Here is a 576,716-nt window from a genome sequence, read left to right as displayed (position 1 = left end):
GGTGCATCAGGTACTTGAAAAACTATGGGTGCTCCGGAGAGGGAACAAAATGTCAAAAAAGAAAAGTGGATCCTATTGCAAAACCCAAAAAAACCCAAAACAAAACATAGGCACTCGCATAGTTAGCAAAGTAAAAATCCTTTATTCTAAGACAGGGCTACATATTAAAAAGACACCAACACGTATCAGCCCAAGCAGGCCTTCGTCAGGGTGCTAAATATGTGAGTGCCTAGATGTGGATTTTGCAATCGGATCCACTTCTCTTTTTTGACAGTATATAATATATTGCATTATAAAGTAACAACAACAATAATTTTATTTTTAATTATTTTTTCACAGTTGAGCTGTTACATGCAAAACTATTTTTAATATTATGTAGGTGTAATAATAAGAAGAACAATATTAATAAATAATATAATAATTTTATAAAAATAAATAAAAAATAATTATAATACAAATTTTACATACTTTTACATAAAATTTATAATATTTTAATATTTGATTTTATATTTTTACTTTTTATGTTCAAAGTTCATATTATAGTTTATATTATTTATTACCAGTTCAGTCAGGCCCACATTCTAAACAGTTTTTAACAATATATAGTTATATTAATTAAGCAACACATATTAATAAAAATAATAATATGAATAGATACATATTAATTTAATTGAAGTTTAAATAAAATAAATTAATATTAATAAACAAATATAATAATTCTAATATATAGTTTATAATCTTATATTTTGTGTATATATATATATATATATATATATATATCAGATGTACATGTACATATATTAATAACATGGGACTGACTGAAAAGTTTGTCAGTTGCTTTAAACTTAATCTGTACATTATCTGACAATTAACAATAACACTTCTGTATCTGTAATATTTATTTTAAATATGGCAGGGCTGCCGTTTCTTTTCGATTTTGGGATCTATGAGATTGTTTGAGTTTTCAGCAGGCATCTCTGGCACTTCTACAGCAATCACATGAAAAAAATAAATTAAAAAAAAATTCTGTGTGGCAATGCCAAATAGTCAGACATCCCTGGTTGAAGTCCAAACAGACCAGTGTGGGTCTAACAGGCAACAATGCCGTGCCGTCATGGACCAATGCATCACTGCACACATCCAAACACACAGAGGTCAATTTCAAAGCCTCAGCGATTATAAACAAATCTAACCTCTGCACCTCTGGAGCCTTCAGCTCAAAATATACAAGGGAATAGAGGCCAAATTCAATCAAAGAGCTATGTAATCATCATACAGACATACGAGCAATCATAGACCCCAGTGAAAACTGCCAGAAAAATAAACAAACGATTTTTAGGGTTTGCAAAACAAGGTTACACTTGTTTTTTAGACTGGTCAAACTTTATAACAAAACGACAATTCTGAGTTGACTTCTAATTTGATCACCGACCATGTGGTTAAACAGGACGGCTTGAGACTAAAGTGGTGTATGGCACATGAAAAGCATGTGGGGAGTCTTTGAGGAATATGGCTGCTCCAGATGCCATGTTAAATGCACCCACAGACTTCCTGTCATGATCGGTGAACTTTTCTTGTCCCTTTCTTGTACAGTTTATGCAGTAACATGAGTTCCTATGTGTGGCTTCAAAAAAGATGTTTAACATCAGTATGACAGGCAATGCTCTACAGTCATCCCAACAAAATCTGCTAATTTCAGATAAAATGATTTTTCACAAATGGACAAATTAACATTTGGTTTACTCATTTAAATTTGTGCTGAACTTAAAATGATAATTTTGTTCAAAATAAATATTAATTAATAAATAGAAAAACCTTGCACAACCAAAAGTCGTGCAAGATAATTAACATAAGGATTTGGTAATGTATGGGGTTTTATCTATTTTCGTCAGTTTAGGCCAAAATAAATATCCTTCTAAATATCCTGTGTCTGGTAAATCAGGAAAGGAGATTTGCCAAATGATATGAAAGAACGATCAAGTGCACAAATCGAAGACATTTTACTGATTTGTCCCAGTAAAATCCAGATTTCCTATCCTTCTTGTGTAACACATTACGACTCATGCTGTGACCAGAAACATTTCAGCATTTCTTCATCAGTTCAACCAAATCCCCAACTGCTTCTTTTAGTACCTGATGTAATCGTTCTTGCAGAGGATCATTCCTCCTTTGCTGAAGCAGGTGCTGCCGATCTCTCCCAGCTGAGCCTGGCAGCAGGAGCACTTGAGGCAGCGCGTGTGCCAGTACCGATCCATGGAGAAGAGCAGGAAGCGATCCGAGATCCGACCTCCGCAGCCTGCACAGGAGCGCACTGCCCCGCTGCCTCCTGTTACTGCAACTGCGGCGGTTTCTACGCGGCTGTTCACCATCGCCTGCCTGTGGGATGGAGCGGAGAAGATCGTAAATCAGCAGATGTGGCCTGTGTTATCCAGAGGCATCGCTCTACCACTATCAGAAGATCAGCCATTAGAGATGTTCCTCCAAACCTCTTCAAACACATCATCATAACACATTCTTATCATCCTGAGGAAATGTCATAGCAGAATGATGGGATAGATATATTTCTCGCCCTGTTGTTGATTGTGTTTTCAATGTCCTCACCCAGACAAGAGAAAAAAGGATAAAACTGACTGACCAAATGGGATTATAAGACTAGGAAAATTACTGTGGTACATAAATAATTGTAATAGGGATATGTTTACAGTGCTACGCTAGTGCTTGGGTTCCCAGAATTCACAGCAACTTGAACACATAATGTGGTTGCATAATGCTGTTGTTGTTTTTTTACTATTTGCCATTTTATTTATTTCTATTCTGGCTGTGGTCACCTTTAGGTTCTTGTTTTGTAATGTTCAAGGTTTTATTACATCTAAAATTATGTCTGTTTTTTACCAACATTTCTTTTTTGAATGTGGAATATTCATGCTTATAATTTATGTTTACACATAAGAGTCAGATATAACATTTAACATATTTTCTCTATGTAACATGGTGCAACCAATTGTTTTCTGTAACATTTTTATACTGGCTAGGAGAAAAAAAGGTTCCCACTCAAAGGCAACAATAATCAGCATAACAAAATATATTTATCCCACAATGCAGTGCAGCAAGAAAATAAAAAGTTTGTGGTTTAAATCATAAAGAGTTAATGAAGCTGAGAGCAAACTTCCCTGTATGTCATTGTCATCACCAGTGCAGAGGTACACAAGACCTGTCCAGAAAACAACCCTCTCTTAGCACGAGAACCTGTGGTGCAACTGAAATGAATGAATAACAGATTAAGTCATTTCGGTTGCACTTTATTTTACAGCTCGTACACTTACAAATACGTACAGTGTACTTATAGTGTACATAACTAAGAAAGTACTGGTAATATAAGGTAACTACATGGGGTTGGCTAAGACTTAGGGGTAGGTTTAGGGTTAGTACCTAGTTATTGTAATTACTATAATAAGTACATAGTATAGTAACAGGAATGTAAAATAAAGTGCTACTGTCATTTCTTTAGGGTATCGCTAAACAACCTATGACCACCATAACAGTGTTATTAATGTGATATTTTATTAACAATAGTTTATAACATTAAATCTGTATTAATAACAAATGCATTCAAAATATGTTTGTACAAACATAATGGTGTTTAAGTACCTCAAGAAAAGTCACAGTTAAAAGTTGAAAAAAAAAAAAAAACTTAAAGTGCAATGTTATTGCCACGGAACTACAATAAAACTCATGCTGCAGGCAATTCTATGGAAATGATGTAGTCCACAGATTTTTATATCTGCCTTATCATTATCAGTTTATATCTACAGCTCATTTCCAGAACGTTCATTGCAAATATAAGTGGAGATCAAGCCCAGCTGGAGGCAGTGCAGCTCTCAAATGGCAGTAACTGGAACCATAAGGACAAACTAAAGTCTGTTCCCTTTCAGAGTACGCATTCTCAAAGTGTGGATGCTGATCTGAAAACAGGGGTCATATCTACACTGCCCTCCAAAAGTTTGGAAACGCCCTAGAAAGTGGGGTTTTGGACAATATTGGCATGAATCCTTTTTAATTTGTGATAATTTTGCACTGATAAGGGACAACACAAACTAGGAAAACATATTTTATTACATAAACAGTTTAATACATAGAAAATAATAAAATTTTCGATTCATCAAAATATCCAATATTAGCAGCTCTTACAGCTCTGCATAATCTGGGCATCCGAGCTGTCAGTTTATTCAAACATTGACTTGATACAGTATATTACTCCAAGCCTCCTGAAGGATTGCCCAAAGATGATTCACACTGGTTGGACACTTTTTACAGACATCACGGTCCAGTTCCTCCCATAGTAGCTCAATCGGGTTGAGGTCGGGTGATTGGGGAGGCCATTCCATGACAGACATGATGCCAGCTGACTGTTTCCTCTCCAAATAGGATTTGGATAGCTTGGAAGTGTGCTTGGGGTCATTGTCTTGTTGGAAGGTTTAGGAAGGTTGGGGTGTTTTCAAACTTTTGGAGGGCAGTGTATATGGTTTTTCTAAAGAATGCTAATCTAAATCATGATTTTCACTTTTTCTTTTTTTAATATGTTCAAATTTGTAGTCAGTATGCCTTGTGGTAAACAGCCTTCAACCAACCACTGTTAATGATGTTTTGTAAATGAAAGTGCAGCTGATTTGTCATTCCCTGTCTGAAGATTTTAGTTCGAGTATGTTTTCACTTATGTCGAGTGTATTCCCTTGATGAGTTCACCAGCCGTTTCCCTGCGAGCAAGCAAACTATACCCGCTCTCAATAAACAGCCTTATGCAGTTCCAGAAGGATGAATTCAGACTAACCACCAACCATCTTCACCACACACACACACATACTAGTACAATGTTAGTACATTTAGCTTCAGACCAACATTATTATCTTTTCTAACTTTATCTAAAATAAGCACGAAGACTGTGGTTTGAAAAGATTAGACCGTCTAACTAAGCAAAATACATTCAGACTCGAGGCACAATGCATTTGCTCGAACACATTTGGAAATGCTTGCACATTTTATTTCTAAAAATAACTTTGTATCTCTGCATTGTTTTCTGAAGAGACACAAAGCGAGCTTCTGTGCTGCATTTGGAGAACCTCAGCAAAATCCAGTGAGGACCAGACGGTGCAGTTTGCTCTTTTTGGAAGGCAGCAGCAATGTGAGGAAGAGGTTTTGGACATCTGGCAGAGGCTATATCACTTGCTATTTCCTCCCTCTGTTGTTCTGAAAGAGAGGTCAGTCGGCAGCAGACTGGAGATGGAGGCCAGGTTAGAGGTCACAACTGAGCCCTGTTGATTGGTAGGGTCGACCAGGGGTCAAAAGAGGAGAGGAAAGCAACAGGAAAGCTCTTTGTGCTTCGCTCTAAAGGACTGGGAATGCTTTCCTCCGGTCCTATCTGTCTTCTTAGTCTTGTGCCGGACATAAGATATTGGCCGCCACGTGTTTTCCCACAAACAGAAGCATGAACATCAGGTACGGTAGGGTCACCCCAAAAATGAAAATTCTGTCATTGTTTACTCACCCTCATGTTGTCTATGAGACACAAAAATGATATTATGAATAGATCTCTTTTGCTTATGCTTTTCAAATATATTCTTTTGTGTTACACTGAAGACAGTAAAGGCTAGATTACACTATACAACTTTTGCCCAGATTTTTGCCCTAATTTATAGTCTGGACGAGCTGACGCTGGTTACAGAAAGTCAATGAGTTGACAGATTTCACAGAAAATCACAGTGCATGATGGCCACCGAATCTTTTAGCTTCCGACTATGATTCTATCCATTCTGAGGATTTCAAAGTTGTTTGAAATTTTGAGCCGATTTTTGTTTTCATTTGTCATGCGTCTCTTAGCAATGAGCTGAGTGTTCTGTAGTTAGTTTTGTTCGGAAAAACTAACTACAGAAAAAAAAAAGTCTGGTAGTATTTTAGTCATTTAGTTTATTATCCTTAGTTTTTCTCCAGTAACCATTTACACAAGTTTATGATGCCTAGTGTTTTAAAATCATTTCAGATTTTAAAAGTCATGTAGTGTATTCCAGGTGGATGCTGCACACTGGTGGTGGTTGAGGAGAGACCCCCACATGATTGTAAAGTGCTTTGGGTGTACAGCAATACACAATAAATGCGCTATATAAATGTATCATTCATTCATGTATTCCATCCTGAAGTCATAGATTTTTGGAACAACATGACAATTGAGTAAATGACAGAATATTCATTTTTGGGGGAACTATCCCTTTGAATTTTGAATGATATATGGGATGAAACATGATTTGGGTGAAAAACCTTACACGCAGTTTATGCAGTAAAAAGAAAAAGGTAGAAATCATAAAGCCAAGCATTAGCAATCTTCATAAAAATAACCAGGAAAGAGATATCATGTGTGCATACGTGGTTTACATTCCTTCACCTTACCTGATAAAACTGACCAAGCAGGTTTAATACAATGTTCAGAGAGCTGTGTAAGCATTTCCTCCACAAACACAAGTATCCTGAAACTGACATGAACCTACATGCCTGAATTCTTATTGGAGAATTTGCCAGGCAATGGTTTAAACCGATTTCTGACACCCTCGGCTCTAATCTTTTCATTGTCATGTCAGAGTTGGGCATATTTGTAAGTCGTATACAAACTATGAGCCTGATATCTTATTAAATGCATTGGACCAGCTGTACAAGATTATAAACCTGAACCAAAAGTAAATTTATTCAGCGCTCCTACACAAACAGATTTTGCCTCAGGACCTTTTCTCCATAACTGACACTGGTAACAAGCACCATACATCGTCATTCCCACACACCTGCAGAAGTGCCATTCCAAAGCAGGTTGCCAAATAACTTTGCAACAGCTAGTTTCATGAAAATGCAAATCCCCCATTTTTTAATCATCCCTTTCCTGCAGACCTGAGAGCGAGAGAGACAATGCTGCCGAATGGGACCCTGGGGGAATATCACACGCTTTGAGGCTTGGCTGTTTCAATACAGAACAATTACATTATCCCTCTAATAACTTAGGTAAGTTAATCCTTCACTGGAAACACTTGGCGACAACCTTTTTTAAGCTATGAGGCTTAATGTAGTGTGTTATCACAGAGTAGCAGGAGCTTGTGACGCTATAGGCCTACATCTTTGGCAGTCTGCATTGTGTTATGACCAATTCCTGACTTATAAGGCAAGCCAAAATATGGCATACAGTACATACTGCTTAAGCGGAGTGCAAAGTTTGTTTAAAGGTCACTGCTAACTTAAAACAGGCAAATCTAGGCAAATGGGTAATATATGAGAACAGCTGTACAACAATGGGCAGATTTATCAAAGAACTTGATATATGGCTAGTGGAGAATGCCATAAAAGCTCTACAGACTCACTTTTTTAGTTTTTAGTAATTTATATCCTATGTGAGTTTAATATAAAAACTATCTAAAAACATAAATAAGCGTTTAAGAAAATATAAGCATCTAAAAAGCTCGTGTTTAAATCGAGTATTCATCCTGTTTTCACAAAGTAATAAACTGAACTGGTCAACCAAGTAATATAGTTTCGAAGTGAGGAGCTACTCTGGAAATAGACCAAACTCTTTCATTCTCTCGTTATTTAAACGCTGTCATCAGAAAGGTCAGAGAGGGGGAGGCTCGTTCAGTTCCACTTGACTAACGAGCTGATTGATGAAATAAGAGGCAAAAACAGAAGCTAATGAAGAGAAACACAATACCGTCGCTGTCCGAGCGCAGACTGATGGATTGGTGTCGGCTTGACGGAGCAAATGATGGGTCTCCGCCACGAGACAAATCACATATCATCAATTACTACCCTAATGTAGTAGGAGACTTAACTACACACTATTATGTTTTATGGTTGCGCTTCAACTTTTCCTTTTGTTGGGTGGGACGTCTGTTGAGAACTAACCGCACGAACCGTCACCATAGAAACTCGGCAACGCGAGAGAACGACCGTATAATTTCGCTATTTCAATATTAATTGATTTATGCTGTAACTGATTTTTAGCGTCATAACACGTCGCTTAATACAACATATAACTGCGGGAAAACCCAGTGTGGGTCGCTGATAATTAAAATAAATGAGCATAACACCACGGTTCGCAGCCTCTAAAAATAGTAGTGAGTCCAGTGAGCAAATGACCAAACCCTGGTTGGCACCACCGCAGATTAGCAGTATATCCTTCTCTTTTAATAATGCGCTCTGGGGCCATATAACTACACGCTTCGCCGTTTCATTAAAACGGGTCTCTTTTTAATTAACACTCCGCGCACAACTCCCCATTGTGCACAATTCAGTGACAGCATACATCAAGGCAGTGTCTCAAAAAATGAGTGTGCTGCCTACCTAGACCCCAAAGACGTCTAGGTTAGCAGCTCACTATGATTTGAGATACAGCCTACGAGTTACTGTACAGGGAAGTTGCAGTCAAGATGTAGCAATGAAAATTTTGGTGAAACAAGGTAGGAAAATAACAGAAATGATACTCTAAATAAAACTTAAATTTTTGGTCCACAGTTCAAGTGTGGCACTTACAACCCCAATAATTGTCACCAATGGTCTCTATGACTATTACGCTTGTGATGTTTTTGAGTAACGCAGCTCTCGGAGTAAACTGCCTTAGATAAAAGCTGCTAAATGACAAATAACTACAAATGTGCGACAAAATACAACAAAATGTCATCTTATAGGAGTAGCCGTTATGAGCTGCGTGTTTGAACAGGCACAGACTTAAGTGGAAACTGTTCAAACAGAAAGCCATCTCCAACCATATTGAAACTTATCTTTACCAGTTCACAATCTTTGCTAATGTAATCTTTACTAGATGTTTTCACTCACCGTTATTTGTACGGAGTCTGGAGTCAAAAGGTGGTGGGATCACTCTCAAATTTATTGCGCGGTGATAAACAGTGAGAGCCTGGATGTTTGTGTATATATGTATTTTGTTTTCGTCCACCAAAAAAAAGCGTTGAAGAAAAACGCTTTTGATAATCCGAGTTTCGCGTGCTCCACAAACTTAAAAACCGTCCCTCTCTTTAGAAGCGCTCCGCTGCGACCGTCAGTTTCATGTTAGTGTTGAGCTTTGCGCATGATCGCTTTCTTACAACTAGAATTTATAACTCGCTTCCTTATGAGTTAGTGTCTGAAACCTCCTAATAGCTGGGAAATCTTGTTTCTGGCATCGGTTTACGCTGAAATTACACAAGAACGAACAAGGAGAACATTTTAAAGTCACTCCTCTGATGACGTGCCATAGGTGCAACCCCAACAGCCAATGAGCAGCGAGGGGGCGTGGCATTTGACAGGATGATGGATGGCTGTTTGGGCAACTTTAAACTATTTGAAACTAATTTAAATTGCCCATAATCACCACGGCTGATTTATGCTGAAAGGATTTAAAAGTCGTCTTTATCCACAGCATTTAAGCCTGTTGAGGACTGGCGTGGCCATGCTCAGGTGTGTATTAATTATTCACCTACGCGCTTACACAAACGGACAGCTTTCTATAGCATCAATCTATAAATAAACCGACAATAGATGCAAAAACAGTCTAAATAACAGATGTGCTCACGCGAGAGGAAAACAGGCAGCTGTTAAATTGAACACTACCACGTGTCTCACCTTATATTTGCTGCGTCTCTCGGCACGATCGAAGCTGCGAACATCTGGCCAAGATGGAAAGCCAATTACCTCTGGCGCCGTAAATCTTTATTTAACCAATGCAATACTGTCCAATTTGCCCTGATTTACCATTACAGGCTTAAATGAACTAGCCTTGGCCTCTCACTTACAGGCAGTGCTACCACAAAGAAATTTATGATGTCAACTAAACACACCTGCGAGGGCAAATCAGTGCTTAACTGTCAGACAACTGTAACACAGTCTTAAAAGTGTCTTTGATATCTTTGTTCTAACTTAGTACTATGTTCATAGTTTAAGTTGCATGAAGTGTTTCTTTTTGAACCTGGCCTATATTATGCAAAGGCATTGCATAATACTTGGTGCACTACATTTTAATTTCATCTAGGAAGGACATTATAATATTTAGCAGATTTTTACAAATAAATGCATAAAATTCTAATAGTATAAAACAATACTTATAAGACTCAAATTTCAGCAAGCTATAAAACTATTACTCAGACAAGAAAGTTTAAATGTATGTAGGTCCTAGTGTAAGGTTCACAAACATTCATTTTTATCATAAATGGGGCAGAGCCGACAGAACATTTTCAGGATGTTCACACAGGAGATGTGCATGTGCTAGGTCCCGGTATATACAGACACTGGGGCCTATAGCTTTTAAAAGTGTTGGTGATGGTGTTATTATTCCTGCTCAGGAATTAAGGGACTAGCGACATCTAGTGGAGGACTCTATGATCTATTTTGTTTGTTCTTGAGGCTAGGACTAGAGGCATAAATAAATAAATACATAAAATTTCTAAGTTTGGACATTTTTTTGATCTCTACTTTAGAATGAGAATATACTATGGAACTGATCTGTCTACTTTGGAATTTGCTCATTGTGCATTTTGCTACATATTTCCCAACATAATTCGCAAAACTAGTATCATGTTAGTATTATGAGAACACAATTAAGTGAATGTTTAAGGGGTCAAAGGTGGGTCATAGAAGGATCTACCAGTTCTATTCTGATGTAAGGCAATGTCATTTGTTTAAAAAAAAAAGGAGGAGTAGTGTGATTCTATTCAAATCCAGACTCTACATACAAAGACTTCAAAGCAAGCAGCTCTTAGACACATACACTCTGCCTTGGGGATCACCTGAGCAGACTGGTCTTTGATGAGACACTGTGGAGTCCTCTGCCACTCTTACAAAGGTAAATGTATCCGCCCCTCCTTTCCCCCAACCCCCTGGTACCAATCTCCCTGGTGGCCCCATTGTTTCATAGAAACTCTACCCTTTGCATGAGATAGAGAAAGGAAGTAGATGGAGAGAAGACCATGAGAGATGAACAGGGCACATCAGTATGGGTGAGAAAAATCTAAGCCAGGGAGGGAAAGAGATAAAGAGCCTGACAGAAGGAAAGGGGGTAAAACTGTGAATACTTGAAAATCAGAGGACTCTGGGGTATTAGATCAGTTTTCATTGTGGAAATTGCTTTGATGCTTCTTGCTAAGAATCTCTTTGTATTATTAATGGATAACCCCTATCTCTCGCTCATGAATGCTATACAAACAAAAATTAGGTGTTTTCAACACCTCAGAAGGGATTTTATGTTTTAATGTCGAAATTACACAAGAAGGGTAAATTGTTATGTAGTGGTCAGTAGCTAGAAATAATCTACATCTGTCTTTGGTATTGTTAGTTTTTAGTCAGTCCACCACATTGTTTTCCTTTATGGTAGTCTTGCTCAGTTATATGCCCATCCATAAGTGCCATCCATAATTATTCCTAAATTCCATTGGAATGGTAAAGAATAATGTTATAATATCATAATATTGCACTCAGATTGAATTTTTATCGTTTATAACAAATGTATACAATAAAATAGAGCTAAATGGAGATTAACTCATCCCGGTTTTATATAGTCTAATGCAGTGACAGAATTTGATAATAAATAACAGTTTCCACTCTAAAGTCCTTTTTCGTCATTTTAGTCAATAGAGGACGCTAATATTCACATTTAAACTAAAGCTATTCAATAGATGAACAAGAACATGAATTCATATCTTCTCTATTTTAATTAACGTTTTTATGCATATTCAAATAAAGAAGTAACGTACAGAACCTTAAATACAGAAACATTTTAAAAGAAGCACTTAAGACCGGATAAAACTACACAGAACATACCAATGGAAGACTATGACTGTGTCACAGTGACTGTATTTAATGATATTCTGCCATAAGCGGTGGTTGTTACCCGACAAACACACGAAACATGTGCTGACTAATCAAAGAGTGACAAATATTCACAGTGTGTGTGGCTCAAATGTTCTGTGAGTGTGTCTGTGGGATTGTACAGCCATCATCACATATTTACACACGCCATTCTGCACATTCTCAACACATTTAGACATTTCCTGTTCTCCTGTCATGTCAGTGCTGAAAGTCTCAGATGTCCGTGAGAAAGTGAGAGACAGAGATAAAGCCATTTAGAAAAAATTGACCTGGCCATGCTGTGTGTTCTAATGGAGGTATCAGTGAATGTTTTGTAACTCAGAAGACATCTTTTTTTGAGATTAATGACATTATTCTATTCTATTCTAGTCAATATCGTACACGAAGAACACAAAGCCAAAACATAAATTGTAATACATTTTATTTACAAAATGAAACTATTGCAAGTATGCATATGAATGTATTTGCTCCATATTTGTTATTTGCCATTCACCTCAAAAAAATGAGGTTTGAATATGACACTTCACAAGAATCTGTTAAATATTATAAAATTGAAATAAAGAAACATCATATATGTACAGTGGGATTAAGACATATTTACACTATATACAGTAAATCTTTTTTATGAATACAACAAAAAGGGCATGAATATTGAATTATTAGTATCTGTGTGTATGTGTGTGTGCTATATTATGGTATGGATTATACTATGGTATGTTTTACCTCAAACAACTGCTTTACAGTCCTAATTTATGCCCTGTGTCGCTACAGCATACCTGATAAAACAGCAATGACAAACCTGTTTCTAAGCTTTATACATATTATTGCGAGGCTATATAGAGACTGCTGTTGTATTAATGAATGCTGGGCTAAAACATTTCCACAGAAAATCTGGTAAAGTAGGTAGAAAAGTGAGAAAATGCTTTTGAATGTGCTCTTGAGCTAACGTCAGTGTGTGTGTATATCATTTGGCAGATTGAAGAACTCTGCTTGTGATGACAGGCCCTGTCTGCTGTTTCTTTGACTGCAGCTGCAGCGCTGTATCCACATGACGTTGCGGGTAAAGTCGTCTCGCTCTGGCTCGGGACAGTGAAAGTGCAGAGGGATTGTACGTGTCACAGAGGGAACACAGAAGCGACCGTCTGAGCAGGATCCACATAAACGAGGCCGGTAGCGGCGAGCAGTGAAGCATCCTGCAAATACCATCTGCACAGGTTTCGGTGATCGTGTGGTTCTCTGACACTTCTTTCCTTTCTGAGTGAAGGAATGGAGTGGAGGGGAAAGAGAGAGGGAAATCTACTTCAATAACAGAACAGAAGCCGTTGATCAAACATCAAAATATCAAAATTGTTAATATTATTAAAATTATACAAATCTAAGCAGATGATACGCATGCATTTATTTGTTTTCATCATTTTATATTGTTTAAAGATTATACTGTTTAAATTTTATATTTATATTCTTTATGATATTCACAGATAAAGTTTAGATTTTACAAATATACACGCATTTTTACAAAGACAAATATTACGTCTGTGTTATTTTAGTGTATTTATGTTATTATAGTATTTATTTTACAGTTTTTTAGTTTGTTTTAATGAATGTGTTACATGTAGTTGTCATTTTATTTCAGTTTGTCATTTTAGTACTTCAGCTTAAACATTTAATTCAGTTTTTCATCTAATATATAGTTTTTCAGATTTAGTCATATTTAGTTATAATAATAAATGAAATTATATATATAAATTTTGCAATTTTATATTGTTTAAATATTTATTTAAATATTATATTTTATAATGCTTAACTATTATAGCCTATTACAAAGCTGAAAATATTTAGAAAATTACTACTACTAAATATTTTGTATTATTTTATAATGTTACATTAAAAAAAAAAAACATTATATCTGACTACAGACACCGCTTACCTTCAGTGATGGTGCAGAGTTGATGCCACACTCTCGTATCTGACAGAGCCTAGTTTCACTGAGGAGCCGACACTCAGGATTACTATTGGTTACACGGCTGGACACGCCCATTCCACAGGTGGCTGAGCACGGGGACCAATCAGTGACCTGCAGTAAGCAGGTGGGTAGAAGGATGGGGTGGGACATAGAGGATGAAATCCACTCTAAGAAAAAAAAAGAATATGGTGAATAAGCTTCTTATTCCTAAACTATGAGGAACATAACAAATCCATATAAAAATAGCCAGTGTTTATAACCACGATTCATTTTTTTCTGTGCGCAAAAGTTGGAAAACACTGCTGTACATCATACTTTTTTAATAGAAATGTATTATGTAATTTGTTTCTTTCAGTTTTTTTCTGTAGGCTACATTACATTTTAATGCCAGTGTTATTCATCTACCTTGATAAGGGGCTGTTGCACTGCTGTCCCAAGAAGTAGATGGAGCTACAAGTAACTCGTTGCCTGTTAGGTCTGTGTGCTTTTGTGGATGTGCGTCAGGCAACGGCTCCACTTCAGCAATGCGGTTGTCATCATCGCACACCCACTCCTGGCAGCAGCGGCCGGGCAGTTTGGTGAGGCGGCGGCGGGAACAGCGCCAGTCGGGTAGAGAGATGTGGTGTGGGCACAGTGGGACGCAGCCGACTACTCCATCAACACACGTGCACTGATGCTCACAAGTTGGCTGAAAGTCCTCGCCGTGCTGATAGACCCGTCCATCCAGCTCACATGGGCGACCCTGAGCCTCAGCTAGACAGAATTAACAGTAATGTTGCTTGATTAGCATGAGTGCCATGCATAATAAATATTAGACCAGCTTAAACAGGCTAAGTCCAGTAAATCACTTTAGACCTTTTAAAAATTTATTTATCTAGTATTTATATCTTATTTCAGTGAGCTAAAATGATTTTTAATAGTATAGTTTTAACAATAGCAACACTGTCTAAATATGTGACCCTGGACCTCAAAACCAGTCATAAGGGTCAATTGTTTGAAATTGAGATCATCTGAATAAATAAGCTTTCCACTGATGTATGGTTTGTTAGGACAGTGCAATATTTGGCCGAGATACAATTATTTGAAAATCTGGAATCTGAGGGTGCAAAAAACAAAATATTGAGAAAATCGCATTTAAAGTTGTCCAAATTAAGTTCTTAGCCATGCATATTACAATGCAAGTGTTGTTATAGGCATATTTACAAAATATCTTCATGGAACATGATATTTACTTAATTTCCTAATGATTTATGGTATAAAAGAAAAATCGACCATTTTGACCCATACAATGTATTTTTGGCAAATATACCCGTGCTGCTAATGCCTGGTTTTGTGGTCCAGTGTCACAATGTCTTTATTCCTCTTACCTCTACACACGCCTCTGTTAGGGTCTCCATCGGCCTTTAGGTGGCAGCGCAGTCCCTTGATGTGGTCGCAGGGCTCGGTATGGCTGCAGTCTTGGTTAAACTGCCTGGCACAGACCCGACAGCACCCACATGCGTCCAGAACCGAACTGATACCAGGAGGACACGAGGGGGGCGAAGAAGGACAAGAGCATTTCAGTGGACAGGCTCTCTGCGCCTGAGAAAGCACAGAAGGAAACAAGTAAGGACTGATGTTGAAATACACTAGCCTGTGATACATTTTTCTTTCTTCCATCCCATAAATCAAGAGATAATAAGTTGCTTTCACTTAAAAATGTAAAAAAATGAGTTTAAAATGCCATCGTTTTGCAATAAAGCAGATGATTTATTGCAGTAACCTCCTTAGCCACTATAAATTCATTCTGCCTCTATATTAGACCACATACAAGAATAGTAGCCTACTGTCTCTGTAAGCCAAAACCTGACAAATAAGGCGGAAAAGTGGATTTAATGCCCCATCACTCCCTGTACTAAAATGCTGTAATAGATGCTTAATATAAAGGTTTTATCTGCAACTGAAAACTGACATTGTGATTAGGAAATTTTTATGTAGAAAAAATATAACTGCACACTACCTTGAACACAGTTTGTTTATTAGGGTAATAAAAAACAGTGCTCAAGGGAGTGTGCAGATATATTTTTTATTGTATTTAGTCTGCTCCTTTAACTTGAACCTCAAAAGGTGTGCGTATGTTTGACTACTTTATTATACCTGTGAATATTATAACACAATGACCTTATTCAAATTATTGATCAATAAAAGTCTCAAATCATAGTTTACAGAATAGCAGTAACACTTTTTAATGTCCCCTAAATGGTTATGGTAGCTTGCTACATTTATTTTCAATTATATTAAAGTCTACCTGAATGCACATTCAACTTCAAACCATCAAACAGAGCACAAAAACTCACCTCCACAGTGGCCCATGACAGCAGCACCAGGGTGATGAAATGCCCTTGCCTTAGCATGCTCCTCAGCGGGGACATAGTTAGTTTCATCCAAAATGTTTCAGTTGGTGTTCTGTTTGGATGAGTTACAAAGTAGTGTTTCAGATGTTCAAAAAGTGCCTTCTGATTTACAGCCCTTCTGCGTCTGTCAGTTCAAAAAGAATTTGACTGCTTGGCAATCCACACTTGCCCCTTTTTCTGGAAGCCTGTTTGGGAATTGGTAAATGCATAAAACTGTAAAGCTCTGCTCTCACTAGATTCCCCTAGAAACTGCCACTTTTATAGACAGCTGTGCACAGCCCCCTCTGACATCACACACACACACACACACACACACACACATACACATACACACATGTTGGGTTTCCATGTTTTATGGGGACATCCCATAGGCGTAATGGTTTTTATACTGTACAATCTGTATGTGCTATTGCCCTACACCAACCCTACACCTAAACTTAGCCCTCACAGGAAACATGCTGCATTTTTAGATTTTCAAAAAACTTTATGCTGTATGATTTATAAGCTTGTTTCCTCATGGGGACCAAAAAATGTCCCCACAAGATTAAGATTTACTGGTATTACTATCCTTGTGGGGACATTTGGTCCCCAGGACGTGATGAATACCAGGTGCACACACACACACACACACACATACAGATTTGACAGGTCCATTTAGACATATGAAGAAAAATATATTTAGTTTATTTTATCCTTTCTCCTTTTTCCTTGTCTCATTATTATGAATTAATGGCATAGAGCAAACATCTTTAGATATATTACCTTCTGAAACTATCACATTAGATAGAGAGCAAATGAAAACTAGAGATGGAGAAACTGCTAGAAATATTGAAAGGTGTTTGTGTCTGTTTCAGGAATTAGTATGGGTTGTTGTGAAATACAGGAAAGGTTGTCTAGCACATTTTGGTCAGAGGAGAGTCCTCGCTCTCACCGCAGCGGTGAGACATCACACACACATGGCACATAGCTGCCAGTCCGTTCAGTGACGTACTGCATCCACTCACAAAATCTGAATGAGAGAGAAGGAAAGAAAGATAGGAAAATCATATGTATGAAAGAGTAGGTGGTGTGAAAATGTCACTGTGTGGAGCTTTTCATCCATTCCTTTGACAAACGTGCCAGAAGAGCAGCTGGAATGACATTCCCCTGATGAAGCACTGATGTGACATCTACAGGGTTAGGACTGAAGTCTGATATAGATGAGTCACAGCATATGCAGCAAATGACTGTAATGACTGATAATAGAGTCATATGGCAGGAATTTGAACAAGTTCAAGGAGACACCAAACAGGTGAATCTTAGTTAGGACACAGACTTTAAGGATGTATTTGTGGCACCATGATGCAAATGCTTGACCTTCATGCACAACTTATGAAATCATCAATGATTAGAAACTGTTTAAGGAAGTTAGTGATTTCTATGAGGGTTTTGAAATTTCCTATAATAACATAATAGTTCTGTGTGCATTAAAATACAGGTCACCGGTTCTTCTCTTAAGGAGATCATACAAAAACAAATTCTTGGCATCATTTACACACTTTGTGATACACAAAAGATATTCTCAAACAGTGTTTTGTTTTTGTCCATACAATTAAAGTCAGTTTTGGATCTCATTGGCTTTTATGGACATGAACAGATTAAAGTTTCTTCAGAATAACTTCTTTTGCGCTCAAAAAAGTCAGACAAGTTTGGAATAACATGAGGGTGAGTCACACTTTTGCACTGTGATTAGTTTATTTAATTAGTCTTCTAATCTGTGCATACTTGCATCACAAAAGTATTTCTGAACATCGTGAATATTTCCACCACAGTGTCATCTGTTTTGTGGTTAATCATTTTTCTCTGTGCCTTATTTTTGGGTCCAACACAAGCCATAATAAAGCGCTGGTCACACTTTATTTTAAGGTCCAATTCTTGCATCAACAAACCATTATACAACTTTTGCATTAATATGGTAGTTGTTATAAGTTTATTGGGTAGGATTAGGGATGTAGAATATGGTCATGCACATTATGTGCTGTATAAGTACTAATAAACAGCCAATAGGTTAATAATAGGAATGCTAAGCAACTTAATAGTGAGAAATGGTCCCTATACTAGAGTGTTACCAAAGCGCTTTTTCCAAGAGAATAAGTAATACTCACATACTACCATAAAATGATCATTTTATAGAGTGAAAATAATAGTAAATTATGCAATTTACTGTTTTTAAATTGTCAGCACAATACTTCAGACCAACAAATGAGACCACAATGACATGACAAAACAATTGAACACATTACAAATCTTGGGTGTCCCATATTACTCAATATCTTAGGTTACCTTAATTGACCCTTGTTCCTACATACTTCTAATTTTAAGTATGAGTATTTGTCAGACAAAACAGATGGCCATCCTGAATGCTAAAATAAAGATAAAAACATACATTTGTTTGTTGATGTCTGGAACATCTACAGTGCATTGCTATGAAAACAGTCAAGTGAGGGATCAGCAGCTCTGCACATTAGCAAGAGAAGCATGTCAAAACTGCACAGTGGGAAATCAGTGGGTATATATTCGTCTGTCTGCCTGGGGACAGAATAATAAAAGTCTTGCCTAAAAATAGAAGTAAAAAAGCAATAGAGATTGAACCAACTAATAAACTAATACCATGGCAACACTTAGACTTGCCACACAGAGTCTGCAAAGCAATGGAAACTACGTCTGCTGAAACTAAAACAGTCTCAAAACAGTATGAATCAAAATCACTGAAAAGAAAAAAATCTATCTAAAGGCAAGCATTTATACTCGTGGAATACTGACCTGATTCCTTGAATTAAAACCTTGAATTATAAAGTCATACAAATGACTGTAAATAATTGTTTTGCAATTGTTATTAATACAAATCAATTAATTCTTAAACAAAGACAGTACATCAAATGTTACCATGATATATAAATACAATAAAATGTACATATTATTCAATAATCAAGAGAATTTGTGGAGGGAGGTGAATGAGTTCATCAAATTCAAATCCAAATCAAAGTGTTCCAATAGTAGACTTTTTCTTTTAAATAAACATAAAATGTGACCTTAAGACCCTTTCGTGAGATTGTTGTTGCACATCCTGATGCTTAGATCAAACATGAAATTTCCACTCAGTAAATGACTAAGAGTTGCAGCTGGTAAGTGTGTGAGAGGGAAACTGCTGGGAACCGATTTGTACCCCTGGAGCTGTTTAGCTTTGCTGTTTAATGCAACAACATCTTTAAATGTTCCTGGAAATAATCCCCTAAACACACCAGAGATGGAAAAAATTAAGCCACATGTGCCAATATTAACTCCCCAAATATGTATCTTTCTCTATACATCCGTTTTTCAACACAAACTCACCGTGTATCAACAACACCTCTTTTATGATATTGTTCAGAGGGCAGCTGAAATATGCCACTTTCAGGCCAACATAATCAAACAGACGGTTCACCCGTTGATGAGTCAAAAAAACTGAAAGGGTTCAAAATACTGGCATGAAATACCAGGCATGGTGTGAAACACTTCTAGCAGATACCAAGGATACCTTAGGGTTATTTATGGAACTGCTTGCAGGATTTGACGGTTCGTTAGCTTAAGAATGCTCAACGTTCGTAAATCACACAGGGGAGAAAAACAACCTTAGAGATATGAATTATTTTTGCAGTTTAGAATTTTGCAAAGGTTACAGTAGCTATGTTAGGTCTAGAAGGAGTAGACTCAACAAGAATTCGAACAACCCTTTGTGTTTGCGTACGTGAATGTTTTTTTGTGTAACATTCTTGTCTGGATATTTAGAGATTCCTTCCATTTCCAGAGAGTGAAGGTCAGTTTATCGAGTGTTTGCATGTCTGAGTGAATGCACATACATGAGATTGACTGTGTATGTGCGGTAACCAGCTTGTGATGGATAGAGTTCAGGTTCCATCTGACCCTACACTGTTGGTCTGTATTCCGGGCCGGGCGCTCTCTGACAGGCTCATGCATCATCACAGAGCCGCCTCTGTTTGTTTGCTTCTGATGAGTCCTGTGCCCAGTGTGTACAGAACATCCCAACTTTTTCCACTGCCAGTGCTGTGCAAAAAGACATTCCTCAAATGACGTCTGTTCTGAATGCTTCAATTCATTTCAAAACTGCCGCATTGATCGGAATCATTTTTGAGCCAAGGTACACTTCGGGGGTCAAGCTGCCATGAGTAGTCTAAATAAGTTGGCATATAGTGATATATAAAACTGAAGATAGGCCTATCTGAAGTAATTGTCGCTGCGTTTGAAGTCACACTGTCTAGTCATTTGGTTTGAAACTTACTTCACAACCATAAAAAGGGAGGTTTTTGTAGTATGAATATAAGATGTATGAAATTCATGTTGCATTTGTGCAATGTTGTAACTGTCACAGTTGTCTCTTCAACTGCTATTCACAGCTCCTCTCCTGGTAGTGTCCATTGAATTCTCCAGAATCTTGGCGGAAGTACTACTTTTTTTGCCTGCTGTTTTCAGACATACTACTCTTTTGGCGTACTCTTTTTGCAGACTATATAGTGTGGAAGTAGGCATATTCAGGCGCAGCATGTGACAAAAGATGGCTCCAGTTGTATTTGTATAAAATGTGAGAAAGCGAGTCTGTGATGTGACACGAGAGACGTGAAAGCAGCACCGCTTTCATTTACCTGGATGAGTGGTATGATTGGGCTTTCAATGTCCCCTTGAGTCGGAAATTTTGAAACACATGAATGACCAAGCAAAGTCATATATACAAGTTGGAATTTGAATTTTAGATACATACGAGTTGCCAAGCTGTGCCGTTGGATGGGGTGTGTCAATTTGAAACATTTCAGAAACACTGATCTATAAACAATACAACATATCAATATTTATATCCATCTTATTTTGCAACATGGAAGTAAGCTGAATCACAAAGTGCAGTAAATGGTAAAATTGTTTGTGCTAGAAACCAGTGTTTTATAAAATAAAACCAGTTTGCAACATCAAGCAGCAGAACAAGCTATTTTGTAGAGCTAGAAGTGAATAACACCAGCCAGACACATTAAATAAAAAAATTAAAAAAATAGGCAGATGGAGAGATAAGTGATTTTGATTTTGATACCATAGGCTCAATAAGTGAAAGAAATTAATCATTTTCATAATTTTAAATTCAGTTGTTTGGATTTATTGTTCACAATATAATTGATTTGTCTTGCTTTCTGAATGTATTCGTGATAACGAATGCCCAACTCGGGGTGCAGGCTTTCCACATGCACTTGAAGACAGAAAGATTGTATTTACAATTTTATTGCATGCACACAAAGAACACCCCAAAGTCATAATTATGAGTGGGAAATGAGTTATTTTGCAAACTGGGGGCATAACAGTAAGAAAAAATGTTGGAAGAAGTGAATGCAGCATCTGTGGTTGAGGTGATTTGAATGTTGGAAGTGTGTGTGTGTGTGTGTGTGTGTGTGTGTGTGTGTGTGTGTGTGTGTGTGTTTAATTTACAATAACACTAGGCTAAGATATAAAATAGGAAGTCTGTACAAATGATGCCAAGGAAAATACTAAAACTCTACGCTAATTTAGATCTACTGTAAAGTATATTTTTTATCTGAACCTGCACTCCCCACATTTCTCTCAGACCATGTGAAAGTGATCTTTGCAGACAGAGACAGAACACTTAATTATGGGCAGAGTTTGTACCTCTTCCTTCCTTCAGACCTTTAGCTCTCCTTTCCTGTGGCCTTTCTTTACTTATCTACTGCGTGTTACATTGCATACTGTCTGTGTAGGCTCTACATTTACAAACTTCATGAATGTTATAAAAAATGTCTGTGTATGAATAAAGTATTATAAAGCATGCATGTGTATTGTACTACATCTGTGCTACATCTGCTGCCGTATTGGCATTGTCATGTGAGCTATTGAGTGAGTTGCGTTGTTTCCTTGCCAAACATGACTCCTTACCCATGGCCTGTGTATAGTAAATGCCCAATAGACATGGCCATCAAAATCTTCTTTGTTTGTTCAAGATATTTCCTGCATATTCATAAGCGCATAATGTGTATCAGCTGTCTTCGCTGGCTGGAGCATGGAGTTTTCTGGCCCTTGCATTGCAGCTTGTGGCCCCTTAACCTCATAAATAGGTCAGAAGTTCAAACAGGTGAAGGTGGTGTTCTCCACAGGTGTGTTTCAATGAGGTTCATTCAGACATTCGCTTCTCATCACTCACGTGAGCCTGTTATTCATTCAGTTTGAGTTCCTTCACTCTTTCAAAATGGAGGTGTTGACAGCCATAGGGAGAGCAGAACCACCCTCCTCCACTCCTCACTGCCCAAACCTTCAACAACACAACTGTCCTCTGTGAAAGACAAGATCTCCAGGTGTGCAGTAGATATGCGGTGTAATAGAGGTGAGGATGAGGTAACTGTTGATGGCAACTTGCAGCCAATGTTTTGGTTCTGCTCTTGGAAGCTAAAATATGTTGTTATGACAGCGAGAAACTCAGACTGCATAACACTTTTTATCTTGCAAAAACCTGGGTCAAGCAATATAAATAATAATAGAAAAACGTAAACAGTCTTTAATAGAACACTCAGTAATTTTTTGTTAATGTTTTGCCGGCCAGTATGGTAATCATTTTGGATTGACACATGCAAAGACAATAGATCTAGTTTGCGTGTGCCAATCATATACTTGTGATTTTAGCAGTCCCTCATAAGTCTTTTATTCATTTTATTAGGCCATGATAAGTGCCATTTCTTACTTGTCTACAGGCTGCTTCAAGCAAGCAGTTGTCTCTTTTATGCTATTTACAATTTGTATAAAAGTATACAAAAGGTCAAATTAGATTCACAAAAAGACTGTTTCCACTCATGAAAACGCTTTTTCCCACATGGAAACGGTGACTCAGGATGCATGAAAGAAAGCAGATTTTCATAATATAATATAATAAAGAAAACACAAATGATATGTTTATGATATTTTAAAAATGCTCCATGGATAGAGTTTTTGATTGATTACAGACTCAACGAAAGCAATTGTGGTGATCAAGTGAAATGTTTTATGCCGTGTTCTTTGTCAACTAAAGAACTGAGAAAATAAAACGGAAACAGCTGGCAGAGAAAAAGCACAATAAAATGCAGTGTCCAAACAAACGGCAAGTCAAGCATTTTAGTTATGCAATACATTACAAATGCAAATATATAATACAAATAATTTTTGACAAGTTCCCATGTCCATTCCTGAAAGTATTAGAGGTAAACAGATTTATGAGATGTTTGAACACTAAAAAAAAAAAAAAAATCCAACTTAAAATTTTAAGGCAACCAGCTTCAGCAGATTTTCGAGTTCTCTCAACTTATTTTTGTAGGAGATTCTCAACTTTTTGTTGTATGAACTTAAAACAACAAGAAAGCTCAAAAAATCTGCTGAAGCTGGTTACCTTAAAATTTTAAGTTAGCTCAACTTTTTTTTTTTTTTTTACAGTGAATGCATTGTTAATATGATTTTACCTGTATGAAGATGCAAAGTACAGAGCACTGATATATGAAAGTAAAATGTTCAGTGTTGAAACTGAGGAAAATCTGTATTATCTGCAGCCAATGGATGTAAAATTAGACCACTGCAATCTCTTCACCTAGATAATTATTGTAAATCTAAGATATATTCCAATGCAAAGTTCCATCAACATAAGCCTCTGGGAGACCTCCTGAGAGAGAGGCCTGTCTATGTCCAGACAATGACGGCAGTATTTATGTGTTCTTTTGATTGTGGCCTTTCCTGAGAACATCTATTGGAGTGGGCTGGTCGATGGACTTTCCTGTTTCTGTTAAAAAATTCTTGGTTGAACCTTGAAAGGAAATGAATGAGACTGGGGAACTCAGACTTCCTATCCTTCCTTAGGAACTGTGACCTGTGGAAGCACGTGACTTGGAGTTATAGTCATAATAAGTGATGGCCTTTATGGTGGAAGGTGAAAATTCTTACAAATATTGGTTGTAACACACAAGTCGGACAAACACATTCTCTGAACTCATGGAAACACACTTTTCAAGAAAATGTTTGAAGAGTTTGGTACATGATTGGCCAAGTTTAGCTCAACTAAACTTTTGTTGTCATCAACATTTGTTGGAAATTTCCATTTAATTAAAACAACAGTTTTGCGGTCTACAATCCTGACCAAGCCTATGCACTTCCCTATTTTTGTCACTGTATTAGTCATCTGAATTTGTGGGACAATGGATTTTTATTGTGGAATCCAGACACTAAAATGGATTCAATTTAGTCATTTATTCAGGAAACTCCTAAAGACTCTTAAATGAAGTCATGATCAACTGGTTAAAAGCAACGGCAACAATTACACATCACCCTTTATAAAAACAATGCTTTAGACACACACACACAAAAACACTACATTTAAGTTATAAATTATTGCTGAATAGCTAAGAAACATATTTTACTTTTGAATTCTTCTTGAAGTGCATTATTCTGCTGTCTTAATAAAACAATGATAATAGTAAATGCTCTAGTCATGAAAATAACTGGAAAAAAATAAACCATGTCTGCATCAGTATCTGAAGGTTCAGAAACCGCTACACATATTTAATAGAAATAATATTGAAATCTATATAGTTTACATGTCACATAATACAGTTCAGTTGATTACAATGCATTTAAAAAAAATACATTTTTGCTGCTGTTTTGTTTAGAAACTCAAAATGAAGGAGACTTTGGAGGTGAGATGGTGATTGCTTTAATTATTGTGTTTTTAACCAGCATTTTCCTGTTGAATTTCATGGGAATCCCACACTGAAGGCCTATAAGCAGAAAATAATAATAATAATAATAATGCTACTAATTAAAAATTATTAGGGAATTATTAGTAGTATTATTAGTGACACCTGGTGTTGCTGGCATACACTACCGCCATGATACCAATATCACTTCCAGATTTTTCCACATTTATCAGTAAATGTTATTCAGGTGTACAGATGAATGTTAGTGTTTATCTAATGATTTCCATTGATAAAGAGAGCTATCATACTCTCTTTCCATAACGTGGAAAATTCCAAATATATGGTTTGTGGTATTAAGAAGACTAAACTTTGACCTCAGAATAGCATTGTTAAATGTGATGCCCTTTGTTAGATTGGATTAGATCCCTGTTTTTAAGTCTGGTTTATCCTAATTAATCAAAACTCCAAACCTACTCTTAGTTCTGCAGCCATGTTAAGTCATTTTCAGAGCTAAAGATGTCATTTAAAACGTGAGCATTTGAATGACATCATTGCCAGAGGGCGACGAAAAAGAATGAAACTTTACCAATCTCTATAAAAAGACAGCATGGTGTTAGATGTTAATTGCTTTATGCGCTAATATGTGAAGCTAACCTCAACACATTTGATGAGCATCAAAGAAAGTGGGGGAAAAATCTCATGGAAAGTCTTTGCCATTTACCACAATTGAGGTTGACACAATTGTATGGCAAACATTAAAGTGTGATAAAGATGTAAAAAAAAAGCAGTTGACTTTTATGGGTCTGTTCATTATGGAAAAATCTACATGCAATTCTTTATAAATCCTTAACTACTGTTTCAGTGGGACCACACGTGGAGACGAGAAAAGTATGCTTTTACACTAATTTATTTATTTATAAATCCATTTTATTTCATAAAGCCTAACCATTAATCATATGTAGCCAAACAGTTTTCTAAACAGTTATTCATTATTCATGTGGACTTGTTTTGCAATCAAATGAGAAAGAGGGGAGAATTGTAAAGAAAAACAAAACGTTCAGTTTGTACAGAGGTCCATTCTGAGTTTATTCTTCACACGATCTGAAATGCAGATAAATAAAATTGCCATCTAAATGCTGCTAAGTGGCCCAAAAACAACAGCCCACAAGCCAACTGAAATCAACCACTGAAACAGCAAAATTGCCCCCCCCCCCTCCCTTTTTTTACTTCAATAAACCATATGCATTTTTTTCATATCGAAAAACCCATGCGCAATTCATAATTTACTAGAAAAAAATTCCCTATGATTTTTAGAAGAGAATTTTTCAATTTATGACTCAAATAAAAGTCTAAACCACTGTGACTTTTTTTCTGAAGGCATGCTAAAGGACTACACACTGACAGGACTACAACTGCTACCAGGATGTGAACTGTAGTAGTAATTTACTGATAGCCTCTGAAAAAAAAACCCACCACATTTAAGGTATTCACTGTAATTTATATTACAAGTAAAACGTAAAAGTGTCTCTTAATATGAAACCAGGCACACAAATCTAGCATAAGTTTCAGGTTTGCCTACAAATTGATGTCACTATGATGTCACTTTGTAGGCGAAAACCCGGAAGCGAGTTAGTATTTTAGCACTTCCGGTTCCATCATCCCAGAGTCAATGGGTTTTTTGAATGGGATTTTGGTTAAATCCCTTAAATAAGGTCCGTGGTTTACACAGGCTCAAGATACTTTCACGTTTTATTCTACGACATAAAACACACCAGTTACACCCCACTCGTGATTTTTTAAAGCTGTTACGTTTCTTTAAAAAGACGGTTGCTAACAAGTTGCTAAATGGGACTACAGGCGCTGTCGGAGACATTCAACGTCATCACGCCGAACAGGAACTCATTCTAACCCGCTTTTACAGTCTCGTGCTCTTTTGGATTAAAATTCATCCAGAGTAAATAATTATCATGGAAAATGTTTCTAAAAATAAGTTTAAAAGTGGTCGGAAACATGGTGGCGGTGACGTTGAAGGAGAGCGACCGTGGTGCTGTAGTTCGTTTATAGCCTAATGTTAGCTTTTTAGTTCTGACGCTTGTATTTAGGCTTCAAAATTCATAAAATTTGTATTACTTTGTAAAGATTATCTCGATGGTCAAAACGTGTAAGTTTTATGAACTATGATTGAACACAGAGCTTATTTTTTGCGATTATCCAAAAGCCTATGGGAAAATCCTATTGGGTTTTTGTCGAGGGAACCAGTTTCATGCTAACAGCCGATCCGCCTACAGAGTGACGTCATAGCCCCCCCCACTCTATTGGTTGGCGGGGCAGAGCAGTGAGAGGTGAAAGGTTAACGCAGGGGTTTGGATGATCAAGCGGGCTGCAGAACACTGAAGCACACTAGCTTTTGCCAGTTTTCGCTTATTTTGTAGGGAATTGGTTTGCGGATATTTCATCTAACGCATATTTAAGGTAACGAAATTCGTTATTTAACGCACTTAAATCGTTTTAGATTGTAGTTGGTGTCGGTTCACCCTCAGATAAGTTAGACGGCTAAGCTAACAAAAAGTTTTCGCGGTTGTTCAGTTTGAAATCTGATCACACTTGTCAATCAACATAATTCGGTTAATATAAAACAAAATATACTACACCGTCGTGTTTCATCTCTTTTAAGCGTGTATTCAGTGGAATGGCCGAGAGACCAGAGGACCTCAATCTTCCCAATGCTGTCATCACGCGGATTATAAAGGAAGCAGTAAGTGTCATCACACAGCTAGTTAAGATATAGCACGCTTTAAATAGCCGAAAAGCATCTTAAGAGAAAACCATAGAAATTAAAGTGTCAAGTAAATAGTCTTTTTCAGTCACTGCAGTCAGTTCTATTGTGTTGATTAGTATACAGTCATCCTGTCTTCTTCGTGCTTAGTTGCCAGACGGAGTTAACGTCTCCAAGGAGGCAAGAAGAGCGATATCTCAAGCAGCCAGTGTTTTCGTTCTCTATGCAACATCTTGGTAAGTCAGACGTTTTTTTTCTTTATGAGAAGCTGTACTCTGGCAACCCATCCTAGTGTAACCTCCACTGTTTTGTTGACACCAGTGCAAACAATTTTGCTATGAAAGCAAAAAGGAAGACACTCAACGCTGGAGATGTGATGTCTGCTATGGAGGAGATGGAGTTTGAGCGTTTCTTGCAACCTTTGCGGGAAGCACTTGAAGGTAAACCGGCTATATGAAACCAAAGACTTCAAGCCCAGAGATGTATGAACTTTTAAAAGCATCTGACATATGTAATGTGTGTAACTGGTTTATGTGCGCATGTTGCAGCTTACAAGAAAGGTCAGAAAGGCAAGAAGGAGGCATCTGAGCAAAAACGTAAGGACAAGGAGAAGAAGAACAGCACAGATGAGAATGACAAGAGTAGAGATGAAGAGGAAGAAGAGCACATGGATGATGAGCAGGAGGGAGAGAATGAAGGAGAGGAAGAGGATGTGGAGAACTGAGAGCAAGCAGGATTTTTATATTCGTTCAATTTGTCCTGGTTTCCATTAACCATGGCAAATAATAGTTTCCACGTTAATGGCGAGACAACGACAAGCCTATGGTACTGAATACAAAGGTTTCACTTTATGAAATTGAGCAACTGTACAAAAACAATTGACAACTTTCCTGCAGAGAGCTCCTTTGAATACAGTGAGATATTTCAAGAGAAAATGCACATTGTCTCCTCAAATTCACTTTAATCAGTTATACATAACACAGTGATACCCACAGTTTTAAACAAATAAATATACTCTTACTGGAGTCAAGAAATGGGAAAAATATGCTTGTTAATGATTTAGGAGGAATAAAAGGTGAACAGCTTGAACTACTCATGTTTTGTAAACAGTTTCTGCTGTTGTGAAACATACCATGCCAGTTTATTTCCCCGTTTTAAAAGTCAGACTTTTGTTCGAGAGCAGCAACACATACCTAAACTTTTGTATGGAGTCTTTATATAACTTGGGAATATTGGAGTATGTTAGCTATTTTTTTCAAATAAATGTAACTTTAAAAGGTTCTCTTTTTTTTTGGTCATTAATTTATATGCTTAATGTGTTTTACTGCAAGAAAAGACATGTTCAGTTGAATGCCCTTTAAGGTTGTAGCTCCAAAATCTGGTACTCCCTAAATACAGTAATATTCCACTCATGTAACCAAAGTACTTTTTGACTCGAAGGTCCCTCATATCATTTTGGATGTGTCTTCTGGTATCTTTGCTATCATTAAGACAATGCTGCTTGTTCATAAACTTGCATAAATTGGGAGTGTTTAAAACATAAAATGGATTCTTTTTAAAAGAGTTAATGCTGCGTCCCGATTTGCCTACTTGCACTATGCCCTAAAAGTATGTACTCTTTATGAAGAAAAAGTACATACTTGAGTATGTAGCTGAATAGTAAGCAAGCTTTAGAACATACGATCTTCATCATGGCTGCTTCTTCAATGGACACTGTTTCTTAGTTATGTGACTCCTGTAAATGTTTAAACTGCCCTGTCAATCTTGTTAACCAGTTAACAACCACATTTAAGTTTAATTTGATTTCCTACCATATTGGAGAGAAATTAAGAGGTACATCACGGGTCTTTCATGCCGAGAACTCTGCTCATGTGTTTGCATGATGCATTTAAAAGTTAATGGCCAAATGTATCATTATAAAAGTTCAGTGTTGCTGCAGATTAAAAATAAAGTGGATAACATTAAATTAGTATCTTTAATCAGGTTAGACATTATCACTCAAATCACTTTCTCTACCTGTCCGTTGATCGTGCATATCCGCTATGATTGTAGTTTAACACTATGCGCATTTGTAGTTCTAATCGAACCCTCATCCACAGCACAATGCGTTGTGGGGAATGTTAGCCATTAACTTCAAATTCTAACCGGAAGTAGTAGACCATCTGGGAATCTTTGGCATACTTTAAACATACTATGATTTGGGACATACTAATTCTATTTTCGAACACCATTTAGGACAGATGATATGCAAATTGGGACACAGCATGTTTACATTTTCGTTTGTGTTTTCTAGCATCTTAATTGAGCCCTGTTTGACAACCACTGAAAGAAATCAAAACACTATGACTTGTCATTTTAATGGTTTTATTTCATCTTCAATCCTCTTTACTCCTGCAAGAAAGAAAGTGTACAGTTAAAACCAGCAAGTAAAAGGCAAAAAATAAAAATCCAAAAGCATAATGGCATTTAATACTTACAGCTGGGCATTCAATTTTGCCACTGTTGATGTCATCGATGACATCATGGGGAGGGCGACCATCAATGGTGCAGCCCACAGACTGAGCTGTGCCAAGAATCTCTTTAATGGTACCTGAGAAACAGAGCAAGATCAATTTGTTCGGTCATCTAAAAAAAAAAAAAAACAACATTCATACATGGTTATAATGCATGTTCCAGTCTTTTTGGCACAGGGTTAACCACTGAGTTGATTAGTCCTGCTTCCTAGAGCTGGGTTATTATTAGCCTCCTCTGGACAGTACACAGTCCCTTTTACAGACTAGCACAGTGGCAGGAGACTGATCGATAAATATTGCTCCCAGATACATACATTCATAAAATACATACCACTAAGTTCCCTGGCAATAGATCTTGGCCTCATGACACGGGCAACGCTGACGATCTCATCGAAAGAAACACTTCCAGAGTGCTTAACTACAAAGGAAAACAAACATCAGGACATATAGAATATGCTAATAAACTAAAGACCATGTACATTACCTTTCAGAAGTTTGGGGTCGATGAGACTTGTAAGCATTTTAAGCACAAGTCTCTCACGCTAAAAACTTGAATGCATCCTGGCTGAATTCAATTGTACTGAATCATCAAGGAGCTTCTATTTACGCAAGGCACTTTTGTTAATTGTGCGCTATTTGGCTTCAAAACTACTGTAAAATAAGTGGTTTTAATGGTCACTCCTTATAAATTTAGTGCATCCAGGCTGAATTAAAAGTTCATTCTTATTGACCACAAACTACTGAAAGGCAGTGTGCATCATACATTCTGGCCAACAAGAAATGCAACAGAACTTGTTCCAGACCTTTCGGCACAGAGTCACCCATTAAGTTGGGCAGCCCTGTTTCCTAGAGCTGGGTCAGTATTAGCCTTCCTTTGGCAGTACAGAGTCACTTTTACGGACAAGCACAGTGGCAGGAGGCTTACAGTCAATAACTACAAAAGGCCAGAACCCCCAGAGACATGATTCCTCTAACAGTATTGAGGTGGGGTAAAAAGTTACTTACTGTTCTTGACCTTCTTCCTGTCACGGGGAGGTTCCTTCAGCGCCTTGATGATGAGGGCCGAGGCTGATGGCACCACCTCAATCTGAAGCAACAACAAAACCCGCAAGCGTCTACCGACTAGATGTCCACAAGAGCCAATATAGAGGCTGAAACACTGCAAGGGCTTACCGCTGCTTGCCTGTTCTGAATAGTCAGCTTAACAGTGATTCGCAGACCCTTCCAGTCACCGGTGGCCTTTGCGATGTCATCACCCACCTTTTTAGGGGACTGAGAAAAAGAATAGAGAATGAAAAGTGAGCATACAGCATGAATGAGTATCAATGTGCCCAGAGTTGCCATTAGGTTGGTTGGGGGTTTGGGGGATGCCCTGCTTCCATTGGCTAGTTCACTATAAGACTTCACTGGATTGTTCAAAGTCACTTTTAGAGTTAGGACAGTGGCAGGGGGCATATTTATAACAGAATAGGATCAAACAATACAGACTGAACCATGATAGCTATACTTACAAGACCCAAAGGTCCGATTTTGGGGGCCAGCGAGGAAGTGGCACCAACCTCTCCACCTGTGCATCTCATGTACACTAGAAGAAAAAAAGTGAATGTTAGTGTGAATTACTACACTTTCTTTAAAGAACTTCTAGATTTTGTAAGACATTACAGAGTGATCTTATTTCTAAACGCTGCAGGGGGAAAAACCCTAAATGAACAAACTTTTTCCCAGCACGGAGCATCAATCATTTAAGCGCAGCAAAAATCAACTACGCAAATAACTCCGTAATACCTGGCTGATGTGAAAGACAGGCCTGTGCAGGACTACTTCAAAACTATTCTTTATAGCATGTTCTAGTTGGTCAACACTAAAACCCTATAACATGCTGTTGTGGTTTGAGAAGAGCATGCTCGGCTCCCAGCCAAACCCTAAAGTATGCACTGTTACTCATTACAATTTTTTTTTTTTTTTTTTTGGTAGTGGTAAGCTTTCAAAAGGTTTAACTGGTCCTCTAAGAGTTTAATTGGTTCATGCATCTACAGTCTGGATAGGTAAAAACAAGTTGCATTGCAAATGCTACACTCTGACCTCACCTGCTGGTCACTTTTTGTGCTAAAACGTTATACACAAAGCATACTTGTAGCTTTACAAAATAGTCACATTGACTATTTTAATGATCTGCTTTCTGGGCCATCAACGTGCAAACGTTAATTGCATTGCTTTCTATCGAGGGTCTCAGAGCTCTTATTTCATAAAAAAAAAATTTGCGTTCCGAAGATGAACGAATGTCTTACGGGTTTGGAACTACAATGACAAATTTCGTTTTTGGGTGAATTAACCCTTTAAACCCTAACCATTACAGCTTCAGCTCAGTTTTGTCCACGTGCGAGACGCCCCTGCAGCAGCGCGTGAAAACGCGCCATCCTTCTATCCTGAGCGCTGTTGTGAAACTACAGCAAGAAACTGGCATTTTATCAAAGACCACAGAGTAAACGGTCTGTGTTTTATATATTCACAGAGTCACATCGAATCGTTCATAACGCCACATGCACGGATAAACTACAGATAGCAAGCATGCTATAGATTGCATTCAAAATACTCGCCTCTAGGATAAACGACACACATCTTATATGTACATATTCAGCGAAACTTTACCGTTAGGTACATTTTTGTAGTTTTACCTTTCTACTCATTTATTAGTCCCAGCACGCAAGAGGCCAAGGCGCAGACATGGCCGCTCACACCTAATCAGAAACGGTTACCGTTTTCCAAACATACCAATTTTAATCTCGTTGGGGTCGAATTTAGGAGGCATGGTGTATCAGATGAAGTTGATCTCAACTCGATTTAAATTGGTGAGGGTGTCGGATGAACCCGGATTCGGGACGACCGAAAAGTGTTGCACCTTCACCACAGAATCGAAATCGGAAAAGACCGATGAAGAGTGGCACCACCAATATAAAGGCCACGAAGTATCGCGAGAACTGAACAACCTTTCACACTGCGGAGAAGCATTACGTCATTCACAACATCCGAGAAGTTGTTCCTGGTGTGTGTGTACTGCCAGAGAGGGAGTATACTAGGTAACTCGGACAAGAAATTAATACTAAAACATCTGAAGAAGCCAATGTTTTGATGGAATGATTTAGTTAATTTAGCGGTTAATCGCGTATATTCGTCTTTTCGCGTACGGTATGTACATTTATTTATATATCGCGCGCTATTTGGCTTCAAGACCAGGTTTCTAGTCAAAAAGTGGCATTTGAATAATCCTACAATTATCGAGGCATTATAATTTGTAATATAATACGTTTTTATTTGTGTGTTTCTTGTCGTACTTTGTCTTTGTTCACACTGTTCTACTATGTGTCTGTTTCTTTGGAAATGTCAACACCATAGTCAGTCGAGTGTCACACTAACAGTGGCTTTTGTGGATGTTGTGGGGGTTTGACTAGGCAAACAAAATCTCACTTGCCTCAGGATGTTTCTGTTCTCCAAAAAGAAGAAACCCAGTGAGGATTCCATAAAACGCCTGGAATACCAGCTATGCTTGGTGAGTAGTTGTTTGTTTGTTTTCACTGTGACAACATCCTACTGTCACAGTGCACTGCTTCAAATCTTAACACGCATGCCTGTTTTGTGCAGGCCAAAGAAGCAGGTGCTGATGATATTCTGGACTTTTCTGCCTGTGAGCTTGCAGAGGTGAATTACATAAAACCTTAATATCATTATTTACATATTAGTGAAATGTTCATCTAAGACAGAAGATGAATCATTGCTAGATATCTGAGCTTCCATCCATATCACAGCAGTTCTTACACAATGCTTGTCTGCAGGTTCCCTCCAGTGTCTTCTCCATATGTAAAGTCCTCCAGAAGAAAGTGAGTATATTTACTGCAGTGTTTTTCTCTGAACCATTGGTGGGAATCAGATCTTTCACAGCAGTTTCCACTTTAATTGCAGGTGTTAATTCTTCATGGAAATGACCTGAGGTCACTTGTTCCTAAAGGTTGCTGCATTGGTGCCTTAGCAACTTTAAAGGTGAGGGAAATTGAGTGATTGACAAGAGTGCCAAGCAAATAACCATCTTACCTTCTGCCCACTGACAACATCTCTGTGTGTCAACTCTTAAGGTGTTGGACCTGCATGAAAATAAGCTCACATCACTTCCTGATAACATTGGGCAGCTTTTGTCCTTGCAGGTATTTTTATTGTATATGAACAAAGCTGATGTGAATTGTTATTTCTTTTTAATGCTAATTTGTAAAAGACCCATTGGCATAATAACTGTATATATCACTGTGTAGCACTAGGTAGGTTTGTGTGTCAAAAGTTTGGGATCACTAAGATTTTTTTTTTTTAAATTAGTATTTTTATTCAGCAGGAATGTATTACATTTGAACAAATGTGAGTGACCTGTAGTAAAAAAAACAGTAAAAATAAAAAAAAATACTTTTATCATAGAATTATGATTTGTTTTACAGGAATGTTAAACAGCAGTTTTGAACGTTGATAATAATAAGAATTGCACCTTGAGCACCAAATCAGCATAATGATTTTTGAAGGCATTGAAAACAAAAAAAAAAGTAATTGAAAGAATGAATTGATAAAAAAATAATAATAATAATAAAAAAAATCAGCTTTGCCAACATGGGAATACTTCAATTAGTTCTTTAAAAACTGTTTTCTATTTTAAATTATTTTTAGTATTTCACAATATTGCTGTTTTACTGTATTATTAAATTAGACTGCATTGTTGTTAAATACAGCCTTAGTGAGTATAAGAGACTTCTATTAAAAACAATAAAAAATCTTGTCAGTACCAAAGTCGAGTGTGAATCTTCTAGAGCAAGGATCAGTTTTCTTTATGTATATTTTAAATTGATCATTAGTATCCTTTATATTTATTGCTTACATACAACCTTGATTTCTTCTCTAAGGTGCTGAATGTGGAGAAGAACCACATTAAACAGCTGCCGGACTCTATAGGGGATCTACGGCATCTACAGACACTTAATGTAAAAGGTGTGTTTTGTAAAAGTGATTCAAATTTTCTTTTATTTTAGGCCGTTTAGGGCCTCTTTAACATCAAATGAAAGCCTAAAGCATTTAAATTAACAAATTGCTTTGATGGATACAGGGAACAACCTTACTGTCATTCCTGTGTCTGTGGGGCGCATGAGTAGCCTGCGTACACTAGACATATGTGAGAACAGCATTAGAGAATTACCTAAAGAACTGGCCAATGTTCGCACTTTGGAAGTGAGTATTTTAAATCAAAAGTCTATTTTTAAGATGTTGGAGTATATTCGTATAAGCTCAAATCGCAATGTGACCACTGCAAAGACATCGTCGTGTCTTTATGTGTATATGTGGTGTGGCAGAGCCTGATCCTGGATGCACAGGTTATGAGGTATCCACCTGCGTCAGTGTGCACGGCCGGCACAGAGGAAGTGCAGCGCTACCTTTGTTCAGGTATGGATCTGTTTTAAAGCAACACTTTACACAATATGCTTTTATTACTGTCTGGTTAGACACAAACTGATATATATACAGGTTGTGCACAATACAGATTATGCACGAGATTTGGTTAAATATACAAGGCCATTCTGTGCAGCTGGTTTGTTTAATTGGATTTAGAGATGGGTCTGGAGTATTGCCCTCCATCCCAGTATCTGCTGCCTGTGCTGGAGCATGATGAAGGGAAGCAGGAGGTGGATTGTGTTGATGGTGAAGAGATGGCCTGGCAGGTCAGTCATCACTATTTATCAGCCATTTCAAACAGAGCCTAAAAATAAATTGTGCCATTTGATCTGTTAATGTAACATATTCTATCCGACACCGCAGAGCAAATTCATGGACTATGAGAAAAGAAAGGTATGTTTGATTTGGTTTCTTTTTGTTAATGTTGGTTCGTCCAGTGAAGTAGTATTTACATCTCATTCTCTCTGTTTCGCCACCAGGAGCAGAAACAGCTGGAAAAGTTGATCTTTGAGAAAGATCTTGAAGAGAAACAGAGAGAGCACACTCAGCTCTTCCTCCTCAACAACTCCCGCAAAGAGGATGTCTTACTGTCTGTCAAATTGGTAACAATTTTTATTGTGGAGTTGAATGGGGTTTACAAACATATGATACATTTAAGTGAAATACCATTCAAATTTTTTGTGGCGGTAAGTTTTTTTTAAAATGTATTTTATTTTATTTTTCCTGGTCTCTATGGTCACCAAGGCTGCATTTATTTGATTTTGAATTGATATTGTAAAATATTATTTAAATTTAAAGAACTAATTTCTATTTTAATAGAATGTCTTCAGAAATGATTCTAAAATGCTGATTTGTTGCTCAAGAAACATTTGTCATTATTCGGACTGTTGAAAACAGTTGTGCTGTTTAATATTTTTGTGGAAAATGTGAGACTTTTTTTCAGGAATCTTTGATGAAAAGAAAAAAAACCAGCGTTTATTTGAAGTAGAAATCTTTTGTTTTGTTACATTTATAAATGTCTTTACTGCCACGTCTGATCAATTGAATGTATTCTTTCTGAAAAAAAGTAGTAAATGTAACAGGTTGTACTGTCACTACACTTATCTAGCTAATAAAAACACATCTTCATTTACCATGTCCTTTTTAGAAAGACATGTCTCTGTGCTTTTCTGCCTCTCAGGAGCAGCAACGGTTGGAGTTAGGTGTGTCTAAGCAGCAGAAGGCCCAGGATACAGAGAGGCAGAAAATGCTGGATAAAGTGCGTCTGGCAGAGAGCAATATCATGAGTCGCATCTCTGACCTCCTACTTGATAACAAACGGTGAGGGTACAGTGTGAACCATTTTTGAAATATCTCACTTTTTGTGTAGCTATCATTATCACTTTAATCATTCTAAGTCCCTTAGTATTCTGTAGTTGAAGGGTGGTTATTTATTGTGCATTTGTGCTTATTTGATTATAGCCAGGCAAAGAGCGCCGAGTTTCTGCAAGCTCTGGAGGAAGACCGGTGAGTGGAAATTACTTGTGGGGTCGAACTCTCTAATGGAGTATGGCCTCTTGCCATCAGTGCAGCTCTTGCTAAGTGAATTTCTTTCTTTCTAATGGAGCCACTTAAGAAAATCTCAATCCAGATTTAGTGCAAGCACTGGGCTGTTTGGACAGTGCCGCTGTTGTGGTGCTTCTACAGCACACAGATTGAAATTCAACATTTACTGTTACATTCAGGTATTTTTGGAGAAAAGATCTGGAGTGCTACTTCAAGTTGTGGTTTCACAAACACTGCAGTGGGGTGTTAGTTGTGTATCAGAATGTATTGTTTGTAATATATACACTATCGTTCAAATGTTTGGGGTTGATAAGGTTTTTAAATATTTTTGAAAGAATTATCTTATGCTCACCAGAGCCATTTTATTTAATCAGAAATACAGTAATATTGTGAAATAATTTTAAATAGATTTTTCTGAAACATAATAAATGTCTTTACTTTTAATCTATATAATGCATCCTAACTTAATAATAATAGTGGTAATAATAATAAAATAAAACAATTATAAAAATTAATAGTAATAATTTCCTTAAAAATGATTACTGACCCCAAACCTTTGAACTGTAGTTTATATAGACGTTAATCACACACATGGTGAAATGGTGAAATCTGCACTTACCTTGATGTTTTTTTTTTTTAAATATTTGTTGTATTAGTTTTTTTGTTGTTGTTGTATTTGTTATTTTTTAGTATACGAATGGAACACCTTACTGCCATCACACAGGATGAAGCCAACTCTCTTAGAAAGAAGGAAGTGGCAAGTGAGTTTTAGAAATTACAATTATCATTAAAACTACCTTATTGTTTTACAGTTATTTGGTTTTAGATTTATTATGAAAGTCATTAGAAGCTCTGACAAAACAAGCTGCTCCAGACAAGTTGGTGCTTTGGTACTCATAGTTTGAATTAGACCTGCATCATGTCCCGATCTCACTTCCCCTCTCTTTCTCCCCTATTTTCTGCCATATCTACTGCCTCCATCAATAAAAAAGTCTCATAAAAAGTGAATAACATTTAAAGGGAACTTAGCTATTTGCAGTGGTTCTGAAAAGGCTACATGTTTGCAGGTGCCATGCAGAGGATGCTGTCAGAGAGCTACTCTTTAAGGTTACTTCAGGAGGCCAGGGAAGCCAAGACACAGATTCTAGTGTCTGAGACCTGCAGGAGGTGCTTCATTCCCACCAATACATATGGTTTTGAACTCTGTCCAGCAATTTTTCACGCTGTTTACACCTGATATTAACATCCGTCTCTGTGATATGATCACAAGTGGTCAGGCGAGACTGTTTTCGCTTGGTAACACTCAAATTTCAAATTCATTATTCTGTGACCACTTGTTTGGATTTCAAAGGGACATTCTCTGATTTTAAAATCACTTACTCTGTTATTGTGCTGCTTGTTAATAATAATAAAAAAAAATAGCAATGGGTAAACTGTCCTATTTTTTTTCCCTTGTGTCTTAATTTTTTCTTTTTTCCCCCTTTATTTAGTTTGGACTGTATGGATAGGAAGTTTGACCATGTGTTGTCCCTGCAGCAGCTAGACAAAAGCAAAGCCATTAGTCAGATCCTTCAAGAGGTAACCATTTAAATCATTAACCTACAATGTACATGAATTGAAAACTGTTATTAAAAACTAGTTTGCTCTCCATCCATCCATTCACTCCACAGGCAAAAATACATTAATGAACTATTGTGGATATTACAGGTGGTACATTGTTGGTCTAGTAGGTCTAGAATGATTAACCCTAATTGTCTGCAGGAGGAAATGCAGAAGGCCGCCTTTGAAGCCCTCCAACTCCAGAAGGACAGTGTGCATGCTTATATCCGTAATCAGGTATGCTGATTAAAGTTTCCTTTAGGATAGAAGAGCCAGTAAGACCCCACAGATACAGTGATTTATATCATACTACTGGTTGATAACTTAATCAGCACTGTCATGTATTAACATATTATACACCATCATTCAGAAGTCTGGGGTTGATGTTTTTTAAAAGAAGTCTCTTATGCTTACCAAGGTTACATTTATTTGATTAAAAATACTGTAAAACAGTAATACAGTTTAAAATCACATTTTTTTCTATTTTTATGTATTTAAAAATGTCATTTATTTCTGTTCATATATTTCATTCTAATTCAGTATGTTGATTTGGTGTTTGATTTATTTTAAAGAGAAATATTTGTAATATTCGAAATGTATTTACTGTGGATTTTGATACATTTAATGTGTCCTTGCTGATTAAATTGATTAATATCTTAGAAAAAATTACTGACCCCATACTTTTGAATGGTAGTATAATAATTAACAAAGCCATTTGGTGGGCATTTCGTGGTCAGCTTATATAATGTTAAAGTAAGTAATGTTTCAGATGGTCTTGTGTAGTCATTCTTGTCATTAAAAGATTTTTTTGGTTTCAGTCAGCCCATGCTTCTCACATCCCACCTCTCATTGGATGCAGAACTCAAAAGCTGGCTGTTTTATCATGTCTCCATGGGGCCATTCACACCCCCCCGTATGCTTGTATCCATAGATTAAACTCATAGAGGCAGAGTTAATGCAGTTGACAAAGCTGGAGGTTAAGAGGAGGAATTTGGACACTGAGAACCTGCAGGTAAGTAGCAGCAGTAGGCGATGTGGTGGTTTCCTGTCAGTGCTTCATCATGCTGTGGAGTGTAGAGAGGAGTAATGATAACTATCACCACACATCTTTTCTCTTCCTTGTTTTTACATTTCTCTTTCACTCAGATTTCTTGGCCATTTCATCCCATTCCTGTTTAAATATCATGCTCACACCACCTCTATGAGTTATCACAGCATTCTGGGAGTATAAATCCTTTGTGTGTGTTTTTTGTGTGTGTGTGTGTGTGTGGTAGGAGGTGCTAGCTGACCAGAGGACTGCTCTGACTGACCTATTGCAGCAGTTACTCAAACAGAAGGACCAAAGGGAGGAGGAGCTCCGGATAGTTTTGGTAAGTGATTATGGACCAGCTTTCTTGATTTCTGAAAAGGATCAGTTAACTGAAACATTTCACATGTTTTAGTCACTGTTGCAGAAATCACATTTAGGTCATACCAATATAGTCATAAAACAGCATTTTAAATTTGGTATAAATGTATGTGGAGAAAAAATCTTTGTAATTAGGGCTGCCACTAACGACTATTTTTATTTCGATTAATCTAACGACTAATTTTTCGATTAATCTAAACGATTAATTTCCCGCAAAAAAAACAATTTTACTTAAAAATATTTTATTAAACCAAATGAAATCTAAATTTCTATTAAATCCTTTTTTAAAGCAAAAGTGAAGTGCAACATGGAGTGCAAGAAGCAAGTGTCCATCTCAGTCCAAATCACTGAAATCACAGTTCAGTATTATAGTGTGAGAATGACAACCTATGCAGGTGTTCTAGTCTACTAATAATACAATTACATTTACATTTTACATTTATTCATTTAGCTGACGCTTTTATCCAAAGCGACTTACAATTGCTATGTATATCAGAGGTCGCACGCCTCTGGAGCAACTAGGGGTTAAGTGTCTTGCTCAGGGACACATTGGTGTCTCACAGTGGATTCAAACCCGGGTCTCTCACACCAAAGGCATGTGTCTTATCCACTGCGCCATCACCACCCTCATAAAAGATGTATTTACCAGAAATATTATTTACCAGAATTTATTTAGGTGAAAAATGTAAATGTGCAGTATTTCTGAAAAAATACTTTTTTATATATATAAAATAAATTAATTGGAGATGCTTTTTATTATTAAAATTTAATGGAACAATTAAAATGGAATCCAGAAAATAATGGAAAACAGAATTTGGTACAGATAAAACTGTAAAACTCAATTAATTAGACAGGCTTTTTGATTAATAAAATTGAACAAAACTGAATTTGGAAATAAAACTGATTTCATAGGGCCCTATAATTATAAAAAAAAAAAATTGTGGTAATAAAAATGGATTTAAGTGAACAATAGCTTTTAAAATGACTTAAAGTACATATATAATAGCAATGATGCAATAATAATTAGTTCAAATAAAGTATCAAGTATAAAGCAAGAAATCATATGTTTTATTGAACAAAACTGTTAAAGTACATAATGTATTCTAAACAATAGAGCTAATGTACATTATTCATTACAACAAAGGCCTGCAGGGAGCGTCAGTGGCCTGATGATTATTTCAAATTCAAATCAAATTCAAATTTTATTTGTCACATACACAGTCATACACAGTACGATATGCAGTGAAATGCTTGTACGGCAGCCAGTGACCTTAAAAAAAATATTAATAAGAAGAAATACAAAAGAAAATAAATTTAACTAGTAAATAAACTGTACAAATAAGGGCATATATATATGTATATATATAAAATTTTTAAAGTGGCAATGCAAAAGTGACTTATGAAACGTTAAAGTGACTTATGAAGTGACATGTGCAATGGTTCAGATATATAAATATGTATTGCATGAATGTGTCCATGATTGTCCAGTCAATGTCAATGTTTCAAAGATATTACTCCTGTGTGATGGTGTGATTGAGAGACCTTATCGCCTGCGGGAAGAAGCTCCTCCTCAGTCTCTCTGTGTTGGTCTTCAGGGAGCGGAATCGCTTCCCAGACCGTAACAGAGAGAACAGTCCATTGTTGGGATGGCTGAGGTCCTTTACGATCTTCCTGGCCTTGGTCCAGCACCGCTTGCTGTAGATTGAGTGCAGGTCAGGGAGTTCGGTGCGGATGATGCGCTCAGCTGATCGCACCACCCTCTGTAGAGCTCGTCTGTCCTGCATGGTGCTGTTTCCAAACCAGGTTGTGATGTTTCCCGTCAGGATGCTCTCTATGGTACAGGAGTAGAAATTCCTGAGCACTTTAGAGGGCAGTCTGAAGTCTCTCAAGCGTCTGAGGTGGTAGAGACGTTGCCGGGTCTTTTTCACCACGGTGTTGATGTGACAGGACCATGACAGGTCCTGCGTGATGTGAACACCGAGGTATCGGAAGCTGACCACTCTCTCCACTGGGCTCCTGTTGATGATGGGGGTCTGGTAGTTCCTCTCCTGCTTTGTACTAAAGTCCACTATCAGCTCCTTTGTCTTGCTGACGTTCAGGAGGAGATTGTTCCTCTGGCACCAGTTCTCCAGGTTTACAATCTCCTCTAGGTAGGCCGACTCATCATTGTTGGTGATCAGGCCCATCACGACAGTGTCGTCAGCAAACTTGATGATGACGGTGGAGTTGGTAGTGGCCACGCAGTCGTGGGTGTACAAAGAGTACAGCAGGGGGCTCAGAACACAACCCTGGGGGGCTCCAGTGCTGAGAGTGAGTGAGGCTGAGACATGTCCGCCCATCCTTACTGCCTGTGGTCTGCCAGTCAGAAAATTGGAGATCCACTGACACATTGATGAGCTGAGTCCCAGGTGCTCCAGCTTGGTGGTGAGTGTGGAGGGAATTATGGTATTAAATGCAGAGCTGATTAAATGTGTATTTTTACACATTACTGTTTAATATTGACCAAGCACCATTTAATTCAAATGTCCACTTAATCTTTAATATTTGTCCATTTCTTTAGGACAGAAATGCTATAGCCACTGTAATTAAATGAATATGTAGACATCAAACCGTGTAAACTCAGAGTGAGGGTTTGAGCTTTTATTTTGAAATCGCGATGTATTCTCCCGTTTGTGTAGATTTATAAATGATTTACCTCACAAATCTGATTAAATGGCGCACGTTGCGTTCCCAGATGAACATTATAATAAACACAAACTCACAACAGCATGCAGAGATGAATATGAGACGCTCAACATGTAAATGATAACAGCTGCTGTGAATGGAGCCGCACGTGCTTAACTACACGCATGGAAATAATTAAAGAGCATACCATGTGAACTGCATCGCATATAATTATTTAATTAAATCATAGCGTTTGTGAATTCACAATTATGCTTAATTATGATTTTTAAATGGGTTTAATATATCATGCAGCCTTGGAAAATAGTCCAAAGCTGAAAATAGAAAAATGTGTTTTATGGATTCTCGTCAGTGAAATACGCCACTTCCGGTATTTTGCCAGTTAGTCGACGCGAGCAAAATGAAGTCGACGATTTTTAATAATCGACTAGTCTCGACGAATCGCGACAGCCCTAGTTGTAATACACATTATTATCTGAAGAATACGTTGTCTTTGACAAGCATTTATTTTTTTCTTATATAATATTAAAACTGTTTATTTATTAATTGTTCTATTCTAATTTTATTTTATTGCAGTGTAATATAATTTATCAGATAAATACACCTTAACTTTGACAGCCTTTAAAACAACATTAAAATTATTTTAATTTCGATCAGATTTTTACATCTTTATTATTATTATATTATATTAATTATTATTTACTTTAGATATTATTCTGTTCTAATTTTGTTTCATTTCCATGGATTATATTTTACTGTTTAATATATGTCATTTGTTGAGGCTTTGATATTTAGGGACATGTGTGACCCTGGACAACAAATTTAAGTCGCTGGGGTATATTTGTAGCAATTGCTAAAAAAATACATTGTATGGGTCAAATTGATAGATTTTTCTTTTATGCCAAAAATCATTAGGATATTAAGTAAAGATCGTGTTCCATGAAGATATTTTGTAAATTTCCAACAGTAAAAATATTAAAACTTCATTTCTGATTAGTAATATGCATTTTAAAGGCGATTTTCTCAGTATTTTGATTTTTTGCACCCTCAGATTCCAGATTTTCAAATAGTTGTATCTCAGACAAATATTTTCCTATCCTAACAAACCATACATCAATGGAAAGCTTATTTATTCAGCTTTCAGATGATGAATAAATCTCAGTTTCGAAAAATTGACCCTTATGACTGTTTTTGTGGTCCAGGGTCACATTTGTTATTCAGTGTAGAAAAATCAAAGAAATTAAGGCAGGTCAATTTGAAAACCCCTGCAATGTCCCCGACGGATGTGGAAAAAATTATTTCAAATATTGCCATGTTAGTCACCACTGGGTTAAAAAAAAAAAAAAAATAATAATATATATATATATATATATATATATATATACAACCTGATACATAATGTTGAATTTGTGAAAGACTTTGATAAAAGCTACATATGCTTATGCATGTGGCTTGTAATTTGTAAGCTATGGCGCTGAGTTTTATTTATTTTCTTCAGGTGGAGATGGAGCAGAAAAGTGAATCCAATCATCAGAACTACTGGATGATCCAGTATCAAAGGCTCCTGGATGCCAAACCTCTGTCTCTTCGGATGCAGGTCAGAGCAGCTCTCCTATAGGTTCAAAGATCCTGTGTTGAAATCACAAAATCATGCTGTCCTCTCCTTTCTCCTCAGGAGGCAGCTGTAGATGCGGATCTGGGGAATCTGCTATGTAAACTTTCTGCTGAACACTACCTGCCAATCATAGCTCACCACAGAATCACTGCTGAGGCCTTGCGACACATGACCACTAAAGACCTTAGAAAGGTCCACCACATTTCCTTCTGTTTTAGCACATAGAAGTTTTAAGTAGCGTGTGTCTCTAGGAATTTTTAATTAGACGTCTGCATTAAAATCTTTTCTGTTTTAGTACAGTTGGGGATCAATGAAGTTGGCGTGCAGAAAGCTCTTATCCACTGGGCCAGAGAACGCACTTTGTCTGATCGTAAGAACATACATATTCTCTTGAGGACATTTGTGGATTCTTTTCAGTGATGTTTTGTTTTTAAGTTGTGACTGAGTGTATCATAATACGTTTGCCCTTCCAGCATTGCCTAAAACGGCAAAAGAGATGCAGGAAGCTGGTCCATCCATTCCAAGTGCCCCACTTCAACAGCAGCTCACTCCTCCACTGACCCCCAGCACCCCCCTCACCCCCACTGCCCCAAGTCCTGATAGATGGAGCAGTTCCGAGTGTGTGGTGTGCATGGAACATGAGGTAAGGCTAAAAATTCAATTCTATTTCAATATAAAATTAAATAGAAATTCTTTGTAACCGTGCAAAAGTTTTGCTTTTCAGCAGCTTTGAAAGAAACCGTAATTTGCTCTCCTGTTCTGCTTTGTGTCACAGTCACAGGTGATCTTTCTGCCGTGTGGGCATGTTTGCTGTTGCCAGACCTGCAGTGATGCCCTGCAGTTCTGCCCTCTGTGCCGTGGCTCTATATCTCAGCGGGTCCGTCTTTACCACGGCTGAAGCCGGCGAGCGTCCTTCCATGGTCAGGATCATACCTCATATGTCGTTGTTGTTCCTTCCTCCCATTTGCTGCATGAAATCGTAGTCTGTGAACCTTCAAGCACTTTAGAAGTTACTGGATTTTTTTTTCCACTCCTCCTACAACTAGCCAGTCAAAGAGGAACTTATACAGCAAGACATTTGTCTAATAGGATAAAGTTTTATTGTTCATCATAACCTAGTAACATTCCAATAAATTAACAGCAAGAAAGATAATGGTTTATTTAACTCAAACCGAATAGGAATTGTTGAGCTTTAGTATTGCCCTTGATGTACTCGCTCTAAGCACTTGTGCCTCTTCTGTATTTGATTTCAACTCACCCCCCAACAAAATTTTAAATATCTGCATGTTCTCTACAGTAAAGCTAAATCTTCTTGCCCTGCCCTTCATGTTATTCTATCAACATTGTAGTACAGTAAGACCAAATCTATCACCATTCAGGGATTTTCACACCAAGGGCAATAACTGTAATGTTAAAGTTTTAATCATTCTAATTTTATCAGAATTGGGGCATCACACCACAGCTATAATGTCAACAACACAGAAGAACGAGATCATTGGAAACACTATCACAACAATTTTTTCCAACTGATGAACCATAAAAAAAACATTTACAGGCCAATCAGAATTTGCCTGACTTTAAAGAGCTTGAGCATTTAAAGTGGCAGCTGACATAACTACTATACAGAAAGTGTTTATAATAAAAAGATTGTCTGTTGGTGTGGATGCTAATACATTTATAGTTAAAGTTGCCCTTATACTTACTGTTCTTGGTGTGAAAGGACCTATACCCTGCAGAGTACCAGAGTATTTTAATACTTCAACCAATTAAGTTAGTCATTTTTACTTTTCATTTTTAATGTAAGATTTTAATTTTCAGTTTGAATGTGTCTTCAAAATGACTGAATGTGTCTTTGAATGACTCTTTACATTTGAATTTCAACATTTAAATGTTTTAAACTGACTTAGCAACACAGCAGAATTGTAAATTATAGGTTGAAGGTGAAATCTTTCTGAAGGCTCTGTACTTGTCATATAACACTGCATACATTCATTCTAACAAATGCACTGTTAGTCCTTTTTACATTGTCAACTATCCAGTTTCAGCAACTTTAAAGTATTGCACACACAATAGCGTTTCCTAAATCGGTGTACTTCTGTGAACCTCTCTTCATCCAAGTGCTCTTATATGCAAGTCTGCTTCTCACTGAACATGTACAGAATGAAAAAAAGAAGAACGTAATCTGTCTGTTAATAAAACAATATTCATTAATTTCTTATTTCAAGAAATAAGCTTTAAGTGTTTATCAGCATTATACAAACTTTTAATCTGTGCGTTTCAGTTATATGCTGTATGGATCAGACTGGACAAATATGTCTTTTATTTGCTGTGCATTTGCCATTTAAGAATGAATGTTTAGTAGAAGTTACTGTAGTACAAACAACCGTCTGGTGGCAGGTTATTATTAACTTACGTCCTCCTGCTGTTATTTTATAAGAACCGGTAGTTTGTGGTCATTATATACAACACAAATGGCACCTTATCTGTGATGACAGTGAGATTGAATCTCTGTTACATTCATTTACAATATATGTGCTGCCATTATGCATTTTCCGTTGTTGTCTACTTGTATTTTATTTTTTATTTAGGTTTTATAATTGTACCCAACCAACCACATCCATTGAAATGCTTCCTATTCATTTTGAAGTGTTATCACACCTGTCAGACCTCTGCAAAATAAGCCTGCTACACAATATGTTCTAGTGTCCTTTTACAATTAAGAGGTTTATTTTTGCAACAGCTTATTGCTGTTTATATACATTTGTTTATACAAAAAGCATAAGTGTTAGTTAGCAATTATGTTAGATTTTCCATTTACTTACATTTTACCATTTTTATGTTCAATAAATCAATATTAGTCCACAATTCCTGAAATGTCAAGTTGATTAGATTAGTCTTGATTTTGCAATCTTATATAATTATAAATAAAATCTAAATACTATATTAATGTTTTCAAAGAAAAATGATGAAACAAACTCAAGTAAAGATTGCATCATTGTGTATCTAGTTAACTTGACTTACAACCTTGTTAGTTATATCCAGTTGTGTCATAGCCAGGAGACTTGTTATGGATCAGGGTTCTTCCCTGAAAAACTGCCTCACTTGAAACACTGGGACAGGATCAGCTGTCCTCTGATTGGACATTAATTAGCCTTCTTAACTGATTGGATAGTACCAATTCCCCTTTCAGGATCTCAGTATGTGAACCAATGCTTATGGTAGAACAGACTGCAATATGCAGGTGTTCTGATCGACAGATGTTCTGTTAGCATAAATGCTTCCTCTTTAATGTTGGCCTTTTCCCGCTATTTCATTGTTTTCCTTCTCCATGTTTTTGATTTGCAAACACTCTTTAGTTAACAAGTACTCTTCCTCTACTTTATCTTCATCTATGCCTGATTCAAGCTCCCAAGGTTCTGAGAGAAATTTCACGGTGATACTCTGCAATGGAAAAGCAGGCGTCAGCAAAACCTGAAATCATTTTATAACTGAACCTAATTGGTTGAAAAGTACCTTGATGGTGTCTTGGAGAATCTGAAGCACTGTGTGTCCACTGTAAGATTCCTGAGAATCAAACTCTGTCCTGAGAGACTGAAACACTCCATTCATCAATCGCTTCACCTGCAGCAGATATACCAGCTCAGTTACACTTTACTACAGCAAAATAAGAGCTTTTAACCCTGAACAGCTAACTCTCTTAGGCCGTGTTCACACTTGGCGTCTTTTTCGAAGCTGCCGGCGTCTGTTTTACATTATAATCCTATGGAGTAAACCGTGTTTTCAAAAAAGTCCTGAGCGCTTTTTAAAACGCCACCGCCGGCGTCTTTTTCTGCAGCTCACAGCGTTTTTTCGAGTTGAAAAAATTTCAACTTTTCTGAAAAAAACGCCCTACGTCAAGCGCCTTTTTGACAGCTGACCAATGACAAGCGAGTAGCGAGATCTGTCGTTTCCATAACAACAAGAAGAAAAACGGAGAAGGTGCCGGTAGATACACTGCTCGTACTAGTTTCGGAGCACAAGGAGCTGTATGATATGAGCACAAAACTCTATCATAATATTGGTTCCTTCCCCGTATAATGTCGTGCACCCACACACGTCGTTGTGAATCGACATTTTCTTTCCCGTTAACTTCAAAACCCAACACGAGCCAACTTTTTACTCTTTCTTGACATTTCTGCAGTACACAGCGCTAGGCTACTGTTACAGCTGTTGCTATGACAACAAAAGACGCTCTCAGCTGCTATTTGTAACAGACGCTGCCAGCTTTGTTTTTCATTAAAAAAACGCTCTTGTCAACTTTTTCTAGTCAAAAAAGACGCCAAGTGTGAACACGGCCTTAAGCTGCTTTTTATTATTTTGTGATGTCTTATTTAGATTCTCATACTAAAATATATAAAATGAAGGTAAATACAAGATTAAAGGGATTCTCCACCCCCCTCCCGCTCTACCTGCCACTTGCTCTTCCTGTCTAACAGGATCTACCAGAGAAAACTGGATGATGCTTGAATACTCTTATTAATAAAGTATTAAATTATAAAGGTTAAAACCTTTGTACACACTCATATCATACACACCTGAACCAGATTCTCCTTTTCAGCCCTCAGATCTTGCATCTCCTCATCCACGTTTTGTATGATTTCCTCCATCTGTTTGCACTTCTGCTTCTCTGCCCTCTGCTGGAGATTGAGCACCTCCTGCTGCAGCTGATGTGCTTGTGTGGTAGAGGAACCCAATTCTCCAGATAAATCAACCTGAAAGAGAAATGATTTATGGCATTTTCCTGATCACACCATTCATTAGCACACACCTACAATCAGATCAAAATAGAAACATAGCAAGTTTAACATACATAAAATGATAATGTACTGAGCCAATAAACCAACATAGCATAATTTAACAAGTCAACATGTCTGTTGTACCTTTTCCTGCTCAGCATGAAGGCGGCAAGTCTGGCTGTGTTGCTGCTCCATATACCTGCACTCACAGAGTAAACCAGGAAGGCTTAGAAGATTTAGAAGGGTGGGTTTTTTTGGCCTTTAATCTGACCGGAAAGCAGGAAACTGGAGTGTGAAGAAAGAGGTGGGACACACCTCTTATTCTTTTCTATTTTGTGGTCCTGTTCATCCACCGGAGAACTCTTCTCCAGAACCTCCTTTTTCAGACACATGCTCTCCTAAAACACAGATGGCATTTAAAAGGCTATTTATTTGCATCTAAACATTACAAAATGATCCTTATAATAAATCCTCGTATTCAAACCTGAATAATACTCTGAATGTTGTGTAGGATCATGTTTGTCTCTAAGGACACAGAGGAGAGTCTGAAAGAGAAGCGATCCTCTTTTTGCAACTCATCCACCTGAGAACAATGAATCAAATCTTTATTTTGTATTTTTTTACCTAAATAACTAATTAAAAAATAATACTAATCCATATTGCAGCAATATACCTGGCAGGTCAGCTGGTCCACCCTGCGTGCCAGCTTTTCAATAGCCAGCAGAATTTCTGTGTTGTGTTGGCGAGCATCAGACATCAAGAAAGATGTAATATCGGGTGCTATTTAATACATAATATTTGCATTTAGTGAAAAAAAATGGCAGATGAGTAAAATAAAGTGACACATTTCAGCAAGTATTGCATGTACAGAAGTAATAGGCTCGGATCTTACTTTGGTATGGATTGTGCTGGGATGGGTAGACTGAGGCAAATGAATCTAGCTGTGTTGGAATATAAGGATTTTGTCTGAAGGAATATTGCTGTTGATCCAAAAAAAAAAAAAAAAAAAAATTTTTTTTTTTTTTTTTTACAAACACACACTACTGTTCAAATGTTTAGGTCGGTAGATTTTTTTTTGATGTAGAAAAAACTCCTATGCTCACTAAAGCTGCATTTATTTGATCAGAAATACAGTAAAAACAGTAGAACATCATTTATTTGAAACTGATTTTTTTTTTGTTACAATGTAACAGTCTTTACTGTCACTTTTGATCAATTTCATGCATCATCTAACAGTATAAAATTATTTAAAAATTAGACTAAATAAAATGAAATCATACTTATAAAATACAACGTTGGATCTCACCTGAAAGCCTTGAGTAGTGTTTAAGTCTGCTTCTGGTGGCACTGCTTCCTGTTTCTGAGCGTCATCAGGCTGATACGACACTAAAACAAAAACCAGTACATGAAAGCAAAGATCCGGTCAGCTCTAGTATTATAGGAATAATTAACTAATATTGAGTAGGTGCTTATTTGTGATTGTTTTTACACATACAAGAACTGCAGGGCATTGGTGCAGGTTTTGGGGAGTGGGAATGTGAAGGAGAGGGATCACAAATCAATCCACTGGTATCCTGCACATAATAGGGTTTATGTTGCACCTTTACTTCACAGGCCATTGAGGAAACAAATCTGAGATTTAAACAGCATTACATTCATGAAGTATGTGAAAGGTAAACAACCTCTCCAATCCTCTTGACCTCAGTTTCTGAGTCGCTGGGGTCAGGCTGAGCTGGAATGGCCCCAGTGAGAAAGGGAAGCATGGGTTGACCCATCTTTGCTATACGTGAGATTAGCTTGGATTTGGAAACACCTGAACTCTACAAGAAAGGAATATATTTGGAGCTTCAGCATATTAGCCACTTCCGGCACATGGCATCTGTCTAAATGTTAAGGTAAATGTCACTCACTGTCAGGGATACAGATTTAACCTTCCCCTTAGGTGCTTGGACTCTGAATACAAATGATCAATAACTTGCATAAATTGCTAAAAAAATTTCAGCTTTAAACAGTTATATTTATGTTATATTTTTCCTTTTTAAGCATAAAACTTGCTAAGTGGTGTTAGATTTATGCCTAAATCTAGAAAAGAAAAATACTGTTTGTCAATTGGACAAGACGAATAAACATCATGTTTTGACGTCGATGGATGAATGATTTTAAAATGAGAAATAAGATTAAAAAAAATACTTAAGATAATTATTTTACATTCTATTTTTTGAAGATGGAATAAACTGTAAAGTTAACAAAAATATCAACAATTGTAAAGGTTATTCTGTCTGTACAAACTTTGATTCATCTGTATCAGTGACCGATTGGCTGGTGTTCTCTTCTGGTGTGCCTGGAGATGTACTGAAGGTGTCAACTGATCCCAGACTATGTCGGTCTTTGGAAAATTTAACCTACATGTAGATAAATATACAAACAAAAAAGGAGTTAGAGAGAGATTAAAGATGCTTGCTGGTAAATGAAATTATATTCACATGGTCGGTGCCTAACTCTATGAATCTCAACATCAAACACCAAAGTGGTGTTTGCTGGCACATGGTTAAGGATGCCCTTTGACCCATGACTGATACTAGGAGGGACGATAAGGAGCCGTCGACCTCCTTTCTGCATGCCAAGCATCCCGTCATCCCATCCCTGTGAGAAAGAGCAAGGTAAGAGCTTGATGGCACAACAGCTGACAGAACCAACATTTTTCTGTTATACATTTCTTTAATTATCATTTTAAAGCATTGTTGTGTTCAAGAGCTGCTCACACTCTGAGCTTTGCCTGCTCCAAGCTTTACTCGCTGCAGCTTTTCTTTGCCCAAATTGGAATCAAATACCTGAAAAAAAACAGACAGAGACTGTGAACTTTCACATTTATAGATCTCCAGTTGCACAGCAAACATGCCAGACAGACTCATTTAAATTGCCAGTGAACTGATTAGTTCAATGAGTGCATGACTTGTATTGAGCCGCGACTAATCAACAAGAATGTGCACAGTGAGCTGCTGTGCGTTACATGTGCTCGACTACTATTTAAGAAGTTTTTAAAAAAAGAACATACTGTGTACATTTAGGAAGAGTAGTGATTCCACTCAGCATCATTTACGAAGAAGATACAGTGTAATTCATCTGTACAAAAATACCATAAAGCAAGTGTTCTTTGATAATTACAAAATTGAGAATAATCACCTGTCCTAGAGAATGGTTCTGTAAAAGCCATCCAGAATAGGCCACCTCCACTGTGTCCCCAACATCAACAGCTTGACCTTCTCCTTGAACCAGGTCCTGAGTGACCAGAGAGTCTGACATAGCCTCACTGTTCCACCGGGCCACGCACACCTGAGAGGAACACGCTCAGAGGTCACTTCACCAAATTTAAAGATGTTTGCATTATAGCAATTTTACAGAACCCCTCAGCTTTAAAGTAAATAAGAGGCACACTTTGAGAAACAGAATCATTTATAAAAAAAAAAAAAAACAGAATGCATCAATCTTTATTAAACAAACAATTCCGTTCAAGTATTACCTCCTTACAGAACTCAGGCCTGGACTTTGTTGAGTCAAACATTAAAGACCAGTTTTGTTGCTGGTCATCATAGAAAGTGACATAGTTACAAGGCTGAACCTGTGGACAGGTATAAAGAGCTGATGAGTGCAGCATCTAACACAAAAAAAACAAGAGAATAGAACAGAACACTCACTGTAAGGACAAATCCACGATGGATTCGAGCCGTACTGATCTGCTTTTGTTTGCTGTCGTACAACAGAATCTTGTACTATAAGTGCAGATAGGAAAAAAGGAGAAAAAAAAATGACCAAAGAAAATAAATATAGTTAAATGTATTTGAAATTCATTCATTTCATACTAAGTATACTTCAAATAGATTTACATATTTATGTACTTAAATTAATTGAAATTGTACTTTTAGTATACTAAACTAGTATACTTAATAAATTGGAACAACTAATTTTGTACTTAATGCACTTCAATTGTGCGAAAATAGCGCTGCAGTCCAACTAAAGATATACTGAAGTATATTTGATCGTGTTAAAGTGGAACTATTGCAAGTATACTTCAGGTACACTGAATATGTCAGTAAATATGTTAATATGTTGAGCTATACAGTCGTGGTCACAATTATTGGCACCCTTGGTAAATATGATCAAAGAAGGCTCTGAAAACAAACCTGCATTATTAGTCCTTTTGATCTTTTATTTGAAAAAAAAAAACAAAAAAACACAAAAATCTAACCTTTCATTGAACTAAAACAATTGAAAATGGGGGAAAATCTCATTATGAAATAAATGTTTTTTCTCAAATACACGTTGGACACAATTATTGGCACCCCTAGAAATTCTTAAGAGTAAAATATCTCTGAAGTATATTCCCATTCATATTCACAATTTTGAGCACTCCAGGGGGATTATGAACATGAAATTATCCAGCCATGGCTTCCTGTTTCACAGAAATATAAATAAGAGGGAAAACGATGTACAAATTCCCTTAATCATCCATCACAATGAGAAAAACCAAAGAATATATTTCTGATGTGCAGCAAAAGATAATTGAGCTTCACAAATTAGTGAAGTGGCTTTAAGAAAATTCTCATTTCCACCATCAGGGCAATAATTAAGAATTTCAAATCAACAGAAAATGTTACGAAACTGCCTGGAAGAGGACGTGTGTCTATATCGTCCTAATGCACGGTGAGGAGGAGAGTTTGTGTGGCTAAAGACTCTCCAAGGACCACAGCTGGAGAATTGTAGAGAAAGGAAGGTTGAGTTTCGGGGTCATAAAACCTTTTAAAAAAAAAATTGTCAAACAGCCCCTACCATCATCACATGTTGTTTGGGAGGGTTTCAAGAAAAATTCTCCTCACTCATCCAAAAACAAACTCCAGCATATTCAGTTATCAGACACGACTGGAAATTAAAATGGGACTGGCTTCTATGGTCAGATGAAACTAAAAATGAGCTTTTTAGCAGCAAACACTCAAGATGGGTTTGGTGAACACAGGGATAAAAAGTACCCCATGTGTACAATGAAATATACTGCTGTATTTGTGATGTTGTGGGCCTATATTTCTGCTGGAGGTCCTGGACATCTTGTTCAGACACATGGCATCATGGATTCTATCAAATACCAACAGATAAAAATCCAGTAAGTGACTGACTCTGTTAGAAATCTTATAATGGGCCATGTTTGGATCTTCCAACCGGACAATAATCCAAACACAAACCTCAAAAACAACACAAAATGAGTCACTGAGCACAAAACCAAGCTTCTGCTGGCCATTCCAGTCCTCTGACCTGAACCCTATAAATGAGTGGGTGAACTGAAGAGAAGAAGCATCGTCATGGAGCTGTGAATCTGAAGGGTCTGGAGTGATTCTGGATGAAGGAATGGTCTCTGATCTCTTGTCAGGTGTTCTCTAACCTCATCAGGCATTATAGGAGAACATTTAGAGCTGTTAAACTGATGGAGGTTTCAAAAAGTATTGAATAAAAGGGTGCCGTTAATTGTGGCCAATGTGTATTAGAGAAAAACATTTATTTCATAATGATATTTCCTCCCATTTTAAATTCTTATTATCCAATGAAAGGTTAGATTTTTGTGAATTATTTTAAATAAAAGATCAAAAGGATTAACAAAGCAGATTCATTTTCACAGCCTTCTTTGATCATATTTGCCAAGGGTGCCAATAATTCTGACCACGACTGTATTTATTATGAAATAAATGTTTTTGTTTGTTTGTTTTTTACTAGAGATAAGCTTCTGTTAATTAGCTTCTCTTACCTCTTTGGTGACATGGTTTCCTAAAACAGCAGCTCCTATCTTGCCTTGCTTTACATACTGTCCATTCACACTGGTGGAAAATCAAAGCTCATTTAAAAAATGTGTGAACTAATGCCAACTCAAAGTCTCATAAACATCCTTTAATTGCCAAATTTATACTAACAAGCTGAATGCATGAACAGCTGTAGCAAACAACACAGCTGGAGCACATGGTAGAGAGATGGACTTCTGAGGAGGCGGGCCTTAAGAAAAACACTAATTAAACCATGAGCAATTATGTGCACACATTAAGATTCAAAATGATTAGAACATGAAACTGTGCCAAAAAAAACTATGCGATTATTTGCTGTACCACCTACCTAGTATGGCGCAGGACTTTTTTGGCTGTTTAGGAGCGGTGAATTGGAAGGACTCGTTTCCTTGACTCTGTGCTCGGTCCAGACCAAAGAGAGAGGCCAACTTTGCCCTATAGGAATGCAAACACACACGCGCACGTTACAGCTTTACATCTTTATAGCACTAAATGTAAATCATTTTTAATTTAATGCACACAGATGTCAAAATCTCACAATGTGAATTTGTCACATGCAACTTATTTTAAACTTGATCACAATTACCCATTTAATGTTTTACAGCTTTCAAACAGCCTTCCATATTTATCTAATCTGTTGCAATTTTACATTCTAATGAATGTTTGAAATGTATCAAAACAAGCTAGGAGTTCACTACTCAGTTGAAAACCATCTATGTAGACTTTCAATCAACAAAAACATGTTATGTGGAATTTACACAGCACATGTTTTGACAGAACATTGGACCCATCCACAGATGCCATTGCTAGAATAGCCAGATGCAGCCTGCTGAAAATACACTAAGTTACTACATTGATAGCATGCACACAAGAATCACCGGACCAGCATGGAGCAGAACTACAATTACAGAACAACAAGGTCTTGTCTAGAATCTATGATTAAATCCACATGAAAGAAGACACATTAGACCTGTTTGCACTGACCCTTGGACCTCTCTCCACAGATAGTCAGTGTCCCATACAGCTGACATGGCCGCCAGCTTTCTGTCACTGAGGACCAGGCTAAGAAGCCTCAAAAAAGGTATATATATTTAAAAATCTTCCTCCATTTTTCTTCCTGTCTTGGTACTAAAGTTGGGATCAGCTACAGTGGGTACAGATTTGAAGCAGCCCAAATGAAATGCACTGTAATTACTAACATGTGAATTAAATTATTGAAGGAGGAGCCTCACCTCACCAACGTGGTTTCAACAAGCGGAAAATGAAATGGAAAAAAAAAAAAAAAAAATTCTTTATATGTCTGTTAAATTAAATCAGTACACTTAACATAAATTCCAGTCACCTTAAGAAAAAAATTACACTTTGTCCTTTTAAACTGAGTTTGGAGTTTAAAAGCTTCCTCTTTTCTCAAACCCCCTTTCAGGACGTTGACACAAAAAAGTTGTTAACCCAAAATTTGAGGTAAAGAAAGAATAAAAAGAAAGAAAGAAAAATTGGCATTATGGTTTTGAATTGTACCTAATCTACATTCCTTTCATCAATAACATTTGATAGGATTCAGAATAAATGTGAAATATCCTTATAGTGTTATGAGGAAATAATAATAAAAAACAGTAGAATTTCTGTGCAGGATATGGAGTAATCTAAGAAAATAAAGAAGAAAAATGCTATAATTAAACAATTTAAGCAAATTACACATTAAACTTCTCTCTTAAACTAATGTTATTGTGTTAACTATATTAAAATTTGACAACTAATAAAAAACACTATTTTCACATTCAATAAAGTACAAAATCACAGGTTGAGCTTAATGAGACATAATCAGACTATAATACAATAAACAGACTCACTTCAGGAGAATCGTTTTAAAAAACAATAATTGTATAAAATTATTTATTTAAAATTATTCAAATATGTTGACTTGTTAATTCAAAGATTAAGCTATGAGTGCGACAACAACATGATATATTCTTTCATAACACTTACCCACTTTTAGGACACAGAAATTCTTCATCGTTATAATCAGGAATAATGTCTTTAACTTTTTCCATAGTATAATTTTTTAGCATTGAACAACAGCGCTGACTTCTGTGAGTGGTTTGATGTGTATATTCTGTATTTGTGCTGAGCACACACACACACACACACACACACACACAAATAATCGGGGGGCAGTTGGAGACTCCTAGGGGTCAGTGATTGAACTGCAGCTTTGAAAGATTGTTTCAAAAATGTAATTTATTTATTGAAATATGAATGAAATTAAAACTATTGTTTATCTGATCCGTGATGCATATAGCAATATGCAATGTTGTAAAATTCATGTTTAACGAAAGGTAAACCAGAACATAAATAATAATAGTTACTCATTTCTTGTGTATTACAAGGAAATCCATAGTTGAGTAGGTCTATTTCTTACCAATAAATTTTTATCTTTAGTGTCCATATGTAAAAACCATTGCAGTGATATTTTATATATTTATATATGCAAAATTACATAGACATATAGAAGACATTAATTAAAAAAACAAAAACAAACATTACACACACAAACAAATTTTTACTTTTTTTTATTTTTAATCACCAAATCTAAACAGAATTTAAAATGGTATTATAGACTTGATATTTATTAAAACGTGTTAATGTGCAAATTTACAACATTGTACAAAGAACTAAGAAACCAATGCTTTGCAAATGTCACTATTTACATTATGGCATTAAAAACATTTTTTCTGTATTTAATTATAATTAACATCTAATATACAATAAAGAATCACATGAGCTTTTTTTAACCACAGGTTCACCATAATACACATAATTTTCTCAGGGCAAACAAAAAGAAAAAACAAATCAGCAAAAACTGTTGACAAACCCAATTGATCTGTTTGTTTGAACAAGCAAAAGCCAAAGCACATAAACATACAAGTTAAGGATAATTATTTAGTGTTAAGGCTTGTCAAAGACCGCAGTCCAGTGGAGTCCAGGCAACTCTGGTCTGGACTGGTCAAATTCTAAATAAAAATCTCTTCTTAATCTCTTCTGTCCTTTTGAATGCTGTTGTAAACTCAAATGTCTTGACTGAACTGGTCAAAGATCAAGTCTAATTGACATAATCATCTTTAAAGCTTGGCTTTGGGTGTCTGCTCCAGCAGGGTCTTCATGTCTAACAGCGAGTCCTCTAGTGCTTGGGCCAGACGTGCTGCGTTAGTGTCCTGGCAGCTGTTGAAAGCAGAGACTGCAAAGTTAATGTGGGTATCCATGGGATTGTAGCACACACCATAACCTTCTGGTACCACCGGGCCGAAGCACATCACACAGTCGGTTTTTGCTGGCACCTAGGAGAGCGGAAAAATTAAAAAGTACAATTCAAACTTTTGTAAGATCATGATCGGATGATTTTAGGTTTACAGCAATATGATTTTAGCATATTTGAAGAGTCATTGTTGTCAGTTGATCATCACCAAAACTGCATAGAGTTAATGGCACACTACATGCATTACTCTGCATGTTAAACAGGGTTTGTTCTGCAAATAAGGGTTTATTAACATGCACCTAACCCTGGACCAGAGAGCTTTGTTTGGCAGTACCTGGCTGGTGGAGAGGTTGAAGTGCAGTGCCACAGCATATGAGGTATCCATGAATATCTCCGGCAGGGCGGCCAGGTCCTCAATAGCCTGCAATTTCAGTCCGAGCAAATGTCTGTCGATGGCTTGACCTCGGATAGCCTGCGCATCCACGCACGGGATGGAGAATGAGGGATATATTTAGTGCAGACCAATAATGACTGACACATGTACTTTCTGTTGATCAGCTGAACATCACTAGCATGCATTTACTTACCATGTCTGTATAAGCTCTGTGCGCTTTAATGGCTTTGTCTAGCAGAGCCACTTTCTCTGTGTTCTGGCAATCAAAATGAAATTGTTAGATTTTATTTCTTGCTGGATCAAATGCAATTGGAAAATAATAAGATGATTTTAATATTGATAATCAAAAAGACAAGTTCCACACCAAAATATTTATAAAGTAGCCTATTTACAGTCATGATGTAAACTCTCTTATGCTCACCAAGACGGCATTTATTTAGTAAAAAAGTAAAAAGTACTTTTTTTTAAATGGCCATTTTTGTTCATTTTTTTATTTATTCCTGTAATGACAAACCTGAATAGTCAGCAACCATTACTTTTTTTTTTTTTTCCTCTTTATTGTCACATGATCCTTCAGAAATCATTCTAATACGCTGATTTGGTGCTCAAGATACAATTCTTATTACTATTAATGTTGAAACAGTTTTGCTGCTTAATATTTTTGTGGAAACACTGATATTGTTTCTCTGTATACTTTGATGGATAGAAAGTTCAAAATAAAAGCAATTATTTGATTTTTTTTATTTTTATAAAATTGTATGCAGCTTTACTGTCACTTTTAATCTTTTAATACAAAATATTAATTTCTTTCCAAATTCCAATCAATATCGTACTGACTCTTTGGAACTGCAGCATAATGTGAATGTGGATTCAACCAAAATGTCTACTAGAGGTGACCATACATGTTTGGCTGGGTCATCCATGGCCTTGACGAATTTAGCAGAGTCAATGGACGTTGAGCGTATAGTGTCAGTTCGGCCCAGTCTGAACATGCGGAGGGAGGCACTCTCATATGTAGGACAACAGCTCTTGTAAATCCTGAAACAGTGAGTATGTGAATAACCTGAATAAGCTAAATTAATCATTAACTTCCTAATAATAACAGAAGCATATTACAGTTAAGAAATAAATGCAGCAAACAGCATTAAGAGCAGTGCTGGTGAAGTTTACCTGTAGTACGCCAGCTGGAGAGCAACCTGAATAAAGGCATCAGGGCTCATCTTCTGCGACTTTGGGAAATCTTTGCCAAAATGGGAAAACACATTGACTTTCATGTCCAAGTCATGTACCATTCTGCAGAGAAAGAGAAGAGAAACCTTCAAACTTTCAACATTTAACATACTGCAATGTTGTTTGTCCAATAAAACAATTGATCAAAATGTTGGTAATGCAAAGACTGAGTGGAATATCTTGATTTCTTACATGTTCATGTTTTGTTTGGCCTCCTCGATGTCCTTTTTTATCTCTGAAGTGATGTTGAAATGAAGTTTCTGTGGCATACGCAGCGGGACCATTGGGGTACGGACCATCTCTGATGACTTCCTGTACAAGTATGCAGTAAATCTTATCTGTGTTAGCCATACTTACAATCTAGCCATGGGAAAACAGCTTTTAATCACTGTTAATCTTACATGTATTCCACCACATGGTCGATCAGTGACACGATGGGAGGGCCCTCAGCGGGGGCATGTTCATAGATCAGCCCACACGCCCCGTCCTCTCCAATAATAAACTAGAAACCATATAAATCCTCATGACAGGAATGTATCTTGATACATTTTATGTGTCAACATCAGTGATTTGGGCTTAATTTCACAGTGAGAGCCCACACACATCAACTCATGGGTCTCTAACCTGCAATGTTTTGTCAAACCAGCGATTTCCGCTGTTCCACCTGCTTCCCCCTCCATGCAGCATCTGAACTCCAGCACGGGTGCGGTACATGTCCTCAGACGCACGCGGCATAGGAGCATCCAGACAGACTGTAAAGATACTCCTCTGAATGGCTCTCACAGACTCTTTGTTTGTTTTATCTGAAAGTGACACAAAATAATTTAAGAATCACTTTAAATTTAACCCTAACCCTCCATTTATTTTCTTTTAATGAACTGAAAGCCTGTAGAACAGCATTTATTTAAATTACAAATCTTTAAAGGGTTCATAAACTGCCTTTTTATTATTTTGTACTGTTCTCTGATGTTCTGAGGATTGGCTAATAGTTGTGTATGTTTGACAGCCTACATCCTTCACAGATGGACGCTGCTGTGATTTAGGTTAAAAACACATAAATACTCAAAGTTCATCCACTCTTTCCTAATGCTGGGATCAGAAGAAAGGCAATGCAAATACTGTGTTTTTCCACAACGTGGCACTGCACAGCATCTTGTTGTCTTCAGATCATCTTTATCATATAGACCTGCGTGTTCGACTCTCTCGTAAACACGTGCGTCAGCATGAATCAGTGGGCAGGGCTAAATAGGCAGCGATGTAGAAGCAGGCGTTGATCTTCTTCTGCGGAGATGATGTTTAGCCACACTATTACTTCAAAAGTAGCACATTCCACAAGCTGTCGTTTTGACAGATTGGCTTCAATATAAGCTGTTTTTAGACTAACGAGAAAGTTCTGAAACTTACAGGATGTTTTTATTATACAATGACCTCTTATATGTCAAAGGATCAAGGGAATTTTGATTGCTCAGTTCATGACCCCTTTAATATTATATCTGTAAAATGAGATATGCTGGATCAATTTAATGTGTCCTGGCTGAACATATATCATTTCTTTAACAAAAAAAAAAATTATAGTGATCCCAAACTTTTGAACTGTAGTATACATGATTATATTACATATTATATTATACATTTTCAAAGGTTTAGTTCCTAGAATTGAAAACACTAATATGTCTAGCTAAAAATAAAGTGTTGGCAGTGCCCACCCTTAATAAGGTTGTTGTAAGCCTTGCCCCAGCTGTTGCGGTGGTTGGAGGTGAGGATGCCAATAGGCTCTTTATTGGTTTGTAAAGAGGAGTTCCAGATCTTCTCCAGCTGTATGTAGATCTGGTCTACAGTCAGTGGCGTGCCGTCACTGTTATATACATCCAGCACAAAGAACTACATAATGAGAAAAAACAAACAAAATTAAACCAGTAAGATGTATGGAACTAACATGGCATTAACAGATCACAGTCCTGGATGAAAGAAAATGTATTTAATGCATTCAATGTCTTTTTTAATAAAAGAAATGCAAAACATTTTTTTTTATATATTTCTTAAACTATTTTGTACATTTTTCCCCAATTTACCTACATTGGAAGATACATTTGGAACAGGGACTGTTATATTTTGTAACACAGACTGACCTGAAAGTTATGCACTACAGTGATATGTGTGGGGGGTCTCTTATCCAAGGTGTAGTTGACCACGTTGTCCCTCTTTGTTCCAGGGATCCGGCAAGACGAGAGCACTTGATAGTACTGGTTCATACAGAGTGGCTTTCCACCCAGATACTCCAATGGCAATGTTTCACTAATCAAAAAGGAAAGACATTACATCTGACTGGACCATCTGAACTTTATACACTCATGAATTTAACCAATAGTAATAGTCATGGTTATCTAAACAGAGGACTGAATGATTTCTGACTGCACAGGAAAAGTAAGAAATGTGTCACTCACTTGTCAATCATGCTCTTGAAATCTAAAACTCCAGTGATTAATTTTGCTGCGTATCTGTGAGGAACAAATACTTTTACTTTCTTACAGTCATTTTAAACACGTTTAACATCAATGAAAACTTCTGCTGTAAATACAGGGAGCCTGCTGTGACTTGTATGACTTATGATATTGACAGAACACATCTTACTTCTGATCTGTGACCAGTTTTAGCAGTCATATGTGAACGCTGTCATTACAGTTAATGTGGGGAAACTGGCATTAGGCCAGCACTTTTCTGAGTACTCTCTGACTTGCAAAGCTAAACTTTGCAAGAGAGGGTTAGTCTGTATAAAGGTCAGCATAGTGGTAGCTGAAAACAACTGCCTCACCCTGCAGTAATGCCACTTTGATTTAATTCATGTGAATGACCGTTGAGTAATATTTACAATGTGTTAAAGTTGCTACTGCCAGTTTGTAACTGGCAGTAGCAAACACCAAGGTCATGGTTTTGATTCCCAGGGAGCACAAATACTAAATATAAAATGAACATGCAAAAAATAATCAGTATTTTTAACCCCACTGGTATTTTTTTAACCTTTTTTTAAGCATACATTTAACACATTTTTGTAAGGTTTGTACTTTTAACAATAACAACAAAAAACTATTTGCCCACATATTAAGAAAAATAAACTAAATTCATAATGTATGAAAAATATCTAAAAACTTTCTTTACTATATTTATTATCGCAAGTTTATATTTATTATAAAGTTTGCTTGGCGATTTTTAGATAATATGCATATAAAATATATTTATATGTTGAAATATAAACATTTTATATTTTTAAGTAATATATATTAATAAATGAAATACTAAATACAAAACTAACGAGTATTACTTCAGGGTCATAAATATCTATAAATATATTCATGTTAAAATACAAATACATTTCATATTTTAAAGTAAAATATATCAATAAATACATAAAATACAAAAAAGTGCATGTCTTTAATAAGTTTCATAACTATCTATGCATATACATACATTTATATATTAAAATAGAAATATGTTGGATTTTTAGAAAAATATATTTACACATAAATATATTAATAAAACATTCATTGTATGACTTTAATCGGTTTCTATTAAAAACATTGTAGGCACATAATAACACACTTTTAGTTCTAAAGAACGATTATAGACCAACTAAATGACCCGTGTTAAAATTCATTGACTATTCCTATATGAATCCACACTGGTCTGACCTCATTTGGCCTTGTCGGTCACTGAACTCCATTCGGGGAAGGACGACCCCAGGACTTGAATGGACGACAACAGGCATCCGGTAGTCTAAGTAGGCTGTTTGTAACCACCAGTCAGAGAGCTAGCAGTGGAAATGACAGAGAGACAATGCGACACAAGAAGAAGCCCTTTAAAAGAGACACTAAGCATCACAAGTTTTTACCCAGTTCTCCGTCTTCTTGGCTCGTTGTTCCAGGCCCTTCTGTAGTCTCTCTCCTACACCGCCTGGATTCTGAAACTCCTCCAGCAGCTGCCGGGTGTGATTCAGCTCCTCCGGGTCCATGATGGGCGTCAGGGCAGCCAGATAGCGTTCGCATGTTTGTTTCAGTGGTGGTACTGGAAGCTTAGGCAGACCCTCCTGGTGGACCAAGTAGCGACCAGCAATCCGTGTCACTGACACTGGCTTTACCAGGCCGGAGGATTTCACCATGCCAGCCTTGACCTAAAAATATGACACAAGATATAAAACCAGCTCTATTATATCATAGATCATAAAGACACATAGATAATATAGAACTTTTTAGTTCTCAATGACTGACATGTTAATAGTTGAATCACTTTTTTTCCAGTTTCTCCTTAGCAATAGATAATGTGATACTTTTGGTCTAAGATATTATTATATTACTATCCAGTAGTGCAATTGGTCCTAATAATTTACACAAGTGCACATTAAAAAGCTAATGCAGTCCAACGTTTATAAATAACTGAAATCTGTAGTACTCGCATATAAAACACATGAGTCAGCACATGACTGGCAGTAATGCAACATGTAATAAGATTCTTGCGCTGTCATTAAAAAACTAAAAGCTCTATTTAAGCAACTGTCAGTGAACATTGTTGCTATGATTGCCATGACCTGTATCGGCACTCAGCACTAACGCTAACCAGAAACAACATGAATGTCAGACAGCTACTTGTTTATGTCAAATAAATATTTCACCCAGGTTTTAAAACCCGGCCGTATGTATTGGTTACTCACCATCGTCCTGGCAAGAATGCCTAACATAACTGAAGTTCACTAAAACGCCCCCAAATCGAGGTCTGAGAGGAGGGACAGAAAGGATCAGTGCGGTCAGAGTCCGTTGAGGGAGAGCTACTGCGCGTCACCGCTAGACGGCGCTCGAGCCACAAACACACGCCAAGCCCAGCCCCTTTTGTGACATCATTCTGCTTCTGAATGATCATCTGAAAGACATTTTATTGATGAAAAATAAAGAAGATAAAGCCTTCAATCTATTTATGAACTAAATGATTAACTAAATTCCACATTTATGAACCAAATTGCACTCCAAGTTCCAGAATTTAATATCCCAATGCCTTTTCTCATTGTACTAGGGTTTCCATTAACTCTGCTTTTACTTTTCTGTAAAAGTATGCGAAATTGTACGCATAACGTATGCACTTACTAAATAATAATGCATCGCAAATAACAAACATAATAATTCAACCCTGACATATTACGCATGTTACAAATCATACAATAGATGCAGTACCATTACCACCTCTCCTGCAAAAAAATAAAAAAATAAAAAAAAAGTTTTTTTTTCTTTAGAAACTAAATGAGCATTATATTGATACTATACGATTTTCTATTAAACAAAAACAATTAAAACGGTGAAAGTTTATAAACGCTTTAATATTTTATATACATTTGTATTTGTATACAGCCCCGCTAGTGTATAATTGTTTAGCCTATATCATGTATCATGTTTATTGTTTATATCATAACGTTTGTAAAATACACGTTCTTGTTAATAAAAAAAAAAAAAGTAACATTTTCTCACATGAAGTTACATTCGCTAATCAAGTTTTTTTTTTTAAGCGAAACTGCGGTCGAGAGTTGAAGGGTTGTGTTTTCATGTTCACACAGTAAACATGGCGGAGACTGAGCAGCCGTCAGGTAACTTACATAAATCAAACCTTCATTTATACACGGATAATTCAAAAGCGAAGATACCAGTGATATCTGCAGATTATATATGCTGTTGTTCAAAATCTGAAGGGGTGAAAGTGATGTGCATATGTGCAGGAAAAACGCTTAATTGTGGGCTCACCGCTTCTAATGAATCGATGAGTCTGTCAGCTCTGCGCCGTGGCGCATTTATAGCTTATAACGCCCTTTCTGCGAACAAATGACCCAATATTATTACTTATTTGCAATATTAATATACTTACAATTCTGTTTAAAATATACTTTAGTGAGAGTGATGGACATAGCGGTTGAACACATTTAGTTTTAAACTTAGTTGGGTAAACCTCCTCTTTAGCAGATGACGTTGTCAGTTCTAGTGTAGCGTGTTGATATATTCTAGTGCTGAACGATTAATCGCGTCCAAAACAAACGCTCTTGTTTACATAGTATATGCACGTGTACTGTGTATATTTATGTATATATAAATACACATGCATGCATACATTTAAGAAATTTTTTAAGTTTAAATACATTTTTGTTTACATAGTATAGTATATGCACATGTAATGTGTATATACAAATACATACACATGCATGTATATATTTAAGAAAAATGTTACGTTCATATATTTATATATAATTTAAATTCTATGAATATAAAGATATACATATAAATATTTTCAAAACATTTGCTGTATGTGTGTGTCTTTATACATACATAATAAATATACACAATACACACACATATATTAGGTAAACAAAAACCTTTATTTTGGATGCGATTTTTATTTTGATATATTTACTTTATTTGTACCCCAGCTCTTAATAAACACACACACTGAAGTGTTGTGTTCATTGTCACACAAATTCATGTGCATTTATCAACCCACAAGAAATACAGCCACTGTGTAATTAACATTTAATACGTTAGGGGAGATGTATGAGACTATTTCTTCTTCAATCCTTTCTGTCAGATTACCATATAAATGCTTGGAATTATAACCTTATGTTTTGATGATAATAAGTATTGGTATTTTTGGGGGGCTGGATAAATGATTATTTTTGGACCTGACATGTCCTTTAAAAGTTTTTAAAAATAAATTATAACCAGTTTATTAAGTTACTTGAAATTGCTATCAGTTCTTATGTTTCATTATTAGTATTAATTAAATTTTAATTTGACTCTGAATTTGAACGCATCCATCATATTTTGTGTCTTTTGGATAGGCTCCTCCCACGAGGATGACAAGCCTCCCAATCCTCTCAATTTCAGCTTCATGGTGCCAAAGAAGGAGATCAGCATGGTGCCTGATATGGGCAAATGGAAAAGATCACAGGTATGTTGTACAACCCACTTAAGAGCAGTTCATCTGCTACTTTGAGAGATGAAAAAAAATAGCTCATTATCAGTCTCTTTTCTCAGTATCTCTGGAGTTTAAAGATAATAATAGGAATCTCTATTGTTTGACACACTTTTTGTTGTGTGGCTAGTTGCAGCAGCACCATTACATTTTAAAGAGACAGTCCTAAAAAAAAAAAAAGTCATGAGAACCTCTGCATATATTACTCCTGTTAAAGGTGCACTCAGTGTTGTTCCTCATCAGAAATGTGTTCTGGCCTGTAAAGAGCTGTTTTATTCTAGATTGAGGACTGCCTTGTTGAAATTACACAACCAAATAACTTAAAATTTCAGTCAAACAAATTGCAACTTTTTTTTGCAAAGGCATAATAATAATAATGACAACAATAATAAGAGTAATAATAGTAATTAAATCAATAATAATTTTATTAATAACTATATATTACTTGCTAACATCTCCCTTAAAAGTCATTAAACCGTCTTTTGCTTACATTTGAGCATGTTTCTGTTTTGTGTAAGTAGGCATATGCAGACTACATGGGATTCATTCTGACCCTGAATGAGGGTGTGAAGGGAAAGAAACTTACCTGTGAATACCAGGTGTCTGAGGTGGGTCACTGTCCAGCTTTTCTCTATACTGCTGGTCTGTATGTAACAGATTTGATCACAATAATGCATGTTCATAGAAATGTGCTTGCATGCTTTTCTTTGCTATTAGACAGTGGAGAAGTTGCTAGCTATGTTGGCAACATTAGATCGCTGGATCGATGAGACACCACCAGTCGACCAACCATCTCGCTTCGGCAATAAAGCTTACCGCACATGGTATGCTAAACTAGACCAGGTGAGTGCCCGTATATCTATATGACCATTGTTTACCTTTACACTGTTTTCATTTGTTTTGGTATCAATTCTTGATCAAGCATTGCTAGTACAGTGCCTTCAGACAATATTCACCATCCATTTGATTGTCTTCTGTTGTGTTTCTTCAAATTAAAACTGAGTTTTTTAGTGCAGTTTTTGAATGAGAGAATTGGTTAAGGTGAATATTTTTTTGATGGCAATGTGTCATTTCTGTGCTGCTCGTATTATGTGAAATGATGTAACAGTGTTTTGTGTGTGCAGGAAGCAGAGGCTCTGGTCGCAGCCATTCTGCCATCAGAGCGCCATGATGCTGCTCCAGAGATTGCTGTCTACCTGAAAGAGGCTGTGGGCAACTCCACCAGGATTGACTATGGCACAGGTCTGTGTGGGGAAACACAAATATAAGTTCAATGTATTTCTTTTATGTTTGTGTATGTGTTTTTCCATAGTTTGCTTTGAAGAGAAATGATAACTTTTATCTATCACTCATTAATAAATTCAACTGTCACATCAGAGAGAATAATAAAGACATGAACTAGTCTTTTAGATTTTTACTTTCAAAACATTAGCTATATGGACTCTTTTTTTAAAAGACTGTGATGATGCATTTTCACAGTTAAGTTTTTTGTATTTTCATTTTTTTTTAAATTGTGTATTTATAACTGTACTATTTAACACAGCTGCATGAGTTTTTCTAATACAGCGGCTGAGGGAGTGATGGCAAATTTGACATCTTTCTCTCTTCTGACCAACGTAATTGATCTCTCAGTATTTTTCCCTCTTTTGTAAAGTCACAGAGGCACTGTCATGGATTTTTTTTTCTTTTGCTATTGGAGCAAATGGGGAAAATTATATTAGCTGTAGTTTCTGTTTACCACTGTAGAAGTTTACCAAACTACGGCATTCAGAGAACGCTGGAAATGTAAAAAGGGTCCATTATATACAAATTGAATGTTGTTCTTCTGGATAATCACTAGAGGGCGCTGTTGAAACACAAAACATTTGGATGCTTTTGAGAGTTTAACACGATTCAGATTCAGTACACTCAACGGTTCTTGTTTCATATAAAGTCTGTCATGATTCAAACTGATAACACTGAAAGCGTTCATGAGTCAAAAAAATATATATTTAGCATAAGAAATAACATGTTTCTGTGTGCAGGTCACGAGGCGGCATTTGCTGCGTTCCTCTGCTGTCTTTGTAAGGTGGGAGCTCTGCGCATAGAGGACCAGCTGGCCATCATATTTAATGTTTTTGACAAGTTAGTGCATCTTATTGCTTGACTTCTTATTTTGAATGCTTTAAATTGGTTGTTGACTGTTTTTTTATGGGGTGCAGTCTAACATGTTAATGCTTCGTTTTTAAAAAACTTATTATTTTTCACATAATTTACGCTCTGTCCCTTATCTGATAAACGCACTGATCATTTCCTGCTTTTATGAACTCCCAGCAAGTCTGCACATTACTGCACACTAATGCGTGGCCGTTGATGGTCTAAAACTGTGAAGAACTCATTTGCATTAAGCATTATGATCTTATTGGCATAGGTATCTGCGATTGATGCACAAACTGCAGAAGACATATAGGATGGAGCCAGCAGGGAGTCAGGGTGTGTGGGGTCTTGACGACTTTCAATTCCTTCCCTTCATATGGGGGAGCTCACAGCTTATAGGTAACGACTCCTCCTTTGTTGCCCATTTTATTGATAATGTGTCCTGGCCTGGAGATGCCTCCATTTTTAGTCTTTAAAGGAACTCTCTGCTTTTTTTTTAAAACGGGCTCATTTTCCAACTCCCCAAGAGTTAAACAGTTGAGTTTTACTGTTTTCGAATCCATTCAGCTGATCCATAGCTTAGCATAGATCATTGAATCTGATTAGACCGTTAGCATCTCGCTCAAAAATGATGACCAAAGAGTTTCGATATTTTTCCTATTTAAAACTTGACTCTTCTGTAGTTACAGTGTGTACTAAGACTGATGGAAAATGAAAAGTTGCGATTTTCTAGGCTGATATGTCTAGGAACTATACTCTCATTCTGGCGTAATAAACAAGGAACTTTGCTGCTGTACCATGGGTGCAGCAGGCGCAATGATATTATGCAGCGCCTGAAAGTAGTCCCCAGCTAGGTAACTAGTTATGATATAGCTAGGGACTACTTTCAGGCGCTGTGTAATATCAACTCTTGGGGAGTTGGAAAATTTGCATATTTTCAAAAAAAGTGGAGTGTTCCTTTAACAACAGCAAGTTCTGACTTTTTGGTAGATCTAGACAGACTGTTATAATTATTATAATATTTAGTTTAAGTTTTAGTGATTTATTTGATTTTATAATTTTTATGATTTTATTTGTATTTCTGTTTAGCTTAAATTTTTGTTTCAATTTTAGTCATTTTAATACTTGTACTTCATTTTCTGTAAATTTCAAATTTTCATTTTAAGTTTCTATCTAATATTTACATTTAATTTCAGTTTTATTGCAGTTTTTAATAGTTTTAGTATACATTAAAATGTAAAAACACTGTACCTAGAGCTGGCTGAATTCAGGTTCATTGTTGTTTGCAGTGACTAACATGGATACACCTAGTGGTCACACTGTGTAACTGAAGTGTGTTTGTTCATGTTTTGTGTGTAGACCACCCAACCCTGGAGCCCAGACACTTTGTGGAGGAGAAGGTCGTAAACGAGTACCACCAAGACTACATGTTTCTGGAGTGCATTAAATTCATCAATGAGGTGTGTGTCTTCTGGCGTCTGCTAGTGGAAAGACCATTTTTCCTTTCATTTTCATTTTGTTGGGAGGATGAAATTTAGATCACACACAAACAAACACTCATAAGTTCCATTCATGTAAATACTTACAATATATAGTTTCAAATTCTCTCTCTCTCTCAGGGAGGTTGTGTTTGGACTCCACTCACATGAGTCATTTCCTTCCTTCCCTGCATGTTGTTGTGAATCACTCCTAAGGCCCCTAGGGCTCACCCCCTCCTTTCTCTTTCCTCTGTCTCTCTCGCTCTCTCTCCTCCCTTTCCTTCTCTCCAATCCTCTTTGTGGGGCTAGTAGGTTTCTGGAAAGTCTGGCTTGACGAGAGCTGTGTGTGTGTGGAGTAAAGCCACACAGCACTGCCATTCATAAAGTGCTCTTTCCCAAGGGCAACCTTCAAGCCCCTCTCTCTCATAAACTCTCATGAATAGACTTTATAGTACAGTGAATTGATGATGACTGTCAAATTACCAATACTACAGAGGAGTTAATAATCTTTTTATAATATTCTTATATCTCCACACATATACTACTAATCAAACGTTTGGGGTCAGTAATATTTTTTTTAAAAAGAGTGAATACTTTTATGCAGCAAGGATCCAGTAGATGCAAAACTGTCAGTTAAGGCATTTATAGTGTTACTGTTATTTTAAATATATATTTTTTTCTTTTGAAATTACTATTCATCAAAGAATCCTGAAAAAAACACTTATCACAGTTTCAGCATGGTAAAATTATTATTTCTGAATGGTCATGTGACACTGAAGGACTGGAGTAATGACTACTGAAAATTCAGCTTTGCAATCACAAGGCGAAATTATATTTCAAAATATATTACAATAGAAAACAGCTATTTTAATAATATTTCACAAAAATGACCATTTTACTGTATTTTTCAGTGCAAATAAATGCAGCTTGGGTGAACATAAGAGATTTCTTTCAAAAATATGAAAAACTCTTATCCACCACAAACTTTTGAACAGCAGTTTATTTTGATTTCCTCCACAATCAGAAACATTATTTATTGTATAAACTCTATGAACTCTGATTTTCAGTAACTTTTTCAGTAATTTATGTTTTAGTTTAGTTGTGTTGCCACTATTTTGCTTATAGTAGCGCTAAATTCTGTTCATTTGTTTGTTTATTTGTTTTCTTGTGACCTTTTGTTTCTGCAACTAATTTGAAGAACCGCTTTCATAACGATTGTTATATTGGTATTTGACAGATCTGATCTGTGGTCAGCACAAACATAAGAATTTATTCTTTTCTTCTCCGAATAAAATCAATTTTTATCTTAGCAACTTTCCACCACAGTTAAAATATCTTATTCAAAGTAGAAATGTTAGGTTTCAAATTGCTCCATTAAATCCCGCTTTAATGCGGATTGCACTGTATATCTTAAGTTTACTATCATCTTCTTAATCACTACGTATTTTTCCTCTTTTAGATGAAAACGGGCCCTTTTGCCGAACACTCGAATCAGCTTTGGAACATCAGCGCTGTTCCTTCTTGGTCTAAAGTCAATCAAGGTCTCATACGAATGTATAAAGCGGAAGTAAGTATCATGGTATTGTAAGCACTTTTAAATGTCAGGAGTAAACTTGGTGTGCTAGGGGCTCCTTATATAGAGTGTGTAAATGTTACATTGGTAGTTAGTACACTAAGTCCTGTTTTATCACAACTGAACAGAAATATCCGAATAAACATTCTATTCAGAAAGCAGAATCGCAGGCTACCCACTCACACTGTCTAAATGTGACATTTATATATGCGTCATTGCAAATGGCAAGCTGTGGATTCACAGTTTGTGAAGCTTTAAGACCAGAGCTGAAAGCGTTAATTGAGCAAGCATGTGTGTTCGAGGGGAAGAACCGAGTGCCCCACCCCTCCTCCAAAGCCCACATCCTGTGTTTTTGAGAAGGCTGTGCTCCCTCCCCCTTCTCTCCGCTCTGCGCTGAGGGGCCAGTCTGTCTGCAAATTCCCCTCCTCCTTCCCTCTCTCTCTCTCGCCCCGTCTGTCTTTCCCCACCCCCGTATATATCACACTCTCGTTCTCTCTTTGACTCCATCAGCCAGGAACTCATGACTGTTACTGATGTCTTTCAACTTAAATACAAGTTAAAGAGATGTTTTTTCTGAGTATGAAAGCTATTCATATATATATATATATGAAAGGTTTTAATTCTGTATCTGAGAGACATTTCAGTATGCTTTTGTCTCAATTTTACTTCTTTTCTACTTTGAAATACATATTAAGGGGCCCTTGCTTCACGTCTTCATTGGCCTTATGTGTATTTCAAGGATCCTATGCACTTCAAGAGCTTCCCACAGACTGTTATTCAGCATGGATGCATGAAATTGATCAGAAGCGACTGTCGAGACATTTAAAGCATTACAAAAGATTTCTATGGCAAATAAACGCTGTTCTTTTGAATGTTCCGTTTATCAAAAAATCCTGAAAAAAAGCTTTCCGTGAAAATAGTTTTCATCATTGATAATAATAAGAAATCTTTCTTAAACACCAGATCAGTGTATTACACTGTGTCCTAACTACACGCACCGCTGCGACACACAATAAAAGCTATCTTTTCCAGGTTAATCTGAGTTAATCAGCCCCGATGGCGACACGTGAAATTTCTATTTTAGAAAAGTTTCTATTTCTGCAATGTCAAGGCTGGAGAAACAACACACAAACTATGACACTGATAATCTCAGGTACTCATTATGTGATTTATTCAGTGTTAAAAGTGTCTAATGTGAGTTTGAATATCATTCTGCATGACATTTATAGCCATACTGAAAGCAACAATAGATAGTTTACCTCAGATCTTGAAAATAAATGAAAGCAAAGATGTAGGCTGTTAAACTGTGAACTCAATACGAACTAACAAGCGTATTCCTTAACAAAGATGGCATCAGTCTCTCAGTATGTACTTTTTAAAAAGGTTTAATATTTGAATTGGATTGTAAACTTATCCATTTCGTTGAGTGCAGTGCACTTCCAGAGAAAGCCCGCCCACACACGCTTTTGATTGGCTGTGACAAACACTTAATTTGTTTGTCGCTGGAATCTTGTCACGTCGAGTGCAGTTAGGACACGGTGTTAGAATAATTTCTGAAGGATCATATGACACTGAAGACTGAAGTAACGGCTGCTAAAAAATTCAGCTTTGCCATCACAGGAATAAATTACATTTTATAATAATTTAAAATAAAAAAAGTGTTTAAATAGTGTTTCACAATAATACTGTTTTAGATCAAATAATTGCAGCTTTACTGAGTTTAAGAGACTTCTGACCCCAAACTTCTGAGCAGTAATATATGTGGTTATATTCTCTGTATACAGTCTTATTCTATTTGGAGACGGTAGCATTTGACATTTTCTTGCTGTAAAGTTGACTGATACTAGCAACGTCTTTCTCTGTCATCCTTTCACAGTGTCTAGAAAAATTCCCCGTCATCCAGCATTTCAAGTTTGGCAGCCTGCTCTCCATCCAGCCAGTCAAACCATGAGAGACAAGAACAAGAATGTGCACCTCATCAGAGAGCACAACCAAAAGTTCAACTTCGGATGAAACCGCTTCAGTCCCAGTTAACAAACCTAAACATGCATTCTCATCACCAGAGATACTTGGTCTTACTCCTGAAGATCTACTTTCCTGTAGAGTTCAGTCCCAAACCTGCTCGAATACATTCAACCCTAAAAGATTTCAGTGAGCCTGAAGAACTAGATTATCAGGTTCAGGAGTATTTGAGTAGAGTTGAACTAAACTCAGCAGAACGGTAGATCTAAACAGCCCTGCTCTTCACAATTTAGTTCTGCATATGAAATCCCATCTCTGATAGTCCTCTTTAAGTGACGCAATTTGTCTGTATGGTTTTATTTATCTATTCCCTGCAAGCAGGAAGTTGAACTGCTACTTAGACACCTGCAGTGAGCTCTCTCAGTGCAGTTATGCACATACATTTTCATCTGGATTGGCATTTATATTTATTTATGTGTATATAAAGAAAGCGCTTGTAACGATGCACGGTTGAAGGCTTGGTTTTGGTTTAATGAATTCTATTTCCTGTGTGCAAAGATCTGAAGCCAATGAACAATTGTGTGTGGGTGTTTGTGAGTTCATGGAGCATCGGTGTCTCAAAAGGCACTTGTAGTGAACTTCTTGCTGTTCATTTATCAAAGATTGCTGAGGCATGTGTGCTGTGAATGGTTTTGATGTGTCATTTTTACATATATAAGACATTAATAAGTTGTCAACCACTTTAGTTTTACATTTTTGGCTGTGCTTGTTTCTTTCACACTCACTTAACTGAAAATGAGATGAGTAAAATGCCAAAAATACCCTTTTAGTTTCTAAACGGGCACATGTAGGTAATACAATAATCTTCCGTTTGCTAATTTAAAGCAATGAATTTGGATCCAGCGGTTTAGCATGATGCAACATTAGTAAAATATATACCATTTCTAAACTCCATTCTGTGTAAATAAATGATTTCGGTTTGCTTCAGAGCCAACACAGAGGGCACATCATAAAGAACAGGGTACAGCCTGCATGTTAACATTACTGAAATATTGGTGAAAAGCTTTTGTTATCCTTTTTACCATCTGTACATCTATGAACACTTTTACGTCAGCAGAAATATTTATCCGTCACAGAATAAGTTTTCATAGATCTGCACCGTGTTTTCAAGAATCCAGGCTTTTTGTTTTACATGAGTTAATATGGATCTAACAGACCTGGGCGGCCTTTCCTAAGTGCTTTGTAGGTCTAAGTAGATTGTTGAAACCATTGGCACCAATGATATCTATCGACTTAGGATTACAATGCTTTTGGGAATCACGCCCTGGGTGTTAAATGTAACAAGATCAGTCCTATAGCTGGATGCCAGCTGCAAACAATGCTTTAAATTATGATATACAAGTTAAAATGACCTTATTGATTATTATGACTAAGGATTTGCTTAAACCATTTGTTGCAATAGCTCCATATTTTTATGTAGTCTCAGTTTCAAAAGAATAACCATCATCAAAATCGTTAGTGTCTTACAAATGGCTTTTTGGGTTTCCAGTATTTAATAAAAATTATAATTGTTTGATAATTGACTACTGAGTTAATAATGGGACATAACACACTTACTGTTTATCTGCTTCCCAACCAACACAACTAAGTTTCAAGTTAATTAACACTTAACACCGTGACTCTTCTAATTGTACAGAGGCCTACCAGGGTTAACAATTTGTGCTTTCTTTTCCTCATCACAATATACAGTTCACACAAATTTCAAGTATTTATGCAGTGTGTCTGTTATTTGACATGCTGTAATTAATCTAAAGCTGTATATAATTCAAATGAAAGGTATCATTACCTCATAAAGGAAAAGATACAAAGGCAAATATAACAAATGGCAAATATTTTTATTCTTTAAGTTTATGTTTTCAGGTAAAATTGTCTATATATGTACATTTAAACCTGAAATCATGGTGCTAAAAAAGCTTTCCATAACGTGACTTTAGGTTTTTTATATAAAGAAAAGACATCCCTGAGGAAAGTTTGGTTCTGTATGTTTTGTTTTCTTAACCAAACCTACATGCAGGCCAGGTCAGTTCACATTATGTAGTTTCAGTCCAGTCATTTTCGGTGGTTGCCAAATTCAGCATCTGCCCAGTCACTGTAGTCCAGCCGCCCCACTGTGAAACTCGGCACAGCTTGCTGAGTAATTGACATGAACGCATGTCGAATTTACCCCCAACACCCATCCGCCTCCCCCGTTTTTATTCAGATGCAGGCTCCACTGCTGAGTTCAACAGGCGCAGTTGAGATAAGATTAAAGTCATGCCTTTTGTCTTCATTAACATTTGATGTTACCACTGAGCCCGTTTCACAAGGCTGCTCATTTTGGAAGGTGTAAACAGAAGTGTATTTAGTACATATATCACGTCCACCGACTAATGAAACGCGCTATCTATGTTGAATGTTCTGTGTGCGTGTATAACTGAACGCGCACGGATCCTTCTCCATCATGTAAAATGAGAAAATCTGCATTCAGCGTTTCCTGCGTTGGCCACGCGGAGGAGCTCGCCATACACCACAGACCCGGTTGTGCATAGCCCTGTCAAAAATTAAACGAATATACAAACGGTCTTTTTATAAAATAGATTTGGTGACACTAGCATAGATACCATTCACCCCTATTCGGGAATAAACGCACAAAAAGTCTCAAACATAACGTTTTACGCTCATTATATAGCCGACATTAATTTAACCTGGTTGGACCGTTCAGTACTGTAAACCAAGATCGATGCAACCGTACTACTTATTTGCAGGGTTTTAAACGCCTCGTTATTAATGCACTACACAGCATACCGCGCAACCAAATTACCTGCGTTTTTAGCGAGATTTAAACGCGCGCGAAGCAGCTCGTCGAAAATAGCCATGACAAGGACTTGCTAACAGCCTATGCATGTTGGACGTTGATGTGTCGGGTGTACTGCGGTATCTCAGATTGAGAGGAGTCCAGAGGTTTCGGCTGGAGATGAGAGAGAGAGACCAGAGAGAGGACAGGGAGGGGGAGGGAAGGGGAGGGGAGGGGAGGGAAGGGGAGGGGAGGGGAGGGGAGGGGAGGGGGTTGCAGGGAGCAGCGGATTCGAGGTCAGCCCGAGGTGCCGCTATATAGGCGCTCTAATACCTTCATTCATTGATTTTGAAGAACACCACCATGTGGCATACAGCAGAGATAACACAGTCTGCAAGTTTAGTGAGTTTCTGGCTAAAAACAAAGTGAACACAGTGCCCGCCACTAGGACAAAAGTTTGCTTTTAGGGGTAGTTTTGAATGTAGGCTTCACTGAATGATATGCTTTGTTTTATTCTCTTATGGTGTGTATAGGTATACTTTCCTTTTCAGTAGATGTTCTATTCTTGGCCTGCGGGTGACAGTTTAATATCTCGCAGGTAATGGCATGTATCTAAAATTAAGTTTCAGGTGATCCAAAACAATACTGAGAATATTCATTTAGGATCTTAATTTCACAGGATAGGGGCATTTCGGAACCACTGAGTTCTAGAAACGTTTGCCCTTTAGTTCTGTAGACTAATACTTGATTAGAAATCTAACATTCTCTGTTACAGTGAAGTATGGAATCTATGGCACATATACGATGACCTCAATTGTTGTAGATATGGCAGATGAGACATGCTAAGGATTTTTGCATGTAACCTTTCTGTTGTGTTGCTTAACTGAGTCAAGCTCAGTATCATGAGGCCTACATTTTAAGGCAGCTATAATGAACACTTGGTTTATCAAAAAAGAGGCAATGCAAAGTAAGTTTAATTTTTTATTAAGGTTATAAATTTTAAACAAATACTTTCTAAAACAGTTTTACCCGGTGATATACAATTTAATATGCACAAAAATACAAGAATACCAACAAAATATGGAGAGTACGTCTGAAAACGTCTTTAATTCAGTACACATAGTGCTTATATAATGTGAGGATGTATGGCTAATTTATGAGATTGCCTTTTTAGAACAAAAGGTCTAAGTTTGTAGAAAATAAAATCAAACCCACAAAACCAAGCAAATGCTGGCATCATGAATTACTGTGAAGGCTTAAACTTTTTCTGAGTAAAGGGGCGGGAAATGGTTAACAACTGGATAGTCAACAAAAATACCTGGCAGATTAAATCACGGCGTGCATTATGGGAGTTGTAGTGTTAATTAATGGCCCCAACGTTCAGTGTTGATGAAGTGACTGGCATAGGCGAACTACAAACACACTCAGAGGAACTGGAGCTGTAGGTCAGTGCAGTCAACAAAACGCTCCAGTCCTCGCCACGTTCAACAGCACATTTCAGAATACAGAAAACAACAAACTGCGACAGGGAGGGGGTTCAAATATTGCACCTTCATTAGCCTACTTGATTGCCTTGTGTGATATTACAGAATGTAATCTGTGTAAAACAGTCCTCTTCCTGTAGCACGAGCTCAGATAGTCTTCTTGCTGTAGCCTGTTCTACTGGCAAACTGGTAGTCGTTAAAATGTTAGAAACGGCTGATTAAAGTGTTATGTACTGTGTGAGAAATAAGCGTGCAGTGGGTATAGGCTTCTCCGTTTGCAGCCTGTTATTCCCAACATTACTTGGGCTGTAATGTTATTTTACAATACATCTTTGTGAAAGTTCCTGGGAAGGGAGAGAAAAAGAAACAATCCGCGAGCGAAACATTCAGAGACTTTCCATGTTTGTGGCCGTAGCTAGCAGTCTGCGTTGGGTTTAAGGCAACGAAATTCAACTTGGTTTTAAAACGCTTGTTGTACTATCGACATTTGTTTTAAAGGATACATCATCACAAGTGGTAGGCTACAACCACTGTCCGCCTCCCCCACTGAAACGAAACTAAAAACAAACCCAAATAAAAAGGCTTAAATAACTTTGCTGCAAAAATAAAAGTCAATTTGTCTTAGACTTTGTACATTTTTTTTCATAAAGTATCTGTATTCGCATTAACCACAGAGTCAAAAGGCTACAATAGCTCTCGTCCAAGCCCCTAAACTCGCCAGGGCTTGTTTGCTACAGAACTGTCCGTTTAAGGCTTGCTCCAAGTCCGCCTGTCTGCTCACCAGTCCCGTAAACCCCGAGCCGAAGATCGAGATGAGGTTGGAAATGTTCGATGTGTCCAAGGGCTCCGTGCTCGCGTATGGAGAGTCCTCAAATTTTGCTCTTTTGCACGGCGTAAAATCCGGTACCTCCTCGATCTCGGACACGTAGTACCCAAAGTCAAGCTTGCGTTTCTTGGCCGGGCTCTGCGCGCCCTGGCAGCACTGTTGGAGCGAAGCGCAGCAGTCCTGATGCAAATACCCGTTCTCTACTGTGGTAACGACATGCGTGTCCAAATCGAGCACTGTAGTTTTGTTGCAGTGCATGCTGTTTACCGGCGAAAAGTCACAGTTGGACACGGGGTAGGCTTCCGCGCAGCAGCTGCGGTAGAACGAGGGGTCCGGCGCTTTGCAGACCTCCTCGCTTTGGAGAGCTAGGGGCACCGAGCAGGCGCTGCTGGGCTGGATGTGCTGCGCCGAAGGAGCCTGGTGACTGACGGGCAGGAGCGCACCGCAGAGGCTCGCCGACTCGGTCGCGCTGCCGCAGCAGTCCCCCGTCTGCTCCTCGCAGTCCTCCACCAGATCGAGAGGGTTCAGCTCCTGGATCTCGTTGCAGACGGTCATCACCTCCTCGTACTGCTGCATTCTGTAGATTTCGGCGTACTTCTCGTTCATGTAGACTTGCCTGGCGTTCCTCAGTACATAGGAGACCAGCAGGTTTTTGTGCAGCTTTATTCCTCCTCTCTGCGTACGGGAGTTGTGGATTTTCCGTAAAGATATCGAAATGAGACTTTGTGCATCCACTGCACACTCCATGGTGTTGATCATGGTTGGGGGTCGTGATGTTCTCCAACCCCTCCGACGAAGAAAACAAACTTTCTTTTAGTCAGAATCACGATATTTTGTGCGGGGACGAAGGCTTAAGTCAGCTCTGTGGAGAAACATTGAACGTGGTCGTTTCTGCCTCAGCGTGTGAGCGTAGGCAATCATTAGCCTGCGCTTGCTGCCATGGTATATATATGGAGAAGAACTTTCCGCCCACTTCGCCTCCGGCCAATCAGAAGCCGAGAATACCGTTGAGTGACAAGCAAATTCCACCCAGAGGTTTTGATCTCGTCCAATCACAAAGAGGCGGTTCTTCTGTGCTATTCAAATTCCAACCTGACTTTACCAAACTGGAATGTTCTCATGAGGCGCATTGTACATCGGAGTGCATGCTCTCTTGTCATGTGTGCTGGAGAGACAGCTTGAAGGATCTGACACAGATTCACTAAAAGCTTTGCTTTCATAAGTTTAACACAACTGAAAAACACTCTGTATGAGTTACTACAACCTGGCCGTTTAAAAGGTCATTAAAACTAAATGCTCTCTGTTTTGGGTAATCGATATTTTAAGCACAGTAAACTCATTTGCAACTTACATACAAACCGTACCAGCATATGAAACGCTACACTATTGATCATAAATATGTAAATACATCTATATAGCTATTTATAGTTTTATTTTAAATATGAGATTATATGAGAAAGACATTAATGTAATGGATGATTCAGACTGAAAGACAGCAAATGCAACTGACATACTAATACGTAATGTAAACTTTATTATATATATACATTACATATTAATTAGTCTTAAAATTATTGTATTATGTTTCTCTAAAATAGTTTCTTTATAGTTTAGCGAGGTATATGCAGACAGTTCTATCTCCATGTGCAAGAACATTTTAGTTCTGTTTAAAAACATTGTGGACAACACTGATTTAACTTGGATGTCTGAGATGGAGTCAAAGAAGGAAAAGATGATAAATAAAGTTAGCGAGTATTTATTTCAGAACAGATGTTTACACTGATATTTACCCTTTGGACTGTAAGACAGATATTCATATCATCTGAGCTCAGTTTGACATCTATTGTTAAACTACTGGGTTTCTGGACAAAAACTATTCTGTAAACCTCCACAAAGGACTGTGTCATATAACTTAATCATATTTCTAGACGGTTTCAAATCAAACTGTTTACCTTTGACTCAATAATATTACAGACGAATACATCTGAATTACCCTGCTCTACAGCACTTCAGTCTGCATCTGCACAATGTGAAAAAAAAACGGTTGATTTGAATTTTCTAAATATCAAACATTTGTTGCATTCTCTAATTGCAGTTAATTCTTGCCACTGGTATGACAGACCACAGCAGTGTTTAAGAGAATCATTTCAATATTCCTGATCAACTCTCTCTCTCTCTCACACACACACACACACACACACACACACACAACCTCAGATCTCCGGTGAGTGCTAAAGCTTACATTTGAACAATGCCCAGAATCAGGAACACCCAAAATGTATTGAACGTAGAAATAATAAATAAACAAGTAATCCACACACACTACCAAACATAAATAGCTAGATTACAATCATGCGTTAAAAAAGAATGGAATGTGAGAAATTTGTAAAAACGCAAACAATAAAGCTGGTTTTATATTTGAAAGTGAAGCTTATGCCTCATTACCTCATAAGAAATGTAAAATAGTTTGCAATGGTATAAGAAGTGATATTGATACACGTTTAGCTGAGTTTGGCAGTGAGTTCTGTCATGCAGCATTGCAACAATAGTTTCAGAAAAACGATCCATGAGGTACAGTAACAGTATGTAGTAGTCTTCTGAACATGAGCTCTAATTTAATAATGAACTGCTGTAATTCAGCACTAATTGGTAAGATATAACTAAGATATATGTAAAAGATATAACTATAGAAATACATGCATATAATTGCCTCGGACCGCGATGCAGAGATTCAGATTTTGAGTAGCGAAAACTTTATACTGACTAGCTAATAAATCTGCCAGTGTTGCATCAATTTTGTCCTTTCATGCAACACGTTTTTTTTTTTTGCAGCAGTGCATTCATCCACTCTATATTAATATTTGGACACTTAAGACACATTTAAAATGTGTGAATGTCATTGCATTAGAAAACAAAATAAGTGGCATCATAAACCACCTGGCATCAAATGATGCTAGACTGCTTCTCCAATCTAACTTTTATTTTTTGTAAGTACCTTTTATCATCTAATCTCAGGGTGATTTTTGGTGGATATATGAAAGTCAGTTCTCCTCAGTTTCACAGGTGTTCAAGCAGAGTAACCACGGATGTAGTTCATCACATTAACCATATGTGATTTAAAATATTTTCAAATAAGCGGGTTCTACATTTGAAAGAACAGCTGCATTATAGCCTGTCACTTTCCAGCTATGCCAAAAGAAGTTTGAGACACATCAGAATTCTACACAGATATTTAGTGACTGCAGACTATTAGTCCTAATGCAGGCTAATTTTGTCTAATGGGCCTCTAAACATAGAGCTGAATTAAGATGCTTCACCTCTCATTTAGTGTCATACCATTCTATTATATATTCCCTATTACCATAACAGTATCCTCAGAATCGATCTATCTATCTATCTATCTATCTATCTATCTATCTGTCTGTCTGTCTGTCTGTCTGTCTGTCTGTCTGTCTGTCTGTCTGTCTGTCTGTCTATCTATCTATCTATCTATCTATCTATCTATCTATCTATCTGTCTGTCTGTCTGTCTGTCTGTCTATCTGTCTGTCTGTCTGTCTGTCTGTCTGTCTGTCTGTCTGTCTGTCTATCTGTCTGTCTATCTGTCTGTCTATCGATATATCTATCTACCGAGAATGATATGCTGACATTACTCACATGTTGGGGACGGTCTCAGTATCTGCAAACCCCAAGTGCTTCATCATGAGGAATTAGCAGCAATTTAAACAGTCTCTTATGGTACTAAAGTCTTGATTTTAACTTTCACAGATTTTCAACTACAAGTTCCTAGGAATTCTCACATTTTTTGGTCACACTTTATATTAGGTGGCCTTAACTACTATGTACTTACATCAAAAAATAAGTACAATGTACTTATTGTGGTCATATTGTATTGCAAAACACTTTTGCTGCTATTGAGGTGGGATACGGGTAAGGTTAGGGACAGGTTTGGTAGTATGGGTAGGTTTAAGGGTGGGTTAAGGTGTAAGGGATGGGTCAACAGTGTAATTATAAATTTAACTACAGAAACTAATTACATATGTAATTACATATAGGTATTTTTAAAATATAAGTACAATGTAAAAACATGTATGTACACAATAAGTGCATTGTATCAAATGATTAATTTAAATGTAAGTACATAGTAGTTAAGGCCACCTAATATAAAGTGGGACCCATTTTTTCAAAGCACATTTAGTTTCAAGAGGGTGTGGTAAGACTCTCACATTCAGTGATTGTAGGTGGTGTAAATAGCCCTATAAAACACTTGTTGAATAATGAATGGATATTTCAAGATCAATCAGTTTAAGTTTCATTACAATTTACCTTTTTTTAAAAAAAAAAAGTGATATAGACTACATATAAAAGAAACGTAGAAACAGATAATGTTGAATGAGAGATAAGAAATGCTGTACATGTAGTATTTCTTTTTTATTACAATTATTAAACTCAAAGTTTTGCTCCATTCCTCCAATTCTTATATTCCATATAACCATCAACAGCAGTAAATTTTAAGTGAGCTAAAAATAATATTATTAATAATTTAACAGTAAGTAAAATCTTGCTATGGCTACTGGCCAAATTCTCCAAGACAGTTTAGTTAAGTTAATTTAAAAATAAATTAATAATATAAAATGAAGAAACTATCTACTGTACAAAAATAACATGTATAAAGGCTGTGAGAACAATCCTTAAATTTGTATTACGGCTTAAAAAATACATTTGGAAACACTTTCTAATTTCACACCTGATTCTGACTTAACATTTTTTATTTTGGTCGCACAGGAACATTTGCTTGAAAGACTTCAAATAAAGATTTGCTTGCATCTTCCTCTAGAACACCAGAATGTAATATAGGGTATTTGAACTTATTATTTTTTTTACAGTCACATAAAAACATTTATTTACAACATGTTCTGTTATGTCCTATAGTCTCATATATATCGGTAAATACTACTCCAGCTACAGTGAATCATCAGTCAATGGTATCTCTCCAGTTGTGATAGAGGTCAGTGGCTATAAACTTCCATCATCAGAAAGAAAATTAATTCTCTTCTAAACACTTCAGAGAGAATATAGGATTTACTGTTTTCTTGTTAGTTGAGGTGATCACCTCTTTCTTATTGTCTACCATGAGAGATATGAATGCTCCATACCTCAATGACATCCTTCAGTGGGGTCACAACAAAGATTACAAAAACATGCAACAACAATGCAAGTATCAAAAAGTAGTATTTACTGATTTAGAATAACTAAGGCTACTATGAATGTCATGGATGGGTAATAGTTTTAGTTTGAATAAAATCACTAATCATTATTTTATTTATTTATTGGTCCTTTACCATGAAGGTTTGCGTTTGTATAATTTATGTAGTGGTTGAAAGAACATTTAAAATACATATTGCTGACTTTAAAAAACGATGTATTGCAGAAATACACTTTAATGTTGACATAACACACTCACTATTCAGTACCTTAATAATCATTGTACAGGCTCACTTAAGGCAGTTTTCTGTTCCTTGCTGCGTCGTCAAATAAGAAAAACTCAGGTATAATCAGAATTCAAAAATATCCTTTTTATCTTTAATGAGCGTAATTCTAAATTAACGTGAGAAAAACTACATTCCCCGGTCTTGAGGCGTCACTGAAGCACTTTTATCAAAGGAGGAGCATTGTGGGATTTGAAGTGTGATTTGCGTTGTTCAGGACACTCGCGGGCATTCCGGTGGCAGGAGGACCAGTGGGTGAAATATCAGGGCGGAGCTTTCCCCGCTTGGCAGATGGATGCCTTGTGAACTTAAAGGCAAAGTAATCAACTTAACATAAATCGCAAGATGCAATTTCACAGGGTCGGACGCCACCATACGTTCTAGCCTGTAGTAGACATTTGTTAACGATAGTAGTCTGACTGACAATGTTGCTGAGGTAAAAATATAACCTGACACAAAGCGTCAATGAATAACCCACGAGGCAAGTGCATTGATCTGTAACATATTTCTCTTAATGGAAGTAGATAAAACTTACCGGTATGACGCGATGTTGCTTTGCACGGTAAGATGTTTCTGTCTGTGCATATTTTTTGAATATTCAGTTTTGATATACGAGAGTGATTAAAGTGTATTGGTGCTTTGTTACATTTGGTCACGTTTCGAGTGCGCTTTTAAAACAATAATGACGTTCTTGACAAATAGCCTTAAAAGAACGTAGGCTAATATCTCGTGTTGCAAGTTAGATTATTAGCCTACAGATCTTTTTTAATAATAATAAAGTAATATATACATTCTTATGGGAGAAACTTTTCAAGTCAAACATTGAGTTTTGCGCTAGCTGCAGAACTGTATCACCCATAAACACAACTGCTCTCGTGTCCATTCTGCGTTTGTCTGTTGCGCAATTCACTTTCCGTTTTTTTGTATAGTCTAGAGCTGGAGCACCAGTCAGCGACATTTTACCAAGTAAGACTGCATAGCCTATATTCGTGTACCATTTTGACTTATCCTTTGCTGACGTATTTTTAGCCCCAGTTCACAAATTGTGTTTTATTTCCCCTTTAAGAGCACGAACTGTGTTGGGAGGGAGGTGTCAAGCCCAGAGGCTGAATTTCGGCCAATTAAAGTCGTCGACCCCCTTTGCAATACGTCAGCCTGCTAAGGGAGGGCTCTGAGCGTGAGCGATGTGTGCGGTTTCCAAGGCAACCACTTGTCCTGACCTCCCCATCCTCCTCAGGCAAGATTGGTTTCCATGGTAATGATTGTATCTCCCCGCATGTTTCTATTCCCGTAAAGCAAGCTGAGCGAACGGTCGGAAAGTCGCCTGCTTTCCTCCAAAGTCTGTCGGACAATTTCTCTCTGCATTAGTTCTGCAAGAAAATGCGATGATATGAGAATATGCTGTAGCCTATATTGGCCAGGGTAAAACTGCATGTGATTATTTTCACTAACACAGATAAAGTAGCCTATTTTTAATTTATATATATAAATAAATACAGAGCTGCAACCATTAAATAACTGTTAAATGCACGGTTTGAAGGTGTCCTCTGTTTGGGCTGGCTACTCCTGTTCTCATATGGCAACAAACAGCCTAAGCAGAACACCTTTAATGATCTAATTAATTAAAAAAAGAAGAGCCCTGCTTAAGATGCAGCCTGGTTTTTTTGAAGAATCAACGACTTTGAGAAATGTTTGAGAGTTGATGTCATATGTGACAAATGAGCCTCTCCTGTCTGAGCCTTTCTAGCTTTTCTGGAATTTCAGCTTCCTGTAACCTGTTGAGACTCATCTGCATGCCACGGACTGAGGGTGTGTTCACCAAAGGGATGGGGGTGGGTGGGGAGGGGAACTGGAGAGAGATACAGAGAATGAAAGAAAGAGGGAGCTGTATCTCTCCCTCACACAGGTACACACACACACACACAAACTCTTTTTATAGCTCTTTTTATCTCCAACACAAGCACAAACACACGCATACACAGTGTCTAGGTATTTGCTTACATTTTTGATAAAGAACACTGGCTGTCTTTAAGAAAATATTAATTTAATTTGATTTAGTTTTTACTCAAACTAAACTCAAAGTTAAGTAGTATTTTACCCAGCTATGAAGTGTGCTGTAGTGGTTTCTTTTAACATAAGGTGTTTACATTTTCATCTTCAGTTCCATCTATAAAGTTACTCTTGATATTTTGTTGCTATGCAATTATGATTGTGTATCAGATTACATGCATCAAACATCTGTCAAACACATACCAAAATATTCAGAATTTAAGATTTTTATTGTTTTTTTTTCAGAGTTGTTAATGCATTCCATGGAGTAAGAATATCTACAAAATGATGTACATTTTCTTTATAATGTATATTTACAAATGTTTGTGTGTGTGTACATACCATAAAATCTGTAGCTATCCTTTATTTCAGAGTTTAGAAACAACCTTTCTGTTTTTAACAGCTAGAAAAGGGTTTTTCTTTGGCTCTGTCCTTGATCTGGTAATCAATTTCATTGATTTCAACATGAATGGCAGCCTTAGTTCAGACCAAAGTATAAATAAAGACCCCAAGGATTTAAAAAATGCACCAAGACTTTGCATTAGTCTAGGTAAAACATCATCTGGTTAAAATTTAAATGAGATTGTCTTATACACGGCTGTAGTTCACAGTGCCAGTCCTCACTACCCTCTTCAGTCGAAGGGGGGTGCATTTTTTATGGCTTCTAGGTGGATATGGACATTGAGGTGCGCGCGCACAGACGCATGCACGCTCGCCGCCGTAGGTAAACCTTTCCACGCGTGGAAAACAACCTAAAGAATCGTATGAAGTAAGCAAGCAAGCAAAGAAAACAAAAATGTACTCTATATATTTAACATTTTCATATTAACGTCAAATGTTTAAGAACATTACAGTTTCCTATGCTATTTTAGGTGAAGAATGTCAATGATTCTTTGAAAGCAACCAACGAACAAACAGCGTGAAAATGGCTCTTGAAATAAAGATCGTCCTTAATGAAATGCGTTCTATAATGCGGTAGCGACACACAAATGAAATGTTCCTCATGTCAGGATGCATGTTTTACTTGCGTGCCTACTCCTCCCTCCAAGCAGAGCGTGCGCGGGCTCGCCCACGTGCGCGCGCTGCAGGCTGACAGCGGAAGACAGAGGTTGCGCGTACAGAGCACATTACTTCAGAAGCGTAGGAATGAGCGAATTAGCAGGAAATGTTTTTTTTCCTCCATATTGTAATTCATAATATACATTTTGCACCGAAATTTGAGCGCCCGTGGAAGTGTCAGCAATATGGCCATTCTCAAGAGTGTAGCCTGTGCCCTATTTTTATCCTTCAGCTTGTGTGCGTCACGAATCCTATGGCTGTGGTGACACTTTGCGTTGATTTCAAGGTTCGCCTACTAATGCTCTCCTGCAGAGGGCCCATTTCTCCTTGAAGTGCTTAGACTGCTGTGTGTATGTGTGAGTGAAATATTAGAAGTAACAATTTCCTCTGAAAATCAAATCAGCTTGTAATGACAAACTCACGCAGGAAAAAAAGGATATATAAAATATACTAAATGCATTTCCCAATTTTTGGGGTTCTCATAGGGTTGTTTTCTAGCAGTATATTGATCCACATGTTTCGGCAAATTATTTACGAAACACAAAATGTAGTTTAATCTTGATTACATATGTGACCCTGGACTACAAAACCAGTCATATAAGGGTCAATTTTTAAAAAAAAAATTGAGATTTATACATTAACTGAAAGCTGAATAAATAAGCTGTTATTAAAATAGGAAAATATTTGGCCCAGATACAACTATTTGGAATCTGAGGGTGCAAAAAATTAAAATATCGTCACCTTTAAAGCTGACCAAATTAAGTCAATGCATGTTAATAATCAAAAATTAAGTTTTCATGTATTTACATTAGGAAATTTTCTAAATATCTTAATGGAACATGATCTTTACTTAATATCCTTAATGATTTTTGGCATTAAAAAAATCTATAATTTTGACCTATACAATGTATTGTTGGCAATAGCTACAAATATAGCTGTGCTACTTATGACTCCAGGGTCACATATGAACAAATGGTTATTTAATTAAAGACTAAATGGTTATGTTAGAGCTTTCATTTCAGGTTAATGTTTTAGAAATATTTGCATTTGTATCATACATGTTTATGAGGATAAATGCTGTTATGAACAATATTCATCTCACACAGGAATTTAGATGTTTAGTTTGTACAGGCTGTGCATGCCTTTAATATATTATTAAACGTGCAGTATTCTTCTTTGTTTCTCATATGCTCTTGTTTCTTCTCGTACATATAGGCTGTGCACACAAGCTCAGACGTACAGGACTATGGGACGCTAAACAAACACGGCCTTCTCTCCTTCAAAAGCATTCAGTGTTAGTTGCTGCTGGATGCGTTGTGTGCTGCTGTAGGGAGTGTCTCTGTGCTGAGGAAATTCTTCTCAGGAAGTGGCGTATAGGTTGGTAACATGTCCAGTCCACTCTTCATACGCTCCCTCTACTGGTGTCCACTCTGTCACTCTCCAAGTGAGAATTAAATGGTTTTTACCCTACAGAACACGAGGGAGGGGGATTGAGAGAGTGTTTGTATAGCCAACAATTGGTTGGATGTGAAATTCAAATTAATTTTAGACACCTTGACCTGTTTATTTGACCTTCCTTGCATTGAAATGTATTTATTTTCATTTTAAACTTTGACAGCTTTTTTTAAATAATATTTTTAATGTAATGCATTAAAAAAAAATCTTTGACACTGTTCCTAACCAGTATTTTAGACAAAGCTGAAATGTTAAATTTGTCCAATGCAAAAGAAGCATTTCCTGTTCATAGTTTTGCAAGCCAAAAGGATTAACAAGACATGTTTGTCTGCTGAGAGAAGCAGAGAGAGGAAGACGGAAAGAATGAGAGGGGAGTGGGGTCAAAAGCAGACACATAGTTGTGTTTCAGACATATTATTTTCCTACAAAAAGTTTTTCAAATTTGTGTTTTTCCTTTGCTGGCAGAAATAAATGCTGAATGTCATATATTTAGCGTTGAAATGATAAAGCTACGCATGTGTTTTAAAACACTGCAGTTTTGGATAAAAAAGTGAGACGTGGTCTTAGAGTTAGTGGAATCAGGTCAAAGAATTCCTGAACCGTGTTCGGGAAATAAGGAACACCCGGAATTCCAGGGGTGGGGCCATAGCGAGAGAGAGAGCACTCCATAAACAAATACTCCGGCAAATGTTAATCGAACACACATGCTCTCTCTCACGAAGAAGAGGGGGAGAAAAGGGAGGGAGCGGGTACTTTCCAAGTCTCCTAGAGAAAATCTCCCTGAGTTTGCAAAGTTCTTGTTAATAATGTGCGCCTCGTTCTGTTCTGCGAAGAGTGCAAAACTCTGCGATACTTGAAACGCATTTCATTTAGGCTTTATCCTTTTAATCAACCACCCCTTTAGGCCTTCTGACTGATCCGCATCTAAATAAAGCTTCATTTGAGAGAGAAAAATTGCTGTTGTAAACATATTTGACGAACTGCGAACTGCCCAGACCTCATCGGAAATAGACAGAGTTGCGTGCACATTGTTGCCTCGGTATAAAGTCACTAATGCTCATTCAGGTGAAGCACTGTTTTTATCCTAAATGACTGCTGAAATTAAATGTCATTCACCTTTTTCTTCAGTGTCAGTATCCGAAGCAATTTGCTCAGAGCTTGTGACTGTATATAGAGCTCTAGTGTGGGTTGCCTGAATCTAGGGCAGAGAGTAAGTACTCCACTGAAGTCAGCACTTAATGTAGCACTAGTAAGCGCTCTTATTCTCATATGAGGGCCGACAATCAAAATTGTGCTATATTAGAGCTGCTGTCTATCTCTTTTTTGAATAAATGCCTGTAAAGCCTGTTTGAATATTTGAAGCATGAAATGTTTCACCACAAATAATAAAGTCAGTATGTTATTTGTATAAAATATATGCCACAAAGCATAGTTGACATATTTTAGAAGTATTTATATTAAAAATCTTAAGGACACCGATTGTTTTAATTGTATTTGTTAATATTTAAAGGGATAATGAACACAAATTAAAAATCTATCATCATTTACACATCCCTTACATCATCACTTACTTCTTTGGAACACAAAAGAAGATATTTAGATTTATAAAAAAAAGTCAGTGGAGTCTTTTTGACCACTTTACTTTCTTTGTACAAAACAGTTAAAACAATGTTAAAAACATCCTCTGCAAAAGATAGTCATGAGTGTGAGTAAAGGGTGACAATTTAATTTTTTGGATGAAATGTCCCCATCATCCTTTCACTGAAAGATATAGTTCTTGGCATAATGTTGCTATGCAACAAATACAATGAGTCCTGCACAATGATATGGCAAACCATTTTTTAATGCAGTATATTATGGATTTTAACATAATAGCTGATGAAAAATGTTCTTGATCAATCAGAAGCAATAACCTTGACTACTTGTTTTATATAATTGTTCTGTATACATTCCACTTTTTCCAATAGTATGATACCAATAGCGGAAAATTAGGTCAGCAGAGTCCGTCCGTCTTGGATATGGTGAAAAATGAAAATTACTACCATGAATTGTTCCAGAGCCATTTCAGGAGAAAGTTCTGAAAGGCTGCATTCAGAAATGTCCCAGAACATTAGGATGAAGCTCTGTGCAAGTGTGTACATGTAAATTTGTGTGTTTGCGCCTTTTGTGTACATGCATGTGCTTGTGTTTGCGCTAGTGTCTGTCTCTGTGCTGTGTGCAGCTCCTCCAGTCCTCAGCTCACAGGGTGTGGGTGAGCTGTTTGAACTCGGTGGTTAAGCTGGTAGACTGAGATGAATGCAAGAGGAGCTCAGTCTCCTCTTTGAAGTTTGACACGGGGGGTTACCCCTCCCACCAGGAGGGGCTTCAGTGCAGAATGAGAGAGGGGGAGAGAGAAAGAGAGAAAAACTTTACTCTTGTTTTTTGTGAGAAACACTAGAGGTCCAGCTTGACTCTCAAATTGTCAGTAGGCTTCTTCTTGTTTTAATTACTTTCTCATAGAATAACTACGCAACTATGCTATGCTTTCTCCTAGTATCTTAGTATTGGAAAAATTTTCAAAGACAGATGTTGAAAAGCTCAGTTTTTTAAATATTGTATTACAAACATTTTTAAGTGTTCAAAGTCATGTCAAATAAGACACTGGAGCAATGCCGCGGGAAAGTCCCTTTTAAAGAAATTAGTACATTAGTTGAAGACCTCCCACTCTCGCTGTCTCTCTCACACACAAACACACACACATAAGCATGCTGTGTCGTGTCTGGGAGACACCTAAAAGGGAGGCCTGGCCAGGTGTGCAGCAGAGACTGAGGATGATACAGGTATGAGCAAGCCCTTGACGGATCCAGCAACAGACTCAAGGACTCTGCTCTGGCTTGTTATCCCTCATCTGTTTCTCCTTCTCTACTGTGTTTTTATGCTGCTATATCGTTTAAATTTTTCCATTTCTGAAAAATATTTAAAATAACAATATGCAATTTACTTCCATTCCACGCAAGTAAAATAATTTGACAAAATTATTAAAGGGGTGGTTTACTGCCTTTTTTCTTTGCTTGATTGTGTTTATGGGGTGCAATATAACATGTCTTCATGTTTCGTTTGTTAAAAAACGTCTTATTTTTCATAAATTTCACCTTTATTGTAAGCCGCTTTCTCCTCTGTCATTTGACTTCCTGATTCTATGAAACCACTCCCTTGGAAACAGGCAATGGGCTCTGATTGGTTAGTTGGGCTGGTGTGTTGTGATTGGCTAAACTGTGTACTGCACATTGTCCGGAAACACCCATTACCTTTACGGGCGACAGTTGCATGTGCGCCGGTCAAATGTAAATAATGGTGTCAATATTGCCGTATCAGTTTGAGCCAGAATCAGACCCAGAAAGCAGTAATGAAGAGAGTCAAGCAGAACCTCCCCAAACATGGCTCTTACTAAACGTTTCTGAATGGTAATTTTTTTATTTTTATTATTATTCTCTCAAAGAATTTCGATACGCTGTTACTTGAAAATGTTACTGCTGTTTGTTAGCTTTTGAGATACGGTTTTCTCCTGATTAAACATTTAATATAACTGAATACATGACTGAGTAATTACATGAAAAATTACGTCATAAAGTACACATGGAAAATACATTTACAAAATTAGTACATAATTACAAATTCGGGTCCAAAATGTTTGTACGCGTTTGTCATAGACACACGAAATAGATAAAACTAAAACATTACATCTGAAATTATACATGCAAATACATTTAAAATGATTAAATCTTACTTACAGGTTGTGGCCCAACAACTGCTGCCTCTGGTTTTAAAGTTGGAACTGCTCCATGTTTTAGTAATAGTTTCTGGTTGAATCCGGCATTGAACTCGTGTAGATTCTGGAAGCTGTCTTCCGTAAAATGCGCAGCACAGAGAGCTAAGTTACGATTGTAATTGTCAGGAACATAATCAAACATAAATTTTAACCATTGTTGACGAACTACAGCGTCCGTAGGAAGCCCGAACATGGCTACAGCTCTCCACTATAACTCTTCCTCTTCGACAAAGCCGCAGAACATGGCCTTGCCCCCTTTTTTGCATGTTCCGGAGGGAGGGTTGATGTAAATTTATGGGTTTGTTACGTATGAAACCCGGGAAGTATCTCGTTGTAGTCCCATTTGAGTCATTTTTGTTGGCATTAAACTTCCTGATTTTTAAAAGATATCTCCGCTTACGTTGAACTTTCAGCGCAGCAACTTTGCAGATACTGTTCATGCACCAACAGCAACATTACACACTATTTAAAATGAAAAAAGTGAAATCGCAATCAACCACCCCTTTAACAAAATTCGTAATTATTAGCATTTTTTCCCAACCATATAATTTATATAGGTATTTTTGTTTTAGGCCCTATTGCAGTTTTTTTTTTTTTTTTTTTTTTTTAATTAATTAGACAGTGGGGGAAGGACCGGAAATGTTTCAAGCCAGATTCAAACTTGTGTTGTCCATATGATCACCACAGGTCAATGTGTGAAAACATGGACCACTAAGCCACAGCTCTAGATATAATCATAGATGCAAACTCCTCACCAAATATTATATATACTTCACAAATATTCAGTTATGAAAAGGTAGACTGGTTTTATTTGTATTGGAAAAGTAAGACTGATAACCACTTGGCAAGTTTTGTATAGTATTTTTTTTACTCTTTATTAAACTGTCTAAAAAGGGTAATATTTTATGTATTTGAGGTCTGAGATTTGGGAACAGTGAAGAGAGAGAGAGGGCAAACACTTTGCATTTTAGGTCAGCGTTGGCGTTTAATCAGCCAATATTGTCTTAAATACCCTGAATAGAACTTCATCTTTTATAACATGGGATTTTGACCAAATATATTCAATCTTGATTTTTGTAAAATGTTGCAACAAGATGTTTTTGTGTGTGTGTGTGAAAAATTACAGTTTTGGACATATAAGTTAATAAAACTATTTTTAAAAATACCTTAAATTAACTACAAATGAGCATGTAAAACAAATATATATATAAAAAAAATCCATGTGGAGCATGTCCCTGGTTCTCACCTTTTCTTCCCCCTTACCTGTTTGCATCTCTGTATAATGGAAGTTTTTGATCATAAATGATTTATATTTACACTGCCATTCAAAAATGTGGGATTAGTATTTCAGTTTTTACTAAGTCTTCTTCACCAAAAACTGTAATATTGTGAAATAGTATAACAATTTAAAAATTTCTCATCAAAATTTCTTTTAGTATATTCTACAATGGTGGCAAAGCTGAATTGTCAGCATCCGTTACTTCAGTCTTCAGTGTCACATGATCCTTCAGAAATCATTCTAATATGCTAATTTAGAGCTAAACAAAAATCTTCCTATTATCAGTGCTGAAGACAGTTTCAGTATTCTTTAAAGAGTGGAATGTTCAAAAGAACAATAATCTTTTGTAACAAATGTTTTTACTGTCACTTTTGATCAACGCAATACATCATAACTGAATAAACAAATATGAATACAACTAAAACTAAACTTTTTATTTATAAAATAAGCCATCATATCTAGTAGCTGGTAGACCTTATTCCCACCGCTTGAACTGATAAAATGTATGCCTCGAACACAGTGTCAGTTGCTTTGGATAAAAGCATTTACATTAGCACATCGGACCTTTACTCAGAAAGATCCAAGGCTTTGTTTTGGGTTGCAGTACCTGACCAACAACTACCAGCATTGTTTCTGAAGCTCTGCCACACCCTCACGTAGCCCAGGGCTCTGTGGGTCACCCTATCCCACTGTCCTCATCGAAGACAGACTTCCTCAGAATCCCTCATTGTATGACACATGGTATAGGTCTCAGTTTTCTTGTTAGATTCAGGAGGTGTGGCCTTGGAGGATTTTTTTTTTTGCCGAAAGGCAGCATCAGCACATCTAAAAACAATAGCTAACAGCCATTGTCATATGTGTGCGCTCAAATGTCTGAGTTTGTCTATTCAAAGATGCCTTTAAATAGCCACTCACTGAGCATTTGCCTTCTGAAATTCATGACTGTCTGAAGTAAAACAAATCATTTGCAACCATATCTCTTTGTGTGCTATAAGGGTCTTAGTAAATGAAGTAAATCAATCGTTTAAGCAGCTGACATCTCTACTACTTTTTTGTTTTTCTGAGTAAATTTGTCTGTGTTGATGTGCAAATAAGCTTGCTGTGTTTTCCCATGACAGTCGTCTGTACATGTTTCTCTGTGTGTGTGTGTTTAGGGATGTGACAGGTGTTTACACACACTGTAGATGCAGTGACTTTGGTGCCTCCAGTGGCAGATTTATGACGGTGTCTTTTAAACAGTGATTGCAGACACATATGCACACTGACATACTGCTTTGTAGGAGGTTAGATTAGTTTTGCCTCCCGCTGTAAAAATGACATTCAAACAATCTTGAAATTGTCTTTTATAGTGAGCAAATAGCAAACAAACATAATCTCTTTATCACTTATCTATATGTTAGAAAGTGTAGCCTATGTTGCAGCTGTAGTGTTAATAGTTTGCATATTTGTAGCCTAGGGTCGTTGTGTTTCAAACAGTCCAGCAGTCAAAGTCTCATTGAATGCAGTGCAGGCTGAATATGTAGAATGACTGGGCTTCTGGTAAGTTTATGATTTGACTGATATTCAAACTGTATAAGCACAGAAGAGTGACACACACAAGTGTTGTTTTCTGAGAATTCAATCAGAAAGGGACAAATGAACACTCATAATTATACAATTGTGCAAATGTACTCTATGCAATAATTATAAATATAAACAGTTTAGATTTTGGATTTATATTTCATAACTACATATACAAACGTACAATATGTGTTTATGGGTAGTATAAGAGATGAGTATAAGAAATATTTTTTATTTTATTTTTTCCTTAATATTTTTCATTTTATTTTCACTTTTAAACACTTTGAAATACAGCCTTTCACAAAGACATTCTTCCAAATTCCATACAACCATAAGATTGCAGAATTTACTCTAGAAAGATAAAACAAGTTTTGTCCACCACTGTACTGAGGAATAATGGCTCTCAGTGAATTTGCTGAATAAAATAATGTTTTAATAAAAATATATTCTCAATATTTTTATGTATTAAAAAAATGTCTGTCTGTCTGTCTGTCCATCTATCTATCCATGTATTTTCATTATTTTAGCAGGTTAAGCAACCATGGGCAAAATATTGTCCTCATTTGAATTTTAGTTTATGTTTTTATTTGTATTGCAGAGCTGTCTGTTGTGGTTACTTGGATGGATGGAGAAATGTTATTTTAACATTTGGTACCTTTAGCAATGGTTTACAAAGCATAATTACACACATTTGCATCTTAACGTTTACCTGCTAACAACAATTGACAAAAGCCAGAAGCAATTATAAAATTATGCTTTACTGAGAGGAACAATTTACAGAGGAAATGGCTTGTCTGTTTCACATAAGGTACATACGTATGTGTGTGTGTGTGTGTGTGTGTGTGTGTGTGAGTGTGTGGCTCTCATAAGAAGGGGCAGGTCTCATTAATCCATTTTACAAGCCAGAGATGAGGAGCGATACGGCACAGATCCTGATTTACAGCCTGTGAGCTTCAGTGAGTGATAAAATATGTTTACTATCCTCCTATATGTAAACCTCAGCACCCCACCACTCCAACTGTGCCCAGACAAAACACCAGTTACACTGACAAATGCTGGCATATACGGAAAGACTCGTCACCAAATAGTTATACAGTGGTGTGAAAAAGTGTTGGCTGATTTTTTATTTTATTGCATGTTTGTCACACTTTAATGTTTCAGATCATCAAACAAATTTAAATATTAATCAAAGATAGCACAAGTAAACACAACATGCAGGTTTTAAATGAATTTTTTTTTTAAAGCCCACATGACCATGTGTGAAAAAGTGTACACATGGTCATGTGGGCTTTAAAAAAAAAAGTTAAAACATAACTGTGGTTGATCACACCTGAGTTCAGTTTCTCTAGCCACAGCCAGGCCTGATTACTGCCACACCTGTTCGCAATCAAGAAATCACTTAAATAGGACCTGCCTGACAAAGTGAAGTAGACCAAAAGATCATCAAAAGCGACACATCATGTTGAGATCCAAAGAAATTCAAGAACAAATGAGAAATAAAGTAATTGAGATCTCTCAGTCTGGAAAAGGTTATAAAGCCATTTCTAAAGTTTTGGGACTCCAGCGAACCACAGTGAGAGCCATTATCCACAAATGGCGAAAACATGGAACAGTGGTGAACCTTCCCAGGAGTGGCCAGCCGACCAAAATTACCCTAAGAGCATAAGAGCACAGCAACGACTCATCCAAGAGGTCACAAAAGACCCCACAACAACATCTAAAGAACTGCAGGCCTCAGTTAAGGTCAATGTTCATGACTCCACCATAAGAAAGAGACTGGCCTGCATGGCATGAGTTCCAAGACGAAAACCACTGCTGAGCAAAAAGAACAAAGGCTCGTCTCAGTTTTGCCAGAAAACATCTTGATGATCCCCAAGACTTTTGAGAAAATACTCTGTGGACTGACGAGACAAAAGTTGAACTTTTTGGAAGGTGTGTGTCCGATTACATCTGGCGTAAAAGTAACACAGCATTTCAGAAAAAGAACATCATACCAGCAGTAAAATATGGTGGTGGTAGTGTGATGGTCTGGGGCTGTTTTGCTGCTTCAGGACCTGGAAGACTTGCTGTGATAAATGGAACCATGAATTCAGCCGTCTACCATAAAAACCTGAAGGACGATGTCCGGCCATCTGTTCGTGACCTCAAGCTGAAGCGAACGTGGGTTCTGCAGCAGGACAATGATCCAAAACACACCAGCAAATCCACCTCTGAATGGCTGAAGAAAAACAAAATGAAGACTTTGGAGTGGCCTAGTCAAAGTCCTGAACTGAATCCTATTGAGATGCTGTGGCATGACCTTAAAAAGGCGGTTCATGCTCAAAAACCCCAAAAATGCTCAAAAAAATATACTTTGCATTTAGTCACTATTTTGTCAATAAGAAGTTTGGGGTCAGTAATTTTTTAAAATCGGTAAGTTTCTTATGCTCACAAGGCTGCATTTATTTGATCAGAAGTAAATGCAGCCTCTTTTTACAGTAAAAACAGCAATATTGTGAAATATTCTTACAGTTTAATTCTAAAATGCTGATTTGCTGCTCAAGAGACATTTGCTATTATTTAACAATGTCTAAAAAAATTTGTGCTGCTTAATATTTTTGTGGAAACCATGATACTTTTTTAATGATTTTTTGATGAATACAAAGTTCAAAAGAACAGCATTTAAAAAAAAATGGAAATCTTTTGTAATAAACATCTTCAGTGTCACTTTTGATCAATTTAATGCATCCTTGTTGAATAAAATTACTTGCTCAAAACTTTTACGTTAAGTTCATGTATGAACTTGTAAAAACTGTCCTTTGAAAACCTGAAATAACATTGAGTACACCATGTTTCTTAATGCTTTATTTTTTCGTCATCCAGCAATCATACTTTTCTCGTTTTTCTCCTTCAGAAACATTGCATTATTAATATCTTACGGTGCAATGTTTTCTCGTCCTTATCATCATGACACAAATTTAGCATATTGTCATTAAAATTTTTTTACATTAAATAACGCTTTGATAGTGTCGTCAGTAATTTTGTTGACAAACTTAACACTGTTTTGACTAAAGCTATACGTATCCTGTTTACCGGTTCTGCCATAATGATTTCTTTTTTTTTATTTGCTCTTTTCCTCTGTCTTTGGCTGAAGGGACAGCTCGTCCAGCTGGGCACGAATCACCCATGAATCTCCAGTGGTATAGAGGCATTAACCCGATAAGAGTGCTGTTGCAGAGCGGGGACACTCTGTGTCTCTCTCTCTTCCTCCCTCCCTCATTCTCTCTCTGTAACCCTCTAGCTCTCAATTCTTCTCCCTCCTTACGGTTGCTACAGGCTCTTACATAAGCCAGTTGGATATTTTCAGCCTCTCAGCACAGATGCAGTCAAGTTGAAGAGAACACACTAAATATTTCATTTTGCCTCCTCCCAGACCTGTCTAGTTGGGGTGAATCAACTTTATAATACTATGCTGTTATTATCTGCGTCTCCGTGCCTTGTTTCAGAATGCCAATCAATCTGATGCCTTTTCTATTATGTGGGTTAGTCTATGCAGAGAAGGAAAAAAAAGAACAGCGAATGGGCAGAAGGTGGCAAACACCCTTAGAGATTTCCTCTATACCATCTATTTAGCAAACTGACCTACATTTGAATAATAAAAAAACGAATTAAATGTGTTAAAAGCTTTACCTCTCAAGAATCTCAAAGAGACTCACTATTAGCAAGGTGATCTCTGTATCTCTGAAGATTGGTTAGGTCAAGAGGAACATATATACATATTATTGTAGCCACACTAAATGGCTTCAATAAAACAGAATTCAATAGGGGTGAGTTGAATATAACTCGCTGTGTGTATAGTGCTGAAAGTCACAGATGGCACATAGAGTTACGCAACACAAGAAGAGGCCATTTTTCACAGAAAGGGAGAGGTCCAGAATTGAGGGTGGTGACAATATGTGTGTGTCTAGGATTTTCTGGTATTTTGTGGATGTTTTCTAAACTCCCTCATTCTCACCTCTGAACCTGATTTATGTAAACCACATTGCTGGACTCAGTTTTCCAGCATGTACCGTAACATGACTACCAATCACTACACCATTTTTACTGTTTCCTGCATTTGCAGTGACGTTGTCACGTTCGTTGTTCCATTTCCATGTGTTTTCTCTAAAGAACATGATTTTGAGTGTCACCATCATTGTGTTTTATGTGTTGAATGCTAAGAAAAATGTGTGGCAGGTTGAAGTTATTATTGTTTTGAGTCATATTTTAAATATTTTAAAATACATGGTCATGGTGATATCAGTTTTATACAACAATGTTTCTTTTTCTTTTTTTTTAATTATATCTTGGAACAAAAAGCATCAAAATGCATTGTTTAATAATAGATAGATAGATAGCACTGTCCAGTGAGGCATACAAATAATTTGTCCACGCTGTGCCGTTCAGTTGAGAATCACAACTGCTTCCAAATACTGCTCATAACTAATTAAAACAAGGTTATGACTGTGAAGGACTGAAATGGGTCATTTGACATGTATATGTGAATCTAAAAATAATTGACTAATAAAGTAAATACGTTTAAATTAATATGAACCTCTTTTGCTCTTATTGTTAATATGTGCTTATGAGGTTGTGGACCCCTTAAATCTACTTCATGTATGCATGCACTTTTCCCTTTCTGTGCAAGCTTTGTTAATGTCGCATTCAGGTTGAATCCTGATTCACCAACAATAGCAAAAGACAAAACAGTGTTTCAATTGACTCATTATTATTCTGAGAGGATGTGATGACTTGGACTGAATTCACATCCCTTACTCAAAGGTGTAGCTAATTAGTTTTATGAATCATCGAAAAGTGATAATTAACGTTAACGTGTTGTAGGGAATTTGCTGCTAATTAGGTCAAAGATGTAGAAAAACAGATACAAGTTAGTATATTCTCTCACTTCAAATTCTTCATTCTCGGCTGCTTTAAAAATCGGCCTAAATAATATATCAAAGCATGCATGTACTTTATGGGCTTGTATCTTAAAAAGCATTTCTGTAGAGATCCTGTTTTTGAGATACTGTCTACTTATTTGGTCTGGTGGAGGCAATATCATAGGATTTGATCATACACAGTCATTATGGAGACCCGCATCAGGGCACCGAGGATGATTTGTTTGAGAACTGTTGAACGTGTATGTGATTTTTGTAATCTGTATTATCTGTAATCAGAACTCTCAGATTCAATCTGAAACTATTTCAGTAACAATACTATAATATAAAATGTAATGCACTTGATTTTAAACCTATTGTAGTTGAGCAGGTTTATTGCGAGTTGTGTAACTGTGTTAAATCTTGAAATCTGAAATTGTTACAAAGAGGGAACAGCTTACAAATCATGCATTTTATAAATATAAACTGTACCGATTATACAATTGCGATTCTCAGTTCTCTAAATAACAACAACAACTGCTTGGTGACCTGAGTGGAGCTGTGTAGTATGACAATCACATGAATCACTGTTCATTTTCAAACCTCTTATCCAAACAAAACATTAATTTTGACAAGGGTACATTTGATATGTCTATGCAACAAGGTAGCAGTTTCTTCAAAAGAAGAACATTAAACAATATAGAACATTTACATCAGAGTTTTCAAGCTTTTAGGAGACACCTAGACCCTTTGAATGAAACGTCGTCGGAACAGCAAACAATCTTTTTTCCTCTGGTGCACTTGATTGAAACGTAGATATGAATGTGTGATAAGGATTTCAAAAACAAGGCACGCTCAATCTGCTCTCCTCTTCTGCTGTGTGTTTCGCACATCATGGCTGGTCTGGTTTTCCTTGTCTCTTTGCAATTTTCATATTCTTCAAAGAGAGATGGTTCACACTGTGGGCAATTGTAATTAGGTCATCTTCTCCTCTCCCCCATTCTTTTTCGGCCTCACTCTCTATCTTTTCACTCTCTTTTTTTACACCATCTATCACTATTATTTCTCTCATCCTTGCACCTTCCACCCGCTCCCTTCATATTTTCTTGGATCGGTTTACAATGCAAGCGAGTTGTGAAGAAGAAAGCAGATTAGATGCCCCCTTTGCAAGACAGCTGAGGGGGAGGATACGCGTTAGAGCTGGGGAGCTGGAAATAGGCGGCTATATTTGGTGTTGCAGAGTGTGTTAGGCAGGAGATGGAAAGAAATTGCAATTCTGTTTACAAGGCATGGAGGCTGGGTACCAATGTGGGGTATAAGAAGCTTTGGGTCTGGAGGCCTCTCTGGCAGTCTCTCTTTCTGGCTGCTGTAGGCCTATGGCTGCTTGCAACACTGCCTTCCACAGTGGAAACAGAAACAGAGAGTGCTGGGCAACCTGCAAGAAGTGTGTGGAACTGACAAGTATCATACTTTAGCTTTAGATAATGTTTATCCAAAAGAAATATAGTGTAGTCGCTTACTTGAGGGTCAATGGTAATTATGGCCGCAGTAATGTGACCATTCAGAGTGAACGCACAGCCTTTGTGACAGTAACTCAGATTCTTATCCTGCCACTATAACCTGAAAAATAATGAGAATCTTGAGAATCCTAATTAGCATTTTAATGTCGATCTGTGATGAAGATGGTGCTTTTGAGATTAGAGAATCATATTGCTGATTGCTTACACAATCTACTATTTTCACTGAGAAGATAATTCCCCACATACTTCATAAGGCAAGTGTTGTGTCACATTAATAATGTGATGTAGCCAATGTGGACACCTGCACTGTGTCCAGAATAATACTATTATTTCAAACTGAATGGACAAGACTGTTTATGGAGACTAACATATCTTTGTGCCTCTTTAAGCAGCTTTAAATGTTTCTGCTATAACTTTATATTTAGGCAGCGGCTATTTGCACTAAGTGAATACAAATAAAGGATAATATATTCTAGGGCTGGGTATTGTGACCAATCCTGCGATTCGATTCGATTCTTATTTTTATGGTTTCGATTCGATTCGATTTCGATTCGATTCGATATCGATTAGCTATCAATATTTCATTTAAAATGTTAGTTTTGCAGACATGGGATCCATATTTTGATATAAATGCTGGTAACTGAAACTCTCCTACTTTAATAAGATTTTGAAAACCCTCGTTCTCAACGATATTGTAGGGGCGTAAATCCTTGCAAATCAGCATGGCAATGGCCTCTGTTATTTTTTTAGCGCGAGGTGAATCTGACTGTAGTTTGCAAGCAAACGCAACATCTAGCCGTTGCTGCCCAGAATCAGAAAAACCAAACAGCTTGTCAGCGTGTCGTCTGGACAGGTGGTTTCGTAGGTTTGTTGTGTTGTTGCAGAATCTTAGCTCTTGCGGGCACAACTTGCAAACGACGGTAGTTTTGTCGTGCTCATCTTTACCGTCACTGCCTTTGAACATGAAATACTTCCATACCTCAGACTTTAATTTCGCCGGGGCTGGCTTCAATTGGCTGCCGTGACCTTCCGCCATGATGATCCTCTGTTTTTTTTTTGTTTTTTTTAGTGGAGCAATTCGAAAGATGGTGACACCTTCAGGACGCGAGGTGAATATTCATATCCTCTTACGTGAAGCACGTGCATTAAGAATCGATTCGGGGATTTCCCGAATCGATATCGTTGCGTTAAACTAAAGATCGATTAAAATCGGAGAATAAATATTTTTTACCCAGCCCTAATATATTCTTTCTGTGTGTTCAGTTTCATATCTTTTAATGCAAATATTTTTTATTTGTCAAGGATGTCTTAAATTGATCAAAAATTCTACTATATTGACAACAAAAAGCTTTGAATCCTGAAAAAAGTATCATGTTGTCCACAAAAACTGTTTATAACATTGATAATATTAAGAAATGTTTCATGTGTGCCAAATCAGTATATTAGAATAATTTCTAAAGGATGTAATACCATGCACTTTTTGGATTTTTGTCACTTTAAGTGTTACCAGGTATTGCTACGTTAACAAACAAAAGGAAAAAAATAGAATAAACTGAAATAAGATCAAATCTTTTGTTTTGGAAGTAAAACAAAGATATTATTAACCCTAAACCACAACTTGCCACTTTATTAACTTACTATAGTGTCACATTACATAGAAAAAACAAGTCCAAAAATGTTTATAATATCTGGATTTGGCAATATGCCAAACACTCACAACACACTCTCTCTTAGGCCTTGTTTATAATCGGTATCCATCACTTTCACAACACAGACACAGAACAAACTAGGCAAACCATCTAAACTGAATTTTTCATGCAAACACTCATTGGGAGTCAAAGTTACCTAAAAACGAAGAAGACCCCCCCCCCTTAAAACTTTAAACTTATTTTATTTCAGCTAGTATCCAAGGGATGCTTTTTTTTTTTTGACAGAGTTTAACTTACCTTACTAAAATGGAAGTAAATTTAAACTATATAGACATATAGAAAATCCAAAAGAATAAAAATAACCAACACATAAAAAAGACTAAAACTATAACTAAAATGACAATAGAATGTATTAAAATAAAAGCTAATTCAAAATATTAACAAAAACTATAATAGTATCTCAAGTTGTCCTAAAAAACACTGCTTTGCCGTTTACACTTTTCAGAGGAATCAGCCAACAAAAGGCTAACTTATAGTCGTCTATGCATATTAAGTTGGCATTTATTTCAACACTAAAAATATTACATATTTCACCCATGGCCATCTGTTCATATCGTAACCTTGACAGTTGGTAAAGCTATGGTTACTGCAGAGTGTAGTCTGGTGAAAAAGGAAATATAGTACTATATGTTACCCTAGATCCTAGATGGATATGATCCAAGATTAATAGTCTTTCAAATATATGCCATAAAGTGTACCAATAAAGATGTACCACATGTGCATCAGAGTGCATCTGCCAATAACCGAAATTCACTGCCATTCTTGTCACTTGAAAAAGTTTTTCCATTGTTTGAAAATACTTGAATATTTCAAGAGGAGTTTTTAATGTTCATTTAATGACAGTCAAAATCTTAATGAGTCTTTCTGAAATGTTTCGGAGCCATGTATTTAAATGAGAGAAGTGTGACAAGCATGTTAGCATCACAGTGTTTTTGTGAATGTGTCAGTGATTGAGACGGAACGAGGGAGAGCAGTGACAATGTGGATATGTATGCTTGTAAATATCCACCTCACTCATTTGAATCATGCTGTGTGTATTTGTGCCTGGTTGTGCATTTGAGAGAAAGTTGGAAGGAGGGCTCCGAGCCATTCCCACCCTCCCTGCATTTCCTAGGCTCTGGATTGGGTGGCATTTCCATGGCTACGGCGGGTGGAGGTGGGGGTAGCGCTGTGCCTTTTGTGAAGAAGCAGCGTGACTGTTCTGCTTGTCTCATGTTCCAGTCTACACTCTTATAAGTAATATTTAACATAATGTTAAAAAAAATAGATGAAAAAATGTGAGGTTTTAAATATGCACTTGTAAAATCAAATCAATTTGTAATAATGTCACTTTATTTTTAAACTCCTCAGCCAAATGCCTTTGCTAAAAGTCAATTCCAGTTTTCTTTATTTTAATGAATATAAAAGAATGTCTGTGTAATCCAAAAGTATATTTAAATATTTAGTATGAATCACTTGCTTATATTTTGCCTATTTTATATAGTACTTTGTATGCTACTCAATATAACACTTGCAAACTTCTTGTTGTATCAGCACCATAGCTTGAGGCAATATGACCATGGCTGAAACATAGCTGTGCTGATAAGAGATTCATACTAATATTCAGTAAAACAACACTCTTGCTTGTGTGTTATTGGTTAACACGAACTAATCTATATTAAATTATTTAGCTACATAAAGACATGTTCCACAATAGTGCAATTAATGTCAGCCCCTTTTATATTCTCAAAATAGCCGTGAAAGACACCGGTAACCATAGTGACAGTGACTGAAGTTTATATATCAAAGATGGCGGCCTCAATAAAATCTTGATTAACGTAAAGCAGGAGTTTGGGGTGCAGCAGCTGGACCACGAAACGGACGGGAACGACACCAGCGGAAGATTGGATCTGAAACCTTCAGATGACACACTGTTTATAATGTATATACATGTGTCTCTGTAAGTTTCCCAAACTAAAACTTGCATCCTACACGAGACGTGCGCACAGTATGATTTGACAGACAACAATCTGTGCGATATTATAAAAATACGCTTGAATGAAAATACGGTTGTGATTCCTGAAATATGTAGAGGTGTCACACTTGTTTATTATACAACTGTGTGTGACCGTAACTGTGTTTAGCACTTACGGGCTGGTTCATATAGAAACTGTAGCAAACGCTTCCTGCCGCGGCTAGTTGTTCTTCTGCATCTCGTGCATCAAGATGCCATGAAGTTATGCTAAATACGAGTAAATACGAGTTTCCTAGTCGGAAATTGGTCATATAAGGCCGTTCATATCCAATTTCGACAAGGAAGCTCGTATTTAAGATAATTCCGATAGCACGTGAATGCAGCAATAGTTGTTATCAAATCTTTTCCATCCCGTTTTTAAATACGCAAGTACACGTTTTGTGTGAACGGTCTCTAAAACAGTACTGGCCGTATTCTGCTGCTCTGTACACCATGACCTCGTGATGACAGCATTTTTAAGGACTTATTCATATTTTGTTACTCTCGAAAGCTTGTCAGTTTGAAGTTGTGATTAACAGTTATGATTATGTGGTCTTTCAGAAGTGTGGTGTTGCTCTCACATGTGTCTTCAGATGTGAAAGAGAAAGACGACAGGTCTCCACAGGTGAGTACTGTTACTACCAAACACACACACCCTTTTCCAGATCTAGTTTCAGCATGTCATTGCAGTCAGTTTATTTCACTCTAGCTTCCTCAGACATATTAACCCTTGTGTATTGGATTTATAATGTGAAAACAAAAAAAGGACACTATAAAATATAACTCTGAATAAAATATGCAATTGAGTACACTTCAAACTCCCAGCTAATTACATTGAATGTATTGACTTGCAGTATTCAATTAATGATTTACTGTTACACATCTTTTTAAGTCTCTTCAGTCGCTGGGGTATATTTGTAGCAATAGCCAACATTACATTGTATGGGTCAAAATTATAGCTTTTTCTTTTATGCCAAAAATCTTTAGGATATTAAGTAAACATCTTGTTCCATGAAGATATTTTATAAATTTCCTACCATAAATATATCAAAACTTCATTTTTGATTAGTAATATGCATTGCTAACAACTTCATTTGGACAACTTTAAAGGTGATTTTATCAGTATTTAGATTTTTTGGCACCCTCAGATTCCAGATTTTCAAATAGTTGCATCTCGGCCAAATATTGTCCTATCATAACAAACCATACATCAACGGAGAGCTTATTTATTCAGCTTTCAGATTATGTATAAATCTAAAATTAGAAAATTTACCCTTATGACTGGCTTTGTGGTCCAGGGTCACATATAGTAAAATATGTCATCTGGATCCTATCAGTGAAAGACTTCCAGCAGGTTAAATAAAGATCCCTTTGTCTTCTTTGTTTTAAAATTCAGTTTATTTTTGTGCTGTACTTCACTTTGGCAACATCCAATAATCCAGTCATCGTTTGACAGACAATGTTGTTTTATTACTACTTTTGAAGTTGCCGATTTGCATGAGACAAGCAGATGATTTGCCAGAACTATTTGAATGTTTATTTAGTTTAAAACTTACCTGCTGTTTTTATTTGTACAGATGAAGATGCTGCTTTTTTGGTGATGGGTGATGTTTGGTCACCAGTTTTTAAAGATCATTGCAGCTCTTGTCACACTTGTCTGTCTTAGTTTGATATCGCGAGAATTTCACGACAGGGGGTATTCCAAAGGGATGCACCGAGACATCTTGTTTTTTCTCAAACCTGATGCTTTTCTGTGAATTTTAAAAGTGCGGATTTTTTTGGTGGAAGGGGATGAGGAATTGTGGTGATTCTCCTTGAGGAATTTTTAAATAGTCCATCTGCTTTTTCAAAGAACTCCAAAACTAGGTGCATTAACAATTGTAAAATTGACCTATATAAGAGCGTGTTTGATAAAAGATATTTTATTTATGTTCCAGTTTTGGAAAATTTATTTCAACCGCTTTAATTGAAGTATGTAATACTATCTCATAAAATCAAGTTCAGTGTGCACCTTTTTTGAAAACAAGATCTGTGTTACAATCTTTATACATGTGCGCGCACACACACACACACACACACACGTCTAGCCTCCCTTTTTATGCGACCCAGTTTCTAGAGCCCAGTAGCATTGCATGCTTCACCTCACTGGTTCCCAGTTTCACAGTTATGTCACAATTTCTCATCTCAAGTCTATAGAAGTGGACAGGTTATGGGGCCCGAAAGAGAAAAAGGACGAATAAAAGTGTCAAGACATACCATGAGGGAAGGTGAAGAGAGAGACTGAATATAGTGGAGTCTTTGCTTGTGTGTGTGTATGTGAGAGAGAGAGAAGATGAAGTGGAAGAATTGAAGGGGAGGGCATAACGGATAACAAACAAATCTAGACATGTTTCCCCCTCCCCTCCCAGTCCACCACAGACAGACTGATTTGCATAAAGGGCCGCAGGGCTTTTGACTGACAGGGCTCCAGACGGCACTGTGCTTCTGCTTCCACTTTAAGTGGGCTGGTGTGGGGCACTGGGGGAGGAGTCAGCCTGGACACAAGCCCTCCCCCTCGCCAACTCCAACCCCTGCTCTCTAATTGAGATATATACTAACTCCGTCCTATATGGCGCGCTGGAGAGAGGAAAAAGAAAGAGAGAGGAAGAGAAAGACAGTTTGGGGGGAGGAAGAGACACTCACAAGGAAGTGATTTGTGGTCGTGATGACACCTTGTGTGTCGCTGGTGCCTGTACATTGCTGTGGCACTAAAAATGCTCCACAGCAGTGCTGCGTGGTTGTTGAGATAAGGAGAAAGAGGAATATTTGCTTTATTTAAACATGTTGTGGCTGTGTGGGTTTGTGTGTACACTGGAAATGAACTCTTTCTGAATATACATTTGTCTGTAGATTTGGAAGCATGCAGATTTAAGTTAATTTTCCCACTACAATAAAGAGGCTGATATCATGTTAAAGTGAGCATGGTGTCACAATGCTGCAAAATTTCCTTACAATTGCCTATAATGTTTGAAAGATTTTAAAGATCTAGAAAAATGTTTAGGTAGAGACATGCCAAAAATATGCACATTAAGCATTAAAAAATATTAAAGATGTGAACTTGTTTGAAAATTAAAAATTGGTTTAGAAGTAAAATGCACTGTAAGAAAAAGGAAATAAAGAACCAGATACCACAGATGAAGATGTAATGAGATAAAATGATACAAAATCTAGGCCCGGTTTCATAGACAGGGTTTAGCCTAAGCCAGGATTAGGCCATAGTTCAATTAAGACATTTGGGTAATTTTTATAAATGTGCCTTAGATAAAAACATTACTGGTGTGCATCTTGAGACAAAACAAAGGCACTGATATATTTTAAGATCAGTCAGTGCAAGTTTCTTTCTGTTGAAACAGCTCAGAATTTCATTTTAGTCTAGGACTAGGTTTAAGCCTTGTCTGTGAAACCGGGGGCTAGAGTTTCATGAAAGCTGTATCTAGGATGTCTAGAAATTGATGCAGTCCTACTTATATCCTTTGAGGGTTGGCAGACACGTTCAAGCCAGTTGATTTTCAGTATTTACATTTGGTTTGTGTTGCATGCTGAGGTTGTGGACATATTAGAGTCATACATGTTTTCAAGGCCCACAAGACCCTGGTGATATTTGAACTTTATTTTGGTAATCGCTGTGATATAAATGTCTCTGGAATGAGTAACCAGCTTGTCAATCAAGCTATTAGAAGTCTAGGGTTGTGGGCCATTCCAAGATGAATTAAGAATGCTTTTTAAATTCCGGCAGTTTGTAAATTTGAATTAAATTAGATTTTTTTGTAGCAACCTGAATGCAGCGTTGCATTTAAGAAAGTAGAATTAAAATGAGGAATTCATAACTGCAATGACTGTAATTTTTAAAGTGTGGTATTTATAAGCCTCACTGAGAGATAGATTGGTTTAAAAAGTCATTAAGAAATTTGTACTTGATTTATATTTCATACATGTATTTTCATTTTATGAACCAATGTGGAAGAACACTTAATTTACAAGAATACCATTAGAATGAGCAAATTCCACTTTCTGTCATTTCAATTTAAATTTCAGTTCCATCTCAAACAGGGAGCCAATTCTTTTAACGTTTTTCTTTTTTTAATAACAGGAGTCTTGCATTATTGCATTTACATGTAATATGGATTGAGATTATGATTTTACACCCAAAGCTTTAGGCACATCTGGAACAGCTGTTTAAGGCATTAAGGAGTAGTTTAGCAGTCATATATCAAGTACTAAGCAGTATTTCGTTAAGAATGCCTGATACCCTGATAACCCTACTAGCTAGTTAAGGCGATGAACTTCAGTCACTGAGCACCACAGTTGCCCGCACAACATGTGTAACTTGTCCAAATCATTTTCTGCAAATTAGACTTACAATGTGCACTTCCTCTGGGATGTCTACAGATTATATTATAATCACATTTGGACTACAGCCAACACCATATTCAATTTTATTCCTAAATATTTCTATCAGTCTCTGTGAACCAATGTGAAACAGATACGCTGTGTATGAATAATTTTGTGCAAGTTAGAATAGTGAGGTATTCTCTGCAAAATATTCCTCGATAAATATTCTAGAGTTGCTGCAACTAGCAAGCCGTTAGTTGAAGTGCAACAACAAATTGTTCTAATAATATTTCATGTGAAGTCCTCTCCTTTTTATCACCACAAAGCTTTGTTTTTAGCCTCAATGCTAATTTCTGTGGGGAAATGTTTTGCTATTTTTTATTAGCTCTATGAAACATGACTGTTTCAGAGACGCACACTAACTCTTTAAGTCTTGCAGAAAATAATAAATAGAGCCAGTATCACTATGTGATATTCTGCTGATAACTTTGTTCAAGTTTGTTTATGTTCACAAGATACAGAATGAGTTATAAAGTGAAAGAAGGGTGGAACAGGAGAGATTATCAATAAATGTCCTAAAGCATCTTCAGCCATGACAATGCATTGGGACATGAAGTGATTCTGATAGTAGTAGTCATCTTTGACTTTTCCTGCATATCCTCCCAAACAGAAAGTGGTCCTGTCACTTTTTCCCAGAGAAGATCATAGAAAAGGAACAGAAAAGTTTCATTATGAGTGCTCTCAACTGATATATTTCTTTGTCACAGTCAAGCTTGAAATGTTCAAGGTAGCATGTTAACTCTTATATAAAAATGCATGTTAATATGTTATCTTATTCAGTAACATATTTGATACCTTTTAGTTAAGTGAGATTCAGAAAGTTTGCTTTAGTAAGTTACCAAAATATTCTAATGTGTCTTTCATATCATATCCATCCATATAATCAGAAGAATTATTCTGAATGCAGTCATATTCCACAATAGGCTGTTCATCTGACAAAGAAATTGGAAAACAATAATTACATAAAGGAACATTACAGCATGTCTTCTGTTGTCATGGAAGTTGATATTGTTTGTGCCACAGCTAAAACTGTCGCAAACAGCATTGAAGGAACAGAAAATTGCAGCATTGTTGATCTGTTACAGTCATTATCCACTGAATCAAATTCAGCAAATTCGTTCATGTACTGACAGTTAAAGACTGAATCTATGGCATTAAAGAAATAAATGGCTTACAATTTCGAGAAAGCTTGTGAGTAGCACCAAGGATTTGCATCCTGATTTGGAGTGCCATAAGCAAAGTTAGCTCATTGTTATGCTATTAATTTCCATCAAGGGACCATATTACTCTCAAAAATAATTCTAATATTCTAAAAGACGACTGCAAGCAGGTTGATCTACTTAATAACCCCATAAAAGCCATATGTGAATGCATACATATTGTATTAACATGCATAGTACTTTATAATTGTAGGCTAACCTCTTAACCTCCGCAAAGCTGCACACTAATGTAGAATCATAATGGTGCAAGTTTTATCAATTCATAAATTAAAGAAAATTACGTTCCAGAGGCTCTACCCCTTTATTGACTTAACATTTAAAACTATTCAATTTTTTATTATTAAATACATTTGTGTGTCATAAATCAAGAAAAATAAATTCCTTACCAGTATACCGAAACCAAGTGTTTATTCACTGATTGACTGGGCAATTGCGGACACAGCATTATGGCTGTTGCAGAGATTATTTTTGTAGTTTTAAAGCAATAGTTCATCCAATACTCTCATGCTGTTCCACACTTTTATTATTATTATTATTATTATTTTATCTTGTGAGGTTTTTAATTATTTGTTGATCTGGGTCAGAAATCTAGACTGAATGATTTGTTCACTAATTGGGTGAATATTTTTAGTTAATAACAATGCAAAATTTGGTCTATTTCTCTTACAAAGCTATGTGGCTTATATAAATGTAAAGTGCCTTTATGAGACTTTTTGGTGTTTTATCCCACTCTTCATTCATTATAATTATGAGGAAAAGAGCGACCCGCACAGTCTTCAGAATTTCTCCCTTTGTGTTCTGCAGAAAAAAGAAAGTCGTACAGGTTTGGAACGAAATGATGAAAGTTTTGATACTCAAGTGAACTAGTCCTTAAAAATCTTACATTTTTGAGAACTTTATGATGTCCTTAAAAAAAAAAAAGAAAAAAAAAAAGGTGTTCATCAAAACAAACTTGTGGAAAAACACAAAAAGATACATTAAGAATATCACACTGTGGAGAAAGAGAGCAAGAGATTTCTAGTTTCTAATCGCCCTATAGCAGACCACCACCACATGATGGTGTGCATCTGGAGGGGGAGGCACTGAGCTAAAAATAAAAAAAAATCACTGAGCGTGTGTGTGTGTGTGTGTGTGTGTGTGTGTGTGTGAGGGAGAATGAGATAGAAAGAGAGAGAGAGTGGAAGAGAGGCAGACGAGACAATCTGTGCCTATCTGTCAGTCGATTGGCCAGTTAAAAATGCATACAATTACTTCCAGCGGCTCAGAGGCAGAGCCATTTACATATGCATACGTGAGGGTACTGCCGGGGTGTTGAAACGAAGAAAGAATGCGAGGACGGAGAGAGAGAGGGCGGGAGGGAGAGGGAGAGATGCAGAGAGAGAGAGAAACATTAATCTTTAAACACTCAACATGCAGATTTATTGCCGACAGCAGGAGGACAGAATAAAAAAAAAATCACTCAAAATGAAGGGATAAAAACTGTGAATTGTTAAGGCAATGTTTGATTAAAAGTTCATAGGTGTTAATGGAATAGTTTACTCAATAAATAAATAAATATATATATATATATATATATATATATATATATATATATATATGATAAAATATCATCCTCATGTCAAACCTGTGACAATCTTGAGTCATCTAGAAGAATGTCCAAGCCGCTCTTTTCCATGAATGTGAAATTAAATTAAATGACATTGAAAGCTGTCCCTGCCATTTTTTTATATATGGGGAAAAAGAAACTTGCATGTGAAAAATAACAGAATTTAAATTTTTTAGTGAACTGTTTATACATTTAACTTGTTAAATGCTCATGTTTTTTGTTAAACAGACTATAATAGAGGCTCGCTCAAATATTTTCACTATACCAGTGTGATATTTATAATAATTGTATAGTTTTTATCACTAGTATAGGATCTAGTATAGATATATTTCCAGTCATTTTTTATGTGGACATTTTTGTGTGAAGCAGCTTATGAAAGCATGCTAGATCATTGGATTGCAATTCAAACCCTCACAATATGCTAATAGGTCCATTAAGATGTATTGTATCTTGATTTATGATTAACAGATTCAAAAAATAAACAAAATGGGCAGTTGCTTTAAAAAAAAAAAAATTGTGATCTTTTCTTTCCTAATGCATATCTAACAAAAATAATTTTCATAATACTTTTGCAAAACTAGACCTTAGACTATAAAGTGTGGTCCTCGTTGCAGCTTATTCAGGTCAAGGACCGCCCACTGAAACAGGAAGAGACCGTCTGACCAACATGTAAATCAACCAGCCACAGTAGTACTAATTATTCCACAGACAAGTATTAGCATATATGTCATTGCAGTGTTCTGATTAGTAGTTTTTTTTATTGTTATTTTATTAGTTACATTGAGATATTGGGAAGGGCACACTTGTTCTTGATCTGAATTGAAGATTGACTGTATGGCAAAGAGCCATGGTTGTTGTGGTCCTGGACATGTTCATATGCTCAGCAGATGTATGTAACAAGGAACACACTAAGTGCATATGTTGAACTTGACACATATGGAGAAAGAAAGCAGAACATGGATAGCTCAAGTCGATGAAGAATGTTTAACAGAAATTGTTTTTTGGAAAGGCTTTTTTTTTAATCCTTTGCTATAGAAAATCTTAAAGGTGGGTATGTGTTTTTTCAAAAGTCAGGCCCAGTAGCAAAACAAACTTGTAGCCAATCAGCAGTAAGGGGCGTGTCTACTCATGATGCGAGCAGAGAGCGCTCAGTGCACATGATGGACATTAGCCGAGCCGAGTGATGACAGAAAGAGAGATGGCGGATAAAAAACAAAAGAGGAAACTGTCTGTGAAACAAAAGTAGGCTTACAAAGTGTGAAATTTGTGTCAATACGTAATAAATAGAACGCAGCAGCAGTTTACTGTTGGGGATTTGTCGTGTCCCATCCAGTGTAGACAGCATCACTGATTATAATGAGTTCTATAGTATTTTGTCGAGCCGCTCGTATCCGGTGTAGACACGGTGTTACGATAAGGCAAAAGTAGGATCCATGTAAATATCGGAACAGCTTTCCAGCGCTGGAGAGAACTCAAGGAGCGGGAAGGCCTGCGATCGGATGCCGAGGTTGCTTTGTTTCTTCTCAATAGGTGAGTAACCTTGGTTTTGCTTTGTTTCACAGAACTAATTGTTGCCAGGGATGTGTATGTATGTGTGGGGCGACGCTATCAAATAGGGGCGAGACCCTTTTGGGGTAGGGGTATGTTTGTTTTGGTGATTTCAAATATCAACATTGGCTACCAGAAATCACTTACCCCACCTTTAAATTTGTCCTCTTTCTTAACCATCATCCTACAAACATATTAATTAATTTAGTTTTTAAATGACAGATCTAAAAATTAAGTTTAAGCATTGTTATTGTTGCGTTAGTTGTGTGCGAGTAAGAATTGTTGTTGTAATGCTGTAATTTATCTTCCATGAAGAAGCATGGAGAAGCTTTAAAGAAGTCTCAATGCCACTTTGTAAACCTCTACACAGGCTCTTGACTCTGTTTAATTTCTACATTATCCTTCCTTCATTTTAAACCTGTGTACCTCTTTGTAGTCATCAAAATTTGTTTGCTTTTTTCCACATGCTGCTTCCATTTCCATAATTCCATTTTTCCATTTCCTTCTGTTTTTTTTCACCCTGATGGAAAGAAAGAAGGATGTTGAGGGCCCCTTGGTTCTTCAGCTCCAGCTCCAGTTAAAGTGGGGGGAAAGAAGAGACCTCCTGCTTTCTCTGACATTGGCTGTAGAACCTATTATGGGATGAAGCAGGACAGACAAACAGTTAATTCTGAAGTACATAGATCCATGAAGATGAACATGATATCCATGATCAGCCATTTAAACATGTCCACTCTAGTATAAAATGAATTCAGACAAAGATTGTAGGAATAACCCACATATGATAAGCTTCAGCTCCGGCATTAGTGGAACTGATTTGTTTTAGAAAAGAGACTGGTCTATGCCTCTACAAATTGGTAGCATATTTAGCACAGTAGAGAAATACTCATTAGTCACTTGATTGCACTATTACAGGGCACATAATATTTGTACTATTTTTTTTAAAGTTTTTTTCAGCAGAAGATTTAATAAAGAATTTATAAAAACAACCAGAATTCTGAAAAAATACTACTTTTTTTCTCATTAGGGCTCCTTGTCCTTTTGGCCTATGGTGACCCTTGACCTTTCACATAAGACACAAACAAGGTTCCCTTCTGTCTGCTTCCTTGAGTGACGCAGGTCTCACAAAGCTCCTCTGTATCTGACTAGAATGAAATGGAGTGACTGAATGCAGCTGAGGTCTGATTCTCTCTCTCTTACATCTTGCATTAAAAATGTATCACATATGTATTTCTTTTATTGTTCCCACAAATCTTAGAAATATTTGGTTGGGAAGATGACATGTTTAAAGGGATAGTTCACCCAAAAATGCAAATTTTGTCATCATTTACTCACCCTCATGTCATTCTAAACCTACACGACTTTCTTTCATCTCTGGAACACAAACCAGTCCAAACAGTGGACGTCCAAAATGGTTTGGTAGTCAACGTTCTTCAAAATATCATCTTTTATGTTTCACACAAGAAAGATAGTCATACAGATTTGGAACAACATGAGGGTTAGTAAATTGACACAATCATTCCTGAGCTATCCCTTTAAGTTGAGTTTTGATTGATGAAAATGTTTCCTCAAGGTTAGCATAACAGTTTAAAAGACCAAACCACTCAAGACTATCTGAAAACATTCTACCCATCATTATCCTGTATGCTTTATCTGCTTTTCCTTTTGCATCAGCTTAGCTGTTATACATTTTGCTATTGATCTGTTAGTTGCACAGAAATGTAAATATAATGTATATCATTTAAAGTGAAAAAGTGAAAGTGACATACAGCCAGGTATGGTGACCCATAATCAGAATTTGTGCTCTGCATTTAACCCATCCAAAGTGCACACACACACACACACAGCGAACACACACCCGGAGCAGTGGGCAGCCATTTATGCTGCGGCACCCAGGGAGCAGTTTTGGGGTTCGGTGCCTTGCTCAAGGGCACCTCAGTCGTGGAATTAAGGGTGGAGAGAGCACTCCCCCCACCTACAATCCCTGCCGGCCCGAGACTCGAACCCGCAACCTTTTCTCTAACCATTAGGCCACGACTTCCCTAATTTATAGACTAGTGGCATCAAATGCAATAGCTTGTTTTCAAACAGGTTTGAAACAAAGTCGAGCCATTTGCTGAGCCAATTGTTACTCTGTCAGGCTACCGAAATGAATAGATATTGTGTTGAAATGGATTGAGTTGAGTAGTTCAGTTGTTTTATGTGAAGATGTCCTGTAACTGTTTTTTTCTCTTCATGGGATGATACAGTGGGAATAATACTGTTGCTTCAAACCATCATTTTATTCTTGAGAAGGTTTCAAATGTTCAAGCACTGGATGGTTTGGTGAAACCCGTGGAGAGAAATGAGGTGTTAGAATCCATTCAATGCTGCGATCATATGCCATGACACTAATATGCAAGCTGGAGGCAACAGGCTCGTTCCAAGGATTTCAAGGCATACAGAAATGTTAAAGTTTAGTGAATAGCACCAGCAGTGTTCAGAGTCTAGTGAAATTTTAGCCCCCCTAATTCTCATGTAGCCTACAGCTAAGTGGAATCTGCTGTAAAGCACTTGAAATTTTGAGTTCTAATATGATAAATTACAATTGTTACAATTGGAGGTAAGTTATGGATTAATAAAATATTAGATAGTTATAGGTTTATATTAATAACATGTTATGGATTGAAGTGTTGCGAGCCCATCCATTGTAAAACTTGTGGAAAAAATGTCTACAGTGTTTTTTTTTTTTTTTATCATTTTTCTCTTGGGTATAGGGAAATTCACATGGTCTAGTCCTCATTCAGTAGTGCCTGTTGAAGAAGCTAGTGAAACATTGGCCAAGTACAGCATCTCAGAGCTTTATATGTACAGTACACCTGAAGAAACCTTCTTGAAGGTTTAAAGATGTCTTTTTTTTTTTATATACCATGTTGGTTTGGACTGGATTGTGATTCCATTGTATTTTTTGAAGCATCTTGGATTTGTGTGCCATTTTTCACCATGACCTACAATACCATTCAAAAGGCTGCCTATATTTGATAAAAAAAAATGGAAAATAATAAATTTAGTGAAATATTATTAGCTACTGCTTTCTATTGTGATATATTTTGAAATATAATTTATTCCTGTGATCAAAGCTTTTCAGCAGCCATTACTCTAGTCTTAAATGTCACATGATCCTTCAGAAATCACTCTAATATGCTGATTTGGTGCTCGAGAAACATTTCTTAATATCAATGTTAAAAAAGCTGCTTGGTATTAAAAAAAAAATATTTTTTTTTGTAGCAATAATAAGTATCACATTTGTTCAATAGAATGCATCTGTGTTGAATATAAAAATCAGTTTTATATAAAAGTCTTTCTTACTCCAAACATTTGAACAGTAATGTGTTAATACGGTAATAATACAATACCATGGTGTTAATGATACTATCATTGTGCCATGGAAAAGCACTTTTAATAATGTTATAAATGGAGGAACTCCTGTTCAGATTCTCGGTAGTGTACTTCGTTTGACCTCTGCTGCAGTGCTCTTGGGCTAAGCACAACCCCATCTGCCTGATGCTTATGTTTGTCCTTGTGCTCTGGACCCGGCCACTGTCTGGGTCAGATTAGCGTGAGTATAGGCCAAGTAAAGAAACCTCATGCTAATTTGGAATGATTGAGAATCCATTACAAAATACAGTACTGTTTTTTTTTTGTTTTTTTTTGTTTTTTTTACCATTTTTTGCTGTTCCAAAATTCTAGTAAGCATGTGAAAGTTCATATTTAATAAGCATGGATCCTAATGGATACAGCTACGGAACTACATCCCAACGTATGAATGTGTTTGGAAATGGGGAGAGGAAACGGGAGACCACAGCTGAAGGAGCTCTAGTTTCAAATCCTGTGGCAGGAAACTCTGCCGGAGACTCACCCTTCCCTCTCACCCTGTGCGTGTGTGTGTATTTTTGAGTATTTAAAAGTATAAAGCATCCTGTTTCACCTGTCTATTGCCAGTTTAATGTTTTCGTTTCACATTATGTTTACAAGTCTCATTATGTTACTCTTTTGAGTCCGTGTGTGTTGTCGGGTATATGGTCACGTCTGTATATTTTCTGTTTAGAAGCGTCCTCTTTCTTGTGTCCCTGACTATTGCTGCGACTCTATTTTTACAGTGTTTACATAGTTAGTCACTGCTCGTTTGCGTCAGTCTTCCTCAATGCCCGGCTCCGTTTAGTGCTGGAAATACACGCACTTTAACAGATGCATGACACACGCAGACTCTGAAATCTGAGGTTGAACAGTTAAAACCGAGCTTCATCCTCATCCTGTTTTGTCTACAGTTGCTCTTGTTCCGTATCCCTCTGTGATAGAACGGGAGACACCCTGATGTTGCTCTGGATTTCTCTGGAGCACACGTTTTCACACAAAAAGTGTATACAACCATGCACAGCTACACAGGCACACACGCTCACGGCCTCTGAGGTTAGGCTGGAATGTGTGTGATGTGTGATTGTGGAGGTTGGAGGTGGTGGAGCAAGTTCAGCTTGACAGAGCGGAGCAGGGCCTCTCTTATTACAATCTAAACCAGCTCCCACTGCATATTTCTGTCGCTCTCTCTCCCTTGCGTTCCCTCTCTGCTCACTCTGCCTGCAGTTCTCTTTTGCTTGCTATTTCTAACCCTATTTTTTCAGACTTCTTTTTGCTTTCTCTCTCCTCCCTCCCTTGGTATATCTCTCGCAGCTCTCTTTAAACATGGCTAGTTCTCCCTCTCTCTCTCTCTCGCTCTCTCTCACCAGCTCTCCCCTTCTGCCACTTTTCTCACTCTATCTCTGTCGCTCCCACATTCTGTCTCGCTCTCTCTCTCTCGCTCCTCATGGGCTGCAGAGTGCATTGCAGCGACAGCTGCTGTTATAACCATCAACTGCAGCCTCCACAGCAACTGTGGAGGAGAGAACACGGCAACAGCGCTTCATACCACAGACCCCACCTTTGTTACATGGTTCAAGACAATTACAAAGTAATTATGCCTTCTCTCTTGCTTTGCAGATATTGTGCCAAAAGTTTCACAGAACTGTACTGTCAGATAAACAGTGCAAAAATTGCACCTTTTGGGGTACAAAATCTTTTTGCTTTATCTAACCCTGCTGCTCAGTTTTAGTACCCAAAAGTCATCATGAAACAAAGAGTTCACCATATCTATTTTCTAAATGCATGTTATAGATCTTATTGTAAATGACTCATTCAAGTATACACTTAATTATAAAAATGGCAATGTTTAATAAAAATGTCATGACTTGAAATTCTGGTGAAAGTGACAGACTTCTCTGGTGACATTTGCTGGACTTCTCTAATTTAGCACATTTAAACCCCGCCCTGCAAGCTCATGGTCATATGCCTCCATTTTTGATGTCCAATCAACCAATCCAATCAACACCCAATGCAAAGAACAAAGTCACCACCCATTTTTTTTCTTTTTTGATGTCTGTCATTATATAGCAGAAAAGATTTGCTGCTACATCCAGTTCTTCGGGGATAGTTCACCCAAAAATATAAATTCTGTCATCATTTAGTCATCCTCATGCAGACTTTTGTTCATCTTTGAAATTCAAATTAAGATATTTTTATGAAACCCACACAACCAAAATTTTGAAGATCCAAAAAAGGTCATACAGGCATCCTAAAACGAACCCAAATGAATCGAGCAGTTTAATCAAAGTATTGTGAAGAGATACGATTGCTTTATATGATGAACAGATTTAATGTAGGTTTTTATTCACATATATTATTTTTATGACACCTTTATGACCTATTAAGGTCTATTTAGATTAGAGCAGGGCTTAGAGACTGTTTTCTTAAACCCGTGGAATTTCTGACCAGGACCGCCCAATCCCACAATGTATGTGTCCACTCTCGCAGACTTTCTCTCAGAGCTTGTAAAAAATGTCGGCTACACCAATTCTCAAATATTCGTTCAACTTAACATCCAGAATAGCAGGCTTTAAACATGATTGTGTTTAAATAAGATGACGTAATGCTAAACCAAAGCACCACACCGGACAAAAACATTGGGTAGTTTTTATTAGCGTTATAAAACATTAACCGTTAAAACAAAATAGCAGCACCTCAGTTTTTAAAAGTAGCCTACTGCTTGATACACAAGCACCACACGATTTACTAAACAAACAGTTTTAAGGTCATTGCACACCCAGTCCGAAATTTTTGCACGTTAAAAAATAAATACGACCTCATATTATGTCAATCACGTTTACACACTGCCTCCGAAACTTCCGTCCGGTGGGAGTCCAAACCCAATGCAGCCCTCTAATTTAGATCAACAGTTTTGTTGCATGTACTTTTATTGGATGGACAGAAAACATTCGGGTTTCATTACATCCTTAGTTACGAAGATGAATGAAAATCTTATGGGTTTGGAATGAAATGAACGTGAGTAAATAATGAAAGAACTTTTAATTTTGGGGTAAATATCCCTTTAAGGTGTCGATATTAGGTCTTTAAACTAATAATATGCGTCATTTAGGGGTAGATAAGGCACAGAGGTTTTCTTTTTGCGGGTTCTACCATATTGACAAGCTATTTTTTTTCTGATAGCATGAAATGAAAATAGTTTTGTAATAAACATACTGGGAACCATCTTCATTTCTAATGAAAACAATCTTTAGTGGCATATCTAAGAAAGCTTTATGCTGAAACATACTTTAAAAATACTGTATTTCAAATGGATGTATCTAGACTTATATACAATACATATCTGGACATGCAGTTGACAGCCAGAGTGGACAGCTATATTTGACCTTTACCAGGGAAAAGACTGGTTCATTTTAGAGCTGTCAGTCTTCTGCTCATAATTTGTTCCTGAGTGCTTCATCTGTGATTTCATTTTTACTAGATAACAATTCTTGCAATTCTTCTAAATCTTCCATAATGCAGTAAAACTTAATAACACACGTTCACCCACTGAAAACCATTATTATAAGAGAAAATGATGAAATTAAAAGTAACTTATTGTTTCATTTGCTCCCAGTGGATTTTTTGGGTAGCTTTTTTTTTTCTGAATTCAACATCATGGTCACACTTCTGTGCTCTCCTATCCCAATGCACTAGTCTAGATTTAAACTCAAATGATCTAATTTCACCAGTGAAACACTTTAACCATTAAAGCTGAGGGCACACTACACGACTAACTCAAATATTCCAAGACTGAACCTGACACACTTAAAGACTTTTTTTATTGACTGGAGCAGATTCTAGTCTTTGACAGTCAGAGAGGAAGACAAACCTAGTGTCTGAGTCAGTCCAATACACAACACACTTAATCACTGACAAGTCCAGACCGGACAAATTCTGACAAAACCAAAAAAAATTAAAATATCGCAACTGTCAGCCGTTGTACTGTGCTCATAGCACATGCTCTTCAGGTGCATGCACAAAAGCAGCAGTGCATGCTGTATATAATTTCATATTAAAGTGCAAAGAAACTGAGCAAATGTCATAGTTATGTCGCTAGTTAAGTCATGTATTACCAAAAGTCGATCAAAGTTGCCTTTAAAACTGTGCATGCATGTAAACATTTGTCATATATAAGTCACATTTAAGAACATGTTCCAAACAAAATGGCGCCGCTGATGGCAGCTATTGTGCGTTGCTCCTCGGTGTTTGTATTGTTTTTGTTTGTTTTTCCTGTTTTTTGTTTTTCAAATAAGATCAGCTTTACCAGGGATGATCTACTGAACATTCGGCAGAACACACCACAAAATCTTCTACCGGTTTTTGATTTTTCGGACGTTTTGCTGGACATTGTAGTTGGCGGAGCTGTAGCTCTGGTCAAACGCTTCAGGAGGCGCAGACGGGGAAAGAGAGCCGGCGCGCTCGTGAAACTTCGTCAGCGCGGATTTAGAACGGCGTTGCCTAGCATCCATCTGGCGAATCTCCGCTCTCTACCCAACAAAACGGACGAACTGCTTCTGCTCTCCCGGACAAACAAGGACTTTTCTAACTCTGCTGCTCTATGTTTCACGGAAACCTGGTTGAATGGCGACATACCGGACAGCGCGATCCATCTGCCTAATTACCAGCTGATAAGAGCAGATCGGGACACAGAATCAACGGGGAAATCGCGCGGCGGCGGGACATGCTTTTACATCAATGAGAGGTGGTGTACAGATGTAACTGTTTTAAAGAAGATGTGCTGCTCAGATCTAGAAACGCTCTTCATTAACTGCAAGCCGTTCTATTCGCCGCGGGAGTTCTGCTCGTTCATTCTCGTGAGTGTTTACATTCCACCGCAAGCGCACGTGAGCACAGCTCTACAGAAACTCGCTGATCTGATCACAGAGAGTGAACAACAACACCCGGACTCTGTTTTAATCATTCTCGGGGACTTTAATAAAGCAAATCTCTCCCGTGAACTGCCAAAATACAGACAGCATGTTACATGTCCCACCAGAGACAGTAATATATTGGATCACTGTTACACAACAATAAAGGACGCATATCACTCGGTTCCACGAGCAGCTTTAGGACTCTCTGATCACTGTTTGGTTCATCTTATTCCATCCTACAGGCAGAAACTTAAGTCTGCGAAGCCTGTATTAAGATCTGTTAAAAGATGGACTAACGAAACAGAGCGGGATTTACAAGCCTGTTTCGACCTGACTGATTGGTCTGTTTTTGAAGCTGCAGCAAATGACCTGGACGAGCTCACAGATACCGTAACATCATATATCAGTTTCTGTGAGGACATGTGCATTCCTACCAGGACTCATCTATTCTACAACAATGACAAACCATGGTTCACTGCCAAACTCAGACAGCTCCGTCAGGCCAAAGAAGATGCTCACAGAAAGGGGGATAAAGTCTTGTACAAACAGGCCAAATACACACTGGAAAAGGAGATCAGAGTGGCAAAGAGGAATTATTCTGACAAGCTCAGGAACAAATTCTCTTCCAGCGATCCGGCTTCAGTGTGGCTTGGATTAAAGGACATCACCAGCTACAAAACACCACCCCCCAGCACTCTGGAGAATCAACACCTGGCAGACGACTTAAACGAGTTCTTTTGTCGTTTTGAACGATCACCCCACACCCGCCCAGAACACCCCTCCACACAACCATTCACACCTCCAGCAACCCCTCTCTCCCCCACACCTACAATTCAAATCAGCGAAGACGATGTGTGCCAGGTCTTCAGGAAAAACAAAAGAAGGAAAGCACCTGGTCCAGATGGTGTGTCACCAGCCTGCCTAAAAATCTGTGCTGAGCAGCTGGCCCCCATCTTCACACAGATCTTCAATAGATCACTGGAGCTGTGTGAAGTCCCCTCATGCTTCAAACGCTCCACCATCATCCCCGTCCCAAAGAAACACAAAATTACTGGACTAAATGACTACAGACCTGTGGCACTAACGTCTGTAGCCATGAAATCATTCGAAAGACTGGTTCTGGCTCATCTGAAGGACATCACTGGACCCTTACTGGACCCCCTGCAGTTTGCCTACAGAGCAAACAGGTCTGTGGATGATGCAGTCAACATGGGACTGCACTTCATCCTGCAGCATCTGGACAGACCAGGGACTTATGTGAGGATCCTGTTTGTGGACTTCAGCTCTGCTTTTAACACCATTATCCCGGAAACCCTTCAAAATAAACTAACTCAGCTCTCCGTCCCCACCTCCGTCTGCCAGTGGATCAACAGCTTCCTGACAGACAGACAGCAGTTAGTAAAGCTTGGCAAATTCTCATCCAGCACTCGAACCATCAGCACTGGAGCTCCTCAGGGCTGCGTACTCTCCCCACTGCTCTTCTCCCTCTACACCAACGACTGCACATCTAAAGACCCCTCTGTCAAGCTCCTGAAGTTTGCAGACGACACCACACTGATCGGCCTCATCCAGGACGGTGACGAGTCTGCTTACAGACAGGAGGTTAAGGAGCTGGCTGTCTGGTGCAGTCTCAACAACCTGGAGCTTAACACGCTCAAAACTGTGGAGATGATCGTGGACTTCAGGAGAAACCCCCCTGCTCTCCCCCCACTTACCATCATGAACAGCACCGTGACTGCAGTGGAGTCATTCAGATTCTTGGGCACCACCATCTCTCAGGACCTAAAGTGGGATATTCACATTGACTCCATTGTCAGGAAGGCCCAGCAGAGGCTGTACTTTCTTCGCCAGCTGAGGAAGTTCAACCTGCCACAGGACTTACTGAAACAGTTCTACTCTGCCATCATTGAATCCATCCTCTGCACTTCAATAACTGTCTGGTTCAGCTCAGCTACCAAATCTGACCTCAGAAGACTACGGAGGGTAGTCCGGACTGCTGAGCGAATCATTGGTACAACCCTCCCCACTCTCCAAGAACTGTACTTATCCAGAGTGAGCAAAAGGGCTGGTAAAATCACTCTGGACCCCTCACATCCAGCACACAACCTCTTTGAACTGTTACCATCTGGTCGACGCTACAGAGCTCTGAGCACCAGAACGACCAGACACAGAAACAGTTTCTTCCCTCAGTCAATACATCTCATGAACACTCAATAAATAAACGTAGAACACACAACTAATACATTATCCATTCACCACACTCACTTATTTTATTTTCTCATTTCTAATTTGCACATACTTCACCTGTACATACATAGTCGCCTATATTATATATTATATATTGTGTATTTTTTATTTTTTTTGCTGCTTTGTACATTGGTTATTGGCTATTTCCTGTTATTTTGTTTCATTACCTGTGTCCTGTCCTGTTACTGTCTTTCTGTTGCACTGTGGAGCTTCTGTCACTACAACAAATTCCTTGTATGTGTAAACATACTTGGCCAATAAAGCTCATTCTAAATGTTCTAAATGTTAAATGTCTGAGAAACAGTGGCTTTCAAAATTATCCTGCCGCAGCCCATCACTGTCTCCCTCATCTAACACACCCGATCCAACTCATCATTAGTAGAGACTTTGAGACCTGAAGTGGGCCAGAAAAGGTAAAGAGTTGAGGAAATACAATGTGTGTCAGATCCGCCTCATGTTTAGCAGTGACAGCTCTTAAAACAGCCAAAATAACGTAATAATCCAGCTGCCGTGATGTCTGTTAATCAAAGAACATGAGAAAAAAAAAGGAAATCAATAACTTGTAGCTTTAAGGATTCATCTATATTTAATTTAGAATGCAATGTTTCATAACTTTATTCAATTTCTGTATATTTCCTACTTGTTGAAGGGCACAGTAAATATGACATTTATTATAATGGGTCTAGATTATATGTCAAGATTGTTTCAAGTTCACTTAAATTAGACTAAAAATAACAAGTCTAATAAATTTAAAAATTGATAGCTCACAGTTATACTGTAATAATGAATGGCTATGGTCAATGCATAAATATTGAGGGGAATAAAACGATTTCCTAGAGGCGTTAGTAGTATTGGTATCAGTGATACATATCTTCAGTCGATGCCATTAAACAAATATTACAAATATGCCTTTATGTTGTTTCTACATTAATTTGATGATTGAATGTGAAATTATTGCAATATAAAAGTATATTTAAAAACTTTTTTTTTGTCAGAAAAATGTGTGATTTAATTAGTTTTTTAATCGATTGACAGCACTAATATATAATTAAACGGTATATTTAAAATGATTTTTATTTACAGGTGTCATTTGTGATTTTTTTTTAAATAAAGTTTTTATTAAATTTGTTTTGAAGAATAGCTATTTATGTTTGTATATTTGTCATGAAGAAAATTCATTGTGAAGAATAAGCTATTCGTTATGAAGATGATTTATATACAGTGGTGTGAAAAAGTGTTGGTCCCCTTCTTGATTTTTTATTTTATTGCATGTTTGTCACACTTTAATGTTTCAGATCATCAAACAAATTTAAATATTAATCAAAGATAGCACAAGTAAACACAACATGCAGTTTTCAAATTAAGGGTTTTTTTTATGAAGGGAAAACAAAATCCAAATCCACATGTCCCTGTGTGAAAAAGTGCTCTTTAACCATTTATGTTTTAAGTGGTTAAACCATAACTGTGGTTGATCACACCTGAGTTCAGTTTCTCTAGCCACAGCCAGGCCTGATTACTGCCACACCTGTTCGCAATCAAGAAATCACTTAAATAGGACCTGCCTGACAAAGTGAAGCAGACCAAAAGATCCTCAAAAGCGACACATCATGTTGAGATCCAAAGAAATTCAGGAACAACTGAGAAAGAAAATAATTGAGATCTCTCAGTCTGGAAAAGGTTATAAAGCCATTTCTAAAGCTTTGGGACTCCAGCGAACCACAGTGAGAGCCATTTTTACAACTTGATTTTTTTAATGGAATCTACCTGAAAAAATCATGTAAAAGCTCCTAAATTAATCTATGACACAATGAATTTAATATAATTAGTGAAATGTGCTCATTTATTTTAAGTTGATTCTCAAAATTCTGTGATTTTGAGTGAGGCCTGTTTGTAGTTGACTGAGGTATTTTGTACATTTAAAAGACTGTGTACAGCCAAACAGCTCAAGTAGGAAAATACTTGAGAAATATTGGAAATTACTGCACTAGCAAAGCTACTGCTCACTGAACAAGGCTTACAGCTGTAGAGGAGTAGTATCCATAACATAAGCTCTACTCTTCTGCACAATGGAAACTTCAATGTAACAAACTCTTTCAAATGTCAAACATAACTGAGCATTAAACATTAATAGATGTTTCCCTTCACTCAAAAACACATAAAATAATTTCAGCATTAATTAAAGCATTTAATTTCTAAATTTACTCTTCATCCAGCTATATGCAAAGCATGCTGGGAACTAACAATCACCTCTAAAATAAAACTGCAAAATTGTGCTAATTCTCTTAAAATAAAGAGGGAGCGTTCTTTCCTTTTTTTTTTTTTTTTTTTTTAAGTTTAATCAGTTCCTCAATTCAAGCCTCAACTGCTGAAGTTTCCTTTAAAAAAAGAGGAAAACACATCTCTTGGCATTATTAGTAAAGTTAAGTATTTTTAGTATTTTTAAAACCCATGATTCATTTTTTACAGTGCACGCACTACACAACTTTTTTTTCCATTCCGTTCATAATTGGCCTGACAGTCGTGTAGTGTGTGTAAGCTCAGTGGGCACTTTTTGCATTACATCACTGGTGTCAGAATTGGGCTAATGCAGAATTAATACTGAAATGCTGCAGCAATTTGAATTCTGTCCAGAAAGGCTATACCATGTTTTTTTAGAGTATTCTGTGATCATCAGGTGTGATTTTTCTTTTTTTAGCATGTTTTTGTTGATCTATAATGTAGCTCCGCAGTGCCATCTCTACTCTTACTATTATTGTGCCAGACCTTCCTTCCCTCCTCTGCTGCCCAGACCGAGAGGACCAGAAAGCCTCCTGTTAAAGAGATGCAGATTTATGCGCAAGCAAAGGCGGGGCCCTGTGTGTTTTGATGAAAGAGATCTATGAGAAAGGCTCGCTCATATGCTTCTAGTCACTCCTTCTCTCTCTTTCTCTCTTTCCTTCTCCCTATCGCTACATACCCCCCCCCCCCCCCCCATCACCACCACCCCGCCTCAATCTTTCGCCTGCTCCCTCTTTTCTCTTCTATAACGGTCTCACTTTAATATGTATGCAAATGTGCCCGTCCTCCATCCCCTTAATTGTCTGGCTTCCAGCAGTTAGTGTGTGTGTGTGTGTGTGTGTGTGTGTGTGTGTTTTACAGTGCCTCAGCTCTCCTCACTAGCCTCTGCTGGCAGAATCAGCAAACCTGCACCTGAGCTCAGGAAGCGATGGTGGGGTTATGCCATTCTGTCACTTTGATAAGTGTACACAGTAAAAGCCAAAAATGGCACTGAAAGTGCGTTTACCCTTTAGATAACATATATAACTGCCCATATCAAAGCCCTGTTTTGAATAAATTCAGAAATGAAAGATTTGTGATCAAATCATGTTTAAGTACTAGAACGGTTGGGGTTCAATTAGGTAACTGTGATAGGATATGATAGAAAATGAGACATGAAGTGAAAGTACTATTAAACAATACAATCGCCCTTTCGTTTCTTCTCTCCTAATATGCAGCTGCAAATTCCATACTAAATTGGCACAATCTTGGCACTAATCTGCCGTAGCCTATAGCTATTTTCAACTCCTTACAGACACGCCTGGCAACTTTTCTTGTGGTGGTGATGCTATTTCTATAATATCCACCTGAAAACTGCAGGTGTATAAACACCATATGCACTGCTGCTCTCACATGATCTGATGCTGCAACATGCAAGCACTTCAAAGCCATAACCTTGAGAGGATATTAAAGGCGATTTTTCTACAATATTAGGTACTTGCCACCTGCTTGATAATGATAATGATTTCAACAGCAAGATTTACAATAAATCTATCTGTCAGCAAGCATTTTTCCTAGAGAAGGAGGATGTGGTGGGATGAAACTGTAACTGTTTTCTTTTCATAATGATTGAGGAAAATAAAAGTAATGTTGAGTTTTGACATTTGTATATATTTATGTAGGTTGCTGGTTTGATAATCACTAAAATTAACAACTAAATGAAATCCGTCTGCAGAAGCAGGGTTAGTTCTTGTTTAGACTATAATAAGTACATGATGCTTAAATAATAGTGCACTGTGTGGCAGATATGTATTTATCATTAAATATGTTTGTGGTATTGAACACTCCTTCATAAGTTGTTTCTGGAAGTGATGGTGTTTTGGCATATTCTTTATTAAATTAGTTTTTTCTTTGAATATTTGGATATAAATTGTCCTTTTGTGCTGATGCAGCACAGATTCCCTTTGTTAAAGTATTGCATGCTTTTTTCACTGGGCCCCAAAGGTTCATTCAAAACATCTGTGCACTTTGTTTTTTTTTTTTTTTTTTTTTTTTTTTTACAGAAATGAATATTTGCCTATTTTTATTTTTTTAAATGCATGGTTGCCATTTGACTGAGTCTATTTGTTCTAGCCAATTCGATATTCAGTATCTCACGTTCGATAACTGCCAGAAGGTAGAGATGCTGTTGAATAATATGGTGTCATGGTATGTTGAAACAGGAAGAGAATGGAGCTCCAGTCAATTAATGTGCTGGAGTGTTGTGTAATGTAACTTCAAAAACCTATAGTAAACCCACCGAATCTTATTAAAATGATGGGAGACAGATAACAAAGGAGATTGTTTGACAGGCGGGGTAAGTGAGGATGGTTTTGTGTCAATCAGGCACATGTAAATTAACATATCTGTGCTAGTCTTCATATCTGTTTTCATGTTTTCGGATAGTGGTTTGTGTGGGTATGTTTTACAGTTATTACAGCAGAGCTCTGTATTGAAAACCCTTTCTTTTTATTTATTTTTTAATCTCTCTACAGATTGCTGCAATTCAGCAAAAGCGGCTTATTGTATATATTTTCAGTAGGTGCCTTTTGGTTAAAAATGGTAGTGAATAATATCGATTACGGTTATCATATTAACCATAATTCACTGCCTATATTAATATTTGCTGTCAAATGAAAACAAGTCAAAGACTTTACAAGGTTGTGGTAGATGAGTAAAGTATTGAATACACATCCCAAAAGTTTGTTTGTATGGTTCTGTACATAAGCAAAACTTTTTAAGGTGTTGTATTGAGTTAGAGTATCTTGTGTTGCCTGCTCTTTTTGTTTAGTGAGGCAACTAAAGTTATTAGTTATGCCATTCATTCTTATTTTTAAGTATTAAAATGACAGCAGTCAATTGTAATATCTGCATACTGAATTGTGATCTTTGCTTTCTTGTGTCTATGTAAGCATTTACGTACAAACAACAAGCTTATACTTTGCCATAGTCACTGATTCATGACAATCAATAAACATCCAATAGATTATAGGGGTAACACTTTATCTGAACGACCTCACTAACTAGTTCTCACTATTAACTAGTTGCTTATTAGCATGCCTGTTACTATATTAGCTCTTTATTAGTACTTGTAAAGCGTACATTAATGCCTTATTCTGCATTGCCATATTTTAGATCCCTTAATTCAACACCATACCTAAACTTAACAACTAATTTACTAACTATTAATAAGCAGCAAATAAGGAGTTTGTTCAGGGAACACTCTTAGTTAATAGTGAATATCTGTTCCCTTTTCTAAAGTGTTACCGTTATAGGGTGGCCTTTTTATTCTAGTAGTAGACTGATTTTAGTTTTTTCTTAAATAAATGGTGAAATCTATTGTATATTTCTCTTTATTTTAAATGCCAGTAAATGGTCTTAACGTTTTAGGTGAAATTGTGTTATTTTCTGTTAGCTGTGCACAAGAACCACACACATCAAATGTAAATGTATCTATTGTATTGCATTTCACCGTATGACAAGGCAGCGATGTTTGAGGATGTGTCCTGTTCAGACAAACATGTGTGGAGTAACAGCATCGAACATCCACAAAAACAGACTAGCATAACGTCGGACAAGACCCATTCCTTCACTCTGTCATATCAGTCAATCATTTTAAATGATCTGCACACCATTTGGTTGTTTAGTTCAGAGGAAAAGATCATTTGGAGCTTTCTCTCTTATGAAAATACCCTAAATAGTCTTTTTCCACCAGTTCCTAAAAACAAAGCTCTAAATTAGTTTTTTTGGCCAAAATATCTTACTAACTTCTGTTTGTATATAAAAATGAATATCAAACTTAAAGTGATGAGACCCCCGTTTTCAGGGTGAGTTCGTCCTCACCATAATTTAGAAAAATACTACAGAAGTAGGTGTGAAAAGCAGTAAAGGGGATGAGGGCAGAGCACAACAATCTGCAGTCCAGTCAGTTTTATTTCATGTTTATTGGTTTAATGGTACCAAGACCTTTCGCAAATGTGCAGTTGCACTTAACAAAATGCGCAAATACATTATACACGGTTTTGAAAGCTCATAAAGCAATCCACAAACATACACTGGACATTTTTAATGCATGTAATTTAATGCACAGTAGGCATACATCGATGCATGCTATTATTGCCTTTCATCATGTTCAGTAAGTACCAAACACATATTTTAGTGTTTCATGACCCTTTAAACTACATGTGCTTTCTATTGATAATTGTTTAATTTCAGAGGACATTTGAATGCTTTCAGTCAGGTCAGTGACTATATGATCATGGTAGAATGGTTTTGCTTTAAAGAACTGGATTATTCTATCACTATTCGATAAGGAGCTGGACACAGTGTTTCATTTACTTTGCTTCTGGGTCACCTTAATATGATTCCTACTGGCAAATGCAACCGGCAGCGAGTGTTGCAACACCATGGGACACAAGGACTTTACATTCATTTCACATGTTTTTCCATTTTAAGTGGCACCTAGAACATGTAGTCCGCTCACTACGCTCATTTAAGAACATTTGGCTTCAAATGTTAAAAACCAGCGTTCAGTTCTGCCTTCGCTCTACCCAACTGCTGTATTCCGGGAGTGAGAGGGAACATCAAGAAAGAGAGAAATCTATGAAAAGCCTCCCAAGGGTAGAGGTTGTTTCCTAGGCAACGTTTCATTGATTGGTTGCGCTGGAAAAGAGGCTCTAGGTTCTATGTGTGTGCGTGGTTATGAACAACATTGATGTGCTCTAAGAAATATGTTGTTGAGTGCCGTCGCACAATCTTCGTTACCATTTCTCACTCCATTAAGTGCTAGTGCACAGTGTCTCAGTTTAGAACTTGAGTGCAGAATCCTTTTGAATCTTATGCTAACGGTGCATTTGAACATTTTTAGGACTTTCAGTCAAGTAGCCTTCTATGATAAGCCAGTGCTAGTCATCAGTCTTTTTTTCTGTGGTCATTAAACTGCTAGCTGACATATGGTCGCAGCAGCTTGAACATGAAATATAATCGTTCCTTGTGATCTTTTAAAGACTTTAGAGTTAATGTAAAATCCACATTTAACAGCCAGCTTCAGTACACTTATTACACAAGCTATTAGTTGCTTGCTCAAGGGCACTATGGCCGTAGTTTACCGACAAGATAGGCAATATCGCATTCATAATCGCAGGCGAATCGCAATTGCCTAGCTTGTCAGTGAATTACGGTTCTGTGAGTAATTCCCGCTCCATTTGAAAGCAGGTGATGGCGATTAACTACTAATCAAGAAACCGTTTTTACTGACTAGATGCGCATGATAACCGAATTTGATTAATTGCACAGCCCTAGACGAAATAATAACCCTTTAAATTTGTGCTTTACTTTAATTTAGGTTCGATTTAGTATTCTACCTCATTGTTAGGTTTAAACTAGTTCATTATTTTAGTGAATGTTTTTTTTAATAGAAGGTTAATTTAATCCTTTAATTTCTCTGAGCATCAGTGAAATAGAAAAACGCCATATAGAATGTGCTACATATTGTGTTTTTAATATTTATAAGCTTTGTTTACAAGTTTTTGGACTTTTGCCATGTTGGCATGTCTGTACCAACTAAACGAGTTTCTAAATAACAAAAGGCTTTGTTTCAGGAGTTTGTTGTCATTTTGTACTGTTTCTCTGAACTTATTTAATGTGATAAGAGTAGATGTTTCCCTGAAGGTGGGAGGAGTGATGGGACCATAATGTAATAGAAATATCATATATATGTCAAGTGTATTTCAGTGGGCTTTGTAATGATCTTTTATCAAAATGTAATTAGTTGTAGTAGTCTCTAAAATAATTTTCCTTTTTTGACTGACTCTTTGGATCCCTCTTTCTTTTCCACTCCTCTCCTTCTTGCTACTTTCTGGTGTGCAACCCCCTACTAATCGCAATTAATCAAGATGATTTCAAGTAATTTTTTTTGTGGAAAGTGTTCAAACTAAGTGGCATTTATTTTAAAAACGGCACAACTACACTTCTTAAGCAAAGCATTCATAATTTCATAAGTTGAGGTATATGTTTGAACTTTGAAGCAAATTGTATTTGTTTTCCATATTTCATTCAAGTAGTAGGCATGCTTTAAGTTATGCAAGTGAAAAAAGTTTTGGTTTTACAAATTTAAATCTGGCCATAGACTGAAAGTCATTATAAATCATTCTGGAATTCATAGATTTGGGGTCATTAATTTTTAAAGCTCATTAATACCTTTATTTTAAGTGAAATATAAAAAACAAATGTCTTTCAATCAATTTGCTTGATTATAAAGTTAAGTAAATATATATTCAGAGCTACATTTAAATATGTAACTACTTACATATTCAGGAGTTACATATTCAGATGTATAATTGTCCAATCAATTTTGATATCTAAAATTCAGATCTTATATAATTATTGTCCTATGTGTATGTTGCTCTGTGTATATAAACCATTGCATTACAAACGTATCAGTCGAACACAGTCTATACATTGCCAACACAAGTCATCTCCCTGATTAACTTTACCGCCAACCCGTGACTACTTTCATTGCATTCAAATGAATTTCTCCACACATTTAAAGCGCAAGCCTCCCCACAAGCTTCACAGATCTCTGCTCATCTGTCCTCCTGAAGCTAAAGCTACTGTCTCCACCAAGTACCTTGTGAAGATTTCACTGTCTCTCTAGAATCACTAATTGGAAAATGCTGCATGTCAAGACGGTTTGACTGACAAACAAAAAGAAAAAACAGCCAATCAAACAGCAGCATACTTTGTTACATTTACAACTGCCTCTGTGTGTTTGTTGATTAGCAGGGATGGAAAAAATGCAAAATTTATCAACCTGCTTACTTGGTTGTCTCAGGAGACAAAAGGATCTGGTGCTGCCATAAAAAAAGGGACAGATATGGCATCAAGTCAGGAATCTGTTGTGTAGCGGTTTGGTAATGTCTGCTGATCGTTTATAAGGCACCTCAGTTTCTGTTTGTGTGTCTGTGCGTGTGTGTGTACATAACAGAGTGTGAAAGGAGAAAAGGCAGACATCGATTTGTGTCCACTTGACTGCAGATCCCTGCCATCATAAAAAACGGTTGTGGAGCACCACCTGCACACATTAAAGCAGAAAAACCAATAGCGACGCTGTGCAGTTTAGTGGAATGGAACATTGTAATAACAGAGCCATTTTGGGGATCATCACTGGTGGTCTAGGAACCTTAAAACCCTAATAGTTTGGTCTGTATCTAAGAGCAAAGCTGAGATGAAATTGTTCCTATTTTTTATGGACATACTCATCCTCATGTCAAACCTGTATCACTTTCTGTCTTTTGTGAAACATACTGTAGCAGATATTTGGAGAAGTTTTTTTTTTGTTCATTCAGTGGTAGTCAGTGGTTGTTTGCTTACTCTTCAAAAAAATATTTTATGTTCCACAGAAGACAATAAGTCATATAGGCTTTGAAAGACATGAGGGTTAATGTATGACAGTTAAAAAAAAAAAAAAAAAAGATAATTTTCATTGTGGGTGAATTACTCCTTGATAAACACAGTTTGATCTTTGTATTGTCTGTGCTGTTTTTCTACAGAAGTTATGACCGGGGGCTCATGTATAAACATTTGCACATTTCTATGCCCATTTTGTGCGTACGCTGTTTTCCATGCACGTATCTGGATTTATAAAAAATAAATTTGGTGTAAATATGTGCGCTCCGTGCGGATGCTCTTGACTGTGCGTACGCACTCTTTTTCCTGGAGTGAGAAAAGTAATGAAGTAACTCTGTTTTCATTTCGATATACACATTTACATGAAATATTCCACTCTCATTAATGGAGATAAGCACTGAAATTACATAGTCATTACGCAGAAGTTAAACCAAAATTATATGAATTTAGACATTTGTAGTTGATGTGCTTAATCACTTTTCTTGTAGCATGCAATGTTTTAATGACAGCGAGGAGTGCTATAATAATTCATAGGCTATTTAAACTAAATCACAGATCTCTTGTTATGAGATTTTTTTTTTTTTTTAGCGAGAACAATGATCAATAATGCACACTTCGATTATTATGGCGGACACTGCTAGATTCGGTGGTCGAACGGTCCATTGTGCGGTTTGAATAATAGCTACTGTACAACCGCAGCTGCACAGAGGTGTTGATGTCATGTGAAGGCATCTCCACAGCATTATGAAAAATACCACTGTATTTGAAGGATACAAAAAAAGGTAAGATTTGCATGTTTCCTTTTTAAAATACTTTCAGTGACGTGCCGAGTAAATATAATAATAAATATAGGCTTATCTGTTTCCACTTAAAATGTGTTCACCTTTTCAGCAAAACTGTAATTGAATTGTTTAAAGGGGTCATTGGATGCAAAATTCACTTTTCAAGTTGTTTGAACATAAATGTATGTTGGAAGTGTGGGTACACATCTATCCTATAATGATAAAAATCCACCTAGTGTTTTTTTTTTTTTTTAATCCCTATTTTAAAATCCCCTTTCTCAAATCAGGCTGTTCTGAGATTCCTGTGAGAATGACGTAGTTCTGCACGGACCGCTCCCTCGATGGTTGATTGACAAGGCTACCTTACCTTAGACCTGCCCTGAGTGAGCTGAGAGCTGTCTGCCATTGTGTCGACTCCGGTGCAGGGGAAGACAAGATATCTTGGATTAAGCGATTGAGGTGTTTTGTTGTTGGATGTAATGATGAACATAGCAGTCGTCATTTACTCCCGACATCTGAGCCGCTGAAGACGCAGAGGATTAATGTTACTTTTGTTTTAAAGGGAATGCGCTGATCCCCGATCTTCCAAAATGCGTCTGTTCGTGCGAATCATTCGTGATCCAGCTTCATCTACAGAAGAAATGAGTATAAAGGTTTTTTATGAATCTTTGCAAATTGCCTTACCTAATAATGTGCTAGTTAGCCAGTTTCGTGGCTAAAGTATAAACAGTACTGCTTGTCACCCCACGGAAGAGAGGGGCGGGGTCAGCAGCGCTCATTAACATTTAAAGCAACATGGACTAAAATGGCATTTTAGCAAATCAAACTGATTTTGATTTGGTAAAAAATGTTTTGGTCCCACTTTATATTAGGTGGCCTTAACTACTATGTACTTACATTTAAATTAATCATTTGATACAATGCACTTATTGTGTACATACATGTTTTTACATTGTAAAAATACCTATATGAAATTACATCTGTAATTAATTTCTGTAATTAAATTTATAGTTACACTGTTGACCCACCCCTTTCACCTTAACCCACCCTTAAACCTACCCATACCACCAAACCTGTCACTAACCTTACCCGTATCCCACCTTTATAGCAGCAAAAGTGCTTTATAACAAACATGACCACAATAAGTACATTGTACTTATTTTTTTATGTAAGTACATAGTAGTTAAGGCCACCTAATATAAAGTGTGACCAATGTTTTTTACACTACCATTGAGAAAATAACCAAAGTCTGTTATAGACTTTTCATTAAGACCCTAAAGAATCATATCAACTTGTGGAAAATGGGCATCTGATGTCCCCTTTAAAACAATTGAAATACTATTTGGCCAGCGGAAAAGAATGAGGTCAAGTAGCTATATTCTATAAAAGGCTATTTCTGAGAACTAAACAGTTTTGTTTTATGGATATTTTGATATTCTAAAACATTCTGGATGATTTTGGCAATAAAAATGAATGTGGCACAAAAGGCATTTAGTCAGTATCTCATACTTCCTTAACGTCTTGCACCTTTGACTGTGTTAAACATGGTGTCACATGGATGGGAATATGCATATTGCGAGCTGAATGTAAAAAGTATGCGGCATTATAAAAACCAGCCTGCGTGAGAACATGCGTACTATCACATGCACTCTACAAATACCCTGCCTAGTGTATTCATGAAAACCAATGTACTCTTTAGGCTTCTAATGACAACTCAGACATTTTCTAAAACCATTCTTGGAGTGGGGTTAATTAAACCACTATTATAAGTAAAAGAAAACCAAACACTTACAAATTAGTGATGGCCACTTATTAGATAGAATTGAAAGTAGCTACTTGAAATGGGCTGATGGTGAAGACATAATTTATGACAGAATTCAGCATTACTTAAAGGGATATAGTAGTTCAATCAAAAATGACAATTCTGTCATCTTTTACTCCCTCATATCACACCAAACCAGTGCTTTTTTTCTTTATTGCATTGTTGTAAAAACTCTACTGACTTTCATTGCACAGACATACACTTCTCTATATTCTTTTGTAAACAATGACAATATTTTGAACTATGAACTATGCCTTTAACATGTTAAACACTCATGTTCCTGGTCATTCATGGAAGGTTGGCCGTACATATCATTACAGCTTTCTTAGGCCACACCTCACTGGCTGTCTCAGTAACTCTAAGAATACGCAGGTTTCGATGAACCCATTCACCCCCACAGAATGAGAACTCTCTCGTTCTGACAATAGACCCTTTTCACATGATGTCACGCAGCTTCCGTTTTGAGTCGAAGCAGGGTATTCTTACTTCCGCCCGCATAGTAAAGCGCTATCGCTACCAGTATGGAGTTCAACCAGACACTTATACTGTACATCTGCCACAAATACGATTAAAGGATGACTGCAGCTTTCTACTCTCGTCCTCATTCAAGGCGAGGCGTCTGGCATCTCAAATGAACTTACCGAATACCTATCAGCTAGATTTGCCGCTTGAAGTCGAGGGAGGAGTTGTGAACGGAGAAGTTGTACTTTCTGATTTTCGCGACTCTGCGCATTGTTTGCTGTCTTTATTGCTGTTAGATATATTTGTTACCACATGCAAGACTATACATTCAATAATTTATGTACTGCTTAATATAGCGTCTATATCAATAAAATGGGGTCTATTTTGATAAACATGACACAATTTAATTCATAAATAAATGGGTCATTCTATGGAAATGTCAATTTTTCTGTCCCTAGCCTTTACAGAAATATTACACTTGAATATATTAAAATTATTTTATATTTTAAAATGAAACGATGTTATTTGAACAATTACACCTTATTGAGCCATCAATGTGGCAATATGTGTTTTTTAATTAATTATAAAGAATTCCAAGCACCACAAAACTGCTTGTGCCCACAGCAATGATGTGCAGCAAGTGCTTTATTTTGAGGTCAAAAATATATATAAATGGCATAATGAAGCAAAATGCTGAATAAATAGGATAAAATATATAATGAAAACGGTGGTCCCATGGAGTTGTCACTATTGTTATACCCTTCAACAAAAATCTTTTGAAATAAAAATCACACTGATGACATCACTTGACTTCCTCCTTCCTATTTTCTAAAATCTATGAAAAAAGGCCCATGTTATGTCCACTGTTTCTTATTCTTGAACTGGATAATACTGGGTTTCTTTTCAGACCACTTGCATTTATGGATGTGAAACTTGTAATATGAGAATATTTATTATAAAAAATATGACTTGTGTCCATGCAATTTTTCCCACAGTAAAAAAAAAAAAAAAATTACGACATTTGTCTTTTTTTATTGCAGAATAACAACACTTGCATGAACGTTTACAGTGTACTCACTATTACAATATTAACAGCAACTGAAATAAATTATCCAGGGAATAAACCGAAATAAGTGAAAAGATTTTAAGTAGGCTATATTTTGTGGAGACGTAAACGTTATCATACAAATCTGAACGCAAATCTATAACATTGCTGCAGGTTAGCCTCCAACCATCTAAAGCAAAGATGTAGAATAACGTGCGCAAAAAAACCCGACTGTAAGTACATTAACATTATTAGTCTTAGCGTACGTCTTTAGATTTCAAGTTGTTCCCGCATTTTCCCAAGAAGTCTCCGGTGTAAAGGTATAACGGAAGTACGGATCCACTGCTTCGTGGAAAAGCGGAAGTTAGCTGACGTCATTGTGAAAAGGGCCTATTCTTCTTCCCAGTGACATCATTGCTCTCAGTCTAGCCTCGGATCAGCAGTTAGCAGGCAGCCCTTTAAAACCAGTAAGAATTACTGTAAACTGCTGTGCTGAGATCAGTTTCTTTAATATATGGTATTGATATGTGTATCAGGGTATCAGTCGGAGGCAAATATTGTTTTAGGCGGTGTGTTACTTAAAAAGGTTCCAGTCACAATATCAAAACCTTGAGGCAGCCATTCAAATCCATTAGAGAAAATATCTGTCCAGTGTGACAATTATAAGTAGGGCTGCACGATTAATCGCATGCTATTGCCATTGCGTTCATAATCGAATGCAATTTATCAGCGATTATGAACGCGATTTTGCGTGGCTTGTCAGGGAACTACGGCTCCGTGTATTAAATGCTGCTCTATCTGAAAGCAGGTGATGGAGATTTACTGCTAATCAAAGAACCGGCTTTACTGAAGAGATTAATCACGCAGCCCTAATTATAAGGCCCTAAGAACAGCATAGGTAAACGCATATGGATAGGCTGAGTGGAATTATTTGAGATTTATATGCTCATCAACAAAGGTAAATGACAACATTTGCTAATTAGAAGGTAATTCAGTCATGCAAACTTGCCCAGAAAATGATCCAACTATGACTTAAGGTAATTCCTTTTCTACTAGTGATAAATGTCGTTTTGTGAAGGATAATTGAGTCCTTTTTTTTGTTGCATGTTGATATTTGGAAGTTCATATCTGCTGTTTCTGCTGATGAAGGATAAAAACATTTTTTCATAGCTTCATTTGAGACTTAATCAATTTGTATATGATTTAAGTATTTTAAATTGTAATTCAAGTAACGTCGCATTCATCCAGATAACTTCTAAGATCTTTGCGGATAAGATCTGATTGTTTGAAGTTTTTTCTTAAAATTAACAGTATCTATAGCAGGAATTATTGAGGCCTCATTAAGGCAAAAGATTAAAATGTTTATTGGCAAATTTTCACATGTAAAAAATATACATATTTATATTGATACAATACTTTTAAATATTTATATGTGTATATATGTGTGTGTGTGTGTGTTCAACACACGGCAGCTTCCATTTGCATGTCAGTGCCATCAAGAAACTTGTTTTTGAATATAAACACCTATATAAACACATTTTCATCAGAAAGTAGATCAGGACTGATATTACACCATTTTGTTAAATTAATTAGAATTACTGTGCCACATCGCAGTGTTTCAAATATGTAAATCTACCCTAGTATGCTGGGATTTTGATAAAGCCTCCATATAGTTCAGTAGAAGATTGGTTCTTACTAAACAGTTTATGCTTGGTTTCCTGTTCTGAAGAGGAAAAAAAGAAAGAAGGCAAAGATGGAAAAGTTTTCACTCTCCTCTGTAGCTCCGCACATTAGACAATGAAAAACACAAGTGAAGAAACGAGGGAGAGAGAGCGAGCAGAAGGAAGTGGAGCGAGTGTGTGTATGTGTGTGTGTGCACCTGATGAGAGGCATTTTGTGGCATCTGCTTTTGTCCGGTTCTCTCACTAGATGCTGCTAGCTTGCCCCTTTTGCTCTGCTTGCTGAGCTGAATTCTTTTGAAACCGTAGCTGTATGGTGGACAGCCAGACACACTGTTCCGGTATAGAAACGGCTGCATTTTAACTCATTTCACCCAAAGTTCTCACCTCTAGAATATTTAGCATTTTTCTCTTCTGCATCACATTGTGAATGAGTTGGGGAAAAACAGAAGTTGAACCTTTGTAAGCCTCAATCCATCCTAGTCATTTTAGATCTATTTTAGTCTGTATGTTTTGGCAACCAATCTTTGCATCAGAGAAGAAGAGAAGCTCAATAGTAAATGTATTTTTAACAGATAGACAATGAAGTGTCTGTATAGCACTCCCCTAATGGTCTCGAAGAGCATTACCTGGTGCTGTGAAATATTGGCAGAAGAGAGATGGAGGGAGAGATTGTGTAGGGCAATATCTGTCAGTAGTCTTTCTCTCCACCTTTTGGTGTAAAGGGGGAACGGTGCTGAGAATGAGTGACTAGAAGAATGAGCTTTGTACCCACCCACACACACTTCTCTCTCCCTCTCACTCGGTGGCATATAAAGAAAAATGCATATGTATGTTAATTTTAGGTTGTTTAGCTAAACATAGTTATTGACACACATTGATCTAAACAAGAATTTTCATTTGGGGGTGAATTATCTCTTTAAGAATTTATTTTTTAACAATGTTTCTTAAAGATTGCCCCCCCCACCTCCATTTTTACATTCTTTTTTTCTTGTTTTAAGAAATAAAGGCATCTCAAGTAAATATTTCTTACAATCTTCAATATTTCTTTGATATCTTTACTAGAAAATAAGATGATAATACTAATTAGGTGTATTTGTTTCTTCCTCATTCCTCTCAAATATTCTTCTGTACTTTCCACTTTTTATTCTGAGAATTTCTCTTTCAGTGTGAACCTGTTCAGAGTTTCTGCCACTCAGCTCTGCGAGGGAAGCACATGATCACTGTGGGACAGTGCTAAAGAACGTGTGATAGAGGGTACATATGGTAAATTCTTCTGGTAAATTCTTACACCAACAAATGACATGGCAGTTGAATTGTTTCACATAAACTGTAGAAGTTAACTTTTAATCATAAAGCACTTCTGGTATCAGTAGAAAAACTTTAAGTTGGATCTTTTAATCTAGTTGTTAAATTATAATATTATAATGTGAAAGAGAATTTGGGATCGCATGCTCTCTGAGAGAGATGGCTATCTGTGCAAGCACCTCGGCTTGGTGTCAGTCAGCACAGCACCACACTTCTTTTAAACAATATTGCAAAATCTCTATTGATAGACACTTTATACCGGGGTGCCCAAGTGCCTTAGTATTAAAGCAGGTTTTATCCACAAGTTTCCTATGCCCCAAGAGGCCTTGAGTCAAAAGTGGGAGTGTCTTCCAGTTCGAAGTAAACAAGCGGGACGTTTCTACTGTCGGAGTTCCTCCGCAGTTGGAAAGCATCAGAGCCACGGATCATTTCATATAGTCACCAGCTAACAAACATTAAAGATTTGTAAAAGTCTTAGTCTTTCAGACAGCAGCGATTGTTTGAAATAACTTGTTTGAGATCAGAAGTAGGTTATGATCACCATACAAGGCAGAAAATGGTAAATATGACTGCCTGAAAAAATCTGATTAATTATTTACATATTTTATCTGCCAATAAGTCTCCTCTTTTTATACCTGATGTTCATATTTAGCTCCGCATATGTCATAAATCATAATCGTAGTTGGTGTTTTGTTTGTCTAGTTTTTTGTTTGGGACTGGAGAGAATGCTAAAGCTACTCATGGTCATATTTTTGATGGAAAAATGAAAAGAAATGATCATTCTTTCTAAATGTGATGTAGACCTAAACTGTCTGTGACTACAAATAAACAGAAACAGTCGCAACTGAATAAGTAGGCTATGCGTGTCTCTTTCTTTTTTGAAATAACGGTAAATACTACTTTATTTCTGTTTGATGAATTATCAATCCTGAAACCAACTAATTCATCAATGTAGCACTTATTATTGTAAAACTGGTAAAACATCGATGATTTGGTTGTAAATCTTTAAGTAAAGAAAACATGCAAACAAACGGCTGCTTTTATCATGTTCGTTTTGTGATCTTGCTAGTTCCAGTGATTTATTTCTGATTAGTTTTCTGATAACTTCTCTTTGTTGGTGAAATGAGGGGTTTGCATGACGTTGTTCCAGAGGGGCAAGTAAAGGGCGGGTTTTAGTGAAGCGTAATGGAGCTTCTGGTCCGACTGTGGAAACGCAGCATGATTTTGGGCATGGTGCTACAGGTATGGCTATTAATTCTGCCCGGCCCGTCATAAGCACTGGCTCGCATTTGCCCGATATTGAAAAAGATCAGAAAAACATTGAGCCTTTTTCGCTAATTGGCATACAAAGTACCATTGGTATCCTACTTCCTCCTCCACCTTATCCGGAAGTTGTACCCACATTATTTTTTTACTGTAGCGCCCCCCAAAAACAGGTGGATACTTGGAGTTTAATCTAACCCAGTACAAATTTTAGAGATCTCCCTTATCCAACTCACCCGTCTCTACTAATGAGCTGATGAGTTGAAGCAGGTGTATTTGACTAGGGAGACATAATGTGCAGCAGGCCCGGCACCAGAGGGACATCCCTGTGCCCCCTCTCCGGACCGAGGGGGACGGTCTGACTTTAGTTTAGCATGCATAATAGTCTAACTCACACAACTGCCTGCTGTTGCTTTTGATTGCTTTTAGATGGAAAAGCTGCCCATAACTCCTGGTCTAGGATCTGTTTTCTTCGTAATAATAGCATAACGAAATAGATTTGGCAAACAATTCAGTGTATCTGCTCATTCTGTCAAATGATTTTACAATGCATTTTCGCAGAGGAGAGCAATGCGTTCTACAACGCAATGGCCAATCAGAGGTGTTTAGGATGGAATCCACGCACTCACCACTTTTTGTCCAGCGCTGAGTTCTATCATGCTCGTAACTTCTTTCTAACAAACACATAAAAAAAAGTTTCATTGTGTGGTCACATTCATTGGATAAAATGGAACTTTGTGAGATCATGATGAATGAGTGAGAGTTTTTAATAAATTTAAAGGGAACGCACTTTGCATGCTGTATACAATAATATATTCAGAATGTAAATAAAACTTGTGTTTTTCATGCTTTACAAGTGGCCACGTGAGGACACAGAGATAGCTAACTACTACACTATAGCTAAAGATGATCATTTCAGAAGCACAGCAACCGAGCCTGGTCCACATGCAGGATTTAGCTTTACAATAAGGTTCCATTCGTTTATGTTAGTTAATGTAGCCTATTAAAATCTTACCCTAATAATGTATTTCGAGCGTTCACTTGAAACTATCCCTCCCCCTGATTCAGCCCCCCCAAGAAATATAAAAGCCCCCCAAGTCGTGTGTCCTGGTGCCGGGCCTGTGCAGTGTTGGGGAACCTCTGGTCTGTTTGGCCTGTCTTTTATTACTATTCGATTTAATAAAATTGTATTGCTGTTTTTAACCAGGACAAAATAACTTGCATAGAACATTTTTGCTAAAATTGTTTCACAGAGAAACAGAAGTAGTCAGGCAAATCCATGGGTGAAGGAAGACAGGGGAGTTATTCCATCCCATGTTAATCTGGTAGATTGAGTAAATCTCACAGCCATCTGGACCTCTGACTGCAGTCACGATAGTCTCTCTCTCACACTCTGTTTCTTTGTCCCTATGATGTAATACTTTCAGATAAGCTGAACGCACATCACTTCCTCTTTTGCAGCTGTTCTCATAACCGTAATTCTCTAACACTAATGAAGAGATTATGATGTTCGCTGCTTCTGATCTTCCAATCGAGGACCCATGGCTTGACATTGTTATGCGATGATCATGCTGTATGCAATATGACCAATTCAGTTCAAATGCACTAAATAGCAACTGGTTGCACTAAATAAACTTAAAAATAAGGGGCAATTCAAATCTAACTCCTAAGTCCATCTCTCTAACTGTCTTATTATTATGATGATGATGATGCTAGGAATAAATCACAGTCAGATTTAAGTATGAAAAGACAAAGTGAGACATCAGGCTCGCACAATGCCAAATGTATGCCTGCCTACAGAGCCCAATTGAGTAAAATATCAGCAAATGCAACATTATCTTTTGTCCTTCGGCAAGACTATTTGAAATAGTGAGGAATGGGGATATTGGGGAAATTGAATGAGGATATTGGCTGATTCTCCAATTAAAAATCATAATTTGAATATTGTTACTTAGTTCTGTATCTGCGACTTTGTTCGTGTAAATTATATCAATTGTAAGTGATGAGAGAAGTGGCAATTTCTTGAAAATGTGTGTTTTTATATTCGACAATGTGTTCCTAAGAGTCTTGATTATTTTATACATAGGATGTAATTCAACTCATGCCACAGTATTTCTGTTTGTATAAATATTCAATTATAAACTTAATTCAGTTTATTAAATGTACAATTTATAATTCATGTAATTAACAGCTCTGACAATATAATTAGTTACTGTAAAGAAAGCTGACTCCTTCAAAACGACAATAAAAATAGAATTTTCAGATTAATTGACCTACTTAAGTAAGAGCCCATCAAACAGTGAAGGTTATGTCTGTCAGGATCACAGTGAGAAGTGGAGACTTAATAATTTATGATTTGGGATGTGCCTTTTCTCTTCTCTGTTTGGGGGGTCCGAGTAAATATCTGAGTTATCAATGTTTCATGAGCTCTCTATTGCTCCACTTCAGCTTCTATGAAGAGAAGACTTACTACAAGCTCCATCTACTACGACGCCTAAAAAAACAACTGAAACTTGACGCACTTCTTTTTTTCCTGCTGTTTTTCTGTTCGTCTTCCATTTTATGCTACTTCTTCATTTGGGTTTCTTTTTAAAGTTTTGCTTCCTTTTTTGCCTTCCTTTGTGGTATTTCCTCTCTTGAACCTTACTCTCGTTCATGACACCCCCCTTGCAGAAGTAACGGTAAAGTACAAAATAGTTTCGGTCCTTATCAGAAGAGACGCTGCCGCATATGAACAGCTCGATTCCACTGCTTAACAGAATGATGACACACTGGTTGATGGGAATAAGGCTGTGCAGTAGTGATGAGGTCATTCTCACATGCTTTCTCAGTGATGATGAGCAAACGTGATCATCACACTGCTAGTTGAGCTCATACAGCAGGTTCTTTTGCCAGAGTTAGGAACCGTGTCAGATATTTTCCTTTTGGCATTCCCTATATACATCAGACAAGTAGAAGTTGTCCCCCCCCCCAAAAAAATATTATTTACTCACCCTCCCATCATTCCAAACCTGTATGAATTTCTTTCTTCTGTAGAATATAAAAAATGAATATGTGACCCTGGACCACAAAACCAGTCTTAAGTCACTGGGGTCTATTTGTAGCAATAGCCATTGTACAAATACACTGTATGGGTCAAAATTATTGATTTTTCTTTTATGCCAAAAATCATTAGGACATTTAAAAGATATAAAGATTATGTTCCATGAAGATATTTCCTACTGTAAATATATCAACTCAATTTTTGATTAGTAATATGCATTGCTAAGAACTTAATTTGGCCAACTTTAAAGGTGATTTTCTCAGTATTTTGATTTTTTTTTTGCACCCTCAGATTCTAGATTTTCAAATAGTTGTATCTCGGCCAAATATTGTCCTATACTAACAAACCATACATCAATGGAAAGCTTATTTATTCAGCTTTCAGATGTTGTATAAATCTTAATTTCGAAAAATTGACCCTTATGACTGGTTTTGTGGTCCAGGGTCACATATTTTTCAGTCAGAGTTTTTCATTATACTAAATGACAACTCCCTTTTTTTTAAATTAACCACTTCTGTGCAGTAGCCTATACTATGAAAAATAATTTTTCGAATTTGTAATTAAAACAAAGTTGTAAATGTAAAAATGTGTCCTACTGGTGATTTAATGTAAAATAAAACACTAAAAGACTTTTCTATTGTGAATCATCATGGTTTCGTATATTAAGTAATCTAATAGATTGTTGCACCAAAATAAAATATAAAGTGACAAAAGTGCAAATGCATTCTAAAAAATGCTGGGTTAAATACAACCCAGTGATTGGGTTGTTTAGACCCAGCGGTTGGGTTAAACGTTTAACCCAACTGTTAGTTGAAAACAACCCAGCATGTGTTCTGTCCAGTATTTACCCAGCACTGGGTTGTATTTAACCCAGCATTTTGTTTGTGTAAATAAATACCACAACAGTGCTTTTTTTTCCATTGTATCTTGTGACAGAAACACAAGATTATGCTATGAAAAATTAATTAATAAGGTTTCTTAGACTATTTAAGTAATGCACCTCTTAGTTTCATGTGTGCCATTTTCTGAAGTGAATTTGGCTAAATTTTAAGCTTAAATTACCTACATTTTAATCATTAAATTGACTTGAAAGAGACTTATACTTATACATATATAAGTATAATATATGCAGGAAAGCCACATGTCGTCGTTGCACAGTGTTATACTCTTTGATATTCAGATGGATGGTAAACTTATGGACCACCAAAATCTGTTTACTGACCATCTGATGCATGTTGCAAACAGAAATGGTAAGAGCTGGCTCAAATCGACTGTTCCCATGTGATTGGCTGGCGTTACATGTCACTCATGTCACAAGATGGTCTTCTCCTGTCTAAGTGAGTGGTTTTTGGGAGAGGACAGGCTGCAGTGAGGACCAGAATTACATTTACATTTATTTATAATAAGGTCAGTCTAGATATAAGCAGGTGAACAGTTAGACAAAGTATAGCTCAGTTTTATTAAAAGAACTACTTATTCTGAAAATAAAATCAGCAATTTGATCACTGACATCTCGCTCTGATCCTGCAATTACTAGTACTGCTCCCCACTCACCGTCCTCTTCCACGCTGGAGGAACAAACAAGGGTTTAATCATAGAGGGACCAACACAGAAGCCAAATAAAAAAGAAAATGCTATCATTTCACGCAAAGTGGAGCTGTGTGGGAGCACAGCTAAACAGTTCATTCTTGGATGAGAAACTCAGTTGTCGCCAAGCACAGAAATGCGTAAAAGTAGTGGGAGTGGAGTTCAGTGCATTGAGCAATGAATGCAAGATTTTGCTAAATTACTACACTGCACAGATTCAATTAGTCCGAGACCACATGCACACTGAAGCTAAATGCGGTTAGTGCTTGATCTCGTTCTGTACACAAAGAGTTTGGTTTCAATGAGTGACAACTGCATTCTACAGCCATATTCACTGATGAATAATGGTGTGAAGTGCACAATGTCAGTTAGTCAGCACAAAGCTGAAATTAGACACAACACTTCTGGAATGTGTAGTTTATCATGTTATGACTTCAAAACAATATTAATATGCTGGGAGATTTGATAACTGATGCTTTTGAACATCATATCCAACTTCATATCTATGGGTTTTCATAGACGGTAGGTTTGTTCGGTAGCTCACAGAGTACGGAGATGTACTTGAGCGAGGAGGTGAGGAGCTCCGGTTCGAATCCTGCGTGACTACGGTTCGACAAAACCGTTCAAATCGGCATATGAGGAAGTTCAAATAGCATGGTTGCATCAACAAATGCGTTTTTACATCAGTTTTACATTTGTCAACACTAACGGGTAGGTTTAGGGTTGGGTTTGGTGTAAGGCATATTTCCAACACGATAGAGCATTAATTAATGGTGTCGGTCCCCGGATATTTGAATTCTGAACTGCTGCAATACGTACCTGAAGCATCGTAAAAAAACACAGCAATACGTACCTATATAAACGGTAAAAAACGTGCCAGGGTTTACGTATTGAACTCGTGTTTTAGCGCCACTCAAAGGACATTTCTCTTTGAAACTGTGGTGAAACGTGCAGTAAGGTACGTAAAAACAGGCTCGCTAAAAAGTGCCCCCAGGTAGGTTTCTACCATGAGACCAGGTTGGGTATGTGACTTGACTTGTACACAAATTTCAGAAGTTTGTAATCAAAAGAATAGATGTTTTGCTGATTGCTTAATCAGCTAACTATTGACCATTTTGTGGAAACTTAATTTCATTACATTCAGTTCACTTATATTTATACAATGGAAGTTTCTTTAATGCTTTTGTGTTTGGACTGCATGAACCTTTTTTTTTTTTTTTTGTAATTGAAACTGGAGAGTGGATTTCTAGTTCACACTTTGCATGAGAGTGGATTGGAGGAGTTTTTGAGTAAAGAGAAATACTTGTTATTAGTGTTTAATATTCAATTATGTTGAAAATGTCCGTTTTAGTTCAGAAAATGTCGTTTATTTTTAGTTTTTTTCTTTTTTAAATGTTAGTTTCCCCATAAAAAGAAATGATCACAAAACTATGCCAATCGTTAGTGTTATATTTGTGTCGCAAAAACTAATGTTTGTGTTGGTTTGGTGTTTGAGATATGAAACGGATATTAAGATATTGCTTTTAACGGCACAAACCAAGCACAAATGAACAGCACCGGTTTAGAGAGATTTGGACGCATGGGGTGAAAGTGATGTCACTGCCCCGAATTACGTTTTAATTAAGAGGAAATTGGTTGAATGTTCATCAGCACAAATGAATGGCACCAGTTTTGTGCAATTTAAACGAACTGGGGTGGAGAGTGACATTACACACAGTGTTTGTTTAACAGCATAAACTGAGCACAAAACTGACCACAAATTAACTTTAGTGTGTGATCCTCAGTCATTTAGTGTATGATGCTCAAGTTTTTCACTGCAACCATTTACAAAGTGGGCAAGTGTATGATGCCTAATGTTTTAAAATGTGTTTAGATTTTAAAGGTTGTGTGGGATGTTTAATGTAAAAAGTATTTTTTCTTCAATTTAAGTAAGTACTTGGAACAATTTTTTTTAGTGCGTTGTGACAAGATGTCTTCAATATTGTTTTTAACTACACTGTAAAAAAAAAAAGTTGGGCAAACTTAAGTTTAAGGCAACCAGCTTCAGCAGATTTTTTGGAAATTTCTCAACTTTTTGTTGTATAAACTTTTCAAACAAGAAGTTGAGAAATTCCCTAAAATCTGCTGACGGTGGTTGCCTTAAACTTTGATAATAATAACTAAAAAATGTTAGTAAACTAAACTAAAACTGTGGGTTATTATATTAATACAAATATTCATACTGAATTGCAATTATTATTATTTTTTTTAATGTTTAATAAAGCTGTCCCAGTATAGGCTGAACCACAGAAGTCAACCCTATTTTACCATCCTTACTCCATCCAAAACACCTGTTTATAGTATATAATACAGCCTCACATATTTTTGCAAAGAAAACATAGGTGTACAATCACAAGTGGCAACATTTCACATCCACAAGCTATACATCATCCTGGGCACATGCAGTTATTTCCCTTATGGTTGACTTATGTGAAAGAAAGAAATATGGAAAAACATGTAGATTTTCTTGATATTGCTCTCATTTGGGTTAGAATACAATCCAGATCTGCATGTAAGCATAATAATAGCGGATAATGCTGGGGGGGGTGGAGTGAACTGGAGGGGGAGGGGGGGGGGAGAGAGCGACGAGTTGGGGAGGATGTAGAGAAAGAGAGAGAGAGAGGGAGGGAGGGAAGAAAGCAATGAGAGGATCTTGAAATTGTGCGCTAATAAAATTCGAGGTCATTTACATCTGAGATGGGATTGAGTGGCAGGCGTTACCATGGCAACATTCCCACGGGTCTTCAAGTGCTCTGCGCTCCCTGACAGCAGTGGAGAGAAAGAGAAGGAAGGGAAAGAGGGTGAGCGTCATATGGGGAAACAGTGAAAGCAGAGGGATCGTGCGAAGCGGGACTGTGGGGTTCAGTTGAAGGAGAGACAGGAAGAAATAGGCAGCAGAGGACGCGACAGAGGAAAAGTGTGTGTGAAAGAGAGAGTCAGTGTCTTAGAGTGAGACTGGCTGCATGGCAAAGCCTTAAATTTTTAATCAGCATGCACCAGGAGGCAGACACCCCGAATGAGTGACTTAATAATGCACCATTAAATTAGAACCTCTGCTCAGAATACACTCAGGTCCTTTCAACCTGTCTGTCTCAGTCATTTGTACTCAAATACCTGCTCATTCTCGCCCTTAATCACTTCTTCCTCGTGGTATTCACTCATTGCTCAGCCACTCCTTCATTCCAGCCGTTTTTGAGCCATTCATCGTTTCTCCTGCTCACTTCCGTATTCTTTTCACTCATCACAGGGCCTCATCTGTTCTTCTGAAATGAGGTCAGAAACGTACTTGACACAAGTACGCAGATGGCTGATGTGGTCCAGTTAAACATACTTGACATGCACTGTTTTGGTCTGGCGGTAACAATCCTTAGTACTCAAGGGGGCGATAGAGTTCCCTTCAAATGTTTTTTTTTATTATTATTATTTAACCAGATGTGTTATTCAGGTACGTTGCTGTAAACATGCTGCCATTTCTGACTTTGACTTTTAAACTGCTGCTAAGCCTTGATTGTAGAAAAATGGACTGTGAAACCAGAGAGTTTTATGCTAATTCCCACTGTAGCACCCCTAATGGCAGTGCTGTAAATCGCAGTTAGAAACATTTCACAACAGAATTGATCTCGCTTATCTGGAAGCAGGGCTCTAGACTCATTCTTCCCATTGGTTGCTCTTTTGTGACTAACTTCCTCAGTTGGTCGCACGTATGATTTGGTAGCACTTTTATATAATTTTTTTTAAATCTATACATACACCTTTCAAACTAGACAAACTAGCTTATATAATGTTTATTAACCAACATGAATAAGACTAGGCATGGCATACACCACATGCTGTATTATAAATCGACTAATAAGTTACAGAACTTTTAGCAAACGGAGGCTTTCTTTTAATTAAAAAAATTAAAAGAGAGCCTTCGTAGTGAAACGTAAGGTAATTAGTCAATTGCTAATACTATTTAGTAGTTGTAAGTAAATAATAGATTAAAATAACATCTGCATGCTGCCTTACTTAATTTAACAACATATCAAAAAACACATTGTAAATAGAAACCTTTGATGCATTTGAAAGCAGACACCTATCAGCAGGTATCGGGTTGACCTTGTACCAGTACTGTATAAAAGGCTGGTATCCTTATGGTTTTCTTCCTTTTTAAAAAAAAAAAAAATGTATATATTTAAATATCGACTTGGTTCCAAAGTGCTGGCCATTTTGACAACACTAGTTTCAGTCCTGGGTCACGAGTAAAATTGAAAAACAATATTTTTCTGTTTGGTTGTAATGTACACTAGCATTCAAATGTTTGGGTTAAATTGGAGTTAAGATTATTATAATTGTTATTTTTTAAGAAACTAATATTTTTATTTAGCAAAGATGCATGAAATTAATCAAAGGTGACAGTAAAATTTACAAAAAATTCTGAAATCTTGAGAAAACAAAATCCCACAAATATTAAGCAGTACAACTGATTTAAACATCGACAATAATATGAAATCCTTTCTGAGAACTAAATCAGTATATTAGAATGATTTCTGAAGCATCATGTGACACCAAAGAATGGAGTAATGACTCATTTGGGAGTAATTGCCATCACAGGACTAAATTACATGTATTACTGTTCTTACTATATTTAAAGAAATGCAGTCATTTCCTCCATATTTTGAGTGTTGCCCAGTTAAATGTATATTTTTTATTTATTTATTTATTGATTCATATTTGAAATATATGTATTCTATCAGTTAGCTCCAATGTTATGCATATGGCCTGGATATAAAGTAAACACTATAGAAGCAATAGTAATAATTATGGTGTTTTTTTAGTTAATTATTTTTACTTTTTGTGATCTATTTCTTTTTCTTAATGTTGTAATTCCATGCTTTAAACACAACAGAAATATTAGGAACAAAATTAGGTCTTTTTGAGAATCACTATTATATGACACAATGATGTGTGCTTGCTAGGAAATCCATTCCCGTCACTAAAATACTGATGAGATGTGAATGGCTGGCCATTTTCCTAGCATACTGGTTAATTAAAGTAGAGGGGGTTGGTCGATGAGCAGCGCTGCTCTCAGGTATTTCAGCGACTATAGCAGCAGCCCTGATTCCTCCACTGTCTAGGGGGCCTCAGTGGTGTGCGGAGCCACTTTAGTTTCTCCCTTCAGTAACGGCTGTCCTCCATGCACACAAATACCCATCAGAGGACAATGAGAGCCATGATCGATCCTTTGACGCCATCTGTCACTGGAGGGTGTGCATGCACAGGCTACCAAAACCAGACAAAACACACACACACACACACACACACACAGGCAAGAGGGAAGGCAGTTACAGTGGGAATGAACAAGGGTGGAGGACCCATATCATTTCCTTTCTTTTCAATGTAACTGCATTTCCAGGACTGATCATCCTAATGATGGTTACTTTTAACAATGAGTAGCTAAATACAAGCTATTTATTTGTATAAAATATGGTCTACAAGTATGACTGATTATCTGTCTTTCAGTCTTTTTTTTAAATTTTGTATCAAAACACAAATCTGATGTAGTGAAGTTATTCTGAATAGGATGTTATTATGATGTCACATGCTATAATTTAAATATATATATATATACATACACACACTTTTTCCAGTGTAACATTGGTAACTGCAGCACATGACAATTTCACTCTTTTTATTTGAATTAATCTTGAATGATCAAGTTATTCTGCATTGTCTATTTCAGTAACGCTTCACAGTAAGTTTCAGTTTGTTAACATGAGGAAATGCATAACTGAACAGTGTTATGACCAACAATATTTTTGTAACATTTCTACAACATTTTCTAATCTAGGTTAATTTATGAATGTGCTGTTAATTCATGTGTATTCATAATACATTCATTTATTAGTATATGTTGAAACTTACATCAACCAAAATTAATAAAAGGCTGCAAAATATTTTTTTTTTTTATCATAATACCTTGTGTATTATATACATAATTGCTAATGCATTGCCTAATGTTAACAATTTTTAAAGTGCAGATTTTTAACAGTTAACTGACTGTAGATGTAATTATCAGGGATAAAACAAAAAAGAAAAATTTGGACAGGCACAAAGTATTGCTTAACAAGAGGCACAATTTTGAATAGTGAAGAAATTTGCCTGAACAATTGCAAAACCAACTCATTTTGAATGAACAAGAAATCCAGAGTTCGGTTCAGAAAAGTAAGAGTTAAGTTCATTGAGATGACAATATCCAGTCTCCCCATTGTCTGGTGAAACTGGACAGTGTGTGTGTGTGTGTGTGTGTGTGTGTATGCGTGCCCTTCAGTGTTCAGGGGACTTCCCCTCTCACTCCTTTCCGTCTCCCTGTGCAGGGAGGAGATGTTAATGGCTCTCTGGATGTGTTAATTAGCTAGAACAGTGGTTAATGAGGAAGGGTGAAATAGAGAAGGAAAGAGATAATGTGTGTGTCTTTAGGTGCTTCTGTGTGAGTGTGTGTATGAGCGGAAGGGCGTGTGCATTCAGGTGGCACATTGGAGCGGTGGGAGAATTATACAGTGGGTCGTCTCACTCTGAAGGCAATGGAGGTCAGATGAGGGCAAGAATCTTAACACGGTCATTATAACCATGGCCACAGAGTTAGGAGGAGATGGGGAAAAACAAATTACAGCACCATCTACAGGCCTGGAGGTGTCTTTGTTTAAAGCTTTAAAAAAGGAGAAAGTCAAAGGAGAAAATGAATGCATTTAACGCGTGGTTCAATTAAATGTATTTATTTTTTGTTTCATTTAAACCATTTTTATGTAGCTTGACGTCAGATGCTTACATTGCACCCAAACTTTACACTGTATTGTACAAACAAGACATTGACTATAGAAAGAGACAATGAACCAATAATTGTTTTTTTTTTTATAGTAAGGTTCTTAATGTTAGTTAACACAAATTCAGAGGTTTACAGCATTTACAAACTTAGCATTTACATAGCACATAACATTTATTAATTTTGTTTAATTTATAAACATCCCATTGTTCGTTGTTCATAATGAACTGAAGTGATAGCTTCAACTGTTTTTGTCAATACAGTGAAAGTTAATGGGGACCAAAAAAAAAGCAACTTTTTTTTTTTTTTTTTTTTTTTTAAATAACTTTTGTTCCACGGAAGAAAGAAATTCATACAGGTCTGAATTTATGAGGTTTATGGCAGAATTTACATTTTGGGCTGAACTGTTCCTTTAACTAATTTTAACCTACCTATAAAACTTAAGTGTAATGTGACACTAAATAGTTACATTTTTCCAATGCTGACCCTAAACTTAGACAAACACCAGTTAGAGAGAGAAATAGTAAAATACAGAAGAGAGAAAAGTGAGTGACAAAAAAAAGTGTGTGCGAGAGAGAGTATAAGAGAGAGTTGTGGGTGCAAGCGAGCGAGCGCATTAGGAAGAGAGAGAGTGAGTGAGCCTTTATTCTGAGTGGAATAGCTAATGAGGGCCCTGCGGAGCCTAGCTTTGCTGTGCGCGGTCGTAATGAACAGTGGCAGCCTGGCACGCCGCGCCCATGAGCTTTATTATTCACACGCATACATCAGAATACGGCAGAGAAATTATGCAAATACTGTGGAGAGAACGCTAGAGAGAGAGATGATGGAGAGAGGAAGAGAGGCTGAAGGGTGGGGGGATTATTGGGGGAGAGAGAAGGAGGGAGTCTTTACAGCAGGTTGGAATTTTTTTTTAATACTGAAATAAAAAGCGGCTCTGCTTCAGAGAGGAAATGAGCTATTTTCTGAGAAGGCTGATTTAAAATGTATAGCTGCCACGTGTATGTCTGGATGTGAGTATTTGCGCATCTCCTTTATAGGAACATGTGAGGCTATTGCACTGTATTGTAAATCCATCAAATATGTTTGAGTTGCAGATCTCTTCTGTGCGTCATGGTGAGCGTATGTGCATGTATTTGCATAGCCGTGCAGGGGACGCAGAACTGGAGGGAAATTATTCTCATTTTTAACAAGACTGGCTAGTCTTTCATGTTCTTCTTTCAGGTCCCATCACTAGCACTCTCACTAAAGACTTGTGTGAGCTTACTTTGAGGTAGGCTTAACACGAGTGGCCACTGCATAACTCGTCTTATGCTGTTGTTGCTACGCAAATGATGCCTCAAGTCATATGGTTCATTGTTGATGTGCTATTACTTTTCTGAGCGATCAAACTAGACCGAAATTCCACGTTCCAAATTCGTATTTTTAAGGAGTTAACTGAGCCATATGAAGGACCAGAAATTGTACTGACTTTAGCTTGAGCTAGTAAGTAAACACCCAGAACCATTGGCAGCCATGAACATCCCAGCACTCTGAACAACCTAAAAACCACACAGCAATGCGTTAAAGACGTAACAAATGTACTAAAAACTCTCAGAACCCAATAAATTCTAAATCATAAATTAATTGTACATTAAGAAATTACCCTTCAAAACATAATTTAACGTAATTCAGTTAGATGAAAAAAGCATTGAATAAACATCGCTTTAGAAAGAAACGTTTTTATTTGAACTTGCATAAATTGAGCAAAACCAAGCAAAGTTGGCAATATTGTGTCTAAAAATGAACACAATGTTAACTTCTTGCTTATTAAACTATTGTATAAAATCAGTATCTCATTTGTAATTCTTCAGACATTCGGGAAAAACAGTACTCTTGCTTGTGTGATATTGCTAAACTAGGCTATAACATATGATATAAATGTAAAACACAAACAAGTACAGGCGAATTTTTAGCCCTTTTATCTTGAATATTATGGGCATAAAACTGCATCCCAGAAGTATAAACACTTAGCGCTCCTTAGCAACCCCAGAAAATGTGATTTAAAAACACTCAGCAACTCTTTAGCGACTGCATGGTGACACACTGGAAACCACCTTAGCATGATAGCAGTAGCTTTTGCACAGGCAAGCATCAGTTAAATTTTCTTCAGATGTAAACGTAGCCTTTTGTTTCCGACACTTGTGACCATTAAATATTATTGCAAAATGTTGGCGGTGGTAATTTTGGGTCGTAAATGCATTATGTTTTGCACCGTATTATCAATAAGCTGTTGGGAACAGTGGAAAATGTTCTTCCAATGGTTTTACGGTGTAGAGGTCATAAACTCTTGCTTACGTTCCTGAGGCTGCTCTCCCCCTTCAGACTGGCCTTATATGGACTGACTGGGTCTGCTTCAGCTTCTCCTCTCCTGTACACCCTTTCTCTTTCTTTCTCCTTCTGTTGCTCTGTATTTCCATCTCATGTTCTGACTCTCAAATTCATGCTTCTCCAAGCAGTAGTCTCTCTGTAGTGCTGAATGAGGTTATGTTCTACAGTTCTTAAAGCACTTTCAAACGTTGTACCTTTTTAAAATTAGTGTATTTACTGACTTTCAAGTGTTGTTCTGACTGACTGATTAACATCAGAGCAAACTATAGTTAGCTAGTGTTAGAATTGTAATAGCCTCCTAGCATGTAAGCTTTGTGTGGGAAAGCCCTTTATGACAATGGTCAGACTGGGAAAGCCCCAGTTGCTCAAGGGAAAAAAATGTCTGGGAACTTAGTAATCTTTAAATAGTTTAGGGCCTACCCAGGAAATTTTAGGTGAATTTTTTTTTTTTTATTGAAGTTTGATTATTTTCTACGTTTGGATTAATATTTACACAAAATCCTTATTTTTATGTCTAAAAATGACTGTGCACTCTAATACAGTTTAAAAGTTTTAAAATATTTGCTCAGAGCTTGTTTGCCTGAGTGGTTCCATTTACTTTGCCATTAGAGCTCTACCTGCAATATTTAGATGAATCTCTAAATGATACTGGTAAAAAATTTAGTTGGTTTATTTTGCAATATTTCTGTTTTTACTGTTATTAGAGCTCTACCTCCAGTAATTAGATGAATCTCTAAATGGCACTGGTAAAAAAAAAAAAAAAATAGTTGGTGTATTTTGCAATTGTTTTACTGTATTTTTGATCAAATAAATCCAGCTTTGGTGAACATAAGAGACTGTGAAAAAGATATTAGACTTGCCGATCCCAAACTTTTGAACTTTTAGTGTATTTTTTAACTTCTAAAACATTTATGTATTATTCAGTCCCTTAGCTTGGTGAATCATCTATACTCAATTGACCCTGCACAAAGACTAGTTAGTTTCTGATGCTACATTCGACAAGCCATGGCAATCTCATGCCACACATCATGTTCTCACACAGTGAAAATTACATCGCGGAGCAAAGAGGAAACTGATAACACTCTGACAGAAAAGACAGTGCAGGTTACTTTTGTTATGAAACTAAAATCTCAGCTTTCAAATGTGATCATTATTTAAAGGAACTTCAAGCACAATAAATACCTTTGTGTGGCTCTTTAATGTGTCGTTACAGATCGCTGTAGCGCGTCAGTTCAAGCAGCAAGTGAACTGATCGTCTTTTCCTCTTCACTTAGTTATAACATGAAATAAACATGAATAAACTTCAGAAGGTATCTTGTTTCAACTGTGGAACATGTCAATACCCACCCTTTTTCAGCATTATGATTGGTCAGATCACTTGTCAATCAAACTACCAGTGAATGGTGAATTCACCCAAAAATTCTGTCATTAATTACTCACTGTAAGATCTTTGTTTATCTTTGTAACACAAATTAAGATGTTTTTGATGAATTCTGAGAGCTCTCTGACCCTCCCAGACAGCAAGGATCCTAACACGATCAAGGTCCGGAAACGTAAGGACATCGTATGAACTGTATACGGATGCATTGTTTACGTTCAGATCAAAGCATAAACAATGTATCTGCATACATATGTTGCATACATTGTTTACGTATGTGATACTCTCCAAAATGGCGCCAGGGTGACGCGGAGGAGATTAATTATTGAAAGTTTTTTTTTTTTTTTTTTTTTTTCTTTGCACACAAGTATTCTCGTAGCTTCGTAAAATTACGGTTGAACCATTGATGTCACATGGAGTATTTTAAGAATGTCCTCACTACGTTTCTGGACCTTGATTGTATTAGGATCCTTGCTGACTATGGGAGGGTCAGAGAGCTCTCAGAATTCATCAAAAACATCTTAATTTGTGTTCCGAAGAAGGACGGTCTTACAGGTTTGGAACAACATGAGGACATTTAGTATTTAAGTATTTAATGACAGAATTTTCACTTTTAAGTGAACTATCCTTTTAACTTAAACTCTAGGTCCCCCACAAACACAGAGATAGTCAGGATGGAGGAGTTATAGGAAAATCGCCAAAAGGTTTGGGGTACCTTGTTACACACATGGTTGTGATTGACGGTTATAAACAGACTCCTTGCTCCTTTGTTAGACATATCATTTGAGTGAGATTCCTTTATCCTTCATTCGCATCTAATGTGATACCCGTTAACAAAATACTTATTTCTGATGAGGCCCTTCATCAGTTCGATGAAAAAAAAAAATATACATATTTACTCATTATTTTATTTGTTTGTTAAACATGTTGTTTTGTCTAAAATCATGATTCTCCTTGTGTGCAAAAATATCATATTTTTCAAAACTATCTGCAAAAATGAAATCAGGTACTGCAGACTATTTTAAAAAATGTGACTTGAAATAGTAACGGTGAGGTCCTTTGTGTAAATATATGGTCCTTTGTTTTCATGGCTTATTTAAATAGCTTTTCTGTTCTTGTGTTTTTGTATTTTAAATTGCATGTCTTTGTTGGGACTGAACTCATTTTGAACTGATGCAGGCCACGGACTGTCCAGAAGCAAACACCGTATTCTCGTTCTGTCAGGGTGAAGGACAGCAAACTGCTCGGTCCGTTTGAAATCTGCATGTAGCGATAGCTCATGAATAAATAATCCCCATACGGCATCTCATGCAAATCCATGCAAATGAGGGCTCGGGGCCATACAATCTCTGTGTGTTTGTGTGCAGGGTGCACATGTGTTCATATGTGGAGACTAGAGGGAAGAATTGGGTGCGTTTGTGAATGTGTGCGCAGGAGGGCTGCTCAAATATAAGCTTTACCATGTGTATCCACACTGAATTGATGACTTTGCAGTTAAGACTATTGACACAATTTTCCATTTATCAAGAGTAGCACCGATGTATCACAGTTCTAGTGCAGGAGAATGTGCGTCTGAGATGTAAAGGACAAGGTCAGCAAGGAGTTTACAATATTTACAAAAGGAGAAACCGAAATAATGATATACGAGATAAACGTAGATATACGAAATGTAAACAAAGCAGCGCTTTCTTACCATTTTGAATATAAGTTGTTGACAGTTTTCTTCCTTTTTAAGCGGCTCATGTTATGAAAATATTTGAATATTGGAATGCTTGGGTAACATCTTGTAACATTAGAAGCCTTCTGTCTGTGATGCCTTCATTTACTTACTCGTTTTCATCACTTACTCGTTTGCTAAACTGAAAATCTTCTCACCCTCGATGCCGATTCAACATGTTGAATTGGGCAAACTGCCGCTGACGTGTGGAACGCACCAAACAAACTAGCCCAACAGACGCTCGACAACCGAAAGCACGCCTGCATAAAGAAACAGCTCTGAAACAGCGTGCTACTACAGAATTGAGTTATGTTTTGCGCTTTAGTGTGAGCAAACAGTATTCACGTAAACATTTGTTTTTAAACAAAGTCGGTATATAGGCTGTTATGTGAATGTGAACTGTTGAGAAGCAAAATGCACATGTGACAGTATATTAGATTTGTGCATGAGGTCTTAAAGAGACAGCAGCCTAAATAAACCTGCTGCTGGCTGACATTACTGTTTATTTATACAGTGATGACTATCCAGTGTTATTTTACAGTTGAATAGATCAGTGTTTCAAACGGTGGATTTTGGGTTGCAAGACCTTTCTGAGTGGGTCACGGAGTGTACGGCCAAAGAAATGACATCAACAACAAAAAAAGGTAATGTTTTTCTGATGCGAGACTTATTTTAAAAGACATGCATGAAAGCTGCTGACACTTCTGTCAGATGCAGTTTAAGTAAAGACTGTCTGAGAAAAACGCACTGTCCCGATTCAGTATCTGCAGTCAGATGAGATGTTGACGGGTTTAATGTCAGTGTCATTATTCTGTCATTATTTTCATAACTTATGAAATAAAAAGTGTCTCACCTCAGAAAAGTGAGCTATCCTGTCCTGCCAGATGTTATACCGTGTTCGTAGTCTTCTATAGCACGTAAATCACTTCACTAAAGCGTAGAAACTACGAGCATACAAAGCGTGAAATAAAAATACAGTACCGATACATCACATAACTGGTACTGTGTGTGTTAGCTGGGAAGGATTTGCATGAAGGTATGATATTCATTCTATTCAGGAGCAGTTTCCACTAGAGATGTGCATCTCATGACTCGCCGATACGCATCTCTATGCATAGCCAACGATACGATACGATACATTAAAGATACATATGAAGCAGCTACCAATGCAATGTGATATGATTCACCCCTTTTTACGATGCAGTGCGATTTGATTTGATTCAACACAATGCAATGCAGAAAATATGATCACTTTTAATGCCTCGAGGCCTGTTTGATAAAACAAGTTAACCAAATAAACCAGGCTTATGTCAGTTAGTCTGACTCATTGTCAAATGATTTGGTTCCGTAGTCATTGTGGCAACTTATGCTGGGAAACTAACCTGGTCTTGCGCTCTCGCTTAAGCCTCGCCCACTCCTGACTGCAAAATAGATATGTTTGCATAACTTTCTAGCATTTACAGATGAAAAATATACCTGTGACATGTCTGTTATGCACTGAGGAAAACACATCTCAAATGCATTTAACAGCAGAGATATATTCGCTGTTTGCCATGGTGGATCGATTTGATCCATGATCGACATTAAGGTCTAATAAGCGTGCACTACTTAGTGAGATTTTGTGAACTTAATTTGTTGTTTATGCAACTGCTTTAGCCCCGATTGATTTGTTAGGTTATTTCAGTATAATCTATTTATTATTTTCTTATCAGTTGATGAATTCTTTAGTTAAACTATCAATAAATAATAACAGTAAATTCTGCTACACTGTAAAAAATGAATCATGGGTCTTGTAATTTTCATAAAAAAAGGTGATCATTAAAAATAGTAGGTATTTCATTTAAATAAATTGTGATTCAGTATTGTATAGAAAATATTGAAGACTTTTTACTAATAAAAGAGATGTTTTCCTCATTTTTTAAAAGGAAACTAAAAGTTTTGAGGCTTGAATTGAGGAACTGATTAAACTAAAAAAAAAAAAATTAAGGAAAGAACGCTCCCTCTTTATTTTAAGAGAATTAGCCCAATTTTGCAGTTTTATTTTAGAGGTGATTGTTAGTTCCCAGCATGCTTTGCATATAGCTGGATGGAGAGTAAATTAGGAAATTAAATGCTATTTTATGTGTTTTTGAGTGAAGGGAAACATCTATTAATGTTTAATGCTCAGTTATGTTTGACATTTGAAAGAGTTTGTTACATTGAAGTTTCCATTGTGCAGAAGAGTATAGCTTATGTTCTGGATACTACTCCTCTACAGCTGTAAGCCTTGTTCAGTGAGCAGTAGCTTTGCTAGTGCAGTAATTTCCAATATTTCTCAAGTATTTTCCTACTTGAGCTGTTTGGCTGTACACAGTCTTTTAAATGTACAAAATACCTCAGTCAAATACAAACAGGCCTCACTCAAATCACAGAATTTTGAGAATCAACTTAAAATAAATGAGCACATTTCACTAATTATATTAAATTCGTTGTGTCGTAGATTAATTAATTTAGGAGATTTTACATGATTTATTCAGGTAGATGCCATTTAAAAAACCAAGCCTTAAAAACTGCTCAAAAATATTGTGTAATTTTGTTACCATGTTTTGAGTAAATAGCCCGTTACATTTTTTTACAGTGTATTAATCTTTTATTTTATTCAAACGTTTTTCTCATAATTAATACTTTACAGAAAATAAATAATAATAACAAGAAAGAAAGAAAGAAAATAATAACAATAAATAATTAATAAAAAAGGAAAGAGAGAATTAATTACAGGGCAGTGATGCAATCAATAGAAATGCACATTATGGCTGCATTCACAGCTACTGTTTGGTAACTGTTGCTTACAGGTGAGAGACTTGAAATGTTTTATTTATTCAGCAGATTAAAACATCTGTTTGAATACATATCTGAATGAACAGCTGAAGTCACAACCACATGAATGACCGCGGTCAAGCCAGCCGCAGTTCAGAAAAACACAGTCAAGCCAGCCGCGACTGAAATTATGATGTGCGCGCATTACTATGCTTACGGAAATTGCAGAATTGAGATGACATTTTTCGTTATTTTTTCTGTTTGTTTTATGTACATCTGCTTAATATTCGTGTTATTTATTGCTGTCTTTGTATCTGTATTAGGCCTGCTATATTCTTCTACCCGCATTTCATTGCAAGATTCGTAGAAAAGGAGATATGGGACATTAATTGATTTAGAAGGGTATTACGACCCCGTTTCTAATAAGTAGATGAAATGAATGGTCAGTTCTCATATGGGACATCCCATACTATATGCACACATCATATGAAACAATTTTACTGCAGCATTTTTGAGATATGGGACATTATTCGATTTAGATGGGTACAAAGACCCCATTTCTAATAAGTACAAGAAATAATTTGTCAGTTCTTATATGGGACGTCCCATACTATATGCACACCTCATATGAAACCATTTTACTGCAGCATTTTTGAGAAATGGGACATTATTGCATTTTGAGGACTATAAAGACACCATTTCTATAGTAAGTACAAGAAATGAATGGTAAGTTCTTATAGAGGACGTCCCATACTATATGCACACCTCATTTGAAACCATTTTACTGCAGCATTTTTGAGATATGGGACATTATTCGATTTAGAGGGCATCTAATAAGTTGAAGAAAAAAATGATCAGTTCATATACAAGACGTCTCATGCTATCTACATACCTCATATGAAACCTTTTTACTGCAGCGTTTTACTGCAGAGTAATGTGCTATTGTCTAATTTCAGTGTCCCGAAAACACCACATTTCTAATAAGAAGAAATGGACAGTTCTTATATGGGACATCCCATATTTTATGCACACCTCATATGAAAACAGCTTGCTGCAGAATTTTAGAGATATGTAATATTACAACACTTTAGAGGGCTATAAAGATCTGATTTTTGGCTAAGTAGAAGTCATGAGTGGTCAGTTCTTATATGAAGCTATTTTGCTGAGACACTTTAGAGAAAGGTTACACTTTAGAATAGGGAACACTTGTTCACTATTAACTATGACTTTTCCCTCAAATTCCTAATTTGCCGCTAATTAATAGTTAGTAAGGTAGTTGTTAAATTTAGGTATTGGGTAGGATTAGGAATGTAGAATAAGGCATTAATATGTGCTTAATTACTACTAATAAATGGCTAATATTCTAGTAATATGCATGCTAATAAGCAGCAACTTAAGAGACCCTAAAATAAAGTGTTACCTAGAGAAATGTGCCATTATATTTTACTTCAAAGATTACACGTAGATTAGACCTCTCTATAAGACTAAGTACAAAAACAGTTGATTCTTATAAGTCATTTCCCATCTTCTATACATACATCTGAGGACAAAATTTTACTGTATCATTTTTAAAGTGCATGGTATTATTTAAATTATAGGATTATACAACTGTACATTTATGCTTTCTAATAAGTACAAAAAAATCAACAACCAAATCTTATAATGGACCTCCCATACTATCTGCACCCTTTAAAAACATTTTACTGTAGTAATTTGGAGTTCAAAGTCAAGAAAATTCTCAGACATTGCACAATTTTTCCAGTATTGAAAACTAGAAATATTATTTCAAATAAGTAAAAAAAAAGGCTATTTCTTCAAAAGTACCTCCTACTTTTTCAGCACACCAAATGAGAAGTCTGTGTACTGTGGCAGTTTGAAGTTGTATACATCCAAATTCAACAAAGTTCTTAAAGACAGTACATTATTTCTCCAATTTTGAGGCTTATAGAAACATCAATATAAATATGCAGATAAAAATAATGGCCTTTGCATGCAAGGTACATCCTACTCTATCAGCACAGCTAAAATGAAGTCACACACTATACCTCACACTATACCTCACACAAAAATGTCACACTATACCTCACACAGTTTCAGATCAGTTAATACAGAGTCTTTGCTCTGTAGCAGTTTGGAGCATGGATGGGTCATAGCGTACACCCAGTCTTGCTTCTGGAGATCTCACTAAAGGTTCAGCTCCAAATCTAATTAAGAGTCAGGAACAATAGATAGTTACAGGCAGGCTTGTTGGAGCAGGACTGACACTGAACTCTGTAGGAAGGTAGATCTCCTGAAAAAGGATTGGGTACCCCTCATGTACTATGTGCCTTTTAAAAAATAGACAGTGGTTCTACTTCTTTGGTTAAATAGCATTTTGTTGTATTCAGATGCATGCTTTGTCCAGTACACATAGCCCTCTAAATCGAATGATGTGCCATACCTCGAAAATGCTGCAGTAAAATGGTTTCATATGAGGTGTACATATAGAATGGGACGTCCCATATAAGAACTGACCATTCATTTCTTGTACTTATTAGAAATTAGGTCTTTATAGCTCTCTAAAGTGCATTAATGTCCCATATCTAAAAAATGCTGCAGTAAAATGGTTTCATATGAGGTGTGCATATAGTATGGGACTATATTCTACTTATTAGAAACTGGGTCGTAATAAACCCCTATAAATCGATTAATGTCCCATATCTCCTTTTCTACGAATCTTGCAATGAAATGTAGGTAGAAGAATATAGTAGCCCTAAGACAGATACAAAGACAGCAATAAATAACATGAATATTAAGAAGATGTACATAAAACAAACAGAAAAAATAACGAAAAATGTCATATCTCAATTCTGGGCGTCTAGAATGAAAAGCGCTTTGAATGCGCATTCCCTCTGTGTTGGTCCTGCAATTACCGTAAGCATAGTAATGCGCGCACATCATAATTTCAGTCGCGGCTGGCTTGACCGTGTTTTTCTGAACTGCGGCTGGCTTGACTGCGGTCATTCAGGACACTAGAGCAACAGAATAAAAAATGGCGTCATAACACTGGGAAGTTTTATCACAGTTGACAGCCTGTTTTTAAATAAATGAGCCCAGTCGAGGCTTGTCCTATCCAATACACAGTTAAACAATTAACAACGATTTTAAATGCTTTTAAATGCCGACAGCAGCTCCAGTGGATCTTTAGATGAACGTGAATCATTTCTCCTTCTCCGTCTCTGTGGGTGAATTAAACCCATCATGATTATATTGGCAACTCGATGTCCCGTGCTGTTCCGTTAATTCAGTGCAGCTTTGAATGCGGTTGGGAAGCCTGACAATGTAAAGGTGTCAGATCGGCTATATATATGCGGTTCTGATGGTCGTATAATAATAAGGGAAAGGGAAGTGGTGTGTGGCCAAGTATGGTGACCCATACTCGGAATTTGTGTTCTGCATTTAACCCATCCAAGTGTACACACAGTAGTGAACATACACCTGGAGCCAGAACGCCAGAATGCTGCGGCACCCGGGGAGCAGTTGGTGGTTCGGTGCCTTGCTCAAGGGTCTTGTTTGTGTTAAACATGGCAGAAAAACAGTCTTAAGCAGGGATAACTGCAGGCTCGCGCAATGGGCGTGGCTAAAGGTGCGACGAGACGACGCACTCCATGCTAATCGACGTATTTTTATAATGACATAATCGATGACGTCGACGAATCGCTGCAGCCCTACTGTGGAGGCTCATACCAACTTAATTAACAAAAACTGGTTTGGGACTGCTATTTAAGAGCCTTACCTTATAGGCTGTTTATTCAGTTTTAGTCATATTCTTAACAGTCTTAACGAAGACGAGCAAAGCTTTTTCGGGTTTGGGACGACATGGGGGTAAGTGATTTAATGACAATTTTCATTTTGGGGCGGAGTAACCCTTTTACACACACACACACACACACACACACACACACACACACATACATATATAGCCAACTTACCTCTGTTTCACGACAGTTTTCCAGCATCCCTCCGCCACCCCAACTCCTCACACTTAATCTATTTTCATCCCATACTTGGGATGGGAGGGGGTTCTCTGGGCTCAGGCTTTATCCCGAGCTTGGAGCCCTCCCTCTGGACAGAACGCCAAATATGCTTACTAACTGCTCAATCAAATTACATGTTAGTGCGAACTCCTGAAGTATATATGCGTGCAGGGCCATCCTTAGCTGATGTGGGGCCCGGTGCGAGGTAGGGAGCGGGGCCCCCTCCATCCGTTCGCCGTGGGGCACTGGGCAACCGCACCAGTTGCACTGCCCAAATGACGGCCCTGTGTGTATGTGTAATGATGCACCCTGATCTGGTTGAAAATCAATAAAAATATGTGAGGATGCAAGTCAGTTGAGATGTTAAATGAATCACGATACAATTGGGAGTGAGGGTTTATATGAATGTATCTCTGAAGGGAACTGACTGTCTTCATAATGTTGAAGGGGTATTTTCATCTTGCCTCTGTATAATGCATATTAAAGTAGTGCTTATAAGCACAACTGCTTTGTTTACAGTGGTAACCAAGGAAACGCTATAGTATATACTGCTGTTCCAATAGCGTCATCTAGTGGCAGAGAGAGAATTTTCAGTTCTCATTCAGCCCGTTTGCTGTTTTTGTTTCCTTCAGATGTTTTATGTAGTAGTTTCACAAAGCTAAAGTTAGACCATTCTGTTTTTGCTTCATATTTCAAAATAATAGTCTAATTTCAATTATACCATGGTCTGTCTGAATACTCGATTATGATTGGCCGGCAGGTATGCAATAAAACCATTTAATGCACAGATATTTCCAAGTCAGTTTAATCACCATTCTATAATGCGCTGCTTTAATTGATGCACACAAACCCACACTTACCATTCGCGCACACACACCCACAGAGAGAGGGCAGGAGAGAGAGAGAGAGAGTCGGAGACCGCAGATTGCGCTGTGCGCGCACACACACACACACAGACTTGTCAACGCTGCTCTTTAACTTTTATTAATAAAATAGACTAGATACTAGATCGCTACATTATATTCCTACAACGAGCTGTAAAATCACAATTTTTGAAGTAACACAGCTTGTTTATGGAGAGACGCACAGACGCAGGTAACGCTGTCATCTCTCTCTCGCGCTCTCTCTCTATATATATATATATATATATATATATATACATATACATATACATACACATATCAGGAGTACTTGGCATGTTAATTTTGTCAATTGTAAGTGCTTGTCTAATAGATGTGAAATCAGGACTCTTAGCATTAGCTCTGTTTCTCCCCTGCCTGTCTTATTTTCTGCAGTGGTTCAGAGTAGATCTCAGTGGATGATGAGCCTGTGTGTGTGTGTGTGTGTGATGTGCGTGTGGCCTTTGGCTGGATCAGGCCTGTGTCTGATGCAGTCTTGCTGTTGAACATAGACAGTAGGCAGAGTAATTAGCCTTCTGGCCAATGTGTGTGTAAGGGAGAAAGACAGATATTGTGCCGAGAGAAGTAGTAAAGTGTCTTCAGTTCTCTCTCTCTGCCTCGTTCTTTCCTCGCTTTCCCTGAAGCTGCATGTTTTACATGGACTGAAGCCCATTTTACATGGTGTCTGCCTCTCCTACAGACATGCGAGGGATTCCACACATAAGTCAGTCATGCGTGCGTGCCTGCATGTGTGTGTGTAAGGAAGAAATAGTGGGAGTGTTTGTGGCACCAGCAGCCTTATTATCCCTCTGTCCCCCATCCTTTCATCCACTACTTGTTCAATTGACTCTCTCTTTCTGTCCCTCTTCTCATGGGATATTTTGTGATTTAGATAAAGGTGTTCTAGCATCAGTATTGTAATACTAGAAATAACGAGGCAAACAGGTAATATGTACAAAAAGTTCATACCACATTGCAAAGCCATGTAACATATATTTCTTTGAATGCTTTGTTGAATATATGACACTAACACTGTGGGGTCTATAAGTCTGCACTATTTTAGGTCAAATTAAATAAAATTATTTAAATTTATTTTAACTTTTTTATCAAAAATGTTTTTTGTATTTTAGTTATGTTTATTATTATGTTTTACATTTAGTCATTTAGCAGACAGTTTTATCCAAATAAGGACAATGAAAGCAATCAAAAGAGCACCCAAGTGCTATAACAAGTCTCAGTTAGCTTAACGTAGTGCACGTAGCAAGGGTTTTTAATTATATAATGAATAAAAAGAAAACGGATAGAATAGAAAAACCATCAAGTAAGCTGGTGCTAGAGGCCTTTTTTGTTTTTGTTAATTGTGTATAATAAATAAAAAGAAAAGAAATAGATGGAATACAAAAAGAATAGAGAGGCTAGTGTTATTTGCTGCTGACAAGATGGCGCCGCTGATGGCAGCTGTTGTGCGTTGCTCTCCAGTGTTAGTATTGTTTTTGTTTGTTTTTCCTGTTTTTTGTTTTTCAAATACGATCAGTTTTACGAGGGATGACTTGCTGAACATTCGGCAGAACACACCACAAAATCTTATACCGGATTTTGATTTTTCGGATGTTTTGCTGGACATTGTAGTTGGCGTAGCCGTAGCTCTGGTCAAACGCTACAGGAGGCGCAGGTGGGGGAAGCGAGCTGGAGCACTCGTGAAGCTTCGTCAGCACGGATTTCGAACGGCGTTGCCTAGCATCCATCTGGCAAATCTCCGCTCTCTACCCAACAAAACAGACAAACTCCTTCTGCTCTCCAGGACAAATAAGGATTTTTCTAACTCAGCTGCTCTGTGTTTCACGGAAACCTGGCTAAATGGTGACATACCGGACAGCGTACTACATCTGCCTAATTACCAGCTGAGCAGATCGCGACGCAGAATCAATGGGGAAATCGCGCGGCGGCGGGACGTGCTTTTACATCAATGAGAGGTGGTGTACAGATGTAACTGTGTTAAAGAAGATGTGCTGTTCAGATCTAGAAACGCTCTTCATTAACTGCAAGCCGTTCTACTCGCTGCGGGAGTTCTTCTCGTTCATTCTCGTGACTGTCTACATTCCACCGCAAGCGCACATAAGCACAGATTTACAGAAACTCGTGATATGATCACAGAGAGTGAGCAACAACACCCGGACTCTGTTTTAATCATTCGCGGGGACTTTAATAAAGCAAATCTCTCCCGCGAACTGCCAAAATACAGACAGCACATCACATGTCCCACCAGAGACAGTAATACTGTATATTGGATCACTGTTACACAACAATAAAGGATGCATATCACTCGGTTCCACGAGCAGCTTTAGGACTCTCTGATCACTGTTTGGTTCATCTTATTCTGTCCTACCGGCAGAAACTTAAATCTGCAAAGCCTGTATTAAGAACTGTTAAAAGATGGACTAATGAAACAGAGCGGGACTTACAAGCCTGTTTCTCTCTCACTGATTGGACTGTTTTTGAACCCGCTGCCATCGATCTGGACGAGCTCACAGAGACTGTAACATCTTATATCAGTTTCTGTGAGGATATGTGCATTCCTAACAGGACTCATCTAATCTGCAACAATGACAAACCATGGTTCACTGCAAAACTCAGACCGTTCCGTCAGGCCAAAGAAGATGCTTACAGAAAGGGGGATAAAGTCTTGTATAAACAGGCCAAATACACACTGGAAAAGGAGATCAGAGTGGCAAAGAGGAATTATTCTGACAAGCTAAGGAAAACGTGATCTTCCAGTGATCCTGCTTCAGTGTGGAAAGGAATGAAGGATATCAACAGTTACAAGACACCATCCCCCAGCACTCTGGAGAATCAACACCTGGCAGACGACTTGAATGAGTTTTATTGTCGTTTTGAAAAATCACCCCACACCCACCCTAAACACCTCTCCACACAACCATTAACACCTCCAGAAACCCTCCTCTCCCCCACACCTACAATTCAAATCAGCGAAGATGCGTGCCAGGTCTTCAGGAAGAACAAAAGAAGGAAAGCACCAGGCCCAGACGGTGTGTTACCGGCCTGCCTAAAAATCTGTGCTGTCCAGCTGGCCCCCATCTTCACACAGATCTTCAACAGATCACTGGAGCTGTGCGAAGTCCCCTCATGCTTCAAACGCTCCACCATCATCCCTGTCCCAAAGAAACCCAAAATTACTGGACTTAATGACTACAGACCTGTGGCCCTAACATCTGTAGCCATGAAATCATTTGAAAGACTGGTTTTGGCTTATCTGAAGGACATCACCGGACCCTTACTGGACCCCCTGCAGTTTGCCTACAAAGCAAACAGGTCTGTGAATGATGCAGTAAACATGGGACTGCACTTCACCCTGCAGCATCTGGACAGACCAGGGACTTGTGTGAGGATCCTGTTTGTGGACTTCAGCTCCGCTTTTAACACCATCATTACAGAAACCCTTCAGAATAAACTAACCCAGCTCTCCGTCTGTCAGTGGATCACCAGCTTCCTGACAGACAGACAGCAGTTAGTAAACCTTGGTAAATTCACATCCAGCACTCGTACCATCAGCACTGGAGCTCCTCAGGGCTGCGTACTCTCCCCACTGCTCTTCTCCCTCTACACCAATGACTGCACCTCTAAAGACCCCTCTGTCAAGCTCCTGAAGTTTGCAGACGACACCACACTGATCGGCCTCATCCAGGACAGTGACGAGTCTGCTTACAGACAGGAGGTTAAGGAGCTGGCTGTCTGGTGCAGTCTTAACAACCTGGAGCTTAATATGCTCAAAACTGTGGAGATGATCATGGACTTCAGGAGAACCCCCCCCCCCCCCCCCCCCCGCTCTCCCCCCACTCACCATCATGAACAGCACTGTGACTGCAGTGGAGTCATTCAGATTCCTGGGCACCACCATCTACCAGGACCTGAAGTGGGATATTCAAATAGACTCCATTGTCAGAAAGGCCCAGCAGAGGTTGTAATTTCTTCGCCAGCTGAGGAAGTTCAACCTGCCACAGGAGCTGCTGAAACAATTCTACTCCGCCATCATTGAATCCATCCTCTGCACTTCAATAACTGTCTGGTTCAGCTCAGCTACCAAATCTGACCTCAGAAGACTACGGAGAGTAGTCCGGACTGCTGAGTGAATCAAATACAACCCTCCCCACTCTCCAAGAGCTGAACTTATCCAGAGTGAGCAAAAGGGCTGGTAAAATCACTCTGGACCCCTCACATCCAACACACTCCCTCTTTGAACTGCTGCCGTCTGGTCGACGCTACAGAGCACTCAGAACCAGAACGACCAGACACAGGAACAGTTTCTTCCCTCAGGCAATCCATCTCATGAACACTCAACAATAAATGTGGAACACACAACTATAATACATTATCCATTCACCACACTCACTTATTTTATTTTTATTTCTCATTTCTAATTTGCACATACTTGACCTGTACATACATAGTTGTCTATATTATATATTGTGTTTTGCTGCTTTGTAGCAAATATCAAAATGGCCTATTTTTAAATTTGGATATTATTCTTTTATTATCTGTGTCCTGTCCTGTTGCTGTCTTTCTGTTGCACTGTGGAGCTTCTGTCACTACAACAAATTCCTTGTATGTGTAAACATACCTGGCCAATAAAGCTCATTCTGATTCTGATTCAGTCTGATTTTATTTTTTTTAAATGCAAGTGCAAGTCTAAAAGGGGAAGGTGTTTTTTTTGAAAGAATAGAATTAGAATAGAGAGTGCTAGAGTTAGAGGGTCAAATAAAGATGGAAGAGATGTGTTTTTAGCTGATTCTTGAAGATGGCTGGACTCAGCGCTTGGATTGATTTGGGAAGGTCATTCCACCAAGAGGGAACATTTAATGTAAAAGTCTGTGAAAGTGATTTTGTGCCTCTTTGGGATGGCACAATAAAGTGCCAAATAATATACATACATATTTGTATATTATTCTTTTATTATCTGTGTCCTGTCCTGTTGCTGTCTTTCTGTTGCACTGTGGAGCTTCTGTCATTAAAACAAATTCCTCGTATGTGTAAACATACTTGGCCAATAAAGCTCATTCTGATTCTGATAAAGCGATGTTTTGCTACCCTTTAATCTATGCCATTTCAAGTGCCACTATTAAAAAAAATTAAAACTTTTAAATGTTTAATTTACATTTAATTTAATTATTTTAAAACTCAGATTTTTGGACCCCACTGTGTCTGTATAAATTGTGTGTAATATGTCAGATTCCGTACTCAAAAGATTTAGTAGTTTGAAAATCTCATGCAGGTCCAAATGAAGAAGGCTGAGTTGCTTTTCTAAGAGCTTTACGGTTCCTAACGTTCGAGTCTTTGGTTGGAGGTGTACCTGTGAGGATCCTTGTCACACACCCGCATCTTTCATAGACCATCCACGAATCAATGATTATATGTCTGCAGAATCGATCCAGAAATCCTGGATGGAGAAACTACTGTCAGACCTTCCTATGTCAGGCTCTATCTCTTTCTCTCCCTCTCTCTCCTAACACTCCTCACCTCATAAATTAGATAGAAAGCATTGGTTTTGAACCCCCCACACACACAACACTCACGTACAGCATACACACTCACACATCTACTTCCATCATTACCGGTTTGACTCACTGTAGCGTGTGGCCTCGGTTGGCGACAGTGGCTACAAGTGCCAGACAGCCTCTCTGAATTTGTGTGTGCTCACGTTGCATATGTGTATGTGCTCTCGTGCCCCCACCTGCTGCCAATTCACTCAGCCAAAGAGTACGAGAGGGAGACGGAGACAGAGAAAAAGATGGTCTGTTCCCCTGACTGGGTCATGAGGGTCCTGTGGAAGGACAGCCGTCCTCTCATTCATATTCATTCATTCTCCCTCTCCCTCGTCCCCTTCAGCTGCCACCAATCCGGCAAACAACACCCCCAACAACAAACGTCCACCCACCCCCACCCAGAGCGTCTCTTTGTGCCCAGCGAGAGACTCTCCAGCCACGCTTGCCTTTTGTTCCCTCCCGGTCCTCCCCTCCCATGGTTCTCCTCAGCGAGCAGCAGGCGGCTGGTTGTGTTTGGGGCCCAGCTGAACAAACACACACCAGGTCTGAGCAGGATGAGCGGGGGAGGAGGACACACCTGACACCTTTGTGGTGTTCTCTCTTGGAGGAGTGGTTTCTTGTTTCAGGTGCTTGTTTGTGGAGGACAAGTCTACCTTGTGCTTTGGTGGAAATGTCTGTTTGTTTTGTATGTTATCTCTTGGATGGTCTCTATATGCCACTTACACCAGTGTAACATTATCATGTCACAAAAGCAAATTTTAGTTTTATCTAGTGCTGTGAAAAATCCTCTAGACTTGGGCAGTGGGTTCCTCTGTGGTAACTATTGTAGCTCCACTCAGATTGTATTTTTCTTATGATAGATTCAACAGTGCAGATGTTGTAAAGTACATGAGCTGCCTGCAGATCTTTAGCTGTTACCCATGGATTCTTGATCACTCACGTACAAATTCTACACATGCACTGCCCGTGATCTTCATAAGAAAACAAAGTAGCAACAGCACTGACTTTTTACAACTTGATGATGGGTAGATGGAAAATCAAGGCCTTTGAAAGAGAAAGAATATGTATTTAATATTTAAATTACATTATGACAAGGTCTGTGTTGGGTGGCATGAAAATCTTCATAGCACACGTTATGATTAATCCATTATCAATCATATTTGTTTGCTTGGGATTGATAGCAGTCGTGATTAAAGATAGTTGTGTGTGAGTAGTTTATTTGCTGTGTTATATACCCTGGCGTTCAAGTGTTTTTTGTTTGTTTGTTTGTTTGTTTCTTATGCTCATCAAGGCTGTATCTATTTGATCAAAAATACAGAATTTTGTGAAATATTATTCAAATTGAAAATAACAGTTTTCTGTTTTAATATACTTTAAAATATAATGTATTCCTGTGAAGCAAAGCTGAATTTTCACCATCATTACTCCAGTCCTTCAGTGTCACATGATCCTTCAGAAATCATTCTAATATTCTGGTTTATTATCAATGTTGGAAACAGTTGTGCTGCTTAATATTATTTGGGACCCATGATACTTTTTCTGGATTCTTTGATAAATAAAAAGTTCATTCAAAATAGAAATTTTGTGTTGTTTTGAAAAGTTTTTTTTTTATTTTTTTTTTAAGAAATTAATACTTTTATTCAGCAAGGATGTGTTAAATGGATAACAAGTGATAGTAAAGACTTATGTTGTTTTTATTTTGAATAAATGCTGTTCTTTTTTACTTTTTATTCATCAAAGAATAAAAGGAAAAAAGTATCACATGTTCCAAAAAATATTAAGCAGCACAACAGTTGATAATAAATCAGCATATTAGAGTGAATTCTGAAGAATCACGTGACACTGGAGACTGGAGTAATGGCTGATGAAAATTTAGAGCTGTGTCACAGAAATAAACAATATTTAAGTATATTAAAATAATAAACCAATATTAGAAATTGCAATAATATTTCACAATATTAATGTTTTTTTCTGTATGTTTAAATAAATACAGCCTTGATGAGCATAAGAGACTCCATTTAAAAATCTTACTGATCCCAAACTTTTGAACGGCAGTGTAAATATATGAAATATTTGAAAGAATCCTGCAAAAAATGTATCATGGATTCCACAAATATATTTAGCAGTACAACTGTTTTTACCATTGATTTAGAAGACTGGAGTAATGGCTGCTGAAAATTCAGCTTTGCCATCACAGGAATAAATTACATTTTAAAATGACATTATTCAAATAGAAATCAGTTATTTTAAGTTGTTTCAATATTTCACAATGTTACACTTTTTACTGTATTTTTGATAAAATAAACGCAGTATGTGAGCATAAGATACTTCTTTCAAAACATTAGATTTATTAGATAGGCTATACAGTCATGGCCAAAAATATCAGCACCCTTGGTAAATATGATCAAAGAAGGTTGTGAAAATTAATCTGCATTTTTAATCCTTTTTATCTTTTATTGAAAATAATTCACAAAAATCTAACCTTTCATTGGATAATAAGAATTTAAAATGGGAGGAAATATCATTATGAAATGAATGTTTTTCTCTAATACACACTGGCCACAATTAACGGCACCCTTTTATTCAATACTTTTTGAAACCTCCATCAGTTTAACAGCTCTAAATGTTCTCCTATAATGCCTGATGAGGTTAGAGAACACCTGACAAGAGATCAGAGACCATTCCTTCATCCAGAATCACTCCAGACCCTTCAGATTCACAGCTCCATGACGATGCTTCTTCTCTTCGGTTCACCCACTCATTTATAGGGTTCAGGTCAGAGGACTGGAATGGCCAGCAGAAGCTTGGTTTTGTGCTCAGTGACTCATTTTGTGTTGTTTTTGAGGTTTGTGTTTGGATTATTGTCCGGTTGGAAGATCCAAACATGGCCCATTATAAGATTTCTAATAGAATCAGTCACTTATTGATTTTTTTATCTGTTGGTATTTGATAGAATCCATGATGCCATGTGTCTAAACAAGATGTCCAGGACCTCCAGCAGAAATATAGGCCCACAACATCAAAAATACAGCAGTATATTTCATTGTAGACATGGGGTACTTTTTATTCCTGTGTTCACCAAACCCATCTTGAGTGTTTGCTGCTAAAAAGCTCATTTTTTAGTTTCATCTGACCATAGAAGCTAGTCCCATTTGAAGTTCCAGTCGTGTCTGATAACTGAATACGCTGGAGTTTGTTTTTGGATGAGTGAGGAGAATTTTTCTTGAAATCCTCCCAAACAACATGTGATGATGGTAGGGGCTGTTTGACAATTTTTAAAGGTTTTCTGACCCCGAGACTCCACTATTTTCTGCAATTCTCCAGCTGTGGTCCTTGGAGAGTCTTTAGCCACACAAACTCTCCTCCTCACCGTGCATTAGGACGATATAGACACACGTCCTCTTCCAGGCAGTTTCGTAACATTTTATGTTGATTGGAAATGATTAATTATTGCTCTGATGGTGGAAATGAGAATTTTCACTGCTCTAGCTCTTTTCTTAAAGCCACTTCACTAATTTGTGAAGCTCAATTATCTTTTGGTGCACATCAAAAATACATTCTTTGGTTTTTCTCATTGTGATGGATGATTAAGGGAATTTGGGCTTTGTTTTCCCTCTTATTTATATTTCTGTGAAACAGGAAGCCATGGCTGGATAATTTCATGTTCATAATCCCCCTGGAGTGGAATATGAATGGGAATATACATCAGAGATATTTTACTCATAAGAATTTCTAGGGGTGCCAATATTTGTGTCCAACGTGTATTTGAGAAAAACATTTATTTCATAATGATACGCCCCCCCCCACACCCTTTAAATTCTTATTATCCAATGAAAGGTTAGATTTTTGTCAATTTTTTTTAAATAAAAGATCAAAAGGATTAACAATGCAGATTAATTTTCACAGCCGCCTTTGTTCCTATTTACCAAGGGTGCCGATATTTTTGGCCATGACTGTATGTCATATTTAGCTATTAAAAAAAAAAAAAAAAAAAAAAAGCATAGCCTTAGAAACACTCACTGGATTAATAAGTGTGATCACTCCTGTATACTCTGCACATCATGCAGCTCCCAGACCATGATTCTGTATTTATATCTGACAATGTTTATTAGGAGCAGTAATGGTAGAGCAGAAGGCCGTTTGGTGTAATTTTTCCGACTGGCAAAACCAGTAAGCACACTGATTTAGGAGTCCATACCTCTTCCCCATAAACACCAGACCTGCAGAGGTTTGAGACAAAAGAGCTCACACCACAACATGAAATACAACCTTGAGCTGAGTGTCCTCAAAGCAGCACAGACAAGGGAGATACAAAGAAGAGATTGAAACTCTTGGTGGAGGCGATACAAAAGAATAAAACCGACACCTGTAATTAAACTAATGCTGGATATACAACTAGAAATATGGGTCAGATATGGCCCTTACAGCTGACCTAGTACAGTATCTATTTATTACTTTATTTGTAATTAGTAACATACATTACAATGTCATTTAGGAAAAGATAATAAAATGTAATGAAGACATGCATATTTACCAATAAGTTAACAAGAGAAAAACTAACACAGACTCACCTTTGTGGGGTTGTTAAATATTACGTTATAGCAAGAGAGAGAAAGAGTTTGAAAGACGTGTCCACCTTAGACAAACATAAATACACAGTCACTGGTTTGGCACTTTGAGCGAACATAACCAAAACAGGTCTTGACTGCTCTGAGTGAAACTAAGTTGCAAACTTTTCTTCATCTGTACAGACAAATACAGACACACTGAATAGTTATGCATCTTTCAGGCTCTTTTTAAAAGGGATTAATAGGGATTAACAGTTTGCGCAAAATAAAAATGTCATCGTTTACTCACCCCCATGTCATTCGTCAAATCCACAGAAAGTTACTGCTACTAAATAGGGCTGGGAGATAAATCGATAATGATAACGATATAATTTTCCTTGATAAAACAATATGAAGAGTTTGATAAATGTTCGATATAATGTTTATGCGTCAAAAGTTGAACGAAACATTACTCATTTGAAGCTCGGTTCAGAGTTCAAAACAGCCATTCAGTGCGAGGTCACAGGAGCAGACGCGTTTACTCGCTGAAGAATCTTAGTCAGATCCAGTGTGATGCGCTTGCATTCAGTGAACAACACAAATGACTCGTGATTTCAAGTTTAAAGCTGGATGAAATAGCGCTGACAAAGAAGGCTTTCAATCTACAAATCGCCATTATTTACCATGGATTTACTGTAGTAACACTAACTGCGCCATGGTATTTTGTCAGAAATGTGGGCATATCGAATTTAATTATATTATTAAAGTAATGGAATATAATTACAGTATTTTTTGTGATTTAAGCTATAGCATGTGTGCATTTATACTAAATGTTTTTAGAATACTGTTTTTCATAAAATACCTTTTAGACTATATAGATTTATTTTTTACCATGGTACTGAGGTGCTATATGTGTGGTTTTAACTGTATTTATCACGATTTAAATGTATGCTACTACGGGAGACCAATGGTTAAAAAAAAACTGTCAGAGGAATTAAATTTCACCATATAAAAATGAGGTTTCTACAATTTTTACAGATGTTATGGATTTTGAAAATGAACAATTTTATCTTCATCCTAACTCAAGCTACTATCAAATGTGCATTTCTAAGAGACAAAAAAGTATATTATTATTAATATTATCAGGCAACACAAACCTGTTTCTTGATTTGAAACAATATCACTCATTAGAACATGCAGAAATAAGAAATGAATTTTTCTATTAAGATATTTATTTTAAGGAAAATTTAAGTTTTTCACTTTGGTGCAAAAATCTGGTTTTACACTTGAGAGAAATAAAGGTTTGACATTTATCGTGATAATTATCGATATCGACTGATATGAAAAACATTATCGTGATAATTTTTTTTTTTGGGGGGGTGTACATATTGCCCAGCCGTATTACTAAAGTTACTAAAACATTAACGGGTTAGTTCACCCACAAATTAAAATTCTGTCATTAATTACACATCCTCATGTCGTTCCAAACCTTTTTTCAACTTTGGAACACAAATTAAAATATTTTTGATGAAATCCGAGAGAAACATAGTAAGTACATCATTAAAATGGTTCCTGTGACATCAGTGGTTCAATCATAATTTTATTAAGCTATAAGGATACTTTTTGTGCGCTAAGACAACAAAAATAACGACTTTATCAATGATAAATTCATCGATAAATGATTTCTTCAATGATTTCTTCTCTTTTGTGTCACTATTTAAACGTGTGGCTATTTTAACGATATCCTTATGTTTCTGTGCTTGACCGTGGTAGTTCCCTTGCTGTCTGTGGAGGGTCAGAAAGCTCTCAGATTTCATCAAAATATCTTGATTTATGTTCCGAAGATAAACAAAGGTCTTACGGGTTTGGAATGACTCGAGGGGTGAGTAATTAATGTCAGAATTTTCATTTTTTGGGTAAACTATCCCTATAACTCAAAGTAATGAGCTCAAGAAAAACCATCAACAAATCACCACCTGATGTGGGGTGTTTCGAAACATCATTAAGACTCCAAGTGAATGGGCAGCCAGTGGCTTGACCCCACCTCCATGTGAGCTTTGTCGTTTGGCCTTTAATTTACAGTGTCATGCTCAATATCCAAATGAGCAGCTGCAGTCCCAATAGGTTTGTTCAAGTTGACTGATGGACCTTTGATTGAGATGAAGTTACCCTTCTGTAAGGATCATTTCCTGCTATTTCGTGAGAGGAATTTACAAATATACACTCTGGTAAAACGACACAAACAGCTGGTATATTTGTTTTGAACTATATAACCCACTGAACTGATTGAACTTTGAAGTAAATGCTCTTTAATGAAGTCGAAATATCCTTGAAAAATACTCAGCGTTTTAATGCAAGGCAGTATCAGAAATATCCATTAAACCTAGGTATTAAATCAGTCTGCTTTAACTCTAAGATCAATGCAAGATACAGCGTGCTTGAGTGCAGTATTGTTTGGGGACCTTGTCTGTTAGAGAAGAGCTCTACCTTGAGTACTTACCACCACCCCAACACAGAATAAAGCGCAGAATAATGAAGTATAACAATGCAGTGTAAAGAAAGAAATGACAACAACATTTTACAATCTGGCTCACAGAACTACTTCAGGGAACTGGCGCTATTGAGCAAGAGACCCTGAAGAGTAGTCATGAAGCAATGTTTATGCACGCTAATGGCCGCTTGTGTGAGCAAAGATAGAGAAGAATTTGCTGCCTTCTCATTGTCATTGACCTTTGCCCGGTGACTCACGCGGCGTGTTGCACAGGCCCCGTTTTAGAATGAACGTCATGCCTGTTGAAATCCATTGCAAGCGGTGTTGGTTGCCTCTCCCTGTCATCGCCAAGAAATGTCACCACGCTCTATGTTTGTGAGTGTATCTCAGCAGGTGGTTGGTTTGGTGTGTCTCAGTAACAGAAAAGAGGTCACGTTTTTCTTCTCGCCCTTGAAGAAGCATCTATGTTGGCCCCAAACAGCTGACAGAAACAAAAAACCTAAGGTGAAAGGACAGTTGCTGTGTCTTCTGTCACTGTTTTTTGTATATTTGATGTCTTGATAATATTGCATGTATAAAACACTTTGAACTTTTACTTTGAAATTGGAAATTGAGTGAAAGAGAAGGCCAGATGAAATGTCAAATCAATTAAACGAATGGGAGAAAGTATAAAGGATAGAGGACGTACGAGAGAGAAAAGAGAGTGAGGAAGAGGAATCACAAAGGACACAGAGAGTGAGCAAGTGCAATGTAACGAGAGAAGACACCCAGAAATGGATGGATGGAGTGATATAAATATAGAGAGAGTGATATAGATAAGAGTGAAAAAGATATAGAATTCTAGAGAAAGGAGAGTGATAACTCTGGCTCCTCTTCCATGACTGCGGAGGGAGCGGCCTCTGTGGGCTCCTGCTGTAACCATAGAAACGGTTGGAAGAGGAAGAGGAAGTGGCAGAAAATAGAATGTGGCTTTGCTGAGCCCTGCAGTCCTGCAGCAGTGCTTTCCTCCCCATACCAGAGAGAGAGAACACATGAAACGAGGGACAGGATACAGGGTAAATAAAAAAAGTGAAAGTGAGGATAAGAAGCCCAAAGAAGAGACAAAAACAAAGACACTAGACTAGAAGTTATGAGAAAAGAGGAGAGTAAATGAGACAAGGTGAGTAGAAATGAGAACAAAAAGATCTAGAGTAGGGGAGGTGAAAGATGTGGAGACTTCTGAAGCGAGATGCGTTTAGTATATCTCACATGTATACGATGAGAGAATAAAAAAGGGAGAGTGAAACAGAGAGTGAAGGAGAGAGGAGTAATTGCAATGACCCTGGAGAAAACAGAGGAGAGGAAGAGGAGTGAATGTAGAGGAGACTGGGAGAGAGAGAGAGGAAGGGAGGGTGGAACGTTCCAGAGAAAGAAGGAGAAGAGCGAGTACACAGTGCAACCAAGAGGGAAGAGAGGGAAGGGGATAGTGAAAGATTGAGAAAAATAGATTTTCAGTTTTTTGCTTTCTGAAACATGGTGTGGCTCATAGGTTTACCTTTGACCTGTGTGCTAGTGACATTATTTGGCCATAAGTACTATATTAAAATAATGATGAAAATACCCTAATGAAACTGCACAAAATTCGGACCTTCCTAGGTGAACTGCTGTTCTCGGTAAACTTTAATTGGCATTGAAATATTATTACTGTTTAAAATATTTTAAAGTGTAATTTATTCCTGAAATAGCAAAGCTGAGTTTTCAGCAGCTGTTACTCCAGTCTTCAGTGTCCCATGATTCTTTAGCATTCTAATAAGCTTATCTGGTGCTCAAGAAACATTTATTAATTTTAGAAATGTTGAAAACAGTTATGCTACTTAATATTTTAGTGTATGTGGAATTCTTTGATGAATATAAACAGTGTTCATTTGAAATATAAATATTTTGTAACATTAATAATATCTTTACTGTGGCTTTTGATCAATTTAATGCATCCTTACTGAATAAAAGTGTTTCTCACTGACCACAAACTTTTGAATGGTAGTGTATGATAAAGCCAGCTTCCCATATGTAATGTACCTAACAAAACTACAGTTAATAGTGGGGCAGCTATTAAAAGAAGTGAACTGTATGTTAGCAGGAGCGTCAAACCCCACACCTGCACACCGCTCTCAGTACATTCACTCTACTGTCAAATGAATATTGCACACTAAAATGTCAAATACTGGCTAAAATTGTACTGGTTGGCTTTGCATAGCTTGTCTATACACTATAATATCCACTATTTTTGTGTCTTGAATGCTCATGGTAGAAAATGCTGTGGCAATAATTAGGCCTACATTTGTGTTTTCCGCTTTGGCTTTGTTTTTTTTGTAATTTTTGTGGGTTTGTTTTTTTGTAAACCCACTTGGTTGCTATATGTGTATGTCAGACAGTTGTTTCTTGTCAAGGTTTCTTATCAGAAGTTCATTTATGTGAGATGTGAACTTTATTCTTACCCCCGTTTTCCACCAAAATGCTGGTGCTGTTGCCCAGCCTGGGAATCTGTTCAATATTATCAGAGCCCAGCCCATGTTTCCTGTGACTTGAGACATGAACGGTGACCTGACTAACCTGGCCACAAACAGGCAGCCCTTCAGCCCTTCATTACCAATGGTTTTGAGAAAATATTTTAACATACAAAATTCAGCATATTTTCTATCATGGCTAAGGTTTAGTTCACCCAAAAATGAAAATTCTGTCATTAATTACTCACATCATGTCGTTCCAAACGAGTGAGAACTTAGTTCATCTTGTGAACACAAATTAAGATGTTTTTGATTAAATCCAAGAACAAAAATATCAAATTAAGTCATTATTTTTGTTTTCTTTACTCACGAAAAGTATTCACGTAGTATTCTTGTTGTTTTCCAAAGATAAAGTTCTTACGGGTTTGCAATGACATGAGGGTGAATAATTAATGACAGAATTTTCATTTTTTGGGTGTACTAGCCTTTTAATTAAAATGCTACACAAAAATAATATGAATCTGTTTATTCGTAAGATATTCATAATTAAAAATATTTCCTTTTAGATGGATTGAGAAAATAAAGTGGCTGAAGTAGCTGTCCCACATGACAAAAATAGATCAGCCTATCAACTAGCCCAGAACAGGCCTTTTCTTTGGTGGAAATGCACAGAACAGATCTGGATTAGACACTAGCATCGGCACTGTATATCAGCGTGTGCGTGAAATCCAATGCTAATCCTGGTTCATCATGCCCCATTGAGCTGCTTGTATGTGTGTCTGCTGGCTGGTTTGGCAGACTGATGTCTGGTCAGCTGTCTGGACACTTGGCATGCACACAGACGTCAACACTGAGACACGTGGCTGTCAATGACTGCTTTATCTCACTGAGACAGTGTTGGGTGGTGACTACATGGGGTCTTATTGTGTACGTGTGCGTGTGCAAACCATTGGAAAGGGGGGATTAAACAGTTGTGGTCAAAGATGGATAGAGGGAGGTACCAGATTTAGTTTGGCAGATGGATGGACTGACCTTTCTTTCTTTAAACCCCCTTCTTTCAATTTCCCTTTTCTTTCTGATCTCTGTCTATTTTGTAGAATAGAAATCTTTTCAGTTTCACTTTTTAAGCAGGTAACACATGAGTTTGATCACGTAGACATTATCAAGTTATCTGAGACCACATTGAAAGAATCTAAATTAAACATAATTGGAAATAATGCTGGGTTCGAAAATTTAAAAAAAATTTTAGACAAAAGATTTTAGATTCTAGTTATTGAATTAACAAATTTACTTGTATCTTGCGAGTCTGTACAGATGTTCTTGCTTTCATGGAAGCACACAATGCTCTTTGGATAATCTCAAATCATTCTGGAGAACATGATCAACAGGTTTGACACTTGGACTTGGAGTTCAAGTGCTGCCATCATTCAACAAAGGAGGGACAGAAATTCTGTAGTTCATTTCTCATTTAGGCTTTTCACTGAAATGCTTATGGGTCATATATAATATTAAAAATCTATTAAATTAGAAAAATATAAAAGACCACCCTTCAACGGTTTCAATTCTTTAATCCTCCAGCTACCACCTAGACCACTTGTTACACAAAATTTTGATACTCTATGTTGGCTAAAATTTAGTAAACACAAACTGCTTGCTTGCATCACTGTGGTCAAACATTGAAGTTTGCAGTGATATCCAACAATACCACAAGCAAGGAAGGAACAGGCTGTCCAGTGGAAATGCCAGCAAGGCTGGTAAGCAGCATTTGTTGCCAGTGATGTCAGTGATATTTCATTAGTTTTGTTTGGTTTTGTTTGGCTTTACCTCAAAGGTAATGTATATAAGGAAACTGGCTTGATATCATCAGATATCCTCAACCTCAATTGAGTTTAGTTAATAACAAGTGTTTCTTTCTATCACAGAACCAGTTCCACTCTGTGACCTTCCTGGAGTAAAACCAAAAGCCTATTTCATCTCCTCCTCGAGTTGTGGCTTCTTGAACTGGGCCACAGGAGCGAGTTGCTGGGAAACCAGGCATACACAGCCAAATTGCTCAGTTTTGCCAGATGTCTTGTGGAGTGAATCATGTAGCACTGGTGTCTGAACCAGCCCCACCGCCTCCCCCAGCATACGCGGAGGCACGAACACATACACAGAGCTGCAGCTTGAACTTCATACGGTTCTAAGGCCCTTTCATTGTCAGTCATAGACTCGAGCTCCAACTCTTGCCAGAGGCTGTAGCGACACAATGGAGGCTCTGTTTTTAAACCGAAAGCATGGGGCACAGAATAAGTTCTTTCTCTCTCTTAACATACCTATTGCTTTCTTTTTTTCTCATGAACACGCACCCACATAATCAATTAATCTTCCACAGCTCCCCATAGGCCTTTAAAGTGGATCCCCTTAGTCGGGGAGGTTCTGTTTTTTTATGCACATGACCTTGTGTCTGGTGTCAAAGAGCAACTGGTCAGACAGACAGACAGCCATTTGAATGACATACAGTGAGTTATATTCGGGTGCGTCTAAAAAAAAAAAAATTAGAATGTCGTGAGAAACTTTCATATATTCTAGCAGGGCTCCAAACTGCGACTAAAATGGTTGCATTTGCGACCAAAAATATTAATTTGCGAGTGAAGTTTTTGCTGAGGTCGCCACTGGCGACTATATATAATTTGCATGAAAGGACTTTTTCCCGATTGTTTTGCGCTCACATCTTTTGTTATGTTCACGTATTAAACTTACATAAGACGATACGCATCAAAGTTTTACTGAAAAGAGTTTCAAACAGTCCTCGTCTCTGCCGCACACAGTCTGCTGAACGCAGTGAGAGAGACCTGAAAGGGCCTGTTTACACCTGGTCACTTCATGCATTTTCTCTGATCGGATATCTATATGATTTGTTAAAACGTTTCCCCATTTACACTTGGCCACATAAATGTGTCTTCGCAAAACGGATATAAATCCGTTCTTCAATTCCCGCTTCATATGCAAATATAACAGAGTTCACGTCAATGAAAGCAATGGATAATTTTATTAATTATCAGCTAATTTCAATATCAAGAGAGCGCGCGGCATCAGCACTGGAAAGATAGGCTAGTCTCGCTACTTTTAATGAAGAAGATTGTGTGTTGAGCGTCTGCGACTGACTTTCAGGTTCATTCAGTTTGCGCGTCGCTTGCTGAAGAAATACTCCGCTACTCATCCGCGGTGATGCTTGTTGCATTGCGCTGTCATATCTGACTATAACATGCCATATAGCCTATAAAACGCTCTCACACGTCTATTATTTTAATATTATGGGAGGAGTAAAATTACCATATGTGGTTTCAACAACCAGATGCATTTACACTTGTCCGGTCGATCTTCTTATCGAGATCTTAGTCTATATGCTGTGTTCTGTTAATGCATGGACTTCCTGTTATTTGAAGCGCACTTGCCATCCAGTAATCGCAAAAAGCTTTGTGCTGTCTTACTTTTTAATAAACAAAGTATCAGCTTTAAAATGCTACGAAATTCAAATTATGCGGTTTGGGTGCTCTTTAATGCGGACCACAAGCGCACACTTTCGGTAATATAAACACCAGTACCCCGCGTCCACACGGTCCGTGTATGCGTCCGGATCGCGCGAGCGGAGAGTAGCGCACTTAATGCTCAGGCGCGATCTCTTTAGCACCTCAGTTAAAGCAGCAAGTGAACCCATTATATATTTCGATTTACTACTATAGTATGAAATGAACATGATCAAAAGGTAGGCAATAAGAAAGCCTATAGTACAACTTACTGAAATGTTTTATGTAAAAGCTCATTGTTTCAAACTGAGGAAATGTATAAAGCTTGTAAACATTGCATTGTAATACATTTACCTCAGAATAACCACTCAGTGTCCATAAACTCATCAGTCAGCTAGAAAAATAACTATAAAGAGGAGCGTTTTGCTATATTCATGCGCTGTTGCATATTAATATTTTTACTTATTCTGTTGTACATGATTCAACTCCTCCTATAAAATTGTATTTTACTAATGAAGAAAAACAGACTGAATGTGTGAAAGACGTGACAACATTTATAGGATGCACTGCACTCAGTTGCCAAGTGATGCTTATGGTCCATGATATTGGTACAGATTCTGTGTAACGAACAATTCTTTGTGACTGTACATTTCAAGTTGTAAAAGACATTTAATTCACACTTTAAGTGAACCTTAGTCCCCCGGTCGACCTGATCATCTACAAGATGGATTAAAATGCTGATAAAGCCTAGAAAAGATAAGACATAAACACATGACAAAATGATTGAAATGTTAAAATAGGGGGGAAAAATAAAATGATAATAATAAAATAAACCACTTTTATTCTGTGGCACCTAAAAAAATAATTTGGCGCCTAAGTTTTTCTTTTATAGGAGCCAATGGCTCCTTACTCGATTTTTTTTGTCTGGAGCCCTGTCTAGATTAATTACATGCAAAATAAAACATTTTAAACGTTTTTGTTTTAATTTTGATGATTAGAGCTTACAGCTCATGAAAGTAAAAAAATCCAGTATATCAAAATAGAATATTTCCTAAGATCAATAAAAAAATGACTTTTCAGCAAAACAGAAAAGTTCAAGTTATTTAAAGTGTGTTAATTTATGCACTCAGTACTTGGTCGGGGCTCCTTTAACACAAATGACAGTATCAGTGAGGAGTGGCATGGAAGCGTCTGTATTGTTGGATCAAATGGTTCTCATCTTTTCTCTTGAAAATATCCCGTAGATTCCATATCGGGTTCAGGTCAGGCATGTTGGCTTTCCAATCAAGCACAGTAATATCATGGTCAGCAAACCACTTGGAAGTGGCTTTGGCACTGTGGGAAAGTGCTAAAGTCCTGCTGGAAAATGAAATCAGCATCTCCATAAAGCTTGTCAGCAGAAGGAAGCATAAAGTGCTCCAAAATGCTCCTGGTAGACGGCTGCATTGACTTTGGAATTGATAAAACACAATGGACGTCACGGCACCCCAAATCATCACTGACTTCGGAAACTTCACACTGGACTTCAAGCAGCTTGGATTCTGTGCCTCTCTAGTCTTCCTCCAGACTCCAGACCTTGATTTCCAACTGAAATACAAAATGTACTTTCATCTGAAAAGAGGACTTTGGACCACTGAGCAATAGTCCAGTTCTTTTTCTCCTTAGCCCAGGTAAGATGCTTCTGACATGGTTTCTGTTTCAGAAGTGGCTTAGTAGCCCTTTTCCTGAAGACATCTGAGCGTGGTGACTCTTGATGCACTGACTCCAGCTTCAGTCCACTCCTTGTGAAGCTCTCCCAAATGTTTGCATTGGCTTTGCTTGACAGTATTCTCTAGCTTACGGTCATCACTGTTGCTTGTGCACCTTTTCCTTTGCATTTAATATGCTTCGATACAGCACTCTGTGAACAGCCACCCCTTTTAGTAATAACCTTCTGTGACTTACCCTCTTTGTGGAAGTTGTCCGTGATTTTCTTCTGTACCATTGCCAAGTTCAAGTTCAGGTTTATTTGTATAGTGCTTTTTACGATACAAATCGTTGCAAAGCACCTCTACAGGAAATTAAGTTTCCACAATATATTTATATATTGCAGAACCTTATTATATTTAACTTATGGCAAAATTTGGTAATTCTGTATGTTGTCTGAGCATTGGCATCCTCTGAGGTCCTCTGAGGGGTTGGCATCATCTTTCTCAGGTGTTCGGTCATCTCAGATCATTTAAGGGTTGGATCCAGACTGAAGCTTCTGTAATTCCTAGTTACCATGGGATGTTAATCCCGTGGAAGAAACAGAGAAACAAATAGAGACATAATTAGCGTAGCTGCTGTTCCATCTAAGCAAGAAAAAAATTATTTGCTCAACCCAAGCTAAAGAATAATAATAATGTACATTTTATCAGATATAACTGCAGTACAAGATTATAAAATGCATTATTTGAATGCTTGGTTTAAGAGATGTGTCTTTAATCTAGATTGTGTCTGAACCCCGAACGTTATCAGGAAGGCTATTCCAGAGTTTGGGAGCCAAATGTGAAAAAGCTCTACCTCCTTTAGTGGACTTTGCTATCCTAGGTACTACCAAAAGTCCAGAGTTTTGCGACCTTAGAGAGCGGGTTGGATTGTAGCGTTGTAGAAGACAAGTTAGGTACACAGGAGCTAAACCATTTAGGGCCTTATAGGCAAGTAATAATATTTTGTAAATGACACAGAACTTAATAGGTAGCCAGTGCAGAGACTGTAAAATTGGGGTAATATGATCATATTTTCTTGACCTGGTAAGAACTCTAGCCGCTGCATTTTGGACTATCTGTAGCTTGTTTATTGAAGATGCAGGAGAACCAGCTAGCAGTGCATTACAATAGTCCGGTCTAGAGGTCATGAATGCATGAACTAGCTTTTCTGCATCAGAAACAGGTAGCATGCTTCGAAGCTTAGCAATGTTCCTGAGATGGAAGAATGCTGTTTTTGTAACATGGGAAATATTTTCAAAGGACAAGTTGCTGTCTAATATAACACCCAGATTTTTTACTTTAGAGGACGTAACAGTACATCACTACAAGAAACAGTTCAGCAAAGTATATATTAGTGTAAACTAGCCCATTACTGTGTAGCACTCCGAGCCATGTGAGTGCTGGGTTGCCCAGGCTATGTGGTGAAACAGTGGAGGGATGTCGTCTCAACCTTCAGCCTGCCTTTCTCTCCTATTATTGGAATATTAATCCCAGGGATCTGGAAGGAAGGATGACGTCATGTGTATGCCAGTGTCGGCCTGTGTGCTTTGCCGTGGATTCAGCTGTCATGGCTAACAGAACCATTTCTGTGATTAACGGTCTTGTCGACCCCATCAAACACCCAACCGCGATACTTCCTGCCCAATATTCTCCCCTCCTTCTTTCTCTCTCTCTCCTTTACTGAGTGTCCCAGCTGGCTGGTGTGTCTTTTTAGATAGCCAGAGTCTGTGTGTGGAGGTGCGTGTGTGTGTGTCTGTCTGTCTGTGTGATTTGTATGGAAGAGAGTGGATGGTTGTGTGTGTGTGTGTGTGCGTGCAGAAAATGAGCATGTGTTTGTCAAGGAGCATGATAGAGAGTGAGAAAGAGTGTGTATGCGTGTTTTGGTGTGAGTATAGTGTGTCTGATTAGTGTTCAAGGAAGGAGCTATTCATTCTCTTGAGGTCTGCATGGTGAATCCTTATGTTTCTATGGTCTTAGAGAGGTATCCTTGCCGAAGGCTGAGCGGCACAATAGCCTGCTTACTATCAGCTGTAAAACTCTACAGGAGACAACAAAGTGCTTTCATTATGTCCTTCTTTTACAAATACAACCACAAGAACTATTTTCATAACGTCTTGAAAAAATAAACTGAGTATGCCTGACTGCTTTAAAGGAGTAGTTTACTCAAATATGAAAACTATAATTTACTCACTCTTGTGTTATTCCAAACCTGTATGACTTGCTTCTTTGGCAAAACACAAAAGATAAATGTTTCAACTATGTTTGTCTATACAATGAGTAAATGATGAATTTCATTTTTGGGTGAACTCTATTTAAACTAGTGTCTAGTTTTATTCTACACATAGCTTCCAAAATTCTGCTTTACAGTTTTAGTTGATAATTGTCATTTGATAATCTCACTATTTATTTATTTGGTTCTTTTTGAAGATATATTTAAAAAATCTTTTAAAGAAAGTTAATACACATTGATAGTAAAACTTTTTTTTCCCATCAGAGTGAAACTACAGCCTTTAGGACAGCATTTTCACCAAATAAATAAAATATTGCGACATGCTTGTATCTCTTCTCCACTGGCCCGAAAAGCCATTAAGAGAGCTGTCAGAAAAGCGGACTACTGCCCCCTTAAGGAAGGAGTGTGAATTGTAGCAGCATTCAGGTTGCTGAAACTTTAATTATAAGAAGTGATCACTCAAAGCAAAATTGGGGTCTCTTAGGAATAAACACATCTGTCCTTGAAACAAAAAGCTGTGTTTTGTGTTTATAAACCCTCCATACAGTATACATATAAAAACTACTTTGAGAGAGACAATAGAAGGTCCTCTTGAATCTGCGAGTGTGTGCGAAGAGACCACCTAACTGAATTTTCTCACAAAAGCATTAGCATAATACTCATCAGAAAAGGGCAAAGCAGAAACAACTAAGCGAAAAAGAGAACGAATGAGAAACTCAGTGACCCAAGCATGACTGAGCTTAGACTGTCAGCATGTGTCATCCGTGCCAGGCTCATTCTGTGTGACGGCTACAGCATAACTGGGGAGTAGATGTAAACAAAGGTGCTCATCAGCAATAACCATTTAGCATGTATTCCACCATTATCATTATTCATCTCTCAGGCATAACATTCATGTGTGGGAGATTTCAGAAATGATTATCGTGACAGAGATTGTGCAGTCATTGGTGGACTATTAGTCTTGCGCTCGAACCGTGTCTTGCGCAGGTTTGGCATGGCGTTAGCAGCTAGCTTGTTTTTCTCCAACGTGGGAACCGTCGGACCATAGAGAGGCTGCCGTTGGGTTTATAAGGTTCTTTCATTCAAGTGGCTTGAGCGCAAAGCTCATTCCTCTTTTCACACAGTTGGCCCCTCTCTATCTCTAGCTATCTCTTCCAGCGGTGCTGCATCCCTCGTTCCCTCCTCTCCCTCTCAGCCTGTCTTTGCGCGCTCTGTTCGTTATCTAACCAAACCCAACGGATTCTTCTCAGTACTGCTAAGAGAAAATCAGTTTGCTTTTTTCCTTCTCTTTTTCTTGTCTAGGTCCCCACTGCCTCGCTCCGCTGCTCACCAGTTCTCCCCCCTCCCTGCCTCCCTCCCTCCCTCCTTGCTTTTGCTGGCTCTGCTTTCATTCTAACCTCCCCCTCCTCTTCCCTCAAGGGAATAAAGGTCATTGCGCAAATGATTACTCAGACCTCGGTAGCCATGGAAACGCGGTCATGTGACAGGGACAGGCATGCATCGAGCACAACAAAGGAGCCGATTAGTAAGCCAGCGATGGAAAGCTAGTGCCTGCCTTTGTGTGCCTGCGTTCTCAGTATTTCACTCTATCTCTCCCTTTCTCTCCCTATGTGTTGGACTTGCTGGGGGAGGGAGGGAAGGAGAGTGCAAAAGAAAGCCTAGCATGCTGCTTCTACCAGTGTTTCGCTTTATGTTCTAGCAGTTTGTCTTTGGGTTGTTCATTAGGGATTAACGTTTGCGCATGTTAACGTATCGGTTAGACAAAAGAAGCTTGTTCTAAATTTTAGCACTGAATTGAAAAGCCTGCTTCATTGTGAATTAATTGTAGAAGGTGACATCAGGGATACTCAAATAATTATAAAACTAGTTTTAAACAAAGTCCCTTTTGAGAAAAGTTGGTTCGGTGGCCATGTTTGAAACACCTCCAGGTAGCTATCTTGAGCGACTACTTGAATGAGGAGATAACTACTGGCCAAACTCGCATTTAAATAATATATTTATGGTATAGTTAATGTCAAATTTTATTTTATTTACACTCAAGTAGATTCAGATTGTTCCCCCAAATGCATGTGCAGTCCAAACTCCCATTTACTTTAAAGTCCGCCATATTTGCAATGGCTCCGGGCAGCTCAAACAAGACCAAGGGCCCTATTTTAACGATCTAAGCGCATTGTCTAAAGCACACGGCGCAGGTGCACTTAGCGTGTTTCCGAATCCACTTTTGCTAGTATAACGATGGGGAAAAAAGTTTGGCGCTCCCAGCGCCTGGCCTAAACGGGTTGTCCTTATTCTCTTAATGAGTAATGGGTGTGTTTTTGGCCATAACATGCAATCAGGTACAATATTTGGTTTTTAATTTGCTACAATAAAAACCAATCAGAGTCTCATCTCCCATTCCCTTTAAGAGCCAGTTGCGGTTGCGCCATGGCGGATTCGCTATTTGAACGGCAGAGTTTTAAGGCACACAAACTGAATGTGTCTCCAGAGAGCAAACTGATCTGCTCATGCGCGATCAAATAGGTAGGCTAATTCTGATACACGCAATGATTATCCATTATGAGACGTATGCCATTTTTTATATTTATGTAGCCTACACAATAATATTCTTTTACACTGTAATCCTTTAATTTTTAATATTTGGCATGTTTGTGTGCTGCTGCTGTGTGTAATAAGCAAAGTCAACGCACATTGTGGACTCGCATTCTCTACTAACATGCTCTTTAAATAACAAAAAAATAAATATTGCGCCATTGACTTTAGACTTTAGACCAGGTTTGAGTTGGTCTATGGTGCAGTCTATTTTCAGTTTCTCAAAATAGTAACGCGCCAACAATGCGCCTGAACACACCTCTTTTTTAGACCAGCATGCCCATGGGCGCAAATGTATTTGCTATTTAAACAACGCAGCGCAGGACGGGAAAATGAGAACTGCATCGGGCTGAAACTAGCAAAAACACTTGCGCTGAGCATTGTGCCGGGTGTATGATAAGGCCCTAAGTCTATCTTAATGAATGGGGGAATCCTGAAATCTCAAAAACGGCTCGCTGGACACATGATTAAATTACATATTTTAAATCAGCAACAAATTGGCCAGATTGTCTTTCATTTAGAAGGCGGTACTATCCCGCCATATTGCGCGTTGCACTTTCTCCCATTCATAAGTATAGGAGTAAACCGTCTTTGTATTTCTATAGTCTTTGGCGAGTCTCAGGTTTCTGTTTTTTGATGCTTTCAATGGCAGCTACAGTGATGCAATGACTATACTAACTGGTGGTTGGTTATTTTATTTAGAAGACGTACTTGCATCACCTTGGAGCCACCATCTTGTGCAATGCAGTTTTTCCTGTTCTTAGCAAGTTGATATAGACTCACTTTTTCACATAAACTGTAAAGTTTACATGATGTAAAATGGTGTCAAATTAATCCATACTTGTACTTTGTGTTTTGTCAAAAGTCAACAAAATGTTATTTATTCCCCATAAGGTAGCAGGTGAAAATATTGTCCCTTGGGTGCAGTTTTTTCCAGATATAAGGGGATTTAAAGTAAATTCCACTATTGCTCGTCATAGTTACTCATAATGTAGAATGCATACGAAGTTAATGCACTTGTTCTCTCTGCAGACAGCAGGGTGCCTTTCCTCAGAGAGGAGCGCCGCATTTTTGGTATCTTTTCTCATTGTCAGCGGCAGCTTTGTTTAAATGAAACTGTCAAGGCTTTGAAACTCACACCAGCTTATCTAATATGAGCTACCTGCATTTAACGAACTCGAACCACCGGAAACCAATTAAACATTTGAAAATTATTAGGAGCCCACGGAATTCCTGTAAGCCTGTAAAAGGCATGAATCTGGCTTTAAAAGTGCACTTACAATTCACTCTACAAAGTAATCTCATCAATTTCATGCCATTTTCCTCTAATTTAAAAAAGTCATAGACACACAACCTTGCCCCAAATTGACATTTTAAATTTTTTTGTGTTAATGTGTCTAAATTTTAAGGTTTGCAGAGTTGGATTTTTGAGATCCTAGATCTTCATGTATCCTCTTGCAGTTTCAAACCAGGCTCATTGAAAAAAGCGCACCTGTTGTGACATTTCTTCAAGATGACATTTCGTTGCTTGGTGCAGGTTTCGCGACACTTTCAAAGTGAATTGTCCAGTGAGTTGCGCTAAAAGCATGCTCAGTTTTAATCCATAACAGATTAATGAGAAACATGCAACTTGATTGCAATTTTAATATGTTCTATGTTGTATGTATTGCAACAGATGAAATGAAATGTCTGGTGAGCGGTGCTAAAAGGTTAATGCTCTTTGAAACTAAACACTATAAGCACTAAATCTAACAGATAGTGTTAACAAACGCAAATGTGAGATAAAAACAGTTGCATGCAATCATGCTATGATAGCTAGCTTCTACTACAGCTTGTTTTTTTTTTTTGACAAATGTGAAAATGTAATGGTTTACAAACCATGCATTATGGTAAAAGCCTTTTTGATACTGTGCAAGGAACCTTGCAAAGAAAAGGTCTTTATTAATTGATAATCTGTCCCTGTAATTAAAATTTGTGTGAAAAGGATTAAAAGTTGTTGGTGTTTTACAGCCACTAGTGTTCATTTCAGTCAGAAACTGTAGTGAATTCTCTGTATAGGTATGTTTTTTGTAGTTAGAAATGTAGGTAAAAGGAAAATTTTCAAATGAACCCATGTTGTCACCTTATACACCTTAAACTTGTAAATTATCCTAGGATAAAGATAATTTCTCTTAATTGTGTGGTTTTAGATTTTGGCAAGACAGAAGAATTGTATCCTGAACATTTCATCTTAGCACTGTTTGTACATGCTGTGAATATACATGTGGGCAAGCATGTGCGTGTGATTGTGTCTGCGTGTTTCAGGGGATGGTGTATCAGATTGCCTTTGAAGCAACAAAAAACATGAGTTGAGTCTGGGCACACACTCTGTTATGACTGCACAGCTGTTTCCAAAGCTCAGCAGCAGACAGAGAGGCCTGTGGGGTAGTCCAGGGGCCTCTGGGTGGGGGCCTCTGGGTACGGCTGCAGCCAACGGGCCCTCATGTTTGTCCTTCTCGGTTATTAAGAGCTTCGGTGGAGCTGGAACCAGACTGTCCGAGGCCGAAAGGGCTAGATGGACAATAAATGTGGAGTGTTTGAATTTGTCCATAAGAAAGTATAATGGATGTGCGGCTGCAGGTGAACTGTTTAATAGGGAAAGTTTGATGTTTATAAAGCTGTTTATAAAGACCTTTATAAAAGCCATGATGATAGCTTAAGTGCACCATTAATTCACCATTAAAACAGTTGTTAAAATTTGATTGGATGAGCCACTTCTGCGACGAATGTGAATGTATTTTCATGTCAGTGCTCTTCAAATGCTTGGGGTCAGTAATATTTTTAAAGAAGTTTCTTATGCTCACTAAGACTGCATTTGTATGATCAAAAATACAGCCATATTGTGAAATATTATTACAATTTAAAAGAACTATTCTCTATTTTAATGTTTTAAAGTTTCATTTATTCCTTTGATGGTAAAGCTGAATTTTCTGCAGCAGTTTCTCCAGTCTTCAGTGTCACATGATCCTTCAGAAAGCATTCTAATATGCTGATTTGCTACCCAATAAACATTTCTTGCTATTGTCAATCTTAAAAATCATTGTGCCACTTAATATGAGCAGTCTCAGTGAAGTTAAACAGATTATGCTAGTCTGCTTCATCATCTGCAACCAAGAACTTTAAAACTGATTTAAAACTGGAAGATTTATACACTGTGAGTTGCATTCACCACTACTTTTTTAATTTGTGCTGTTGCCTTATTTGCATAATTTCCTGCTAAAACAACTCTCAACATTGCATGCAAATAAATGACACATTTCTAAGTAAACTCCCCTTATGGTGCTTCCAAAATGCCTAACTGATTTGGCAAAATACAGAACACTGTAGTGGCCTCTCTGAATCAAAACAGAGTGAAACGCTCAAGCCTTTCTGTGTGTCTGTTTGTGCCATGAGGGAGAGAGAACAAGCAAAACACAGACAGACAGACAGAAAGAGGCGATTTGGTGTCCCTGGTGGATTCCCTGATTGACTGAGTGCTGTAGTGGCCAGTCTGAGACTGGTGTCCTTTAGGGAGACTGGCTGGGGGAGGCTCAGCTGGGATACGCTCCATGTAAAAGCCAATTTGCAAATGAAGTGACTGTAATGGGGGGGGCATTGCGGGCCGATTGAATTTTGGCTGCACTGTTTGGACCCCTGATTTTGGTTTGTGACGGGAGCGAGAGGATATCAGAACAAGCCAGCAGTGAAAGAGTAATCTTAGTTTGATGGGATGATGGGTAATTGACATTGAGGGCAGGGGTGGAGCCAGATGAGGCTTGGTGTCCTGTAACCTCTGGCTCAGCTGCTGGTTGGTGGGATGCTTGGAGAGGTCATGATGCACTCAGTTCCAAACTAATACTGCATATAGACTACAACCATAACTCCTTTGTGGCAAATTCAATAATAACATTTTAAAAACAGCAATAGCTGTTTGTTGCTATAATTGTTGCTTATAGGAATAGTTTATCCAAAAATGAAATGTCATAAATGGTTCACCCTCATGTCGTTCCAAACCTGTGCAACTTTCGTTGAGCTGTATGAAAGATCTTTTGAGAAATGTCTCGGTGTTTTTAGTCACCAAAATGGTTTTGTTACCAACATTCTTTTCACCAACATTCAGAAGAAAGAAATTATTCATTTTTGAAAATAATAATAGTAATAGTGCTTTGAGTTGTTCTATTAATGTTTCTTTTGATTTGAATTCAGTCATCAGGTCAGATTAAGTGATTCAAAAATGTGATTTTAATTCATTTAAAAGAACCAGTATATAAGAGTCATTAGCTTAAGACTTTTTGATTCAGTAAAAAGAACGTAAAAGGTTTCAATCTGGAATCAGACTTCACTGTATGTTTTGTGCTGAATATTAATGTGGGGAACAGAGTGTTACAGTACATTCTTCTGTCCGCATCAGCAGTAGAATTAATTGGATTTTATTTATATATAATTAAAAATGAGCATAAATTTTGAATATCACTCAGTCCCACCAGTGAATATCATCTCCTTTTGTGGCATCTTTCTTAGAGCTCTTGCAAGAGAGTTAAGATACAAACTCTGAAAACCATATATGTGTGTCTCAGTTTGTGGTGTGTGTATGAGGGTACAGTGCGTGTGATGTGCTTTGTTTGATGCCTGCCAAAGTGGTCAATCAGCACTCAGAGGTGTGTGTGCGTGTCCGTGCGTGTGTGTGCGTGCAGTAGGCCGTAGACTGTGGGCCTATTTTGCAAGCGGTTCAGAAGGTGATAGGGGCAAAGGGTTCAGTTCAGTCGGCAAAAATGTTCCATTATGTTCCAATTACCGTTGCAGCTAGTGCGTGTGGCAGCCTTAGACTCGGTCCAGGCGATGGAGAGAAAATCGGGGTGGGCTGGGGGAGACGGTGTGGGGCAAGGAGAGCCTATTCATCCTCTCATGTCTCATGGGAGCTCTGTCTCTGAGCAGGACACATAGGGGTCGTCCTGCCCCGCAGAAGCGGCTGCAGCGCTCAGCAGTGGCAGTCAAAGTCACTTATTGTTCCAAACAACACACATTTCCAGCCGTAAGTTTGCGTTTTGTGTGCAATGGATGTTACGAAGGACTGTTTAAGTGTTTGGGATACTCGTCTTTTAAAGTAAACAAGGGTGTGTTTGTGTCGCACACACCCCCTGGAGGACAAAAGTGAGAGTTCATGCAAGTGCAAGCGAGTGAGGGATTGTGGGAGAGTCTGATAAGGAGATGCAGACGATGGCTGTCATTTCTGCCTGTTTGCGTCACATGACTAGACTGCTCATTAAGAACTGAAATAGATTGATTTGGTCTCATGGGCTATATTTAGCCCAGTTTAAATGCTGACAAGCAGTGGCAGGGTGTGCATTTGACTTTGGACCTTTTTCTCTCTCTCTCTCCATGCAATTTGCCAAAACTTAATTAGACAATATAAAATGTAGATGGAAAAATGGAAGTTTAGTCCAGGTTTAAAACATTTGCACAAGTTGTCCATATTGTAACTCATTTTAAAAGGTCAATAAAACTAGCTAAGAAAATAATCACAGAGTGGGATTTTATAGCATTGACCAGTTAAGGCAGTGGAAAGATCAAAGAGTGTGAGCAACGGAGGGGAATAGAGTGAGAGAGAAAGATTAAAACAAAAGAGGAAAAGAAGGGAGTGAAAAAGAGGAAAAATATTGGGTCCTGAAAAATCCACCCACAGCTGCCTCTTTTTTTCTTTTTCTTTTTTAAACCAAAAGAAAAAAAAAACTTCATTCTGCTTTTCGGCCTGTGTGTGTGTGTGTGTGCGTGTGTGTGGCTCTGTCGGCTTTGTCCCTCAAAGAGCTTTTTTTCTTCCTTAGCTTTTTTCCCCTCTCTCTTTTTTTTTTTCTGGAGAGAGAGGCTGGCGCCAGCAGTCTGGAACAGGGCTGACAGGATTTGAATTATAGAAGCTGAACGGGAGGGGGGTGGATGGAAGAGAGAGAACGAGCAAGCAAGAAATGGGGCGAGAGGGAGAGCAGGCAAGCGGGGGGAAAGAGAGAGATTCGGTTCGTGTGTGTGTGTGTGTATGTGTGTGGGTGATTGAGTGTAGCAGAAAAAGGGTTGTTATTTCAAAATCGACAGCCACACAGGCGAAGCGGGCGGAGGTGTCGGGTGTATGCTAAGCTAGCTATCTCGCTTTGTGGGCAGCATCAGAAATTAATAAGTAAACGAAGCAGACGATTGTAGTTTTAATCGTTGATGATGCTGACACATTAAGTATTATGCTTAATGTGTTCGAGATTTTGGCTAAGCCGGTTTAATTTCAGTTTTATTTTAGGCAGAGATTCATTTTTTTTTTTCTTTATGCAGCTTTATGCTGACAACACTGCACACAGCTTTCATCTAGTTGCTTTTAAAGGGACAGATCACCTAAAAATTAAAGTGGTCATTTCTTTTTAATGCAGTCACATTTAATGGGGACGTGAATCATTCAAATCGATTTTGAATGAATCATTCAATGTAAAAATAAATAATTGAATCATTTAAAAGTTTAAACTGAATCAAATGCTTCATTTTAAAGATTAAACCCAGGATTATTTGTTCACAAATCAGCATTGGCACTTCTCTCACGAATGCATCAAGCAGAACTAGAGCAAGATTTTCACTGAATAATGACTTGTATTTCTCTGTCTGTTACTCACACAAAGCTACTGAATGGTTTCAAAGACATGAAATATAGGGCACCGACTCATATGAACAACTTTCAAGGTGCTTTTGCATCTTTTCTGAAGCTTGAAAGATTCAGTCCCCAATTGTCATAACTGCACTTTATGAGGGTATGTAAATGATGACAGGATATTCTCATTTTTGGTGAATTAATCCTTTATTACTACATAAGAAATCGTTTGATTTGAGAAAAACTGTTGTTATTGTTAACTAAACCTACTAAAAAAAAAAATCTGTGATTGAAACACTATTCACTATTAGCACTATTTACGTATGGCCGTTTAATTATAAAGCACATATTAATGCCTTATTCTGCACAACAATATTCTAGCTCACTTCACCCTACCATAACTAACCTGAACATATCAATAAGTAATTGGGAGTAATTGATGGAAAACTCTTAGATAATAATGAATGTGTGATCTCTAATCTGAAGTGCTTCCAAAAAGCTAATTCAAAATATTAATAAATACTATATTACTGCAAAAATAGTACTAAATTAACTCTGGAGCAAAATCTTGCACCACAAGCATATAGGCATTACTACACATTCCTCCTCATTCGCCCCGTCAATACGTCCCTCTCAGACCGTTCGTTCTCTCCACCCTAAAATTGTTTCAGGCTGCAGAAGGCATTCCAGACCCAAGCATCTGCTTTCCCCCCTGTTCATTTCATCACCCACAGTGTGCCGAGGCCTGATGGAGCAAACATGAACACAGTGAACTCTCACTGCATAGCAGAGTCACAGCGCTGTAAACCTCCTGCCTCTCACTTCGCTGTACTCACTGCACTAGAAACAAACATGCAATCTAATTCAGAGAGGATTTTGTGTGGGAAACATAAACAGAATCTGAACAGAGCGCTGTGTGGATGTGAGAGACGGAGTGTTGTGAGGGAGGGAAATGGAGTGAGAGAGAACAGCCTGTTCTGGAGAAGGAAAGGCTGTTTCTCAATGTGAAATGCCCCGGACCAGAAGTGGTTCCAAATGTTGGGCTCAGGCTGAATTCAACCAGATGAAAACAGAAAGATGGCAAGGGGAATAAGAAGGAAAAGACACACACACAGAGCAATGGACATAATAAAAGTAGGCTGATAATACCAAAACACACTCTCTATTTGTTAGTTTGAGTTTTACCTCTTTGCTCTTTCTTGTTTATTCTCTTTTATGTGCAATAAATACATGTAGACCCACATTTAGATAATACCAATACATACATAAATATTTTTCTTGTACATTTTGAGAAGTTTATATATTTTACATTTCATGAGGACAGTTATATTACACAACATTTTATTTACATTGCTAAAACATTAACATAAAATATGAATAATTCTATCTTCATCAATGCAATTTGTTCTTTCCTATCCCATTTCAATTCTAAAAATATAAGGGGGTAAAATACTTTTCTGTGAGGGCAGTAAAAAAATATGAATGTCAAATGCTCATGTAGTGAAAGGTTAGATTAGGCCTAATTTTGATCACTTAAAATCTTAAGAGGTGCTTCAGGTAATTCATTTCTCAACTGACAAAACAGGTTGGGAATCCCTACTCTATACTGTACTGTACTGTACATTATTTATACTTGTAGTTTCTGTTGTTTTGTACTTAGTGTTTGTCTTTTGTTCTATTGCAGAACGTCTGAAGTCTGTGCCACTATAGCTCAAAAATTTTACAGTCATCTCCCTTGTGACATATCACACTGTGCTTCTGTTTGATCTGGTTTTATACTTGACTATAATGAGAGCAGTGATAAATCTGACTCACATGACAGACAATATTCAAATCTATGATTATTCTATTAAAGCTAAACTGCATCCACTCTAGGACAAAATATTATTTTTTACAGATAACATTGAGAAAATGGTGCTCAACTAATAAAAAATAGGATTATTTTAACTACACTGCAGCTTTTACCACACTGAATATATTTGAGAAAATAACTACAAAGAAAGAATTTACATTTCCAATATAGATGTCCTGTTGATATCATTGAGGACACGACTGGTAGGATAAAAGCAGGATTTCCCCTCTTTAGGATCTGCTTTGCTGTCTGCGGGGTTAAAAGTTCCTCATATTGACGGATCTGAATCAAAAGGGCTACCCATAACCCCCTGCTGCCATTAACAATCCCCCACAAGCACACACAGTTGGAGTGTGAGGATAAAAACACAGTCTAACACACATACACATATACTCTCCGGAGATTCAGATACTCTAATTTGCATCTGCAATCCTTTTGTAATGCCTTAATCCAAAAACCTAGGCTGTTTGTTTATTTAGCATGTTAGCATATTTAGCATAACACTTGCATCACATATTTCAAGGGTACACCATACCCAGCCGATACAGGATATTAACCAGCAGCATATTTGAATGATTACTAAACATCATGTTATACTGAATACTGGAGTAATGGATGCTGAAAACTCAGCCTTGCTATCTGAAATAAATGATATTTTCAATTGTAATATTTCAAGATGCAATGCCCATAATTCTCTACCACATCAAAAGATAGACCTCTTCCTTTTTGAACACCTCAGGGTCCATCATCGATCCTCATTAATGACCGACTACGCCGGCCTCCGGGCTCGAGTCTTTAATTGCTGCTGGTGCATCAGAATGGGTTTTGGAGGAGAAAAGGCAGGTCAAACAATGTACCTTGACTGCACCCAGCAAATCGTCTCAGCAAGGGCATAGCCACCATCCCGTAATGATTGTGCTGAATGGGTGAGAGGAGAATGATATGATACTTGGAGGACAGCATGTCGAGTCAGTGACATGACAGACATTGATAGGACAATTAGAAATTATCTAGAAAATTCAAATGAAACTGAGTGCAGAAACTTTTGGGTTTCACCAAAAGTGCACCATAACTATCCATATCCTTTGAATAAATTTATTTATTTTTATATTTTATGTTTACTATATTATTTTTAAAGATTTTTTTAAGTAAATAGCTGCAAAAGCAGGGGTGTAAAAAGTACTGGAAAATCTATCTAAAAACACTTGAGTGAAATTGAAAACATTTCCATATTTAATTTCCTTTTCAAAGCACTGAGAAATATTCTTGCATACCAACAGTTTATAAGACTGCACCAGTCTTACTTAAAAATACTGTTAGTCTTATTAGCCAAAGATTTGATAAACTGATGTGAAGGTGTGTCTGACTGTCACACCAGTCACACTTACTTATGAAATGATTTGTGATGACCAACATGCATCAAAAAAGCCCTATGGTGTTTTATATATATATATATATATATATATATATATATATATATGTATATACACACTGTTCAAATGTTTGTAGTCAGTAAGATTTTAATGTTTTACTCTTATGCTCACCAAACCTGCATTTATTTGATCACAAAGATTGTAAAACAGTAATATTGTGAAATATTATTACAAAATAACTAAAATGTAACTTATTCCTGTGAATTCCCGAGAGTTAATTTGTCTATTTGGTGTGTGTGTGTGTGTCCTTCCCGTCTTCATCTCATAGTGTGTGTGTGTTCTCTGTGCTGTGTGGAGGGCAGAGGCTCTGGGAAAAGGAGGAAGCCATAGAGAGAGCAGAAGGAGAGAGCATTCTTTTCCGCTGAAGTCACCCTGTCTGTGGCGATGGGAGAGCAGTGCTGTCCACACACACACACACACACACACAGCCGTCTCTGTGTGTCAGTGTCGGTACGAGTGGGTGGGAGTACACCACTGCAGGGGTTTTGGGTTGAGATAGAACGAGAGAGAGAGAGAGAGTGGTAAGAGAAGGATGGATAGAGAGAAACTCAAATAGGAGAGAAACGAGAGATAGTGGCAGAGAGATGGAAGGAGCGGGGGGGGGGGGGGGGGGGGTTAAAACAAGTGCAGGTGAGAAGACTGAGTGAGATTTTACTACCAGAAATAAAGTGGGATGAGGCATAAATGAGGTAATAAATGGGAAAAAAGAACAGTGTTATGATAAGGAATAGTTATTCCTCATCCGTAAAATGAAAATTCTGCCATCATTTGCTCGCTCTTACTGTATGTTGTTCCAAACATTTTTCTGTGGAACTCAAAAGAAGATATTTTGAAGAATATTTCTGATCAGTGTTATCATACAATTAAACGTCAGCGGGGTCCACAACAACATTGGATCCCAACTGACATTCATTGTATGAACAAATACCGATCAGAAATATTCTTTAAAATGTTTTCTTTTATATTCCACAGAAAAGAGAAAGTCGTACAGGTTTGGAATGACATGAACATGAGTAAATTATGATTTTTTCATTTTGTGTGAACTACTGCTTTAATGGTTCTGGAATGTACATTATTTCTCAGATGCAGACAGAAAACTAATATACTGTAATAAAATATAATATAAGCATCAAACCCATTGTCATGACTATCAAAACAGACACTAGATACAACAGTTTTTCCCTCAAAGAAATATATACAGTTTAGTTGTGTTTTGGTATTGTTCTAATGTTCTATTTCATCTGAAATTCTCTCATGAGTTGACAACAGGCTTCTGAGTGCAGTGAATGTAGAACAGGTTTCCAAGCATTGTCTATTGGAAAGCTGATAAAAAGATGTAAAAAACTGTAACTTGAATGCAAAATGTAAGTCGCTTTGGATAAAAGCGTCTGCTAAATGCATAAATGTAAATGTATTGTTTCTTCCTCAAAAGTAGTTGTAGAATGGTTTACAGAACCAGTAAGGAACCAAAATAGTTGAGAGCATTTCTATCTCTTGATCTAGGAAGAGAAACACATGAACCTTAATAAATGTGTAAATCCAGTGTACTCCACATTTTCCTTTGTATCTGTAATTAAGAGGTGATCTTTCTGAAGCTCCATAATGCATTAAAATCTTAGATAGCCCATAATGAGTTTCTCAAGATTAAATATTTATGTTACTTTTCACATTCTCATATTTAGATTCAAAAGCCCTCCTCCGTCTCCATACAGCAGGGAATTCTCCAGCACATTAAATTTCTCTTTGCAGCTTCCAGCACAATGCTGAAGATGTAGGCCCAGCCACAGGCAGCCAGTTTAGCGAAGCTTTCATATCTTCCACCTCTTCATCCTCAGTTCTCCTGGACTCCATAAGAGTGTCCTGATCTTCCAAGTAGAAGATTTGGAGGTGAGATTTAGAGGTGAAATGAACAATAAGAGCTGTTCTTCCAACCATATGAGCAAATTAAATGTTTGGGTGATGAGGCCTTCCAGTAAACCTCCTCCCTCCCCTCGTCTTACTGTCCGCTGCCAGGACAGTCCCAGGGCCCTCAAACGTCAGGCCGCGGCAAGGCGCTCAAGCGCTGTCTGTAATTGCTTTGGTCTAGACACTGTCTGGTATGGGAAACAGACACGCATATTGAGCATAAGAAGCGAGCGGGGGATGGAGAGAGAATGCAATGGGATTAAAACGAGTTACAAATCCCTCCAGTGAAATAAAGGATGTCAGAGCCTGATTGCAGTGGGTGGATGATTTACAGTACGAGAGCTGCATTAGATGGAAGTGTTTCATTCAGCTTCAGTCCTCCTGTGGTCTATGGAGGTGATCAAATGAGTTCTCCTGGCTTACTGACCTCAAACCAGCGTTGTTTTCACTGTGATCAAGTTGGTGTCTGAGAGTAATGGTCCTTTATTAGTCTACACAACTACAGGATTATTTTGGTTAGCTCTCGAGTGTCTCTTTGCACTAGTCATAGTAAGCCTCATCAGTCAGCATATTGGACCCCTTTTTTAGTTTCACCTGCTTTATATAAGAACACCTTATCCACCATATTGTGCAACACGGAAATAAGCACAGAAATATTTTCTTTGAATGTATAAGATTTCTGTTTCATTAGTCTCTATAGGTATCCATAGAAAATGCTAACTGCTGCACAAACCAGTGTTTATGATTATAATAAATTAATATAACAAATATTTGCAATATCAAGCAGCGTAACAGACTGTTATTTTACAATAAAATAACTGGAAGCAAGTAACATCAAAAGCTACCTTATATGGCCAATATCAATTTGGGCCAAAATATATATATATATATATATATATATATATATATATATATATATATATATATATATTTTTTTTTTTTTTATATATATATTTTTTTAAAGCTTAATTTTGATGGTGAAAAGGGTATTACTATTATTTCATTTTTTGCTAAAAAGTTATACTCCCAAACATCACTCAGCGTTGTTTTAAAAGTTTTACTTTTTAAAAGCTTATATATATATATATATATATTATATTATATTATATACAGTGCCCTCCATAAGTATTGGAACAGTAAAGTCAAAATTGCTGTGGAGTCAAGACATTTGTAAATATGATTAAAAGATGAATATGAGACAAAACTACAGAATGTCACGTTTTATTATTAGCCGTTTCAACACATATGTTTTACCAAAAAAAAACAGAACTTTTCGAGTTCATCCCACTCATTGATGTGAGCATAAGTATTGGGACAGTTGAATATAAGGCAGATATAAAATATTAAAAGCTATTATTTAGTTGCAGATCCCTTGCGCACAATCACAGCAGTGAGTCTGTGACACATAGACATCACCAGACTCTTGCTCTCATCCTTTGAAATACTTTTCCCAGCCTTTAATGCAGCCAGTTCCAATTGTTGTTTGTTTTGGGGAGTTTCTGCCTTTACTCTCCTCTTCAGCTGATGAAATTCATGTTCAATCGGATTTAAATCTGGAGAATGACTTGGGCAATCTAAGACTTTCCATTTCTTTGCCTTATAAATTCCTTGACTGAACTGGCAGGGTGTCTTGGGTCATTGTCCTGATGCAATATAAAGCACTTCCCAGTGAATCTGGTGGCATTTTCTTGAATATTGGTAGGCAAGACGATTTTGTACCCTTCCAAATTCATTCTGCTACTGTCATCATACATCAAGTCATCAGTAAAGTTGAGAAGGCCTGTTCCAGAGGCAGCCATGCATGCCCATGCCATGACACCACCTCCACCATGCTTTACAGATGAGGCTGTATGCTTGGGATCATTTGCAGTTCCCTTTTTTCTCCACATTTTTGCTTTCCCATCACTTAGATAAAGGTTCATCTTTGTCTCATCGGTCCATAAACACAGTTCCAAAACTCCTCTGGCTTACTTTTGCGCTTTTTTTTGCAAACTCTAATCTTGCCTTTCTATTTTTGGTGCTGGTCAGAGGTTTGCATCTTGCTGTGTAGCATCTGTAATTCTGTGTCAAAGTCTCCTGAGGACAGTAGATTGTCAGAGCATCACCCCAGCTTTCTGGAAGTTGTTGGTGATTTTACAGACATGTCTTTTAGGGTTCATTTTCACAGCTTTTATGATTTGTCTGTCATCAACTACTGTTGTTTTCTCAGCCGATCAGGTAGTTGTTGGTTGCTGGTGTCGATGGTGGTTTCCAAACTCTTGATTTCTCCATGCCCTTTATTTTTGCTATAGCTCTAATTTACTTCCTCTTTTCTTTTAGCCAACTCGTCACCAAACACCAATGACTTGTATAGACACTGTAAGGACAAAAGTGTTGGGACACCCCCTTCTTTAGAACAGAAAAAGGCACTAAGAAAACTGTGGCAACAAAGATGGAAACATAATTCATGTATTTAAAAATTGTATTTCCATCTCTGTTGCAACAGTTTTGGACGTATGGACAGTACCCATATGTACAAGTCATTGGTGTTTGGTGATGAGTTTTTGGCTCAAGGTCTGCATATAAAGTCACACCAGAGGTGTTCAGCTGGAATCAGGACTTGGCTTTCTGCAGACCAGTCAAGTTCTTCCACACTGACTGAATCAATCATGTCTTTTTGAACCGTGCCTTATACACAGAGGCACTGTCATGTTAGAATAGAAAAGGGTTCTGTCCAAACTGTTGCTATAAAATTAGCAGCACACAATTCCCTAGAATATCATTATATGCTTAAACATTAAGATTTGTACTCGTAGAAATTACTAAAGTAGTCAAACATGTTCATTAGAAGGGGGTGACCCAATACTTTTGGCAATATAGTGTATATATAAATATTACGCACCACATCTGTTTTCAACATTGATAATAAATTTCATTTTAAAATGCAGTCAAATAGAAAATGGTCCTTTTAAATTGAAATAATTGTAAATTTCACAGTATTGCTGTTTTGGCCATATTTTTACATATTCTGTGTACTTTTTTGAGACTATTAGTCAGACAGTACACAAACAGAGTGATGCCAAAGCTATATAACATCTAATTCTAATAATAAAAAAGACATCACTAGTTTGAATTCATTTTCAATAAATACTAATAATAAATAAATTCTTTCAAAGGTAGTAAACATCAAGGAACATACCAGTGTGTTTGTGTGTGAGTAACAGAGAGAAAATTAAGTATACAGTGAAAAAAAGATAGTTTGAGAGTGTGCAGGAGTCTTGTGGACGATGCATGCCGTGCTGTGCTAAACTGTACTAACCTCTCAGTGGGTGGCTGCAGTGCTAGAGCTCAAAAAGACTTGAAAAGCTTTTCCTCCACTTCTTGTTCTAACTCTTTCCTCCTCTCTCTTCATAGGCATTTCAAAGCCTGGGCAAAAAGGCGGAATTAAGTATTGTTCAAGAAAACTATCCATTCAATATCAAGTTCAAAATGTTCACACTGACACTTCGGGCCGCTATGAATACATACAGTTTATTTTTGGTTGTGCAAGTCCTTTGAAGGTTTGCTAGTCCTGCCAAAATTTAGCAGTGTTCTTGTGCTTGAAGCACTGAGAGAGTAGGAGTGGGAAGGGTGTGGTGCAGTCCATTCTTAGCAGTGTGCAGTATGCCTGGCTTTATGAATGTCATCACTACTATCATTAGTGCTAACATATTTTGTCACAGATCCTGATTACGCAAAAGAAGGACATAAGAATATCAGAGAATATCCACAAGTAAGACTTATTCTGGCCAAGAAAGACATATTCATAAGCTTCGAATGAGTCCAAGTGTTAAATCCTTTGGACATATTTCTTGTAAAGTGTATTTGGAAGTATTTTCCATTTTCTCTACAGTAATTGATGGGGATAATTATGATAACTGGGATTTGTTTTCCTTTGCTCTGTGTTGTAGTCTCAGATTCAGGTTTCTATCTGTGGGCTGAGGGCCACCTACTTGGACAGAATGAAGCAGTCTGACGAACATGCAAAGTGACCAATCACAGTTCCTTTTGTATTTATGTGCCTTATAGCATCACATCATATTCATTATAAAACAGTTATTCCTAAATTATAGACTTGCACAGAAAAATCAAAATATGGTGTGGCAAACTCTGCAAATGATCAAACAAAATAATAAAAAAATGAACAGAAATATGTGCAGACATTGTAATTACAAATTCTGTCCATCCAAAAGTTTTTATTGAAAAACACACACACACACACACACACACACACACACACACACACACATACACATACACATACACATACACATACACACACACACATATATATTAAAAGTAATACAGGTTTGGAACATCATGAGTGTGAATAAATTATGACAGAATTTTCATTTTGGGGGTATCCCTTCATGGTCTGTTCACACCAACATGAATTTTCGCCACACAATTTGTCTCTTCAGACCAAAATAAATTAGATGGACTGAAAATGCAAATTCTCTCTCTGACAGTAGGTGGCGTTTATTGTCACAGAGAAGAGAGTCAAACTGTATTAAAATGTTCTCAAACAGATACAAGAAAGCTTTTTCCAGACTCTTCCTCTGCTTTTCACTGTTGCTTATTAAAATACCCCATTCGTAAGCACCACCATGTTGTAGCTTAATGTAGCACAGCAGCTATAGTAATGTGACCAAAGCACAAACCTTATTGGTAGGTGAGTTTTTTAAAAGTGTGTTCAAAATTAGAACAAAAAAACAAAAAAAAAAACAAATCCATCGCATTGACGGCAAACACATTTGTGTCGGTCTAAACAGATGCATTAACAGCTGTTTATTCAAATTAAAATGTTTATCACACCATTGGTATTGGTGTGAACAGGCATTTACTCTGCCGTTCTAAACCCAACTGAGGCTTTTTACCAACCAAATGGGTTTACAGCAGTCACTTTCTTATTCCTATCTCCATCAGTCTCGCTCTGTTTTTCTTCCCACTCTATAAATAGACAATGACAAGGATGCTTGTTTCCATCGCATATCTACTACACATGTGAACCAATACAACCCCATTCCCAAAACTAACCAACCAACTCCTGGCACTCGCACAAACTCATAGATGCACATGAACACCTATACACTGGCTTCAAATAGGCCATGCTCAAACAACCTCCCGTGGCCCTCAGCTAGCCTCCCAGTAAGCCTTTTCATTTCACAGACGCATGGACGGAAGAAAAAGGAGGGAAAAATGAAGCTTGGGAGGAGTAGGGGGCCATTGCGGGGGAGGGACCGAAAGGGGAATGTTGGGGGGGGTGTTAGGCAGCATTGTAATGATGGAGAGCAACTCGATACTCTTGCATGCTGAATATTCCCCTGGAGGGCTTTTTCCATTACTCGAGCACAGCAGAATGGTGGAGTCGTTTAGTTTAGCCCAAGCTGCCTAACGCTCTCTCAAGCTCCCCCTCCCTTTCTCTCACCCTATCTGTTCCCCTGCCGCCCCTCCCCTCTCTCGTGTTCTCTCCCCGCTCTGTGTTTTTCCATAGGCACATTGTGCAAATGTAACCTTTCAGTAAGCCCCTCCCCTCCAGGAAGTTGGCTGGCCCCTTTGCTGCCAGGAAATATGAAAATCTGGCAGGATGCCCAATTAATCTCCAAACAGAGAGAGAGAAACGGCAAAGCAGTTGAGATGGAAAAGGAAATGTTACAGCTTGACTCACCAGAAGGGAGGAGGAGAGAGGACAGTTTTACTTTAGAGAGTCACATTAACTATAGCGCTCTGAAAAGTGTCTAGTTTTCTGTATTTTTACTTTATTTTAGTTTTACACTAAATGTCATCAGATCTCCAAACCCAAGAATGCATGAAGGTGAGACTGAGACTGGAGAGTGGAGATGGTTGTAACAGAGGGGTTTTTGTTAGTTTAACTACTTGGAAATTAGGTACACTGATAATACCACAATCATACATGAACACCAGCTTCCAGTAGTGACATTAAACAGAAAGTCTTTGTGTATAAATAATAGGGACGTACAAACATAAAGTTTAATGTAGAGAACATTTTACTTCTGTGTAACAATTTAAATGAGAGCGCAGATATCATCTGAATCAGTAGTTTCTCTTGTTTAATTTGATAGCATTTACTCTTGCACCCAAGTGTGAGAAATAGAAATGACATGGAGGGACAAGGAGTAGACAAAGAGGGTTGCATCATTACTTTCAACTTACATTTACATTATTATGACATTTTTGAGCTAAACAGCTCAAAATTAAATGGGATGGAGTTGGAGATTGGTGTAAAAATAATTGTTAAAAAGTTAAGTAATATGTAGCAGATAAATGTTGAAAAATTATATTGATATTTAAGATGGCACAAAGAAAAATATTGACTTGCAGACCCAATCACCCTAACTTTCTTTAATAAACATATAAAAGCTTTTTAATGCCAGGTGCAAACTTCGCAGTCCTTTACAATTGTTGCTTGTCAGACTGTATGATATGATCCCAGTCAGATCTTGGGTAAAATCCATGGCACACTGTAAAGCATCAACAATATCACACAGCAAAACTGCAACAACAAATTTCTGACACAATTTTGGTAATTTGTCAAAGATTGATACTTCTCATAAGATTCACATCTATTCTAAACATTTTCCATTTGGATATTATGGCTCTGATAATGGACCTTCTGAGCCCTAGAGACATAGAAATGGCATTGTAACCTTTTCCAGGCTGACAAACTACTTTCTTTTGCAGTCTGCAGAAATTTCCTTCCTTTGTGGTAAGATGCACCTGACTTTACAAACATGGAGCTGTCAAATTTATATTGAGTTCCAGGCTAAATAAAGGCTTGTAAAACAACATTCCTTTATCACCGTGATATGTTTTATTTATTTTTTTATTTTAATTTAAAAAAATTTTTACAGTGGTGTGTAAAAGTTTTTTTTTTATTTTTTGCATATTTGTGTCACACTTGAATGATTCAGATCATCAAACAAATTTTAATATTACACAAAGATAACCTGAGTAAATACAAAATGCAGTTTTGAAATAATGATTTCATTTATTAAGGGAAAAAAGCTGTCCAAACCTGCCTTGCCCTACGTGAAAAAGTAATTGCCCCCTAACTCTAATAACTGGTTGTGCCTCCCTTTGCAGCAACAACTGCAATCAAGCATTTGCGATAACTGGCAATGAGTCTTTCACATTGCTGTGGAGGAATTTTGGCCCACTCTTCTTTGCAGAATTGTTTTAATTCAGCCACATTGAAGGATTTTCAAGCTTGAAATGACTGTTTAAGGTCATGTCACAACATCTCAATCGGATTTAAGTACGGACTTTGACTTGGCCACTCCAAAACCTTAATTTTGTTTTTCTTGAGTCATTCAGAGGTGGACTTGCTGGTGTGTTTGAGATCATTGTCCTACTGCATAACCCAAGTGTGCTCGAGGTCACAAACTGATGGCCGGACATTCTCCTTCAGTATTTTCTCATAGAGTGCAGAATTCATGGTTCCATCAATTATGGCAAGTCGTCCAGGTCCTGAAGCTGCAAAGCAGCCCCAGACCATTACACTACCACCACGTTTGACTGTTGGCATGATGTTCTTTTTATGAAATGCTGTGTTGGTTTTACACCAAATGTAATGGGACACACACCTTCCAAAAAGTTAAACTTTTGTCTCATCAGTCCACATTCAGAATATTTGCCCAAAAGTCTTGGGGATAATCAAGATTTTTTTTGGCAAATGTGAGATGAGCCTTTGTGTTCTTTTTTGGTCAGTAGTGGCTTTTGCCTTGGAACTCTCCCATGGATGCCGTTTTTGCCTAGTCTCTTTCTTATTGTCGAATCATGAACACTGACCTTAATTGAGGCAAGTGAGGCCTGCCATTCTTTAGATGTTGTTCTGGGTTCTTTTATGACCTCCTGGATGAGTCGTCATTGTGCTCTTGGAGTAATTTTGTTAGGCCAGCCGCTCCTGGGAAAGTTCACCACTGTTCCAAGTTTTCTCCATTTGTGGATAAACGTGGTTCGCTGGAGTACCAAAGCCTTAGTAATGTCTTTATAACCCTTTCCAGACTGATACATGTCAACTATTTTATTTCTCATCTGTTCTTGAATTTCTTTAGATCGCTGCATGATGTGTTGCTCTTTGAGCATGCTTCACTTTGTCAGACAGGTTCTATTTAAGTGATTTCTTGATTCAAAAGGTCTGGCAGTAATCAGGCTTGAGTTTGTCTAGTGAAATTTAGCTTTCTAAAATAATGTGGTTAATCCCAGTTCTTTCATGATTTAACAGGAGGGGGCAATTAATTTTTCACGTAGGGCCAGGTAGGTTTGGACAGCTTTTTTCCCTTAATAAATGAAATCATCATTTAAATATTACTGCATTTTGTATTTAATTGCATTATCTTTGTGTAATATTAAAATTAGTTTGAGGATCTGAATCTTTTAAGTGTGACAAATATGCAACAAAAAAAACAAAACAACAACAATCAAATGATAACCTTCATTTGCAGTCAATTAAAGACATTTACATTTACATTTATTCATTTAGCTGACGCTTTTATCCAAAGCGACTTACAATTGCTATATATGTCAGAGGTCGCACGCCTCTGGAACAACTAGGGGTTAAGTGTCTTGCTCAGGGACACATTGGTGTCTCACAGTGGATTCAAACCCGGGTCTCTCACACCAAAGGCATGTGTCTTATCCACTGCGCCATCACCACCCCAAAAGACAATTACAGTCATTTGGCCATCATATTCTGGGAGAAAATACTTTTTCCACACCCAAAGGTTGCATATTGGAAACTTCAAACAGCAAAGACATGAAAGACAAACCAAACATTTGTGACTCTATCTGGGTACTGCATCAGTCTACAACACCCAGCATTGTACACTCTTAAAAATAGTTTCTTTATAGGCATTGATGGCTCCATGAAGAACCTTTAATATCCATGGAACCATTTCACTGTGTAAAAAGTTCTAGATAAAGATTACTAAAATGTTTCCTCAGATTATTAAAATGGCTATTAAAAACCAAAAACCTTTAACCCTCTGATATTGTTCACTTGGGAGTCACACATGTTCATGATCAAAAGTGACCAGACACCTGAAATGTTGCCTTTTTTATTTTCAGTAAAATTAATGTAATATAGTAATGTTCAATAATATGTTTTCTTTTTTCTTTTGTATTTTGAGAGAATTTCATTGCGCTAATTAACATTTATGCAATAATTATTATTATTTAAAAACTTTTTTAAAACTGAAAATAATACAAAAAAAGTTTTCTAATATTTTATATTTTTAATTATAGCAGTATTTCATGTTAAAATAGAGACAATGCCTTTAAAATCCAATTTTTGAAGTCAGATTAGTGCCATCTGGTCGAAGTAAAAAAAGAAAAACTTCTGCAGTTCCATGTTTTAGCCACTAAATTCCTAAATAGGCTTAGAAATTCTCTAGTTGTTTTTAGACAAATTTGTATTCTTTTAAGTCAACTTTTTTATTCTTTCAAGTCAACTCAAAGACAACTTTTTGTAAAAATTTTTTTTTTTTTTTTTTTTGAAATGTTGATTTGAATTGTCATTTTTTGCATTAAAGGTGCCATAGAATGCATTGATACAGTATTTTAAATTGTTCTCTGATATCTACACAGAAGGTATGTGGCTTAGGTAAGGGCAAAACATCTCCAGAAACGATTTTACATGTCCATTTACAACCCTAGGATTTCTCCCTAGAATGAAACGGTCTGTTATTGGCTTATTTGGCAGGGTCATGAATAATAATGAGCTCTGCTCTGATTGGCTGTTTCACAGTACGGCTCATCAGCAAGAAGGAAGCACAGGGAGGAAAATATATATTTAAATACTTTCTCTCGCAGTTATATCGTCGGGTAATTATACTGTATATAAAACGCGGGCATCAGGGAGCCGTTATTAATATGCGAGGCATTGAAACTGCTTTTGAACGATCCATCGATCGCGTTATAGTTTCACTTTCAAGAGACGCGATCACACAAACTATGTTTACATTATGGAGCAACAGTACTTACCACACATTTCACAAGATCAGATGCTTGTCAGTGGTGCTCAGGATCTGTAAGTCATTCGCCATCATCCTCATCTCTCCTTACTGAGAGTGAAATCTTATGTACTGTAACAGGCTACCGCTAGCAAGGAGCTAACCATGTCCCTTTAGTGGCTCGCGTTATTTGCTTTCTGTGCCTTTCTGAATACAGACACCAACCCATCCCTGCACTTCACACCCCCTGCACGGCCTGGAACATAACATTTATTTTGTTATTTTCGCTGTTGTCCGCGCTTGTTTATTTACAATACCTGCAGAGCTTCTGATGGTTCGGCCGGCTTAGAACAAGGGCGGGTTTATGCAAATGTTGGGGGCGTAGTGATCCCGACTGTTGCGTCACAGTCGGTGTTATGTTCTGATTCGCCTGTTTTTCAGTGGTCTTTTTTAATCACGAGATTTACATATGAAGGAGGAAACTATGGCGTTTGAGGCTCACTGTATGTCATTTCCATGTACAGAACTGTTATTATTTAAATATGCCAGGGTAAAGACAGTTTTTCATTCTATGGCACCTTTAATATTACTACAGTCAAACCTGAACACAAAGACATTTTATTACACAACACATGGAGTGTGTCTATTTTGCACTCTTGATATTTTAGAATTGTCACCCCCTTCATTGCTGTGCATTTTTTTCGGAATCATGAATGATTTGTATATTGTACACACAAAAAATTATTTGTATTTTTGTATTTTTACGTATTTTCAATGGCGGTCATTTTTGACCACAAACAACAGAAGTGTGACTATTTTTTATGACCGTTTATCTTTTTCGATTCCTTATATATTATTATTATTATTATTATTTTTTTTTTTTTATGGTCACATTGTGACTGCCATAAAAGTCATCGAGTTTCATACCGTTCCAATGAAGTAGCGATTTTTTAAATGTCAAAATATTTTTTTTTCCCATCTAAAATGACCGAAAAACACCAGAGGCTTAAGTACTTTTAAGTTGTTTTAATAACTGTTTGCTGAAGGGTTCTTCGGGGAACCCAAAAATGGTTCTTCAATGGCATTGCTGCAAAGATCCAATTTCGAAACCATTATTTTTAAGAGTGTAGATAATTAAAATGAGAACGCTAAATCAGAAGTAACAGATTTCAGAAGAAATTGCCCGCAGTCAATAATACACAACACACGTGAACGCACACAAACCTGCCTTGCCACACCCTGAAGAGTCATTCAGCCTATTTAGCACACCACACACCCAATACAGAAGGTGATATTGTTACTTGGTGTGGTGTAGCCTAGTTAACATACAACAAACAGGTTATAAAGATTGCTTCATACCGCTTTTTGTGAAAGGCAGACTCAATCTTATGTAACGTCCCACGTCATTCTCTTCCTGGTAAACAAGAGCTGTGCTGCTCCGGAGCTGAAGAGGTTTTAGAGCGCATATTAAAGCTAACTCTGACAGAGGCATTTTTGCCTACAGTACACAACCATCCAGCTCTTCTTTGTGCCTCCATGTTTTGCAAAAGCACCTTGGGTCTCTTAAAAGTGTCAAGTGTGGTAGAAGAACATTGTGATGGGTTGAGCTGGCAAAACTTGTGTTTGTGAGATTTGCCTGTGTAATGGGGAGGCAAAAAAAACATACACGATGCCTGTTGAGGTTTAGTAGTTGACTAGCTTCAAACTTTGACTTCTAAGCTTTTTGAAAAGCATCAAAAGGCCCTTTACTTTATTAAATGTTCATTTAAAGCAAATTAATTGAGGTTGAATGGAACCACTTGTCCTTGTTCCCAAAACTGTGGAATCTGATGGAACGTTTTTACTTGGTAAATGGGAGCAACTCTTGATTTTTCATCAACAAAGTGAGGCAGTGAATGCGTTACTGATCTACTTAGTGATAAAAGCATGAGTAGGCTCCAGAGTCCTGCTGAGGCAGATGAGGTTGACTCACCTCCGCTCCCTGCCCTATCTCCTCTGTGATTTCCAGTCACTGAACTCAGCCCCATGTACTTTTTATGGGCCAAATAGTCCACTTCATCTCTTCCTGCGCTAGCAGCACTGAGTAGCTTGCAAGGGCTGGGTCAGGAATACTGGGAAGTGCCCGAACTAACAGTGCCACCTGATGGCTAAAGGCTGCTACTACATAAATCACATGACTGTTGTTAGGAACTAGAGCACCACCACAGGCTAATTGCTATAACTGCACATCTGAGATTTAGCCTTAACCTTTTTTCTTCACTTAACTACTTTGCTTTTTAGATCTTAGTCTACCTCAAGAGTCTACCTCAATATTTCTATTCTAGTTCTGTTCTATCTTTATGCACATTTTGATAAAACAAAGAAGATTTTTTTTTCACCATATTCATATCCTCCCTCCTTATTTTGTGCATTTGCTCCATTTCCTGGAAGTGCTTCCTTACTTATGACGCACTTCCTGATGGTTTCTGTGCAATAGGGGGAAACGGTGGGTGGAGGAGAGAAACCATGGAAGGAGATGACTGTTTTCCTGACTCACATTTTCAGATTCCAGCACTATTATGTGGAAGGAGAAAGAGGTTAATCTCAGAACAATAGGTGACATGAAGAAGAGATGCTGAACCTCATGAGGACTCCAGCTCATATATAATACACTGTGTGCTGTTTTTAGTCTATATTTGTTGATTCTGACCTTCCTTTTTATTATGGAACTAAAAATCTTGAGAACATAGTTCATCTTGATTAGAGGGATAGTCCACCCAAAAAATGAAAATTCTGTCCGTCATTTACTCGCCCTCGTGTTGTTCCAAACCTGTATGACTAACATGAAAGAAGATACTTTGAAGAATGCTAGTAAGCAAAAAGTTTTGGTTTCCATTGACTTCCATTTTATGGTCAAAAAATACAATGGGAGTCAATGGGGACTGAGGCTGTTTGGTTACAAATGTTCTTAAAAAATATTTTATTTTGTGTTGCATAGAAGACAGAAAGTCATACCGGTTTGGAATGACACAAGGGTGAATAAATGATGACAGAATTTTTAGGTTTGGGTGAACTATCCCGCAGCACAGAACAAAATCCCACATCAAGCCCAGCAAATTGATTTTGCCATTGATATATTTGCACTATGAATGACTGCGTTTTTTTTTTTTTTTTTGTATTGTAGAAAACCCTCTCTTTCATTGAATGCTGGAGGTAATTTCTCTCTTGGAACAGAGTGAAGAGCTCCCGTTTCCTGTAGATCACCAGTCATGTCATCTGTTGAGAAGGACGAATACCATTTCTCTCATAAAACAGAGAGGTAATTTCTCCAGTAGGTGCTCGTAAGCCATTTGTTTTATAGTGCTGCATGTATTATGGTTAATCTTTACTCTTGGTTAGCCATGAGACCAGCTCCGCTCTCTGGAACGTGGGTTATTGGACTACCATACTGGAATTTAGGGGTCTAATGGACTTTACACCGAACACACGCACACAAAGAGGCTAAACCAGAGCCAGGTGACATGCAGGTTCCAGGAAGGACTCTTTTTTTTCCCATTTGGGAGAGCAAGTGGGGGATCCCAATAATGTAAACATTCCTTTCACCTCACCATCTCGCTCTCGCCATGACCCTAAAACACCCTCTCTGCCACATCCACGCACGTCGTGAAGACCCTTATCGCTCCACACTCCCCCTGAAACCGGGCTGTGCCGCTACCCCCGTGCTGCAAAGCCCTGACAGGCACATGAAAAGGCGGGGGCCGGGAGGCATTTGGGCTGGGGGTGCGGAGGGGGTTTGAAGGGAGGAGGAGGAGGGGTTCCATTTAAATTCCTGCTTTGTTCCCGTGTTCTCCACCAACCCCCTTTACTATTCCCATTCCTTGGTTTTCTCCTCCTGGAGCTTCGTTTCCCAGCCTAGAGAGATCAGAAGAGAGTAAGAACGTATGGAGCGCTAAGAGCGGGAGGGCTGAGGGTTAATTGAGCTGAGGTTACTACTTCCTGTTTGACTCCAAAATATAACTTCTGGTTCTATGAATGGTGAAGTTGTCAGTGTTTACAAAAACTAAATGAAAACATTTTTCGGAATTTAATAAAAATAATAACATAAATTTATAACTATAATTTTTTTATTGTTTCCCTTATGTTCACCAAGGCTGCATTTATTCCACCAAAAATCTGTATTAATATAAATAGTACAATTATAAATAACTGTTTTCAATTTCAGTATATTTTAAAATGTAATTTATTCCCGTAATGCTTCAGTCTTCAGTGTCACATGATCCTTCACAAATTATTATAATATGCAGATTTCCTCATTTCTTCGAGGCAAGAAGAAAAGTAAACTATTCTTAGACTTTTATTTGTGCAACCTCAATCTGAACCCTGACAAACATGAACAGACAACTGTTTTCCCACAGAATTGTGGGTTTGGTGGCCAAATGGCAGAAGCAGAATAAATGAGCCAACAACGTTGTTGCCAAGCACAGAATCTCCCCCGTTCCCTGACTGAATCACCTCAGTGTGCATGTTAGATCATTTTTGCTGTAAAGTTGTAATTTGAGCTTGAGTCATTGACACTTCAATTAATGAACCAATCTGAGGTCAAGTCCTTTTCAAGATGCTTTACTAGTGGTGTTGATATGAGAAAGCAATGCAGTCTGGGAACTTGAGTCAGAAACTCTACCCTGACCTGTTTGTCAAGCTACCTTAATAGTGATAGTTCAATGTTCTCTCCACATGTTGAGGCTCATGTGACTGAAGGAATGAAATTGAGTCATGTGGGGGCCTCTGTTTGTCCTGAAGGTAATAAAGCTCCAAAGCAACAGCACAGTGATACAAAATCACAAATTTTTATGTGATTTAAGTTCTTTAAAGGAATGGTTAGAGTGAGTAAATGATGGTACAGTTTTCATTATTGGACAAACTGTCCCTTTAAACTTGTATTCACTTGGCATGAATCTGTTGTATATATATATTCAACACATAATGACTACATTTCAAAGATGAGTGAACTATACTGTTTAACATGTTTTATTTTTAATACTTATCCATGTACAATAATACACAGATAATATCATTTTGTAACTATTACATTGAATGTAGCAGATGAAACTAGGCAAACTCATCTGGAGGAAGGTCAAGAGCTTGAAAAGCTCCTGTACAGACTTGTATTTAAAACTTGTTTTATAGATCATTTCAGTCTTAGATGTGCTATCCAATTTTTATTTATTTAGATATGTTATACTTTTAGGAAATTTAAAATTCAGGCTGATGTCATTGTAATATTTGCATACTGTATTTATCTACAGAAATATTAAGTAGCACAAACGTTTTCAAATAAGAAATAATAACAACAAATGTCATAATGAGTGCCAATTCAGCATACTAGAATGATTTGGAAAAAATATATATATATATAACAATTTTGGAGGAAAAAAATCACACCAATACCACACTTTTAAACAAAAATATATTGCATACAGAATTGTAATTGGTCTTCCTTTCTTGCATCTGTTAAATCATTTATAGCCACGGTAACACCATAAAGATGGTATTTCTGTGCATTTTAATACACATATACAGCCGACAGAACACAAGACACAAGCTAAGTGTCATGACAACGGCATCTTATTTACATAGAACCAAAGCCTTAAACCCATACTCACCTTAAAGTTTAATTTAAAGCTATTTTTGCTGCATTGTAAATTCTGTAATTTCCTTCAGGAACTGCAATTAAATAATTCTATTTCTTATTTTCTTGATTATTTATATATTTATTTGTATCTCACAATGGCATCATGCATGGCTGCAAATACATCGTTGTAGTGTGTGTTAGTATTTGAATGCACATTTTGATTTGTGTGTAATTTTCTGGGATTATGGCGTAACCATTATGACACATTCTTAATTTCTTTTCCCCCTCACTGCACCAATTACATCTGCATTTATCCCTCACCTCTGTCTGTCTCTCTCGCTCTCTCTCGCTCTGCCTTTCCTTTTAAATTATAACTAGTTTGTGCAGCTGACTGCAGAATTGATGCAGCTGAGAGAAAGGAGGCGAAGACGAGAAATAAAAAGAGAGCAATGGAAAAGAAAGAATCACTCGTGGGTGAGAAAAGAACAACAAGGGAGAACGAGAGTGAGAGAGAGTAGAGGGAAGGCAGTGGATGGGAAAGAAAACAGAATTTAAAAGAGTGATAGGTAGGCAAAGGAAGAGAAGAAGTTCAAATATAAGAAGAGAGAGAGAGAAATCAGCAGAAGGTTAACCAATCAGAGAGCCACTGTCAAGAGAGAGAACTGATCAAAACCACGGAAGCCTGGTTCTTGGAAACAAAGGACTGCAAATGTAAAACATGGATGAATGTATGGAACAAAAAGAGGTGTATGGCGAAAGTGAAAGCCGGGGAATGAACGAGGAAGAGGGGAACAAATGAAAAAGAGTAGGAATCAGCAGAAGAGGCTTTTGCGGTCCCAAAGCAGGGGGGAGAAGGAGGGCAAGAGAGAGGCAGGTTGGGGATGGGAAAGCAAGATCAATAACTAATTTCAGTGCCGAGCCTCAGTCAGACTGTTTTCCAATAAGCCCTGGACATAACGAGTTAGCTTGAATAGCTGTGCTGCAGCTATTGCTGCTCTCTCTCTCTCTCTCTCTCTCTCTCTTCATCCATCCCCCCTCGCTCTACCCGCCTCATGTCTCTCAGGGCCCTGGTGCTTGCGATGGCTGGATCGATCCTCTGCACGCTCACAAACACGCACATACTCAGGAATACAGGCCTGAGTTCTGCAACAGGATGCCAAGACATGTCACTGCTACAGCTGCAACCTTGCATGCTGGTTGAGTGTGTGTGTGTGTGTGTGTGTGTGTGTGTGTGTGTGTGTGTGTGTGTGTGTGATTGTGCGTTATAATTATTTCCATCATTATGAATCATCTCATATCAAAGTAGGGTGACCAGATGACCATAATAATAAAAACGTTTCAGATTTCTATCTGAAAAACAAAATGTGCAAGTGTTTTTCATCGCTTGTCAACGATGAAGCAGCTCTTTATTGTGTGCATTTATAACAGTATCAAAAATCAGTTCCTTCAAACTTCTTTCCTCAAATGAATAAAAAAAAAAATGATTGTTTATGTGCATTTTGACATTTACTTGTGAACTTGCAATTAAAGAACTAATTAATTAAATCACTAAAATCTCCATGAGATCACACCAGTTCCTTATGTCACAATCAACACATTACATTTGGTCCCATTGCCATCAGTTTCTTTGGCAATGGAACAAGGAAACTTGAGAAAATTTTCTCCTCAACATTAATATGTACATTTCATTAAATAATTTCTAAAACAAAATATGACAGCATAAACAATAAAATGTAATTCTACATTTAACAGTGTTGGAGGCTCTTGTGATCTGCAATGTTTAATTCACCTTTGCTGGCAACAGAAAATGAACGTTTACAGTGACAGCAAAACACTTCACTTGCATTGTTAAGAGCGCATTTTCATTTGGGCATTTCTCCAGCTTATAGCAAACTAAATTGAGAAGCTGCTTGCGCCGAGAGGACTGCAGCGAACAGCAGCAAGCATGTAAAGTTATTGTTATGGCAGCCAGATACACTGCAAAGTATCAGCAAATCAATTTTCAAACAGCTATTGAGAAAAACAAACTATACCAGAGACTGTAGCTAGAAGGACACTGAAGAGATATCATTTTAAGCGAATGCGTCTAGCAGGTGAAATCAGAACGCATTAACATTTTTAAAGAATTGTGGGGACAAAGTTTTACCCTTGGTGTCTCCAAGCCTACTTGGTTGTACAGAAATCGATTATGATTTTAATAAAGTCATTGAGAGTATCCAGTGATATCATTGTAATGTTAGCATTTGTAGATTGGTCCACATATTCAAGGAAGACCAGTCACAATGCTGTATGCAAATAAATGTAATAAATAATCTACATTTATGTTCAAAATAGTGGAGTAGTAAGATTTTTTTTCTATTCATCCAAGAATCCTGAAACAAAAATGATAAGGGTCTCTACAAAAATACTAAGCAGCACAACCGTTTCAACATTGATAATAAGAAATGTTTCTTGAGCAGCAAATCAGCATATTAGAATGATTTCTGAAGGATCATGTTATACTGAAGACTAACGTAATGGCTGCTGAAAATTCAGCTTTGTCATCACAGGAATAAATTACATTTTATAATGAATTAAAAATAGAAAAATGTATTTTATACACCATTTCACAATATTGCTGTTTTTACTGTTTGTCTGTATTACCACTAGATGGTGCTGCTCTACTGTGTGTTTACAATGGTCATTGAAACTATAATTCAATATAATGCAAAGATTTTAAAAAATGCATGGTTATGAAAAAAAAAACACTGTTCTGCTATTCTGTCTCAAGAGTTTACCTGAGTAATTTATTTGATAAGTACACATATTGTTCCAAGTGAGAAGCACCATTCAGAAACCGTTTAAACATTTGTGACTTAGTCTGTCTTGTTTCATCTGAGAACTGGTTTAATAACAACAGTCTGGTAACAATGGAAAACAGGATTCCACCCTATTTCTTTCTACGTATATAGTTTTTTCTGCTTTCCCCTCTCTTTCTTCTTCTCTCTTTTCATACTCATCTCTCTCCCCGTATCTCTCTCACATTCTCTCTCTCTCTCTCTCTGTACTGCTTGCATGGCTACAGCTGCACTGGTGATAGGGAGCTTGCATATGTGAAATATTAATAAGAAAATGGCTTATGCATTTTTAACTATGTGCCAGCCAGACATAGTCTCAGAGGAGTGTAAATTCTCCTCCAGACCAGGTGTGGAGCTCCTGTGCAACTAACTAGTTTGGTAACTCATAACCTTACCAAAATGCCTTCATCTTTTATAATATGTTTTGTCTTAAATTCAAACCATTATATTAATCCCAAACTCAATCCTTCATGTCTTTCATATGTGCGGTAAATACTAACTCTATAATCATGATTATTAATCTAAAATATCTCCAAAGGAAGTTTATGACAAGATTTAGCTGACTTGTAGGGGTTTTGCCAGAAATCTCAGCTAAGTAAGCCACCAACACAGGACACTTCTATCCTCTCAGTAACCTTTTAGTATTCTCTCTTTCTCTCTCTGTTTCTAGGTCAGGGATTAGGAAGAGAGGCAGTAGTGAGCGTGTGCTCTGCACCGCTGTCCACTTCAATCTACCCAACCAGGGCTGATCTCACAAAATATAGATACAGAGAGAGAGAGAGAGAGAGAGAGAGAGTTGTTGGCGGTGATGGGGGTGTCAGAGGCTCACATGGGGAAAACAGAAAGAGAGGGGAAAAATCAGAGGAGAAAAGGCAGAAAGAGAGGAAAAGGCAGCTAGCATGGTAAGCATAGCGTGTAGCTGGGTTGTGTAAAATTCAATACTGTTTTGTTCCATAAACACACACGCTCACACACAGACTTACACTGTTCTCAAAATGTGAGGCACTGTGAAACCAGAAACCACATCAGACATCAGACCTTCAAAGACAGAACTAATCCTGTTCTCACCCAAACCTGATTGTAATTCAGTCATTAAGCATTCAGCTCGACGCCCTGCTGAGCTCTGGCTTCGATTAAGAGCCTAGTGTTGACTGGTTGAAGTTTGCTGCTGATATATTGCTGTATGTTACTACAGGCCAGGACTATAATGATATATTAATATAAAAAGATGAGATTTTAAAACGGTTCCATATTGCATATTGCATACAGATATATATACTGATTACATTATAAACATACATAATAAATGTTCATATCCATTTATATGTAATTCATAGTATTATACATTTTTTGATTTAGCTTTTATTTTGTATTTTAAGTTTTAGTAGCCTAATTCTGTCATTTTTATTTTTAAAACATCTCTATATAGCTTTATTTTTATTTTAGTTTTAACAATTTTAGTATGTCACCATCAGTTTATTTCAGTTTCAGTCAATTTTCATTTGAAGTTTTCCATCTGATATTTATATTTTTTTTGTTTCAGCTTTTTTTCAATTACCAAAAACAACTTTTTATTTACTATAACAACTGTAAACAAGATTAATACAATATAATATATATTAGTATAATATAATATTAAACATGGACATGGCAATGTAGTCATCCATTTTAAGCAGTCATTATTAAAAATATTCATGGTAAATTCTAATAATTATAATTTGTAATATATTTGCCAAATGCTATGAGTGACCAAGCAGAATCTAGTATTCAAGAGAGCTGTGTAAATAATAGCACTTTATAGCTACCTGATGGCTACTGCTTCTAAAACAAACATAATACTGAAACCGTACAGGGGCATTCAGTACAAAAATATTTAAAGAAACAAACATACATGACTTTACACTCTTTTTTTATTGTTTTCTTCTGCTTCAGGAGAGCCCTCAGTCCAGCCTCTCTTTTCATCTGTGTATTTGACCTTTTTTTCTATCACAATACAGGTGCTCCCATCCAAACTACCATGATGTAATCCAACTGTAATCCCAAACATCAAAGAACCACACAGCTGTCATGTGTCACTAACACACACACACACACTCTCTCTCTTCAAAGACTTTTGCAATGTGTATTTGACTAAAACTTGCTCCGGACTCTTTTTTGAGGAAAAACGCCATTCATTTTTAAAACACTGTTAATGATATTGTAACATTTCTTAGTTAGCTTGGTTGTTTTTGCCTTTTGGCTCTGTGACAGACATTCTGGCTTTATGGTTCAGCTTGAATGAGGCATAAGACCTCCTTGTGACCTTTCAGAGTGTATAAATACCAACATTTGCATACACATATGCACAAACACAATCATATGACTGTGTAACAAATGGCATACAGGAAACACAGCAGTTTATCTCATATTTTATCTGTTATAAAGTACACAAACAGATAAATTCGACAAACAAAGAGGCACATGCACTCATAGCTGCTTGTATCATTATGTTAAAAAGCTTGTGCTATTATATGCATTATTTAAATATATACACATTATATGTATTTTATAACAATAAAATGGCTTTTAACAATACAGCCATGCATTATAAAGTTTATATATTTGCTCTTTTTACTGTCTAACTAGGATTAGCATGAAGAGACCTTGGCGTTATCTAACATTTCAGTCATAATCTTTAACACAGTTCCATGGAAACCTACAGAATATCTACTTTTAATGAAGTGTTAACAATAAAACATGTACTTCAGGGTAGTATTGCAAATAGGACAACTTGTATCCGAAATACCATAGTTAGTCAGGGTCATTCACTGTGTTTTGAGCTCTGACCACTGTGTGCCATTGTGCTTATTGTTAGTATTAGTTTGCTTGGGAGAACTACAGATCCTGTTCTGCCTGTGTTTAAATATAAAAATGAATATATTTATTGATTGAGTGAGTGAGTGGTGAATTAATATGTAATATTAATGAAGTATAAATAACTGACTGTCTGAATGAAGGGAGGAATGATTTTAACCTCAAGCTGTCCTACTTAGCTTGAATATAGTACAACAGTGCCATCACGTGGCTGCTTTAATTAATGCACAAGTGTTTTTTTTTCATACTTTCACAGGGGAATGTTTTATTACAGTTATCATATACACATGAATTCTACATATTCAAAAATGTATTTATTTATTTTGTAATAATAACATAAAATGTTTTTGTTACTTTTGTACAATTCACAATTTGACACCAACAACATGACAAAAATCTAAATTGTCCTACAAATGACCTAAGCACTTTTTTTTTTAGTATATTCTTTGCTTAAGTAGCACAAGATGTATCATGTCAGTAGCAGTCAGTTTAACGGTCACTTTAAATGCAATTAATTCAAAGTGTTTATAGCTGTGCTCATGTTTTTGTAAGTGTCTTTATATTGTTTATTTCTTTTTCAGGGAATCCATATTTCATTTCTTGCATGCCATGAACTGAATGCCTTAATAGATATGTTATTTTCTATGTGTAAGTACAGAACATTTATAGATTGATACATATGTCCTTGAGTCTGAGTCAGGACTGAATGTCTGTGTGTGGAATAAGATGATTCTTCCACCCTATGCACATCTTCACATCTTTCCCTCCAACCAACCTCCTCAGCTAATTTGTACATTATATTAATATACAATTGAATACAGTATATGTTACACTCTCTTCCTTAAAGAAATAGTTCAAATAGTATTCTAATAACATACTAAAACTAGAATATTACATTTATTAGAATAACATACTAGAATAGTATACTAATAGCATACTAAAACTGCAGTTATTTCAATTAAAACTGAAATGAAAATACTTCAAAGAAATACTAAAAATAACTAAATAAAATAAAAAAAATTTAAACTGAAAGCTGAAAAGCTATATATATAAACAGTTGATTATTATTAATATTATATTTATATTACATTATTATTCATATTAGTTTTTAAACTATCTTCAGAATGTGTCCTTTGATGAGAAATTATGAGTCTACTCTGAGTCAAATCTTGGTGAGTGACTATACGGTCAAACATATACAGCAGTGCACATGAGGTTAATCTGAAAGGAGAAACGTGAAGAGTGCACACAGAGAGAGAGAGAGAGAGAGAGGACTACAGGCAGAGACAGGTGAGAAGAGCCGGCCAGCTCTGCTGACTCAGGGCATTTCAAAAGTGTTGATTTCCGCTCCATTTCTCCAGCCTCTTTGTAATTCTAATGAGAGTGTAAAAGGTGTCAGGAGCCAGAGAGGGAGTAGACAGAAGAAGATAGGGTGAAAGAGAGCAGATCAGATTAAATATCGACTGACTTCAGGCTGTCCGATGCAGACAGGCAGTGTACTGAGTCATCATCTGTATACCCTGCCAGCTCGGCCGAGGAGGAGAGACGGAAAGAGGATGAGCAGACAGAGCCGGGAGGGAGAACGAGGAAGAGAGGAGTTACCCAGGGGAGAGAGAGGAGAGCAGTGAAACGTAGGGCTTGTGGGGGAGGAGAGACCAGCATAAGTAGGCGAGACAGAAAGCATGCTGTCAAGTAATGAAGGGAGTGAAAATAAGAGATGGGATGAGAAGAAAGAAAAAGCAACAGTGGCTGGACAAGATGCTGGACGGAATACAAAACAAATACAGGATCGAAACTAGGACCACTCAGATGAACATTTATTAAACAGGCTGGAGATCTCTTGGAAATGAGAGAGAAAAGATGTTTATAAAAGTATACCAGTATAACTATGCCAACACAATATGGTTTTGAAAATAAAAGGGATAATTTTTTTTTTTTTTTTTTTAAAGTAACATACTAACTAGTTTCTCAACATAGTATCAATTCTTCTCTATAAACCATTTCTCTGAAAGGAAAGAAGGGACAACTATTCTGTCTTAAAATATATAAGTAAGCCATGCTTTTAGTGTCTGACAAAAAAGATGCTATAGTGTTTTTACACATTTTTTTCTTAAATTAATAATGCTACTTTGGTTGTATGAGTATTACAATAATTTTATATTCTCGTTAATCCTTTAATTTTTCAAAACTTCTTTTGATTTTTGTTTCAATGTATTTATGCCTCCTCTGGACCCCAGCAAACCTCCAGTGGGGTCACAAGATGACTTAAAATTATTCAAATTAATTTATTATTTTTATTATTATTATTACATTAACACATAATTTTACTATTAATTAAATTAAAATACATGAAAATCAATAAAAAACATATATATATATTTTTTTTTTTTCAGTATTGGTTAAAATACCACGGGGTAAAAATGGCTTTACAATTTCGGACAATTTACGAGCATTTGGAGGAAAAAAACAAAACAAAACAATTACTTGACAGTTTCTTAGCCACGTGCAAGTTTAAGTGCGGCCACAAGATGGAGACAAAAACAAATACCGAAGGGAAACACGGTGGTCAAATAAGGAAATGACGTGAGGCATGCCGAGTGCAGTATTTCTGTTTTGGAAAGCCAGGGGAGCTGTAAAAGGTTTCATGGGGCAGTTCTGCTATAGTTGTTCAGTTGTGACATGACTGATAGGAAGAAACGACAGTCAGCGAGAGCACGAGAGCAAAGGTACGCCAGTCTTCACTGTCTGAATTACTGTTAGGACATAAAGAGGTCAGAGAGAGGCAGTGGAAGCGTGTGATTTCCATCTGCTCGTGTCAACACGTGTAACTTTTTGCCACCACCAAATATAGCCGAGAGACGAGACACCTTTAACGATAGCACGGTAACGTTAGCAGGAACACGTGTGAGAACTTTTCTGATCCAGTAAGTAATGAGAATGAAGGTTGACAGATGCAACTGTACCACATGAACTTTTTTCAATAACTATTTATAACGCTCTAAATAAACCTGTTTTTTTATTTTTTTTATCTATCCTAAAGACTAAAATGTTTAGGGAGTGTGGACATTAATATGCTGTATGTCCTATATGTATTCATGCTTACATTTTGTTAGTAGACTACATGTTGTAATAACTTGGCAGTCATTTGTCTGCCAGTGATGCTTCCTGACAGCTGAGCTCAGACAAGCAGAGCTGCATTTGGATGACTTACGCTTCAGCTCTTTAGGTCTCATTACAGGCTAAATATTTGGCTCTTGAACATTTCATTGAAATTATATTTTCATTATCATTATCCATGTAACTCAAACATTGTCTTACCGACATATTAAATCAGTTTAAATCAGTGAATGCATGATTAGTACTACAAAACTAGTACTAAGAAATTGTGATGTGTGTCCTGCTAGATGAGGATGGTTGTGCCCAAGGTTTTCCCACATACAACATAGAGTTTGTTTTCCCCCCTGGCCACATTCACATATCTCATTGGGGGCATGAATGAATGATTTTATGTAAATATGATCTAAAACAGCCTGTATTGTGAAAAGCAGTGTACAGAAGCTTGACTAATAGCAGTTGATTATAACTTTTTCATAAGAATGCATTTTATAAGACACTAATGCATTTTACACTGCACAGAAGCTTCATCTGAAGCAACATATTTACCACAAAAAGATGCATTTATATAGACTTATAATGCAGCAGGGACGGCATAAATAAATTTTCACAGAAACTACAATTGCAGAAAAAATGTTATGAAATTGTTTTAAATATGAAGCAATGTATATAGAAACATGCAATAGAATTTAAAGTCTACCTGTAATATATAGTCTATTATAAAGGACTTTCTCATTCAGATCTGTGGTAAAACTAACTCATTTTGATTTCTGTGGTCAGGAGTTGCACAAAGATGGAAGACCGTTTGATAGAAGACCAGACAACCTTTTACTCAAAGGCAGAACACTATTGGAAGGAAGTCCCGCCCACTGTGGATGGAATGCTGGGGGGTTATGGCAGCATTTCTAGCATCGACATTAATGGCTCCAAAAAGTTTCTTCAAAAATTCCTTGGGGTGAGTAGTTCTAAATTAATACTTTAATTCAGCAAGCACACATTAAACTGAGCAAAAGTGAAAATAAGGACATTTATAATGTTACAAAAGGTTTGTATTTCAAATAAATTCTGTTCTTTTGAACTGGCTTTTCATCAAAGAATTTTTGGTCACACTTTATATTAGGTGGCCTTAACTACTATGTACTTGCATCAAAAAATAAGTACAATGTACTTATTGTGGTCATATTGTATATTTCAAATCACCTTTGCTGCTATTGAGGTGGCATACGGGTAAGGTTAGGGTCAGGTTTGGTGGTCTGGGTAGGTTTAAGGGTGGGTTAAGGTGTAAGGGATGGGTCAAAAGTGTAATTACAGATGTAATTACATATAGGTATTTTTAAATATATAAGTACAATGTAAAAACATGTATGTACACAATAAGTGCATTGTATCAAATTATTAATTTCAATGTAAATACATAATAGTTAAGGCCACCTAATATAAAGTGGGACCGAATTAAAAAAAAAAAAAAGTATCACTCTTTCCACAAATTTTATACTGCACAGCTGTAATATACATATATTTTTTAATTGTAATAACATTTCACAGTATTATAGTTTTTACTGTATTGTTTATTAAATAAACACAGCCTTGGTGAACATGAGACTTCTTTCAAAGTTCTTTCCCAAATGTTTGAACGTTAGTGTAAATATCTTTTGCAAGTCTAGTATTCTGAATTCTAGTTCACTGTCAAATCTTAAACTGATTATTTGAAAGAAATATTGTGAAACTGACTGTAATCTTTCCCGCAGTTGCTCAACTTTCACCTAACAGCAAATGAAAGTTCATGAGAAACACACAATCACTTGGTCTTCTGTTTTACTTAAGGAAGGCCAGGGTAAGACTGGGACAGGCTGTGCTCTGGACTGTGGCGCAGGAATCGGCCGTATCACCAAGCGCCTGCTCCTGCCCCTCTTCCATACAGTGGACCTAGTGGACGTGACACAGGATTTTCTGGATAAAGCTCGTACCTACCTGGGTGAGGAGGCCAAGCGAGTGGAGAACTACTTCTGCTGTGGCCTACAAGACTTTCAGCCCCAGCCAGAACGCTACGATGTCATATGGATCCAGTGGGTGATTGGTAAAGCATACAATTAACTTCTTTCACTACATTATCTATGAACAGAAAATGGTGAAAATGACCAAATGTATCTTCTATCTGTGTTGCAAACACAAATCATTCCATGTGTCTCTAGGTCACTTGACCGATGACCACCTGGTGGAATTCCTGCGGCGTTGCCGGAGCGGTCTGCGTCCAGATGGCCTGATTGTAGTGAAGGATAATGTTGCGTTTGAAGGTGTAATACCTGATGATGTAGACAGCAGTGTGTGTCGGGACCTGAATGTATTACATCGCCTAGTAGCCCAGGCCGGACTCAACATCATCTGTGAGGAGCAGCAGCAGAACTTCCCTGAGGAAATCTATCAGGTCCACACTCTAGCACTCAGATGAGTACGAGGGGGTTTTTGTTCGGAAGCCAATAATGTGAGAACGTTAAGATCAATGTTAGCTACACAAAAAGCTACGCGTTACTGCCAATGTGATCACCATTTAAAAATAAATAAAAGGCACAAGACTTGAAGGTGACTTAGGGACCTTGGGATTTTAAGCAGGGGAGTTTTACTTGACCTCTAGAGTTTGTAATATAAACAGCTAAGGTTCATCGCTATTATGAATCTGAATGCAAAAGTGGCAAATGGTAGCTTTTCAGATATCCAAACTGTTATACACTCCAGTTGATCCACAGTTTGAAGTGTGGAAGGTAGAAACAATCAAGAAAAAAAATGTAAACCACGCACACTGCTTTGTTTTTAGCAATGGGTGTGCTGAAGACTTGAAGGGACAGTTGACCCAAAAATGGAAAAATGTTTTCACCCTCATGTTGTTCCAAACCGGTATGACTTATTTTCTTCTAGTGGACATAAAAGATGGTATTTTGAGAAATGTCTAAGTCATACAGGTTTGTAATCAAATAATGGTGAGTATTTAATTTTGGGGTGAACTTTCCTATTTAAGGATGTTTAATCAGAGTTCAACATGTGTCTTTGGCACTGAATGGTGTGTGCAAAACATTTTAGTAACTTATATGGCCATTTGAATCTATACTAGTTGATGTTACGTGTGAATTTACAGTTGTTTACAGAAAATTCTTATCTGAACCATATGCTGTATTTTGCCTTGAATAAACTATTTTGGAGCAGTGATTGTATGTCAGTGTTATTGTGTATAACAGTGGTTCTCAACATTTTTGGCTTGAAGGCCCCTCGTTGTCCAACACAATATTCATGTCCCCCGTATATGCTATATTTGTAAGATAATTACGATCTGTCTGCTGTAATTATGGCAAAGCTGCTTGCTTTTAAACTTTTTATTGATATTTAATGACTTCAGAACTGTTTCAGAAAAACAGTAGTTATTGAGGGAAAATAAAATTATGACTTCAGCTTCCATCTTGATATTTCTATTTTGTTATATTTAGATTATTTTAATATTAATAATGTTTTATAAATTTAATTACTTTCAAGTCATCCCATGGCCACCTTGACGGTCTGTGGAGGTCCTCTGATTGAGAACCACTGATGTAGTATATACAAGTGTGAGATGATATGGACATATTTTGGTCAATATTTATTTTATGAAAATTTTTTTTTAAATTATTTCCAACTTTCGTTTCAAAGTCTTTATCACTTTATCCTTCAGTTTTATACAACAAAACAAGACATTATCAAAGGAAGTTGGAAACTGGAGAAGAAAGTGGCCGGACCACAACGCTAAAGGCCCGTTCACACCAAGGATGATAACGGTAAAGATTTAAATCGTTATTAATATTAAAGAATAGCAGAGTTATATTTATAGTTCTCGTTCTTGGTGTGTATAGGCCATTTAATCTCAGTCCAGACTCTCACACATGAGGCGGTTGGTTATTAAGGCTATCTGTTTAATAGAGAGATCAGGACCAGGTTTCACTTTGAAAGCGTTTGGCTTTCTCCATGGCATCCAGCATCTCCTGTGCCTGGTTTTCAGACATGCCACCCTCTTTCTGGAATGCTTCTTTCAGTGCGTCACACACACTTGTGGGCATCTGCTTGGCATTCCTGGGTGAAAAGGGAAAGGGAGCTCATTTCTGTAATGCTCCTAATATATGCAGTATTGTCATATTGCTCTATAACCAACCATACATGTAAGGGTTTGACATTTGCTAACAACTGAAATGTTTTAGTAAAGTGTTGTTGAATGCCTACACTTGATGTTAAAAAAAGACTTACCCTGCTATGTAAAAGAACGCATTCTTCTTTGCTATCAGATCCCATAAAAGTTTGCTTTGTTCCTTCACACGATGCTGAACATAGATTTTTTCCTCCTGTAAATGAATCCTATTAAAATTTGATTGAAAATTTGAAAACATTTCCAGGGAAGTGTTCTTGGGACCTACCCAGCACTGCACATTTTGGATATTTGGCTTCTTGGACAAACCTACGCAGTATTCTTAAAGTTGTCTGACCTGATCTCTGGAGAAGGCTGTGACAAGGATCATCTGGCCTGCCTGGACCTTCTCATCCCATTCTGATCGACAGTAGAAGTCTTTTGATTCAGACCGACAGCCAAAGAATAGCACATTAGCTGAAACAGGAGACAAGACTTCAGTTAGAAGGTATTATCGCTAACTATTCAGTGACTTAGTCACAGCATTATGTGTCATGACACACATTCAGTCACTACTTATCAAATTCTGTATTATCACAGTTTTATAAAGGTATAGTTTAAAAAAATAGGCCCCATGTCCTGATTGTTACCATTCTGCACAAATAAAGCAGAATACATCAGACCTTTATAGGAAAATCTCACCATAAACTTCTTTAGCAAAATACAAGTTTGATCACTTTCAATCTTTTTCATTTCTGAAAAACTGGGAAATCCAAGAAACTCACCCATCTTCCCCTGAGCAGCCCTCTCCTGAATGGCAGATCTGAAGGGAGCCACACCGGTCCCTGGTCCCACCATTATAACAGGGGTGTCTGGGTCCTGAGGGAAACTCAAACTCCCCTTCTTCACCCAAAGCGGTACATAAACATCTCCTAAATAGCATATAGGACACCAATAAAGATTACATTACTGACTGTTTTTTACTTTCTTTCAGTTTGATTAGACCAACCTCTAGAAGGGTCCAGAGATGCAAGCCAGGAAGAGCAGAGGCCTTTGCGTGGCGTAAAAAGCATGCTTTTATATTTCACCACGGCAACCAAAATCTGGATGCGGTTAGGGTGTTGCTGCAGAGGAAAAGGTAAAATTAGAAAGACAAAGAAATATTATGTTTACACCACCGTTCAAACGTTTAGGGTTGATAAAGTTTTTGAAAAATGTCTCTTATATTTTCTGTTTTTATGTATTTTAAAATGTAATATATTCCTGTGAACACAAAGCTGAATTTTCAGCAGCCACTGCAGTCTTCAGTGTCAAATAATCCTTCAGAAATCATTCAAATATGCTAATTTGGTGCTTAATTTTCATTGCACAAATCGCTTCTTAATATTTTTTGTGGAAACAACAATAATTATTTTTTGGAATTCTTGGATTAATTGGAAATTCAAAAGAATTGATCTACATTTTGTAACATTAGAAATGTCTTTACTGTCACTGTTAATCAATTGAATGCATTCTTACTAAATAAAAATACTAATTTCTTTAAAAAAGTCTTATTAACCCCAAACATATGAACAGCAGACTGTATAAATGTTTAACAAATATATACAAACGTAAATATATACGTTAAAAATATTTACCAAGAGTGACGAGGCAATAGAGAAGGAGCGAGGCTGAATTTCTGGAAAAAGATCCATCAAGTAGTCAATGCTCAACTCGGCTGTGGTATGAGGGAAGTCTGCCAGTACCTGAGTTAACATTAGAAAGGGATTACACATATAATAACGTTAAACATTTTGTAGAAACACAGCTGTTTCCTACTCCATTTGACAACAGAAATCAGTGTCTGAAATGAAAAAAAAAAAAGTTGTATTTATTTCCCATCAACAGTCAAGTGATCTCTGACCTCCAGGGCTGTTCGACGGGGTCGGTTGCAGTAGGAGTGAAGAGCGTCCTGACCCTGAGCAGAACTGAACTCCAAAAGTTTATCACGCTCCAGCTCATTAGTGGCAAAAGTGGCCAACACCTCAAAGAAGGAACGGCGTGGAACAGCAAAAATGTCCAGGAACTGTTCCACCAGAAAGCGAACGGAGCAGGGCTGAGGAAGACACGCAGGGACTGCTGCTACAGGAAGGAGAGCAACATAAGAGTTTAAAAGGTAAGACTTTCTTTCTCACATGGAACACAAAAGGAGATGTTCTGAGGAATTTTGATGTGTGGTTTTGGAACAACATGACAGAATGTTCATTTCTTTTTAGGGTGTTAAGTCTCACCTGTGCTGCTGTCAGTGGGAGTTAGTGTGAAGTATCTCTCTGGGTCAGTAAGTTTCAGTAGTTGGCAGAACTGCTCCACATCCTCTGCAGCATTACAGGGTCTCATCATTACAACATCCCCTGCACTGTACCTGTCAGAGATAGACAAAATCTTTTCATATTTTTTGATGACATTTAATCTGTATGATTTGATTAGCTATATTTGATATATGCTCACTGTATGTTGGAGCCGGTGATGTCGAACTCGATATGCCTGACATCCTGAAAGTGTGGAAGATCAGTCACTCTCTGATTGAACACAACTCGAGCTGGAAAAGGCTGCAGTGGGGTGGGAGGGGCCTTATTATCAGGGGTCTGGAGATGCTCAGTCTGCTTGTCTGGGACTTCATCTAGGAAGTGGAAAACGTATCGGACTGGAAGTCTGAAAAAGATAGATTATGCATAAATATATGAATTGTTATCTATTTGAATTCATTAATTTAATAAAACATTATTGTTAGATTAGTTGACAGACTTACTTTTCTTCCTCGCGGAGTGGAGCGAGGCCAGCTGGAGGAGGGTAGAGAGACAGGGTTTTCTGCCAGAACGAAATCAACCAGGGGTCAATCACACCATCTGGCCTGAGGAGTAATAAAAAGATATATAGATATATCAGCTGTACACATAACATTTTATATATATAAATAAAACACACACAGTCCTGAAAGTAGACAAAGAGAAGCAAATCAAACAAGTGAGAGGAAAAATATTTTCTTTGTCATTTATTTATTGAGAAAAATGATCCAGTGTTATATATCTGTGCGTTGCAAAAGTATGTGAATCTTTGCTTTCAGTAACTGGTGTGCCCCCCTTTTGCTGCAGTAACTGAAGGTAAAGTTTCTTGTAAATGCTGATCAGTCCTGCACAATAACATGTAGGAGTTTTAGCCCATTCCTTAGTTCAAAACCACATAAACTCTGTTGGTGGGTTTCCTCCTAAGAACTGCTTGCTGAGGTCCTTCCACAACATTTTAATTGTATTAAGGTCTGGAAATTGACTGGCCATTCCAAAACATTAACTTTGTTCTACTTTAACCATTCTTTGGTAGAATGACTTGTGTGCGTGGGCTTGTTGTCTTGCTGCATGACCCACGTTCTCTTGAGACTCTGTTCTTAAACAGATGTCCTGACATTTTCCTTTAGTATATGAATTCAGAATTCATTGTTCCATCAATGATGGCAGGCTGTCCTGGCCAAGATGCAGCAAAACAGGCCCAAGCCATGATACTACCACCACCATGTTTCACAGGTGGGATAAGATTCTTAAGCTGAAATGCAGTGTGTTCTTTGCTCCAAACATAATAGCTTCTCATTTAAACCAATAAGTTCTATTTTGGTTTCATCCATCCATTAAACCTTTCTCCAATAGCCCTCTGGCTTGTCCACATGATCTTTAGCAAACAATTGTCTTTTTGGAGAACAGTGGCTTTATTCTTGCAAATCTGCCATGCACACCATGGTTGCTCAGTGTTCTCCTGATGGTGGGCTCATGAACATTAACATTAGCCAATGTGAGAAAGGCCTTTAGTTGCTTAGAAGTCACCCTGGGAATTTTTGCAACCTCGCAGACTATTACACGTTCTGCTTTGGAGTGATCTTTGTTGGTTGACCACTTCACGCGAAGGTAACAGTGGTCTTGAATTTCTTCTATTTGTACACAATCTGTCTGACAGTGGATTTGTGGAGTCCAAACTCTTTAGAGATGGTTTTTTTATCCTTTTCTAGCCTGATGAGCAACATCAACTCTTTTTCCGAGGTCCTCAGTGATCTCCTTTGCTCGTGACATGATTCACTTCCACAAACATGATCAGACTTTGATAGATCCCTGTTCTTTGAATAAAACAGGTCATGTACTGACATTTGATAGTCATTGCACTGACTGAAAACACCTCTGCACAGATGGACTCTAATTTCACCTTTAAATTAACTGCTAATCTAAGAGATTCACATACTTTTGCCACTCACAGATATGCAATATTGGAGAATTTTCCTGAATAAATAAATGACAAAGAAAATATTTGTGTCTCATTTGTTTGACTGGGTTCTCTTTGTCTACTTTCAGGACGTATATGAAAATCTGATTATGTTTTGGGTCATATTTATGCAGAAATATAGCAAATTCTAAAGGGTTCACAAACTTTTAAGCAGCACTATAATATATATTATGTATGTATGTATATATACACACACACATACATACATATATGGTTTGGTACTCATGGGGACTCGTATCATGGTGGGGAGGGTCCCCATGGGTACAAAAGCTTATAAATCATACAGAAAGTGTTTTTTTTTTTTTTTTTTGAGAAAGTAAAAATGCACACAATTTCTTGTAAGGGGTAGGTTTAGGTGTAGGCCAATAGAAAATATGGTTTGTACAGCATAATAACCATTACGACTATGGAGAGTCCCTACAAGGACAGCTGACCAGACATATGTGTGTGCGTGTCCGACCTGTGATATGTTTTTCAGGATTCTTTGATAAATAAAAAGTTTTAAAAAAGAACAGTTTATTCAAAATAGAAATTTTGTGTTACAATGTACACTACTATTCCAAATTTTGGGGATAGAAAGGGATAGTAAAGACTTACATTGTTAGAAAAGATTCCTATTTTGAATAAATTTAACTTTAAGAATCAAAGAGAAAGTATCACAGGTTCCAAAATAATAATAATAATTAAGCAGCACAACAGTTCCAACACTGATAATGAATCAACATATTAGAACGATTTCTGAAGAATCATGAGACACTGAAGACAGGCTGATGAAAATTCAGTGCTGCGTCAAAGAAATAAATGATATTTTATTGTGGGTATATTAAAATATGAAACCAATATTAGAAACTGCAATAATATTTCACAATATTACTGATTTTTTATCAAATAAATACAGCCTTGATGAGCATAAGAGACTCTATTAAAAACATTGAAAATGTTGTAAAGGGATTCCAAAAGTTTGAACGGCAGTGTATATATATACAGAGAATAAACATACATTTAGTCTGTATGTAATGGGAATCTCTGCTCACCCCAGATCATGTTGATCATCAGCCAGTCCAACAGGCAGCAGCATATTAGCACCAAGCTGAAGCAAACGCTTATGGAGCTTCTTAGCAACAAAGTTAAACCTGGAAAGAGGCCCAAAACGGTCTCAGCATTGCTTGTCGTGTAACATGAAAACACCAGTGACATCAGTTCTAAAAGATTATTTACCCTTTCAAGTTAACTGAAATGTAAAAAAATATGCAGATTAAAAAACAACAACAATACATCAAAGGAAAAAGAAAGGTTTGGTAAGCAGAACATCTGCTCAGTCATCATACTTTGGATACGAGGAGTCTCCAAGGCCCAGCACAGCACAGTCAAGACGACAAAGAGAATCAGCAGGCAAAGCCTTCCTGAACAGGAATCTCCAGAATTTCTATATGAAGCAAATATAGAACACTTAAATATATGGAATGCGTGAAAGGTTTATGTAATATGAAAGTTTAGTGACTAAATTGTTGTTTATAGTCTGACCTTCATATTGTCTGGAGGATCCCCCTGTCCTGTGGTGGCACAGATGAACACTACCAGAGACTCTGAGATCAGGTTCGCCTAACAAGGACACATAGAGCAAAAGAGCTCATGAGTTATAGCGTTACTGTTAACCAATAAACCCCATACCCCAACTCAGTGCATGTCTGTGTATGACTGCAGACTGTATTAGGCATCGTGCACTGACCACATTGTAACTGTCCAGAGCTTCCACTCGGACTCTCATCCGCCTCCTCTGCGCCTGGCGGCCGATCCGCTCTGCTGTGTCCTGCGCTGTTCCCGTCTGACTCCCGTACAGGACCAGCAGAGCGTGGGTGCTCATGTTGTCACTGGAATCAGACAACTGATCAGAGAAGCAAATAAATGCATTTATTTAATGTGGTTTTTGAGCAATCAACGTCAGATAAAAACAGCACACTATAAAATAATATACTGGAACTTTTTATGAGACTAATTCAATGGTTAGTTGTAGAACCGACGGATGTAAAGATTCGAACTGGAATCATGGCGGACTATCCTGTGATGTCCACTTCGTAGGGCACTTGTGGTCGAGTAGAACAAACGTCGTAGGTGATAAGAGATAAATACGAAATATGCAGGGGGGGCGCAAGGACTGGGATTGGGAAACGCTGGTCTACGTGACGATTCTCATGCAATACCCTGCATCTTATCGTGATCTACGATACAGAAAATATTCCAATTGAGTAAGATTGAGTGGCTTACCTAAAGATATAAGCACTTTAAGTGATACCCTCACTATCGTCAGCACATGGACTGGCACAGCCTGACAGTAAAAAAAAAAAAAAAGAGTGTAGAACGGACTTCACCGGGACATCAGAATGTTGTCATGGAGCGCTTTACGGCAGAGTTAATTTTCCATTCGTGCCAACGTCATTTTACGACAGCTGTGCAATTTATTCACGACACTGTGACCTAAGCTAAAAATTCGGGAAACATGTATAAAATTGGATTTTATATATAATATTCCAATTCAATTCATGCTTTATTTCAGACCCATAGGTCCATATCAAAAAAGTAAAAACAAACAAGCATACATGCTTCTTCCAAAACAATAGAGATACCGTGTGTTACTTAATGTAAGATTATTTAAGACAATTATGACTGTATTTTTTAATAATATAAAAGATATAAGATATAAACTCACAATTCTGACTTTTTTTTCAGAATTGCGAGATGTAAAGTCAGAATTACTATTTATAAAGTCATAAAAACTCGCAATTCTGACTTTTTTCTCGGAATTGTGAGGTATAAAATCGCAATTGCGAGTTAAGTCCAGTTTTTAGAAAAAAAGTCAGAATTGTGAGATAAAAAGTCGCAATTACCTTTTCAGTTTTTTTATTTAGTGGCGGAAACGGACTTCAATACACATACCCACAATCACCACACATATTCACAAAAGGGGATGTTTAAAATAATTGTTATTTGTGGTTAAAACTTACTTAGCAATATTAAGAAAACTGATCCGAGATCATATTCTTGGACTTTGGAATGACATTTTTTGTCTAGAGGGCGTCGTTCATTAAATTTGTGAACCGGAAATAATAGTTCGATTGACCTGTTCTTATTTTTAAAGCTGTTTTAAAAATGGCGGCCGGGAAGAAGTGTATGTTTACAGTTATTAATGCGATTATAACGGCTCTTATCATAGAAAGTCAATGTCGACTCCATCATCTCGTACTTAAGGTATGTGTGTGCTGTGCTAGAAATGTTGCTATAGGATATTCGTATAGTCACTGTATTGTCGTCACTGTTGTTTAATGCAACGGATGCTGTCTTATGATTCATCAGTCATAACCGTTTTGTTGTTATAATGCAAGTGCGATTAAACAGATGATAATTTAAACGCATCTCAGCATCTAAAGACTGTTCTCTCTCAGGATGACATCCGTCAGCGGGTCCATCTGAACACATTCGGCTTTTATAAAGCTGGTTATATGAATATGAGCATGAACAGCCTCAGCTTCAGTAATGGAAAGACGGACAACATTGACAGCTCCACGGTCAGACTCCGTCCTGTCTGTTAAATGAATAATATGATGAAATAAATCAATATGAATATGTCTTGCACGTTATTAATGGATGTTTTTATCTCACCCTTTACACTATTTCTCATTATCATACCTGCAGTATGTTGATCAGTAAAAACTGACTGGGTTTCTTTATGAAACATCATTCTAATGTGTTCTCTCATATTTTAATTCATTCGTTCATTTTTACTTATTTATTACAGATTGGTTTTAGCCTAGATCGTGCAAGCAATAATGGCTTCTCCACATATTTGGTCAGTATCTGCCTTTGAGTGTCCATCTGAATCTAATTCTGTGCTTTTGCTGTACAGTTTTGGTACCAGTGTTTTGTATTAAATGTGTCTGTAGATTGTTATTGTTAGTTTATCTTGTCAGTTAAGGATTTAATAGCAGTACAGTACGATTCATACAATATAAGTTGTGACCCTGGACCACAAAACCAGGAAATGAGGGTGTTTTCAGCGTAATATCCTCTAAATATGTGAGTGTATATGTGACCCTGGTCCACAAAACTAGTCTTAATAGCACAGGTACATTTGTAGCAATAGCCAACAATACATTGTATGGGTCAAAACGATCAATTTATGGAAAAAATTAAGATATTACGTAAAGATCATGTTCCATGAAGATATGTTGTACCGTAAATATATCAAAGCCTAATTTTTCATTAGTAATATGCATTAAGAAGTTAATTTGGACAACTATATATGTGATTTTCACAGTATTTAGATTTTTTTGCACCCTCCGATTCCAGATTTTCAGATAGTTGTGTTTCAGTCAAATAGTGTCATATCCTAACAAACCTTACATCAATGGAAAGCTGGATTTATAAAGCTCCATTTCAAAAAATGACCCTTATGACTGGTTTTGTGGTCATGGGTCACATATTAGATTAAAGCTAACATTAAATTGGCATTAACTTTATGATCTTTCAGTCAAATTGAGTCAGATAACTGATGACCTCTTTTATGAATACGCAGGACGAGGGTCTTGACTATTGTCCTCTAAAAAAGGATCCAAGTAGTAATTTTGCAGGGGTGCTTCTCTTGTTGGACTTCAAAAATAACTTGTGAGTTTTACTATTTAAACCCTCCCCAGTTAATATGAATTTGGTAGTATTATCCAGTTTATGAATGTTCTGTCATGACTTGTGATGTCCTCAGAGTGAGGAAGAAGACTTCAGCAGAGGCTGGTGTGTTTCCCAAAATCGTACCTGTGGTGCCCAAAAACATTGTGGAACAACAAACTGAAAAGGGCCAAGATCTTCAAGACAAGGGGCCGGATGATGGATCTCAGTCTAAAAGTAAGTCTTTCTTATCTTGAACTGGATATTACATCATAGCATACACAACCATACAATTTCAAATGTGAGGTCAATAAGTTTTTTTTTAATATATATGTAAAATGAATACTTGTATTCAGCAAAGATGCATTAAATTGGTCATAAATTACAGCAAAGATATATATAATGTTAAAAAAGATTTCTGTTTCAAAAAAGTGTTCTTTTCAGCTTTCTATTCATCACAGAATCCTGGGGAAAAAAATCACAATTTCCAGAAAAGAATTACGCTGCATAACTTGTTTTCAGCATTGATAAAAATAAAAAATGTTTCTTAAACACCAACTAAGAACTGACACTGAAGACTGGAGTAATGTTTTTTTGGAGGGGGGGGGTACAGTTTTAAAGTATATTCAGCTAGAAAACTTTTTTTTTTGTTGTTTTTTTTTTTTTTCGAATAGGCTAAATGCAGCCTTGGTGACCATAAAAGACTTTTCGAACAATAAAAAATACAATAAAAGAAAATAACTAAAAATATAATAAAATACCTAACTACATAATACTATTGTTGTTAGAAATTGCAATAATGTAAAAATAGCAATATAACTGTCCCCCCGACTGAGCCTGGTTTCTCCCAAGGTTTTTTCTCCTTTCTGTCACAGAGGGAGTTTTGGTTCCTTGCCGATGTTGCCTCTGACTTGCTTAGTTGGGGACACTTAATTTCTAGTGATAATCGTCAATTTGATTTCACAGATACTATTTAAACTAAACTGAGCTAGACAATGACATCACTGAATTCAATAATGAAGTGCCTTTAACTGAAAATTGAGTGTTTAATCTTATTATTATACATTACTGACACTCTATCCTCCTGATACTGTTAAGTGCTTTGACACAATCTTTATTGTTACAAGCGCTATATAAATAAAGGTGACTTGACAATAGTTTGTAAATGTTTTCATCCCATTTGTTGAAAATGAAAGCCTTTTAATTCATGCAGTTGTAATGTTGCCTTTGCATTCCTGTTTTGTATCAGTCTACTTTTTAATTTGATTTTGTGTTTTTCTCCTGTTAATTCGTAGCGGATTCTAAATCCAAGCGAGATGTTGAGGTGAGATCTGTTTTTAATTATGACTGCATTTAGTCTGAAAAGATTCTCTTACCTCCAGTTTCACAGACGAGGCTTAAGGCTTGTCCCAGACTAAAATGCATGGTTGAGTTGTCTCAACTGAAAATATCTTGCTCTGACATATCTAAAAATATGTCCGTGCCATTGTTCTGTCTCAAGATGCACACCTGTAATGTTTTCTTGTAAGGCATTTTTATAAAAGCTGCTTAAATACCTCAATTTAACTAATGCCTAGCCCTGGCTTAAGCTAAGCCCCATCTATGAAACCGGGCCTTAATGTCTCAGTTCTGCATTAACCGACTTTAATGTTATTACCCCCCCCCCCCCCCCCCAGAACAAGACAGAAGATACCTATCCTCTTCAGAACAAAGGCAAAATCTACTCATTTCAGGTGGGACATGAAGTGGTTTTGCCGAGAGCTCATGGGGCTCTGAAGTACATCAAGACAGTTCTGAACTAAACTAATACCTGTCCATTTCGAGGTGTACTTCTTTTGACATCTGCCTAATTGTGCACTCCACTGACTGACCTGTTCTTGTTCTAGTTTTACTTCAATGTCACAACGGATGAGCAGCAAGGCCTTTATAACTTTTATTTCTACAACTGCTACTCTATGCCACTAAACCAGGACAGCTCTTTGTCAGACATGCTGCCTTTCAACATTGATGTGAGTGTTTCTCTGAGTTCTAAAATACAGTGTCCTTAAATGTAATGAAGTTCAAGTCTGTACTCAAGCGGTGAATACGATTTCAGATCAACATCGAGGAAAAGAATCCAGACAGCTTTCTCTCTGCAGGAGAGATTCCTTTACCTAAGCTTTACATCTGCATGTCCATGTTCTTCTTTCTCATCGGCACGCTGTGGGTTCATGTTTTGCGTACACATAGGTAAGTGCCACAATTTCTATTTGAAGGTTTCAAACAGTACATGTTACAAGAAATGACCAGTAGAGAGCAGCAAAGTCTCATATTGTCTCCTGTAAAATTAGTGAAGCAGATTTTGTGATTATGTCCTTCTCATTTTTAGTTCTGATGTTTACAAGATTCATTGGCTGATGGCTGCTCTTCCATTCACAAAGTCCCTTTCCCTTATTTTCCATGCAGTGAGTGTTTACGTCTTTGTTTATATGTGAATGTTAAAGGGAAATGCTTATATTTTACGTAAATGTTTTCAGATTTCAAGTTTTTTTTTGTTGTTGTTTTTTTAAATCATACATCATAAATTAGCAAACCTTGTTAGTTTCATGAAAACTTTCCCTTTTGCTCTATGAACCACACAAAACTGATTTACGTAGATATCCAAGGCAAAAAGCAGCATTGCATCGCCTTTGTTTTAACATCTATATTCCTATTTTACAGATTGACTACTACTACATTTCCAATCAGGGTTTTCCTATTGAAGGCTGGGCTGTGGTCTATTACATTACTCACTTGTAAGTTCACCAACATAAAAAGTGTGTGTGAGAGAGAGAGAAATGTGTATGGAATAGGGTGAAGCACTGTCATTTAAGAAAAAAAAAAGGACTGACGTATATGCAGTTATGTTTTTGCTCATCTCACTGGAATACATAACACAACCATTAAAATCTGAGCAGATTTTTAAACATTAGGCATCATATACTTGCTGACTTTGAAACTTTGGACATTATACAATCGACTAAAGATTGAACACTACTACACTCTTTTCAGCTTGTTTGATATCCTTTGACTGAATTTATTGTCTGAAGGTAAAAAAATTGCATTATAAATTTTTATGTGAAAAATCAGTTTCCCCAAAATCTACACAAAGGCTTTCATTTTCAGCAACTAGTGGTGATTCTTTGAGGCTGCAAAAATCTGGACAAAGGTCATGTAGTGCAGTGATTCTGACCCCCTCACTCTGAATATTTTACATGTCTCTCTTATTTAACACACCTAATTCAGATAACCAGCTTGTTAGAAGAGAGCTCCATGAATGAACTGTGTTCCGTTTGACAGGGTCCCTATACAGTGTTCATTTCTCCCTTCTCCCTGAGCATGGGAAATCTTTTGAAGTTTACTTCACTTCCGAACATTCATTCACGGATTTGCACTATGCCACGGCCTGCAGCGTCTTCTCACACAGACAAAACTTACTAGAGAAGTGTGACATAATTATACCTCTTTAAATAAATAGGATTTAAATTCACGTCTCACACATTTTAAATGACTTTTGAATGGAAAATATACACTTCCTTTGAACTAAATATAGCCTGTGATGTTAACTTCGCAGGGCACTTACGGTCGAATAGAACAAACATCTGAAATAATAAGAGATACATACAAAATGTGCAGAGCGGGGTTGCAAGGACTGGAATTGAGAACCACTGATGTATTCCATACTGTTTTTTTTAAGAAGGGTTGGTTTGGTTGATTAGGTGGATAGTGAACTTATTTTTTGGGTTAAAACCTCTGTACCGTTTTCATGATTTCTGTAACAGTTATTCAGCAATATGAGTGGTTTGTTTGATTTTGCTGAATATTTTTTTTTTTTTCATTTATGCAGACTGAAGGGGGCACTGTTGTTCATCACTATAGCATTAATAGGAACTGGCTGGGCCTTTGTCAAGCATATCCTCTCAGATAAAGACAAAAAGATCTTCATGATCGTTATTCCCCTGCAGGTATTGGTCTTTTTTTTTTTAAAGAGAGTAGGGTTTTTTTATTTTTTTAAGCTAAACTACTGCACTCCTATGATAAATACAGTAATGAATGTTATGTGATCTTGTTGGCCTTCTGATATTAGGTTCTGGCCAATGTGGCATACATCATTATTGAGTCCACAGAGGAGGGCTCCAGTGAGTATGGTCTGTGGATGGAGATCTTGTTTCTGGTAGATCTGCTGTGCTGTGGGGCTATTCTCTTTCCAGTTGTCTGGTGAGTGCTCTGCATCTTTGTCCTTTTAGTTTGGCCCAGATTTAATTTTCTATATCATAAATTATATAATGTCTTGACTAACAAGAGTAAATTGTTGGCTGTTTTGGGGTTTTATCTTTATTCAATTGTTTTTGTTTGATAGGTCCATAAGACATTTACAAGAGGCATCAGCAACAGATGGGAAAGGTATGTAAAACATTATCAGAGCACCGGTCAACAGTTGAGTCTGATATAAAACTTGATCATCACATGTACCATTTTCAATGGCCTTTTTAATAACCAGTTATAAAAGATGTCAATCATGTGTCACAATGTTTAAGCAATTTAAAATGAGATATTATGGAAAGTGTGTATTTTTAATCTTTCCAAATGATTTTCTTGGTCATGTGAGCTGTCCTCCTTTTGGCTGTTCTCTTCATGCTGTTCAAGAGACATGGTATTTATGGCATGAAACTGAATTGTGCTGTCTTCCATGATGCAGCAGTTCTAGATTTGCTGATTTAAACATACATTAACCAAATAGTAAATTCTGCCATGTAAATGCAAAACATTTCTCACTTACAGCTTTAGTCTCTGATATTTTTTTTTAATTGTTGTTTCAAGAAATTAATACATTTAACCAGCAAGGATGCATTAATATAATCATGAGTGACTGTAAAAAAACATTTATAATGTTACAAAAGATTTCCATTTCAAATAAATGCTGTTGTTTTTATTCATCTAAGAATCCTGAAAAAATGTGTTATAGTTTACACCAAAGCATTAAGCAATACAACTGTTTCAACTGTGAAAACGATAAAAGTTTTAATAAGCACCAAATTAGAATATTAGAATGAATTCTGAAGGATCATGTAACACTGAGGACTGAAATGATGGCTGCTGAAAATTCAGGTTTACCATCACAGGAATAAATTTAAATGATGTGTAATTATAACAATTTTTCACATTATTATTGTTTACTGTATTTTTGATCAAATAACTGCAACCTTGGTGAGTGTAAGAGACTACACTTTCAAAAAAAAACAAAAAAAAATTACGATCCCAAAATTTTGATAGGCATTGTATATGGAGAATTCAAGTCAACACATTTCAGTGATTTGCCCATTATGAGCACCAGTTGTCTGCATTGATTTTGTGTTGTTATGATGCCAGAAGTCAGATGAACTGATCCTAAGGTGAAAACAACGATGGACCTAGACGTCATTATAAACACTGGCCATAGTGAATGGTCACGCAGGGGTTTGGTCAGGACACATGCACCTTTGAGCAAACGGTGCATGTGTCACGTGTCAACATTTGTTACTAACATGAAACAACACAGTATTTCTCTATTGTGGTTTGATAGTTTTAGAGTGGAAAAATTGATCCTGCTAGAGATGCTCTCTTTGGCATGTGCTCTGCCACCGTGCACTGTTGCCCATTGTGACAGCAGATGCCAAGCAGCTTGCAAATGTCATAGCTCATAGAAACCAGCCTGGGTTATGACTTTATCCTACCCACAAATCCAGGGAATGAGTAGACAGATTCAACCCTGCAGCAAGGGGTCTTTGCAAATTCCATCATCTGGAAAAAATGCATAAATTCTGTATTGCAAGTCTCATTTTTGTGCAGATTTTTTACTTGAATGTAAATGCCTGCATAACCTCATTCCAATTTATGAGCTGAAATCGTTATTTCAGTGCGCTTTATTGGCATAGTTATTTTCAAATAATGTTACAAAGCATCAGGAAAAGGTGTTGGTAATAGTTATGAATTATTGTTTAGCCATTATTCTATATCATCTTCCTACATTTGTGTTTATACTACCATTCAAAAGTTTGGGGTTAAGTTATTTTAATTGTAATAATTTCATTATATTACTGTTTTTGCTATAATACACTTTTTTCATGAACTCTCCTCGTAAACCTACACTATATACAATATCAATTTAATCTGATATACTTTTAATCTATTTGTATCTATTTTACATAAATGGTACTTAAAAATGCGTGCATTTTACTAGTGAAGCTTTAGAATTATCAGAAGTACTGGTGTGTCTGTTAACTGTATTTTTTGCTTAAATAGCATTTTTTATCCTTCGCGTTGACTTATTCAAATACACAGAAGTGTTCAGATCAATGCTTTAAATCTTACATATAAACCGCTTAACCTCCTGCTGAGAAAAAAAAAAATGTAATGATGAGAGAAGTGCAGGTTTTGATGACAACTTCCTGCTGCGCCTTGTGCTTCTTAAATAGTGATGTTTGCACAATGAGGTTTTTCAGGTTGGTAGCCTGAAATGAATGCGTGCTGTCTTTTGTCATATCTTTGATGTGATCCCTGAGGATGTCTATCAAGCTAACATGCTTATAGTAACTTATATTATATAGTAGCAATATTAGATAGTATGAACAAGAGCAGGTGTGTGTGTGTGTGAGGAAGATCAGCACTCAAAATGAAGCAGGTTATTCCCTTAGCCCCACTGTTTGTGTCCCAATTTTTGCCACTGCAGAAAAAATGAACTCTTATAAGTTACAAAAGTGGAAATATTTAGGCACAGTATATTATACTGCAGCACCACTGTATGTTGCCTTTGTGTATTATGGCTTCATATAATCCTATACTGAAGAGAAAATATTCTCTCCAGGCAATCACCACCCTTTTTCCCCTCTCAAGTAATCATTGTTTCATTGCTGCCTATCACGTTTTTTCCTGCTTTCATCTTCTGCCTGTCCCTTGCAGGGCACAAAGATATACTCTTTGATTGCCTTCTGATTTGAACAATTTTCACAGCAGGAGCGAGAATCATAGTAATTGAAGCATGAAAGGTAAAAGGACAGCTCATCCCCTCTCTCTCGCTCTGTTTTAATCGTAATGTTTGACTTCTCTTTCCCTTTGTAGCTGCCATCAATCTGGCTCAACTGAAACTTTTTAGGCACTACTATGTGATGGTATGTATTCACTTCACTGTCTCGCTGTACTTCCAACTTATATTCAGACACGGTGATTTTAAACAGACACACGCCTGGTGCTCAGTTCTGTGCAGGGCTGACTGCCTGTCATGGCATGAGAATTATTAGACTTATTAGTTTTGCTTGATTTTAAGTCACTGACTGAATAAATGCATTTATTTATGAAGGTTTGTGGATGAATGCATTGAGTTCACTTTTTTAGTGCAATATTGTAGTTTATTTCACAGTGATAACTTAAAATGCTTCATCTGTCACTTCTTGATTTGCCATTAACTGTGTCTCTAGCTTTGTCCAGTGTGCTCCAAAAGTCTAAAACCACTGGCATTTCCCCAATTTAATAGCAATTTTTTAATCATTTAAAGAATAGAAAAGCTATTACGTTGTTATGAAGTATTTTGTTGAACGCTTCAATGAAAGCAAGAACATCTGACCATGATGAGTTCACTTTATCAATGTCACATACATTTCAGACAGATAAATTTCTTCTTTATTTTGTTGCAACTTTGAAACAAAATCAGACTAGAACGCGCTGTTTGTTTGGTCGTTTGTCTTTGTTAAATGTGAACAATCATTTGAGACACTGAAACACAATTATCTAATTCTTTAGATAAATGTATGGCTCCTCTGTCTGTCTCTTTTCTTCTTACCGTCTCTTTCTGTGTCACAGATTGTATGCTATATTTATTTCACCCGCATCATTGCCAGTCTCATCAAGGTCATTGTTCCTTTCCAATGGAAGTGGCTCTACCAGGTGAGTGATGGATACTCAAACTTACAAAACAGATTTAACCGCTGGCAGACATCTGTATACTTAGTAGAAGTATGCCAAAAGTGCAGTTCACATTAAGCATAAACTTGAAAAAAGTTCAAGGCACCATATCTGTAACATTTTTGCAATGGTAAAGGCATAGTTAAACTCAAAAGTGAAAATTTTGTAATCATTTACTCACCTTCATGTCGTTCCAAACCTGTATGTGTTTCTTTCTTATGCTGAACATAAAATAAAATATTTTGAAGAATGCTGGTAATCAAACAGTTGATGGTCCCCATTGACTTCCATAGTATTTCTTTCCCCACTGTGGAAATCAATGGGGACCAACAACTGCTTGGTTCTTCAAACTTTTTTAGAAGATCTTCTTTTGTGTTCAACATAAGAAAGAAACTTGTACAGGTTTGGAACGACATGAGGGTGAGTAAATGATGACAAAATGTTCATATTTGAGGTGATATATTCCTCTAAGTCAGGTTTTCTCAACCCTGGTCCTCGAGGGCCACTGTCCTGTAAATTTTAGCTCCAACCCTAATCAAACACACCTGAACCAGCTAATTAAGCTGTTCAGGATTACTAGGCTGTGTCCAAATTCAGGGTCTGCATCCTTCGGAGTCTCATTTGAAGGATGTTACGTCACAGCGCCGCGACGAAGGCTGTCCAAATTCGTAGGATCCTTCAAATGCGGCCCACAAATACGTCCTCCTTTTCCCCGAATTGGAAGGATGGGTGTGGTGGATCCTTTCCCGTCCTACCTATCCCATAATTCTTTTCGGCAGAGCGTAATGGCGGACGAAGCGAGCGGTAGCGGAGTGGGAGAGGAGTTTCTCTGACAAAACAAGCTAAAGTTTATGCTTCGGCTCAATGAATTTGTAGGAGAAATTAGTAGAATACTTAAAAACAAATAAAAATAGGCTATAATGGCTTACCTGGATGTGACTGTCTTGTAGTCTGATATAAAAAAGTCTCCGACAACGAGCAAAGAAAGTATTTAATTTATTTAATTGCTTTATTTCTTCCAAAAGAATTAAAATGAGGAGAATAACTCTTTGTTTGTCCATTTTCCCGCTTCTTGCTTGGCGCTGTCACGGTTGCTAGGCGACAGGATACGAGCAACGGGTAAGGGAGGGAACTGAAAGAAGGGTAGGCTGTCCAAATTCACAAACACCGACTTCCGGGTTTTGCGGACGTCGGAGGATCCCACCTCCTCCATCCGGGTAGGAAGGATCCTAAGGAGGATGCAGACCCTGAATTTGGACACAGCCCTAGTAAACTACAGGCAGGTGATTTGATCAAGGTTGGAGCAAAACTCTGCTGGACAGTGGCCCTCCAGGACCAGGGTTGAGAACCCCTGCACTAAGTGTTTTACATTAAAGAGGTCATTAACTGCCATTGTTTTTTTATTTTTTATTTTGTACTGTTCTCTGAGGTCTACCTATAACGTTATCAAGATTTTTGCATCAAAAAACTAAATGTAGAAGTAATAGGCTATTTTCTGTCCTGTTTTTGACTCCAAATCCCCTCCATCTGAACACTCCGTTTGAATAGGCCTGGCAGATCGAAGTAAACGCCCACTGCTATGATTGTCTAACACTTGTGTATGTTTAACAGTCTATGTCTTTCAGTGATTTAGGTTTAAAACGCATAAATATCAGATGATCTGTTTGACAGACAATAGGGAAAGGGGGAAAGGGAAGTGGTGTGTGGCCAACTATGGTGACTCATACTCAGAATTTGTGCTCTGCATTTAACCCATCCAAGTGTACACACAGTAGTGAACATACACCGGAGCATTGCTGGGAGCAGTTTGGGGTTCGGTGCTTGCTCAAGGGTCTCACCTCAGTCGTGGTATTGAGGGTGGAGGGAGTGTTGGTTATTCACTCCCCCCACCTACAATTCCTGCCGGACCTGAGACTCGAACCCACAACCTTCGGGTTACAAGTCCAACTCTCTATCCATTAGGCCACGACTGCCCTCGTTCATGCAATAATAACAGTTACACTTACTCACTCAGATCCAATATAGTCTGTGTTTTCCCATAGAATTAGACTACTTTAACACTGTTGCCACAAATTGTTTTTCATGCTCATGGGTTGAAGCGACCCCAAAAATGTAATATTTAGTCCCTGAAATGCACATTTTCCCAGGGGAGCGCCACCAAAAAAATCCATATTTTACCCCCCGGAACATGATTTTTACTGGAGGACCCCCTTGTAACACGATTGGGCTAGTTTTGGGATATTTTTGATTAGCAATTGGGCGGGTTTTGGTGTGAAAACCTGGCAACCCTGAATATAGTCATCCTAGTTTGTAAACAGTCTGGAACTTCATTAAAAATAAAGTTCATCCACTCTTTCCTAATGTTGGGATCAGAAGGAAGGTAATGCAAAGACTGTTCTTCCACAACTTGCACTGCAAAGCTTCTTGTTGTCTTTGGAGCCATCTTTATTGTTTATTTTCTGTGCGTGACGTGGCTAAACAGGCAGCGATGTAGAAGCAGGAGTAGATCTTCTGTGGATGCGGTGGTTTAAATTTCAAAATAAATGAAGTGTGTAAAATGCAAATGCATCCCAGTTTGTGTACTTATGCCCAATTCCATTCCATTCTTCAAATACACCTAATTAACCAACAAAAATATAATGTGGATTGTTGAACACTTAATACATTTAACAGTCACAGCTTTCCTTGTGTAGCAGACTCCATTGTTGGATGACAAAAAAAATCTTATAAAATTCATACTAGATGGTTGAGTACATGGTGCATAGTATAAATGCATAGTGTGTGGAATGTTTAAGATTAATTAAAAAAAAATAAATTAACAAAATGGAAAAAAGTATATTGTTTTTTTTTTTTGTTCTTTATTTGTAGCTGCTGGATGAGCTGGCTACTCTGACCTTCTTCTTCTTAACTGGACACAAGTTCCGTCCGGCTTCCTACAACCCCTACCTACTGCTGTCTGTGGAGGATGAAGACATGGAGATGGACGATGTGTAAGAAATCATACATAAATGCACAGCAACTGGTTCATATCTACCTTATTTTTAATGTTAGAGTCGGCACTGCCGTTTTACTTGAATGTACAAGCTTTTCAGCTGCTTCCACATGTTTTAGCTGTACAAGAACAGTATTTTATGCTGCTTGTTGAAAACTGGTATTTTTTGTTATATTATTATTTTAATAATTCACACTGGTTTAAAGCGTTAAGAGTTTTATGTTTATTATTCTTCTGTTTATTTGAGCCTTCCACATTCAGCTTACTTCCACACTGAAAAATAAGGTGGATATCGCAAAAGACAGGACATTTCAAGAGCATTTCTGCTTTCCAGTGTTCGCACAAGTTGGAATGGAAGTGAATGGACTGTACCTTGACATGTTTTCATAGTGCATCATTCTTTTATCTCAAAAGATCAAGGACAATTTGATTCCTCAAGATAATGTGACTCACTCACATCACAGATGACTATAACAATGCACAAGAGATCATCAGACTGTCTGAACGCTTATTTCTCAAATTTTTTGCATTTTACAATAATAAGGGCATCTTTCCTCTGTGTTTTCGCGCGCAGCTTTTCTACATACCGTGACCCTCTTGTGCTCCGTTACCAGCTGTGACCTGGTGACACAGACAGGCTTACAATGATCCAGCCACCTGTCATGGCTCTAGAAGACGCCCAGAGGGGTTCGTCCTAATTGGAGGACCTAGTAGCCTTCCTCATTACATGCCCTTGCTGAGAGAACCTGTCATGCCCTGTTTATTTACACGCACACACCCAAACATTTGCTGCTTATTTCGAAGCATTTTGAGGGACCTCATCAGGTCAGATGATTCCGTGTGTTTTAATGTCTTCATCTCTTCAGGCTTTGTCATTTTTCCCCATCCTTGTGATTTTGTTTATTTTTTCTTTCTCTAAAGGTCTGTGGATTGCGTTCCTCTCCACTCCCTGATGTCCAAGTCAAATTCTGTTCCTTGACAACCCCCATCCTCCCCTCCTTCCCCCCATTCACCCCACATTCAGCGTTCCCTTAGGCGACATGTGCTCTATCCACCCCCCACCCCTGCACTTCCCAAAATAGCCCTGTGACTCCATATGTCCTTGTTCCTTGCTTGCACTTTCCCCCTTCTCCTCCTCCACCTCCTCTTGCCACAGTATCTCTCTCCTTCCTTACACAGGACATTGTGCTTTACTCTCGCTTGTCTACCTCCCAAGCTGAATGAGCAGAGTGCTTTTTTTGGCCTATTTTCCCAAAAACTTTTTTTTGGGTGACTTGTGGTGCGGCCTGATTCAGCTGTCCTCATTGAGTCTTGCAAAGAACAGAGATAAGATGGATGATGCCAACCACAAAAATGGAGAGCATCGCTCTCATGAGCATTCAAAGTTTGTGCTTTTTTTAAATGTTTTACTATTATTTATTTATTTATTAATTTGATCAATCTCAGGCACCTTTTAATATAGTGCAACATATGGGTTATAACTTCCCATACATGTCCATCTCCATTAGTGGGAAAAATGAATGACCTGGTCTCTTGAGGTTATTAATCAATAGTACAGGTGCATCTCAAAAAATTTGAATATCGTGAAAAACTTTTTTGTTGTTTTTGTTTAACTTATTTTAAAAAGTGAATCTTTCATATATTCTAGATCAGGGGTGCCCAACCCTGTTCCTGGCGATCGACTGTCCTGCAAAGTTTAGCTCCAACTCTAATCAAACACACCTGAAGCAACTAATTAAGGTCTTCAGCATCATGTGAAAATTAAAGGCATGTGTGTTTGACTAGAGTTGGAGCTAAACTTTGCAGGACAGTCAATCACCAGGAACAGGGTTGGGCACCCCTGTTCTAGATTAATTACAAGTAAAGTAAAACATTTCAAAAGGTTTTTTGTTTTAATTTTTATGATTAGAACTTAAAGCTCATGAAAGTCAAAAATCCAGGATCTAAAAAAACTAGAATATTTACATTTGAGTTTCATTAAATGACCATCCCTACAGTATAAATTCCGGGTATCTCTTGTTCTTTGAAACCACAATAATGGGGAAAACTGCTAACTTGGCAATGATCCAGAAGACGATCATTGACACCATCCACAAAGAGGGTAAGTCACAGAAGGTCATTACTGAAAGGGGTGGCTGTTCACAGAGTGCTGTATCAAAGCATATTAAATGCAAAGTTGACTGGAAGGAAGAATTTGGGTAGGAAAAGGTGCACATGCAACAGGGATGACCGCAGGCTTGAAAATACTGTCAAGCAAAGCTGATTCAAACACTTGGGAGAGCTTCACAAGGAGTGGACTGAAGCTGGAGTCAGTGCATCAAGAGTCACCACACTCAGACATCTTCAGGAAAAGGGCTACCAAGCCACTTTTGAACCAGAGACAACGTCAGAAGCATCTTACCTGGGCTGTGGAGAAAAAGAACTGGACTGTTGCTCAGTGGTCCAAAGTCCTCTTTTCAGATGAAAGTACAGTTTGCATTTCATTTAGACATCAAAGTCTGGAGCCTGGAGGAAGACTGGAGAGGTACAGAATCCAAGCTGCTTGAAGTTTGCACCTAATTTTACTCTAGTACACTGTGCATATCCAGTGTTTTTTTCCTCCTCTTTGACATTTGACCTGACTTAAAATTAACCTCAAGTGGGTAAATGTTTCTTCAACAACAGTAGGTCCTCATACTGTAGATGTGTGGTGCATCTGAGCCGTGAACAGTTTGCTGGTACAAGTGTAGCTATATGTAGTCCAATCTGTACTCAAATAATTATTAGGAACAGAAGGGCAGAGTATGAAAGCAAGAGAGTTTATGCGTGCGTGTCGCTTTCACTTGATCTCAGTTTCTGCTCAGAGCATTCTGTCCATGCTCGCCACTAATGCAGAATGCTTAGCCAGTGAACTCGTGGTCAAATTTTTATGGAAATGCTTGTATATAAATAAGGTGCTGTTTGTGTAAAATTAGAAAATAATGAATGCAAATGTAATCTTTAAGTGATTCAAACATTTGTGGCTCAGTGGGAAACGATTCAAAAGTACAATATACACTAGGTCTTTTACTTTATGCCGAAATGTAAACGCTAAGTTTAATGACACGTGTGTTTTGAAAATTGTTGCACAGTGGATCAAATCTTCTTTGAAAACAGAAAGATTAAGAGATGACTGTTTTGTGTTTAAAGAAATGGATTCTGTCTTTCATGAATTAAACATCAGTTGTATGCATTCTAAATCGCTAAAGGGCTTTCATCAGAAAATTGGGACAGTTTGAAATTATTTGAGGACCTGTTTTTAGTTAGCTATTTCAGAACAGCATTACTGACCAAGATTTAACTTCTTTCATGTCCGCCAAAACCAAATCTGTTGTAGAAACTCTTTTAGCTCTTGAATATTTTGTGGTTGAGTATTTAAGTGTGTTTGGCTTCAAATGAAACCTGCAAATGACAAATTATCCCTGTTTTTGCTACATATCGGGAGTTTGTTTTTGTTGTTAATGATACTCTTCTTTTCATTTCAGTGTAACTACCTCAACAGCCATGGGAGAGGGTGTTAAGAAAGTGAAGAAACTGTCAAACGGACCATCAGAGGAGAGGGAGAGCATGGCATAATGGAAGAAACAATTCTGTGTTGGTTCTGTGTGCCTCTGGACTTTGTGGCCAGCTGCTGACATGTGGGATATTCATGTGCAGAATTCCCAGTGGACCTTCTCTCATGATCACATGTGAAGACACCCCGTTCCATATCTACATATGTCTATCTCTGTAAATGTTGCACAGACAGTATGGAGAATTCACATTAAGGCACTCCATGATTCCCTTTGCCACTGTAGTTTTAATTGACATGCTTGGTGCTGTGCTTTATTTTTATTTTACCTTGATGATTGCGTGCGTGTGTGTGTGTGTGTGTGCAAATCTTTTTTTATTTGGTTCTTTTTTTTATTTATTTATGACCTTCCTACACATTGCTTGATCTTGGACACTCTGTGGCACTTTAACAGGTACATTCTAGTCAAGTGAAAGCCTATGTGAGGTCACTGCGATGTGCAGAAAACGGCCGTGCCAGTGACGTCTCTTTCAGCTGTTAAATTAAATTAATTATTTCCTGCTCCGAGTTCTCAAAATGAATCTTTTTTATGTAAATATGCAAGCCCTTAAAACATGCATAACCCAGATTAATGTTGCAAAACATAAGATGTACAGTTTTCAAGCTTAGTCAGATTTGATGACAGCTGCTTTGTATTTTTTCAGTATTTGTGGTTTAATGTGTATGGATGACGATGGATTTTCATGAAATAGATCCAGTGTGTCCAGAAACATGTATTAAACATGGATTAAAATGATTTCAGGGATCTTGTAATTTATGGTTGCTGGTGATGCAATGGATGCTTTTATTTTGATGTTTAATATTTGCTTATTTTCAGTTATCTTTGAGTAAGCTTTATGAAATTGTGTTTCAGTATTAAACTGTGCAATGGTTTCATTTGTATTTGTCTTATATTTTGTTATAAGTGTGTAAATATGTGTATACATCTATTCGTATCAGTGTTTTTATGCATTCTGTATACATGAAGATTTAGTTTTTCAACATAAGGAATACACAGGAGAGGACTGGTAGTACATTAGGACAAATCTTTCCACACCTCTTTATGTTTACAAATCATAACAATCATAACAAACACTAATGTTAAAGCAGTCTTATCATGCTTGGACACAGTAAACATTTGACAGCACTGAAGCAAACGGCTCGCTTATAATTAATTCACAAGTCTGGAGTGATGTGCTCACTTCTGCTCAAGTGCCATTAAGAGCATCTGATGTTGACAAAATGTCAGAGAGGGACTAATGAAGAGCTTTGGCTGCTGAGGATAGGAGAATTGCAAATGCTAATTCTATTAAATAAAGCAAGAGAAAAATCTTTCAATGCAATTTTATTTCCTATCCATTATCCTTTAATAATAATAATGGGGACAGTAATTCTTAAGAGACGTAGTGAAGCACAAGATGTTAATATGCATTAGATGTTCTGTCTTGCAAATTTTATCCCTTGTTTGGAATCTAATAATTCCCAGAAGAACTGTGATTATGTGCTAATTGATAACTTCCTATTCATCAGTTTATTGTATGTCTTACCTTAGGTCACTTGGATTGTCTATTTATAACAAAACAGTGTGGTGATAAATACGTTTTTGGTTATTATTTGCTATAATTATGTTCATTATGTTTAAACTGAAAGATAATGTGATATACACAACATACTATACAGTACTCAGCATTTTAAATGTATTCTTATCTGGCTTGAATAAAGGTTCGTATTATTAAAATCACTTGAACTTATTTAAAGCTAAATTAGCCTACTCAATTTGAAACCGTGGGTATCTCTTAAAAGGCTAACTGTACAGTATTTACGTACCACTAGGAGGTCAGGGGTCAGCCAACTTTATGGTGGTGATAGCAGCACATGGCGTAAAAGAGAGTGACTAAAAGCAGGATTAGATAGCACTTGACCCAGGCTGACTGAAGTCGATGGCCAGGGTGAATGGGGTTAAAGATTAGCTGTCAGACCAAAACTGTGCAATACAGCAAGGCAGAAGAAATGCTTCGAGGGTTGATTAAAATCTAGTGTCTACGAAACTATTAATATATCAACATTTTATTCCATTAGCAAAATGAAAATGAACACCTCAGATTTAGCGTTTAGAGTTTGGTTGAATATATCATATGGTTAAATTGATCACTGGTGTATTCACACACAATGTTAAAGATTATTAATCTTAGTCCCATTCTTAATTAGGTGAAATGTACTTTCTGTTTTGATTGTTACTGATCATTTCCTTGTATCGTGCATGCTGCGTATTACTGATATTAGTTATATGGCTCCGCGTTATCGTCCGGGCAGAACTATTGTTCCAGCCACCAAAGACAGATTCACAAATAACCTGTCTGATTTATCTCAACTGCTCTGTGTACCCATAAATACACATGAACTAGAAGAAATGACTAGCAACATGGGCACTATCTTCTCTAATACATTAGAAGCTGTTGCCCCCCTCAAATTGAAAAAGGTTAGAGAAAAACGTACTGCGCCATGGTACAACAGTTATACCCATTCTCTCAAGAAAGAAACTCGTAATCTTGAGCGCAAATGGAGAAAAACTAACTTGGAAGTTTTTAGAATTGCGTGGAAAAACAGTATGTTCAGCTATAGACAGGCTCTAAAAGCTGCCAGGGCAGAGCATATCCGCAAACTCATAGATAATAACCAAAACAATCCAAGGTTCTTATTTAGCACAGTGGCTAGACTAACAAATAAACAGACACCACCCGATCTAAATATTCCCTCACAGTTTAATAGTAATCACTTTATGAATTTCTTTACTGATAAAATAGATAACATCAGAAATACAATATCAAATGTAGATTCTACTGCGTCTAGTATTTCAGCTTCATTCATCGCACCCAAAGAAAAACTGCAGTGCTTTACAACTATAAGACAGGAAGAGCTAAATAAACTTATCTGTGCATCTAAACCAACAACATGTTTATTAGATCCTGTACTTACTAAACTACTGAAAGAGGTTTTACCTGTAGCAGAAGAACCGCTTCTCAATATTATTAACTCATCGTTATCTTTAGGTCACGTCCCAAAACCATTCAAGCTGGCGGTTATTAAGCCTCTTATTAAGAAACCACAACTAGATTCTAATGAACTGGCAAATTACAGACCCATTTCAAATCTTCCGTTTATGTCTAAAATTTTAGAAAAAGTTGTGTCTGCTCAATTGTGCTCCTTCTTGCAAAAAAATTATCTCTATGAAGAATTTCAGTCAGGTTTCAGGCCTCACCATAGGACAGAAACTGCACTTGTTAAAATTACAAATGACCTGCTTCTTGCTTCAGACCAAGGCTGCCTCTCATTGCTAGTATTACTTGATCTTAGTGCTGCGTTCGACACTATAGACCATGACACACTCATAGATCGATTACAAAACTATACTGGTATTCAAGGGCAGGCGTTAAGATGGTTTAGATCCTACCTGTCCGATCGCTACCACTTTGTTCATTTAAATGGGGAGTCATCTCAATTATCACCAGTAAAGTATGGAGTACCACAAGGATCTGTCCTAGGTCCGCTTCTATTTTCAATATACATGTTGCCTCTTGGTAATATTATTAGAAAATACGGGATTAGTTTTCATTGCTATGCTGATGATACTCAACTATATATCTCAACAAGACCACATGAAACTTCTAAACTAAGCTAATAGATTGTGTAAAAAATGTAAAAGATTGGATGACCAATAATTTCCTCCTATTAAATTCAGATAAGACAGAGATATTACTTATTGGACCAAAAAACAGTACACAGAATCTCTTGGATTACAATTTGCAACTAGACGGATGCACTGTCACGTCCTCTAAAGTAAAAAATCTGGGTGTTATATTAGACAGCAACTTGTCCTTTGAAAATCACATTTCCCATGTTACAAAAACAGCATTCTTCCATCTTAGAAACATTGCCAAGCTTCGAAACATGCTACCTGTTTCTGATGCAGAAAAGCTAGTTCATGCATTCATGACCTCTAGACTGGACTATTGTAATGCACTGCTAGCTGGTTGTCCTGCATCTTCAATAAACAAGCTACAGATAGTCCAAAATGCAGCGGCTAGAGTTCTTACCAGGTCAAGAAAATATGATCATATTACCCCAATTTTACAGTCTCTGCACTGGCTACCTATTCAGTTCCGTATCATTTACACAATATTATTACTTGCCTATAAGGCCCTAAACGGTTTAGCTCCTGCGTACCTAACTTGTCTTCTACCACGCTATAATCCAACCCGCTCCCTAAGGTCGCAAAACTCTGGACTTTTGGTAGTACCTAGTATAGCAAAGTCCACTAAAGGAGGTAGAGCTTTTTCACATTTGGCTCCCAAACTCTGGAATAGCCTTCTTGATAACGTTCGGGGTTCAGACACACTCTCTCTGTTTAAATCTAGATTAAAGACACATCTCTTTAGCCAAGCATTCAAATAATGCATCTTATAATCTTGTACTGCAGTTATATCTGATAAAATGTACATTATTATTATTCTTTAGCTTGGGTTGAACAAATCATTTTTGCTTAGATGGAACAGCAGCCACGCTAATTATGTCTCTGTTTGTTTCTCTGTTTCCGTCACTGGATTAACATCCCGTGGTAACTAGGAATTACAGAAGCTTCAGTCTGGATCCAACCCTTAAATGATCTGAGATGACCGAACACCTGAGAAAAGATGATGCCAACCCCTCAGAGGACCTCAGAGGATGCCAAAGCTCAGACAACATACAGAATTACCAAATTTTGCCATAAATCAAATATATTAAGGTTCTGCAATATATATATAAATATATTGTGGAAACTTAATTTCCTGTAGAGCTGCTTTGCAAGGATTTGTATCGTAAAAAGCGCTATACAAATAAACTTGAATTGAATTGAATTTCTTCATTAATTTCTTGTTTATTGAACTATTAAAAGCATTGTCACAGTCAAGCCTGGAAAGTGGCAAGCTCAATAAACATGAGTTGCCTATTTTTTAAATCTGTACAAGGACAAATGTAAAAAAAAAGAAGTCCAAAATCCAAAATAACTATAATGACCTTAATGTAAAGCATATACTCCCACTGAAATCTTTGGTTTAGCCCAGTGGTATGTTGTATTTGGTCTGTGGTCTCATTTTCTGAGAGAGAAACATTTTCAGAGGTGTGGACACAGATTGAAGACTCCACTAAGCCATTGTATTCTGGGCCAGGGAAACTTGAGAAGAAAAAGGTTCCATAACCTTTAGTTAAAAGGAAAGCATCTAACATAAAAGTCTCTTTTGAGATACTAGATATCTTGTATGAATGTTACCAAATATAGCTTCCATCATTTTAGAAAAGTGGTGCTTGCCAAGCCAAATGCTTGGCACAACATGGCATTTTATGATGAGAGAAATACTTTCTTTTTTTCTGCATGACGTTTACAAAATACTCAGAGTGCCTTTCAACTCCTGGCTACTTTCCAGTTTGTTCTCCTGCAATATCTCATTAGTCAGTCTGAAAATCTATTCATTTTCTCCCTCTTTGCTTGGACGCTGTTTATAGGCCACTTTATAGGCCTCTTCCTCCTTCCAAATGATTTGTGGCTGTATTGTTTGTTTGTTTGCTATTTATTGAACTATATTAAACACAGTATTTCAGAGACCACTGTGAAGCTGTACAATATCAATGTAAATCAAAGTTTGCTCTGACAAATGGTACTGGTATGTACCATCACGTTATCCAATGGTAATACCATGGTTATTTGATGTGTACTGTGGTTCTAAATACCATATTTATATCCCATGTATTTATATGATAATCTCAGGTACTAAGGAGCTACCGTGCTGCATGTCAAAAAAAATTATTACCATGGTACATTTCAGTTTTATTCTAAATTACAAAAGTAACAATAATCAGTCAGCACAGACAACAGGACAACTACAAATGTAACTCACTACAATCTACTTTTATTCTACTAAATGTCTACACTGTAGTTCAGAAAGTGTTCTAGCAAGGTGATGCTGTTGGCAAACGGCTGGGTGTTTATTGAGCTGCGTGAAGCTTACTTAGCGTCCTCTTCTTCTGTTTCTGTCTTCTTCATTTAGAAGCAAAAATCAAATATTTGTCCTTCTCTCTTTCTGACACTTGAACAGCACTGCACAAACTAAACTTCCCCTGAGGAGTTTATTGGCCTGGACTTAAACTGGGCCAGCAATTGCTGGGCCAAAACGGTGCCTTCATTAGAATATTACAGACTATGAGCCTTTCCTCTGTACAGCTGCACTATAATCTCAACTATAATCCTATTTTAGGATTATACATATGAATGTTTATGAATATCAGTTTATATTAAGTCCTTACAGGTTTCAGCCTTTGCCTTATGTGTATGTGTGTGTATATATATATATATATATATATATATATATATATATATATATGAATAACAATTTAATTGGTTTAATTATAAGGAAAGCCATTTATGATTATGTATATTCATGTATGTACAATATTTAGGCCTAATATTTACATATATTTTTACTTTAATATAATATATAAACATTTCCATATATTTGGATTACATAGATTACCAATAAAAAAAATGTAATGTATATTTTCAATATCAGAGTCAACATGAATGTAGAAAGAGATTCATGTAATAGTACTAATAACCCCAAACTTTTTTTAAATACACAGTGACCTGGTTTAAATCATATTAATAAACGTTATTATATTTAAACTGTTCATACTTTTTAAATGATTAAATTGAATTGTTTTCAAAAGTAAAAAAGAAAAAAATTTAAAAAATGGTTGGATTCTTTGGATTTTTAATAAAATAAGATTAAACAAATATGATTATTATTATTATTAAATCTAATAAATAAATATTTATCTAAATATTTAAATATAAATATTTAATAATTTTAAAATTATTTTTGAGCGTATATTTGCTGTTACACACATGCACACACATATGTATGTATGTATGCATTTTATGTCAAATATAATAAAATGGTCAAATTTTAAGTTTTCAATCAGATTAAATTTTAGTAAGCGCCTTCTAATGAAACTAACAATGAAAGGCCAGAAAGTGTTTGGCAGGGACAAAGAAGGATTTTTCAGGCAGTAGGCGAGAGAGCACTGGGGGAGTGGCTTCTGTTGTCAAGGACAACAGCATCAACACAGAGCGTGGTGACAACGCACCCTATTTCTCTCTCACACACACACACACACACACACACACACACAGAGAGCCAACGAATGCGTCTTGCATGTCCGAGTCAGTCAGTGAATCTATTCCTCCTCCAGTGGACCGAGCCAGACAGCAGCGCACCCAATTGAAGAGTGCCTCTCCTGGGCTCGAGCGCTGCTCAGAGCCACTGATTCCACGAGGGAACCGCAGACACTGGCAGGAGGACTGGAGGAGGTGGAGGAAAGGGGAGGAGGGACACCGGTTAACAGATTAAAGCCCTCTCTGTTTCTCTCTCTCTCATTCCCTCTGAGTGAGGAGAGACAGCTCTAGGCACTGCATGCTGTAATCACATTGCTTCTGTGTAATTTGCTCCTCTCACTGCTGTGGTCTGGAGGAAAGGCAGAGCACGATTTAAAAGGACTTGTGGGTCTCTTGTTCTGCCTCCTCTTTTCCCCTCTCTCCTTCTTTCTCTCTTTTTTTTAAATGTAAGTGGAAGGTGGGATTGGGGGCAGTGGGGATAAACCGTTGCGGCCAGCTGGAGAGATGGGCAAGTCCAACAGCAAACTAAAGCCTGAGGTAGTGGAAGAGCTGTGCAGAAAGACCTACTGTGAGTATTGCTATTTAGTCCTTACTTCCATGTCTAGTGCATTTTTGTGCTGGTTAATTGCTTGTTATGTCTAATTCTTCTTCTTATTGTTATTTTCCTTCTCTAAATTGAAATGGAAACAAGCCTGCAATAGCATTTACTTTAAAACCATCTTTCCTAAAACCAGTATTTGTGGATTTCACAAAGTTGCATTTGGCTTAAGTATAAGCTTAATGTAGTAAAGCTATTATTCTGCACTATTGATTCTGTTTTGTGTGTGTGTGTGTGTGCGTGTGTGCGTCTGACCTGCCTGCTTATGAATGATTACGTTCATGGACCTTGAATCGAATGTGATCATCATTTCGTCTCTGGGGTCATTGATTCTTCTCCTTTTCTAATCATATAATCATTAAGCGTGTTTTGATTGGCTTGCATCTCTGTTGTGAGAAGATAAGGTGCCTACATGAACAGCTGGCAGCAACTCTCACGTCGAGTCAATAAGGTGTGGGGTTAACTGCAAATTGTGTTGCAACAATCCTTCCCTGAGGTGGAGAAAGCATATTAGCATTATCATTATCACATCAACTGGCTTTGACTTGATTTTGATTGCTGAAATGAGATGAGGGTTTGAGACCTTGCTAATGCTGCATATTAATCAGTGCGAAATAGGTGAGGCAAATTTTAGTGGAGAAGGTAGAACAGCGATCACAATTATGACATAATTAAGTCTACATGACTAGATGAGCAACAACTGTTTAAGTGACCATTGTTTTGTTTTAGTGTAAGGCCACGGTCCCACTAGACTTTGTGTTTAATTCATTTACATGTATACGTATACAAACACATGGAAATGCAAGCAGATGCAAAGAGGTTTCGTTATTTGTTGCAGTAACACAATTTGTTTCACAATATGCAGTAATTAAGGATAGGATCATTTGCTTCATGGCTTATGTTTCTAATAAGTCACAAATAATACATTTAAAATGTGAAAATATACCATCTTCACATTTAGCCATTCAGCCTGAAACTTGAATGTATATTCAGAAGTTCAAGTTAACCTGTGACTAACGTATCACAAAGACATTTGTGACCCTGGACCACAAAACCAGTCATAAGGGTCAATTTTTCATCTGAAAGCTGAATAAATAAGCTTTCCATTGATGTATGGTTTGTCAAGATACAACTATTTGAAAATCTGGAATCTGAGGGTGCAAAAAGTCAAAATATTGAGAAAATCGCCTTTACAGTTGTCCAAATGAAGTTATTAGCGATGCATATTACTAATCAAAAATTAAGTTTTGATATATTTACAGTAGGAAATTTACAAAACATCTTCATGGAACATGATCTTTACTTAATGTCCTAATGATTTCTGGCATAAAAGAAAAATCTATAATTTTGACCCATACAATGTTTTTTTGGCTATTGCTACAAATATACCCCAGCGAATTGACTGGTTTTGTGGTCCAGGGTCACATTTGACCAATAGTGGATTTAAATGTCACAGATTGACCTCTTGGCTCAATACAAAGAATACAAATTCCATCTGCAGTGTTGCAGCAAAATGCAGTGGATATATTTATAACTTAAGGTATGTTTTATAATTTGTAATTGATCATTTATTACAACCCATTCTCTGGAGAGTGAGCTCATGTTCTGCATATTTTTTCTTATTTTGCTTGGCTTATTTTATTTTTAAATCATCATTTATGCACTTACATGTTGTTCCAAACCTATATGACATTCTTTCTTCAGTTGTTGTTTTTAGTTGTTGTTAGTTTTTCTAATTGGTTACCGATATTTTTATATCTTTTAAGTCTTTTTTTTCAAGAAAGAAAAGCATACATATTTGTAACAGCATGAGAGTGAGTAAATGTTGACAGATCTATCCCTTTATGTTTGTGACAGTTAATAACAAACATGATCCATCAAATTGGATTCTTATTTTTCGTGTTACTATAGTGATAGTTGCTTGTCTTAGCAGTTAGTACTATGGTGCTAAAGAAATGAATGACTTTCTAGGCCTACCGTTTAATGTATCAGTTCGCTGGGACATTATCAAAGATCCACCTGCTACAAGTAGGTAACTTAGTTACTATATTCTCCTTTAAACTTCAGTGGAATTTAAGCACATTCCGAGCGGTAGTGAACCGTTAATGTTTAATGAGCATCTTCAGAGGTTGGGTTTTGTGCACAGTGGGGGGTAAAGCAGGGCTGTCAGGAAATCATTTCCTGCTCCTTCGCTGCAGGGTTAGATCAGAGTGTGAGTAGCGCACAAATCCAACAGGCTTTCAATGAGACGATGTCTGCAATAGAAGCCAAACATCAAAGACTCATGCCAGGCACTATTCAGACAACAAGTGTTTTGATGCTTTGGTCACATAAGTGACCTGAAGATGTTTTATTCGTGTCAGTTTTTAGTTTTTTTTTAAGTTGTTTTTTTTACTAAAAGAAATCGAAAGTGGTCTGAGAACCATTTTAACCCTCTTTTTTCTTTCTACGCTGTGAGCTAGTGTGGTCACACCGATTAGTAAAATCTTGAAAAATCTGCATGAATGTTCTGCACTGAAGAGTTTGATTTTATGGATATCAACCTAATATCACATCATGGAATTCAAAGTGTGCCAAGGAAGAATCGGGTTTGAGTTAGATGTGTGTCTGTGGTCTCTGTGCCTGCTTCTTCTATATTGAGCTGCTGAAAAGAGTGACCTAAGTCAATTCAAATTAATGAATTGATAAATTGATGCCTGCTTCCCATTTTACTTCTGTAATGTGAAATTGTTTTTCTGTGTAAAATAGGGTATTCAATAAGGAAAAATATAGGGTGAGACTTGATTTTAGAATTGATTAGATTGTGAAAAAGGGGGTGTTAAATACGAGAATTAGCCAGACTATTTGCTAGAATGTCATTTGGCTATTGGTTAATATTATCCAATAGCCTGCATGGCCAAAGTGATGTCAGCAGAAAAGGAAAGTTGTATTAAAAAGTTGTATTTTTTTTAAACTACTTTTTAACTATAAAAAGGGGCACAATGATTTGCTTTCATTTAAACAAATGAATGCATTTTCTGTTGTGCATTAAGAAAGTAAATAGGGTCAGTTTTTATTTCATGTTCAAGTTAGCACGTAACGGAATTAAATCTTTTTTGGTTTTTCAAAGTGCTATTATTGGTCTAATTGTGAATAATTCATCCATACATGTTTTTTCTTGCCCCTTTCTTACAATCGAACGCAAGCTCACATTCACAACTTCCTCCATCCAATCAACAACCAAACAATAGAATCAAGTCCCTGTCCTATATTATTTATTTTTGTTACTTCAATTCCATTGTAATTTTAAAGGGATAGTTCACCTAAAAATGAAAATTACCCCACAATTTACTCACCCTTATGTTTATGACGTAATCTGAGTATAACTCCGATTTTATTCGTCTGAAAGTAGAAAGTCATATACATCTAGGATGGCTTGAGGGTTTTCATTTTTGGGTGAACTATCCTTTTAAGGAATTGATAGTGTACACACATCATGCAGCAAACCTTTCTTGCAGAGAGAATCCATTTCACATACACAAATATCAGTTTTTTACATATAGAGAATTACGAGTGCATGAAGCATTGAAATATTTGCATTGTGGGAACAGCTTTATGTACACACACAGAAACAGACAAGCAATCTGTAATTAGCCTTGTATCCTCTCTTCTCTCTCTCTCTCCTTCTGTTCCCACATCCTTCTTCAGTTTTTCTCCTCTCCAGTCCTCTCTCATCTTTCTCTTTCAGCCTGGTTGCAGCTTGTCTCTTCTTGTTCTCTTTGCCTAGTGTCTGCACTGTCTGTTCCACTCACCTCTCAATCGTTGTGTCATTATCGCTAGTTTCACATCAGCTATGTTCATCCTCTCCCCCTTCTCTCATCCAGAAATGTAACCGTTGGACTGTCTAGATTGATTCCCTTGTCTATAATTGCAGACCGGCAGCTGTCTATTTGGCTTAACACATCCACAAGCTGTCTGTAATATCATAATATTTTACTCAGATTGTTTGTTTTTGCCATCATTTCACACCCTCTCTTCAGTTCTAGTTTATGATTTATGGTCACCATGACAATGAGCTATATCAACTGATCCAGTAAAGACTGCTAGTACATCTTTCACTGCTTTCAGTAAGAAGAAATAGGATGAAACATTTTCCCACTTTGCTAGACTGCAGATTTATAAAAAGTATTTACATCTGCTCTGCAAATGATCAACTATTGTGTTTTCATTCGACTACAGTTATTGGCACCTTTATGAACCATTGATTCAGAGTACTTTCCATAGATAGGTTACATGTTGTCCCATGACTTTTTATAGCATTAAGGCCTGTTCTACTACTGACCTGTAGAGTTTAGCACCAACCCTAATTAAACACACCTAAACCAGCTAATCGAAGTCTTCAGAATCACTGGCTGTGTATGAAATTGCTCCCTATACCCTAAAGCCCAAAATATACTTAATTTTCCCTCTAAAAAATGCGTCCTCTAGTGCAGGGGTTTTCAACCTTTTAGGACATGCGCCCCCCCAAGTTTGTCTAATTTCACCCTGGGGGGGCGCGCCCCACAGTTTGAAAACCCCTGCTCTAGTGAATGCGTACAGTTGAACGTGTAGCCTTTCAAAGTATGCTCCATTCCATTTGCGTGAACACCGGCAGTCAACACATGTGCTTTTGAAAGCTTCATCCATGTCTAGTTTCTGCTCTATTTTTCCCCATAATTTATGACCGATAACAGAAGAACTTGTCAATGTGGCCAATGTGTGAAATAACGGCCTGGGACAGTGTTGCCACCTTGTGGAACAACTGATTTCTGCAAAACAAATTCAATGCGCATGTGCGTACTATTCTGATGATGAAATTCGCGTCACACGCACTGTACGCTGTCTCTCACATATGCATAAAAAGGGAAGTATACTTTGGGATTTAAATAGGGCACTATTTGAGGGGTGTGTTTTGTAGTGGTGGACGTTATCAAGTGCACTCATTCTATCCCATAACACACTTCAATAACGTGTGTACAACTGATGTACACTCAATGCCTAGTGAATACCCATAATGCACTGTGAGGGTAATGCTGAATGAATTCACACATCTTGCCAGAAGCTGGCGCCTGTGGCTGAGTTATTCATCCATTTTCCAAACTGCTTGTCCAATGCGGTTACTGCTAAATATCATACAGGTATTAATTTATTTTTATTTGATTATTAAATAGTTTAATTTAGGTTTATGCATGCTAGTTTCCACGAAAGCGCTCAAGATAAATTTCAAATCAAATGATTATTAAACAGCAAGCAGAAATTACGCTGCAGCTCTTCTGGCACTCTCAGATCCAAATTCGCTCACTCCTTTTCATTCACTCCTTCAACTGGACTACATTATTGGGTATAGTGTCAACAGCCAGTAGAAACATCCAGACAAGTGTGTTGTTGGAGCTGTTGAAGCTAAACTCTGCAGGACGTTGTCTCTCCAGGAGTAGGATTGGACACCCCTGGTTTAGACCAACACAAACCTTTGCATGTCAAAAATGTGCCATTTTGTTTTTCACTAAGAGGGTTCTGACTGCTTTTCCATCACACTGCATAGAAAATTGGACACATGCATATAGGTATACATCGAGTTTATGTCCACAAATAGGCTTAATCAAATATCACAGTGGGTGGCCCAGGGTAGAGGCAATACAGCAGGCGTGATGTGGAGGGAGATTTACCTGTGTCTGCTTCACAGAATGTGGCCCACACAGGTAGCCTGGCAGTGGATGTCCTCTGATTCACATAATTTGCAATGCACTGCAGTTAGCTGTAGATTTATGAGGTGTTTCCATTGATAAATCGACTACTTTTCAGTGCATATTGCTCAATTTAGTCACAAACACTGGGACTACATGATGCAAGCCAAATGGCCTGCATCTCTGATGCAACCTCTTATTCCTTGTGTACCCTTTGGTTAGGAGGCTATTTTGTATTTCTTAATGGTGAATTGAGGAGAGCACTGCACCCATTCATTTTATGTTCAATGTGTTTTAAAGGCATTGTGTTTGTAATCCTTTGCAGCATGGGATTTTGTAAGTTGGCCTGTTTTACTACTACCTGCTGCTGTTTGGGTCCCCTTGTGGGCTCGTAGCAGTTTGAAAGCTGTTGCAAAAGTTGTCAGATTTTGTTTGGTTGTTGTTTTTATGGGCGACTGCAGGTAAAACTGTCATCTTCAGAGAACTTCCATTGCACAGGAAAGTGTAAAAATGCCCATGCCCAGAAGCTGTCCGGTTACCGTGTGACTGAATTTTTGTTGTTGTTTTACATTTGTGCATTTTCAGGGGAGTGGGAAAACTTTTATTATCCATTAATTTGCCTAATTTTCACCTCCCGTTTCATCTCCTGGTAGGATCAAACATCCCTTATAAATCTGCTGTGTGTCAGATGTAAGGAAGGAAATTTAAAGTAGAAACTGGTGAAGTTTTCTCAGGACAGACCAGCATTGAGCTTCGATGTTGCAGACTCAGTGAGATTCTAGGTGGTTTCTAGGTATAGTGGCCAATGTGGCTAGATGCAACTGTGTCACTGCAGACTTAATGGGTTGGAGTTCCTGAATCTCTTATCTCTTATTTAATTAATATAAACATATTTTTCTTCTACAACAAAAAACAACATTTACTAAATGGCAAATGGAGCGAGTCAACAAATAAAAACAAGAAACAAACAAAATAAATGCCTGTGAACTGACTGAATCCAGTGGCTGCAGGATTACCTTCAAGGCTCTTACGCTTACCAAGGCTGCATTTATTTAATGAGAAATACAGTAAAAAGTAATATTGTGAAATTGAATTACAAAAAGATGCATGTGTTGCTTTACCATAAGGGTCCAGGTTGTTAGCAGAATGATACAGTTAATGTTCGGAATTAGAATTGACAGTATTTGGCCATGTATATGGACTTGTTTATGGTTCATTTTAAGATGTATGCACAAAAAACACCTTTGTGTCAGCATCTTACATGCTAGTAGTGTGTCTTCCAATCATTTGAGTTATAAATCGGACATAGCCTATAAAAGGCTCTGACAGTGCATTGGCTTCCAAGGCCGTGGATTGTTCATTATTTTTAGCCCGTCTCTGTCTTTTGCTCTTTGCCTTGCACTTTTGCTGGTTTTAATTTGCTGCCACGGCCCACGATAGCTGACAGTGAGGGGGAGTGGTTTTGTAGAATGAGTATAAGTGTCCCGCAGCGTGACAGACAGATTAGATTAGATGTTTAGGGGTTTGTTGTGGGCTGGGTTATTATGGTTTGTGAGGAGAATCTTACCTTGAGTATCTTATTTATCCTGTTTTAAAGGAGATTTCTCTTCTAGTGTTTTTCTCCTCTTTTGTTCTTTGTTGTTGCAGATGTAGAAGGATGTAGTAGCTGGAGTCATGCTGGGTCATATGCGCTGATGAAACACACCTGTGTTACCATGTGCCCTCTGCCCCCTCTTCTCCCTCTCCAGACATCTTTTTGCTATACCACTGGGTTTCTGTTACTCTTTAGTTATGTAAATATTTTAATCCTTTATTATAATATTTGACTTCTTATTCAGCTAGTGCTCTCTCTGCTTGTCAAGGTCTATGTCATATCCCTGTTTCAACAATTCTCTTTCTCCTCATCCATAATTTTTAGTATCTTCAATTTATCTTCTTTCACAATTTATTTTTTCTCCATTCTATCTTTCACTCCACATGGATGCACATCACTGCCCTTGGTAATGACTACGCTCCTACCCCGGACAAAGAGCTTTCTGTGTGTGTGTGTGTGTGTGTGTGTGTGGGCAAACAGTTGCAAACAGTACTCAAGAATATTAAAATGTAAACACTGAACGAACACAAACTGTCAATGGCATATTGAGAATATCAGGTAAAAAAAAAGGCTAAAGTGTTGCATCTGCGCAATTCTTCAATATAGCATCTCACTGGGGCATCTCAAGATGTAAACATAAGAACTCTGCACTTATGATGTAAGTTTCTTTGGATACTGCAAGATCTAATCATAAAAAGCCAAACACATCCGTCTAACACATATATACAAAATAGCCTCTAAATTCACTTGATAAAATTGCTGAATGAATACATATAATGTGTAACTGTATTCTCATTTACAAGTCCTTCCACTGTAGCACTGGATCTAAAAGTGCTTGTCTGCTCATGTGTATGAATCTTTGTGGAAATAGCTCTCTCTACAATGGCTCAGAGGCTGTCAAATGTAGTGACAGTGTAGTGACAGGCCTGATGTTAGCTGTGTTGACATGGCAGTCTGCCTCTAAGCAGTGAGAGACAGCTACAGCAGCTCTCCTGTCAGGTTTCCACGTTTCCCTGTCTCCATTCAGCTTCTCAGCAGTAATATGATGTTGGTTATCTACTGGAATTACAATGCCAATAATTCTCTCACTCCCTGATCTGTCTGTCTGTCTGTCTTTCCATCTTAAAAAATACTTTTATTCAGCAAGGAGGCATCAAATAGAGCACAAGTGAACATAAAGGCTTACATTGTTACAATCTATTTAAAAAATAGCTGATTTCTTTATAAATGAGGTGTTGTTTGTGTGTGTGTCTGTGTATAATCTCAAGATTTTTTTAAACCTTCAAATAACACAATGTTTTACTTTAAAAATTTTCTTTTTTTGTTAAAATTACACTCATTTCACTTTATATTTATATACCATTTTTTACAATATAAAGTACATTTTTTTTCTACTTCCTTAAACTTAAATTCTAATTGTACTTAAGCATTCTGTTCACTACCGCAGGTCAGAAACTGATTTGGAACTTTATTGTCAGTTCAATTCTCACTACAGTGGTCCACCAGCTAGACCAGCACCAAACCTGCATTGCCCAGCACAAATCAGCCTTGCATGTAAAGTTTTCATTAACTGTAGATGGAACAAAATCTAACTGTCTTCTGTACTCTGTCTTGTCTTGTTCTGTCTGCAGTCACAGAAAAGGAAGTTCAGCAGTGGTAAGTGTGCTCTTTATGTCCTCTCTATACCCATCCCTCTCCCTCTCTCTCCTCATCATGACTTTACCTGGCTGAGAGATAAACAGGAAATCAATCAAATCTGTACAATAATGCTGTTACCCAAATGTATAAATGATATAACTTTCCATCCTTCTCCATTCCAACTAATACTAGTGCATAGTATTGTATTCTTGGCCATATACTGAGTATGTGGTTCATGGGCAGGAAATGCTGCAGAAAGCATCTGCTTTAGTATATGAGTATGAATTCAAATGTCTGTTTCATTGTAAATAATTGAATTGTGGTTTCATTTTTGTAGCCATGAAGTAAATAAGAATAAAATATGTATACTTTAAAAACTATTTAAAATATTTGTTTAATGTATGAATTATTAAATAATATATATATTTTTTTATCAGTTAATTCGTGAATCTCATTATGTTTTGGCTTCACACCACATTACATTTTAAAACCTGACGAAGTTTTGCCATTTCATTTAAAGGTCAATATGATATTTTAAAATATGTTTTAATTATATTAATTTTCAGTGCATTTAAAAAAACTATTAATAGATCAAAAGGCACATGTAATTGACCTATGGAAAGCTTTCTGACAGCAAACACCTCTTTTCTTTACTACACTGACTGACTCATCTTGAGAATGTCTGATGTTTTACTAAAGTACCACATCATTGTAGATATTCAGTGCTTCGTGCCTCTCTCTCTCTCATTCTCTCTCTCCCCTCTGTTCTCCATAAATTCTTAACTTCACATGCCAACATCTATACTCCTCCTGGCTGCTCTATGCCTCTCATGGCAGATGGGGAACGGTTGACTCTAGGCAGGGTGCCCAGTAGAGAAAGAGAGAAGGATGAAGAGAGAAAGAGAGTGAAAGAGCAAGAAAAGAAGACAAAAATGATGGAACAAAGAAGAGCGCCTAACAAAAAAGCCAGATAAAAAAAATGGAGGCAGTCAAATACAATACTCAGAGGATAGGAAAGAATGTTTTCTGCTTTTTTAACATTCCCAAAAGGTGGGCACCTGTCTTGGGTGATTGTTCAGAAAACCTTGTATTTTATATGGTTATCTCTTAGAGCAAGGCAATAAACACCCTACCTTTACTCCTTGTCTGATTCTTCTACTCAGAGATGATGTACTGCACTGTACTTTGTAGATATGGCATCTCACTGGAGTAAAGACAGGCACAACTGTCTTGTGTTGAAAGCGGAGGCCCTTGGAGCTCAGTCTAGCGCTGATCAGATCGCTAAGCAGCAAGCATAGACATGCCTGCCAGTCACACACAAACACATGCACACAAGGTGTGCAGCACTTTCTTCTTCTGTTTCTCTGATGATAGAACTACGTTTGTTGATACCAGAAGTAGACTTGCCTTTGAGCCATCTGTATCGAGTCCTCAGAGGATCAGTAGACAGTGCCTTACAAATGCTTTCAAAGTATTCCTGGGGAAGTGCATCAGATACATAGAGGAGGAGTGATTTGTCTGTTCACTTGTTTAGCTATAGATGCATTAAAACTGTGTACAGGAGCTGAAAGTCTTAAATTAGCTGCATTGTTGATTACATCAATGTTGATTGATGTCTTCCCGATTACATTAGAAAAAGATCTTTGAATCTAGGTAGGTTATAATGTACAGTTACGATAATGATTGACTAACTGCACATTATTCTACCACTTATTATGTGGCTAGCAAGTAAATCAGTGTGCATTAAATAGAGATTTAAGTTTAGATTATATGTAGAAAGAAAGAGAGCATTGAGTGATTTAAGAGATGAGTTAAGAGCATTGCGTAAGAGATTGGTTGCTGGGGCAGTCGTCAAGTATAAAGTTTAGAGGTCAGTATATGGAAAAAGAAAAACAAAACTGTTCAATAAACATCATTTAAGCAATTTTGTCTCTTAAACATTTTTGTGAACAATATATGATAGTAGTATATGACGAATGATAGCATACATTTGTTAAAATTTTTGATTATTTAAAGCACTCAGGTTACTTATTAAATTGTGCTGCACATATGGTCATGCCAGTATTCTGTCATCAATCTACTGTAAATTAGCATAATGTGAAAATCTTTCTCTTTGCACAGCAAGTCCGTCTGAGGAAGTAATGAATAATTAGCTAATGAAGTGCTTTTTAACCACAACATATGCTGGAGATTTTAATATTGATTGTGAGGGCCATTTTGTACAATGACTAAATTCTATGTATTTATAGAAATTTGCCTTTTCAGTATGTGTCAGTGTTGAGTCCCCCCCCACCCCTCCCATGCTAGTAGTATTCAATATTTCAGATAGTTCAGTTCTGAAACGCAGAATCTAAACTGACATGCCTGGAAATGAATTTGCAATTGAAGACTGACGTGCCCTGTAATATCCTGGGAAACCATTTCGCCCCTTGCCCCAAATTGCTCGGAAATGATCTGCAATGATAGTCTTCAAGTTTGTCAGGGATCAATTAGCATACAGAAAACAAACAGCGCTGAAGTGTTGTTTCTGAAAATGACTGGATAGAGTGACAGAGGTTTTATTTATCTTGAAATACCCTGACCACATGTTCTGTAACACTGCTAGCAGTGCATTTGGGTGCTAACAGTTGGTACCAGACTCTTTATCTTCACAGGGGGTTATGTACTGGAAGAAAAATGTCTTCTGTTTTGCTATGCATTTGATACCTCTTCAAATGTTTATTTTTTTCCCCACTTTCCTTTCTACTGGCAATTTACACATTTCTATTCCACCAGTGTTCAGAGCTTTGGTGTCATTAAGTATTTTTTTATTAAGATGTTGCACACCACATCTGCATTTATTTGATCAGAAATACAGTAAAAATAATAAACTGTGAAATCTAATTAGAATTAACTATTTTAATTTATATTACATAAACCATTTTAATATGTTGATGTGGTGTTCAAGAAACATTTTGAAATCATTATTACAGTTGAAAATTGTTAAAAATTAAATTTTTTACACAAATGTAATGCATCCTTGTTGAATAAATGTATCAATTTCTTTACTCACCCCAGACTTTTGAATAATAGTGTAAATTTGTTGTATTTGTTTGTATAATCATCTATGTTTAAATCTTATTCTTTTCAGAACTTCAATTCTTTAAATGCAAAATTCTCTCTTTTCTTCAATTCTGCTCCCTCACTCCTATCTTGTTGTATTGTGTCCTGTCTGTGTGGCAGGTATAAGGGTTTTATCAAAGACTGCCCCAGTGGTCAGTTGGACGCAGCTGGCTTTCAGAAGATCTACAAGCAATTCTTCCCCTTCGGTGATCCCACCAAATTTGCCACCTTTGTCTTCAACGTCTTTGACGAAAACAAGGTAACAAGAGGCTGAAAAAAAGGAAAAGTCAATAAAAGGAAAGCACTGTTACATTAACCTACTGGGTCTTTTTAAAGTCGCAGTTTACCAAGAAATTTTTGATTTATCATCTTTACTGAGTTGGAAAATTATCATCACTAGAATCTCTCCCCGAAGAACAGTTTGGCGGAAAAGCACAATACCATGTGTAAACACTCCATTCACTTTCATTTACTCAGCGACAGGGACATTATGGCTTTCCATTTTAGTTTTAGAAATGCAACTTCAACAGAATTTACTTTTCTTTTTTTTTGGTAGAACAATTTTCTGAGCAAAATGATGATGCATTTAGAAGCTTTATATGCTCTAAAAAATGCTGGGTTAAATACAGCCCAGCGCTGGGTAAAATATGGACGAACCCAGTGATTGGGTTGTTTAGACCCAGCGGTTGGGTTACTGCCAGAAGGTTGGGTTAAACGTTTAACCCAACTGTTGGTTGAAAACAACCCAGCATGTGTTCTGTCCAGTATTTACCCAGCACTGGGTTGTATTTAACCCAGCATTTTTTAGAATATGACACACAAGAAACTGTGTGTGTGTGTGTGTGTGTGTGTGAGTCAGACATTGCCGGACTGATGCCCCTGTGGACTATTCTCAGATGTTTCTAGATTCTCAGCGGCACTGTCTGCTATAGTCACATCTTTAGACACACTTCCAAATCACTGTCAAAATGACATTTTCAATATGTAAAACCTTCTGTGAGGTGACATTAAACACAGGTAAGATAACATCTTTCCCTGCTGCTGTCGTATTTAACTGCAGTTTTTTGCTGTGTCACTCTGCAGTTGTCTGCCATCTTTGGTGTCTTTTTCATCTCAGTTTGATGTGAGGCTGTAACAAAGCAGTATGAAATCAACCCTTTTTGTCACTCCTTTAGATTCCTTTTTACACTTTACCCATCAGTTCTCATGCTGTCTTCCTGTTGTGTATCCGCAGGATGGACGCATTGAGTTCTCAGAGTTTATTCAAGCTCTGTCTGTCACATCCAGAGGGACACTGGATGAAAAACTCAGATGTAAGACCAAAATTCCTTTATATATCTCATAATGTTAGCAGTACATCAAAAATGTCTTGTTTGCACAGCAGTGATGTGTTCATTTATCAGGAAGTGACATTTCAGATTCTTATAGTAAAACAGATCTTACCCACACTGAATGTGCTACTAAATGATCTGAACAAGTCTGCCAAGTCTTCATTTTAATTTATCATCCTGACTAATGAAAAGATGAGCATGTCAAAATAAACAGTAGAATAGTCTATATCCTACGCTTATTCTCAGCTCATTTGAAGATACAGAGAGAGACTTTTCTTAATGTGCTTGTTTGTTATTGCTGTCACAGGGGCCTTTAAACTTTACGATCTTGATAATGATGGCTACATAACCCGAGATGAGATGCTGAACATTGTGGACGCCATCTACCAGATGGTGGTGAGTCATTTGCTTCTCACTGAGCCGTAACTTTCTATTACTGAGTTAATGGAAGAGCTAACTCAGTAAACTCAGCCAACATGGTGTTTATTGCAAGCCTAAACTCTAAAAATTTATTATGAAGCTCTGTCAAATTGATAAAGAGACTGCAGTGAATATCTTTACAAATACTGGCTTCCAGGAAGCTTAATAGCATTGGGTGCCTTTTTTATTACACAAGATGTTTTCTCGCTGCTCTGATCATATACAATTGGCAAAGAGGCCCCATTCACCTGTGTGGTAAAAGTTATGAAAGTAACCCGTTAATTCTGTGAGAACAACAATGCGACATTTTCAATAGATTTAGCTTTTGTGAAAGTAAAAACATATTTTTGTGCACCTCCATTTTCTGTAAATGTTTAGCTAGTATATAAAATAAGAAACACATAGGGAATCTTACATACTGAACATTTTACATATTGGGCATGTCTGCAGAAGACTTTACTTTTTTAATTTTTTAAATAAGTTAAGAGTACGGGAAAAGGGCTAAGTTAACAATGAGGATGTTCACTTGAACTACTAATAAATAATACATGTAAAGCATTTATTAATCTTGCAAATTTTTATAGACACTAACATTGTAAAAGTTGTGTTTGTTAATATTACTGTTTAATAGAACTAAGTTGAATTAATGCTAAGCAGTAGTATTTTTATAAATCAACTTTAATAAATAAAAAAATATTGTTCATTGTTATTCATGATACTAAATACATTACACAGTAAAATAACATATAGAAACTGTAAATTTCCATTTGCATACAGCAGAACACTTATTACTATTGTGTTTTGTCCTTGGATGCTATTGAATGAACACAATTCACCATTAATTCATTTTTTTCATTCAGTTCAGCTTGCTGAATTGCTTGTATTCATTGCAGTCTTTTGTTTCTTTCTTTCTTTTTGCTCAGTTGGCTGTTACACAAATGTGTTTGGTTTTATTTGAAGTGAAAAATATAAAAATAACATTTATCTTTATTTTCCACACAGAAATTAATGGGTAAGTCATTTCTGGCATCCAGGATTTGTTTTCCCCCATGACAGGCCACACACACAGATGATTTATTTCTGACTGTGGTTGTTTCTTATCCTGCTATAAAAAGCCAGGAGTATAGGTATGTCCCAATAATTTATGCCTGATTTATATATTTTGCAGGGGAACACAGTGGAGTTACCTGAGGAGGAAAACACACCAGAGAAGCGAGTCGACCGCATCTTTGCTATGATGGATAAGGTGAATTCTGTGTATTTATTTACTGTGTATTTACTGTCTTCTGCTGCCTCGTTGTTCTCATACACGTTGCTTGCAGAAATGGTTGCCTGTATAAAAATAAATATGGAAAATGTACTGCATTTAAAGTGAATTGCAATAACTCTCTGAGAATTTTTAGTCATTTTTCAATTCAATCCCATGACTTCCTACTACTGAATTTTCATAGCTGTAGGTTCAATACCAATGGCTTATTTCTGCTTTGATTGAAACACGGAAAGCATGCCACATGAAAGACACAACATAGAAGCTCTATTACACTACATTTAGAGTACATTGGAAAGCTTTGATAAACGAGCCTTCGAAAGCACTGAGCTCTAAAGAGAAAGAAGAGATTTGAATGCATCATTAAACTACTTGATTCTCTGCATATCTTCCAACACAAACTGTATGCACTTAATACGATTATGTGTGAAAACAGTGACAAGACTTATGACTAACTGTCTTCCTTTTGACAATAGAATGCAGATGGGATGTTGACTCTACAGGAGTTTCAGGAGGGCTCCAAGGCAGACCCCTCTATTGTACAGGCACTCTCCCTTTATGACGGCCTGGTATAGGCCCATCTCAAAGTGGCTTTAAGTGAGTCCCATTTTCCCAAATGCTGATAACAGCAATGTACCAGCCTGCTGACAGTGAATATTCTAAATGCACAGTGTTATTTCAGTATTATTTATACACTGTTGTTTATTATTTTGGGTTAGCTTTTATTTGTATCTTTTCACTTTTAATTTTAGTTTAGGTTTTGTGTTTTGTCATTTTTATTTTTTATATTTCTATGCAGCTTTGATTCATTTTTTGTTTCAGTATTAGTAAATGTAGTACTGCAACTAAATCTTATTTCAGTTAGTTGCTAAGGCAGCATTTTTATTTTTAAGTTTTTTCCAGTTTAAGTTTTTAATCCAATACTAATATTTTATTTTATTTTGGCTTTATTTCAAGCACCTAAAAGAATTGTTAATAGTTTTAGTTTTAGCTAAACAGAACAACAGTCGGACACATCTTTACAATTCTTTACAATACTTTTAAATTTAGGCCTTGACAGCTGATGGTAATTGCCACAATTCATTATTCATTCACCCACTCAGTGTAAATTTAAATATTCTGTTTTTCATTCCTATCTATATACTAGGTAATCAATACAGCCCATTTATGTCATCCTGCTGGCACTGTGAGAGGAAAGCTGACCTGTCACCAATCTCTTGAGCTGGCCAACATGAAAGTTCATTGTGGGTGCTGCTCTCAAGAGGGGATCAGCTGTCAATCACTCATCTCCACTGTCACTGGAAAACCAAAATCCGACAAAAAGACAACGTTAACCCTTGCAGAACTCATTTGGGATGAGCGATGTACAGTAAAGGAACCTTTTTTGTAAAGAAGAAGAGACGCTCATATGGACAGTGACTTTGAGGGCATCCACAACAGTGTTATTAAATGTATAACTCAAATATTCTAAACACCATTGAATGAGTTCCTTATAGCTGTGGACATTGTCATAGGATGGGCCTAGCTGGATTTCGGTCTTTCCTTCATTCATGATGAACGAGGATGCAGTTGCACTGTTACACAGAGCTTCAGCAAGCACTGGCATTGAACAACATGCATCTAGTTGTATTTATTTATATAACCTTTCTATGTAAATTAGCAATATTCAACAATAAACAAAAACTTATAAATCTCCTTATAAATCTCATGCTTATTCTTGAGGCTTAATGTCTGACAGCCATGATGTATTATACCGAGACTGTAACTACTCACATGCCACTGCTTTGCTTGACCCATTGGCAGACTCACAGTACACCTTGTGATGAAGAATGCAAATATTCTACAGTATTGCATTTTACTGTCATGACAATGTAGGTGTATGTGCAGTCAACAGTCTCAGACAGCTGTTGTGTTGCACCTCTGACTTGTTTGAAAGAATGAGATTAAGTTTGTACCAATAGCATATACAGCATTACTCAGCACTCCAGATGCTCACAGTGTTTGAAGTTCTGCACAGTGTTGGTGTATTTAGATTACTGAATGTTAAAATTGCGTTGCTTTGAAATCGACCCTTTTTTAAGCCCAACATACAAGGTGTATCTGCTCTCGACTTGCAAATGCACTGCTGAGTTTGTCTTAATGTCACAGAGAACCTACAGAGATATGGGGTAATGTTAATGGGGTCTCTTTAAATATAATTTTTTTTTTTATGAAAAAATGTCTTGGGGTCTGTTTAGGGTGTGTGAGCCATAGCTCTAAAAGAAGCAGTTTACTCGCATATAATCACCACATTTTGCTCTAAAAGAGCAGATAGTCTCTAATTAGTATGTAGAAACAGAATCAACACTGGTATATGATCAAACCAAAGAAAACACATATTCGGTTTGCAACAACATATTTTAAGATCGGAGTTAATTTTTCCAGTAAGTCAAATTTCTCTATTATTATTCAGTCAGGGCTCATGAATATATAGTGCCTGATGGCTTCAAACATGTATCTCAGTGTGAAAGGATTCCAGGCTAAAAGGACCAAAAATGGAGACAGAAATGTTCAAGCTGGCATACAGAACCTCACTGCTTGCATAACACAATGGAACACTTGGCATTGTTCAATAATCAGTTAAACTGACCAGATTTTACTCATGGAAAATATTAGTCTCATGAATAATAATGGAAGCTGGTACAGACAATGAAAGGCGCCAGAAAAGAGAAAATCAATTATGCCTTTTCACATTTATCTGACTGCTTTCTATACCATATACATATGGCATATGTAGTAAATCTGTAGTGTTACAGATCTATAGTGATCAAGATCTCATACTTAACACGTGATGTTAAATACATCCTGTGGATGTTAAACATCTTTATCATGACTCAGTGCAAACACCACTGTCTGTCAGAGTTCCTCCTACCCATATGAGAACTACGCTGACTGATTATATACCAGATATCTACACTTTCTTACTATCTGGGCTCAGCCACCTCACCTGACAGCCATCAACTTTAATGGGCTGTTTGGGCTCAGATACCCTCAGCCGTTGGAATGTAGGGTCACCTGGCTTCTGTCATGTCATGCCTCAGTGGACATGTTGTTAACAGCAGGTGGTAGGTATCAGTATGGCAGGGTGGGACTGTTTCGTGTTTACATGCAGCAGAGACACTATCTCTGTTCAACAGATGCACAGTCATTCTGAATACTTACACTCCTCCCTGAACCTTGTTTTTCTAAATAATATATGTAAAATCTGCTCTTTATGATCCAAACAAATCTGGCCTCACTGATATTCTTGGGTTAGAAATTTTGATGCTACCATATGTACCATGGGGTTTAATGTCTTAAATTATTTATTTTCATTATTTATGAATACAATCCTGAATTAGATAAAATTATATCACGTTTTCCACACACACACACACACACACACACAAATTAATCTGTACAACTGTCAGCATTGACAATAAGAAATTATTATTTCTGACAGAAAATTCATGATGAAAATTTAGCTTTGCCATCGCAATATTTATTTACATTTTTAATATTAAATTCTTAAAGTTATTTTACAATATTATTGTTTTTACTGTAGTTTAGAGAGAATAACAGACTACGTTTAAAAACGCTAAAAATATCTTCAAAAGCTATAATATTAGTGGTTTATGACTGAACGTCACAGTTTGTTGGCAAAGTGTGCCCCCTGTTGACCATCAAACAACTTGCTCCATATAAACACGTTTGAGTTACTAAACGATCATTCAAATATTTAAGGTACAACATCATATGGGGTTCACGCATAATGACTCACAGCAGCATTTTGAGTACATTTTCAAAGGAATGCATGTTTTGAAAAAGTGACAGGCGGCGGACACTCCCCCTGACTTCCTCCCGCTCGTCGTGTCAAATTGCTCATCCCGCTACTTCCTGTCGCTGTAATTCCTCTTTGCTAACGGAGGCTCTCTATCTTAGCCTAGCAAGCTAACTCCACAAACAGAAAAGAACAACAATATATGTACTTGAAATTAACGTATGATATTACGTTTTGGAATAATACAGCCGTTAAAATGTGAACGAACAGAGAGCTAATGAATTTTCTGAATCAAATCGTTTCCTTTAGATTCAAATATTGTTGTGTGTTGTAATGCTAGCTCGGGACTCTAGACATTTGCCTGACGGCAGCTAGCGGGAAGTTTCACTGTTTTTTGTGTCACTAATATTACATTGTCACCAGACAAGGTCAGATTGTGACTCAACTGCAGAAATTAAAGTTTCTCTTTTGTAGCGCGATATCGATTTGCGTTGACACCTGTTAGCTAGCGCGGCTAGCTAGCGCTCTCCTCACTGATTCTGCTGGAAATGGTGAGTATTTTTTGTCTTCTCTATTGAACGTTACGTTTTACCGTTAAGCTTGAGTTAATAAGATATCATTTTATTGAATAGCTGCTGGCCCTGTTCTTGAGATTGCCAAAAAAGTCAATATTTCAATATTTTTTTAATGAAATCTCTGGCCTTCGAGCTAGCGAATTTGTTTTAGCAAGTGTGTTTGGAAACCAGAGAGCTGCATTCTAGTTACACGACAGCTTGTCAGTTTCTGTGCCGAAAGCTGTGTTAGCATGTCAGCCAAGTAGTCATGGAGATCTTTAAATTTTGTGTGAGAGGCACAATTTTTTCTTTGCCGTCATGTTTTGGTTCTTAAAAAAAAAAAAAAAAAGTATGCAGCTATATAGATTACATTATTAGTCCCCCCCCCCCCCCCCCCCCCCCCCCTTTGTATTGATTTTGATGCAGCTATTGTTGTATTGCTCTTCCTCTGTTATAAAAAGCATTGTTTATTCCACATCATTGTTTTTCAAATGCAGTGAGTGCAGAATATCTGTATGCAGACGATCTGTTCCTTTTGTGTCAACAGGTAGACGCCCTCATGTGCCCATGGAAAAGGCGGCTTTCGAGGGGTGGCTGGAGTCAGTTTCCACCACCTTCCTGGCGCTGAGTGACCAGCAGCGCAACCATTCGCTGGACCACCTCATCTCACTGAGTGGCGCCGCCCAACTTCGACACCTGTCTAATAGACTGGAAGCACTCCTGAAGCGAGATTTCCTGCGCCTGCTGCCGTTAGAGCTGGCCTTCTACCTGCTCCGCTGGCTGGACCCACAAACCCTGCTCACCTGCTGTCTGGTGTGCAAGCAGTGGAATAAAGTCATCAATGCCTGTACAGAAGTGTGGCAGAGCGTGTGTCGAGACCTCGGCTGGCGCATCGATGAGTCCATCCAGGATGCCACACACTGGAAAGGTGTTTATCTAAAGGCCAATTTGCGTATGAAGCAGCTAAGAGAGGAGGATGCTTTTGAGACAAGCTCTCTTATTGGACACAGTGCTCGGGTATATGCTCTCTACTACCGGGATGGGCTGCTCTGCACAGGTGTGTTATACTTTTTTGTCTCCTGCATGAGCACAATTTAAAGTTTTCCATGTGGGGATGTATGAGTTATTGTGCTCTTTATGGATTCATGCATCTCAGGGCCATTAAAAATGGCCCTTGGGGAAAGTCGTGGCCTAATGGTTAGGGAGTCGGACTCGTAATCGAAAGGTTGCGGGTTCGAGTCCCCGGCTGGCAGGGATTGTAGGTGGGGGAGTGAATGTACAGCGCTCTCTCCACCCTCAATACCACGACTGAGGTGCCCTTGAGCAAGGCACCGAACCCCCAACTGCTCCCCGGGCGCTGCAGCATGGCTGCCCACTGCTCCGGGTGTGTGTTCACGGTGTGTGTGTGTGTGTGTGCATTTGTTCACTACTCACTGCTGTGTGTGTGCACTTGGATGGGTTAAACGCAGAGCACCAATTTCGAGTATGGGTCACCATACTTGACAATACGTCACGACTTTACTTTTTACTTTAAAATGATTGGTGCATGTTAATCTGAAATTATCTTAATCGTAAAAGACTTTAGATAGTTTTTAATGAAGATCACGTTTGGTCACGCACTGATCAAGACGTCCTTCCTCTTAGGTTCTGATGACCTGTCAGCTAAACTATGGGATGTCCGCACAGGGCAGTGCGTCTACGGCATCCAGACCCACACTTGTGCCACTGTCAAGTTTGATGAGCAGAAACTGGTGACTGGGTCTTTTGACAACACCATTGCATGCTGGGAATGGAGCACCGGTGCCAAAATCCAGCAATTCCGAGGACATACTGGGGCGGGTTGGTGTCAAATTCTCCAGAAAGATTTTCCAGCTAATGGCACAAAGAGATGAACTTTAGTAGTTGTTTTTGCCTATGATTTCTGCTTTGTCAGTGCAGTCCTTCGTGGTTGTGTCATGACATCAAGACATGGCGTATGGATATATCCTAAAGATTTGCTTTTTTTTTTTTGTATTTTTTTTTTTTTTTTGCAGTATTCAGTATAGACTACAATGATGAGTTGGACACCCTGGTCAGCGGCTCAGCAGACTTCACTGTAAAAGTCTGGTCCCTGTCTTCAGGAACCTGTGCCAACACTCTTACTGGACACACTGAGTGGGTCACCAAGGTAAGACTCTTGACCAGTTTCATTGCGCAATGTTGTAATTAGGGGTGGGCGATATCTTATCACTTTCGATATACTGGTAAAAATTCTCCCCATGAAAAGAATGTGTTCCCGCGATCATAACGATAAAGCCTAGTTGTTGGCTTTGTTGTTTTCTGTGTGCGTCAGTGCAGAGCTACATAGCGGAAGGCAGATTGACCTATTGGTAAGCCCCGCCCCCCTTAGTTAATGTTGCTTCCTCGGACAAACAAACGGAGTTGCTCACTGTCATACAATGAGAGCTACAGTGTGAAAACCTTGTACCACAACGTTTTTGCACAATTTTGGACACAGAAGGCCACCAAATGGAAATTAAATATTCCATGGAGGGATTTATAAAATATTTAAAAATAAATACGGTGAGGTAACTCGAAGCGAGAGTTTACAGATCTCAATGCAAGCGGGAGATGTCTCATATTACGGTCGTTCATCACGATCACTGATGACAACATGCAGGATCAACACATTTAAATTAACGTACATTTAACCAGTTTAATATGGAGAGGCACTGAAATGTAGACCTTCGTTTATGTGTTTTTGACCTACACTGTACAAGACGCGAGAACAGTCTGCTATTTAGGTTTGTACATTAGCATGAACTCACTAACTTTAACGTTAGCTAGTTTTATCCAGAGATACCTTGCTAAAGCACAAGATAACAATAACGTTCTGCTTGAGCAGATGAAAATGGTAACTTAATGAGTGTATGACAACCAGGAAATGAACGTTTTTGTCTTCATTTGTATTGGGGTTAAATACTTAGGGACATTTTGCTCTGTTTTGTTTGGATTCAGGAAATGTAATAAAATAAATTATATTGCCCATCCTCTCAGGATATCTGGAATCAGTGTTACAAGTACCACAGGCACATAATTTTTCCATTTTTGAAGCATAAAAAGTCTTAAATTTACTTGTTTCAATTTTAAGGTCATAAAAAGTCTTAAAATGTACAGTCTTAATGATGATTTCAAGAGGTTTTAAATTTGGGTACAGACCAGAATCGTGATGCAGTTTAATGTGAGATTAAACTTCAAAAGGCTATAAATAAATATAAGCGCTGCATGTTTCAGAGTCCAGTGCTGTGCTGCTTTGTGTTCTGGTACCTCGGAAACAGTTTGAAAGCCTCCAGCTGGCAGAGAATGACTGTGCATGTGTAAGGCTGTTGTTGTGAGTAGGGTATTCATGCAATACTGGAGAGACTACTTTCAGAACCGGATTTCTAGGACCCTATAGTTTTTTTTTTATTATTATTTTATTTATTTTTTGTATGTATATTTTATGTCATGTCTTCCAGGCAGTTCTATCAAACCTTGGCTAAAAACACATCTCTTCCATCTTTATTTGACCCTCTAACTCTAGCACTCTCTATTCTAATTCTATTCTTTAAAAAAAACTTGTCCCTTTTAGACTTCCACTCTATTCTTTTACTGCTTGTTTTCTTTACTGCTTGTAGTCACTTTGGATAAAAGCATCTGCTAAATGACTAAATATTAGCAGCTCATACTATTTTATAGCACTTGCTATTCAATTCTGTATGTTATTATTTTTAAGGAATTATGTAGTTGTTTAATTGTATCCACTTAATTGTTGTCCTAACCCTAAACATACCCATTGGTAACCTTCTTGAAATATTTAACTTAATTTATTTCACTATATTCTATATAGTCTGGTTTTAAATTCAGTTTTCTTGGATGGAGACCCCCTTTAACACTCAAGTTCACACTAGCTCTTACATTAAAAATTAAATGGAAAGATAAAGAAAATGAATAGTTTCCATGGATCTAGTCTTTTCATCTGTTTGTTTGATGTTTGAATCAGATCTCCTCTGTTGGAATAGATGGTGCTGTCCAAAAAAATAGGGTCCTATGCAGTCCTAGAACTGCAGCCTCCGGTATTGCAGGAACATTGGGTTGTTTTTGTTCAGACCAATGTGAAATCGATCCATTTATTTCACCCTGCAAACACGCAGAACTTTAAATGTGAATGGTGGATCAATAAGATAATTCATTATAAAGATCAAAACAGTCAAATTAGTTTGCATGTAATTTAAAGGTGCTGTATGTAGGATTGACAGCCCCTTCTCCTCAGACTTGACACACACGCAGGTTGCCAGATTAACGACACCAACAGAAGCGAGCGCACATGACGATGAATGAAATTAAATATGCTGTTTTTTCCGCCAACTGGCAACCCGGGGTCCCGAAATACAATTGTGGTACTCTGGCAGTGGGTGGGTTTCACAAACCATAACAAACACAGACATTCAGGGCCAGAACGTACATTTTCAAAGGAGAATATCTGACTGTAGCGTTGTTTTTCAGATAAACAAGTATGCTAACTTGGCATGTTGCTTAAATATCTGCAAACACATTATGCTATTTTTATGCTTTAGTAGAGTCAATATCTACATACAGCACCTTTAATGAACATAATTTATTGATAATTGTTTAAATTAATATAATAATACTTTTGACTCATCCTTTTTCTTAAAAAATGGTTTAAACGCTGAAATGAAGTGTCATTTTATAAAACATAGTTTTTTGTGAAATCATGCTTTTTACAGTCATTTTACAGTTTAATAGTTTACCATACACATTTCTGTACCTCGCTCATATGGTATTCGTTTTATTTGTGCAGGTCTTAAATTTGATCTTAAAAATCAAACCCTGTTGCATGTGTATGAGCCTGTTTTCAAACCTGTCGTCCAACAAAGATACCATTTACCAGTCGGCACTAACCGACTGAGGGATAGCTTTTTTCCTCAGGCTATCAGGCTAATGAACAGTCAGAACTAATACACGCTACAACATACTCCCACCTTACGGTATGCCACGCACTGCACTTTAATTCCAATACAGTTCAAACTGAACTACCAGTACACACTGCACTAATACAACAATCTAGCTGCTACCACTGAATACCATCCAATGCACATCCATGACATTTGCGTATCCAGTTTATGTATAATCTGCTGTATATTCGCATATTATTGTGTGTATATGTGTACATAACGTAGAATGTGTACATACTGTGTATAATGTGTATTGATAACTGTAAGTATGTGTATGTGTATGTTACACATTGTCATCTGTATAAGTCTGTAAGTATGTAATGGTAATGTCTATATGTAAATTGTTTCTGCACTGTTTGGAGCACGCTCTCAAGAATTTCACTCACCAAGGCACATGTGCTGTGGTGATGTGACAATAAAAGTGATTTGATTTGATTTATTGACATGCTTTTTCTCCAGATTTACTCAATAACATCAGTCAAGTGTTTGAAAAATAACTTTTTGTGATCAGACTTGGTTTCCTATCACAGAATGAGGTAGAAATCATACTATTTTATAGTATTATATTCAGTGATAAATGCCATGTCGATTAGCATTGCATTATAAATATACTTTATCTTTACAAAAATACCCAAGATTGCTTGAAGAACACAGATAAACCATAAATTGTCAATCATATGTTTATTCTCTTCAAGTTTCCTCAGTTAAAATTTCTCACGCAGCGTTTATTTAGCTACAGCAATAACTGGATACCTTTATCCGTATTAGGGAATTCCTGGAGCATCATCAGTGCTAATACTTCTGCAATGCATATGTTCCTGCACAAGGGCGCCCTCTGACTTCCAGTACTCCAGTAATATTAAGTGTGTACTCGGTAATGCTCACAACACCCTATTTTGGGTAAAAATAGGAAAGACAATACTTTTCTCTAAAGAAACAATTATTATTATTTTTTTTTGGTGGATGCATTAGATTCCCTGTCATTGATATCGTTATGGCAATAAATACCAGAAATTATGGTATATTTTTAGGCCCACATCGCCCATCCCTAATTGTCTAAGTGTATTATTTAGCTGTTTTTATATTTTTGAGTTGAGTTAGTTTAACTAATTCTGCATCTATACGGTTCATCTGTGCTTGTTAAGGTGCACCTTCAAAAAAGCCAAGTGGAGTCCATGATGCACAGTCCTGGTGACTACATACTACTGAGTGTTGATAAGTATGAAATAAAGGTAATCTAAATCACTTGTGCAAATATTTTATATTTAGTTCCATGAATGTTTTTCAAATTGTTGGTCATTGCATTAACATAGTATTAACTTAATATCATTATTTCTTTTTTCTTTTTATCTCAGATCTCACACAGTTCTTGTCAAAAGCAGTATTTTTGCATCACCCCTAGTTGCATTGTTGTAGTTATTTATATTCTGACTTCATATGGATACGATATTTATCTGGTTTTGTTTGTCCATAGGTGTGGCCCATAGGCTGTGAGATCAACTGTAAGTGCTTAAAGACTCTATCCGTGTCAGAAAACCGCAGTGTCTGCTTGCAGCCCCGATTACAGTTTGACGGCCGGTACATTGTCTGTAGTTCAGATCTGGGCATATACCAGTGGGACTTTGCAAGTTTTGATGTCATCAGGTACATTAATTTCTGCCCCTTAATTGTTTAACCAAGCTACTAGTAACACTGTTAAATAAACTATCCTTTGAACGTTTTGACTGTTTTTAACATTAGAGTGCGTACTGTTATTTTTTAATGATAAAATGAAGAAATGTTGTAAAGTATTTGAGATCTTTCTAGACCTCAAATCAGCAAATTTGTGCAGCTATATATTGTTTTATCAAAAGATTAATTTAATTGACTGATTCTCTCATATTCACAGAGTCATCAAACCACAGCAGGACCCCTCCAGTCTCTCTCTGCTTAGTTTTGGCGAGGTGTTCGCTCTGCTCTTTGACAACCACCACCTCTATGTTATGGACTTGAGGACTGAGGTCATCGTGGGCCGCTGGCCACTGCCAGCCTACCGCAAATCCAAACGTGGCTCTAGTTTCTTACCGGGTGTCACCTCATGGCTCAATGGGCTGGACGGCAAGAACGATGCGGGCCTGGTGTTCGCCACTAGCATGCCCGACCATAGCATTCATATGGTTCTTTGGAGAGAGAACGGGTAGAAAGGCAGAGGTGATGAATACTACCCCTGTACTTTGAAAGCAGGCAGGACTTTTACAAACACAAAAAGAAAAAAGGGTGCTCTGGATTTGAAAAATTTTACACCCAACCAAGTTAGATAATGCATGGACCAAAGTGTTTTCCCCTCCTCGCCTTTGTTTCCATTTGCATTAGGGCTTCGCTCTTGCTTCACTCTCTTTCTTAGTCACTTGCAAAACCGCGCATTCAACACATTACGATCTACAGAAAAGAAAAGCACAGAGCATAGTTTCTCTCCGTAATGTGAACAATCCAAGGTTTTTGTTTGTTGAAGATTTAAGGGAGATTTCCCACGGAACCTCAGAGTTTAGCTCCTTTTGATTTCACACTAGTGAGAAGTAGTGAAATGCTACGGCACCACCGGAGCACAGATCGCTTTACAGCAAGCACAGTCGCCAGGAATGACAATGAAGTACTTTTTTTGTTGTTGTTGTTTGTTTCAGTGTTACCTTTTCAACAAATTTGTTTCTTTACACGCCAGGAATTTTTCTTTGGACACAGAATTGTTGCCTTAAATCTATGATTTCCTATTGAAGTAATTGAACTTGCAGACCTCTCCATAGACGCTGGCTCACACCCCAAACATCTGTGTTGGTCATTTTGCTGAGTCTTGAAAAGGCTGATAAAATGCTACCTGAATGAATCAAATGGCTTTTGTATGAAGGTCATTCAGATGTGGCTTCTCGCTGTTACTGACCCTTGGTGTTATTTTCATTCACTTTATTAGTCATGTGCCTTTTGTTTTAACACTTAACCATTAGCATTTACAGTGCGTCACATTTTGAAACCCAATCCTCCCTCAGTGACAGAAGAATCAGTTTTACGCTTTTTTTAAAAACTTAATGTAACCAACACTGTAAGAATTAGTCTTGCTACTATTTAGCCAGAGTAGATCACACAAAAGTGTTTTTTGTGAATCTCATTGAATGTTCATTTTTAATCTTTATTTTTAAAGACTGATCTTATTTTTGCATAATCCAGGCTAACCAGCCTTTGTCACTTTATATAGCTGCGTCTGTAGTTCTGTATATCCCCCTAACATAGATCAATATAACTTTACATTTTTTCCCAAACCATTAAAACAAAGTGTTTCGGGTTGATCGTTTAATGCATTTTTTCACGTTCTTGCTCACACATTTCAGTCGATAGACACCTGGTAAAAATATGATTAAATATCATTGGGGGCTACTTATAATGTCTGAATGCACTGGTCGTGTTTTACTTCACTGAAATGCAAACCTCACAGACAGTAATGCCATCCATCCATCATTAGCGAAATTCAGGTTTGTTGTTTGTATAACAAAATATCATGCTGTCTTACAAATAAATGACAGTAGCTAATGATAGAAGTTGACTTTATGTCTCATGATATTTACGTGTCAACTTAACCTCTATGTAAGTCTTACAACCAGAATAACAGGAATCTTTCTCACGCGAGGAGGAGCATGTGTTATTCAGTTTGCACACTAGAGGGCTAGATGCTGCAATAAATTTATTTGGGTATGAGACTGACGGAAGGATCGTCTAAACGTACAATAAGTGGAAAAAAAACTTCTAGAATGAGGGAGGGTGAATAATGAATTTTCAATTTTGAGTGAACCATTCCTTTAGTGATTGAAGACGTGTGCAACACAATGATTTAAAACTTCAGTGTCATTACCACAGTTTGAAGCTCTCCTTCCAATCAGTCCGATCTTAGTTTTCCCTCTTCTAGCTTGATTGTCTCTCAGCTAATTTATATTCCCCCTCTTCTTTTTCCTTTCTTCGCCCTCTTTTTCTTCCCCCGAGCTCCCCCTCGTGCTCCTCCCCTCAGCCCCACATGGCATGTCATTCTCTTATTCCCTCTGTCTCTTCCTCTCAGTGCCAGTGCAGAATTAATGGGCCATTCGGGCTAAGCATTATGGCGTAATCCCAAAACTTTCATTCACAATTACTCATCCATTTAATAGACATTCTTTTTTTGGTCCACGAACAAACATAGGATAGGAAAATATGCTTTATAAATGGTGAGATTGAATTGAAGTACATTTTATAATCCATTTCAAAAGATCCCTTTGCTTTCTCATAGGCTACTGTTTACTGTTTATTTAGCCAAGGTGGTTATATCCATTGTTAGGAGAGGGATTCAGACTTATACTAGTTAAATCTGCGAGAATTAAAAAATTCTAAATTAATTTACTTAATGAAATTCCATATTTTAGATGTTTTCGTTATCCTAAAGGAAAAGAATTGGTGGGGAATGTTAAAGTTACCCGTGTTGTGCTATTCTGCCAAGTTCTTATTTTCATTCTTTTTTTCAATTTAGAAATGTTTGCTCAATGACATTCCAGAACTGGAAGGATCAGGAAAAGCTGTTACCCACCGCAAAGAGTGAATTATGAAGATATAACGACAGAGATGAAATTGAAAAGCGAAGCATACCCCTCGAGTGAAAGTAAAATGCTTTATTTTGTTGTTTCAGTGCAGAAGGTCTTCCTATTTCCAAGACCACCCACATGAAAAGATTTATATCAGTATGCATAGAAACCACGAGCAATTACAATGCAAAGGACCACTCTGATGAGCTCCATATGCTTAAAATCGCAAATGTCAATGGCAAACACAGCATATTAAGTCTTGATGAGATACATCTCTTCTAATCCTTTTAATAATATGTGCATGTTTAATTATGAGTGCTTTAAACATATTGAAAAGGCATGTCTGCACTGTTTCTATTATGGGATGAGAGAACACACACACACACAAACTGGTGTTTATTTTCACCCTGCCCGCAGACCAAACATGATTACAAGTTGTACAGTCAATATTTAGATGTTGCGGTTAGGCTCTCTATTCTATTCTCCTCCCCTCAATGTGTGCATGTCATCAGACAGGATATTCCCACTTTTACTGAACTGATCTCAGTACTGTGGCAATCACTGTAATCATTACAAGACATTTCTGAGATGTAGCTGTCAGTGCATGTGTTCTGAGACTATTGGCTTCTGTGGTGGCACTTTAACATGCATGGCAACTTTCCATTGCACAAAAGGTTAATTTGAGGTTCCAAACCAAACTGGTTATTCTATGTAGTGCGCATGCAAAATCGAGTTTGCCACATAATTTCCCAATCCCGTTCTCCCCATCATTCCAGTCCTATCTATACAGTGCCTATCAAATTTAAAAGTAAAACATCTTCCCCTGCAATCACATCCTCTTAAATACATTTGTGCAGCTGTAGTTTTTTAATAACACTTTCCTTTTCCTTTTCAATCCTCTCCAACATCAGATGCACATACAGATATTTGCAGAAAGGAGACCGTGTACATAAGATACGGTCTAACCTGACAAAATCATGCACATACTTTACCACTGAATAACACTGTAAGGCAAAAGATTTGCAAAAATCGTTCCCTTTAAGGGTACAAGAGCTTGTCAGTGCACAGGGGAGAACCCATAAAGGGACAATATTGTAGCTTAACTACACCTGATGCATATTAGCACGCTCTAAAAAAATGCTGGGATAATATTGGACAGAACACATGCTGGGTTATTTTCATCTAACAGTTGGGTTAAATGTTTAACCCAACCTTCTGGGCAGTAACCCAACGGCTGGGTCTAAACAACCCAATTACTGGGTTTGTCTATATTTTACCCTGCATTTTTTAGAGTGCAGTAATATATATTTGTTTATAGGACCGCTATGTGCCATTTAGAGGTGGTTAAGGTACAGAGTTTTCCCTTTAAAGGTATGAGTGACAAGGGTTAGTTCACCCAAAAATGAAAATCCTGTCATTAATTACTCGCCCTCTTGTCGTACTGAACCCGTAAGACCTTCGCTCATCTTTGGAACACAAATTAAGGCATTTTTGATGAAATCCAAGAGCTTTCTGACCCTGCATAAACAATAACGAAACTAACACATTCAAGGCCCAGAAAGGTAGTAAGGACATCATTAAAATAGTCCATGTGTCGTGGTACTCTTGTGAATGCACAGCGGAGAATGACACAGAAGAGATGTTGAATAAAGTTATTTTTGTTTTCTTTGCACACAAAGAAAAGTATTCTTGTAGCTTCATAAAATTGTGGTTGAATCACATGAACTACTTTAGAAATGTCCTTACTACCTTTCTGGGCCTTGAACGTGTCAGTTGCGTTGCTGTCTATGCAGGGTCAGAAAACTCTGTGATTTCATCAAAAATATCTTGAATGAACGAAGATGAATGAAGGTCTTATGTTTGGACCAATATGAGTGTTAATGACAGAATGTTCATTTTTGGGTGAACTATCCTTAAAAGGTACAAATTTTGCAAATTTTTCTCAGAGTAAAATTTAAAAACCTAGCACTTTCACCTCAAAATAGCTGAGAGCAGCTAGAGTTTCGCTGTGTGTTTGAAACTCGAATGCAAGCATGGACTAAATTCCAAATGCACAACTCAAGTGGGAATTTAAGGCAATGTGAGGATAGCTCATCTCTTTAGACTTACACATCGATTTATTATTGCTGATGTTGACTTTTAACACCGGAAAGACAAAGACCAAAGAGAATACAGGAGGTGGAACAATTTGGGAAAATAAGTCTGTTACCATGTTCAATCCTAAAAAAACATCTCAACATTATTCAGTTCCTTGATCTTATTGATGAATAATACTGGTAAGAAGCCATTGTCTATATTAACTGCACATTTCTGTTTTTCTTAAACTGAATGACTCATTCCTTAAATAAATAGCATTCTTCCAAACCCATTCCTTTGCAATACTGTATCTATCAGACGGGAAACTAACACAGATGCAGTGAAGATATGTAAACCCCTCTGAGTTTTGCCTATATTCGTTTACCTATTCAGAAACTCACTGTCATCTGTGTTGATGGTGGTGAGCTAAAGGCCCAAACAATTCCGCTCTCATCCCCTCTCTCCAGCCCTCCACGGACAGACAATAGATCATTCACAATGCCCTGCCTTCATGCCACTGATTGGCTTACGGTAAAAAAACGTTCAGGCCTCGTGGGAACTTTCCAACCGAGATGATAATCAGAAGGGGGAGGGAAGGAAGAGGGACCGATACAGGCTACAATAGGCAAGAGAGACCTTATTTACATCTCATGTCCCCTCCCCAAACAAATCAACAACAACATGGGCCTAATGAGAGGGACCGAGCTGGTGCCATTACACACGCTGCTAAGCTGAAGCTAATGGCTTTACTTCAGTGTTTGTGCATATATACACACTTAAACATAAATGCAGTTCATGGTACAAAATATTTAGTTTTTTGTCTGTGTTGTAATGCACTTTTTATTTGATGAGAAAATGAACACCAGAACTTGGTGTTGATTTGTAACTAAGTGACCAACAAAACAGCTGCATGTCAGTTTCCAAAAATATGTTGTAGTATAAGATTATAAATTGTACAAGAATGTAAAACGATCTACACTACAGTGTGAGCATAACAGCGCTGCTCAGGACCACCATGAATTCTCTTTTAATCAGTGAACATATTGAGGCTTAATGGGTCAAACCTTCCTGGGACATGAGAGCTATGATGTCAGTTAGCCCACATGGAACGCATTTCATTTGCTTTGTGATGAAATATCAGTAACACTTTGCAGAAAGGTTCTCTATGTTAACATTACTAAGCAACAGCTGACTGAAATAGCTTTTTTAAAAAAAAATATGACATGCATATTGATACAGCAATACTGCAACTACGCTACTGCAATTAATAAGGCTTTTGATCACATCAAAATGGATAATTCTTATTTTTATGTAAAATGATTTATCAGTGCACAACATTTTTTTTTTAAATATAAGATTAAATCAAAAACATCAGCATGCCAGGCCTCTTAAAACTACAACTCTTCTCTGATGTCGTGTATACACACACAAAGGTGGGCAGTCTTCTGCAACCTATCACTAACAATCATCCATTTAGATAGCAAAATTACTTTCTACAATCTATTTAAGCACTGGTTAAACAAAAATGAAAGGGTTAGTTCACCCCAAAATGAAAATTATGTCATTAATTACTCACCCTCATGTCGACCTTCGTTCATCTTCAGAACACAAATTAAAATGTTTTTTATTAAATCGGAAAGCTCTCAGACCCTCCATAGACAGCAACACAACTGAAATATTCCCAGGTCCAGAAACGTAGTAAGGACATCGGTAAAACAGTCCATGTGACATCAGTGGCTCAACTTCAGTTTTGCGACGCTATGAGAATACTGTTTTTTTGCGCAAAGAAAACAAAATAATTTACTCAACAATTCTTCTCCGACGAATTACGTCTTCCGCCATTTTTAGAGAGAATCACAATGCGTGGCGGGAGACGTAACTCGGGGGAGAAGAATGGTTGAGTAAATTGTTATTTTTGTTTTCTTTGCACAAAAAACAGTATTCTCATAGCGTCACAAAACTGAAGTTGAGCCACTGATGTCCTTTCTACGTTTCTGGACCTAGGAACATTTCAGGGTCTGAGAGCTCTCCGATTTCATCAAAAATATCTTAATTTGTGTTCCGAAGATAAACGAAGGTCTTACGGGTTTGAGGATGAGTAATTAATGACAGAATTTTCATTTTGGTGTGAATTAACCCTTTAAGTCTCGCTCTGCATTCTGTGTCATTCGATAAGCAACTTCTCTCAGATACATAATAGAGAAAAAAGTCACAATTTCCATTTGAACTTCATGTCCAAACTGCTGTGTGCAACGTGAATTTGAAGTACATCTAAGAGCAGTGCTGATGTATATCAGTTTAAAGATACTCATTTTTACAATTTCATCGGTGGGAAAGAAGCGTGTGGCTCATTCTCAAGGCTTTCAAAAGTCAAAGTGCTATACTTAGTTTGATGTAACAAAATGAGAATCTGGGGTCAGTTTTATTCAGTATCATATTTCAATAAAAGATGATCAAGTGAAAAATATTCAGCATGTTTGGGTCCTTCCATTTTGATTTATTAGTATTTATAAACTGGCTAGCACACAACTAAACATTAAACGACGATCGTTTCAAAGACGTGATTAAAAGTTTGGTATTATTTTAATTTCTGTACAAGGAATCATCTTTACCACTGTGACATCAGCCCTCGGTTCTGTTCTACTCATTTTACAGATGCTTTACTGTTTAAATATCACCAGACCATTACTTTAGGGTCAAGTGCACTTTACAGGTTGTCTAAGTGAGGACAGCAAAGGACCAGCAAGCAATCCATTTAAAGCTTTTAGCCGAGATGGTTGACTATACAATATGGCTTTTTACAGACACAGAAAGTTTTATTATGATAGGCAAGATGAATGTGTGACATACTAGACCTTAGCCACACATTACAATCATGGAGTTTCAAAGAGGGAAATTCCATCTAAAGTATTTGCTCAGTTCAACAGATGGTATTTGTATAAAGAGCTTTAGAGAGGGTCTTCCTTATAAAAGACCCGGCAAATGGCTGCAACAGTTAATTCAGAAACATTTGCTTAAGATATGAGAAAAGCAGACGGTTAAGCAAACACAGACCAGTGAAAGTAGCGGAGAGACAGTTAACAGCTGTTTCCATTAAATCAGCTCGGTGGAGCCAGGCTGTTTTGGCAACAAACTAATATCATAGTGTTCAATCGCTGTGCCTTTGAGAGCTTCTTGACTAGGGAGGTCTTGATGAATATGTTTTTGGCAATGAGGCTTCAGTGTGTGTAATCATTTGTGACAGTGGTGGAGACGTGAAGACTGAGACTTCTTCAGCGCTGAGAAAGCCATGTGCTCTCTTTCCAAAAAAAACCTCAGCATTCCTAATCTAGAGATGTTGTGACTTACTATCACTGTGGGCAACATACAAAACGGTTTCGATAGAAAAAGGAAATTCTATGTTATATAAAGTAAATGTCTTCATGTGTTGTGATTTCTTTACTTTGGCACTTTTCAATAGCCCTTTTGACCATAAAGAAAACTGTATAAAGTAATATGATAATCATTAAAGGAATGACACTTTTGTAGTTTATACCTATAATAGTTTTAAGTATGCAACTGGTTAAAGTTATGAAGGACAGCGTTGTCTGTTCATGCCTCAGACTTCATCTGAAGGAGAGAAAATTTGGCCCATTTCATTTCTGGTCTGCGTCCAACATCGACATGATTCAGGATAGATTTCAGCAGCATGAGTGTACGAAAAGAGCTAGAACTTCTCTAGAGCTGAAATTATGCAAATAATTAGACACATCTTAAATCCAGGTCTTTCCACTGAAAGTTCTCTTTTAGTTTTTCCCCTGATCGCAAGGCCTGGGCTACTTTTCAGCAAATAACGATAAACAGGTCTGACAGCTTGGCAAGAGGGGACAACCGACTTCTCAGAGAGATTCTGAATACGTTTCACAGCAGTTCTCTCTATAAGAAAAGGAAATGCCAACATCTTGCAGTAATAGTCTCAGCAGATTGAACAATTTCATCCTTTGTGAGGAGTGAAGCCTTGGGCTCTGGAGTTGCTCGGAGTCCTCTGTGTGTGAACGATTCTGTTTTCTCAGTGTCGGGAAGCCGTTTCATTGCTTGTTGTGGAATAGTTTGCATTTTCAGAAAGTGTGATTGATCTATTATTTTAAACTTTTACGTTCTCCTGAATGAAATGTCACCAGATAGCAAAACTGCAGCACTTTTCTCATTTCCAATCGGTTCAAAGCTTCATTTCTTCACGTCAACAAAAACAGTCTTGTGAGAAAGCTATGTTGGAAATAGATGTGCTGTATTACAGTTCTTCTGTGGAATGTTAGAGTATTTGCATGAGACTGTTCGCCCCTTTCCTCCCAAATGGGCCATCTAATCTCTCTAATTGGAAAAAGGAGAAAATGTTGAAAGATGGGGGTGGGGTAGGGGGCATTTTTGGCCAGCTGCCTGAGCTTTGTGGTTTGAGCACTGCAGTGTGATAGGGTCAATGCAGCATGGATAGCACAGTCCGCTCTGTTCTGCAAAAACTGCCCTTTCTCATTCTGCAGATCTGGGACAGGTGATGATCATAATCAGATACTGAGAAATGGAAAGCACAGGATTATTCCATAAACATGTACGTTAATGTTAAAGATATACATCAAATTTGTAACATCAAATATATCTAATTATAAGTTGATATAATTATATAGTTTATTTGATTAAATCTCTCAAAATGCAGACCTGCTATGTTGAACATGAACGAGAAAGGGCATTTTGTATAATACTGTGGAGTACATAATGAGGGGATGGGAAAGTTTTGGGGTGAGAACAGAAGGAAAAAGAAAAGATGTGTGTTGGAAAGCTGTTATTTTGCTTGATTTAGGCAATCAACCCAACCAGAGAGGATCAAAGGATTATTCATGCAATCATCTGCTGACCAAATGCAATGCCCAATACATGCCATCACAGAAATCACCTAAGTGAACTTCCTACAAGTGTTTCTAATAGAGAAGCATGCGTCCACATGCCTTGACTTTTGGACAAATCTTTTATAACTGTTGTGTAGATTTTGGACTTACTGAATGAGACCCACTGAAAACATATGAATATAGGAATATGCATTAAAATGGAGCAGTGATGATTGCAAAAACATATTTGAAACCCTTGTGTTTAAACAGACAAATCCAGCTCTCCAAATAAAGCCAAATAAAACAACTGTCTGCAAAATGCCTGTTAAATTCATTATGGATTTACAAACTAATGCCAAATGAAGCCTTATTAAAAATAAGAACGCACACACAACTCTCTGTTATTTTATTTAGAAATATTTTATTTGATCTTAAGGGAATTATGTTTTATTTATTTTCTCATGGGTATTTGAAACAAACTTGACCTGATAATTTCACTTAAAAATGTCAATGAAATGTGAATGAAAACTATCGATCAAGTTATTTCGCTGAGATTTCAAAGTATCGATATCATTCCATTTTTAAATCAAACAAAATAAAATTATAAACTGACACTGTCTATTGTAATACCTTGAACTCAAATACTTGTTCCTCCATGATATTTCTTTGGAGTGCAGATACACGAATACCTATTAAAACACTTCTTAAAACAGGCTGAAGGCTAAATAATTATGCATTATTACTTAGAATTGAAAATGGCTAAGCATTGCTCTTAGGGTACTGAGGACTGGGCAGGGACATGCAATACCTCCGTGAAGTTGACACCCCATAAAAATAAATAATCACCAAAACTATGCCATTCGTTTGTGCTGATTTGTGCCGCAAAAACGAGCGTTTGTGCTGGTTCGGTGTTCGAGATATTAAACATTCTTTTTTTGACCGTGTGACGTCACTCTCCACCCCATGCCGTCTAAATCGCTCCAAACCAGTGCAGTTCGTTTGTGCGCGATTTGTGCTGGTTTGTGCCGTTCAAATTTACATTGTATCTATTTCCCGTCCTCAGAAATAACAAATACAAAACGGGCCAGTGACGTCACTCTCCACCCCATGCAGTCCAAATCTCTCCAAAACGGTGCCGTTCGTTTGCTGCTGAAACAAATCTCCGGGCCCTTCTTGTATCTCGAACACCGAACCAGCACAAACGCTCGTTTTTGCGGCACAAATCAGCACAAACGAATGGCATAGTTTTGGTGATTATTTATTTTTATGGGGTGCCAACTTCACGGAGGTACATGCAATGCACTTTGATAGCCAAAATATTATAGCACTGTGTCACCATAGGCGGGGTCTGACGCTTTATCAAGTCAAATTACGGCCCGCACCCTCTCCACATTCTCGACCTTCATCAAGTTCTGACCTCCACCCTCTAAGAGACGTCAGAAATCACAACAACTGATCAGAACAATAGTGTGCTGCACGCATACTTCTGGGGTCCGAGGAACAGAACAGATCCTCCAAGACATCTCACAGAGAGAGGAGGCAGAGTGAGTTGAACTTGTTCCAGCTTTATGCAGTGTGAGGTCGCTTTTGGGATGTTTCGATGTAATTTCTAAACCGTTGATTCCTTGCTGGATTACTGCACAACGAGCAGCGACAATAGCCTAAAGACTCGACGCGCTTCAAGATGTTGCTGCACGTTTTGCTTTCGCGGCAGTGATCAAATGTGATTCGTTTCCAACCATTTGGTGTTTTGTCCATGGAGGAGTTTCGATACACGTTTCTGCGGATATCGAAGGAACAAACATGAGCAAACATAACTATCTGAAGTGGTCAGCAGAAGAACGCGGCTAAATGGAACAAGAGGAGTTGTTTATCTCAGTCTCTGGCGGAGAAACGTTATGGGATATAAATCAACAAATGGAATCCCTTGATCTAATAAGTTAACTTTTAAGCTTCTGCAACATCAAGGAATGGCAAGCTCTAGCAACTCTGCAGTCATTCCACGGCTGCAAATATTGATTTTGTCCATCGGCTGTGCGTTGATATGTTATAGTCGTTTATCCACCGCATCACCGGCACACAACCAGCGCTTGATATGCTGGCAAGCCATCATGAAGTGCCAAGGAGAACCGGAGTGTCACTACGCGTACACTCAGTATCTACACGCGTGCGGTCCGGTGATTAACGGCAACAGGAAGAAATGTCCCAGCCATTGCATTTCTTCCATCATTCAGCTCAATCTGACTGTGAACGGCCCGGCACTGGAGGACTGCGAGTGCGCCTCGGACACTCTATGCAAGATGACCAAGCGAGCCATTGAGCCCTGTATGCCCAGAACGAGCCACATGGGCTGCACCGAAGCGCGTAAGCAGTGCGAGAAGGATCCCGAGTGCAGCACCGCCATGCGGGACTATCTGTATCACTGCAGGAAACTGTTCGGCGGAGACCGCTGCTCTGACGACTGCCGGCGGGTCATCACGAACATGCGCTCCATCCCCAAAGCCCAGCAGCTGGACACTTGCGTGTGCGACGGCACAGAGAGGACCATATGCGAGTATGTCAAAGGCAGCATGAAAAACTTCTGCTTTAACGAACGGTACGGCGGCAGTGGCTTTTCAGATACCGAGGACGACTTGGACGACGACTATGATTATGAGGACGAGGAGAGTGATGCTTGGGATTTAAGAGCACAAAAGAGTTCGATTGTGATGTCCACCATTTTGACACTTTATTCTCTTGTTGTAATAAGATAGGCTAGGACATGTTTTCAGAATTAACTGCATATGTGGCCTGGGTGGAAATAACGGGGGGAATTCGGACTTCCCAAAATTAAGCCCTAACACTCCCCCCTCCCCCATGGAAGTAAAAACAAAAGGTGCGCGCGCGTGTGTGTGGAGGGGGATAAAATAAAGCGGAAAATGGGAGAAGAAGAAATCCAGAATCCCACAGTGAAAGGTTGTTTTTAAAAACCTAGCTGAGCTGCCAAAATCTGCACACCATGAAAAGGAGTAATTTGTCTTTGATGTAAGGAAAATATGTTGGAAATATGTGCTCCGCTATATATTAAGTTATTATGAACTATTCAAAGAGATAAATAAATATTGGAAGTTTATTTTTTTATGAAACATTGGTAAGTGTAAACAAAATGATTATTGTAAATGTGTATAATGTTTCTGTATCATATAATTGTGTGAATAATGTTGATAAACAATACCATGTAATAATGTTCATAAAGATTGGCTTCAAATGATTCCAAAGATCATCTGATTTGTGAGTCTGATTATTTCACTATACAAACTAATACAATAACTTTACATGCAGATCTGATGTCAGGTAAATGAAGGTATGTTTTTACTTTCTATTTTACTCTCGAGAGCAGATTCATGAAATTTTAACGTACCATTTAGAAGATATACTAATATGCTATAAAATGAGCATTAAATATACCAAGTCATTATAAAGCAATTTTGTCAATAATATTTTGTCTGCCATCAAAAAAGCTTTAATTTCCACCTGACATCCCCTGCAGTTTATAAATGTTACTTACTTTTACTTTGCTTTTACTTGTAGTCATTTAGCAGACGCTTTTATCCAAAGCGACTTACAAATAAGAAAAAGTCACTAAAATTAAAAGTTAACACTCTGTAAATACTCTATACACACCCATTTAAGAAAATACAGAAATTAAATAAAATTGACAAATGCATACAACAACATTTCAATAGTAAATAAGTAGTGTTACCAAAGTCATTATCATGAGCATGTGCTAGTCAAACATTTTGGCTCTGTCTGTGCCTGCACTTGACCTTGTAAACATAAATGTTTACAGAAGGAGTTAGTCTAAGTTCCCAGAGACTCTCAACATCTAAGGAAATAAATGAGGTTGTCTTTAAACAGGATCAGAGTTGAGCCTGAGCCAAGAGACTGGCTTATTTGTTCAAAGCCTGAATGTTTATTTAAAGTCTTCACTCAGGCTGACAAGGAAAAAAAGCGCTGTTCATGTGAATGAAGCCTCAAGTAGCCATCACAAACGCACTCAGCCTGCTACTGTGTGTAAGTGGGCTTGTCGCTGCTCAAAAGAGTTTGCTTCTCAGTGTGAGTAGCACTTGGGTAGTACAAATCTCCTCTTAGATTCCATATGCCTCTTTGTTAAGTTTAATATAACAATACCAGCTTGATACTTTTTTAGCATTCCAAATACAAAAGAGCAATTATGCCATAAAATATAGAATTTGCCCTGCTGTTTTTATGCTGTGTTACTAGAGTTCTAGAGATCCAAGATGGCAGCCGTGGTGCTTAGTTCATTTCAAGGCAGACATGGGACAAGGCTTCTCGGTCTTAATGAAAGATGGAGAAGTCGAGTGGCACTTCTGTCATGCTAATACTAAACACACAATAGAGGCAGTACACAATGACCTGGCACTTCATTCTGTCTTCTAGCTGACACCTCTAGAAAGAGTAGAGTGAACGCTCTTGAGAGAGCAGAAGGAGAAGATAGTACAATGTAAATTATGATAATCTGGTCCAAATGGAGGAGGTTACTTTTTCAAAAACTACATTCTTCAAAATTATTATGCCTTATTTGTATTTGCACGTTAGTAATGCATTTGAATAGAAAAAGTACAAATCTAAATACTTTATTTTTTTATGAATGAGCATTATTAGTTTTGTGAGGAAAACCTTGAGGATTTAATTTATTTTTTTGTGATGTAAAACTTTGTCAGAAAAGATGTATGTATTGATAATCTGGAATTTATTTACTTTGTAATGTATAAGCAACAACAATAGCATATATATATTTTAAAATATTTTAGAGAGGGAAAATAACTGAAAGTAAAAAATGCATAACTCGTAACTGAACTTTTCTGCTTGTTGTTTTCTCTCAGTTTGAAGTAACAAGATGAGGAGAGCTGACTATTCATCCTCATCAGGTGAAGGGCCCCACTGGGACTTTGCGACAGGGGACCCATTTCTCAGATCGGGCATGCTGTGTTGAACCTGTCACATCCAGTTTTTGTTGCGAACAGACCCCTTTAAAATTGACAACACTGTTGTTAATCCAGTTATGTCCACAGATTTGAGTGTAAAGGAAGTGAAAAACAGCAGAGTAGAAAATGTTGTGTTTGCTTGTGTAAGAAAACTTGTGCCAGCATGTGTACAGATTGAGTTGGCTAAGATTCAGGATGTGATAAAAAAAAATAAAAATTCAAAATAGTGAACACATCTACACATCTATCATGGTGTAACATGGAGCAGATTCTCTTTGTGGAAACTCTATCCATAGTACATTTAAGCTGTTGACATAATCCAAACATGAAAATATTTTGAGAGGGGAATGCAGGAGAAAGAAGAGGTTTGATTGTCAGGCCAGTGGATGGGAAGAGGGGGTTGGTTTTTAAGGGGTTCTTAAAGCAGGAATTTGGGGGAAGGGCAGGCAGTGAAGGGCCTTTTCTGAATGACCCTACATGGACAAACAGAAGACCCCTCCACACCATCAGCATTCTTTAGTCTGCAATAGTGAGCCGGACTGCATGGGTGCATATGACTTGATTGCTGCTCTATGTCCATTTTTTTTCCATCAAGGGGATGAAGAAAAAGAGGGGAGCAGTGAAAAGAGTGTGAGAGGAGAGACAAAACTGTGCTGACATGCGGCATAACTTAATTTTCACGGTTCTGAGACAGATGGGAAAGGTAATGTGGCGTGACGGCTCTTAGAAACTTCAATGGATGCCATGACCTCAGGGAAGTTAGAATCTGACTGCACCGGGACATTTTCGTTTTTTCCTTGGGGGTTAAGCAGGAGGTGCACCTTTTAGCTCATTGCTTTGAGATATTTTCTCTTTCTCCTTTCATTCTCTTTGAGCAATATTATTACAGCTGAATATGTATATGTATATGTGTGTGTGTGTGTGTATACATATATATATATATATATATATATGACACACACACACACACACACACACACACTTCTACCATATGGACATTACTTTGAGAGTCACCTCTAATAACAAATTACTTGTAATGTAGAAATGTGCATGTTTTGTAAAGCTGCACTATAAAAATAAACATAAATGAAATTGAATATAATGTTTTTTTTCCTTTTGTTTTTTTTTGTTTTTCTTGGTTTGGAGTGATGTTTTTTAAATAGGGTGTCAGCCCAAAGCCATTGCCACCACAAGTTGACTCTTGAAGGGTATTGAAGCTGAAAGGAGCTTCTCATAGGCTCAATAGGGAGCCACGAGTGCTACTCTATTAACCTGACCTCTAGAGACCCAAGAAGAGTGAAAAGTGAGCCATCTACTTCAACATCATATCTATTCCTCACATTCATTTCTTCTTTGTGTGCCCCCAAACACTAGTTCCTGTTAAAAAAGGCTAATCTTTAAAATAAACATTCAAATATGCTATATTATTATAGAAATAATAATATGAGGATGGTAATTCATTAAAAAGTGGATACTAGTCAAATCATTTAACATCTGGTTAAGGTTATTATCAATTCACAGACAAAGTGATCAAAGATGCAAAGGTCTCATTCACAGACATTTACCCTCTAGTAAATTCTTGTTTATGTGAGTAAATCTTGTGGCTTTACTAACAGGCAGGATAATAACCACCAGTCTTTCTTTGATTTTCATATCATTGCTATGAATATGATGCGGGAGAGGAGGAAACACATTCTTTAGTTTAACTAAACTTAAATAGGTAATGTTATTCAGCAAATTAATATCATACCATGGTATATTTTAAAGTGACATGAAATTTATTTGTGAAACCATCACTGTATGGTACTGCCGTGGTAAGCAAAAAGTCAGGTAAAATGAGAAAAGCTTGCCGTTTCTGTAATGCAACTGTTTTCGGTTGCACTATCTATTGACCACAAGATGGCAGTGCTGTCAAACACGTGTTTCTCTAAACCGCTCTTCATGAGAGAAATGTCTGAACGTACAAGCAATTGTAATTTGTACAACACTTTTAATATCACATGACTATTTGTGTATTTGAACCACTATATTAGCAGTAGTCTTCACGAGTCCTGTCTCCTCTGCAGATTCCGCCTGGTACACCGCGAGTATTGCACGTGCGCGTCCGTCTGCGACGCCCGCCGGAGCAGAGCGACCAGGAAGACCAGCAGCCCCAGTTTCCCAATTGTTCAAAAGACTTGGCTAGTAGTGATTGAACAGACAGAGGGTACACTCAACTCAAACCAACACAAATTAATGCTATGGAAATTTTACAGGCCTGTTCACACAGAAACACACCTTTCACCAGTTCCATCTCAATGCTCTGACACGCAACACCTTCAGTCCCTGGTGGGCACATGCATTTACACTCCCCATCTATCTGGATCACAGTGCCACCGTTCTGGCACGGCTGGCACTTACACACGCTGTATTCGGCCACATAGTCATCCAGGGCTCTTCTGAGATTTTCCCGTCTCGGCTGAGCATCAGGAAAGTCCAAAGGGATCGCGTTGTAGATGGGTTCAGGCTGTCAAAACAACAATGAAAACAAATGGCCACACTTTATATTAGTTGGCCTTAACTACTATGTACTTACATCAAAAGTATTGCATTGCAAATCACTTTTGCTGCTATTGAGGTGGCATACGGGTAAGGTTAGGGTCAGGTTTGGTAGTATGGGTAGGTTTAAGGATGGGTTAAGGTGTAAAGGATGGGCCAACAGTTTAATTATAAATGTAATTACATACATAATGGTATTTTTTTAAAATATAAGTACAATGTAAAAACATGTATGTACACAATATGTGCATTGTATCAAATTATTAATTTAAATGTAAATACATAGTAGTTAAGGCCACCAAATATAAAGTGGGACCGAACAAATTGTGTTCCATTACAGCAGTTAGCATGCATGCACTGGCAAGTAAAGTAAAGGCGAGGAGAGTCTCACATCACTGTGAATGAGGGCTGGCAGAGCAGAGACGGTCTTTGCCCATTCCACAAACTGATTATAGTCTAGAATGCCATCTTTAGTGAGCTGAGACTTCATGGCTACTGCTGAGGCCGGACTGCCCCCTTTCACTGCAATCAGCACTTTATCAATAACCCCCTTCGTGTTCCTGTCATCTGGTGAACAAGGTTGTGAACAATTTATCTTTTTATCAGAAGGCATGTGTCTGATTCATTTGAAGGGATAGTTTGACCAAAAATTAAAATTCTATCTTCAATTACTCACCCTCAGGTCCAAACCTTTTTTTTTTAAACACAAATAGTAAAGTTACTGTGAATGAACTGTTTTTAGTCTTACTATGAAAGTCAGTGGGGGCCAAAATAACACTGGACCCCATTATAACTTTGATTTTATTTTTCATTTTTGAGTGAACAATCCTTCCAGCTTACTGTTAAAAAAAATGTATACTCATTCACACCTGTGGGTTTGTCTGTTAGTGCATCACAGTTGTTTTTTGGTTTAACGTGTCCTCCTACTGTTACTGCTTGAGAAAATTGTAAGTTGCCCGTAAATCCAAGCTCGAAACATTCCTTGACTGTGGATTCTGTGACCTCTGCAATCAGATAAAGTTGAACCATCAAATAAAAACAAATATTTTAATCAGACTTTCAGGCTGAAAAAGTGAGCTATGCTTCCCATTAATGCCTTGTCTTTGAATCTTGCAGTAGCCTATATCTTTGTCTCCATATTTTATGATTTTAAACTTACTTTTTAGTTTGAGGACATCCTCATTCATTATATAAACAAGTTCGTATTCTCCACCAGACTTTCCGTTCTTGGTGAAGTGTGTTCCATAGTCCTCTAAGAAAGCAAAATACTGGCCCTTCTCATATGTAAGTGGCAGGGCATCCACATCATCCAGAAACGTTGAGGACACCTCCAGCCCTCGCTGTTTCATCCTATAGGTTGCCAGCTGCACTCTGCCTTTCACTCTCATGAAGGTCTTTTTCTGAAAGAGAACGTGTTTGTAGTAGACCCTACATTAACAAAATACTGCTTTGTATTTGAAATATATATGGATATATACAGTATATATATTATTTTGACAGTTTTGAATTCCAGCCTGTTCTGTGCACATGGTGGCTCATGAGCCTAAAGATGTGAATTATAATGAATAAAGTGCAAATAGCTCTTCAAAAGAGAACAAGCAAAAACTCACCTTGGTCACTGTGATTTCTGACAGCTGTTTGATGATATTTGTTGTTGACTGCTTAGTGTCAAATCCTACTGACCCACTAAAACCTAAGCCAGGACTAGTATTTTGGCCTGCACCAGATACTTCAGCTTCACCGCCCTCACCAGCACCTGGAGCTTCACCGCCCTCACCAGGACCTGGAGCTTCACCGCCCTCACCAGGACCTGGAGCTTCACCGCCCTCATCGGGACCTTCAGCTGCACCGCCCTCAACTTCACCACCTCCACCAGCACTGCCAGCCTCACCTGAACCAGAACTGGAGGGTTCAGTAGGTGTAAACTTGAAGTTTAAGCCTAGTTCAAAAGATGTAGAGGATTCCCTAGATATCTCTTTTATTAAAGAGTGAATGTCCTCATACATCTCCTTAGAGCTGCTCTCTTCCACTTTTGTCTGAAGATAAAGAAACAGGTAAAGACTTTTTCATTTTTTTTAGATGGTTGTCTTTGTTAGAAATTAAATGCATTTAACTATTCACTTATCTGTTTGTCTCACAGTCATTTTTAGGAGATTTACAGTTTGTTTTGCTCACAGCTAAAGGAATAGTGAAGCCAAAAATGAAAATTAGCTGAATATTTACTCACCCTCAGGTCATCCAAGATGTAAATCCAAGAGTTGTCTTTTTTTGATCAAAACAGATTTGGAGAAATTTAGCATTACATCACTTACTCACCAATTGATCCTTTGTTGTGAATTTGTTTCGTCAGACTGGGAGTCCAAACAGCTTTTTGAATTTAAACTTTTGCTTCTGGCCAAAATAAGAGTCCATAATCCATAATAACGCTGTCTTCTGTGAAAAAGTCACTTAGTGCCCTCTCACACCAAAATACTCTTTTGGAATGTTTTCACTTGTAAACAGTGCTTTATATGTGCATATTTCTCTCCTGATTCAGATGAGAGAACCTTTCACATGAGAAAGCAATATTATGGATAGATGATTCCTATTTTAGCTGGAAGCAATGGTTTGAAGTTAAAAAATGTTGTGATGGATTTATGTGGGGCCTAATGGTTAGAGAGTCAGACTCATAATCGAAAGGTTGCGGGTTCGAGTCCCCGGCCGACAGGGATTGTAGGTGGGAGAGTGAATGTACAGCGCTCTCTCCACACTCAATACCACGACTGAGGTGCAAGGCACCGAACCCCCAATTGCTCCCCGGGCGCCGCAGCATGGCTGCCCACTGCTCCGGGTGTGTGTTCACGGTGTGTGTGTGTGTGTGTGTTTGTGTGTGTGTGTGTGTGTGTGTGTGTGCATTTGTTCACTACTCACTGCTGTGTGTGTGCACTTGGATGGGTTAAACGCAGAGCACCAATTTCGAGTATGGGTCACCATACTTGACAATACGTCACGACTTTCACTTTTTCACTTATTACAAACACAAAGCTTTTTGCTTCAGAAGGTTATTGTGTACTTTTATCAGCTGTTTGGACTCTCATTCTGATGGCACCCATTCACAGGGGATTCACTGGTGAGCAAGTGATGTACTGCTAAAATTTTTCCAAATCTGTTCCGATGAAGCAACTTATTCATCTACATCTTTAATGACCTCAGGGTAAGTATTTTCAGCAAATTTGAATTTTTAGGTGAACTATTCCTTTTATATTCAAAAGCTTTGTAAAACAACAGCTGACATCAAGCCTACAGTAAAATGAGAGACCCACCTCATAGTTGAGAACTCCAACATTCCAAGGCAGTCTGTTATATTCCAATGTGGATGGTTCTCTGATCCGATTACATTGACCATTATAGAATCTGTTATTGAAGGGATTCATTCGAGGTCCAGATCCCAGAATATTTATTCTGTTGAGACAGGAATTAAGCATTTTCATGTGCAGAAGTTGTATATCCAGAACTGTAGTGATAATTGCAACATTTCTGTTGTCAGTAATTATTTATATTCTATTTCATAATTACAGTTAAAAAAAAATGTGGTTCCATAATGCCTAAAAAAATTGCAAGAGTTTATGTTACCATTAATTCATGCAAACCCCAATGTGAAATAGCAACAAACAATACTTTTACAGCATTTTTTTTTTCAGAATTCTTTGATGATTTTTGTTTTTTCAAAATATCTCTTGATAAAGTTATTTGCTGATTAAAACCTTATGTTCATTTATACAACATTTGTATATGTTGTATAAATGAACTTTAATTAATATATTATGAGCAAATATTGGGAGATACAAAAGGCTCTGACCCGTATCCAGCTTGGATGGCTATATCAGACTCAAATACAGCTGTCTTGCCGCAAGGTGTCCTGATGATATCACACTCATCTTCATCAGACGTATCAGGCTCTCCACAGTCGTAATCCCCGTTACACCTCAGATTTTTGTTTATACATATTCCTTAGGGCACAGTAATATTCTTAATACTGAATATTGTTTCACCCTACAACTGAATTTCTACTGGCCAGCTTTGCAAAGAGAAAAAATACTAACCTGAAGAGCACCTCAATTGAGAGCTCTTGCAGACAGGTGGAGGGTCCATCTGGCATTTGGTAGAAGGTTTACAGGGTTTCTGCTCTCCAATTGGGTTCATGCACCTAGAGCCTTTAAACTGCCCAAACTCCTCAATACCTCTAGAGCGATGCTGTGTTACACAGACACAGGTGAATGCTTCACATTTCTTCATCTTTAAGTTGTGTGACTTGTTGGATTATTATTAAATCAGAATGATTTCACATGACAATTTGAAAGACGTTATACATTCACAAGTCTGAGAGAGATGACAAGATAGGTGTTTAAAGAGAAACAGAGAGAGAACAGGAATTACAGTACCGTCCTATTAGTGCATGGGTCGCAGGACGTCCACGGGGACCAGGCGCTCATTTTGCAGTCGATTGATCCGGGATCATTAATTTCCCGCACCTCTCGTCTTGTCCCTTGCCTTTGAGAAAGATAAATAATTATCACTTACAATTCCAACTCCATTCTAGTGCATGACTTTGGTCTAAAACAAAAACTAAACATAAAGGTATTATTTCCCGCATTTTCCAAATCTATTAGTGTAGCATGCACTCCAATTTTATTGCATACATACATATGGTCCGTTATGCTCTTTCCATTAACCTGATAAAGAATGCATATTGTTACACATAAAGCAGCTAAAGCCTTCATGGCGAAGCTTTGGATGGTCCTTTGAAAGTGTGTAGGAATTCGCTTGTATTTAAGCATCGATTCAAGGTTAATAATTAACTAAGCTTTTTAGAGTTGACAAGAGGTTTGGAAATGTGTGTGTCTCCAAAGACTTTTACCGTAACTTTCTTGTTTAACTATCTGACTAATGTATTTCAAGCTGTTTTTGCCTGATGTTTTTGTACCTGTCACAGAATGTGTATTTTCTTGTTTTAAATAGTTTTTAGCATTAAGTACAAATCATTCACGTGTCTGCGTTACAAAAAAGTATTTGATACAGTAGTTTTATAAAAATGAGGAACGTGTGCAAATATGTTTCTAAATAAAAACTACCCATAAAATAAAATGTTACCATATCGTGGGATTACATTCTGTTTGTACTATTTGGGTGAAGTACTTAAAAGGTAAATAGGTTTAAATAATACAACAAATTCTTCAAACAAATAAGTAAAATAAATATGTACAAATAAGTATACACAAATACATATGTGATTTCTATGTTTCTTCAATTTAGTTCCACTTCAGTTCAGTTTAGTGTAAAACTATTTTTTTTTTCTGACCATGAGATCAATGATGAAATGTTGAGACATGTTGAAATCTCAAACAAATACTATTGACATATCAGAAGTCCAAAAGTGTTTACTGGTTGCAGGCTTTTGAGAATGTGCCTGTTTGTTTGGTGGATGTTCATAAATGTCAGTCTTAATGCACAATCCCATTTATGGATGTTTACTGTGAGAAGCATTACTGTGTTCTTATCTACTTAAGTATTACTTAATTACTTATAATCAAATGCCTTCAAATAAATTATTTGATGGTGCAAACATGTATTACACATAGAAAAGTATTTCACTATCTTTCAAAGTGAATAACTTATCAGCTGCCTGCACTTCATCTGTGCCAAGTCAGCTGCCTTCTTCACTCATCAAATTCAACCATGTCACAAAACAATACAGCTCTGATGGTGTCTTTGTGTGGGGTCAAAGAGGAATGTTGGCCATGCAAAGTAGAGGTCCATGAACATAGATCTTGTCCTGTAAACTACAGCTATGTGCTGAGAACAGCACTTTTTAATGTTTCAGACACTTCCCCTTCGCTCACTCAGGAAGGTGGAGGGGGCATGAACTGCACTCCTCTCCTCTTTTCCTGTTTTTGGGGGTGCTGTGGGAGACTTGTACTATATGGGCTGTATCTGCAACCTCAAAACCACAGTGAAAATTCTTGGCCAAGAGACAGTAATACTTTGTCAGCTAATCAGGAATTACAATATTTCTATTTTGAAATCCAATTATTATTTAGCCCTGCATTTTAAAAATCTTTAAGGAACCCTGAGAAAGCACTCTATAAATAAAATGTATTATTATTGTTGCTGTTATTTAAAATAATCAAAATGATCATTTTAGAGTAAGACTAAATCATAAACACATGGATTTCACATGCAAATAGCATGTGGCCTGGTATCACGGACAGGGGTGTCACATGTCGGTTTTCCTTTCAGTTCTGTTTTGACCTTATTTGGTAGTTCCTGTTCTGATTTAGTTAATTAGTAATCATCATTTAGTCCTGTCACCTGTGTTTGATTAATTATCTAGTTTGCTCCTTTGTTTCCTGTTTCTTTATAAGCATCCAGTTTTGTCTCCAGCTTTGTCGGATCTTAAGTTTGTAATGTGTGTTGATGCCTAATAAAGTCTCTTTTTGTTATTCTTCATCGTGCGCTCCCGTTTCTACAACCACCAACCGTGACAGAAGATCCGACCGCCAACTGAAGACGAGATCAACGCTCGGAATGCTCGAGCTGGTTCCCGTCGTTTGCGGGGGTTCTCGCCGCCGTTCGCGGCTCGCCCCTGCCCGTTCTGCGTGGGATGTTGGGCTGCCTGTCGCGGCTTACCCAGGCCACCCGTTTTGGGGAGAACGGGTCGCCATTCGCCGCTCACCCAAACCCACCGCCCAAGAGAAATTCGTTCCGCCTGGGACGGCGATGAATGTTCCGCCCGCGGCGAGGAGGATTCCGCCGCAAGGGGCGATGAACGTTGCGCCGTCCGCGACGAAAAGGATTCCGCCGCCAATAACGGTTCACCCCGAACCACCGAGGGAGGAAAAACAGGTGCCAGTGGGGATTTTGATAGAGTTTGAGGGCATGTCAGTCCCTCCAGTGCCTGCTCCTCGCCAGTGCCATCCAGTGCCTGCTCCTCGCCTGTGCCATCCAGTGCCTGCTCCTCGTCTGTGCCCTCCTATCCCTGCACCTCGCAAGAGGGTCCAGCCCACCTGAGTTCCCGCTGGCCCCGTCCAGCCCACCTGAGTTCCCGCTGGCCCCGTCCAGCCCACCTGAGTTCCCGCTGGCCCCGTCCAGCCCACCTGAGTTCCCGCTGGCCCCGTCCAGCCCCACGCCTCCCGTGCACCCTCTAATGTCCGCGCTGCAAGAGCGCCCCTTTGAATCCGTGCTGCAAGTGCGCCCTCAAGTGTCCGTGCTGCAAGTGCGCCCTCAAGTGTCCGTGCTGCAAGTGCGCCCTCAAGAGTCCGCGCTGCAAGAGCGCCCTCCTGCATCTACGCTGGTCCCGTCCAGCTCTCCTTCGTCTCCGCTGGTTCCGTCCAGAGCGCCCCCAAGCGCCCGCTCCTCCAGAGCGCCCCCAAGCGCCCGCTCCTCCAGAGCGCCCCCAAGAACCCTCTCCTCCAATATGGCCGCCAGAGGGGAACTTTCCCAAAGAAATTATGGGGGGGGCATATAGTCTCAGCCTGTGTGGCCAGGCCAAGGGCCAAGGCCACGGAGCTCCCCGATCCGCCATGGCCGCCCAAGGACCCCGATCCGCCATGGCCGCCCAAGGACCCCGATCCGCCATGGCCGCCCAAGGACCCCGATCCGCCATGGCCGCCCAAGGACCCCGATCCGCCATGGCCGCCCAAGGACCCCGATCCGCCATGGCCGCCCAAGGACCCCGATCCGCCATGGCCTCCCGAATCTCCAGTCCTGCCATGGCCTCCCAAGGCTCCGGATCCACCATGGACTCCCGAGTCTCCAGTCCTGCCATGGTCTCCCAAGGCTCCTGATCCGTCCTGGAGGCTTCCCTGTCCTATCCTGGTCCTGCTCCAGCCTCCAGGACGCCCTCCCCGATGTTACGGTGCGGGATGCACCTACCGGGAGGGGGGGGGGGCGATATCTGTCACATGTCGGTTTTCCTTTCAGTTCTGTTTTGACCTTATTTGGTAGTTCCTGTTCTGATTTAGTTAATTAGTAATCATCATTTAGTCCTGTCACCTGTTTGATTAATGATCTAGTTTGCTCCTTTTGTTTCCTGTTTCTTTATAAGCATTCAGTTTTGTCTCCAGCTTTGTCGGATCTTAAGTTTGTAATGGTAGTGTGTGTTGATGCCTAAAGTCTCTTTTTGTTATTCTTCATCGTGCGCTCCCGTTTCTACAACCACCAACCGTGACAAGGGGTTAGATTAAGCCAGGATTAGGCCATAGTTTAGTTAGGACATATAAGTAGCTTTATTTTATAAATTAGAAACAAAAAACATTACTGGTGTGCATCTTAAGACAAATAATGACACTCACTGACATATTTTAAGATATGTATGTTTAGTATCATTTTTTTTTTAATTCGTTTTTTCACTAACTCTTTTAAAAACTTTTTTTTTATTTTTTATTTTAAGGATTTTTCAGAGTACACACAGAACAAACAAACAACATTGTCTCAGACTTCACACGCACTTACAAAAAATAAATAAAGGGGGAAAGAAATGGAAATAAAAACGTAAATTTAAAAAATACGTACAATAATAAATACAGGTTCAGCAACTAAAGGTACCATAGTAGGAGCTGCGAAACAATCAACCATTAGATATGCCCAAAGGTAATATACAACCCAACCTTTATAAGAAACATTAGACATTGGTTTGGCTGCTTATTTGAATAAAAATTAGAGAAATGATCCCCAGACAGCAGAAAATGGCGTTAGACCTCAGAAATCGGAGTCTTTCCATTTGTATGGCAGAGATCATGTCCATAGTCCAAAGTCGAAAAAAGGGAGGTGAAGATGACTTCCAGTTCTTTAATATAAGTCTCTTGGCCACGATCATACCCAGAGTGAGGGCCTGTTGTAAAGGTTTTGGAAGGCTAGAAGTGTGTCGTGAAAAGCCGAAGATTGCAAGTTCCGCGTCCAGCAGAAGAGGCCTGTTATAGGCCTTAGAGTACCAATCAAATATGCTAGTCCAAAATCCCGACAGTGAAGGACAAAACCAAAAAGCATGAGCAGTTGTATCCTCCGTGACCTTGCACTTATCACAGAATGGTGAAACAGAAGAGGTCTTGGTATAATGCAAACGGTGAATGGCCTTGAATTGTATCGACTGATGCCTACTGTTGACTGAACAGGACCGTACTGCATTCAAACACCTATCCCACGTTTCGTCGGAGAGCTCAGCTCCCAGTTCATCCTCCTAGGCCACTTCAAATCTCTCATTAGGGGCTGTGATACAACTTTCAAATAAGCCAACAAATTTAGAGATAAGATACGTAGAGTGAGGTGCCCTGTCTCCATTTGCACCCATAAGGGAACCTCAGGGGACAGGTTACCCAGTGCTCCCTTCTCCCAGTACATTAAAGCCCTAATATTGGCAGCCCAGTAATAGTGTTTAAATACTGGCAGACCCAGACCGCCCACTGACCTGGGCTTTTGTAAATTAATTTTAGATATCCGATGTGTCTTATAGTTCCAAACATAAAACAAAATGATAGAATCCAGTTCCTTAAAAAAGGCAAAAGTAAGAAAAATTTGAAGATTTTGACAAATATATAAGAATCTAGGAAGAGAGACCATTTTTATTGAATTTATGCGTCCAATCATAGATAAAGGTAATATTTTCCAATTCTCTATGAGTTTTGAAAGAAACTCGGCAAAATTCAATTTGTATAATAATTTTGGGTTTTTAGGAATTGTCAGTCCTAGATATACAAAGTGGTCCCTGACTATTTTGAATGGAATATTTTCTAAAAAGCCGGGTCTGTAAGCATCACAGAGTGGTATACAAGATAATCTCCCAAAAGAAGTAATTAACTAAAAGAACAGGAACAGAACTTCCAGAGTTCTTCAAATACAATATTACATCGTCTGCATATAGACTAATAAGTGCTTCACTCCCCCCAACTTCAAGACCCATGATATCGCTATGACGTCTTATACATATGGCAAGGGGCTCTATTGTAATAGCAAAAAGGGCAGGCGAAAGGGGACAGCCCTGTTGTACTGAGCGGTGCAAAGGGAACTTAGACGATCTGTCTGTGTTCGTTAAAATAGAACACACTGGCCTAGCATATATTAATTTAACCCATGATATAAATGTCTCACCAAACCCAAACTTCTGTAACGATCCAAACATGTAAGGCCACTCAACCCAATCAAAAGCCTTCTGTGCATCCAAGGACAGAATCGCCGCCTCGTTAGCTTTCGTGTGATTAGCGTAAATTGTATTGAGTAGTCGACGTACATAATAAAAAAAAGAGAATCTGCCAGGGATGAATCCGGTCTGGTCAAGGTGGATGATGGAGGATAGATGTTTGTTAAGCCAAATAGCCAAAGTTTTAGTGACAACTTTCCTATCAAAATTCTGATATGCAATTGGCTTATAACTAGCCGGGTCAGTTTCTTCTTTATTTTTCTTTAAGATGAGAAATGACTTGATAGCGGAAACTATCTCCTCCAAAGTGAAGTCCGAGTCCAACTCAGCCCTGGCTGCGGCAATAAGTTTGGGTGTTTCAAGAGAGTCAAAAAAAACATTAGATCAGAATGAGTGGCCTCACTGCTGGAAGTGTACAGTTCACTATAAAATTCTTTAAAGCGAGCATTAATATCTTTGGGGTTGGTTAAGACGGTGCCATCCTTGGACTTGATGCTGTAGATTGACCTAGAGGCTTGAGCCCCCTTAAATTGTCGTGCTAGAAGCTTATCTGGCTTATCCCCCATTTCAAAACATCTCTGTCTCATTCTCAGAAATAGATTGTTTATTTGACCACCAAGGATACAGTTATGCTCATATTTTAGTTTCACTATCTTGTTGTAATCTTCAGATGATTTTGTCCTTTCTTCGTCTTTAGTTTTGCAAGCATTTTCTTTACCCATTCCTTCTCTTCTATGTCAGCTGTGTCAGCAGAGGAAGGGTTGTGAGGAAGGAAGGATGAACAGTGAGCTGAATTTCTTTCTGGCATTCAGAATGTTCTAAGGTTTAACGAAAAAGGAAATCTGCACATTGCAAAATTTATGTAGAGGTATGCAAACTCTCATTTTAAAAGATCTTTCAGGAGAAATTACCTATTAATAGGAAAAATACGTGTCCATTATATATTTATGCAATATATATTCAAGTTGAGTTGTTTCCTAAAATAATCTGTGTTCTTAAATTCAAGGTTGATCAATCAGAAGTATTTGCATATTGTAGGTGAGGTTATAAAGGTCGAGTTAAGGTGCGCGGTACCTGTGGGAGGCGCTCGATTCTCCATCAGTTCGGCGCTCGGTAGCGGGAGCAGTTTGGAGTGAGAGTGGTTTAGGTTTCACACTCATTCCAACTGGCCACGACGCTCATCTGTATCATCCTGAGTTCCTTATCAGTGTTTCAGGTGTGGAGTTCAAGAATGCATGCTTGCGGTAAGTTACTAATATTCTGGCGCTGCTTCCTCACGTGTTACCTGTGGCGTTTTGTTATTTCTCTCAGTTCGGCACGCGTTGGTATTTGACTTGATGGCAAGGAAAAGTGATGAATGGTAGCAAAAGTAAAGAAACGCTGAAACGTGAGAAATTTAATTGCATTTTAAAATCAGTATATGAACGCTTTATATTTTCTTGCCTCATTTAGGGATTTTAATCAGTTCACAGGAGTAATAGCCTGCTAGCCTTTAAACAACAAATTAATGGAGACGAAATAAACACACGATTGTGTGCTACATTTTAATAATCTACTATGTAAATATTCAGTTAGGCCTATTTGAAAACAAAAATAGACCACAAAGTTGCATTATCATAGGCATTTCAGCATCAGTGGTAAAAAAATAAATAAATATTAGGCTATGGGCTTCGTATACTGAATGTGAAAACCAGGGGATAATGATAATTGGTTATCTTACCAAGTTCAGAGCATTATGCTAAAGTGTTTTTATGTTTTATCACCATTATTATTATTTAATTCCGTGATAATTAGCTATTAGTTATGTATTGGGCATTTTGTGTATGCTAATGTGTAACTTGCGTGCTTGTATATTGCTGATGCGGAATTGTGCCTCTGTTTATGGACACCCTCAGCTTGTTGCTGAATCCTCTGTTTTAATGAAACTTAACTGTTGTGACTTTTGGGTTCATTTAAGTTACTGAACAGCCAGGACCATGAGACAGGTCCTCATCCGAGTATAAACAAGCCATTAAGTTAGGTGCTCCACTGAGAGGTGTTCCATTTTAAATGGCAGAATATCCCAATCTCAGAAGCGTTTAAAACATTCATTCAAAGGATTCTGTGGCCTTAGTCCTAAATTCTTAAGAGTTAGAATTGCGCAATGCAGATGACCATCAATCTTTTGAGCTCGTGTGCTCCATCTTGTGCCTTACCTGGTTCATCTGGGTTAATGTGTAGATAGTCATAAGATTTCCTGATGTATTCATCTGTGAATTCTCAGTCATTTTGGTTATCACAGAATTGTCGAGCTCATCCTGAAGCATCTGGGAATTCAGATGACCAAATTCTTTGTGCGTTAGAAAGTTGGAGATTAGGCAAAATCTGTGAATTGGCAGACACTAGAAGAAAGTTCTTTTTCATATTCTTTTTAATATGAATTATCCACGATAAGCCTTACTAATAAGTTTCTATCAAGACTCTGTTTTCTTTTCTTATCTGATCATCGCATGACATGTTAGATATCAAACTGTTGCATTGATTGTTGCTTGTGCTGTATGTGCTTTGTGGTTGGTCTGAATGGTATGCACCTCTTAATCAATGTTTAAAAGTAACTTTTATGTCTGCATTTCACAGCAAAAAGATTTTATGATTGTGTGAATTTTTATCACCGTTTTATTGTGTGATTTGTATGAGACAGGATGCAGATTACCTGTTGGGTGCTTGTGAAGCAGAAAACACTCATGATTGTGTGTCGTCTTGCGCAAGAATCTTCGTTTTGCTTATCACTCTTGTTTTATGGTTGCCACATTACAGGCCATTTTGCCCTGTATGACCCTCGACACCGCAGTAGTAAGAATTGCCTTATAGCAATTCTGCCACTGTATTCCGCTCTTGATAATCACAATTCGGCTGATAAACTGTTCATAGCTCTGTCTGTCAGCTGTTGAGTGCCATAAAATGTTACTCTTCTTCCAATTAAGAGTTAGTTGTATTACTTTTTGGAAATTAACTTGATTTGACACTTTTGGATAGTTTTTAGTGTATATATAAATGTGTATTTCCTCCCTAAAGAATTATGCTGTCATAGTTTCTTCTTGTGCAAGATAAAAAATAATGCACTTACTGCTCATGGTCATATGATATGAGTTAATTATAAAACTTTAACACTATCATGATGGCAGTTGTCTTTTATCTCTGTGTGGCCTCTATTGGAATGGACCCTGATTTATTTTCGGACCCATTTTGTCATTTTCTTGTCTCTGCTTTTGACTCCTGCTCCATTACGATTATGTAAACTCATAAGCTTGTGTCTAAGAGATTGGTCACGGCAAATTCATGTCAGATAAGGAATAGATAATCTGAGGTAATCAGATTTTCTTCTCGTATTTGAACCGGGAAAAGTAATTCTGCCCCAAGACGAGCACTGAAAGGAGAACGTTTGGGTAATCTTCAGAATCATGGGATGGAAATGTGATTTTAGGGCTGATGAGCTGCTGGAAAAGGATTAACAGGTTTTAATTGCTCAACCTTTGATCTGCCCACCTTTGCTCTCTTGCTCTCTTTTTCCACTTTCTGCTGAGAAATACACAGCTAAACACTATTGGCTGCTTAAGGTAGGTCTTTCAAAACATTTAAATTATATTTCATCATCTTTCCCAAATTATCTTTGCTTAAGTGAATAAGACACGGTTTCGATTTAACTGATTGAAATCTGTGCAGAAGTTTTATGCATTTGCTGGGCAATCGTATATGAGTGTTGACTGTGAATATTTGTATGAGATAAACAGCCTTGAGATAAATGATACCCGTTGTGTTAAGCTTATACATTACCACTATATGGACAAAAGTATTGACACACCCTTCTAATGAACAGGTTTGACTACTTTAGTGATTTCTATGAGAACAAATCTTAATATTAAAACACAATGATATTCTTGGGAATTGTGTGCTTCGAATTTTATAGGAACAATTTGAACAGGACCCTTTTCTGTTCTAACGTGACAAGTATAAGACACGGTTCAAAAAGACATGATTGATTCAGTCAGTGTGGAAGAACTCGACTGATCTGCAGAAAGCCAAGTCCTGATCCCAGCTGAACACCTCTGGTGTGACTTTATATGCAGACCTTGAGCCAAAAACTCATCACCAAACATCAATGACTTGTACATAAGGGTACTGTCATTTTAGACACTTTCAAAACCATTGCAACTGAGATGGAAATATAATTTTTTAAATGCATGAATTGTTTCCATCTTTGTTACCACAGTTTTGGAAGTACCTTTTTTCTGTTTTAAAGAAGGGAGTGTCCCAATACTTTTGTCCATATACTGTATGTACAAGTCGTTTTTGGCTCAAGGTCTGCATTTAAAGTCACACCAGAGATGTTCAGCTGGGATCAGGACTTGGCTTTCTGCAGACCAGTCAAGTTCTTCCACACTGACTGAATCAATTTTTTCTTTTTGAACCTTGTCTTATACTTGCCTTATATCTGTCATGTTAGAACAGTCCTGTTCAAATTGTTGCTATACAATTACAAGCACACAATTCCCTATAATATAATTATAGGCTTAAACATGAATATTTGTACTCATGTAAATTACTAAAGTAGTCAAACCTGTTTATTAGAATGGGGTGTCCCAAATACTTTTGTCTATATGGTGTACATTTTGATTGATTTTTATTGCTTGAAAGGTGCTTCATTGATCCCATGTTCGAAATTGGGGAGTTTGCAGAGTTAACATGTGGAGATTAGGCATTGAATTCAAGGGAGTGATTTATTTCTTTGCAACTAACTGAAGATTTTTACCTCCATGTCATTTTCCTATAAATCGCTTATTTCAGGAATGGAAAACTTATTTCGGACATTTGTTTGTTTTGCCTACTAAGCAGGAAGTGTTTTTTTTTTTTTTCTGCTGACACTGTTTCCTCTCTTTCCTCTGCCTTTCGTTCACTGACTCTATGGGCCAAGTTAAATTAGTCTCTAGAGTTTTACATTTCTTGACGTGTATGCAAGGGACGATTGATGTGAATTTGAAAGATTGAATTCTTTGTGCGTGTTGATGGATTGGCCTACATGGATTTTGGTGTTAAATCTGATAAACTTGATTAAGTGTCTACGTAAATGCTCGTTTCTGTGATTGCATATCATGAATAAAAGAGATACTAGTCACATTTGGCCCTACTCATCTATCAGCTTCTTTGCCTATTATATTCCTTTCTTCTTCTTTATCCAGGTGCAGTGCTGAGAATGTGTGCTTGCTGAATATCCCACCTGCGTGTCCACTTGTTTTTTTTGCCTCTCGGCTGGGTTTTGTCTCGTCTTTTACTGTCATTCTCCTGTAACAAAGCGCCCATCATGTCACAGCCACCTGAAGCAGAGCCTGTTACTGTAGTACCAGCAGAACCAGCAACAACTACTGAAATAACATCTGCTACAACACCTACCACACCCGTCACCAGAACTTCATTCTGGAGGGAACGGAGAAAAAGTAGAGTCTGGCCTTTCTTTTAATATATTTTAAATAGGGTTGATGTTATCTAATGCAAACATGAAAGTTTTTCTTTTCTTTTCTTTTCTTCTTTTGTTTCAGTCCCAGAGAGGACAGATGAGTTCCTGCTGGCCAGGTTTCAGGGTGATGGAGTGAGATATAAAGCCAAGCTCATTGGTGTGGATGATGTCCCAGAAGCCAGAGGGGATCAAATGTGTCAGGATTCAATGATGAAACTAAAGGTGCAGATCCAAGATGGTTGCCTTCATTTCTATGTTTTGTTTATTTTATTTATATACAGGTGCATCTAAAAAAATTTGAATATTGTGAAAAACTTTAGCTTTTTTAACATTTCAAAAAGTGAAACTTTCATATATTCTAAATTCATTACATGTAAAGAAAAACATTTCAAAAATTTTTCATTTTGATTAGAGTTTACAGCTCATGAGTCAAAAATACAGTATTTCAGAATATTAGAACATTTCCTAAGAGCAATAAAAAAAAAAAAAAAGGATTTGCAAAACAAAAGTTTGTTTTTTAAAGCATGTTCATATATGCACTGAATACTTGGTTGGGGCTCCTTTAGCACAAACTCCAGCATCAGTGAGGAGTGGCATGGAAGCGATCAGCCTGTGGCTCTGCTGAAGCACTATTGAGCCTTCAGCTCGTCTGGATTGTTGGATCGACTGTTTCTCATCTTTCTCTTGAAAATATCCCGTAGGTTCCATATGGGGTTCAGGTCAGGCATGTTGGCTGGCCAATCAAGCACAGTAATATCATGGTCTGGTTAGCTGCTTGAAAGTGGCTTTGGCACTGTGGGCTGGTGCTAAAGTTCTGCTGGAAAAGGAAATCAGCATCTCCATAAAGCTCGTCAAGGTCAAAGTAATTTTTATTTTTATAGCACCTTTAAACAACATTAAATGCTGACCAAGGTGCTTCACAGAAGCAAGTCACAGCTTATGTATTAACATAATATAATGATAAAAAAATACAAGGTATCAAAATTCAATGAACAACATAAAACCAAGTAAAGACAGGAATAAGAAATTTACTCACTAAGACCAACATATCCAACAACTATGAATAGGCCTGAGAAAAGAGAGATGTTTTCAATGATGATTTAAATCCAGATAAGGAAGATGATAACCTAACAGATTGCGGTAACGAATTCCACAGCTTAGGGGCTAAAACAAAAAAGGCTCTATCACCTTTAGATTTCAAGTGAGATAATGGGACAGTTAATAGATGTTCCGAGGAAGATCTAAGAGATCTCCGAGGTGAATATGGACAAATAAGGTCTGAGATGTAAACTGGAGCCAGACCATGCAAGGCTTTAAATACAAAAGTTAAAACCTTACTCTATTCTAAATTGTCAGCAGATGGAAGCATAAAGTGCTACAAAATCTGGTAGGCGGCTGCATTGACTTTGGACTTGATTAAACTCAATGGACCAACATTAGCAGACGTCACGGCACCCCAAATCATCACTGACTTCGGAAACTTCACACTGGACTTCAAGCAGCTTGGATTCTGTGTCTCTCCAGTCTTCCTCCAGGCTCCAGTCCTTGATTTCCAAATGAAATGCAAAATTTACTGAAACTTATCTGAAAAGAGGACTTTGGACCACTGAGCAATAGTCCAGTTCTTTTTCTCCTTAGCCCAGGTAAGATGCTTCTGACGTTGTTTGTTTCAGAAGTGGCTTGGTAGCCCTTTTCCTGAACACATCTGAGCGTGGTGACTCTTGATCTATCGCTCTAACTTCAACTTCAGTCCACTCCTTGTGAAGCTCTCAACTTTGCATTTAATATGCTTTGATACAGCACTCTGTGAACAGCCACCCCTTTCAGTAATGACCTTCTGTGACTTGCCCTCTTTGTAGAGGGTGTCAATGATCTTCTTTTGGACCATTGCAAAGTCAGCAGTTTTCCTCATTGTGGTTTCAGAGAACAAGAGATACCTGGAATTTATAATGTAGAGATGGTCATTTAATGAAATTCGAATGTAAATATTCTAATATTGAGATACTGGATTTTTTACTTTTCGTTGACTTATACAAAAACTTTTGAAATGTTTTACTTTGAATCTAGAATATATGAACGTTTCACTTTTTGAATTGTTACAAAAAAACAAAAACGTTCACGACATTCAATTTTTTTTAAATGTACATTTTATATATGATTTTAAAGTCCTTTGTCTAGATTTCTGTTAAACTGATGAGGGTGCAATGCAGGTTTTGAGTGACTTTAAATTAATGGTACAGTTATTATGTGGCAGCTGCTCAGTTCATGTTTGTATACAGGGCATGGCAATTGCTGCTCGTTCTCAAGGCAAGCACAAACAAAGAATATGGGTGAACATCTCTCTAACAGGAATCAAAATTGTTGATGAGAAAACTGGGGTGAGTAGTTGTGTATACTTCTGTAAGTTGATTTGTGAAACTGAGAACTGGTCACTTCATTTGTTATAAATTTATGTATGGACTTTTATAGTGTGTCATCTGTTTCTCTCTCTATCTCTAAGGTAATTGAGCATGAACATGTTGTGAATACGATCTCATTCATTGCTCGCGATGTCACTGATAACCGGGCTTTTGGATATGTTTGCGGAGCAGAGGGGCAGCACCAGTTTTTTGCTGTTAAGACGTCTCAGCAGGTCAGATTTTGTTCGTCAGATACAAAATTATATGATAGATATCAAATCTGGGCATATATGACGGATGTTCAAGTGCAGTTAAATGCCTATTAACGTATGCTGTGAGACTGACTATTTGACTGAACAAGAGAAGACTGTAAGATTGCCATTATATTTGGTGCCACTTGCAAAAACTGCACAAAATATTATTAGGAATTGGAAATGTGAATGGAGTGTGTAAGAAGGGCATGCGTTTACTCCTCTCTTCTACAGGCTGAGCCTCTGGTTATTGATTTGAAGGATCTGTTTCAGCTGATATTCAATATGAAGAAGAAAGAGCAGGAGGCTGCACAGAAGGTGATGTAAATATATTTTTATTACTTAATAACAAAATAAGTGCTGTTTCGAGAACTTGTTTTGCTTAAGCAGCTCCCATACTTTGAATCCCTCTCAAATCAATTATGCAGGAAATCATGTTTTTTCATAAACCTATTTAACCAAACAGTTTTTCCTGTTATGTTTGAATTTCGTTGACTGAAACCTTTAAAACTTTGCAGGGTGACGGAAATAGCACTGTGATTGAGGTATAAATATTTTGGGCAATATTTAATTCAGTTATTTTGATGTAATCCTTTATTCATTTGTCTTAATGATCTATCGTCAGAATGGTGGTGATGCTTTACTCACTTTGGATGGTAAAGAAAATGCTGTAAAAGTAAGTGCTTGCAACTTCATACAAATTTATATTATTGAACAGGTTAACATTAAGCCTCAGAAAATAACCCAGAGGGTGTTTTGTGTTTTATTCTCAGACTGTAGAGCAGATGAACCTGTTTGGTGATATGTCCACTCCACCTGACATTCACTCTCCGACGGTAATGATCCTACATTATACATTTTTGCAATGGATCTGCTGATTATCTGATGATTTCTTTTAAAAATATCTCTGGAATGAGTTAGAGTTTGCCTTTTATGCTTCTGGTTAGATTTCTTGTTTCTTCCCTAGACATTGCACAGACTTTTTTGAGCTCTTATCATACTAAATGCTTTGCCTGTATCTTCCATTAACACTTACCAACTTACCAAAGACATCCATCAGCACTCATTTCTCTTTTAAGGGTCTCAAGCATTTGGATTGGCTGCTTTTCATGACCAAAGCAAATACTCCATCCCTAAAAATGTTTTTTGGGAAAGTCCCATTGGCCAGTAGATGGCACCCAAACCCAAGAAAAGGGGAAGAGAACTCTTCAATTACATACCATTACTGCTGTTTGAGACCCTTCCTATGGAAATGTTTATTAATGCTGTTCGATTTTAAAATCGCAGAAATCATTTTGTAACTGTCTAACTATTTTCTTTCAGTATTTTTCACAGAATCTACCTCTCATCTTTTCTTTTTTTTCTTCTAAAACCAGCCTGACAGTGTTCTGCTCCTTGACTTTGCTTTTGTGATTGATGGCAATCAAGGAAATCCTTTAATCTCATACCCATCCCCTCTCTCCAATACACCAGATGACAAACCTGTTTCATCCATATCAGATCTTTTCCCAAATTATAGTACCGATCCCTTTAGTGATGATCCCTTTTCTCCCTTGAATGATCAGTCAGATTCCATGTTCTCTTCCAATGAGTCGGATCTTTCTAGTTTCCTTTTGAATGGGCCAGATTTGCAGCAAAGCCTGAGTGAAGATTCCTCTTCAAACAGTCAACAGTTTAATGGACTGTCCAGTGCTCAGTTTTCACATGAAAGCAAAGTAAACCAGCCTCCTTTAAGCGATCTGACTGATGACAGAAATTCCCCCTTTAGCCAGAATCCTTTTCTGAGAGCCTCAAACAATCCACCAATCTTATACAAATCAGGTCCTCCTGTTCTCCAAACTCCTATAAGTAATGGATGGAGTAAATCAGTGGAAGGGTTTCAAACCATCCTGCCCACTTCTGTTCAAAATGGAGGCTGGATGGTTCTTTGCCCCCCACCTCGAAGCTTGAAATCTGGATGCATGAGGAGGAGAGAGAAGGTGAACGCTTGACAGAAGAAACTTCTGAGTTCTCAGTCTGTATTACTGCTCATCCAAATGCTGAGAGAGACTATAAGGACTGTGCTGTTTGGCATTACAGCAGTATTTTTATTTTTAAAATGATTTAAAATACAGAATACTTCTTTCACTTTAATGTACAGATGTCCACACTCCTAAATGCAGTGAGGCTTGAGAAAGCATGTATAGATGATTTACTTGTTATAATTGGAAACAGTCCTTGTAGTTTGTCTTATAGAACACTGATAGTTGGGTTTATGATTTATGGGTGGTGTTTGGGTGTTTAAAGGTATTTTTTGGCACATTGGGAAAAAATGGATGGAAACTGACATATTATCTTGTGTTGTGGGACATGGTATTGTTGACCTTGTACTGGCAGTGTCTTATAAATGGATAATATACTTTTTGCTCTTTAAGGAAGCTACTAAGTGTTATGATAATGGACTGTGGTCCTTATTCACTACTTAACAATAGAAGCTTCATGCATCCATACTAAAAGGTTCCTTTCAAAGTTGTTTTAACATAATTCAATTATGGATGCAAACAACGATGTCATGGCAATCATTGAAAGCAATACTGTGACTTACTGCATGCTTGCTTAACGGCAATTTATGTTTCATGAGCTCTACTCGGAAATCCAGTTAACTGAAAATCATCAGATTGCCAGAATATTTAGTTTTTTTCATTGTGCTCAGTTTAAATGTGCAGGGTAAGTATAAGTTCAACCAACTGTATGTCAAGCTTAACATGTTTTTGTTCTCCCATCGCAAACATTTGGTGATTTAAAAATTGGGCTTTTTCTCAGTGATGGCATTATTACATTTTATACTCTGTATATCTTTCTTCTTGAAGTGTATGCTGGATCTCATTTGGCATTGTAATTCTGCTTGAGAGCAGAGTACTAAAATGATTTTAAACCAAATGTGTTCCCACAGTCACCTGGAAATGACCTGTTTGGAGCTGAACTTTTTGCTCCACCAGCCCAGAACGAGTCTCAGCCCTCAAATCAGACCTCATCCATTCCAGCAGATCTATTCAACGCCACACCTTCCTCTACAGTCAATGCCCTTGGTATAATGCTGTCTGTCTGTCTGTCAGTCTGTCGGTCTATCTATCTAAAACCTATAACTAAATGCATTTTCTTTTCCTGTATAAAGACCCATTTCTACTTTTTGAGAAAACTAGCAAGTTTTCTATTACAAAGACAAGATGTTTTTTAAAACGAAATAATCTGCTTTTATATTGCAAGTAAATTTCATGATTTCTAAAAGCAGAATGAAAACAATGTCAAATTGAGTAAATGTGGGGGAAAAAAAAAAAAAAAAAAAAAAATTAAACCGAGCACATGCAAAATTGTAAAATCACCTTTTTCCCCTTAATTTCCTCTCCTAGCGCCCCTTGGGTTGTTCGACAACCCAATTTTAATGGAACATTTTTGCATGTCGCTTCGAAGATTGTGAATATGCTTTCATTTTTTATGTTGTTTGTAATTAATGTAATTGTGTTCTGTAGGGTTATTGTCTCTGGGCCCTACTACTGTCACTCAAACTCCTGGGACAACTCCATCTCTATGGAGTCCGACTCCCACAATGTTTCCACCTCAGGGTGCTGTTCCTCAACCAAACCCTTTTCCTCAACCATCTGCCTTTGGAGGCCTGCCTGCATCTGTATGGGGGCAACAAGGGGTTACCCCTTTTGTTCCACCAGCTGTCACTCAAGCCTGGGGTCAACCAGGAACTGCTGCACCTGTTGGAGCCTGGCCCACCTCCGGTCCTGTGGCAGGCCCTTTCCAGCCAAACCAATTTGCTCCCATGATGCCTCCTAATGCAATGATGGGTTTTCAGCAGAGTGCAGTGGTTCCTCCTCGACCTCCACCCCGTCCTCCAGTGAAAGAAGATCCCCCAGTGGTCAAAAGTGCCTTTACAGCTTTGGACCCCCTAGGGGAGAAGGAGAAGAAGACCGGAAAAGATATGTTCAAAAATTTCCAGATGGCTAAGCCCCAGAAAGCAGAACAAGACACTGGTCTGAGCACCAATGGCTCATTTGACCAGTACTTTTCCAACAAAGTTGGCTTGGCTCAGGAGGTGGCAGATCATGATGACTTTGACATAAACCAAATCTCAGTTAACTCAAATGGTATTAATTTAATTAACAGCTGTAACTTAAGATTTAAGACAGAGCGCATAGCGATTTTGATAATTACAGTTCCTCATCTTGTCCAGGGACCTCCAAACGTGCTCCTCTGCAGTCCCCTCCTACTGTTGCAGTACCTCAGGGAGCAGGTTTGATCCCGGCCCCGGCCACTGCAACAGGGCTTTTGGATGCTGCCTTCACTCCAGCCCCTGCGCCCTCTAACCCAACTCCCATAGCAGGCTCAAACCTTTTTGATGACACTTTTGGAACGAACCCTTTTGGAGCACCACCCATGAATACAGTATGTACATTTTACATAGTTTTTATGTGTTTTTTGGGATTGCAAGTTTGTTGACTCCTTGAATTTTTCTGTATGAATGGCGTTGCCTGTTTTCTATCACAGAGCACTCCAGCCACTCAGACTGCTGCCCTTGCAGATGCTTTTGGAGACCCGTTTGGGGGAAATCCTTTTGCCTAAGAAACTTTTGCACTGTTGGTGAGAAACTATAAAGACGCTTATTTAAATGTTTCTTTAAATCTTTGGTTTATTTTATACATTGAAGTCTCTAAGAAATGTGATTTGCAGTATGTGTTAAAATAAATACATTGCTTGTTCATATGCTTATTTCAGTTTACTCCCACTGATCCAGTGCTGCTGAGCCAGAGGATCACACAAGTACTATAGAGTTGCGATCAGCGTTCTACTACATGGGAAAGAAATGTGCTCATAAAACCCCTTTTCTTGTATTCTGTGCTTCACTGTTCTCATTCCCGCTATATATCTGCTGTAGCCTCTTTCTGTGCCTTTCTAACTGATCACAGGTCAGCCCTTCTCCAGCCCATTCAAATTAACCCATTTCAATCCCTAGTCACTCATGAAATAAGATGCAGTTGAAATAGGGTTCTTCTACAGAGTCTAATAGAGAGGGAGAGGAAATAAAAGATAATCATGTTTGTGTACATGATTTTTCTGTATGTATCCCAAGCATTTATGATGACGTGAAAATGCTTAATCATAATGATTTGTCATTAAAGAAAGTGAATGAATATCTGACTTTGTGGGGGTTTTTTTGTCACTTTCTCAACTTGACATCAGGTAGTAAAATCAGAGCAATTATTAGTGTTATGCAATGCAACTTGGTATATCTGAATGTTGTTTACAAGACTGAGGAGTTCTCTAGAGCTAAGATAAAGGCTGAAAGTACATTCTGTTGTACAACAAAGTTGGTAACTATGGTGAAAGAAAGGGCACCAAAATGTGACCAGACTACAGAGGCCATTAAAGCAATGACAGTATTGCCAGTGTGGCCATTGTCATGCGCCAAGAATTTGCCATTACTCCTTCGGTTCTATTAATACAAACAGGATGGCATTATTCAGTGTACGTCAGATTGTGACACAGGGTGAAATATTTGCCAAGCCTCTTTTGTTGACATTTGGGACTGGATAACTGGATAATTTGGGATAAAGGTTTAATAGAGAAGAACCGTATAAAAGAGCTGAGTGGCAACTTTCTGTAGCATTTTGCAAGTTGGCAAATCAGATTTAGTGTTACTGCATCACCATCAGGTATTCAAAGCTCTAAAATTAAGTGTTTAGTTTTGAAATTGTTTAAAGATGCCTCGTCCTTTGTTCCACCGAAACGGTTGCTGGGACCCTCTTCAGGAGAAGACCTTGAGTTTCCTTGAACCAGATGAGGTTAGCTGGATAGATTCAGCAAGGAAAAGTTTGGGGACATCGACCTGGCCGGGATCTATACGTTTACCTCTCTTCGGCTCTCTGTGCAAGAAGAATCCACCTAAATCATGTACTGGATTAGAAGGTTGTGTTCCTGAATCTGTGTGTGAACAAATGAAAGGACAACAAAACTGGAATGTCCGTCTAGATGTCAGTCCGTTTTCTCCAGAGGAGATAAGCATCAAAACCAAGGATGGATATTTGGAGATAACTGGTATGATGACCTTTATATGTCTGGCTTTATTCCACCTGAAAAATGAGTAAAGCACCATGTATGCATGTAAAAATAACCAGCCTGTGCAATGACATTACATGATGCCACATTTCCTAAATAATACTTCAGTGCTATGTTCTTCTATGTCGGTTTTGTTTCATAGGTAATAATGAGGAAAGGCAGGAGAATCACAGATGGATCTCAAGAAGCTTCACAAGAAAATACAAGTAAGGGAGCTTTTTTAAGTTCTCATAGTAATTTCTGTTGCATTTAAAAATAATAACAATAACAGTTGTTATTTCTCAAACTGAACCAAACAAAAAAATTATGCAGTTTTTATAGTATTGATTGATTTTTTTTTTTTTTTTTTTTTTTAATTATTACAGCTGTACAAGACTATACATTGTTACTCCATGATTACTCACGGCTGTTTTCATTTTTCTTGTCATTCATTAGGCTTCCGGCTGACATAGACCTAAAACAGATCAGCTCCATGCTGTCTCCAGATGGTATTCTCTCAGTTGAGGCCCCATCACCAGGCTCTAATATCAGTCTTCCCGGAGCGATTGTCATCCCTATTCACATGATGGACAAACAGTTACCTGCAAAATCAGATGAGCAATGCCTAACTAGTAACTTATAGACCTAGTTACTGGTTAAGCAGATCCAATCAGATGAGCAATGCCTAACTAGTAACTTATAGACCTAGTTACTGGTTAAGCAGAGCCTATCTTATTTAATATGTATATGTGAATATATGTGTTAAAGTAATGAATGTGCTTTCCTAACCTTTTATTTTTAATGGCTACCATTAGAAGCATTTGTAAATATTGGCTTTGCAAGGGAATATTTGTCATATTATGCACCATTACCAAAAGACTACAGTGACAGTAATGCGCTTAATAGACCAGTCCTGCTGTTACTTTGGTTTAAAATGATTTATCCTATACATAGTTTGTGCTGTATAAGAATACTTCTAACATGATCATTCCCATGTAACCAGTTAGTACTGTTTAATTTAGGAGAGATTAGATATTCCAGCTCACTCTTTTTCACTTTTTCAGGCTACAATAATAATAATAAAAAAAAGAAACGAAGAAGAGGTGAGGCTTCATACTGGGGCTTGTGTTGTATAATTCCCTTTTGATTTTGAAAGACTATTTTAATAAATCTGTTTTGAGAATAGTGCCTTGCGTTACTGAATATAAACAGACAGAGTAAGATTGTTAACAAGTAAATTACAATATAACAATACAATCATGCAGATACATTTAGAACATACTGAAATTGATATTTAGGTAAGCAAATAGGCCTACCTAAAGCTGATCATGCAGCTGAGTAGAGCTTCAGGTCACATCCTCTAGATGGTGCTGCCTGCTTTTTAAAGCTGTAGAGCTGACACCAGATTCTCTGTGCTTTTAACTTCATACTACCATACAGCTTGCGTTGTCTGTCATGACACAAGTCAGTTATGAAACCCAAAGCCTTCCTTATTTGGTTTCCTTCTTGGTGTGAACGGAAGTATGAAGGCAGGTTTCTCCTTACCGTTGTACCTCGACTATTTTTGTATGTGTTCCACAGCTTTCATCACATTAGTCAGGAGCGGTTTTAAAATGACGTGTCTCTGGCATCCTATACTATGCACTGAAAAAAAGATACATGTTTTGCCAAATGCTTAATATTTCCCCTTATATTACCTTTGTATGATTCCGTTATATCTCTAATATAAGTTGGCCAGAGGATGTATCCTGAAATACCAAAAGAATGCCGTTTTAGCATCCATAACATGAAAAAATGATTCCGTAAATAAGATGTGTGTTGCTGACTGATATTCAAGCCCCCATGCGATAGATCTCCTGAAGAGCTCATTTGGTTATAAGTTTGGTTTTAACTTTAGAATATGTTTTTTTTATATATATATCATTTGAAAGGCATCCAAATTTTTTACTAAATATTGCAGTGTTCGTTAAGTTATATTAGATTCTGACCTGGATATAATGTGCAAGTGTGCAAATAATACACGCGCACACACAAAAGTAAAATAATAATAATTATATATATATATATGTTACAATCAAGTAGTGTAAACAGGTAATACAAACTGACAGTAAGATTTTCTTTACTTTATCAATGAGTCAGTTAAGCCTAATGAATGCATCCTTGGCTTTACTTTACAGAGGCTAAACCTATTAAAATAGTTAGATGACTGGTGTTAGTAAATGCCAGATTAAATTAAGGGCTGGAACCGGGCCTGTAAATATACACCATATAACACAGTGGCATGCAGAACCGCCACTTGAGACATCATTTAACTTACTGAGTGCACACATGGTATACATGCCAAAAATATGGCCCAGGGAGTCTCCAATTACATGACAAGTCTAAAGCTATTCAGGAGGAAGGAGGGTGTAGAAATAGTGAGAATGCCAGGGAGCGCTGCAGTGGCCACTCTCCACCGTCTGTGGTTTGAACAAGTGTATTGAGTGATTGAAGATTTATAGCACAATAAAAGTGTAGTTTGTCAACATGTTTACATTTCAGTGTTACATGCACAGCATAAATGTGTGAACATATCTGTTATTTACATATAGAGATTTCTGGTTGGTGATTTTTTTTTTTCTTTTAGTTATTCAAAACTAAAAAAGGGGGGGGGGGGGGGGGGGTTCACTTAGTTCACATCTTAAGTATGTTAAGAAGTTCAAAAAAATCTGATTTGAAAGTGATCACACTTGTTTTTGCCAAAGATTGTTTTTGCCAGTTTTATTACCATTATATGAAGTAAGACATTAATTGTAATAATTAAATGTTTTTTTTCAGGATTACCTCCATTGCTCGTAAATAATTCAGTTTCCTTTACAGCATGTGCAAAGTAAAGTTTCATTTTGGTTGCCTAACTTAGCTTGTGTCTCTTTTACTCACTTCCGACAGCCCTAACCTACTAAAAGCTATGCATGCTGAGAATGTGCAGGGCTCAGGGCTACACTCATTTGCCCTGCTATAAAAAATCAGGCAAATGTTATGCTAGTGTTGATGTCAGTTTCTGCATGAATGAGGGCATAAAAAAGTGTCACACATACAGTTAGGTCCATATATATTTTGGACACTGACACAATTTTCATAATTTCGGTTCTGTATGCCACCAGAACAGAATTAAAAATAAAACAATCAAGATGAAATTGAAGTGCAGACTTTAAGCTTTAATTCAAATATAACATAAAATGCTTAGGAATTACAACTATTTTTTAACAGTCTCCCCCATTTTCAAGGGCTCAAATGTAATTGGACAAATAAATATAATAATAAATAAAATGTTCATTTTAAATATTTTGTTGAGAATCCTTTGCAGATAATGATTGCCTTAAGTCTGGAACTTATTGACATCACCACAGACTCGGTTTCCTCCTTAGTGATGCTTTGCCAGGCCTTTACTGCAGCTGACTTCAGTTGTTGTTTGCCTTTAGTTCTGTTCAGCGAGTGAAATGCATGCTCAATTGGGCTGAAATTAGGAGATTGGCTTGGGTATTGCAGAATATTCCACTTTTTTACCTTCAAAAACTCCTGGGTTGCTTTTGCTGTATGTTTTAGGTCATCGTCCATTTGTACTATGAAGTGCCGTCCAATCAAATTTGCACCATTTGGCTGAATCTGGACAAGCAATATATCCCTATACACTTCAGAATTCTTCCAGCTGCTTCTGTCCTCTGTCACGGCATCAATAAACGCCAGTAACCCAGTGACACTGGAAGCCATACAAGCTCATTCCATCACACTGCTCCACCATGTTTACAGATGATGTTGTATGCTTTGGATCATAAGCTGTTCCAAGCCTTCTCCATACTTTTTTCTTCCCGTCATTCTGGTACAGGTTGATCTTAATTTCAGCCATACAAAGAATGCTTTTGCAGAAGTGGTCTGGCTTTTTTACGTTTTTTTCTAATCTAATCTTTCTTCTTCTAATCTTTCTAGTCTAATCAGGCCTTGTTTGCACCTTGTGGTGAACCCTCAGTATTTGCTCTTGTGAAGTCCTCTCTTGATTTACACATATTTTAAGCAAAACATTTCACAAACGTTTGTGAAAATGGGTTACATTGAATAGGCATTAGATATGCTGTTAAAAATTGTACATTATGGTTGTCAACTGTTAGTGGAACGTAGTTAATGTGATGATTACAGGTGTGGTTATAACCTTGAAACTGATAGGTTACAAGTCATTGTCAACTACATAACACAGTCAACATCTTCAGGTCTCTTTGTTGTTAAATACAGGTCTGGTTTCACAGACAGGGTTTAGACTAAGCCAGGATTAGGTCATAAATGTCCTTATTGAACTAAGTAATTTATATAAACGTGCCTTACAAAAAACATGTCTGGTGTGCATTCTGAGAAGAAACAAATGCATTGATATATTTTAAAATCAGTCAACGCAAGGTTCTTTCAGTTGAAACAGCTCAGACTTATATTTTAGTCTAGGACTAAGCTTAAGCCTTGTCTGTGAAACCGGGGGAGAGTGTACTTAAAAATATCACAAAGAATTAATATTGAGACTTGTTCTGAACATGAAATTTCTAAACAACACTCAGACTAAATAACATTTACTTTTACTTTGAGGTTTTCTTATTAAAAATACTTATCTTGAAGTCAGAAAAAAATCCATTATCCAGTAGCGATGCTTCTGCATAGTGATGAAAAAGCCAAGCTGTTCTACATATCTCCTTGACATTTACATGAAATAAGAACTAATCCATGTGCGTCCATGTGCGACTAAGCCAGTCTTGGTTCATGCTGACTGGTGTATCATAATACATCTGTTGACATTGCCTGCTGCTTTTGAGGCAGTGTTGAATGTCATCAACATTAATTATTTACATCAATTAAATTGATTTATTAAACAAAAGTATCATATGTATCTAAACTTTACATTCATCTAAACTTCACAAACAAAACAGTGATACAAGTACAAAATTTATGTTATGGAAGAAAAATAACATATGCAGTACAGTAAGTCATTTCCATCTTCAGAATGATTGTCAGTGCCAAGTGTTTCAGCTGATCAATTCCTTGACTCCCATGTGTGCCATATTAGACATTAGTTAGCCATATTTAGTTTCTGCTTGGCAAGCAGAGCAAATCCAATATAAGGCGGTATGGACAAGCCCTGAAGACTGTTCAGGAGTCAACTGTGTTCGTGATTGTGGTGAGAGCATTACTGACAGCTCTACTGTTTGTCATTGGTTGTAACAAATAGCCTACACTTACAATAGATGATGATTAAATAAAAATGGAGAAATGGGTGACTATTAAATATTCTGGATATTTGCATTCACATTTTTTCAGTATTACTAAATGTAGAGATATTAAAAGTGATTTCATATAAATGTATGGTAAAAAATATTTTGCTTATTAAATTAGAAGAAAACAGAAAGTTCAAGTTTATTTGTGTAGCGCTTTTTACGATACAAATTGTTGACAAGCAGCTCTACAGGAAATTAAGTTTCCCCAATATATTTATATATATTGCAGAACCTTAATATATTTGACTTATGGCAAAATTTGGTAATTCTGTATGTTGTCTGAGCGTTGGCATCCTCTGAGGTCCTCTGAGGGGTTGGCATCATCTTTTCTCAGGTGTTCGGTCATCTCAGATCATTTAAGGGTTGGATCCAGACTGAAGCTTCTGTAATTCCTAGTTACCATGGGATGTTAATCCCGTGGCAGAAACAGAGAAACAAATAGAGACATAATTAGCATAGCTGCTGTTCCATCTAAGCAAAAATGATTTGTTCAACCCAAGCTAAAGAATAATAATAATAATGTACATTTGATCAGCTATAACTACAGCACAAGATTATAAGATGCATTATGTGAATGCTTGGCTAAAGAGATGTGTGACGAGTTAGGTACGCAGGAGCTAAACCATTTAGGGCCTTATAGGCAAGTAATAATATTTTGTAAATGACACAGAACTGAATAGGTAGCCAGTGCAGAGACTGTAAAATTGGGGTAATATGATCATATTTTCTTGACCTGGTAAGAACTCTAGCCGCTGCATTTTGGACTATCTGTAGCTTGTTTATTGAAGATGCAGGACAACCAGCTAGCAGTGCATTACAATAGTCCGGTCTAGAGGTCATGAATGCATGAACTAGCTTTTCTGCATCAGAAACAGGTAGCATGTTTCGAAGCTTGGCAATGTTTCTAAGATGGAAGAATGCTGTTTTTGTAACATGGGAAATATTATTTTCAAAGGACAAGTTGCTGTCTAATATAACACCCAGATTTTTTACTTTAGAGGAAGTAACAGTACATCCGTCTAGTTGCAAATTGTAATCCAAGAGATTTTGTGTACTTTTTTTTGGTCCAATAAGTAATATCTCTGTCTGAATTTAATAGGAGGAAATTATTGGTCATCCAATCTTTTACATTTTTTACACAATCTATTAGCTTAGTTTAGAAGTTTCATCTGGTCTTGTTGAGATATACAGTTGAGCATCATCAGCATAAAAATGAAAACGAATCCCTTATTTTCTAATAATATTACCAAGAGGCAACATGTATATTGAAAATAGAAGAGGACCTAGGACAGATCCTTGTGGTACTCCATACTTTACTATTAAATGTATTAAAGGAGTAATGGAATGTAATTAATAAAAAAAATAATTTCACCAAATAAAAAAGGAGGTTGTTGCAATTTTTACAGATGTTACTGATTTTGATAATGAACATAAATTTACATCTGCATCCTAACTCAAACTACTACGGTCAACTCAATGTCAAATGTGCATTTCTAAAAATAACATTATTATTGCAAATATATATATATATATATATATATATATATATATATATATATATATATATATACACTCACCTAAAGGATTATTAGGAACACCATACTAATACTGTGTTTGACCCCCTTTCGCCTTCAGAACTGCCTTAATTCTACGTGGCATTGATTCAACAAGGTGCTGAAAGCATTCTTTAGAAATGTTGGCCCATATTGATAGGATAGCATCTTGCAGTTGATGGAGATTTGTGGGATGCACATCCAGGGCACGAAGCTCCCATTCCACCACATCCCAAAGATGCTCTATTGGGTTGAGATCTGGTGACTGTGGGGGCCATTTTAGTACAGTGAACTCATTGTCATGTTCAAGAAACCAATTTGAAATGATTCGAGCTTTGTGACATGGTGCATTATCCTGCTGGAAGTAGCCATCAGAGGATGGGTACATGGTGGTCATAAAGGGATGGACATGGTCAGAAACAATGCTCAGGTAGGCCATGGCATTTAAACGATGCCCAATTGGCACTAAGGGGCCTAAAGTGTGCCAAGAAAACATCCCCCACACCATTACACCACCACCACTAGCCTGCACAGTGGTAACAAGGCATACGCCAAATTCTGACTCTACCATCTGAATGTCTCAACAGAAATCGAGACTCATCAGACCAGGCAACATTTTTCCAGTCTCCAACCGTCCAATTTTGGTGAGCTCGTGCAAATTGTAGCCTCTTTTTCCTATTTGTAGTGGAGATGAGTGGTACCCGGTGGGGTCTTCTGCTGTTGTAGCCCAAGTTTGTGCGTGTTGTGGCTTCACAAATGCTTTGCTGCATACCTCGGTTGTAACGAGTGGTTATTTCAGTCAAAGTTGCTCTTCTATCAGCTTGAATCAGTCGGCCCATTCTCCTCTGACCTCTAGCATCAACAAGGCATTTTCGCCCACAGGACTGCCGCATACTGGATGTTTTTCCTTTTTCACACTATTCTTTGTAAACCCTAGAAATGGTTGTGCGTGAAAATCCCAGTAACTGAGCAGATTGTGAAATACTCAGACCGGCCCGTCTGGCACCAACAACCATGCCACGCTCAAAATTGCTTAAATCACCTTTCTTTCCCATTCTGACATTCAGTTTGGAGTTTAGGAGATTGTCTTGACCAGGACCACACCCCTAAATGCATTGAAGTAACTGCCGTGTGATTGCTTGATTAGATAATTGCATTAATAAGAAATTGAACAGGTGTTCCTAATAATCCTTTAGGTGAGTGTATATATATATATATATATATATATATATATATATATATATATATATATATATATAAATAAATGTTGGGAACCACTGGTTTATTCAATACAAACAGATGTTTACTATTCTACATCTTAAAATTCCAAGTGTCAGAACGCTAACATTATTAAAACGTTTACCACGTTACGGCAGGCTATTTGGGATAGTGATTGTGCCTTTAATCTTTGAAACAACAGGAAGAAACAAAACAATTTATATTTTAAGTGGTGCTGGTGCACCACTTAAATAGTTATTTAATGCCTAATATTTTAATACTTACAATGAATAGAGACGTGGTCTGCAGCCTGCGAAATCGTGCTTCTCCTGTTTGAGCTGTCAAATTTTCAGCACTTTAATCCAATGGAGTTGCGCAATGTGAAATTTACTCCACTTTAATCCAATGGTGTTGAGCATAGATAAATTGACAGCACTCTAATCTAATGGCGTCGGAAATATTCGCAAAATTATTGCCAGTGAACCAGACAGGTTCAAGACTACTTCAAGCAGTGCAACGCTGCCAATTAGCGTATGACATCAGCATCAGCGCATGCAATTTTAAATGCACTCACACCGCAGATGTTAGATCAGTCTGCACTATTGGGGGGGGGCATATTTTTTGGGGGGGGTGGTGCCATCCCGTGAACCCATAACCCCACCTCCACCCCCCCATAGACACGCCCCTGCTTGTGGTTTTTATTCCTTTTTTTACTTGGATAGTCATGCTTGATATGTCCCTCTTTCCCACACTTGTAACATCTCCACGAGCTGGATCTGTTAGGTCTCACTGCCTTGGAGTTGGACTGCATATCACAGTGAACCTGCGTTGATATCGCTAAAGCACCACCGGACGCAGCACCACTGGACATAGTAGCTGCCATACCATCAGTAGACACTCGCTTTTGTTCTTCATTTATTAATGCTTGCTGAACTTTCTGCTTAGGATTTCTAAGTTGCCTAAAATAACCAGGTGTTGGTTGTTTGCGTTGCACCAATTGATCCGCGCAGCGTAAACAACCAACACCTGGTTATTTTAGGCAAATCCTGTGCAGAACCTGCCTCGGGGAAGTGACACATCTGATAACCTTATTTTAGCGTGTCCCATGCTTCTTCAGGGGTCTTACAGCTTGTTATCAGATACAATTGGGGTGTAGTTACATTCAGCACCAACGCAGAAAAGGCTTTTTTCTTTCCGTTTTTTGAATTTTGCTTTTGCTCCCTCTGGCACATTATCAGTCTTCACCACCTTGCCCCATAGTCCTTTTGCTTTCATCAAATGTTCCATTTGAAATTTCCACATTGCCCAGTTCTCTGGCCCGCTCAGCTTTTCAACAAACAATCTATCCTCCATTGTGAGTTCCACAACACTGTCTATATCACACACAAAATCCTGTGTAAAAAGCATCTGTTTAGTGTAGATCTGGGCCCATAACCTGTTAAATTTTCATGTGTTTTAATTAAACACAACAGAAAGAGAAAGTATGAAGCACTCCAAACTTCCCTAAGCACTTCCCTCAGGGGAATCCATTTCTCCATTTTGAAGTGCCATTTTGCAAGGCTGAACTTATTTTAATTCACTGCTACAAATCATCAGCTCTCATTGAAAATGAACAATGTCAGTTTGCTTGGATACTATTAGAGATGTTGGCTATCATGAAAATTAGCCTATAAACTTAGTGTTTCACAGCTGGAAATGTTAAATCAGCCAGGTTTAAGCACTTGTTTTTATCTTCCTTTACTGCATGCTTCTGACCTCCACTCGATCACAAAATTGGCACACTCACATAATTTAACACAGTAATTTCTGTTTAGTCTATGTTCGCACTGTGGTTGTTTGGAACTAACAACCACATTTACTTAAAAGTGTAAGTAGTGAAATGTCTTGTTCACACAGCAGGTACTGCCGGTATAATTTTGGTGAATGCAGTTTTCACTCCTGTAAATAACCTTTTTAGGAACGAAGGTTATTTAAGGTTATTTAATTAACCGACATATGTTGAAACTACTAATGGGCAGTTTTCCAGCTCAAAGAGTCCACTGTTGTGGCCTCCAAGGTATTTATTAATCCACTCCATTTCGTTTGCTGTCATGGCAAAATTTCCACTCAAACGTGGGAAACCCTGCTGATTTTGTAATTTTGTCCACTTAAAAAAAGAGAAGGGTTTATCATTTTTATGGTAGGTTTATTTTAACTGATGGAGACAGAATATCAAACAAAAAATCGAGAAAAAAGCAGCATACAAATGTTAAAAAAAGATTTACATTTTAGTAAGTCAAATAAGTATTTGATCCCCAAGCAAAACATGACTCAGTACTTGGTTCAGAAACCCTTGTTGGCAAGCACAGAGGTAAGACATTTCTTGTAGTTGGTCACCAGGTTTGCACACATATCAGGAGGGATTTTGATCCACTCCTCTTTACAGATCCTCCCTAAATCATTAAGGTTTCTTGGCTGTCTTTTGGCAGCTCGAAGTTTCAGCACCCTCCACAGATTTTCTGTAGGATTAAGGTCTGGAGACTGGCTAGGCCACTCCATGACCTTAATGTGCTTCTTCTTGAGCCACTCCTTTGTTGCTTGGCCGTGTGTTTTGGGTCACTGTCATGCTGGAATACCCATCCACGACCCATCTTCAGTGTTCTGGCTGTGGGAATATTTGACGATACATGGCCCCGTCCATTGGCCCCTCAATGCGGTGAAGTCATCCTGTTCCCTTAGCAGAGAAACAGCCCCAAAGCATGATGTTTCCACCGTGCTTGACTGTAGGGATGGTGTTCTTGGGGTCATCTTCCTCCAAACACGATGAGTCGAGTTGATGCCAAAGAGCTCAATGGTTTGGTTTTATCTGACCACAGCACATTCTCCCAAACCTTCTCTGAATCATTTAGATGTTCACTGGCAGGGCTGTACATGTGCTTTCTTGAGCAGGGAAACCTTGTGGGCACTGCAGGATTTCAGTCCATTGCGGCGTAGTGTGTTACCAATGGTTTGCTTGGTGACTGTTGTACCAACTGCCTTGAGATCATTAATAAGCTCCTTCCGTGTAGTTCTGGGCTGACCCCTCACCTTTCTCATGATCATCCTTACCCCATGAGGTGAGATCTCGCATGGAGCTCCAAACCGAGGGAGATTGATGGTTGTTTTGTATGTATTCCATTTCCGAATAATCGTACCAACAGTTGTCTCCTTCTCACCAAGCTTCTTACTGATGGTCTTGTAATCCATTCCAGCCTTGTGCATATCTAAAATCTTGTCCCTGATGTCCTTTGACAGCTCTTTTGTCTTGCCCATGGCAGTGGAGAGGTTGGAATGGAAGAAACAGATTCTATGGACAGAGTATCTTCTATAAGTGACAGTACTAATCTGTGTTCCACATGTGCACATAACCAATCTGTGGGAACCAAAATTCCTGCTGGTTGGTAGGGGATCAAATACTTATTTGACTTAATAAAATTTAAATCTTTTTTTAACATTTGTATGCTGCTTTTTCCTAATTTGTTTTGATATTCTGCCTCTATCAGTCAAAATAAACATCATAAAAATTATAAACCCTTCTTTTTTTAAGTGGACAAACTTACAAAATCAGCAGGGGATCAAATAATTATTTTCCCCACTGTACATTTGGAATACGCCTTTATCCAAAGCAACATATTGCATTCAATGTATAGTCGACATGTTCTATCCATTCATGCATTTTTTTTTTATTATTATTTGAGAATTAAACCCATGACCTATATTCAGAGCAAGATTCATTTTAGTAACTCATATTCTTCTTTTAGTAACTCAAATTCATATTCTGGTGGCCCCTTTTCCAGCTAAATTCTATTAAATAACCAACTGGCTGCCTATGACCAACTTGTCCCACATCTTTGGAACGATTCCATAGTAGTGCCAATTGCAAAAAAAAAGAAAAAAAAAAAAAGAAAAGATCCTATGATTTTAAGACATTTGGAAGGTACAAATAATTATGTACGTTTGTTTCATTTATTTTTCCTCTGCTTTTAACTGGGTTCAGCCCAATAATTTGGCAATAAACAAAAATTTGAGGGAAAGCTCTTCAATGTATTTTCTGAGGAAACTTCCAACTTTTCGTGTGGAGGTTTCTATTATGAACATTTTTTACACTTGTTTTATTAAATTTGTCTGACGTTTTTTCAGTATTTGTTGGTATGGTAACCTGAATGTAAACTGGAGTAAGTTGAACAGTATAGTTAAAATGTCCGATTTCGCCCACCCATTGTGTACTGAATTTCAACTACTTCCCTCAGGCCGAAGACTTAAACTCATTGATTTAATTTATGCCTGATGAATATTTTTTTTTAATGACTTCTTATAAATGTGTGTTATTTAGTGTGTGTTGTGTTGCTGTTTATGTATGTGTACTGTTGTGTACATAAAGAATTGCCTTTAAGGAAAATAAAGTTAAGTTTAATTTACTTTTAATAAACATTTTTGTCTTGCATGAGTGGAGGAAACCTTTATGAACAAGCATTTTTACATTATTGGCATCTATTATGTATATTAGAATATTTCAGTATTTAGGTGTCATTTTTTTAAATGAATGCATTAATTTATCTGAGAATAAAATTGCTCTGAAGATCACTCAAAAACAAATGTCTAGTAAGCACAGATTTATTTCAAAAGGATTATTACATGTAAATCTACTGAACAATCATATTATATGACTTCAGTAGAGGCTCCCATCAGGTTTGAGGGTTTCACTCTTCTTTGGCCTGAGACAAAAAAAATGACATACAGAAGTCATGTAAATACATGAAAACATGAAAAACATTTTTAAAGCATAAGCTGAATACTGTATGTTTCTTCTCAGTAAATGCAAGAAAGCATTTACTTTACTGAGTAAAAACTCTGCTATTATTCAACTGACCTTTCCAGCATCACGGCTCTTGGCTCTGAGCTTGTTGACTTGAGACTCAGCAATGTCAGCACGCTCCTCAGCCTCCTCCAGCTCATGCTGCACCTTCCTCAACTTGGACAGATTAGCGTTGCCTTGCTCCTCCTAAAGAGAAACATTTTTATTGCTTGTTAACTAAGCTGTGGAACATGAGTGATACTGTTCCAGTACATACATGACTAATTAATTAATAATCAGTGTATCAAAATGTTCAGATTTATTTAACATACCGCCTCCTCAGCCTGCCTCTTGTAGGCTTTGACCTTCAACTGCAGCTTATCAACCAGATCCTGAAGTCTGTTGATGTTCTTCTTATCCTCCTCAGTCTACAAACAATAAAAAATAATCATAGGTTTGTATGGATAAACCTATGGATATGTTGGGTATGATCATACCTGATAAGACAGCTCTTTCACTCTCCTTTCATATTTGCGGACACCCTTAACAGCATCAACTCCACGTCTCTGTTCTGCTTCAACTTCAGCCTCAAGCTCGCGAACCTTTGATAGCACATAATAAATAAGTGAATTAAGGTTCCAACATAGTGCTTTAATTTTAGGAATATGTGTAAGCAATTTTACCCTAAAATTATATTTCATATGAAAAAAATCCTTACCCTGCTCTCCAACTTCTGGAGTTGTTTCTTTCCTCCCTTCATGGCCAGATTCTCAGCCTCATCCAGACGATGCTGCAGGTCCTTCACTGTGACCTCCAGGTTCTTCTTCATCCTCTCAAGGTGAGCACTGGTGTCCTGCTCCTTCTTGAGTTCTTCTGCCATCATTGCAGCCTTTTGCATTAATATATATATATAGACACATTAGATTGACATTTTTAAGTACACAAATGTTTTGTGAAGCATTTGGCAGCTACGGTTTCTCACATCAGTGATGGCTTTCTTGGCCTTCTCCTCTGCGTTTCTGGCTTCCTGAACAGTGTCGTCAACTTCACTCTGGATCTGAACAAGGTCAGACTCGAGCTTCTTCTTGGTGTTCAGGAGACTTGTGTTCTGCAATATGGAAAGCATCAGTATAAACATTTTAAACAATGCTCTCAATTTCCTTAACTTCACTGTAAAAACAACTTGCCCTAACCTGAGAGTGCAGCAGCCCAACACGCTCACTGGCATCCACCAGCTCTTGTTCAGCCACTTTGCGGCCTCTCTCTGTCTGCTCCAGAGCAGCTCTCAGCTCCTCAATCTCAGCTTGCATCAGAGTGTTTCTGCGCTCCACCATTGCCACCTGCTCCTTCATATCTTCCTGTCCTCTGAGAGCATCATCAAGGTGCAGTTGGGCATCCTGAACATAACAATAGCATTACAGTAAGCTTTTGATGTGCTTTCTGTTGGCCTTTCACTTGACATAGCTTTGATTATACAAACATATTAATGCACCCCACAGCTAAAGAGAAGCCATATACCTTGAGTTGTCCCTGAACATTCCTGAGCTGTTTCTGAGCCTCAGAAGCTTGGCGATTGGCATGGCTCAGCTGAATCTCCATCTCATTAAGGTCTCCCTCCATCTTCTTCTTGATTCTCAGGGCATCATTCCTGCTCCTGACCTCAGAGTCCAGAGTGCTCTGCATGGATTCAATGACTCTCTGGCTGTTCCTCTTGATCTGCTCCATTTCCTCATCCTTCTCTGCAAGCTTCCTGTCAATCTCACCCTTGACCTGGTTTAGCTCAAGCTGGACACGGAGAATCTTGGATTCCTCATGCTCCAGGGTGCCCTAGGAAAAAAAAAAAAAACATTTACATTCCAGATTGAAAATATGCATTAACAACACAATATAATGCTTCTAGCAAGAATTACATCTCAATCTCAGGATACTCACTTCAGCTTCCTCCAGGGCAGTCTGAATCTCAGACTTCTCAGTCTCCACTGTCTTCTTGGCCTTTTCCAGCTCATGGATGCTCTTACCAGTCTCACCCAACTGCTCTGTCAGATCTGAAATCTCCTCTACAAGTTAGAAAGAAAATATTAATCAACAAATATACTGTGAATCATACAGATTTAACACTGTAAAACAGATTTAAATAATCAACTTAGTAATGTCATTCTTACGCTGCAGATTCTTGTTTTCTCTCTTGAGGGTCTCCAGCTGATCCATACTCTCCTCATAAGAGTTCTTCATCTTGAACAGCTCAGTGCTGAGTGAACGAGCCTCTTTCTGGGCACCTTCCAGCTCTGCCTGACCTTCCTCATATTTCTGCTTCCATTCTGCCAGGACCTTTGGTGAAGATATTTCAAGGTCAAGTTTATGTAGAACATCTTCAACAAAGCCCATTTTAGCAATGATTTAGGAAGAGAATATCATATAATGATTAAATTATTTTTTACCTTGTCAAAGTTCCTCTGCTTCTTGTCAAGGTTGGCAGCCAAAGCATTGGCTCTCTCCACATCAATCATGAGGTCCTCCACCTCACCCTGGAGTCTCTGTTTGGTCTTCTCCAGAGATGCACATTTGGAATTTACAGCCTCAATTTGTTCCTCTGCCTCCTGCAGGCGCTGAGCCAGCTTCTTCCTACAATGAATTTGTAAAGTTTTAACACGAAAGCCTTTTTCCATATGAACAAATAGTAATCAGCTTTTGTGATGTTCATACTTGGCCTCTTCAAGCTCCTCTGTGCGCTGGATGGCATCAGTTTCATATTTGGTTCTCCACTGAGCAACTTCACTGTTGGCCTTTGACATTCCCCGCTGCAGCTCAGCCTTTGCCTCCTGCTCTTCCTCAAACTGCTCACGGAGCAGGTCGCAGTCATGACGGGCTGATTGCACAGCATGAGCCAGTGCGTTCTTAGCCTAGGAAACAAAGTCTCATAATATTAGCTTTATTGCTTAGTAGCATAGTAAAATTATGTGTTTGTTTTGACTATGCCATATTACCTTAACCTCCTCTTCAATCTGCCTCTTAAGCTCTTCAGTTTGCTGAGTGAAAGCTTGTTTGCCTCTGGTGAGCTGAGAAACCAAAGCCTCCTTCTCCTCGAGCTGCCGGCCAAACTCACCTGTGTAAATTTAAACTCACTGTGTCAGATTGTGTTAATGTCTCCAACAGTTAATATCAAAACAAACTACATAAAAGAAAAATTAAATGTATGTTTTCTCTAATAAGACGCTGTCAGCTATTCAGTGCTGAATAATGTTACACCATACTCAATTACTATTGAAGTACTATTAATTTCTTCGTGATTGTTTATGGTTACCATTTTCAGTTTGAAGTCTTGCTCTTTGAGCACTAAGGTCATTTATCTGGCGAAGGTTCTCGTCATTCTTAGACTTTATTTCACTAAGTTGGTCCTCAAGTGTGCGGGACATTTTCTCAAGATTGGCCTAAAAATACAAAAATCATTAGATGTTTGAAAATCTTCAAGATATATTCTATGTTCTTTAGGCATAAAATTCCCAACCTTTGCTTTGGCAACAGTCTCCATGTTGCTGGAGAGATCATCAATCTCCATTTTGTATTCACTCTTCTCTTTCTCAAGCTTCTGCTTGACACGCTGGAGGTTGTCGATTTGCTCTCCCAGCTCGGCCACACTGTCTGCCTGCTTCTTACGGAGGGCAGCAGCTGTAGCTTCATGCTGGAGGGTGGACTCTTCAAGATCACGACGCAGCTTCTGGAATTCAGCTTCACGCTTCTTATTCATCTCGATCTGAGCAGCAGTGGCTCCTCCAGCCTCCTCAAGCCTCTCACTGATCTCCTCAAGTTCCCTGGAGAGATCAGCTCTCTGCTTCTCAACCTTGGCGCGAGCAGCACGCTCAGCCTCAATCTCTTCCTCCAGTTCCTCAATGCGAGCCTACAGTAGCAAGTAGTTAATTAGAATTTTTAGTGATCTGGATTTCATCAAAATCTCTCAGTCTCTCAATTTCATACCTGAAGCTCCTTGATCTTCTTCTGGAGTTGAGCACCCAGAGATTGTTCATCTTCAATCTTGCTGAGCAGCTGGCTTGTTTCAAAGTCTTTCCTGTGGGTGTTCAATAATGAGGAGGTTTTTTAAACAATAACACATTAAAAAAGTTTTCATTGAAAGTTTATCTTTTAATTACTTTTTAATTTTCTCCTCAGATTGCTGTTTGTCATTTTCCAGGTCCATGATGGACTCTTGGGCTAATTTCAGGTCTCCTTCAAGCTTTCTCTTGGCTCTCTCCAGGTCCATGCGGAGCTTCTTCTCTTGTTCAAGGGAACCCTCAAGCTATTGGACAGTGATATAGAAAATATTTTCAGGGTAAAAAAGACAGTTAATTTAATTAATTACTGACATGTTTAGTTAGTAACTAACATCATCAACTTGCTGCTCAAGTTTTGTCTTGGATTTGGTCAGGGTGTTGACTTTGTCTTCCTCTGCCTGGAGATCATCCAAGGTCTGCTGATGTGCCTCTTGGAGGGCTTTCTTCTCCTTTGTAAGCTTGGCAATGCTCTCATCCTGAGCTGCCATTTCCTCCGTCAAGTTCTTGACCTGTGTGATTTTTGTTTTGTTTGTTTGGAATTAGCTTTTTTTTTTTTTTTTTTACAATACATATTCTACATCATCATATAAAACAGAGATGAATCTAATCTTAAACCAACATAATCTCCAACCTTATTCTCAGTGGCATGTTTCTCCTTTTCCACTTTAGCCAAGGTGAGCTCCAGGTCATCGATGTCTTTCTTCAGCTCAGAGCACTCATCCTCCAGTTTCCTCTTCTTGGCTGTCAGTTCAGCATTGATCTCTTCCTCATCCTCCAGTCTTTCAGTTGTCTCTTTGAGTTTAGCTTCAAGTTGGATTTTGCTCTTGATCAGACCCTCACACCTCTCCTCAGCATCTGAGAGATTCTCAGCTTCCTGTTTGGAAAATATATGACTATCACTGGAAACCATACTGTTAATTTTAATGGAACCAAAATTCAGTTAATTCAAACTCACAGATGCTACTTGCAGCTGCAGATCATTTTTCTCTTGCAGCAGTGCCACCATCTTCTCTTCAAGCTCCTTCTTTTTGGCTTCAGCCTTGGCAAGATCTTCTTTGCATTTTGTATAATCCTCTTTCATGTTTGCCAACTCCTTCTCAGTCTCAGCACTCTTCAGTAGAGGCTTAATCTTGTAGTAAACCTTCATCCATGGCCAGTGTTTGACATTCATGAATGAGCGAATGTTGTATTGGATGGTATAAATGGACTCCCTAAGAATAATTCATTTTTAAATGCCATAACTATCATTATTTACCATTCACACAGGTATTATTGATATCATCTTTATTCGTGACATTCCTCACCTCCTCTCCATCATCTTCACAAACTCCCTCCTCATCAAGTAACCGCGGCAAAGAGCCTGAGTCATTGTTACCAGAGCAGCCAGTTTCTCATCACGCATCTCCTCAAGAGTACCCAGAAGACCAGCTTTGAAGAACACCTGAATTCACAACAAATCAAAATATATTGATTTAAACAGAATGAGCATAAACAACAGATCCTGATTATTGAATGATTTAAATTATGTAATGCAAAATATGAACCTTTGTGTGTCCAAATCTGTACTGGTCGTGATCAACGTCAATGGATCCCAGGAGTTTCTCAGAAGCCTTCTTGTTGTCAATAAACTGTCCCTCTGGGATTACACTGGCATTCAGCACCTTGTATCTGTTGAAGATCAATCAAAATGCATCATATCCGCTAATTAAAAGCCTCATACAGAAAATTTTGTTTTCATGTGGTCCCATTTACCTCTGCTTGAAGTCACCATAGAGGATTCTGCTGGGGAAGCCCTTTCTGCAGATTCTGATGCCCTCCAGCACACCGTTACACCTCAGCTGGTGGATAACCAGGAAGTTCTCCATGAGACCTATAAAGAACAGTTTAGATTACGAGCTTGGTAAATTGATATTGTTATTATATAATGTATATTACCTTTAAAATATTGTTAATGTCAAAATATCTGTAAGCCCTTTATAACTTTACCTGGAGTCTTGGACTCATTGGGAATCAGGCAACGCACAAAGTGAGGGTGAGTGCTCCTCAAGTTGGTCATGAGCTTGCCCAAGTTCTCCTGTTTAATCATGAATTGTTACAGCTTTCTTAGTCACATTCTATCAGTTGTTTATATATATATATATATATATATATATATATATATATATATATATATATATATATATATATATATATATATATATATTTATTTGCTTTTTTATTTTAATTTTTTCTCTGACTTCGAGTCAAGCAAGCTGAGACACAGTCACACGGTGCAACATTATTCACATTTGGTTTCAAACAAAGACATACTCTAAACTGAGAAGATACAGTCTGCATGGAACCACCCTTCTTCTTGCCTCCCTTCTTGCCACCACCAGTCTCTAAGTAAATGAAAAGACAAAGGAAGACACAATGTAATAACCAGAAGAAAGTGCAACATTAAATCAATGTTTGGTTAATTAAATTAACACAATATAATTAACTCTTCAGTTTTTTCATTACCCTCAACAACAGGTGGGTAGAGAGTAGCTAGCAGTTTGACAGAAGACTTCTGGTAAAGCTGCAGAACAGACTCATTCAGTGGATCCTTGTTCTTGTCCAACCATCCATTAATGTTGTAGTCCACAGTTCCAGCGTAGTGGACCAGAGAGAAGTGGGCCTCAGCCTTACCTTTGGCAGGCTTTGGTTTCTGGAAAGCATTGCACTTGCCAAGATGCTGATCATATAGCTTGTTCTTGAAGGAAGTGTCTGTAGCCTTGGGGAACATGCACTCCTCTTCAAGGATGGAGAAGATACCCATGGGCTGTTTATAAAAGAATGTTGTTTATTACTAAAACTTGATAATTTTGAGAATGAAAAATGGAAATTGATACATTCATGAGTAAAAACCTTCTCAATGAGCTCAATGCAAGCAGCCAAGTCCATGCCGAAGTCAATGAACTCCCAAACAATGCCCTCCTTCTTGTACTCCTCTTGTTCCAGCACAAACATGTGGTGGTTGAAAAACTGTTGCAGTTTCTCATTAGTGAAGTTGATGCACAGCTGCTCCATGCTGTTGAACTGGAGAAAGGAACAGGCCCATTTACTGACTGCTGAATGTAACTCAATTTGCCATAAAGAGAGATAAACATAAAATATTCTTACATCAAAGATCTCAAAGCCAGCAATATCCAGCACACCAATGAAGAAATTTCTTTGTTGTTTTGTGTCCAACATCTGGTTAATACGAATGACCATCCACAAGAACATCCTCTCATAGATAGATTTGGACAAGGCGCTAACAGAGTTGTAAACCTGTAAGTAGAATAAAGGGGATATTTTATTAAAGACTTTTTGATTTTGCAATAATTGGTTAGATTCAATCATGATTTTCAGGCTGAACACAAGGAATTGCTGGAAATATGTTACTACATACCTGTGGCACAGTCTGACCTTTGGTCACAAACTCATTTCCGACCTTGACTCTGGGGTAGCACAAAGCCTTCAGCATATCAGCAGAGTTCAAACCCAGAAGGTAGGCAATTTTGTCAGCATCTGCAATTTGAAAGTGCACAAAACATCCATACATTTCTTGCCTTGAAAACTAACATTTTTTTCCATCATGAAAATAGAAAGAATCTATTCAACTCAACTTTATTTATATAGCACCAATAAAAACAACAATTGTTGACCAAGTGCTGTACAATCAATCAAATTTTAAAAACATTAGCTCTCAGAACAGCATAAATGACACCCCCGAACAGAGCTGACATAGCACAATTAACTACAGTTAAAAGCCAGACAAAAAAGATGAGTTTTAAATTTGGCTGTAAACTCATTCAGTGTAGAGGCAATTCTAATAGAAACTGGTAGACTGTTCCAGAGTTTCGTAGCAGCAACAGCAAAGGCTTGGTCTCCTCTTGATTTCAATTTAGCCCGAGGAACATTTAATAGTATCTGGTTGGAAGACCTAAGAAACCTTCCAGGATTGTGAGCAGATAATCAATCAGACAGATATACAGGACTTAACCCATTCAGAGCTTTAAAAACCAGCAACAGGACTTTAAAATCAATTCTATAACGAATTGGGAGCCAATGCAAAGATATTAATACTGGGGTAATGTGCTCTCATTTATGCACACCATGTAAGGAGCCTAGCAGCAGCATTCTGTACCATTTGAAGTCAATTAAGAGATGCTTGATTAATACTCATATAAAGGGAATTACAGTAATCAAGCCTCGTTGAAATAAAAGCATGAATGACCCTTTCAAAGTCCTTAAAGGGGACCTATTATGCAAAAATCACTTTTATAAGGTGTTTGAACACAGTTGTGGCTGCTGTGTGTGAAAGCAACCAGACTATAATGATAAAAATGCACCAACTCATTTTTTTTATAAAACCAATACATCACAATTCTCTCCAAATGAGCTGCTTCAGATTCTCCCTCTAATCACGTCACTGATGGGAAAAAGTCCCGCTCATTTGTCCCGCCCTATTAGCATACAACACGGCCCTGAGTGAGAAGCTGCAGTCCGCCATTACATTAATATAATGTCAGCGCCAAAGAGGCTTTACAAGTGTTACAAGTCCAAAATGAACATTGAGTCACCATATCTCCCCCCATCTGAGCCGAGGACACTGTGGTTAAATTTCATTTTCGATGGAAATATCCCAGAAAAAAATTGGTAACGTTCCCTAAATGTTTTGGAATCAATACCTATGCTTCGTGCGCGAACGTCAGCTCCGGGTAAAGCAAGTATCACACGTTTGTTTTCCAAATTGCCTTTCTGTAAGAGCTTTGTGGCATAATAGGTCACCTTTAAAAGAAAGAAATGGTTTAATTTGAATTAAGACTAAGTCAAATTTGAGAGCACTTTCGAAATAGACCCCCAAATTCTTCACTGCTGGTTTCACACAGGAAGCCAAATGGCAAAAATTTAAGCTAGGGGAGCTAGCAAATTCTGATTATTCAAAAACTATAATCTCAGTTTTGCCTTCATTAAGGTAAAGAAAATTCAGGGACATCCAGGCCTTAAAGGGATAGTTAACCCAAAAATGAAAATTCATTTACTCACCCTCAAGTAGTTCCAAACCGGTATGTTTTGGGACACCATTGACTTCCATAGTAGGAAAAAAAATACTATGGATGTCAATGGTGCCCCAGAACTGCTCTGTATCCCACATTCTTCAGAATATTTTCCTTTGTGTTCAGCAGAACAAAGACATTCATACAGGTTTGGAACTTCTTGACGGTGAATAAATGATGACAGAATTTTCATTTTTTGGTGAACTATCCCTTTAAGATCAGCCAGCCATGTCAGCAGAGCATCTAAACCCTTATTATTAGATCAGTGCTTTTGATTCTCTCAATCAAAGCACTGCATGTGATCACACATATTAGTACTACTTAGTCTCACCCTCTGTGCCATCAGGCTCAGCCTGCTCCTCACGCTGCTTCTGCTTGAACTTCATGTTTCCATGATGGAGCACAGCTCCAGTGAACTTGTAGATGCCCATCTTCTCCTCAGCAGTGAAGCCCAGAATGTCAATAGCAGTCTGGAAATTACAGAGAAGAATGAACTCTATGATCAACCATATTAATATAGAATACATTAATAAAACAAAAACAGCATTGACTCACATCAGTAGCAACCAGCTCCTCTTTATCATCAATGCTTGCCACTGTGATCTGACCCATACTGCACATGGGGAAGTCATAGGGGTTGGTGGTGATGAGTGTCATTTCTGTAAAATACACAGAGCATTCATGAAAGAGTATTATCTGGTATTGTCTTAGTATTTACAATATTATCTGGCATCAAAACATAGAATGAAATATGTCCATCTACCAATCAGCTCAGGCTTATGGTTGGTCATCATCTGGTAAAAGATGTGGTAGCCTCTCTCATCTGAAAGCTGGAACGTGACTCTAGACTTCTCCAGCAGATCTGTTGAGAGAATATACTTGAGTCACAATCATCTGAAGAGTGACAAAGACAAATGTAGGATGCATAAATTCAATTAAATCATGTTCACCTACATGTCTCAATGTCAGCACTGGCCAGTTTTCCTGTTGTGCCAAAGTGAATTCTGATGAATTTACCCTGTTTTAAACAAAACAAGACAACACATGAATAATAGTAATGATAATAGTTTTATAGTAATATTTGTATGGAAAAACCCAACACAACTAATGAAATGTACTGTAAATAAAAAGTGGTGAACTTACAAAACGAGAGGAGTTGTCATTTCTCACAGTCTTGGCATTGCCATAAGCCTCAAGCAGAGGGTTGGCAGCAATGATCTGATCCTCAAGAGAGCCCTGCATTGGTTGAAGGGTATATTATTATTATTATTACTATTATTATTAAGTATGCATATATTTTTACATAGTCTCATACCTGCATTTTGCCGGCAGTTTGCTCTTTCTTCTTGTCACCCTGAACTGCAACTGTGGCAAAGTACTGGATGACACGTTTAGTGTTCACAGTCTTTCCAGCACCCGATTCTCCACTGGTTTATTAAAGATGAGAAGACAAACACTGATAAAATATATACACTTTTCAGAAGACAGAAGTATACATTATATTTTATGTATATATATATATATATTTGCCATATCTACTTTAAACTTGCATCTGTTGCCATAGTCAATTAATTGAAAATACTTACGTAATCAGGACAGACTGGTTTTCTCTATCTGTTGATTACAATGTGTACAATTTCTGGTAAATCTTTCTTTTATATACAGCAACATTTAATTAAAGCTATAGAACTAACTTCCGTAAGGTCTTACCAGTCAGCATGAACTGATAGGCGTTGTCAGAGACAGAGAAGATGTGGGGTGGGGCCTCCATACGCTTTTTGCCTCTGTAGGCAGCCACCACTTCTGCATCATACACTGGGAGCCACTTGTAGGGGTTCACAGTAGCGCAGAACAGCCCAGAGTAGGTCTGAAATGAGCAGAGAAGTTGTCAGATTGCAACAACACTGACATAATGAACTAAAATGCCGTTTCACTTTGCTTCAGAACTTACGTAGATCATCCAGGCGGCATAACGCTCTTTGAGGTTATACAGCACATTGAGGGTTCATTGAGATGGGTCATCATGGCCATGTCCTCAATCTTGTCAAACTTGGGAGGATTCATTGGGTGGACCTCGTCCTCCTTAGCTACTCTCTCCTATAAATTTGATCCATTAGATATTAGATAGACCAGACATATATGCAAAATTAAATATGTAAAATATTCTCATGGAATGTTAAAATTCACCTCCTTAGTGTCATTCACAATAACAGTGACTTTGCCACCGTCTTTGCTCTTGATTGTTCCCTTGACGTACAACTCTTTAGGATCAACCACATAGCAGGCAGCCTTGGCATCAAATGGTTTGCTCTGAGCCTCGATTCTCTCCTTCTCAGGCTTACGGAGGTAAATGGCAGCCTTGCCATAAATGGCCATCTCTGCGTCCGTACTCATGGTAGCGGCTTACAGGTAATTGAAAAGGGAAATTGCAGTGTTTTTAATTAATAAAATTATATAGCACCAAACATAAGATTCAAAGATATTTTACCATGTGCCTACATTCTGTTTCTCCAAAACTGCATCTTCTCAGGAAATGTCACACGGCCTCAATTTACATGTCTTTTAGCAATGATAGCCTAATTGAAATGCTGGTATGACATAAGTCTAAAACTATTTCATAACCCCATAACTGTATAAATACAGTTTTGATTTTAAATCACATCATACTATAAACCAATATTTAAAAAACAAAGACTCATATTGCATATAATAATGGGCTACACACTGATAAAAACAAACTGATTAATACAAGCAATGTAAAGGAAATCCACATACCTTCCCTTTCCTTGAGACCAGATTAAATTTCTTCAGCCCTGATAGACAGTTTTAACATTAAAACTGCAAGTGATGAATTTTATTAACAGCAGAGAATTTAAATTGATTCTGCTTTATTACAAACTGAAGAGTAACAGATGGTCTGCTTCCTCTTAAGGTTTGAAATTAAATGAATTCCAGTTTCAGTGTGTGCTAACATAAATTGCAAATCAACTTACCACCAAGCCACCGAGCTCCTCTAGTCTCTTATAGGGCTGATCATGCTCTCCCCTACACTTATATTGAGTTAAATTGCACACTAAGCAGACACTAAATATGGACAGGCATTACAGTTTTAATTACTGTATATGGAATCTGTCCATCCACAGTAAGGAAAGCATGTAACAGCCTTATTAGAAATCAGTTCCTAAATTAATAAATAAGCCTAAATGGATGAATATAGTCATTAAACTAATGCTTAAATATGAGAACATTATTATTATTATTATTAGTAGTAGTAGTAGTAGGCTATTGCTGGCATTTATACATAAACTAATATAGGCTATATGCATATATATTTAAATATATTTAAATTTAAATAAGCTACCAGTTGTCATAGTAGAACTGCTATAACAAAGAAACACAAACACAATTCCCCTATATTTATGATCAGTCCATGTCTTGTGGTAAATTTACTCCAAGCTCAACACCATATATTGCATAGCCTATTTAGAGGGGTTAGAACCAAAAATAAGTGACATTTCACCGACTTTACAGGAGAGCCAAAACTAAAATTTTACCATGGTTTGATCTTACTTTGTGTACTGATTTCAATTGTTTATAATAAAAAATTGTACACTCATGGAGGACAGTACTTTTTCCAGTAGAAAGAGCTCATTAAGAGCTTTCATTTGATATATATATCTCCATTTCACCAAAAATGTCACTTACGCCCTTCTGGTTCTCACCCCTCGATTTGCTTTATAGCGTTTCTATTTGTGTAACGAGCAAGCTGATGCTTTACGTGATGTGATAGCCAGACGTACAGGAACTGACTCTCACCCGAACACTTGCTTGTAATCAATCATTTTTACTGTCACTTTCCTCTGTGTGTTTATGGTGAACATAGTAAACTGTGTGGCTTAGTCGTCTGTAAACAGTAATCATATTGGGGCAGTCACTGGGTCATCATACTTGGCCACACGTCATGTCCTTTCCTTTCCTTTCCTTTCCTTTCCTTTCCTTTCCTTTCCTTTCCTTTCCTTTCCTTTCCTATTGTCCTAGTACGGTATGCTTGTCCAGTTGTTAAGATATGCTAATGTTATCATTTATCTTGCATACTTAGTCCCACCTTTCCTCCCTTCAGTGATTACTGTGATACAGATTTTTAAGTAGGCTACACTTGCCTCAACATATCACTTCTCTAACAGATTCAGAATTTTTGATGTCCAGCTAGGCAGCAAGAGTGTACATCTACACTGTAATTGTTGCACAAAATAGGCTACTTTATATTTTTCAACAATCCATCCCTTCTCCTTCTAGTTGATTATTATTTTATTTTAGATTTGTGTGGATGTGTGTGTATGCATAATGTTACTAATGCTGTGGTATTCAGAAAAGGATTTAGACTAATTCAAACAAAGTCTTGCTTATCGATTCAGAACCAGTGGCTCATATCGCGCTGTTGTTTCCGCATGTTTCTGTATGCCTGGAAGGTAAACCAGTTTCATTGCATTTATTTACTGAGGAGGTAGCTCTGCTACACACTAGGTGGCGTCAATAAATATCAGTTAAAATCAGCAGCAGGGGTGTGTGGGCAAATTTCAATCTCATGGCTGCATCCATTTTACATAACTACAGTCTTAGAAGAAAGACTGCTTTATAAACGAGGGTCAGTTTAAAGCTGGCTTTGCCAAGAAGCTGCTCCTGAAAAAAGGATTGGTACAGGATATAGGTATAGGATCTCATTTATGTTTTCCAATATAACAACATAAGTTATGTTATCCGATCACTTATTTGCTTTTGTATAGGCAAGCACATCAGAAGAATTGGACATGGCGACAAAAGATACCCTCAACTGTTGTCAAGGCAACACTCCATGTGTGTTGTGTCACGCCCCACAGAGCAGAGGGGGCGGGGTGAGCAGAGCTCATTAACATTTAAAGGCACATGCACTGAAATGGCATGCTGAACAGAGAGCTGTTTTTGACCAGGTAAAATTAGTGTTTTCTTACAATACTAACGAGAGTTTTTAATTAAAGTATATTACAAACTTTTCATTTAGACCCTAAAGAATCATATTAACTTGTACAAAAATGGCATTATATGACTCCTTTAAAACAAGCACCTGCAATTTTGGCCAAATTAAAGATACGTATGTGAATTTGCATGGCATTATAATGTAATTGTCTGAGTATTTACAATACTATCTGGCATCAAAACATTGAATGAAATATGTTCATCTACCAATCAGCTCAGGCTTATGGTTGGTCATCATCTGGTAAAAGATGTGGTAGCCTCTCTCATCTGAAAGCTGGAATGTGACTCTAGACTTCTCCAGCAGATCTGTTGAGAGAATGTACTTGAGTCACAATCATCTGAAGAGTGACAAGGATGCATAAATTAAATTAAATCATGTTCACCTACATGTCTCAATGTCAGCACTGGCCAGTTTTCCTGTGTTGCCAAAGTGAATTCTGATGAATTTACCCTGTTTTAAACAAAACAAGGTGACACATGAATAATAGTAATGATAATAGTTTTATAGAAATGAAGAAATCTTTGTATAGAAAAATCTAGCACAAGTAACGAACTGTATTGCAAATAAAAAGTGGTGAACTTACAAAACGAGAGGAGTTGTCATTTCTCACAGTCTTGGCATTGCCATAAGCCTCAAGCAGAGGGTTGGCAGCAATGATCTGATCCTCAAGAGAGCCCTGCATTGGTTGAAGGGTATATTATTATTATTATTATTATCCAAGTATACATATATTTTTACATAGTCTCATACCTGCATTTTGCCGGCAGTCTAAATGCTGTTTTACTTTGCTTCAGAACTTACGTAGATCATCCATGCAGCATAACGCTCTTTGAGGTTATACAGCACAGAGGGTTCATTGAGATGGGTCATCATGGCCATGTCCTCAATCTTGTCATACTTGGGAGGATTCATTGGGTGGACCTCGTCCTCCTTAGCTACTCTCTCCTATAAATTTGGTCCATTAAATATAGCAGAAAATAAATTAAATGTAATAAATGTATGTACAGGGAATCTAGCTGAAATGTTGAAAATTCACCTCCTTAGTCAATCACAATAACAGTGACTTTGCCACCGTCTTTGCTCTTGATTGTTCCCTTGACGTACAACTCTTTAGGATCAACCACATAGCAGGCAGCCTTGGCATCAAATGGTTTGCTCTGAGCCTCGATTCTCTCCTTCTCAGGCTTACGGAGGAAAATGGCAGCCTTGCCATAAATGGCCATCTCTGCGTCCGTACTCATGGTGGCGGCTTACTAAAATTTGGAGAAAAAAAAAATGACTGTTGGTGATCAATACACCGTCCACGAAAAAAATTCACAGAGGGTTTTCAGGTCTTCATAGATTTATGGAGTATTAAAAAGTGAAGAAGCCTATTAAAATAAAAAGTGAACACACTAGTCGTTAACTGATGGTGTGCCTGATTAGATCTGCAGCACAAGATGCAATTTGCTGATACACTTTAATGCATAAACTGTATAAACACAAATGAAACAGAACTGTTGGTCTCTCTTTTATTTATGTATGCCTCTGTGTACATACACTGTGTAAAATGTGTCCCTGTTCCCACTTAAAATCTGCCCTTGGACATGTGTGAAACCTTTTAATCTCATTTATCAAAAACAGCAACCCATCTACAATAAGCAGTCTACATGGATTTGACAAAAGACCCGCTTATATTCAACCAAATCTAATGCAGTAACACAATAAATTGCTACCACCTACCTTCCTGCTCCTTGAGACCAGATGAAATTTTCACAGTCCTGCCAGGAAATTCACTTAAACATAAACTATATTTAGTCACAGATGTAAATGTAATATCAATGTTTATTTTACTTGAAAATAATATCTTATCAAAGACTTTATCTTTTGTCATATCAACTGGTTTATGTCACGCACATAAGCAACATCAAATGCAAAGTACTTCAGCTGCTTACCACAACACTGAAAAAAATTATTCATTGAATTTACAAAACTTTTTTAAGGTAAGTGGTTGCAATAAATGTATTTTAGCTACATTTAAATAAACAAATTTAGTTGAATTTAATCAATTTTATTTAGGTACCTTAGTATAAAAAAATTAAGTAATTTCAGCCCTATTTAATTATGTTACTTCATCTTAAATTATTTATTTATTACCGATATAAAATGATTCATTGAATTTACTACATTTGTTTTTAAGGTAAGTGGTTGCAATCAATTTATTTTAGCTACATTTAAATAAACAGTTTGACTAACTTTCATCATTTTTAAATAAATTGTTTGCAACCACTTAACGTAAAAAATATAATTTTATTTTCTGAAGGAGAGCTCCTTAGATGGCTTTGCAAATACACACAGCAGTAAGTTTAATGTTTTAAGCTTATCTTTAATGTCATCAAATGTAATGCATGTTCAGTAAGTTTTTTTGTGGTAAGGCAAGGCAATTACAAGTACAAGTACAAAGTAAAAGTGCTTAAAACAAGTGCTTACGTTACATTGCACATTCACAAAATAAAAAACTAAAAATTCACAAGTGGAAAGAGGCCGCATTGTTTGTGAACCATTAAAACAGTGCTAAAACTGAACAAAGTATGGCACCCCCCGAGGCAGACGTGTTTGCTCACTCCCCACTTGAATCTTTGAATCTTGAATCAAACTTAAAAAAGCAGGAGTGCTGACTTAACATTGCACAATTAATAAAAATATCATGTGGAAACAGGCAACAATACAGTTGTGAATCATAAGAATAGTGAATAAAGCAATAGTGCTAAAACTGCACAACAAAGTGTTCACGTCATGTAACAAATTGCAATTTGTAAGGGAATTTTAAAAAGTTTGAACTATTGATATACAGGCCTTAACCGGAAAATAGTGTAGGCTGACATCTGGACTAACATTTCATGCAGAGCCTGAAACATGCCTACTGCAAAATTACAGCACTAACCCGTTTTTCAGTCCTTGAATTTTGGGTGAGAGTCTTTCAGAATCCATCTGCATAAGGATTTTCTGAACAAATTCATAATGGTATTTTAGTTATTTTGTTTATGCCAGATTAAGCACATAGATTGTACCCAGCATCAATGCACAGGCTTGTGCCACAGATTTGATCTGCTCAAGAATCATTACTCCATCAACAACGATTCCAATGTCGTCGTAGTCTCCAAGAACACCTTCTTCCTTTTTAATGACACATATGCCTATGGTAATGTTTCCCAGGTCTTTCAAGAAGTCACCTCTTTGACTGTCCTATATTTAAATAAAAAGAAACTGTTATTAGACATTGTTTTGATTCATAACTAGTCTTTGACAAGTAAGTGTAGTTAGGATGAAAACTATGGCACCCCCTTCCCCTATATATATATATATATATATATATATATATATATTCCATGGTCTGTCTGAATATTGGATTCTGATTGGCTGGCAGGTATGCAGTAAAATCGTTTAATGCACAGGTAGTTACAAGTCCAACCCTCTACGGACACCTTGGCAACTGAATCGACATTGGGTTGTACATTTTTTAGTTTACTCGCCAGACTGATATAGGCATATATATATATATATATATATATACACTATATTGGCAAAAGTATTGGGTCACAACACAATACACAGTATTATAACACTTTATTATTTTATTTAAAAGGAAAAATCTAACTTAATAAACTAAATGTGTTTTGTATAACTACAATAGATAATTATATTCATAACTCAATTAAAAAAAAAAATAATTGTCTCCGGGCAAGTAACTTTTATACTCGGACAAGTAAATGACAAATTTACTTGTCCGAAGGACAACCACATGAGAATGCTTAGTGTCAAGCCCTGAAATTATAATTTTGCTACAGATTTGCTTGGACATGCTAAACATATCTAATCAATTTGGGTATCAACATTTTGCTTTTAATTTTGCAACTTATAAAGCTTCAAAATATGTTTTTAATGTGCATGTTAAAACTAGTGTAGGAAATGGCAAATGTACATTATATTATTGAATTTTCATTTTGCACTAAACATTGCACATATGTATGGGAAATTTTTTATTTAAATTCAGCAACACATTGCCATTTTGCATGTTACATTTCAAAATGAATTATGCAACCCATATGCTTCCTTATTTTTTTCCCCCCGAAGTCAAAAATTTTATCCCTTAAAACTTATCTTTGATCATCAAAATGACATATGTAAATGTTTTTCTTGTGAAAATTCTCATGCCTTAGAAGAATTGTTCATCAATAAATGAAAATTCTGTCATTAATTACTCACCCTCATGTTGTTCCAAACCCGTAAGCTGACACAGAATAGCATACGCTGCTTGCGTTCAGTGGATATTCTCCAAAATGGAGACGAATTTGAATAAAGTAATTTTTTTCCTTTTGCGCAAAAAACAAAAACAAGTATTCTCGTAGCTTCGTAATATTAGGATTGAATTAACAATGTCACATGGATTATTTTACCGAATCTCCCTGCTGTTTCTGGACCATTATCATGGAAGGACCTTTGCTGTCTATGGGAGGGTCAGAAGGCTGTCAGAATTCATCAAAAATATCTTAATTTGTGTTCCAAAGATGAACAGAGGTCAAAGATGAATGACATGAGGGTGAGTAATTAAAGGGTTACTCCACCCCAAAATGAAAACTTTGTCATTAATCATGACATGTCGTTCCAAACCCATAAAAGATTTTTTCGTCCTTGGAACACAATTTAATATATTTTAGATGAAAACAGGGAGGCTCGTGACTGTCCCATTGACTGCCAAACAATTTTCACTGTCGAGGCCCAGAAAAGTATGAAAGACATCGTCAGAATACTCCATCTGCCATATTAAAATCAAATGAATTAAGTTAATTAAAAATTTAAATTTTAAATGGTTTAAACTAGCTAAATTGAATTATGCTTAATTTAATTGGGGACATAATCATTTTTTTTTCAGTGAAGTTGGAACTCCTCTAGTCTCCTTTTAGACTGGTCGTGCTCTCGTCCACACTTATATTGAGGTCAGTTTGCACACTAAGCAGAAGCTATATCTGGACAAGCTTTGGAGTTTTATTTTATGGTAAGAAGCTACATCTATTCTAGTCATCAACATATATAACAGCCTTGTTATCACATACATTTGACAACACATTACTTCAAAAAGATGTTCACATTTGGATTAAATTGCATGATAGATTTAAATGGCATAGTTATCTTTCACAGTAATTATCATATAATAGTTTTACATTTACATATTTTTATATATCTGTTTACATATTTACATTTAAAGTCTTTCATTTTAAATGGACTTTCAAGAAAAATTATTTCCTTTCTGCATAGGCATAGGACTGTGATTGATTTTAATTTGATCGATTTTGATCTTCACTGGGAAATTAAATTATTTAATTATCTATAGGGAATAATTTTGTTGCAGTTTAAATTGGGCCGCTATACAATGTGGGCCGGCCCTTTGCGCAATATATAAAAAATGGATTTTAGTAAATTTATGTACAGCCTTCTATCTGCCCAGACGAGTGACCCGGGCAGCACAGCCCTCATTCAAAAACTCCAATTAATTTAGCTCTGGCTCAGTGCATCGGCTCAGCGCTCGTCAATGTCAAAATGTTTGAAGTCGACTCCAAAAGAGTCGATTCCTTGACTCTGAATAGCTGTAGAGTCGAAATCGCTGATGTCTTCACTGATTCTCAGATCTCTATAGTGAATGGCAGTGGAGTGCCGTAGCCTATATCAGCAAAGAGGAAGCGAAATTAAGAGAGGATCCGTTTGCAGTACAGTCTGTGTGTGGTTCGTATGGGGTGCAGAAGCTACTGAAGCACGGGCTCATGGGCATCATGATCCGCGGCTATTTTACCACCATTATTTTGATTTCAAATAGGAACGTTACTAATTTTTTTTTTTTTTTTAAAGCAGTGATTATCTTTTTACACAGTATCCTAATACAATCTTTAATAGACATAGGCTACACGTTTAAGCGCAATATATTAAAAACCATAGACTGTAAAAAAATATGGACGTAGTGTCCGTGACGTCACCCGTAGAGTTCTGAAGACTATGGCTGTATCCGAAATCGCCCCCTATACCCTCAAATAGTGCACTATTTGAGGGGACAGCCATTTTAAGTGGTGTTCGAAACCATAGTGGATGTTCTCGAGTGCACTCATTCAATCCCACAATGCACCGCAAAAACGAGTGTACAAGCGATGTACACTCAACGGCTAGAGAATCCCCAGAATGCACTGAGAGAGTCGCGCGCCGAATGAATTCCCGCGTCTCACCAGAAGATGGCGCCCACAGCTGAATCATCCATCCATTCATTTTAGAAGCGCTCATCCACGGCGTAATACAACACAGGTACAAATTAATTGTAAATTGACTATTAGGGTTTATACATAATTTCCGTGACTGAGTTCTAGATAAATCCTTCAATCTTACTATTGGAGCTGCCCGTATCAAATTATTATTTAACAGGAAGCAAACTGTGCAAAAGCGGCAGTCCTTCCGGTGCACTTAGTGTCCGAATTCACTCACTCGTTTTCATTCACTCCTTCAAGTGAACTATATGAGTGGACTAATGTAGGGAATAGTGAATGAGGGTATAGGGGGCGATTCGGATACAGCCCGTTTTTGAAGCCTAAAGTGGGCGTAGCCGACCGTCGCCATCTTGGCAGCGCGTCACTCCCGGATAAACGAAAATGGGCAAAGAAGCGGTACCTGGGTGGAGCTGAGGTGCCTGGTGCTGAAACCACGCCCACCTACCTCGACGCGAATCACGTTGTCTTGGATACTGCGAGATATTGGCGCCGGCGGTTGATTTTGAATTTTGAGCCAAGCAAGCTTACCATCATTGAGGTAAATTAACCTGTACCTACACAACAAAACTTGAAATAAATGTATGTTATTGATATGAAACTACACAAGGTTGAAAACGCTGTAGCACTTTTGATACATGTGGTAACGTTTATTTTCAACACCTGTCACTCAAACGTGGACACACCCTTAATTATGCAGGGATTAATTAAGGATTAATCAACTAAACGGATGAGTTATAAAAAAATTCACCCCCCTCACAGTTGTCATGAAGGGCAAAATTAGCTGTATAGACCAAAACACATTCAGACACCAGGCTGTAAACACGCTGTAAAAGTTGGTATTTTAACATGGAGGAGATACAGATTTGACTCACTTCTGACACCACCCTCAAGCGGCCAGTCAACGAATTGCAGTTTAACTCACTTCCGTGTTGGTTTCAAGAGAGAGAGACGGGGAGGTTGCCGCTTGGGCAAAACATGTAAACACAGCCTGCGGTCTACTGTTCTTACGTTAAAGGTGCCATAGAATGCATTGATACAGTATTTTAAATTGTTCTCTGATATCTACACAGAAGGTATGTGGCTTAGGTAAGGGCAAAAAATCTCCAGAAACGATTTTACATGTGCATTTACAACCCTAGGATTTCTCCCTAGAATGAAACGGTCTGTTATTGGCTTATTTGGCAGGGTCATGAATAATAATGAGCTCTGCTCTGATTGGCTGTTTCACAGTGCTGCTCAATGTTGAGCTCTGCTCTGATTGGCTGTTTCACAGTACGGCTCATCAGCAAGAAGGAAGCACAGGGAGGAAAATATATATTTAAATACTTTCTCTCGCAGTTATATCGTCGGGTAATTATACTGTATATAAAACGCGGGCATCAGGGAGCCGTTATTAATATGCGAGGCATTGAAACTGCCATCGATCGCGTTATAGTTTCACTTTCAAGAGACGCGATCACACAAACTATGTTTACATTATGGAGCAACAGTACTTACCACACATTTCACAAGATCAGATGCTTGTCAGTGGTGCTCAGGATCTGTAAGTCATTCGCCATCATCCTCATCTCTCCTTACTGAGAGTGAAATCTTATGTACTGTAACAGGCTACCGCTAGCAAGGAGCTAACCATGTCCCTTTAGTGGCTCGCGTTATTTGCTTTCTGTGCCTTTCTGAATACAGACACCAACCCATCCCTGCACTTCACACCCCCTGCACGGCCTGGAACATAACATTTATTTAGTTATTTTCGCTGTTGTCCCCGCTTGTTTATTTACAATACCTGCAGAGCTTCTGATGATTCGGCCGGCTTAGAACAAGGGCGGGTTTATGCAAATGTTGGGGCGTAGTGATCCCGACCGTTGCGTCACAGTCGGTGTTATGTTCTGATTCGCCTGTTTTTCAGTGGTCTTTTTTAATCACGAGATTTACATATGAAGGAGGAAACTATGGTGTTTGAGGCTCACTGTATGTCATTTCCATGTACAGAACTGTTATTATTTAAATATGCCAGGGTAAAGACAGTTTTTCATTCTATGGCACCTTTAAGGCTACCACAAACATTTTAAATTAAAGCTTACCATTGACAGAAACAGCCGTCTCGTGCCCTTTCTTTTGCATTCCTTTTACAGTTCTGCTGGTCATAAATAACTTTATTTTTCTAACTCCACGAATGCCATCTATGTCGCCGTATTTATTCAAAAGGGTAGCCAACTTTGTTATTTTTGCTTTACCCCTGTTGTTAAAATGCCGTGTTAACTAAAAAAAGAAACAGACTTTAGGCCTACTTATTTGCATTTATGGTGTAATTAACACATTTCGTATCAATCCATGTTAATTTTTACCGTGAGCATCACTTTAATTCAGTGTGTGCAGCACAGCAAAAATAGACTCAGAAACTCTTGGGAAACGATCACTGTGATGATGAACAAGAATAAACAAGTTACATTTGTATGTATCTTTGTATGTAGCCTATTGTGTTTATTTTAAATACTGTTTAAGACAATATAGCGCCATCCCCTGACCATTATAATGTGACGAATTCATTAAATAATACCTTATTTAAATCTGACATAATAATCCACCACAGCCTTATTTAATGACTTTTCCCTCTGTGAAATTAGGTGTTGGCAATAGCTAACAACGTTGATAGCTCATTTAAAGGTAATGTCACCACCAAATAAATTGGACTAATAAAAAAAGAGTTAAACGATAGACATTAATTTTCAGGAATGCAAACTACTACTGACCTTTTTAATGTTACGTTAGGCTATTCGTCACGATATAGGCTACATAACAGCAGTTTCAGCAGACATAAGAAATGTTTAAAAATCTATAAAAATCATTCTCAATCTTACTCTAGAACATTGTAAATATGGAGACTTTTGTTTTCGAGTGCTGTGCATAGGAAAATGATTTATATTATAGGCCTAATAAAAATATAATTTGCTTATTAATTCACATGTATTATTTTATATACACACTGGTGGTTAAAAGTTTGAAATAATTAAGGCTTTTTATTTATTTATTTGAAAGAAGATTGAATGTATTTGATCAAAAATACAGTAAAACAATAACATTATTAAATATTTACGCTTAAAATAGTTTTCTATTTAGGATGTTTTAAAATGTAATTTATTTCTGAGATCAAAGCTGAATTTTCAGCATAATTACTTCAGTGTCCCTTCAGAAATCATTCTAATGCTGCTTAATTTGCTGCTTAATTATTATAAGTTATTATTTGTGATCAGTTATTAATAATGGGTTTATTATTGGTATAATGGTTTTTAGTTAAAGAACAACATTTATTTAAAATATACTTTGTAATAAGTATTAATATCTTTACTGTCACTTAAATCAGTTTAATAAAAGTCCCTTTTTGTATTCTATAATCTTTGATTTAATGCAACATTGTTGAAGAAAAATATTAATTTATATTTTTTCATCTTACCTAAGACCGAATTCATAATAATCAGAAATGTTTCCTGAGCAGCAAATCAGCATATTAGAATGATTTCTGAAGGATCATGTTTGATTTCACAGATACTATTTAAACTAAATTGAGCTAGACAATGACATCACTGAATTCAATAATCAAATGCCTTTAACTGACAATTGACTGTTTAATCTTATCATTATACATTAATGACACTCTATCCTCCAATTTGATACTGTTAAGTGCTTTGACACAATCTGTATTGTTACAAGCGCTATATAAATAAAGGTGACTTCACTTGAGTTGACATGTGAACTTAGCGGTAGGGTTACTCTCACGGAACACCTCACTTATTCTCAATCACAAAAGTACATTATTTGCATGTGCTTTTAAATGTCTCAGCCTCGGACCTCACGCCCATGGAACGTTGGCTAAACAGCTGATGCATATGGCACACTTATCTGGAAACACTTCAGGAGTTTTGAAGTCGTCGTCGGATTGGTTAGATTATACAGGATTTCCGGGAGACGTGTGTGTCGCGTTCTTTAACGTTCCGCCTGGAAAAAAAAATGCCGTGGTGCCAAACCCCCTCACGAAAGAAGAAGGCAGTCGTGTTTACAACAAATTTTATTTCTCTTAATATTTACTCCCTGTCACGATGTCCCAAACCTGTATTAATTTCTCTCTTGTGCTGAACACAAAAAAATATATTTTGAAGAATGTGGGTAACCAAACAGTTGCTGGTCCACATTGAATTTGATAGTAGGAAAAAAAAAATACTATGGAAGTCACTGTAGACCAGCAACGGTTTTCCATGTTCCTCAAAATAGCATTTATGTTCAGCAGAAGAAAGAAACTGACAGAATATGACAGAATTGACAGAAGGGTGAAGAATTTTTATTTTTCAAACTATTACTTTAACGTTAATAAAACAACAAAACAAAAAGAGAAAAATCACTCACTGCTCGACTGAAGAACCTTAATACAGTTGCTTTAGGAATCAGTCTATATAGCGTTTGGTTTTTATATTTGTTCATTCAATTTCTTGAATGCTCCTGCTAATTGAATTGAAAATCTTTATTGTCCACACATATGGAAATTTACCTTCGGCCCCACACTAACATATACTACAAATACACTTCACAGTCCAATACAGCAAGCATACAATACATACGGGGACTTCATGCCCCATGGGCTACAGACACATAGGACATAATAAATGTATAAATATAGACTAATAACACTAAAACCATAAATAAATAACTAGGTAATATTAATAAATTGATAACATCAATTTGTTGCATAATATACATAGACCAAATTATTGTTCATTTATTTAATAAGATAAATGATGGTAGAAATAAAAATATATATATATATATTTCTTGTTGCTGTGGGTACCCTGTATCGTCTTCCTGAAGGGAGTTTTTCAAATTCATGTTGAAGAGGGTGAGTGGCATCCTGAGCTATTTGTGAGGCTTTCCTCTTGGTCTGATTTGTATATAATTCCAACAGCTGCCTCTGAGGATCCAATATGATCTTACTGGCTATATCTTCAGGATTCCCTTACATTAAAACTATTCAGTTTCCTTAAAAGAAACAATCTTGCCTTCTTAGAAGGGGTTGCCTTCTTACAAATGTAATCTATATGCTCACCAAAATTTAGGATGTTATCTTGGATAATCCCTAGATATTTAAAACTATTTACAATCTCAACATATTGGCCCCCAATTATAACTGGCTGAAATGTACGTTGCACATCCCTAGTGCTGACAAGTTCCTTAGTTTTAAGAGCATTAAATATCTGAGCACTTTCCTCGCACCATACCACCAAACGGTCTATGCTCAAAGTAGGCCCTCTCTAACTCCCCCTTTCCTCTGACCATAAGACCAACCATAGCCATGTCTTCAGCATATTTGAGTAGGGTACAAGTATGTTTCAGTCATATACATTATGCAGGTGATACACACAGCCTTGGGGGACTCCAGTATTCAAAATAACCTTGTCAGACATAGCACCCTGTACAAAAACTCTTTGAGGACGGTCAGTTAAAAAGTCTTTGATCCATAAAACACGATGCTCATTAATATCAAGTTTTAATAATCTGTCTAATAAACTGACATTTTTTACAGTATTGAAGGCCAAGCTAAGATCAACGAATAAAATTCTAGCAAAAGCACCAGGGTGCTGAAGGTGCTTACTGATCACATGAAGCAAAGTTAGAGTAGCACCCTCAATGCCTCTCTGCTTTAAAAGCAAACTGCAATTGGTCTGACAAGTGAGTATTTGGCAGACACCCTAACATAATCCTTTCAATGCATTTACATAGAATGCTGCTGAGGGTGATAGGTCTAAAATCTTTAGGTGATACAGGGTTGCAGTTTTTAAGCACAGGGATGATTATGGTCCTTTTCCAAGAGACTGGGTCAATATGTGTATCAACTTCAAGCAAAATCTGAAATAATCTAGTAAAAACACTTTTAAATTGGTAAATGCACCCTGTTATGGCCCTCCCTGTATGACCATCTGGGCCAGGTGCTTTATGAGGGTTTAGTCTCGCAAGACAGCCAGCTGCTTCTCTGTAAGAGTAATGGTATTCCAAACTTGGCAACAGTCTTAGTCAAGCCTAACTTCATGTATGATTACATGTATGACATGTATGATTTTATCAAACCTACTGTAAAACTGATTTAATTCATTTGCAAATAAACCAGCATTTATAGGTAGGGTCTCTCTAGATCTACCCATCATATTGTTTAGACTGCTCCATGCTTTACGAGCATCCTCAGTGACAAACTGTTTCTCCATTTTATCTCTCTGTTGTCTGGATTTTCTAATAATTACTCTGTTGCTTTAGAGACAAAAGACGAGAACTTACTCCACTTTTTTTTTTAAAAATAGCTCATTTTCCAACTCCCCGAGAGTTAAACAGTTGAGTTTTACCATTTTCAGATCCATTCAGTCAATCTCCGGGTCTGGCGGTAGCACTTTTAGCATCGCTTAGCATAGATCATTGAATCTGATTAGACCGTTAGCATCTCTATTTAAAATTTCACCCTTCTGTAGTTACATCGTGTACTAAGACTGACGGAAAATTAAAATTTGCGATTTTCTAGGCCGATATGTATAGGAACTATACTCTCATTCCGGCAAAATAATCAAGGAACTCTGCTGATAAAATGTAAAAACTGTAACTTGAATGCAATGTAAGTCGCTTTGGATAAAAGCGTCTGCTAAATGCATAAATGTAAAATGTAAAATGCTGCAGTTCCATGGGTGCAGCAGGCGCAATGATATTACGCAACACCTGAAAGTAGTTCCCAGCTATATTATCATTAGTTACCTAGCTGGGGACTGACTACCTTAGGGCCTGTATTTGATGATAAACTAAAATTTGAGGCAAACACTGACGTTATAGAGGGAAAGCTCTTCAATGTATTTTGAGGGAAACTTCCAACTTTTCGTATGGATGTTTCTTTTATTAACATTTTTTACACCTGTTTATTAAATTTCCAATATTTGTTGGTATGGCAATCTGAATGTAAATAAATGGAGTAAGTTGAACAGTATAGTTAAAATGTGCAGCAAGGTACTGGGGACCAAATTTATGAACATATTGACCAGGAAGGGCCATTTAGTCCTTTCCGATGTCACCCACCCATTGTGTACTGAATTTCAACTCCTTCCCTCAGGAGAGATAAACTCCCTTTGTGCAAATCAAATAGATTTAAGAATTATTTTATGCCTGCTGAATAATGTTTTTAAATGACTTCTTATAAATGTGTATTATTTAGTGTGTGTTGTGTTGCTGTTTATATATGTATACTGTTGTGTACATAAAGAATTGCCTTTAAGGATGATAAAGTTAAGAAAGTTTCATTTACTTTTAATAAACTTTTTTTTCTTGCATGAATGGAGAAAACCTTTATGAACAAGCTTTTTTACATTATTGGCATCTAATTATGTGTATTAGGATGTTGGAATATTTCAGTATTTAAGTGTAATTTTTTAAAATTAGTTCATGAATTTATTTGAGAATAAAATTGCTCTGAAGATCACTCCAAAACAAATGTCTAGTTAGCACAGATTTATTTCAACAGGAATATTACATGTAAATCTACTGAACAATCATATTATATGACTTCAGTAGAGGCTCCCATCAGGTTTGAGGGTTTCACTCTTCTTTGGCCTGAGACAAAAAAAAGACATACAGAAGTCATGTAAATACTCAGTACATTTTTCAAGCGTAAGCTGAATACTGTATGTTTCTTCTCAGTAAATGCAAGAAAGCATTTACTTTACTGAGTAAAGACTCTGCTATTATGCAACTGACCTTTCCAGCATCACGGCTCTTGGCTCTGAGCTTGTTGACTTGAGACTCAGCAATGTCAGCACGCTCCTCAGCCTCCTCCAGCTCATGCTGCACCTTCCTCAGCTTGGACAAATGAGTGTTGCCTTGCTCCTCCTAAAGATTAAAATTTTTAGTGTGTTTGTTAACTAAGCTGTGGAACATCAGTTATACTGTTCCACTACATAAATTACTAATGAATTAATAATCAATGTGTCAAAATGTTCAGATTTATTTAACATACCGCCTCCTCAGCCTGCCTCTTGTAGGCTTTGACCTTCAACTGCAGCTTATCAACCAGATCCTGAAGTCTGTTGATGTTCTTCTTATCCTCCTCAGTCTACAAACAATAAAAAAAATAATCATATATTTGTATGGATAAACCTATGGATATGGTAGGGAATGATCATACCTGATAAGACAGCTCTTTCACTCTCCTCTCATATTTGCGGACACCCTTAACAGCATCAACTCCACGTCTCTGTTCTGCTTCAACTTCAGCCTCAAGCTCGCGAACCTTTGATAGCACATAATAAATAAGTGAACTAAGGTTCCAACATGGTGATTTAATTTTAGGAATATGTGTAAGCAATTTTATCCTAAAATTATATTAAAAAATTATATGAAAAAAAACCTTACCCTGCTCTCCAGCTTCTGGAGTTGTTTCTTTCCTCCCTTCATGGCCAGATTCTCAGCCTCATCCAGACGGTGCTGCAGGTCCTTCACTGTGACCTCCAGGTTCTTCTTCATCCTCTCAAGGTGAGCACTGGTGTCCTGCTCCTTCTTGAGCTCTTCTGCCATCATTGCAGCCTTTTGAATTAACATATATATACATTACATTGACATTTTTAAGTACACAAATGTTTTGTGAAGCATTTGGCAGCTACGGTTTCTCACATCAGTGATGGCTTTCTTGGCCTTGTCCTCTGCGTTTCTGGCTTCCTGTACAGTGTCGTCAACTTCACTCTGGATCTGAACAAGGTCAGACTCAAGCTTCTTCTTGGTGTTCAGGAGACTTGTGTTCTGCAATATGGAAAGCAACAGTATACACATTTTAAACAATGCTCTCAATTTCCTTAACTTCACTGTAAAAACAATATGCCCTAACCTGAGAGTGCAGCAGCCCGACACGCTCACTAGCGTCCACCAGCTCTTGTTCAGCCACTTTGCGGCCTCTCTCTGTCTGCTCCAGAGCAGCTCTCAGCTCCTCAATCTCAGCTTGCATCAGAGTGTTTCTGCGCTCCACCATTGCCACCTGCTCCTTCATGTCTTCCTGTCCTCTCAAAGCATCATCAAGGTGCAACTGGGCATCCTGAACATAACAATAGCATTACAGTAAGCTTTTGATGTGCTTTCTGTTTGCCTTTCACTTGACATAGCTTTGATTATACAAACATATTTATGCACCCCAAATCCAAAGAGAAGCCACATACCTTGAGTTGTCCCTGAACGTTCCTGAGCTGTTTCTGGGCCTCAGAAGCTTGGCGATTGGCATGGCTCAGCTGAATCTCCATCTCATTAAGGTCTCCCTCCATCTTCTTCTTGATTCTCAGGGCATCATTCCTGCTCCTGACCTCAGAGTCCAGAGTGCTCTGCATGGATTCAATGATTCTCTGGCTGTTCCTCTTGATCTGCTCCATTTCCTCATCCTTCTCTGCAAGCTTCCTGTCAATCTCACCCTTGACCTGGTTTAGCTCAAGCTGGACACGGAGAATCTTGGACTCCTCATGCTCCAGGGTGCCCTATGAAAAAAAAAAAAACATTTACATTCCAGATTGAAAATATGCATTAACAACACAATATAATGCTTCTAGCAAGAATTACATCTCAATCTCAGGATACTCACTTCAGCTTCCTCCAGGGCAGTCTGAATCTCAGACTTCTCAGTCTCCACTGTCTTCTTGGCCTTTTCCAGCTCATGGATGCTCTTACCAGTCTCACCTAACTGCTCTGTCAGATCTGAAATCTCCTCTACAAGTTAAATATTAAAATATTAATCAACAAATATACTGTGAATCACTACAGATTTAACACTGTAAAACAGATTTAAATAATCAACTTAGTAATGTCATTCTTACGCTGCAGATTCTTGTTTTCTCTCTTGAGGGTCTCCAGCTGATCCATACTCTCCTCATAAGAGTTCTTCATCTTGAACAGCTCAGTGCTGAGTGAACGAGCCTCTTTCTGGGCACCTTCCAGCTCTGCCTGACCTTCCTCATATTTCTGCTTCCATTCTGCCAGGACCTTTGGTGAAGATATTTCAAGGTCAAGTTTATTTAGAACATCTTCAACAAAGCCCATTTCAGCCATAATTTAGGAAGAGAATATCATATAATGATTTTTTTTTTTACCTTGTCAAAGTTCCTCTGCTTCTTGTCAAGGTTGGCAGCCAAAGCATTGGCTCTCTCCACATCAATCATGAGGTCCTCCACCTCACCCTGGAGTCTCTGTTTGGTCTTCTCCAGAGATGCACATTTGGAATTTACAGCCTCAATTTGTTCCTCTGCCTCCTGCAGGCGCTGAGCCAGCTTCTTCCTTCAATGAATTTGTAAAGTTTTAACACGAAAGCCTTTTTCCATATGAACAAATAGTAATCAGCTTTTGTGATGTTCATACTTGGCCTCTTCAAGCTCCTCTGTGCGCTGGATGGCATCAGTTTCATATTTGGTTCTCCACTGAGCAACTTCACTGTTGGCCTTTGACATTCCCCGCTGCAGCTCAGCCTTTGCCTCCTGCTCTTCCTCAAACTGCTCACGGAGCAGGTCGCAGTCATGACGGGCTGATTGCACAGCATGAGCCAGTGCGTTCTTAGCCTAGGAAACAAAGTCTCATAATATTAGCTTTATTGCTTAGTAGCATAGTAAAATTATGTGTTTGTTTTGACTATGCTATATTACCTTAACCTCCTCTTCAATCTGCCTCTTAAGCTCTTCAGTTTGCTGAGTGAAAGCTTGTTTGCCTCTGGTGAGCTGAGAAACCAAAGCCTCCTTCTCCTCTAGCTGACGACCAAACTCACCTGTGTAAATTTAAACTCACTGTGTCAGATTGCATTAATGTCTCCAACAGTTAATATATAAAAAAACATATAAAAAAAATTTAACTGTATGTTTTCTCTAATAAGGCTTTGTCAGACATTCAGCACTGAATAATGTTACACCATACTCAATTACTATTGAAGTACTATTAATTTCTTCGTGATTGTTTTTGGTTACCATTTTCAGTTTGAAGTCTTGCTCTTTGAGCACTAAGGTCATTTATCTGGCGAAGGTTCTCGTCATTCTTAGACTTTATTTCACTAAGTTGGTCCTCGAGTGTGCGGGACATTTTCTCAAGATTGGCCTAAAAATACAAAAATCATTAAAGGTTTTAAATACATCGAGACATGTTCTATATTCTATAGGCATAAAATTCCCAACCTTTGCTTTGGAAACAGTCTCCATGTTGCTGGAGAGATCATCAATCTCCATTTTGTATTCACTCTTCTCTTTCTCAAGCTTCTGCTTGACACGCTGGAGGTTGTCAATTTGCTCTCCCAGCTCGGCCACAGTGTCTGCCTGCTTCTTACGGAGGGCAGCAGCTGTAGCTTCATGCTGGAGGGTGGACTCTTCAAGATCACGACGCAGCTTCTGGAATTCAGCTTCACGCTTTTTATTCATCTCAATCTGAGCAGCAGTGGCTCCTCCAGCCTCCTCAAGCCTCTCACTGATCTCCTCAAGTTCCCTGGAGAGATCAGCTCTCTGCTTCTCAACCTTGGCGCGAGCAGCACGCTCAGCCTCAATCTCTTCCTCCAGTTCCTCAATGCGAGCCTACAGTGGCAAGTATTTAATCAGAATTTTTAGTGATCTGGATTTGATCAAAATCTCTCAATCTCTCAATTTCATACCTGAAGCTCCTTGATCTTCTTCTGGAGTTGAGCACCCAGAGATTGTTCATCTTCAATCTTGCTGAGCAGCTGGCTTGTTTCAAAGTCTTTCCTGTGGGTGTTCAATAATGAGGAGTTTTTTTTAAACAATAACATATTTAAAAAAGTTTTCATTAAAAGATTATGTTTTAATTACTTTTTAATTTTCTCCTCAGATTGCTGTTTGTCATTTTCCAGGTCCATGATGGACTCTTGGGCTAATTTCAGGTCTCCTTCAAGCTTTCTCTTGGCTCTCTCCAGGTCCATGCGGAGCTTCTTCTCTTGTTCAAGGGAACCCTCAAGCTATTGGACAGTGATATAGAAAATATTTTAAGGGTAAAAAAGACAGTTAATTTAATTAATTACTGACATGTTTGGTTAGTAACTCACATCATCAACTTGCTGCTCAAGTTTTGTCTTGGATTTGGTCAGGGTGTTGACTTTGTCTTCCTCTGCCTGGAGATCATCCAGGGTCTGCTGATGTGCCTCTTGGAGGGCTTTCTTCTCCTTTGTAAGCTTGGCAATGCTCTCATCCTGAGCTGCCATTTCCTCCGTCAAGTTCTTGACCTGTGTGATTTTTTTATTTTTTTTTTGTTTGGAATTAGCTTTTTTTTTTTTTTTTTTTACAATACATATTTTACATCATCATATAAAACAGAGATTAATCTAAACTTAAACCAACATAATCCCCAACCTTATTCTCAGTGGCATGTTTCTCCTTTTCCACTTTAGCCAAGGTGAGCTCCAGGTCATCGATGTCTTTCTTCAGCTCAGAGCACTCATCCTCCAGTTTCCTCTTCTTGGCTGTCAGTTCAGCATTGATCTCTTCCTCATCCTCCAGTCTTTCAGTTGTCTCTTTGAGTTTAGCTTCAAGCTGTATTTTGCTCTTGATTAGACCCTCACACCTCTCCTCAGCATCTGAGAGATTCTCAGATTCCTGTTTAGAAAATATATCACTATCACTGGAAACCATACTGTTAATTTTAATGGAGCCAAAATTCAGTTAATTCAAACTCACAGATGCTACTTGCAGCTGCAGATCATTTTTCTCTTGCAGAAGTGCTACCATCTTCTCTTCAAGCTCCTTCTTTTTGGCTTCAGCCTTGGCAAGATCTTCTTTGCATTTTGTATAATCCTCTTTCATGTTTGCCAACTCCTTCTCAGTCTCAGCACTCTTCAGCAGAGGCTTAATCTTGTAGTAAACCTTCATCCATGGCCAGTGTTTGACATTCATGAATGAGCGAATGTTGTATTGGATGGTGTAAATGGACTCCCTAAGAATAATTAATTATTAAATGCCATAATTATCATTATTTATAATTGACACAGGTATTATTGATATTATCTTTATTCATAACATTCCTCACCTCCTCTCCATCATCTTCACAAACTCCCTCCTCATCAAGTAACCGCGGCAAAGAGCCTGAGTCATTGTTACCAGAGCAGCCAGTTTCTCATCACGCATCTCCTCAAGAGTACCCAGAAGACCAGCTTTGAAGAACACCTGAATTCACAACAAATCAAAAGATATTGATTTAAACAGAATGAGCATAAACAATAGATCATGATCACTAAATGTTTTAAATGCTGTAAAGTAGAATATGAACCTTTGTGTGTCCAAATCTGTACTGGTCGTGATCAACGTCAATGGATCCCAGGAGTTTCTCAGAAGCCTTCTTGTTGTCAATGAACTGTCCCTCTGGGATTACACTGGCATTCAGCACCTTGTATCTGTTGAAGATCAATCAAAATGCTTCATATCCTCTAATTAAAAGCCTCATACAGAAAATGGTGATTTCATGTGGTCCCATTTACCTCTGCTTGAAGTCACCATAGAGGATTCTGCTGGGGAAGCCCTTTCTGCAGATTCTGATGCCCTCCAGCACACCGTTACACCTCAGCTGGTGGATAACCAGGTGGTTCTCCATGAGACCTATAAAGAACAGTTTAGATTATGAGCTTGGTAAATTGACATCATCATTATTATATATATTACTTTTGTTAATGTCAAAATATCTGTAAGCCCTTTATAACTTTACCTGGAGTCTTGGACTCATTGGGAATCAGGCAACGCACAAAGTGAGGGTGAGTGCTCCTCAAGTTGGTCATGAGCTTTCCCAAGTTCTCCTGTTTAATCATGAATTGTTACAGCTTTCTTAGTCACATTCTCTCAGTTGTTTATATATATATTTTTCTCTGACTTAGAGTCAAGCAAGCTGAGACACAGTCACACAGTGCAACATTATTCACATTTGGTCTCAAAAACATACTCTAAACTGAGAAGATACAGTCTGCATGGAACCACCCTTCTTCTTGCCTCCCTTCTTGCCACCACCGGTCTCTAAGAAAATGAAAAGACAAAGGTAGACACAATGTAATAACCAGAAGAAAGTGCAACATTAAATCAATGTTTGGTTAATTAAATTAACACAATTAAATTAACACTTCAGGTTTTTTCATTACCCTCAACAACAGGTGGGTAGAGAGTAGCTAGCAGTTTGACAGAAGACTTCTGGTAAAGCTGCAGAACAGACTCATTCAGTGGATCCTTGTTCTTGTCCAACCAGCCAGAAATGTTGTAGTCCACAGTTCCAGCGTAGTGGACCAGAGAGAAGTGGGCCTCAGCTTTGCCTTTGGCAGGCTTTGGTTTCTGGAAAGCATTGCACTTGCCAAGATGCTGATCATACAGCTTGTTCTTGAAGGAAGTGTCTGTAGCCTTGGGGAACATGCACTCCTCTTCAAGGATGGAGAAGATACCCATGGGCTGTTTATAAAAGAATATTTATTATTAAAAATGTATACTTTTCAAAACGGAGAATGGAAATTAAGTTCATAAACCAGTAAAAACCTTCTCAATGAGCTCAATGCAAGCAGCCAAGTCCATGCCGAAGTCAATGAATTCCCAAACAATGCCCTCCTTCTTGTACTCCTCTTGTTCCAGGACAAACATGTGGTGGTTGAAAAACTGTTGCAGTTTCTCGTTAGTGAAGTTGATGCACAGCTGCTCCATGCTATTGAACTTGAGAAAGAAACAGGACCATTTACTGACTGCTGAATGTAACTCAATTTGCCATAAAGAGAGATAAACATAAAAGATTCTTACATCAAAGATCTCAAAGCCAGCAATATCCAGCACACCAATGAAGAAATTTCTTTGTTGTTTTGTGTCCAACATCTGGTTGATACGAACGACCATCCACAAGAACATCCTCTCATAGATAGATTTGGACAAGGCGCTAACAGAGTTGTAAACCTGTAAGTAGAATAAAGGGGATATTTTATTAAAATTTTTTGATTTTGCAATAATTAGTCAGATTCAATCATGATTTTCAAGCTGAACACAAGGAATTGCTGGAAATATGTTACTACATACCTGTGGCACAGTCTGGCCTTTGGTCACAAACTCATTTCCGACCTTGACTCTGGGGTAGCACAAAGCCTTCAGCATATCAGCAGAGTTCAAACCCAGAAGGTAGGCAATTTTGTCAGCATCTGCAATTTGAAAGGGTACAAAATATCAATACATTTCTTGACTGGAATTTTTTTCCCCTTCATGAAAATAGAAAGAATCAGTGCTTTTGATTCTCTCAATCAAAACATTGCATGTGCTCACACATATTAGAACTACTTAGTCTCACCCTCTGTGCCATCAGGCTCAGCCTGCTCCTCACGCTGCTTCTGCTTGAACTTCATGTTTCCATGATGGAGCACAGCTCCAGTGAACTTGTAGATGCCCATCTTCTCCTCAGCAGTGAAGCCCAGAATGTCAATAGCAGTCTGGAAATTACAGAGAAGAATGAACTCTATGATCAGCCATATTTATATAGAATACATTAATAAAACAAAAACAGCATTGACTCACATCAGTAGCAACCAGCTCCTCTTTATCATCAATGCTTGCCACTGTGATCTGACCCATACTGCACATGGGGAAGTCATAGGGGTTGGTGGTGATGAGCGTCATTTCTGTAATATACACAGAGCATTCATGAAAGAGTATTATCTGGTATTGTCTTAGTATTTATTTATATTATCTGGCATCAAAACATAGAATGAAATATGTCCATCTACCAATCAGCTCAGGCTTATGGTTGGTCATCATCTGGTAAAAGATGTGGTAGCCTCTCTCATCTGGAAGCTGGAACGTGACTCTAGACTTCTCCAGCAAATCTGTTGAGAGAATATACTTGAGTCACAATCATCTGAAGAGTGACAGACAAAGACAAATGTAGGATGCATAAATTAAATTAAATCATGTTGACCTACATGTCTCAATGTCAGCACTGGCCAGTTTTCCTGTTGTGCCAAAGTGAATTCTGATGAATTTACCCTGTTTTAAACAAAACGACACATGAATAATAGTAATGATAATAGTTTTATAGTAATATTAGTATGGAAAAATCCAACACAACTAATGAAATGTACTGTAAATAAAAAGTGGTGAACTTACAAAACGAGAGGAGTTGTCATTTCTCACAGTCTTGGCATTTCCATAAGCCTCAAGCAGAGGGTTGGCAGCAATGATCTGATCCTCAAGAGAGCCCTGCATTGGTTGAAGGGTATATTATTATTATTATTATTATTATTATTATTATCCAAGTATACATATATTTTTACATAGTCTCATACCTGCATTTTGCCGGCAGTCTGCTCTTTCTTCTTGTCACCATGAACTGCAACTGTGGCAAAGTACTGGATGACACGTTTAGTGTTCACAGTCTTTCCAGCACCCGATTCTCCACTGGTTTATTAAAGATGAGAAGACAAACACTGATAAAATATATACACTTTTCAGAAGACAGAAGTATACATTATATTTTTATTCTATTTTGTATATATCTCCATATATTTATATTTGCCATATCTACTTTAAACTTGCATCTGTTGCCATAGTCAATTAATTGAAAATACTTACGTAATCAGGACAGACTGGTTTTCTCTATCTGTTGATTACAATGTGTACAATTTCTGGTAAATCTTTCTTTTATATACAGCAACATTTAACTAAATCTATAGAATTAACTTCTGTAAGGTCTTACCAGTCAGCATGAACTGATAGGCGTTGTCAGAGACAGAAAAGATGTGGGGTGGGGCCTCCATACGCTTTTTGCCTCTGTAGGCAGCCACCACTTCTGCATCATACACTGGGAGCCACTTGTAGGGGTTCACAGTAGCGCAGAACAGCCCAGAGTAGGTCTGAAATGAGCAGAGAAGTCAGATTGCAACAACACTGACATAATGAACTAAAATGCTGTTTTACTTTGCTTCAGAACTTACGTAGATCATCCAGGCGGCATAACGCTCTTTGAGGTTATACAGCACAGAGGGTTCATTGAGATGGGTCATCATGGCCATGTCCTCAATCTTGTCAAACTTGGGAGGATTCATTGGATGGACGTCTTCCTCTTTAGCAACTACCTCCTATTAATTTGATCCATTAAATATAGCAGAAAATAAATTAAATATGTGATACATTTTTGTACTGGGTATCTAGTCTAAATGTTGAAAATTCACCTGCTTAGTGTCATTCACAACAACAGTGACTTTTCCACCGTCTTTGCTCTTGATTGTTCCCTTGACGTACAGCTCTTTAGGATCAATCACATAGCAGGCAGCCTTGGCATCAAATGGTTTGCTCTGAGCCTCGATTCTCTCCTTCTCAGGCTTACGGAGGAAAATGGCAGCCTTGCCATAAATGGCCATCTCTGCGTCCGTACTCATGGTGGCGGCTTACTAAAATTTAGAGAAAAAAAATAAACTATTGGTGATGAAGTAAACACGTAAAGAATTCACAGAGGGTCTCATGTTGGTCAGGTCTTTATAGATTTATAGACTATTAAAAAGTGAAGAAGCCTATTAAAATAATAAAAAAGTGAACACATTAGTCCTTAAATTGATGGTGTGCCTGATTAGGTCTGCAGCACAAGATGCAATTTGCTGATAGACTTTAATTCATAAACAAACTGCATAAACACAAATTAAACAGAATTGTTGGTCTCTCTTTTATTTATGTGTACCAATGTGTACATACACTATGTGTAAAATGTGTCCCTAGTCCCACTTAAAATCTGCCCTTGGACATGTGTGAAATCTCATTTATCAAAAATAGCAGCACATCTACAATAAGCAGTCTACATGGATTTGACAAAAGACCCACTTATCAACCAAATTTGTAATGCAGTAACACAATGTATTGCTACCACCTACCTTCCTTCTCCTTGAGACCAGATGAAATTTTCACAGCCCTGCCAAGAAATTCATTTAAACATAAACTATATTTAGTCATAGATGTAAATGTGAATGTAATATCAATGTTTATTTTACTTTAAAATAATATCTTATCAAAGACTTTATCTTCTGTCGTATCAACTGGTTTAGGTCACGCACATAAGCAACATCAAATGCAAAGTACTTCAGCTTCTTACCACAAGTTGGAACTCCTCTAGTCTCCTCTAAGACTGGTCATGCTCTCGTCCACACTTATATTGAGGTCAGTTTGCACACTAAGCAGAAGCTATATATGGATAAGCTTTGGAGAAGCTACATATAGTCTCTGTCATCAACATATATAACAGCCTTTTACACAGTTATAGTTATCACATACATTTGACAACACATTACTTCAAAAAGATGTTCACATTTGGATTAAATTACATGATAGATTTAAATATCATAGTTATCTTTCACAGGAATTATCATATAATAGTTTTACATTTACATAATTTTATATATCTGTTTACATATTTACATTTATACTCTTTCATTTTAATGGACTTTCAAGAAAAAATAATTTCCTTTCTGCATAGGACTGTGATTGATTTTAATTATCTTTATTGGGAAATGAAATTATTTGACATCTCATTCTTTGTAACTCAAGAACACCTAATAACAGATGTACAAGCCTGTATAAGTAATGATTGACCGACGGTTACCCAATCTCTCTCTCAAAAAAAATAAAAAATATGATGAGAGTTCACTGCCAGTACTGATGTGTCTATTAATACCTAATGCAAACTGATCCTTTATATGATTGGGATGGGTAAACTATATTACTTGACTAGTCCAGGGGAAAGATTCAGTGTTTCATTCATTTGTTTGTCATGAACACTGCAGTGTTTATATTTTATTGCTGTTTACTGCAGTGTTTCTAGATTTTAATGTTAAGCATCTTTAAAATTCATTAGTGAAGTGAAGTGAAGTGACATTCAGCCAAGTATGGTGACCCATACTCGGAATTCGTGCTCTGCATTTAACCCATCACGCGTGCACACACACAGCAGTGAACACACACACACCGTGAACACACACCCGGAGCAGTGGGCAGCCATTTTATGCTGCAGCGCCCGGGGAGCAGTTGGGGGTTCGGTGCCTTGCTCAAGGGCACCTCAGTCGTGGTATTGAGGGTGGAGAGAGCGCTGGACATTCACTCCCCCCACCTACAATTCCTGCCGGCCGGAGACTCGAACCCGCAACCTTTGGATCACGAGTCCAACTCTCTAACCATTAGGCCACGACATATGTGATTAGCAGACAGTTGTCATATAATCTACAAAGCAGTCTATTTTTTTTAAATAAATTTTAAGTTAATATGAAAAACTATTATGCAATTAGTCATCCCAAAATTTCTACATGTCTTTCAGTAAAACATTATGTCCTTCCTCAAATTCCAAAAGACAGTGTCATATGGTAATACAAGAAACTAGGAAGGTGGGGTGAAAATTGCTTAAATTGAAAAGATTCACTCTTCTTTGTCTTGGGAAATGAGGAAGAGGCAAAGTAGAGGCAAAGTAGACCCAAAGTGCGAATTTGGTTAAATAATCTGCACTTTTTATAGTAAATATATCACATATACCACTAGTGATATATGTGATATATCCACCACAAGTTGCAATATGTTTTGATCAACAGCTAAAGTAATAAAAAATTGTGCCTGTGTCCAAATATATGTGGTCCTGACTATGTACAAACACACTGCTGGAGTAAAAAAAAATTAATTACATCAAATCTGAACCTTTATCTTTTAAAAATATCTAACAAAATCTTTTTTTAACAAACAAGTGACAGATGCAACAGAAATCCACCTGCCGGTTCCTTCATAAATACAGTGATTATCACTGGCCTGAGAAAGCCTTCACATTGCTGATGATGCACAAATTAATTATGCACTATGGAACTTAAAGGATGTGTTGAAATCAATGTTGTCACACCAGCAATTATTACAGCATGCAACACATTTCATCATCCTCGAATGTACAACAAAGTACAACAATCATTTACTGCTCAATATATGATCACCATAAACCCTAATGCTAAACACAAACATGCTTGTGTTTCTTGAACACTGAGTCCTGGTTTTGGCCAAACCACAAAACTAAATCTAGTGAGAGTAAAATCTGTTGCAGGAGAGCAGAGCAGACTTTCAGAAAATAGTCAGCTGTTGTAAGAAATTCCATTTAGGTTCAGAGAGCAAGTGAAAAAAGCCTTTCTCCTGCCTAATCTAAAAAAACAGGTGCAGTCTCATTGACCTGAAAAAAAAGAAGCTACAAGTCATAAAACATTGCATGAATAAAATAGCGATCCAAAGTCTATAAGTAACAACAATCATTATAGGTTTTTAAGGTGTATGGTCCACACGTTATGCGTTTCACTTCCTTTGGTTATGAAAGTAACACAAAATAATCACCTGATCATAGTGAAAAGCATCAGCACTAATGTGGAATTATTCTGGATTCAAACGATCTTGCGCTAAACTTTTGCAATGCAAGTCAACAACATATGGACCCTCAGTGATTTTGCACTGAACTGCAAGGCTTTAACTCGCAATATAACGGGACAGGCACAAAATATGTATTTGAATATAAATTCTAAATTAATAATCGTAATTACAATATCAAGGGTTTTATATATACAGAACAGTTTTTTTTAATACAGTAGCATCAACAAGCATCAAATGCCTGTCTGGACAGGTATAAATGCAAAAGAAATGTTATCATCACAGTAGGACTATTCAGGGGACACTCGACTTATGTGATGGTAAAGGCTTGCATGATGGTAAAATGGCCTGATGTTGCAAGGGTACCAGTACATTATCTTTTAGAGTTTTAGCCATAAAAGAAGATTTAAAAGATGTATATAGTTCATTCCAATTTAAACTTCAGCTGCTAGAAACTGACACAGACCGTTTTATGATCCATGAGGTAAGTGCTAGACAGGGAGGGTGGGGGGAAAATGCCTTTCACTTCATCTACCACATAGCAAAACCATGCGCTTGGAAAACACATACAGGGATACACTCATGTTTGTGTTCTCTATTCCTGATATTTGAAAGAATGCCTTGGTACTTCTTGTACATTGTTGAAAACTCGTTAGCATATGACCAATCAGAAAGTGATCCTGAGGAAGAAAGTAGCAAAGTTTAGGTATGATTTGCATGGAATAATACAACAATCATGTGTAATCGGTTTAATCATGTCACGAGTCATTGATCAAATAGCTGATGTTTGCATCAATTTCAGTAGTAAGAACACCTGAAATACTAGTCTTGCTATCATAACCTTGTAACAGATTAAAACACACTCTTTCCACAGCCCCTTTCTGATCTGACTGGGTTCTGCCATTGCTAGGAAAGATCATGATTCTTCAGCTGAACTCAGTGAACTTTCTGTCTGTCTGTCTGTCTGGTATATAAATAGAGCTTAAAGATGAAGTGATTCTTTAGGCTCTTAATGACAAGTCTATAACATATTTTGTTTATAATTTCTCAATGGTAGTGTAAAACAACAATTTTTACCTTGTCAAAAACAGCTCTGTACACCGCAACACAAATTAATGTATTTTTGATTAAATCCGAGAGCTTTCTGGCCCTCCATAGACAGCAATGTAACTGAAATGTTCCCAGGCCCAGAAACATAGCAAGAACAGCATTAAAATAGTCCATGTGACATCAGTGGTTCAACTGTAATTTTATGAAGCTACAAGAATCCTTTTTGTGCACAAACAAAGCAAAAATAACGACTTTATCCAACAATTCTTCACTTCTGCGTCACTGTCCTCTGCTATCATTGAGAGTACCACAACAATATTCTTACTGCTATAGAGACTTACATTGCTGTCTATGGAGGGTCAGAAAGCTCTCAGATTTCATCAAAAATATCTTAATTTGTGTTCAGAAGATGAACAAAGGTTTTTCGGTTTGGAATGGCATGAGGGCGAGTAATTAATGACATTTTCATTTCTGGGTGAACTATCACTTTTAACATTTGTAAATTTGTTAATAATGGTGAAGTAAAAAAACTATATTAAAACATGCTTTTTTGGAAGTGGATAGGTTCAGCTGTATGCATATAGGCCATATAGGCTTACAGATGCCGACAGGACACTAATCAGAGAAACATGATGAACCTGTGTGTTGCCATCTGTCGACATGATTTGGTGCGGTGTGAATTGGCCTTAAAAATTGCATTGTTTCAGGAGCAAAATGTTTTGCATGCATGCCTAGAAAATATACATTTTGGCCAGAAATAGGACACACCCTTCTAAATAATGGGTTTGGCTATTTCAGTAATATAAGAAGAAGAATACAAAAACTGCAAAGTCAAAATTGATTTATATAGCACCATTTATGCAGTCATGGTTGACCAATGTGCTTTACAAAGCATCATATAATGATAAATAAACAATAAAAACACAAATAAAACAAAGAGAAAAGGTAGGTTTAAAATAGGAAATATATATTTCCTGAATTAAAAATATGAAGAAAGTATGTTTTCAACAATGACTTGGAAACTGGTAGCGAATGAGTACATCTAATACAAAATGGCAGACTATTCCATAGTTTAGGACCCGCGATAGCAAAGGCACAATGACCTCTTTGTTTTAGTCTGAACTGTGGCATAGGTGAAAGTTCTTGTGTCCCTGATCTAAGATCACTGGAAGGACTGTTTAACACTAATGCATGAATCGCCCATTCAAAGGCTTGGGACAAATGAAAGGCTTAACTTTGGTCAGCAAACAAAAAGGAAAAAACTAAATCTAACAACTGAATTTACTTGCTTGTCAAGATTCAAGTCTATCGCTGTGTCCGAAACCGCTCCCTATCCACTATATCGTGCACTATATCGGGTGTCAGCCATTTTGTAGTGCTGTCCGAATTCTGAGTGAAGGACTTCATTCCCTACATTCGTTTACTACTTTTTACCCACAGTGCATTCTGATTTTGAGTGTACAACCGATGTACTCTCGCTGAAGCACTATTTCCCACAATCCAATGCGGAGAACCGATGAGCTAGAAGAGAGAGCGGGAGCGAGCGAGTTTGAATGAGAGATGCTGTTTAATTTACATAAATGATTATAATTTGGTGTATATTTAAAAATGTTTGTTGGTAGCATATTCATTCTGATGTCAAATTAACGGTCGCCTGAGGGCGCTTTATGACCATTGTCATCTTATATGAGTGCAAAAACGCTGCTCGGGAGAGTTTAAAGATAGGCTTACTACAAAACATGAAATTAAGAACGTGCTTATGTGAGTTTATTTTTGTTGATAGTATTTTAATAGTACTTAATTTCGGACACAGCTTCTGTCTCACAGAAAACTCAAATGCTACAGCAAAATAACATTCTAAAGATATTGAACATTCAACTGTTTGGGTTCATACACGGTAAAAAAATATTAATTAAATGATTAAAAATTAAAAATTAAATACACACACACACACACATGCGTGCATGTGTGTGTGCGTGTATGTGTGTCACTCTCAAAAGTTTCTTGACATCCTTCTTAAAATGACAAATTTTAACTTGGTTCCTACCAATCATACTGTAATTTTTTGCCCATTTTATTTCATTTTTATTACAGAACATTTTATGGTAATCTTTGTTTGACTTCTCTTTTGCACTAAGCAAGTGTCAGAGATACTGAATTTATGATAATTTATTATGGATAAACACACCCAGTCACAGTAAAGCAGTCCGATTACTTTTTTCATTTAACCCTCATTTTGGAGTGTGTGTTGGGGAAAGTTACTTTTAAAAGTAATGCATTATAATATTGTGTTACTCCCTAAAAAAGTGACTAATTACGTTACTTAGTTACTTTTTATGGAAAGTAATGCGTTACGTTACTTTTGCGTTACAGTTTAAATCTGGGCAGGGCTTGCTTGTTTGTTTTTAATATAAAAAAGTTATATTTTTGGCAAATATAAAAGCCTTTTCACATCAAAGTGAAATGAATAAGGTTCAGGCTGAAGGGAAAGTACATTTACATCTGTACAGTAGAATGCAGAAGAAGAAATTTCAACACACTTCAGCAATAAAAAAAGACGCAAAAATGTTTGTCTAGAGTAATTGTTGCTTATTAGTATGGTTGAACTGGATCATCGAAGGTCAGAAGCAAATACATTGGTTAACAGAATGGGATTAAATACATAAAGGATATTTGTGTTGTTTAACATTTAATTATTGCAGACTTGCGTCATAATCTGAGTTGCATTATTTTTATTAATTTTGAGGAATAATTAATCTATTTTTTTGCAAGAGATGAATTAATGCATATTCATATTTATTTTAGAACTACAGTAACATCTTCTGATTTCTCTCAACATGGAGACAGGAGAGCTGTCAATCAATAAATGGGGAAAAAAGTAACTTGTGTTACTTATTTGAAAAAGTAATTCAGATATTCTCTTGTAAATTAAAAAGTAACGCATTACTTTACTAGTTACTTGAAAAAAGTAATCTGATTACGTAACTCGCTTTACTTGTAGTTACCCCCAACATTGCTCTTGTGCTCTTCACGGTCAAAAGTTACCGGACACCTATAACGTAACGTATTTTTCCGTAAAATCATTCCAATTCATTTTTGTTTAATAATATTTTTTTATTTTGCATTTTGAGAGGGTTTTGTGGTAATAATTAATATTTATGCAGTAATTAATATCCATTTTTTGCCACTGGAAATAATAAAAAAAAAATTATACATTTTTTACAATTATTATTAAATTAATTCAGTATTTCAGGTTAAAATAGAGATAAAATATAGCCATTCAAAACCAATAGCATCTGGTTGTAAAAAAAACAAAACAGAATAAACATCTGTAATGGCAGGTGTAACTTGATGCCTGTATAGCTCTCTATAGAGCAGCTTGTGAATTGCCTAGTTGTTTTTAGACAATTGATTCAACATTTTTATTAGGTGAAAGAGTTGAAAATATATTTAAAAAATCTCAAAGACTATTTCTTATCAAGTTTTGGATATTTTTTTGTTATATGATTTGAAGTGTTAGTTTTTGGATTATGATTACAGTCAAACCTAAACATTGTGTTAGAAAGAGAACACAATTAAGTATTTTGTTACCCATTTTTTAATTCAGAATTTGTACAAAAAAAATGCAATTAATGAAATTTTGACAAGCTGACACTCGTCTGAGAGATGTGGGAAAAATGGGTAGAGAGACTGCAATTTATGTTCAGTCCATGGACATGAGAAAAACCTGGAAAAGTAAGTAGTGAAACAAATGACGCATGGCCTTCAGGGACAAATCGCCATGTGACAATTGTTTTTTTACTTCTTATGCTCTTGACACAGAGCTCCTGCAAAAAAAAAAAATATATATATATATATATTTTAAAATTGCTCAGAACGATGTGAAGGACCAAGCCCGAGCTTCCAAATTCACAGTTCATAAGCGTGTGTGTATATAATATGTGTGTGTGTGTTTATGAATGGGTGTATTTTAGAGTGTCAACCCTTCACTGCTGTGAGCTTGTCCTGCATTATGACTGAATTATTGAATGGATTTCACATATTCTCAAAACTTTGCTCTGTTACAGACACAGTGGTTCATAGGTGTGTAAGTGTGTGTGCGTGTGTGTGAGTGAGTGGATGGGTCTATATCACACTTTTAATGTTTTAGAGTGTCATACATTTACTGCTGTGTATTTTTTCAGTTTTGTTGGCCAATACGTACAAACCCGATTCCAAAAAAGTTGGGACACTGTACAAATTGTGAATAAAAACAGAATGCTATGTGGAAGTTTCAAATTTCAATATTTTATTCAGAATACAACATAGATGACATATCAAATGTTTAAACTGAGAAAATGTATCATTTTAAGGGAAAAATAAGTTTATTTTAAATTTCATGGCATCAACACATCTCAAAAAAGTTGGGACAAGGCCATGTTTACCACTGTGTGGCATCCCCTCTTCTTTTTATAACAGTCTGCAAACATCTGGGGACTGAGGAGACAAGTTGCTCAAGTTTAGGAATAGGAATGTTGTCCCATTCTTGTCTAATACAGGCTTCTAGTTGCTCAACTGACTTAGGTCTTCTTTGTCGCATCTTCCTCTTTATGATGCGTCAAATGTTTTCTATGGGTGAAATATCTGGACTGCAGGCTGGCCATTTCAGTACCCGGATCCTCCTTCTACGCAGCCATGATGTTTTAATTGATGCAGTATGTGGTCTGGTATTGTCATGTTGGAAAATGCAAGGTCTTCCCTGAAAGAGACAACGTCTGGATGGGAGCATATGCTGTTCTAGAACTTGGATATACCTTTCAGCATTGATGGTGCCTTTCCAGATGTGTAAGCTGCCCATGCCACACACACTCATGCAACCCCATACCATCAGAGATGCAGGCTTCTGAACTGAGCGCTGATAACGGTTACACTTTATTTCGATAGTCCACTTTAGACATTCTGCTAACTATAAGTAACTACATGTCAACTAATTCTCATTAATTTGCAACTACATGTCCACTAACTCTCAGTAGGGTAGGTATAAGGTTAGTAGAATAAGTTGACATATACTTGCAAAGTTCCTAATACTCAGTATGTTGTATGTTGTGGACCCATCAAACTAAAGTGTGAGCAGATATGAAGCAGACAGTCTACTAATACTCTAATGACTGCTAGTAGACATGTAGTTGCAAAGTTACTTACTATTGGTAGAATGTCTAAAGTGGACTATCGAAATAAAGTGTTACCCTGATAACAACTTTGGTTGTCCTTGTCCTCTTTAGTCTGGATGACATGGCGTCCCAGTTTTCCAAAAAGAACTTCAAATTTTGATTCGTCTGACCACAGAACAGATTTCCATTACAGTAGCATTCCTGTATGTGATGCAGTGCCGTCTAAGGGCCCAAAGATCATGGGCATCCAGTATGGTTTTCCGGCCTTGACCCTTAGGGGAAGTCGTGGCCTAATGGTTAGAGACTTGGCCTTGTAATCCAAAGGTTGCGGGTTCGAGTCTCCGGCCGGCAGGAATTGTAGGTGGGGGGAGTGAATGTCCAGCGCTCTCTCCACCCTCAATACCACGACTGAGGTGCCCTTGAGCAAGGCACCGAACCCCCAACTGCTCCCCGGGCGCTGCAGCATAAAATGGCTGCCCACTGCTCCGGGTGTGTGTTCACGGTGTGTGTGTGTTCACTGCTGTGTGTGTGCACGTTGGATGGGTTAAATGCAGAGCACGAATTCCGAGTATGGGTCACCATACTTGGCTGAATGTCACTTCACTTCACTTCACTTCACTTCACTTACACACAGAGATTGTTCCAGATTCTCTGAAACTTTGGATGATATTATGCACTGTAGATGATGATAACTTCAAACTCTTTGCAATTTTTCTCTGAGAAACTCCTTTCTGATATTGCTCCACTATTTTTCGGCGCAGCATTGGGGGAATTGGTGATGCTCTTGCCATCTTGACTTCTGAGAGACACTGCTACTCTGAGAGGCTCTTTTTATACCCAATCATGTTGCCAATTGACCTAATAAGTTGCAAATTGGTCCTCCAGCTGTTCCTTATATGTACATTTAACTTTTACGGCCTCTTATTGCTACCTGTCCCAACTTTTTTGGAATGTGTGGCTCTCATGAAATCCAAAATGAGCCAATATTTGGCATGACATTTCAAAATGTCTCACTTTCAACATTTTATATGTTATCTATATTCTATTGTGAATAAAATATAAGTTTATGAGATTTGTAAATTATTGCATTCCTTTTTTATTCGTAATTTGTACAGTGTCCCAACTTTTTTGGAATCGGGTTTGTAGATTGTACACACAAAAATTCTCAAAAATGGATTTTTGTGTGAAATTCTCAGAATTTTTGTGTTTTTGTTGATTTTCCATTCATTTCCTATGGTCAGTCATTTTTGACTGAAGACCAAGTGTGACAATTTTTTTACGACCACTTAGCTTCATTCCCTCAATTTTTTTGTGTGTGCTCACATTCCAAATGCCATAAATCACAGCTTCATTTGTACCATTCATTTGTACCAGGGGAAGTTGTGGCCTAATGGTTAGAGAGTCGGACTCGTAATCCAAAGGTTCGAGTCTCGGGCCGGCAGAGATTGTAGGTGGGGGGAGTGAATGTCCAGTGCTCTCTCCACCCTCAATACCACGACTGAGGTGCCCTTGAGCAAGGCACCGAACCCCAACTGCTCCCTGGGCGCTGCAGCATAAAATGGCTGCCCACTGCTCCGGGTGTGTGTTCACAGTGTGTGTGTGTTCACTGCTGTGTGTGTGCACGTTGGATGGGTTAAATGCAGAGCACGAATTCCGAGTATGGGTCACCATACTTGGCAGTATGTCACTTCACTTCACCATTCCGATGAAGCTGTGATTTTTAAAAATTCAAAACAGAAAATTTTTCAATCAAAAGTGACCGAAGAGCACCAGGGTTAATATGGTAACATGAAGAGTTCACATACTGTCCATTCACAATGGCTACTTTTGACCTTCATGACAACAACTACTTTTACTTAAAAGGAAGAGACACAGTGTGCCTCAAAAATTTTTGTATTTTTACCCAAACAGATGCCAATCACACCTAACAATACTGATCATCTGCAGAGAGGAACTGCCACTCATTTACACCAAAATACACACATAAAGACATCATAGAGGACTATGAAGATATTTCACTCAAATTTGGCCTTCATTGCATCTATAATGAGTTTCTAGCTTTATTTCGTCATATATTTATTCATGTTCAATGTCAGTTATCAGTTGTATTCATCTAATAACTGTTCTTAGACCTAATTGACATTACTTTTTTAACATTAAACCCAAAATAAAGGATATGAGGTCTTATAAAACCAGGGAGACAGAGGGGTAAAAAAAACACTCGAAAATCTATTATTAAAAAGGTTCTTAATCAGACCATTAAGGTCAAGCATTTTCAAAGCATTCTTTATGGAAAAGATTTATATTTAGGACTTCAAAGGGTTCTGCTAGTGTAACAAAACCCCTAATCTGGCACTCTTTAGAACTATTTGTCTTAAGAGTGAACATACTTAAGGCCACATCCTAGTAGTGCATGCATGTGTGTGTACACCTATGAGACAAGTCTATACATTTTTGAGCCCAAATCCTGCTGCATAAATGCTTTTTGTCTAGCAATGATGGTCTAACATTGATATCAAACACATTTTTCCACATTTAAGCAAAAAAACAAACTTTGTAACTGTCATTGAATAAACTTAAGGCAAGGCTCAACTATAACTAATTGTAAGATACTGTTTATGTAAAAATTTGGAACAGTGTTCTCACAACTTTTCACATTGATTTTATACTCACACATAAACACAATTTTCTTATTTGATTCTGTTCTTGTTGTTGTTTTTTACAAATCAATAATTACATTTAACTAATCTTCTGTAGCCCAAAGCAATCACACACATTTAAAACTTTTCTAAATATATAAAACAGTGAAATATCACATGGACTTGTTCTGAAGGAGAGACAAAGCCAGATCTAATAAAGGGAAAATCATTAAGACTTTGGGGTGGGCTCCTTTGACTTGAGCCAGCAAACACCCAGAATACTGTAGCAACTGCATTAGAATATGCTAACCACCACTAAAAACACCTTAGCAACTGGACAGTAACACTTCGGCAAGCACCCAGAACAATCTAGAATATTAACAGTGAGATTTGCAAGGCCATGCAATATGTTCTTTCCAAAATTCTAGTTGTATATTACATTTTTTACATTTTGCAACAGATTTATTTACTGTGAAATTAAATAAAACAATTAAATGAAATTGAATATATATAATATTCTTTCTGTCGATCTTTCCTACAGGCTCCACTTAAAGACAACAATAATAAATGGTCACTGTGTATTTAATGAAATCTTTTTTCCTGTGAAATAATAGTTTGAATGTTACTTTACACAAACACTTTCACATACATACTTTTTAAGAAATAATCATTGGTGTAAAAGGTGTGATACACACACACACACACACACACACACACACATTTAGAGAGGGAAGGATATATTTCACACTTTTTACTCTAGTCATTACTTTTATAAAAGTATGTATGTCGTATATATATATATATATATATATATATATATATATATATATATACACATACATACATAGATAGATAGATAGATAGATAGATAGATAGATAGATAGATAGATAGATAGATAGATAGATAGATAGATAGATAGATAGATAGATAGCCAATTAGCGTGCTCAAATAAAAATATTATTGTTTTAATAATATTTTTTCTCATGCATTCAATACTAATTGGCTTTGAGTTGTAAATTGCAATTGTCATTCCATGCAAAACTTGAATGTTATTAAAAAAATTAATGCTGCTATGCTTTAAGCTCTTTACCGCATTAAAAGCTATTTCCTGAATGTTTCAAAACTTGCTTGGCATCGTATTTGCATGTTCCTGCAAATGTTGCCAAATGCCAACCATGATGACCGCCCTGCAGCTCAGTTGTGTCTGAGCCAAAAATTCTACAGAAACGTGAACTATATATATACTTGCTCACATGTCCGTATCTCTTACAGGACACGTTACATATGTTTGTGTGATGCAAGCAACTCAGAGGGTGGGGTCAATCCTTGTTCATTTATGGTGCATAATCCTGCAGAAAAATATAAGCAAACATATGTTTAAGTATCAACCACTATTCTGGGCTGCGTTTCTCAAAAACCATTGGTGAAAGTGGTTCTTTGATCTAGGCTTACAATGCTTGTGGGAATTTTTTTTCTGTTCTTTATTTCAGGCACAGAATGGTTAAATAATTCTGAAAGGCATTTTTAAGGCATGTTAGTGACAATTTTTGTAAGGCGCGTTAATGACCTGTACATAGATTTGTGTCACATAAAATGCATTCAGGAAGTTCAATGCCCTCAGAGTGTGTTCACACAGTCTACTGTAAAGAACTATGAAAGTACTGTCAGTAACGTGGCAAACCTCTTTGAACAAGTATGCAGTCGACCAACCTGGCTTCACAGACTCTTTCAATTTAAAATGCAATCGTATAAAGTTGACAACTTCACACCTGCTGTGTTTTTACTGATTTGGAGTAGCTGCAAATAGTTTGAGATCAGCAGCCCATCAAGGCTTCCCTACAGAAATAATTGATAGCCACAATTCAGCCAATAACTATCAAGCTTCTCATCACTCACAGTCTTAAATACCCTTGGGGGGGATCTAGTGTTTAGCTTAAAGATAAACAGCTAAAGCAAAACATGATTAACAGATAGCATAGTGTTTTGAGTTCTGAAATAAAAGAAAGAAGAGCATTAAATTGTAACGAGTTAAATGTCAAAACACATGGAACAGCAACGATTTGTATTGATCACTTAGAGCTGATAAAAACAAATAATTCTGCTATCATAAATAAACTAAATAATTCAGCTACATAGAGCTGCAATAGATAGAATAATCTATTTAGTCTACGTTTTCTTTAAGCTTTAAATGTTTCATTAGTGTTTATCTTCCTGTGGTGCATGTTTGAAGGAAAAAGGTCTAAATCTTTTTATCACCACAGTCATGCAGGCTTTCCTTTTATTGATCATGATCCATATAAGGTCCTGAATACAGTGCAGGGACCCTAATCAAATGCCTCCTGACATGTGAAAAGCATCTGAACCTGATGATCCTTACCCTATCTTGTTTCCGCTGTCAAAGCTACATTTATTTCCGACCATGCCAACTGTTAACATAGAGTGCGAACAAACAGCTGCAAGCTTAGCTCAGCATCAACTCATTATCTTTAATAGGTCATGGCTTAATTTAGTTTACTGTAGGTCTGAGCTTTGTATATTTGTACACAAAATAATTTATTTAATATAAATTATTAATAGCAGCAGATGTTAACACATAATTAGTTCTGAGGCCTTTTACAAATTCAATGTAATAAGCCTAAAGGCACCGTTGAGTTAATTGTTAATTTATTTGATGCACAATTGCTTTTGATTAAACCTCTAGTAGAAGATTTCCAAGCTTACCTCTGTAATACTTTCTAGGGGTAATAAGTGGACTGCTGCAGTGTAAATGAGATTACCGTATAATGACTCATGGAACATTTTATATTTTTATATAACAAGGGTGTATGAAATCCTAACAAATGTTTATATTCTATAATGGTAATGTGATGCTTTTTATTTCAACACTGTAACATGAAAATTTTAGAGAAAATTAAATGGACACTCCAAAGTTTATTTCCAGATATTAGTTTGATAATTGATGTGTGGCTATAGTCAAAAATGCAGATACACCAGCTCATTTTGCACTATTGACCATATTTTGTAATAGTGAAGACAAAAAGAGTATAAAAAATAAATTTAAATAAAAAAATAAAATAAAATAAATAATTTAATCCATTCTTAAATTTAATCCATTCCTTGTTAAATGTAATCATTAGTTAATTCTTGTCCAGCCATTTTCGTCTTATTATCTATGATTTACCTGTGTATTTATAGTCCTGTCTGTTCAGTTTGATTTGGTCTGGTCTACTTGTTACCCCCAGTGTTTCCTGTCTGTAAGCCTTGCCTTGTCCTGCCATGTCTTTGTCCTGATGTCGTCATTAAAGACTATTATTTGAGTTTTCATCCACGTCTGTGCGTTCCTGTGTCCTCCTCGTGTGTGCACCGTGAAAGAAGGCCAAACCTTCATACAGTAAGCGGCGCCCCTTCACCTCGTTTTGTTTTGTTCGTTTTTTCTATTTTTTATTTTGTTCTTGTTTGTCTGTCCCGCGGCAAGGAAGTCGCCACTCGTGATCCCGCCATAGCCCACTGCAAGTCGGCGTGGGAGTTCGGCGCAAGTGCCGCGAGTCCACTGGCTGCGAGCCCTCCAGCCCACCTATCACGGGAGTTATCCGCCGCCGCCTGTGGCTATCCCAACCCAGCCGCTCACCCCAGCCCGCTGGATCGCCACTGACTCAAGCCCGCCGGATCGCCGCTGTTTCTTTTTTCTGGCCAGGAGTGCCGGTTTTGTTGTGTTGTGCCCTCAGGAACAGTTTTAATCATGTCATGTCGGTCTTGTCCACGGAGACTCATCTGGGGCAGGCGACTCTTCTTGTAGTGGCCGCGGAGGCCATTTCCAGCCGCCTGCCCCCTTGTCGTGGAAGTGGAGGCAGTTGCTGATGGACCCTGTGGGGGCCCCTGACTCCTTGTCATGCCCAGGAGAAGCCTCAGCTTCCGAGCTAGCCGAGGAGGGCTTCCTGTTCCTGTGGGCTGTCCTGTCCAGTCCTGTTCCTGTGTGTTTAGTCCGGTGTGGGCTGTCCTGTTCCTGTCCTGTCATGTACTGTTCTGTGTGTCTAGCCCCGGAGGGCTCCTGATACCCCCTAACTTCCCCAGGGAAATTTTGGGGGTTGGGTAAAAGGGTTCCGGCTGTAGGGGCCGGCCCGAGGGGTCCGAGGCCAAGGCCTGAAGACCATCTGCCATGGCCTCCTGAGCCCCCAGCTCCACCATGGCCTCCGATCTGTCTGTTCCGCTCTGGAGGTCCCCGTGCTGTGTTCCGGTCCGTGTCTGTCCTGAGGGGCCTCCAGAGCGCCCACCCCCCCTCCCTGATGGAACTGTTAAGGCTCGGGACAAGCCTTTCAGGAGGGGGGAGTTATGTCAGTCCTCTGTCGTGTGTGTCATGTGTTCCTGCCTCTCCATATTTGGTTTGTTTCCTGTCCTTGTTAAATGTAATCATTAGTTAATTCTTGTCCAGCCGTGTTCATCTCATTATCTATGATTTACCTGTGTATTTATAGTCCTGTCTGTTCAGTTTGATTTGATCTGGTCTACTCGTTACCCCCGGTGTTTCCTGTCTGTAAGCCTTGCCTTGACCTGCCATGTCTTGTCCTGATATTATTTGCGTTTACGTCCTCGTCTGCGTGTTCCTGTGTCCTCCTCATGTGTGCACCGTGGCAGCAATATTGTGAAATATTATTACAAGTTTTTAAAAAAAGTTTTACATTTTTATATATTATAAAATGTTATTCCTGTGATGCAAAGCAGAATTTTCTTCATCATTACTCCAGCTTTCAGTGACAATTTTGCTGCTTCATATTTTGTGTGTAAATCGTGATACTTTATTTTTCAGGATATTTTGATAAATATAAAGTTTAATTTACAACATTTATTTGCATTTATCAAATATATTAATTAATTTTGTTAATGCATTTATTAAATAGAAATCATTTTAAATGTCTTCACTCACTTTTTATCACTTTCATGCATGATGAATAAAATTAACAAACCAAGCACAGCTAGCACTAACAGTGAATCGGAACTAAAAACAGTACTGTAACTGCAGACATGTAGCACGTCAGACTACAGCCTATTATATAATTACATCACAACCATTGCAAATTTTATGACAGCACTAGTCTCAAATTCTCACCGCCATTCATAAAGTCACCGGGTCAAGTAAGGGCTGATTCAGTCCACAACATCCAGGGGGCGTGGTTGGATCAACATCTAGGGGGTGGAGATTGGGCAGGTGGGAGGGGTTGGATCTGGATCCAACCACGCCCCCTGGATCTTGTAGGCTGCAGCTCGCTGATTCCGCTCTCGTTTGGTATGGCAAGCTTTTTTGACTTTTATTCCTTCTCAGGATATGAATTCTTGATATCAACAATTCAGTTTTTACTAGTTACAATGTAAATTCTTGATATCAGGAATTAGATTTCTACTAGTAACAATGGCTATTTTTGATATCAACAATTTAATTTCCACTAGTTAAAATGCTAATTCTTGATATCAACAATTTAATTGTTGATATCTGTAATTGTATTTTCACTAGTTAAATGTCACCATAGGCTGCCATTCAAAATCAATAGTTGATATCAAGAATTAATTTCTTACTAGTTGAAATTCCAATTTCCCTTATCAGAAATATAATTCTTACTAGTAAAAATGTCTATTCTTGATATCAACAATTAAATTGTCACTAGTGACAATGTTCATTTCTTATATCTGAAAATGTATTTCTGATATCAAGAATTAGCATTTTAACTAGTAAAAACTGAATTGTTGATATCAAGAATTCATATCCTGAGAAGGAATAAAAGTCAAAACGGCTAGCCATAGTTTGGGGCTTTGAATAATTTGAACGCTTTTAACTGTCCTGCAGACGGCGCCGCGAGCTCGTGCAGCACCTTCAGAACCATTCCGTCCACAAAGTTTTAGAAAACAATCTTATCGCAGTTTATTTAGGTAATAGTTTAAGGCCATTTGCGCGATTTCAGTCATCATGCAGTACACGAGAGGTGGCGGTAAACTGGTATCGCAGTATGGATGCTTACAATTATCTCTTGAGCGGAAAAGTTGGGATCATTTGTTTGTACAATGGATGACATCAGTCTTATGTTCGGTTAAACTGAAGCAAGACAAACAGTGTTACTTACGATCTTATCATGGTTTGTGCTAAGATGTCCGGGGAGGTTTTTGGCGGACATTTCACTTGGATTGCTGGGTCAGTATGTATGTCTACGCATTCATTTTTATTTGTACAGCGCTTTTCACAATACATATCATTTCACTGCAGCTTTACAGAACATGCATGTTTATTACAACGCTGAATGAATGCTAGTAAGCTAATCACTCCATGCCGTTATTACTGATTTCATTCGCTAGCTACCGAGTTTTGCATAAACCTTTATTAGTTTGTTTTTTTTAAGGTAAAAGTATAGCGTACATGCAGATTAATAAATGGACACACACACTACATACAGTATATATGTTTTTATGCACATTTACTGTACACACACATACAGGTAAAAAGTGTGGCCACTATTAATGTTTTTGAAATAAGTCTCCAATGCTCATCAAGCCTGCATTTAATTGATCAAAAATATAGACAAAAACAGTAATATTTTGAAATTTTACCATTTAAAATAATGGTTTTCTAGGGGAAGTCATGGCTTAATGGTTAGAGAGTCTGACTCGTAATCCAAAGGTTGCGGGTTCGAGTCTCGGGCCGGCAGAGATTGTAGGTGGGGGGAGTGAATGTCCAGTGCTCTCTCCACCCTCAATACCATGACTGAGGTGCCCTTGAGCAAGGCACCGAACCCCCAACTGCTCCCTGGGTGCCGCAGAATAAATGGCTGCCCACTGCTCCGGGTGTGTATTCACGGTGTGTGTGTGTTCACTGCTGTGTGTGTGCATTCACTGCTGTTTGTGTGCACGTTGGATGGGTTAAATGCAGAGCACGAATTCCGAGTATGGGTCACCATACTTGGCAGTATGTCACTTCACTTTTAAAATATAATTAATTTATTTGATCAAATCTGAATTTTCAACATAATTACTCCAGTCTTCAGTGTCACATGATCCTTCAGAAATCATTCTAATATGCTTATTTATTATCAGTGATGGAAAAAGTCGTGCTGCTTAATATTTCTTTATAAACTGAGATAATTTTAGTATTCTTTAAATAAAAGAACAGCATTTATTTGTAATAGAAATATTTTGTAACAACATGCACTACTGTTCAAAAGTTTGGGGTCAGTATTTAATTATTATTTTTTTAAGAATATGAATACATTTATTCAGCAATTTTTAAAATTGATACTAAAGACATACTGTTAGGAAAGATTTCTATAATTTTGAAAATTCCTGTCAGGATTCAATCAATCAATCCTGTATAAAGTATCACAGGTTCCAGAAATATTAAGCAACACAATTGTTTCCAACACTGACAATAACCAAATACCAAATCAGCACATTATAATGATCTCTGAAGGATCATGTGACACTTAAGACTGGAGTAATGGCTGATCAAAATCCAGCTTTACATCACAGAAATAAATATAAAGAATATTAAAACAAGAAAACATTATTTTAAATTGTAATATTTAACAATATTACTGATTTTGTCTGTATTTTTGATCAAATAAATGGAGGCTTGATGAGCATAAGAGACTTCATTCAAAAACATAAAAAAATAGTAATGCGTCCAAACATTTGACCAGTACTGCATATAAACAAAAGACAGAGACTGTTTCCAGCATATTTATTAACATGTGATCAATATCAAAAGCAGCAGGCTGACCATGAGCAGCTTTGAGTACTACATTGCATTTCATCCTCAAGTTCTCAAACACATCTGGGTGTTCATATGGTCACATGTGGTTTGGCACTGTCCTGTCTCCCTGTAGCACGCACTGTCTTAGGTGTCTTACATTACAGATGATGGCTTTCCTAAAGACAAAAGTAGAAAAACAATTATTTTATTTAATGCACAATATTTACAAATAATAATATTATTGTTTAATACATCAGTACATACTGGAATTAACATTAGACAAGCATAAGGGATGAAAAATGTTTACCGTTAGCTTTTGTAAACTGCAGTTAACTGTTTCACTATTCAACATTCAAGTTTAGAGAATACATTTCTATAATTTGTTGCTCACTGCATTTATCTGCTGACAAGATAGCTAGACAACTAATGAGAACTCATATTTAATTATAGCCCACATAAAGCTTGCAATAAAATCGAAAAAAATGCTTGGCCTTTTTTACTAAAAAATAATCAATATGCTAGGCGCAATGACGCATATGTAAACAATGACGAAAACACAATGCTGCATCATACTTGAAGAGTTAACGTAAATATACACTTTTAGAAGAAAAGGTTCTATATAGAACCTTAAAAGCTTCTATCAGGCGCTACATATTTGGAACCCCTAAAAGGTTCTATATAGAACCCTTTTTAAGGGTTCAATCAAAATAACCCTTTAGGGTTCTTTGTAACCAGGAAAAAGGTTCTATCTTTCGGATGAGACGTTAAACCGAGGTCCTGACTCTCTGTGGTCACTAAAAATCCCATGGCACTTCTCGTAAAGAGTAGGGGTGTAACCCCGGTGTCCTGGCCAAATTCCCTCCACTGGCCCTTATCAATCATGGCCTCCTAGTAATCCCCATCCACTTGATTGGCTCTATCACACTCTCCTCTCCACCTGTAGCTGGTGTGTGGTGAGCGCACTGGCGCCGTTGTCCTGTGGCTGCCGTCGCATCATCCAAGTGGATGCTGCACACTGGTGGTGGTTGAGGAGAGACCCCCTCCACATGATTGTAAAGCGCTTTGGGTGTACGGCAATACACAATAAATGCGCTATATAAATGCATCATTCATTCATTCATTCATATAGAACCCTTTAGGGGTTCCCATCATGGGACTGTTCTTTGGATTTAATTTTTGTTTTGTTTTAATTAAATTTTAAGGCTTAAACAGCTCATATAACTAATTTATCACTAGAAAATCCATGAAATATCCATAAGCATAACACATCAAGGTTTTGTGTGATCATTTAAGACATTTTTATTAGCATTTACTGTGACAAGCAATATATAGCACAGCAATTCATAGTGCAACAGTTACAGAGATTAACATAAATCCACGTTTCTTTATTTATTCATACTTTTTAAAATCATTTTTACCTGTCCAAAATAGCACTCTCTCCGTTTTAGAAATGTTTTTTCAACCCCCTCCACCTTACTCACCCATCCAACATGTCAGTCACAAATATATGTTGATTGCTAAGAAACCACACAAAAAACAACAACAAAAAACAACAACTGAATGGAATGATAACTTGCACAAATAAATAAACTTAAAGTTAACTTGCAAAAAAGTATTATTATTATTTTTAAATACATGAATAAAGTTAGAGTGTGAAAAGTTTGTCATCAAATAGTACCGGTATATTAATGACACTCTTATTTTGCATCTCACCAGGTCATTACTATACTAATAGCCTTATGTGTAAATATACATAAAGCATAGTTTAACGAGCACTGTATATGTTCCCTGTCGATACTACACTCGTACTGCGTCGCTAGACGCTATGGGGAAAAACTCCTTTTTCTCCGAGGACTGAAGACCTTTTCAATCATGCAGTGTGACTGCACGGCCATTGGTTCGTGCAGTAATAAAAAACGAACCAATGGCTCGTCAGTGGTACTGCACGAGCCTATGGCGGCAAAGCCCGCCAGAGCCCGCCAGAAGGGGCGGGGTCATCTGGCTATATAAGCGGGCGCTTCGCCATAGGAAAACAGATCAATTCTCCTTCAGCGACGACCTCTTCGCTGATCCAGGACTCCAGACGCTCGCCGTTGAAACGCATCGCTGCGGATTGGAAGGCTGCCTTTTTTCCCCGCTCCCCGCTGATCCAGCCCGCTTCGCCGAGCCGCTTCAGTGATCAGAGCGGACGTCAGCTCGTCCCCTGCTGTCATCCCGGAGCCTTCAAGAAGAGCAAATTTCTTCTAAAAGAGCAAATTGCGGCGTTGTTGCAAATGCCGCGCCGTCAGTGCGTCTCGTGCAAGCTTTTGCTGCACGATGCCGACGGCCACTCAGAGTGTGTTTCCTGCTTGGGTAAATCCCACGCAGAGGCCGCTCTGAGCGAGATGGAATGTTCATACTGCATGAACATGAGTCTCGTGACTCTGCGCGCTCGGATCACTTTCTTTTCAGAGAGCGACTCCGCCCCTCGCGCTCTCCCGTTTTCTTCCTCCCAGGGACCTGGTGGGAAAAAACGGCGGGGTAAAGGGCTTAAGCGCTCAGCGGCGAGCGAGCTCACGCCGGCTCAGACCCCGCGTGCCTCGCCCCCGCTATGCAGAGTGGATTCTCCCGTCCTCTTTGAGCACGCGGATCAGCGTCCCTCGGTTGGCGCGAGTGACGTGATCTCGTTCGGTGCTTTTGAGGAGGAGCTATTAGATGACAGCATGTCTCTAATAGCGTCAGACGCAGAGGATATCTCGGGCTCTACCATCAACCCCGCCCCCTCCTCGTCTGCCGAGCCCAGCGAAGCAAAGCCAGGGATGGATGCCGAGCTCTTCCGCATCATCGCTAAGGCCATTGATGAGCTGGGTTTGGAGTGGTCTACGCCGGAGGAGCCCACTCGTAGTCGTCTGGACGAATGGTTCCTGCCGGGGCGCCGCACGGCCCCTCGTCAGCGAGCTTCTCCGTTTTTTCCGGAGGTCTATGACGAACTCACGAAGTCGTGGCGTGCTCCGTATTCGGCCCGACTCCGCTCTAACTCTTCTTCTGCTCTCTCCTCAGTGGATGGCGCCGAAGAGAAGGGCTACGAGAGGTTGCCCCCTCTTGACGAAGCTGTGGCTGCGCACCTTTGCCCGCCCTCCGTCATCGGATGGAAAGCAAAGGCTGCTCATCCCTCCAAGCCGTGCAGGACGACTTCCGTCCTCGCTGGACGAGCATACTCCTCCGCTGGGCAGGCCGCCTCAGCGCTTCACTCCATGGCTGTGCTCCACATCTTTCAAGCCAAACTCCTCCGGTCCATGGACGAGTTCGGGCCTGATCCCGCAGTTTTTAAAGAACTGCGCAGCGCCACCGACCTGGCTTTAAGAGCTACAAAGGCTACAGCACAGTCCATTGGGAGGTCAATGGCCAACTTAGTGGTGTTGGAACGCCACTTATGGCTAAACCTCATGGAGATTAAGGAGGCTGACAAGGTCCCCTTCCTCGACACACCGGTCTCCCCTGCTGGGCTCTTTGGACCTGCCGTCGAGGGCTTTGCAGAGCGATTCACCACGGCTCAGAAGTCGTCCCAGGCTATGCGACACTTCCTGCCTAAACGGTCCAGCTCTGCAACGGCCACCAGTCGCCCCAAGCCTGCTCCAGCGCAACAGCCAGCTAAACCTGCGCCGTCGCCCGCTCAGCCTACAAAGAAGCCTGAGCCTCGGCAGCACTCCCGCTCGGCCAAACGCTACCCCTATCCAAAGCGTCAAGGACCCCGGCCCAGGCTGACCCTGGACCCTGCGCCTCCGGCGTCGTCCTGATCCGATAGGAAGAAAGAGGAGGGGTCAAGGTCCCACAGACGCTGGACCAACCCCAAAACGCCCTCTGTTATGCCTTCAAGCACCCCGTTCAGTTCTGGGTGCCAAGGCAAACCGGTTTGTTGCAAAACCTGTTGTGAATCACAGGCCCTTTCCAGAAGTGCCTTCACATACAGCCGCTGTTATAGCGAGAAAAATAAAAAAACAAACATTTTCAAAAAGGGAGCAAATTTCCTCTTCCAAATACCAGGTGCGTCGAGTTCCCGCGAGGCGACTCACCACCCGCGCTAATCCAACCCCTTTCCACACGGGCCAAGGCCTGGCGGGCCATCCCCGGAGTGTCACAGTGGGTTCTGGGGATTATAGAAAGAGGTTATACACTTCAATTCGCTCGGTACAGCGGCAGGGTCCCCACCTTAGTGCGGAGCAGCAACGCACACGTTCTGCGAGCCGAGGTGCAGAAAATGCTGGCAAAACGAGCTATAGAAATAGTTCCCCCAACTCAGAGCGAGTCAGGCTTCTACAGCCGTTATTTCCTCGTCCCCAAGAAGGATGGCGGCCTCCGGCCCATTCTCGATCTCAGACGTCTGAACCGCGCCCTCATGAGACGGCTATTCAGAATGACTACAGTGAAGCAGATCCTCTCGCATATTCACCCAGAGGACTGGTTCTTTTCGCTGGATCTGAAAGACGCTTATTTTCACATCCAGATAGCCCCCCATCACAGACGATTCTTGAGATTCGCCTTCGAGGGTGTGGCTTATCAATACACGGTCCTGGAGTTATCGCAGCTGCTAATAGCAGCTCCGTGGCCTATTCCCCTGAGGCGAGACCTCCTCTCCCAGGCGAACAGAACGATCTGGCACCCCCAGCCCAAGCTGTGGGACCTGCATCTATGGGCACTCGATGGGACTCAGTAGATCTCCCCGAGAATGTCCTGAACACCATTGAACAGGCTAGAGCCCCGTCCACGAGACGCCTCTACGCCTCTAAATGGTCGGTTTTCTCTGCCTGGTGTCAAGCCCGTGGTAAAGACCCGACAACATGAGACATATCAGTGATATTGTCATATCTACAGGAGCTGCTGGATAAGGGCCGCGCCCCTTCCACACTCAAAGTCTACGTGGCAGCTATAGCAGCTTCTCACAATCCTATAGCCGGACAGTCGGTGGGCCGGAACAACCTGGTTGTCCGTTTTCTGAGGGGATCTCGGAGGCTCAATCCGCCCGACCCCTCACAGTCCCTGCATGGGACCTGCCCACGGTCCTGAGAGCCCTTAAGGGCCCTCCTTTTGAGCCACTACAATCTGCAAGCTTAAAAACACTGTCGCTCAAAACCGCTCTGCTACTAGCGCTAGCATTGGTAAAGCGAGTAGGTGACTTGCAGGCTCTCTCTGTAAACCCTGCCTGTCTTGAGTTTGGGCCTAACGACTCTAAGGTCGTCCTAAAACCAAAACACAGCTATGTCCCTAAGGCGCTCTACACTCCGTTTAGAGCCCAGGTTATTACGCTCTCTGCGCTCCCCTCTTCTGAGGAGGACCAAGAGCTCAACCTTCTCTGCCTAGTCAGGGCATTGAGAATGTACATCGAGCGTTCCACGCCATTTAGGCAGACGGAACAACTCTTTGTCTGCTTTGGCGGCCGCACCAAGGGGTCTCCGGTCACAAAGCACAGAATATCTCGATGGTTAGTTGACGCTATCGCACTAGCATACTCCTCCCTGGGCCTCCAGAGCCCCATTGGAGTGAGAGCTCATTCCACGAGAGGCGTGGCCTCTTCTTGGGCGTGGTCTAGTGGTGTGTCTATGGCAGACATTTGTGCGGCGGCCGGCTGGGCCTCGCCGTCCACATTTGCGAGGTTCTATAGCTTGGATGTCCCAGCCTTACAGGCTAGGGTTCTCTCTGCTTAGATGGCACACACCTGTCTTAAAGCGGTCCCCTCAGGCATTGCCTGATTCTCCAAGAACGCTCTTGGCCCCATTCCTGGTGCTGAGGCTGTACTTATGACCGTTGAAACGATTTCTAGGCTGGACTGACCTCTGAAGAATTCGGTCCTCATGCCTCCTGCAGAATGCTTCCTGCTCATAATTGGTCCCTCTGAGCCTTACTGCTCAAGGCCAGTTTTATGGTTGTCGTTTCTCTTCATGGCATGGCGGGATTGTATTTGTTCCCCATAGCGTCTAGCGACGAGCCATAGCAGTACCACTGACGAGCCATTGGTTCGTTTTTTATTACTGCACGAACCAATGGCCGTGCAGTCACACTGCGTGATTGAAAAAGTCTTCAGTCCTCGGAGAAAAAGGAGTTTTTCCCCATAGCGTCTAGCGACGCAGTACTCGTTCCCGTATCTAAGGGAATCGAGGTTACTTTAGTAACCGAGTACGTTTCTTCCCTTCTTCCACAAGGCCCCGTCATCTGCAAACAGTGATCTTCCAATCCCAGGCCCTACATCTGAAAAAACATCATTAATCATGATAATAAAGAGCAGAGGACTAATAACACTACCCTGAGGGGTTCCATTTTCTACCATATAACTACCAGATAATTCTTTGCCAATTCTCACCTGAATAGAGAGTCCATACAGGAAATCCACATATCATACGCTTTCTCAACGTCAAGGAAGACTGCCACCACTGATTTCCTATTAACCTGGGTTAGATTAATTCATTATTAGATTAAATAATTAATTCCGCTGTGTGCAGTGGGAAAAAGAGTTTTTCATTGTCTATATTCTCTTGTTTGTGTATCTGTGTAGTATAAATTGTGTTCAGTAGTGTTTATAAAAGCCAAGTGTGAAATGATTGAGTTATTAACTTCCAAAAAGGACAGTTCATGGAAGTCTGTTTAGCTGGAGTGCCTAAACTCTTGACAGCCTAATTGTTTGTTGTTTAAAGAACAACAATATTTACGATTGTGATTATAATCACAAAGCATGGGAAGACTTCATCAGCAAAGATAAATAATGGGCGAAAACCAGACTGTGTCCAAATAACACAGAAGTACTGAAAAGTGACAGCAACTCAATATTCACATTGAAGACCCCATTTTCACAAAAAACGACCGCAGAGACTTTCACAAAGCCATGCTGCGACTGCTTGAAAACAGACACCAGCACTAAAGTGCAAAAAGGTTCATAAAACCTGCACAGTTGGACCATTAAGATTAAATGTAACATCTGCCTTGGCCAGATACATCACCTGACATGAAAATGATCAAACCACTGTGGGCAGTTTTGGAGAGAAACAGTAATAATCTGATTCTCTCCTTCAGCATCTCTAAAGCAATTAGTAGATTTTCTAATCGACCACATTCTACTGGAGACTATTTAAAAGTTGTGTGAATCTATTCTAAGAACTTTGGAAGTTGTATTAAGGACAAATGGTGGTTAAACACCTTAATAATGAAATATTACCCATAATATTTCCCAGATGTTCACATTAGTTTTTCCAAACCAAGTTGTAAGTGTATATAATCTAAACAATAATTTAAATTTACAAACTAACAAACTTTAACTATACACTAAACATATTACATACAGGGCTGAGATGAGGGAGGAAGAAGTGCTAAAAAGCAAATCAAAGGTGGTTATGTGACCAGGATGTGAAGCCATAAGTCATATCCATATCCTATCCTCTCCATGAACTGACATGGAGAGGACAGGATATCAGATAAATCTTTTATCATATTTACAGTTGCTTGAGGGCAAAATGAACTGAACTACTGGGGTGGTGATTGGGGTGGTGATGGCCCAGTGGATAAGACACATGCCTTTGGTGTGAGAGACCCGAGTTCGAATCCACTGTGAGACACCAATGTGTCCCTGAGCAAGACACTTAACCCCCTAGTTGCTCCAGAGGCGTGCGACCTCTGACATATATAGCAATTGTAAGTCGCTTTGGATAAAAGCGTCAGCTAAATGAATAAATGTAAAATGTACTGAACAGCATACACTAGAACACACACAGAAAGGCAGATCTTTTGTTTCATTAACATCAGAAACTGCAATAAATGAATAAATAAATAGTGTTGACCTCAGTCTATAACTTTTAAGGAACTGCTCAGTAAATCTCAGCATGGCATAAGCCGATCAAAACTTCATTGTGTTTATTTGTTAAAACATCACGGCAGTTGAAACAATGACTTTGTTGGAGAAGAGACCCTAAATGACAGTAACAGGAAACCATCCTGATGATAAAACATTTTGAGACACTCATGAATAATGAGGGTAAAGGTCAAGAGTTTATAAAAGATAGTAGTTGGTCAGGCCCAAAGTATCTTTTATTACACACTACAAATCTGCCTATAAAGTACATGTTGTGAAATAAAAATCGAACTGAACCCCTTCTACTAGTTGCTGGAGTAGTGTCTTTCTTAAATGACAGCAAGCCATGAACTCTGTTACACAGAGATGTTCGCATTATAGCTCCACCAGACATGTAGGCTGTCACGTGATGCACGAGAATATAAGTAACTTTGTTTTATTTACAAAAATAAGTTTGCATTCCTCTGCCTTCTCTGAACAAGACTTCCATAGATCTTTGTTGGCAATGATCAATACATATGTAAACCCTATTTAGGTTATCATTTACAAATATTTATATAAAATTTGTACAACACAAATTGCAACATTTTCCCTGTACAAGAGCAGTGATACATCCACATCGAATGAATCACAATTTAACAAATTGTGCAAAATAAGGAAAACAAAAACATCCATCAACATAACTTAAAGGCATTTGGCGGGTATTTATATCAAAGATAAAGCTTATGTTCAGTATCAATATCCATGAAAACAAAACTGCTATGACCACTTTTATTTGTACACGGCTAAAATCTCTGACAGATTCATGCTCCACTTCACAACCTGAATTTGTCTTTTAAAGTGCATGCAATAATACCAGTAACTCTGACAGAACTGATTCAATGTAATAAATACACTTCCTGATAAAACTAATGCCAATTAATTTAGGATATTGAACAATAAATACAATTTTTGTGTTTTTTCTTTTTTGACCTTTTTCTAAGTAAAAAAGAAATAAAGTGTGGGTTCCACAATATGAACTTAATTAAATGCTCTTTATGTATTCTCCATATTTGAAAATCAGACACTGCTTCAAAATCTGCTTCTGCGTAAAGTTTTCATCAACGGTTGTCACATTCTCTGTGATACATACAAAACAGCTAATAGCCACGGTGAAGACGCAGGACACATTCTACAGTCGCAATGTCCTTTGATGACACCAAAGGCATTTCACACTTCATATCCACCTTACATGATGGGATCGTACTTAACATATCAAAGTGCTTACTTGTAATAAAATATCCTGAATTACTAATTTAATACCAAAAGTGGGACAATGGCATGGAGAAAAGGTCAGTTTGTCTAGATATTTCTTCTTTATGAGCTCAGTGATGCATCACCAAACCACTTTTGTGTCTGTGGCTGTTTAGTTTCTCCTCTCAGAATCTCAGCAAAGTTCTCACAGCCGATATGAGTTATAAGATATTGATCCAGCATTGTCACTGTTTGGGTGATCTTGGTAAATCCAACAATCAGGGACAGTGCAGGCACAATGTGTCCAAGGACATCAGTGTTGAACAGTCCCTTTGACCTCTGTTGGATCATCTGGCCTCATCCTTGGGAAAGTCAAATGAGGCCAATCTTCCGAATCCTAGCCGCGCGCTCTCCATATCAAACATGTCCAGTTCTCGCTCCTGACGCTCAAATAAATGCTTGATTTTTTTCAGTTGGTTCCTTATGAAGTGAGGCCAGCTCTTCTTCAATCTGGGGGCAGAGGTGTTGGCAGACTGTTTACTAGGGATTGCAGGTATGATTTATTTACCTATCCTATGAATTTACTGTAAATAATAAAAAAAACAGCTCACCTTCTGTTCCAAGTGAGCCCGGCGTAAGGACGCCTTCTGTTCCAACTTCTGCACCTCACGCTCATGTTGGGCCTCCATCTGCGCCTTCGTTTTGTTCTGGTAGGCATCGAGGAGCTCCATCTCCTGATGCAGCTGCTGCCTTAAAGCCTGACATTCAGCCTCCTGCTCTTCATCTAAACGTAACTGGGAGAGTTTCATGCTGCAGTTATTATCTGATGGGGTTTATTTTATTGTTTGATAATTAAAAAATCATTTTCATTACTGGAAATAAAATAAACATTAACTGAAATAAAAAATATATTTTATTTCATCTAGGGTACTATAATTACTAAAACTAAATAAATTAAACCTAAAAATGCAACAAAAGGACTAAAACAATTGAAATGAAAACAGAAAATACAGAAATAGTCAAATTTGAAATAATAAAAACTGTAATAGTAGCTATAGATAGAATTGCTTAATGAGTCGTCTTTTATAGTAGTTAACAGTGATTAAAAACAATATTGCTCATATAAACAGCAATATAAGACTTAACAATAAGATCAGTTTTCATTTGGAAAACTGGTTGTGGAAGTAGAATTTTTGGCTTAGTTGTGGAAATTCATTTCCCTCCATAGCCACTAGAGGGAACCTCACAAACGGTCTTGGCCAGTAGCTGCTGCTTGTCACTGGTAAGAGAATTGTGAGAAAAGACCTTCTGACCGAATATGAAAACAATTTCTATTGTATCAGGTTCTCTCCACTTCCAAAGAAGCAATGTGTTTTTTGTATGTGTGTGTAAACCCTAAACTAATTTACTCAGCGAGTACTGTATGTTTCAACACATTCATCAGGTTACAGGATCTAAGATTCGGGTTTATAACCTTTTCATGCACAAAGTGTGTGGTTTCACCGTTAAAAGGATGTTTCCCTCTGGTGACTGTGTACTTTACCGATTGAGAGGCCATCATCTCAGTAATGCTTTGCTCATATTGTTCTGCCAGCTGTGCAAGTTTGAGGGTCAGTTCCTCCTTCAGAGACTTCAGGATGGCTTTGTGGTCACTCTTGGGGGAGACCTCCAGCTGATGGTTCCTCAGAGCTGTGTACTGCTTATTTTGCACCTTACACGTATCTTGGAATTGCTTTTTGATCTGCATTTCCAATGTCTGTAATGAGAGGATTTTAATGCATCATAGAAAAGGCTAAATACAATTGTGCTTTTGGCTTTTCTATTGTCATCTCTTTTTCATGTCCATATTCTTACCTTTATATTTTACATTAGTTCTACCTACCATTACAATTTGTGCAGTTTACCTTAAGGTTCCTGGGCTGCTGTCGGCGTTCCAGTGCATGCTTCCTGTGAAGCTCCCTCTGGCGTCGACTGTTGTACTCCTCCTGGTTCTCCAACTCAGTTTGATGCTGGTGGCTCATCAGCTCAAAGCGTAGCCTTTGTAAGGTTTGTAGTTGCCGTTGTTCCAACTCTTGGGTGTACTCATCCTGCCTGATCATCAATGCATGCTCCATTTCTTTTTGTGTCTTCTTCTTGTTAAGTTCCTTTAACACAAAGAGCAAGTCATTTATGATTAATATTTAAAAAAGGATAAGGTTTTTAAAAAGAGCTTTGTGTTTTTGTTGTTGTTTTTTGTGAACATTTCATACTTGAAATAGCAGAAGATACTGTGATCAACTCCATATATCACTATACTGTATATTATATACACACGCTGCCTTTCAACAGTTTGGGGTCAGTAAGTTTAGTTTTTGAAAGAAATTAATACTTTTGTTCAGCAAGGATGCAATAACTTACTTCAAAGTAATGGTAAAGACTTTAATGTCAATAATACAAATACAAATAACATACACCCAAACGTTTGAACGGAAGTGTATATATATATATATATATATATATATATATATATATATATATATATTTCTTCAAACAATAACCTGGATATCACTCAGAGTTCTAAATAAAACCTCAAAATTCACAAGAACAAAACAATGTGCTTAAGACATTCTTTGTTGTGACTCATATTATTTCTTGCCTCCCGCATTTGCTCTTGTTCAAACTCGTGCTTCTTGATAAGGCTTCTTCTTTTTAGAGCACGGCAACTCCTTTCGTAAACCAGTCTTTGCTGGTTCAACAGCTGGGCCTCCTCCTCAGCCTGGGAGCGCTGCATTGATTCCTTATGCTGTGACAAGCGCTCCTGTTTCTCCTCTTTTGGTGTATCGGCGTCTTCATTCATTTCCTATTGTATGTAGAACAAATTAGATGATTTTTACTTCAATAATAGAATATAGCCATTTATAGGTAATATGAAAAATTTGTCTGATGTTGTTAAGGGCCCTGTGACAAAGAAGGCCCTCTAAAAATTCTCATTGGGCCCTGAACAGTGGGGCGCATACATACAAACGTGTCCTGAGTTTGTACTGTGTTCTGTGAATTTATTGACTGTACTGATCTCACCTCTTTCATTCTTTCTCTGCATAGTCTGTACTGCTTTTTCTGTGTGTCCAAGAAGGTGGTCAGTTCCTTCTTCTGCTGGACCAAGATCTGTTGCTGGATTCTTTTTTCCTCAGCTGCCGAGGCTTTCAACTTTGAGGGACAAAAGAAATAACATCTGGTTTTGCAGCATTAACCACTTACAAATTAATCATCTAGGCCCAAAGGAGGATTAATATCACAAAATTTCACTGTGGTCAGCTATGCATTAGTAAACTCATAATATTTTGTCATTTCAATCAAATCCACTTATCAGTCTAAGACTACTAGTGAAAATCTGTATTTATTTTAGTTATTACAATTTATGAAAATACATTTGAACTGCAGAACGTCTTTCACCTTCTGTTTTAATCACAGCAGTGCTCAAGCTGCATGAACTACACAAGTTTGTGTAAACCTTATGTTCATGTTCTCCAACATGACTTGAGATGGAAGCAAGAACATCTGACTGCCTGTACAAAGGAGTTCATGTGATTGTTTGATAATACTAATTTCTGGAAACAGTTAAATATTTCATAATAACTTTAATTCATAACATTTCATTGTTCTACATCTTTCAAAATGTTAAAACTTTCTGTTTATTTCCAAGTTGAAATTAGATTTTGCATTCCAGGGTTTGAATGCCTCTGGACCCCATGGCTTGTTCACCATATATATCGACTTGCAGACAAAAATGTGACATCCTGTAAACTTTTCATGACCCTGGCCACAAAGTTTAAAGTAGGAGCACACACCTCCTTGTCCAGTTGTGCAGCTTGCTTCTTGGCCAGCCGCTCCAGTTCAATGTAGGTGTTATTGGCCTGGGTCTCCACTTCTTTCTGCAGCCGGAGCTTGTGCTCATCCATCTCGGCCTTTAGCCTGTTCTCCAGGGCAATCAGCTGCTTCTGGTGCTGCCGCCGCATGCGCTTATACCCTGACATCTGCTCGCGCTGCACAACTTCCTGCTCATGCTCCTGGATCTGCTCACTGACCTGCAAACACACAGTGTGTTGGGGGTCAAAGGTCAGGTAGGAAGCAAGAAATTTAGTATTTATGCTCTCTTTTCGACTTTTAAAGCATAAGATGAATTGTAAGATCTTTAGATAACTGCAAGTTAGAAGTTTTCTTTAACCTTATAATGACCAGTTCTGTAAAGTAAGTGACTTTCTTGTCATTTCTTTAATATTACTATTTACTCAGAATTTTTAAAAATATAAAAACATGCAACCATATATCAATTATTATATAACCAATAAAAATTAGTGCAATATGTAGAGCGATTATGTATATAATGATCTGCATTGTTTGATATACTAGGCCTTTACATTTTCTATAAAATATTTTCAGTTTCAATACCCCAGTGAAAAAAGTATACTTTATTGTATTTGTAATATATTCCCTGTTTTAATAGTGCATTGCAAATATACTAAAAAATTTTTTTAAATCTTTTAAAAATATATTAGCATCATGCTTTTGCCTATTTTCACAATACAACTTTTAACACTATAAAAATAAAAAAATATTTGTAATTTTGTATATTTTCCAAAAAATATATATTTTACAAAAATATACTTGAATTGAAAGTATATTTATTTGCACTTTACTTAAATATATTTTATGAATATTTTTAATGGTGCGTTGAAAATGATCATTGTAACGATGCATTGAAAGTATACTTTCAAAGCACATTATTAAATTACCTGAAGTTATAGTATGTTTTAAGTTAATTTTTAAGTTCACTTCTTCATGCTTGGAATTCACTTCATTAATTGGGCATACATTGCTTTCAGAAAGTAATAAAAGCAATAACTAAAGAAAATAAAGCGATTGCATTATAAAGTGTACAGTCAAATATATTGCAAGGCCAAAAACTGAATTTCACTCACTCTGCATTAATATTATATCACTGGATTATTATAACATATCATTATACATTTTATGGAGAAATAAAGCTGAAAAACAACAATTGGCATTGATATCTGTATAAAGCTGCACAAGTAGTTCCCCAGGAATGCATTTTTAGTCTCTTTCAATATTGTTTGGAAGTGGAATGACATACAGTTTGTCCTTAGACCTAATAATTACACGATTACATTTGATTGATTGTGGATGGACAGCAAATACATTATGAGACACTATGTAAATGTTCAGTATTTAGCTGAACATCTCTAAGAAAAAAAATGTATTCCACATTGTACTCAACTGATAGAGAATCACATAAAGACAACTTGCTGTAGTAGGCCTATTTCACATAATAATAAAACAATAATAGGCTACAATATGATTCGTTAACACGTAAGCTACCTATCCGTGGGCACGATTTGTTAAACCGAGGGAACAGTGTCGGCTCCGTAATTAGAGATCTTTAGTCATCCAAATCCCTGACAAAATATTAGCCTATAAACTTACCCAGCAAACACTGGTCTGACGGCAACGTCGTCCCTGGCCAAAAATAGTTGCGGTAGGATGACATAAATATGTAAAAATATGTAACACAGAATATTTCCTAAAAATGCATTCAGATACGTTTGTACATAGTTCTCTGGGGTTGCATGTATAATTGTTACTTTGACTTTTAGCTACGTGTAGTTCAATATATACATATATATACATATATATATATATATATATATATATATATATATATATATATATATATATATATATTTTTTTTTTTTTAATTTTTTTTATTGAATGCTTGAAAACAACAAAAACAATAACAATTGTCATCGTCAAAACAACAATACAACAACCGCTCGGGGATATTCAGTTTTTCAGCCCAAAGGAAGTGCCAAGTCCTTCAAGTCATTGTTCTTATCGCTTTCAAGTTTGTGGAGAACTCAAATAGAATCAAAATAAATGTTCATTTCAATTTTAATCTTAAAAAAAAAAGGTTTGCATTTAGAAAATTTACATTTATGCATATGATATTTAGCTAACAGGAAAATAAGGTTTATAAAATAAGCATCACTTTTTTTTTTCCACATTCATGAAAGACAAAAAATGACATTTCTATAAGTAAACTCAAAATTAGGATTCACATAACACTTGATAAAGTCAAGAATGTCACACCAAAATGATGTTGTGTAAGAGCAATTCCAGAATAAATGTAAAGATGTTTCATTGTTTTCTAAACAGAAAGAACAGTTGGTATTAATATCATTATCCGGGTAAATTCTATGAATCAACTTAAATGCAATTTCTCTCATTTTGTTAGTAATTAAATATTTGTGAGGTAATGATCAAACTTTCTTCCAGGGAATATCACTTACTAAACCATTCCAATAAGAGATTACATAAGGCACAGAAATAGACTCCATCTGAAACAAAACTCTAATTTTCTTATTGTTTTTTGACTTGGATGACGAAAGGCACTGTTTTCTATAAATGTTTTACAAAGATCCACTGAGTGACATGAGATTGGAAAAGAAAGACCTCTAAAAAGCATGAGAAGTCCATGTGGCACAGCATCAGCAACAACTGCAAACTCTTTCGGACTAACAGGAATTCCATGCTTAGCTAAAAACTCAGAGTAATTACAGATTGAACCATTTTGATTGAAAAGTTGAGATACAAAAATAATACCATTTTTAAACCAATTTTCAAAACAAAAGATATTTGTGTTTATACAGTAGATTCTAGTTATTCCAGATTAGATACGAGTGAGGTGTAAAATTGTGTTTAAAAATGAGGGACCAAGCCAACAACATTTGCCTATGAAACAGAGATCATTTGACAGGGATTTTCATGATGTTGTAGTTACAGATTAATACATTTAAACCACCTAGTTTGGAAAAAAACAACATTAGGGATCAGATTCCATATAGATGAGGGCTTATTGATACAGTTTTTTATCCAATTCATTTTAAATGTGTTGTTTAAAGTGGTGAAATCAAGAAAGTTTAAATCCCCTTTCTCATTGGTGTTCATAAATACAGATTTTCTAATAAAATGAGTTTTATTCTTCCAAACAAAGTTGAGAAGCATTGTATCAATTTTTTTTAAGAATGGCAGTGTCAACATTCAAAGAGAGAGCAGCATATGTTAACCTTGACAAACCTTCAGCTTTGGCTAGTAAGATTCTTCCCTTCAGTGAGAGATCACGTTGGAGCCACATATTCAGTTTTTTTTTGAGTACTCTCAATTAACAGATTAAAATTTAAGGAGCATCTTTCTAATTCGTTTTTTGTTACAATAACACCTAAATAAGATACTTGATCTTTGATTTGAATATTACACATTTCTGACAAATTACATTCTTTGATGGACATCAGTTCACACTTTGAGAGGTTCAAGAACAGGCCTGATGCTTTGGAGAATGGCTGGATATACTTTAATGCTAAAGGAACTTGATTAGCATTTTGCAAAAAAAAAAAAAGAGTGGTATCATCAGCCAGTTGACTGATGAGTATCTGTTTGTCAGCAATAGAGATACCATGAAGATCACTATTAGAAATATAAGAAGCGAATATCAGGGAAACTAGTAAAAATAAATAAGGGGATAATGGACACCCTTGCCTAATACCACGTGACAAGTAAAATCTAGGAGAAGTACCATATTTTAATTTAATTGTGCTACTACAGTTGTAATATAGAGTTCTTTCCGCCTTACAAAAATATTCAGCAAAACCAAATTTTTCCACTGATTTAAATATAAATTTATGTTCAACTGAATCAAAAGCTTTATAAAAAATCCAGGAAAAGAATAAAACTATTATGTTCCAGCAAATCACTATAATCCAATAAGTCTAAAACTAATCTAATATTATTCATTATATGTTGGCCCCTCATAAATCCAGACTGAGTCCCATCTATAACAGTATCCAATCAATCTTTAAGTCTTTTAGCAAATATTATGGCGGAAATGTTATAGTCATTGTTAAGGAGTGTGATGGGTCACCAGCTGTCTAAATTGGTAAGATCTTTCTTAGGTTTAGGAATTAAAGTTATGATACCTTGCATCAATGTAGGAGGTAAAGCCTCTTTTTCAATACTTTCTCTAAAATCCTGAGTTAAAAAGGGAGTAAGTTCATCAGCAAATAATTTGCACAGCTCAGCTGTAAATCCATCACACCCTGGGGACTTATTGTTTTTCAAACTCTTAATTGCTCTTTGTACTTCCTCAGGAGTAACAATGCGATCACAGAAAAATCGATCACTTTCAGATATAACCTTATCATAATTAACAGAGTCTAGAAATGAGGACATTGTCTGCTCTGAATACCTTGAAATATAAAGATTCTTATAAAACAATTGTCACTGTAGTTTGCTATTTCCTTTGGATCTTTAACAATTTTGCCATCAACACGAAGTTGTTCAATTGATGAGAGGGTAATATTATGCTTTTCTAGCTTTAAAAAATATGCGGAATTGAGTTCTCCCTCTTCGAGCCATTTTTTCCTGGATCTTATATAAGCACCCCTAGCCTTTGATAAGTACAATTCATCCAATTTCATTTGCAAATCTGCAATTTCAGATGTTTCCTCTAGAGACATGCAATCAAAATAATTTCTGAGATAATTTCATGATTAGTTTGTCTTCAAGAACCCTTCTTTTTTGGCTAAAAGTGTTCCAACTTTTCTTAAATAAACACCTGTCTCAAACTTAAAAAGCTCCCAATTGGTACCGAAAGAATTTTGAATTGTGGCTGCTTTCCAATAGCTAGCACGGAATTATTTCATTTTATACTTTACATCTGGTAATTCTAACATTGAACTGTTAAGTTTCCACAAAGAAGCTCGGCATTCGCCTGTTACATAATCTGCCATTAAAGGGGTATTAATAAAGATAGTTTTGTGGTCGGTCAACGGGGTACATTGAATGCCGACATTCAGATCAAAATTTGACATACATTTTGATATGAGCCAATAATCAATACGAGATTGTCTTGAACCACTTTTATTGGCCCAAGTAAACTCTAAATTGTTAGGGAATCTCTCTCCAAATGTCCGCCAATTCAAACTTGTCTATTAGGTCTAATAGTGCAGGACAAGAACAAGCGGTCCTTTCTGGAGGATATCTGTCCAAAGAATTATTAAATTACACATTAAAGTCTCCTCCTAGAATGAAAAATGCATTAGGAAATTTATTAGACCAATATGTAAGCTTCTCATCTAATTAAAAAAAAAAAATTCATTATCCAAATAATTATTGTACCCATATATATTTTCAAGAATTTAAGGTTAAGTGAAATTACTAATAAATGAAAATGACCTAAGCTATCCGATTCTGACCCTAATATATCCCCACCAAATTTATTTCTCAAAATGCTTACACCAGCTGAGTGTTCGGTGCCATGTGAACTCCAAATATCGCTACCCCACTGAGATTTCCACCATTTGTAATCATCAATAGTCGAATGACATTCCTGAAGAAAACAGAAATCAGATTTGTGTTTTTTAGCAAACAAAAAAATAGCTTTTCGTTTGACTATCCCTGAGGCCCCTGGCATTAAAGGATATTAAAGACAATGACATGAACCACGAACAATATAGAAAAGAAACAAGAAAAGAAAAGAACAAAGTTTGAGTGAATCAAAAGAATACACTCGTTCAATCACTATCCTTCAAAAAGAGCAACAACCACAACAACAGCTCAACCGGGAATAAGGTGTTCAGATTTAAATTCAGAGAATAACAAAGACTACGCTTAAAATTAAGCTTGAGTAAAGATTTAAGAGCCCAAAGTAAAAGTAAATAATTAACAATCAAAAAAATATATATACATTATGTAAAAAAATAAAGAAAAATATATAAATTATAAAATAAATAAATAGATAAAAACAACTAAGTATTAAAAAAAAAACTTACACTTATCAAGCTAATCATTTAGAAGAAACAGTTGCTTGTTGAATAAGCATTGCCAACATGTTAAGTGTTGGCTACATCTTTAGCCTTCTCTACTGTCGGCCACAGGAGAGGTCTTGCATCCTTGTCTTTCTGCGAAAGATCCTCGAAGATCTTGATCTTCTTTTCCCTGAGAAGGATGGATGTTTTGGTATCTCTCCAAACTTTGTCCCGCTGGGACCGCAACGAAAATAAGACAATTATTCAACGAGAGGATCTTTCCGCAGCAGAACGAGGTCCCAGCCTTTGTCAACTCCACAGGGTAGATCTGCAGCAATGCTTGGGTAAACCTGGCTGAAGAGGTCGATAATCATCTGTTTTACGTTCTCTCCTGCTTTCTCCGGAATACCAGCGACGCGAAGATCCCATCTTGTCTTGTACGCATCCAGATCATTTTACTTATCACAAAGTTTGACGTTGTCCTTCTCCAATCTCCAATCCTCCATTCTCTGCATGAATCTCATTAGCATGGCATCACTCACTGAAGGACTGTCGGAACTCGGTTTACTTTTTTTTCGCAAGATTTGGTTCAGGTGTATCGGGTAAAAGCGTGAACTCAGACTGTCCAACAACTGCATCCAATTCAGCGTTTATAGTTCTCCTTGCATAGCTGTGCATAGCAAGGATAGTTAGTTCTGCATGAACTGTTTAAAAAAAACGGGATCTGAGCAAATTGTTTAAGAGCTCCTGCAAACCGTCTCAGGTTACGTATGTAACCATGTTTCCCTGAGAGGGAACGAGACACTGCGTCCTCTAGAGGTCGCTATGGGGAACTCCATCTACGTGACCCGTGTCTGAAGCATATATACAAAAACACCAAATATTGGCCGGCGACAGCCTATGACGTCACTCCCGGTGCGCCAGAGTATAAAAGGGCGCCGGGAGAAAGCATCATCCACTTCTTCGTCTGAAGCTGCACCCGAAGCATGGCCTAAAGTCTAGAGGACGCAGTGTCTCGTTCCCTCTCAGGGAACCATGGTTACATACGTAACCTGAGACGTTCCCTATCAAGGGAACTTCGAACTGCGTCCTCTAGAGGTCGCTATGGGGAACGATATACCCACGCCGCCATGCTGAGGGAAGTGCATGCCATTCCAAAGGCGAGCACTAAGCATCAACTCTTATCAACGATAAAGGAGTTGTCCCTGGGATGAATTGACGGCTGTCAGTGACATTATCCCCTTCGGCCAAAGGCCTGAGTTTCATACCCCGGACTTACCTGATAGAGGCCGGACCTCCTGGACCTAGGGTAAAACTCAAGGCTTGGAATCAGAAAGAAGGATTCCTTTAAGGGGATACGACCAAGCGCTTAGGATAGTAACTAAGCCTGGCCTGTCACCCAGGGGCTACTGCTTGCTCCTTACAAGAGCTCGCTGAAGGAACTGTATCAACAGATCCTTAGTAGTAGCCCCCGTGCAAATGGTATCCCTGGGGATACATAGGTAGAGTGGGGCCCAAGGAAACCGGGGCCTAACCGACTCAAAGAATGGGACGAAGCCTCAGCGCGTAACCCATACCATACAGGATTTTTAGAAAAGACCACAAGACACTCGGTGTGCGATCTTACCACAGCGTGGCTTTCAGAAAGTGCACAAAGACTAGCGTGCGCACTTACCAAATATGGGTACAGCAGCAACCAGGATCAGGTTGTTAAGTAACAAAGCTCTGGGAGCGGAGACTCTACTTACAGCAAAAGGGTTTCAAACACTCAGGAGGGAGCGGCATGCTCATAAATAACCCTCCACATTCTAGGCGAGGGGAGCAAAGCTAGCTCGACCTACAAACAGTTTTAGGGATACCTAACAACCCGAACAGGCTGCTGGAAATAGTATCAGGGTAATAGGTAGCTGAACAGAAGGCAACAAGAGGTCAGGGAAACTGCTACTTAAAACCCTAATAAGGGTGAGCAGTTCTAACCTAACCCTCTATGCACCTATCATGGCCTCGTTTGAAGAACAAAAGGGCCAGACTAGAAAATGCTGCTCCTCAGAACCAAAGCATTGTAATAAAGTTGCTCAGCACTACACCTGATACCAGCCTGTAGTACTGGTTTAATTTAGGTTAGTTCGAATGGTATAAAACACATACCAGCGAATCTGCTAAAAATGGATCGTACTCACCAATCCATGGATCCCGCGCAGAAGAACGGTCCAGTGTGGGGACCAGTGAATAAGAGCGCAGGAGGTGCTCACCTAACCTCGGTCAGGTGGTAGAAAAAGAAAACTGAGGTTGCAGGGGAATTAGAGAGGGGAAGATGAGGGCTTTAGATGTTTTTTTTTTTTTTTTTTTTTTACAGGCCCCCTGAGGGAAGGAGAGATGTTCAACTCTACCCTGGCCTGGGCGAGAGCGTCACAACGCCTCGTCCGGACCACCTCCCTCAGGTCTTGCTACCTCTCTTTGACCCGCGCCACCCTGAAGCCCTACCCGCAGGCGGGGAAGGGCGCGAGTCGCGACACTAGCCTTCTGTGCCCATTTCTGATCCTCAGATCGGGATGGGCCAGGACCCCTGCGCTGTTTGAACTCAGACCTGGACCTTCTCGTTTAAATGAAGGTTTAAAAAGCCGCTGAACGCGCCTTCAACCTTTACCTTTCAACCACCGACTCGACGGAGGTACCAAAAAGTACGGAAGGCGAAACCGGAGCACTGAGAAGAAAGCCCTTTTTTTCTCTCTCTCTTCTCAATATCTGCCAGGTTCACCCACAGATGTCTCTTCGTTACCACCATGGTCGCCATAGAATTAATCTATGCTTAAATGGTTCAAAGAGCTAAATCAGTGGTGCGGCACAGCTCAGCAACCTTGTCAGGTAAAAAAAAAAATTTTTTTTTTAATTTTTTACAAACCCTGACTTTTATCCAGGTCTTTCAACAGATCAGCCTGAAATGCCTGAAACACTGCCATAGTGTGTAATGAGGCGACAGCCTGACCTGCTGCTGCATATGTATCACATTCCAGCGTTTTTCTTTTCCTCAGATGACGTCAGCGAAATCGCGTCATTGTCATCCAACAGCTCGCCCTCGCTCGCGGCAGACGAGCACGAGAAGGAAAATCCCTTCTGTAACTCATTGGCGAGAACCACCTGCAAACCCCATGGGCTCATTTTCCTCCGTGCTTCAGCAGCGGAGGGTCCTGAACCGCGGGAAGCAGACGGCTGCCCCTTTCTCCTCGGAAAGAGAGACAGACGAGAGCGGAGCTTTTAGAAAAATGCTCGCAGTACATGCAGCGCGCAAACCAAAGACGCAAAGATCATGTGAGTCATCAAGCATCCGATAACGTGGACACGGATGCACACATCTCTCAAACGCCTTGCTAGTGCTCGCCATTACAAAAGTAAAGCATACTTACCTCGTAAGATGCACGCTTCAAACAAAACAGTCATTGAAGACGAAGAAGAGGATGATGCTTTCTCCCGGCGCCCTTTTATACTGTGGCGCACCGGGAGTGACGTCATAGGCTGTCGCCGGCCAATATTTGGTGTTTTTGTATATATGCTTCAGACACGGGTCACGTAGATGGAGTTCCCCATAGCGACCTCTAGAGGACGCAGTTCGAAGTTCCCTTGATAGGGAACTGTCTTGCTACGATGCCATCTTGGCCGCCCCCTCGCAAAAAAACGTGTAGTTCAATATATACCCTGTTGCGATTCAGTTGTGAGACGACGTCCAGTAGGTAAGCAAACTTCTTGGTGGGAAATTGATACCAAATCCCCAATCTGTTAATGTTGCTAAATGTCGTGCTACTGCAAGAACACGGTGTAATAGATCCGGGGTTCCCAACCCTGGTCCACAAGGACACCTGTCTTAATTATTTTCAAACTATCCCTGTTCTACCCCGTGCTGGTTACCTGGATCAGGTGTGTTCAGTCAATCAGAAGCTGGAAGATACCATTTGAGATGAGTTTGGTGTGGGGGAGGGCAAAATGAATTCTTATCTTCTAGCTTATAATTCATTTTCTATAATTCAAATTGGAATTTATAAGAGAAGTACGTTTAGTGAAAGAATATGTACCAGGTTACATGAAGCCTTGAGACGAAGAACCATACAACTCCATATTTTCAAATTTTGAGTAATAAGATTTTTTTCATTTGGATTGTGAACATTATATTATATATTTTTATTTTACTTGAAAATAGACAACAAAAGCTTCTCAATTCTAAGGAGATAACATTTTTCAGTGTCAGTATTAAAAATCAAAAGTTATTGTGATTTATATTTCTGAAATGTGGAAGAACGGTATATGTCCAGTTAGTGTGGAATAACAAATTGGCGGTCTCCGCACCAGGAAGTGAAGAGTTTCCACAGGGCATACAGTTTCCTCGTAGAGGGAGCTCTGGATTGGAGGAGGGTCTCAACAACCTCAGTTGACAGACCGGAAGCTACGAGTTGCGCCCCCTCAGAGGCCATACCCACAGCTTCCATAGCTCCGGGCGGGGGTGCACAATGGTGCCCCCTGCCTGTGAGAGGAGATCTCTTCTGACGGGCACCGGCCACGGGGTGCCGTCGAGAAGAGCAATCAGGTCCGAGAACCATACTCGGCCCGGCCAGAACGGTGCTACTAGCAGTAGACTGACCGCGTCCCGGCGCACTCTCTCCAGAGCTCCCGGGAGCAGAGCGATCGGGGGGAAGGCGTACAGACGCAGCCTCGCCACGTCTGCACCATAGTATCCAGACCCAGCGGGGCTGGTGGCGCTACAGAGAACCAGAGGGGACATTGCGCTGACTCTCGAGTGGCGAAGAGGTCCACCTGTGCCTGGCCAAAGACCTTCCAGATCTGCTTCACCCCCTCTGGGTGAAGCGTCCATTCCCCGGGCCTCTGCCCCTGCCTCGACAGAACGTCTGCTCCCACATTGAGATGCCCAGGGATGTGTATAGCTCTCAAGGATAGGAGCTTGCCCTGGGCCCACACCAGGATCTGGTGCGCCAGCTTGTACAAGGGGCGCGACCTCAGACCTCCTTGGTGGTTGATGTAAGAGACCACTGCCGTGCTGTCGGTGCGCACCAGCACGTGGTGATCTCTTAGGTCCGGGAGGAAGTGCTTGAGTGCACAGAACACAGCTAAGATCTCTAGCTGGTTGATATGCCACGATTGGTGGCGTCGACTCCACAGACCACGGGCAGGGTGGCCACTCATGACCGCACCCCAACCGGTGAGGGATGCGTCCGTCGCTAGCGAGACGCGGCGACACGGAGCTCCCAGCACCGGGCCCTGAACCAAGAACTGAGGATCTCTCCACATGTCTAAGGCACGGACACCACGGCGTGACACTTTGACAGCGCGGAGCGAGTCTCCCCTCAAGGAGACCCCCCTGTTCTTGAGCCACCACTGTAGGGGCCTCATGTACAGCAGGCCAGAAGGAATCACGCTGGACGCTGCTGCCATAAGCCCTAGCAGCCTCTGAAACTGCTTGACAGTGAATGGCTGGCCTTGACGCACTCTCTTGACTGCCGTGAGAATCGACTCGATCCGAGCAGGGGTCAAACGCGCCTGCATCGTGGTCGAATCCCACACCACGCCTAGATAAGTGGTTCTCTGAACTGGAGAAAGCACACTTTTCTTGGCGTTGAGTCTCAACCCCAACTCTCTCATGTGGGCGAGAACGACATCTCGATGCCGAACCGCCAACTGCTCTGTCTGAGCGAGAATCAACCAATCGTCGATGTAATTGAGTATGCGGATGCCCTGCAGTCGCAACGGGACCAGTGCCGCATCCACACACTTGGTGAAAGTGCGGGGTGAGAGTGCTAGGCCGAAAGGAAGAACCCGATACTGATATGCTTTGCCCCCGAAAGCGAACCTCAGGAACTTCCTGTGAGAGGGAAGGATGGATATATGGAAATAGGCATCTTTGAGATCTATCGAGACAAACCAGTCCTCGGACCTGATCTGAGATACAATCTGCCTGACTGTAAGCATCTTGAACTTCAGCTTTCTGACTGAGCGGTTCAGAGCTCGCAGATCCAATATGGGCCTCAGCCCCCCATCCTTCTTTGGAACAATGAAGTATCGGCTGTAGAAGCCGGCGCGAGTCTCGTGAGGAGGAACGAACTCGATGGCTTCCTTCCTTACTAAATTCTCGACTTCTTGTTCCAGAACCAGAGCCTGCTCTGGGCGGACTGTAGTCACGCAAACCCCGTTGAACGGCGGAGGTGGCCCATCGAACTGGATGGAATAACCATGCTCTACCGTCCGCAGGACCCAAAGAGACACATCTGGCAGCCGCTGCCAAGCCGCTAGATGATCTACTAAGGGAATCAGTCTCTCTAGACTGACCTCTGGTGTTAGAGATATGGCCAGACCACTGTCTTGCTGCGGCTCTCCGGAGGAAGACGCGGTCTCTGGCACTTGAGGCGAGTTTCTCAGACCCGCAGTCACAACCGGCGGGGGACTCTGAGAACAGCACTCGCTGGGACCTACTGTGCCCTGGAACTGCAGGGTTGACAGACAGATCCCTGGAGGGCACCGAAGGGAGACGGTCACCGGGTACCGCGGTGTAAGCCGCTCCACCCCAGTAGGGGCCGCCCTCCGAAGTCCTGGAGCATGCCCATCAGGACTTGTGTGCCGAGGACTTCCTAGCCGTAAGGGTATCCCGAAGATCAGCCTTCGGCTTAGAGGTACTCTGCGCAGAGCGCCTCCGCACTCGGCTCCGCCGCGGGGGAGCACGAGTGGCCACGCTCTGCTTCTGCGCAGCCCGGTACGAGGAGCTGGTATGCAGAGGGGACTGCTCCCGCCCAGCAGTCCCCCGAGTTAGAGATCGGCGAGGGAGGAACCGCTGAAACGCCTCCGCCTGCTTGCGAGCCTCCTGAAATCTGTTGACGACCAAGCTGACTGCGTCGCCGAACAGACCAGAAGGCTGAAGCGGGGCGTCCATGAGGCAGAACTTGTCTTTCACCTGAATTTCAGACAGGTTCAGCCACAGGTGCCTCTCCGTTGCCACCATAGCTGCCATGGAGCGGCCGATGGCACGGGCCGACTCCTTGGTGGCGCGGAGGGCAAGATCAGCGATTTCTGAGCTGAGGAAGACCGCTGATCTTCCTCAGCTCAGAAATATCTTCTGGCCTAACCTCACCGCCCTCATCTAACTCTCTCAGCAGTTCGGCCTGGTATGCCTGTAGCACCGCCATGGTGTGCAGACACGCACCGGCCTGGCCTGCTGCCGCATACCCCCTGCCCACTAAGGATGAAGTCGTGCGCAGAGGCTTAGTAGGCAGGGTAGGAGCCTTCAAGGACGACGCCGTGAGCGGGGACAGATAGCTCGCAAGTGTCCGTTCAACCCGTGGCATCGTCCTGTACCCGTACGCGTCCAGGTCCCACACATTGCCATAATAGTGTGATGCGGGGACGAACGGGCGGGACGAGAACGATCTCGACCACGATCTCGACACCTCAGCGTGGAGATCGGGGAAAAATGGAAGGCTCCTGCGGCGAGGTGGTTGCCGCGAGTGCAGAAAACGCTCATCTAATAGACTTGACTGCGGCTTTGTTGATTTTCCGGGGGGCCAACTGATGTCAAGCTTGGCCACTGCCCTAGTAACCACCTCTAAAAGCTCCTTGTACTGGGGTGTGGGCGGCGAACCATCGTCGGCGCTCGACGCCTCAGCCTCCTCAGAGGACGAGAGACGGAGCTCCGAGCCCTCGTCTCGAGAGGAAGGAACCGCTCCCTCAAGAGACGGGGCACCAGATCTGGCGGTTACGGGAGGAGATAGGGAAATTCCCGTCTCACTCTCGTCCGCCAAATCAGCCTGTGAGCCCCACGAGTGCAGCCGCCGCCCTGCCTCGGCAAAAGCGGGGCCAGCACCGCGCGGTGAACTCACAAAGGCTCCCTCACGGAAGAGAGCCCTCCAGGTGCGGAGTGTGCGCAGCGAGAGCTGCTCACAGTGCGGGCAAACGGCTCCCTCGAGAGCCGCTGCCGCATGCTCCGCACCCAGGCAGACCACGCACAGATCATGTGTGTCCTCACCCGTAATATAGCGCGGGTAAGGACTAGCACACAACCTATAACGTGATCTGAGATCACCCCCTGTCTTAGTCTTAGCTTTCTTTGACATGTCTACTTTCTTTTCGGACAGACAACAGTAAATAAGACTCACAAGACAGATTGGACTGACACACACACAGAGCGCTTGCTGAAATGACAGAAAGCTGACGCGGGCGCCGCCTCACGTGCTTATATACTTCCTGGTCGTGACGTCACCCCGCCCGTGACGCTTCTCCCTTCTATTTGGACTGATTACATACGATATTCAGAGCGGAATGACGCTGAGAGCGTTCCCATAGTGTCTCCGGACGCAGCTCGACGTTCCTGGAAGGGAATAATATATAAATAAATAAACAAGAGGACAGTTTTCCGTTGTTTATCATGATGGGCATAGTCTCTGAACTTTGATCACTTCTTGTATGTTTAGATAGCTCCAATAGTGCACCTTGTCGTTTATTTAGAAAAGCTGGCGCAGCGCACCTGTGTATACTACAGTTCTCGCGCTCCGCCATCTCACGATATAAATAAATATATAAACAAATAAACTCTGCTTGCTGTACTTTACACAGGACTGGCGGGAAATATGAATGAATACAGCTTTATTATATATGGTATGTGGTTTATTTTAATAGGTTAACTGTTTATGTGGTGTTTAGCGCTCCTCAGCGCGTTCAGAGAGAGAGAGAGAGATCACATCACATATACGGTTCTTCCACTCACCTCTTTCGGTGGATTTTTCCCTGGTTTTTGTTCTCCTCTTCGAGTCAAATATGGTTTTCCAGCATCCCTCAAAGCCTTCCTTACCCTGTCCTTCCATTTGGTCATGTCGGCTCTCTTTTTTTGCCGAGGTTTTGCCTTTTAATGTCCGAAGCGGACATGACAGCAAGCGGCATCTCCATTCTTCTTTGTGGACATAAACGTTTTTTCCGCGTGACGCTATTTTATCGTTTAAAATGCGGACTCTTGGTCGCGTGAAAATATCCCCAAACTGTTTCTGTATACAAAGTTCACACATACAATTAATGTCACATGGTTATCTCATTTTTTGTTTTTTTGGACTTATACGGTTGTTCGTCGCACACACTCACATATGTAACCCAGGTTCCCTGAAGGGAACGAGAGCTGCGTCCGAAAACGCTATGGGGAACGCCATCAGCGTTACCACGCTCTGAATCACCTGTGCAATCAGTCCAATGAAAGGGCGAGGCGTCACGGGCGGGGTGACGTCACGACCAGGAAGTATATAAGCACGTGCGGCGGAGCCCGCGTCAGCTTCAAGTCATGAAGCAAGCGCTGGCAGGGATGCCGGAAGTGTGGCCACGAGACGCAGCTCTCGTTCCCTTCAGGGAACCTGGGTTACATACGTAACCTGGTACGTTCCTTTCCTAGGAACTTCGAGCTGCGTCCGAAAACGCTATGGGGAACGATATACCAACGCAGCCAGACAAGTCCCTGCCTGATGTCAGGACGAAAGGACGGAGGAGCCAGGAGTGGCTCGGACGTCAAGGTTATAGAACCTGGCAAATGTCAGGGGTGTGGACCACCCAGCAGCGTTGCAAATGTCCTGAACCGGGACACCTGCCAAGAAGGCCTTGGAGGCCGCCACACCTCGGGTCGAGTGTGCTCTGATTCCCAACGGCGGGGGAAGCTCAGAGACCTCGCACTGGACACATACAATTGTGCTTCTCCTGGTCAGGCTCCCTGAAGGGAGGAGGACAGAATGCCTGGAGTACGACCGGCTGTGGTACGACCGTCGGAACCTTGGGTACATACCCTACGCGAGGGTAGAGGAATACTTTCTCCATACCGGGCGCAAAGTCAATAGAGGCCGTAGACAGGGCCTGAAGGTCACCCACTCTCCTCAGAGAAGTGATGGCCAACAAGAAGACGGACTTGATGGTGAGGAGTCTGTCAGTTATCTCCTCAATGGGCTCGAAGGGTGCCTTGCACAGAGCCTCCAGGACCACAGCCAGGTCCCACGTAGGGACGCGGGAGCGTACTGGCGGCCTCAGCCTCAGCACACCGCAGAGGAAACGTGTAACTAGGGGGTGTCTACCCACTGACTGGCCATCGATAAGGTCGTGGTATGACAAAATAGCTGCCACGTAGACCTTGATCGTGGAGTGGGTTAACCCTGCGGAGAAGCGGGCCTGCAGGAACTCCAGAACTGCGCGAGTCGGGCAGTTGACTGGGTCGAGCTGGCGGTCCCCGCACCAAGAAGTGACGTGCCTCCACTTCAAGGCGTACAGTTTCCTCGTGGAGGGAGCTCTGGATTGGAGGATGGTCTCGACAACCTCGGTTGACAGACCGGAAGCTATGAGTTGCGCCCCCTCAGAGGTCATACTCACAGCTTCCACAACTCCGGGCGGGGGTGCACAATGGCGCCCCTGGCCTGTGAGAGGAGATCCCTCCTGACGGGCACTTTCCACAAAGTGCCGTCGAGGAGAGAAATCAGGTCCGAGAACCATACTCGGCCCGGCCAGAACGGCACTACTAATAGTAGGCTGACCTCGTCCCGGCGCACTCTCGCCAGAACTCCCGGGAGCAGAGCGATCGGGGGGAAGGCGTACAGACGAAGCCTCGGCCAGGTCTGTACCATAGCATCCAGTCCCAGAGGCGCTGGAGGAGCTAGAGAGAATCAGAGGGGACATCGAGTCGCAAACAGGTCCACCTGTGCCTGGCCAAAAACCTTCCAGATCTGCTTGACCACCTCGGGGTGAAGCATCCATTCCCCGGGCCTCAGCCCCTGTCTCAACAGGACGTCCGCTCCCACATTGAGATACGTGCACAGCTCTCAGTGATAGGAGCTTGCCCTGGGACCACACAAGGGTCTGGTGTGCCAGCTTGTACAAGGGGCGCGACCGCAGACTTCCTTGGTGGTTGATATAAGAGACCACTGCCGTGCTGTCGGTGCGGACCAGCACGTGGTGACCTCTCAGGTCCGGGAGGAAGTGCTTGAGCGCACGGAACACAGCTAGGATCTCTAGCTGGTTGATATGCCACGTCAGGTGGCGACCACTCCACAGACCGCGGGCAGGGTGGCCACTCATGACCGCACCCCAACCGGTGAGGGAGGCGTCCGTCACAAGCGAGACGCGGCGACCAGGAGCGACCAGGAGGCCCTGGGACAAGAACCAAGGATCCCTCCACATGTCTAAGGCACGGACAGAACGGCGTGACACTTTGACAGCGCGGAACGAGTTTCCCCTCAGGGAGACCCCCCTGGTCTTGAGCCACCACTGTAGGGGTCTCATGTACAGCAGGCCGAACGGAATCACGTTGGACGCTGCTGCCATAAGCCCAAGCAGCCTCTGAAACCACTTGACAGTGAATGGCTGGCCCTCTCGCACTCTCTCGACTGCCGTGAGGATCGACTCGATCCGAGGAGGGGATAACCGCGCCTGCATCATGGTCGAATCCCACACCATGCTTAGATAAGTGGTTCTCTGAGCTGGAGAAAGCACACTTTTCCTGGCGTTTAGTCTTAACCCCAAGTCTTTCATGTGGGCGAGAACGACATCTCGATGCCGAACCGCCAACCGCTCTGATTGAGCGAGGATCAACCAATCGTCGATATAATTGAGTATGCGGATGCCCACTAGAGATGAGGTGGTGCGTAGAGGTCTAGTGGGCAGGGTAGGAGCCTTCAGAGACGATGCCGCCGAAGGGGACAGATAGCTCGCAAGCGTCTGTTCGATTCGGGGCATCGCCATGTACCCGCGCACATTCAGTTATACCTGTAGTAATCGGTGTGGGGAAGAATGGGCAGGATGAATATGGTTTAACCCACACTCTCGACACCTCGGTGTGGAGATCGGGGAAAAACGGAAGGCTCCTGCGAAGAGGTGACGGCCGCGAGCGTATAAAGCGCTCGTCGAGAAGATTTCTCGAATGCAGCACAGGTATCTTCTCGGGGGGCCAGCTGATGTCGAGTTTGGCCATAGCCCGAGTAACCACCTCTAAGAGCTCCTTATACTGGGGCGAGAGAGGCGGCGAAACCTCATCAATGCTCGTCACGTCAACCTCCTCGGAGGAAGAGAGACAAAGCACTGAGTCCTCGTCTCGGGAGGAAGGAACCGCTTCCCCGAGAGACGGGACACCAGATCTGGCGGATACGGGAGGAGATAGAGACATGCCCGTCTCACTCTCGCCAGCCAGATCAGCCTGTGAGCCCCACGAGTGCAGCCGCCGCTCTGCCTTGGCAAAAACGGGACCAGCACCGCGTGGGGTACTCACAAAGGCTCCCTCCTCAAAGAGAGCCCTCCGGGTGCGGAGTGTGCGCAGCGAGAGCCGCTCACAATGCGGGCAATCGGCTCCCTCGAGAGCCACTGCCGCATGCTCCGCACCCAGACAGACCACGCACAGATTGTGTGTGTCCCCACTCATAATAAAACGTGGGCAGGGAGTAACAAACGATCTGAAACGCGATCCAAAATCGCCCCCTGTCTTAGTCTTAGCTTTAGGCATGTCGCTATTCTAAGGACAGACAACACTAAATAAGACTCACAAACAGATAGGACTGACAACACACAGAGCGCTTGCTGAATGACAAAAAGCTGACGCAGGCTCCGCCGCACGTGCTTATATACTTCCTGGTCGTGACGCCACCCCGCCCGTGACGCCTCGCCCTTTCATTGGACTGATTGCACAGGTGATTCAGAGCGTGGTAACGCTGATGGTGTTCCCCATAGCGTTTTCGGACGCAGCTCGAAGTTCCTGGAAGGTAACTTTTTTTTTTTTTTATTAAAAAAATAAAACATGAATTCGTTAAAGCCCCAAACAAATGGATATGTAATTATTGTAGTAGCTATGACAGGCAGCAGATAATATCACTCCAGTATGTTTAATGATCCAGTAAAATTATTACTGCCAGATGTAGCCTTTTCAGAGTTTCTTTCAGAAAGTAAATTACCTGAAAGAAACTGAAATGTTAAGTAAATGTAGGAAGAGCTCAATAATAACATGCTGAAGTCTGTAAATGAATTTGAACATCGATGTTTTCAGTAACTGCTTTAAAAAGATTTTGTAATTTTAGATTTGCTAAATATGTCATCATGAGTACCAAAGGAAGTGGAGACGACGATGGGCAAGGGTTGTTGCCTTAGTGGAACGTGATAGCAGCTCTGAATCCGAGTGGAGCCAACCTTGGCAGGGGAGGGCAATCCCCTCACGGAGGGATCAACACATGACGAATTTCATCCCATACTACAACAGTCGAACAGCATCACTTCTTGAATGTTTTAATAAACAGCTGGGATGTCACACTTAAAGGAGGAAAGAACAGGTATGCCACCAAAATGACTGTGAATGTAATACAATTCTCAGTTGATTTTTATATGATCATTAATGGGTTATGGAAGTAGTCACCTTCCATGGAAATTTATGTACTTTAAACACTTCATTCAACAGGCATGCAATTTTTGGATACAAGATGTTGTTTGTTCGCTTTGATTTCAGATAATAGGGTCCTCCCTCCATTATGTAGATGCATAGGACAAATACATGTTATTGTTATAGCATGTAATAGTACAATTGGATCCTAAACTAACACATCCTATGTAATATTTCCAAGAAGGACAATTTACCCAGAGCCTGCTGGATCTCCAAGTAAGACGGAGGCAAAGGCCTACATCTCATGAAACAATGGCGGCTACCTCCAGAAATATGTCCCTGTTTTTTTTAATCTTCACAATGTACTAATGTATAAAATGTAATGGAAGTGGTTACAAAACTCTTTATAAACATTTTAGGGGGGCTCAGCCCCCAGTGATGGTATAATAATAAAAAATAAATATTTACAAAAAAAATGTATTAATAGGGTAGGATGGTATACTAAACTTATTGCAGTATTCCACTGTATTGCATAGCTGGGTATAACATCCGAGTACAAGCCAAATACAGTCTACCTGATCTCTCTCACACACACACACACACACACACACACACACACACACACACCTGTTTACTGTACAAACCAAAAATGTTCCTGTTTGCATTACTAGTACAAATCTTTTTCTATGCTCAAGTACAAACAGAAAATTGTAAACATAAAACATCATATCACTTTAAACTTACACTGACTATCCATATTAGCAATATAAACAACACAGCTATAAGGCTGGACAATGGATTAAACTATGTGGGTGCTGTGATTAACTTTTAAAAGTAAAAAAAAACCTGCAAAACTGAAGCAGTCTGTGAGAAGGACACACAATGTTTCAATCTCTGTCAATCACTCTGATATGCAATTAAAATGAGTGCACTGACTGAGTGCTGTCTGTCACTGTGTTTAATCACTTCTATGCATAACTGTATGGTAGTTAATGCCACATGCACTGTAATATTAAGTTCTATATTGAAAGCTAAATTTTCAAATGAAAATAGCAATAACGTGATCGTTTTATAAAGTATGCGTATAATGTGTTAAGGGCTTTCGCTGAAGGAAACAGCTGTGGTGTGATGAGTGGTGAATGCAGCGAAAACTTTACAGAAGATTGGAAACCGATTGCTCTCCCATGACTTTTTGTAAACTGTATTTAAGACAAAGAACTGCACAGATGTAGATATTATAACAATCTATCGATAAACACACACCTTGTCCTCTCCTCTGTGCCACCGCAGTCTGTGGATTGAAGAACGCGCAGAAAGATGGGGAGGAGCCGAAGTCTGCTGCCGTTTCAAATTTAAAGGGGAAGAATCACAAGATTTTTAGGGGGAAATTTAGGGGTGCTAAAGCCCCCCTAAAAATGGCCTAGCAACGCCCATGACGATGACAAGCCGGAATGAAAACGAGCCGAAATGAAATAGGAGTAAAGAGGCTATTTTTAAAATGTAAGGAGTAGAAAGTACAGATAATTGCGTGAAAATGTAAGGAGTAGAAGTGAAAAGTCGGCTGAAAAATAATTACTCCAGTAAAGTATAGATACCCAAAATTTCTACTTAAGTAAGGTAACATTTGTACTTCGTTACTTGACACCTCTGATATTTAGACAATGTTCGCACTGTGGTTGTTTGACAACCATATTTAAAAGTGGAAGTAGCGAAATATCTTGTTTACACAGCAGATACTGCACATACACCTAAAGTATAGATCATACATAGATTGTATCGTAAATAGAATTTTTCATTAACTGACATATGTTGAAACCATTAATGGGCAGTTTCCAGCTCAAAGAGTCCACTACTGTAGCCTCCAAGGTATTTATTAATCCACTACATTTCTTTTGGAGTTATTGCTGTCATGGCAAAATTTCCACTCAAACATGTACATTTATAAGCTACATTTGGAATAAGCCTTTATCTAAAGCAGCATATTGCTTTCAATGTATGACAAGGCATGTTTTATCCATTCATACATTTTTTATTATTATTTGAACATCAAACCCATGACCTATATTCAGAGAAAGATTTAGTTTAGTAACTCATATTCTTTGAACTGGTGGCCCTTTTACCAGCTAAATTCTATTAAATGACCAACTGGCTGCTTATGACCAACTTGTCCCTTCCCTTGTATTTTGAAAGATTCCATAGTAGTGCCAATTGCTAAAAAAAAAAAAAAAAATCCCATTTCTCTTAATGATTATAGGCCTGTTGCACTCACGTCTTTGGTAATGAAATAATAATTTTTAAAAAAGTTAGGAAGGGGATTTTTGCCTTACAGTCAGCACTTGATCCTGTGTAGTAGATCAGGTAGAGGAGTGGAAGATACCACTTGTACATTACTAAATATGATGTTAACACATTTGGAAGGTACAAATTGTTATGTTCAACAAAAACACATATAAACGGAGCTTCAGGTGAATGCTAGTTTACTCAAGAAACTCCAGTGGCAACATCACGGAATACGGTATAACTGTGAAGTGTGCTCATCAGCATGACTTCACGACAGTATTACTACAACTATAACAATAAAGAACTGGTTAGCAACCACAACACCCCCCCCCCCCCCCCCCCACCAAGCTTAAGTATGAAACGTAGCTTCAAAGTCCTGGAAGTGTGCAGTCATAGGGGCATCTTCAGATTGTGGGCTCTGACAGCATTCGGTTCTCACTTCCTGTCTGGTGGCTACATCAGAATCCAGATTTAGTGGTGGCAGAATGGGGTCCATAGGCTGGTTCCGGTTTTCCTCCATATCAGAGGGGGTGGGCACTCTACGAAGACAACTGGCATGCCAGCGGGATCCATTAGCTAGCTCAAAAGTGACCTGGAGGGACTCAGACAGGAAAGAGCTCAATTTATTGCTGCGATGTGGCCTACGGGCTCTTACCCAATCCTGTACTCTTATTTTTGTGGGCCGAACATAATGCTTGCTTTCATATCTGGCTCTCATGTTGCGCTGATGTTAATGAACCTGTGTCCGAATCAAAGTGTTTATTGGGAGCTGGTGAGGTAGGCGCATCCTGTTCAATGGTAATTCTTGTTCCCTGCCAAGCATAAGACAGGCAGGGGACACCCCAGTGGTGGCATGTTGGGTAGCGCGATAATGCAAGAGGGTCTGGGAGAGAGCAGCCTTAAATGGGAAACCTTGGGCAAGGTGTGCACGGATGCCATTTTTCAGACTTTGATTAAATCTTTCCATGCCGCCATTAGTTTGAGGATGGTAGAAGGCGGTGTGTATATGGCAGCCAGGTACGATGAAAACTCACTGGAAACGAACTGCGGCCCATTGTCAGTGGTAATGGCCCGCGGGATTCCCCATCAGGAAAATGGCTCCCATGGCTCAACAGCTTGCAAAGTTGGCGGTGCTGCAGCACCTGTTTTACCACTAAGGTGCACTGTCACGTAAAAGAGCTTCTAGCTCTCTGTCAATCCCTGGCCTCCAAACCAAATCTCGGTACCTCTGCTTCAGTTTAACATGTGCCATTGACAGCACCTGCCCCCTAAAGGACAGAGGAATGATTGCTCAGTGCCCCCCCACGCAATGCATGACTCACCCCAACATGTCAATTCTGCCCTGACTCGGGAGAAAAGTGTCAGGCCAGCGCTCACCCGAGCAGGCCAGCCATTCTGAATGTACATGCTGAGGGTAACGAAGAGTGGGTCTGCTGCAGACTCTCGCTTGAGTTCTTCAAGAGACACTGCGGCCTGTAAGGGCTCATACACTAACTGCACAAGGTACGTTGGACTGCAATGGTGTGATACCTGAGCTGGACATCCGAAGACCCACAAAGTCTATTGCTGGGACAGCAAACACGCATTTTTCTGTGTTTAATGTCAGATTGTGTCTTGACAGAGCTGTGAACTCCCATCTGAGGCATTCGTCATGAGTTGCCATTCCTTTCCATGTATTAGAAGATCATCTAAGTAAACAGCTGTACCTGGGAGTCCTGCTAGGACAGCAGCCATGATTTTCTGAAAGCAACTAGGTGCTGAACTTAGGCCAAAAGGAATCCTCTTAAAATTAAACAACCCCATGTGAGTCACAAATGAAGTCAGGTTTCTGCTGTCCTCGTGCAGGGGTATCTGCATGTAACCTTGCTTAAGATCCAGCTTTGTGAACACTGAGGAACCATAGAAGAGTGTTGTGAGTTCCTCAATAGTCGGCAATGGGTATTTGTCTGGCACCACAGCCTTGTTAGGCCCCAGAAGGTCAACACAGAGACGTATGCCACCAGACCGTTTTTGCACAATCACAAGGTTTGAGACCCAAGGGGAAGCATCAATGGGCTCAATGAGGTCTGCAGCTAGCATGCCCTGTAGTTCAGTGGTGACCTTGAACGCATGGCGAGAGGCACTCGTTGGATTACAGGAGGTACATCCGGGTTAAGCAGGGGTTTGTGGGAAAAAACAGAGAGGCATCCCAAACCACTGAATAGAGCTGGAAACTGTCTACCACGGAGAGTCCACCTGAAGAATAGTTGCACCACTGTTGTCATGCAGAGAAAAATCAAGGCTAAGGAACAGATCAAGACCCAGGATATTAGCGCCATGCTGAGTTACGTAGAATGGAAACACTGGTAGACATTTTCGCCCATATTGTACTGGCAGTTTAACTACTCCAGTCACTGCAATGCTGACTTAGCCATAACAACAGAGCTTCAGAGGTGATGGTTGTAACTCAACATCAGAGAAAAAATTATTGTAAGTGGCCATATTAAGCAATGACACTTTAGCTCCTGTGTCAAGAAGCAGGAGAATGCAACAGTCTTTCAGCTGCACACCACATGTAGAGAAAGTGACTGAGTGAAGACCAACTGTATGAATTACTGCTGGTGAAGGCGGCAAACTGGACTTTGATCTGCACTAGCTTGCAAAGTGGTTAAGCTTGCCACAATGTCTACACTTTTGGCCGATAGCTGGGCAGTCTGGGGACCTGTTGGCATGACGAATGGAGCCACAGTTGGCACATTTCCATTTGTGTTGACTTGACTGAGGCTGTGTTTGCTGGATGATTGCACCTGCAGGCTGGAACTCATTATCTATGACTGTATTTGCAGATACATCAGTTTTAGAGGTGACATCAGTTTTAGCTGCATTAGTCTCTGCAATTTTAGCTGCGCACTGTGCAGCTTCTTCAATTTCTTCAAGTATTTGCAGCGCATAGCGCAGTGCTTCTCAAAGTCCGGACTCCGGTCCGGATCCGGACCCGAAGGGAATTCAATCCGGACCCGCTTCTATTTCATATTTCAAGAACACTAATTATATTTCCTACTTTGATAAACGCACGTTAAACTTGTAAATCATTTGTTTATTTATTCTTATTTTTTTATGTCTTTTGGAGAAGGTCCGAAATTGCAGGCGAGATATTGAAACTTTTCCTTCATGACATTTGTTGTCATCATGACATCCAGTGAGCGTATGTCGTTTGACGTAATCGGGCGACATTTCACCGCTAATATTTTAATTTTTTTGTTTTGTTTTGCTATCACTTATATTATGGCAATTTGTCTTATAGCAGTGCCCAGTGTATACATTTATTTGTGGCGGTTTGTCACAATATCAAAACTGACCTCTACAAATAGATTTTCCAAAAGGCTTATACAAACACATACAAACGGAGCTTCAGTTGAATGCTAGTTTACTCGAGGAACTCCAGCGGTAACAGCACGGAATACGGTAGAGCCGTGATGCATGTGCATCAGCATGACTTCACGACAGTATTACTACAACAGATAATTACAATTAAGAACTGGTTAGCAACCACAACACAAATAATCATGTACGTTTGTGTTTCATTGATTTTTCCTCTGCTTTTAACTGGGTTCAGCCCAATATTTGGCAAAGGACTCCTACCAACAATATTCACTTAAAATTTACATAGTGTGACTTAAACATTGTGTGTTGGTTAGTGGATTTTTTAACTAACAGATCTCAAAGAATATGTGTTAATGGTGTGTTGTCCAATGCATTGTTGTCTTCTTCTGGTGGAGTATAAATATTTAGGGCCTGTACTGTATTTGATGATAAACTAAAATTTGAGGCAAACACTGATGTTATAGAGGGAAAGCTCTTCAATGTATTTTGAGGAAACTAACAACCTTTCGCATAGATGTTTCTTTTATGAACATTTTTACACCTGTTTTATTAAATATGTCTTAGTTTTTCCAATATTTGTTGGTATGGCAATCTGAATGTAAAGAACTGGAGTAAGTTGAACAGTATAGTTAAAATGTGCAGCAAGGTACTGGGGACCAAATTTATGTACATATTGACCAGGAAGGGCCATTTAGTCCTTTCCGACGTCACCCACCCATTGTGTACTGAATTTCAACTCCTTCCCTCAGGAGAGATAAACTCTCTTTGTGCAAATCAAATAGATTTAAGAATTATTTTATGCCTGTTGAATAATGTTTTTAAATGACTTCTTATAAATGTGTGTTATTTAGTGTGTGTTGTGTTGCCGTTTATATATGTATACATAAAGAATTGCCTTTAAGGATGATAAAGTTAAGTAAGTTTAATTTACTTTTAATAAACGTTTTTTGCTTTTTTTGCTTGTATGAGTGGAGAAAACCTTAATGAACAAACTTTTTTACATTATTGACAGCTATTATGTGTATTATGCTGGAATATTTCAGTATTTAAGTGTCATTTTTTTTTTAATCAATTCATTAATTTATTTGGGAATAAAATTCCTCTGAAGATCACTCCAAAACAAATGTCTAGTTAGCACAGATTTATTTCAGATGTATGTAAATCTACTGAACAATCATATTATATGACTTCAGTAGAGGCTCCCATCAGGTTTGGGGGTTTCACTCTTCTTTGATCTGAGAAAAAAAAATGACATACAGAAGTCATGTAAATACTCAGTACATTTTTCAAGCGTAAACTGAATACTGTATGTTTCTTCTCAGTAAATGCAGGCAAGCATTTACTTTACTGAGTAAAGATTTGCAACTGACCTTTCCAGCATCACGGCTCTTGACTCTGAGCTTGTTGACTTGAGACTCAGCAATGTCAGCACGCTCCTCAGCCTCCTCCAGCTCATGTTGCACCTTCCTCAACTTGGACAAATGAGTGTTGCCTTGCTCCTCCTAAAGAGTAACATTTTTAGTGTGTTTGTTAACTAAGCCGTGGAACATCTATTATACTGTTCCACTACATAAATTACTAGTAAATTAATAATCAATGTGTCAAAATGTTCAGATTTATTTAACATACCGCCTCCTCAGCCTGCCTCTTGTAGGCTTTGACCTTCAACTGCAGCTTATCAACCAGATCCTGAAGTCTGTTGATGTTCTTCTTATCCTCCTCAGTCTACAAACAATAAAAACTTTTCATAGATTTGTATGGATAAACCTATGGATATGGTAGGGAATGATCATACCTGATAAGACAGCTCTTTCACTCTCCTCTCATATTTGCGGACACCCTTAACAGCATCAACTCCACGTCTCTGTTCTGCTTCAACTTCAACCTCAAGCTCACGAACCTTTGATAGCACATAATAAATAAGTGAACTAAGGTTCCAAGATGGTGTTTTAATTTTAGGAATATGTGTAAGCAATATCTTCAAGAGATTTTATCCTAATATTATATTTATATAATATCCTTTATATATTTTATATAATATATATTTTAAAATCCTTTAAAAATATTTACCCTGCTCTCCAACTTCTGGAGTTGTTTCTTTCCTCCCTTCATGGCCAGATTCTCAGCCTCATCCAGACGATGCTGCAGGTCCTTCACTGTGACCTCCAGATTCTTCTTCATCCTCTCAAGGTGAGAACTGGTGTCCTGCTCCTTCTTGAGCTCTTCTGCCATCATTGCAGCCTTTTGCATTAATATAGATATATATTAGATTGACATTTTTAAGTACACAAATGTTTTGTGAAACATTTGGTAGCTACGGTTTCTCACATCAGTGATGGCTTTCTTGGCCTTGTCCTCTGCATTTCTGGCTTCCTGTACAGTGTCGTCAACTTCACTCTGGATTTGAACAAGGTCAGACTCGAGCTTCTTCTTAGTGTTCAGGAGACTTGTGTTCTGCAATATGGAAAGCATCAGTATAAACATTTTAAACAATGCTCTCAATTTCCTTAACTTCACTGTAAAAACAACATGCCCTAACCTGAGAGTGCAGCAGCCCAACACGCTCACTGATGTCCACCAGCTCTTGTTCAGCCACTTTGCGGCCTCTCTCTGTCTGCTCCAGAGCAGCTCTTAGCTCTTCAATCTCAGCTTGCATCAGAGTGTTTCTGCGCTCCACCATTGCCACCTGCTCCTTCATGTCTTCCTGTCCTATCAGAGCATCATCAAGGTGCAGTTGGGCATCCTGGACATAACAATAGCATTACAGTAAGCTTTTGATGTGCTTTCGGTTTGCCTTTACTTAGCATAGGTCAGATTATACAAACATATTTATGCACCCCAAAGACAAAGAGAAGCCACATACCTTGAGTTGTCCCTGAACGTTCCTGAGCTGTTTCTGGGCCTCAGAAGCTTGGCGATTGGCATGGCTCAGCTGAATCTCCATCTCATTAAGGTCTCCCTCCATCTTCTTCTTGATTCTCAGGGCATCATTCCTGCTCCTGACCTCAGAGTCCAGAGTGCTCTGCATGGATTCAATGACTCTCTGGCTGTTCCTCTTGATCTGCTCCATTTCCTCATCCTTCTCTGCAAGCTTCCTGTCAATCTCACCCTTGACCTGGTTTAGCTCAAGCTGGACACGGAGAATCTTGGACTCCTCATGCTCCAGGGTGCCCTTTGAAAAATAAAAAATAAAAAACATTTACATTTCAGATTGAAAATATGCATTAACAACACAATATAATGCTTCTAGCAAGAATTACATCTCAATCTCAGGATACTCACTTCAGCTTCCTCCAGGGCAGTCTGAATCTCAGACTTCTCAGTCTCCACTGTCTTCTTGGCCTTTTCCAGCTCATGGATGCTCTTACCAGTCTCACCCAACTGCTCTGTCAGATCTGAAATCTCCTCTACAAGTTAGAAAGAAAATATTAATCAACAAATATACTGTGAATCACTACAGATTTAACACTGTAAAACAGATTTAAATAATCAACTTAGTAATGTCATTCTTACGCTGCAGATTCTTGTTTTCTCTCTTGAGGGTCTCCAGCTGATCCATACTCTCCTCATAAGAGTTCTTCATCTTGAACAGCTCAGTGCTGAGTGAACGAGCCTCTTTCTGGGCACCTTCCAGCTCTGCCTGACCTTCCTCATATTTCTGCTTCCATTCTGCCAGGACCTTTGGTGAAGATATTTCAAGGTCAAGTTTATTTAGAACATCTTCAACAAAGCCCATTTTAGCAATGATTTAGGAAGAGAATATCATATAATGATTAATTTTTTTACCTTGTCAAAGTTCCTCTGCTTCTTGTCAAGGTTGGCAGCCAAAGAATTGGCTCTCTCCACATCAATCATGAGGTCCTCCACCTCACCCTGGAGTCTCTGTTTGGTTTTCTCCAGAGATGCACATTTGGAATTTACAGCCTCAATTTGTTCCTCTGCCTCCTGCAGGCGCTGAGCCAGCTTCTTCCTACAATGAATTTGTAAAGTTTTAACACAAAAGCCTTTTTCCATATGAACAAATAGTAATCAGCTTTTGTGATGTTCATACTTGGCCTCTTCAAGCTCCTCAGTGCGCTGGACGGCATCAGTTTCATATTTGGCTCTCCACTGAGCAACTTCACTGTTGGCCTTTGACATTCCCCGCTGCAGCTCAGCCTTTGCCTCCTGCTCTTCCTCAAACTGCTCACGGAGCAGGTCGCAATCATGACGGGCTGATTGCACAGCATGAGCCAGTGCGTTCTTAGCCTAGGAGAGAAAGTCACATAATATTAGCTTTATTGCTTAGTAGCATAGTCAAAACTGTGTGTTTGTTTGTTTTGACTATGCTATATTACCTTAACCTCCTCTTCAACATGCCTCTTAAGCTCTTCGGTTTGCTGAGTGAAAGCTTGTTTGCCTCTGGTGAGCTGAGAAACCAAAGCCTCCTTCTCCTCCAGCTGACGACCAAACTCACCTGTGTAAATTTAAACTCACTGTGTCAGATTGTGTTAATGTCTCCAACAGTTAATATCAAAACAAACTATATAAAATAAAATTTAAATGTATGTTTTCTCTAATAAGACTCAATTACTATTGAAGTACTATTAATTTCTTCGTGATTGTTTATGGTTACCATTTTCAGTTTGAAGTCTTGCTCTTTGAGCACTGAGGTCATTTATCTGGCGAAGGTTCTCGTCATTCTTAGACTTTATTTCACTAAGTTGGTCCTCGAGTGTGCGGGACATTTTCTCAAGATTGCCCTACAAATACAAGATCATTAGATGTTTGAAAAACTTCAAGACATGTTCTATATTTTTTAGGCATAAAATTACCAACCTTTGCTTTGGCAACAGTCTCCATGTTGCTGGAGAGATCATCAATCTCCATTTTGTATTCACTCTTCTCTTTCTCAAGCTTCTGCTTGACACGCTGGAGGTTGTCGATTTGCTCTCCCAGCTCGGCCACACTGTCTGCCTGCTTCTTACGGAGGGCAGCAGCTGTAGCTTCATGCTGGAGGGTGGACTCTTCAAGATCACGACGCAGCTTCTGGAATTCAGCTTCACGCTTTTTATTCATCTCAATCTGAGCAGCAGTGGCTCCTCCAGCCTCCTCAAGCCTCTCACTGATCTCCTCAAGTTCCCTGGAGAGATCAGCTCTCTGCTTCTCAACCTTGGCGCGAGCAGCACGCTCAGCCTCAATCTCTTCCTCCAGTTCCTCAATGCGAGCCTACAGTGGCAAGTATTTAATCAGAAATTTTAGGGATCTGTATTTGATCAAAATCTCTCAATCTCTCCATTTCATACCTGAAGCTCCTTGATCTTCTTCTGGAGTTGAGCACCCAGAGTTTGTTCATCTTCAATCTTGCTGAGCAGCTGGCTTGTTTCAAAGTCTTTCCTGTGGGTGTTCAATAATGAGTTTTTTAAACAATAACAAATTTTAAAAAGTTTTCATTAAAAGATTATGTTTTAATTACTTTTTAATTTTCTCCTCGGATTGCTGTTTGTCATTTTCCAGGTCCATGATGGACTCTTGGGCTAATTTCAGGTCTCCTTCAAGCTTTCTCTTGGCTCTCTCCAGGTCCATGCGGAGCTTCTTCTCTTGTTCAAGGGAACCCTCAAGCTATTGGACAGGGATATAGAAAATATTTTCAGGGTAAAAAAGACAGTTCATTTAATTAATTAATGACATGTTTAGTTAGTAACTCACATCATCAACTTGCTGCTCAAGTTTTGTCTTGGATTTGGTCAGGGTGTTGACTTTGTCCTCCTCTGCCTGGAGATCATCCAAGGTCTGCTGATGTGCCTCTTGGAGGGCTTTCTTCTCCTTTGTAAGCTTGGCAACGCTCTCATCCTGAGCTGCCATTTCCTCCGTCAAGTTCTTGACCTGTGTGATTTTTTTTTTCCAAGTGAGTTTTTTTTTAACAATACATATTCTGCATCATCATATAAAACAGAGATGAATCTAATCTTAAACCAACATAATCCCCAACCTTATTCTCAGTGGCATGTTTCTCCTTTTCCACTTTAGCCAAGGTGAGCTCCAGGTCATCGATGTCTTTCTTCAGCTCAGAGCACTCATCCTCCAGTTTCCTCTTCTTGGCTGTCAGTTCAGCATTGATCTCTTCCTCATCCTCCAGTCTTTCAGTTGTCTCTTTGAGTTTAGCTTCAAGCTGGATTTTGCTCTTGATCAGACCCTCACACCTCTCCTCAGCATCTGAGAGATTCTCAGATTCCTGTTTAGAAAATATATCACTATCACTGGAAACCAAACTGTTAATTTTAATGGAGCCAAAATTCAGTTAATTCAATTTGGTAAACTCACAGATGCTGCTTGCAGCTGCAGATCATTTTTCTCTTGCAGCAGTGCCACCATCTTCTCTTCAAGCTCCTTCTTTTTGGCTTCAGCCTTGGCAAGATTTTCTTTGCATTTTGTATAATCCTCTTTCATGTTTGACAACTCCTTCTCAGTCTCAGCACTCTTCAGCAGAGGCTTAATCTTGTAGTAAACCTTCATCCATGGCCAGTGTTTGACATTCATGAATGAGCGAATGTTGTATTGGATGGTGTAAATGGACTCCCTAAGAATAATTCATTATTAAATGCCATAATTATCATTATTTACCATTCACACAGGTATTATTGATAGTATCTTTATTCATGACATTCCTCACCTCCTCTCCGTCATCTTCACAAACTCCCTCCTCATCAAGTAACCGCGGCAAAGAGCCTGAGTCATTGTTACCAGAGCAGCCAGTTTCTCATCACGCATCTCCTCAAGAGTACCCAGAAGACCAGCTTTGAAGAACACCTGAATTCACAACAAATCAAAAGATATTGATTTAAACAGAATGAGCATAAACAATAGATCGTGATTATTGAATGCTTTAATTGCTGTAAAGTAGAATATGAACCTTTGTGTGTCCAAATTTGTACTGCTCGTGATCAACGTCAATGGATCCCAGGAGTTTCTCAGAAGCCTTCTTGTTGTCAATAAACTGTCCCTCTGGGATTACACCGGCATTCAGCACCTTGTATCTGTTGAAGATCAATCAAAATGCTTCATATCCTCTAATTAAAAGCCTCATACAGAAAATGGTGTTTTTCATGTGGTCCCATTTACCTCTGCTTGAAGTCACCATAGAGGATTCTGCTGGGGAAGCCCTTTCTGCAGATTCTGATGCCCTCCAGCACACCGTTACACCTCAGCTGGTGGATAACCAGGAAGTTCTCCATGAGACCTATAAAGAACAGTTTAGATTATCAGCTTGGTAAATTGACATCATCATTATTATATATATTACTTTTGTTAATGCCAACATATCTGTAAGCCCTTTATAACTTTACCTGGAGTCTTGGACTCATTGGGAATCAGGCAACGCACAAAGTGAGGGTGAGTGCTCCTCAAGTTGGTCATGAGCTTGCCCAAGTTCTCCTGTTTAATCATGAATTGTTACAGCTTTCTTAGTCACATTCTCTCAGTTGTTTATATATATATTTTTCTCTGACTTAGAGTCAAGCAAGCTGAGACACAGTCACACGGTGCAACATTATTCACATTTGGTCTCAAACAAAGACATACTCTAAACTGAGAAGATACAGTCTGCATGGAACCACCCTTCTTCTTGCCTGCCTTCTTGCCACCACCAGTCTCTAAGTAAATGAAAAGACAAAGGAAGTAAGAAAGTGCAACATTAAATCAATGTTTGGTTAATTAAATTAACACAATTTAATTAACATTTCAGGTTTTTTTTATTACCCTCAACAACAGCTGGGTAGAGAGTAGCTAGCAATTTGACAGAAGACTTCTGGTAAAGCTGCAGAACAGACTCATTCAGTGGATCCTTGTTCTTGTCCAACCAGCCAGTAATGTTGTAGTCCACAGTTCCAGCGTAGTGGACCAGAGAGAAGTGGGCCTCAGCTTTGCCTTTGGCAGGCTTTGGCTTCTCGAAAGCATTGGACTTGCCAAGATGCTGATCATACAGCTTGTTCTTGAAGGTAGTGTCTGAAGCCTTAGGGAACATGCACTCCTCTTCAAGGATGGAGAAGATACCCATGGGCTGTTTATAAAATAATATTTATTATTAAAAATGTATACTTTTGAAAACGGAAAATGGAAATGAAGTTCATAAACCAATAAAAACCTTCTCAATGAGCTCAATGCAAGCAGCCAAGTCCATGCCGAAGTCAATGAACGCCCAAACAATGCCCTCCTTCTTGTACTCCTCTTGTTCCAGCACAAACATGGTGTGGTTGAAAAACTGTTGCAGTTTCTCGTTAGTGAAGTTGATGCACAGCTGCTCCATGCTGTTGTACTGGAGAAAGGAACAGGACCATTTACTGACTGCTGAATGTAACTCAATTTGCCATAAAGAGAGATAAACATAAAAGATTCTTACATCAAAGATCTCAAAGCCAGCAATATCCAGCACACCGATGTAGAAATTTCTTTGTTGTTTTGTGTCCAACATCTGGTTGATACGAATGACCATCCACAAGAACATCCTCTCATAGATAGATTTGGACAAGGCGCTAACAGAGTTGTAAACCTGTAAGTAGAATAGAGGGGATATTTTATTAAAGACTTTTCGATTTTGCGATTATAAGTCAGATTCAATCACGATTTTCAGGCTGAACACAAGGAATTGCTGGAAATATGTTACTACATACCTGTGGCACAGTCTGACCTTTGGTCACAAACTCATTTCCGACCTTGACTCTGGGGTAGCACAAAGCCTTCAGCATATCAGCAGAGTTCAAACCCAGAAGGTAGGCAATTTTGTCAGCATCTGCAATTTAAAAGGGTACAAAACATCCATACATTTCTTGCCTTGAAAACATTTTGTTTTTCCTTCATGAAAATAGAAAGAATCAGTGCTTTTGATTCTCTCAATCAAAACACTGCATGTGATCACACATATTAGTACTACTTAGTCTCACCCTCTGTGCCATCAGGCTCAGCCTGCTCCTCACGCTGCTTCTGCTTGAACTTCACGTTTCCATGATGGAGCACTGCTCCAGTGAACTTGTAGATGCACATCTTCTCCTCAGCACTGAAGCCCAGAATGTCAATAGCAGTCTGGAAATTACAGAGAAGAATGAACTCTATGGTCAGCCATATTTATATAGAATGCATTAATAAAACAAAAACAGCATTGACTCACATCAGTAGCAACCAGCTCCTCTTTATCATCAATGCTTGCCACTGTGATCTGACCCATACTGCACGTGGGGAAGTCATAGGGGTTGGTGGTGATGAGCGTCATTTCTGTAAAATGCACATAAGAGCATTTATGAAAGAGTATTATCTGGTATTGTCTGAGTATTTACAATATTATCTGGCATCAAAACATAGAATCAAATATGTGCACCTACCAACCAGCTCAGGCTTATGGTTGGTCATCATCTGGTAAAAGATGTGGTAGCCTCTCTCATCTGAAAGCTGGAATGTGACTCTAGACTTCTCCAGCAGATCTGTTGAGAGAATGTACTTGAGTCACAATCATCTGAAGAGTGACAAAGACAAATGTAGGATGCATAAATTAAATTAAATCATGTTCACCTACATGTCTCAATGTCAGCACTGGCCAGTTTTCCTGTGTTGCCAAAGTGAATTCTGATGAATTTACCCTGTTTTAAACAAAACAAGATGACACATGAATAATAGTAATGATAATAGTTTTATAGTAATATTTGAGTGGAAAAATCCAACACAACTAATGAAATGTACTGTAAATAAAAAGTGGTGAACTTACAAAACGAGAGGAGTTGTCATTTCTCACAGTCTTGGCATTGCCATAAGCCTCAAGCAGAGGGTTGGCAGCAATGATCTGATCCTCAAGAGAGCCCTGCATTGGTTGAAGGGTATATTATTGTTATTATTATTATTATTATTACGTAAGTATACATATATTTTTACATAGTCTCATACCTGAATTTTGCTGGCAGTCTGCTCTTTCTTCTTGTCACCATGAACTGCAACTGTGGCAAAGTACTGGATGACACGTTTAGTGTTCACAGTCTTTCCAGCACCGGATTCTCCACTGGTTTATTAAAGATGAGAAGACAAACATTGATAAAATATATACATTTTTCAGAAGACAGAAGTTTACAGAATATTTATATTCTATTTTGTATATACTGTATGTCCATATATTGATATTTGCCATATCTCTACCTTATACTTACATCTGTTGCCATAGTCAATGAATTGAAAATACTTACGTAATCAGGACAGACTGGTTTTCTCTATCTGTTGATTACAATGTGTACAATTTCTGTCAGGACCACTATCGTCAATGATAGACACTTAGCATACAGTTTGGTTTGGCGTTATGGTTCTGTTCTGGGCAAAAACTCCCTGCCCATCCATGCAGCCTGTCATGAATGAGTAGGGAGAGCAGCAATAATAATAACCCCCAAAGGGTTAAAAGAACAGAACCAAGCAGAAATCATTAATGTACTTAATTACATTTAGTGTAACACATAACTCAAGATTAGGGAGTCTGATTCAACAGCAATGTCAGAAGCCAAGTCCTGACCGTGGTGAAAGGATGAGTTGGGGATGGAGGAGGGTAATTTGCTCCTGAGCAAGCAAGCTGCTGAATAATACTGAATAGCGCTTATGTAGAGATACCGTAATAGGTGTCGTATTCCTATAGGTAGATGTGATCAGCTGAGAGTCAGCTGATGCAAGCTTGACTCACGTGACCTGCCAGAACTAACGCTAACGCTTAATTTCTGGTAAATCTTTCTTTTATGTACAGCAACATTTAATTAAATCTATAGAACTAACTTCCGTAAGGTCTTACCAGTCTGCATGAACTGATAGGCGTTGTCAGAGACAGAAAAGATGTGGGGTGGGGCCTCCATACGCTTTTTGCCTCTGTAGGCAGCCACCACTTCTGCATCATACACTGGGAGCCACTTGTAGGGGTTCACAGTAGCGCAGAACAGCCCAGAGTAGGTCTGAAATGAGCAGAGAAGTGGTCAGATTGCAAAAATACAGACACAATTAACTTAAACACTGTTTCACTTTGCTTTAGAACTTACGTAGATCATCCATGCAGCATAACGCTCTTTGAGGTTATACAGCACAGAGGGTTCATTGAGATGGGTCATCATGGCCATGTCCTCAATCTTGTCATACTTGGGAGGATTCATTGGATGGACGTCTTCCTCTTTAGCAACTACCTCCTATTAATTTGATCCATTTAATATAGCAGAAAATAAATTAAATATGTAATACATTTTTGTACTGGGTATCTAGTCTAAATGTTGAAAATTCACCTCTTTAGTGTCAAGCACAATAACAGTGACTTTGCCACCGTCTTTGCTCTTGATTGTTCCCTTGACGTACAGCTCTTTAGGATAGGCCACATAGCAGGCAGCCTTGGCATCAAATGGTTTGCTCTGAGCCTCGATTCTCTCCTTTTCAGGCTTACGGAGGTAAATGGCAGCCTTGCCATAAAGGGCCATCTCCGCGTCCGTACTCATGGTGGCGGCTTACTAAAAGTTGGAGAAAAAAAATGACTTGGTGATCAAGTATACAAGTAAAGAATTCACAGAGGGTCTCGTGTAGGTCAGGTCTTTATAGATTTACAGCATATCAAAAAGTGAAGAAGCCAATTAAAATAATAAAAAAGTGAATACACTAGTCTTTAACTGATGGTGTGCCTGCTGCACGAGATTAGATCTGCCGCACAAGATACAATTTGCTGATACAGTTTAATACGTAAAAAAAAAAATGCATAAACACAAATGAAACATAATTGTTTGTATCTTTTATTTATGTGTACCAATGTGTACATACACTATGTATAAAATGTGTCCCTAGTCCCACTTAAAATCTGCCCTTGGACATGTGTGAAATCTCATTTATCAAAAATAGCAGCACATCTACAATAAGCAGTCTACATGGATTTGACAAAAGACCCGCTTATCAACCAAATTTGTAATGCAGTAACAGAATGTATTGCTACCACCTACCTTCGTGCTCCTTGAGACCAGATGAAATTTTCACAGCCCTGCCAGGAAATTCAGTTAAACAAACTATATTTAGACATGTTTAGATGTAAAAGTCAATGTAATATCAATGTTTATTTTCCTTTAAAATAATATCTTATTAAAGACTTTATCTTCTGTCATATCAACTGGTTTAGCTCACTCAAGTAAGTAACAACATCAAATGCAAAGTACTTCAGCTTCTTACCACAAGTTGAACCTCTTCTAATCTCTGAGACTGGTCATGCTCTCGTCCACACTTATATTGAGGTCAGTTTGCACACTAAGCAGAGGCTATATCTGGACAAGCTTTGGAGTTTTATTTTATGGTAAGAAGCTACATCTATTCTCTGTCATCAATATATATAACAGCCTTTTACACAGTTATAGTTATCACATACATTTGACAACACATTACTTCAAAAAGATGTTCACATTTGGATTAAATTACATGATAGATTTAAATATCATAGTTATCTTTCATAGGAATTATAATATAATAGTTTTACATTTACATATTTTTATATATGTTTACATATTTACATTTATACTCTTTCATTTTAAATGGACTTTCAAGAAAAATAATTTCCTTTCTGCATAGGACTGCGATTGATTTTAATCATCTTCTTTGGGAAATGATTTAATTATCTATTTGGGAATTATTTTGTTGCAGTTTAAATTGGAGTAATATCAAAAATAGAAATGACAACTCATTTTATATAACTCAAGAACAACTAATATAACAGATGTATAAGCCTGTATAAGTAACGATTGACCAATGGTTTCCCAATCTCTCCAATTAAAAAAAAAAAAAAAAACCTTAATAGTTCACTGCCAATGTATTGCAGTGTCTATTAATGTGTCTATTAATACCTAATGCAAACTGATCCTTTATATGATTGGGATGGGTACACTATATTGCTTGACTAGTCCAGGGGAAAGATTCAGTGTTTCATTCATTTGCTTTCTCATGAACACTGCAGTGTTTATATTTTATTGCTGTTTACTGCAGTGTTTCTAGATTTTTATGTAAAGCATAATTAAGCTTCATTAGCAGACATTTTTAAAATAAATTTTAAGTTAATATGAAAATATTATGAGGGGGGCTTACATTGAAAAGATTCACTCTTCTTTGACTTGGGAAATGAGGAAGAGGCAAAGTAGACCCAAAGTGTGAATTTGGTTACATAATCTATGCTTTTTATAGTAAATATATCACATAGTATAAAACAAATCATACACTACCTATATAACAAGCAAAAATTTTTTGGATTGTTTATAGTTCATATTTTGTAGAAATAATGCATTTATAGACTAAATTCATAAATTCAATCTTACAGTTCCTGCATCACAGTCAGAGGTGTCACTAGTGGGGGAAAACTGAGTACAGTGGGCCCAAAGTTATAAAACGACCCCCCCCACCACAGTTTCTACCAACCCCCCAGACTGCACTGACAAGAAGTCTAATGCAATAAACTGTATAAAGAAGACAAGAAGACCTAGCAACTTGCACTGGCCACAGCTCTTGGCTTGTAGTTTGTTGTTCATATTGCTGTAGTCGAGCAACAGTGAATGTTTACATTTATTTAATTAGCAGTCTGGAAATGTTAGCAATTCCGAATACTACATTCAAACCAGATTGGCAAATAAGTTTTGCATAAGTGTAAATGCAGTAGGGAAAAAAGACTTTAGGCAGGAAGTGTCTAGATCTCCCTAACAGATAGCTTTGTCCCGATAATATATTGACCTCTTAGATCTCTGGATCAACTGTAGAGGCTTAATCGTATTAACTGGAAGGCTAGTTAACTGAACACTGCAGTAGTCCAGTTTTAAGCTTTACAGTATACAGACAGGTATGGTCTGATTTCTGTTTTTACTACTGCAATGTCACTTGAATTGATTATTCTATGATATTTCTTCCGGCTTTGCTACTGTTCGGACGCTCTTGCTTATTGCTCTGCGCTTTGCTCCCTATTTTTGCATTTTTCTCATATCTCTCCAAGATTTTAACTTCAGCAGATCAGCACAGTGCAGACAACACATTTTTTTTTGGGGAAAATTAAGACTTTCTCCCAGCAGTTTACATTCCAGAGACGGAAAAACACAGCTGTCTACATTCAAACAGACGAGAGAAAATGCCTCTCGTGGAATCTTCCTGCTGCATGAACTGCCACAAACTTCTACAAAGGATTGCGGTTCTTGAAACAAAGTTACTTGCTGGACTTCCAAAACAGGCGGAACACACAGCAGACGGTCATCACGGACCCCCTCAGCATACAGCTGGTGAGTCCTCTGAATCTCAAAAGTTTATACAAAGTTTAGAGGAAAAAGCCTAAACAGATCGACAGACAAATCGATGGCACAAACAGGGAGCGAGACCTAAAGGCAATCGAGACATCAGATTATCACGAGTATCTCGTATTGCTGCCGTAGCATCCTCTACCCCAGATACGGCTATGACAAGACTTGTAAACACTGGTATCTTACCACCCCCTTTACATCTTGAGAACAGATTTGAAGCATTAATGAATGTGGGAGAGAAATCCGCAAATGTGACTAAACACGGATTGAATCAGCCAGCAGCTAACATCGCTACTAACAGGCGCTCAAGGTCGAGCAGACAGCGGCTTTCAGCTCAGAGCACAGCCGAGCCCAGGACTCTGATAGTGGGTGATGCTATTATCAGAAACATCAGTAGCAGGACTACAACTACATACTGCCTTCCTCAAGCAAATGTCTTTGATGTGAACAAAGAACTTCGGAACATTCTGATGAAGCACAAGAATGCAAATCGAGTCATCATCCATGTGGGGAAGAATGATATTCGGAAGGAGCAGTCAGAACTCCTTAAGAAGGATTTCAGTGAACTCTTTGAAACGCTTCAAAGTCTTGAAGTTCAGTCGTTCATCAGTGGACCACTCCCAGCAAGGGGAACTAACATGTTCTCACGGTTGCTTGGGCTGAATACATGGCTACAAAGGACCTGCAGTATAAAAGGAGTCAACTTCATCGACAACTTCAATCTTTTCTGGGGCCACAGACAACTGTTTAAACCGGATGGCCTCCACCTAAACAGACTCGGTGCAAGAGTGCTTAAGGACAATATCTATTTCTCCCTCTGTCATCCTTCAGCGGTGTGTGCCAATCTACTCGGCCTGAATGGCACACACACACCTGGACAGAATATGAGTGACCACAGGAATTCATGTCAGCTTCTGAGTCAACATGTGGTTGACACATCCCACAAGGATACTGATAACACCACGCAGCCACAACAAGCACTGCTCATGGACATCCCGGCTGAGCCCTGCCCACAGAGCTCATCACATGCAGACTGTGACGTACTACAACAGCTCCAACAGCTCCAAGACTCAGCACCCAAGGACGACTTTCTGGAAAACAGCATCTCACAGCCACCGGAAACACCAGAGCCAGAGCCCTGCTCACCAGACACACTTTCCCTCTCTCCAGAATCTCCACTTCTAAGCTTCTCACAGAAAATGGAGGAACTGGTGTATGCTGGGACCAAACTCTCCCACTCTTTCGCTGCAAGCCCCCAGATATCAACTAAAAAACGGTGGGCCCCACAACCACCAAAGACTGCAGGCCCAGCTCACCCTCCTCCTCCTGCGAGAGCTCTCCGGCCGCTGCCACAACGCCAGGGCCCAAACCCCTCTCCATCTGGTGTAGGTGAACCAAAAACAACTGATAACAGCTCTCAGTGATATGTGTCGGGTCCCCGCTATATTAGCCACAACATTCACAAATGTTTACAGAACAAGCGGGAACCCAGTGTGCCTGTAGCCTCCTCTATTTCTGTTTTATCACGCGATAGAAAGTCTAAGGCCTTCTCAAGCCGTACGGCTGACCCATCTAACCTGCGGCCTATAATGCATCAATCTAAGATTGCTGTAGAGACAAAATGTAAATCCATCAAGTTAGCATTTTTAAACATTCGCTCACTTAAAAATAAATCATTTCTGATCAACGATTTAATAACCACAAACAACCTGGATTTTATGTTTCTAAATGAAACATGGTTAGAAGACAGCTGCAGTTCAACAGTCCTCACTGAAACAGCCCCTCCTAACTTTAATTTTATAAGTGTCTGCAGGACTGTTAGGAGAGGTGGAGGTGTAGCTGCTCTGTTTAAAGATGTTTATCAGTGCAAGCAAATGTCATTTGGTCAGTATTCATCTTTTGAATACCTAGGTATTGTGCTGAAAGGTGCTCCACGCACCCTGTTTATCATTATTTACAGGCCTCCAAAATATTCTCCAGCTTTTGTTGATGATTTCACTGAACTGTTATCAATGATTTCCTCAGAGTTTGACTGTTTTGCTATTGCAGGGGATTTTAATATTCACATAGACAATGCAGAAATCAAAACTACAAAAGAAATTATAACTGTTTTAAACACTTTTGACCTGAGTCAGCATGTGCACGGACCCACACACAATCGTGGACACACCTTAGATTTACTCATCAGTAGAGGTCTAAACATCTCATCCATTGTAATCAAGGATGTAGCACTATCTGATCACTTCTGTATTTTCTTTGATATATTGATCTCAGTCACCACTGAATCTAGATCTGTCTCTATCAGAAAGAGATGCATTGCCGAGAACACTGGTGCGCTATTTATGGAGGCAATATCATTAACACCAAGCATTTCTGCAGACTCTGTTGATCTTCTCCTTGAGTCATTTAACTCAAAAGTTAAGAATGTTATTGATGATATTGCCCCGATAAAGGTCAGCAATAAGACGGGGAAACAGAAATCAATTTGGAGAAAATCAACAGCAGTTCAGAGCATGAAAAGACAATGCAGAAAAGCTGAGCGGATGTGGCGGAAGACGAAACTCGAAATCCACTATAGCATCTATAAAGACAGCCTTCATGCTTTCAATGTGGAACTAGCCACAGCTAGACAGACTTTCTTTTCAAACCTTATAAACAGTAACTTAAACAACACTCGCACTCTTTTTGCGACTGTTGAGAGACTGACAAACCCCCCAAGTCAGATTCCCAGTGAAATGCTCTCCGACAGCAAATGCAATGAGTTTGCTTCCTTCTTTTCTGAGAAGATCAATAATATCAGAAAGGAGATTGGCACATCCTCAAGTTATGCAGAGGTCACACAGATTCGACCGCAATTTATAAAAGAAGTGACTATGTGTGTTTTTAAAGAAATTGACAACAAAATTTTGGAAGAAATAGTACAGCACCTTAAATCTTCAACCTGCTATCTTGACACACTTCCCACATCCTTTTTCAAAAATGTGCTTAACTGTTTAGAAGCTGATCTCTTAGAAGTGGTGAACGCCTCACTTCTTTCTGGGACTTTTCCAAACTCCCTTAAAACTGCAGTTGTTAAGCCCCTTCTGAAAAAGCGCAATCTTGATAACACCATGTTGAGCAACTATAGACCCATATCAAATCTTCCTTTCATAGGTAAGATTATTGAAAAGGTAGTTTTTAATCAGCTGAACAACTACTTAAACTCAAATGGATACCTGGACAATTTTCAATCTGGTTTCCGAGCACATCACGGCACAGAGACAGCACTCATTAAGATAATAAATGATATTCGCGTCAATTCTGATTCTGGCAAAATATCAGTGCTGGTACTACTAGATCTTAGTGCTGCGTTTGACACTGTCGATCATAACATACTTCTAGAGAGACTGGAAAACTGGGTCGGGCTTTCTGGGATGGCACTCAAATGGTTCAGGTCATACTTAGAAGGGAGAGGTTATTATGTGAGTATAGGAGAGCATAAGTCTAAGTGGACGGCCATGACATGTGGAGTCCCACAAGGCTCAATTCTTGCACCGCTCTTGTTTAACCTGTATATGCTCCCACTAAGTCAGATAATGAGGAAGAACCAAATTGCCTATCACAGCTATGCTGATGATACCCAGATTTACCTAGCCTTATCTCCAAATGACTACAGCCCCATTGACTCCCTCTGCCAATGCATTGATGAAATTAACAGTTGGATGTGCCAGAACTTTCTTCAGTTAAACAAGGAGAAAACTGAAATCATTGCATTTGGAAAGAAAGATGAAGTTCTCAAGGTGAATGCATACCTTGACTCTAGGGGTCAAACAACTAAAAATCAAGTCAGAAATCTTGGGGTGATTCTAGAGGCAGACCTTAGTTTCAGTAGTCATGTCAAAGCAGTAACTAAATCAGCATACTATCATCTCAAAAATATTGCAAGAATTAGATGTTTTGTTTCCAATCAAGACTTGGAGAAACTTGTTCATGCCTTTATCACCAGCAGGGTGGATTACTGTAATGGTCTCCTCACCGGCCTTCCAAAGAAGACCATTAGACAACTGCAGCTCATCCAGAACGCTGCTGCCAGGATTCTGACTAGAACCAGAAAATCTGAGCATATCACACCAGTCCTCAGGTCCTTACACTGGCTTCCAGTTACATTTAGGATTGATTTTAAAGTACTTTTACTCGTTTATAAGTCACTCAATGGCCTAGGACCTAAATATATTGCTGATATGCTCACTGAATATAAACCGAACAGACCACTCAGATCATTAGGATCGAGTCAGTTAGAAATACCAAGGGTTCACACAAAACAAGGTGAGTCTGCTTTTAGCTATTATGCCGCCCACAGTTGGAACCAGCTTCCAGAAGAGATCAGATGTGCTAAAACATTAGCCACATTTAAATCAAGACTCAAAACTCATCTGTTTAACTGTGCATTTGTTGAATGAGCACTGTGCTATATGTCCGAACTGACTGCAATAAATTTTAGGTTTAATCATTTTCTTTAAATTAATTTTAAATCATTTTCTTAGATGATTTAAATCATCTTAAATATCCGTGTTTTTATTATTTTTATTTCCATGCTTTTATTGATTTTAATGTCTATTTCACTTTCTTTTATGTAAAAGCACTTTGAATTACCACTGTGTATGAAATGTGCTATATAAATAAACTTGCCTTGCCTTGCCTATGAAATTGCTTGAGGAATTTAGTGTCTCCAATGATGCAAATTTTATAGCAAAAATGTTGGTAATGCTTTAGATTACAACCCGCAAAGAACTATGTACGTATACTGAATTTACAGTGTACGTTTCTGTAATTATAGTGTACCTATATAGAACGTACGTGTAGGTATAATGAACAATGGGTTAAGTTTGGGTAATAAAGGGGTAACAATCAGATATGCAACCTGCAAAGAACTGCGTAATGTCCATCATCCGCTGCGTAGTACCATCTCTAGGCAAAAGAGTACATTCAGTGACAGAATGCTGTCTGTGTCTTGTTCTACAGAGACTGAGAATGTCGTTCCCTCAGGCGATACGGCTGTTTAACTCTTTCCTTTGAGCAGGACTGAAATGGGACTTTTTTTCTTTTTTTGTGGGTGTGGGTGTCTGTTTACTTACTGTTGCTACTGGATTTTCGAATTTCCCACAAATATACACAGCCCCACCCCCCTTTTCAGGGGATCAAATGTAATTGGACAAATAAATATAATCATAAATAAATTGCTAATTTTTAATATTTTATTTAGAATTATTTGCAGGCAATGACTGCCTTAAGCAGAGGTGTGGACTCGAGTCATGTGACTTGGACTCGAGTCAGACTCGAGTCATGAATTTGATGACTTTAGACTCGACTTGACAAAATATAAAAAGACTTGCAACTCGACTTGGACTTTAACATACATAACTCGTGACTTTCACTTCGACTTGCGCCTATTGACTTGTAAAGACTTGCTACTTCCCATAAAAAGCCCAAAGATAAAAAGTATGTTGACACGGACCGCTCTATCTCTGTTTATGTGTCTGTGCGCGTGTGTGTGACAGAGAGCATGCGCGCATTCGGTACGACATCCAATCAAAGTACCGTAGATTCTTTTGATTCGACAGCGTCCAACGTGACAACAACGTGAACGTGGCAGTTTGCGAAATGATACCGAAGGTAGTTTCGTTTGGCTATAAAAATTACGAGGTGGTCAACAAAAACCGAATTGCAGTATGTAAAACATGCGGGTCGAAGATTACAGACGGAGATGCCACAACTTTCAACTTTGTTTGACACTTGAAGTTGCACAAAGAAAGGTAAGTTTTGAATGAATGTCAAGACTACCTTATCAGCTAAGTAATTTACTAGCTGCATGTTTATATCAATGAGACTGTACATTTCATCAACGTCACCGTCATTCGCATCATTCAACTCGTTCTTGTGCAATATGCTGTGGAGACGAGACGCAGCACTGTTCAGCACTTTTTCAGAAAATTACATTTGTATTTTTATGTATCTGAGCAATGTTCTTTCATAAAAAAGGTTTGTTTAATAAATACAGATCTTACAACCATACATAATCTGTATACATTTTATTTTTCTGTTAAAAAGACTCGAAAAGACTCGAAAGTCAAACCGTAGGACTTTGGACTTGACTTGAGACTTGTTGGCCTTTGACTTGGGACTTGACTCGGGACTTGCCTGTCTTGACTCGGGACTTGACTCGGGACTTGAGGGCAATGAATTGAGACTTACTTGTGACTTGCCAAACAATGACTTTGTCCCACCTCTGGCCTTAAGTCATGGTACTCATGGGCATCACCAGAGACTGAGTTTCCTCCTTAGTGAAGCTTTGCCAGGCCTTTGCTCCAGCTGACTTCAGTTGTTCTTTGTTTGTGGGTCTTCAGCAAGTGAAATGCATGCTCAATCAGGTTGAAATCAGGAGATTGGCTTGGGCATTGCAGAATAATCCACTTTTTTACCTTCAAAAACTCCTGGGTTGCTTTTGTTTTGGGTCCTTGTCCACTTGTACTATGAAGCGCCGTCCAATCAACTGCCAATATCTTTAAAAAATATATAACAAAATCTCTTTTTTTAACAAACAAGTGACAGATGCAACAGAAATCCACCTGCCCGTTCCTTCATCAGTACAGTGATTATCACTGGTCTGTGAAAGCAAAAAGCCTTAGAAAGCCTTCTCATTGCTGATGCACAAATTGATTATGTACTTTGGAACTTAAAGGATGTGTTGAAATCAATGTTGTCACACCAGCAATTATTACAGCATGCAACCCATTTCATCATCCTCAAATGTACAACAAAGTACAACAATCATTTACTGCTCAGTATATGATCACCATAAACCCTAATGCTAAACACAAACATGCTTTCTTGAACACTGACGGAGTCCTGGTTTTGGCCAAACCACAAAACTAAATCTAGTGAGAGTAAAATCTGTTGCAGGAGAGCAGAGCAGACTTTCAGAAAATAGTCACCTGTTTTAAAAAATTACATTTAGGTTCAGAGAGCAAGTGAAAAAAAGTCTTTCTCCTGCCTAATCTAAAAAAACAGGTGCAGACTCATTGACCTTAAAAAAAAAAGCTACAAGTGATAAAACATTGCATGAATAAAATAGCGATCCAAGTAACAACAATCATTATAGGTTTTAAAGCAGTCTGGTCCACACATGTTATGCGTTTCGTTTCCTTTGGCTGTGAAAGACACAAAAAATAATCACCTGATCATAATGAAAAGCATCAGCACTAATGTGGAATTATTCTGGATTCAAACGATCTTGCGCTAAACTTTTGCAATGCAAGTCAACAACATATGGACCCTCAGTGATTTTGAACTGCAAGGCTTTAACTCGCAATATAACGGGACAGGGACAAAAAAAATATAATTAATATAATATATTAATAATATAATTTTTTTGTGAACAATTGTTTTTATTGAAATTTTTTTTAATTAAAATAAAAATTCCCCACCCACCCACCAGGCAGACGCCACACACAAATCCAAAACAAACTACACATCAAAAAGAAGAAACAAAAGATTTAACAATATCTCCAAAAACAAAATGCAAACATGCACCGAGTGCCCCCCGCAGACACAATCCGCAACATGGGGAAGGCGACACGCACACAGAAGCGCCCCAAAGGGGACAGACAGAGTCCATGCAGCAGATAGTTGTTGTGGGTTTGTATGATTGTTTGAGGAGAAAAGAGTAAATAACTGAAGAAGAAATAACAGAATTATCAGTGGAGAGAATTACTTTTCACAAGGGATGTACAGGCAATTCTGTCAGCATTATCACCATTTCTGTATAAAATGGAAATATTTACATTTGTTCTAACAGTTATCAAAACACCTTTAGTTTATTGACAGTCGCAGCAAAAGAGACCACCTCATAACATTCACCACTGCATCCATGAACATCATCCTTCCACAATGAGCTTCCCGGATAAAGCAATGTTAACCTTTTTTCGTTGCAACAGTTCCAAAAAAAACCAAAAACAAAACACTTGTACATTTATGGAGGCCATTTAAACCATTGACATTACAACTTTGTATATTAATCTCAGTCATTACTATCAAACAAATAAGTGAACTAAACAAGTGAGAAAAAGCACTTGAAAATACCACCGCAAATTAATTAACTCAAGTCTGCCTTTAAAAACCCATTAAACAAAGAAAACCCACCCCATAAAACTTTTGCAGATGGGTGAAAAAAGCTGCCGCCCTCCCCTGCTCAGTGACAGTAACATGACAGCCAATATAATTCTTCAGAACACCGCCATTAGCCCAACTATAAAAGAACAGAACAACTTCAAACTCACACGAGTAATAAAGTGGGGTAAAAAAAATAAAAAGGATGTTTACTCCCCATAACGAGGAAACAAGCATACTGTAAATAATTGCATCATGTACATTGAAAACTGTACATTAGTGATACCAAGTTTCTTAGCATGAAGGACTGCCAGTAGCCGATCGTCACATGAAGATCCAGATCAGGGATGGGCAACTGGCGTATACGGCCCGCAGTGTCTTTTAGTACGGCCCGCTGGATCATATTAGACTCGTAAGATAAATTTTAAAACATTTGGAATAGTCACGTAAACATTGCTTTCAGTTTATGATGTTAATACTATCTCCAACGGGGAGAGGTCGCTAGTTTCCAGCCGCTCCCCGTATTAATTTCAGCGTAGTAGGGCGTGCACTCTAATTTAAACATTCACTAACATTAGCAAATAATAATTGAAAAACTGACCATGAAAGCAGTATTTTCCAGTCAAGATGGTAAACAGATTCTTTTTCAAGGGTTTTCAAGTTCAAGGGGATACCCATATGTTTGGAAATCTATATATATGTAGCAGTATGAGTTAACTCATAACGAGCTGGCGTTCTTTTGGCCAATCACTGCCACAGGCTCCCCCCATAAATACAGGTAGTAGTCCTTCTGACTTCCCTCTTGCTCGCTGGTGACGGAAGTGTCATACTTCCGGGTCACTCATTCCGTGCGTTGCTCTGCTGTGCTTCAGGTAAAGTAGCGGCTTTGTTGTCTGCCTTTATTTCATTGGTATCAGCTGCCGTTATGTTTACTATGCATTGAACGCTTATAGATCTCCGGTTGGCGGGCCAGTCCTTTACTCCGTCGTTCAACGCACTTAAAAGCGGAGGTTATCGAAAGCTGCCTGTACTGTTTGTACCCTTTGAGCTGCCTCCTCCTGGGTGATACAAAATGCTGCTTGATCGGTACGTAGGATACATGATGTAGGATTTATTTGTTTGCTTTGGGGTTAATTCATTTTCTTATAAATAACAGGAACTGGTTTGGTTCATCTGGAGATTGACGTCAGTTGCACAGCATTTATTCACTAGCTGCTGTTTTGCCTGGATTGCTGTTTGTTTAACGTACATTTTGAATATTGTTCCATCAATCTTAACATTATTTGATTACTGTACGTCCGTCCTGGAGTGTTGCTTGCCTAACGTGTATATTTTGAACATTGTATCAGCACTTTACTCGATCGCGCTGTCTGCTTGTCCGGGACAGCTGTTTCCTCGTGTGTTTTGCACCTACGTACCAGCAACTCAATGTTAATCGATCACTGCACCGCTGTCTCTTTACTGCAGACTTTGAACATTGTATTACCAACTCTACTCGATCGCTGCATGCCCGCTTTGGACAGCTGTTAATGTGTACGTTTTGAACATTTATATCAGCAATTTTACTTGATCATTGCCCGCCCATTCTGCCTTCACGGCCACTGTGCAATTACGGCCATACGGTCGAATGTGTGAGCCTCCAGTTCGACGTGGGCCAGTATTTTAAACGGTTTGAATGCAGCTAAAAAGGGGTTGGCTCGTTATAGTTATAATTTGGGTTAAGTGTTTATATTTTCTTCCTATTTAAAGCCGACTACGCCAAGAATGTGGCGAAGCAGAGAGCCAAACAGTACTGAGGAGGTTATAGGCTAGGTGGAACCTGCCCCAAAAACACCAACTACGCCACCATGGGAATTTCACCCAGAGATGACCTCTGTACATTTGTTTATTGCAAATTTACAGACAATGCAATTTAGATGTTTACATCGGCTTGTTGGGGTAATATTTCTGTCAACTGAGTGTTGTTTTTGGCGGCCTGTTTTAATTTTAGTTTTAGTCTAGTCTTTGTGTGAAGCTGTCATTTTAGTTTTTATTAGTTTTAGTCACGTTCATACTCTTTTTAGTCTAGTCAAGTTTCAGTCAACTAAAAGTCTGAGCATTTTAGTCTTATTTTAGTCAGAATTATCCATGACTATTTTCGTCTAGTTTTAGTCAATGGAAATTGCATTTTAGTCTCTTTTTAGTAATGCAATTCTATTTAACCCAGTCAATATAGTATAAGTACCTAGTAGCAGTGGCATACCAGGGCTCGACAATAAGGACTGCCCGATGGCCTGGGGCCAGTGTGAAAGACGTTCGGGACAGTAGATGGATTTGTCACTTGCCCGATCGGGCCACTGCAGCGTCGTCATGAAATTGTATTGTTTTCATGTGTTAATTAAAGCCTTGTTACTTTTAAAATTCAAGCGATTAAAAAGCATTTTTGCGTGAAAGACAACTCCATTCAGTTGTACTCCCTTGCAGTGTTCTGTTCTGTGTGAACACCGCGCACACAGACACGCGCGAGCTGCCTGAACGGGCAAATACATACTAAAGTATGTCAAAGTACCCATCTTGGTAAGTAACTTTGTAGCTTTAACAATGATTAGTCTAATTCATACACTGGAGTACAGATGCACTGATCGACCGGACACATTTTGTTTTATTTCAGAACATCTCTGTTCCGTGCTTGCACATAGTGTTGCTTTCGTCAACGAAAATTATGACTAAATATCGTCGTCAACGAACCTTTATCACGTGACGAAAACGAGATGAGACAACGTAAATGCTGGTCATGTGACGATGACTATAATTAAATATATAATGCAATATTGTTGACGAGTAAAAACGAGACTAAATGAGATTTACAAAATAAAAACTATGCTAAAATGTAATGTTGTTTCATCTCGTTATTATTATTTTGCAGTATTTCTGTTTCCTGTGTCTCACTTCTGGGGCTGCATCAGGTTGCACGGCGCAGGCGCAGGCAACATCACTTCCCCAAGCCCCACTCGCGGCATTATTTAGAAGACGACAACAAACATGCTAACATGTTTGGTTGGTAAAATAAATGTGGTAAATTCAAATCAGAGCGTCTTCCTTGTCTGGAATGAAGTCTATAAGGTAACAATAATATAATAAGATAACCTTGTTTGAAATGGGTTTGGCTAAAAGAAAATTTTGGTTTCGTCTATACCTACTACTAGCGCAGTGGTGGGCCGTCAGGGGAAGCAGGGCCTTCTCTGCTGGCCCTATAAAAAATAAAATTGTGTGAAAAATGTTTTTATTGATTATTTAGGTATCATTTTCATTTGTGTAATGTCCACTAAATTGCCTATGATTAGTTGAGGTTGAACTGGAATATCCTACATAAAAAAAAGATAGTGCTACCATTTTATTGAAAGACGTCACATCTAATTTGTTACAAACATTAGTGACAGAATCATCAGACAGTCAAATTTTGACTTTGAATGACAGCCTGCCCTCTGGGTCCAGCTACGTGCCCAGTGCTATCCCCCCGTGGGACCCACCGAGCACAAGTTATCTTGTTGGCTGTGTTTACTTTTACATCCGAGTAAAGGGGCATGGAATGACAGACCCATGGACTTTATTTACAAGTGACGGGTGAGTGCTTTATTGTTTGACGAGTATTGTATCATGCACATTGTTATGGAGGTGTACATGATGCGTTGATAATACTTTGGGCGGTGTGTGGATGTCTAGCATTTGTACAGTTTTGCTGCTTTGGGTGCGTTGTCATTTTAGAGTGACATGAATGTGCACAGTGACCTGTGTATTGGCGGATTACTTTTAATGACCATGTAGGGAAATTTACTCTGCATTTAACCCACCCCAATCTAGCCTACTATTAAAATAGTTGATCAGCCGTCATTGTTTGTTGAGAGCCTGTGTGTGGCATAATATGTGCATTATATGCATATAGCTGCGTTAGCTGTAACAGAGATGTGTAAGATGTGTTTACAGCTGCTTACCGAAGGCCCTGACTAAAACCCCAGAAGCAGTCGAAGGCCATTAAGCACAGAAGCAGTCGAAGGCCATTGCCAAAGCTCGCCAGCACGAAACCTCCTGCGCGTTCTCGCTCCTTCTCAGCACAGCGCACGGGAAGACCGCACGCCTCTTCTGCTGCTCTTCGACGCGAATATGAGCCGGCAGTGAGGTCAAGACAACCATGGCCGAAGCGTCATCAGGGCTCGAAGGACCAGAGACCCCGCCCTGACAGAAACGGCAGATCACCGACACCGGAATCAAAGCCGCTTTCCTGATGCGGTCTCTCGGAGGAGGAAAGCTGCACCCAGTGCCGAAGACGAGCCACTGAAGAAGTCCGCTCGCTCCGCTGTGTGTGGCGAGCGCAATTGTCAATTTGTGTTTTGACTGTTCCACTATGCAGTGCAATAAAGTCGAAAAAAAATTTCAAAACTCACCTCAATATCAGGGCAATTTTCCTCCTCTCACTCCTCTGTCCCCCATCACTCACTCTCACACTCGTATGGTATTAAACTCCCCACCCCCAAACGGCGAGTTATCCCTCACGGTGTGCAGTCCTCCTTGCCCGCTGTCACAGTTCACAGAAGCGTGGCAGGCACTGCCAGGGGTATCAGAGTGGGTTATGAAATCAATAAAGAATGGCTACACGCTTCACGCCTCGGGAGCGGCTTCTACAGTCGTTATTTTCTGGTGCCAAAGACAGACGGCGGACTCCGCCCAATCTTGGACCCGAGACCGCTGAATCATGCGTGTAACCCTTGACACCCGAATATCTTGCAAGTGATTTTATCAATGGACCAGTAAGTTCAACAGTCTAGGTTCGTCCGAGGAGAGAGATGGTGCGACAGCAGTGAACAACTCAGATACGGGGTTGAGGTAAGAATAAGAAAAGATTATATTTTAACAATGACCACAGAAATATGATTAAAAAAAAACAATTTGGTATCTCACACTCGGAGTACAATGACCTCAGTTTAGTTTACATTCAATAGTAAGGATTCATCAGAGTAAGTTGATGTTTCCCTTCTGTTTTTTTCTTTGCTGATAGCTATCACCAAGTTAAAATTTAAGGCTGTTTATCATTAAGCATGTAATCAACCTTTTCCCTTCTTTAATCGTTTTGTCTTAAATTTGATCGTAGTTTAGTTATTTAACACTTTGAACATTTACCCAAAAAAATTTCTGAAAGAAACACCCAATAAAACAAAATTGCATTCAGTCTGAACACTTCAAAATTGATCAAGAGTCCAATGCTTGTAATGAACACTCAGAATGATTCTTTGGGAAAAAAAAACATTCAGTTCATATATTTAGTCCAAAAATCCAGGAATTGATTAAATCCGCAGTCTCTAAAGTCTATGCCAAAATAGGAAGAGTGATACGATATTCCACTCCTACCGTTTGAAGTTAAGTTCAATTTCTGTGCTCTTTCAAAAAAGGAATGCTCACAAGTTCCAGTTAATGGGCGGCTCGCCAGTCCAACTCCACCGTTACGCACACAGAAGAGAGTTGAGACAGTTCACAATCCAGGAAAGGTTCACACTTCACTTGATTCGCATCCAGAGCAGACCACATTCAGCAGATGAACATCAACAGAACATCACATGGAACCAAAACAAGGAGAAAAAAAAAACCTGGCCTTGAAAACACAAGGCCAAAAGAACAATTAGCACTTTACAGTGTATATATCAATTCAGTTTAATACAATTTCAAACAAACAACAATATCCATTCATATATCTCGGTGTAGTGAACTTCTTTGTATGATTTTTTTCTTATTTGGCGTTCCCTTTTTAACAAAAAAAGCATTCCACTTAAATTTTATGCAGTCATTTGTATAATCACCTTGTTTGACACACAAAGCATGTTAATTATTTGGTATTTCACAGGAATTACCATTACTTTTGTCTGTTTCACTCTTAAGTCTGTTTTCATCATTTATGCTACACCAAATAAATGGTTAATTCATGAAACACATTTTTAACAAGACTTTGAACCATATTGTAACGAAAATAAAATGAAAACCACATCAACTCACCAAGGAAACTCATTCAAATGTACATATGAAGAAACAAGAAAACTCCTGATGTTACAGGTTTGAAGATATCACTCAGACACACTCTGCTTTTCTCTCAGTCCTTCGTAAGAAATATATATATATATATATATATATATATGAAGTGAAGTGAAGTGAAGTGACATACTGCCAAGTATGGTGACCCATACTCGGAATTCGTGCTCTGCATTTAACCCATCCATCGTGCACACACACAGCAGTGAACACACACACACCGTGAACACACACCCGGAGCAGTGGGAAGCCATTTATGCTGCGGTGCCCGGGGAGCAGTTGGGGGTTCGGTGCCTTGCTCAAGGGCACCTCAGTCGTGGTATTGAGGGTGGAGAGAGCGCTGGACATTCACTCCCTCCACCTACAATCCCTGCCGGCCCGAGACTCGAACCCACAACCTTTGGATTACGAGGCCGACTCTCTAACCATTAGGCCACGACTTCCCTATATATATATATATATATGACACAAATCATATTAGCATTATGCTAACACTAAAATTGCATTATTAACATGCATTTAGAACATTACAGGAGATAAATCAAACTGTTTCTGCTGTTACACAAGTACTAGTGTTATATGATCGATGTATAACGATATAAAGACATAATAAATGGATCTTACGTCGTTTATATTCAATTCTGAAGCACTGAATCAGACAGTGACAGACATCTGCTCTCATCTCAAGTTCATGGAGAAAAGAAAAATCTGGCGCGATAGCGGAAGATGTAATGACGTCATTCAAAACGCGATTTCATTGGATGCGATTATAATCCTCATTATTTTACATTTATAAATATTTATGCTCATAAATATTTTATTAATCACAGGTACATATTTATTCTCGCTGCACCTTTCATCCTTTTGATGTTAATATTTGCTCTATTATTTTATCTCTGCTACTACCCACTAGTAACTTGGGTTACACACGCTTTCAAAGCGCTCGATCAAAATGATTACGCTGAGACAAATGCTCTCACATACCAGGCCGGGAGATTGGTTTATTTCCGTGGATTTAAAGGATGCTTATTTTCACATTCAGGTAGCCCCCCGCCACAGGCGCTTCCTGAGATTTGCATTCGAGGGGATAGCGTACCAATTCACGGTCCTGCCCTTCGGCTTATTCCTGACCCCTCGCACGTTTACGAAATGCGTGGACGCTGCTCTCTCTTCTCTGAAGCGGAGCAGAATGCGCATCCTGAACTATCTCCATAACTGGCTAGTCTTAACCCAATCAGCCAAGTCAAGTCAAGTCACCTTTATTTATATAGCGCTTTTTACAATGCAAATTGTGTCAAAGCACTGCACAATATCAAAAAAGGAAAATAATGTGTCAATAAGTTTAAATAGTGTCTTTGCAATCAGGTCGACGATATCGCTGGAAATGAAGCGTCCCCAACTAAGCAAGCCAGAGGCCACAGCGGCAAGGAACCAAAACTCCATTGGTGACAGAATGAAGAAAAAACCTTGGGAGAAACCAGGCTCAGTTGGGGGGCCAATTCTCCTCTGGCCAAACAAACCAGCAGTTCAGTTCCAAACTGCAGCAAGTCAGATTGAATGGGCTCAGCTGGTTCCAGTGGTCTTTTCCGATGGCTGTCTAAGTGGCGGGGTCCTCAATGGGTATCTGTCTCTGACGTTCATCCAGGTGTCTGGCCTCTGCCTACGATCAGGGACACATACGTCATCTCCCGTCGCTGATCCTCCATCTCAGGTGTTCGGTCATCTCAGATCATGTAATGGTTGGATGCAGACTGAAGTTCTGTAATTCCTAGCTACCACGGGATGTTAATCCCGTGGCAGAAACGGAGAGACAAGCAGAGACATGATTAGCGTAGCTGCTGTTCCATCTAAGCAAAAATAAATGGTTCAACCCAAGCTAAAGAATAATAATAATGTACGTCTGATCAGATATAACTGCAGTACAAGATTATAAGATGCATTATGTGAATGCTTGGCTAAAGAGATGTGTCTTTAATCTAGATTTAAACAGAGAGAGTGTATCTAAACCCCGAATGTTATCAGGAAGGCTATTCCAGAGTTTGGGAGCCAAATCTGAAAAAGCTCTACCTCCTTTAGTGGACTTTGCTATCCTAGGTACTACCAAAAGTCCAGAGTTTTGCGACCTTAGAGAGCGGGTTGGATTATAGCGTGGTAGAAGACAAGTTAGGTACGCAGGTGCTAAACCATTTAGGGCCTTATAGGCAAGTAATAATAATTTGTAAATGATACGGAACTTAATAGGTAGCCAGTGCAGAGACTGTAAAATTGGAGTAATATGATCATATTTTCTTGATCTGGTAAGAACTCTAGCCGCTGCATTTTGGACTATCTGTAGCTTGTTTATTGAAGATGCAGGACAACCACCTAGCAGTGCATTACAATAGTCCAGTCTAGAGGTCATGAATGCATGAACTAGCTTTTCTGCATCAGAAACAGGTAGCATGCTTCGAAGCTTAGCAATGTTCCTGAGATAGAAGAATGCTGTTTTTGTAACATGGGAAATATGATTTTCAAAGGACAAGTTGCTGTCTAAAATAACACCCAGATTTTTTACTTTAGAGGACGTAACAGTGCATCCGTCTAGTTGCAAATTATAATCCACGAGATTCTGTGTACTGTTTTTTGGTCCAATAAGTAATATCTCTGTCTTATCTGAATTTAGTAGGAGGAAATTATTGGTCATCCAATCTTTTACACTTTTTACACAATCTATTAGCTTAGATAGTTGAGAAGTTTCATCTGGTCTTGTTGAGATATATAATTGAGTATCATCAGCATAGCAATGAAAACTCATCCCGTGTTTTCTAATAATATTTCCAAGGGGCAACATGTAAATTGAAAATAGCAGAGGACCTAGGACAGATCCTTGTGGTACTCCATACTTTACTGGTGATAATTGAGATGACTCCCCATTTAAATGAACAAAGTGGTAGCGATCGGACAGGTAGGATCTAAACTATCTTAAAGCCTGTCCTTGAATACCAATATAGTTTTGTAATCGATCTATGAGTATATTATGGTCTATAGTGCCAAACGCAGCACTAAGATCGAGTAATACTAGCAATGAGGTGCAGCCTTGATCTGAAGCAAGTAGTAAGTCATTCGTAATTTTAACAAGTGCAGTTTTTGTACTATGATAGGGCCTGAAACCTGATTGAAATTCTTCATAGAGATAATTTTTTTGCAAAAAGGAGCATAATTGAGTAGACACAACTTTTTCTAAAATTTTTGACATAAACAGAAGATTTGAAATGGGTCTGTAATTTGCCAGTTCATTTGAATCTAGTTGTGGTTTCTTAATAAGAGGCTTAATAACCGCCACCTTGAATGGTTTTGATGATGAGTTAACGATGAGTTAATAATATTGAGAAGCGGTTTTTCTGCTATGGGTAACAACTCTTTCAGTAATTTAGTAAGTACAGGATCTAATAAACACGTTGTTGGTTTAGATGCACTGATAAGTTTATTTAGCTCTTCCTGTCTTATAGTTGTAAAGCACTGCAGTTTTTCTTTGGGTGCGATGAATGAAGCTGAAATACTAGACGCAGTAGAATCTACATTTGATATTGTATTTCTGATGTTATCTATTTTATCAGTAAAGAAATTCATAAAATCTTTACTATTAAACTGTGGGGGAATATTTAGATCGGGTGGTGTCTGTTTATTTGTTAGTCTAGCCACTGTGCTAAATAAGAACCTTGGATTGTTTTGGTTATTATCTATGAGTTTGCGGATATGCTCTACCCTGGCAGCTTTTAGAGCCTGCCTATAGCTGGACATACTGTTTTTCCATGCAATTCTAAAAACGTCTAATTTAGTTTTTCTCCATTTGCGCTCAAGAATACGAGTTTCTTTCTTGAGAGAATGGGTATAACTGTTGTACCATGGCGCAGTACGTTTTTCTCTAACCTTTTTCAATTTGAGGGGGGCAACAGCTTCTAATGTATTAGAGAAGATAGTGCCCATGTTGCTAGTCATTTCGTCTAGTTCATGCGTATTTATGGGTACACAGAGCAGTTGAGATAAATCAGGCAGGTTATTTGTGAATCTGTCTTTGGTGGCTGGAACAATGGTTCTGCCCGGACGATAACGCGGAGCCATATAACTAATATCAGTAATAGGCAGCATGCACGATACAAGGAAATGATCAGTAACATCGTCACTTTGAGGTACGATATCTATATCGGTAAGATCAAGTCCATGCAATATAATTAAATCTAGCGTATGATTAAAACGATGAGTGGGCCCGGTGACGTTTTGCTTGACTCCAAGAGAGTTTATTAGGTCAGTAAACGCAAGTCCTAACGCATCATTTGTATTATCAACGTGAATGTTAAAATCTCCGACAATTAGCAGTTTATCAACATTAACTAGTAGATCTGAGAAATCTGCAAATTCTTTTAGGAAATCTGTATATGACCCTGGCGGTCTATACACAGTAGCCAGAGCAAGAGATAGGAGAGATTTCTTTTGCATATCTAACAGTGTAACATTAAGCAGAAGTAGTTCGAATGAGTTAAACCTCCTGTATCCTGTTTTCTGAGTAACATTGAGAGTATTACTATATATTGTTGCCACACCGCCGCCACGACCAGTCTGACGGGGCTCATGTTAATAACAGTAGCTTGGTGGAGTAGACTCATTTAGACCAAAATATTCATTTGGTTTAAGCCAGGTTTCAGTCAGGCATCAAAATGATTATCTGTGATAATTTCATTTACAATAACTGCTTTGGGTGCGAGTGATCTAATATTTAGGAGCCCAAGTTTTAAAAATTGTTTTTGTTCATTTATTTTGCGTGTTTCTGGTTTAATCACGGTCAGATTTTTTCTAGATCCTGCATTAAATTTATATTTTGACCTCGCTATTCGGGGAACAGACACAGTCTGTATAGATTGTACAACGCAAGTACTTCTATCTTTTAAGTGTGTAGAACAAAAGTCATCATAGCAGTTATTTGAGAATTGGCTTACTAGTCAGATGGAGCGTAGCGTCCTGGAGATGTTGTCCGACAGGAGTTCCGCTCCGACTCTGCTGGGGTGCAGGCCATCAGCACGGAAAAGCCTAGGATGCTCCCAGAAAAGATTCCAATTATTAACAAAGAGCAGTTTCTGTTCTTTACACCATGACGATAACCATTCGTTTAAAGCAAACAGTCTACTGAACCTTTCGTTTCCTTGTCGATACGTGGGAAGCGGTCCTGACACGATGATCTTCGCCGCGGGCGATGTGCTGCGTACCGTCTCGATCAGGTTCCTGTAGTCCCTCTTCAGTGTCACCGTCTGCCGCAGCTTGATGTCGTTGGCCCCCGCGTGCAGCACGACAGCACCGATGTTCTCGGTGCAACACAACAAAGTTGTGTTGATCAAAGTTTGTTCATGAGCGACAAACTCATGAACAAACTGATTCTTTTCAATTAACCAATTTTTCAGTGAAATTAGTTTGCAAATCGCAACAAACGATTCATTCACGTATTGGAATGATACGATTGCAGCTGTTCTCGAGTCGAAAACTCGCTGATTCAAATGATCCGTTTAGAGCGAGTCTCCAGTGAACTGAACTCACAAGTAAAGAACCGGGAGATCTTGAGAGCGTGCACGCAACTGATGCTGTGAAAAGTAAGTTACTGTAATAAACCTCTTATTTTACCTACAGAGGCTTAATCAAATTAATGGAGGACAGAGGTTACATCACAACACCAGGACTTTATAGAAAATTATCACTTTATTAACAATTGTATATAGAACGATATAACCATTATGTAAAGAAACATTTAAATAAGTTAAACAAACATTTACTCTGTACACCCTCACTAGAACAATTGGCGCTACACAAGTGAGACTTCAACACTGCACACTAGTGGATATTCCCAGCCCCCACACGGCACACTAATAATCGTGATCAAATAATCAGTTTAAAAGATGAAAAGATCAGTGCCTCCCAGTTCCGTACACAGAGTAATCATGTTCATATAAACCTTAAAACTCACAACTACATCATACACACATCATTGCATAAACAAGAAGAGAATTTAAAATGTAAAACACTTCCCCGTTTGCAGGAAACAAGATCCCACCCCAGGGTCTAGGGAAATGAATCAGCCGTGCCAGGTAGATATCTTCCACGGAAGCACGTGCTCTTCTTCGTATTATTCCCGCTCCCACAGTTGCGGCAACTGATCACAATTGTGCATTGCACAATTCTCTTGGGAATCACATTATCGATAGTAATCATGAGTCCTCTTTGCACAATACAGTCTCTTTGAAACTGGGACATATAGCCAGAGCTCCTAAACCCTCCCCACCATTATCTAACTACACCAATTCGATCTATCTAGCTATCTTCGTTGCCAGACAAACCCTAATGGTCTCGAGCAACACAAATCGTCCTAATTTTCCCCTGAGCGTGCAAAGCCAGTCACATTCCTCGGCCAAGAGCGTCTCCTCTCACCTGTTCTTTCTTAAATGTCCTCCAGGTGAGTTAAATTATCCATACACTCAGTCAATGGGAAGAGAACGTGCTGCCAAAAAAAGTTCATATATGTGGGGCCAAAGCCACCACAAGAAAAGAAATTCCCAGCATTCATCACACTATCCCCTCCCCTGGTCCAAGCTGGTGGTCTTCGAGAACGAGCTGGCTGCATCCTTTGTGGACATGGCTCTGGAAGGGAGCCTCTAGCTTCCATCTTCTGGTCCCCACTCTCCTGCTGCACCTCACCCGGACCAGTGTCCACAGCAATGGCATGTAAGTTTCCACTGGAAAAACCACCTTCCACAGCAGACTCTGATCTCTGATTTCCTTCAATACCAGATGCAACAGCTCTCTCCCTTATCTGGGCAGCCTCTGGAGCAGCAGGTCGATGATACCCCCATACAAATTTATGTTCCTCCTCTGCACGGATTTGGACCTCAAGATGTCATTTAGCAGTCCAGTCCTCAAGGGTAATTTGGTTATCCTGCCCCATAGACTCTGAAACAGAGCAACCAACATAAGGCTTCATTCGGTTGAAATGCACAACACTCTCAGAACCCCCCTCTGTTAGCTGCACTCTATACAGCACATCAGACACCCTCTCTAAGATTTTAAATGGCCCCTTAAAGCGTCTCTGCAACTTAGGGCACACACCCCATTTACAAGCTTTATTTTGAATCCAAACTAATTCACTAACTACATAGTAGTGGAAATTTGCTCGAAAATCAGTACCTCTTTTGTCGCTGAGAAGCTTGATGCTGATGTCTTTTTTTACTGCTTCTACTACTGTAGATAAACTTTCTGCTATTCCACTCACATATTCATTTACAGACTGAAATTTCTGCATATTATCTACCCGCAACATAATATCCACTGGAAGGACTATTTCCTGCCCGAATAACACCTTATACGGTGTAAATCCAGTGCTTGCCTGCACACTACTACGATAGGCCATCATCACATATGGCAGCAACCTATCCCAGTTCAACTGGTTTTCATCAACAAACAATGAAATCACTGACAATAGAGTACAATTAAACCGTTATATTAGCCCGTCAGACTGAGGGCGATAGGGAAAAGTACAAGACTTATTATTTCGATCCATTTGGAAAAAGAGTCACCAATAACTAAAATATACTTAATATATATAAAACGATCCTTAACCTTAGCTTGTAACTTCTGAATACCTAAATGCCCTCCAGTGGGTGTATTATGCAACATGGACAACACCCCTGGAACCAGACTTCTAGGTAAAACCACCTGTACTACAGAAGCAGCATCAGAATTTGCTGGAGGTATCCTCACCAACCGCTGATTTTGAACCTGCAATTGGTACCATATTGGCAAATACTTAACAAGAGTAGGATTTAGCTCAGCTTCCTTACGGTTATCCCCCGAGCCATTTTTCAACTGAATCAACAGCTGAATATTTGGGTCCTCTCGCTGAGCCTTAACCAAATCATTTTCGCTCTCCTGAATATCTTTTCTAGGACCCCCCATTACTTCAGCCTCACTCACTGCTCTAACTACTGTCACTTGTGCCGTAGACTGAGGGAAATGATTACCTGCCTCCCTAATGCCTCCACCCCCCAGATCCTGGGAGCTTTGAGAGGGCATCAGCATTGGCATGCTGCTTCCCCGGTCTATGAATGATTGTATATTGGAAGTTGGCCAGTTGCTCCACCCAGCGAGCCAACTGCCCCGCCAACCCACTGAAATTATGCAACCAACGCAATGAACTATGATCAGTTCTCAGCAAAAACTCCCTTCTGAGCAAGTAATGTTTAAAATGCTTTGTAAAAGTTACTACACTAAGAAGCTCCATCTTTGTAGTGGCATACTTCCGTTCTTGTTTAGTCAAAGCTCTACTAGCATATGCCACCACCCGCTCCGAACCCCCATCCTCTTGAGACAATACAGCCCCAATTCCTACATCACTGGCATCAGTGTCTAAGATAAATGACTTTTTAGGATCTGGATAGGCCAAAACAGGAGCAACGGTCAGACTTGCTTTTAATTGCTGAAAGGCCTCCTGACACTTTTCCCCCAACAAAATCTTTCTGCCTTTTCCGTGAGCTGATGTAGAGGACGAGCAATCTCAGCAAACCCTTTAATAAATCTCCTATAATAGGAGGCTAAACCTACAAAACTTCTCACCTCAATCTGGGTTTTAGGTGTAGTCCAAGCCCGTACTGCTTCTACCTTAGATGGATCTGCCATCACTCCTTCAGCGGAGATAACATGGCCCAGGTATTGCACTTGGGGCGCAAAAAGGGTACACTTAGACGGTTTAACCTTAAGATTAGCATGACGAAGTTTAAAAGGACCTCATCCAATCTCTGAAGATGCTCTTGAAAGGTTCTCCCAAAAACAATTATATCATCAAGGTACACTAAGCAAGTGGTCCACTGCAGATCAGCCAAAACAACATCCATAAGATGCTGAAAAATTCAAATAAACCCTGGTGAGTAATGAATGCAGTCTTAGGTCTATCCTGTGGGTCAACCTCCACCTGCCAATAGCCAAGAGCATCGTCAATCCTAGGAAGAGGATACGCATCCTTCTTTGTAACGTCATTCAATCTTCGATAATCTACGCAAAAGACTACTATCTTTTTTTCTAACCAGAACTACAGGTGCTGCCCACGGACTACATGATGGACGAATGATACCATTATCTTTCATCTCTTTTATCTTCTCAGCAACCTCCTGTTGGAGGTGCAAAGGGACATGACTAGGGGGCAATCTAACAGGCTGTGCTGAGCCAGTATCTATCTTGTGCAAAGCAAGATGAGTCCTCCCCAGATCAGTATCCCCTTTACTGAATACAGATGCATTACGATGTAATAACTCCTCAATCGCCCGCATCTGTCTCGAATCCAACCCTTGTTCCTTCAACCCAAACTGTGACACTAAATAGTCCACAGTCAAAGGAGAGGAGGAAACTGACTCATTCGCTTTGGTGGTCAACTCACTACCCCCTACCTCCACATCAGGAAAGAAAGTACCAATCTTCATGTTTTGCTTTAAAACACAATTATTTACTGACACATTGATAACTCGCACTGGCACCACCCCTTCCTCAACCTTACAAACCACTTGAGCTACCAAAACGTCACATGTTGGAAGTAATAATAATAATAATTTGTTTTTATTTGTCACATACACAATTATACAGCGTATAACAGCAGTGAAATGTGTGCTCTGCATTTAACCCATCCAAGTGTACACTCAGTAGCGAACATACACCTGGAGCAGTGGGCAGCCAACACTGCGGCGCCCGGGGAGCAGTTGGGGGTTCGGTGCCTTGCTCAAGGGTCTCACCTCAGTCGTGGTATTGAGGGTGGAGAGAGTGTTGGTTATTCACTCCCCCCCACCTACAATCCCTGCCGGACCTGAGACTCGAACTCACAACCTCGGGTTACAAGTCCAACTCTCTATCCATTAGGCCACGACTGCCTCTAAAAGTATGATAGAAAAAGGCTCCAACATGCCCTCATAATGTTGTGGAAGAAGTACTTCAACTTTACCAGGTACAATAGCTTCAGTACGAGGGGGAATCATAATATCTGCCTGCACCCGAACTACCTTAGGTTGTTTACTACCATCTTCACTGAACAGAGGAAGCTTCTTACCCATTAACCGGCAGCATTTTTCACCCAAATCAATAACTGCCCCAAATTTAGAGAGAAAATCTGTACCCAACAGTAATTCTTGGGGGATAACATCAGTCACCAAAAACTATCACCAAAAGCGATCACAGCCAAGGAATCAAACTGGCATAGATGAGTGTACACTTTATAGAAAGTTATCACTTTATTAACAATTGTATATAGAAAGATATAACCATTATGTAAAGAAACATTTAAATAAGTCAGCAGCCATATCACCCTGCAGCCCAAGACTGGTTGCCTACTGAAGCTAAGCAGGGTTGAGCCTGGTCAGTACCTGGATGGGAGACCTCCTGGGAAAACTAGGTTGCTGCTGGAAGAGGTGTTAGTGAGGCCAGCAGGGGGTGCTCACCCTGCGGTCTGGGTGGGTCCTAGCGCCCCAGTATAGTGATGGGGACACTATACTGTAAAAAGCAACGTCCTTCGGATGAGACGTTAAACCGAGGTCCTGACTCTCTGTGGTCATAAAAAATCCCAGGATGTCCTTCGAAAAAGAGTAGGGGTGTAACCCCGGCATCCTGGCCAAATTTGCCCATTGGCCTCTGACCATCATGGCCTCCTAACCATCCCCATATCTACTGATTGGCTTCATCACTGTCTCCTCTTCACCAGTAAGCTGGTGTGTGGTGGGCGTTCTGGCGCAATATGGCTGCCGTCGCATCATCCAGGTGGATGCTGCACACTGGTGGTGGACGAGGAGATACCCCCCTTACTATGTAAAGCGCTTTGAGTGCCTAGAAAAGCGCTATATAAATGTAACAAATTAATTATTATTATTATTAAATAAGTTCAACGAACATTTACTCTGTACACCCTCACTAGAACAATTGGCGCTACACAAGTGAGACTTCAACACTGCACTCTAGTGGATATTCCCAGCCCCCACACGACACACTAATAATCGTGATCAAATAATCAGTTTAAAAGATGAAAAGATCAGAGTACACGCAACACAAGGAGAGAATTTAAAAAGTAATACACTTCCCCGTTTCCAGGAAACAAGATCCCACCCGGGGTCTAGGGAAATGAATCAGCCGTGCCAGGTAGATATCTTCCACAGAAGCACGTGCTCTTCTTCGCATTATTCCCGCTCCCGCAGTTGCGGCAACTGATCACAACGTAACTGGTCATGATTAGCCCTTTGTGCATGCACAATTCTCCTTGGAAATCACAATATTGATAGTAATCATGAGTCCTCTTTGTGCAATACAGTCTCTTTGAAACTGGGACATATGGCCAGCGCTCCTAAAACCTCCCCACCATTATCTAACTACACCAATTCGATCTATCTAGCTATCTTCGTTGCCAGACAAACCCTAATGGTCTCAAGCAACACAAAGCTAGGGATGGCTGACGCGAAACTGACGTTTCAACATGGCGTCGAGATCCCGAAGCGCAGATGTTTCGAAACACTGCTCCAAAGTGCGATTCCAATCACTCAAGTTACGTGACTAAGGCGATTCGAAGCATCGGGCGTGTCACAAGTGTTTCCAGACGTGGCATACCTGCCGATTCTGCTTTTGATTGACAGGGTCGGGAACAAATCGCACAATTGCACATCTGTCTCAACCTAACTCCCACAAAGTATAAAAGTGGAGTTAACGCATCTTCACTTCGTGGGTTTTTGTGAGAGGACTTTTTCAAAAGCTGGAGAAATTCTATGTAAAAAAATAAGTATGCTAAGTCCATCAACAGCAGAACAATTAATATTTTTAAATAAAAATCTTTATATGTAAAATAAAAAAAAAAAAGTCAGACATTGTGGCTTGATGTATTTTTCATTACCAAAGTAACACTTGTTTATATACAAAGAGTTCATTCAGATGTCAGACCGATGTTTCAACACTTTACAAGAACAGAACAATAAAAACACACATTTAATTGTTTATTATAATTTTGTGATGATAATTTCACCCAGGATTTGAACCCAAGGAGACAGCATTCCAGTCGAGCACACTAACCACTCCCCCAAATCACTTGGTGGACCGACTATAATTCGTCAATTCGCTTAACTGTTTCTTTGTCAACGCTGTTTCAGAGCAATACTTGAAAATTACCACTAGGTAGAGACGGGTGTCGAAATGTTTCAAAGCCTCGATGCATTTTGCTTCGACTGCTTCAGTGTTTCACGAAGCCTCGCTCGCTCTGCACACCACTACACAAAGCGTTCTCATTTCCCCCTGAGCGCGCAGAGCCAGTCACGTTCCTCGGCCAAGAGCGTCTCCTCTCACCTGTTCTCTCTTAAATGTTCTCCAGGTGAGTTCAATTATCCATACACTCAGTCAATGGGAAGAGAACGTGCTGCCAAAAAAAGTTCATAGGCGGGGCCAAAGCCAACACAAGAAAAGAAACCCAGCATTCATCACATTACTAATGTCGAATTTTAGGATTCATTTTTGTAACTGAAAATTATATTTAGGTCAAAACTGTTGTTTGTGAACTAAATCTGCAGTAAAGGGTGATCTATTTAAACCCACTCAAATGCTTGAATGCACACAGATCAATGTCAGTGTCTCTATGTTTTAGGTCAAAAAACGAAACATTAAAATAACACAGATTAAATAAAATAACTCATGCACATTTATATTCCCCGCTGCTGTAACGTTAGCAATTCTATTAAAATGCCACGCATTTAGCCCTATGTGACGTCTGTTTTTATATTGTTTATCAACAGTATAAATTTGTATATTGTTTAGATCATCTAGCCGAGTAGACAGATATGAATGTTGCTTGCTGGTGCTAAGTTGAGGAAATTTTTAGATATAAAGTCCAAATATTTTTATTTAGCCACCTAGATAGATTACATCTGAGGGAAAAAGAAAAGATGTGATATTCGGAACATGGTAGATACAGTAATTATCAGAGTGGGAAATGATGCCCTCTCGGGGAATTTGGCCAGGGGTGTTTTTACACCACAGACAAGGTTTGAGAAGAAAAAAATCATTATGAAAATATCATTATATTTTCCTTAAAATGTTCTTCCTAACTTCAGGCCTAATTCTCATGTCATTTATAACTGACGTTATGCAAAACAACAAGTTTTAAAACACTTTTTTTCTTACTGGTGAAAATTAGATGGTCAAATCTGTTTTCTCTCAGGTACATCGCAGTGTAAGCTTCACAGTAAATATTACTACATCACTCTCATCAACGTAGTCCATATCAACAACAAAATATATATCTTGACTCCATATAGTGGTCATTTTGGGCAGTAGGATTATAAAAATATGTGTTAATATAAAATTAAATAAAGTAGTCTATATAAAATCGCTAAATAAATCTACTTATCAGTATTTCTTTTACTTAAGTACATAAAAATCGAGTACTTTTGTACTTTCACTTGAGTAAAATTGAAAAAGCAGTACTTTTACTGGAGTAATATTTTATTATACGTATCTGTACTTTTACTCAAGTACTTGATCTGTATACTTTGTCCACCACTGGTTTTTACGCAGCAAACACATTGAATTATAAATGTGAAAGAAGTTAATATGCCTTCTAAAAATCTAAACAATTTATACAGTACTATTTGTTATAAATTAATATAATAATTCATATGTTTGACTTATCACTTATCCCTTTTCATAAAAATTATGTAAAGGCAGAAATACCATTATACAAGATTTTTGTTTTTGTGAAAACCTGTATCTGAATTGTAAATCATGTCATTTTATGGCTTAATATGTTACCGTAGATATTGTCTAACCCCACGTGTTCATTTTACTTGTGCAGCTCTTAAAAAGTCATAAATTGCCTTAAATTGATTAAAACAATTCTGCAGATACCCTGTAAATAGTAAAATAAAACTCTTTCCTTGATATTCGTTGATATTTGTGTATTGAAAATTTTTTTGATTGACATTTATGGTCTTTTTTTTTATTTGGGCTATATAAATAAATTTTTGGGCTACCAAAATCTGAAGAGTACCTGCCCGAAGGGCTACCAGGGATTTTAAAATTTTGCGAGGCCTGCTCTTTGTTTTAGTCTGAACCGTGGTATAGATAAATGTTTTTGTGTCCCTGATCTAAGATCTCTGGAAGGATTGTGTAACACTAATGTATGAATCACCATTTAACACAAGTGTTTACTGATGATGTAAGTGGAAATTCAAATGCTACCATAAAATAACATTCTAAAGATTATTGAGGTTTCAACTGTTTGGGTTCATACACGGTAAAAATAATTTATTAAGTCTAGAGCAGAAGATCTTAACTGGCCTGCTCAAAGCCATTTGGGGTGACTGGGTTTAATGCTTTTTGCCATGCTTGAAATTAAATCTTTAACAAGAAACAAGAACATAAGTAAGATCAAGCACTATCGTTGGGTGATGGGGTCAGGTGCTCAAGTATTGAGATGTATGCAGACTAGTCTGGTTCCTTAGGCTCCTTACATGTAGCAATAATTTTTATTTAGAACCATATTATCCTGAAGAACCCATTTTTATAAGTCTTTTTTTTTTGTTTAGGTTTTTTGTGTGTGTGTGTGTGTGTGGAGGGGGGGGGTTAACACTCTCAAAAGTTTCTTGATATCCTTCTTAAAATGACAAATTTTAACTTTCAAATTGTAACCATTTTCCTACCAATCATACTGTCCTTTTTCTCCATTTTATTTCATTTTTTATTACAGAACATGTGTGACCATCTTTGTTGAATCTTTTGCACTAAGCAAGTGACAGATACTGAATTTATGATCATTCATTATGCATAGAGTCCCAGTCACAGTATAGCTGTCCAATTACTTTTTTTCTTCTTTTAACATGGTAACATGGAGAGTTCACATACTGTCCATTCACAGTGGCTACTTTTGGCCTTCATAACAACAACTACTTTTACTTAAAAGGAAGAGACACAGTGTGACAATTGTGTATTTCTACCCAGACAGATTCCAGTCACACCTAACAATGCTGATCAACTGCAGAGAGGAACTGCCACTCATTTACAACAAAATACACACATAATGATGGATGTAAAGACATCATAGAGGATTGTGAAGAGATTTCACTCAAACTTGGCCTTCATTGCATCTAGTATGCATTTCATACATCATATATTATATATTTCTTCATACATTTATTCATGTTCAATGTCAATTATCAGTTGTATCCATAACTGTTGTTAGACCTAATTGACATTTATGTTTTAAACATTAACCCCAAAATAAAGAAGCTTTCCAACAGCATTAAAAGACAAACCTTTTAAATTTTATAAAGTATGGGACCCCTTCTTTAGCTATCTTGGGACTAGAGAGAGACATCTACTAACGTTGGGAATACGGAACCTGGCGTGGAAGGACTGAATAACAACCCAACACTGATGTCATTTTTTTTTTTTTTTTTGCACTAAATAAATGTATTTATGTTTTTCTCTCTTTCTTTAATGATGAATTTGGTAATAATGTATGTTAATGTGTTTTTTTGTAGAGAATTCAAACGAATGGCAATTTATATTAGCTCGGATGTCAACTTTGTTCAAACTCTGTAAATGTCAAAAAGCTTCAATAAAAAAAAAAAAAGATAAACCCCAAAATAAAGGCTATAAGGTCTTATAAAACCCAGACAGAGGGGTAAAAAAAATAAAAAATCTATTATTAAAAAGGTTCTTTCACACTATTAAGGTCAAATAGCTTTTCCAAAGCATTCTTTATGGAAAGGAGTACTATTTAGTAATTTAAAGGGTTCTGCTAGTGTAACAAAATCCCTAATCTGGCACTCTTTAGAACCATTTGTCTTAAGAGTGAACATACTTAAGGCCACATCCTAGTAGTGCATGCATGTGTGTGTACACCTATGAGACAAGTCTATACATTTTTGAGCCCAAATCCTGCTGCATAAATGCTTTTTGTCTAGCAATGATGGTCTAACATTGATATCAAACACATTTTCTCCACATTTAAACAAAAAAAAAATTTAACTGTCATTGAATAAACTTAAGGCAAGGCTCAACTATAATATTAACCTTTTATGTAAAAATCTGGAACAGTGTTCTGGTATAAAAAAGTATTTTATACCTATGTCAGATAAAATGTTAAATAATGAATGATTGTTTTTTCAGGGTTAGAATAGGAATTCATGTGTATATTGTGTGTATATTGTTATTTATGGATCCAATGGTCTTGTCAATGTAAACACCTTGAGTCCAACACAAATTTCTCCTTTGGGGACAATAATTCATTTCATTTAAACTTGTCACATTGATTTCTCATACCCACACATAAACACACATTTCTTATTTGTTTCAGTTGTATTTTTATACAAATCAATAATTACTTTTTACTAATCTTCTGTAGTCCAAAGCAATCACACACATTTAAAACTTTTCAAAATAAATAAAACTCCCATGGACTTGCTCTGAAGGAGAGGCCAAAGCCAGATCTAATAAAGGGAGAATCATTAAGACTTTGGGGTGGGCTCCTTTGACTTGAGCCAGCAAACATCCAGAATACTGTAGCAACTGCATTAGAATATGCTAACCACCACTAAAAACACCTTAGCAACTGGACAGTAACACTTCGGCAAGCACCCAGAACAATCTAGAATATTAACAGTGAGATTTGCAAGGCCCAGAACAATCTAGAATATTAACAGTGAGATTTGCAAGGCCCAGAACAATCTAGAATATTAACAGTGAGATTTGCAAGGCCATGCAATATGTTCTTTCCAAAATTCTAGTTGTATATTAATTGTTTTCCATTTCCAAATGTATTTTGCAAAAGATTTACTTACTGAGAAAATGAAATGAAACAATGAAATTATTATTAAAACAATATTTTCTTCCAGTCAATGTTTCCTACAGGCTCCACTTAAAGACAACAATAATAAATGGTTACTGTGTATTTAATGAAATATTTTTTCCTGTGAAATAATAGTTTAAATGTTTCTTTACACAAACACTTTCACATACATATTTTTAAGAAATAATCATTGGTGTAAAAAGTATGATACACACAGACACACACATACATTTACACACATTTAGTGAGGGAAAGATATTTCACACTTTTTACTCTAGTCATTACTTCTATAGATAGATAGATAGATAGATAGATAGATAGATAGATAGATAGATAGATAGATAGGATATTTTTCTCATGCATTCAATACTAATTGGGTTTGAGTTATAAATTGCAATTGTCATTCCATGCAAAATTTGAATGTTATTAAAAATAATAATGCTGATATGCTTTAAGCTCTTTACCGCATTAAAAGCTATTTCCTGAATGTTTCAAAACTTGCTTGGCATCGTATTTGCATGTTCCTGCAAATGTTGCCAAATGCCAACCATGATGACCGCCCTGCAGCTCAGTTGTGTCTGAGCCAAACATTCTACAGAAACGTGAACTATATATATATACTTGCTCACATGTCCGTATCTCTTACAGGACACGTTACATATGTTTGTGTGATGCAAGCAACTCAGAGGGTGGGGTCAATCCTTGTTCATTTATGGTGAATAATCCTGCAGAAAAATATAAGCAAACATATGTTTAAGTATCAACCACTATTCTGGGCTGCGTTTCTCAAAAACCATTGGTGAAAGTGGTTCTTTGATCTAGGCTTACAATGCTTGTGGGAATTTTTTTCCTGTTCTTTATTTCACGCAAAGAATGGTTAAATAATTCTGAAAGACATTTTTAAGGCAAGTTAGTGACGATTTTTGTAAGGCGCGTTAATGACCTGTACATAGATTTGTGTCACATAAAATGCATTCAGGAAGTTCAATGCCCTCAGAGTGTGTTCACACAGTCTACTGTAAAGAACTCTGTATATGAAAGTACTGTCAGTAACGTGGCAAACCTCTTTGAACAAGTATACAGTCGGCCAGCCTGGCTTCACAGACTCTTTAAATTTAAAACACAATCGGATAAAGTTGACAACTTCACACCTGCTGTGTTTTGACTGCTTTGGAATAGCTGTAAATAGTTTGAGATCAGCAGCCCATCAAGGCTTCCCTACAGAAATAATTGATAGCCACAATTCAGCCAACAACTATCAAGCTTCTCATCACTCACAGTCTTAAATACCCTCGGGGGGGATCTAGTGTTTAGCTTAAAGATAAACAGCTAAAGCAAAACATGATTAACAGATAGCATAGTGTTTTGAGTTCTGAAATAAAAGAAAGAAGAACATTAAATATTGTAACGAGTTAAATGTCAAAACACATGGAACAGCAACGATTTGTATTGATCACTTAGAGCTGATAAAAACAAATAATTCTGCTTTGTAACCATTGCTAACTTTTAAATCAAAGTCAACTTTTTAAACGATCATCCATAAACTAAATAATTCAGCTGCATAGATAGAATAATCAATTTAGTCTACTTTTTCTTTAAGCTTTAAATGTTTCATTAGTGTTTATCTTCCTGTGGTGCATGTTTGAAGGAAAAAGGTCTAAATCTTTTTATCACCACAGTCATGCAGGCTTTCCTTTGATTGACCATGATCCATATAAGGTCCTGAATACAGTGCAGGGACCCTAATCAAATGCCTCCTGACACGTGAAAAGCATCTGAACCTGATGTATCTTACCCTATCTTGTTTCCGCTGTCAAAGCTACATTTATTTCCGACCATGCCAACTGTTAACATAGAATGCAAACAAACAGCTGCAAGCTTAGCCCAGCATCAACTCATTATCTTTAATAGGTCATGGCTTAATTTAGTTTACTGTAGGTACACAAAACCATTTATTTAATATAAATTATTAATAGCAGCAGATGTTAAATACATAATTAGTTCTGAGGCCTTTTACAAATTGTATGTAACACGCCTAAAGGCACTGTAGAGTTATTTGTTAATTTATTTGATGCACAATTGCTTTTGATTAAACCTCTAGTACAAGATTTCCAAGCTTACCTCTGTAATACTTTCTAGGGGTAATAAGTGGACTGCTGCAGTGTAAATGAGATTACCTTATAATGACTCATGGATCATTTGATATTTTTGTAGGGTGTATGAAATCCTAACAAATGTTTATATTGTATAATAGTAATGTAATGCTTTTTATTTCAACACTGTAACAGGAAAATTTTACAGAAAATTAAATAGAGACTCCAAAGTTTATTTCCAGATATTGGTTTGATAATTTATATGTGGTTAAGCCTATAGTATACTATTTAGTATACCATATTTAGTCAAGTGTGTATCTCAACTTTTGGCTGGAACTTTATAAATATCAACTTTTTTTTAGAAGCCTTAGCCTGCGCACTCGTGTGGTCAACTAGTGTAACTGTGAGGAAGGATGCATGACAAATTTTACTCGCTTGCAACCATTTCTTATGGAAAGACAGAGTTGCTTCCTCGATCCAAATATCTGAACGTTGTCTGGAAACATCACTACTCCTTAAAGGATAAAACTTTCAAAACATATTTTAATTTCTATTCAATGTATACAACCAGTCAAAGGACTATATGTCGTATTATTGCAAGTCCACCCCAGAAATCTCTGTGATAAATTCATTCTGACCAGCTCTGAGAAAAGTAGGCTACTAGCCACACGCTGTCCGCTTCCAGCAGAACTATAATATTGACCTAAATAACTGCGTTGAAAAACACCCAAGAAGCGAACAGGATAATTATTAACCCATCACATCATACCTGATTCACGTGTGACAACTTCCAGACCGCTAAACTCCTGGACTAAACTTAGCCCTTCCTTGGGATAAACACAGCCATTTGTTATATTGCGCCCCTATATGTTCAATTTAACATTTGGATTTTAAAAAATAGTTTAAAAGCGAATGTACAAGACACCTCTAATTACACTACTCTTCTAATTTTGTATTTATTAATATAAGTTTCACTTGAATCAATCTGAATGTTTTCTTAAAAAGGTTTCTATTTTTGTAATCAGTGAACCAAGTAGGTTGGCGGTGTTTCTGTAACGAATGTCACCATCTTGTGGTCAGTGGAGGAACTGCATATTAGAGTCATTTTTCTTCTTCTTCCTTGATGTTTAACGGTGGTTGGCATCCAACTTCAATGGTGCATTACCGCAACGTACTGTGCTAGACAGAGATAGACTACGATATATGTAGAAGGGAGACTTTCCATCTCTCTTCTCCCCCTCCCCATATAATAATTTCCAAAACTATATTCTGTATCCCGTTTACTATACCAGTGTCCTTCCCATGTGAAAAAGAAGTGCACTTAAGTATACTTTTATAAAGTATAATTATTGTAGAAATAATATACTTTAAAAGAACACACATAAGTGCAAATTAAATGTTATTTTCGACGTTTAAATACATTGTAATTATAATTAACTTCAAATGTATCACATTTTAAAGTGATATTAAATGCAATAAGTTGAACTTTTGAGTGATTTTTTAAACCACTTGAGTGTTACTTTTTAAACCACTTAAGTGTTAACTCTAGTGTCTTTAAAATATGGTTAAAGTGTACTACTAATGTACTAACAAGCAATTAATGTTAACTAAAATACACTTTAATGTCAGTTAAAAATACACTTAAGCATGAATTAAATGTAATTTTTTAGACCAATTAAATGCATGTTATTTGTAATTAATTGCAAATATATTACAGTTTAAAATTACATTAAATGCAATTAGTTGAACTTTTGAGTGATATTTTTGAACCACTTAAGTGGGACTTTAGTATATTTTATATGTACTTTGAAATATGGTAAATATTTACTTCTCAATAAGCAATTAATGTGAACTAAAATATACTTAAATGTCATTTCAGTGTACTTCAATGTTATATATCTCTGGCAATGAAGTTGAAATTTAGTATAGGCTATTAAAAAAAAAAAATCTCTTAATTACCTAGTTACAATCAACACAAACACAAAATGAAAATCCGTTACATTTATTGGTAAAACAATCTCTAAAAACAAAAACCCAACACTATACACAGCTGCAACACTTTAACTCACTTACAGGTGCTGGTCATAAAATTACAATATCATGAAAAAGTTGATTTATTTCAGTAATACCATTCAAAAGGTGAAACTTGTATATTAGATTCATTCATTACACACAGACTAATATATTTCAAATGTTTATTTCCTTTAATTTTGATGATTATAACTGACAACTAATGAAAGTCCCAAATTCAATATCTCAGAAAATTAGAATATTGTGAAAATGTTCAGTGTTGAAGACCCCTGGTGCCACACTCTAATCAGCTAATTAACTCAAAACACCTGCAAAAGCCTTTAAATGGTCTCTCAGTCTAGTTCTGTAGGCTACACAATCATGGGGAAGACTGCTGACTTGACAGTTGTCCAAAAGACGACCATTGACACCTTGCACAAGGAGGGCAAGACACAAAAGGTCATTGCTAAAGAGGCTGGCTGTTCACAGAGCTCTGTGTCCAAGCACATTAATAGAGAGGCGAAGGGAAGGACAAGATGTGGTAGAAAAAAGTGTACAAGCAATAGGGATAACCGCACCCTGGAGAGGATTGTGAAACAAAACCCAATCAAAAATGTGGGGGAGATTCACAAAGAGTGGACTCCAGCTGGACTCAGTGCTTCAAGAACCACCACGCACAGATGTATGCAAGACATGGGTTTCAGCTGTCGCATTCCTTGTGTCAAACCACTCTTGAACAAGAGACAGCGTCAGAAGTGCCTTGCCTGGGCTAAAGACAAAAAGGACTGGACTGCTGCTGAGTGGTCCAAAGTTATGTTCTCTGATGAAAGTAAATTTTGCATTTCCTTTGGAAATCAAGGTCCCAGAGTCTGGAGGAAGAGAGGAGAGGCACACAATCCACGTTGCTTGAGGTCCAGTGTAAACTTTCCACAGTCATTGATGGTTTGGGGTGCCATGACATCTGCTGGTGTTGGTCCATTGTGTTTTCTGAGGTCCAAGGTCAATGTAGCCGTCTACCAGGAAGTTTTAGAGCACTTCCTGCTGCTGACCAACTTTATGGAGATGCAGATTTCATTTTCCAACAGGACTTGGCACCTGTACACACTGCCAAAGCTACCAGTACCTGGTTTAAGGACCATGGTATCCCTGTTCTTGATAGGCCAGCAAACTCGCCTGACCTTAACCCCATAGAAAACTATGGGGTATTGTGAAGAGGAAGATGCAATACGCCAGACCCAACAATTCAGAAGAGCTGAAGGCCACTATCAGAGCAACATGGGCTCTCATAACACCTGAGCAGTGCCACAGACTGATCGACTCCATGCCACGCCGCATTGCTGCAGTAATCCAGGCCAAAGGAGCCCCAACTAAATATTGAGTGCTGTACATATTGATTGCTCATACTTTTCATGTTCATACATTTTCAGTTGGCCAACATTTCTAAAAATATTGCATTGGTCTTAACTGATATTCTAATTTTCTAAGATACTGAATTTGGGACTTTCATTTGTTGTCAGTTATAATCATCAAAATGAAAGGAAATAAACATTTGAAATATATCAGTCTGCGTGTAATGAATGAATCTAATATGCACGTTTCACTTTTTGAATGGTATTACTGAAATAAATCAACTTTTTCATGATATTCTAATTTTATGACCAGCACCTGTATTACAAAGAGTCTGAAGAACAATGCAAAATCACTTACGTACAAAAGTACCTAATATCGCCATCATAGAAAACATCATTCTGTATGTTGTATAAGCCCGTTTCCTCATTGGGGACCTACAAATGTCCACAAGGTCAAAATTTACTGGTATTACTATCCTTGTGGAGTCATTTGGTCTCCATATCGTATAGGATTACTAACACAAAAACACATACTTAATACAAAAAAATTAAAGAAAATTATAATTCGTACAACAAATGAGATCTTATTGTAAAGCATTACCAAACTGTGTTAATAGTACCCTCAGTTTCACAGACAAGGCTTAAGACCAGCCCCAGACTAAAATGTAATTCTGAGCTGTTTCGACTGAAAGAAACTTGCACTGACTGATCTTTAAAAATATCAGTGCCTTTGTTTTGTCTCAAGATGCACACCAGTAATGTTTTTTCTAAGGTATGTTAATGAAAATGACTTAAATCTCCTAATTGAACTATGCCCTAATCTTGGTTTAGTGTAAGCCCTGTCTGTGAAACCAGGACATAAATTCTCAAACCTTTACTAGCACCAACATTAAACCGGACCGAAAGGTTTCTTCTAAAATCTTACTCCAGCATTAGTGAATGCAAGTTTGACTAAATAAATAAAGTTCCCTATCTGTCAGTCACTACGAGTTATGTCGTGACGACATTAAGGGATTTACTTGGAAGCCCCAATCATCTCTGACTTAAGAGAAAACGCCAATGAATATTGGCTAGTGGATTTTGCATACCTGAGCCACTCCCCGTGCATACGGGTATAAAAGGGCGACAGGTGCATCCACTCATCAGATTTTTGCTTCGGAGCCAAGTGGATGAACGTGCTGATCTCCACAAAGCCATTCATCATCTGTCTGGAAGCTGTTCTGGTTGGCGTCACAGTGCGAACAGCGGTGTCCTGTCTGCAGCGATTCCCCTGGGCACTTCAACTAAAAGAGCAGATTTCCTAAAAGAGCAAATCATGGTCGGTTCATGTCTTTTTAAAGACGCTGTTCCGACCGTGTCCTCTTGGTTGCGGTCATTTCCTGTCCTCCGTCAACAGCCACGATCGTTGTCTTCAGTGTCTGGGGCTCCAGCACGCTGAAGCTGCGGTCGTGGATGGTTTACGCGTTCACTGAGCGTGTAACCATAGCAGCGCTGCGATCGCGCCTCTCTCTCCTCACGGGGATGGGAGGGGCTCCCTCTGTCACTACCCGCGCTGGCTTCTCTGCCGAGCAGAGAACCATCGGCTAGTGCTCTGGGCGATCAGAGGATTACAGTGAGAGCCTTCCGCCGGGCCAGTCCCCACGGACCTTTCACTCCTCCTGCAGCAGCTGTACTGTGCGGCTCCCCGATGAATCTGCTGTGCCGTCTTACGGCGTGCCCAGCATTTTCATTCGGCGCGCCGATAGAGGATTAGATGTCAATCGCGGCATCGGGGGATGGGCAATCGTCCTCTGAGGATGAAGGTTCGGCGCAGCTGCTCCCTCGGAGTTCGCGGGCCGCCGCGAGATCGGGCTGGAGGCGTGCACACCTCCCAGTCCCGAGCCCTCGCGGTGAGGTGATTGGCTCCTCGGCATGGGCTGTGGCTCGCGACCACGCCCTGCCTTGGCTCCTTTCTTCCCGGAAGTGCACGAGGAGCTGATGGAGTCGTGGACTTTTTACGGCCAGAAGCGGCGCGTCTGCCTCCTCCGTCCTCGCTACCCTCGATGGCGGGGCGGCTAAGGGTGACGCTGACATTCCCCAGGTGGAGAGAGCGGTCGCAGTGCACTGGTGCCCGCGAAACGCCGCCACTTGGAGGAATCGTCCGTGTCTCCCGGCCAAAGCCTGTAAGTTCACGGCCGTGCTTGCTGCCAAGGCTTACAGTGCTGCGGGCCAGGCAGCCTCTGCCCTGCATGCCACGGCTATCCTGCGAGTACACAAGCCAAGGCATTAAATGCACGAGGGTAGTACCAACCCGAGGTTGACGCAGGAGCTGCGCTCAGCGACTGGCCTTGCCCTGTGGGCAACGGAAGTCACGGCGCAGTCCCTCGGGAAGGCGATGTCCACACTCTTGTGGTCCAAGAGTGCCGCAGGGTTCAGCCTGGTGAGAGGGACGAAATCGACAAAGTGCACTTTCTCGATGCTCTCGTCTCCCAGGCCGGACTGTTCGGCGACACTGTTGGGAGCTTTCAGCCCCTGGTCGGACCTTGCGTTCTACGGGCTGGGGTGCCCTTAGGACAAGTGTCCCGGCACGTTGTTGTCACAATCAGATGCCTCCAGCACGGGCTGGGGCGCTACATGCAATGGGCAGGCAGCTTCGGGGTTCTGGACAGGGCCTCGACTGCTTTGGCACATCAACTGCCTAGAGCTGCTGGCAGTGCATCTGGCCCTAAGGCAGTTCCGGCCACTGCTGTTGGGCCAGCACGTGTTGGTCCATACGGACAACACTGCGGCTGTTTGTACATCAACCGTCAGGGAGGTCTACGATCACGCCGCATGTCACAGCTCGCCCGCCATCTCCTCCTCTGGAGTCAGTCACAGCTCAAATCGCTGCGTGCCGTTCACATCCCGGGGGAGCTCAATCGTGCAGCCGACACGCTCTCACGACAGCTCACGTTCCCTGGAGAATGGCGACTCCATCCCGAGACCATCCGGCTGATTTGGAGTCGATTCGGGGAAGCCCAGGTAGACCTGTTTGCTTCCCACAAGTCCTCCCACTGCCAGCTGTACTTCTCCCTGGCCAAGGCCCCCCTCGGCACGGACGCACTGCGCACTGGCCTCGGGCTCTGCGCAAGTATGCATTTCCCCCAGTGAGCCTGCTCGCACAGACACTGTGCTAGGTCAGGGAGGACGAGGAGCAGGTCTTGTTGGTTGCGCCATATTGGCCCACCCGGACCTGGTTTCCCGAACTCATTCTCCTCGTGACAGCCCCTCCCTGGCGTATCCCTCTGAGGAAGGAACTCCTCTCTCAGGGGCTCGGCACCATATGGCACCCACGTCCAGATCTGTGGAACCTCCATGTGTGGCTCCTGGACGGGACGCGGCAGACTTAAGTGGTCTACCACAAGCGTGGTAGACACCATCACTCAGGCTAGAGCTCCTTCAACAAGGCAAGCCTATGCACTGAAGTGGAGTCTGTTCGCGAACTGGTGTTCTTCTCGCCAGGAAGACCCCCGAAGGTGCACGATTGGAGTAGTACTTTCTTTCCTGCAAGAAAGGTGGGAGTGTAGGCTGTCACCCTCCACCTTGAAAGTGTATGTGGCTGCTATCGCAGCCCATCACGATGCAGTGGACGGCCGGTCCCTGGGAAAGCATGATCTCATCGTGAGGTTCCTGAGGGGTGCCAGGAGGTTGAATCCCCCTAGGTCACCCCTGATGCCCTCCTGGGACCTCTCTATCATCCTGGCTGGACTTCAGAGGGGTCCCTTTGAGCCGCTGGACTCAGTCGAGCTGAAATTCCTGTCGAAGACAGCGGTCCTGACCGCGCTCACTTCCATCAAGAGGGTCGGGGACCTCCAAGCATTTTCGGTAAGCGAAGAGTGCCTTGTGTTCGGGCCGGCCTACTCTCACGTTGTCCTGAGACCCCGGCCTGGATACGTGCCTAAGGTTCCCACCACGCCCTTCCGCGATCAGGTGGTGAACCTGAAAGCACTGCCCTCGGAGGAGGCAGACCCAGCCTTGGCGTTGCCATGTCCCGTAAGAGCGCTGCGCATATACGTGGACCGCACCCGGAGCTTCAGAAGCTCTGAGCAGCTCTTTGTCTGCCACGGAGGTCAGCAGAAAGGGAAGGCTGTCTCCAAGCAGAGGTTGGCCCACTGGATAGTGGATGCCATCGCCTTGGCCTACCAATCCCAAGGCGAGCCGTGCCCCCTTGGGGTGAGGGCTGACTCCACACGGAGTGTTGCCTCCTCCTATACGATAATGCGTTTATTATCCTTTGGCAGACATCTGTAGAGCTGCGGGCAAAAACCCGTGTCTTCCCTTTGACAGAGCTCTGTCAGACCCTGCTGGCAGCCCTCCTCCCCACTCCTAGGTAGGATCTGCCCCAGGGTCCAGGCGTATGTAGCATTGCCCCAGGCCTGGGCCAGTCCATACCAGTGTCTCCACATGTTACCTCCCTTCGGGCAGGATGTGGCCTCCGCAGCGCCCTTCTCCGGAAGGCTCGCTTCCCCGTCGTTACTGCCAAGCTGTAACAACAAATAGGAAAGACTTGAAGCGGCCTTTCATAGAAGTCCCATAGAAGTCGAAATCCCTTCCAATTTCTTGGAGAAAGGAACAGCGGCTTGGCTATCTCCAGAAGCAATGTACTCAGGTTGAGGTTGTGGCGCTTTCCATAGACCCCTAATGTCGTCACCACATAACTCGTAGTGACCGACAGATAGGGAACGTCTCGGTTACGTACGTAACCCTCGTTCCCTGATGGAGGGAACGGAGACGTTATGTCCCCATGCCACAATCTTGAACCATCGCTGGTTGCCAGGGACACGTTCTCGGCTCCTCGGCGGAAAACCTGATGAGTGGATGCACCTGTCGCCCTTTTATACCCGTATGCACGGAGAGTGGCTCAGGTATGCAAAATCCACTAGCCAATATTCATTGGCGTTTTCTCTTAAGTCAGAGATGATTGGGGCTTCCAAGTAAATCCCCTAATGTCGTCACGACATAACGTCTCCGTTCCCTCTATCAGGGAACGAGGGTTACGTACGTAACCGAGACGTTCCAAATTAACTTGCTGGGAAGTGGTGTTTGTCAGTGTCCCAGATAGGGCTGGGTATCGAGTTCGATGCTTTTTAGGCACCGACCGAATTGCCTCGATACCACCGAGTATTGAAAAACGTCTTGTCGTTCGGTACCAAATTTCGATACCTAAAGGGTTAATCTCATTAACGTCAGTGAGCCAATAAGCCTGCAGCACTAGGTGTGTTTGACTAGAAGTGACGCGGTGCTGATTGATCAGTGTTTGACATCCGCGAGAGCAATTCGAAAGCGTACGGAGCAGTCTGCTCTCTATATCGCGCAGTTTCGCTTACTTGATACAAACTGAAGCTCGCGTGACATTTCAGCGTCTGCCGTCTCACTAAATGAGGACATAAACACATGAACAACAGCTCTAGAACTGCTCTGAGAGTCACTTCATGAGCATTTTACCGTTTGATTTGAGTAAAACTTGCGTCATATCATATACACACAGAACTGTAAAGGTATTCCCGGAAACCCATCAAAATAAAAGTTCGGTTTAACTTGGAAGACACTGCGGCAGAAATAAATTAATATTGTTCAGCAAAGTGTACATACTGCTACTACTAGGCTACTATTAAAATTATTAAAACTCGTATTTTTTAATTAATGATCCCACAACATTTCTTCAATGTTTTAATTTTAATAGTAAAATTTTGTTTGCCAAAATAAATAAAGTTTTATTTTCAATAATTTAAAAGAAAAATGAAATTAATGTTTTATGCCTTCATTTGAAAACCAGATACAGAACACAGAATTTCTGAGGAAAAAGAAAACATTTCATAAGGCTATTTTAAGAATAAATTTGAATAAACTAAGTAGTTTTTATGCATTCAAATAATTAGACATACTACAACATAGAATTTACTAACAATAAAACATATTGTGAAAGAAAATAAAACATCCACTTATGAAAGTGGATAAAGATTTAAAATTTCTTGAAGTCTTTAACAACCTAAAATAAATGGTTAGAAATGATGATTCTGTCTGAGCTATGCGTTTTAAAACGAGCACGCACTAGTGTAAACTGAAAACTATTTGAGCTTTACTAAAATTATTTGTACTGATTTATTGTGTTGGCTATATTTGTTCCTTTGTGCAGTGGCTCAGGAGATGAGTCTTTGGGTCTGTATACATGTCAACAAGCTGAAAAAAATAAAACCAAAATTTTTTGAGATAATGTAATCTTGTTAGAACTCAAGGTATCGGTATCGGTATCGATATCGAACATTTTTGAACGATACCCAGCCCTAGTCCCAGAAGCTCTTCATCGGCAGTAAACTTCAAATGTCATGAAGCTGCACACCATCTCTCCACAGTCTCGGTGAATGGAAATGTTCCAAAGAGGCAGGAAAGTCAGAAAAAAATTCCTTGAGGAAAGAAAGAAGAACAATTGTTATAAAACATATCTAGTCATTATAAATGGTTCAGTTGAGTGAAAGCAATAGACACAGTTGCAATCCAAAGTTTACCTTGCAGTATCTGTAAAATATTAATAATTTAAGCAGTAAGAGGGTAGAGGGATAGAATCATTAAAATTTTTTGCAATATCTGCTCTGATGAAGCAGTTTATTCTGCAAGGTGTGTGTAAACTTTTGACCACATCTGCATCACCTAAGAGGTGAATTACCTCAATCATCAGGGCAACACTGCAGTAGAACAAACGCTGGGAGATGTTCCTTCAGATTTCCGGACCACACCATCTTCACTGACACTGGGCTTTAAAAATATAGAAAATTTTTACAACATTTTTTATTCCTACTTTACAGGGAATAAAACATAACTTTACCAATTACCCAAATACAGATAAATATCCCAAAATCTATGAAAATTAAGAAAGGTACATTTTTTTCCCTCATCTTGCCTTGCAAGCTTCTCTCGCATATCTTCAAGAAGAATGTTCCTGTAAAAGACAGCAAAGCTGCTGTCCTCTTCCTTTGGTTTGTTAACTGTAAAATATAAGATGATTAGAGGGGATCTGTAAATGCATTATATTATATGGGAATATATTACTTGCAAATGGAAAAGATTCAAAGCATTTAAAATCCATAGGGATAGTGACTTTATATAGCACTTTATATAGTGACTTTATATAGCACTTTATATAGTGACTTTATATAGCACTTTTAGCTTGTCATGTGTGATCAGGGTGAGCTCACTTGCTTCTAATATCACCTCTTCAGTAGCCTACTGGTCTGTGTTTCCACACACTGTATGTCCAGTAACAAATCTGTACTGATCCTGCAAAATGAATCACTCCAGATAAGTACAAAAATATTACATATTACAAACACAACCAGCAATGAACATCTCGCTCTTCAAATACAAAAAACAAAAAAAACACAACAACGTTATTTCTAGAGGTGGCTGATATATTGAATATTATACTGTTGGTTATAATATCGATTAAATACAGGATCGGAACTTTGAATTTTGTTTAGTAGCGTTACATTGAATTTTAAATTGTTTAGTTAAAAATACAATATTGTATTTTCAGCAGCCAAATTTCGTGGTCCACACACGCGATAACATTCCGATATCAGAATGCATTCATAGATAAATTACGATACGATTAATTCACTTCCCAAGTCCAGTGTGACTAAATTAAGAGTAAAGAAAGCTTATATCAAGATATACTTGATTCATTATCTGCAGTAATAAAGTCTCATGTGTAATCATCCAAACGCGCCACTCCTCTGTTCTCGTTTGATCAGAAGCTCCTTCACGCGTCGCGATTACAGAAACATGCCGCGCAGTGCATTTTTCAAACTTTTTTTTTTTTCTTCACAGAAAGCTATTAAGCATTTATTTGACATTTCATTGTAACTTGTGACCACAAGGTGACACTGTCTCAAAACTTTTTGAGTACTTTCAGGTCTTTTTTTGTATTTATTGAATGCATGAAAAAAATAAATAAATAAGTCATCTTCAAATCACAACAACAGCCCAGGGTCATTCAGTCCAGAGGAAGTGTGAAGTCCTTCAACAAAGCCACTGCTCTTATTGCTTTCAAGTTCGTAGAGAATTCAATAGATTTAAAATACGTTTTCAATTCAAGTTTGAATCTTACAAAAAGAGGTGTGCATTTAGAAAATTTACATTTATGAATATGATAATTAGCTAACAGGAAAATAAAGTTTATGAAATAAGTATACTTATACTTTATTTTATAGCACCTTTTTTTCCACATTCATGAAAGCCAAAAATGGCATTGCTATAAGTAAACTCAAAATTAGGATTCCAATTCCAGAATAAATGTACTAAAGAAGTTTAATTGTTTTCTAAACAGAAAGAACAGTTGGTATTCATATCATTATCCGGGTAAATCCTATGAATCAACTTAAATGCAATTTCTCTCATTTTGTTAGTAATTAAATATTTGTGAGGTAATGATCAAACTTTCTTCCAGGGAATATCACTTACTAAACCATTCCAATAAGAGATTACATAAGGCACAGAAATAGACTCCATCTGAAACAAAACTCTAATTTTCTTATTGTTTTTTGACTTGGATGACGAAAGGCACTGTTTTCTATAAATGTTTTACAAAGATCCACTGAGTGACATGAGATTGGAAAAGAAAGACCTCTAAAAAGCATGAGAAGTCCATGTGGCACAGCATCAGCAACAACTGCAAACTCTTTCGGACTAACAGGAATTCCATGCTTAGCTAAAAACTCAGAGTAATTACAGATTGAACCATTTTGATTGAAAAGTTGGTATTATACAAAAATAATACCATTTTTAAACCAATAATAATAATAAAAAAAGATATTTGTGTTTATACAGTAGATTCTAGTTATTCCAGATTAGATACGAGTGAGGTGTAAAATTGTGTTTAAAAATGAGGGACCAAGCCAACAACATTTGCCTATGAAAAAGAGATCATTTGACAGGGATTTTCATGATGTTGTAGTTACAGATTAATACATTTAAACCACCTAGTTTGGAAAAAAACAACATTAGGGATCAGATTCCATATAGATGAGGGCTTATTGATACAGTTTTTTATCCAATTTATTTTAAATATGTTGTTTAAAGTGGTGAAATCAAGAAAGTTTAAACCCCCTTTCTCATTGGTGTTCATAAATACAGATTTTCTAATAAAATGAGTTTTATTCTTCCAAACAAAGTTGAGAAGCATTGTATCATTTTTTTTTAAGAATGGCAGTGTCAACATTCAAAGAGAGAGCAGCATATGTTAACCTTGACAAACCTTCAGCTTTGGCTAGTAAGATTCTTCCCTTCAGTGAGAGATCACGTTGGAGCCACATATTCAGTTTGTTTTTTGAGTACTCTCAATTAACAGATTAAAATTTAAGGAGCATCTTTCTAATTAATTTTTTGTTACAATAACACCTAAATAAGATACTTGATCTTTGATTTGAATATTACACATTTCTGACAAATGACATTCTTTGATGGACATCAGTTCACACTTTGAGAGGTTCAAGAACAGGCCTGATGCTTTGGAGAATGGCTGGATATACTTTAATGCTAAAGGAACTTGATTAGAATTTTGCACAAAAAAAAAACAGTGGTATCATCAGCCAGTTGACTGATGAGTATCTGTTTGTCAGCAATAGAGATACCATGAAGATCACTATTAGAAATATAAGAAGCGAATATCAGGGAAACTAGTAAAAATAAATAAGGGGATAATGGACACCCTTGCCTAATACCACGTGACAAGTAAAATCTAGGAGAAGTACCATATTTTAATTTAATTGTGCTACTACAGTTGTAATATAGAGTTCTTACCGCCTTACAAAAATATTCAGCAAAACCAAATTTTTCCACTGATTTAAATATAAATTTATGTTCAACTGAATCAAAAGCTTTATAAAAAATCCAGGAAAAGAATAAAACTATTATGTTCCAGCAAATCACTATAATCCAATAAGTCTAAAACTAATCTAATATTATTCATTATATGTTGGCCCCTCATAAATCCAGACGGAGTCCCATCTATAACAGTATCCAATCAATCTTTAAGTCTTTTAGCAAATATTATGGCGGAAATGTTATAGTCATTGTTAAGGAGTGTGATGGGTCACCAGCTGTCTAAATTGGTAAGATCTTTCTTAGGTTTAGGAATTAAAGTTATGATACCTTGCATCAATGTAGGAGGTAAAGCCTCTTTTTCAATACTTTCTCTAAAATCCTGAGTTAAAAAGGGAGTAAGTTCATCAGCAAATAATTTGTACAGCTCAGCTGTAAATCCATCACACCCTGGGGACTTATTGTTTTTCAAACTCTTAATTGCTCTTTGTACTTCCTCAGGAGTAACAATGCGATCACAGAAAAATCTATCACTTTCAGATATAACCTTATCATAATTAACATAGTCTAGAAATGAGGACATTGTCTGCTCTGAATACCTTGAAATATAAAGATTCTTATAAAACAATTGGCACTTTAACAATTTTGCCATCAACACGAAGTTGTTCAATTGTTGAGAGGGTAATATTATGCTTTTCTAGCTTTAAAAAATATGCGGAATTGAGTTCTCCCTCTTCGAGCCATTTTTTCCTGGATCTTATATAAGCACCCCTAGCCTTTGATAAGTACAATTCATCCAATTTAATTTGCAAATCTGCAATTTCAGATGTTTCCTCTAGAGACATGCAATCAAAATAATTTCTGAGATAATTTCATGATTAGTTTGTCTTCAAGAACCCTTCTTTTTTGGCTAAAAGTGTTCCAACTTTTCTTAAATAAACACCTGTCTCAAACTTAAAAAGCTCCCAATTGGTACCAAAAGAATTATGAATTGTGGCTGCTTTCCAATAGCTAGCACTGAATTATTTCATTTTATACTTTACATCTGGTAATTCTAACATTGAACTGTTAAGTTTCCACAAAGAAGCTCGGCATTGGCCTGTTACATAATTAAAGGGGTATTAATAAAGATAGTTTTGTGGTCGGTCAACGGGGTACATTGAATGCCGACATTCAGATCAAAATTTGACATACATTTTGATATGAGACAATAATCAATACGAGATTGTCTTGAACCACTTTTATTGGCCCAAGTAAACTCTAAATTGTTAGGGAATCTCTCTCCAAATGTCCGCCAATTCAAACTTGTCTATTAGGTCTAATAGTGCAGGACAAGAACAAGCGGTCCTTTCTGGAGGATATCTGTCCAAAGAATTATTAAATTACACATTAAAGTCTCCTCCTAGAATGAAAAATGCATTAGGAAATTTATTAGACCAATATGTAAGCTTCTCATCTAATTTAAAAAAAAAAAATTAATTATCCAAATAATTATTGTACCCATATATATTTTCAAGAATTTAAGGTTAAGTGAAATTACTAATAAATGAAAATGACCTAAGCTATCCGATTCTGACCCTAATATATCCCCACCAAATTTATTTCTCAAAATGCTTACACCAGCTGAGTGTTCGGTGCCATGTGAACTCCAAATATCGCTACCCCACTGAGATTTCCACCATTTGTAATCATCAATAGTCGAATGACATTCCTGAAGAAAACAGAAATCAGATTTGTGTTTTTTAGCAAACAAAAAAATAGCTTTTCGTTTGACTATCCCTGAGGCCCCTGGCATTAAAGGATATTAAAGACAATGACATGAACCACGAACAATATAGAAAAGAAACAAGAAAAGAAAAGAACAAAGTTTGAGTGAATCAAAAGAATACACTCGTTCAATCACTATCCTTCAAAAAGAGCAACAACCACAACAACAGCTCAACCGGGAATAAGGTGTTCAGATTTAAATTCAGAGAATAACAAAGACTACGCTTAAAATTAAGCTTGAGTAAAGATTTAAGAGCCCAAAGTAAAAGTAAATAATTAACAATCAAAAAAATATATATACATTATGTAAAAAAATAAAGAAAAATATATAAATTATAAAATAAATAAATAGATAAAAACAACTAGGTATTAAAAAAAAAACTTACACTTATCAAGCTAATCATTTAGAAGAAACAGTTGCTTGTTGAATAAGCATTGCCAACATGTTAAGTGTTGGCTACATCTTTAGCCTTCTCTACTGTCGGCCACAGGAGAGGTCTTGCATCCTTGTCTTTCTGCGAAAGATCCTCGAAGATCTTGATCTTCTTTTCCATGAGAAGGATGGATGTTTTGGTATCTCTCCAAACTTTGTCCCGCTGGGACCGCAACGAAAATAAGACAATTATTCAACGAGAGGATCTTTCCGCAGCAGAACGAGGTCCCAGCCTTTGTCAACTCCACAGGGTAGATCTGCAGCAATGCTTGGGTAAACCTGGCTGAAGAGGTCGATAATCATCTGTTTTACGTTCTCTCCTGCTTTCTCCGGAATACCAGCGACGCGAAGATCCCATCTTGTCTTGTACGCATCCAGATCATTTTACTTATCACAAAGTTCGACGTTGTCCTTCTCCAATCTTACGATTTTCTTTTCCAGTTCCTCAGTTTTATCATTCAAATGCTTCACCTGTTCACCGTGGAATTCGAGGGAGCTGATTATCTGTTTAATAGAGTTTGAGTTTTCAAGTACCGTTTTGTTCAACTCCTTGGTGCAAAATTGGCCTCCATTCTCTGCATGAATCTCATTAGCATGGCATCACTCACTGAAGGACTGTCGGAACTCGGTTTACTTTTTTTTCGCAGGATTTGGTCCAGGTGTATCGGGTAAAAGCGTGAACTCAGACTGTCCAACAACTGCATCCAATTCAGCGTTTATAGTTCTCCTTGCATAGCTGTGCATAGCAAGGATAGTTAGTTCTGCATGAACTGTTTAAAAAAAACGGGATCTGAGCAAATTGTTTAAGAGCTCCTGCAAACCTGTCTTGCTACGACGCCATCTTGGCCGCCCCCTCGCAAAAAAACGTGTAGTTCAATATATACCCTGTTGCGATTCAGTTGTGAGACGACGTCCAGTAGGTGACGTCTTTTACACGTGCATTTATAGTCCATCATGAAAACAATTGTGCTTACACCTTGGTTAATACTGCAAAAATTAATTTAAGTGCCCCAAGTAGTTTTTAAGAGGTTGTGAACAGACATCTACTGACGTCCTTTACACGTCTAGTCAAGCACCCACACAAATAATAATAAAAAACAAAACACGGAAAACTTTATTAAAAAACAAACAAACAAAAAAACCACGACCATTTGTATTTACAGCTTGTTTAATGACAAATTATATTCACAAAGTGTCCTGTGTGGTTAAGTGATTGTGCCACTACATTCTAGTCATTATTTGACCCATTTTCCGTACATTACAATACTTATATATACATTTATAAATGTATAAAACAGACTGAAAACAAGAAATCAAAACATAATTTCAGTGTAAGCCATGAATGACAGTCATTATTGTCACAAAAACTGTGGATATGGATAGGGACATAGTTCAGAGCACTTTTTACATGATAGATGAGTGGTTGTGAAATATATACATTTATAAATGTTCAATACAATATATATGTGTATACTTTCCTCCTCTCTCTCATGAAATTGGTAAACTCTGGTCGATATTGAACCTTAACGTTGGCGCTACCTGCCATAAAACGGAAGAAGAAGAAGAAGAGAGGGGAACTTGAGGAGGGTGCTTTGTTGTGTTGCGAAAGTTGACGAATTATTGAAAATCTACTGTTGGGTACATTTTGCATTAATGTGGTTGAGTTTTACTTGTTTGACACGAGGGAACCGAAAGAAATGCGCACATTGTCAGCTGAAATACATTTTGAGTTTGGCTAAAATTAGCTAGGAGGCTAAAAGTTAGTTGGGGTAAGGTTAGGCTTTACCCTAAAAAGAAACTCTGCTGGCATGAATTCGCCAGTATAAACCACCATGGGGTCTCTACACTTGTGCTTTTTTATGCAGTTAAGCAAACTTCTTGGTGGGAAATTGATACCAAATCCCCAATCTGTTAATGTTGCTAAATGTCGTGCTACTGCAAGAACACGGTGTAATAGATCCGGGGTTCCCAACCCTGGTCCACAAGGACACCTGTCTTAATTATTTTCAAACTATCCCTGTTCTACCCCGTGCTGGTTACCTGGATCAGGTGTGTTCAGTCAATCAGAAGCTGGAAGATACCATTTGAGATGAGTTTGGTGTGGGGGAGGGCAAAATGAATTCTTATCTTCTAGCTTATAATTCATTTTCTATAATTCAAATTGGAATTTATAAGAGAAGTACGTTTAGTGAAAGAATATGTACCAGGTTACATGAAGCCTTGAGACGAAGAACCATACAACTCCATATTTTCAAATTTGGATTGTGAACATTATATTATATATTTTTATTTTACTTGAAAATAGACAACAAAAGCTTCTCAATTCTAAGGAGATAACATTTTTCAGTGTCAGTATTAAAAATCAAAAGTTATTGTGATTTATATTTCTGAAATGTGGAAGAACGGTCCAGTTAGTGTGGAATAACAGTATAACTCCAGTTCATCATATCACTTTAAACCACTAAAGATCTGATTCCTTTATCTTAGTTTTAATACAGTAACAGAAACTTCAGGTTAATATTAAGCATTTCTTTCAAGTTTATTATTTTAAAAACAGAAAATACAGTATGAACAATGTACAATACATAGACCTTCTTACAGTACAGGCAATACAATGAATTATTAACAAAAAACGACCTAGGTTACGTATGTAACCCAGGTTCCCTGAAGGGAACGAGAGCTGTGTCCGGAGACGCTATGGGAACGCTCTCAGCGTCATTCCGCTCTGAATATCGTATGTAATCAGTCCAAATAGAAGGGCGAAGCGTCACGGGCGGGGTGACGTCACGACCAGGAAGTATATAAGCACGTGAGGCGGCGCCCGCGTCAGCTCCATGTCATGAAGCAAGTGCTGGCAGGGATGCCGGAAGTATGGCCACGAGACGCAGCTCTCGTTCCCTTCAGGGAACCTGGGTTACATACGTAACCTGGTACGTTCCCTTCCTAGGAACTTCGAGCTGCGTCCGAAAACGCTATGGGGAACGACATACCAACGCAGCCAGACAAGTCCCTGCCTGATGTCAGGACGAAAGGACGGAGGAGCCAGGAGTGGCTCGGACGTCAAGGTTATAGAACCTGGCAAATGTCAGGGGTGTGGACCACCCAGCAGCGTTGCAGATGTCCCGTATAGGGACACCTGCCCAAAGGGCCTTAGAGGCCACCATACCTCTAGTTGAGTGCGCTCTGACTCCCAACGGATGGGCAAGCCCAGAGGCCTCGTAAGCGAGATTAACAGCATCCACAATCCACCTACTAAGAGTGGGCTTCGTAGCAGGAAGACCCCTCTTAGGTGGACCATAGCATGCTAGCAACTGGTCCGACCTTCTCCACAGGGCAGCTCTGTGGATGTATGCGCCCAGTGCTCGCACTGGGCACACACAGTGATGCTTCTCCTGGTCAGGCTCCCTGAAGGGAGGAGGACAGAAGGCCTGCAGTACGACCGGCTGTGGTACGACTGTCGGGACTTTAGGAAGATACCCCGGATGGGGGTAGAGAAATGCTTTCGCCATGCCGGGCGCAAAGTCAATGTGAGAAGGGGCCGAAGAGAGGGCCTGAAGGTCATCCACCCTCCTCAGAGAGGTGATGGCCAACAGGAAGACAGTCTTAATAGTCAGGAGTCTATCAGTTATCTCCTCAAGAGGCTCGAACGGCGCCCTACTCAGAGCCTCTAATACCACAGCCAAGTCCCACGTAGGGACTCGTGATCGCACCGGAGGCCTCAGCCTCAGCGCACCGCGGAGGAAACGTATAACCAGGGGTTGTCTGCCCACTGACTGGCCATCGATAAGGGCGTGGTATGACGAAATAGCAGCCACGTAGACCTTAATCGTGGAGTGGGTTAACCCTGCGGAGAAACGAGCCTGTAGGAACTCCAGCACTGTACCAACTGGGCAGTTAACTGGGTCAAATTGGCGGTCTCCGCACCAGGAAGTGAAGAGTTTCCACTTCAGGGCATACAGTTTCCTCGTAGAGGGAGCTCTGGATTGGAGGAGGGTCTCAACAACCTCAGTTGACAGACCGGAAGCTACGAGTTGCGCCCCCTCAGAGGCCATACCCACAGCTTCCATAGCTCCGGGCGGGGGTGCACAATGGTGCCCCCTGCCTGTGAGAGGAGATCTCTTCTGACGGGCACCGGCCACGTGGTGCCGTCGAGAAGAGCAATCAGGTCCGAGAACCATACTCGGCCCGGCCAGAACGGTGCTACTAGCAGTAGACTGACCGCGTCCCGGCGCACTCTCTCCAGAACTCCCGGGAGCAGAGCGATCGGGGGGAAGGCGTACAGACGCAGCCTTGGCCACGTCTGCACCATAGCATCTAGACCCAGCGGGGCTGGCGGCGCTACAGAGAACCAGAGGGGACATTGCGCTGACTCTCGAGTGGCGAAGAGGTCCACCTGTGCCTGGCCAAAGACCTTCCAGATCTGCTTCACCCCCTCTGGGTGAAGCGTCCATTCCCCGGGCCTCTGCCCCTGCCTCGACAGAACGTCTGCTCCCACATTGAGATGCCCAGGGATGTGTATAGCTCTCAAGGATAGGAGCTTGCCCTGGGCCCACACCAGGATCTGGTGCGCCAGCTTGTACAAGGGGCGCGACCTCAGACCTCCTTGGTGGTTGATGTAAGAGACCACTGCCGTGCTGTCGGTGCGCACCAGCACGTGGTGATCTCTTAGGTCCGGGAGGAAGTGCTTGAGTGCACAAAACACAGCTAAGATCTCTAGCTGGTTGATATGCCACGATTGGTGGCGTCGACTCCACAGACCACGGGCAGGGTGGCCACTCATGACCGCACCCCAACCGGTGAGGGATGCGTCCGTCGCTAGCGAGACGCGGCGACACGGAGCTCCCAGCACCGGGCCCTGAACCAAGAACTGAGGTTCTCTCCACATGTCTAAGGCACGGACACCACGGCGTGACACTTTGACAGAGCGGAGCGAGTCTCCCCTCAAGGAGACCCCCCTGTTCTTGAGCCACCACTGTAGGGGCCTCATGTACAGCAGGCCAGAAGGAATCACGCTGGACGCTGCTGCCATAAGCCCTAGCAGCCTCTGAAACTGCTTGACAGTGAATGGCTGGCCTTGACGCACTCTCTTGACTGCAGTGAGAATCGACTCGATCCGAGCAGGGGTCAAACGCGCCTGCATCGTGGTCGAATCCCACACCACGCCTAGATAAGTGGTTCTCTGAACTGGAGAAAGCACACTTTTCTTGGCGTTGAGCCTCAACCCCAACTCTCTCATGTGGGCGAGAACGACATCTCGATGCCGAACCGCCAACTGCTCTGTCTGAGCGAGAATCAACCAATCGTCGATGTAATTGAGTATGCGGATGCCCTGCAGTCGCAACGGGACCAGTGCCGCATCCACACACTTGGTGAAAGTGCGGGGTGAGAGTGCTAGGCCGAAAGGAAGAACCCGATACTGATACGCTTTGCCCCCGAAAGCGAACCTCAGGAACTTCCTGTGAGAGGGAAGGATGGATATATGGAAATAGGCATCTTTGAGATCTATCGAGACAAACCAGTCCTCGGACCTGATCTGAGATTCAATCTGCCTGACTGTAAGCATCTTGAACTTCAGCTTTCTGACTGAGCGGTTCAGAGCTCGCAGATCCAATATGGGCCTCAGCCCCCCATCCTTCTTTGGAACAATGAAGTATCGGCTGTAGAAGCCGGCGCGAGTCTCGTGAGGAGGAACCAACTCGATGGCTTCCTTCCTTACTAAATTCTCGACTTCTTGTTCCAGAACCAGAGCCTGCTCGGGGCGGACTGTAGTCACGCAAACCCCGTTGAACGGCGGAGGTAGCCCATCGAACTGGATGGAATAACCATGCTCTACCGTCCGCAGGACCCAAAGAGACACATCTGGCAGCCGCTGCCAAGCCGCTAGATGATCTACTAAGGGAATCAGTCTCTCTAGACTGACCTCTGGTGTTAGAGATATGGCCAGACCACTGTCTTGATGCGGCTCTCCGGAGGAAGATGCGGTCTCTGGCACTTGAGGCGAGTTTCTCAGACCCGCAGTCACAACCGGCGGGGGACTCTGAGAACAGCACTCGCTGGGACCTACTGTGCCCTGGAACTGCAGGGTTGACAGACAGATCCCTGGAGGGCACCGAGGGGAGACGGTCACCGGGTACCGCGGTGTAAGCCGCTCCACCCCAGTAGGGGCCGCCCTCCGAAGTCCTGGAGCATGCCCATCAGGACTTGTGTGCCGAGGACTTCCTAGCCGTAAGGGTATCCCGAAGATCAGCCTTCGGCTTAGAGGTACTCTGCGCAGAGCGCCTCCGCACTCGGCTCCGCTGCGGGGGAGCACGAGTGGCCACGCTCTGCTTCTGCGCAGCCCGGTACGAGGAGCTGGTATGCAGAGGGGACTGCTCCCGCCCAGCAGTCCCCCGAGTTAGAGATCGGCGAGGGAGGAACCGCTGAAACGCCTCCGCCTGCTTGCGAGCCTCCTGAAATCTGTCGACGACCAAGCTGACTGCGTCGCCGAACAGACCAGAAGGCTGAAGCGGGGCGTCCATGAGGCAGAACCTGTCTTTCACCTGAATTTCAGACAGGTTCAGCCACAGGTGCCTCTCCGTTGCCACCATAGCTGCCATGGAGCGGCCGATGGCACGGGCCGACTCCTTGGTGGCGCGGAGGGCAAGATCAGCGATTTCTGAGCTGAGGAAGACCGCTGATCTTCTTCAGCTCAGAAATATCTTCTGGCCTAACCTCAACGCCCTCATCTAACTCTCTCAGCAGTTCGGCCTGGTATGCCTGTAGCACCGCCATGGTGTGCAGACACGCACCGGCCTGGCCTGCTGCCGCATACCCCCTGCCCACTAAGGATGAAGTCGTGCGCAGAGGCTTAGTAGGCAGGGTAGGAGCCTTCAAGGACGACGCCGTGAGCGGGGACAGATAGCTCGCAAGCGTCTGTTCAACCCGTGGCATCGTCCTGTACCCGTACGCGTCCAGGTCCCACACATTGCCATAATAGTGTGATGCGGGGACGAACGGGCGGGACGAGAACGGTCTCGACTACGATCTCGACACCTCAGCGTGGAGATCGGGGAAAAATGGAAGGCTCCTGCGGCGAGGTGGTTGCCGCGAGTGCAGAAAACGCTCATCTAATAGACTTGACTGCGGCTTTGTTGATTTTTCGGGGGGCCAACTGATGTCAAGCTTGGCCACTGCCCTAGTAACCACCTCTAAAAGCTCCTTGTACTGGGGTGTGGGCGGCGAACCCTCGTCGGCGCTCGATGCCTCAGCCTCCTCAGAGGACGAGAGACGGAGCTCCGAGCCCTCGTCTCGAGAGGAAGGAACCGCTCCCTCAAGAGACGGGGCACCAGATCTGGCGGTTACGGGAGGAGATAGGGAAATTCCCGTCTCACTCTCGTCCGCCAAATCAGCCTGTGAGCCCCACGAGTGCAGCCGCCGCCCTGCCTCGGCAAAAGCGGGGCCAGCACCGCGCGGTGAACTCACAAAGGCTCCCTCACGGAAGAGAGCCCTCCAGGTGCGGAGTGTGCGCAGCGAGAGCCGCTCACAGTGCGGGCAAACGGCTCCCTCGAGAGCCGCTGCCGCATGCTCCGCACCCAGGCAGACCACGCACAGATCATGTGTGTCCTCACCCGTAATATAGCGCGGGTAAGGACTAGCACACAACCTATAATGTGATCTGAGATCACCCCCTGTCTTAGTCTTAGCTTTCTTTGACATGTCTACTTTCTTTTCGGACAGACAACAGTAAATAAGACTCACAAGACAGATTGGACTGACACACACACAGAGCGCTTGCTGAAATGATAGATAGCTGACGCGGGCGCCGCCTCACGTGCTTATATACTTCCTGGTCGTGACGTCACTCCGCCCGTGATGCTTCGCCCTTCTATTTGGACTGATTACATACGATATTCAGAGCGGAATGACGCTGAGAGCGTTCCCATAGCGTCTCCGGACGCAGCTCGACGTTCCTGGAAGGGAATAATATATAAATAAATAAACAAGAGGACAGTTTTCCGTTGTTTATCATGATGGGCATAGTCTCTGAACTTTGATCACTTCTTGTATGTTTAGATAGCTCCAATAGTGCACCTTGTCGTTTATTTAGAAAAGCTGGCGCAGCGCACCTGTGTATACTACCGTTCTCGCGCTCCACCATCTCACGATATAAATAAATATATAAACAAATAAACTCTGCTTGCTGTACTTTACACAGGACTGGCGGGAAATATGAATGAATACAGCTTTATTATATATGGTATGTGGTTTATTTTAATAGGTTAACTGTTTATGTGGTGTTTAGCGCTCCTCAGCGCGTTCAGAGAGAGAGAGAGAGATCACATCACATATACGGTTCTTCCACTCACCTCTTTCGGTGGATTTTTCCCTGGTTTTTGTTCTCCTCTTCGAGTCAAATATGGTTTTCCAGCATCCCTCAAAGCCTTCCTTACCCTGTCCTTCCAGTTGGTCATGTCGGCTCTCTTTTTTTGCCGAGGTTTTGCCTTTTAATGTCCGAAGCGGACATGACAGCAAGCGGCATCTCCATTCTTCTTTGTGGACATAAACGTTTTTTCCGCGTGACGCTATTTTAATGTTTAAAATGCGGACTCTTGGTCGCGTGAAAATATCCCCAAACTGTTTCTGTATACAAAGTTCACACATACAATTAATGTCACATGGTTATCTCATTTTTTGTTTTTTTGGACTTATACGGTTGTTCGTCGCACACACTCACATATGTAACCCAGGTTCCCTGAAGGGAACGAGAGCTGCGTCCGAAAACGCTATGGGGAACGCCATCAGCGTTACCACGCTCTGAATCACCTGTGCAATCAGTCCAATGAAAGGGCGAGGCGTCACGGGCGGGGTGACGTCACGACCAGGAAGTATATAAGCACGTGCGGCGGAGCCCGCGTCAGCTTCAAGTCATGAAGCAAGCACTGGCAGGGATGCCGGAAGTGTGGCCACGAGACGCAGCTCTCGTTCCCTTCAGGGAACCTGGGTTACATACGTAACCTGGTACGTTCCTTTCCTAGGAACTTCGAGCTGCGTCCGAAAACGCTATGGGGAACGATATACCAACGCAGCCAGACAAGTCCCTGCCTGATGTCAGGACGAAAGGACGGAGGAGCCAGGAGTGGCTCGGACGTCAAGGTTATAGAACCTGGCAAATGTCAGGGGTGTGGACCACCCAGCAGCGTTGCAAATGTCCTGAACCGGGACACCTGCCAAGAAGGCCTTGGAGGCCGCCACACCTCGGGTCGAGTGTGCTCTGATTCCCAACGGCGGGGGAAGCTCAGAGACCTCGCACTGGACACATACAATTGTGCTTCTCCTGGTCAGGCTCCCTGAAGGGAGGAGGACAGAATGCCTGGAGTACGACCGGCTGTGGTACGACCGTCGGAACCTTGGGTACATACCCTACGCGAGGGTAGAGGAATACTTTCGCCATACCGGGCGCAAAGTCAATAGAGGCCGTAGACAGGGCCTGAAGGTCACCCACTCTCCTCAGAGAAGTGATGGCCAACAAGAAGACGGACTTGATGGTGAGGAGTCTGTCAGTTATCTCCTCAATGGCCTCGAAGGGTGCCTTGCACAGAGCCTCCAGGACCACAGCCAGGTCCCACGTAGGGACGCGGGAGCGTACTGGCGGCCTCAGCCTCAGCACACCGCAGAGGAAACGTGTAACTAGGGGGTGTCTACCCACTGACTGGCCATCGATAAGGGCGTGGTATGACAAAATAGCTGCCACGTAGACCTTGATCGTGGAGTGGGTTAACCCTGTGGAGAAGCGGGCCTGCAGGAACTCCAGAACTGCGCGAGTCGGGCAGTTGACTGGGTCGAGCTGGCGGTCCCCGCACCAAGAAGTGAAGTGCCTCCACTTCAAGGCGTACAGTTTCCTCGTGGAGGGAGCTCTGGATTGGAGGATGGTCTCGACAACCTCGGTTGACAGACCGGAAGCTATGAGTTGCGCCCCCTCAGAGGTCATACTCACAGCTTCCACAACTCCGGGCGGGGGTGCACAATGGCGCCCCTGGCCTGTGAGAGGAGATCCCTCCTGATGGGCACTTTCCACAGAGTGCCGTCGAGGAGAGAAATCAGGTCCGAGAACCATACTCGGCCCGGCCAGAACGGCACTACTAACAGTAGGCTGACCTCGTCCCGGCGCACTCTCGCCAGAACTCCCGGGAGCAGAGCGATCGGGGGGAAGGCGTACAGACGAAGCCTCGGCCAGGTCTGTACCATAGCATCCAGTCCCAGAGGCGCTGGAGGAGCTAGAGAGAATCAGAGGGGACATTGAGCCGACTCTCGAGTCGCAAACAGGTCCACCTGTGCCTGGCCAAAAACCTTCCAGATCTGCTTGACCACCTCGGGGTGAAGCATCCATTCCCCGGGCCTCAGCCCCTGTCTCAACAGGACGTCCGCTCCCACATTGAGATACGTGCACAGCTCTCAGTGATAGGAGCTTGCCCTGGGACCACACAAGGGTCTGGTGTGCCAGCTTGTACAAGGGGCGCGACCGCAGACCTCCTTGGTGGTTGATATAAGAGACCACTGCCGTGCTGTCGGTGCGGACCAGCACGTGGTGACCTCTCAGGTCCGGGAGGAAGTGCTTGAGCGCACGGAACACAGCTAGGATCTCTAGCTGGTTGATATGCCACGTCAGGTGGCGACCACTCCACAGACCGCGGGCAGGGTGGCCACTCATGACCGCACCCCAACCGGTGAGGGAGGCGTACGTCACAAGTGAGACGCGGCGACCAGGAGCTCCCAGCACCGGGCCCTGGGACAAGAACCAAGGATCCCTCCACATGTCTAAGGCACGGACAGAACGGCGTGACACTTTGACAGCGCGGAATGAGTTTCCCCTCAGGGAGACCCCCCTGGTCTTGAGCCACCACTGTAGGGGTCTCATGTACAGCAGGCCGAACGGAATCACGTTGGACGCTGCTGCCATAAGCCCAAGCAGCCTCTGAAACCACTTGACAGTGAATGGCTGGCCCTCTCGCACTCTCTCGACTGCCGTGAGGATCGACTCGATCCGAGCAGGGGATAACCGCGCCTGCATCGTGGTCGAATCCCACACCATGCTTAGATAAGTGGTTCTCTGTGCTGGAGAAAGCACACTTTTCCTGGCGTTTAGTCTTAACCCCAAGTCTTTCATGTGGGCGAGAACGACATTTGGATGCCGAACCGCCAACCGCTCTGATTGAGCGAGGATCAACCTATCGTCGATATAATTGAGTATGCGGATGCCCTGCAGTCGCAACGGAACCAGTGCCGCATCCACACACTTGGTGAAAGTGCGGGGTGAGAGTGCTAGGCCGAAGGGAAGAACCCGATACTGGTACGCTTTGCCCCCAAAAGCAAACCCCAGGAACTTCCTGTGAGAGGGAAGGATGGAAACATGGAAATAGGCGTCTTTGAGGTCTATCGTGACAAACCAGTCCTCGGACCTGATTTGTGACACGACCTGCTTGACAGTGAGCATTTTCAACTTCAGTTTTCTGACTGAGCGGTTCAGCAGACGCAAGTCCAGTATGGGCCTCAGCCCCCCATCCTTCTTCGGAACAATGAAGTACCGGCTGTAGAAGCCAGTGTGAACTTTGTGAGGAGGAACCAACTCGATGGCTTCCTTCCTCAGCAAAGTCTCGACTTCCTGTTCCAGTACCAGAGCCTGCTCGGGGCGGACCGCAGGCGGGGATGACCCGTCGAACTGAATGCGATATCCATTCGCTATGGTTTGCAGGACTCAAGGAGACACATTCGGCAGTCGCTGCCAGGCTGCCAAACGATCTACTAAGGGAATCAGTCTCTCGAGACTGACCTCTGGTGTCAGAGAAGCGGCCAGACCGCTGCCTCGCTGCAGCGCACTGACAGGAGATGCATGATCTGGCGGCTGAGGCGAGTGCCTCAGGCCCGCTGAAATCACAGGCGGAAAAACCTGAGGAAAATACTCGCTGGGACCCGCTGTGCCCTGGAACAACGGCAGGGTTGGTAGACAGGTCCCCGGAGGGCACCGAGGGGAGCCGGTCACCGAGTACCGTGGTGTAAGCCGCTCCACCCCACTAGGGGTCGCCCTCCGTAGTCCTGGGGCTCAGGTCTGTCTTCGACCTAGCAGCCCTCGCCGCAGAGTGACGACGCTCTGTTTCTGCGCAGCCCTGTGTGAGGAGCTGGTATGCGGAGGAGGCTACTCCCGCCCAGCAGCCCCCAGCGTTAGAGAGCGGCGGGGGAGGAACCGCCAGAACGCCTCCGCTTGCTTACGAGCCTCCTGAAACCTGTCGACGACAGCGCTGACTGCGTCGCCGAACAGGCCAGAAGGCTGAAGCGGGGCATCCAAAAGGCAGACCCTGTCTTTCTCCTTAATGTCTGACAGGGTCAGCCATAGATGCCTCTCCGCCGCCACCATAGCTGCCATGGAGCGGCCGATAGCACGAGCCGACTACTTGGTGGCACGGGGGGCAAGATCAGCGGTCCTCCTGAGCTCAGAGATGTCATAAGCTGAAACATCCCCACCCTCATCTAACTCCTTTAGCATCTCGGCCTGGTACGCCTGCAACACCGCCATAGTGTGCAGACACGCACCGGCCTGACCAGCTGCCACATACCCCCTGCCCACTAGAGATGAGGTGGTGCGTAGAGGTCTAGTGGGCAGGGTAGGAGCCTTTAGAGACGATGCCGCCGAAGGGGACAGATAGCTCGCAAGCGTCTGTTCGATTCGGGGCATCGCCATGTACCTGCGCACATTCAGTTATACCCGTAGTAATCGGTGTGGGGAAGAATGGGCAGGATGAATATGGTTTAACCCACGCTCTCGACACCTCGGTGTGGAGATCGGGGAAAAACGGAAGGCTCCTGCGAAGAGGTGACGGCCGCGAGCGTATAAAGCGCTCGTCGAGAAGATTTCTCGAATGCAGCACAGGTATCTTCTCGGGGGGCCAGCTGATGTCGAGTTTGGCCATAGCCCGAGTAACCACCTCTAAGAGCTCCTCATACTGGGGCGAGAGAGGCGGCGAAACCTCATCAATGCTCGTCACGTCAACCTCCTCGGAGGAAGAGAGACAAAGCACTGAGTCCTCGTCTCGGGAGGAAGGAACCGCTTCCCCGAGAGACGGGACACCAGATCTGGCGGATACGGGAGGAGATAGAGACATGCCCGTCTCACTCTCGCCAGCCAGATCAGCCTGTGAGCCCCACGAGTGCAGCCGCCGCTCTGCCTTGGCAAAAACGGGACCAGCACCGCGTGGGGTACTCACAAAGGCTCCCTCCTCAAAGAGAGCATCCGGGTGCGGAGTGTGCGCAGCGAGAGCCGCTCACAATGCGGGCAATCGGCTCCCTCGAGAGCCACTGCCGCATGCTCCGCACCCAGACAGACCACGCACAGATTGTGTGTGTCCCCACTCATAATAAAACGTGGGCAGGGAGTAACAAACGATCTGAAACGCGATCCAAAATCGCCCCCTGTCTTAGTCTTAGCTTTAGGCATGTCGCAATTCTAAGGACAGACAACACTAAATAAGACTCACAAACAGATAGGACTGACAACACACAGAGCGCTTGCTGAATGACAAAAAGCTGACGCAGGCTCCGCCGCACGTGCTTATATACTTCCTGGTCGTGACGCCACCCCGCCCGTGACGCCTCGCCCTTTCATTGGACTGATTGCACAGGTGATTCAGAGCGTGGTAACGCTGATGGTGTTCCCCATAGCGTTTTCGGACGCAGCTCGAAGTTCCTGGAAGGGAACTCTTTTTTTTTTTTTTTATTAAAAAAATAAAACATGAATTCGTTAAAGCCCCAAACAAATGGATATGTAATTATTGTAGTAGCTATGACAGGCAGCAGATAATATCACTCCAGTATGTTTAATGATCCAGTAAAATTATTACTGCCAGATGTAGCCTTTTCAGAGTTTCTTTCAGAAAGTAAATTACCTGAAAGAAACTGAAATGTTAAGTAAATGTAGGAAGAGCTCAATAATAACATGCTGAAGTCTGTAAATGAATTTGAACATGGATGTTTTCAGTAACTGCTTTAAAAAGATTTTGTAATTTTAGATTTGCTAAATATGTCATCATGAGTACCAAAGGAAGTGGAGACGACGATGGGCAAGGGTTGTTGCCTTAGTGGAACGTGATAGCAGCTCTGAATCCGAGTGGAGCCAACCTTGGCAGGGGAGGGCAATCCCCTCACGGAGGGATCAACACATGACGAATTTCATCCCATACTACAACAGTCGAACAGCATCACTTCTTGAATGTTTTAATAAACAGCTGGGATGTCACACTTAAAGGAGGAAAGAACAGGTATGCCACCAAAATGACTGTGAATGTAATACAATTCTCAGTTGATTTTTATATGATCATTAATGGGTTATGGAAGTAGTCACCTTCCATGGAAATTTATGTACTTTAAACACTTTATTCAACAGGCATGCAATTTTTGGATACAAGATGTTGTTTGTTCGCTTTGATTTCAGATAATAGGGTCCTCCCTCCATTATGTAGATGCATAGGACAAATACATGTTATTGTTATAGCATGTAATAGTACAATTGGATCCTAAACTAACACATCCTATGTAATATTTCCAAGAAGGACAATTTACTCAGAGCCTGCTGGATCTCCAAGTAAGACGGAGGCAAAGGCCTACATCTCATGAAACAATGGCGGCTACCTCCAGAAATATGTCCCTGTTTTTTTTAATCTTCACAATGTACTAATGTATAAAATGTAATGGAAGTGGTTACAAAACTCTTTATAAACATTTTAGGGGGGCTCAGCCCCCAGTGATGGTATAATAATAAAAAATAAATATTTACAAAAAAATTTATTAATAGGGTAGGATGGTATACTAAACTTATTGCAGTATTCCACTGTATTGCATAGATGGGTATAACATCCGAGTACAAGCCAAATACAGTCTACCTGATCTCACACACACACACACACACCTGTTTACTGTACAAACCAAAAATGTTCCTGTTTGCATTACTAGTACAAATCTTTTTCTATGCTCAAGTACAAACAGAAAATTGTAAACATAAAACATCATATCACTTTAAACTTACACTGACTATCCATATTAGCAATATAAACAACACAGCTATAAGGCTGGACAATGGATTAAACTATGTGGGTGCTGTGATTAACTTTTAAAAGTAAAAAAAAACCTGCAAAACTGAAGCAGTCTGTGAGAAGGACACACAATGTTTCAATCTCTGTCAATCACTCTGATATGCAATTAAAATGAGTGCACTGACTGAGTGCTGTCTGTCACTGTGTTTAATCACTTCTATGCATAACTGTATGGTAGTTAATGCCACATGCACTGTAATATTAAGTTCTATATTGAAAGCTAAATTTTCAAATGAAAATAGCAATAACGTGATCGTTTTATAAAGTATGCGTATAATGTGTTAAGGGCTTTCGCTGAAGGAAACAGCTGTGGTGTGATGAGTGGTGAATGCAGCGAAAACTTTACAGAAGATTGGAAACCGATTGCTCTCCCATGACTTTTTGTAAACTGTATTTAAGACAAAGAACTGCACAGATGTAGATATTATAACAATCTATCGATAAACACACACCTTGTCCTCTCCTCTGTGCCACCGCAGTCTGTGGATTGAAGAACGCGCAGAAAGATGGGGAGGAGCCGAAGTCTGCTGCCGTTTCAAATTTAAAGGGGAAGAATCGCAAGATTTTTAGGGGGAAATTTAGGGGTGCTAAAGCCCCCCTAAAAATGGCCTAGCAACGCCCATGACGATGACAAGCCGGAATGAAAACGAGCCGAAATGAAATAGGAGTAAAGAGGCTATTTTTAAAATGTAAGGAGTAGAAAGTACAGATAATTGCGTGAAAATGTAAGGAGTAGAAGTAAAAAGTCGGCTGAAAAATAATTACTCCAGTAAAGTATAGATACCCAAAATTTCTACTTAAGTAAGGTAACATTTGTACTTCGTTACTTGACACCTCTGATATTTAGACAATGTTCGCACTGTGGTTGTTTGACAACCATATTTAAAAGTGGAAGTAGCGAAATATCTTGTTTACACAGCAGATACTGCACATACACCTAAAGTATAGATCATACATAGATTGTATCGTAAATAGAATTCCCTATCGATACTCCACTCGTACTGCGTCTTGCTAAAGACGCTATGGGAAAAAGCCTTTTTTCTCCTTTACTGAAGCCTTATTCAATCACGCAGTGAAACTGCACGATCATTGGTTCGTGCAGTGTGTTAAAAACGAACCAATGTGTCGGCAGCGGAGCTGCACGAGCCTATGGCGACGGAGCCCGCCAGATCCCGCCAGAATGGGCGGGGTTATCTGGCTATATAATCGGCCGTCTGGCCATAGGATCCTCAGATTTCTTCTCCTTCAGCGACGACATCTCGCCTTCGCTGATCCCAAGAAGCCGCCTCGCCGTTGACACGCCTCGCAGCTGAGCCAGAGACCTCCTGCCAGCTGAGACGCCGCTTTCACCGCGCTCCAGCCCCGCAGAAGCCCCGGTCTGTTCGCTGCCGCCATCCGGTGAGTGCTATAAAAATGCATATTTATCGGCGTTGTTGCAAATGCCGCAACAGCGAGTGTGGCTCGTGCAGGGAATCCTGCACGATGCAAAAGAGCAGTGAGCGCGCGCCGCCTGTCTGGGTCTCGCCCACGCACTGACTGCGCGCTTACTGAGACAGCTCGTTCGAGTATGAGTCTCGCTCTTCCCGCTCGCTGTCCGTCTCTGTGGAGGCAGCTCCGCTCTCCCGTTTCCCCTCTCTCAGCAAAGCTCGGCGAATGAAACATCAGAGCCACGGAGCTTCCTGCAGCGCTCTGATCCGCCGGTGTTCACACGTGAGAATCAGAGCTCCTCCTTCATTGGGCGGCTCTATTCTCATTGGCGGACCGGAGTGGAAAGCTATGTGTGTGCGTCACTGAGACTGCACTCACACAGGCAGCCTGCTTTCACCGAAAGCCGGGCTTTGCCCTGATTTGCTCGCGGTCCTCTATGTAGCAGGCCCCGCCTCCCCCCCTTCTCTTCTCCCAGTCACCTCGGAGACAGGAACAGCGAGTGAGGCTGAGCAATCAGGTTTGAGTGATTTTTCGCGCCGGCATGGCCCCGTGTGTTTCACTCTGCATACAGCGCTTTGATCTGCCAGCGCGTGTGGATTAGCGCGCCTCATTACATTGAGTGGCTCAATCCTTCTGCGCGCATTGTAAAATGCTGCACTGGGCGGCCACCCACTCACGTTTATTTTCTCCCAGTCACCTCGGAGAAAAAGACGGTAAAATCGCATGGCTGGGCGTTCAGGCTTGAGTGATTTTTTCGCGCCGGCATAGGCCAGTGTGTTTCACTCTGCATACAGTGCTTTGATCTGCCAGCGCGTGTGGATTAGCGCGCCTCATTACATTGAGTGGCTCAATCCTTCTGTGCACATTGTAACATGCTGCACTGGGCGGCCCCGACTCTCGCGTTTCTCTTCTCCCAGTCACCTCGGAGAAGGAGACGGATAAAAAAAAAAAAAAAAAAAGGCTTGAGTGATTTTTCGCGCCGGCATAGCCCCGCGTTTTTCACTCTGCATACAGTCTTTGATCTGCCAGTGTGTTTACACTAAGTATTAGCGCCTCTTGCAGCTCTTTGATCTGCCAGCGCTACTTTCATTATGAAAGCTTCAGTCTGTCCCTGCCGCGCTCACGGTCCCTTTCTTCAATGAAGGTGGCCACGCCTCCCCTGCTCTAGTGTTTCTACTCTCCCAGTTATCTCGGGGAAGAAACTGCAAGCTCCAGGGTTCGAGCGATCAAGCTTGAGTGAATTTACGCCAGGGCAGCCCCGCGTTTCACTCTTTGATCTCGGCTCGCCTTCTTCAGTGAAGATGGCCCCTCCCCTCGTCCGCTACGAGCGGATCTGAGAGGATGCGCGCGGCACTTTTGATCTGCTGGTGTGTTTACACAATGGTAATTAATACCCCTCTTCTAAGAGTGGTTGATCCTTTTAGGGAGATCGAAAGCAAGTTGTCACTATGATTATAACTGACAGCTTCAGACTCCTGACGCTTCTGGGCTGTGCCCACGGCCCAAATGGCCTCTGTCATGCCTCCAAACACCCCGTTTAGCTCCGGGTGCCGATGGCAATGAGTTTGTGGTAAATACTGTTGTGAACACTGGGCCCTTTCAAAAAGCGCCCACACAACTGATCGCTGTTGTAGCAAGGAAATAAAACACAAACATTTTCAAAAGGGAGCACATTCCTCTCCCTCTTATCACGAGCTTCAGGTCCCCGCTAGGCGGCCTGCCACTCGAGTTTATCCAGCCCCTTGCCACGCGGGCCAAGGCCTGGAGGGCCATCCCCGGAGTGTCAGAATGGGTTATACGGATAATAGAACGAGGTTACTCACTCCAATTCGCTCGCAGACCCCCGCGCTTCAGCGGCGTGGTCTCCTCTTCTGCTAGAACGCTCACGTTCTACGTTCAGAAATGATGATGCTGTTGAAAAAAGGAGCCATAGAAATGGTTCCTCCAGCTCAGAGCGAATCAGGCTTTTACAGCCGTTACTTCCTCGTTCCCAAGAAGGATGACGGCCTCCGGAGGTACAACTACTCTCACACAGAGCCCTCCTCCTCAGCCACCTAGAATGCCTGGGGCTCAGGGTCAATTTTGCCAAGAGCGCGCTGTTTCCCAGCCGACGGGTGTCGTTTCTGGGAACAGTTTTGGACTCAGCTCAGATGAGAGCTGTGCTAGCGCCGGAACGCGCTCTGGCCATTTAAAAGCTCGCAGCCTCCTTCCAGAGCGGCACCGCTCGCCCCGTAAAAGCGTTTCAGAGGATGCTGGGCCTCATGGCCACAGCATCGCCGGTGCTAGAGTTGGGCCTGCTTCGACATGCGGCCCCTTCAGCGCTGGTTGAAACCACGGGTTCCGCCCCACGCATGGCGACATGATCGCCTACATATCAGGGTGAGCCAGGCCTGTGTAACAGCCCTGGTCCCCTGGAAGAACCCACGATGGTTCAGAAAGGGTGTGACCATAGGGATGGTCTGCAGCAGGAAAGTTGTCACAACAGACGCCTCCAACATGGGTTGGGGGCGCTGTGCAAAGGCAAACCGACCTTTGGTCGAAGGCGGAGCAGAACCTCCACATCAACTGCTTAGAAATGCTAGCAGTGTGTCGAGCCTGCCAGTTTTTCCTGCCAGAGCTAAAGGGACGACATTTGCTGATCCGCTCAGACAACATGTCAGTGGTGTCCTACGTAAATCACCAGGGAGGTCTCTCCTCGAATCGCCTCTTCCTTATGGTAGAGCGACTTCTGGAGTGGGCTCAGCTCAACTTGCGCTCGCTGAGAGCAGCAAATTTGCCGGGCAGATTGAACCGAGGAGCGGATATGCTATCACGGAGCAACGTCCCCTCAGAAGAGTGGATGCTCCATCCGCAGACGGTTCGAATGATCTGGAGAATCTTTGGCAAGGCCGAAGTAGACCTTTTCGCCTCCAAAGACAACTCTCACTGCCCAGCCTATTATTCGAAGGTCAAGGACGCGTTGGCCCACGACTGGCCCAACCTCCTCCTTTATGCATACCCTCCGATCGCTCTGATTCCTCAGGTCATCAGGCGAATCAGGGAACAACGACACAAGGTCTTGTTGGTGGCCCCCCTGTGGGAGAACCAGCCTTGGATGTCAGAGCTGACCCAGCTGCTAACCGCAGCCCCCTGGTCCGTGCCCCTGAGACGAGATCTCCTCTCTCAGGTGAATGGTTTGTGGCACCCTCTTCCCAAACTGTGGGCGCTTCACCTCTGGCCGCTCAACGGGAGCCTACCAGCCTCCCAGAGCGAGTGCTAAATACCATTTCTGAGGCTAGAGCCCCGTCTACGAGACGCCTCTATGCCCTTAAATGGGCGGTTTTCTCCAAATGGTGTCTAAACCGCGGTGAGGACCCCCCTACATCTGAGTTGGCGGTGATTCTGTCCTTCCTGCAGGAACTGCCGGATAAAGGACGCTCTCCCTCCACACTCGGGGTGTTCGTATCGGCAATAGCGGCCTTTCACGCCCCTATTGCGGGCCAATCAGTGGGCAGGGACAATGCTATCGTCCGTTTTCTAAGGGGTGCCAAGAGGCTGAATCCGCCTCGGCCCCTTACTGCCCCTACATGGGACTTACCCACTGTGCTGAGGGCCCTGAGGGGCCCTCATTTTTGAGCCGCTCCAGTCCACGAACCTTTGGTCACTGTCGCTGAAGACTGCTCTGCTACTAGCACTAGCGTCAGTCAAGCGAGTAGGAGACCTGCAGGCGCTCTCCGTGAGCCCCGCCTGCCTGGAATTTGGGCCAAACGACTCCAAGGTCATCCTAAAACCAAGGCATGGATACGTACCTAAGGTACTTTCCACTCCGTTCAGAGCTCAGGTCATCAAACTCTCCGCGCTTCCTCCCTCCGAGGAGGACCGGGAGTTAATTTTGTGATGCCATGTTAGAGCCCTACGGATCTACTTTGAGCGTTCCGCCTCCTTCAGGCGCACGCAACAGCTCTTTGTTAGCTTCGGTAACCGCGCCAAAGGGCTTCCGGTCACGAAGCAGAGACTCTCTAAGTAGATAGTGGATGCCGTTACGCTGGCTTACTCTTCCTTGGGCCTTCAATGCCCCATTGGAGTACGAGCCCATTTGACTAGAGGCATTGCCTCGTCACGGGCCTGGTCTAGCAGTGTGTCTATTACAGACATTTGTGCGGTGGCCGGCTGGGCCTCGCCGTCCACATTTGCAAGGTTTTATAAGCTGGATATACCGGCCTTGCAGGCCAGGGTCCTATCTGCTTAGATGAGTATGACTTACGTTGTGGGAACAACCCTAACGGAGAACTCTTGACTGCACGGGCACTCAAGCTCTCTGATGGGTTCCTTGCATATCTCAGCCCTGAAAGTGCTGAGTATGCGAGGAATGCATGGAATGACCCGGGCCGAGCGTGACCCCTACGAGCTCAGCTCGCTTTAGCCCGAGTATACTATTTTACTTCCCTCTGAGCATGGAATGCTTATGGAGGTATTTTACACAGTCGTTCCTCTACGAGCGTGACCCCTACGAGCTCAGCTCGCTTTAGCCCGAGTATACTATTTTACTTCCCTCTGAGCATGGAATGCTTATGGAGGTATTTTACACAGTCGTTCCTCTACCATAGCACGGCGTGATTGAATTGTGTTCCCATAGCGTCTTTAGCAAGACGCAGTACGAGTGGAGTATCGATAGGGAACGTACTCGGTTACTATCGTAACCTCGGTTCCCTGAGATACGGAACGAGTACTGCGTACTTTGCCGTGCCAGGTAGCTGCACGACTCAGTCGTCGCTTCAGTCGAAGTAAACCTGAGGATCCTATGGCCAGACGGCCGATTATATAGCCAGATAACCCCGCCCATTCTGGCGGGATCTGGCGGGCTCCGTCGCCATAGGCTCGTGCAGCTCCGCTGCCGACACTGCGTGATTGAATAAGGTCACTGCGTGATTGAATAAGGCTTCAGTAAAGGAGAAAAAAGGCGTTTTCCCATAGCGTCTTTAGCAAGACGCAGTACTCGTTCCGTATCTCAGGGAACCGAGGTTACGATAGTAACCGAGTACGTTTTTCATTAACTGACATATGTTGAAACCATTAATGGGAAGTTTCCAGCTCAAAGAGTCCACTACTGTAGCCTCCAAGGTATTTATTAATCCACTACATTTCTTTTGGAGTTATTGCTGTCATGGCAAAATTTCCACTCAAACATGTACATTTATAAGCTACATTTGGAATAAGCCTTTATCTAAAGCAGCATATTGCTTTCAATGTATGACAAGGCATGTTTTATCCATTCATACATTTTTTATTATTATTTGAACATCAAACCCATGACCTATATTCAGAGAAAGATTTAGTTCAGTAACTCATATTCTTTGAACTGGTGGCCCTTTTACCAGCTAAATTCTATTAAATGACCAACTGGCTGCTTATGACCAACTTGTCCCTTCCCTTGTATTTTGAAAGATTCCATAGTAGTGCCAATTGCTAAAAAAAAAAAAAAAAAAAAAAATCCCATTTCTCTTGATGATTATAGGCCTGTTGCACTCACGTCTTTGGTAATGAAATAATAATTTTTAAAAAAGTTAGGAAGGGGATTTTTGCCTTACAGTCAGCACTTGATCCTGTGTAGTAGATCAGGTAGAGGAGTGGAAGATACCACTTGTACATTACTAAATATGATGTTAACACATTTGGAAGGTACAAATTGTTATGTTCAACAAAAACACATATAAACGGAGCTTCAGGTGAATGCTAGTTTACTCAAGAAACTCCAGTGGCAACATCACGGAATACGGTATAACTGTGAAGTGTGCTCATCAGCATGACTTCACGACAGTATTACTACAACTATAACAATAAAGAACTGGTTAGCAACCACAACACCCCCCCCCCCCCCACACCAAGCTTAAGTATGAAACGTAGCTTCAAAGTCCTGGAAGTGTGCAGTCATAGGGGCATCTTCAGATTGTGGGCTCTGACAGCATTCGGTTCTCACTTCCTGTCTGGTGGCTACATCAGAATCCAGATTTAGTGGTGGCAGAATGGGGTCCATAGGCTGGTTCCGGTTTTCCTCCATATCAGAGGGGGTGGGCACTCTACGAAGACAACTGGCATGCCAGCGGGATCCATTAGCTAGCTCAAAAGTGACCTGGAGGGACTCAGACAGGAAAGAGCTCAATTTATTGCTGCGATGTGGCCTACGGGCTCTTACCCAATCCTGTATTCTTATTTTTGTGGGCCGAACATAATGCTTGCTTTCATATCTGGCTCTCATGTTGCGCTGATGTTAATGAACCTGTGTCCGAATCAAAGTGTTTATTGGGAGCTGGTGAGGTAGGCGCATCCTGTTCAATGGTAATTCTTGTTCCCTGCCAAGCATAAGACAGGCAGGGGACACCCCAGTGGTGGCATGTTGGGTAGCGCGATAATGCAAGAGGGTCTGGGAGAGAGCAGCCTTAAATGGGAAACCTTGGGCAAGGTGTGCACGGATGCCATTTTTCAGACTTTGATTAAATCTTTCCATGCCGCCATTAGTTTGAGGATGGTAGAAGGCGGTGTGTATATGGCAGCCAGGTACGATGAAAACTCACTGGAAACGAACTGCGGCCCATTGTCAGTGGTAATGGCCCGCGGGATTCCCCATCAGGAAAATGGCTCCCATGGCTCAACCGCTTGCAAAGTTGGCGGTGCTGCAGCACCTGTTTTACCACTAAGGTGCACTGTCACGTAAAAGAGCTTCTAGCTCTCTGTCAATCCCTGGCCTCCAAACCAAATCTCGGTACCTCTGCTTCAGTTTAACATGTGCCATTGACAGCACCTGCCCCCTAAAGGACAGAGGAATGATTGCTCAGTGCCCCCACGCAATGCATGACTCACCCCAACATGTCAACTCTGCCCTGACTCGGGAGAAAAGTGTCAGGCCAGCGCTCACCCGAGCAGGCCAGCCGTTCTGAATGTACATGCTGAGGGTAACGAAGAGTGGGTCTGCTGCAGACTCTCGCTTGAGTTCTTCAAGAGACACTGCGGCCTGTAAGGGCTCATACACTAACTGCACAAGGTACGTTGGACTGCAATGGTGTGATACCTGAGCTGGACATCCGAAGACCCACAAAGTCTATTGCTGGGACAGCAAACACGCATTTTTCTGTGTTTAATGTCAGATTGTGTCTTGACAGAGCTGTGAACTCCCATCTGAGGCATTCGTCATGAGTTGCCATTCCTTTCCATGTATTAGAAGATCATCTAAGTAAACAGATGTACCTGGGAGTCCTGCTAGGACAGCAGCCATGATTTTCTGAAAGCAACTAGGTGCTGAACTTAGGCCAAAAGGAATCCTCTTAAAATTAAACAACCCCATGTGAGTCACAAATGAAGTCAGGTTTCTGCTGTCCTCGTGCAGGGGTATCTGCATGTAACCTTGCTTAAGATCCAGCTTTGTGAACACTGAGGAACCATAGAAGAGTGTTGTGAGTTCCTCAATAGTCGGCAATGGGTATTTGTCTGGCACCACAGCCTTGTTAGGCCCCAGAAGGTCAACACAGAGACGTATGCCACCAGACCGTTTTTGCACAATCACAAGGTTTGAGACCCAAGGGGAAGCATCAATGGGCTCAATGAGGTCTGCAGCTAGCATGCCCTGTAGTTCAGTGGTGACCTTGAACGCATGGCGAGAGGCACTCGTTGGATTACAGGAGGTACATCCGGGTTAAGCAGGGGTTTGTGGGAAAAAACAGAGAGGCATCCCAAACCACTGAATAGAGCTGGAAACTGTCTACCACGGAGAGTCCACCTGAAGAATAGTTGCACCACTGTTGTCATGCAGAGAAAAATTAAGGCTAAGGAACAGATCAAGACCCAGGATATTAGCGCCATGCTGAGTTACGTAGAATGGAAACACTGGTAGACATTTTCGCCCATATTGTACTGGCAGTTTAACTACTCCAGTCACTGCAATGCTGACTTAGCCATAACAACAGAGCTTCAGAGGTGATGGTTGTAACTCAACATCAGAGAAAAAATTATTGTAAGTGGCCATATTAAGCAATGACACTTTAGCTCCTGTGTCAAGAAGCAGGAGAATGCAACAGTCTTTCAGCTGCACACCACATGTAGAGAAAGTGACTGAGTGAAGACCAACTGTATGAATTACTGCTGGTGAAGGCGGCAAACTGGACTTTGATCTGCACTAGCTTGCAAAGTGGTTAAGCTTGCCACAATGTCTACACTTTTGGCCGATAGTTGGGCAGTCTGGGGACCTGTTGGCATGACGAATGGAGCCACAGTTGGCACATTTCCATTTGTGTTGACTTGACTGAGGCTGTGTTTGCTGGATGATTGCACCTGCAGGCTGGAACTCATTATCTATGACTGTATTTGCAGATACATCAGTTTTAGAGGTGACATCAGTTTTAGCTGCATTAGTCTCTGCAATTTTAGCTGCGCACTGTGCAGCTTCTTCAATTTCTTCAAGTATTTGCAGCGCATAGCGCAGTGCTTCTCAAAGTCCGGACTCCGGTCCGGATCCGGACCCGAAGGGAATTCAATCTGGACCCGCTTCTATTTCATATTTCAAGAACACTAATTATATTTCCTACTTTGATAAACGCACGTTAAACTTGTAAATCATTTGTTTATTTATTCTTATTTTTTTATGTCTTTTGGAGAAGGTCCGAAATTGCAGGCGAGATATTGAAACTTTTCCTTCATGACATTTGTTGTCATCATGACATCCAGTGAGCGTATGACGCTTGACGTAATCGGGCGACATTTCACCGCTAATATTTTAATTTTTTTGTTTTGTTTTGCTATCACTTATATTATGGCAATTTGTCTTATAGCAGTGCCCAGTGTATACATTTATTTGTGGCGGCTTGTCACAATATCAAAACTGACCTCTACAAATAGATTTTCCAAAAGGCTTATACAAACACATACAAACGGAGCTTCAGTTGAATGCTAGTTTACTCGAGGAACTCCAGCGGTAACAGCACGGAATACGGTAGAGCCGTGATGCATGTGCATCAGCATGACTTCACGACAGTATTACTACAACAGATAATTACAATTAAGAACTGGTTAGCAACCACAACACAAATAATCACGTACGTTTGTGTTTCATTGATTTTTCCTCTGCTTTTAACTGGGTTCAGCCCAATATTTGGCAAGGACTCCTACCAACAATATTCACTTAAAATTTACATAGTGTGACTTAAACATTGTGTGTTGGTTAGTGTATTTTTTAACTAACAGATCTCAAAGAATATGTGTTAACCCTCTAAGAGCCAAAGTCGCAAAATTGCAACAAGACATCATACTTCATGAAATGGGCTGTAGTTCCTAATCTGGTGTAATGGCTCATTTGTATTCCCTTCCACTAAATGGCAGACATGTAGTACTTCGATTCTAGACCAAAATTGTTCGAGGAAATAGCAGAGTAAGTGAGCTATCGTGTCATTGATGCGGAAGCAATTCAGTTCATAGCATCTGAGTAAATTGTGAGCTTTGTGAGAGAAAAATCGCCAAACGGCTAATAAAAAGTTGTACTGTGAGGATGTGTTGCAAATGTCATTCGCCGATTCTGACTCTGAAGGGGAATATTTGCCTTTTGGAAATGATGATCGGCCGTCTAATGATCGCGCTTCTCCCGGTACATCTTTTCCGCGCAATGGTGCCATTGCGCAAGCGCGATCGTTCACAAAGCACAAACGAGTGATCATTTCAACACTTTGCCCAACGGGGATGGGGGTGGCAGGGGTGGACGTGGTCTTAGTGTCCATAGGAGAGCTGTTGCTCTCTGATGATCGGCCAGATTGCGCTGTTTGTTCTGATCGCGCGTGCTCCAAGGCCGCCGGCAGACAGGTGCAGTCAGTTTGGGGCAGGTCTGTGCGCTGTGCCATGCAATGAGAGCTACCATACTCTCAAGAACTATAAACTGTCACCTAGATACCTGATTGGGCAGATAGCTGGTCAACTGATCAAAAAATAGGCACATGTATTTTACTATGGCACAGTAATATAGTAATAATTTACTACTTTCTCCTGTTTTACTGTTGATTTCCTCTTTTCCTGATCATTTGGAATGAGGATAAAAAGACAAAAAAACAACAACAACATGCAAATAAGTTCAAACATCCATTCAATATCTATTATTTCCTGAAAATTACTGATGAACTGATAAAAAAGTAGGCTACTGTTCACATGCGTTTTACTACTATATAGTATAGTAATATAGTAATAATTTAGTACTTTCTCTTGTTTTATTGTTGGTTTCCTCTTTTCTGATCATTTGGAATGAGGAGAAAAAGACAAAAAAAACAAACAAAAAAATCAAACATCAATTCAATATCTACTATTTCCTAAATATTATGAAATTCAAGAGGGCCGCCCCTGATGACGTCATAATATGCAAATTAGATGAGTATATTTACACCCCACATAAACTTTCGGTCATGCCCAACATTTTTCTAATTTACAGTAGATCTCTATCTTTAAGCCATTTCAAGCCACAAGCTTTTGAAATCTTGATGTCAAAATCCAGCATTTTTTCCAAAAAACCCTGGCGCCTAAAGGGTTAATGGTGTGTTGTCCAATGCATTGTTGTCTTATTCTGGTGGAGTATAAATATTTAGGGCCTGTACTGTATTTGATGATAAACTAAAATTTGAGGCAAACACTGATGTTATAGAGGGAAAGCTCTTCAATGTATTTTGAGGAAACTAACAACCTTTCGCATAGATGTTTCTTTTATGAACATTTTTACACCTGTTTTATTAAATATGTCTTAGTTTTTCCAATATTTGTTGGTATGGCAATCTGAATGTAAAGAACTGGAGTAAGTTGAACAGTATAGTTAAAATGTGCAGCAAGGTACTGGGGACCAAATTTATGTACATATTGACCAGGAAGGGCCATTTAGTCCTTTCCGACGTCACCCACCCATTGTGTACTGAATTTCAACTCCTTCCCTCAGGAGAGATAAACTCTCTTTGTGCAAATCAAATAGATTTAAGAATTATTTTATGCCTGTTGAATAATGTTTTTAAATGACTTCTTATAAATGTGTGTTATTTAGTGTGTGTTGTGTTGCCGTTTATATATGTATACATAAAGAATTGCCTTTAAGGATGATAAAGTTAAGTAAGTTTAATTTACTTTTAATAAACGTTTTTTGCTTTTTTTGCTTGCATGAGTGGAGAAAACCTTAATGAACAAACTTTTTTACATTATTGACAGCTATTATGTGTATTATGCTGGAATATTTCAGTATTTAAGTGTCATTTTTTTTTTAATCAATTCATTAATTTATTTGGGAATAAAATTCCTCTGAAGATCACTCCAAAACAAATGTCTAGTTAGCACAGATTTATTTCAGATGTATGTAAATCTACTGAACAATCATATTATATGACTTCAGTAGAGGCTCCCATCAGGTTTGGATGTTTCACTCTTCTTTGATCTGAGAAAAAAAAATGACATACAGAAGTCATGTAAATACTCAGTACATTTTTCAAGCGTAAACTGAATACTGTATGTTTCTTCTCAGTAAATGCAGGCAAGCATTTACTTTACTGAGTAAAGATTTGCAACTGACCTTTCCAGCATCACGGCTCTTGACTCTGAGCTTGTTGACTTGAGACTCAGCAATGTCAGCACGCTCCTCAGCCTCCTCCAGCTCATGTTGCACCTTCCTCAACTTGGACAAATGAGTGTTGCCTTGCTCCTCCTAAAGAGTAACATTTTTAGTGTGTTTGTTAACTAAGCCGTGGAACATCTATTATACTGTTCCACTACATAAATTACTAGTAAATTAATAATCAATGTGTCAAAATGTTCAGATTTATTTAACATACCGCCTCCTCAGCCTGCCTCTTGTAGGCTTTGACCTTCAACTGCAGCTTATCAACCAGATCCTGAAGTCTGTTGATGTTCTTCTTATCCTCCTCAGTCTACAAACAATAAAAACTTTTCATAGATTTGTATGGATAAACCTATGGATATGGTAGCGAATGATCATACCTGATAAGACAGCTCTTTCACTCTCCTCTCATATTTGCGGACACCCTTAACAGCATCAACTCCACGTCTCTGTTCTGCTTCAACTTCAACCTCAAGCTCACGAACCTTTGATAGCACATAATAAATAAGTAAGAACTAAGGTTCCAAGATGGTGTTTTAATTTTAGGAATATGTGTAAGCAATATCTTCAAGAGATTTTATCCTAATATTATATTTATATAATATCCTTTATATATTTTATATAATATATATTTTAAAATCCTTTAAAAATATTTACCCTGCTCTCCAACTTCTGGAGTTGTTTCTTTCCTCCTTTCATGGCCAGATTCTCAGCCTCATCCAGACGATGCTGCAGGTCCTTCACTGTGACCTCCAGATTCTTCTTCATCCTCTCAAGGTGAGAACTGGTGTCCTGCTCCTTCTTGAGCTCTTCTGCCATCATTGCAGCCTTTTGCATTAATATAGATATATATTAGATTGACATTTTTAAGTACACAAATGTTTTGTGAAACATTTGGCAGCTACGGTTTCTCACATCAGTGATGGCTTTCTTGGCCTTGTCCTCTGCATTTCTGGCTTCCTGTACAGTGTCGTCAACTTCACTCTGGATTTGAACAAGGTCAGACTCGAGCTTCTTCTTAGTGTTCAGGAGACTTGTGTTCTGCAATATGGAAAGCATCAGTATAAACATTTTAAACAATGCTCTCAATTTCCTTAACTTCACTGTAAAAACAACATGCCCTAACCTGAGAGTGCAGCAGCCCAACACGCTCACTGATGTCCACCAGCTCTTGTTCAGCCACTTTGCGGCCTCTCTCTGTCTGCTCCAGAGCAGCTCTTAGCTCTTCAATCTCACTTTGCATCAGAGCGTTTCTGCGCTCCACCATTGCCACCTGCTCCTTCATGTCTTCCTGTCCTATCAGAGCATCATCAAGGTGCAGTTGGGCATCCTGGACATAACAATAGCATTACAGTAAGCTTTTGATGTGCTTTCGGTTTGCCTTTACTTAGCATAGGTCAGATTATACAAACATATTTATGCACCCCAAAGACAAAGAGAAGCCACATACCTTGAGTTGTCCCTGAACGTTCCTGAGCTGTTTCTGGGCCTCAGAAGCTTGGCGATTGGCATGGCTCAGCTGAATCTCCATCTCATTAAGGTCTCCCTCCATCTTCTTCTTGATTCTCAGGGCATCATTCCTGCTCCTGACCTCAGAGTCCAGAGTGCTCTGCATGGATTCAATGACTCTCTGGCTGTTCCTCTTGATCTGCTCCATTTCCTCATCCTTCTCTGCAAGCTTCCTGTCAATCTCACCCTTGACCTGGTTTAGCTCAAGCTGGACACGGAGGATCTTGGACTCCTCATGCTCCAGGGTGCCCTTTGAAAAATAAAAAATAAAAAACATTTACATTTCAGATTGAAAATATGCATTAACAACACAATATAATGCTTCTAGCAAGAATTACATCTCAATCTCAGGATACTCACTTCAGCTTCCTCCAGGGCAGTCTGAATCTCAGACTTCTCAGTCTCCACTGTCTTCTTGGCCTTTTCCAGCTCATGGATGCTCTTACCAGTCTCACCCAACTGCTCTGTCAGATCTGAAATCTCCTCTACAAGTTAGAAAGACAATATTAATCAACAAATATACTGTGAATCACTACAGATTTAACACTGTAAAACAGATTTAAATAATCAACTTAGTAATGTCATTCTTACGCTGCAGATTCTTGTTTTCTCTCTTGAGGGTCTCCAGCTGATCCATACTCTCCTCATAAGAGTTCTTCATCTTGAACAGCTCAGTGCTGAGTGAACGAGCCTCTTTCTGGGCACCTTCCAGCTCTGCCTGACCTTCCTCATATTTCTGCTTCCATTCTGCCAGGACCTTTGGTGAAGATATTTCAAGGTCAAGTTTATTTAGAACATCTTCAACAAAGCCCATTTTAGCAATGATTTAGGAAGAGAATATCATATAATGATTAATTTTTTTACCTTGTCAAAGTTCCTCTGCTTCTTGTCAAGGTTGGCAGCCAAAGAATTGGCTCTCTCCACATCAATCATGAGGTCCTCCACCTCACCCTGGAGTCTCTGTTTGGTTTTCTCCAGAGATGCACATTTGGAATTTACAGCCTCAATTTGTTCCTCTGCCTCCTGCAGGCGCTGAGCCAGCTTCTTCCTACAATGAATTTGTAAAGTTTTAACACAAAAGCCTTTTTCCATATGAACAAATAGTAATCAGCTTTTGTGATGTTCATACTTGGCCTCTTCAAGCTCCTCAGTGCGCTGGACGGCATCAGTTTCATATTTGGCTCTCCACTGAGCAACTTCACTGTTGGCCTTTGACATTCCCCGCTGCAGCTCAGCCTTTGCCTCCTGCTCTTCCTCAAACTGCTCACGGAGCAGGTCGCAGTCATGACGGGCTGATTGCACAGCATGAGCCAGTGCGTTCTTAGCCTAGGAGAGAAAGTCACATAATATTAGCTTTATTGCTTAGTAGCATAGTCAAAACTGTGTGTTTGTTTGTTTTGACTATGCTATATTACCTTAACCTCCTCTTCAACATGCCTCTTAAGCTCTTCGGTTTGCTGAGTGAAAGCTTGTTTGCCTCTGGTGAGCTGAGAAACCAAAGCCTCCTTCTCCTCGAGCTGCCGGCCAAACTCACCTGTGTAAATTTAAACTCACTGTGTCAGATTGTGTTAATGTCTCCAACAGTTAATATCAAAACAAATTATATAAAATAAAATTTAAATGTATGTTTTCTCTAATAAGACTCAATTACTATTGAAGTACTATTAATTTCTTCGTGATTGTTTATGGTTACCATTTTCAGTTTGAAGTCTTGCTCTTTGAGCACTGAGGTCATTTATCTGGCGAAGGTTCTCGTCATTCTTAGACTTTATTTCACTAAGTTGGTCCTCGAGTGTGCGGGACATTTTCTCAAGATTGCCCTACAAATACAAGATCATTAGATGTTTGAAAAACTTCAAGACATGTTCTATATTTTTTAGGCATAAAATTACCAACCTTTGCTTTGGCAACAGTCTCCATGTTGCTGGAGAGATCATCAATCTCCATTTTGTATTCACTCTTCTCTTTCTCAAGCTTCTGCTTGACACGCTGGAGGTTGTCGATTTGCTCTCCCAGCTCGGCCACACTGTCTGCCTGCTTCTTACGGAGGGCAGCAGCTGTAGCTTCATGCTGGAGGGTGGACTCTTCAAGATCACGACGCAGCTTCTGGAATTCAGCTTCACGCTTTTTATTCATCTCAATCTGAGCAGCAGTGGCTCCTCCAGCCTCCTCAAGCCTCTCACTGATCTCCTCAAGTTCCCTGGAGAGATCAGCTCTCTGCTTCTCAACCTTGGCGCGAGCAGCACGCTCAGCCTCAATCTCTTCCTCCAGTTCCTCAATGCGAGCCTACAGTGGCAAGTATTTAATCAGAAATTTTAGGGATCTGTATTTGATCAAAATCTCTCAATCTCTCCATTTCATACCTGAAGCTCCTTGATCTTCTTCTGGAGTTGAGCACCCAGAGTTTGTTCATCTTCAATCTTGCTGAGCAGCTGGCTTGTTTCAAAGTCTTTCCTGTGGGTGTTCAATAATGAGTTTTTTAAACAATAACAAATTTTAAAAAGTTTTCATTAAAAGATTATGTTTTAATTACTTTTTAATTTTCTCCTCGGATTGCTGTTTGTCATTTTCCAGGTCCATGATGGACTCTTGGGCTAATTTCAGGTCTCCTTCAAGCTTTCTCTTGGCTCTCTCCAGGTCCATGCGGAGCTTCTTCTCTTGTTCAAGGGAACCCTCAAGCTATTGGACAGGGATATAGAAAATATTTTCAGGGTAAAAAAGACAGTTCATTTAATTAATTAATGACATGTTTAGTTAGTAACTCACATCATCAACTTGCTGCTCAAGTTTTGTCTTGGATTTGGTCAGGGTGTTGACTTTGTCCTCCTCTGCCTGGAGATCATCCAAGGTCTGCTGATGTGCCTCTTGGAGGGCTTTCTTCTCCTTTGTAAGCTTGGCAACGCTCTCATCCTGAGCTGCCATTTCCTCCGTCAAGTTCTTGACCTGTGTGATTTTTTTTTTCCAAGTGAGTTTTTTTTTAACAATACATATTCTGCATCATCATATAAAACAGAGATGAATCTAATCTTAAACCAACATAATCCCCAACCTTATTCTCAGTGGCATGTTTCTCCTTTTCCACTTTAGCCAAGGTGAGCTCCAGGTCATCGATGTCTTTCTTCAGCTCAGAGCACTCATCCTCCAGTTTCCTCTTCTTGGCTGTCAGTTCAGCATTGATCTCTTCCTCATCCTCCAGTCTTTCAGTTGTCTCTTTGAGTTTAGCTTCAAGCTGGATTTTGCTCTTGATCAGACCCTCACACCTCTCCTCAGCATCTGAGAGATTCTCAGATTCCTGTTTAGAAAATATATCACTATCACTGGAAACCATACTGTTAATTTTAATGGAGCCAAAATTCAGTTAATTCAATTTGGTAAACTCACAGATGCTGCTTGCAGCTGCAGATCATTTTTCTCTTGCAGCAGTGCCACCATCTTCTCTTCAAGCTCCTTCTTTTTGGCTTCAGCCTTGGCAAGATTTTCTTTGCATTTTGTATAATCCTCTTTCATGTTTGACAACTCCTTCTCAGTCTCAGCACTCTTCAGCAGAGGCTTAATCTTGTAGTAAACCTTCATCCATGGCCAGTGTTTGACATTCATGAATGAGCGAATGTTGTATTGGATGGTGTAAATGGACTCCCTAAGAATAATTCATTATTAAATGCCATAATTATCATTATTTACCATTCACACAGGTATTATTGATATTATCTTTATTCATGACATTCCTCACCTCCTCTCCGTCATCTTCACAAACTCCCTCCTCATCAAGTAACCGCGGCAAAGAGCCTGAGTCATTGTTACCAGAGCAGCCAGTTTCTCATCACGCATCTCCTCAAGAGTACCCAGAAGACCAGCTTTGAAGAACACCTGAATTCACAACAAATCAAAAGATATTGATTTAAACAGAATGAGCATAAACAATAGATCGTGATTATTGAATGCTTTAATTGCTGTAAAGTAGAATATGAACCTTTGTGTGTCCAAATTTGTACTGCTCGTGATCAACGTCAATGGATCCCAGGAGTTTCTCAGAAGCCTTCTTGTTGTCAATAAACTGTCCCTCTGGGATTACACCGGCATTCAGCACCTTGTATCTGTTGAAGATCAATCAAAATGCTTCATATCCTCTAATTAAAAGCCTCATACAGAAAATGGTGTTTTTCATGTGGTCCCATTTACCTCTGCTTGAAGTCACCATAGAGGATTCTGCTGGGGAAGCCCTTTCTGCAGATTCTGATGCCCTCCAGCACACCGTTACACCTCAGCTGGTGGATAACCAGGAAGTTCTCCATGAGACCTATAAAGAACAGTTTAGATTATCAGCTTGGTAAATTGACATCATCATTATTATATATATTACTTTTGTTAATGTCAAAATATCTGTAAGCCCTTTATAACTTTACCTGGAGTCTTGGACTCATTGGGAATCAGGCAACGCACAAAGTGAGGGTGAGTGCTCCTCAAGTTGGTCATGAGCTTGCCCAAGTTCTCCTGTTTAATCATGAATTGTTACAGCTTTCTTAGTCACATTCTCTCAGTTGTTTATATATATATTTTTCTCTGACTTAGAGTCAAGCAAGCTGAGACACAGTCACACAGTGCAACATTATTCACATTTGGTCTCAAACAAAGACATACTCTAAACTGAGAAGATACAGTCTGCATGGAACCACCCTTCTTCTTGCCTGCCTTCTTGCCACCACCAGTCTCTAAGTAAATGAAAATACAAAGGAAGTAAGAAAGTGCAACATTAAATCAATGTTTGGTTAATTAAATTAACACAATTTAATTAACATTTCAGGGTTTTTTTATTACCCTCAACAACAGCTGGGTAGAGAGTAGCTAGCAATTTGACAGAAGACTTCTGGTAAAGCTGCAGAACAGACTCATTCAGTGGATCCTTGTTCTTGTCCAACCAGCCAGTAATGTTGTAGTCCACAGTTCCAGCGTAGTGGACCAGAGAGAAGTGGGCCTCAGCTTTGCCTTTGGCAGGCTTTGGCTTCTCGAAAGCATTGGACTTGCCAAGATGCTGATCATACAGCTTGTTCTTGAAGGTAGTGTCTGAAGCCTTGGGGAACATGCACTCCTCTTCAAGGATGGAGAAGATACCCATGGGCTGTTTATAAAATAATATTTATTATTAAAAATGTATACTTTTGAAAATGGAAAATGGAAATGAAGTTCATAAACCAATAAAAACCTTCTCAATGAGCTCAATGCAAGCAGCCAAGTCCATGCCGAAGTCAATGAACGCCCAAACAATGCCCTCCTTCTTGTACTCCTCTTGTTCCAGCACAAACATGGTGTGGTTGAAAAACTGTTGCAGTTTCTCGTTAGTGAAGTTGATGCACAGCTGCTCCATGCTGTTGTACTGGAGAAAGGAACAGGACCATTTACTGACTGCTGAATGTAACTCAATTTGCCATAAAGAGAGATAAACATAAAAGATTCTTACATCAAAGATCTCAAAGCCAGCAATATCCAGCACACCGATGTAGAAATTTCTTTGTTGTTTTGTGTCCAACATCTGGTTGATACGAATGACCATCCACAAGAACATCCTCTCATAGATAGATTTGGACAAGGCGCTAACAGAGTTGTAAACCTGTAAGTAGAATAGAGGGGATATTTTATTAAAGACTTTTTGATTTTGCGATTATAAGTCAGATTCAATCACGATTTTCAGGCTGAACACAAGGAATTGCTGGAAATATGTTACTACATACCTGTGGCACAGTCTGACCTTTGGTCACAAACTCATTTCCGACCTTGACTCTGGGGTAGCACAAAGCCTTCAGCATATCAGCAGAGTTCAAACCCAGAAGGTAGGCAATTTTGTCAGCATCTGCAATTTAAAAGGGTACAAAACATCCATACATTTCTTGCCTTGAAAACATTTTGTTTTTCCTTCATGAAAATAGAAAGAATCAGTGCTTTTGATTCTCTCAATCAAAACACTGCATGTGATCACACATATTAGTACTACTTAGTCTCACCCTCTGTGCCATCAGGCTCAGCCTGCTCCTCACGCTGCTTCTGCTTGAACTTCACGTTTCCATGATGGAGCACTGCTCCAGTGAACTTGTAGATGCACATCTTCTCCTCAGCACTGAAGCCCAGAATGTCAATAGCAGTCTGGAAATTACAGAGAAGAATGAACTCTATGATCAGCCATATTTATATAGAATGCATTAATAAAACAAAAACAGCATTGACTCACATCAGTAGCAACCAGCTCCTCTTTATCATCAATGCTTGCCACTGTGATCTGACCCATACTGCACGTGGGGAAGTCATAGGGGTTGGTGGTGATGAGCGTCATTTCTGTAAAATGCACATAAGAGCATTTATGAAAGAGTATTATCTGGTATTGTCTGAGTATTTACAATATTATCTGGCATCAAAACATAGAATCAAATATATGCACCTACCAACCAGCTCAGGCTTATGGTTGGTCATCATCTGGTAAAAGATGTGGTAGCCTCTCTCATCTGAAAGCTGGAATGTGACTCTAGACTTCTCCAGCAGATCTGTTGAGAGAATGTACTTGAGTCACAATCATCTGAAGAGTGACAAAGACAAATGTAGGATGCATAAATTAAATTAAATCATGTTCACCTACATGTCTCAATGTCAGCACTGGCCAGTTTTCCTGTGTTGCCAAAGTGAATTCTGATGAATTTACCCTGTTTTAAACAAAACAAGATGACACATGAATAATAGTAATGATAATAGTTTTATAGTAATATTTGAGTGGAAAAATCCAACACAACTAATGAAATGTACTGTAAATAAAAAGTGGTGAACTTACAAAACGAGAGGAGTTGTCATTTCTCACAGTCTTGGCATTGCCATAAGCCTCAAGCAGAGGGTTGGCAGCAATGATCTGATCCTCAAGAGAGCCCTGCATTGGTTGAAGGGTATATTATTGTTATTATTATTATTATTATTACCTAAGTATACATATATTTTTACATAGTCTCATACCTGAATTTTGCTGGCAGTCTGCTCTTTCTTCTTGTCACCATGAACTGCAACTGTGGCAAAGTACTGGATGACACGTTTAGTGTTCACAGTCTTTCCAGCACCGGATTCTCCACTGGTTTATTAAAGATGAGAAGACAAACATTGATAAAATATATACATTTTTCAGAAGACAGAAGTTTACAGAATATTTATATTCTATTTTGTATATACTGTATGTCCATATATTGATATTTGCCATATCTCTACCTTATACTTACATCTGTTGCCATAGTCAATGAATTGAAAATACTTACGTAATCAGGACAGACTGGTTTTCTCTATCTGTTGATTACAATGTGTACAATTTCTGTCAGGACCACTATCGTCAATGATAGACACTTAGCATACAGTTTGGTTTGGCGTTATGGTTCTGTTCTGGGCAAAAACTCCCTGCCCATCCATGCAGCCTGTCATGAATGAGTAGGGAGAGCAGCAATAATAATAACCCCCAAAGGGTTAAAAGAACAGAACCAAGCAGAAATCATTAATGTACTTAATTACATTTAGTGTAACACATAACTCAAGATTAGGGAGTCTGATTCAACAGGAATGTCAGAAGCCAAGTCCTGACTGTGGTGAAAGGATGAGTTGGGGATGGAGGAGGGTAATTTGCTCCTGAGCAAGCAAGCTGCTGAATAATACTGAATAGCGCTTATGTAGAGATACCGTAATAGGTGTCGTATTCCTATAGGTAGATGTGATCAGCTGAGAGTCAGCTGATGCAAGCTTGACTCACGTGACCTGCCAGAACTAACGCTAACGCTTAATTTCTGGTAAATCTTTCTTTTATGTACAGCAACATTTAATTAAATCTATAGAACTAACTTCCGTAAGGTCTTACCAGTCTGCATGAACTGATAGGCGTTGTCAGAGACAGAAAAGATGTGGGGTGGGGCCTCCATACGCTTTTTGCCTCTGTAGGCAGCCACCACTTCTGCATCATACACTGGGAGCCACTTGTAGGGGTTCACAGTAGCGCAGAACAGCCCAGAGTAGGTCTGAAATGAGCAGAGAAGTGGTCAGATTGCAAAAATACAGACACAATTAACTTAAACACTGTTTCACTTTGCTTTAGAACTTACGTAGATCATCCATGCAGCATAACGCTCTTTGAGGTTATACAGCACAGAGGGTTCATTGAGATGGGTCATCATGGCCATGTCCTCAATCTTGTCATACTTGGGAGGATTCATTGGATGGACGTCTTCCTCTTTAGCAACTACCTCCTATTAATTTGATCCATTTAATATAGCAGAAAATAAATTAAATATGTAATACATTTTTGTACTGGGTATCTAGTCTAAATGTTGAAAATTCACCTCTTTAGTGTCAAGCACAATAACAGTGACTTTGCCACCGTCTTTGCTCTTGATTGTTCCCTTGACGTACAGCTCTTTAGGATAGGCCACATAGCAAGCAGCCTTGGCATCAAATGGTTTGCTCTGAGCCTCGATTCTCTCCTTTTCAGGCTTACGGAGGTAAATGGCAGCCTTGCCATAAAGGGCCATCTCCGCGTCCGTACTCATGGTGGCGGCTTACTAAAAGTTGGAGAAAAAAAATGACTTGGTGATCAAGTATACAAGTAAAGAATTCACAGAGGGTCTCGTGTAGGTCAGGTCTTTATAGATTTACAGCATATTAAAAAGTGAAGAAGCCAATTAAAATAATAAAAAAGTGAATACACTAGTCTTTAACTGATGGTGTGCCTGCTGCACGAGATTAGATCTGCCGCACAAGATACAATTTGCTGATACAGTTTAATACGTAAAAAAAAAAATGCATAAACACAAATGAAACATAATTGTTTGTATCTTTTATTTATGTGTACCAATGTGTACATACACTATGTATAAAATGTGTCCCTAGTCCCACTTAAAATCTGCCCTTGGACATGTGTGAAATCTCATTTATCAAAAATAGCAGCACATCTACAATAAGCAGTCTACGTGGATTTTACAAAAGACCCGCTTATCAACCAAATTTGTAATGCAGTAACACAATGTATTGCTACCACCTACCTTCGTGCTCCTTGAGACCAGATGAAATTTTCACAGCCCTGCCAGGAAATTCAGTTAAACAAACTATATTTAGACATGTTTAGATGTAAAAGTCAATGTAATATCAATGTTTATTTTCCTTTAAAATAATATCTTATTAAAGACTTTATCTTCTGTCATATCAACTGGTTTAGCTCACTCAAGTAAGTAACAACATCAAATGCAAAGTACTTCAGCTTCTTACCACAAGTTGAACCTCTTCTAATCTCTGAGACTGGTCATGCTCTCGTCCACACTTATATTGAGGTCAGTTTGCACACTAAGCAGAGGCTATATCTGGACAAGCTTTGGAGTTTTATTTTATGGTAAGAAGCTACATCTATTCTCTGTCATCAATATATATAACAGCCTTTTACACAGTTATAGTTATCACATACATTTGACAACACATTACTTCAAAAAGATGTTCACATTTGGATTAAATTACATGATAGATTTAAATATCATAGTTATCTTTCATAGGAATTATAATATAATAGTTTTACATTTACATATTTTTATATATGTTTACATATTTACATTTATACTCTTTCATTTTAAATGGACTTTCAAGAAAAATAATTTCCTTTCTGCATAGGACTGTGATTGATTTTAATCATCTTCTTTGGGAAATGATTTAATTATCTATTTGGGAATTATTTTGTTGCAGTTTAAATTGGAGTAATATCAAAAATAGAAATGACAACTCATTTTATATAACTCAAGAACAACTAATATAACAGATGTACAAGCCTGTATAAGTAACGATTGACCAATGGTTTCCCAATCTCTCCAATTAAAAAAAAAAAAAAAACCTTAATAGTTCACTGCCAATGTATTGCAGTGTCTATTAATGTGTCTATTAATACCTAATGCAAACTGATCCTTTATATGATTGGGATGGGTACACTATATTGCTTGACTAGTCCAGGGGAAAGATTCAGTGTTTCATTCATTTGCTTTCTCATGAACACTGCAGTGTTTATATTTTATTGCTGTTTACTGCAGTGTTTCTAGATTTTTATGTAAAGCATAATTAAGCTTCATTAGCAGACATTTTTAAAATAAATTTTAAGTTAATATGAAAATATTATGAGGGGGGCTTACATTGAAAAGATTCACTCTTCTTTGACTTGGGAAATGAGGAAGAGGCAAAGTAGACCCAAAGTGTGAATTTGGTTACATAATCTATGCTTTTTATAGTAAATATATCACATAGTATAAAACAAATCATACACTACCTATATAACAAGCAAAAAATTTTTGGATTGTTTATAGTTCATATTTTGTAGAAATAATGCATTTATAGACTAAATTCATAAATTCAATCTTACAGTTCCTGCATCACAGTCAGAGGTGTCACTAGTGGGGGAAAACTGAGTACAGTGGGCCCAAAGTTATAAAACGACCCCCCCCCCCCCCCCCACACACACAGTTTCTACCAACCCCCCAGACTGCACTGACAAGAAGTCTAATGCAATAAACTGTATAAAGAAGACAAGAAGACCTAGCAAATTGCACTGGCCACAGCTCTTGGCTTGTAGTTTGTTGTTCATATTGCTGTAGTCGAGCAATAGTGAATGTTTACATTTATTTAATTAGCAGTCTGGAAATGTTAGCAATTCCGAATACTACATTCAAACCAGATTGGCAAATAAGTTTTGCATAAGTGTAAATGCAGTAGGGAAAAAAGACTTTAGGCAGGAAGTGTCTAGATCTCCCTAACAGATAGCTTTGTCCCGATAATATATTGACCTCTTAGATCTCTGGATCAACTGTAGAGGCTTAATCGTATTAACTGGAAGGCTAGTTAACTGAACACTGCAGTAGTCCAGTTTTAAGCTTTACAGTATACAGACAGGTATGGTCTGATTTCTGTTTTTACTACTGCAATGTCACTTGAATTGATTATTCTATGATATTTCTTCCGGCTTTGCTACTGTTCGGACGCTCTTGCTTATTGCTCTGCGCTTTGCTCCCTATTTTTGCATTTTTCTCATATCTCTCCAAGATTTTAACTTCAGCAGATCAGCACAGTGCTCAGACAACACATTATTTTTTGGGGAAAATTAAGACTTTCTCCCAGCAGTTTACATTCCAGAGACGGAAAAACACAGCTGTCTACATTCAAACAGACGAGAGAAAATGCCTCTCGTGGAATCTTCCTGCTGCATGAACTGCCACAAACTTCTACAAAGGATTGCGGTTCTTGAAACAAAGTTACTTGCTGGACTTCCAAAACAGGCGGAACACACAGCAGACGGTCATCACGGACCCCCTCAGCATACAGCTGGTGAGTCCTCTGAATCTCAAAAGTTTATACAAAGTGTAGAGGAAAAAGCCGAAACAGATCGACAGACAAATCGATGGCACAAACAGGGAGCGAGACCTAAAGGCAATCGAGACATCAGATTATCACGAGTATCTCGTATTGCTGCCGTAGCATCCTCTACCCCAGATACGGCTATGACAAGACTTGTAAACACTGGTATCTTACCACCCCCTTTACATCTTGAGAACAGATTTGAAGCATTAATGAATGTGGGAGAGAAATCCGCAAATGTGACTAAACACGGATCGAATCAGCCAGCAGCTAACATCGCTACTAACAGGCGCTCAAGGTCGAGCAGACAGCGGCTTTCAGCTCAGAGCACAGCCGAGCCCAGGACTCTGATAGTGGGTGATGCTATTATCAGAAACATCAGTAGCAGGACTACAACTACATACTGCCTTCCTCAAGCAAATGTCTCTGATGTGAACAAAGAACTTCGGAACATTCTGATGAAGCACAAGACTGCAAATCGAGTCATCATCCATGTGGGGAAGAATGATATTCGGAAGGAGCAGTCAGAACTCCTTAAGAAGGATTTCAGTGAACTCTTTGAAACGCTTCAAAGTCTTGAAGTTCAGTCGTTCATCAGTGGACCACTCCCAGCAAGGGGAACTAACATGTTCTCATGGTTGCTTGGGCTGAATACATGGCTACAAAGGACCTGCAGTATAAAAGGAGTCAACTTCATCGACAACTTCAATCTTTTCTGGGGCCACAGACAACTGTTTAAACCGGATGGCCTCCACCTAAACAGACTCGGTGCAAGAGTGCTTAAGGACAATATCTATTTCTCCCTCTGTCATCCTTCAGCGGTGTGTGCCAATCTACTCGGCCTGAATGGCACACACACACCTGGACAGAATATGAGTGACCACAGGAATTCATGTCAGCTTCTGAGTCAACATGTGGTTGACACATCCCACAAGGATACTGATAACACCACGCAGCCACAACAAGCACTGCTCATGGACATCCCGGCTGAGCCCTGCCCACAGAGCTCATCACATGCAGACTGTGACGTACTACAACAGCTCCAACAGCTCCAAGACTCAGCACCCAAGGACGACTTTCTGGAAAACAGCATCTCACAGCCACCAGAAACACCAGAGCCAGAGCCCTGCTCACCAGACACACTTTCCCTCTCTCCAGAATCTCCACTTCTAAGCTTCTCACAGAAAATGGAGGAACTGGTGTATGCTGGGACCAAACTCTCCCACTCTTTCGCTGCAAGCCCCCAGATATCAACTAAAAAACGGCGGGCCCCACAACCACCAAAGACTGCAGGCCCAGCTCACCCTCCTCCTCCTGCGAGAGCTCTCCGGCCGCTGCCACAACGCCAGGGCCCAAACCCCTCTCCATCTGGTGTAGGTGAACCAAAAACAACTGATAACAGCTCTCAGTGATATGTGTCGGGTCCCCGCTATATTAGCCACAACATTCACAAATGTTTACAGAACAAGCGGGAACCCAGTGTGCCTGTAGCCTCCTCTATTTCTGTTTTATCACGCGATAGAAAGTCTAAGGCCTTCTCAAGCCGTACGGCTGACCCATCTAACCTGCGGCCTATAATGCATCAATCTAAGATTGCTGTAGAGACAAAATGTAAATCCATCAAGTTAGCATTTTTAAACATTCGCTCACTTAAAAAATAAATCATTTCTGATCAACGATTTAATAACCACAAACAACCTGGATTTTATGTTTCTAAATGAAACATGGTTAGAAGACAGCTGCAGTTCAACAGTCCTCACTGAAACAGCCCCTCCTAACTTTAATTTTATAAGTGTCTGCAGGACTGTTAGGAGAGGTGGAGGTGTAGCTGCTCTGTTTAAAGATGTTTATCAGTGCAAGCAAATGTAATTTGGTCAGTATTCATCTTTTGAATACCTAGGTATTGTGCTGAAAGGTGCTCCACGCACCCTGTTTATCATTATTTACAGGCCTCCAAAATATTCTCCAGCTTTTGTTGATGATTTCACTGAACTGTTATCAATGATTTCCTCAGAGTTTGACTGTTTTGCTATTGCAGGGGATTTTAATATTCACATAGACAATGCAGAAATCAAAACTACAAAAGAAATTATAACTGTTTTAAACACGTTTGATCTGAGTCAGCATGTGCACGGACCCACACACAATCGTGGACACACCTTAGATTTACTCATCAGTAGAGGTCTAAACATCTCATCCATTGTAATCAAGGATGTAGCACTATCTGATCACTTCTGTATTTTCTTTGATATATTGATCTCAGTCACCACTGAATCTAGATCTGTCTCTATCAGAAAGAGATGCATTGCCGAGAACACTGGTGCGCTATTTATGGAGGCAATATCATTAACACCAAGCATTTCTGCAGACTCTGTTGATCTTCTCCTTGAGTCATTTAACTCAAAAGTTAAGAATGTTATTGATGATATTGCCCCGATAAAGGTCAGCAAGAAGACGGGGAAACAGAAATCAATTTGGAGAAAATCAACAGCAGTTCAGAGCATGAAAAGACAATGCAGAAAAGCTGAGCGGATGTGGCGGAAGACGAAACTCGAAATCCACTATAGCATCTATAAAGACAGCCTTCATGCTTTCAATGTGGAACTAGCCACAGCTAGACAGACTTTCTTTTCAAACCTTATAAACAGTAACTTAAACAACACTCGCACTCTTTTTGCGACTGTTGAGAGACTGACAAACCCCCCAAGTCAGATTCCCAGTGAAATGCTCTCCGACAGCAAATGCAATGAGTTTGCTTCCTTCTTTTCTGAGAAGATCAATAATATCAGAAAGGAGATTGGCACATCCTCAAGTTATGCAGAGGTCACACAGATTCGACCGCAATTTATAAAAGAAGTGACTATGTGTGTTTTTAAAGAAATTGACAACAAAATTTTGGAAGAAATAGTACAGCACCTTAAATCTTCAACCTGCTATCTTGACACACTTCCCACATCCTTTTTCAAAAATGTGCTTAACTGTTTAGAAGCTGATCTCTTAGAAGTGGTGAACGCCTCACTTCTTTCTGGGACTTTTCCAAACTCCCTTAAAACTGCAGTTGTTAAGCCCCTTCTGAAAAAGCGCAATCTTGATAACACCATGTTGAGCAACTATAGACCCATATCAAATCTTCCTTTCATAGGTAAGATTATTGAAAAGGTAGTTTTTAATCAGCTGAACAACTACTTAAACTCAAATGGATACCTGGACAATTTTCAATCTGGTTTCCGAGCACATCACAGCACAGAGACAGCACTCATTAAGATAATAAATGATATTTGCGTCAATTCTGATTCTGGAAAAATATCAGTGCTGGTACTACTAGATCTTAGTGCTGCGTTTGACACTGTCGATCATAACATACTTCTAGAGAGACTGGAAAACTGGGTCGGGCTTTCTGGGATGGCACTCAAATGGTTCAGGTCATACTTAGAAGGGAGAGGTTATTATGTGAGTATAGGAGAGCATAAGTCTAAGTGGACGGCCATGACATGTGGAGTCCCACAAGGCTCAATTCTTGCACCGCTCTTGTTTAACCTGTATATGCTCCCACTAAGTCAGATAATGAGGAAGAACCAAATTGCCTATCACAGCTATGCTGATGATACCCAGATTTACCTAGCCTTATCTCCAAATGACTACAGCCCCATTGACTCCCTCTGCCAATGCATTGATGAAATTAACAGTTGGATGTGCCAGAACTTTCTTCAGTTAAACAAGGAGAAAACTGAAATCATTGCATTTGGAAAGAAAGATGAAGTTCTCAAGGTGAATGCATACCTTGACTCTAGGGGTCAAACAACTAAAAATCAAGTCAGAAATCTTGGGGTGATTCTAGAGACAGACCTTAGTTTCAGTAGTCATGTCAAAGCAGTAACTAAATCAGCATACTATCATCTCAAAAATATTGCAAGAATTAGATGTTTTGTTTCCAATCAAGACTTGGAGAAACTTGTTCATGCCTTTATCACCAGCAGGGTGGATTACTGTAATGGTCTCCTCACCGGCCTTCCCAAGAAGACCATTAGACAACTGCAGCTCATCCAGAACGCTGCTGCCAGGATTCTGACTAGAACCAGAAAATCTGAGCATATCACACCAGTCCTCAGGTCCTTACACTGGCTTCCAGTTACATTTAGGATTGATTTTAAAGTACTTTTACTCGTTTATAAGCCACTCAATGGCCTAGGACCTAAATATATTGCTGATATGCTCACTGAATATAAACCGAACAGACCACTCAGATCATTAGGATCGAGTCAGTTAGAAATACCAAGGGTTCACACAAAACAAGGGGAGTCTGCTTTTAGCTATTATGCCGCCCACAGTTGGAACCAGCTTCCAGAAGAGATCAGATGTGCTAAAACATTAGCCACATTTAAATCAAGACTCAAAACTCATCTGTTTAACTGTGCATTTGTTGAATGAGCACTGTGCTATATGTCCGAACTGACTGCAATAAATTTTAGGTTTAATCATTTTCTTTAAATTTATTTTAAATCATTTTCTTAGATAATTTAAATCATCTTAAATTTCCGTGTTTTTATTATTTTTATTTCCATGTTTTTATTGATTTTAATGTCTATTTCACTTTCTTTTATGTAAAAGCACTTTGAATTACCACTGTGTATGAAATGTGCTATATAAATAAACTTGCCTTGCCTTGCCTTGCCTATGAAATTGCTTGAGGAATTTAGTGTCTCCAATGATGCAAATTTTATAGCAAAAATGTTGGTAATGCTTTAGATTACAACCCGCAAAGAACTATGTACGTATACTGAATTTACAGTGTACGTTTCTGTAATTATAGTGTACCTATATAGAACGTACGTGTAGGTATAATGAACAATGGGTTAAGTTTGGGTAATAAAGGGGTAACAATCAGATATGCAACCTGCAAAGAACTGCGTAATGTCCATCATCCGCTGCGTAGTACCATCTCTAGGCAAAAGAGTACATTCAGTGACAGAATGCTGTCTGTGTCTTGTTCTACAGAGACTGAGAATGTCGTTCCCTCAGGCGATACGGCTGTTTAACTCTTTCCTTTGAGCAGGACTGAAATGGGACTTTTTTTCTTTTTTTGTGGGTGTGGGTGTCTGTTTACTTACTGTTGCTACTGGATTTTCGAATTTCCCACAAATATACACAGCCCCACCCATGTAATTGGACAAATAAATATAATCAAATAAATTGCTAATTTTTAATATTTTATTTAGAATTATTTGCAGGCAATGACTGCCTTAAGCAGAGGTGTGGACTCGAGTCATGTGACTTGGACTCGAGTCATGAATTTGATGACTTTAGACTCGACTTGACAAAATATAAAAAGACTTGCAACTCGACTTGGACTTTAACATACATAACTCGTGACTTTCACTTGGACTTGCGCCTATTGACTTGTAAAGACTTGCTACTTCCCATAAAAAGCCCAAAGATAAAAAGTATGTTGACACGGACCGCTCTATCTCTGTTTATGTGTCTGTGCGCGTGTGTGTGACAGAGAGCATGCGCGCATTCGGTACGACATCCAATCAAAGTACCGTAGATTCTTTTGATTCGACAGCGTCCAACGTGACAACAACGTGAACGCGGCAGTTTGCGAAATGATACCGAAGGTAGTTTCGTTTGGCTATAAAAATTACGAGGTGGTCAACAAAAACCGAATTGCAGTATGTAAAACATGCGGGTCGAAGATTACAGACGGAGATGCCACAACTTTCAACTTTGTTTGACACTTGAAGTTGCACAAAGAAAGGTAAGTTTTGAATGAATGTCAAGACTACCTTATCAGCTAAGTAATTTACTAGCTGCATGTTTATATCAATGAGACTGTACATTTCATCAACGTCACCGTCATTCGCATCATTCAACTCGTTCTTGTGCAATATGCTGTGGAGACGAGACGCAGCACTGTTCAGCACTTTTTCAGAAAATTACATTTGTATTTTTATGTATCTGAGCAATGTTCTTTCATAAAAAAGGTTTGTTTAATAAATACAGATCTTACAACCATACATAATCTGTATACATTTTATTTTTCTGTTAAAAAGACTCGAAAAGACTCGAAAGTCAAACCGTAGGACTTTGGACTTGACTTGAGACTTGTTGGCCTTTGACTTGGGACTTGACTCGGGACTTGCCTGTCTTGACTCGGGACTTGACTCGGGACTTGAGGGCAATGAATTGAGACTTACTTGTGACTTGCCAAACAATGACTTTGTCCCACCTCTGGCCTTAAGTCATGGTACTCATGGGCATCACCAGAGACTGAGTTTCCTCCTTAGTGAAGCTTTGCCAGGCCTTTGCTCCAGCTGACTTCAGTTGTTCTTTGTTTGTGGGTCTTCAGCAAGTGAAATGCATGCTCAATCAGGTTGAAATCAGGAGATTGGCTTGGGCATTGCAGAATAATCCACTTTTTTACCTTCAAAAACTCCTGGGTTGCTTTTGTTTTGGGTCCTTGTCCACTTGTACTATGAAGCGCCGTCCAATCAACTGCCAATATCTTTAAAAAATATATAACAAAATCTCTTTTTTTAACAAACAAGTGACAGATGCAACAGAAATCCACCTGCCGGTTCCTTCATCAGTACAGTGATTATCATTGGTCTGTGAAAGCAAAAAGCCTTAGAAAGCCTTCTCATTGCTGATGCACAAATTGATTATGTACTTTGGAACTTAAAGGATGTGTTGAAATCAATGTTGTCACACCAGCAATTATTACAGCATGCAACCCATTTCATCATCCTCAAATGTACAACAAAGTACAACAATCATTTACTGCTCAGTATATGATCACCATAAACCCTAATGCTAAACACAAACATGCTTTCTTGAACACTGACGCAGTCCTGGTTTTGGCCAAACCACAAAACTAAATCTAGTGAGAGTAAAATCTGTTGCAGGAGAGCAGAGCAGACTTTCAGAAAATAGTCACCTGTTTTAAAAAATTACATTTAGGTTCAGAGAGCAAGTGAAAAAAAGTCTTTCTCCTGCCTAATCTAAAAAAACAGGTGCAGACTCATTGACCTTAAAAAAAAAAGCTACAAGTGATAAAACATTGCATGAATAAAATAGCGATCCAAGTAACAACAATCATTATAGGTTTTAAAGCAGTCTGGTCCACACATGTTATGCGTTTCGTTTCCTTTGGCTGTGAAAGACACAAAAAATAATCACCTGATCATAATGAAAAGCATCAGCACTAATGTGGAATTATTCTGGATTCAAACGATCTTGCGCTAAACTTTTGCAATGCAAGTCAACAACATATGGACCCTCAGTGATTTTGAACTGCAAGGCTTTAACTCGCAATATAACGGGACAGGGACAAACAAAATATAATTAATATAATTAATATAATATATTAATAATTAAAATACATTAATAATATAATTTTTTGGTGAACAATTGTTTTTATTGAAATTTTTTTTAATTAAAATAAAAATTCCCCACCCACCCACCAGGCAGACGCCACACACAAATCCAAAACAAACTACACATCAAAAAGAAGAAACAAAAGATTTAACAATATCTCCAAAAACAAAATGCAAACATGCACCGAGTGCCCCCCGCAGACACAATCCGCAACATGGGGAAGGCGACACGCACACAGAAGCGCCCCAAAGGGGACAGACAGAGTCCATGCAGCAGATAGTTGTTGTGGGTTTGTATGATTGTTTGAGGAGAAAAGAGTAAATAACTGAAGAAGAAATAACAGAATTATCAGTGGAGAGAATTACTTTTCACAAGGGATGTACAGGCAATTCTGTCAGCATTATCACCATTTCTGTATAAAATGGAAATATTTAAATTTGTTCTAACAGTTATCAAAACACCTTTAGTTTATTGACAGTCGCAGCAAAAGAGACCACCTCATAACATTCACCACTGCATCCATGAACATCATCCTTCCACAATGAGCTTCCCGGATAAAGCAATGTTAACCTTTTTTCGTTGCAACAGTTCCAAAAAAAAAACAAAAACAAAACACTTGTACATTTATGGAGGCCATTTAAACCATTGACATTACAACTTAGTATATTAATCTCAGTCATTACTATCAAACAAATAAGTGAACTAAACAAGTGAGAAAAAGCACTTGAAAATACCACCGCAAATTAATTAACTCAAGTCTGCCTTTAAAAACCCATTAAACAAAGAAAACCCACCCCATAAAACTTTTGCAGATGGGTGAAAAAAGCTGCCGCCCTCCCCTGCTCAGTGACAGTAACATGACAGCCAATATAATTCTTCAGAACACCGCCATTAGCCCAACTATAAAAGAACAGAACAACTTCAAACTCACACGAGTAATAAAGTGGGGTAAAAAAAATAAAAAGGATGTTTACTCTCCATAACGAGGAAACAAGCATACTGTAAATAATTGCATCATGTACATTGAAAACTGTACATTAGTGATACCAAGTTTCTTAGCATGAAGGACTGCCAGTAGCCAATCGTCACATGAAGATCCAGATCAGGGATGGGCAACTGGCGTACACGGCCCGCAGTGTCTTTTAGTACGGCCCGCTGGATCATATTAGACTCGTAAGATACATTTTAAAACATTTGGAATAGTCACGTAAACATTGCTTTCAGTTTATGATGTTAATACTATCTCCAACGGGGAGAGGTCGCTAGTTTCCAGCCGCTCCCCGTATTAATTTCAGCGTAGTAGGGCGTGCACTCTAATGTAAACATTCACTAACATTAGCAAATAATAATTGAAAAACTGACCATGAAAGCAGTATTTTCCAGTCAAGATGGTAAACAGATTCTTTTTCAAGGGTTTTCAAGTTCAAGGGGATACCCATATGTTTGGAAATCTATATATATGTAGCAGTATGAGTTAACTCATAACGAGCTGGCGTTCTTTTGGCCAATCACTGCCACAGGCTCCCCCCATAAATACAGGTAGTAGTCCTTCTGACTGCCCTCTTGCTCGCTGGTGACGGAAGTGTCATACTTCCGGGTCACTCATTCCGTGCGTTGCTCTGCTGTGCTTCAGGTAAAGTAGCGGCTTTGTTGTCTGCCTTTATTTCATTGGTATCGGCTGCCGTTATGTTTACTATGCATTGAACGCTTATAGATCTCCGGTTGGCGGGCCAGTCCTTTACTCCGTCGTTCAACGCACTTAAAAGCGGAGGTTATCGAAAGCTGCCTGTACTGTTTGTACCCTTTGAGCTGCCTCCTCCTGGGTGATACAAAATGCTGCTTGATCGGTACGTAGGATACATGATGTAGGATTTATTTGTTTGCTTTGGGGTTAATTCATTTTCTTATAAATAACAGGAACTGGTTTGGTTCATCTGGAGATTGACGTCAGTTGCACAGCATTTATTCACTAGCTGCTGTTTTGCCTGGATTGCTGTTTGTTTAACGTACATTTTGAATATTGTTCCATCAATCTTAACATTATTTGATTACTGTACGTCCGTCCTGGAGTGTTGCTTGCCTAACGTGTATATTTTGAACATTGTATCAGCACTTTACTCGATCGCGCTGTCTGCTTGTCCGGGACAGCTGTTTCCTCGTGTGTTTTGCACCTACGTACCAGCAACTCAACGTTAATCGATCACTGCACCGCTGTCTCTTTACTGCAGACTTTGAACATTGTATTACCAACTCTACTCGATCGCTGCATGCCCGCTTTGGACAGCTGTTAATGTGTACGTTTTGAACATTTATATCAGCAATTTTACTTGATCATTGCCCGCCCGTTCTGCCTTCACGGCCACTGTGCAATTACGACCATACGGTCGAATGTGTGAGCCTCCAGTTCGACGTGGGCCAGTATTTTAAACGGTTTGAATGCAGCTAAAAAGGGGTTGGCTCGTTATAGTTATAATTTGGGTTAAGTGTTTATATTTTCTTCCTATTTAAAGCCGACTACGCCAAGAATGTGGCGAAGCAGAGAGCCAAACAGTACTGAGGAGGTTATAGGCTAGGTGGAACCTGCCCCAAAAACACCAACTACGCCACCATGGGAATTTCACCCAGAGATGACCTCTGTACATTTGTTTATTGCAAATTTACAGACAATGCAATTTAGATGTTTACATCGGCTTGTTGGGGTAATATTTCTGTCAACTGAGTGTTGTTTTTGGCGGCCTGTTTTAATTTTAGTTTTAGTCTAGTCTTTGTGTGAAGCTGTCATTTTAGTTTTTATTAGTTTTAGTCACGTTCATACTCTTTTTAGTCTAGTCAAGTTTCAGTCAACTAAAAGTCTGAGCATTTTAGTCTTATTTTAGTCAGAATTATCCATGACTATTTTCGTCTAGTTTTAGTCAATGGAAATTGCATTTTAGTCTCTTTTTAGTAATGCAATTCTATTTAACCCAGTCAATATAGTATAAGTACCTAGTAGCAGTGGCATACCAGGGCTCGACAATAAGGACTGCCCGATGGCCTGGGGCCAGTGTGAAAGACGTTCGGGACAGTAGATGGATTTGTCACTTGCCCGATCGGGCCACTGCAGCGTCGTCACGAAATTGTATTGTTTTCATGTGTTAATTAAAGCCTTGTTACTTTTAAAATTCAAGCGATTAAAAAGCATTTTTGCGTGAAAGACAACTCCATTCAGTTGTACTCCCTTGCAGTGTTCTGTTCTGTGTGAACACCGCGCACACAGACACGCGTGAGCCGCCTGAACGGGCAAATACATACTAAAGTATGTCAAAGTACCCATCTTGGTAAGTAACTTTGTAGCTTTAACAATGATTAGTCTAATTCATACACTGGAGTATAGATGCACTGATCGACCGGACACATTTTGTTTTATTTCAGAACATCTCTGTTCCGTGCTTGCACATAGTGTTGCTTTCGTCAACGAAAATTATGACTAAATATCGTCGTCAACGAACCTTTATCACGTGACGAAAACGAGATGAGACAACGTAAATGCTGGTCATGTGACGATGACTATAATTAAATATATAATGCAATATTGTTGACGAGTAAAAACGAGACTAAATGAGATTTACAAAATAAAAACTATGCTAAAATGTAATGTTGTTTCATCTCGTTATTATTATTTTGCAGTATTTCTGTTTCCTGTGTCTCACTTCTGGGGCTGCATCAGGTTGCACGGCGCAGGCGCAGGCAACATCACTTCCCCAAGCCCCACTCGCGGCATTATTTAGAAGACGACAACAAACATGCTAACATGTTTGGTTGGTAAAATAAATGTGGTAAATTCAAATCAGAGCGTCTTCCTTGTCTGGAATGAAGTCTATAAGGTAACAATAATATAATAAGATAACCTTGTTTGAAATGGGTTTGGCTAAAAGAAAATTTTGGTTTCGTCTATACCTACTACTAGCGCAGTGGTGGGCCGTCAGGGGAAGCAGGGCCTTCTCTGCTGGCCCTATAAAAAATAAAATTGTGTGAAAAATGTTTTTATTGATTATTTAGGTATCATTTTCATTTGTGTAATGTCCACTAAATTGCCTATGATTAGTTGAGGTTGAACTGGAATATCCTACATAAAAAAAAGATAGTGCTACCATTTTATTGAAAGACGTCACATCTAATTTGTTACAAACATTAGTGACAGAATCATCAGACAGTCAAATTTTGACTTTGAATGACAGCCTGCCCTCTGGGTCCAGCTACGTGCCCAGTGCTATCCCCCCGTGGGACCCACCGAGCACAAGTTATCTTGTTGGCTGTGTTTACTTTTACATCCGAGTAAAGGGGCATGGAATGACAGACCCATGGACTTTATTTACAAGTGACAGGTGAGTGCTTTATTGTTTGACGAGTATTGTATCATGCACATTGTTATGGAGGTGTACATGATGCGTTGATAATACTGTGGGGCGGTGTGTGGATGTCTAGCATTTGTACAGTTTTGCTGCTTTGGGTGCGTTGTCATTTTAGAGTGACATGAATGTGCACAGTGACCTGTGTATTGGCGGATTACTTTTAATGACCATGTAGGGAAATTTACTCTGCATTTAACCCACCCCAATCTAGCCTACTATTAAAATAGTTGATCAGCCGTCATTGTTTGTTGAGAGCCTGTGTGTGGCATAATATGTGCATTATATGCATATAGCTGCGTTAGCTGTAACAGAGATGTGTAAGATGTGTTTACAGCTGCTTACCGAAGGCCCTGACTAAAACCCCAGAAGCAGTCGAAGGCCATTAAGCACAGAAGCAGTCGAAGGCCATTGCCAAAGCTCGCCAGCACGAAACCTCCTGCGCGTTCTCGCTCCTTCTCAGCACAGCGCACGGGAAGACCGCACGCCTCTTCTGCTGCTCTTCGACGCGAATATGAGCCGGCAGTGAGGTCAAGACAACCATGGCCGAAGCGTCATCAGGGCTCGAAGGACCAGAGACCCCGCCCTGACAGAAACGGCAGATCACCGACACCGGAATCAAAGCCGCGTTCCTGATGCGGTCTCTCGGAGGAGGAAAGCTGCACCCAGTGCCGAAGACGAGCCACTGAAGAAGTCCGCTCGCTCCGCTGTGTGTGGCGAGCGCAATTGTCAATTTGTGTTTTGACTGTTCCACTATGCAGTGCAATAAAGTCGAAAAAAAATTTCAAAACTCACCTCAATATCAGGGCAATTTTCCTCCTCTCACTCCTCTGTCCCCCATCACTCACTCTCACACTCGTATGGTATTAAACTCCCCACCCCCAAACGGCGAGTTATCCCTCACGGTGTGCAGTCCTCCTTGCCCGCTGTCACAGTTCACAGAAGCGTGGCAGGCACTGCCAGGGGTATCAGAGTGGGTTATGAAATCAATAAAGAATGGCTACACGCTTCACGCCTCGGGAGCGGCTTCTACAGTCGTTATTTTCTGGTGCCAAAGACAGACGGCGGACTCCGCCCAATCTTGGACCCGAGACCGCTGAATCATGCGTGTAACCCTTGACACCCGAATATCTTGCAAGTGATTTTATCAATGGACCAGTAAGTTCAACAGTCTAGGTTCGTCCGAGGAGAGAGATGGTGCGACAGCAGTGAACAACTCAGATACGGGGTTGAGGTAAGAATAAGAAAAGATTATATTTTAACAATGACCACAGAAATATGATTAAAAAAAAACAATTTGGTATCTCACACTCGGAGTACAATGACCTCAGTTTAGTTTACATTCAATAGTAAGGATTCATCAGAGTAAGTTGATGTTTCCCTTCTGTTTTTTTCTTTGCTGATAGCTATCACCAAGTTAAAATTTAAGGCTGTTTATCATTAAGCATGTAATCAACCTTTTCCCTTCTTTAATCGTTTTGTCTTAAATTTGATCGTAGTTTAGTTATTTAACACTTTGAACATTTACCCAAAAAAATTTCTGAAAGAAACACCCAATAAAACAAAATTGCATTCAGTCTGAACACTTCAAAATTGATCAAGAGTCCAATGCTTGTAATGAACACTCAGAATGATTCTTTGGGAAAAAAAAACATTCAGTTCATATATTTAGTCCAAAAATCCAGGAATTGATTAAATCCGCAGTCTCTAAAGTCTATGCCAAAATAGGAAGAGTGATACGATATTCCACTCCTACCGTTTGAAGTTAAGTTCAATTTCTGTGCTCTTTCAAAAAAGGAATGCTCACAAGTTCCAGTTAATGGGCGGCTCGCCAGTCCAACTCCACCGTTACGCACACAGAAGAGAGTTGAGACAGTTCACAATCCAGGAAAGGTTCACACTTCACTTGATTCGCATCCAGAGCAGACCACATTCAGCAGATGAACATCAACAGAACATCACATGGAACCAAAACAAGGAGAAAAAAAAAACCTGGCCTTGAAAACACAAGGCCAAAAGAACAATTAGCACTTTACAGTGTATATATCAATTCAGTTTAATACAATTTCAAACAAACAACAATATCCATTCATATATCTCGGTGTAGTGAACTTCTTTGTATGATTTTTTTCTTATTTGGCGTTCCCTTTTTAACAAAAAAAGCATTCCACTTAAATTTTATGCAGTCATTTGTATAATCACCTTGTTTGACACACAAAGCATGTTAATTATTTGGTATTTCACAGGAATTACCATTACTTTTGTCTGTTTCACTCTTAAGTCTGTTTTCATCATTTATGCTACACCAAATAAATGGTTAATTCATGAAACACATTTTTAACAAGACTTTGAACCATATTGTAACGAAAATAAAATGAAAACCACATCAACTCACCAAGGAAACTCATTCAAATGTACATATGAAGAAACAAGAAAACTCCTGATGTTACAGGTTTGAAGATATCACTCAGACACACTCTGCTTTTCTCTCAGTCCTTCGTAAGAAATATATATATATATATATATATATATATGAAGTGAAGTGAAGTGACATACTGCCAAGTATGGTGACCCATACTCGGAATTCGTGCTCTGCATTTAACCCATCCATCGTGCACACACACAGCAGTGAACATACACACACCGTGAACACACACCCGGAGCAGTGGGAAGCCATTTATGCTGCGGTGCCCGGGGAGCAGTTGGGGATTCGGTGCCTTGCTCAAGGGCACCTCAGTCGTGGTATTGAGGGTGGAGAGAGCGCTGGACATTCACTCCCTCCACCTACAATCCCTGCCGGCCCGAGACTCGAACCCACAACCTTTGGATTACGAGGCCGACTCTCTAACCATTAGGCCATGACTTCCCTATATATATATATATATATATATATATATATATAACACAAATCATATTAGCATTATGCTAACACTAAAATTGCATTATTAACATGCATTTAGAACATTACAGGAGATAAATCAAACTGTTTCTGCTGTTACACAAGTACTAGTGTTATATGATCGATGTATAACGATATAAAGACATAATAAATGGATCTTACGTCGTTTATATTCAATTCTGAAGCACTGAATCTCCTGGAGCAGTGACAGACATCTGCTCTCATCTCAAGTTCATGGAGAAAAGAAAAATCTGGCGCGATAGCGGAAGATGTAATGACGTCATTCAAAACGCGATTTCATTGGATGCGATTATAATCCTCATTATTTTACATTTATAAATATTTATGCTCATAAATATTTTATTAATCACAGGTACATATTTATTCTCGCTGCACCTTTCATCCTTTTGATGTTAATATTTGCTCTATTATTTTATCTCTGCTACTACCCACTAGTAACTTGGGTTACACACGCTTTCAAAGCGCTCGTTCAAAATGATTACGCTGAGACAAATGCTCTCACATACCAGGCCGGGAGATTGGTTTATTTCCGTGGATTTAAAGGATGCTTATTTTCACATTCAGGTAGCCCCCCGCCACAGGCGCTTCCTGAGATTTGCATTCGAGGGGATAGCGTACCAATTCACGGTCCTGCCCTTCGGCTTATTCCTGACCCCTCGCACGTTTACGAAATGCGTGGACGCTGCTCTCTCTTCTCTGAAGCGGAGCAGAATGCGCATCCTGAACTATCTCCATAACTGGCTAGTCTTAACCCAATCAGCCAAGTCAAGTCAAGTCACCTTTATTTATATAGCGCTTTTTACAATGCAAATTGTGTCAAAGCACTGCACAATATCAAAAAAGGAAAATAATGTGTCAATAAGTTTAAATAGTGTCTTTGCAATCAGGTCGACGATATCGCTGGAAATGAAGCGTCCCCAACTAAGCAAGCCAGAGGCCACAGCGGCAAGGAACCAAAACTCCATTGGTGACAGAATGAAGAAAAAACCTTGGGAGAAACCAGGCTCAGTTGGGGGGCCAATTCTCCTCTGGCCAAACAAACCAGCAGTTCAGTTCCAAACTGCAGCAAGTCAGATTGAATGGGCTCAGCTGGTTCCAGTGGTCTTTTCCGATGGCTGTCTAAGTGGCGGGGTCCTCAATGGGGATCTGTCTCTGACGTTCATCCAGGTGTCTGGCCTCTGCCTACGATCAGGGACACATACGTCATCTCCCGTCGCTGATCCTCCATCTCAGGTGTTCGGTCATCTCAGATCATGTAATGGTTGGATGCAGACTGAAGTTCTGTAATTCCTAGCTACCACGGAATGTTAATCCCGTGGCAGAAACGGAGAGACAAGCAGAGACATGATTAGCGTAGCTGCTGTTCCATCTAAGCAAAAATAAATGGTTCAACCCAAGCTAAAGAATAATAATAATGTACGTCTGATCAGCTATAACTGCAGTACAAGATTATAAGATGCATTATGTGAATGCTTGGCTAAAGAGATGTGTCTTTAATCTAGATTTAAACAGAGAGAGTGTATCTAAACCCCGAATGTTATCAGGAAGGCTATTCCAGAGTTTGGGAGCCAAATCTGAAAAAGCTCTACCTCCTTTAGTGGACTTTGCTATCCTAGGTACTACCAAAAGTCCAGAGTTTTGCGACCTTAGAGAGCGGGTTGGATTATAGCGTGGTAGAAGACAAGTTAGGTACGCAGGTGCTAAACCATTTAGGGCCTTATAGGCAAGTAATAATAATTTGTAAATGATACGGAACTTAATAGGTAGCCAGTGCAGAGACTGTAAAATTGGAGTAATATGATCATATTTTCTTGATCTGGTAAGAACTCTAGCAGCTGCATTTTGGACTATCTGTAGCTTGTTTATTGAAGATGCAGGACAACCACCTAGCAGTGCATTACAATAGTCCAGTCTAGAGGTCATGAATGCATGAACTAGCTTTTCTGCATCAGAAACAGGTAGCATGCTTCGAAGCTTAGCAATGTTCCTGAGATGGAAGAATGCTGTTTTTGTAACATGGGAAATATGATTTTCAAAGGACAAGTTGCTGTCTAAAATAACACCCAGATTTTTTACTTTAGAGGACGTAACAGTGCATCCGTCTAGTTGCAAATTATAATCCACGAGATTCTGTGTACTGTTTTTTGGTCCAATAAGTAATATCTCTGTCTTATCTGAATTTAGTAGGAGGAAATTATTGGTCATCCAATCTTTTACACTTTTTACACAATCTATTAGCTTAGATAGTTGAGAAGTTTCATCTGGTCTTGTTGAGATATATAATTGAGTATCATCAGCATAGCAATGAAAATTTATCCCGTGTTTTCTAATAATATTTCCAAGGGGCAACATGTAAATTGAAAATAGCAGAGGACCTAGGACAGATCCTTGTGGTACTCCATACTTTACTGGTGATAATTGAGATGACTCCCCATTTAAATGAACAAAGTGGTAGCGATCGGACAGGTAGGCTCTAAACTATCTTAAAGCCTGTCCTTGAATACCAATATAGTTTTGTAATCAATCTATGAGTATATTATGGTCTATAGTGCCAAACGCAGCACTAAGATCAAGTAATACTAGCAATGAGGTGCAGCCTTGATCTGAAGCAAGTAGTAAGTCATTCGTAATTTTAACAAGTGCAGTTTCTGTACTATGATAGGGCCTGAAACCTGATTGAAATTCTTCATAGAGATAATTTTTTTGCAAAAAGGAGCATAATTGAGTAGACACAACTTTTTCTAAAATTTTTGACATAAACAGAAGATTTGAAATGGGTCTGTAATTTGCCAGTTCATTTGAATCTAGTTGTGGTTTCTTAATAAGAGGCTTAATAACCGCCACCTTGAATGGTTTTGGGACGTGACCTAAATATAACGATGAGTTAATAATATTGAGAAGCGGTTTTTCTGCTACGGGTAACAACTCTTTCAGTAATTTAGTAAGTACAGGATCTAATAAACACGTTGTTGGTTTAGATGCACTGATAAGTTTATTTAGCTCTTCCTGTCTTATAGTTGTAAAGCACTGCAGTTTTTCTTTGGGTGCGATGAATGAAGCTGAAATACTAGACGCAGTAGAATCTACATTTGATATTGTATTTCTGATGTTATCTATTTTATCAGTAAAGAAATTCATAAAATCTTTACTATTAAACTGTGGGGGAATATTTAGATCGGGTGGTGTCTGTTTATTTGTTAGTCTAGCCACTGTGCTAAATAAGAACCTTGGATTGTTTTGGTTATTATCTATGAGTTTGCGGATATGCTCTACCCTGGCAGCTTTTAGAGCCTGCCTATAGCTGGACATACTGTTTTTCCATGCAATTCTAAAAACGTCTAATTTAGTTTTTCTCCATTTGCGCTCAAGAATACGAGTTTCTTTCTTGAGAGAATGGGTATAACTGTTGTACCATGGCGCAGTACGTTTTTCTCTAACCTTTTTCAATTTGAGGGGGGCAACAGCTTCTAATGTATTAGAGAAGATAGTGTCCATGTTGCTAGTCATTTCGTCTAGTTCATGCGTATTTATAGGTACACAGAGCAGTTGAGATAAATCAGGCAGGTTATTTGTGAATCTGTCTTTGGTGGCTGGAACAATGGTTCTGCCCGGACGATAACGCGGAGCCATATAACTAATATCAGTAATAGGCAGCATGCACGATACAAGGAAATGATCAGTAACATCGTCACTTTGAGGTACGATATCTATATCGGTAAGATCAAGTCCATGCAATATAATTAAATCTAGCGTATGATTAAAACGATGAGTGGGCCCGGTGACGTTTTGCTTGACTCCAAGAGAGTTTATTAGGTCAGTAAACGCAAGTCCTAACGCATCATTTGTATTATCAACGTGAATGTTAAAATCTCCGACAATTAGCAGTTTATCAACATTAACTAGTAGATCTGAGAGGAAATCTGCAAATTCTTTTAGGAAATCTGTATATGACCCTGGCGGTCTATACACAGTAGCCAGAGCAAGAGATAGGAGAGATTTCTTTTGCATATCTAACAGTGTAACATTAAGCAGAAGTAGTTCGAATGAGTTAAACCTCCTGTATCCTGTTTTCTGAGTAACATTGAGAGTATTACTATATATTGTTGCCACACCGCCGCCATGACCAGTCTGACGGGGCTCATGTTAATAACAGTAGCTTGGTGGAGTAGACTCATTTAGACCAAAATATTCATTTGGTTTAAGCCAGGTTTCAGTCAGGCATCAAAATGATTATCTGTGATAATTTCATTTACAATAACTGCTTTGGGTGCGAGTGATCTAATATTTAGGAGCCCAAGTTTTAAAAATTGTTTTTGTTCATTTATTTTGCGTGTTTCTGGTTTAATCACGGTCAGATTTTTTCTAGATCCTGCATTAAATTTATATTTTGACCTCGCTATTCGGGGAACAGACACAGTCTGTATAGATTGGACAACGCAAGTACTTCTATCTTTTAAGTGTGTAGAACAAAAGTCATCATAGCAGTTATTTGAGAATTGGCTTACTAGTCAGATGGAGCGTAGCGTCCTGGAGATGTTGTCCGACAGGAGTTCCGCTCCGACTCTGCTGGGGTGCAGGCCATCAGCACGGAAAAGCCTAGGATGCTCCCAGAAAAGATTCCAATTATTAACAAAGAGCAGTTTCTGTTCTTTACACCATGACGATAACCATTCGTTTAAAGCAAACAGTCTACTGAACCTTTCGTTTCCTTGTCGATACGTGGGAAGCGGTCCTGACACGATGATCTTCGCCGCAGGCGATGTGCTGCGTACCGTCTCGATCAGGCTCCTGTAATCCCTCTTCAGTGTCTCCGTCTGCCGCAGCTTGATGTCGTTGGCCCCCGCGTGCAGCACGACAGCACCGATGTTCTCGGTGCAACACAACAAAGTTGTGTTGATCAAAGTTTGTTCATGAGTGACAAACTCATGAACAAACTGATTCTTTTCAATTAACCAATTTTTCAGTGAAATTAGTTTGCAAATCGCAACAAACGATTCATTCACGTATTGGAATGATCCGATTGCAGCTGTTCTCGAGTCGAAAACTCGCTGATTCAAATGATCCGTTTAGAGCGAGTCTCCAGTGAACTGAACTCACAAGTAAAGAACCGGGAGATCTTGAGAGCGCGCACGCAACTGATGCTGTGAAAAGTAAGTTACTGTAATAAACCTCTTATTTTACCTACAGAGGCTTAATCAAATTAATGGAGGACAGAGGTTACATCACAACACCAGGACTTTATAGAAAATTATCACTTTATTAACAATTGTATATAGAAAGATATAACCATTATGTAAAGAAACATTTAAATAAGTTAAACAAACATTTACTCTGTACACCCTCACTAGAACAATTGGCGCTACACAAGTGAGACTTCAACACTGCACACTAGTGGATATTCCCAGCCCCCACACGGCACACTAATAATCGTGATCAAATAATCAGTTTAAAAGATGAAAAGATCAGTGCCTCCCAGTTCCGTACACAGAGTAATCATGTTCATATAAACCTTAAAACTCACAACTACATCATACACACTCACACATAAACAAGAAGAGAATTTAAAATGTAAAACACTTCCCCGTTTGCAGGAAACAAGATCCCACCCCAGGGTCTAGGGAAATGAATCAGCCGTGCCAGGTAGATATCTTCCACGGAAGCACGTGCTCTTCTTCGTATTATTCCCGCTCCCACAGTTGCGGCAACTGATCACAATTGTGCATTGCACAATTCTCCTTGGGAATAACATTATCGATAGTAATCATGAGTCCTCTTTGCACAATACAGTCTCTTTGAAACTGGGACATATAGCCAGAGCTCCTAAACCCTCCCCACCATTATCTAACTACACCAATTCGATCTATCTAGCTATCTTCGTTGCCAGACAAACCCTAATGGTCTCGAGCAACACAAATCGTCCTAATTTTCCCCTGAGCGTGCAAAGCCAGTCACATTCCTCGGCCAAGAGCGTCTCCTCTCACCTGTTCTTTCTTAAATGTCCTCCAGGTGAGTTAAATTATCCATACACTCAGTCAATGGGAAGAGAACGTGCTGCCAAAAAAAGTTCATATATGTGGGGCCAAAGCCACCACAAGAAAAGAAATTCCCAGCATTCATCACACTATCCCCTCCCCTGGTCCAAGCTGGTGGTCTTCGAGAACGAGCTGGCTGCATCCTTTGTGGACATGGCTCTGGAAGGGAGCCTCTAGCTTCCATCTTCTGGTCCCCACTCTCCTGCTGCACCTCACCCGGACCAGTGTCCACAGCAATGGCATGTAAGTTTCCACTGGAAAAACCACCTTCCACAGCAGACTCTGATCTCTGATTTCCTTCAATACCAGATGCAACAGCTCTCTCCCTTATCTGGGCAGCCTCTGGAGCAGCAGGTCGATGATACCCCCATACAAATTTATGTTCCTCCTCTGCACGGATTTGGACCTCAAGATGTCATTTAGCAGTCCAGTCCTCAAGGGTAATTTGGTTATCCTGCCCCATATACTCTGAAACAGAGCAACCAACATAAGGCTTCATTCGGTTGAAATGCACAACACTCTCAGAACCCCCCTCTGTTAGCTGCACTCTATACAGCACATCAGACACCCTCTCTAAGATTTTAAATGGCCCCTTAAAGCGTCTCTGCAACTTAGGGCACACACCCCATTTACAAGCTTTATTTTGAATCCAAACTAATTCACTAACTACATAGTAGTGGAAATTTGCTTGAAAATCAGTACCTCTTTTGTCGCTGAGAAGCTTGATGCTGATGTCTTTTTTTACTGCTTCTACTACTGTAGATAAACTTTCTGCTATTCCACTCACATATTCATTTACAGACTGAAATTTCTGCATATTATCTACCCGCAACATAATATCCACTGGAAGGACTATTTCCTGCCCGAATAACACCTTATACGGTGTAAATCCAGTGCTTGCCTGCACACTACTACGATAGGCCATCATCACATATGGCAGCAACCTATCCCAGTTCAACTGGTTTTCATCAACAAACAATGAAATCACTGACAATAGAGTACAATTAAACCGTTATATTAGCCCGTCAGACTGAGGGCGATAGGGAGAAGTACGAGACTTATTATTTCGATCCATTTGGAAAAAGAGTCACCAATAACTAAAATATACTTAATATATATAAAACGATCCTTAACCTTAGCTTGTAACTTCTGAATACCTAAATGCCCTCCAGTGGGTGTATTATGCAACATGGACAACACCCCTGGAACCAGACTTCTAGGTAAAACCACCTGTACTACAGAAGCAGCATCAGAATTTGTTGGAGGTATCCTCACCAACCGCTGATTTTGAACCTGCAATTGGTACCATATTGGCAAATACTTAACAAGAGCAGGATTTAGCTCAGCTTCCTTACGGTTATCCCCCGAGCCATTTTTCAACTGAATCAACAGCTGAATATTTGGGTCCTCTCGCTGAGCCTTAACCAAATCATTTTCGCTCTACTGAATATCTTTTCTAGGACCCCCCATTACTTCAGCCTCACTCACTGCTCTAACTACTGTCACTTGTGCCGTAGACTGAGGGAAATGATCACCTGCCTCCCTAATGCCTCCACCCCCAGATCCTGGGAGCTTTGAGAGGGCATCAGCATTGGCATGCTGCTTCCCCGGTCTATGAATGATTGTATATCGGAAGTTGGCCAGTTGCTCCACCCAGCGAGCCAACTGCCCCGCCAACCCACTGAAATTATGCAACCAACGCAATGAACTATGATCAGTTCTCAGCAAAAACTCCCTTCCGAGCAAGTAATGTTTAAAATGCTTTGTAAAAGTTACTACACTAAGAAGCTCCATCTTTGTAGTGGCATACTTCCGTTCTTGTTTAGTCAAAGCTCTACTAGCATATGCCACCACCCGCTCCGAACCCCCATCCTCTTGAGACAATACAGCCCCAATTCCTACATCACTGGCATCAGTGTCTAAGATAAATGACTTTTTAGGATCTGGATATGCCAAAACAGGAGCAACGGTCAGACTTGCTTTTAATTGCTGAAAGGCCTCCTGACACTTTTCCCCCAACAAAATCTTTCTGCCTTTTCCGTGAGCTGATGTAGAGGACGAGCAATCTCAACAAACCCTTTAATAAATCTCCTATAATAGGAGGCTAAACCTACAAAACTTCTCACCTCAATCTGGGTTTTAGGTGTAGTCCAAGCCCGTACTGCTTCTACCTTAGATGGATCTGCCATCACTCCTTCAGCGGAGATAACATGGCCCAGGTATTGCACTTGGGGCGCAAAAAGGGTACACTTAGACGGTTTAACCTTAAGATTAGCATGACGAAGTTTAAAAGGACCTCATCCAATCTCTGAAGATGCTCTTGAAAGGTTCTCCCAAAAACAATTATATCATCAAGGTACACTAAGCAAGTGGTCCACTGCAGATCAGCCAAAACAACATCCATAAGATGCTGAAAAATTCAAATAAACCCTGGTGAGTAATGAATGCAGTCTTAGGTCTATCCTGTGGGTCAACCTCCACCTGCCAATAGCCAAGAGCATCGTCAATCCTAGGAAGAGGATACGCATCCTTCTTTGTAACGTCATTCAATCTTCGATAATCTACGCAAAAGACTACTATCTTTTTTTCTAACCAGAACTACAGGTGCTGCCCACGGACTACATGATGGACGAATGATACCATTATCTTTCATCTCTTTTATCTTCTCAGCAACCTCCTGTTGGAGGTGCAAAGGGACATGACTAGGGGGCAATCTAACAGGCTGTGCTGAGCCAGTATCTATCTTGTGCAAAGCAAGATGAGTCCTCCCCAGATCAGTATCCCCTTTACTGAATACAGATGCATTACGATGTAATAACTCCTCAATCGCCCGCATCTGTCTCGAATCCAACCCTTGTTCCTTCAACCCAAACTGTGACACTAAATAGTCCACAGTCAAAGGAGAGGAGGAAACTGACTCATTCGCTTTGGTGGTCAACTCACTACCCCCTACCTCCACATCAGGAAAGAAAGTACCAATCTTCATGTTTTGCTTTAAAACACAATTATTTACTGACACATTGATAACTCGCACTGGCACCACCCCTTCCTCAACCTTACAAACCACTTGAGCTACCAAAACGTCACATGTTGGAAGTAATAATAATAATAATTTGTTTTTATTTGTCACATACACAATTATACAGCGTATAACAGCAGTGAAATGTGTGCTCTGCATTTAACCCATCCAAGTGTACACTCAGTAGCGAACATACACCTGGAGCAGTGGGCAGCCAACACTGCGGCGCCCGGGGAGCAGTTGGGGGTTCGGTGCCTTGCTCAAGGGTCTCACCTCAGTCGTGGTATTGAGGGTGGAGAGAGTGTTGGTTATTCACTCCCCCCCACCTACAATCCCTGCCGGACCTGAGACTCGAACTCACAACCTCGGGTTACAAGTCCAACTCTCTATCCATTAGGCCACGACTGCCTCTAAAAGTATGATAGAAAAAGGCTCCAACATGCCCTCATAATGTTGTGGAAGAAGTACTTCAACTTTACCAGGTACAATAGCTTCAGTACGAGGGGGAATCATAATATCTGCCTGCACCCGAACTACCTTAGGTTGTTTACTACCATCTTCACTGAACAGAGGAAGCTTCTTACCCATTAACCGGCAGCATTTTTCACCCAAATCAATAACTGCCCCAAATTTAGAGAGAAAATCTGTACCCAACAGTAATTCTTGGGGGATAACATCAGTCACCAAAAACTATCACCAAAAGCGATCACAGCCAAGGAATCAAACTGGCATAGATGAGTGTACACTTTATAGAAAGTTATCACTTTATTAACAATTGTATATAGAAAGATATAACCATTATGTAAAGAAACATTTAAATAAGTCAGCAGCCATATCACCCTGCAGCCCAAGACTGGTTGCCTACTGAAGCTAAGCAGGGTTGAGCCTGGTCAGTACCTGGATGGGAGACCTCCTGGGAAAACTAGGTTGCTGCTGGAAGAGGTGTTAGTGAGGCCAGCAGGGGGTGCTCACCCTGCGGTCTGGGTGGGTCCTAGCGCCCCAGTATAGTGATGGGGACACTATACTGTAAAAAGCAACGTCCTTCGGATGAGACGTTAAACCGAGGTCCTGACTCTCTGTGGTCATAAAAAATCCCAGGATGTCCTTCGAAAAAGAGTAGGGGTGTAACCCCGGCATCCTGGCCAAATTTGCCCATTGGCCTCTGACCATCATGGCCTCCTAACCATCCCCATATCTACTGATTGGCTTCATCACTGTCTCCTCTTCACCAGTAAGCTGGTGTGTGGTGGGCGTTCTGGCGCAATATGGCTGCCGTCGCATCATCCAGGTGGATGCTGCACACTGGTGGTGGACGAGGAGATACCCCCCTTACTATGTAAAGCGCTTTGAGTGCCTAGAAAAGCGCTATATAAATGTAACAAATTAATTATTATTATTATTAAATAAGTTCAACGAACATTTACTCTGTACACCCTCACTAGAACAATTGGCGCTACACAAGTGAGACTTCAACACTGCACTCTAGTGGATATTCCCAGCCCCCACACGACACACTAATAATCGTGATCAAATAATCAGTTTAAAAGATGAAAAGATCAGAGTACACGCAACACAAGGAGAGAATTTAAAAAGTAATACACTTCCCCGTTTCCAGGAAACAAGATCCCACCCGGGGTCTAGGGAAATGAATCAGCCGTGCCAGGTAGATATCTTCCACAGAAGCACGTGCTCTTCTTCGCATTATTCCCGCTCCCGCAGTTGCGGCAACTGATCACAACGTAACTGGTCATGATTAGCCCTTTGTGCATGCACAATTCTCCTTGGAAATCACAATATTGATAGTAATCATGAGTCCTCTTTGTGCAATACAGTCTCTTTGAAACTGGGACATATGGCCAGCGCTCCTAAAACCTCCCCACCATTATCTAACTACACCAATTCGATCTATCTAGCTATCTTCGTTGCCAGACAAACCCTAATGGTCTCAAGCAACACAAAGCTAGGGATGGCTGACGCGAAACTGACGTTTCAACATGGCGTCGAGATCCCGAAGCGCAGATGTTTCGAAACACTGCTCCAAAGTGCGATTCCAATCACTCAAGTTACGTGACTAAGGCGAGTCGAAGCATCGGGCGTGTCACAAGTGTTTCCAGACGTGGCATACCTGCCGATTCTGCTTTTGATTGACAGGGTCGGGAACAAATCGCACAATTGCACATCTGTCTCAACCTAACTCCCACAAAGTATAAAAGTGGAGTTAACGCATCTTCACTTCGTGGGTTTTTGTGAGAGGACTTTTTCAAAAGCTGGAGAAATTCTATGTAAAAAAATAAGTATGCTAAGTCCATCAACAGCAGAACAATTAATATTTTTAAATAAAAATCTTTATATGTAAAATAAAAAAAAAAAAGTCAGACATTGTGGCTTGATGTATTTTTCATTACCAAAGTAACACTTGTTTATATACAAAGAGTTCATTCAGATGTCAGACCGATGTTTCAACACTTTACAAGAACAGAACAATAAAAACACACATTTAATTGTTTATTATAATTTTGTGATGATAATTTCACCCAGGATTTGAACCCAAGGAGACAGCATTCCAGTCGAGCACACTAACCACTCCCCCAAATCACTTGGTGGACCGACTATAATTCGTCAATTCGCTTAACTGTTTCTTTGTCAACGCTGTTTCAGAGCAATACTTGAAAATTACCACTAGGTAGAGACGGGTGTCGAAATGTTTCAAAGCCTCGATGCATTTTGCTTCGACTGCTTCAGTGTTTCACGAAGCCTCGCTCGCTCTGCACACCACTACACAAAGCGTTCTCATTTCCCCCTGAGCGCGCAGAGCCAGTCACGTTCCTCGGCCAAGAGCGTCTCCTCTCACCTGTTCTCTCTTAAATGTTCTCCAGGTGAGTTCAATTATCCATACACTCAGTCAATGGGAAGAGAACGTGCTGCCAAAAAAAGTTCATAGGCGGGGCCAAAGCCAACACAAGAAAAGAAACCCAGCATTCATCACATTACTAATGTCGAATTTTAGGATTCATTTTTGTAACTGAAAATTATATTTAGGTCAAAACTGTTGTTTGTGAACTAAATCTGCAGTAAAGGGTGATCTATTTAAACCCACTCAAATGCTTGAATGCACACAGATCAATGTCAGTGTCTCTATGTTTTAGGTCAAAAAACGAAACATTAAAATAACACAGATTAAATAAAATAACTCATGCACATTTATATTCCCCGCTGCTGTAACGTTAGCAATTCTATTAAAATGCCACGCATTTAGCCCTATGTGACGTCTGTTTTTATATTGTTTATCAACAGTATAAATTTGTATATTGTTTAGATCATCTAGCCGAGTAGACAGATATGAATGTTGCTTGCTGGTGCTAAGTTGAGGAAATTTTTAGATATAAAGTCCAAATATTTTTATTTAGCCACCTAGATAGATTACATCTGAGGGAAAAAGAAAAGATGTGATATTCGGAACATGGTAGATACAGTAATTATCAGAGTGGGAAATGATGCCCTCTCGGGGAATTTGGCCAGGGGTGTTTTTACACCACAGACAAGGTTTGAGAAGAAAAAAATCATTATGAAAATATCATTATATTTTCCTTAAAATGTTCTTCCTAACTTCAGGCCTAATTCTCATGTCATTTATAACTGACGTTATGCAAAACAACAAGTTTTAAAACACTTTTTTTCTTACTGGTGAAAATTAGATGGTCAAATCTGTTTTCTCTCAGGTACATCGCAGTGTAAGCTTCACAGTAAATATTACTACATCACTCTCATCAACGTAGTCCATATCAACAACAAAATATATATCTTGACTCCATATAGTGGTCATTTTGGGCAGTAGGATTATAAAAATATGTGTTAATATAAAATTAAATAAAGTAGTCTATATAAAATTGCTAAATAAATCTACTTATCAGTATTTCTTTTACTTAAGTACATAAAAATTGAGTACTTTTGTACTTTCACTCGAGTAAAATTGAAAAAGCAGTACTTTTACTGGAGTAATATTTTATTATACGTATCTGTACTTTTACTCAAGTACTTGATCTGTATACTTTGTCCACCACTGGTTTTTACGCAGCAAACACATTGAATTATAAATGTGAAAGAAGTTAATGTGCCTTCTAAAAATCTAAACAATTTATACAGTACTATTTGTTATAAATTAATATAATAATTCATATGTTTGACTTATCCCTTTTCATAAAAATTATGTAAAGGCAGAAATACCATTATACAAGATTTTTGTTTTTGTGAAAACCTGTATCTGAATTGGTAAATCATGTTATTTTATGGCTTAATATGTTACCGTAGATATTGTCTAACCCCACGTGTTCATTTTACTTGTGCAGCTCTTAAAAAGTCATAAATTGCCTTAAATTGATTAAAAAAATTCTGCAGATACCCTGTAAATAGTAAAATAAAACTCTTTCCTTGATATTTGTTGATATTTGTGTATTGAAAATTTTTTTGATTGACATTTATGGTCTTTTTTTTTTATTTGGGCTATGTAAATACATTTTTGGGCTACCAAAATCTGAAGAGTACCTGCCCGAAGGGCTACCAGGGATTTTAAAATTTTGCGAGGCCTGCTCTTTGTTTTAGTCTGAACCGTGGTATAGATAAATGTTTTTGTGTCCCTGATCTAAGATCTCTGGAAGGATTGTGTAACACTAATGTATGAATCACCATTTAACACAAGTGTTTACTGATGATGTAAGTGGAAATTCAAATGCTACCATAAAATAACATTCTAAAGATTATTGAGGTTTCAACTGTTTGGGTTCATACACGGTAAAAATAATTTATTAAGTCTAGAGCAGAAGATCTTAACTGGCCTGCTCAAAGCCATTTGGGGTGACTGGGTTTAATGCTTTTTGCCATGCTTGAAATTAAATCTTTAACAAGAAACAAGAACATAAGTAAGATCAAGCACTATCGTTGGGTGATGGGGTCAGGTGCTCAAGTATTGAGATGTATGCAGACTAGTCTGGTTCCTTAGGCTCCTTACATGTAGCAATAATTTTTATTTAGAACCATATTATCCTGAAGAACCCATTTTTATAAGTTTTTTTTTTTTTTTTAGGTTTTTTTGTGTGTGTGTGTGTGTGTGTGTGTGTGTGGGTTAACACTCTCAAAAGTTTCTTGATATCCTTCTTAAAATGACAAATTTTAACTTTCAAATTGTAACTGTTTTCCTACCAATCATACTGTCCTTTTTCTCCATTTTATTTCATGTTTTATTACAGAACATGTGTGACCATCTTTGTTGAATCTTTTGCACTAAGCAAGTGACAGATACTGAATTTATGATCATTCATTATGCATAGAGTCCCAGTCACAGTATAGCTGTCCAATTACTTTTTTTCTTCTTTTAACATGGTAACATGGAGAGTTCACATACTGTCCATTCACAGTGGCTACTTTTGGCCTTCATAACAACAACTACTTTTACTTAAAAGGAAGAGACACAGTGTGACAATTGTGTATTTCTATCCAGACAGATTCCAGTCACACCTAACAATGCTGATCAACTGCAGAGAGGAACTGCCACTCATTTACAACAAAATACACACATAATGATGGATGTAAAGACATCATAGAGGATTGTGAAGATATTTCACTCAAACTTGACCTTCATTGCATCTAGTATGCATTTCATACATCATATATTATATATTTCTTCATACATTTATTCATGTTCAATGTCAATTATCAGTTGTATCCATAACTGTTGTTAGACCAAATTGACATTTATTTTTTAAACATTATCCCCAAAATAAAGAAGCTTTTCCAACAGCATTAAAAGACAAACCTTTTAAATTTTATAAAGTATGGGACCCCTTCTTTAGCTATCTTGGGACTGGAGAGAGACATCTACTAACGTTGGGAATACGGAACCTGGCGTGGAAGGACTGAATAACAACCCAACGGTGATGTCATTTTTTTTTTTTTTTTGCACTAAATAAATGTATTTATGTTTTTCTCTCTTTCTTTAATGATGAATTTGGTAATAATGTATGTTAATGTGGAGAATCTTTTGTAGAGAATTCAAACGAATGGCAATTTATATTAGCTCGGATGTCAACTTTGTTCAAACTCTGTAAATGTCAAAAAGCTTCAATAAAAAAAAAAATAAATAAACCCCAAAATAAAGTCTATAAGGTCTTATAAAACCCAGACAGAGGGGTAAAAAAAATAAAAAAATCTATTATTAAAAAGGTTCTTTCACACTATTAAGGTCAAATAGCTTTTCCAAAGCATTCTTTATGGAAAGGAGTACTATTTAGTAATTTAAAGGGTTCTGCTAGTGTAACAAAATCCCTAATCTGGCACTCTTTAGAACCATTTGTCTTAAGAGTGAACATACTTAAGGCCACATCCTAGTAGTGCATGCATGTGTGTGTACACCTATGAGACAAGTCTATACATTTTTGAGCCCAAATCCTGCTGCATAAATGCTTTTTGTCTAGCAATAATGGTCTAACATTGATATCAAACACATTTTCTCCACATTTAAAAAAAAAAAAAAAATGTAACTGTCATTGAATAAACTTAAGGCAAGGCTCAACTATAATATTAACCTTTTATGTAAAAATCTGGAACAGTGTTCTGGTATAAAAAAGTATTTTATACCTATGTCAGATAAAATGTTAAATAATGAATGATTGTTTTTTCAGGGTTAGAATAGGAATTCATGTGTATATTGTGTGTATATTGTTATTTATGGATCCAATGGTCTTGTCAATGTAAACACCTTGAGTCCAACACAAATTTCTCCTTTGGGGACAATAATTCATTTCATTTAAACTTGTCACATTGATTTCTCATACCCACACATAAACACACATTTCTTATTTGTTTCAGTTGTATTTTTATACAAATCAATAATTACTTTTTACTAATCTTCTGTAGTCCAAAGCAATCACACACATTTAAAACTTTTCAAAATAAATAAAACTCCCATGGACTTGCTCTGAAGGAGAGGCCAAAGCCAGATCTAATAAAGGGAGAATCATTAAGACTTTGGGGTGGGCTCCTTTGACTTGAGCCAGCAAACACCCAGAATACTGTAGCAACTGCATTAGAATATGCTAACCACCACTAAAAACACCTTAGCAACTGGACAGTAACACTTTGGCAAGCACCCAGAACAATCTAGAATATTAACAGTGAGATTTGCAAGGCCCAGAACAATCTAGAATATTAACAGTGAGATTTGCAAGGCCATGCAATATGTTCTTTCCAAAATTCTAGTTGTATATTAATTATTTTCCATTTCCAAATGTATTTTGCAAAATATTTACTTACTGTGAAAATGAAATGAAACAATGAAATTATTATTAAAACAATATTTTCTTCCAGTCAATGTTTCCTACAGGCTCCACTTAAAGACAACAATAATAAATGGTCACTGTGTATTTAATGAAATATTTTTTCCTGTGAAATAATAGTTTAAATGTTTCTTTACACAAACACTTTCACATACATACTTTTTAAGAAATAATCATTGGTGTAAAAAGTATGATACAAACAGACACACACATACATTTACACACATTTAGTGAGGGAAAGAAATTTCACACTTTTTACTCTAGTCATTGCTTCTATAGAAGGATAGATAGATAGATAGATAGATAGATAGATAGATAGATAGATAGATAGATAGATAGATAGATAGATAGATAGATAGATAGATAGATAGATAGATAGATAGATAGATAGGATATTTTTCTCATGCATTCAATACTAATTGGGTTTGAGTTATAAATTGCAATTGTCATTCCATGCAAAATTTGAATGTTATTAAAAATAATAATGCTGATATGCTTTAAGCTCTTTACCGCATTAAAAGCTATTTCCTGAATGTTTCAAAACTTGCTTGGCATCGTATTTGCATGTTCCTGCAAATGTTGCCAAATGCCAACCATGATGACCGCCCTGCAGCTCAGTTGTGTCTGAGCCAAACATTCTACAGAAACGTGAACTATATATATACTTGCTCACATGTCCATATCTCTTACAGGACATGTTACATATGTTTGTGTGATGCAAGCAACTCAGAGGGTGGGGTCAATCCTTGTTCATTTATGGTGAATAA

General features: G+C 38.9%; 21 protein-coding genes, 1 long non-coding RNA gene and 3 pseudogenes across 51 annotated transcripts in view; 11 read left to right on the top strand and 14 right to left on the bottom strand.

Moving 5' to 3' along the window:
* LOC306871936 (LIM domain transcription factor LMO4.1-like) overlaps positions 1-9,287 on the bottom strand; it is a gene marked incomplete at its 3' end in the record, with an annotated part of 14,469 nt that extends 5,182 nt beyond the window's left edge. Inside the window, exons 1-3 of one of the 4 annotated variants that reach the window (XM_079420205.1) lie at positions 8,860-9,270; positions 3,167-3,257; positions 2,134-2,376 (exon numbers count right to left, since the gene is read on the bottom strand). In XM_079420205.1, coding sequence (XP_079276331.1) covers positions 2,134-2,369 — 236 coding nt within the window. In that variant the 5' untranslated portion in view covers positions 2,370-2,376; positions 3,167-3,257; positions 8,860-9,270. Of the gene's footprint in view, positions 1-2,133; positions 3,258-8,859 lie in introns of all 4 variants that reach the window. The other 3 variants (XM_079420206.1, XM_079420204.1, XM_079420207.1) reach the window with 3 other exon arrangements.
* A 2,998-nt stretch (positions 9,288-12,285) lies between these two features.
* On the bottom strand, positions 12,286-16,470 carry LOC306871532 (CCN family member 1-like). Its single transcript, XM_079419547.1, has 5 exons — positions 16,180-16,470; positions 15,211-15,424; positions 14,249-14,596; positions 13,808-14,010; positions 12,286-13,134 (listed from the first exon to the last, which is right to left on the bottom strand). Exons 1-5 carry the CDS (start codon positions 16,264-16,266, stop codon positions 12,829-12,831), a joined length of 1,158 nt encoding a protein of 385 aa, XP_079275673.1. The 5' UTR covers positions 16,267-16,470; the 3' UTR covers positions 12,286-12,828.
* A 10,372-nt stretch (positions 16,471-26,842) lies between these two features.
* Positions 26,843-29,031, top strand: pole3 (polymerase (DNA directed), epsilon 3 (p17 subunit)). 2 transcript variants are annotated; one of them, XM_079419487.1, is made up of 5 exons: positions 27,299-27,446; positions 27,649-27,729; positions 27,901-27,986; positions 28,072-28,190; positions 28,299-29,031. In XM_079419487.1, exons 2-5 carry the CDS (start codon positions 27,664-27,666, stop codon positions 28,472-28,474), a joined length of 447 nt encoding a protein of 148 aa, XP_079275613.1. In that variant the 5' UTR covers positions 27,299-27,446; positions 27,649-27,663; the 3' UTR covers positions 28,475-29,031. The 2 variants fall into 2 exon arrangements, with proteins under 2 accessions (XP_079275612.1, XP_079275613.1); XM_079419486.1 differs by having other exon boundaries at positions 26,843-27,729.
* A 1,060-nt stretch (positions 29,032-30,091) lies between these two features.
* On the bottom strand, positions 30,092-33,190 carry rpl12 (ribosomal protein L12). Of its 2 annotated transcripts, none has more exons than XM_079419485.1 (7): positions 32,939-33,190; positions 31,775-31,848; positions 31,437-31,535; positions 31,269-31,350; positions 30,595-30,681; positions 30,228-30,340; positions 30,092-30,141 (listed from the first exon to the last, which is right to left on the bottom strand). In XM_079419485.1, exons 2-7 carry the CDS (start codon positions 31,841-31,843, stop codon positions 30,136-30,138), a joined length of 456 nt encoding a protein of 151 aa, XP_079275611.1. In that variant the 5' UTR covers positions 31,844-31,848; positions 32,939-33,190; the 3' UTR covers positions 30,092-30,135. The 2 variants fall into 2 exon arrangements, with proteins under 2 accessions (XP_079275611.1, XP_079275610.1); XM_079419484.1 differs by having other exon boundaries at positions 33,036-33,190.
* A 65-nt stretch (positions 33,191-33,255) lies between these two features.
* lrsam1 (leucine rich repeat and sterile alpha motif containing 1) lies at positions 33,256-47,453 on the top strand. 4 transcript variants are annotated; one of them, XM_079418484.1, is made up of 25 exons: positions 33,256-33,340; positions 33,657-33,810; positions 33,903-33,959; positions 34,094-34,138; positions 34,221-34,298; positions 34,391-34,459; positions 35,198-35,282; positions 35,398-35,519; positions 35,642-35,732; positions 35,898-36,007; positions 36,105-36,134; positions 36,221-36,343; positions 36,922-37,061; positions 37,203-37,247; positions 37,977-38,047; positions 38,354-38,453; positions 38,777-38,864; positions 39,048-39,122; positions 39,817-39,897; positions 40,160-40,255; positions 44,474-44,572; positions 44,651-44,782; positions 44,891-44,960; positions 45,064-45,233; positions 45,366-47,453. In XM_079418484.1, the coding sequence occupies exons 2-25, from the start codon at positions 33,739-33,741 to the stop codon at positions 45,486-45,488; spliced, it is 2,172 nt and encodes a 723-aa protein (XP_079274610.1). In that variant the 5' UTR covers positions 33,256-33,340; positions 33,657-33,738; the 3' UTR covers positions 45,489-47,453. The 4 variants fall into 4 exon arrangements, with proteins under 4 accessions (XP_079274610.1, XP_079274612.1, XP_079274611.1 ...); XM_079418486.1 differs by having other exon boundaries at positions 33,262-33,340; positions 33,713-33,810; XM_079418485.1 differs by having other exon boundaries at positions 33,279-33,449.
* A 422-nt stretch (positions 47,454-47,875) lies between these two features.
* fkbp15a (FKBP prolyl isomerase family member 15a) lies at positions 47,876-56,218 on the bottom strand (the record flags this gene model as incomplete). Its single annotated transcript, XM_079418196.1, has 21 exons — positions 47,876-48,031; positions 48,104-48,211; positions 49,165-49,341; positions 49,510-49,564; positions 49,681-49,763; positions 49,850-49,948; positions 50,039-50,145; positions 50,258-50,306; positions 50,672-50,751; positions 50,861-50,939; positions 51,048-51,185; positions 51,651-51,767; positions 51,865-52,008; positions 52,128-52,196; positions 52,549-52,698; positions 52,886-52,984; positions 53,061-53,135; positions 55,157-55,226; positions 55,320-55,398; positions 55,516-55,622; positions 56,172-56,218. 21 exons carry the CDS (start codon positions 56,216-56,218, stop codon positions 47,876-47,878), a joined length of 2,088 nt encoding a protein of 695 aa, XP_079274322.1.
* Positions 56,219-57,741: 1,523 nt separating this feature from the next.
* On the bottom strand, positions 57,742-64,927 carry LOC306870917 (carnitine O-acetyltransferase-like). The gene is made up of 14 exons (XM_079418502.1): positions 64,767-64,927; positions 63,951-64,229; positions 63,751-63,869; positions 62,509-62,562; positions 62,194-62,359; positions 61,771-61,945; positions 60,689-60,867; positions 60,466-60,566; positions 60,257-60,376; positions 60,005-60,127; positions 59,737-59,872; positions 59,028-59,090; positions 58,775-58,912; positions 57,742-58,522 (listed from the first exon to the last, which is right to left on the bottom strand). The coding sequence occupies exons 1-14, from the start codon at positions 64,791-64,793 to the stop codon at positions 58,307-58,309; spliced, it is 1,896 nt and encodes a 631-aa protein (XP_079274628.1). The 5' UTR covers positions 64,794-64,927; the 3' UTR covers positions 57,742-58,306.
* Positions 64,928-65,637: 710 nt separating this feature from the next.
* On the top strand, positions 65,638-75,786 carry ptpa (protein phosphatase 2 phosphatase activator). Of its 2 annotated transcripts, none has more exons than XM_079419878.1 (10): positions 65,638-65,687; positions 66,927-67,036; positions 67,579-67,668; positions 67,778-67,903; positions 68,185-68,302; positions 69,085-69,184; positions 69,471-69,595; positions 70,556-70,656; positions 72,134-72,241; positions 74,124-75,786. In XM_079419878.1, the coding sequence occupies exons 3-10, from the start codon at positions 67,597-67,599 to the stop codon at positions 74,196-74,198; spliced, it is 825 nt and encodes a 274-aa protein (XP_079276004.1). In that variant the 5' UTR covers positions 65,638-65,687; positions 66,927-67,036; positions 67,579-67,596; the 3' UTR covers positions 74,199-75,786. The 2 variants fall into 2 exon arrangements, with proteins under 2 accessions (XP_079276004.1, XP_079276003.1); XM_079419877.1 differs by having other exon boundaries at positions 65,644-65,687; positions 67,582-67,668.
* A 2,248-nt stretch (positions 75,787-78,034) lies between these two features.
* Positions 78,035-80,265, bottom strand: ier5l (immediate early response 5-like). Its single transcript, XM_079419545.1, has one exon. It carries the CDS (start codon positions 80,109-80,111, stop codon positions 79,203-79,205), a length of 909 nt encoding a protein of 302 aa, XP_079275671.1. The 5' UTR covers positions 80,112-80,265; the 3' UTR covers positions 78,035-79,202.
* Positions 80,266-105,937: 25,672 nt separating this feature from the next.
* Positions 105,938-234,249, top strand: ntmt1 (N-terminal Xaa-Pro-Lys N-methyltransferase 1). Of its 6 annotated transcripts, none has more exons than XM_079420050.1 (6): positions 105,938-106,113; positions 106,729-106,792; positions 218,349-218,483; positions 230,381-230,555; positions 231,425-231,677; positions 231,793-232,800. In XM_079420050.1, exons 3-6 carry the CDS (start codon positions 218,434-218,436, stop codon positions 232,047-232,049), a joined length of 735 nt encoding a protein of 244 aa, XP_079276176.1. In that variant the 5' UTR covers positions 105,938-106,113; positions 106,729-106,792; positions 218,349-218,433; the 3' UTR covers positions 232,050-232,800. The 6 variants fall into 6 exon arrangements, with proteins under 6 accessions (XP_079276176.1, XP_079276180.1, XP_079276177.1 ...); XM_079420049.1 differs by lacking the exons at positions 105,938-106,113; positions 106,729-106,792; positions 218,349-218,483 and adding exons at positions 229,059-229,212; positions 233,298-233,400; positions 234,010-234,249 and having other exon boundaries at positions 231,793-232,025; XM_079420054.1 differs by lacking the exon at positions 218,349-218,483 and having other exon boundaries at positions 105,941-106,113.
* LOC306871856 lies at positions 201,178-208,772 on the bottom strand. The gene is made up of 3 exons (XR_013784379.1): positions 208,704-208,772; positions 208,495-208,601; positions 201,178-202,776 (listed from the first exon to the last, which is right to left on the bottom strand). It is a non-coding gene; the product is annotated as an uncharacterized lncRNA (long non-coding RNA).
* On the bottom strand, positions 232,959-241,132 carry ndor1 (NADPH dependent diflavin oxidoreductase 1). 4 transcript variants are annotated; one of them, XM_079420047.1, is made up of 15 exons: positions 241,046-241,132; positions 239,773-239,914; positions 239,568-239,645; positions 239,372-239,469; positions 239,078-239,176; positions 236,530-236,631; positions 236,229-236,432; positions 236,012-236,142; positions 235,645-235,862; positions 235,379-235,486; positions 234,751-234,865; positions 234,527-234,673; positions 234,100-234,218; positions 233,864-233,958; positions 232,959-233,692 (listed from the first exon to the last, which is right to left on the bottom strand). In XM_079420047.1, the coding sequence occupies exons 2-15, from the start codon at positions 239,905-239,907 to the stop codon at positions 233,548-233,550; spliced, it is 1,794 nt and encodes a 597-aa protein (XP_079276173.1). In that variant the 5' UTR covers positions 239,908-239,914; positions 241,046-241,132; the 3' UTR covers positions 232,959-233,547. The 4 variants fall into 4 exon arrangements, with proteins under 4 accessions (XP_079276173.1, XP_079276171.1, XP_079276172.1 ...); XM_079420045.1 differs by lacking the exon at positions 241,046-241,132 and adding an exon at positions 240,309-240,485 and having other exon boundaries at positions 239,773-239,928; XM_079420046.1 differs by lacking the exon at positions 241,046-241,132 and adding an exon at positions 240,309-240,485.
* Positions 241,133-258,116, top strand: gpr107 (G protein-coupled receptor 107). Of its 8 annotated transcripts, none has more exons than XR_013784375.1 (19): positions 241,133-241,289; positions 241,484-241,606; positions 241,837-241,887; positions 242,614-242,702; positions 242,797-242,936; positions 243,995-244,023; positions 244,376-244,432; positions 244,586-244,708; positions 244,795-244,928; positions 245,068-245,143; positions 245,400-245,473; positions 246,565-246,682; positions 246,805-246,935; positions 247,078-247,121; positions 249,816-249,865; positions 250,554-250,637; positions 251,754-252,033; positions 253,524-253,645; positions 257,151-258,116. XR_013784375.1 is itself a non-coding variant. In XM_079420041.1 (18 exons), exons 1-18 carry the CDS (start codon positions 241,191-241,193, stop codon positions 257,239-257,241), a joined length of 1,635 nt encoding a protein of 544 aa, XP_079276167.1. In that variant the 5' UTR covers positions 241,133-241,190; the 3' UTR covers positions 257,242-258,116. The 8 variants fall into 8 exon arrangements, 4 of the variants coding, with proteins under 4 accessions (XP_079276167.1, XP_079276168.1, XP_079276169.1 ...); XR_013784376.1 differs by having other exon boundaries at positions 251,754-251,934; positions 257,151-258,115; XM_079420041.1 differs by lacking the exon at positions 251,754-252,033.
* Positions 258,117-264,366: 6,250 nt separating this feature from the next.
* ncs1a (neuronal calcium sensor 1a) lies at positions 264,367-281,774 on the top strand. The gene is made up of 8 exons (XM_079419993.1): positions 264,367-264,990; positions 273,948-273,972; positions 277,177-277,315; positions 278,291-278,369; positions 278,695-278,783; positions 279,976-280,053; positions 280,551-280,671; positions 281,222-281,774. Exons 1-7 carry the CDS (start codon positions 264,927-264,929, stop codon positions 280,647-280,649), a joined length of 573 nt encoding a protein of 190 aa, XP_079276119.1. The 5' UTR covers positions 264,367-264,926; the 3' UTR covers positions 280,650-280,671; positions 281,222-281,774.
* Positions 281,775-283,962: 2,188 nt separating this feature from the next.
* fbxw2 (F-box and WD repeat domain containing 2) lies at positions 283,963-292,991 on the top strand. Its single transcript, XM_079418743.1, has 7 exons — positions 283,963-284,424; positions 284,975-285,484; positions 286,072-286,266; positions 286,461-286,594; positions 290,567-290,653; positions 290,896-291,065; positions 291,310-292,991. Exons 2-7 carry the CDS (start codon positions 284,995-284,997, stop codon positions 291,599-291,601), a joined length of 1,368 nt encoding a protein of 455 aa, XP_079274869.1. The 5' UTR covers positions 283,963-284,424; positions 284,975-284,994; the 3' UTR covers positions 291,602-292,991.
* Positions 292,992-302,368: 9,377 nt separating this feature from the next.
* On the top strand, positions 302,369-304,185 carry gas1b (growth arrest-specific 1b). Its single transcript, XM_079419551.1, has one exon. It carries the CDS (start codon positions 302,901-302,903, stop codon positions 303,681-303,683), a length of 783 nt encoding a protein of 260 aa, XP_079275677.1. The 5' UTR covers positions 302,369-302,900; the 3' UTR covers positions 303,684-304,185.
* A 3,490-nt stretch (positions 304,186-307,675) lies between these two features.
* Positions 307,676-313,259, bottom strand: c9 (complement component 9). Its single transcript, XM_079419884.1, has 11 exons — positions 313,140-313,259; positions 312,878-312,986; positions 312,539-312,689; positions 312,295-312,445; positions 311,759-311,897; positions 310,067-310,492; positions 309,616-309,856; positions 309,326-309,460; positions 308,848-309,023; positions 308,196-308,424; positions 307,676-308,099 (listed from the first exon to the last, which is right to left on the bottom strand). The coding sequence occupies exons 1-11, from the start codon at positions 313,214-313,216 to the stop codon at positions 307,948-307,950; spliced, it is 1,986 nt and encodes a 661-aa protein (XP_079276010.1). The 5' UTR covers positions 313,217-313,259; the 3' UTR covers positions 307,676-307,947.
* Positions 313,260-319,387: 6,128 nt separating this feature from the next.
* On the top strand, positions 319,388-331,951 carry LOC306871749 (disabled homolog 2-like). 3 transcript variants are annotated; one of them, XM_079419883.1, is made up of 15 exons: positions 319,388-319,495; positions 319,666-319,871; positions 323,844-324,098; positions 324,201-324,340; positions 326,398-326,496; positions 326,619-326,750; positions 327,003-327,086; positions 327,287-327,313; positions 327,394-327,444; positions 327,542-327,604; positions 329,701-329,836; positions 330,278-330,901; positions 330,988-331,199; positions 331,302-331,394; positions 331,530-331,951. In XM_079419883.1, the coding sequence occupies exons 3-14, from the start codon at positions 323,966-323,968 to the stop codon at positions 331,374-331,376; spliced, it is 1,776 nt and encodes a 591-aa protein (XP_079276009.1). In that variant the 5' UTR covers positions 319,388-319,495; positions 319,666-319,871; positions 323,844-323,965; the 3' UTR covers positions 331,377-331,394; positions 331,530-331,951. The 3 variants fall into 3 exon arrangements, with proteins under 3 accessions (XP_079276009.1, XP_079276008.1, XP_079276007.1); XM_079419881.1 differs by having other exon boundaries at positions 319,434-319,495; positions 319,634-319,871; XM_079419882.1 differs by having other exon boundaries at positions 319,391-319,871.
* LOC306871603 (uncharacterized protein) lies at positions 327,940-328,759 on the top strand (the record flags this gene model as incomplete). Its single annotated transcript, XM_079419669.1, has 2 exons — positions 327,940-328,035; positions 328,145-328,759. 2 exons carry the CDS (start codon positions 327,940-327,942, stop codon positions 328,757-328,759), a joined length of 711 nt encoding a protein of 236 aa, XP_079275795.1.
* A 564-nt stretch (positions 331,952-332,515) lies between the features above and the next one.
* On the top strand, positions 332,516-333,492 carry LOC306870778 (alpha-crystallin A chain-like; the record flags this gene model as incomplete). The annotated part of the gene is made up of 3 exons (XM_079418194.1): positions 332,516-332,849; positions 333,013-333,076; positions 333,306-333,492. The coding sequence occupies 3 exons, from the start codon at positions 332,516-332,518 to the stop codon at positions 333,490-333,492; spliced, it is 585 nt and encodes a 194-aa protein (XP_079274320.1).
* Positions 333,493-345,790: 12,298 nt separating this feature from the next.
* LOC306871014 (myosin heavy chain, fast skeletal muscle-like) lies at positions 345,791-357,230 on the bottom strand (annotated as a pseudogene). The gene is made up of 38 exons: positions 357,024-357,230; positions 356,788-356,933; positions 356,547-356,703; positions 356,423-356,450; positions 356,152-356,263; positions 355,980-356,072; positions 355,791-355,854; positions 355,600-355,698; positions 355,392-355,495; positions 355,168-355,306; positions 353,186-353,304; positions 352,915-353,064; positions 352,660-352,830; positions 352,273-352,573; positions 352,081-352,151; positions 351,757-351,844; positions 351,523-351,640; positions 351,315-351,438; positions 351,075-351,211; positions 350,726-350,981; positions 350,402-350,644; positions 350,103-350,279; positions 349,870-350,015; positions 349,697-349,787; positions 349,230-349,619; positions 349,026-349,152; positions 348,709-348,827; positions 348,428-348,624; positions 348,163-348,346; positions 347,887-348,052; positions 347,657-347,781; positions 347,243-347,551; positions 346,918-347,121; positions 346,707-346,832; positions 346,443-346,613; positions 346,222-346,326; positions 346,057-346,152; positions 345,791-345,931 (listed from the first exon to the last, which is right to left on the bottom strand). The product of its transcript is annotated as a myosin heavy chain, fast skeletal muscle-like (transcript).
* An 18,241-nt stretch (positions 357,231-375,471) lies between these two features.
* Positions 375,472-383,544, bottom strand: LOC306871011 (myosin-4-like; annotated as a pseudogene). Its single transcript has 32 exons — positions 383,338-383,544; positions 383,101-383,244; positions 382,863-383,019; positions 382,739-382,766; positions 382,453-382,564; positions 382,274-382,366; positions 382,090-382,153; positions 381,895-381,993; positions 381,686-381,789; positions 381,462-381,600; positions 381,197-381,315; positions 380,927-381,076; positions 380,672-380,842; positions 380,287-380,587; positions 380,094-380,164; positions 379,863-379,950; positions 379,639-379,756; positions 379,431-379,554; positions 379,191-379,327; positions 378,842-379,097; positions 378,518-378,760; positions 378,214-378,390; positions 377,981-378,126; positions 377,806-377,896; positions 377,339-377,728; positions 377,135-377,261; positions 376,820-376,938; positions 376,539-376,735; positions 376,274-376,457; positions 376,001-376,166; positions 375,769-375,893; positions 375,472-375,664 (listed from the first exon to the last, which is right to left on the bottom strand). The product of its transcript is annotated as a myosin-4-like (transcript).
* Positions 383,545-412,498: 28,954 nt separating this feature from the next.
* Positions 412,499-416,200, bottom strand: LOC306871012 (serine/threonine-protein kinase TAO3-like; annotated as a pseudogene). Its single transcript has 7 exons — positions 415,979-416,200; positions 415,209-415,337; positions 414,787-414,990; positions 414,056-414,295; positions 413,695-413,907; positions 412,763-412,945; positions 412,499-412,661 (listed from the first exon to the last, which is right to left on the bottom strand). The product of its transcript is annotated as a serine/threonine-protein kinase TAO3-like (transcript).
* Positions 416,201-442,144: 25,944 nt separating this feature from the next.
* On the bottom strand, positions 442,145-452,491 carry LOC306871013 (myosin heavy chain, fast skeletal muscle-like; the record flags this gene model as incomplete). The annotated part of the gene is made up of 39 exons (XM_079418655.1): positions 442,145-442,252; positions 442,388-442,519; positions 442,647-442,742; positions 442,813-442,917; positions 443,088-443,258; positions 443,346-443,471; positions 443,557-443,760; positions 443,881-444,189; positions 444,300-444,424; positions 444,531-444,696; positions 444,804-444,987; positions 445,069-445,265; positions 445,355-445,473; positions 445,633-445,759; positions 445,836-446,225; positions 446,303-446,393; positions 446,473-446,618; positions 446,706-446,882; positions 446,989-447,231; positions 447,321-447,576; positions 447,670-447,806; positions 447,910-448,033; positions 448,119-448,236; positions 448,343-448,430; positions 448,578-448,648; positions 448,755-449,055; positions 449,140-449,310; positions 449,395-449,544; positions 449,666-449,784; positions 449,936-450,074; positions 450,160-450,263; positions 450,371-450,469; positions 450,562-450,625; positions 450,751-450,843; positions 450,927-451,038; positions 451,220-451,247; positions 451,807-451,963; positions 452,048-452,191; positions 452,285-452,491. The coding sequence occupies 39 exons, from the start codon at positions 452,489-452,491 to the stop codon at positions 442,238-442,240; spliced, it is 5,805 nt and encodes a 1,934-aa protein (XP_079274781.1). The 3' UTR covers positions 442,145-442,237.
* Positions 452,492-531,706: 79,215 nt separating this feature from the next.
* Positions 531,707-542,796, bottom strand: LOC306871914 (myosin heavy chain, fast skeletal muscle-like). Its single transcript, XM_079420166.1, has 41 exons — positions 542,771-542,796; positions 542,548-542,585; positions 541,849-542,067; positions 541,612-541,755; positions 541,371-541,527; positions 540,784-540,811; positions 540,491-540,602; positions 540,315-540,407; positions 540,126-540,189; positions 539,935-540,033; positions 539,724-539,827; positions 539,500-539,638; positions 539,230-539,348; positions 538,959-539,108; positions 538,704-538,874; positions 538,319-538,619; positions 538,142-538,212; positions 537,907-537,994; positions 537,683-537,800; positions 537,474-537,597; positions 537,234-537,370; positions 536,885-537,140; positions 536,553-536,795; positions 536,270-536,446; positions 536,037-536,182; positions 535,867-535,957; positions 535,400-535,789; positions 535,197-535,323; positions 534,919-535,037; positions 534,633-534,829; positions 534,368-534,551; positions 534,095-534,260; positions 533,864-533,988; positions 533,445-533,753; positions 533,121-533,324; positions 532,910-533,035; positions 532,652-532,822; positions 532,375-532,479; positions 532,209-532,304; positions 531,950-532,081; positions 531,707-531,814 (listed from the first exon to the last, which is right to left on the bottom strand). The coding sequence occupies exons 3-41, from the start codon at positions 542,053-542,055 to the stop codon at positions 531,800-531,802; spliced, it is 5,805 nt and encodes a 1,934-aa protein (XP_079276292.1). The 5' UTR covers positions 542,056-542,067; positions 542,548-542,585; positions 542,771-542,796; the 3' UTR covers positions 531,707-531,799.
* Between the last annotated feature and the right edge of the window lie 33,920 nt (positions 542,797-576,716).

The sequence above is a fragment of the Barbus barbus genome (assembly GCF_936440315.1).
Source record: "Barbus barbus genome assembly, chromosome: 6".
Lineage (NCBI taxonomy): Eukaryota > Metazoa > Chordata > Actinopteri > Cypriniformes > Cyprinidae > Barbus > Barbus barbus.
This window is presented reverse-complemented; position numbering and strand designations above follow the sequence as displayed.

Excerpts from the sequence above, each read along its gene's own strand:
- LOC306871532 (XM_079419547.1), bottom strand. The coding sequence starts at position 16,266 with ATGAAACTAACTATGTCCCCGCTGAGGAGCATGCTAAGGCAAGGGCAT. Across the intron at positions 14,597-15,210 it reads TAACAGAGGCGTGTGTAGAG|CTGAGGCTCAGGGTCGCCCA; the intron begins GTAAGAGGAATA and ends AATTCTGTCTAG. Across the intron at positions 13,135-13,807 it reads ACTCTGCACCATCACTGAAG|AAAGGAAAGAAGTGTCAGAG; the intron begins GTAAGCGGTGTC and ends TCCTTCACTCAG.
- pole3 (XM_079419486.1), top strand. The coding sequence starts at position 27,664 with ATGGCCGAGAGACCAGAGGACCTCAATCTTCCCAATGCTGTCATCACG. Across the intron at positions 27,987-28,071 it reads GTTCTCTATGCAACATCTTG|TGCAAACAATTTTGCTATGA; the intron begins GTAAGTCAGACG and ends TGTTGACACCAG. Across the intron at positions 28,191-28,298 it reads TTTGCGGGAAGCACTTGAAG|CTTACAAGAAAGGTCAGAAA; the intron begins GTAAACCGGCTA and ends CGCATGTTGCAG.
- rpl12 (XM_079419484.1), bottom strand. The coding sequence starts at position 33,072 with ATGCCTCCTAAATTCGACCCCAACGAGATTAAAATTG. Across the intron at positions 31,849-33,035 it reads CCCCAACGAGATTAAAATTG|TGTACATGAGATGCACAGGT; the intron begins GTATGTTTGGAA and ends TTTTTCTTCTAG. Across the intron at positions 30,682-31,268 it reads CAGGAAGAAGGTCAAGAACA|TTAAGCACTCTGGAAGTGTT; the intron begins GTAAGTAACTTT and ends TTTCCTTTGTAG.
- lrsam1 (XM_079418484.1), top strand. The coding sequence starts at position 33,739 with ATGTTTCTGTTCTCCAAAAAGAAGAAACCCAGTGAGGATTCCATAAAA. Across the intron at positions 34,460-35,197 it reads GGCAGCTTTTGTCCTTGCAG|GTGCTGAATGTGGAGAAGAA; the intron begins GTATTTTTATTG and ends TTCTTCTCTAAG. Across the intron at positions 38,048-38,353 it reads TAGAAAGAAGGAAGTGGCAA|GTGCCATGCAGAGGATGCTG; the intron begins GTGAGTTTTAGA and ends ACATGTTTGCAG.
- LOC306870917 (XM_079418502.1), bottom strand. The coding sequence starts at position 64,793 with ATGTTAGGCATTCTTGCCAGGACGATG. Across the intron at positions 62,360-62,508 it reads TTCAAGAGCATGATTGACAA|TGAAACATTGCCATTGGAGT; the intron begins GTGAGTGACACA and ends CTTTTTGATTAG. Across the intron at positions 59,091-59,736 it reads TGGATGACCCAGCCAAACAT|AACACAGAGAAAGTGGCTCT; the intron begins GTATGGTCACCT and ends TTTGATTGCCAG.
- ptpa (XM_079419877.1), top strand. The coding sequence starts at position 65,663 with ATGGCGGAGACTGAGCAGCCGTCAG. Across the intron at positions 65,688-66,926 it reads GGAGACTGAGCAGCCGTCAG|GCTCCTCCCACGAGGATGAC; the intron begins GTAACTTACATA and ends TCTTTTGGATAG. Across the intron at positions 67,669-67,777 it reads GTGAATACCAGGTGTCTGAG|ACAGTGGAGAAGTTGCTAGC; the intron begins GTGGGTCACTGT and ends CTTTGCTATTAG.
- ier5l (XM_079419545.1), bottom strand. The coding sequence starts at position 80,111 with ATGATCAACACCATGGAGTGTGCAGTGGATGCACAAAGTCTCATTTCG.
- ntmt1 (XM_079420049.1), top strand. The coding sequence starts at position 229,166 with ATGACTGATAGGAAGAAACGACAGTCAGCGAGAGCACGAGAGCAAAG. Across the intron at positions 231,678-231,792 it reads ATGGATCCAGTGGGTGATTG|GTCACTTGACCGATGACCAC; the intron begins GTAAAGCATACA and ends ATGTGTCTCTAG. Across the intron at positions 232,026-233,297 it reads TCCCTGAGGAAATCTATCAG|TTTTATACAACAAAACAAGA; the intron begins GTCCACACTCTA and ends TTTATCCTTCAG.
- ndor1 (XM_079420047.1), bottom strand. The coding sequence starts at position 239,907 with ATGAGCACCCACGCTCTGCTGGTCCTGTACGGGAGTCAGACGGGAACA. Across the intron at positions 234,219-234,526 it reads GGCTGCTCAGGGGAAGATGG|CTAATGTGCTATTCTTTGGC; the intron begins GTGAGTTTCTTG and ends CTCCTGTTTCAG. Across the intron at positions 233,693-233,863 it reads GCGTTCTTTTACATAGCAGG|GAATGCCAAGCAGATGCCCA; the intron begins GTAAGTCTTTTT and ends CTTTTCACCCAG.
- gpr107 (XM_079420041.1), top strand. The coding sequence starts at position 241,191 with ATGGCGGCCGGGAAGAAGTGTATGTTTACAGTTATTAATGCGATTATA. Across the intron at positions 241,290-241,483 it reads TCCATCATCTCGTACTTAAG|GATGACATCCGTCAGCGGGT; the intron begins GTATGTGTGTGC and ends GTTCTCTCTCAG. Across the intron at positions 246,936-247,077 it reads ATTCTCTTTCCAGTTGTCTG|GTCCATAAGACATTTACAAG; the intron begins GTGAGTGCTCTG and ends TTTGTTTGATAG.
- ncs1a (XM_079419993.1), top strand. The coding sequence starts at position 264,927 with ATGGGCAAGTCCAACAGCAAACTAAAGCCTGAGGTAGTGGAAGAGCTG. Across the intron at positions 273,973-277,176 it reads GAAAAGGAAGTTCAGCAGTG|GTATAAGGGTTTTATCAAAG; the intron begins GTAAGTGTGCTC and ends TCTGTGTGGCAG. Across the intron at positions 277,316-278,290 it reads ACGTCTTTGACGAAAACAAG|GATGGACGCATTGAGTTCTC; the intron begins GTAACAAGAGGC and ends GTGTATCCGCAG.
- fbxw2 (XM_079418743.1), top strand. The coding sequence starts at position 284,995 with ATGGAAAAGGCGGCTTTCGAGGGGTGGCTGGAGTCAGTTTCCACCACC. Across the intron at positions 285,485-286,071 it reads GGATGGGCTGCTCTGCACAG|GTTCTGATGACCTGTCAGCT; the intron begins GTGTGTTATACT and ends CCTTCCTCTTAG. Across the intron at positions 286,595-290,566 it reads ACACTGAGTGGGTCACCAAG|GTGCACCTTCAAAAAAGCCA; the intron begins GTAAGACTCTTG and ends GTGCTTGTTAAG.
- gas1b (XM_079419551.1), top strand. The coding sequence starts at position 302,901 with ATGGCAAGCTCTAGCAACTCTGCAGTCATTCCACGGCTGCAAATATTG.
- c9 (XM_079419884.1), bottom strand. The coding sequence starts at position 313,216 with ATGAAGGCTTTAGCTGCTTTATGTGTAACAATATGCATTCTTTATCAG. Across the intron at positions 312,446-312,538 it reads TCAATTGAGGTGCTCTTCAG|GAATATGTATAAACAAAAAT; the intron begins GTTAGTATTTTT and ends CTGTGCCCTAAG. Across the intron at positions 308,425-308,847 it reads CAGCCCTCATTCACAGTGAT|CCTGAACCCATCTACAACGC; the intron begins GTGAGACTCTCC and ends TTGTTTTGACAG.
- LOC306871749 (XM_079419883.1), top strand. The coding sequence starts at position 323,966 with ATGTCACAGCCACCTGAAGCAGAGCCTGTTACTGTAGTACCAGCAGAA. Across the intron at positions 327,605-329,700 it reads CTGACATTCACTCTCCGACG|TCACCTGGAAATGACCTGTT; the intron begins GTAATGATCCTA and ends GTGTTCCCACAG. Across the intron at positions 330,902-330,987 it reads AATCTCAGTTAACTCAAATG|GGACCTCCAAACGTGCTCCT; the intron begins GTATTAATTTAA and ends CATCTTGTCCAG.
- LOC306871914 (XM_079420166.1), bottom strand. The coding sequence starts at position 542,055 with ATGAGTACGGACGCGGAGATGGCCCTTTATGGCAAGGCTGCCATTTAC. Across the intron at positions 540,190-540,314 it reads ATGACAACTCCTCTCGTTTT|GGTAAATTCATCAGAATTCA; the intron begins GTAAGTTCACCA and ends TGTTTAAAACAG. Across the intron at positions 538,213-538,318 it reads CTACCCAGCTGTTGTTGAGG|AGACTGGTGGTGGCAAGAAG; the intron begins GTAATAAAAAAA and ends TCATTTACTTAG.